The following is a 576716-nucleotide window of genomic DNA, read 5'->3' as shown; positions in this document are numbered from 1 at the left end:
GCATGATTTTGATCTGTTATATCTGGCGCATGCGTGATCTATAAATATGATAATATGGGTTAATCAGTGCCTGAATACTTGAAAGAGTGAATTATTTTTTGTAGATCTGTACGCAGGTTCAGTTCAGCTAAGGCGCGTATATACGCAGGTTCAGTGAAGGAAAACAGCGTATACGCAGTTTGTTCCATACGCAGGAGCGTATGCACGCAGGTTTCAGGCTATTAAAGTAGCATATACATTTTGAGTTGTGTTTTTGCTGCTTCTGTTTATTGCTGCAGTATTCTGGGTTCAGAATTGGTGTTTGATTATAGTTACTGTGTTCTGGGTACAGCGGTCAGAGAAGTATTTATTTGATTCAATTTTGATTGGTGAAAAGAAGTTTGGTTGATGCAGAAATTCTTGATGTTTGATTGATGCTATCTGTGGATCCAGTCTGAAAATTAATGAAACGAGGTCCCTGAAAGCAAAGAGAAGGTTGTAGCCTTCTGCAGGTAGAAGCCTGCGTACTAGTATCTTGGCTAGTGCAAGAGCTAAGGGGGTTGTAGCTCCCTTCTAGAAGAAGCTGGAAAACGAGAGAGGGTTGTAGCTCTCTGCAGGTTGCAGCCTGCGTACTGGTAAAGGACTGCACCAATACATTTGTAAAAGGAAGTTTCTAATTAAAGAAAAGATAGAGACGAATTGCAGCAGGTGGTTTTCACCCACATTGGGTTTCCACCTTATATCTTGTGTTCTTGTGTGCGATTATCTTTCTACTATGTTTTACTGTTTCTGGTTACTGGTTATTTGCTTCTGAATCACAGATTAACAATCAACATCAGAAAGATAAAGTAAATTAAAAGTTTGCATTATATACGCGGGTTTTCTTCTGCATAGTTGCGTATATACGCGGGTTGATTCATCGAAGTAGCGTATAGCATTTGATTTTGAAAAAGGATTATTTGACTTAATAATACTCATTCACCCCCCCTCTCAGTATTATTTCCAACATTCCACTTATAATTTGACATTAGAACTACTATCTCAGGCTACTTTTTATCACAAAACTAATCTAAGGGTTGTTTCAGGTTTGAATGGTCTGTCAAAGCTTGTTGTTACATGATTACATTTCAGTTCCTTTATCGATTTGGATTAAAGGCTCTATGAGTTTTTTTTGATACACAGATAGTTTATTTAAGCACATGTTGTTTTTCCTAGTTAGACCAAATCCAAGAGCATATAAAAGTAAAAAGAAACGGCTCATTACTCGAAGATATTTGTGGAGCATCCAGATTATTTGGTTGAGATATTTTGTAACTTTATTTGTAATTAAAGGAAATTTTTATAGTTTCAACCCTTCCATGGAAATTGTTGTCTAACTATTAAGATATATTTTTATTTTAAGATCACATGAGAATCGAAAGATTCTCATGATGATCTTCTTATTGTATTAGAGATCTATAAAACAGAGGATTGTTTTCCCGCAAGGGCTAGCTAGTTAGCTAGAAAGAGTGAATATCAGTGAATAGGATTGGAAGGGGTAAAACACCAAAGCTTTGTAATGTTGATACTTTTATTAATGCAAAATCTTAACTTTGTAGTTCAATAATTTCCTCTGAGTAGCCCGTGTGCTTTTTAGTTCACCGGCCCTTGTTGAGGAGGAAGGGCCCTCGTTCTTAGCAGGGACCACTGGTTAGTTAGAGTAGAATACTTAATTGCACAATTTCTTCTCAATTATGTGATTGTTGTTACTATTGTTGTTACAATTAATTTTGTGTAACTTCATTGATTGCAGTAAGATTTGGATGGTGTGACATCTTGAGCCCTAGAACAGTCCCTCATATTAGTGTGGTAGTGAATTATTTTATTTATTGTTACAGTTTGGATTGCCCTTTCTTTTATATGTGTAGATCGAATGAGTGATGGTTTTCAAGAGTGTTGTGAGAGTGGTTGAATGAAAAAGTAGCTTAATCTTAAATATTTTCTCGCATTTAATTTGAGTGGAGTGTGTGAAAGATTTGTTAGTTGTTGAGAGTGAGTGTTCAAAAACTTTTTGTTGAGATTATTTTATACTAGTCATAATTTACCTTAGCATAGACTTTGCACGAAAGTCTTGTAAAAATTAAGCCTATGTGGATCGGTAATTAAATGTAAGAGCAGATTTGTTGCTCTACTTTAAAGGAATAATCGTTGCACCCGACATTTTTAGGGTCGTTTTTGGGGAAGCTTGTTAGAGGTGCATGTATGACTAGTTCATCATGATTTGAAGGTGTGATAGATGTGCTCATGATCCTGATCTTTTCAGGCAGTAAGACAAGAGATAAAAACCAGTGCATCGCTTCAACATTCTGAAGCAAGCTCATCCTTATCTGGATCAAGGCACATAGGATTGCATTGCATGAGTAGTGAAGAAGTTAAACACAGTTCCCCCAAACCTATTAATTGTGCAAGAGGTAGAGGACGTGGAAATAAAAAGAAAAATTAGGATTTAGGAAGGAAAACTTATATATAGGAAATAATTTTGAAGGCTGGAGCAGAATCTTCCACTCAAGGGAAGGTAATAAATAAAAAGAGACCAGTTAAGATTACTCCACATAAGAAAAAAATTCTTGATACATTTGTTATAGCTAAGGAGGAGGAAATCAAGGATTCTTCATAAGCGAGCCCTGTGATTTCTAGCCCTTCTATAACCGCTAGACGTGAGAATCAAATTTTGAAGGTGTAACAACCCTGGGTTAAAAGTTCATGTAATAAAGGATAATAAAGGCAAAATAAGACCAAAGTCATGGGACATGTATTCCAAGTTGAATGTTGGGAAAAACATCCTAGTGGGTGTCACTTTTGATTTATAATGGCTATGCAAATTGGCAAAGGCAATGGCAAAGCAAAAGAGGCATTAATTATCATTTATTTATGAAAATAAAGGAAAAGGGAGATGAAAGGTCACATATTTGCATGAGAAGAAAATTGAATGAAAAATAGAGGAAAATGAAGAAATTAGAGGCATCAATAATAAAAAGGTTCCGAGGATTAGTTCACAACTTTTGTTGTTTTGGACTTTTGTTAGTTCAGTTTTGGAGCTCCCTCTTTTATCTCATACTATTACACACTTGGAGCATTTTTGGAGCACTCTATCATTGGAGAAAGGAAGGCAATGAAAGACAAGGAAAGAAAAAGGAAAGCAAAGGACAAGCAAGGAAGGTTGGATCAAGCAGCTTCAGCAGGAGGCTTTGCAGGTGACAGGTTGCATGTGTGATTTCCTAGTTGGTTTGTGAATGCATGGTACACGAATTTATGTATTTGGTTCTTTTTTTGTCATTGGCATGGATTTTGTCGAGTGTGACAATGGTTTAAACCTTACCTTTCCATTTTCAAATAGTCATGGTGTGATGGGATTCTTTTCTCAGTTGAGCTTTGGATTATTCGAATGTTTTGGAACCACGTCATGTGGTCTTAGGAAAATTCCCAGGGGATGGGGGTGGATGTGGTTTAATCTATGGGAATACCTCAACAAGTGGGTGGACACATGAAAATTCCTCAAGGTAATGGTGAAGAAACTCTAAGGCATCCAAGCTTATTTTTGGTCTTAGTGATCTCTTGATCAGTTTTGGCGAGATCGCGGTAACCTAAGGGTGGAGGTGGTTTAATCTCTAGGAATCCCTGGTTTTTTATGTCTTGAGATCCCACATTCATGCTTGGAATGTGGCATAGGGGTGATTGGCTGAAAGATATATTTGTTTCAGCCCAAACTATGGTTGGTTGGTACGTGGAAGTCCCTGACTTGGTTGGATTTTGCATCAGTTAATAAGAGCTATTTTCCTATTTTATTCTATGAGAACTTGCACTTTTTATTATGATGATTTGATGGTTGTTATGTCATGGTTAATAATCTGGTTATGTTTTGGTTATAAGCATGGATCTGTAATGTGCTCTAGTTATGGCTTTGTTCAGGATTTGATAAGTATTTGATGGTTAATGAATGCATGTGCTAACAAATGTTACTACAGCTATTATGAGAGGGAATTAGACCTTATTGGTGATTCTCATATGAGTTTTAGACTCCTATGTTCAAATATGCATTCATGACCTGTAGATTACATGTTTACCATATGTTTGACGAAATGATTGTCATGATTAGGCTTGGTTAGGTCAAGTTTATGATTCAAGTTTGTATGTTTAGAATTTTCATTAAATTACTTATCATTCTGGAAAGTCTCAGGAAATTATGGGCAATGGTTTGGAGGTTGGCCTAGAATTGTGGCTCAAATCTCGAGACCACAAGCAATGAACTGGGAAATTTAGGTCACAACTACATGGAGCAAGCCTTGTGAGTGCAGTTGGAGGCCTTCAACCACATGCGGGCAATGTCAAGGGTGTGGTTGTGATTCTAGATCACTGAAATGAAGTTTGAGTTCAGGGATTGACTACCTGGAGTATTTCTTCAACCCTTGGGTGATCTGTTGTCCCTGTAGGATGTCAGTTTTTTGTGAGTAAGTCTTTGTTGTAGGCCCCACTTCCTTAATTGAAGCTAGGAGTTAGGGTCATGTCATGGTGGCACTATGTTTCACATTTACCTAGAGGGATTTTAGAAGCAGGTAAATGTGGGGTAGGGCATTACAGAAGGGAGGTTACGAGGATACATATTTAAACGGTCAAGGACTGTCTTTGGAAGAAAATTTTGGTTGGTCAGCGTACTTTAGATATAGGAAGTGTTGAGTACTAAGGACCCTGTAAGATCATCAAAGACACTTGAGTATCCTAAACAATCTCCTTCACCAAGGGAACCACCCGTAACAGTTGCTCAGAATTTTCCAATGAATCCCATGGCAGGAAGTTCAATTACTACCTTTGATTTCCCTTTTGGGGATCTTCAAGGGAAGACTCCATGAAGAATATACCTTTGTCTGCACTTCCAAATTTCCAAGGTATGGTCTCAGAAGACCCTGATACATTCCTATTTGAATTTGATGTCCTTTGTAGAAGCTATGACTACACCACTGAGCAACAAAATTGAAGTTGTTTCCTGCCACATTGAAAGGAGAAACACTAAGATGGTTTATGGGACTCGGTGGGGGAACTATCACTACCTGGGATGCAATGAACAAAGATTTTATAGAAAAATACCAAGACTATTGTTAGTCTAGGGACTTGAAGGATGAAATATTCAAATTTCCCAAACCCCAGATGAGAACTTAGAAGAATATGTGGAGTGTCTTCAGTATAATTTGTAAAGGTATCATTATAGTGATCTGGATAAGGAGATAGTGAAAACCATTTTGATTAAAGGGATGAGAGAGGCATGCTTAAATACATTGAACCTCTTGGGGAAAGGAGACATATCTAAGGAACCCTATGATGAAGTAGTTAAACTTTGTCGAAGGTGTTCCAGAGGATCTACTAGAAATTAGACCATAACATCAGATCCCTCTGCTAGGATTTTGAAGACAACAAATAATAGAGCAACTCGTGGAGAAATTAGAAATATTTTAGAAAATTTTAAAACTGACATTATGAGTTCAATTTCTTCTAAAATTTATATGATGCAAGAAAAACAAAAACAGAGAAAAGTTGAACAAGCATTGGTCATTTTCTGCTCTCAGTGTAGGAAAAAACATCCTTTGAGGGAGTGTCCATTGAGTAGTTGCACCATATGTGGATGAGATCATTCTACTCATCAATGTCCTTCTTTAACTGGGTTGAAGGCCATTTATAAGGAAGCAAGAGAAGATGTTGAAGCATCCTACTTTGTTGGGGTCAAGAGGCCTTGGCAATCTCAACCACTAATTATATTGCAAGACTCTCTTTCTCCTTTTACTTCTTGGTCTAATATATATAATACTCAACAACCACCTCAACAATTTCAATATCCACTAATTTCATGGAAGAATCCCAACCCTCCTTATGTTCAAAATCCTATGCCTTGGCCTCAATGGCCTGCTCCTGTATGGCCTCAACCTTGGCGAGGACCTACTCTCCCAAAACAGATGCCTATGATGCAACAACTACTACAACTTCCTTCCAATGTGCCTATGATCGTCCCTCCTTTATGCCCTCATCTCCCTGCACAACCCAATCCTAATCCTAATAATAAGGCAGTACAATAGGTAGAATCTTCAGTTTTTCCTACTTATTGCATTTCACCGATTGAATGTAATTAAATCCAACTTTGCTCGGGTAGGACAGTAACCCCCACTCCTCCCCTATTATAATAGAAAATGAGGAAGAAACTTCATCAAGGGAAGAGACGAGATTCGAGGATCTATAGGGAAACAATATGTTGTAACAGTTTATGATGTGCAAAGTGCTAAAATTATGGATGTGACTATAACAGCTAGCAGTGTTCCTATAAAAGCCGCCACTGCTCTTGTAACAGTAGATGTTTCTCACATTGTGAAACCTATAACATCTACTAGAAATGAGACTTCTTTGATTCCACCTTATCTAGAAAGATTGAATGAGACTACAAATATGCTCCAAGTTGAGTGAAACCTTTTAACAAGTTGAAATTTTGCATGTTCGAATTCCTTTGCTTCAAGAAATTTAGGATGTCCCTATTTATGTTAAGACATTTAAAGAGTTGTGTGTTAAAAATCCAGGTAGGAAACCTCGGGACCCGCATATTGTGAATGTTATTGGAAAACTATTTGATTTAATATTAGGAAATAATGTACCTACCAAGTATGAGAACCCTGGGAACCCCATTGTAACTATAAATATCGGTGGAATGATTCTCCCTAATACCTTAATTAATTTAGGAGTTTCCATTAATATAATGACTAAGGAAACAATGAAACTACTTAGGCTCACTAATTTAAGACCAACTCCTATTGTTTTAGAATTTGTTGATAGGTCTTAAGATCCAACCAGAAGGGATATTAGAAGATGTCATTATTGCAGTTGACTCTTGGCAATACCCAATTTACTTCATGGTGCTTCAACTTAAAACATGCTTGGGTGGACACCCCTTGATATTAGGGAGACCATGGTTCACAATTATTGATGCTTATATAGGATGTAGATTTGGTTGTATGACTATTTCAGATGGATATACCACCAATAATCTTGTCTTATATCCTCCTGATAAACCAAGTGTTAAAATTGAAAACCCTTTGGACACTGAATTTGAATTGGAAGAAGTGGATGCTCATTCAGTACTCACTATCAGTAAATATTTACAATTTAAAAGTGAAATTGAGGATGATGTCATCAATAATTTCATTAGTGACCTATTTGTTGTTACACTTTGTACATCCCAGTTATTAAACGATGCAATAGATGAAACTGACAAGAAGGGGTCTCTTGATGAAATGGTTACACGTGATATAACTACTACCTCTGACCTTGAAAATGTACCAGTAGAAATCGAGCCTCAAAAAACCCTTAACATCAATCCTAATTTATATGTTGAACAAAAAGAAAAATCAGTGTTCTTCCTCAGGAAACATAACAAAGCCTCCACATGGGGTTATAAATACATGAAGAGAATTCATATATTTATTTAAAGGAAGGATCTCGACTTGTCAGGAAACCTCAATGAAGAATGAACCCAAATTTGAGGGGCGTTGTGAAAGAAGGACTCCAAAAACTTTTAGATGCATGTTTCATCTATCCTATTTCACATAATCGGTGGTTATCTCCACTAGTTTTGGTACCTAAGAAAAATGGGAAGTGGAGAATTTGTGTAGATTACAAGGAGTTGAATAAAGCCACTCAAAAGGACCATTTTCCATTACCCTTTATTGATCAGGTCCTAAATACCTTATTTGGTAAAAAATTCTTTTATTTTCTTGATGGGTTTAGTGGTTACAATCAGATTCAAATTTCCCCTGAAGACCAAGATAAAACTACCTTTACTTTCCCTTGGGGTACTTATGCTTATAAAGTTTTAACTTTTATATTATGTAATGCACAAGCAACCTTTCAATGGTCGTATTGAGAATTTTTACTGATATGGTTAATGATTGTCTAGAATTTTTTATGGATGATTTCACACCTTATGGGAGTGATTTTGATAAAGCCCACCTCTGTCTCAGCACTGAAAAAAATGTCATATGATGATGACCGAGGGTATTGTTCTAAGACATTACCTTCCTACTGCAAGTATTCAAGTGGATCTGGCAAAGATAGAGGTAACCTTAAGAGTTCCCACTCCTAAAACAGAAAAAGAGGTTGGTCGTTTCCTAAGAAAAGCAGGGTATTATACACAAATTATAGAACATTGTGTTTAAATTGCATTACCATTATTTACACTACTAGCCAAAGATAAATATTTTGAGTGGACTAATAAGTGTGATAGTGCTTTCACATAATTGAAGAAACATGTAACAACAACTCATGTTTTGAAAGGACTAGATTGGAACCCGTCGTTCAACATTTCTACTGATTCCTCTAATATAGCCATTGGTGTTGTGCTTGGTTAACAGGAACGAAACAAACCATATGCCTTCTATTACATCATTATGAATTCATCTACTGAAACGGTAAATTATATTGTTACAGAGAAAGAACTTCTTGTTGTTGTACACGTTATTAATAAATTTAGGTGCTATATCACTGGTTACAAAGCTTTTGTTCATACAAACCATTCAGCTATCAAGTTCTTAATGAAAAAACCCATTACAAATGCTAGGGTTACTAGGTGGTTGTTGTTACTCCAAGAATTTGATATTACTATTATAGATAAGTCTAGAAAAGATAATGTTGTTGCATATTTTCTTTCTAGATTAACTAATGTTATTGACGATCTGCCTGTTGAGGATTCTTTTCCAAATGAATATCTATTTGTAGTATCCACTTATTCACCCTAGTATGAATATATTTCTAACTATATTGCTGAAGGGAAGTTGCCTCATCACTTTTCCCCTAGATAAAAGAAGAAAATTATACAAGTGCCATATATCTTTGGATGGATGGAAATCTCTTTCATACAGGGTTTGATGAGAAAATTAGGAGATGTGTGTGGGAGGATGAGATCCATGAGATCCTCAAGGCCTATCACGATGGACCTTGTGGAGGGCATTTTGCAGATAGATGGACATGTCATAAGGTGTTGCAAATGGGCTATTTTTGGCCCACCATATTTTGAAATGCAAGAAGTTATGTTCAGGGTTGTGATAGTTGTAAAAGTGTCAAAGGATGGGTTGACCAGTACAACCATATGAGATGTCATTAAAGCCCCAAGTGGTACTATAACCTTTTGAGACATGGGCATTAGATCTTGTGGGAACAATTAATCCCCCATATCAGTAGAAGGTTTACATCCTTATATGTATATATTATGTGACCAAGTGGCTGGAAGACAAAGCACTTACCAGGGAAATTGACTGTGCTATTGAAAATTTTCTATTTCAAGAAATATTTGATCGGTATGGAGTGCCTAGAGAAATAGTAACATATGGAGGAGCACAGTTCACCTCTCGGATGATACAGGATCTTGTCAAGAAATATGGATTCCATCATAGAGTTACCTCACCTTATCATCCTCAAGCAAATGGACAGGTTGAAAGTACCAACAAATTACTTGAAACTATTATTACAAAAATTATGGCAAGACATAGGAAATATTGGGTGGAGAGACTTCTTGAGGTATTATGGGCTTACATGACTACTTGGAGGAATACCACATGCTTTTCCCCTTATGAATTGGTTTTTGGTAGGAATCCCATCTTCCCCATTGAGTTTGAGATTAAAACATTAAGGAGTTCCATGGAAGTAGACTTAAATTAAACTGCAGCCCAAGGGAAGGGTGATTGGGCTTTACTCTATGATTCAAGATTCAAGGATTTTAAAGGCAAGCTGCAAACTAGGCGGTTAGGTACTTATCAGGTAGAAGCAATCTTTGACAACATGAATATAAAATTGACAACCATTGATAATTCTCAAATATCCTTTCTAGTAAATGGACATCGGCTCAGGTTGTATCACAAGCCTACCTCTAAGGATCCATTTGTGAACGTTGTCTCAACTACAAATTCACACATTGAAGTTTTGGGGGAAGAGGAGGATCCTCTTGTGCTTCCAATTACTTAGTTACACACACACACACACACAGAAAGATATATGTGTGTGTGTGAGAGAAAAAAGTAGTAAACATAAAAAAGAAAAAAAATCATTCAATGGTGAAAACCCCTTTTGGGGCGCTATTGGATAATTGTGATGATCAAAAACCAACTTGTTGGCAATCAACACCCTTTTATTTCTTTGTAACAACACTCCAATAATTTTCTTTCTCAAGTTATTGTTTCAAGCTTTGTTGTTACAAATCCTCTTTTGAATTTCCCTGGTTCATATCTAAGTTCACCCTAAATATTTATTCATATTTTGTTGTTACATCTAAACATATGAACAAGAATAGGTAACTTCTTAGTGTTGATACAGTGCTATTGTTGCAACATAATTCTTCATTACAGTATATCAATAAAATTTAATCATTGAATTTGAACTACAAAGTGACTTTCACAACATTCAACTATACATTATAATGGTAAGCTAAGGATAGATATGTATCTTTTGTCATTTATTTGTATATTTGGTAGTTAATAAGCGACTTTATAATAGTATGTACACACACCAAGGACGACTTTAACAATTAGCAAGGGGGAGGAGTGCATCATTAAAACGATGCATGATGATTTCACTTGAAATTATTCGTCCAATTAATACACACCTCACCCTTCCATAATATTGTATGATTAGAATGTCGTGACATCATTACTTTTTATGATTAAACCAATGTAACTGTCGTCGTTAATACCATATTAATACTTTTTCCTTTATTATTGTTGTTGTTACATCTAGAAACCAGTGCAATCGTGCAGAAAGTACTTTTGAATTAAAAGCCTCAATTTCGTAATGAGGAGTAACCATTGATAATTACAACACCTTCACATTCTCCCCTGACCAAAGCATTTGTGTGAGCTAAAGAAATTATGTAACAGGTTCCTAATAGTGTTAAGTGGTTTGGTTATGAGCAATTATGTAACAAGTTCCTAACAGTGTTGAGTGGTGTGGTTATGAGCAATTATGGGTGGAGCAGTAGTCAGGCATGAACCAAAGTCCGATAATGTGTTGTTACAACATCAGGAAGCACTGGCACTACAAGGAAAGTACTTTCTTCGGAGGTTATAACATAGGATTTTAGTGTTATAAAATTGGCAAAAATTGTCAAAAAAAAACTCTGCTACAACATCCATTTTTGGTAGCAGATTTTTTAGTGGAGCTGATAACGAAACTTCATCATAACTATAAAAAATTGAGCAATCGGAGGTTTTAATGGAATTTTTTTTTTTTTTTGCGGTGTGCTTAGTGGAAAAAAACACTGATGCGTTAACACTATAAAAGCACCAGTGTTGTAAATTTAAATAAAATCACCAAGGCGTTGAATGCAAACAACACTAGTGCCTGAAAAATATACCTCCCTGGTGCTTATGTATTAAATAAACACCCCGGGAAGTACTGTTCAGGAACCACACCGGTGCAGACAAAAAAAAAATTGCAGGCCCAATGCTTTTATTTAAATTTACAATGTTGGTGCTTATGTATTGTACAAACGCACCAGTGCACTACTAATATAAAAGAACCGGTGTTGTTAATTTGAATAATGCACTAGGGTAGCAAAAATATTTTGGACCAGTGGGGTGTTGGTGCTATGAAATAACCGATGCTTTAAGAATTATAATGCACCAGGGCATTAAATGCAAACAATGTTGGTGCTTGAAGAGTATAATTCATCGGTGCTCATTTGTTTTTGAACACCCTGGTGTTGTACTGTTCATGAAAGGCACCAGGTGGTGAAAAAAAAATCTTGCTCAACCGATGCATTTAGATAGTATAATGCACCAATGCATATTTGTTTTATAGATGCACCGATTTTTATATTTATACCATTTTTTATAGATGATACCATTTTTTTTTGTTATAAATATCGTTGTTGAAAAATTCTTATTCGGAGTGATGCACATCAATATACGATGTCTTGGTATCCATTTTCTCTTTTTTAGAAACATAGACCTGTGACAGTGCAATTATCGTGATTTTTTAAATCCATTATTCATCAAAAAAATCGACATACATCTTATAACAATATTCATATAAATTAATTTTTTGTTAGTGTGTTTGTATATGATGTTTGGATTAATTTGTTATATCAATAGATTTCATGTCTCTTCATTATAATATTTAAGCATCCATATATTTAATCAACAGTGTAATATTTCACAACGACATTGAAAAACGCAATAGAATAAATTAAAATGTATTTTATTATATATGAATAAGAGACTCTTTTTCATACAAAATGGGATAGTTATTGGTAACCCCTTGTCTTTCAATTGGGACACTATGTCCATTACATTAAACAAAATGTCTGATTTTCATAGACAATTATTTCAAAAAATACAATAGTTTGCATTGATATCCAAATAGATCATCATTCTTCGTTGAAACTGTTGTCAGTATTGCTGGATTTACTTCCATGACTTGGGTTATTTGGATAGATGTTTTGTTGATTGCATGACTATTTTCGTCTTCTTTTTATTCCATCTGCAAAAATAAAAATAAAGTGTAATGAGTGTATCTACATTGGTGAGAATAATGAAAATTGAAATAAATAATACACATCAATGTAAATCGAATAGCAATGTACCATAGCAAGAAGTGACTCATTAACTATACACATGGTTTCAAAACCAAGTCTCATGCCTCATTGCAACAACTCTTTTGTTGGCGTGGTTCCATACTTTGTTTCCTGCAAGTTTTATACCCGATAATAAATCATGGATTTAATATAAAAGGTTTTTTTGTTCTATTAATTATAAACACGAAGAAGTGAAACAACATAGATACTCACAAAATCCATAATTAATTTTTGATATGCCAACATATACTCACAACCCATATTGAACCCAATGTCAATCAATTCTTTGGATGGCTCTTCTTTGCATGTTAGCACCTATTTGAAGACATTCAAGGATGGTTGTTTTAAAACAACTTAAAATATACAAAAATGAAATCTTAAGTTCTTATTATAAGGAAATATTAACAATTACTCACAAACTTTGATATCAACCATTGTTCTCCTTGTTGTCATGTTTTATGTGCTGAATGGTTTCATTTTGTTTTCTTTTTTGCAAGAAAATACTTTTTTTTGTAAGCTTGGCAGAACTACATCTTCATCATGTCCAATATCTCACCTCGATCGTGGTGGGGAATTGAACCGGTGAATTCACATCAAGGAGTGCCTTAACAAAGCACCCGATCACCACCGTATCCAAGACCCGGTGGAAAAAAATACTTGAAAATTAATATTTAATGCTAAATTATTTGTTTATATGTACCTAATAGAAACATTCTATGGTTACATGCATTTGAAGCAAGTTGTTGTTGAGATGGCTCCTCCTATGATGTAATTATGTCCATTTCTTTAACCATCTCCTTGTACATTTTTTTGGACATTCGTACTGGCATGCTTCGGATATCATCTCGTTGATCCTTTGGGATTTTCAATCTTTCCACAAAAGTAATAAACTATTTTTTATTGATATATGAAAACGAAATATAACAAAATTGATATTAATAAATGAATGCTTTGTAGTAATATATACATATAACTCTCGAAAAACATTTTAATTAGGAATATTATTGTTTGAATGATTCTTTTTTATTGTTGTATGTTTTTTCTATTGCAAGTTTGACAGATCTCTTTGACCATTGCTTTGGAAATACTTCTCAAAAATTGAGAGCCGACCTTCCCCTCTTTTCTCTCCTCATTTCTATTTAAACCCTAAAATCTGCTCTTCTTCTATCAAAGCATTCAAGTGTCCTGATGATGGATCCCGGTTGGGATTTGAAACGTTGGCAGAAAAATGTTCTTACTGTGGAATCTCGGGTGACTAATTCGAAAATAATGAACCACAGAGGTCTTAAATCCAGAATACTTCCTATAGTTTTAGTACAACTTGGTTCTTGGAATCATTGGATTGATTTTTGTATTGTAAGTGGAAAATGCGTTTATACATTCTTTCCACTATATCCCTCATAGTTCTATAAAAACAATTACCCCTTTCATTAACCTCCAGCACCACTCCAGATGCGCTAAGGACCAATTCATCGTCATTTACATGTTCTATAAAAAAAAAAAATCTTAGAACGAAATTCTTTTCCTTCGTTGTTGGTTCCTGTAGAACATTAAACATATGTGAATTAATAGATTCTTTGAAATATGTTAATGAACATTCAAAAGAAAAACACTCATATTGAATAGTATTTTTTCATTCCCCTGATTCATCCTTCTACAATTTTTCCATCAGGCCTTTACACTCTTCTGCACTTAGATCAGAAATAATTTTATCGAGCTTCCTCATTTTGTGGCTCTGCATGACACACACTAATAAATACATGCTAGTTAAACTTACATATAGTTCGAACAAATTAATTTTGTAAAGAATTTACAAAGAACTTGCTTCTTTTTTTTGCATGTGTTATCATTGTGTCAATTGGTGTTTTTGCTTCTTGACAACTTTTCAGACATTTTTTATGAATATAAAACCTGTACCATTAAATATAGAAAACATTAAACATATTTTATAAATAAATCACATAATTTTTAGCCAAAAAGAGCTCTAGAAATCGGTATGCTTATGTGAACAAAATGCACTGGTGTGTTTAATTCACTTAATGCATTGGACATTTAATTATTGAGCACCAACAATCAGTTTTTTTTTATTTTTTTTTATTAACTTTAAATTATCACGATGTGATATGTAACGATAAAAGCACCGTCGTCACAATAAAAAATGGAAACAAGAAAATAAACACATGTTTTTTTTACTTAGCAATACTATTTGTTTGTAGGCATTTTGGTGCGTTATATAAAACATGGGGCATCGGTACATTATACTTTAATAAACACATCAAAAGTTTAATTTTTTTCCCCAGGGAAAAATCGTAATTTTCCATTAATTTAGAAAATTACATGTAATAGATGTCTGTATGGCATATGTAGTAAGGTTGGTCATAGCCATCAAAAAATATAAGTCTGTACATAATTACCATGCAGCATATACTGTGATTGTTCATAGAAAAAATATTTACAATGTATAAGCCAAGTACTAATAGGAATCACTGCTATATACTGCAAAAATTAGGGCCTGACAGCCCCCTGGTAGAACTATCAGAAGTTTAATTATCAAGCACTCACAATGAAAATTGTTTTCTTAAACAAAAATAAAATTAAAAACATGTTTTTTGACATGATGGTGCTATTTGTCACAAGCGTCTTGGTGCGTTATATCAAACACGAAGCACTAGTGTGTTTTTTAAAACATAGCGCACTGGTAAGTGGAAGTAGTTTTAAAAAAAATGGACAAGGTCGATAGGGTTTGGATCGCATCCAACAACTGGTCCCCATGCTTTAAATGTGAAATTCCTTATATATAGTAATACAAAAACCCCTTAAATCTAAAAACCTTAAAATGAAAAGCCCTAATTGTGAAGTGGTAGAGGGAGTTAAACCCTAAGGTGAAATTTTGTAGTCACATAAGCCAGAATAAGCAAGGGTTTTTCTGAATTTTAATTAAATTTAAATAGGAATAGAGATTGTAAAAAAAAATATTTGTGAAAACAATAGTAAAATTTTTACTATGCAAGGTTTTTATTATTTTCTGAATTTTAATTTTATCTAAGAGAAATTGTAAAATTTATTTTTAGTAAAATCAACCGTAAAATTTAAAATTTTTACTATGCAGGGGTTTCAGTGAATCACCATACCTTTCAAATTTTGATCTTCTGAATAGTTGATATGTTGTTCTAAAGTATTTTACTACTACATAGTGCTCCCAGTATGTCTCTCTTGCAAATATGTCTTTTAATTAAATTTAACATAAATTGTAAAAAAAAAATATTAGTAAAATATATAGTATAATTTAAAAAATTTAGTATGCAGGGTTTTGAGTGAATCACCATACCTTTCCACTTCTGATATTTTGAATAGTTCTGTTGTTCCAAATTATTGCTCTAGAGTGCTCTGGGTTTGTCTCTCTTGCAAATCTCTCACTTGAAAGTTTGGGAAAAATAATGAAATGGTGAATAACTTCTTACTATTTAAAAGACATTATGAAATTATATTTCGAAAATCATTTACCACTCATTTTTCAATTTGAAAAAAACAAGCACGCATATTTTTTTTTTTAACGTTGGTGCGTTTTAGAGGAAAACGAACGAGTGAGTTTCTATGTAACACGCACCAGTTAAGATAACTTATTGGTGCACTAAATTTTTATAACACATCAATATGATAGAATTCCTTTTTTAATTTTCGAAATCCCGAAACCGGTGCGGTTATTAGTGAAAAGCATTGGTGCGATGAGTTTTATAAGAACACCGATATGATAGAATCTTTTTTATTTTCGAAATCCCAAAAACCAGTGTTGTTTTATAGAAACACATTGATACGATTAATGTTAGAAGAGCACCACTATGATGGAATTTCTTTTTTAATTTCGAAATCCCATAAATCGATGCACTTATTACGTTAACGCATCAGTGTTGTTATTATTGAACACATCAATGTGTTGAAGTTTACAAGAGCACTGATATGCTTTAAAACTTATCTAAATTTTTCTTTTCACATAAAATGGCATATTCATCTCAAATTATCCTTTAGGATGAGTCCACATGAGTTACAATAATTCATAGAATACATTTTTCACCTAAAGTCGTATTTTTCTTGAAAAATGGTTTTAAAACTATATTGAAATTAAGATTGTGGTTATATGGTTCTTGAAATTAATTTGAGGTATGTACACAAAAATTTATTGTCGATTTTTCTCAAATTTGGGGAGAAAATCTCATAATATCAAGTGGCCAATTCTTTAGATTCCAGCTCGTTTCATATTACTCAAAGTCCTTCACGAAGTTCTCTCTTTCCATCTCCAGTAAGTTCCGATTTTATTTATATTTTGATTATTTAATTGAATTTGTTTTTATCCGTGTCAATTTGAATCAAAATGTATCCAAATTTGTAGGATCCTGATTCAAAATTGAGTTCAGATGCAAAAAATATTCCCCCATTTCAAAAACGTTGAAATCTCTTATCAAGAGCAGCATACCGCAAGCAGTTGATAGAAGAAAATGGACAGTTGCTTCACTCGTCCAACCAGAACATGACATCTTCCAACCGCAATCATGGGCCAACGATGGTAATAATTGTTTGGTATAATGTAATTTCAACAAACCAATTGCATTGTGCTTACTTATATCATTGATGTGTTAATGTTTAATATTTTTTGAAACTAGGATTCTAGTGATGAATAGTGACCCACCTACCATCTTGATGCCAGCCTAAGCTGACAATACCCACATTATGCAAATAAAATTGCATGTCACTGGTCCCAAGAATTAATCACCTAATCCATGGTGAAAAGCTTCACAAATAAAGGCTTAAAGCCACTTAATTAAATCTCATGCGGAAACATTTAATTAACTATCCATAGTATTAAACTTTAATAAAGCTTTCCAGCAGAATCTTATACACCCTCATAAACTTTAGTTAATCTTTATGCCCCACGCATATTGACCAAACCTCATACCATGGTCAATTGCCTTTGGTTACACCCGACTTAACCCAAAATACATTAATCCACTTGATTTCTATTATAACCCTCGTATAATAGAAATACACATAAAACATACATAAGCTTTACCTTTCCGCCTTTCCACGACCTTGACACATTTTCCGAGGCTCACTTTTTCACATTCATCCTCCACCGTTGATCTTACCATTCAATCTGACGGTTGTTGGCTCCCCCGATCAACAAAACTAATCGATGATCCTCCACCGTTGATCAAAACCCATTTGATCCAATGGTTAACAACGATATCGGATGGGAATCTTGCGCGACATTTGCCCACCCGATAAAGTAGTTTTCTCTCTCCACCCGAGTGCTACGTGTCGGTCGATTAATGGAATCGGTTAGAATTCCAAAAGACCGCTTACCACGTTTTCTTCACCCGATAAACAGCGTCGCTGATAAAACCGCCTTTCTACCTTGACTATTGCACGAGCTGATTGGCACGCGATGACCGTTAGATCTATTGGATCTGTAGATCGGACGGCTTCCGCTAGCACTTGGGTTTAATCTCACAAGTTCATTTCTTTTACTTTATGTTGCACGACTTAATCTTGGCCGCCCATTGCCTTCAGCCTCGTTCTTTGATCTTATAGATCCAACGAATCCTCTGCATCATCACCTCATTTCTTCGTCCTTTCCTTTACTTCGTTTTTATCCCATTTCTTCAATGTTCTTCTGTGGTTTCGGGTTTCTTCCAGGGTTCTGGTCTTTAGTTGTTCTGCCACACAATTCCCTCTTGATTTAACTCCGCATGCTCTTAACATAGTCACTCCTAAACCTCGACTGTGATCCTTCGATTAGATTCATACGATCCAATACGATCCTTCATATCATTTCTTCTCTGTGTTATGCTCGAACTCCACCTGCATACATATACTATGCAGAAACTCTAGTTTTTACACACAATTCATAACTCCATTAATCAATACACACCACACAATTCAGAATCGAATTCTCTGTATTGATAAATAAATATTTACATACGAGTCTCTCTCTCTCTGGCCTGATATTCTAATCAGTGGCCTCTATTTTCCTACCTACCCGTAGGTTTACAGTCAAACCCTCTGACTCAGTAACTAGCTAACCCCTTTCTATGCCTATTAGGCTTACATTTATACAAAAGGATTCTATAACCAATTCCTGGTTTAGATCCATAAACTTCTCAACAAAATCCTAAAATATCATCTTTATCCCTAAGGATCCTCTTTAATCCACAAATCATGAAACCAACTCCTAATCTAAGATTTACAATTGATTCTCAAATCTTTCAACTATCCTAAATCTCTCATGTTCTCTAACATTCGAGAACATTTACAAATATGCCTCACAATACTTAATTAATTCCTATTCTCATTAAAATCACTCAAAAGCCTAAGTAATTACATTAATTTTAACACTTAGGAAACCAAATTCCTTAAAACACAAGACCCCCTATGTCTACTAAAATACAATGATTCTTCTGAGTTGAATGCTCCTGCATCAGACTCCCAAAGTAGAAAACATTCATGATCTCCTGATCATGTGTCTTCATGTGTTGATAGAAAACCTCCAGGGTCCCAAACTTTAGTTTGTAGTTGTCTGAATGCTCTGCACCTTTGTTGTTGTTGTATGTCTATTGCCTTCTATTTCATCTTTCTCTCCTTGTCAATTAGGTTCAAACTCTGATTGAACATGCTTCCTGCTGCTGTCAATCTCCTCCATATGGATTGTTTCATCATGAACTGCCATAATTCTTCAATCTCTGTTTCCAGCACATCCTTGGGCTGGTACATACTCTGCCACTTACTTCTACCTCTTTCTCTTTGTTTTAGGTTGTTTTTGTTGTCCACTGTCTCTTTAACCCATTGTTCATTATCTTCTCTTTGAAGTTGTCGGGTTCTATCACTTACTCTTTTTTCGCTTATTCTTACTACCTCCCTTTCATCCTTACCCTCTTTCATGATTATCTCTTTCTACATTGAATCTTGACTTTCCAGCATTCTCTCCAGCAATTGAACATCTCTGTTCCATGGATTAAATTCTTCCACAGAATCCTCTTCTACTGTCTTTACTTGGTTGCTCATCTATGCCAAATTTCCTCCAGCATCTGCAACTAAACTTGCACTCACAAAACAATTATTAACATCAAAAACACAAGGCCTCAGTGCCTCTTCTTCCTTTGGCAACACTTCAGTATGCTGCTCTGATTTCTCCTCTTCTATCAGCACATCAGTATGTTGATTCAACCTCTTTAAAGAATTCTCTAAAGTACTCTCAAGACTATCAGTTAGTCTCCCCTCCACATCATTTTCTCTAATGATGTCTTTCTGCTCTTGTCCACTGTAGTGAACTCCTTCCTCTGCAATCACACTGTCATACTCTGAATTTCCCAGCAAATACTCCAGCAATTCAAGTTCTCTGTGAAATTTCATAAGTACTTCATCATTACTTATGACTCCTGCATTTATAATTAAATTATCAAATTGAAAATTACGGAGTTCAACGGTCTCAACCATTGCTTCACACATCAGCTCTTCAAACTGAATTTCAACTCCTTCTTTCACAAGAAATTGTTCTGGTCTTGTATCAGCTTCAAACATCAATGTTTTACTAAATTCTTTCTGATGTTCCAAGTCTTCTACATGACTCAGAAATATTTCGATGGTCTGCTCTTCAGCCTCTTCAAGCCCTCCACTTGGTTGCTTGATATCCTTCTCCACTTCTTCTTTCATAATAGAATTTAGATTATACCTGTCTTCTTCCTCCTTTATGACAATATCAGCAAATTGTCCTTTTTTACATGTTTCACCTGCAAACATACACAAATCATCAGATTTAAAATCATGTGACCTTTTGGTCTCACTTGAAGTTTCAGTCTTCAAGTCCTCATCTTCACCTAGAACTTCACCTTGTTCTGGTTCACAAATGGACACTTCCATTTCCAACTCAGCTTCTCTAAGTTCTTCCATCAGCCACTTCACTTGCTTCTGTTGTAGCCTTCTTTGTAACTTAGACCACTTCACTGGCTTTTTCTTTAATACCCAACCTAGTCTTTGGTTTTCCTCAAGTATCATCTTTAATACATTGAGTTGTTCTTTCATCTCAACAATCTCTTTTTCAATTTCCTCTTGATTCATTCTCTTTCCATTTACCTTGGCATTCTCCTTCTTCACTTTTCTCCTGTTGTGGCCTTCCTCGGAACCTTTGCTATGACTATCAGTAGTCATCTTCTTCATCTCTATGAGTTATTCACTCACTCACTATGGACTATACAAGTCTTTGCAACAACAAGTTCTCCCTATTGCATGACACCTCACTAAGCTTCTCTCCTCTGAGCTCACTATTTTGGCATCTCTCTGGTTCTCTCTTCTGGAACCATATGAGCACTCCAGGCTCTAGACTTCAACTCATCTACTCTTTTGAGAACACAATTGTCCTCTTGTATTTCAAACACAATTGAAATACTAGGTTCTGCCACTCTCTCTCAAAAAGCTTTACTGGCTTCCCTCATCACTGCTCTTCATGTTGTGATCTTCTTTCTGAGATGCTTCATTAATTACTCTTACCTGCATATCAATGATAATTAAACCAAAGATCATTTCCAGCTTTCAAAAGCTTATTGTTCAGCTTCCTTCTAAGAACACTCTTGTCCTTTCTGTCCAACCTTCAGTCGAATTCTTCAGGTTCACTGCCACCTGTTTTTCCAATCTTTCTTTCACTTTGTTCTTTAGAACATATACAGCTTTCCTTGTCTGTCTACTTCTATCAATCTTTACTTTGCCTTTAACCTGCAAAACTCAAACTAGAGTTAAATAAAACAGTAATTGTATGACTTCACAAGCATTCTCCATCCACATTTGAGTAAATCTCCATTTTCCTGAAGAAAACAAACATCACTGTGTTTTCTTTAAGCTTCTGCAATCTCTTCTTAAGAGTATCACTTACTCTCATCTTATGTCATGCCTTCTGCTTATCAGATTCAAATAACCTGATCTTCCCTTTCCTTCATATACATTTTTAAAACATAACACATAATTTCCTTATTATGTTCTGATATCAATTGTTTCAACCACAATTCTACTCTGATACCAAATGATGCTAGCCTAAGCCGACAATACCCACATTATGCAAATAAAATTGCATGTCACTGGTCCCAGGAATTAATCACCTGATCCATGGTGAAAACCTTCACAAATAAAGGCTTAAAGCCCCTTAATTAAATCTCATGCGGAAACATTTTAATTAACTATCCACAGTCTTAAACTTTAATAAAGCTTTCCAGTGGAATCTTATACACCCTTGTAAACTTTAGTTAATCTTTATGCCCCACGCATATTGACCAAACCTCATACCATGGTCAATTGCCTTTGGTTACACCCAACTTAACCCAAAGTACATTAATCCACTTGATTTCTATTATAACCCTCGTATAATAGAAATACACAGAAAACACACGTAAGCTTTATCTTTCCGCCTTTCCACAGCCTTGACACATTTTCTGAGGTTCACTTTTTCGCGTTCATCCTCCACTGTTGATCTTACCATTCAATCTGACAGTTGTTGGTTCCCACGATCAACAAAACTAATCGATGATCCTCCACCGTTGATCAAAACCCATTTGATCCAACAGTTAACAACGATATCGGATGGGAATCTTGAGTGACGTTTACCCGCCCGATAACGTGGTTTTCTCTCTCCACCCGAGTGCTATGTGTCAGTCGATTAATGGAATCACTTAGAATTCCAAAAGACCGCTTACCACTTTTTCTTCACCTGATAACCAACTTCGCTGATAAAACCGCATTTCTTCCTTGACTATTGTACGAGCTAATTGGCACGCGACGACCGTTAGATCTATTGGATCTATAGATCAGATGGCTTCCGCTAGCACTTGGGTTTAATCTCCACCGTTAATTTCTTTTACTTTATGTTGTGCGACTTAATCTTGGTCGCCCATCACCTTCAGCCTCGTTCGTTGATCTTATAGATCCAACGACTCTTGTGCATCGTCAACTCATTTCTTCGTCCTTCCCTTTACTTCATTTCTTCAATGTTCTTTTGTGGTTTCGAGTTTCTTCCAGGGTTCTGGTCTTTAGTTGTTCTACCACACAATTCCCTCTTGATTTAACTCTGCATTCTCTTAACACAGCCAATCCTGAACCTTGACTGTGATCCTTCGACTGGATTCAAACAATCCAATACGATCCTTCATATCATTTCTTCTCTGTGTTATGCTAAAACTCCACCTGCATACATATACTATGCAAAAACTCTAGTTTTCACACACAATTCATAACTCCATTAATCAATACACACTACACAATTTAGAATCGAATTCTCTGTATTGATAAATAAATATTCACATACGAGTCTTTCTCTCTCTGGCCTGATATTCTAATCAATGGCCTCTATTTTCCTACCTGCCCATAGGCTTACAGTCAAACCCTCTAACTAAGTAACTAGCTAACCCCTTTCTATGCCTTTTAGGCTTACATTTATACAAAAGGATTCTATAACCAATTCCTGGTTTAGATCCATAAACTTCTCAACAAAATCCTAAAATCTCATCTTTATCCCTAAGGATCCTCTTTAATCCACAAATCATGAAACCAACTCCTAATCTAAGATTTACAACTAATTCTCAAATCTTTCAACTATCCTAAATCTCTCATGTTCTCCAACATTCAAGAACATTTACAAATATGTCTCACAATACTTAATTAATTCCTATTCTCATTAAAATCACTCAAAAGCCTAAGTAATTACATTAATTTTAACACTTACGAAACCAACTTCCTTAAAACACAAGACCCCCTATGTCTACTAAAATACAATGATTCTTATGAGCTGAATGTTGCTGCATCACATCTTCCAGAGCACCCCACTACAATGTCAAATCCAGAGAAGGCTACATTAAGAAAAAAACTCAAAGAGGAAACATATAAAGAATGGTTGAATCAACCACTTATTCAATTCCCACTACGTCCAGATTCACCAGTTAGGAATGACTACAACAATAGTAGTTTTTCATCACAAGTTGGCAACGGAGGCGCTCAAATAGAGGTTGCAGGTATCAATGATTACTTATAAGATATGACTGCCATGGAGGAAATGTTGTTAGATTCATTCTACAACAATGAGTTAGGGGATGATGCTCATATCACTAATACCTTATTCGAAAGCCTAAAATATGCTTCTACCATCCCTCTCTTTGGACGTGGCATTCAGTCAAATTCTACGCAGTTGGGGACAACGATGTTACTGTACAAATTGAAAGCAAATTTTGGCATGTCGAATGCATGTTTCTTGGAAATATTGAGGTAATTCACCATGATCAAGTCCCTTATATTTTGAGATCAAATATTGTCACACAATCAACACTTAAAATGGTCGATTTTATGAATGTTAAATATTGACACTGTACATTTATATTGCCATCAACTGCAAGTTATTGAAAGATAAGGTTCTTCTAAGTGATAATGTCTTGCCTGGTAGTTGCGAAGGTGCAAAGCAGTTGTTGCAAAATGTTGGGTGTTGAGTACATATCATATCATGCATGTTTGGATGATTATATTATATATAGAGGAGAATATGTTCAAAATGTGGGCATGATAGGTACCATAAAAAAGGGTAAATCACATGGTCCTCCTCATAATATATTGAGGCATATGCTTGTAATCCCAAGGATTCAAAGGCTCGTTCGTTGCAAAGAATTAGCAATGTTGTACACATAGAAGTGAGTTAGGATTTATGTGAATCCCAACAGATTCAATAGCCACGAAGCATATATAGGATACATGGCCCGAAAAATTCAAGGATGAAGTATGAAGTCTACGATTCAACATAACCATGGATGGCATCAACACATATTCCCTCCAAAACACCAACTATTTTGTTTAACCTGTAGTAGTGATCAATAACAATATCACATCATGGTTGTCCATGAAGAATGAACATCTTATGTTGGCTCTCATAGTCCCTAGTAGAAGACAAGTGAAGAATATGGATGCCTACTTACAACCATTGGTAGATGAATTGAAGGAATTATGGGAATGGATACGTGTATACAATGTATAGAGATCCATCGCAACAAAGAGGATTTTTACATTGTACGACATATGTGCTTACACCATACATAATTATCTAGGCTTAGCAGTTTGCTTTGGTAAACTACATGTTTATTTATTTGTTTATATACGTATCAATATTGTTTTGTTGCATATTAATTTAATTCGATGCAATTGTTTTGATGTTCATGATTGCTAATGTGCCTTGTATTATACAATAATTTCGTAGGTCTTGTAACAAAAGGGTATCATGGATGTAAATGTTGTGGACCTTCTCTAAAGGCTAGGTGGTCCAACCACCTACAAAAGCCAATGTATGACTGCTCCAGGGTATTCCTCCCAGAAGAACACCCTTACAAAAGAGCAACATCCGCTTTCAATGGTAAACCGAGAAAACCCAAAGGCCTGCAATAATGACACCAACTGAATGGCTTAGAGCATATGAGAGAGAAGGAGAAGGAGATTACAAAAATTTTCAATTCAAATGGGGAGCCTATGTTCGATGATCTAGAATTCTTCAACACTTATGTTGAGAAATTTCCCATTGGGATGAAAAGGAAATTTGTATTTTATGAGCTCCCATATTGGGAGCATCTTAAGATTGTCCACTTACTAGATCCCATGCATATATTTAAAAATGTTTCATCTTCTTTATGGAGGCACATATCATCGAAAATAAAATGACACATTGGTTGTTAGGAGAGATCTTATTTCTTTAAAAACTAAAAAGAAACATTGGCCAAGATAAGAAAGCAGAGGAGAGGTCAGTCCCTCTAGGTCTTTCAAAGAAGGTGATGTCCCGTGTATTTTAAATAAAGATGAACTTTCTTTGACAAAGGAAGTTATAATGGGTGTGAGGGTGCCTTCTTTATATGGGTCTTCACTTCAGTGTTGCTTCAATGTGGAAGACCATTTGTCAGGGTTGAAATCGCATAACCATTTGAACCTTCTGAGAGTACATATGTCAAAAACATGATTAATAATATTTTACTATTTTTTATTATTTTTATGCAATGGGATAAAATATAATTAATTTTTGTATGTGTTTACTTTGCAGTGTCATTATCCTCTGCTCATGCATGGGTGTGTGAACCATGACTTCCCCCAAGACCTATGACGTGCCATATCTAAATTATTTGCATTTGTACGTTGGATCACATCAAAGGAGATTCATATGGCTAGCATTCCACGGTGGCGTCAAGAGATAGTTGAGATTGTTTGTATGTTTGAGAAGGAATTGTCGATGAGTTTCATGGACTTGTAGGTTCATCTTCTAATTCACCTAGTAGATGAGGTTGAATTAGTTGGGGTGGTTTCTTGTCATTGGATGTTCTTCTTAGAGAGGTACATGAAGAAATTAAAAGGTTTTGTTCGACAAAAGGAAAAACCTGAGCGGTTTATGGCAGAGGGGTACATATCGTATGAGTATTTCTATTATGTCAATGAGTACATCAAGTAGAGGTATGAAGACAAAATAGAAGGGGAGCTTCTCCAAACGAATGGAACAAGCCACATGATAAAGAGTAAGTGACTTATCATTTGTCAAATTTCTACACAGTAAATATTCACACTGAACTTCATAATTAATACAATATATTTTGATCTCATACATACTATATATGTTGGTTTGATTTCATCAATGAATTCCGAAATTGAATCCATCAACAAATTCATTCTTTACAATTCGGAAGCAACATAACTGTGGGTCGCATTATATGAACAAAAGAGGAGGAAATGGGATTGTGATAGGAAAGAATTCAAATGATTGAATGGATAAGCGTGCATTATCCTTATCATTTAAAAGAAAATATACCAATGGCATGCCCTAACAGTGTGGTTGTTGATTAAGTCAGAGAGAAATATGGTGCATATGGTCGTTACCTACGTGCTGAGGAGGATGCACCTAACATAGGGATTGGGTGTAGCAACTCGGTAATGATCTATTTTTGTAGATTTTTATTTTCATAATGCACCATTGAATCATAACATATATATTTTATATTTTAATTATGTTCAATTAATTAAACACATGACACTATGATTTTTTCATTTTTTATAGGTGCATTTATTCCCATATATGTGGGCAAATAGACATCATTTTTGCATGAAGGATGTCGATGATGGATGCATGACACAAGATTGTGGAGTAGAAGTCAAGTTTGACCAATCTAGTCTTGCAAGCCACCTTGATCAAAACCTAATACAAGGGAAGTTAGGTTATGTCAGAAAGATACAAGAGATCATTGAAGTGGACTTATGTTCATTCCAATGTGTTATTTTAGGTACAAGTGGTAGGACACCTTTGATCGAAATAATGTAAAGGAATATCGTGATAGTGAATTGATATCTATACCCTCTAGAAAGATGTGGCATGAAGCTAGGGAGCCTTTTGTTTTACCCAAACACTACAACCAGGTGTTTTTTTACCCAGATGTGTTGGATAGGGATTGGTGATTCGTATTAAGACAGGACCCTAGATCAAAACATATTTTTTATAACAACAACGTTATCATGCCAATCGAGGATGATGACAACAGAGAGTGATATGTACTTGTGTCATTTCATCGTTTACACTATTGTGGTATGTTTTAGTTTCCTTTATTTCGATAATTATATTGTTTTTTATTCGTATTTTGGGCATTTCATTTAATTGGTAAAATTCACAAATGTTTTTACATGTTTTTTTCAAATGGAAACATTTTTACACGTAAAACTAAGTATTTCCAATTGTGTAATTTATAATTTAAAAATTAAAATGTTAACATATGTGTTTAATTTGTTTAATTCTAATTTACGATAGACTTCTTCTATAAGCTTTGGATAGACATAATGGTGGATCAAAAGATTGCAATTCTAAACATGATTTATTAATTTTCTACTCTTTTGTCATACTTTTGCGACCTCAAACATATATTTCTAATATAATCCATTTTCAACTCTAGATAATGTAAAATTCCATTTTGAATCCTAAATGTGAGCACTCCATTAAGAATGCTTAATTTTAATTATATATATTTTTAAGATATTAATCTAAATATACTCATTATCTCCTTTCCCAAATGACATTGTGAGTATCAATCTAAAATAACTCACAAAGGATAGTCAAAAATGGAGAAGGAAAATCATATCTATGTTATATATTTATACTAAAAGGCCTACTACAACCATCGTCAAAGTTTTTAAATGTAGTAAAATAACCTCCCTTCTTTTCAGTATGCAACATTTCTCCATAAATATAAATCTTTAAAACATGGTGTACAATATCTATGATAATAAGGATTCAAGGTGACAATCCTTCTCAAATAGGAAAATGAGAAGAATATCCTAAAAATGTGAAAATAGGGAATTTGGAAACATAACATTGAATATTTATTCTAGAAAGGTTCACAAGAGCACTCCATGATTTCAATAAAATATATCGATTCTTCCCTACTTGACATAAAATGGTTGAGATGAAGGAATTAAAGAGAAGGAATGTATAATTAGATGTTAGATACTTATTGGTTTATTAATCATTTCACGTAATTTTTTTCTTCGGGTTTATATCAAAATCAATATAAATCATGTAGTGATAAATATATGAGGACTTTAACAATGAAAAAATGATGTATTAATATGTAAGTTAAATTCTTAACATGAGAGGTAAACTCATGTTTATTTTATTTAAATTCCAATTATTGCAACATTATGTAAATTTAAAGGAGCTCTTATGTGCATGAGTAAAATGTTGATTACATCTTTTCATGGACCATATATAAGAGAAACAAATGGGCTTACATGGATATATAAGATATTTTAATTGTTTATTCATGGGTAATAGAAGAGTTTTGATTTTTCTTTTCAATGGTAATTATAAATAAAAGTTGAATTAATAAATATTTTATGGGTAGGAATGAAATGATAAATAGTGTGATGGTGATTAAGAGACATTTGTTTGACTTTCTAATAGACTTGGTGATGCATTTTCTTTCTTATTTAGATTATAAATATATATATTTCTTATCTATTTATAAGTAAAATATTTAAATTGAAGAAAGAGGGAAGTGGGAGAAAAGAAAATAAGAGATGGTGCAAACTGGAGCTAGGGTTTTTCTATATGAAAACAATTTCTTGGGAGCGGCTGCCAGGACTTTTTCGCAAGGGGTCTTGAAGGGTGAACCAGGAACTATGGGTCGAAGGAAGGTCCTACTACCTGGCAAAGAAAACGGAAAATGTTGCCTCCTTTAGCAACGTCTCCAAGAAGCCAGAGATGCATGTTTGCAACAGTTGGCAGGGTCGCAGAGGGCCCCCTGGTGCTCTGTCTCATGGTCGTGGTTGGCGTCTCTACAGTGGGTGGTGGCCTCGCATATTCCCTCTCATCGATCCCCTGATGCCTGCAAGTTAGTGTTTTGGAACCTGACGGCGGCCTTAGCTTGGAGTATGACTCCGATATCAATCGAGATTAACTCGAATAACACTCAGTGGGCTCTCTGTTGGAATGTGGGAGCAAGTGTGAGCACAAGACAAACGATTTTATTTCACTTGTCGCTCATTTTTTTAGGACATGGGCTCGTCTTTCTGTGTTGTATCCCAAGCCCTCTCTTGGCTCTATCGGCCTGTGTGTCGTGTTTTGTCTTTGCAGTGATGGACTTGTCTCCAGGTCTTGCTTTCTCCCACATCATTAGGCCCCCTATGGCACTCAAGCCCCCTTTCGTCGGGTAGTTCCCAGGCAAACAGGGGGTGCATGGCTCCCGGAACCTGGTTCCGCCCTTCCGGTTTCAAAGTTTTATAAAATCCCTTGTTGGGAATTCCTTTTTAATTTGGATAAATTTAGTAGATAGTGTGCAGCATCTGAAACTCAGCATCATAAAACAGGTTAGATACCCTGTTCATACACAAAACCTGATCTCGAAGGCAGATTTTTACAGGACAACAGGGGTTTTCAGGATTACCACATTCAACCAACATCCTCCATAACTCTCAATCTGAGATTAAGGGGCAGGGTAGGATCAGCCAACAAAACTTCAAATGCCAGAAGCAGTTATGGGGGTAGTACTTCGAAAAACACAGAAGCCAAACAGAAGCAAATGAATGGAGGAGCCTCTTTCAAAAACATCTTGCAAGGGAAAAGAACAGCCGCAGAACTAAAAAAACAGGTTGGTACATCCTCTAGCCCATACATTGTGTAGCTATTGAACTTAACATAGATAATTCAGAAACATATGAGCATTGCGATACTTTTGAATCACAAGCAATTATTTTTCGTTTTAATTGTTTATGGCGAAAAGCTGTGGATCTTTTTCATTGGATTTTGACCAATTGATCTCTAGAATGTGAAATTCACCTCTGTTCAAAGTGGTTTTTCATTGTAAAATTCCCTACAACAGAGGCCAGGGACAGTATTATTCAAGAAGGACCATGGTTCTGGGGATCGACGGGCCTTTTCATCACACCATGGTTCCCTGCTTTTGATGCAAACACCATGGTGGTCTCCAGAATTCTGGTGTGGATCCGACTGCACAACCTCCCACTCCATTTCTGGGAGGAGCGAGTACTCATAGGAATAGGGAACATCATTGTGAAATATATCAAAACAGATACCCAAAGACTGGAAGAAGGATCTACACACATACCCGGATATGTGTGGAAGTAGATCTCAGTAAGGGATTACTGGACCGCATTCAACTGATACATAAGCAGAATAAATTGGACACAGACACTAGACTATGAGAACATGGCATTTAGATGTAGAATCTGCAAACAAACAGGGCATCTACAAAATATGTGCCTTGAAGGCAAGAAAGACACCAGCAGGAAGAAGAAGAATGGGAAACAGCCCAAAGGATGGAATTTCCCTCAACCCCACCAAGGGAAAAACCAGACAACACAGGTCCTAGAAAACCAAGGGGAAATCCCTCAGGATCTCAATGAAATGCAGGAAAACCGAGAACAAACAACAAATAATCCAGAAGCTATGGAATCAAGTGGGTATAAATGTACCCATTGAACAAACAATTCAGACTCTGACAAGGATAATGCAAGGTTAGGCAATCAACTTGCACTTGTCTCTAATACGCCATCTCAAGGGGAATGGCGCAGGGTGGAAAAAAAGAAGGGGAGAAAAGCCTATCTTTTCTCCTTATTATATATTAGTTTTTTTTTTGTGCTTTTTCATATCTCTACTTATCATCAGTCATAGACTCGATGATGCTTGGTTCTCAATAAAATGTAACATGTAATTTTGTTTTCACTAATAAAATTACGCATTTTTCCTTGGAAAAAAAAAGTAAATTATTTAAATTAGACATGTCTTTATCATTGTAAACATGATGTATTAGCTAGGAAAAATGTGAGAACATGAATTTTAGTGACTATCTCATGATAAATATTTGGAAAAAATAATGTTTCTTTAGTTCTTCATTAAGAAATAATCAAATATATTATTTGTCAAAAAGTTAAATCTAATATAGTGTGATTTTTGTATTATTTAAGTCATATTTATTATTAAAAAAATATAAATTTACACCACAATAGCAAATAAAGAACCAAATTAGCACCAAAATGTTATATCTTTATTACTGGAAAAAAGTTCACTTGCCTCTTTAAGGTAGAACTTCCAATAGAACAAATCCCCAACTAAAAGTAACTTCACAAGCTTTAATTTACATTTCTTCCTCGTCTTTAGAGAGTGATATTTCTAATTTAAATTGGTAAGAGTTGCTATAAATAACAAATATAAATTGCTTGAAACTCTTATAAATTTAGTGATAAATTACATTTTATTAAAATAGAACTTTTTAAGTTATATTAAATGTAAATTAATTATAACAAATTCTTACTTAAGTTTTTTAAATTTAACAATAGATTGAATTCTATAACCAGTATAGATCCATCTTAAAAACAGATCTACCAAGCGCTGAGAGGGATTGAATCTCATTATATGAAAATCTCTTTTTAGAATGCAAAACTTGTAAAAAGATGTACATGTCAAAAGATTTAGTCCCTTTTAGTGCTTCATAACTCTGTGATTAAGATGGATTTATAGTGGTTTTCTATCTCTATATATAGACCATGTGTAATTTTTCATTGTTTAAATTGTATTTTTGAATAATTTATTATTATTAATATTTTATATTAAAAATTGAATGAGTTACACATTTTCGTCTTATTAAGAATTAACTAAATTAGTTTACCTTTAATTATTTTTTCCTTGTGAGTATTATAATATTTTACTAATTAGGTTAGAATAAATATGTATGAACTATTTAAGTAATAGAAAAATATTTACAGTAATTTTACAATTATAGTTTCAACCATATTAAACTTTGTAATTTATAAAAATATATTTTCATTTTTTAAAGTAAGTCGTTTTGCATGTAATTTCATATGTAAAATTTTGATATAAGTTCACTAATACATAATCTATAATGAATTTCATTTCATAAAAATAAACACATGATGATGATAACCATCTAACAAAAAAAAACATCATCTAAAATACACATTCAAATTCTCTAACATCATCTAATTATAAACACCTCTAGCACATGTAAACATCATTAGCTAGCACACAAATCTAATAATCTAACAGGGCATCATCATCGTGATCACATCTAACAAAACACAATCATTGTAATCTAACATCATGACCACACACATCCGTAAATATGCATCTCGTGTCAAATAATTGTTATCACATACACATCTATCTGCAAGTTAATTAAATGAACATGTCTGCATGACCTAACAATATACACATCAACACCAACATATAAATTAAGTACATCAACATGAACAAAAAAATGTAATATATATATAATTGCATCAAATCAAATAACTGCTATAAACTATCTTATATAACAGACGTAGTAGTCGCAACCTGGTCTGTAGCAGAAGACGATGGATGATCAAGTATTGCCTCAGCGGTCGAATTATGAGGTGGAGGAGAAGGTGGTTGGTCTACTCTCTCAAGAGAAACATGACACACCATTGCCAATACTGGGTGATCATGAGGTGAATGATGAGGAGGTGGAGTACTACCAAAAGGATCACCAACATGCTGACCATGATCCGATGGGGTAGTACTACCAGAAGCACCATCACCACCCTCATCATCATAATCCAATGGGGTAGCACTGCATGAAGACTCATGTGACGTATATGTTGCATGCACATCCCTCCTCGATGCCAATAGCCTAGTAGCTTTGATGATATGATGCATAAGTCTCATCACATTGCACAGATGGTCCCTAAAGACCTCCATGAGCTTAGGATCTACCCTGATGTCTCGAGCCCTTGTAGGGCAAACTCCCTCCCCAACCAAAAGTCTAGAGAGTTGCTCACAGGACTCCATCCTAAATATGGCACCAACCCTACGCACGCCTCTACTTCTGAGGATGTGCCTCACCCTCTGGAGCCATGCCCATCTCTGCATCTCCCTTTGGTGGGGGAGGAGGCATGTCCCCAAAGAAACTGTTGATGTCTACAAAATATATAATACATAACAATAATTAGACATTTTCATTAAGTAATTTAATAAAACAAGTTAAAGAACTTGCTAGAATAAATTTTATTCTAATTAATTAAGAAAATAAAATGAAACTAGATTAATTTAAAGAAACTGTTAATATTACCTCTATCATCTACGAGCTCATCTGGTGTGAAGAGGATGTTGGGACATTGTCTCCAATCCATCCCTGCTTATAGACACAGCACCAAGATAAACATGTTTTCATCCTCACTAGTCATTAGCCCTAGTACCTCGGCGGAAATCCTAGTAAGATACTCTGGAAAATCCCTCTTGGGCATCATCTCGCCCCGCATGTGCATTTGCACCTCAGTCATCAGCCTAGGAGGGTGGAAATCAAAAGTAGGCTTCGTCTATGGAAACCTCTAAAAAAATAAACAAAAAAACTTTGAAGCGAAAGGGAAGTTCGCCCTCCCATGTATCATAGCACAACATCTATCTAAATCCATACAAAACTATTGCAAAAGAAATGCAGACCACCTGATACATCATGGCCTCTGCACTAAATAATCGACATAAAATAAAAGAGGGAAACTAATGCATTTCCCATCACTATTATAGTGTGCAATGGTACTCACTAATAGTGAGAGGCACCTAACCTCTTGTGCACTAAAAGAAGCAATTCGTAGTTGTCCACCATACACCTGAAATATTGTTGCACACACTACATGATCCCCAACATATCTCTGAGAGTATACAAGTTGAATCTCTATAGAAACATCATGGGGGACATCAAGGAACTAGGGAAAATCCTCATTTCTCCTGGATATGTCAATGATAAAATATATGTCCTCCTCAGAGGGCCTATACCATGTGTCAAGACCAACACAGAAATACTATTGATAGATATTCCACCGAGGGATTAGTTGTGCCAACAAGCCAAAGTGTGCCTTCATGGATGTAGCCTACTCATAGTACTTAAGGAGGACTACATTCCTCAAGAGAACTCGGGTCGTTGTGGTAATAGGGCGAGGGTATAAATCTCTCTACCTCTATCGTGCCTCCCACAGTTGGACCATATTGTATTGGTCTGCAATTTTCTCCTACTCCAGCTCATGGTCCCTTTGTTGACGTCTCAGCTACATGATTGGCATATAAAATACATCGGCCTCATACATAAAACATAAAAAAAAGGTATTAAATGAAAAATGTATTTATAAATATGGACATACAATTTTCAATTAAAAAAAAGAAGCATCCTAGATGTGCCAAAAAAACATAAATGCACCAGAATCGGCGTGCCACCAAACATGAAAGTCTCGACCACAGTGCACACATCCAGATGACGCACTGCTTTTGGTTCACATACACACAAACACATTGGTTATTTTTTATTTTTAACGCGGTGTATCGAGACAACCTTGCGCATTGGTGTGTACGTATAACCTTTCCACACCGAAACGGGACGTTCAGGTTATCGAACGCATCGAGCTATATTTTTTTAAAATTATGTGTGCAGTGCATTTGGTAAACATAAACTCACTGGAAGTAACTTTTAATGTACACACCAACATAAAAATTATAGCTTTTCCTGGTGCATTTTAATTACCAAATGCACTGACAACACTGTGGTGCGTTAAATTCACACACCATATTATGGTGCACCCTGTAAATTTATAGGGTACACTACTATGAGTGCGAGTTGAACCTATCGAATGCACCGCGCAAGAAAATAAAAATAAAAAACAATGGATTTTTGGACCTAATTTTCAATTCTAATCTGGTTATTTTTATTTTCAATGTGGTGCGCCGAGACAACATTACACACCAGTGCATATGTATAACCTTTTCGCACCGAAATGGGATGTTCGGGTTATCGAACGCACCAAGCTATCTTTTTTTAATATTATGTGTGCAGTGTGTTTTGTAAATATAAACGCACCAGGATTAACTTTTATTGTATGCACCAACATAAAAATTATAGGTTTTTCCGAAACATTTTAATTTATCGAACGCATTGACAATAATGCAATGTGTTAAGATCATACACCAGATTGTAGTGCACCCTGTAAATTTACAGGGTGCATTGTGAATGGTGCGAGCCAAAATCGTCAAGCACACCACACAGGGAAAAAAATTAAAAACAATGGATTTTTTGACCTAATTTGCAGTTCTAATCCACTATAAAATTAAATTAGAGATAAACATAGACATTACCTACGCATTTGTTGGTTAGGGGGGCATATTTGACATGTAAATGAAAAAAATAAATTTCACCATTGTTTGAGAAAAATCAAAAGTCACGCAGTGAGCACAAGATGGAAGGATGGTGAGCAAGAGAAGCACCGACGGCGGGGCACTTAAGTGAGGCAAGAGTAGCACTGGTGCTTGAGAAATTTACAACAATGCAAATGGTAAAAATGAAATTTACAGCCGGTAGTTTTTTTTTTAACCATGTTCCAGTTCATTCCTGTAATAACATCGATGTGTATTGTTTCCAATCGCACCGCTTTTTAAAATAAAAATAAAAACCCTATATATGTTCCCTTGGTATGTATGCATCGGGGTGTTTGAATATATGAATAGAACTGGTGCATCGTGGGAATATAGCACCGAAATGGTGAAAAAAAATTACGACTGACAGTTTTTAAATTTAACCTTTGTCCAATGCTATTGAGTAGTATAAGCACTGGTGCCTTGGTAGTTACACAACAGGGCGTTTGAGTACATGAACAACACTAGTGCCTTATGTGAATATAGTACCGAAATGGTGAAAAAAAAAAATTATGACCGACTTTTTTTTAATTTAACCTTTGTCTGGTGCTATTAAATAGCGTAAGTATTGATGCATCATATATAGTGGCGCACCGTTGTTTTTATTTGTATAAAAAAATAAATCTTTGATGGTGCACCACTCTCTATTAAGAATTAGGGTTTTTATTTCAATTAACGACATCGATGCTTGTAATATAATAAGCGCACCGCTATTTTTAAGTTAAAAACTCCACAATGGTGCGCTATATTGTGTATGCATCAGGGCGATATTGTATTGGTTTGGCACCGGGTCATCGTCAGAGTATAGCACCATACTGGGCAAAATGAGATTTACGACAAACATTTTTTAAATTTAACCCTTTTTCAGTGTTATCGAGTAGTATGCGCATTGGTGCGCTTTCTGTACTTAGCACAACAAATTTTTTTATATAAAAAATATATCTGCCACAGTGCACCATATGTTATTAGGCACTGGTGCGTATATGTATAGTAACACATCAGTGTGTCAGTGTATTAGAGATGCACTAGTAAAAAACATTTGCCTCCCCAACTCCGCCAGTGACCTCTGCTACAAAAATATTTCTGGGCTATTTTTATAGGGGCTTCAACAAAAACCTCCGCTAGAGGTTCTTTTCCTTGTAGTGTGGAAATTTTCCAAAAGGCTAGATGGTTGAGCCACTTTGAAAAATTACAGTGTTTCAAGGGATTGAGCCTTAACAGAACAACATTTTGTGGTCAAGGGATTGAGAATTATTGTTACAAAAGAAATTATTGCAAAAGTGATAGGGTTGCCTAGGACATGCGAAAGGTGGTTTTCAAGAAAAGTAGCCAATCCTTAAGCGAAGGCTATATTTTTACAGGAAGGAGAAGAATTGAGGCCCAAGTGCAGGGGTTTTAACAGAACATCTCTTCCTCACCCTTAGGATGATGTAGCCCTCTTCATCTAAAAATTCATTACTTGTGAGGGTCGTTTTGGGATTATTTTCCATTATCACTTCCTATTTTTGGCACACTTAAGGACAGGGGGTTGATTAATCTACCATACTACTTGTTGAAGTCATTACAACACATGGAAGAGGTTGTGAAAGGGGCGAAACATCCAGAAACTTGCCTCACCAACCATGCACTCATTAAATTAATCATCATGCATTCACTACAAAGACAAGGAAGCTCGTGGCATGGTTTGATAATGAGAATCTTTGTTGGTGCAAATGAGGAGCATGAAGAGAGTGTTGAAGCAGCACCTAGTGTTGAAGAAGAACCTAGCGTTGAAACAACACCTAGCACTAAAAGAACACCCGTTGTTGAAAATGCTACATCTTTCAGGAGAAAGACAAGCGCAGCCTCTAAGTAGAGCATGGTTGATACACCGCTTATGATTGGTCGGAGGAACCCTAAGAGGTGGAGTTCCATTAGAATAGACCTTAATTCATTCTCACAAGGAAAGGAGATGTGGATAGAAGAACTTGTGGTGGTGTCTAGTGAGTCATCAAAGGAAAATCAAGGTGGGTACCTGATTGAAGAGGAAGTGCCTGAGGAAGAAATTGTTGCAAAGGCAGTAGTGCCTGAAACTACAACCAAGAAAGTAAAAACTCCTGAAGGGACTAGGGGAGTCTTAGAAAAGTTAAGGGTGGGAAAATGGAAGTTGAGAAGGCCAATTGGTGGAAGAACCCCCAAGAAGAGGGTGTGAGTCGCTGTTACATGAGAATAGACTCAGGCGTCCGAAAAAATTATTGTTGTAGTTGAGGAGGAATGTGTTCATACAGCTAGACCTAATGGGTTTGAGGAACAAGATAAGGAAAAGCATGAGAAGTCTGCAAAGGAAGGCCCCTCTACATCTGAAATCCCAGCTGTCACACCAGAGCCTGAATGAGAACCAAAGAAACAGTAGGAGACATAAGAACCAGTAACAGAAGAACAAGAGGTTGTTACTTCACCAGGTAAGATAGAAATTCAACCCCTCGTTCAAATTCAAAACCTAAGAAGGGAAAATGAGAAATTAAAGAAAAAACTTGCCTTCGTTAAAGAACAACTCCATTTCAAGAAGGAAAATGGATTATATATGTTGGCAAAGGCCATAGAAATGACATCATCTACTTTCACATAGAAATTTCTTAAGGGCTGCCAACAAATCCTTAACGAAGCCAAAATCATGGAAACTATTATCGTTTCAGTAGGAGTGCAAGTGGGGGAACAAGATGAAGAATTTTGACTTGTTGTTTCACAATAAACTGCTAATGACGTTGTTGTTACATAAGAGCCAGCAGTAGAAGTAGGGCAGGAAGAAGAAAACAGTGTGCTAACCACAAGAACTTGTTTACGAAGTTATTGTTACACAAGAACCAGCAATTGAAACAGAGTGGACTGAAAATAAAAAGACAATTGTTCTACAAGAACCTATCAATAATGTTACTGTTAGGGTTCGCAAATTTCTGTGGAGTTGATTTTGAATCTGAGATGTCGGAAATTCCACAGTAGTCATTTTTGAATGTCAACGTTTCGAGTCTATGCCAAGACTCATCATCGAGACAAAGGTGGGGGAATAGTAAAAGAGAAATAGAGTAATAAATATGGAGTGATCAATAGAATGAACCGATAGTGAGAAATGAAAACTAATAATATGCTACCTTAAAATTTATTAATACTATAGTATTGTATTATTAATTTATTTTATTTTAATTTAATTTAATTTGATTAAATTAATTAATTAAATTTTTTATTATAATATTTTCATGTAAATATTAATTCAAATACCTTAATCTAATCAATATATTAATAACCATTATAGTATGTTAATATATTTAAAAATTGATTAAATCTATTTGAATTAATGTCTTTATTTATTGTAATTAGAAATTTATCTTGTATTAAAAAAATTATTAATGCTATTGTTGAATTATTAATATATTTTATTTTAATTTGATTAAATTAAATTTTGATTATAATGTTTTTATATAGACATTAATTCAAATACTTTAATGTATTAAATATATTAATATTTATAAATAATCATTATTAAATATGTTAATATCTATAAATAACCATTATTAGTCCCTGCCATCTGGCAATGGCCAGGGACTATAGTAATCCATCTGCGATGCTATAGCATTAACTCGGGGCGCTCTGTTGTTAATTTAAGCGGATTATGGGAGGGTGACCAAAGTTTTCGAATGTCGTTGTGTTTACCATTGTCGGGATAACCAAAGTTTTCGAAAGTGACTGTGTTTGCCTTCTTATTTGGCCTCTTCCCGAGGCGGAAGAGGCTGGACCATAGGTTTATTTACCTTTACCGTGTTTATTATCTGTGGCGGTCGACGTATTCATATTAATGTTACAGGTATGTTAGCATTAGTTCGCTAACATTTGTTTGCAGGTTTGTTTGCAGGTTGGCTATAGCAGGTTTGTTTGCAGGTTGGCAGCTGTTGTGCATGAGGTGGTGTACGTGTCGATGCAAGGTGGTGCAGGTGTTCTGCTGGGGGATGGTCTTTCATGTCGGTCAGAGGAGAGCTTGCAAGAGAACCAAGTTCTTTGTCTCCAGTTCGCAAGAGAACTGGGTATCATCAACAGGGGGATATCATTCCTGTGGCTGGCAAGTTCTTTGTCTCCAGTTCGCAAGAGAACTGGGTATCATCAACAGGGTAAGAGAACTGGGTATCATCAACAGGGGGATATCATTCCTGGGCCTGATGTCCTCTCGGCTGAGGTTGACCAGTGGTAATGAGGGGAAAGTGATCCTGGGTATCTGAGACGCAAGCAGCTTCTCTTTCAAATCCGAGATCTAGGACTTGAATACTTGTCTTAATCGCTAAGCCAGGTAGAAGACTACACTACGGATGAACCAAGTGACTGCAGGGTCTGGCAGACAGACTACTGTGTTCATCAGCGTCCACTCCAGGGGTGGTGGATATGTCAATTGGGATTGTACGGGAAATAGTAGCCAAATTACCCTCCATAACCACGTCTTCAATATAAACCAGATTTGGGCCACTATGAGAAGCCACCAAGCAAGATGGCACAAGATCCAAATGAGGAAGTTCGGGAAGAAACGACGACCTATGATGGAAATCATGCTAAAGACGATCCGGCCCTAATAAAACTTCACGAATGGCTTCATAAGATGCCAATACAATGTCCATAGCATCCGTACAAGGATCAAGTGCAGCGGACCAAATGGGAGATTTTTACAGTATCCCCAATGGCGAATATCGATAGGGACCTCCAGTTGCTGCTTCGAACGGACCTAGAACTGGAGACTCTGAAACTAGTTCAGCAACAAGATAAGGGGTTTGCTATCCGCTACTTGTTCGGTCGCAAATGGATAGGGGAGGGGTAGAACAGGGAGGGTAGGTCGGGCAACATCTGCAGAACCTGTTTGCTGTCGAAACCACTTCCTCCTGCATCCTAGGGCTGACAGTCAGGGAGGTTAGACTGTTAGAGGGTTAAACAGCTTAGAAGGTTAAACAGCGAGGAGTTTAAACATTTAAGCGAGCAACTAAGGTAGCAAAAATAGCAATGGCGCTGACATCTATTTGGGGAGCTATGACATTTGTGCTGGTTAACGTGCAGGCTGATTTGGTGGAGGTTAACGTAAGACAGGGAATTTGTACAAAGTAGCAAGAAGGCCAATGGTGCTGCCATCTTTTTGGGAAGCTATGACATTTGTGCAGGTTAATTTGGTGGGGGTTAAGGTAAGTCAGGTCATTTGTACGTGGTAGCTGCTAATTATTCATCGTGTACACATTTCGTTCTATTCAGCATTGTGCATGCAACGTCCGCTACGTGTAAGTTACTTTTGCTATTATATAATAAAGTTAGAAATGATTTCGTGGTTACCTCGCTTCGACTTCTATTTTTGCTTCAGCTCCACTACATTGGTCTATATCAGGTATTGTTTATGTTATTACATTGTTTTGATATATTTTAGCCTGTAGGGTTTGAGTTTTTTACGTCGGCTGTGTATGATTTCAGTTGGGTTTGAGTTTTTTACCTATGCTGTGTACGATTTCAGTTTTTATCTTGGCAATGGCTTTTTTTTTGTCTGAGAACTGTTTATCTTGCAAACCATGATTTGTTTTTTTCCTTAGTTATCATTATTGTAAGATTTGTCTATGATAGAAATTCCAGGAAAGCACGAAGACGAAGGATTTCTTGAGGGCAGGAAGATCAGTGGAAGAATCAGAATGGTCACTAGTCTCAGAGGACGAAATGAAATCTAGTTCTTTGATCTATACATTATAATCTACAGGGGAATGAGTATCAATATTAATATCATTATGATCATTAGATTCTAGAATGAAATCGCAAAATGTAGGTTCTAACATTCCTGTTTATAACCTTTCTAGCTGGGAACCTGAACCTTGAGGGCCCAATCCATATCTTCCCTAGATTTAAGTCAGGTTTTCAATGGCTAGGGCACAAATTTCTGAATGTATTTTCAGACCTATTTTTTCACTACTAGCACAGAACTTCTGAGCTTATTTTCACCAACAAGGTAATCTTGGGAAAATATTTCAGAGTTGCTTTTTGGGACTGATTTTTCACTACTAGGGCATCATATTTTGCAAAATTTCTAAGCTCATTTTCTGTGCTCCTCCTTCGCGTTTATCTTGTGTTGTGAAACTCCTCTGCGGCTGATGCCCTGTAGCACACCGTCCAATAAATGGGCGTAGCTGGGGGAAGTTAGTTGCGACTTAGATGCTCCGCCCCTGTCCTTCATCTCTGATCTCAATAGGTAGGTGCAAAGGTTTCTTTGAATTGCAAGTTGCATAATGACCGAATAAGAAACATGTTCAGAGCATCTGATTTATTACCATTTTCTGTACTGTAGAATCCACTGCCAACTGCATGATGATCAATTGTGGATCAACCGTGCAAGCTTACCCTTTTAATAATCCCATTGTGTGGAGACACCCTTATAGTGAGGCTATTTTGTAATTCCTAGGCAATTTATGCTATCCACAAGTGTCCCAATTCTTGTAATTGGGGCAGGGGTTCCTCTAGTGCGGGTTGGAGGTTTGTGTTTTATATCATATTAGCTTGCCTTTTCATCTAGATGCAGGAAGGGGAGGCCCTACAGCCATGGTAGACCCTATGAATCTTCGGTGTTAGCTTTTTAGGAGGGGCGCTTTTCACATTCTCAACACGGTGTGAAGAATACAAAATCCAGTAATTTTGCTTCGCCATCTGGTGAAGGCTGACACTTTGTGGTGTTTACCTATGGCGGAGGCCACATTCCAAATAAATATAAGCCAGAAAACATGCATGTTTACATTACTATTTCTCTTTCGAATAGTATTTTTGGTTTCTGCTGCATTTATGCTCTGCTTGCAGTTTTGATCAAGAAGATCTGTTCTAATCAGGTTACAAGCTTGTATAATGTACACATCATTGATTACGCAAAATACATTAGCTTAAACACTCGTATTAACTAAGCACTACTAGTATAAGGTGTTTTGTTATGTGAGTTATAAGCTCTACACATTATATAAATAAGAAACACATACGGATTATGCATATTACTAGTACCTGTGTAAGTATTGGTAATGAAAGAGTTTGATCAATACTGCTTCATAGAGTTGTTGTAAGCTATTACGATTAGCTTGAACTAAGAGCTTGAACAGCCCATGTAACTTGTATTCCCATGATAGCTATGACTGAGCTCGTCTTACTGTAACACATCACGTGTTAGCTATGATTATTGCATTACCTATGATTCTATTCCACTGCCAACTGCATGATGATCAATTGTGGATCAACCGTGCAAGCTTACCCTTTTAATAATCCCATTGTGTGGAGACACCCTTATAGTGAGGCTACTTTGTAATTCCTAGGCAATTTATGTTATCCACAAGTGTCCCAATTCTTGTAATTGGGGCAGGGGTTCCTCTGGTGCGGGCTGGAGGTTTGTGTTTTATATCAGATTAGCTTGCCTTTTCATCTAGATGCAGGAACGGGAGGCCCTACAACCATGGTAGGCCCTATGAATCTTCGGCCTTAGCTTTTTAGGAGGGGCGCTTTTCACATTCTCAACACGGTGTGAAGACTACAGAATCCAGTAATTTTGCTTCGCCAACTGTATATGGGATCATATGTGTACATAAGGGACATCCATCTGGTGAAGGCTGACACTTTGTGGTGTTTACCTATGGTGCATGCCACATTCTAAATAAATATAAGCCAGAAAACATGTGTGTTTACATTACTATTTCTCTTTCAAATAGTATTTTTGGTTTCTGCTGCATTTATGCTCTGCTTGCAATTTTGATCAAGAAGATCTGTTCTAATCAAGTTACAAGCTTGTATAATGTACACATCATTGATTACGCAAAATACATTAGCTTAAACATTCGTATTAACGAAGCACTACTAGTATAAGGTGTTTTGTTATGTGAGTTGTAATCTCTACACATTATATAAATAAGAAACACATACAAATTATGCATATTACTAGTGCTCGTGTAAGTATTGGTAATGAAAGTGCTTGATCAATACTGCTTCATAGAGTTGTTGTAAGCTATTACGATTAGCTTGAACTAAGAGCTTGAACAGCGCATGTAACTTGTATTCCCATGATAGCTATGACTAAGCTCGTCTTACTGTAACACATCACGTATTAGCTATGAATCAATGGGTTACTCATATTGCATTACCTATAATTCTATCCATAAAGGTTTTGTTAGCTATGATACTAACTTAGTTCAAAGAGGTGTGTATTCTATTAGATTCTACTTCATTACCATATTGTTTCAAACATAGCTGATTACTTGAATCTCTGTACTTATACAGATTCAACAAGGATTAGCAGTGTCTACATAATCAATGGTTCTAGCTTGTACTTAGCTTATCAACTATACATGGCTTAGCTCAGATTTGAATTGCTTTCAAGGTGGATCAACCGTGCAAGCATACCCTTTTAATAATCCCATTGTGTGGAGACACCCTTATAGTGAGGCTATTTTGTAATCCCTAGGCAATTTATGGTATCCACAAGTGTCCCAGTTCTTCTAATTGTGGCAGGGGTTCCTCTGGTGTGGGCTGGAGGTTTGTGTTTTATATCAGATTAGCTTGCCTTTTGATTTAGATGTAGGAAGGGGAGGCCCTGCAGCCATGGTAGACCCTCATCTAGTGAAGGCTGACACTTTGTGCTGTTTACCTATGGCGCACGCCACATTCTAAATAAATATAAGCCAGAAAACATGCGTGTTTACATTACTATTTCTCTTTCAAATAGTATTTTGAAGATCTATTCCTCAAGATTGATTGATTTTCAGACCTAGTTTTTCATTACTCACAGCTGATTTTTAACCCTGAGTTTGTCCTTGAGTCTTTTGTTTAGTAAATCAGTCATATATAAAATAATATTGGTTCTTTTTATAACAAAATTGTTTTAGTCAATTTCTTTGCTTTGTTCACTTTTATTTAAAATTTCTATGCACACACTGTGACATTGTGTTGTAGTAGTTGTGATAGTTGTAGTTTCCCTAATTTTTAGGTAGTCTAATAGGAACTTTCTCCATTTTTATAATTTCCAACCATTTATAGTTAAGGAGGAAGTTAGTTGCGACTTACCTGCTCTGCCCCTATCCTTCGTCACTGATCTCAATAGGTAGGTGCAAAGGTTTCTTTGAATTGCAAGTTGCATAATGACCGAATAAGAAACATGTTAAGCTTATGGGTGTCTAATTGGCTCGAATCCATGGGCAACAAGAAAGCATGGTATTCAAGCTTTAAGCTGATTACTAGTATGAACAGGTCATAGTGTTTACATAATCTTTATACCTGTCTTATTAGAACAAACCAACAGGCTATGAACACGATACAATAAGCTATGAACACGATACCAGTAAGCTGAACATGTATTGGCATCTTGGTTCCATAAGGCTCAAGCTTAGCCTAAGTAATGGAGTTAGTTATGCTTACAGCTCATATGGGCATCTTGATTACACTATTACGGTGTGTACAAGCTATGTGAGTGAATTAGGTAAAGTAAGTACACTCTAACCTTTAGTACTAGCTCTATTGATTACACCAATGTAACTCATATTCAATGATTAATATGAGGTTAGTACTCAAGCTGCTAAGGTATAATACTATCTATGTTGGATAAGCAGTTCCATAATCTATACTATCACTGTTCTAATCAGGTTACAAGCTTGTATAATGTACACATCATTGATTACGCAGAATACATTAGCTTAAACACTCGTATTAACTAAGCACTACTAGTATAAGGTGTTCTGTTATATGAGTTATAAGCTCTACACATTATATAAATAAGAAACACATACGGATTATGCATATTACTAGTACTCGTGTAAGTATTGGTAATGAAAGAGCTTGGTCAATACTGCTTCATAGAGTTGTTGTAAGCTATTACGATTAGCTTGAACTAACAGCTTGAACAGCCCATGTAACTTGTATTCCCATGATAGTTATGACTAAGCTCGTCTTACTGTAACACATCACGTATTAGCTATGAATCAATGGGTTACTCATATTACATTACCTCTACTTCATTTACCATATAGTTTCAAACATAGCTGATTACTTGAATCTCTGTACTTATACGGATTCAACAAGGATTAGCAGTTTCCTTCCCTTGGGAGTTCTTAAGAAATAAATGTGCATATCTGTGGCATGATTGTGCTATATCAATGGACTTGGCTAGTTTCTCTGCTGTCTTGGGGCACTTAGCGTGTAATGGTCAATTAATTAAATATATTTGAATTAATATGTCTTATATTATTGTAAGTTGAAAGTTATCTTGTTTTAATTTAATATATTAATGAAATGTTGATTAATATGTTTTATGAGCCTTTTAAATATATTTAATTCATTTTTATTTTAAATATATTAATATATTCCTATGTAAATTTAAATATATTGATATATTTAAATTAAAATTAAATCTATTAAAGATTAATATATTTTAATTAACTTATTTGTTTTAATATTATTAAGGGAAGAAGATTCGGATTAATATAAAACATATTTATATTATTGATTAATATGTTTTATCTTGTTGATTAATATGCTTTATGAGTCTTTTAAATATATTTAATTAATTTTCATTTTAAATATATTAATATATTGAAATGTAAATTTAAATATAATGATGTATTTTAATTTTAATTAACTTATTTGTTTTAATATTATAAGAGAAGAAGGTGTGGATTAAGGAATAGAGGTGGTTGAGGTGGTTAGGGTAGAAGGGTTAGCTTGGAGGTTGCAGCTTTGAGTGAGCAGGGATATCCAACTCATGTTGACCTCAATCCCACCATCTCTGTTGAGATTGATGGGGTTTTTCATGATCTCCAGTGCTTCACGTATATTTCTTTTGTAATAATGGTTCTCCTTGGAGACTATTTCCATGTCTTCCAGGCACACATGATGGTTTGTCTTGGATGAATGTTCGGCAAGAGCTGAGGATCTGATTCTCCCTTTCCTGATATCTGCAGCATGCTCTTTGAGTCTAATTTTGAAGGATCTTCTTGTCTCACCAATGTAACATTTACCACAAGAGAATTTGACTTTATAAAATCCTTTTTGCTAGAAGTGATCAAGGTCGCTTTCCAATTAGGGTTTGGGAGTTGGAAGAGGGGGGTCTAGAAGCAGTTCTAGATCTAGATTTTATGATGGCTCTATTGATACCATCATGCCTGAAACCGATGTTTAAGAAAACATTTTTCAGATATTCAATATCCTCATCTTCTTGAAGATGAACCACAGAGGTTGGTTCGAAACGTCAATTCCAACAAACATGAATGCGATGACTCCGGAAGATAACACTATACATGCTCCTTGTCAGATATCCTTAAAGATCTGGTGAAGAGTGTGTTGAGAACCCCCATCTTTTGGGACGGATGGTGATGAGAATCTGCATGGAGGTAGCTATCCATGTGAGCCTTTTTTCTGTATACTTTGTGACCCAACGATCCATCTCTTTTCCTAATAAGAAGAATGTCAAGGAATGGAATGCAGTCATTCTCCTCACTCTCCATTGTGAATTTAATGTCATTGGAAATGCTATTAAGGTGATTCAAGAAGTTGTTTAGCTCAGAATCTCCATGAGGCCAATTCACACTGGTATCATCAACAAACCTAGTCCAAAATTTGGGCTTAAGAGGGTAAGTTTCCAAGGCATTCTTTTCAAATTTCTCCATGAAAAGGTTGGCTACTATGGGGGATAATGGCGACCCCATAGCCACCCATGTGGTCTGCTTGAAGTATTCACCTTGGAAGGTGAAGAATGTGGAACGGAGGCAAAATTCTGCAAGCTTGGCATTTTCAAGGTCAATAACCTCCTTGACAACCCTTATAACCTATTCTAATGGGATTTTGGTGAAAAGTTGTGTTACATAAAAGCTCACAATTTTGTCTTCTAGATCCAACTTATTTCCTTTGATGAGTTCTGTTAGGCCCCTATACTACTAGTGTAACCCCTTATTGTTATTAGTACAACCCCCTTGTTATATTGTTGTACCCATGTAGTCCCCATATTGTCACTATTGTGCCCCATAGAAGCCCACTATTGTTATTATTGTGCCCTTACATTATTATTGTTATGTCGGCTCTGATTATATTATGACTCCATAGACTCCTATATATAGAAAGGAGGTCTTGTCATTTGTATCATTAAAGAATTGTTCATCTATGTAATGTAAAGGAGGTTGCCCTCTCGAAGAGGCTGAATTCTAAGGCGTTGATCTATCTTTTATATCTTTTTGTGAGCTGGTTTCATAACATTTGGTATCAGAGCATTGGATTCTAGGGTTTCGCTGCTCCAAATAGGCCATCATGGCATTTGCGCTATAAAAAAATTTATGCGACTTTTCAAATACTAATAAAAAAACCCATTTGGGTTGAAATCGGTCTAAAGCTCGGGTTCGAATTTCAGAGCTTTTGGTGCTATATTTGCGGAGATATGATCTGAGGAAGTTGGCCTTTTTGCAGACTCTCGAATTACATTCCAAACAAGTGACCTGGGGAAAATAGTCATAACTTTTGTTTTGAGCATCAGATTGAAATTTCATAAGAAGTTACAGAACGAGGACAGACTGTAGTTTCTTGTATACATTTTTCAGATCCAAAGGTCGAAACAGTGACACGTGGCATGTCGCACAAATGCGCTCTATTTAACTAGTCTATAATCAGGTCATTGTGGGAGATTTGGCATAACTCTTCCTTGGAGAATCCAATTTGGATAAGACTGGTGGCATTGGAAAGAGGACATAGAGGGCTACTACAGGTCGCAATTTCAGAACTAGAAGAACCGAAATTACAGAGTTATAGTCATTTCAAGATCGAGCTCCTAAAATCAAGAAAAGGCAATATGAGGAAGTTTGACGACAAGGATCCGGTAAATTGGATACTTCAGATGGAGCAATATTTTGATCTACATGGTGTACCACTGTTACAAAAGGTATGTATTGCATCTTCATATTTTGAACCGGATCAATTTTTATGGTATAAAGGGCTTTGTTCTCGTAAACAACTTGTTACGTGGTCAATTTTCACGGAGGAAATGATAGCACATTATGAGGATACAAAGAGCAACACCACAACAATTGGAAAGAGTAGAAGAGCTTTGTTACATAGTGGAAAGTAAAATTATGGCAACAAGGAAGTCTACCCCTCACAACTATAATAATGGAAGTGTTGTTTCTCCTAGCCTTCCACAACCTACAAGGGTTACGCCACAACAATTGGAAGAGAAAAGAGAAAAAGCGCTTTGTTACAATTGTGATAGCAAATGCACTAAAGGTCATAAGTGTGCTGAGAATAAATTATTTTACATAGATTATGAAGAGGAGGAAGAAAAGGATCAATAAACATCAAAAGAACAGTATATACACCAAGAACCAACCCCAAAGAAAGAAGAAATGAATCCGTCCATATCTTGTAAAGCATTGGCAAGAATTACCACTCCTCAAACTCTCAAGATAGAAGGACATATCAAGAAGAAAAAGGTTCAATAAGTGAAAGATCACATCGATAAAGAAGAAATGAATCCAACCATATCTTGTAATGCATTGGCCGAAATTACCACTTCTCAAATTATCAAGATAGAAGGACATATCAAGAAGAAAAATGTTCAAGAAGTGAAAGATCACATCGAGCATCAAGAAATGAATCCGACCATATCTTGTAAAGCATTGGAAGAAATTACCACTCCTCAAAATCTCAAGATAGAAGGACATATCAAGAAGAAAAAGGTTCAAGCAGTGAAAGATCACATCAAGCATCAATAACAAGTTCTCCAACTTTTAAAGGATAACGCCACTTTGGTGCCAAATCGAATGAACAATAGGTAGATCAACATTGTAGTGAAAAATGTTTTGATGTAGGTGATTGGGTATTTTTACTGCTACATCTCAAGCAAGCTATTTATGAGAAGGAAATGTTGGAATTACTACATGCACTTAAGAAATGGCGACCTTACCGAATGGGAAGACACTTCAAGGTAAAAATGGATCATGATAGTCTTAAATACTTTTTAGAACAAATATTATCTATAGAAGAACAAAAAAAATGGGTAACAAATATATTGGGTTATGAGTTTGACATCATCTATAGAAAAGGGAAGCAAAATTCTGTTGTAGATGCACTCTCAAGAAAGGATGAGGATGTGGAAGCATTGTTTCATGCTATTTCTATTATCCAACTAGATTGGATAAACGAAGCAAGGGATGAATGGAAGAAGGACGAAGAAGTGTGGCCACTCATTCAAAAGTTGCAGAAGATCCCAATTCAAACAATATTGCCAGAACTTGAAGAGGAAGGAAAAATCATATTGGAACCTGGAGCAGTCACAGACACAAGAACCCAACAGCTACAAAATCGATCAATTTCAAAGTATCTCATCAAGTGGAAGAACTTACCCACTAAAGATTCCACATGGGAGGACAAGAATATTCTACAGAAGCATCAAGAACTACTCAAGCGTTGAGGACAACACTTTTTGAAGGAGAGGGGCATCTTAGGCCCCTATACTACTAGTGTAACCCCTTATTGTTATTAGTACAGCCCCCTTATTATATTGTTGTACCCATGTAGTCCCCATATTGTCACTATTGTGCCCCATAGAAGCCCACTATTGTTATTATTGTGCCCTTACATTATTATTGTTATGTCGGCTCTGATTATATTATGACTCCTTAGACTCCTATATATAGAAAGGAGGTCTTGCCATTTGTATCATTGAAGAATTGTTCATTTATGTAATGTAAAGGAGGTTGCCCCCTCGAAGAGGCTGAATTCTAAGGCGTTGATCTATCTTTTCTATCTTTTTGTGAGTTGGTTTCATAACAAGTTCCAAAAAATTATTTGAATATTTAATATAAGAGTCAGTATTCCCAACCAGAGGTGCAAGGACGTTGGCCACATACTTAGCTAATCCATATGTTGTTGTTACATAAGAGAAAACAGATGAGATAGAGCAATAGGAGGAAAAAGGGGATCAGATAGAGGATGTTGAAACAACATCTGAAAAAGTTTACTTTAAATCTGAAGATTTAATGAGGATATTAGAGAAGTGGGAGAAATTAGTGGTCTTTCCCAAAAATGAAATCATATTCCTAAAGCAGCACGTGGAAATGGTCAGCAAAATTAAGAGGGAGTGGGTTGAGAAACTAAGAGCTAAAGATTTTGTTAGAATCAAGAAGGAGAGGAATCAAGCAATGAGGCAGGTGAAGGAATTGCAAGGAGAAGTTAAGTTGTTACAACAAGAAAAGGAGCTCGTCTACGAGCTCATTAATGGCTTATTGTGTGGTAGGCTTCCTTCTCCTTCTTACCCTTTATATTTACAAGAGAAACATTACCTCTTCCAATTAACATCCCTTAAGGAAAAGCAACCATACAAAACAAGGCAGATACAAGACTTCTTGGAAACCTTCCAAAGTGTTGATTTCTCATAATAGCATTTGTTGTGCGAGTTGTACCTACATGGTATTGCTTGTTTTGGAGATCAATCATTTAACTTGACACCTTATGTGGGAGATGTACAACTGAGGGTCTTTGTTTCTTTTATGAAAAAACAGATAGGTTGGAAAGCTGCATATGATAGTGTAATAGCCAATGAGCAGCGAGTAAAATTGTGCATTAGAGGAGAACCCGGTTCAGCTAAAATTGTTACACATAAATACAAAAAAATATGGTGATTTGCAGCCATTAAGACATTGTTGATCGATGTAACAGTCCTGGTTAAAAACAAATGTAAAAATATATAAGACCACAGTCATGGGACACGTACTCCAAGTTGAATGGTGGGAAAAACATCCTAGTGGGTGTTCATTTGGTTTATTGTGGCTAAGGAAATTGGCAAAGGCTTTGGAAAGGCATGAGGCATTTATTGGTATTTTATTTATGAAAATAAAGGAAATTAGGAGAAAAGGAAGGTGAAAGGTCATAGGTTGCATGTGAGGAGAAAATTGAAGGGAAATAATGGAAAATGGAGAAAATAGAGGCCTAATTAATAAAAATCAGTGGGTAAGCTTGGTCAGTTCAGTTTTGGAGCTCTCTCTCTATTCTCTCTCTCTCATACTCTTGGGCAGTTAGAGTTTTCTTGGAGCACTCTTGGAGAGTGTGGCATACTTAGAGTTTTGGAGCAAGAAGGAAAAGGAAGAGCAGGAAAGCTCAAGAGGACATAAGGATCATAAGCTACAACGGGTTTTGCTTGTAGGTACCGAGTTGCATCTATGTTTTCCTCACTAGTTTTAGCATGCACGGCACATGCATGTGGTTTATTGGTTATGAGTTGTCATTGGCATGGAGGATGCCTAGATTGACAGTGGTTTTGCCTAGCCTTGCCATTTCTTCGATAGTCATGGTGTTATGGGTTCATTTCTTTATTTTTCTAGTTGGTTCTCATGTTTCCTTTAGCTTGGGTTGAGTTATTAGTTCCTGGAGCCTTGGTTGGACAAACATTTGGAAGCCATGTAACAACTTGGGTTGAGTTACTAGTCCTAGAATCCTTGGTTGGACAAATTCTCTAGAAGCCTTATAACAGCTCGGGTCGAGTTACTAGTCCTGGAAGCCTTGGTTGGACAAACGCTCTGGAAGCCCAACAGGAGTTGTGGGTTGAGTTACTAGCCCTGAAAGCCTTGGGTTGACAAATGCTCTAAAAGCCCCGCGGCAACAATGGGTTGAGTTACTAGTCCTGGAAGTTGGGTTAGAACAAATTCCCTGGAGCCCTGGAAGTCGGGTTGGAACAAATTCCCCGGAGCCCTAAAAGGCTTGGGTAGAGACCAATCTGAAGATGGTTTTGTGATGTCCGACCGTGAGGTGGAATTATTGTTTGATGGGTTGAGGTGGTTTGAAATCTGGAAGCCCTTAATGGTTTTGATTGATGTGTTTTATGAGATCCCACATTCATGCTTGGAATATGGCATGGGGGTGAATGGTTGAAGAGATATTTGGCTCAACTGTTCGACAGTCGGGTGGAACGTGACAGTCCCATACCAGGTTGGCTTTTGCATCATTAATATGAGGTTATTTCTCCTTGTTATCTCATTAGTATTATATTGGTTTATATGTGGATTCTATGGCTATTTTATCCTTTGTATTCATGTTGTTATTATGTTGGTTATGAGTATGTATTATGATAGTGGCTATGTATGGCTCCCATCATGTTTTTACTTGTATAAGAATGAAAAATGTATCTATGGCCTAATGGATGAAACTGTAGCTAAAGTGATAAGGAAACAATGCCTCATAGCGAATCTCAGATAAGTATGAGACCCCTATGCTTAGATCTGCCATTTAAACCTGTAGATTGCATTAATGCCAAGTGTTTGATAGAATGTCAATCCCAGTTGGGGATGTTCAGGCCTAGTCCTGGAGTTTGTCTTTGGTTTACTAGTCTTTTCATCATGTGTTTAATGGATTACGGAAGTTACAACAAGTTCTAGGCAGTAGCCAAAATTATGGGCTTGAAAAGTGCCTTAAATCCCTCAGACATCCCTCAGACTTTGGCATAGGTCTACTAGAAATAGTCCCTGGACGCAGGCATGCAGGCTTGTGGGAGTGTCGAGATCTCTCTGGACACTGGCATGCCCATAGTATGGGAGCATCCAGAGGTTTAATAGTTTAAAGACTCGGTGGGAGCCGGGGGTTGGTTAGCAGAAAGGTTGAGACGGTTCCTAAGGGTCCTATTGTTGATGTTGAAGGCATGTATGGTGTGTTTCCATCGATTCCACTTCCTTAATGTGACTTAGGAGGTCGAATCATATCATAGTAACTTCTCGTCACATGTTTACCCTGGTTGGTCAGTTACTTGGGTAGATGTGGGAGGAGGGTGTTACAGAGTGGCATGAGAGCATGGTTCACCCCTCAGACCAAATGGGCGGTGTGTTGGTCATGCATTCATGTCAATTGCGTATGTGTTCCTTATGCTTGTAGTCCATGTGCTTGTTTCATTTGCATGATGTTAATCATGGTGTAGTGATGTCGCCATGTGAAGGTTGATGGTGTTGTTGTGGAATGTGTCATCATGAGTGTATGGTTGTATATGCATGTCACTGTCTATATGTTATTATGCATGCATTGTCATGGTTATGGTTATGCATGTATGGTAGGTCAGACATGCATTGTAAATTCATTGTATGAAATTAGATCATCGTGATGATATTGGTATGTTATGATGTTAATATGTTGGTTGAGATAGAGAAGGAGATGCAGATCATTAAAGTGAAGTTGCAACAATGGACTTCGGGGTAAGAGCAGATCATCATACAGGAATTGTATGTTTGGCATGCAGGTATGTTAGTTAATGGATTGTTATATGCATTAGGGTTATATGTATATTGATGTTAGGGTTACATACATGATAGATGTTGGTTGATTAGTATAGTCATATGCACATGTGTCGGAGAGTCATGAATGATAGTAACATGTGGTTGTATGCATTGCTATTATTGTTTTAGGTTAGATAACTTGATGATTATGTTATATGTTGTTGACGAGTATGTTATCGGTTAGCTTGTTGTTGTTATATGATAGTTAGCTTGATGATTATGTTATATGTTGTTGATGAGTATGCTATAGGTTAAATTCTTATTGTTATATGATAGTTAGCTTGATGACTAGGTTATATGTTGTTGATGAGCATGATGTATAACTTGTTGTTGTTATATGCTAGTAACTTGATGATTAGGGTTATTACATTAAGATCTTGATGTTTTTATGTATCACACGAAGTTGGATTGGTCTATGCAAAGGGTTGGGGTTATGACATTTAGGTATGAGTTAATACATTGTGATATTATGTCATACTAATCTAGACTAATGGTGCATATGTGATTTTTGTGCATGAATGACAAATGTTTATGAGAATATGATGTGAGCATGTTAGTTATTTATTGTTATGGATATCATGATCTTATTTGTGCTTGAGATGATGTGTTGTAAATTTATATCGTGTTAACTATATTGATTGTGCAGGCAGGATAGCCTCCCCTGAGATACATTAAGGTATGAATTTGCTTATGTCATTGATTTGGTGCTTCACTGTTTGATTATGTCGTCTAGTTGATTAATTTAACACGGTATGTTTGCAAGTTGGTTGGATGTTCGATGAATTGTAGAATATGAGTATGTGTTCAAATGCTATTGTTTTAAGATGGTTGTACTAACACATGTGTGTTGAGACAGTTGATATGTACTTGAGTGTAGTAGGTGACCGTTGTAGCATTATGTCTAATGACTATGAGTTGACTATGGATTATGACATGATTGTTAGTGTTCGTAAAGTTTGGTTTCAAATTGATAGATGTGATTGTCTTAATGTTTGGAACATGTGGTTGACATCTGTGAGCAGTTGCAGGGTAAGATGCTTGGTATTAGTGTGACAAGGTAATAATTGATTTGTTTATATAACTAATAGTTGTATGATGTCATAATGCATAATAAGACTCAATTGCAGCAAGGTAAATGGTAAAAGAAAGGAATTGGGTAAGAATTCCTTTAGCTATGTTTGGAAACCTTAATTCCAAACGATTGAATGCTTTGCATACAGGAAGTCTTCTTAACCCTAATAATGTCTGACATTATGTGGATATGTGCTAGATACATGTATTTGACAGAAATATTAGCTAGTCTCTAGTTACAGGTGGATTTGTCAAGGGAGTTGGAATACCTTGAGAGATGGCATGGATGTGTTCAGTTGCAAGCAACGTGCTTGGCACAACAAGGTAAGGTAATCAATGTATTGTTATGTTTATTTATGCACTGGAAGTTATGTGTTGATGACAGTATGATGCAGGGGATTGCATGGCAAAGAGACTGCCATGAAATTCTGAAGAATGCTCGGGTGGAGCTTTCCTTGGGAACCATGGGGATTGAGTCATGGTGTCTGTTGAGAGTATTGTGCTTTTGGTCTTTTACGGTTTGTTGAGCTCGATTTGTGTTTTTGTTTATGTTTGGTATAAGGCCTTGCCACTTTGGTTGTGGTGTTGAATTGTTATTGATTTTCATGGTTTTCTTCTTGCTTGTTTCTTGTATTTCCTATTATGTTTTGAGTCTTGGGAATTGGTTGGGAAGGAGGAAAGTTAATGGAACTCGGGGAGAGTTGTGTGGTGCACGAAAAGTAATGTAAAACACGAATGAAGCTTGGTGCATGAATAAGCGCAGTGGAAGGTAAGACTATGACAATCAATTGGACTGGTTGGGTCCATTATGGTAAATGGACGGCGACAGTAAAGACACGAGAAAGGTAATAGGAAAGGTGAAGTAAATGGATCTAAGGCGTCATATGCCTTGGCTATGTTGGAAACTATTGTTCTCGATGTTGCGCATGTGTTCCACGCATAAAGGAAGTTCTCTTAACCTTGACCTTATGATATCTAGTAATTATGTTGTGATCATGATTACGTTGATGTCTACATGTGTATACATGTATGTATGTATGTATGTATGGATATATGTCATGCCTGACACGGTCATCATGGATCATGATTGTTTTATGCTAATGTTTATATGTACATGTGTATGTATGTATGTCATTGTCTGACTAGAACATTATTGTTTTATGTTGATGTTTATATGTATATATGTGTATGTATGCATATCGTTGTTTGACAGGATCATGATTGTTTATGCTTATATATATATATATATATATATATATATATATATATATATATATATATATATATATATATATATATATATATATATATATATATGTCACTATCCAACAGGGTCATCAAGAATCGTTCTTGTGGAGGAACGATTTTTTATGCAGGTGACTGGTATGAATAGGTTCCTGGTCTTATGAGGAATTAAGTGGAAGAGTAGTCATGACAAATATATGAGTTCAGTATCATGTTGATATGAATTGATATTGTATGCTTGTATTATGCCTATGTTTATGTTATGATGGTAACGATAAAGGATACATCAGCGAAATGAAAACAATGTGCTTTGCAACATGCTAGGATAAGCATGGATGGCAGAAAGACACTGGAAGCAAGGTTGCTTGGTAGAAACAGTGTGGTTTTGGATGTGTGGTACAATTGTTGTCCATATGTTGTATATGTTGTATATGTTGTACATGTTGCATCTGTGATGTTGTGTGCATGCAGTGTTGTGCATATATAGTGTGTGTACATGTTGTTTATGCAATGTTATGTACAGGGTGGTATAAATAGTCTTGTGTGAATGTTACATATGCAGTGTTGGGTATAGATAGTATTATGTACATGTTAGATATGTGGTATTGTGTACATATTGTATTGTACGCATGATGTATATGCAATGTTGTGTGCATATGGTGTTGTGCGCATGTTGGATATGTAGTGTTGTGTACATAGGGTGCTATGTACCTGTTGTATATGCAGTGTTATGTACATATGGCATTGTGTGCATGTGGTACATATGGTTCTATGTACATATGGTGTTTTGTGCATGATTGTACAAGTGGTGTTGTGAGCATCTGGTGCTGTGTACATGTTGTACATGTGTTGTTATGTGCATGTGGTGTTGTGTACATGTCGTGCATGTGGTGTACATGTGGTGTCGTGTACATGTCGTGCATGTGGTGTCGTGTACATGTCGTGCATGTGGTACTGTGTACATGTGGTATTGTGTACACGTTCTACAGGTGGTACGATGTACATGTGGCATTGTGTACATTTTATGTAGGTAGTGTCATGTACATGTGATGTTTTGCACACGTTCTGCGGGTGGTGCTTTGTACAGGTGGTACCGTGCACATGTTGTACATATGGTATTGGTGTACATGTGGTATTGTGTGTGTGCCATACATGTTGTGTTGCGGGCATGTCGTACTATGTATGTGCATTGTGTAGTCATGGTATCATGACATGTGTATTCGTTATGTTGTACCTTGTGTACATATATGTATTGTGTGGTGTTGTACATCGGGTATAGATGTATTGTGTTGTGTTGTACGCTAGGTGTAGGTACATGTATTGTGTGGCATTGTACATCAGATATAGATGGATGTATTATGTTGTACATCAAGTGTAGGTGTACATATGTGTTGTGTTGTGGTGTACACTGGGTGTAGGCACATGTATTGTGTTGTGTTGTACACTGCATGTAGGTGTATGTGTTGTGTGTCAGGTGTAGATGTATGTATTGCATGGTGTTGTATGTCGTGTGTGATGCACAGTATGTGTATCTGCACATGGTTGAGGAGAAGGCATTGGGTGTTTGTCAGGTGTGGTAACTGATCCTGTGTGCATAGGAAATAAGGACAAAGGTAGAAGCTAAGGATGGACTAAAGGATAAGTATCAATATTTTATTTCATTTTTATTATGCATGTGATTTATGATTCTGGTCTATGATGATTACATGTGATCTATGATTCTGGTTTATGATGGTTACATGTGATTTATGATTTTGATCTATGATGGTTGTGTTTTGAGCTAACCTAATGTGATATGTTTATACATGATGATTTGATCAAACAGTTAGTTTGACTTGTTGTGACAGGAAGTAAACAGGATTGCAAGTGTACCTTATTGACAAGCTACCAATGAGGTATTATGTGAATTTATTTCAATTTATTTTAAATCTAATGGAACTTATGTGCTTGGTATAGGAAGAACGAAAATGCCTGGTTGGGTGGTTGAAACTGAATACAAGAATTAACAACGACAATAAAAGAAATTAGAACAAGCAGCAGTATGTTGGTAACGCACTTCAGGAGCAGGTCCATTGTGGGACACTAGTACCCAACAGTGTCCATTGATTTCCATGAGCATGTTATGACCGGTATAATGGTTTTAAGGCAAGGATATGCCTTGGGTTTTGTATCTTCTAATGCGAGGAAGCCTTGCTAAGGGATGGACTGCCTGGGATGGGGGCGAAAACGAAACTTGGAAGGTGAGTGAGTGCACGGAAGGGGGTGACTGGATTGCCCGAGTAGCTGTGTAGAAGAGAAGGGAAGGACAGGGATGGTTTTATGTTGGTCATTAGCATTGCCATATGGAATCATATGCACATTGGGAGTGTGTCCTTGAACAATGAGTCGGTAATTGTTCACTGAGAGAACAAGTGGCGCTAGATTATAGCGCTGGACATTGGATGCAGATTTGACTTTGCAGTGGATTTTGGACTTCCTGGGAAGGAGGTGAATCCTGGTATTACCTTAGGAGTGGAGTGTATTCCTTTGTTGCAGATACAAGCATCATATCCTTTTATTTGTTGGTTGGGAAAATGTACATACGTGTGTATGTGAATATTATTGTAAATACTATATCGAGTTGGTTTATGAAGCTCCATAGACAATATGGTTATTTGTTGGGTGAAGAAAATGTGCATATGTGGTTAATATTGTAAATATCATAATGATTTGTGTTATAAAGATCTAGTAAATGGTATGATTGTCATGTTTCAGTAGTGGTCATTGTAAATACTGCAATGAGATTTGTTATAAAGCTCCTTGGGATGTATGCTTTGTTTTCAGCAGTCTTGTTAGTTATAAGTGTCATCAAACACCGAGGATGGTGTCCCCCCAAGAGGGAGGGTTCTGTAATAGCCTTGGTTAAAAATCAATGTAAAAATATATAAGACCACGGTCATGGGACACATATACCAAGCTAAATTGTGGGAAAAACATCCTAGTTGGTGTTCATTCAGTTTATTATGGCTAAGGAAATTGGAAAAGGCAATGGCAAAGGCTTTGGAAAGGCATGAGGCATTTATTGGTATTTCATTTATGAAAATAAAGGAAATTAGGAGAAAAGGAACGTGAAAGGTCAAAGGTTGCATGTGAGGAGGAAATTGAAGGAAAATAATGGAAAATGAAGAAAATAGAGGCCTCATTAATAAAAAGGCTTATGAGGATCAGTGGGTAAGCTTGATCAGTTCAGTTTTGGAGCTCCCTTTCTATTCTCTCTCTCTCATACTCTCAGGCACATAGAGTTTTCTTGGAGAACACTTAGAGAGTGTGGCATACTTGGAGTTTTGGAGAAAGAAGGCAAAGGAAGAGTAGGAAAGTGCAAGAGAACATCAGGATCAGTAGCTACAATGGGTTTTTCTTGCAGGTACCGAGTTGCATGTATGTTTTTCTCACTAGTTTTGGCATGCATTGCACATGCATATGGTTTCTTAGTTATGAGTTGTCATTGGAATGGATGATTGCCTGGATTGACAGTGGTTTTGCCTAGCCTTGCCATTTCTTGGATAGCCATGGTGTTATGGGTTCATTTCTTTGTTTTTCTGGTTGATTCTCATGTTTCCTTTAGCTTGGGTTGAGTTATTAGTTCCTAGAGCCTTGGATGGATAAATGCTCTGGAAGGCCTGTAACAACTTGGGTTGAGTTACTAGTCCTGGAAGCCTTGGTAGGAAAAATGCTCTAGAAGCCCTGTAACATCTTGGGTTGAGTTATTAGTCCTGGAAGCCTTGGTTGAACAAATGCTCTGGAATCCCTTGGTGGGTTGAGTTACTAGTCCTGGAAGCCTTGGTTGGACAAACGCTTTGGAAGCCCATCGACAGCTGTGGGTTGAGATACTAGTACTGAAAGCCTTGGTTAGACAAATGCTCTGGAAGCTCGACGACAGTTGTGTGTTGAGTTACTAGTCCTGGAAGCTAGGTTGGAACAAACTCTCTAGAGCCCTGGAAGGATTGGGTAGAGACCAATCTGATGATCGTTTTTTGATGTCCGAGAATGAGGTGGATTCACTATTTGATGGGTTGAGGTGGTTTGCACTATGGAAGCCCTGAATGGTTTTGATTGATGTGTTTTATGAGATCCCACATTCATGCTTGGAATATGGCATGGGGGTTAATGGCTGAAGAGAGATTTGGCTCAGCCATTCTACGGTTGGGTGGAACGTGGTAGTCCCATACCAAGTTGGCTTTTGCATCATTAATATGGGGTTATTTCTCCTTATTTTCTCATGAGTATTATATTGGTTTATATGTGGATTCTATGGCTATTGTATCCTTGATATTCCTATTGTTATTATGTTGGTTATGAATATGTATTATGAAAGTGGCTATGTATGGCTCTCATCATGTTTTTACTTGTATATGAATGAACAATGTATTTATGGCCTAATGGATGAAACTGCAGCTAAAGTGATAAGGAAGCAATGCCTTATAGCGAATCTCAAATAAGTATGAGACCCTTATGCTTAGATCTGTCATCTACACCTGTAGATTACATTGATGTCAAGTGTTTGAAAGAATTTCAGTCCCGATTAGGGATGTCAAAGCCAAGTCCTATAGTTCGTCTTTGGTTTATTAGTCTTGTCATCATGTGTTTAGTGGATTCCAAAAGCTACAACAAATTTTTGGTAGTGGCCGGAATGCTGGGCTTGAAAAGTGCCTTAAATCCCTCGATCTCTGGCATAGGTATGTTGGAAATAGTCCCTGGATGCAGGCATGCAGGCTTGTGGGAGGGTCCATAGCTCTCTGGACATTGGCATGCCCATAGCATGGGAGAATCGAGAGGTTTAGTAGTTTAAAGACTCCAAGGGACCCAAGGGTTGGTTAGCAGAAAGGTTGGGATGGTTCCTAGGGGTCCTATTGCTTATGTTGAAGGTATGTATGGTGTGTTTCCGTCGGTTCCACTTCCTTAACGTGACTTAGGAGGTCAAATCATATCATAGTAACTTCTCGTCACATGTTTACCCCGATTGGTTGGTTACTTGGGTAGATGTGGGAGGAGGGTGTTACAATGGATCATCAAGAATCAATTCTATGGATATATCATAGAAATATACAAGGAATGAGAAACAGTGCCTTGGATGGAAGCAAGTTGAGATGGGATTTGTCCCGACAAGAATTGAAGGAGGATGATCCCTATTTCTATTATAATTTTGAGCAAGCACTTTCCAAGTTCATCAGTATGTTGATTGTATTAAGAGAAGTGGTGCACGTTGGTGGTGAGCACGGTATTGCACCAAGAATGTTGTGACTCCCAAGGGATCCTCAACACCAATTATCAACACGGGGTTCGTACAAACTTAGAGGTGACAGTGCTATATGCACAGTAGGTTGGATTCTACTCATGCCACCCTCAGTCATGACATTAGATCAAAGTTCTCAGAGACCATTTCTTCTACTGAACTATTGTGAAATCTTGTTGATGAAAGTACAATTGAAAACTAATTCTAGTTATGAAAGTGGTTCTGAACTTGTAGATGCTAACTAATCATTTCATGAAGGGACAAGGGATAATCTACTTGTGGAAATAAATCTACTCTATCTTTCATAATTCATCAAACTAGCAACATAATTGCATGTATCATCTACCTATTTCACACTTGCTTGAAAATCATAAACCTAACTTGCATCATACTTGTGATTAAAAAAACTAATTCTACTATGTTTTACAGTGAGTAAAAGGAATGGTTGGAGTGGTCTAGGAGCTTCCCTTGATCATCAAATCACACCTTGGGGTCATTATTCATCTTGAATGAGCTAAGGTTGAAGTGGGGATCAAAACTGGTGAAGAAAAGTGGTGCTACAGGCTTGCTACAAGTGCTTCTACAGGAGGTCCTGTATTGCTACAGGAGGGCCCATAATGTTACAGGAGGGGTTCCGAGAGGATTTTTAGGGTGAAAATGATGCCTTGAGGGCATGAAGAGGTGGATGGAGGTTAAAGAGAGTGAAGGAAGGTTGGGTTGAGCCACCTAGCCAAGATCGGGACCTCTCAAAGGTCTGTCATACACCAGGATGAATGCTCACAGTGTCCTAAGTTTACTAGGCAAAGAGACTATGGAAATAGAGTTTTGGGACAAAATTGAGGGGTGGAGAGGGAAGATGGAGCTGGAAGAGGTGCCCCTCACTCCCCCTATAGATCAACACAGACCTATAACCAGCCACATGCATACATCCATTGATCATTAACGAAGTGATATAGAATATGATCGAAAATATGAGTTAAATTTAAATAACATCTATTTTATGCCATAACACTACTCTAATCACTAAATTGACTTCTAATCTATAGAAAGCAAATGTGAAGAAGAACAATTAACATTCATCTATTTCCAAGAAATCATAAACACAATATTTTTGGACTGAGATTGTGAATCCTTCCAACCATTCTCCCATAAGAGAGGTGATGTAGAAGCTTGCAATCACAAGTTTTTATAGCTTAACCTCTACTGAAATGAAAGAAACTATGAAATTCTTGGAATCAAGAACAAAACACAGGTACAAAAGAGGGACCAAAGCCTCTAGGTTAGACCCAAACACTAGGTCTCATCCCTCTAAAACTAACTCAGATGCATCTTAATAACCAACTTCTCATTATCAGAAAGTAAAGGTCTCATACATCACATAAAATTTCAAAATGACAATTTCAAGTTCTAAGCTCAATAGCTGCACCTAGCTGAATCAAAACTTCAAATCCTAATGAACTTTCATATTTTTTATTTATACAAAAGGGTAGTTGATAGCATCTCCCTTGAAAATAGGAATGATTCCCTCCTTCATCTCTGAAATGGTGGATCTGGTCCCTCTCGAGCTTCACTTGTATCAGGAGTTACATGAATTCAAACATGTGAGAGAGGATGTTGTGATCCCAAGCCGAGTTAGGGAGTTAAGGAGGTGGACAAACCCCCTATATTCTCTCATGGTTATCTCCATCAAGCCCCTGCATAGTAATTTCCTAAAAAATGCTTCCTTTTTCCTACAATTAAACCACATTAGGCTACATACTATGACAAACACCTTTTACTCGTCTTACTAAGCATAATTGTTACACTAAAAAATGTCACCATGACCACTTACAGTTAGTATGGCTCAAATCAACAGTCATGCTACCCTCTTAGGCAAGTCTTATGCCTCTGTTATCCATCTCAAACTCAAAGAAGAGAGAAAGTCTTGTAAAAAATATGTTTATCTCTGGGGTCGCAGGTTCTCTCTAGCCTCACCTGCGGGGACGCTGACCATGTTCACAAAAGGTGCGTCCTTGGACGCTCTGTATGTTAAGGGACAGGTGCGTCCTTCTGTAAAAGGCAAAATGCGCGAGTTTCATCTTAAAAAAGTTACTTGTGGTTACTTCTAGAACTTTCTAGAGGTCGGTTTGATGATTTGGATGCGCCTCCAGTTGGTTCATGTATCTCTATTAAGGGGGAACTTATCCCATCAATAAGGGAGCTATCCCACCCAAAGAGGGGGATTATCCCATTGATGGTGGACCTGAATAACCTCTTTACAGCACTATAAATAAAGACATTGAGCCAGAGGGAGGAGAGGTTGGAGCTATACATTTTCTTTGGGTAAATGCTGCAGGAATTAGGACTCCCATTTAGAACCTTGTGAGGAGAGATTGTCTTTGCTTGATTCTACTTGGAAGTGGGTGAGCTTTGTCAAAGTAGAGGAAAACCCTTGATGGACCCTGGGAGGAACTTGCACAACACCAAGGCCAGGTTGTAAGAGTTTCTTTGTTTCGTTATTAATACAAACTGGTTTATTTTTCTCAATAGCTTGTGTTAATGAGTTATTTCATGTGTTCCTTGGTCTGCATGTTGAATATATGTTTTATTATATGAAATGCAAGTGCTTGGTAATTGTTTGATTGTTTGTGGTTGCAGGAATTGACTTGAAGGAGGAGCTCATCCGGATCGGCAAGGACGGACTACAACAACCGCGTTTTGGAATAAGGTAAGCCTAAACACTTGTAGTTTTCATGTTTTAAAAGGTATATTTAGAGAAAGATCACTCCATTTTGTCTTGTTTGTCGCTAGAGAGTTTAGACTCCTAGGGAGGTCAGTTGTGTCCGCACAAACGACTTTTTCCGCCACGACAAATTGGCGACTCCACTGGGGAATCCATTAATGAGAGAGTTTTTTCCTTTGTGTGAACTTTGCTCTGTGAAAATCACTTTTATTTTCTGGTTTTTGACTGTGAGAATTAGTATTTGGGTGGCTTAGCTTCAGATTTAGTTAGATATGGTTTTTCTCAACTTTTCCAGAAGGACGCACCCTCTGAGTACTGCACAGTGCGTCTTTGGACGCGCTGTTGCCGTTTGCACAGAGCGGGCCCGCACCTGTTATAACGGGTTGCCTGCGTCTTCCTGTAAAATTTAGGAAAAGTCCATTTTTTGCTTTAATTGCTTTTAGATTTTGATTTTTCTTAGTGTTTTCTACCCAGATCCTTTAGTACCCTGTCAAGAGTTTTCACCTAGACTTGTTTTGTGAGCTTTGAGTGTTTTAGTGGATTTCAACGAAGTTTAGGCCTAGGGTTTGATTTTTCAATAGGTCCTGTAGTGACTTTGACGGTAGAAAGTTGTCCAGCCTTAGATCTCTCTGGTTAGTCAGCCTTCTTAGAAGTCGGGCCTGTCGTAAAGTCTCCTTGTGTGAGCAGCTTGCCATTTAAGTTGTTTTGGGTCAAATTTCGAATTACTTGTTTATAAAGTGTTGATTTCCATTTTACAAAAGAACAAAAAGATTAGAGTTTTGTTTTGACTAGTTTTTGGTTCTGCAATAAGCTAGTCCTTGATTTGATTGTGATCAAGTAAAACACCTTAGAATAATCATTGTTGGTTTTGACCTCGTTAAGATTGCTTAGAGTAAATTTACCTTTTAGTTTGCTTATAAGTGCATTTTCATAGATTTTAAGAGTTGTTAAGATTGATTTTTGGTTATATTAGATTTATTTGCTTTATTAAAAGAAAAATACAAAAACATCTTCTTTAAAAGTCTTGTTTCAAGTAGCTTTTTGTTTTTGAAAGAGAAAAAGAGTTTTTTCGTGCATGTAAAGAGCGGTCATGTTTTTTATGCTTGGAAAAGACAAACGAATTGTTTCTTTGATTGTCTTCAATTAAGAAGTTGCTTTTATAAAGATTGCATTCTCTCAACTTTTTAGTTAAGCAATTCATCGAAAAAGTAAAGTAGTGGGTAAATCATCCTAGGTGCATTTTGTAGTGGTTTCGAGTCGAGTCAACACACCACTGGTTTCACTTCCATCACCTTTTGACTTAAGAAACAACCTTAAAAGTAACGCTTAAATTAAAATCAATCTAGTAATTTTTATTTTTCTAGGGCTCTGAAACACCAACATAGCTTAGGCTAGGGTCTTGGAGTAGGTGAGTACTTAACTTTCCAAGACTACAAAACCAAACAGATAGTTTATCTTGAGTAGATTAAATCCAATTGTTTCAGTTATACTCTGGGAAAGCTCCTCTTAAAGGAGAAGCACGAGCTCGTGTCCGAACCAGTGAGGGGATCATTCCTCCCTCGTTGGGAACGACGCCAGACAGTACGTATTACAAACGGTAAACCTCGGATTAACCATTGTCGAGGAGCCAGGGGTCACTTATCGGTAAACCTTGGATTGTTGTCAAGGAGCCGGTAAGGGGATTGGAGCTTGCTACTCTGCCCTTGCGTGCTGTCGGAGTTTAGACTGTTCCCCCAGGTGTAATTGTTGTGATTGGTAACTTTAGTGACCATAATCTTTAGGGTTCTACCGAGGTGACGGTGGAGGGAAGGTCCCACTGTACCTGGAGCAGACGTCGGTTATACTCACTTGGATTTTCCGGGGGGTTCACTTCACTTCGAGACGGTTAAAGTGGAGGAACTTGTGCCGGTCTATTCATTAAGCAGGTTGCCGGGGTAACTGTTCCACCCGCCATTTCTGTACTGAATCCTGCGAGGTTGGGCCTAATCACCAACTAGCGCTTTTGGTCCGGAAGACTACTGTTTGTGTGTGGTTTGACGCTCTAGATTATTTAGGCGTGTGCTTCAAATTTGTTTGCTTCTTTAGAAGACTTTAGGTGGTTTGATTTGAAATTTTTTACTTTGTTTTCGTGTGTTGTAGTTAAAAATCTTTAATTGTGGCGGAATTACCGAGACAGTCCCGTAGACTTCGGGGCCAGTCTCCTGAAGTTGTTTCTGTGGCCGAATTGTTGAGAAGATCCCGTAGACTTAGGGGATCCCCTCCTCGAGACGACCCGGGTAATTTAGAAGGGTTAAAGGTCCTTGTAACTCCTCCTAGTGACAGTAGAGTAGGTTCACCTGAAGAAGGAGAATCTTCCTTGGTAGTCCATCCAGATTACCAAAGTTTAGAAACAGGTTACAATCCCGAAACTGTTACAGTTTCCGAGCTTGCTGGTAGTTTTTCATCTGCCAGTGAAACAGGCGAAGAACCTGAAATTTCCGAACCTGTTACTCCAACTTCTAGTGTCCCTGATTCACCGAGAATAGAAAGAATTATCACCGAAAATCTACCTTCTGGTTTGATTGCTATAGAAGAACTTGCTCCAGAAGAAGATATAGGTGTCTCTCACCTTGAAGGTCAACTTACTATTGATCTAAGGGAGCGTGAATCCATCTTTTACAGTCCTCCTAGAAGTACTTCTTGGTACCTTGCGTTAACCAATTTTTTAGACAACTCAGTCGGTTTTTCCACACCTCGTACTCCTTTTCCACCCGGAGGTATTCATACTCCCGTAAATATGTCTGGTCAGTCGTCCGTGTTTACACAAAGTCCTGAATCTTTTTTACACGGCGGTCCTTCTGTCCCCACTGGGTATCAGTCACTTTCTGGTACCTTTGCGGGGGCATCTCCTCAACCCATTGATCATGGGTTATTTGCTGGAAACAGTGGTAATATACCATTGGGTGTAGGAGACATTTACATGATGTCAGGTTCAGTTCCCGTTTCCCAACCTCAAGGTGGCCAATTACCGCCTGGGGGGCAACCGCAGTTAACGCCTGGGGGGCAACCTCAAGGTACACAAATTGTGTCTGGGGGGCAACCTCAAAGTCAGTATGTACCTATGGTGCAATACTTACCTCAAGGTCAACCTCAGCCTCAATATGTACCCCAAGGTCAACCTCAGTATCAATATCAACCTCAAGGATGGCAACCTCAAGGATGGCAACCTCAAGGGTATCAACCCCAAAGTTATCAACCTCAAGGATACCAACCTCAAGGTCAAGGTCAACCCCAGTATCAGTATTTACCTCAAGGTTATCAACCTCAAGGTCAATACTCAAATCAAGGTTATCAACCACCTCAAGGTCAGTCATATGTTCCAAGTATGGGAACTGCACCTTACAATTATCAATCCTACCCTCAATCTGGTTATGGATCTCAGTACCCTCAACCTGTTACGGGTCAGTACCCTGGAATGTTAGTGTGGGATCCCTCACAGGGTCAACAGGTGTTGCAGCCAAGTGTACAGATGCTTCCTCAAGCTGGACAACCCGTAGTTTCTGGTCCAACCCAGCAACCGCAACCTGTCCAGCCCAATGTTCAAGCTTCTGTAGCTTCGGTAGTTACTCAGCCGGCAATTGCACCTAGTACTCCATCTCAAACGGCTGCTGCAACTACCGCTACATCTACCATACTTACTTCTGGAGTATCGACGGCTCCAGTTTCTACTGTCCCTGTTACCGCACCTCAGACATCTTTACCGTTGTCTGGATCTACGATTCAAACCACGGTCCAGATGCCTGTAGGTCAGCCTGGTATAAGTACGGTTGTGACTACTCAACCTCAATTTGTTCAACCTCCGTACCAGGGACAGTACCAACCTGGGCAAGCTGTCCAACAACCGGTTTACCAGTATCAACCGTATCCTGGGTACACTTATCAACAACCTCAACAACCCCAGTACGGTCCGGTTAATCCTGGTTTTCCAGGAGGATATAATATCCCAAATGCGACTCCTGTTCCTAGTTATCCTGGATATCCTCCTCCTGGGGCTGGTATTGTGACCCAGAGTTTTAGAGATCCTAACCGGCAGTTACCGTTTATTGCAACTTTAGATTTACCCGACTTGACGCGCCTAACGAACGATCCAATTCAATATCTTCAGTTCTGGCCGCCAATGCCAAATAAGTTGCCCAGTGATATACCCAAGTTCGAAGGTAAGTCTGGAGAGGATCCGTCCAATCATGTGATGACTTACCACCTCTGGTGTGCTTCGAATTCTATCTCAGATGATTCCATCCGCTTACGTCTTTTCCAGCGTACACTCATTGGTCTCGCGGCCAAGTGGTACATTGAGTTACCACGGGCCTCTTTTTACAACTTTAGCCAGTTAGCTACCTCGTTCTTAACTCACTTTCAGTTGCCGGTCAGATACGATAACGGCACGGAGTTATTAACTTCACTAAAACAATCGACGTCCACGTATATTTCTGATCACATTCATGAGTGGAGACGTCGAAGGCGATTAGTGAAAGTTTTTATCCCGGACCAAATCTTAGCTGAATGGTTTGTCAAATCATTATTACCGAAGATTACTGAAGATGTCGCTAAGGCCGGAGTAGTTACTGAGGAGCAAGTCATTGCTCAGGCACAATACCTTGACTTAGTTTACACTCAGTCGGGTACGTTACACGAGAAGATTCCGGATCTTCCAAAGTCGAATCAAATCGCTGCTGCTCCTTCGGGATCTCATGCCGCTGATGGTATGATTGGTATCGTGACTACGAAGAGTAAGAAGAAGTCTTCCAAGGCCTCCAATACTCCAATTATCACTTTGCCTGATTCTCCGACAGGAGAGTCTTCTCCTCCTGAACTTACCGCCGACATTCACGCTGTAGAGTCATCTACGGCCAAATCAAAAAACGGTGGAAAGAAGAAAGGAAAGAAGAAGGCTAAAGCAGACAAGGCTCCAAAGGAGAAAACTGAAAAGTCGGAAACCAATGACGAAAAACGCAAACCTCGATATCCTTGTCTTATTTGTGAAGAGGATCATTTTACGAGAGATTGCCCTCATCGGGCCGAGGTTGTAAAAATAGTCAAAGGTTCTCCCACTCCTGCTGTGTTAAAGAATCCATTTCCAGAGCAGGAGAATAAGATGATAGGTTCTTCTTCGAATGCCAGTGAAGAACCCATTTTGATGATGTCTCATGTGAGGATTGCGACTCGATCGCAAGATTATGGTAGTAAGGCTCCTGTTGATGGCAAGGAAGCAGAATCTTCTCACTCTAACCCATCAACCTCAGCTCCTGGTTCCGATCCACTACAGATCGAAAAACCTAACCCAGACTTAGTGATTAAGCCGCCCGCCAAGGGTGTACTTCGAAGGTCTGCTTTCAATCCACATGCGAGAGCAGCCCAGAATTACAACATTGTTGAGGACTTAGCTGTTTCACCTTCAGCAATGTCGGCACTCGAAGTGCTGCAATCATGTCCAGCACAACGGAAATTGCTTTTGTCGGCTATCGGAGCTGTCGATGTTCAGGACCCGAACCTAATGATCTTTGATCTAGAAAATAGTACACCACGTCTCCCCCATCAAATGGCTTTCCAAATTCCAGTGATAGTCAAAAACAGGCCTATTCATCGGACTGTGATTGATGAGGGAGCTTCTACGTGTATTATGTCGATTCAATGTTGGAGATCGCTTGGTTCTCCTTCGTTGAACCAATCCCCCACCATCCTTAAGGCCTTTGATGGCCGTGGGTTCCGTCCGTTTGGTATTCTACAAGAATTGCCTATAGGGGTTGAAGGTAAAACCGTTAGTCTGGATGTGGAAGTGGTTGATGCCCCTCTAGACTACAACCTTCTTTTGGGTCGAAGTTGGTCATATGCTATGACAGCGGTCGTTTCATCGGTCTTCAGAGTAATTAAATTTCCACATAACGGTAAGATCGTGACTATTGATCAGCTGACATACTTTTCATCCGATCCAGCCTCTTCAGAGAGTATCCAGCATGTTGGTAAAACGACAATCCCTTATAGGGATGTTGGTGTAGGTTTAGTTAAGGATTCCGGTTTACTGGGAACTTTTCCTCTCCCTCCACTCAGCGCAGATCCTTCGTTTGCAACCATTCATATGATTACATCAGAAAACATTATTTATGATGATCCTTGGTTCGTCCCATCTGACTCTGAGATAGACTCACTCGGTGATGTTATGCCTTTGAGTCCATATGAAATTGCTTATGAAGCTCTCATGTCTTTTACTGACTTTCATTCAACCGAAGTCGACCAAATGAATGTGGTCAGTGAAGAGTCACTTTTCACCTCACCCTTAGAACGGATAACGTTTCCCGAAGTCGTGTCATCTGACGAACAACTTCGCGAAATCCTAAGTGTAGACGATCTACCATGGGAAGATCTCCATCACAGATCTTCGTTTTTACCTAAGGATGATGCATTTGAAAATGATTTTTCATCTATCTTTACCGCTGAATATGTCAAAGACGCTCAGGATCCAACGAAACATTCTGATTCAGAGCTGAATTTAGGGAATATTTCTCGTACTATTCCCATTGATATTTCAGTGAAGCCCGGAATCGAGGAAAACATTCATATAGGTGCCGCATGTACTGAAGAAGAAATCCAAACTTACAAGGCCCTATTCCAAGAATTCCGCGACGTGTTTGCCTGGTCTTACGAGGAAATGCCAGGAATTGATCCTGCCATTGTTATTCATGAAATAAAGACCTACCCGGATGCTAAACCCGTCCGGCAACGGTTGCGTCAAATTCACCCTCGAAAAGCGGCTGCGATTAAAGCAGAAGTCGAAAAGCTGTTGAAAGCAGGTTTCATTTATCCGATCCCGTTAACGGATTGGGTATCGAATATTGTTCCGGTCAACAAGAAACAAGGAACAATAAGAATCTGTATCGACTATAGGGATATAAATCGAGCTTGTCCAAAAGACAACTATCCTACGCCTTATATCGATCAAATTATTGATGATTGTGCCGGAAGTGAAATGTTTTCCTTCATGGATGGTTTTTCGGGCTATAATCAAATCAATATTCTACCTGCCGACCAACCAAAAACGGCATTCATTTGTCCATGGGGGACATTTGCTTATTGCAAGTTACCTTTTGGGCTTAAGAATGCCGGGGCCACTTTTCAACGGGCGATGTCTTATGCATTTCATGATATCAAGCACATTGTGCAACCCTATCTCGATGATTTGCCTGCTCATTCTTTACATCGAGCTGATCACCTTGTCCACCTACGAGCAATCTTTATGAGGTGTAGGCATTATCGAATTCGGTTGAATCCCCACAAGTGTGTTTTCTGTATAGAAACAGGTCGATTGCTGGGATTTGTTGTTTCAAAAGCCGGCATTCGCGTCGATCCCTCGAAAGTCGAGGCTATCATCAAATTGCCTCCTCCTTCGAGTTTGCGCCAACTCCAAAGTTTGCAAGGGAAAGCGAACTTTTTACGCCGATTCATCCCAAACTACGCCGAGGTCACTAAAGGTTTTACACGGTTGTTGAAACAGAACGCACAATTCTTTTGGGACGAGATTGCCCAACAATCTTTTGATGCACTTAAACACGCGTTGACCCATGCACCGTTATTGCATCCTCCCAACTACAACCAAGACTACTTCTTATACCTCGCAGCTTCGCATTCCACCATTGGAATGGTGTTAGTTCAAGAAGATGAATTCGGAGCGGAGCATGTGATATATTATCTTAGTAGGACCTTGAATCCAACTGAGCTAAAATATTCGCATGTGGAGAAATTGGCCCTGGCAGCCGTTCAAGCTGTCCAGCGTTTCCGTCACTACATTCTTCTCCGCAAAACTACAGTTATTTCGGATTGCAACCCTATGATTTATATTTTGACAAAACAACTGCTAGGGGGCAAGTACTCTAAATGGATTGTTATCCTGCAAGAGTTCGACTTGGAGTTCGAGAAGTCCAAGTCTAAGAAATCCTTAGTTTTTGCGGAATTGATGTGTGATTTCCCGAGTGCTGACACAGAGACTGTGGCAGAGGAGTCCATTGCGGACGAATCTTTGTTTCTTATCAGTACTGTAGATCCGTGGTACGGGGATATAATCATTTATCTCCAAACCCAAACCTTTCGGCCTGAAGCTTCCAAAGCGGAACGTCGAAAAATTCGGTTTCAATCCCAGCCATACAAAATTATTGGAGATACACTTTATCGCCGGGGGCAGACTTAGTTTTTCGACGTTGTTTAACTCACGAAGAGGCTGAGAGAGTTTTGAATGATTGTCACTCTGGAGCATGTGGCGGTCATATGTCTGGGTATGCCACAGCTCAGAAGGTGTTGCGCGCTGGTTATTTCTGGCCGTCTATGTTTAAAGATTGTATCATTGCAGTCAGGAAGTGCCACAACTGTCAAGTGTTTGATCGCAAGATGCGCGCTCCACCTGCTCCTCTCCACCCTATAATTGCCGTTGGCCCATTCGCCAAATGGGGTATCGACTTTATTACTTGTAACCCTCACTCGGCCGGGGGGCATGCGTATATCATCCTTGCGGTTGATTATTTTACTAAGTGGGCCGAGGCGATGCCTACATTCGACGCAAGCGGCAAAACAGCTGCAGTTTTCGTATTCAATCATATCATAACTAGGTTTGGTGTCCCACAAGCAATCATTACTGACCATGGGAGCCATTTTCGAAATGTCATGATGACTGAGCTTACAAGCCAGCTTGGTTTGCGCCACGATAGCTCTACTCCTTATTATCCGCAAGCCAACGGTTTGGTTGAGTCTATCAACAAAGTTCTAGTTACCATGATCCGACGAACCATTGGTGTTCATCGGTCGAATTGGCACAACATGTTATTTTCAGCGCTATGGGCATACCGAACCTCAGTGAAAAATTCAACAGGGTTCACTCCTTTCCAGCTAGTTTATGGCTTAGAAGCTGTGTTACCCATTGAATGCGAAATCCCATCACTTCAAATGGCTGTCGAATTACTTCCAGCTACTTCCGAAGAGGAGACACGTTTATTGTACTTGGCTAAATTAGATGAGACTCGACGTGACGCTACATTGGCAATCGAGACTCACGCGAAACGAATGAAAGCTCAGTATGATAGAAATGTAACCCCTCGAAGTTTTTCGGAAGGAGACCTAGTACTATTATATGATCAAGCTAACGATAAGCTAGGTGCCGGAAAATTCGTTCCCATGTGGCATGGGCCCTACATTGTAAAGCGAAAGCTAGCAAAAGGGGCTTATGAGCTAGTTGACTTTGATGGGGACTCTTTGGGTAAACCCAGAAATGGACTTTACTTAAAGAGGTATTATGCTTAAATGATGGGAATGGAGAAATTTTTAGATAGGTTAGATTTTCTTTCTAGCTAGCGAGTGTGTTAGTTTATTCAGTGTGCTTAGCTTAGAGAGTGTGGTTTTTCGTCGTTATTCTGGCTTATCTTGGTTTTACTCTTGATATTGCAGATGTCGACGCCTCTCCAAACATATATTGGATTTGCTGATGGTGCTTGTCGTAGTACACGGAACATCTCTTCCGCAGCTTGGGTTATCTATTCGCCCTCTGACGAGTTAGTTTCTATGCATGGGGTAAGCCTCGGTCAAACAACGAACAACATTGCAGAATACAGTGCAGTGATTGAATTATTATCCGAATCTATTTCATTTGGAATTCGACGTTTGACAGTGAGGTTAGATTCTGAACTTGTTGTATTACAGCTTAATAGAGTTTATGCCATTAGGAATCCTGTGTTATTAAGGTTGTTTTTGAGAGTGCGTCTCTTGGAACGTGAATTTGATTACATTGAATATCAACATATTCCAAGGTCTTTGAATACATTAGCAGATGCAATTGCTTCTCGAATGTTGGACAGACATTTACGATAATCATGCAAGTAAATTTAAAAACATTTCATCACATATGTTAAACAAGATAAGCCGGTAATAGTGATATATATAGATAGAAGTGTGTCAAAAAATATATACATCGTCTTCGATCATAGGTTGAAAACACCTTATGATCGGCAAAATGATAGTACAAAAAGTCAAAATGTCACATGTGACTACAAAAGTGACTAGTCAATCACTGGTGGTGCTCTCTGTATGACACCACTGCGCGGGCTACCTTACGCAAAAATCTCCTAAACGGTCCAGGGACCGCGACTACAAAACGCTGAAGTCTGATAGGAATGTCGTCCATAGTAGTCTCAGGTATGTCTGCCGTGAGACGCTCTAGATCATGCTCCAACTCAGCTAGTACGTCTGCAGCCGCGTCCTGTGGGGCCGGTACCGGTGCAGCTGGATGTAGTCTATCAAAAGGCCGGAGGTTGGCTGGACGCTGTGGACCAACATCTGCATTTTGAAAAGTTTTACTGTTAGTTTTGAGACGATATATATGAAAAATAAAAAATACATAATTAGAAAACTTGTGAAAATAAAAGTACCTCTGTCGTCCCATTGTTCTCCCTGTGGAAGAACCATGTCCGGATCACCTCTGAAATCCATTCCGGCATACGGAAAGTCCTGTATCGAAAAAACCTGGTCCTCTAACCAGTGAAAATAACTATCTGAGAATCGAACCACTGTCGCACCCTCGTCAGGATGCCGGGCCATCACCGCAACCCATCGTATCAGCTTTGGCTGCCGAGGACCCAAGATATCAACAGTGAGTTGCTGAGGGATCAACATTGGAACTCTCTCCAAGGCAAAGCTCACGACTATAGGCCCATATCCAAAAGTCTTTAGTCGTCCGTTCTTTGCCTTGGTCAGTTGGCTCTTCATATGAGCCGACACAGCTTCACACCAGTTGAAAATGGTGCCTTGGTAACAGTCAATTGCCATCCGCATTTGGGATCCGGAAGCAATGTGTAAAGCGGCCGCGCCGCAAATTCTGGTAACCGTGAACGCTATGACTTTGAGTTCCGGTAGAGTGATGTGTTTTATCTCTATGCCTTTTGAATGGTGAGCCCCACGTGTGCACCAATCCTCGCGGAGACTATCAAGGGATTGGCCACCCGGCCTGGTCCCCGCAAGACTGAGTTGCTCACCTCTGTTCGGCAAGCCAGTGAGAAAGTATACATCCGAGGGCTCTATCTCGAGCTGGTGCCCTCCTATGTAAAAGCATTGTTCTTGAACGTTCCATCGCTCAACCAGCCATTCCAAGAATCTTACCTGGCCCCTCATGCCCGGTATGGTCCAATATTTGTATAATCCGCATGCTCTTAGGGCATCCAGAGAAGGTTGGTGATTTATTGCAGCTTCATCTTCCTCTACATGCTCTCTTTCTCTCCAGTCTAACATGATTAATGCCCTGCATATCAAAAATAGCAATTAGAAATTGATTTGGGAATTTTTGGTGGTTTTTTGAGGGAGTTGGGGTTTTGAAATGCGCACTTCTCGGAAGACGCACCCCGGCTTTGTAGCACAGGGCGCCCGGACGCAGCTGGCCTGAAGGCGGGCTGCGTCTTCCGACCGTTTTCCCGTATGAGAAAAAGTCGGGGGACGCAGGTCACCCGAAGGGCACCTGCGTCCGCCGAGAGGCGCATTCCAAAACCAAAACCCCCCCAAAAAATGAAACTAAGACCTAAAAATTAATTCTAAACGGATAGAAATGCAGAGTAGGATGTGTAAAATACCTGGATGAGACGGCGTTCGATTCCGACGGTCAGATTTTCCGCAGCGACCACGGGAAGTTTCTTGTCAAAAGCTCCTTTTTCAACCTCCAAAGTCAAACGGTAAAAATGATATGGTAAAAGGTCTTTTTATAGTTTTTTTGGATGAATTAGTTCATTTTTTACCATGAAAAGATGTTTTTCGATGTATTTTTGCCTATTTTAAACAGGTATGAGTAATGTGTCGCTTTTGTGCAGGACAAAGGGATTTCAAGGGAAATTGTAATTTTTTCACAAATAAAATATCAGAGTCATCTTTTAAGCCCTTTTCTGACTCCTAAAACATGAAAAGATAGCCGAGCGTTTCTTTTACACTCGTTAAAACGGAATTAAAAGACGGTCCCCTTTTAGCTCTTTTCTGACCGTAAAATCAGGAAAAGATTGCCGGGTTTTTGTCGTTTCAAACTCGATAAGGAAATAAAACGACGTGTCCTTGATCGCTTTTTACTTTTCAGGTCGACGACACTATTATGAAAGTACTCCTTGGTCGCAAGATCAAGCGGTTCCCCCAGGTATTATTTTATACTTTTTCGGGCTTGAGGGACACAAATTTACGAAAAAGTTCAACGTGGAGTTTCCTTAAGTTTTTCAGACTCTCTAAAATTGAAAAACGCCGAGTTTCTCCTATACTGGGCTCGTTAAACTTTTACAGTAAAGGACCTGTTCAATTACAAACAGGAACGAACCACTCCTTCCTAGGGTTCGAATTTAAACTAGGTTGGACTCGTCCGAAGGATGAGCTTATAATCAAGCATATGTTATCCTCCTCAAGCTTGTTAAAAATAAAGAGGTACTTGCCAGAAATGGTGGGGGAAAAGAGAGAAGAATGAGCCTATTTGTTACCTTTTATCTCAAAAGAAACTTTATTACCACTCTTGAACACGACACTTTTCATTCACCTGGGTTGGGAAATCTTTTACCTCACAGTTGACCAAACCACTTTGAAAGTCTTTAACCGGGTTTCGGGGATTAACTTTGAGTTATTCGTCACCAAGCCATCTGTCGTGTCGTTATGTGTTCAAGAGGTCTGCAAGCAAAAACTTTCATCTGCAAAATACTTGTCATCCATTTGACCATCCCTGAGTCAGTCCTTACAGCAACATTTCTTCAACTTGAACAATGATTTCGTGTTGCGGGCTTGCCTGCAACGGGTCGCTTTCTATCGACATCGACACATCATCTAGAAAGATGACTTAGGAATCGACAGCACCTTGAAGTCTGCATGCATCAATGGCAGGTTTCTCGCCTTTGACGTCAGTTTACATCATTGACTTTCGATCAAAGGATTCCGTGAAGTGTTCGACATCAAAACATCTATTCACATTTCACGGGTTGTGCTTGGTACTTTGAGAACCATTGACATTACTGGTGGTTTCTCTCACGCTTGTTAACAGTTTACATCATCGACTGGTAATCAAGTGGTTTCTAACATGTTCGACATCGAATCATTTAATCACATGGCTAGAATCGTACCAATTCGGGAAGTAGAAGTGAAGACCCTGGATCTAGTTTCTACCATCCAGGCTGCGAGGAGTTTTGTATTCATTATCTATGTAGACTAATCATAAACAGATGGCTGCGTCCATACTGTGTCTACAAAAGTCTATAAAAATGATGTACTGCAAGATCATTCCTGTATCAGAATAGTTAGTCCATTAGTTAAAGTTTTGAATCTGAGTATGGGAATGCCTACCTCAGTGATGATATAATCTTATCCATGTATTTTGTGTTGAAAATTGCAGGTTCCAACCAGGCCATCCACAAGACAATCCTTGAAATGATAAAGCGCTTCACCCTTCCTAGAATTACAAAACCCTAAATCTATTCCAGGCTTCGCACTTTAGGGGGCAATCTGTTACACTAAAAAATGTCACCATGACCACTTACAGTTAGTATGGCTCAAATCAACAGTCATGCTACCCTCTTAGGCAAGTCTTATGCCTCTGTTATCCATCTCAAACTCAAAGAAGAGAGAAAGTCTTGTAAAAAATATGTTTATCTCTGGGGTCGCAGGTTCTCTCTAGCCTCACCTGCGGGGACGCTGACCATGTTCACAAAAGGTGCGTCCTTGGACGCTCTGTATGTTAAGGGACAGGTGCGTCCTTCTGTAAAAGGCAAAATGCGCGAGTTTCATCTTAAAAAAGTTACTTGTGGTTACTTCTAGAACTTTCTAGAGGTCGGTTTGATGATTTGGATGCGCCTCCAGTTGGTTCATGTATCTCTATTAAGGGGGAACTTATCCCATCAATAAGGGAGCTATCCCACCCAAAGAGGGGGATTATCCCATTGATGGTGGACCTGAATAACCTCTTTACAGCACTATAAATAAAGACATTGAGCCAGAGGGAGGAGAGGTTGGAGCTATACATTTTCTTTGGGTAAATGCTGCAGGAATTAGGACTCCCATTTAGAACCTTGTGAGGAGAGATTGTCTTTGCTTGATTCTACTTGGAAGTGGGTGAGCTTTGTCAAAGTAGAGGAAAACCCTTGATGGACCCTGGGAGGAACTTGCACAACACCAAGGCCAGGTTGTAAGAGTTTCTTTGTTTCGTTATTAATACAAACTGGTTTATTTTTCTCAATAGCTTGTGTTAATGAGTTATTTCATGTGTTCCTTGGTCTGCATGTTGAATATATGTTTTATTATATGAAATGCAAGTGCTTGGTAATTGTTTGATTGTTTGTGGTTGCAGGAATTGACTTGAAGGAGGAGCTCATCCGGATCGGCAAGGACGGACTACAACAACCGCGTTTTGGAATAAGGTAAGCCTAAACACTTGTAGTTTTCATGTTTTAAAAGGTATATTTAGAGAAAGATCACTCCATTTTGTCTTGTTTGTCGCTAGAGAGTTTAGACTCCTAGGGAGGTCAGTTGTGTCCGCACAAACGACTTTTTCCGCCACGACAATAATATAACAAAAAATGTGAATAAATATGAGAAAACAATAGTTTAAGGTTGGAGGATGGCATGATGATCTTCAAAATATACCTATTGATGGGACTCATCGTCACCCCCCTACTGAAGGTGTTGCTCATCCTCTGAGAAACTTAGTCATCCATGTGAAGCTATTTCATGGCCTTGGTGACCTCTCTGACATCATAAGTCTCCTCAGATGGTGTGCCCCCTTGTGGGTAAAAACCTGCATTTGTTTCTATCTCAGTCCACTCCCTCTGCTCTTTTGTTTTATCTCGTCCTTCTTGTAAGCATAATAGCAAGGGTAGATTGAGTTTGAGTCCTATCCACCTTATTTTCATCGTCTGCATGATTCTCTTGTACAATGGTGTTCTCACCAAGACATTCCTTAGCCTTTCAGGAGAGAGATATTCTCTAACTTGTAGACTGTGGGGTAAGGCATGTGGGGTAGACTTGGACTTTGCAAACTCTTTGTTCCCAACTTTCTAAAGGTGTCTTCAAAGTGCAGAATGGCTTGCTCCTGGGTAGCAATGTATTTGGGTGCTAAAGTAGCATCGTTGGAGATGAGGTTATGATTGTCGATAACAACCTTAGATCTCACTAGCTCTACTATAATATACAAGGGTTCCTTCTCCTCCTTTGTCATGACCTTTGTCACCTCCTCGGATCTTGGCTCCTCGTGAGTCAATCAAGATTCTAAATTCATTATCTGCATGTCTCCCAATCTTGAATTGGGATCCCAAAAATTTAGATCTGTTAAAGTGAAATTATGCATGTAGAATTCAGCGAATTTTGCCCTGTCTTCCATACTAGTTTGAGTGCAAAAATCAATAAACTACCTGTAGTCTTGAAAAGGACGAGACCCATATTTTTCTAGAGTTTTAACTTGGAACTGCAATCACTATTCTTTGAGAAAGAGAGCATAAGATTTTGATGGATTCCTACATTGCCGGACTTCCATAGAGAGACTTACCATGTCTACAAGTTGTGTTTCTTTCTCCTGCGACCTCTCTCTCAACCTTGTGTTTTATGCATGTAGCTACTCCTTCATAACATACTCCCTTAGTCTCAAATAACTTAATTCCTTACCCATTTCAATGAATTTCTCCTCCATGAGGCCCGCATCTTCCACATTCATGGATTTGGCAATTTGCATCCACCTGTGGGTTCTACCTCTCTATATCTCTAGCTCATAGAGGAGTGCGACTGCAATTTTTTCAGGGATAATCCTTCCTCCTTCAATAAATTTGTAGTATGACCCCAAGCTAGGATGTGGATCAGGCTCTTGGAGCTCTTATAGGTCCTTTACAATTGAATTTGAAGTGGTTTATTCCTTTTGTAGCTCTTTCTTGTGCTTATGTAGCTTCCCCTATTCCTCTTGTTGTAGATTTTGCTCCTCCTATAGCAAAACATATCTCTCCTATAGCAAACCATGTCTCTCTTGTAGCTTCTCTTCTTCTACTTTCTCAAATACAACATGTGTCCTTGGCTTCTTGAAGGTCACTAACCTAGTGGTGTGCCTACCTGCAAATGCTACAGGTGACTTGGTTTTGGTTTTAGGAGTGACTCTTTCCTTCATTGGGTTCCACTTATTCCTTTTTACTTGGTGATTCATCAATAATGATAGGGACCTTTGTGGGAGCTTATGGCTTCCCCTATCGAATTATGGTTCTCTTCTCAGTTCTGAAATATAGGGGACGTTGTCTTGATTGCCTCCTCTTGGGCTTGACAGGAGAGCCCAATGTAGCTAATGTTGCAGCTGCTTTCTGCTCAGTATCCTCTGGAGATATACTTGTTTGATGTGGTTGTTTCTCTACTTCTTGGGGTTTAGAAGTCTCCTCAGGGCTTACTCTTTCTTCTACTTTCTTCTCCCCCTCTTCTCCTTTAATTTTTGCTTCTCCTTCCTCTGTCTCTGCTGCCTCTTTTTCCTCTATTTTTCTCTCCTCTTCTTCTATTTTTTCTGCCTCTTCCTCCTCTGTTTTTTCTCCTTCTTCTTCTTCTGTTTTTCCTTCTTTACCTCCAATGTTATAGGCTAGTGTTTCTCCAGGTGTGATGGCTTGGGTTTCTATGAAAGTCTCCCTATCCATGTCCACAAATTTAGTCCATAGGACAGGGATCCTCAAGTGGCTCAAAGCATCCATCACTATTAACTTGATGAGGCCATGGTGAGCTAAGTGTTGGTGCTTTCCTTCCCTCACCTTCTGACTCATCTCCATGATTGACTGTAGGAGGAAATGGGGAACACTAAGTCTTTGAGGGAGAGGCAATTCTGCCTTGAATCTCAGCTCATGGATCAATCTGAAGTGGTAGGCATAAACCACACTCAATCTCCCTTCACAAGATATATATTTGAGGATATGGTAAGATACCTCATCCCAAGGGTAAGGTATGCTTTCTCTTCTTACTACATTCTTATCTTCTACAGGATTCTCTTTTGAATTGTAGAAATTTTCCTAGTTGTGACACATTGCCTTGTCTTCTTCGCTCCACCTAATTCCTAAGGGTAAGGTGGTCACTCTGCTTATGGTTTCAGGATTTAGAGAGATGGCCAACCCTTTGAAAACAATAGTGGCACTGTCTTCCTCTTGAGAATGTAATTCCCTGGAAAATTAATGAGCAAGACCATCATCATACCCCTTTAACAACTCAATAAAATCCAACCATTGGTGTTTTCTGAATATGTCCACTACAGGAGGGTGTTCGTTAATCCTCTTGGTGTCTGAGGGTTCTATTCTATTAAATCATCGACCCATTTCTTCTATTGTTCCCCCTTGGTGCTATTTAGGTGTGGAATTCAAAAAAAAATTAAACAATCTCAGTGGTGAAACAATGTTACGTTTTTTGGTAGTAGTGAGGGAGAAGGGCGTTGGAATTGATATCAACCAAACTAATTTCCTCTTCTTGTAACCACTGCAATTTCCAAAGCGACCTCCTACTGCCTATTTGAATGTTCCAAGCTATTAATTTTAAGCAAAATTCTCATGTAAGTGGATGCAAAAACAAGGAAGGAGGGTGTCACTTACTTATTGTCAAAACAATTATGTGTGTGCATGATGGTTTTGAGACAATGTTGATCCATTGTGGCTCCTTTTTCACCTTCCAATTTCTCCTGTAGCTCCTTCTCGACCCTCCTCTAGCACTTGCAGGCCTGCCTATAGCTTCCTCCTGTAGCACTTACAAACAAGGTTCGAAACTTCTCAGTGGAACCCTAGGTGGTCTGATACAATAGCTCGTCCTTCCTATACCTATTTTTGGAATGAGTGATGGTGAAAATGAAGTCGATTCCAGTACATAATATTCTCTTTGGGCTAAAATCTCGAAGCGCTAATGACATGGCATTAACACGAGTTTCCTTTTTTGGACCGTTTCCCCCACTCCTTGTAATCATTTCTCTCCTCATGATTATCACCCCACTCTTCAAGGACACCACCTCACTTTGAGTTGACATCTCCACATTGTATAGGTGACTTAACACAAACTTAATTTTACAAGTTGAGGGTGGCCCAGTTCACTTGCCACCTCTAGCCTATTAAAACACTTGTCTCGACCATTACACATTTTAGTCATTTTATGCATAGGGAAGAGGTGAGGGTTGCCATCCCTGAGCCTATCTGTGGGTCGAATTGATGGAGATAGTTGCATGTTGGATTTCAGCCATATAACATCCTGATCAAGGGAGTTGACTCGTTTACTTGTTTCCTATGCATGTCTTCATAACTTGATGATACCTTGACTGTTGACTTTATTGTGTGTGTGCAAGTGCCTCTCTGATGTCCAAGTTGTTACTACTAGTGGGAAGCCTTCCTGAGGATGATGTGTCCCTTCCTAGTTGCAGAAAAGGCTCCATCATACCTTTTGTGGGTGGAAAAAGAAAGATATCAGGGATTTTCGTTGTGACTGCACAAGCTGCTACAAGAGGAGTTTTCTTCCTGTAGCAGTCTTTTGATCCTCCCTTGAAGTCTTTAGTTTGCATGATGGTGTTGAGGGAGATAATGATAAGCCATGAGGACAAGGTTAGAGTCATGAGGTAGTGTAGACATTGGAGAAATAGAAAACAATGGCTTCTGTGTTTTTTTAGAGGTAGGACAGAGTGGAAAATTTGAGTAAGTTTTGATGAAATGGAGTGGATGGGTGATGGATGGATGATGAGTAAATCATTGGAGGACCCCATTTATCATTTCATAGAGGCATCATGGCCTTTTGGGTTGTTACCCTCATTGGATCCCCCTCTTATAGCTTCACAGGATCCTCCTGTAGCTTCACAGGATCCTCCTGTAGCATTACAGGACCTCCTGTAGCAATACAGGCCCTTCTTGTAGCATCACAGTGAGGAGGTGAAATTCAAATTTCTTGTTGATTGCATGGTGGAGATATATGGTTATATGAGGTGTATGGATGGAAGGATGGATGAGAGCTTGTAGGCATTATCCTATTGCCATAAAATCTTCCAACTGTGTGCATTCCTGCAAAAGAAGAGAAAGGTTAGCAGGCATGGTGTAAGCTTCTTCCTTGTGTTCCTCTTTTCTCTTTTTGTTTTTTTTCTTTTTATCCTTTTTTTTTAGAAAATTAGGCTACCTCTATGGATGTTTTCAACCTACATGGCTACCCTAGGTGCCTCAGAGGAGGTTTTCACCTAGGGATATTTATTTTTCTTCTTTTGTTTTTTCTCTTGGGATACCTCATAGAGGTTTTCAACCCTGGAGTTGGCCTTAGATGCCTCATAGAGGTTTTCATCCAGGCCTTTTTATTATTTTTTTCCAAATTTCTAGGAATGTTTTGGACTGGAAGCTATGAAACTCCCAATCAAATTTTCTTCTTTGTTTATTAAACTGATAAATTCTTCCTTGGACAAAGGTCTTCTATATAGCTTCAACCTATAACCATTTACAAGTAAGGGAATACCTTCCTCATCAATGGTTCTTATCTGGATAGATCCATTTTCATGACACTTTTATACAAGGTATGGACCCTACCATCTTGTAATTAACTTCCCTTTGAAATATTTGAACCTAGAATCATATAAAAAGACCTAATCTCATTATTGAAAAGTCTTTTCCCTGATATGCTTGTCTTGCCAGACCTTTCTTTGCAGTTGCATGACTTCAGTGTGTAGGAGAGCTTGCATCCTCAACTCATCTAAGCCATTAAGTTGGAGCAACCTTTATTGTTGTGTTGTATTGAAATCTAAGTCCAACTGAGATTCCATCCTCAAAGTGTAATATTCAAACTCAATAGAAAGCAAAGCCTTACTCCCATAAACCAAGTCATATGGAGTGAACCCAGTGGTGGTTTTCCAAGTGGTGTTGTAGGCCCAAGTGGCCTATACTAGTCTTTATACCCAATCTTTCCTGCTACTGCTAACAACTTTTGTGAGGATGTTCTCTGATGCTCTATTTGTGACCTCTACTTGCCCATTTTCTTGAGGGTGATAGGTAGTGGATGTCTTGTGCTTGATATGGTGTTGCCTCATGAGATCTTCAATCAGATTTGATGTGAATTGTGCTCCTTGATTAGTGACTACCTCCCTTGGATACCCAAACTTGTAGAAGATTTTTTCTCTTAAAAACTCAGCCACTTTCTGCTTAGTTTCTGCTTTGACTGCCTTTGTCTCAGCCCACTTTGTCAAGTAATCAGTGCACACAATGATGTACCTCTTCTGTCCTAATGGTGGATCAATTGGCCCAATGAAATCCATGCCCCACTTGTCAAATGGCTCTAAGGCCACTTGAGGTTGTAGGGGAATTTCATCCCTAGGTGTGGGTTTTCCCATCCTTTGGCACTGATCACATCTACTGGTGTATCTCCTTGCATCTTGATGTAAAGTGGGCCAATAGTAACCAACATGTAAAACTTTAAAGGTTGTCCTCTTAGCAGAAAAATGACCCCCACAAGGTCCATCATGACATGATGAGAGGATGTCAAAGACCTCTTCTTCTCTTACACATCTCCTCAAGATATGATCTGGTCCCAATATGAAAATATTGCCCCCAATCCAAGTGAAAGGAGATCTTTTCCTTACAATCTTGCTTTTCTCTCTGGATTATAGATTAGGAGGGAACCTCCTAGCAATAAATTAGTTGTCTATGTCATCAAACCAAGGAGAAAGCACTGATATGCCAAATAGGTGTTCATCCACAAGCTAATCATCCAACATCTCCTCATTACCTATAGGCAAGGTTAGTCTGGACAAGAAATCTGCAACCACATTTTATTTCCCTAGTTTGTTAATAATAGTCAAATCAAACTATTGTAACAATAACAACCATCTAATTATCATGGCATTAACATCGGGCTCATTCATTAAATATTTAATGGATGCATGAGAAGTATGAACCAAAGTTTGATACCGAGCGATCTAGTGCTTGAATTTGTTTAAGAACGTACTACATCTAAGAGTTATTTTTCTGTGACAGTGTAATTCAAATCAAATTTAGACAAATCTTGTCCTAAGGCTACCCCCATAGCTTTATCTGATGAATCAGTATGGATATGGAAAGGTAGTGCCCAGTTGGGACCCCTAAGGATGGGTGCAGTGGTCAACTTTTCTTTCAACACTTCAAGGGCCTCTTGACAGTTGCTTGTCTAACAAAAATCTGAATCCTTAGCCAATAATCAGAACAAAGGTGAAGCCACTTTACTAAAGTCTTTGATGAATCTCCTATAATACCCAACTAATCCCAAGAAACTCCTGACATCTCTTTGCTTTTGAGGGGTAGGGACCTTTTTAATGATGGAAATCTTATTTGGGTCAACCTATATCCCTTCCTTGGATATGGAATGGCCAAGGACAGACCCTTCATTCATTAATAATTCACATTTCTCACTGTTAAATGATAGATTCATTTAAATACATTTCTTCAAAACCTTGCACATATTGTAGAAAGCTTCATGGAAGTCACATCCATAAGGAGTGAAATCATCCATGTGTATTTCAACGGAGTCATGAACAAGTTGAGCAAAAATAATCAAAACTACCCTCTGGAAAGTAGCAGGGGCATTGCATGAATGGAAGAACTCTATAGGCAAAGGTACCCCAAGGACATGTAAATTTGGTCTTATATTAGTCTTCAAGGTTGATATGGATTTGGTTGTATCCACTAAATCCATCCAGGAAGGAGAATAATTTCTTCCTTACAAGGCCATCTTGGACTTGGTCAATGAAGGGTAACGGAAATTGGTCCTTCTTTGTAGCCTTGTTAAGTTCCTGGTAATCAACATAGATTCTCCACTTCCAATTCTTCTTGGGAACTGAAACAAGAGGTGACACCCACTCACTGTCTAAAATGGGGTATATGAACCCGACATCCAGTAACTTTTGTAATTCTTCTTTAACAATGTCCTTAAGAATTGGGTTCATCCTTCTCTAGGATTGTCGCATAGGCTTGCATCCCTCCTTGATGTAAATATGATGAGTACAAACTATGGGATATACACCTTTAATTTCCTTATATTCCCAAGCAAAAGCATCCAAGTGTTGCATCAACACATAGCACAATTGTTCTTCTTATTTGGCCGAGAGAGAAGGTTTGATCTTTAAAGTTCTGGATGGACCAAACTCTACAATATTGACATGTTATGGACTTGAGTCAATAGGGCATAAGTTAGTCTAAGAACTACTCCTAGATTATTTCATCAACTCATCAATTGGTATGGGAGTGGGAGGTTGGTTTTGAATAATATCGTCAATGAGGTCATATTCATCATGTTTCCCCCCTCCTGTAATAGTATATAGAATGCAGATTGGGTAGGGGGTTGTGTGATACAATTCATGCCCTTCCTCCTCTTCTAACCATAAGGGTAAGTCATGTTCAATAAAAGGTTGAGGGAGGATACAATACCAGTTGTTTTGATAAATGTCCATTCTTAATAGTCATGTTCCCAACCCTGCAACTAATGTAGGCATCAACAGTGGCCAACCAAGGTCTTCCTAAGATGAGAGGATATCCATTAAACTTGGTTTTGGGCTGGAGAACCGGGAAATTAGTAGGATACTCCCAAGGTTCAATGGAGGCCATAACATCTTCAACAATCCCCTCAGGAGCCCCTTCAATATTTAGCTTAAGCATGTTTTCCTTAGTAATCACATTTACTACAACCCTAAGATCAATCATGGTATTAGGGGCTACAATTCCATTAATGTGCACATCCACTAATAGGCTTCCAGGGTTTAGATATTTTGGGAAGATCACCCTCCCAAACATCAAATCAGATAGTCGCCCAACAACATTGATGGTGGGGGTGTCTCTTTTTCTTCTCCTGGGATTTTTGAAACATTTTTCTTTGATAAGCTAATTATACATGGGAACATATTTAATGGCCTAGAGAAGGGGTATCTTAACACACAAGTTCTTCAATTCTCCCAAAATTTCAACCTCTTATGGGGTGTGCTAGTTAGGGTGGATCAACCTCTCAGGAAATGGAAGTGGATTTACTTGAGGAGCACTCTCTTCCTTCTCTTCTTCAAGCTCTTCAAGTGGAGAAGGTGGATGATTATCTAGGAGCACTCTCCGAGACCGAAGGTTGATCTCCTAGATTTCCATAGCATAAGCAAGATAAGATGTCTCTCCACTGTAGACTTGATGTGCTTTCTTATTGTTCGGGTTCGAATTGGGTTGAGCAGGCATTCGAGGTTTCTTAGGTGGAGTAGGATGAGTGAGTTTTGGTTGAGGTTGGAGTGGAGGAAGTAAAGCAGGAGGTTGGTTCACTTGAGGTATCCACCCTTGTGATGTGTTTCCCTATTGAGAAGATTGGGGTGGATATGGATTAAAAGGATGGTTGATAGGTTGAGGAGGATATGGACGAGCATAAGTCCAAGGAGGAGGTGTGGACCATGATGGATGAGTGGAAGAGTACCCAGGTTATAAAGGTACAATCTAATTTGGATTGTAATAAGAGTAATGTGCACCTTGCATGCTCTATTGATATGGCCAAGTTCCTTGAGGCATTCTTTGATTAATGAAGAAAAGTTTCTCTAGCCCACCTTCTGCCCCTTGGTATATAGCTTTTAGTCCTAGCAAAGAGGGGAATTTGTTTGTTGCATGATTTTCTTCACAGACTAGGCAGACTTCTATGACATTCAATGGGCATTCATTCCTAGGATGTCTTTTAGTGCATCTAGGGCAGAAAATAGCTAGTGCCCTTTTTGCTTCCTCTTGCTTTCTTTTGATTTGCATGGTATCCATTTGCAATGCAAAGGTATGCAAAATTTCACTCTTGAAATCCTCCAACATGTTCCCTATCTCATTCTTGATGGATGTTGTGGAGGGAGAGGAACTAACCAAGCCTTGACTAGCCCTACCCTTCTTCCTGGCAACCCTAGAGTGATTCTTGAATACAGTTTTGATGTCATCATAGGATAATTGATAGATATCTCGTCCTAGCAGAATGTTGACAGTTTCCAACATATCCTCCCTGATCCCTCGGAGAAGAACTAGCTTGAGTGACTCAAGATCAAGGGTACAGTTGGCCCTTCTATAACTGAGTTGAAATCTCTCCTCATAGTTCTCTAGGGATTCATCAGGTCCAAGAGTCATCCTAAAGATTTATTCCTTGGTTTCTTTGGACCTACAATAGTCTGTGTACTTGTTATTGAAGTTTTGTTGCATTTGGGCCCAGGTAGTGATGTTATCCCCGGGCAGACCCATAAACCAGCGCAAGGTTGCATCTTTAAGGGTAGAGGGGACTAACTTCAGCTTCTACTCATCAGAGGCATAGTCATAGGTCCTACCAATAACAAAAAATTCAAACATGAACATGTCAAGATCCTCATAGATTAAGCCATGGAAGTGTGGAAGGGCAGTAGGGCTTATATTCTTCATTCTAGCCTCTCCATTGGTCTCTCTGATGGGGAAATCCTTATTGTCCCTGTTTTTAGCCATAGTTTGGGTAGGGGAAGTGGGTTCTTCTTCTTCCCCAACAGGTTCTTCAAAAATTTGAGGTTTCTCACCTAGAGGGTCTTTTAACTCCCCTGCAGTTAGAGAGGGAAGTTCACAATCACCGAAGAAGAGTGAAGGTTGATTGCTTGCGGGTGTCGCATTTTTCGGTAAGAATTTTCCTTGATTATCCTTAATCAAAGTTTTTTTTTTTTTGAATTTTCACTTTTACAAAAATTGTATGAAAAACAGAAAATAATTCTCAAGCAGAAACAACATCTACTTAGACACCTCCCCAAAAATGGCGCCAAAAAGTGATGAGCCCTGGTATTGCACCAAGAATGTTGCAACTCCCAAGGGCTCCTCAACTCAAATTATCAACCTGGGGTTCGTACAAACTTAGAGGTGACAGTGCTATATGCACAATAGGTTAGATTCTACTCATGCCACCCTCAGTCATGACATTAGATCAAAGTGCTCAAAGATCATTTCTCCTACTAAACTATAGTGAAATCTTGCTGATGAAAGCACAATTGAAAACTAATTCTAGCTATGAAAGTGGAAACGCCATTTGCTCAACTTGAAATTCTAATTAATCGTTTCATGAAAGGAAAAGGGTTAATCTATTTGCAGAAAGAAAGCTACTATATCTTGCATAATTCATCAAACTATCAACATAATTTCACGTATCATCTACCTATTTCACGCTTGCTTGAAAATCAAAAGCCTAACTTGCATCATACTTGTGATTAAAAAAACTAATCCTACTTTGTTTTGTAGTGAGTAAAAGGAATGGTTAGAGTGGTCTAGGAGCTTCTCTTGATCATCGAATCACAACTTGGGGTCATTATTCATCTTGACTAAGCTAAGGTTAAAGTGGGGATCAAAACTAGTGAAGCAAAGTGGTGGTACAAGAGGTCATGTATTGCTACAGGAGGGATTGTAATGCTACAGGGGGGGTGCCGAGAGGCTTTTTGGTATGAAAATGATGTCTTGAGGGCATGAAGAGGTGGATGGAGGTTAGAGAGAGTGAAGTAAGGTTGGGTTGATCCCCTAGGCAAGCCCAAGACCTCTCATAGGCTTGTCCTGCACCAGCATGAATGCTCATAGTGTCCTAAGATTACTAGGCAAAGTTACAGTGGAAACAGAGTTTTGGGACAGAATTGAGGGGTGGAGAGAGAATATGGAGGAGTCCAAGGTGGAGGTGGAAGAGGTGCCCTCCCTTGTAGATCAACACAGCCCTGCAACCAACCACATGCATACATCCATTGATCATTAACAAAATGATATAAACTATGATGGAAAAGATGAGTTGAATTTAAATAACATCTATTTTATGCCATAACACTACTCTAATCACTAAAATGACTTCTAAGCTACAAAAATCAAATGTGAAGAAGGAAAACCAACATTCATATATTTCCAAGAAATCATAAACACAATATTTTTGGACTGAGATTGTGAATCCTTCCAACCATTCTCCCACAAGAGAGGTGATGTAGAAGCTTGCAATCATAGGTTTTTATAGCTTAACCTCTACTGAAATGAAAGAAACTATGAAATGCTTGGAATCAAGAACAAAACACAAGTACAAAAGAGGGACCAAAGCCTCTGGGTTGGGCCCAAACCCAAGGGTCTCAGCCCTCTGAAACTAACTCAGATGCAACTTAATAACCAACTTCTCATTATCAGAAATTAAAGGTCTCATACATCACATAAAAGTTTAAAATGACAATGTCAAGTTCTAAGTTCAATAGCTACACCTAGTTGAATCAAATTTTCGAATCCTAATGAGCTTTTCATCTTGTTTATTTATACAAAAGGGTAGTTAATAGCAACTCCCTTGAAAATAGGATTGATTCCCTCCTTGATCTCGGAAATGGTGGATATGGTCCCTTTTGAGCTTCACTTGTACTACGAGTTACTTGGTTGCCAATGAATTTGAACTGGTGAGATAGGATGTTGTGATCCCAAGCCAAGTTAGGGAGTTAAGGAGGTGGAAAAACCCCCTAGATTCTGTCATGGTTGTCTCCATCAATCCCCTGCATAGTAATTGCCTCAAAAATGCTTCTTTTTCCTACAATTAAACCACATTCAGCCACATACTATGACAAACATGTTTACTCTTCTTACTAAGCATAATATAACAAAAAATGTGAATTAATGTGAGAAGAGGATAGTTTTAAGGATGGAGGATGGCATGATGATCTTCAAAATATACCTATTAATGGGACTCATCAGTTGGATAGGACTTAGATTCAAGTTTCCTCTTGTATGGTTGCTTTCCTATCAGTATCAGCATCCATACTCTATCATTGATAAGCTTTGGGAGGTAGAGTTGGTAATTTCTCGAGGACATAGGGCCAGAGGTGAAGATATTCTAGGAACTTACCACCTCACACAATTTCACTCTCAGCATGTTAGGGATCAAAGACATGAGTCTGCATGAGGACCTTTAAAAGCTTAAGCTGGGGGGAGATGTTGGGCCACGAAATTTTCAGTTTTTTTCCTACTTATTTTCCTAATTCATTTACTCCTTTTTTACCAACGGGACCATATCTTATTATTGTAACAACCCTTATTCACTTAAGTATGTCATTTTCACTTGTCGCTTTCTTAGCCTAATTCTACTTATAATTTGACATTAGAACTACTCTCTCGGGCTACTTTTTATCACAAAACTAATCTATGGGTTGTTTCAGGTTTGAATGCTCTGTCAAAGCTTGTTGTTATAGGATTACATTTCAGTTCCTCTACCGATTTGGATTAAAGGCCCTATGAGTTGTTGTTGTTACACAGATAATTTATTTAAGTGTCTGCTGCTTTTCCTAATCAAACTAGATCCAAGAGCATGTCAAAGTAAAAAGAAACATCTCATTACTTAAAGATATTTGTGGAGCATCTAGATCATTTGGTTGAGATCTTTTGTAACTTTATTTGTAATTAAATGAAATTGTTATAGATTCACCCCTTCCATGGAAATCATTGTGTAAATGTTAAGATTTCTTTTTATTTTAACATCATATCCAATTCTCATGATTATCTTCTTATTATAATTGAGATCTATAAAAGAGATTATTCTTTGACGATAGGGCTAGCTAGTTACCTAGAAAGAACAAAGATCATATAATAAGATTCGAAGGGAGAAAACACCAAATATTTGTAAACTTGATACTTTTATTAATGAAAAATTTCAACTTTGTGGTTTAATAATTTCCTCTGAGTATCATGTGTGCTTTTTAGTGCACCATCCCCTTATGAGGAGGAAGGTCCCTCCTTCTTAGCATGGATCACTAGTTAGTTAGAGTAGAATACTTAATTGAATAAATTCTTCTCAGTTATGTGATTGTAGTTATTATTGTCGTTACAATTAATTCTTTGTGTAATTTCATTGGTTGCAGTAAGCTTTGGATGGTGTGACAGCTTGAGCCTTGGACCAGTCCCTCATATTAGTGTGGCAGTGAATTATTTGCTTTGTTGTTACAATTTGGATTGCACTTTCTTTTATATGTGCAGATTGAATGAGTGATGGTTTTTAGGAGTGTTATGAGAGTGGTTGAATGACAGAGTAGCTTATTCTGTAATATTTTCTCGCATTTAATTTGTGTGGACTGTATAACATATTTTTTTATTGTTGAGAGTGAATGTGCAATGACTTTGGGTTGAGATTATTTTATACTGGTCATCATTTACCTTAGCATATACTTTGCGCAACAATCTTGTAAAAAGTAAGCCAACTTGGATCGATAATTAAATGTAAGAGTAGATCCATTGTTATGATTTAAAGGAACAATTGTTTTGCCTAACAATGTCGACAATAGGGAGGGAGTCTCCCCCATAGAAATTCCCAATCAAACCTCACATTTTTTGGAGTAGGAGCCTCAATCAGAAAATAAGGTTGGTTGCCATAATTAGTGATCTTAAAGATGTGCCTTGGCTGCAATAAACAACATGAGAAGGGATACACATAACTTTGAGAATAGAAAGTGAGTAAACTTTATGGAATAGCAATTGTAATTCATAAGAGGTCCTTTCACGAAAGGAGAAAAGAGAGTGAGTCTCTAGGAGAAAACTAATAGTACTTATCCTAAAAAATACACACACGTATATGAAAGAATCATTAGTTCATCTACAAAATAGTTCATGGGATAATAACGATCATGAAAGCAAATACAACACACATTCAATAAGCTACATACTAAAGCTAATGAACTAGTTCATTGACCTTAGCATGTATGAAATAACATATACTGCAAATATTTAAAGAATAGTCTTACAACATCCACGATACATGCATGAAAGTGTGTTGGCTCTGAGAGCTTATGATAATTAAGTGAAAGTTCCAAGTACACAATACAATGATATGACACTAGCTCCAATAGTGGAACATGAAGTTACCACTTGCTTCTCCAAAGAATGATATTCACTCCTATGCTAAGCTAGAGAAGCCAAGGCTCCAAATTCTAAGTTCCAAGCCCTTTGCTTGAGTTATGAGGGTTTATTTATAACAAATGAGGTGACCTTTCACCTCCTCTTGTGACCTTTGAGCTCCCTCATGACTCTTGAGATTCTTTTGTCCTTATTCTATCTAATAAATCTTCATATTCCCTATGTGACTCTTGGATTTCCACTTACATTTACATTTCTTATTATTTTTGAAATACAAAATTACATAAGACAAAAATGTGGCTAAAGCCTAATAAGACAAAACTAATACATCATGCTTGAGCTTGAGGAAATTGTAGCTCGACAACCTCTACATGTAGTTCTGATGTGAAATATTGGTATCGAGCCTTGTATTGTGTTGTTATGTTCAAACTTTGATGGAAGATCAAGATTACATCTAACTCTTCCCTCCATTGCATCTAGATAGATGGTTTTGGAGTCAGTTTGGATGTTGTGTCATAATAAGAATAGATTCATATTCAACTTGGCAAGCCCAACTACAAATTGTAGAACATTCTCTTTTGTAACTTCTAAATCTCTCGTAGTGGTCACTTATCTTAGGTTGCTCAAGAATTATTCTATCTCTTTCCTAACAACATTTCCACCCTTTGTTCCACAAATGCCTGACGAAAGGTATCTTGTGCACTCTTACCAAGGAATCCAATCCATGATACAGTCACGAGTAATCAAATATGGTGTTGGCCACATAAGTGTTGAGTTGTTTATTCCCTTGTATAAGCATCCTCACCTTGGCTCTATCCAACTCAACGTCCTACCTTGCCTTCTTGACAAACTCTTATGGTGCATTCTTATACTTAGTACCCAATTCTTGGATGGAATCAATGATTGAATAAATTATCTTTATAACTTCCAGATTCTCTTACGTCCTTTTTTTATTATGTGCAAGGGCACTATTGCCTTATGAAGGGTGATCATTTCCTCATATAGTTGTTGCATAGTGTTTACTAATGACTGAATCTCCTCAAGAATTTCTGCTTGTAGCTCCTTTCTATTAGAACTAGTGGAAGACAACCTTTGATTCTCAGTGAGGAGATGATCAATTTTTTGCCTTGCAAAAGCCAACTACTTTGTTGATTGCTCATTCTCTTTCATCAAGAAGTCATTGTACATTTGTAGCTCCTACAAAGGCTACATTTGATGCTGCCCCTGCTCTTAGATTCTTCCTAGTGTTTGGCACAATTACCCTCTTTGTGTGAATAGAAACAGGATGAACAAGGTCATTTGGAAAGTACCTTCACCTCTCCTACACTATTTTGTTCTTCAACTAATCGAAGGTAATATTGGAAATACCCATGACCAAGTCATATTATGGAGGAGATATTCCCATCTCACTGAATGGGATGTGGCTACGAGTAAGAAGAGGTGGAGTATGATAGTTGGTGTATTCTGTAATGGGCACGATTTCTACCTCTTGGTTTTCCTCCTCCCATTTAGCCTCTATGTCCTGGGTCTACATCTCTTCCTCTATCTCTCTTACAATCTCTTCATCCTACTTCTTCCTACTTTCTTCTTCTTCCACTTATTTTTGGTGCCCTTCTTTTTCAAACTGGTTATGTCATTCTACTTCCTCTCTTTGCTTCAGCCATATTGCTTCCTACTACTTCCTTCTAATTTCCTCTTCTTCCTTCTTTCTTGACTATTCTTTTATTTTCTGCGCCTCTTCTCTTTCCTTTTGTTGATGTTCCTCTTTTTGCTTCCTCTCCTTTTCTTGTCTCTATTCCTCTTCTTTTTTCTTCTTCCCTGATTCCTCAAGATCCTTTCTTTGCTTTTCTACTTCAATGTCCCTTTTAGTGATGATAGGATTTTCTCTAAATTTTTGGCTCCTATCTGCTTCAGGATTATGCACAACTTTCCTCTTTGGTTTGGCAATGTAGACTAGAGTGGGCTCTTCCTGTTGATTCCCTTCCCAGAAATCATCCTGCTCATGGGCCATGTTGGAAGGGCTTTCCTCATCACCTAACGCATGTGCTCGAGAAGCATTGTACCAATTATTTATCTTTTCTTCCTCTTCCCAGGAATAAGACTCGTAAGGCCAAGAAAAATGTAACTTATCACAATGTCGTTTACACACACCCCTGGGATCATATTTGTGAAAACTCATCTCACCAAGCTTAAGGAAAATAAGCTCCTCATCTTCCTTTTATGCAACCTTCAAGCTCTTGAGCTTAGAGGATCCCACTTACAAAGGAAAGGAATGTCGGGGTGCCTTCTTCTTCTTATGCAACAACTGAGATATATATGTGCTAAATTGGCAACTAGCCTCTTGCATGACCACTTTATCAGTCGCATACCTTGGCATGAGATGTGGAGGCATTTGAGAACGGAACACTCTAAGGTATGTGCCTTAAGGTGAGGGAAACCAATCTAATATGAGGGGCTTTCATTTCAAATATCATCTGATATAGTACCATGAAGAAGTGCTCAGTGAGATTTTCATAGACACCTTTGTAGTTGCACTCTGACAATTCTCTACAATGAACATTGATAGGGAGTTCTCTTGGGGTCCACTTCTAGCCTAGACTTGGAAAATCGTGGTGGGCACAAATACCATCTAGTAAGTAGGCAAACATGTAAAACTATGGTTTCTTGCCCTATGGTGGTTCTTTCACCTTATTCACATAAATATTCAATCGTTGGGCCAACAAATTTGACCAATTGAATACTTTTCCTTCTATGACAAGTCGATACAGCAAGAAAATACAGCCTTCATCACAAAATTCAGTTTTCTTCCGCCCACATATCTTACAACGCATAACCATTAGGTACTGATAAACTTTCCTAAGAGACTTGATCTCGTAGATACCATCTAGCTTCTAGAGAAACTTAGTTGGTTCCTACCATCATGACTTAATCACTTCCCTTGTGTCCAAATAACCCCAAGCTGCATAAAAATAGGAATTCAAATGTTGCTCAGGCTTGGGCAACTTGTAATATGAGTGCAAGTCATGTGGATGGTAAGAGGTAAGTCGTCGCCCACTGACAATGTTAAGCACCATGTTCTTGGTGTCTAGACCCTGTAGTCCCCATTTGATAGCATCGACACAATGTAACATAGGATATTTGCAAGCAACTTTTTGAAACCCTGATTTATTGATATTCTCATAAACTTCCCTATCTTCAAGATCCTCTAGGAACTCCTTTGTGTTAAAGACATATTTAATGGTTAACCATGTGACAATAGAATATTTATTAATGAAGCATTGATTATCTGACAATATGGGCACTCCTGTCAAAGTACTATCCATGGCATCCTCAGTACTGCTTTTCGTGACCTCCTTTGATGATCCTTTCTATATAGCTGGGGGCATGATGCTGGTGGATGATGAAAGACTCATGTGATTCAGATCTGTAGTACCTAGCGAGACAAATTCACTCATGGAAATAACAAGTTATTTCCACAATTGTCAACAATTCTACCAATTAACCACAAGAAGAATACAACCATTGAGAGGGGGATTGCGCAATGCTTGTCAGCAAGGGAGAGTTATTGTGGATTAATACTGCCCAACGCACAGTTGCTACTAGAGAGGGGCTTCCCTACTGGCAGTTCATAGTGACAGTGGACAAGAAGGGCCTCACTACTGATTGGGAATGCGCGACATGAAGCTAGGGCCCACGAATTGCGCAGTGCATAGTTACAGAGGGCAAGAGGGAACCTCTATTGATTGGGATTGCGCAATGCATAGTTGGAGAGGGAAGGAGGCTCTAGGATTGCATATATTCTTTGACAGAGGATAAGTTTCAAGATCTACTAATTGAAGGGAGGAATATTATAGATCGGCTTGACATCCATCCAAAAATAGAATTCACATCAATCAAGAAATATTGAAATCGAGAAGACAAGCATGCATTAATATGCCTAACAACAATGATTTTTGGCAGACGAAAAGACATGGAATGTGAAGTGACACTAGAAAGAAGCATTAAAGACTAAAACAACACTTGTAGATGTTAATAATTGTTAAAACGACACTTGTTATGTGGAAAGCAAGAAAAATAGACACTTATGAAAGCAAAAGCAACAAAAAGTGATAGTTAAGCAACTTACAGGGAACAACGACACAAATGAAACCAAAAGCTCCTTATGCTTACGAGAATAGATAGAGCTCCAAAGATAGGTGTGAGAATGAACTCTAGAATGGCTTGTTATATAGATGAGCACTCATGAAGTTAGGGTTATGTTTTTTAGCGTGCATGCCTAAAATCAAGGAGATAAACATAACAACTTGGAAACATGTGCCACACTACCATATATAAGTGTGCATGGACTATCATCGGGAAGTGGACACTTCCTATTTTCAATGAATGCGCAATTGCCTAACTCCGGGAACTGCTCAGTTCACTAGCACAAGAGAATGCATAGTTATTTTTCTTAGTGGAGTACGTAGTTCACTATCACAAAGGAGTGCCCAGTTGACTTCCATAGCCAATTTCACAGTTGCTTGTCCCATGGGATTGCGCAGTTCACTCCAACAAGGATTTGTGCATTTGACTACCACAAGGAGTTGCGCAATCCCTCATATCAAGGCATGCCTAAACATGTCTTCACAAAATGTGCATTGTCTATCTTTATAAGTTGCACAATTATTGTCGAAAAGGATTAACTGTCATCATAAAGTGTCAAGTATTTGTCTAAGGAAATGCATAGTTAAGGTATCACAAGCTCTGCATAAGAGATTGCGACACTTAGTACTGAAAGAAGAAAACTCAACACTTAGAAAAATAAGACCACCGGTGAATTTAATGGGTTGAAACAATAGTTCATAAGACGAAAGGGAGGCTCCACAATCAAATCATGGGCAAAAATTTCACTACAAGGAAAAGACCCTCTAGCGGAGGTTTTTGCATAAGCCCCTATAAATATAACCCAAAAATATGTTTGTAGCGGAGGTGGGCGGGTGGATGTTTTAGAGGATTTTTTTTACAGTGCGTCTACAATATACAAACGCAATGGTGCTTTACTATCCATATAAGCATCAGTGCCTAATAGAACATGGTGCATTGCAAAAAAAAAAAATGATGCGTGAAATAGCCAATAGCACTGGTGCATATAATATTTGATACACGGAAAAAGGGTTAAATTTACAAAAAAAATCGGTCATAAAATTCATTTTTCCCAGTCTCGTGCTATACTGTGATGATGACCCGGGGCTAAACTATTATTATAACAACCCGGTGCATGCACATTATACCACACACCAATGCTTAAATAATCAATAGCACCAGAAAAAGGTTAAATTTTAAAAATTGTCAGTGCTATATACTCCCGCAGCACCAGTGCCCTTGTAGTAAAATGCCCTAGTGCATACTTAGAAGGAGCACCGTTAGAGTTTTAAATTTTGAAAAAAATGTGGTGCTATATTCCAACGAAGCATCGGTGTTGTTCATGTATTAAAATGCCCTTGTGCGTCCTCTAAAGAGAATTGCTATGCAGTTTTTAATTTGTTTTTTAAATGTAGTGCTATAGTCCAACAAAGCATCAATGCAATACATGTATTAGAATGTCCCGGAGCATCTTAACAACAACATTTCTATAGGTTTTTTAATTTCAAAAAAAAAAAAGGTGCTTTTGGATATCTGATGCACCAGTGCGGTTATAATAATGCACCAGAAGAGGGTTAAATAAATAAAAACCACTCAGTCGTAAATTTTATTTTTACCATCTACAGTGTTGTAGATCTCTAAAGCACCAGTGCCATTGTTTCCTGAAGTAAGAGCCCAGACGTTGGTGCTTCTCTTGCTCACCATCCTTTTGTACCGTGCTCAGCGTGTGGCTTTCAAATTTTCTCAAACGGTGGTGAATTTTTTTTTTCTCAATTACGTGTCAAAAATGCCTCCCCGACAAGAAAAAGTCCAAGCAATGTCTATGTTTCTCTCTAATTTAATTTGTTAGCAAAATAGAATTGCAAATTAGCTGAAAAAATCCATTGTTTTTTGAAAGAAAGAAAAAAAAAACCTCTGCGGTGCGCTTGACAGCTTCGGCTCACATCGATAGCAATGCACCCTATAAATTTACAGGATGCACCATTGCTCGGTGCCTGAACCTAACGCACTGCTATTTTTTCGGTGTGTTTCACAAATGAAAATGCGCCAGGAAAATCTATCAATTGTACGTCGGTCCATACATTTTTAGGTTACCCCTGGTGCATTTATATTTACCAAATGCACTACAAAAATAATATTAAAAAATACAGCTCAGTGCGTTCGATAACCTAAACGTTCTAGACCGGTGCGAAAAGGTTATATGTGTGCACTGATGCATAAGTTTGAGACACACCGAGATGAAAATTTAAATATGTGAACCAAGAACGGTGCGTTATATTATGTACACACTATATCTGATGCAGTTGTGTTTGATAACGCACCAGATACGGTGCATTACTATTTTTTGGGGGTACCGGGGTTTTCTTTTTAAATTATGTTTCCATATTTATAAATACATTTTTCATTTAATTAAAAAAAATGTGTGTTTTTTTTTTTTTTTTTTTTCACTTTCTGGTTCACGGATACCCGGGTCAATGGGTAGCCGCTACATCCAGGGTTGTTCAACACTGAGTGGACGCACCCGAAGGCATCAACACCCCTCGGCCTATTTACTGACCTAACCCCAAGAGCTTTCGGGATTCGACCCTGTGACCTCCCATTGGCAAGGCACTTGATTTGACCGATTGAGCTAACTCTTGGGGCTTAAAAAAAAAAAAAAACGTCAGCAGAGGGATCAACAACAGGAGCAGGAGTAAATGGTGAACCAATACAATGTGGTCTAACCATGGGAGGCTCGAGAGAGGGAGAGGGATTTATACCCTCACCCTATTAGCGCAATTACCTGAGCACTCTTGAGGAATGTAGGTCCCCTCAAGTACTATGAAGAGGCTACATCCCTTAAGGTGCACTCCATATTATTGGCACATTTGGTCCACCAAGGGAGTGTCCAGAACCAAGGTTTCCATGTCGTTCTCGAGGCGTGGTATAGGCCCTCTGAGGAGGAAATATATTTTATCACTGGCCTATACAAGAGGGGAGGATTTTTCCCAATTACCTAATGCCCCCCATGGGGCTGCTGCATAGAGTCAACTTGCCTACTCTCATAGATACGTTGGGCCTCATGTAGTCCGTCCAACAGATTTTCATGTGTGTGGTGGACAACTACGGATTTCTTATTTTGTTGGACAAGAGGTTAGGTACCTCTCATTATTTGTCACCACCATTGCACACTTTACTAGTGATGGGTAGCGCATTAGTGTCCCTCTTTTGTATTATGTTGATTATTTAATTCAGGCATCACGATGTATATTTTTGTGTATATTTTGTAAACATCAGCACATTTCTTTAGGACATGCCTCCTCCCCCATTATAGAGAGCAGATGAGGAGATGGGCGAGGCCCGAGAGGGTGAGGCACGTCCTCAAGGGAGCGTGGGTATCTGGGCCCATATGGCTTGTATGAGATTTAGGATGGACTACTGCGACATATTTTTCATACTTTTGGTTGAGGAGGGAGTCCGCCCTGCGAGGGCTGGAGACATCAACATGGATCCTAGGTTCGTGAACCTCTTGAGGGAATGTTTGCGTGATATGATGACTCTTATGTGTCATATCGTCATATCTAGTAGGCTATTGGTAGTGATGAGGGATGCAGGGCATGCAATGCCAGATACATTAGATGAGCCTTCACGCAGTGCTACCTCGTTGGATCACGATGATGAGGGTGGTGATCATTATGCTTTTGGTAGTACTACCCCATCGGATCATGATCAAGGTGTCGGTGATCCTTCTAGTAGTACACCTCCTTGTCATTTGCCTTATGATCAAATTCCAAATCTAGAGGATGTGCCTTATGTTTCACCTAACGGAGTAGACCATCCACCTCCTCTTCCACCTCAAAGTTTGACAGACATTGAGGTACTAGCTGACCATCCATTGTCTTCTATTGCAGAACAGACCCCTCCTCCTCCATCTCAGAGTTCGACATACGTTGAGGCAGTAGTTGACCATCCATCATCTTCTACTGCAGACACAACTGGCACTACTACCTCTGTTGTATCATCATATATTTGACTTGATTATATATATATATATATATATATATATATATATATATATATATATATATATATATATTATATATATATATATATATGGTGCATTTTTTTGTTCGTGTTTATGTACTTAATTTATATGTTGGTGTTGATGTGTATATTGTTAGTTCATGGTAGATATGTACATTTAATGTGTATGTGATAACAATTATTTGACATGAGATGTATGTTGATTTGAGGATGTGTGTGGTGATGATGTTAGATTATAATGTTTGTATTTAGTTACATATGATCACGATGATGATGCCCTGTTAGATTATTATATTTGTGTGCTAGTTAATGACGTTCATATGTGCTAGAGGTGTATATAATTAGATGATGGTAGTGAATTTGAATGTGTATCTTAGATGATCTTTATGTTTGTTAGATTACTATCATCATGATGTTTTTTTATGAAATAATATTTATCATAGATTATGTATTGGTGAACTTATATCAAAATTTTATATATGAAATTGCATGCAAAACTACTTACTTAAAAAATAAAAATAAAAATTCAAAGATATTTTTATAAATTACAAAGTTTAGTATGGTTGAAACTATAATTAAAAAGAAAGGATTATTCAAAATTAACAATCACATATCATTAGAATTGAAGAACTGTCGATATTTCTCTACTAGGGTTTATCAGCTCTGATCACCCCTACTGAGATCGCATTGGCTGGCCAAGGTCGGCCACCTCTCCCCTTCTGCGCGGCTCCTGCTCTCCTTCCCTCCTTTGTTGACGGCGGCAAAGTGAATCATCAATGAGTGGCCCCTCACTTGGGCAGAGGGGAGGCTCCTTCCTTCCATGATGTTGTCAACCAGGTGCCTTTCATCCAATCAAACAATACGACACTACGACACCAGGGACCTCAGCCTCGACGACTACTGAAATTCCTGTCATGGGAGCACAATTGCAGGCATGGGGTTGGAACCATTTCCTACCAAAGGTAGAGAAGAACCCCAAATTTGTAATCCCTAATAATCGTATGGAGAAATCATGACACTATATGAAGTATCACGCCCTGATCTACAAGTTTTTGGGTATTTGGCCCCACGAACAAGATATTCTTTTATGGATCCATAACAAATGGGCTCCCGATAGTCATATCGAACTCTGACTGAGAGCCAAAGGTTTTTTTACTGTGATCTTTGTAGATATGGAGGGCATGAAATGTATTTTTGAGAATGGGCCCTACTTCATGAATAGTGTAGACCTCTTTCTCCGCTACGGGGAGGAATATTACAATCGTGACAAGGAGGCGTTCCAGGTGGCACTGGTCTCGGTAAGGCTTTTCTCCCTACCGAATGAGTTTTGGGAACCAGATATCCTGGAAGGAATAGGTAATGTGATCAATCAATTTGTGAAAGTCTCAGAGATCACAAAGAGACAACGACATGCATCCTATGCTCATATTTGTGTCCACATGAAAATTTCCCCAACCCTTCTCGAATGGATTGAGTTGGTTTACCATGATTCTATTTGGATGCAACCCCTTGACTATGAACATGTCACCTTCAAATGTCGTTGTTGTCATGAATACAAGCATCTCTTCTATGATTTCCCCCTCACCATTGTCGAATAATTTCAACAGGAAGCCCAGCATCAGGATGAGGAGGGCTTTCAATCAGTGGGGGGAAGGAGATACCGCTAACCCTAATCCCAGGCTGCTCCCCATCCTGTTCGTCCTAACCTACCTCCACTGCATATGAGATCTGCCCCGACATGCCATCCTTCTAGAAAACCCACCCTTCCAAGAGAAGAAAATCCCTTTGCAATCTTGGAAACCCTAGACCTAGTACAAGAGAACCAAGCAGAAAAATCCCCCTCGGCCCAACTGGCACTCCAAACAATGGGCGTTGATAAAAAAAAATACCCCATCCGTATTGGACAAAGCTCCTCCCAAGAGGAAAGTACCAAAAACTGTAGAAGATGATCGAAGGATAAAGGAGATCCTCAATCATACCAGCAAAGTGTTTGATATGGAGAAAAAAAATCAACAAAATTAGCCTGAAAGAAACAAAAATGCTTGAAATCTTCAGAGTATGGCTCAAAGGAAACATCAAATACATTCTAGCAAACCAACTCTCCCACTTCGGCAATATCTTCAGTCAATGGAGCATAAGGTTGGGGAAACAGGAGATCGATCCCAAACCTCCCAGTTTGAGAAAAGAAGGCGGTCTGCTAGCCATCACCCTTCCAGATCCGGGCATCTAAGATAGAGGAAAAAAGGGAAGGAATACAACAAGAGAATTAATCAAAGAAGCGGGAGAACTTCTGCTAAATTTGGGACAGATGGGTCAGCTAACGAATTATTTCCCAAGATCCCTACCCGCCTCCTAATGAAAACCGTCTCATGGAATATCTGGGTCTTCAATAGTAAAGGTAAGCTCTGATCTCTAAAGGAAAAGATAAATAAAGTCAAACCAGATATAATGTTGCTTCAGGAAACCAAAATGACTACAAAAAAATTAAAGGAGGCTAGCCAGCAATGTTGGAATAACAGTGAAGTCACGATGATAGATGCCATTGGTATGGTGGGAGGCATTGTGTTACTATGGAACCCAAACCAAGTAATCTTCATGGATTGGGTTGGTATCCATCATACCCTATCTGGAACCCTTCGACCTGTCAAATCAGATGCATGGTATAGCTTGACAGTCGTTTATGACCCTTCCACTCCCTAAGCTAAGGATCTATTTCTGAAAGAACTCCAGGCCCTTCATCCAATTACTTCATCACCCAACTGGATCATAAGGGGAGATTTCAATCTAATATGAAACTTGGATGAAAAATGTGGAGGAGCTAGGCGACTGGATTCTAGCTCCCTTGCCTTCAACGACTTGATAGAGGATCCTCACCTGGTGGATGTGAAATTGAAGATGGGTCTCCACACATGGAACAATATGAGAGGTGGACAAAATCAGGTGGCATGTCACTTGGACCGGTTCCTTCTATCAGAAGAACTACTCTTAAAGGATCCCCTCATTGAAGCCTCCATTATGTCGTCCTTAGGCTCAGATCATTGGCATATTTGTCTAAATTTGGCCTCTCACTCCCCCCGTAGAATAAACCCTTTCGCTTTGAAAGCTTTTGGTTACGACACCCAGGTCTAGTGGGAAAACTAGAAGACTGGTGGAAATCCCTAGAGGTACCCCCAGGATCTCACATGCAAATCTTTCAAAGAAAACTCAAATCCATTAAATTAAAAATCAAAATCTGGAATAGAGAGGAGTTTGGGAATATATTTATTGAGAAGCAAAAGTTAGAAGCGAAAATTTAGAAGATTAAAATGTAGATAATCTATGAAGGTTGGTCACTGGATCTAGCAATGGAAGAAGGTCATCTCTTATCGTAGCTGGAAGAAAGAAGGATTCAAGAGGAAGCATTATGGAGGCAAAAGTCCAGATTTTAATGGATCCGAGACAGGGAACGAAACTCAAAGTTCTTCCACCGATCCATGATCAGTAATAGACAACATAACCACATAACTTTGCTTATCTCAAGGGAGGGGGTTGAGCTGGAATCCCACCAAGCTATGGAATAAGAACTTATCTCCTTTTTCTCCTCGCTTCTGTCCGAAGAAGACATAGATAGAATGGGAGATATAGATCAAATCACCCATCATATCCCAACACTGGTGACAGAGGAGAAAAACGAGGCCTTAATGTGCCCAATGTCATGACAAGAAGTAGAAACAGTGGTTAAAGAGATGCCCCCAAACAAGGTGCCTAGTCTGGACGAGTTCACCTCTAAATTCTTCAAGGCTTGTCAGTATTTTCTGGGTCCTGAAATTGTTGCGGTGGTGGAGGAGTCCCGACAGCGTAGGCATATCTGGTCTAGTCTAAATGCTACATTCTTCACTCTTATTCCAAAATCCAGGGAGGCAAATTCCCTTAGTGGGTTCATGCCTATCACATTATGCAACGTGATTTATAAGATTCTCTCCTCTATCCTGGTTCGTCGTCTGAAACCAATTCTTCACCACATGATCAACCCGGAACAATCAAGGTTTGTAGAAGGGAGACAAATCTTGGACAGGATAGTCTCGGCCCATGAGATTATCCATTCCCTAAAGTGCCATAAGAAGCAGGGGATGCTTCTCAAACTGGATCTCTCCAAAGCCTACGATCACCTTAGTTGGTCCTACCTCATCTCGGTCATGAAAGCTTTCGGTTTGCAGAATATTGGCTCAGCTGGATTTACTCAATGATCTCCACCCATTTTTTCTCCATCCTGGTAAATGGAGCTCCCTCTCCCACCTTCCGATCCTCGAAGTGACTCAGGCAAGGCAACCTAATATTGCCCTTCCTCTTCATCATAGTTGTTGAGGGACTGAGTCATCTAATTAAGGTGACAAAACTCAATAATGACCTGAAAGGGCTTCACCTTCCAGGCACGGATATAACAAAGACCCATCAGCAATTTGTCAATGACAACCTATTGTATGGTGAGCCCAAGGTCAAGGAAGCGGTTACAATCAATGGGATCCTTACGTAGTTTCAAGCTGCCTCAGGTATGCTTCTCAATAAAGATAAATCTCATATCTATTTCTTTAATACTCCTCACCTGATACAACTGTTTTTAGCTCGTATTCTAGGATTTTCTATTGGGTCTCTTCCGTCAAAATACCCGGGTGTTCCGTTATTGGCCAATCCCCTACACATAGCCCACTGGAAATATTTATGCTCCAAAAAACTGTCAATTTGGAATTTTTGGGTCTTAAACTTGGTTGGTCGAGCTACTCTCCTCAAATCTGTCCTTCAAGCTATCCCTCTATACCAACTTTATTTTCTCCCTGCTCCTAAAAGAATTTATAAATATTTGTCTTCCATCTTCAGAAAATTCATGTGGCATGACGCCACCCTTGAAAATAAATGGCCCCTTGTTGCCTGGAACAAGCTTTTCCTTCCCAAAACCCAAGGGGGTCTTGGCCTGAGAGATCCGAAGATGCTGAATGCGGTCGCAGGGACCAAACTTTGGTGGCGATGGATCCAGGGTGGTCCGGAGCAATGGAAATGAATTTGGTCTCAGAAATATGGCCAAGGAAAATCTCAATTCATGTTACTCCGGGATCATTCCCCGCCTTCAGGATCAGCCATCTGGAACCTGGCCAACCAGAACAGTTACCTCATTCGGGATCACTTCTTCTGGGAAATAAGAGACGGTAGATCCGCTCTGTTTTGGGAGGATTCATGGCAACATCTTCCTCAACTACATAGAGAAGAGTCCCTGTCGGATTTAAAACCCCTTCTCCAGCAACTGAGTGAGGGGTGAGTAGCTAATTATTGGATTACGCAACAGAATCAAACGGGCTGGATAAAATGGAAAAATGAAGTTGACTGGCATATTGAGGCTCCCCACGAAGTTTGGCAAAATCTCTCTCTACAGTTGGATCAGTCGTTCATCCCTTTCTCCGTAGAACACGATAGACTAAGGTGGGGATATTCGACATCTAACTCTTTCTCCCTCAAACAAGCCTATCTCATCAAAGTAGACGCCATCAACATGCCACACCGGACAATTTGGCACAAAAATCTGGGGAGGGGAGATATGGCCCAAGATTGCCCACTTTATCTGGCTTGTTGGTCACAAGCACATTCTCAACTGGGATTGAATACGGAAGAAAGGTTTCATGGGACCGTCACAGGGAACCCTTTGCAAAAATCAATAGGAAACTCTCCAACACATCTTGAACACTTGCCCTACTGCAGGTGAAGTTTGGGACTTGGCTAATGGTCTCTTTGGACCCCACGACCATCAGCGAAATGATATTGTGGAGACTATAGAATAGTGGCCGCATAATAGATTCAAAAATACAATCGTCAATAGAGCCTAGTGCCTTATCTTGGGATTCATCCTATGGAATATCTGGAAAGAACATATCTGTGCCATTTTTCATGACCAGACTCCATTGGGTGATAGTCAAAGATAACACTAGAGAGACAATCTTGTCTGAGACCTGGGACCTTAATGACTAGAAGCCCACCCCTTCAAAGTCAGCCATTCTCCTTTCTCTCAATATCTCCCAAGATATGACTTTTCATTCTTCTCCTTTGGTCAAAGACTCTCCAATCTCCTCCCCCTCTATATTCTCTCGGCCTCCCTCTGGTTGCATTCAAATCATTTTTTATGGAACATTCAAAGGCAATCCAGGGCCCTCGAGGTATGGTGGGGTTATGTGCAATGAAAAGGGCACTCCTACAAGGGTCTATTATAGATATTGTGGCCTCACCACCAATAATGCAGCTCAAATAACTTCTCTCGAGAAGGGCCTCTCTTTGGTCCTTCAACAAAACTGCTCTCGAATCCATATTGTAGGGGACTCAAAGCTGGTGGTTTAGATGGTTCAGAAGATCATCAATGGTTCTCCCATGTTCAAAATTGTTAAAAGCTGGTGTTTGGAGGAACAACTCACCCAAATAAAACATATGATGGAACGTTTTGATTGTGTCACAACAGGCCACGTCCTCGGGAAGGGCAATAAAGTGGTGGATTGGTTGGCTAACCAAGGAGTGACAAACCAACACAATGAATTTTCCAAACCATGGCAGGATTTCCTAAGTGCGGATGATTTAGATCCAGGCAAACTTCAGGCTCTCCAGGACCTTTTGGAAGTTAATTCTCCCTCCCCTGATGGGGGTGCTCTTCCCAACGCCCATCTGTCTCATGTGAGGCCTCCAGGGACAGCTCCTCCTCCACACGGGCATTGATAGAGCCTGGGCACTCCGCACTTACATTCATTGTCGTAACATGATGAGTCCCTCCCCGCAACCAATCCTTAAATTCATCGTTAAGCAGCCTGTGCGTTTCAGTTCGACTATTCGAGAGATGAATTTTGGTTTGAAGGTTTGTGAAGGTGCTTGGTTATGGGGTCATGGCGTTCTGTTGGGGCGTTGGTCTTGGTTGAGGAGCAAGGAAGTTGTGGTTTGTCTTTGAGCGCGGGTTGTATACTGCCTCTTGGATTGCCCTTGGGACCCTGGAACCTAGACAGTAGTGGTTCACCTTCAAAGGTTTCTACAAAACCGGTGGCCATTGTTGGCTCCTCCCTTGTCGGCAAAACCTCCTCTGGGTTATCTCAGGTGTGTGAATGATGTTTTAATTTTAAGAATTTGGCTTCATGGTTTTGGCATTACTCCTTTGTGTGCACGAAGTTACACTCTCCTCTCCCCTAATCAGGGTCGCGCTCGCGGCTAGTGGTATGCCTTGAATTTTCCTGTGAAGGCTTCTCCGCCTTGTGCTCTAGTCTGGGAGGTCTTAGATTTGTTTGCCTCTTTGGGTTCCGATGGCAATTTGGAAGTTTATATTGTAGTAGGGCAATGGCCCTGTGGTTTTGGGTTTTGCCACGTCTTTTGCAGGTGGGATACAATGTCCTCAGCGGCTTCCTCCTATTGTTTTCTATTGTCTATAATTTATTTTAACATGCCCCGCCAATGGGGTCGTCCTCGTCAAGGGAGGGGTCAGCCAGCTCAACCTGGTTGTCCCAAGCCTAGGCACTCTTCATCTTCCGCCAATTCGGCCAATCGAGAAACCGAGGACGCTGAGGCTATTTCTCCAGCCAATTCTCCAGGAAACCTTGTAGCCTCGGCCTCATTGGACACTATAGCAGAGCAGTTGCACCACCTTCAGCTTGATATCGATATCCTCAGGGACCACAGGTATGAGGACCACAATGATATTGTGGCGTATCTGACAGATATTCAGTACAGTCAGAGTGAAATCCTAGAGCAACTGGACAACCTCTGGCGTAGTCAGTGACGTACCAATGACCATCTTCGCAGCTTGGAAGCTCGAGTGGAGCACATCGACTTCCACATTCATGACCATGTTGGGTATTTCGCAGCTCCTCTTGTAATGCCTCCCCACCCCCTCCCTGACATGTTGTTGTCAACTCAAGATTCTTTTGTGTTTATGTTAGTAGGCTAAGGCCTCAACACTTATCAGAAATAATGTATGTAATATGTCCTCACTGGTATGCTCTAGTCCCCAATCTCACAATGTCTGTATGTCCCAAGAGAGTGGGGACTGTTGAGATCTTTTTTTTAAGCTATGCTATTTTGAAAATCTAATGAAAGCACTTTTGAATGACAAAAACAAATGGTTGAAACCATGATTGTAAAATTATGATAAATATTTTTGTATTGCTTAAATAGTTCATTCATATTCATTCTAACGTAGTTAGTAAAATATTTCAATACTCACAAGGAAAAAATAATTAAAGGTAAAAAAATTAGTTAGTTCTTAATAAGATGAAAATGTGTAACTCATGCAATTTTTAATATAAAATAAATAATAATAAATTATTCAAAAATACAATTTAACCAATTCAATAGTGGTTTATAAAATTGAATCTATTGTTAAATTTAAAAAGCTTAAGTCGGAATTTTTTATAATTAATTTATATTTGATATAACTTAAAAAAATATATAATTTTTTATTTATCATTAAAGTTATGAGATTTTCAAGCAAATTAAATTTAATATTTATAACACCTCTTACCAATTTAGATTAGAAATTTCTCTCTCTAAAGATGAGGATGAGGAAATGTAAAATAAGGCTTGTGAAGTTACTTGTAGTTGGGGATTTGCTCTATCGGAAGTTCTCCCTTAAAGAGGCAAGTGAACTTTTTTCTAGTAATAAAAATATAACATTTTGGTGTTATTTTGGTTCTTTATTTGCTATTGTATTGGTTTAAATTTAACTCTTTTTAATAATAAATATGAGTTAAATAATACAAAAATCATATTCTATTAGATTTAAATTTTTAACAAATAATATATTTGATTATTTCTTAATGAACAACTCAAGAAATATTTTTTTTCCACATACTTATCACGGGATAGTCATTAAAATTCATGTTTTCACATTTATCCCAGCTGATACTACATCTTGTTCACAATGACAAAGACATGTCTACTTTAAATAATTTACTTATAAATAAATAGAAATAGATATTTATTTTACATAATCTAAATAGGAAAGCAAAATGCATCACCAAGTCTATTAGAAAGTCAAACAAATGTCTCTTAATCACCATCACATTATTTATCATTTAATTCTTAGCCATAAAATATTTATTAATCAACTTTTATTTATAATTACCATTGAAACGAAAAGTCAAAATTGTTCCATTGTCAATGAAGAAAAAATTAAAGCCTCTCATGCATCCACGTAAGCCCATTTGTTTCTGTTATAGTCCATAAAAAGATGTAATCAACATTTTATACATGCATAAGACCTCCTTTTAGTTTACATAATGTTACAAGAACTATAATTTAAATATAATAAACATGACTTTACCTCTTATGTCAGGAATTTAATCTTACATATTAATATACAATTTTTTCATTGTTAAAGTCCTCATAGAGTTGTCACTACATGATTTATATTGATTTTGAACTAAATAAGAAGAAAAAAATAGGTGCACTAGTAAATAAACCAATAAGCATCTAAATCGAGAATAAATATCCAATGTTGTTTCTAAATTCACTATTTTCTCATTTTTGTTATATTATTTTCATTTTCCTATTTGAGAAGGATTGTGACCTCGAATTTTTATTATCATAGATATTGTACACAATTGGAAATACTTAGTTTTAAGTGTAAAAATGTTTCCATTGCAAAAAAACATGTAAAAACGTTTGTGAATCTTACCAATTATATAAAATGCCAACAAGACGAATAAAAAAACAATATAATTAGTGAAATAAAGAAAACAAAAACATACAACAATAGTATAAATGATGAAATAACACAAGTACATATCACTCTCTATTGTCATCACCCTGATTATCTTCCTCGCTTGGCATGATAACACTATTGTTCTCAAAAATATTTTTTGATCTAGGGTCGTGTCTTAATACGAACCACCAATCCTTATCCAACAAATCTGGGTAAAAAAACACCTAGTTGTAATGTTTTGGGAAAACATAAGGCTACCTAGATTCATGCCACATCTTTCTAGAGTTGATAGATATCATCCTACTATCGTGATCTTCCTTTACATTATTCTGATCAAAGGTGTCTCACCACTTGCAACTGAAAATAACACATTGGAATGAAGAGAAGTCGACTTGAATGATCTCTTGTATCTTTCCAATGTAACCTAACATCCCCTGCATTAGGTTTTTATCACGGTGGCTAACACGACTAGATTTGTCGAAATCGACTTCCACTCCACACTCTTGTGTCATGCATCCATCATCAGCAGCCTCCATGTGAAAATGATGTCCATATGGCCACATAGATGGGAACAAATGCACCTATAAAAAAATGAAAAAATCATAGTGTCATGTGTCTAATAACCCGATCGTAATTAAAAATATAAAAAATATATATATATATAAATGTTACAATTCAAAGGTGGAATATGAAGTTAAAAATGTACAGAAAGATATTATAATTACCGATTTGTTGCACCCAATCCCTATGTTTAGCGCATCCTCTTCAGCACGTGGGTAATGACCAGATGCACCGTATTTCTCTCTGACTTGATCAACAACCCAACTGTTAGGGCATGTCATTGACATATTTTCTTTTAAATGATCAGTATAAGGCATGCTTCTACCATTCAACCGTTTGAATTATTTCCTGTCACTATCTCATTTCCTCCTCTTCTCCTCGTACAATGTGACCCATGGTTGTGTCGCTTCCATATTGTAAAGAATGAATTTGTTGATGGCTTCAATTTCTGAATTCGCTGATGAAATAAAACCAACATATATAGTACAAATGAGATCAAAATATGCATTAATATGAATTTCAGTGTTAATAGTTTTTGTATAGAAATTTTACAAATTACAATCCACTTACTCTTTATCATGCACCTCTTTCCATTCGTTTCGAGAAGCTCCCCTTCTCTTTTGTCTTCATCCCTTTTGTTGTCCCAAATCGTTGCACCTGGGGTGTTGTCGATATTCTTGATGTACTCACTGGCATAATAGAAAGATTCATACAATATATACCCCTCTACCATAGACCCCTTGGGTTTTTCCCTTTGTCGAACAAAACCTTTCAATTTCTTCATGTACATCTCTAAGAAGAACATCCAACGACAAGAAACAACCCAAACTAATTCAACCTCATCTACTAGGTAAATTAGAAGATGAACCTGGAAGTCCATGAAACTCGTCGACAGTTCCTTCTCAAACATACAACCAATCTCAGTTATCTCTCAACGCCACCATGGAATGCTAGCCATATGAATCTCCTTTGAATTGATCCAATGTACAAATATAGATAATTTATATATGGCACATCATAAATCTTAGGGGAAGTCATGGTTCACACACCCATGCATGAGCAGAGGATAATGACATTGTACAATAAATAGTACTTGTATAAAAATTAATTATAAAATATCCCATTGCATAAAAATTTAAATTTAAATTTAAAAAATCATGTTTTTGACATACGTACTCTTAGAAGGTTCAAAATATCATGCGATTTCAACCCCGACAAATGGTATTCCACAGTGAAGCAGCGTCGTAGTGAAGACCCATATAAAGAAGGCACCATCACACTCATTATAGCTTCCTTTTCCAAAGAAAGGTCATCTTTCTTTAAAATCCATGAGACACCGCCTTCTTTGAAAGACCAAGAGGGACCAACCTCTCCTTTAGTTTCTTGCATTGGCTAATGTTTCTTTTTAGTTTTTGAAGAAATAAGATCTCTCCTAATAGCTAATGTGTCATTTTCTTTTGATGATATGTACCTCCGTAAAGAAGATGAAATAGTTTTAACTATGCGCATGGGATCTAGTAAGAAGGCAGTCTTAAGATACTCCCAATATGGGAGCTCATAAACGACAAATTTCCTCTTCATCCTAATTTGGGATTTGAAACATTGACAAATATGGTTTCTACTGTGGATACTCTGAGACTAAACTCAAAAGAAATGAACCACAGATGCCTAAAATCCAGAATTATTTCCCTGTACGGAGGGGATACATGGAGTGAAAATATTTTACTTGAAAATTTCATAATGAAGATAGCAAGAAGAGCTGCAGATCTCCAATTTCTTTTAACTATTTATCCTATCACAAAGCTCTTCTTCTATCATCATTCAGATTGGTCCTGATGATGGATCCCTATTGGGATTTGAAACGTTGACAAATATGGTTTCTACTGTGGATACTCCGAGACTAAACTCAAAAGAAATGAACCACAGATGCCTAAAATCCATAATTATTTCCTTGTACCGAGGGGATACATGGAGTGAAACTATTTTACTCGAAAATTTCAGAATGAAGATAACAATAAGAGCTACAAATCTCCAATTTCTTTTAAATATTTATCCAATCACAAAGCTCTTCTTCTATCACCATTCAGATTGCTCTTGATGATGGATCCCTGTTGGGATTTGAAACATTAACAAATATGGTTTCTATTGTGGATACTCCGAGACTAAACTCAAAAGAAATGAACCACAGATGCCTAAAATCCATAATTTTGGATCATCGAACATAGGCTCCCCATTTGAATCGAACATTTCTTCAAACTCCTTATCCTTCTCTCTCTCATATGCTTTAATCCATTCAGCTAGTGTCACTATAGCCAGCCTTTGGGTTCTCTCTGGTTTACCATTGAAAGCAGATGTTTCTCTTCTATAAGGGTGTTATTCTTGGAGGAATACCTTAGAGCATTCATACTAGTTTTCGTAGGTGGTCGGACCACCTAGCCTTTAGAGAAGGTCCACAACAATTACAACCATGATACCCTTTTGTTACAAGACCTGCAAAATTTTTGTATACAAGTCGACGCGTTAGCGACCATGAAGATCAAAACAATTGCAGTGAATTAAATTAAATATATGCAAAACAATATTGTTACATATATACATAAATCAATAAAAATTCAATTTACCAGAGCAAACTCCTAAGCCTGGATAATCATGTATGGTGTAAGCACATATGCCATACAACATAAAACTCCTCTCTATTTGAGATGGGTCTTAATACATCGTACACATGTATCCCTTCCCATAATTCCTTCAATTCATCTACCAATAGTTGTAAGTAAACATCCATTTTCTTTACTTGTCTTCTGCTAGGGACTATGAGAGCCAACATAAGATGTTCATTCTTCATGGACAACCATGGGAGGATATTGTTATTGATCACTACTATAGGGCAAACAAAATAGTTGGTGATTTGGAGGGAATCTGGGTTGACGCCATCCATGACTATGATGAGTTGTAGACTTCGTACTTCATCCTCGAATTTTTCAGGCCATGTATCCTCTATATGCTTGATGGCTATTGAATCTGTTGGGATTCGCATAACTCCTTACTCACTTCTATGTGAGGCAAGACATCCCTGCAACATAGTCAATTCTTTGCAACGATAAAGCCTTTGAATCCTTGGTATTATAGGCATGTGCCTCAGTATCTTATGAGGAGGACCACGTTATTTACCCATTTTTTTCACATTACAGTACCTGTCATGCCCACATTTTGGACATATCTCTTTTTCTGCATATTCTCCTCTACATAGAATACAATCATTCAGACATGTATGATATTATATGTACTCAACGCCAAACATTTTCAACAATTGTTTTGCCTCTTCACAGCTACCCGACAAGATATTATCACTAAGAAGAATTGTATATTTGAATAACCTGCAGTTGGTGGGGAATATAATTGTACAATGTCAATATTTAATGTTCGTAAAATTGATCTTTTTTAATGTTGATTGTGTCACAAGATTTCTCAAAATATAAGGGACCTGATCGATCATCCAAGTGAATTACCTCACTATTGCCAAGAAACATGCATTCGACATGTCGCATTTTTCTTTTAAGTTGCACACCAACATCATTGTCCCTAGCTGAGTAGACTTTGACTTGCCTCCAGGTCCAAAGAGAGGGGTGGTGGAAGCATATTTTAGGCTTTCGAATAAGGTATCAGTGATATGAGCACCATCCCCTAACTCATCGTTCTGGAATGAATCTAACAACATTTCCTCCATGGCAGTCGTATCCCGTAAGTAATAAGCCATACCAAGCTCCATTTGATCGCCTCTGTTGCCAACTTGTGATGAATAACTAATATTGTTGTAGTCATTCCTAATTGGTGAATCTAGACGTAGTGGGAATTGAATAGGTGGTTGATTCAATTATTATTTTTATGCTTCCTCTCCGAGTCTTGCTCTTAATGGAACATTCTCTTGAGTTGATTTTGTAGTGGGGTGCACTGGAAGATGATAGGTGGGTCGCTCATCATCACTAGAATCCTAAGTTCAAACAATATTAAACGTCATTAGTACAATATGAATGATATTAGTAAGCACGTCAATGCAATTAACTTGTTGAAATTACGATATACCAAACAATTATTACCAACGTTGATCTAGGATTGCGACTGGAAGATGCCATGTTCCAATTGGCAGGGTGAAGAGGTTGTCCATTTTCATCTACCAACTACTTGCGATATGTTTCTGCTAATAAGAGCTTTTGACATTTTTGAAATGGAGGAATATTTTCTACATCTGAACTCGATTATGAATAAGGATCCTGCAAATTTAGATACATTTTTATTGAAATTCACATGGATTAATAAATAAATTCAATTAGATAATCGAAATATAAATAAAATCTAAACTTACTAGAGATGGAACGAGATGGAATTTGAAGAATTGGTCATTCGATCAGCAATATGGAACGAGTTGGAATTTGAAGAATTGGCCATTTGATATTATTAAGATTTTGTCCCTACATTTGAAAAAAAATAAAAATAAAATTTTGTGTGAATATCTAAAATTAATTTTGAGAACCATATAACCACAATATGAATTTCAATATAGTTTTCAAACCATTCTTCAAGAATAAGGTGACTTTAAGCAGAAAATGTATTTTCGAATTAGTCACCGGAGATTCCACAGTAAGAAAATGTATATTATGAACTACTGTCCTAAAGGATAATTTGAGATTATTATACCATTTTATGTGAAAATAAAATTCCAGATAGATTTAAACCCTATCGGTGTGCTTATCAGAACAAAACGTACCGATGCGTTTAAATCATAACCGCACCGGGACTTTAAGATAATACCCGCACTGGTTTTTGGCATTCCAAAAAATATAAAATATGTTATCATATTGGTGCTCTTCTACAAAAACGCACACATGCATTTAAATAAAAACAACATCGGTACGCACCTATTTCCGAGATTTTGAAAATAAAAATGAATTCTACCATGTCGGTGCTCTTGTAACAATTACATCATTGATGCATTTAAATACGAACCACATTGTTGCATTACAATATTAATCCCACTATTTCAAGAATTCCAAAAAAAAAAAAATATCATGTCGATGTGTTAAAAATATTTAGCGCCCCGGAAATACCGGTGCCACCTGTGTTCTTTACTATCGAACACACCGATGTTCAGATTAAGTGGGAAAAAATGCAATTTTTTCTTCTTTTTCTTTAAAAAAAAAAAAAAAAAAAAAAAAAAAAAAACAAGAAAGAAAGAAAGAAATGAGCGGCAACTGATTTTTCAAAAACTAATTTGATAAAGCCTTTTAAAATAAAAATTTATTCACTATTTGGAGGACTGAGGGAGGGAGCTTTGAGGTACTAGGGTTTTGAACAGGGGGCGACAGGAGCGAGCTGGTAACTATGGAGGGGCTTGGAGGAGGGAGCTCCACTCCCTCCTACAGTAACGTGGTTTCAAACAGAAGCAAAGAGGCGAGTCTGAACAATTTCCGGAAACCAACGGAGGCAGAGACAAAGACAACTGGCACTCACAAGCTGGAAAGCAGCAATTCCCCTGAAAAGGAAGGGACCCACAAGGAAGCTAGGAGGGAAACGAATCCTGGAGACAGCAGTCTGAGAACTGAGAAAATGTCTGCGACGGGACCCTGCAAGCCCAAGGCTAACATTAAACCCCAGGTGGTCTTAAATGATCCTGCACTACAGGTGCACAAAGATCACATGGCGACTTATGCGGTCATTTGCAAGTTCATGGGCATATGGCCCACGGAGAAAGTGTTGTATACATGGATAAGAAACAATTGGAAACCGAAGGGAGAAATAAATCTACATCTTGGCTCCAAGGGTTTCTTCACAGTGGTTTTCACTAACCTAGAGGACAAAGACAAAGTTTTCAAAGGAGGACCCTACTTCTATGTTGCCGCAGGCCTTTACATGCGACCTTGGGTGATGAACTTTGTTCCGGAGCGAGAAACATTCACATCGATCCCAGTATGGATTAGATTATACTCCTTACCTTTAGATTATTGGCTGCTGGAATCTTTAAAAGCTATAGGTAACAAATTAGGGCATTTTATAAAGATATCAGAGGCGACTCTGCGAGGGAAATATACCTCCTTCGCTCGCATATGTGTAGAGATGGACTTATCAGGAGCACTCCCGGATGAAGTCATCCTAGAAGTATATGACGAGGAATGGGTACAGGCAGTCGACTATGAACACATCCCATTCAGATGTTGTAAATGTCATGAACATGGGCACCTCTTCAGAGACTGCCCACTCAACAAAAGGGAGGACTACCCAAAAACCAACAAAGGAAAAGACCCTGAAGGTTTTACCAAAGTGGGAGGCAGAGGGAAAGGAGGGGGAAAAAGTCCCAAAAGAAACCTAGTGAAAGCAAGATACCAAGTCATAACAGTTTTGAAATTTTAGAAGAAGAGGGGGGGAAAATGGTATGCACAAGAAACTAGAGGACTATCATACAGAGAAGGAAAAAGAGGATAGCATGGAAATCATACAGGAATACAATGGACAAAAGGAGGACCCACCGAGCACTATGGAACTTGGAAGGGACCATGAGATGACCCCAAGCGAAGGAGGTACGGAGGACCAAGACCTACAGGAGATCCTTGAGAGGGAGAACCTTGAACTAGAAAAGTTTCTAGAGCAGGGAATCAACAAAGGAATTGACTCTCTACCACAAGAGGAGTTTGACAGAGTACAACAGCTATTCCTCCGAAGGTCTCAAACAAAGGCTGTAGGAGTCAAAAGGAACCACGATAGCCAGGAGAACAGAGGGGTTAAATCAATGGAGATAATATCAGGACACTCCACCAAAAACCTAGGCAAGAAAAGAGGAAGAAAGAGACAGAATGAACTGCTGACAGAGTGTGGGAAACTCATGATTAATTCAGGTAAGATGAAAGATCTCACCAGTTACTCTTTTACAAACCCATCATTATGAAGCTTACAACCTGGAACATTAGAGGACTAGGGAGTAAAAGAAAACAAAGAAATCTCAGTAATAGAATAAAAGAAGAAAAACCAGATATGGTGTTTATACAGGAAACAAAATGCTCAGTAGATAAAATTAGAGAAATGCATAGCAAATGGCTTATTAAGTATGAGTACCTAGAAGTCAAAGCAAATAATTCAGCTGGAGGAATTCTCACTCTATGGAATCCTCAGAAATTTGGAATCCTGGATGCTGAGGCATCCAGAAACCACCTTTCAATGGTTATCCAACCTTTGGGGGACAAGGATTGTTACATGATCACAAATGTCTATGGTCCTCAACTTCTGGAAGACAAACTCAGGCTCCTCACCTCTCTGGAGGAGCTGAGAGAGAGACACCCAGCAATGCCCTGGATTCTGGGAGGGGACTTTAATATGATCAGATCTCTCACAGAGAAAAAAGGAGGAACCAGAACACTTGGTAGAGACTCAATAGCCTTCCAGAACTTCCTTAACAACATGAGACTGGTGGATATGGAAACAATAAATGGCATCTTCACGTGGAACAACAAGAGAGGAGGAACTTCCCAAGTAGCCTTGAGATTAGACAAATTCATATATTCGGAGGATATCCTTCTCACCGGTCATATCATGACAGCTTTCATCCCCCCTTTCGAAGGCTCGAACCATTGGCCCATATAGCTGGAAGCTTCCTTTATTGGAACCCCGAGGAACAGACCTTTCAGGTTCGAAAATGTTTGGCTTACTCACCCTGATTTCATCACTAACATTGGAAATTGGTGGGCGGAAGAAATGCCCACCCAAGGCACAAAAATGTTCCTCCTGCATCAAAGACTCAAACACATCAAGAGAAGGCTCAAAGAATGGAATAAAAATGAGTTTGGAAACATTTTCAAAGCCAAAGGAGAAGTGGAAAAAAAATTACAGGAAATTAATCAAATTCTCATCACAGAAGGCTTCACAGAGGAAAGGAAAATGCAAGCAGACTCACTTCAACAAGAATGTGACAACAGAAGCCAACAGGAGGAAATCTTCTGGAGATAGAGATTCAGAGTGCAATGGATTAAGGAAGGGGAGAGAAACACTAGGTTCTTTCACAAGTCTACCATGGAACACAGGGCACATAATCGGATCACAAAACTTATAGATCCTCAAGGGAAAGAGCTAAATACTCACAAGGAAATGGAAGCTGTACTGGTTCAACATTTTCAAAGTATAGCAGAGGAGACCATGGCAGACAGATCTCAATTTACTAAAAGTTTTACTCAGCATATTCCAAAACTGGTAACCAGGGAAGACAATTATAATCTCAACAAGCCAGTGACAGAAGAAGAGGTCAATGAAGCAATCAAAGAGATGCACAATGGGAAAGCTCCAGGCCCAGATGGTTTCAATGTAGACTTCTTCAAAGCATGCTGGGAAACAGTCAAACATGACATTCTGGAAGTGGTGGAGGACTCGAGAAAATCAAGATCAGTTCTAAGAGCGCTTAATGAATCCTTCATAGCCTTAATCCCCAAATAGGAAAAATCCATGACTCCAGACAGATTCAAACCCATAGCTTTATGCAATGTGGTGTACAAAATCATTTCCAAAGTAATTGCTAACAGACTCAAACCCCTTCTTCCAACACTTGTGTCAGAGGAGCAGACTGGATATGTGGAAGGTAGACAAATTCTCAATAATATCATTCAAGCTCACGAAGTGGTGCATTCCCTCAAGACCAATAAGCAAGCAGGTATGATAATACAACTAGACATAGCGAAAGCTTATGATAAGCTAAGCTGGTCCTATATCAGGGAAGTTCTTAAAGCTTATGGCTTTGACCACAACTGGATAAGATGGGTCATGGCTCTTGTTACCACTGCCAGTTGTTCAATTCTTCTTAATGGCTCTCCATCCAGAACCTTCAGGCCATCGAGAGGCCTCAGACAAGGAGATCCTCTCTCCCCCTTCCTCTTCATTCTCATGATGGAAGGATTGGGCAGAGCGATCATTTCAGCCAAGGAGGAAGGAAGAATCCAGGGACTCAGACTCACTTAGAATGGGGACACATTGACTCATCAGCAATTTGTGGACGACACTATGTTGCAGGGCACACCCACAGTCAAGGAAGCCAAAGCTTTCAAACAAATCCTGTATGAGTTCGCAATGGTTGTTGGTACTGAGGTAAGCCTCACAAAATCAAAAGTTTTCTTTTTCAACACTGATATTTCAATTCAAAGAAATCTCTCCAGAATTCTAGGCTTTCAAAGAGATCATCTTCCCTCAAAATATCTGGGAATACCCCTCACTGACAAACCTCTGAGCAAGGAAGTCTGGGAGTCAGTAACTAATAAATTGAAGGACAAAGTCAGCAAGTGGACAAGCAGATCCTTGAATTTAGCAGGGAGGCTAGTTCTCACAAAGGCAGTACTACAAACCATTCCAATTTACATGTTATCAACACTTCCGGCACCAACAAGAGTCTTACAACAAATCAGGAATATCCAAAGGGATTTTCTTTGGGGGAAAGGGGAAGAGAAAAAGAAATGGGCTCTGGTTGCTTGGGACAAGCTCTGCAAACCCAAAACCCATGGTGGTTTGGGTCTCCATGACCTGGATATTCTAAACAAAGTTTTGGGGGCAAAACTTTGGTGGAGATGGCTAAAGGAAATAAGAAACCCCTGGGCTAAACTCTGGAAACAAAAATATGCAATGGATTGGCAAGAAATGGACCACATTAGAATGACAGGACACATCAGAGGTTCCCATATTTGGAACAAGGCATGGGAGAACAGAGCCTTAGTTCAGAAACACAGTTTCTGGGAGATCAGAAATGGGAATCTTGCCTAGTTCTGGGAGGACAACTGGCAGCAGGAACATAACCTTAGTAGAGAAGGACTAGATATCATAAAAAACGATACCATTAACAAAGGACTGAAAAAAGTAAGTGACTATTGGGATCAGTCAAGGGACACTAGTAAATGGAGAATTTGGAAGGTACCAGATTACAGTGAAGAGACCCCATTGAAGACCCAAGCTAAAGTTCTGGAAGCTATTCTGGAAAAGAGGCAAATTTTGACTTCAACCTCGAATGATCTACTAAGATGGGGTAGAAACAACGAGGGCATCTTCAACCTCAAAGAAGCCAAAAGAATAGCCACGGGACTTAACTACCCAAGCCCTAATAAGACATGGAAAGACCTATGGAACAACCCACACTGGACGAAGATCAAACTATTTAGGTGGCTGGTTCAGCACAAAAAGATTCTAACTTGGGAAAATCTTAGAAAGAGAGGTTTTGCTGGTCCATCAAGATGCCAACTATGTGGCCTACAGGAAGAAACTATGGATCACCTTCTCAACCTCTGCTCTTTCACCTCAACCTTATGGAATTGGGTGGCCTATATCTTCAATCAGACAGACAGGAACGAAAATGACATCACTGATACTTTAAAGAACTGGAGGAAGGACTTCTCGGATAATGAGACAGCCTGGACTCTGATCCATAGTTTCTTCCATTGATACTTTAAAGAACTGGAGGAAGGACTTCTTGGATAATGAGACAGCCTGGACTCTGATTCCAGGATTTTTGATCTGGGATGTTTGGAAAGAATGTAACAACAGGATCTTCAAAGATAAATCTGGCTCAGCACAAAGTATCATAGCACAGATCCTAAAACAGCTCAAAGAAATTGTCCCTTCGGAAGCAACCTCCTGAGAAACCCCGGGTCATCGAGACGCTCACATTCTAGAACTGTTGGGGCTCCAGTCACATGTCCCTCAGGGCATAAATAAGACAGCAAGGCACATTTCAGAAGGAAAGGCTTTCTGGCAACCCCCTCCCCATGGCTTTTTAAAATTCAATATAGATGGAGCCTCAAAAGGTAACCCTGGGGACGCTGGTTATGGAGGAGTCATAAGAGATGAAGAGGGCAATATCAAAGTCATCTTTCACAGTCATCTGGGGAGGGCCACTAACAATATGGCTGAACTCATGGCCATTGAGCAATGCTTAGAAATTCTGATTGAGTTCAAGTTACATAATACAATCATCGAGGCAGACTTGGAATTAATAATTAATTCGGTCAAACGGCTTGGCACGGGCACTACACCAGACAAAGTCTCGAGACACTGGAGACTTTTGCAGGTCTATTACCGAATTCAATCGCACCTAAGAATTCTAAGAACCCTTAGTTTTGTACATGTGCGCAGAGATGCCAACAGAGTAGCGGACTAGCTAGCTAATGAAGGGGTGAGATGCACAAGAGACAACAAGTGCTGCTTGTGGGAGTTGGTACCCGCAGGACAACTGCGTGAGGGCTGCTACACTTTGGCCCGCACAGACAGGGAGCATTATCAACACATGAAGGGGAATCAGCCAGTTGACCATTAAATAGATGGACGCTAGGGGTTCGATAAAAAGACATCCTGAGAATTGGCATTTTTGGGTCTTGCAGTTGGATACCACAGATCGCCTTCTCATTGGCTCTGCAGGGAGCTTGGATAGCGAGCAGGCAGTCAGAAAAATTGTGACAAGCTGCTCAAAGTTGCGAGGCATTGGTTCAAATGGGTGGCTCAGTTGAATGGATGGTAGTGGGTAAAGCGTATCCGTGGTTTCCGGGTTATCGGGTGTCAAAGCGGTTTCTGGGTTATTGGGCGTCCTCAAAACCCGAAGTGGTTTATTATAAATGTGTTATCATTGAAAATGCTGTAGCCAAAATTTTTTAGCCTGGCTTAAAGAGTGAGAATTTTCGCAGCGCAGCTCGTTTTAGTGATTTCGTAGCGTGCTACGAAAAGGGGAATTTGTCTGAATCCACAGCCAATCTTACACAGTTGTTATATTCATCAAAATCCATTATCAGTGACTGGCTTATGTTTGAGAGAGATGTTGCAAGTTTCCAGGGGTGTTATATTGGTGAAGAATGAGAACATGTTGCAAGATTATGTGCAGAAGCAGGGGATATTTAATGTGTGTTTAAATGGCTACAATCCACCTAAACCTTGTATACTGGTGGAGTCCTGGTGAGTAGTAGTCCTTGTATACCGGTGGAGTCCTGGTGAGTTTGAGATTTACAGAGATTCATGGTGTGGCAAATTCCTCAGATGGTTCATAGTGCATGCATTAAGCATCAAATTCTTTTACAAGTTCTTTTGGTTCACGGTATTATTTTAATGAAATACTTCAAGTTATTTACCATGTTATCATGATTCAACCTGAGGAGATGTCTACTGTGAGCCACAGTTCTTTATCAGAATTTGGTGTTCTGGGTTTTGAATTGGGTTATTCAATAGAGAATCCCAATTTATTGATCCTGTGGGAAGTTTAATTTGGTAATTTTGCAAATGGCGCCCAAGTCATTTTTGATCAACTCATAAGCAGTGGGAAATCGAAATGGCTTCGCCAATCTGGACTTGTTGTTTTGCTTCCTCATGGATATGATGGCCAGAGCATCCTTTGATTGTCATGTCTCCAAAGAATTTTCTTCGGCACAAAGACTGCAGATCAAATCTGTCTTTCGGGCAAACAATGGTTAATATGATGAATGTACCCGATTCCTGGCTTTATATGATGCACAAGTATCCAAGGTTTTAATATACAGGTTTGATGAATCATTCCGAAATATAAACTGGACATGATTCTCTTTTTGAATGATGATATCGTGGTACAGAAAGATTTGACTGCACTCTGGTCTGTCAACCTCCAAGGAAAAGTAGATGGTGCAGTTGAAACATGTAGCGAGAAGTTTTCATTGCTTTGACAAATATCTGAACTTTTCTAATCCTCACATAGCCCAGGAATTGATCCGAATACTTGTGGTTGGGCATATGGAATGAATGTTTACAACTTGAAAGAATGGAAGAAACGTGATATAACTGACATTTATCACAAGTAGCAAAGCATGAATGAGGACAGGGTATTGTGGAAGCTTGGAACACCGCCACCGGGTTTGATTACATTTTACAACTTGACCTTCCCTCTGAGTAGTTCCTGGCACGTATTGCGCCTAGGATACAACCCAAGTGTCGAGTTTTCAGATATTGAGAATTCAGCTGTCTGTCACTATAATGAAAACATGAAGCCTTGGTTAGAGATAGCAATGAGCAAATAAAGGTCTTACCGGACAAGTAATAATATACGTGTTAATTATACGACACGTGGCCTCTACAACAGCGCGCCGGATTGTGGATTATGTTTGTGAAATTGCCGGGTGTTATAAATCATTCCCTTCATGCGCAAATGGAGGATTATTATAATTTCTGGTGCTCATTTAAAAGCCACGGTTCAAGAAAATCTTGCTTATACAGAAGCTTATAATAATCCAGAGATTTCGCACCGGGAGTAGCAGAGATTGTTATGGATAGGTTGGGGTTATCTCACACCCGTTTTTCTGCATATGGGAGTTTCAGATTTAGTGAGTTTGCAGTGGAATTGTAATGGTTGTGGTGCGTCTGCCGGGAGGGTTATTAGTTCATAAAACACGCTCATGAACTTTCGCAGCGTCTGCTAATAACCATAACTAATAACCCTCTGTTTTATGTTTTGTATCACAAGTCTGTAGTTTTGGTTGCATGACGAGTTGTTATATGCTGTGGTTCATGTAATCAATACTGAGCGCAATCATAGAGAACAATTTTGGAGAAAGGGTGTTGTGCTTCTGACTGTCTACAACATGCAAAAATGACTTTGTGAATGCAATCCAGATTAGCAGTGTTTCCTGTATCGTTATACCATGGCAGAGCTAGAAGACTTGTTTTGTGTGGAAGATGAAAATTTTGCTGAATGAGACAGCGTTTTGAAGGATAGAAGGGTTCGAAGCAGAAAGATGTCTGCAAAGCAGTCCACATGGTCTCAAGGAACACATCAAGTTAAGAAAGAGCTTGGTGGACTCTCAGTGGCACTTCTCTTCAAAATCCTGTGGGAGAGTTATGTTCTTTTGTTCGGTTCTTAGGGATCTATCTTTATTCCTATTACTTCTGAAAGAAATGCGCGCGGCCTCATTTAGAATGCTTCCATAATTCAAATGCTCTGTTCAGTTTTGGTTTATGGCTTTTCAAAAGAAAACACTCAAAGGATTTCCTTGTATGTCTCAGCTAACATTTACTGGTGAGGCAGATATTCAGAGTTACTCAAATGTGTTGCAAATGATGATCTCCAAAAAGTATATGCGATTTAAGGACTGTGTCAAGATTGCCCAGGATCTAAATTTTACATTGGAGCAGGTTCTGAGGGTATCTCATGAGGAAAATAGGAAAGCTCAACTATTGCATAAAAAGGCGATAAAGCCTTATAATCTTGGGGATGGAATGCAAACAAGCATCAATAATCAACGGGTTAGTCCTTTGAAGAGAAAGAGTCTTTCTCAGGAGGACACTTCTAGATATGGTAATATGGAAGTTCAATTGAAAAAACCATCCGCTCAGAAGGATAGTTTTTGTGAAGGTGCTGGAAAAGATTTGGATTTCTATAAGAATAACCAAGCTGTGAGGGAAGAGCAAAATAATTACAAGAAACCTCATTGTGAGAGAAGCATGGTGAGAATTAGGAACGATCATATGGAGCTGCTATACAGACTTTTCCAAGGTTTTATATTTGAGGAATGCGTATTATTGATATTGTGAAAAGATTTCAGAAATTAAGTTTGGAGGCATTCATCAAGGTTGTTTGAGCCATTTAATTAGCAAGTTTTTTGTTTTTCTTGGGTCACAAATACTTTCAGGAAAACAGATAGCGCTAGTTATAATACTGCAGTGACAAGCACATCTAGTTGGGGCAGAGTGAAGACCAGAAATGTGAACAGAGGAATGATGGCATTGAATGGAGACAGCTATTGAAGCTTCAAGCATTCTGAATCTTTCAAACAGTAAACACTTTAGTGAATCTTATGGGAAAGATTTTGTCTTCATTACCAATAATTGGTATACATCTTTTCTTCCTGGTTAATCAAAGACAGCTAAATTTATTGATGGAGATTGTGTTTTCTTTTAATCACACAGCAGTTTCGTAGCGCGCTACGAAACTGCTGTAGGTGATAATTTAAAGTGCAGAGCAGCTAGTCTAACACGGTGAGCGGGAGTTGAGGAAGAGGAACAGCTGTCTATCAAAGACCACCTCTAGCACATCATAAATCTGGCATTACTCCATACTTAGGGTCATTAAAGGATTTGGGAGCAGGCTGCTATATTTTAGGAGAATGTTGGGAGACAAAAGCCGTGCAAACAGGGCATTTCCCTTAGTTAATTAATGAAGCCATCTTCATGACTGGAATCCAAGGCCAGCTCATTCAGTACGTTCTCCTTCAACCATCTCAACTCAAGCAGCAAAAGGACATGTGTCAAGAGCCAGAAAAGCATCAAGCATACGAGGAGAAAGGAATTAATATTTTATTTTGATTAGGATAGTGTGTAATTATAGTTCAGTATATTTGTAATTAATGCATTAGTGAGTAGCATGTAGGAATAATTAATAGCCACCTTCGAGGCTCCCCTCATGCTGGAGGAGGATGCTCGAGGTGTTTGAGTTTGCTTGCCTATATATGGGCCAAGGTTAGATGTAGAAGGGGTTGGATATTTTGGAGACTGTTTTGGCTTATATGTAAAGAGAGTTTTAGTAATACAGAAGACTGTTTTTCTTCTCAGGATTCACAATGGATCTTCTTGTTCAAATGTGTGATGGTATAGTTTCTTTAATGTTCTTTTACGGTTTGGTAAATGCATAATCACTCAGAACTCATGGATCATGCTCTGACTTCCTGTATGCCTTTGCAAACTGTGGTTTCATGTAAGTTATGTTTGAACATTTAGATGTAAAGTGCCCTGACTTCTATGAAAGATAGTGTTGTTGTTTACTGAGATATGAGTGACTCCATAAGCCCAATGGGAAGCAATTCTGTCCAGCCAGTACATTTTTCATGTGTCTTGTAAGAGTTAGCCATCTTGTTCAATATCAATAACCTATGAGAGAGCCCTCTCAGACTAAGGAGGCTAAGCCTTAGTTAAAAGCTTGGTCTGAAACAGTTACATGAGACCGTGCTTGGTTGCAGTCCCTAGTACTGGTTTTGTGATAACAAAATGAACCCGATGCCACTTAGCGTTCAACACGTGGCTCTCGGAGGAGAGAGAATACCGCCTTCATCGGGCGGGTATTCCTCCTGCTTCTTCTCCACCCGATATTTTCCTCAACCGTTGGATCATGTAGCAGCAAATCAATGGCTCAGGTTCGATGAGCAGGTTAGTGGGTCCAGGTGATCTTATTTGCTCCCCCAGTGGACCCGAAATCTTTATTATGTGGTCTCTATTTCCTCTTTGGGTCCGCTTAAAGTTTTTTCAGGTTCACATGTTTCCGTTCCGTTTTGACCCTCGACTGCTTGATCTCTGATCACGGTTGGGCGGTGTGTTTTGTTTTTTCTTGGGCCCTAGGCCCAGTTCTCGAGATGTTGACTCTTTTCCCAAAGCTAGAAGTGATTGCTAAATTTTTCAGCCCTCTTCCTCTTTGGGTGCGTTGTATTTTATGTAATCTATTTTTATAGTGACAAGATAATAGAAGGACCGACTCTTGCTTTAGCAAAAAATATATATATATATATTCACTATTTCATTATTTTTCACAAAATCTCAAGGGGGTGATTTGCAAAAGAGACATATCAGGAACACTGTGCAGCAACATAATCCTTTGGAGCAGTAGAACTATTCAGAAGATCAGAAGTTGAAATGTATGTTGATTTACTCAAAGCACTGCATAGTAAAAAAAAAAAAAAAATTATTATTGATTTTACTAATAAAAAAATTTACAATCTCTGTTAGGGTTTAATTAAAAGAGAGATCATTTGCAAGAGAGACATACTCGGAGAATTGTGGAACAGTAAAATACTTTGGAACCGTAGAAAGATCAAATATTGAAAGGTATGGTGATTCACTCAAAACCGTGCATAACACAAATTTTAAATTTTACTATTGATTTTACTATTAAAATTTTTACAATTTTTGTTAGATTTATTCAAAAGAAAAAGAAAAATTAAAAACCATGTATAGTGAAAATTTTACTATCGATTTTACTAGTAAATTTTTTTATGATCTCTGTTCCTATTTAAATTTAATTAAAATTCAAAAAAACAAAATCAATACTTACTTTAAACTCTTGCTTCTTCTTGCTTATGTGATTGCAAAATTTCACCTTAGGGTTTAACTCCCTCTACCACTTCATACTTAGGGTTTTTCATTTTAGGCATTTTAGATTTAAGGGGTTTGTGTACTTACAATATATAAGGTGTTTAAAATGTAAAGTAGGGGGATCACTTATTGAATTAGATCCAAATTGTGTCGACCCTATCCGTTTTTTTTAAAAGGACATATGTTTCGCACTGCGCTAATATAATATAACGCACTGGTGTGTCCACTATAATACAACACACTGGTGTATTATAACTCTGTCGGTTTTGTCCAATCTGTTCATCGATGCTCCCAATCTAATATAATGCACTGGTGCGCCTCTGCCAAGTACCACCATTAAGTCATTGCAATGTGTTTATCATTACAAATCACACCGTCATAATTTAAAATTATTTTAAAATTTTAATTTTCGTTGATGATGTTGAACAATTAAATGTTCAGTGCATTTAATGGCCTAAAAACACTAGCACGTTTATTCAAATAAACACACCAGCTACCAAAGCTCTTTTTGGCTGAATTTTTATTTATTTATATGTAAAATATATTTAATGGCTTCTATATTGAATGGTACAGGATGTGCCCACGGGGCTTTGGATTGACAGTGAATGGGTGCACTGTTAAGGCACTCCTTGCGATAGGTCACTGGTTCAAATCCCCCGTGGGTGCTTACCTACCAAAAAAAAGAATGGTACAGGTTGTATATTGATAAAAAAAAATGTTTGAGAAGGTGTCAAGTAACAAAAATATTGATCAACACAATGATAGCACATCGAAAAAAAAAATAGAGAAGCGAAGTTCTTTGTATGTTATTTACAAAATTAATATGTTTGAACTATATGTAAGTTTAATTAATATGTGTTGGTTAGTGTGTGTCATGTAGAGCCACAAAATGAAGAAGGTCGATAAGATTATTTCTAATCTTAGTGCAGAAGAGCGTAAAATCCCAATAAAAAAATCACAGAAGATGAATCAGGTGAATGAAAAAATACTATTCAATATGAGATTTTCTTTTCTTTTCTTTTTTTAATAATAATATACTTAAGAGTATTAGAAAATGTGTTTTAAACAATCTATTAATTCATATATGTTAAATGTTCTACAGGGAGCAACAACAAAGGAAAAGATAAATGTTGTTCTAAGAAAAGAAAAATTATAGAACATGTAATGTAAATCGTGATGAATTGGTCCTTAGCGATGGATCGGAACGAATGTATAGACGTATTTTCCACTTACAATAAAAAAATCAATCAAATGATTCCAAGAACCAAATTACATCTAAACTACATAAAACATTTTTATAACAATGGTCAATGAGACATGTCAGACTCGCAAAAACAAAAACATACAACAACAAAAAATAATCATTCAAAAAGTAATATTCCTAATCAAAATGATTTTCTATAATTATATGTATATATTACTAAAAACCATTCATTTATTAATATCAATTTTTGTTATATTTAGTTTTCATATATCAATATAAAAACAATTATTACTTTTTCACAAAGATTATGAAAAGCCCAAATGATCAACGAGCTGATATGCGAAACATGCCAATAGGAATGTCCAAAAAAATGTACAAGGAGATTGTCAAAGAAATGGACATAATTACATCACAAGAGGAGCCATCTCAACAAAAACGTGCTTCAAATATATGTAATCATGATTGAATTTGTACATATAAAAAAATAATTTAGCATTAAATATTAATTTTCAAGTATTTTATTGTAGAAAAGAAAACAAAATGGAACTCATCCAGCACAATGAACAGGACAATAAGGAAGAAAATGGTTGATATCAAAGTTTGTGAGTAATTGTTAATAGTTCCTTATAACAGCTCAAGGTTTCATTTTTGTATATTTTAAGTTGTTTTACAACAACCATTCTTGAATGTTTTAAAATATATGATAACATACAAAGAAGAGCCATTGGAATAATTGATTCACATTGGGTTAAATATGGGTTGTGAGTATATGATGGGAAGGGAAGAAACAATCATGTTGTAGATTGCCTCAGTCGGCCTCCAGTTGCAGCATTGACTACTATTCTCAACTCTTGCGGCCATGAGACCTCTGGATGGCCACAACTGTACAAAAAATATCCTAAGTTCACCACCACATACGAGATGCTAGTGGATGGCAAGAAAGTTCCATATTTCAACCTCCAAGACACATTATTATGCTACCTTGGTCGCCTTTGTGTTCCTTCAAGCGAGTGTGCCAAGATGATTTGGGAGGCACACTACAGTCAAGTAGCAAGACATTTTGGTTTGGAGAAAACAATGGTCGTACTAGATAAGTATTTTTATTGGCCAAAAACTCCGACAGGATGTTGGAAAATATATTAGATCCTACACTGCTTGTGCCATCACAAGGCAACCATCAAGAAGCACGTCCTATACACTCCTTTGCCTACTCCCAACAAGCCCTGGGAATCCATCTCCATGGACTATCTATCAGGCCTCCCTTCTACTACGCATGGTAATGATTGTGTATTTGTGGTCGTGGACAGATTTTCTAAGATGGTTATTTTGGCAGCCTACAAGAAGAGTATCACAACATAGGACACTGCCAAACTCTTCTTTGAACGAATATGGGTATATTTTGGGATCTCGCAAACCATTATATCATATGAGGATAGCAGGTTCCTCAACACATTTTGGTCGAGCCTTTGGACATTATTGGAAACCAAGCTCACCAAGTTGACTGCATTCCATCCCTGGAGTAATGGCCAAACAAAGGTCGTCAACACGATGATAGTGCACATACTACGCGTGTACAACTCCAAGCGTCCATGGACCTGGGATGAGAGCCTCCCTTATGTGCAACATGGTTATAAAAAATGTCTCCATAGCTTGACTGGTTGCAATCCCTTTCAGGTGGGTCTAGGATTTCAACCATTATTTCTTAATGATGTTGTCATGCCTCATGGGACTACATAGACAGAATTCGCACATGTATAGCCTGAGGCTGATAAGTCTACCAGATTTATTGTACACATCTAGCACATCCACCAGTAGGTGCACGACATCTTGGATAAGTACAATGGCAAGTACAAGTGGCAACATGATCAACATTGGGTGCCACATAAGTTTCAGGTGGGTGACAAAGTGTGGTTGCATCTGTAGAAAGAATGCCTTGTTGAAGCCCATCAGAAGCTCCGATCACTCTAATATGAACCTTACACCATCACCAAGGTCGTGGGAGACAATGCTTTCAATCTCAGCATTCCCCCATTCCTATCCCTGCAGCTATTGTTCAATGTGGACCCCCTTCGGCCATACTTTCAACCATTGATGGACACACCAGACATTGCAAAACAACTAGCACCAATAGAGCTCAACCCAAACTGCATGGAATAGGCCACAATTGATCAGATCATGGACACACAAATCAAGAAAACTTTTCAATAGAATATCCCACTGTATCGAGTTGTCAAAGTTGGCCAACTCCTCCACCAAGGCAAGTGGCTCACGAGGGACCAAGTTCAACAGAAGCTTCCCCATCTCATGGAGGCATTCAATACAATGGGGACCATTGCTTCCTAAAGGGGGAGGAATTGTCTAGGTGCATATTGGTGGCCACCTGCCTATTCCACTTGGACCCTCACCATTGTTTCTTTCAATTTATTTAATTGTAGCACATTATACTATTTTTGGTATTTTTTTGGGTCCTTAACTTCCAGAGTCGTTTTGAGGACCTAAACGATTCTTTTTTTTAAATGGGATAAAATGGGTATGTGTTTGTAGTCAAAAGTTGTGGTGCTCAGATATATATTTCTAATCAGGTGTCGTACGCGTCAAACAAAGATCATATGCCAAAGTTACGATCCCAAGAAGTTGATGTACCAACTAACCCCAACGGGGCCCACAAACTTTTGGCGCTTCATCTCCTAGGGTTAGGTTTTTGGACATTTAGGGTTTTCAATTGTTTATCAATAATAAAAATGTCTTCAAGCCTCATTGTAACAAAGTTCAGAAGGCATGTAACCACCACATCTCTTCTTAGAGATAACTATTATCGCTCAAGCTAATTCATTTCCATTCTGCATGTAAATAGTTTTTCAATATTTGTTATTAATGAATTGAAGTTCAGTTTTCACTGTAGTTTCTATTTAAATCTATATTTCATTTAGTTACTACATAAATCTGGATCAATTAATGACTAGGGTTTGAAAACCCGACTAGGGTTTGAAAACCCTAGATAGTACTTATGACAGTCTCATCCTGATTCACTTATTCCCTCTTAGAAACCCTATCTCACAATGTCTAGGGTATATGGCAATCCTTGGAAAGAATGAAATTGAATAATGTCTATATTTTGTAACTCAAATCCCTAGGAAATCATTCTCTAAAAGGTAATGGAAACCCTAGATAATCATCACACTATTGTACTTGTATATTTTGGTTGTGCTTAAATATTGCAGGTATATATTAAGAATGGTGACTTGGTAAATTGATTTGGATCCTTGGACACTCTAATAAAAGTTGACTCTTATGGAAATGGACCACAAAGATGTTGTCATGATTCAGAGGGACTCCTTAAATAAGGAAACCCTACAAGGTTTATAAAAGGAGAAACTCAAGGTATCTTTAAGACCACAAGATTTGTAGCTAATCTTCTTCATTAAAAGGTACGATCATTTTGAAATTTACTATCTATTACTAAATCTCTCATGTCTAGGGTTTTGAAACATAAATATTCTTATTTAAGGTGATTAATCTTGAGATTAAATCAAACCTTGTCACACATTCTTTACTTTGGTAAAACCCTAACCTTTAGGGTTCAACATAAAACCCTAGCCTTTTGATGCTTAGGGTATGTTGACATTGATGATGAAACCCTAGACTTCTTAGGGTTTGTTGATAAAGTCTAGATCATATAATGAAATCCTAATATCTTGATGTCTAGGTTATATAATGAAACCCTATATTTTTTAGGTTTGATGAATTAGGGTTTATGACAAAACCCTTGTAATAATTAATGAAAGATATTAGGAATGAAACCCTAGGTATATGTTCTTCTGTATGATTAAAACCCTAGCTTGGTCAAAGTTGTTGAATATATAACATTGAAGTTTTGATGTTTGTGCCTAGGGTTTGAAACAAATCCCTAGTAGAAATTGATATAAGTTTCTAGGGATGTAAAATACTTTCACTATGATTATAATTCTAACTTGATATAATTGTTGACATCTAAGGCTTTAGTCTTGATGATGGAATCTGGGGTTTGCGACAAAAGCCCTAACATAGATGGTTGTGAAAGTCTAGGGTATGAAAGATGTAACCCTTATTGATTGTGAACCTAGATAGGATTAGGCTTTTGATATCTAAAGTTTGATTTCTTATTTGATAACCCTAGATGCTCCCATTGATACTAACCCTATATTAGAAAAGTACTCTTCATGCTCGTGTATACTTGTTCTTGGTTGTATTTATTAATAAGATTTGCAGGTACATAGTCTTCAAGATGTTGAAAATGTTTGATGTCAAGCGTGATGGAAAGAGGGAGCTGTGAGAATATTGGTAACATTAAAGTATACATTATTGATGACCTTATCGTGAAGTGACGATAGAAGGAATAATGTTTCATAAGGTTGAAGTTCTTTGATGATGTGATGATGGAAAAGAGCCTCTGTGGCTGAAGTTGGTGAATTTGTCCCCTAGTAGAGAAGAATCTTGGATAAGGAAAGTGTTTATCTCCTTAGTTAAGAGGGAGATTGGTTAAAGAAAAGTAAAACTCCTCCATAGTTGAAAACATGATGTGAAGGACTTAAATATGTTTGAGATCTCAGAATAGCTTAAGCCCTACACATGGTTATTCGTTAGTAATAAAATTGTGATGGATGAAGTTGTGAACAAGAATTAGATGCTTTGAGAAGTGTTGAGGCTGAGTTTGGTGTTGTTGGAGAAATTAAAGAAGGAAGCTTTCGTTGAAATGTGTTTGGATATTGTGATGACCTAAGCAACATTAAAATAGTTGATAGACCTTGAAGATTATGCTAGCATACAAGATCATATACATTTGAAGGTTGAATATTGGTTGGGGTTGTGAAGCTATAATATGTGCCAACAAATGAACAAGTAGCTGATGTGTTGACAAAATCTCTTCCCACAAGAATTTAGTTTTAGGAGTATGCTCTGATTGGTGGATGTGTTGATCTCTTCCTCAAGAGTTGGTGTATTAATATATGTATCTGATTTGGTTGAGAGGGAGAGATGATGGTACTTGAGAGGATGTCATGGCTTGGTTAGTATTGAGATCTCAGTTGATGTCTAGATCCCAGAGGGAAGGTATCGGTTGGAGCTCTGGTTTAGTGTTGAGACCTGGATCCCTATAAGGCTTGGTGTGAGGACATGGAGACCTAGATGGTATCATGTTGGATGGATACCAGGGTTGTAGCTTGATGGTACCTATAGTGAAAATTGCCTAGATAACACCTTAGTCCTTGTTGGGAGGATACCTTGGCAGTAAGGTTATCCCAAGCATTGTGTATGTCATTTTACTCTTCTTGGAACATTTCAAATAGAGGTCAACCTTGTAACGGTTGAACAATTATGAATACCTCCCTAGCTAAGAGGGAGTGTTGAGAAATGTAATTAGTATCGGTATTCATAATTGTACTTGAATCATGATATAATGTATTTGTCAAAAGAAAGAAAAATTATTTAAGCATGGTTTTCGTGCCTCATTTATTTTATTTCTAGATCAAAAGCACCCATTGAGTTCTCTAGGGTTTGTGTCTTGAGTCAAAATCATGATATATTAGACCATTATCAAGCTCCTTAAAGTCAAGAAAGAAAATTATTTTATGTGTCTTGTCCCTTATCCACCAAGTCAGCTTCCCCATTGATCAAGTTGGCCTCAAACACTCTGTCAAGTCGGCCTCATAATGGAGATACAACCATTATATATAGCCATGTTACTCGTCTTATTTTGAGGATCCAAGAAAGGAGCTCAATCTGAAATTTTAAGTACAAAAGGTGTTAATAAAGGGATGTAAATACCTAGAAAAGAAGAGCCAAACCAATTGAATAAAGAAGAGAAGTATATCAAGCTAAGAGAATCGAAATCTCTATGTTTTCTGCCTCGCATGCAAATATTTTGAAGCTAGTTGCAAGGGCCGAGGATGGAGGATGAATTTCCGAAGTTGCATATTTTAATTTCCAGGTGGTCTCCTTTGATTTGATTCTAAATCAGAGAAGAAGAATTTATGGGTTTTCCCGTGGAAGAGGGGTTTTGCCTTGGACGAGTGCCTACATCTTGTGTTCATCTTGTATGGTTGTGATATTCATGTTTTGTCATTTATTTGATGATAATAATATAATCAACTGAAGAAAAATATAATATTACAGGTAAGTGTCAAGTAAGAGAAATCAAGAATAAGTTGCCCTAATGTTTCCCTAATGAATTTCTCAACACTTACGAGTCACCCATTATATTTGTACCAAAGAAGGATGGTACTTCGTGAATGTGCATCGATTACAATGTTAAACAAGATTACCCTCAAGAACAAGTACCCCCTAATTAGGATTGATGATATATTAGATTAGTTGCAACATGAAAAAGATTTCACCAAGTTGGATTTAAAATTAGGACACCACCAAGTTCAAGTCAAAGAAAAAGACTCTTGGAAGAACACCTTCAAAACTGGAAAAGGTATGTATGAGTGGTTATTCCATTTGGTTTATGCAATGCACCAACTACATTTATGAGACTAATGAATGATAATTTATGCCCTTATCTAGATTAATTTGTTATAGTTTAATTAAATGATATATTGGTTTACAATGCTACCTAGGAGGAACTCATCTCACACTTGAGGCAAGTGTTAGAGCCTTGAAGAAGTACCAAGTGCTAGAAAACCTTGAGAAATGCGAGTTTTCCCAACAATATTTGGTGGATCCCGCAAAGATGGAGGACATCTGAAGTGGTTGGTTCCTAGAAATGTCTTTGAAGTTGGGAGTTCATAACTTCATTTTTTGTGGTAATTGCAAAGAATGACTAGAAAGAGTTCCCAATGAGGGAAGAGTTGGAAAAGGGCTTTTGAAAAGCCAAAAAATAAAATAATTCAAGCACAAATTCTCACATTTCAAACTTGCACAAGCCATTTGAAGTGGAAATAGATTCAAGTAAGTATGCCATGGGAGCGATCTCGATGCAAGAAGGAAGGCTCATGTCTTATCATTATAAAGTTTATCATGCGACAGTTCTCAACTACCCTACCTATGACAAGGAGCTATATGCCTTGGTATAGGTTGTAAAAAATTGGAAACATTGTTTATGGGAAAGGAAACCATCATCCATACAAATCACTACTTGTTATAGTATTTGCAAGCCTAGAGTAAGCTACCATCGACTAGACACTACAAGTGGATGGGGTTCTTACAACAATTTCATTTGGTTACTAAGTACAAGAAGGGAAGCACCAACAAGTTGGATGAAATGCTTTCAAGGCCATCCACATAAAAAAATATACTTTGGGAACTCTGATGCACATGGAACCTTTCACCCATGATGCATGTAGAGAGGCAAATATAGAAGATGAGGACTTTAAGGATGTGTTCAAGTAGTTGTACTAGAGCTAAAGACATATAGAAAACGATGACAACTAAGTTGAATATCATCTACATAATGGGTTAATTTAGAGATTGGAAAAGCTTTGTGTTCCTAAAGATGAGTGAATAAATCTAATCAAATAGGCTCGCACCTCCATGGTTCTAGGGCATTTTGGTGTTGAGGAGATAGTTTCAAACTTTTAGAGGCATGTGTACTAGCCCATGATGAAAGAAGATGTAGCAAGGTACATTAGAAGATATATACTTTATTGTACGAACAAGAATAGTAATAATAAATAGGGTCTATGCCATTCCTTATCTTTATCCACTTGTCCTTGGAAAAACATTTGCAGGGATATTGTGGGAGGTTTACTTATAATCATGAAGGGATATGGTTGTCTATTTTTAGTAGTTGATAGGTTCAGCAAGACGGAAATTCTCATGCCCTATAAAAAAACCATCAAAGGGCCAGAAGCAACAAACTTGTTCTTTGAATGGGTCTAGGTGGACTTTGGGATAATAAAAAACATCATTTCAAATAGGGACACTAGATTTCTTAATGTACTTTGGACTACATTGTGGGAGAAGATGGACATAAAATTGAAGAGGTCAAAAAAATTACACCCACAAAGAGATGGCTAGATGAAAGTAGCCAATAGGACTTTGGTGTAGCTTTTCAGGGATTACAATCATAAGCATTGGAAGACCTAGGATGAAAATCTAATCTATATAAAACACTCTCGTAGTAGAGTAACCCACACTTCTATTGATAAGTCCCCTTTCAACATTTGCTTTGGGTATTTTTCACCTTCACCTTTAGATGTTGTATATGGACAACAAGGAGTGGGGAAGGGGATGCATTAAGAGAAGAAAAAAATGTTAAGAAGATTAGGTAGATCCATTTGCAAGTATAGGATATTTTGAAGAAGTCGCAAGAAAAAACAAGGCCAAGCATGATCAACACAAAACATGGAACTCATTTAGAATGGAAGACATAGGATAACCACAATTGAACAAGGAAATAATACACAAACTTGGCAAGAAGATCAAGGCTTTACAATATGGTCCTTTCAAAATATTGGAAAAGGTGGGAGAAAAATTATAACAGCCCTGGTGAAAATTCCATCTAATAAAAGTTAATAAAGGAAAAACAATAACCACGGTTATGGGACACTTATTCCAAGTTGAATGTTGGGCAAGACATCCTAGTGTGGGTGTTCATTTCGGTTATTATGGCTAAGGAAATTGGCAAAGGCAATGAAAAAGGCTTTGGAAAGGAAAAATGGCATTAATTGGCATTTTATTTATGAAAATAATGGAAATTAGGAGAAAAGAAAGGTGAAAGGTCACAAGTTGCATTTGAGCTGGAAAATGAAGGAAAATAATGGAAAATGAAGAAAATAGAGACCTCATTAATAAAAAGGCTTCTAGGGATCAGTTCATGGCTTTTGGTCAATTCAATTTTGGAGCTCTCTCTCTCTATTCTCTCTCTCTCACACTCTTGGACACTTAGAGTTTTCTTGGAGCACTTCAACGTTGCATCAATAAAGGCAAAGAAGGCAAGAGGAAGCAAAGATCAAGCAAGGAAGAGCAGGATCTAGCAGCTACAACGAGATTATTTGTAGGTATCGATTTGCATGTGTGATTTCCTTGCTAAATTTAACATGAATGGTTATGCATGTGTGTTCTTGGTTCCCTTGCTATCATGGGCATGGGTTTTGCCAGGAGTGACAGTGTTTTTCAGCCTAGCCTTGCCATTTCCGGATAGACATGGTGTGTGATGAGCCTAGGTATTGCAACAATAATGCTGCAACTCCCAGGGCTACCAACATTACTTATCAACCTGGGGTTCATACAAAATTAGAAGTGATAGTGATATATGCACAAGTAGAAGTGAAGGTCCTGCCTGTTGTCACTGTTTGTCTGGCAAGAGACCCAGGGGTTCCAAGCCAAACTTCTATAGGGTCAGAAGAAGCTTAATTCTTTGATGGAAGGAGAGCAAACCTATTCTAAGAGAGAGCTACTCTACCGCAGTAATGAAGAAAACAACATGAAATGCTAAATCACACCATGACCTAACTAACCAATTAAACAACTATGCTAAGCAGAATTGCTAAATTAACACTAATCTAATGCTAATTATCTATGTTGTAGAAGTAAAGAGCATCAAAACTATACTAAGGTGTGACAAAGAAACTTAGACTAAATCGGGTTTCAAGCGGAAAAAGCAATCGGAGGTCGAAATCGGTGAAAGGAGGACGTGAGGGAGCAACAATGCATAAGAACCGTTGGATCAGTCGGGTGAAAGGCAAATGAACGACGAAGATTGGATTGCAGGAGGTTACGTAGATAGATGGGCGAACAGGGTTAACTAACAGGATGAACGGTGGAGATCTTATCGCGAAGGCTTAAGTGAATGGATGGACGAACAAGGGAACAAAGTAGATGAACGACGGAGATCGTGTCGCGAGGGATTAGGTGAGTGGATGGACGAACGAGGTTAACAGGAGATGAATGGCTGAGATCTAATCGCGCGGGTGAAGTCAAGAGATGGACGGACGAGGCTAACAAGAGCGATGAACGACTAAGATCTTATCGCGCGGGTGAAGTCAAGAGATGGACAGCGGAGATCATATCATGGGGAAAAGAAATGTGCAGAAATGAGGGAGTGGGTTTCTAAGGCGGTAAGTAGTTTCTCGCGCGCCCTTCAGGCTGTAAGCAGTATTTGGAAATTTCACGTGATTAGCCTTACTGCGCGACACGTAGCACAAGAAAACCACTTTTCTCGCGTGCTCTCGGGCGGATAACGTTTGTGCACTAATCCGCGCAAGATTGCGCGATAGCCGTTGGATCAGGCGGGGCTGATCAACGGTGGAGATCGACCAAGCTAGTTGGTGATCGGGTGAAGCGACAACCGTCAGATCAGGCAAGGCAGATTGACGGTGGGGGTTTAAAGTGCCTAAAGTGATCAGGTGACGCGATAGCCGTCGGATCAAGTGAGGCAAATCAACAGTGGGGACTTAAAGTTCATAAAGTAAGTGGTGGACTCCATGCGAGGCAGTAGTTGGAGAAAATAGTGAATCGAACGATGATTGTGAAGGTTTGTTGGTGATCAAACGGCAAGAAAGTGATGCATGAGGAACGTGCTGGAGGTGGTTTCAAATGAAAATGATAGAGAAAACTAGTGCGGGTGAACAAATAACTGCATTAAACAGCGAACTCCGTAACCCATGCGAGGACTAGAGGCCTGTGTTTTTGGGGCTGCTGAAGGGTCTCTTCGTCAAGTCATGGTCCTAGAGGGAGGAGATGAGGTCGAGACACCTGCACACATCCTGCTAGTGATCTTTTTCGCCTAGCTAACCTGTAAACTGAAAGAAGGCACAAATTGAAGTAAACTACAACACAACTGATCTACTCTACGCTACTGTATTGAAAATGCAACTACCTAAGCAAATAACCAGGAAAACCATGAATCCTAGTTAAGCAACTGAACAGAACCAAAAAGCTATTTAAGCAAATGAACAATGAAAACCAGGAAACTATGCTAGCATACATGTACAGTAAAGAGGAGCTTTGGTTGCTTGGGTCGGGCCCTAACCCAAGAGCTTCAACCCTTGGAGTTAACTTAGAGTTGGCTTAAACATAACTCATTCTTATTATAAAAACATGGATTACAGAGCAAACTGTCACAAGTCTTTGCAGCTCAGAAATAAAACAGAGTTTTACAATAGAAGTTTGAATCCTACTGAGGTCCTAAGCCTCTCTATTTATACATTAGGGAGGCTTGGCCTCTAAACTCAAGAAAAACTGGTTTGTGTCACTTTCACTTGCTCGGCTGTCTTTTAGTCTTCAAAGTGATGGTTGTGTGCACTCCAAGCTGATGGTGGAATATTCGAATGGAGGGGTAGTAAATGAGGAGGATTTACCTCCTATAGTTACCCTCCCTTGTCCCATTCGAGTCTTTACCAAGGTCTTTGCCATAGTTCTTTGCTTTTATCCTTTCTACCTGCATTTTTCCTTGCTTTTATCCTTTATTCTTGCATTACATGCACATTAGACCACAAAGCCAACTCTAACTCATTTCATAAAAAAAATATAATCAAAATTATGCAATAAGTTGTGAGAATAGTTGGTTTGACTAAGTTAGGAGGTGAGCTAAAGCCAATTAAGGCCCATATAATTGCTCAATGATGAGGCTCATCAGTGTGGTGGATTCTTTTGTATGTGGTTGAGATGGATTGTCGGATGGACTTGAAGCTGAGTGTGGTAGTCCCAGGATTATTCATAAGGCCTAGGAATCTTGAGATGGATACACAGTAAATCCTAAATGTGAACACCTTGATTGAGCTTAGGAATCCCTTGATCGGTAATGGCGGGATACACAATAATGCTCAGTGGTGAGTACCCTTTATTGGGCCTAGTAACCCTAGGATGGGATACACAGTAAATCCTAGATGGTGGAGACCTTGTAGGCCTAGGAATTCCTTGACTGGTATTGGCAGGATACATGGTAAAGCCGAGAGGTTGGGAAAGACAAATTCCTCACGGTGTAGGTGGAGAGATCTGGTGTCATCCATGCTTGTTTTGGCCTAGTGATCCGATGAGGATTGCGGTAAAGCCTGGTATTGTATGTTTATTGTTTATGGCGTAGTGATCCGGTGGGGATTGCAGTAAAGCCTGGGTCTATTGTTGAGGGTGAGGTGGTGTAGCCTTTGGAAGCCCTAGTTGATTTTGGTGATAAGTACTGCATTCATGCTTGGAATATGGCACAGGGGTGATTGGTTGAAGAGAGACTTGGTTTAGCCAATCTATGGTCGGGTGGAACATGGTAGTCCCATACCGAGTTGGCTTTTGCACTCATTAATGAGAACTATTTCTCCTTCGTATTTTATCAGCAAATGTACTGGCTCATATGAGACATATATGGATGATGTATCCTTGGTATTTATGATGGTTATATGTTGGTTCTAAGCATGTTTTATGGCAGTGATGATGTACAGATCTCATCATGTTTTGATTTGTAAATGAATGTACAAATAATATATGATCTAATAGATGATAATGTAGCTAATGTGATAAGGCATCAATGCTTCTTAGTGATTATCAGCTAAGTATGAGACCCTTGTGCTCAGATTTGTTATTATGACCTGTATAATGCATATTTGTGACATGTTTGATGAAATGCCTATCACGGCTAGTAGGGATCCAATCAAGTATTTGTTCAAGTATTTGAGTTTGTATCATTGTTTCGATGTTACTTTTCGTTCCTAAAAGTTTCATGGAGTTTTGGGAAATGCCCTAAGTCTTGGCCTTGAAAAAGTCGCACAGAATTCGGGGTTGCATGCTCAGAACTAGCTGAATAAGACCCCAGTCGCTTACATGCCCATGTTGTGAGAGTGACTAGAGGGCCCCAGTCGCATGCATGCCCATGTCATGGTGGCGACTGAGGCTATAGGGTAGTGAAGTGTCAAGTTTTTGCATGGGTTGATCACCTAGAAGGGTTGGTTAGCTCCCATAGGTTTTGTGGTATGTGCAGAAGGTCAGATTGGTTGTGTTGCACCAATTCCACTTCCTTAAGGTGACCTAGGAGGTTCAATCAAATTGTAGTAGCCTCTCGTAACATTTTTACCCCAACGAAACAGTTAACTTTGGTAAATGTGGGAGGAGGGTGTTACAGAGTGGTATCAGAGCATGGTTCATCCCTTGGACTAGATGGGCGGTGTGTGTTAGTCATGCATTCATGTCGGTTGCATATGCGTTACTTATACTTGTGGTCTATGTGCTTGTTGCATATGCATGGTATTGGTCATGGTTGCAGTGATGTCACCATGTGAAAGTGGATGGTATGTTGTTAGATGTGTTTGTTATGAGTACAGGTCGGTCATGCACTGGTTATGCATGTCAATGTTTGTATGTATCATGTATGCATGCATGACATCCATATGTTGATTATGAACACATTGATATGGGTGTAGTTGTCATGCGTGTGGTCATGATGTGTGGTTGATATGGTCATTCATTGATGATTGGACTATGGTTAGGATGGTATCTATATTCTGCTATGATTATGTTTATACATGCATTTTGATAATTTGGTGGATCTTGCAGATTAGATATCCTCCCCGAGCTACACTGAGGTATGTTGATTATGTTTATATTTTGGTTTAGTTGACATGGTATGTTTGGCAGGAAAGAGATCAAGATGACTAGCAAGATGGTAGACTACAGTTCACAAGACTCTCCCTATGGATCATATGAGCAGCATGGTGTTGGGAACTCATCTGACTTAGCAAACACATTGAGAAGCTTGAAGGAATAATTAAGGAGTTGCAAGGCAGATAATGACAGAATCATGCGGGCACAGGAGAAACAAGCAGAAGTTAATGCAGTAATCCTTTAGAGTTTGTTAGGCTTGCAGACACGGGGACCACTCTGGATTAGCCATGGATAGGAGAATAGGACAAATGGGGCATATGGAAATAGATTTCATGGTGGGAATAGGTCAAATAGAGATGACACGGTTAGAGACGACATGGACACTCCGCATCAGAGAGGTGATGGACACAAGTACTATTCTAGTTTTGGTTCTGACAGGCACTATGATCATCATCGTTATCATCCTTATAGGAGGAGTGACAGGGGATATTTGTCGGATGAGTTTAAGAAAGCTAAGCCACCTACCTTTGATGGAGATTTGAAGAAGCCGGAGGATGCAAAGGCTTGGTTACTTGGGATGAAGAAGTTCTTTGAGTTGCATAATTACATAGATAATATGAAGGCCAGAGTAGTTATCTTCAGCCTGAAAGGTAAAGCAGACATCTGGTGGGAAGATGTGAAGTGGGTCAGAGACATTAGGATAGAAGAGTTGAGTTGGCATGAATTCAAGATACTTTTCAGGAAGAAGTACTTGTCGGAGAGGTACTACGACAACAAAGCCAAGGAATTCTATGAGCTAAAAATGGGATCGATGATAGATGAGGAGTATATAACTAAGTTTTTGGAGTTATTGAGGTATGTACCATATCTTAAAGATGAAAAGGCTAAAGTTCAGAGATTTGTCATTGGATTTCCATTATCATTTAGAGATTGGATTGAGTATGATGAACTTCAGTCACATGAGGAAGTTATTGGGAAACTAAAGCATTGTTATGAGGAGTCAAAACGTAAGAAAAAATCTCATCAAGGTTGGAAAGGAAAAGACAATGCAAATGGAAGTTGAAAAGAACAAGGCCTCAAAATGCAGAAGAGAAAGAGAATGTTGCACCGTATAAGAAGTTCAACATAGCTAGTCAGGGACATGGGTCACAACAATAGAACAGAGGTGATGTTACCAAATAGTCAGAGTGTTGGATGTGTGGTAAAGAGCATCTCAAGAGAGATTGTTCGCAATATCAGGGTGGGCGACCTTAGATTTACAGTGCACAGGAGGCGCAGACTGTTGGGGATGTCGGGCAAAGCATTCCTCGTATCTATGCAACGCTAGATAACAGGCAAGCAGGTCACCACACATCTATCATTGAGATGGATGGTAAGCTTTGTGATCAAGTTGTTTCTATTTTGATTGATCCTAGATCTAATTATAGTTATATTATTCCTCACTTGGTGGATAAGTGTGGTTTGAATAAAGAAGTGCATGCAGAAGCTTGGTTAGTACATTTGGCTACAGGTACAAAGAAGAGGGTTCATCATTGGGTAAGAGCTTGTGCATTTGAACTTAATGGTATGTCTGCATCAACACATTTGAATGTATTGTCGTTGGGATCATACAATATGTTGTTAGGTATGGACTGACTGTGTCTGCATAGGACTAAGGTGGATTGCTATGACAAAGCTATTGAATGCTTGGATAACAATGGAGAGCAAAGAATCTTACAGGGTAAGAAGAAGGAAAAATTAGTTAGGATGGTGACAGCTATGCAGGAAAAGCGCAATCTAGGGTGTGTATTGTTTGTAGTATACATTTCTAGTGACAAAGGTAAGGAGGATGAGGATGCATAGGTATTGAGCAGGTACCCAGTTTTACAATAGTTTCAGGATGTGTTTCCAGTAGAGATTTCAAAGTTTCCACCTCACAGAGAAACTTTTCTATTGAGTTGGTACTAGGGGAAACACCAACACCAAAGGCACCTTATAGAATGAGCACTCCAGAGTTAGCAGAGTTGAAGTTGCAGTTGAAGGAAATGAATGACAAGGGATACATTATGCCAAGAGTATTGCCTTGGGGTGCATCGGTGTTGTTGTTGTGAAGAAGGATGGTACTCTTAGGTTATGCATTGATTATAGGCAGTTGAACAAAGTGACCATCAAGAACATGTATATGTTGCTAATGATTGATGACTTATTTGATCAGTTGAAGGGAGAAATAGTGTTCTCAAATATTGATCTGAGATTCAGATATCATTAGGTATGCATCAAGGAAGAGGACATTTACAAGACAACTTTCTGGACCGGGTAAGGGAATTATGAGTTTGTTGTAGTTCCATTTGGTCTGATTAATGCTCCAGCTACCTTTATGTGCTTGATGAATAGTGTGTTGCGTCCTTATTTGGACAAGTTTGTTATTGTATTCATTGATGACATCTTGATATATTCTAAGAATGAGGAAGAACATGCCGAGCATTTAGCAACAATATTGAGACTGTTGAGAGAAAATTAGTTGTATGCTAAACTCAGTAAATGTAGTTTCTTTCAGATAGAGGTGCATTACTTGGGACATGTTGTTTCCAAGGAAGGCATATCATTGGATCCAGAGAAGATAAGGGATATCATGGAGTGGGCAACTCCTAGAAACGTGGAAGAGGTAAGATAATTTATGGGATTAGCAAGTTATTATGGGAAGTTCATCAGAAACTTCTCCCAGATTGCATATCCTTTTACGTCACTGTAGAGGCAAAGTAAGAAATTTGAGTGGACAGATGAATGTGCAACAAGTTTTGAGCAATTAAAGCAGTTATTGGCAAATGCTCTAGTGTTAAATATTGCATATCTGGATAAGGAGTTTGTGGTGTGTACAAATGCTTGCAAGAGAAGACTTGGTGGAGTCCTTATGCAAGAGGGACAAGTAGTGTGCTACGAGTTGCAGAAATTGAATGAGAACGAGCAGAACTATCTGACTCATGATCTTGAGTTAGCAACGATCACTCATGCGTTGAAGATGTGGAAGAACTATCCTCTTGCTAGGAGGTTTGTTATGATGAGTGATCACAGTGGGTTGCGATACTTGTTTGACCAAACGAATCTAAATTCTAGGCAAGCTAGATGGTTTGCCACGATTAGTCAGTTTGACTTTGAGATCAAGTACATTAAGGGTAAAGAGAACAAGGTTGCAAATGTTCTTAGCAGGCGGGTACAGGTAAATCACATTGCAGCTATGAGTGCTTATGGGACGGATCTACAAGATCAGATCTTATGGGTAGGTCAGTAGGATAACAGGTACATCGAGCTCAGGCACATGTTACAACAAAGTATAGGTACAAGTACATGTACTGGTACAGGTGCACAGGATGTTGACTATCATCTCTCGGTAGATGGCTTGATTAGATTTAGGCACAAAATATATGTGCCAGATAGTAGTGAACTCAAGAAGATTATCTTAAGGGAGTTTCATGCAAAACTATATTTAGGAAACCTAGGATATCAAAAGATATTAACAGCAATGAAAATTTTCTATTATTGGCTAAACCTGGAGAAGGATGTGGCAGAGTTTGTGGCTAGGTGTTTGGATTGTCAGCAGGTGAAGGCAGAGTGTAAGCCTACAGGTGGACCATTACAGCCGATTCTCATTCCAGAATGGAAATGGGAGGTCATTTCCATGGATTTCGTTACAGGTTTGTCGAGGACATTTAGACAACATGATTCCATCATGGTTGTGGTGGACATGTTGACTAAGGTAGCACACTTCATTCCAGTGAAGTCCACTTATGCAACCAGTGATGTAGCATAGAACTTCATCAGAGATGTGATCAGATTGCATGGTGTTCTGAAGAAGATTGCGTTAGACAGGGATGCAAAGTTCTCTTATAGATTCTGGAAAGAGTTGTTTGTAGGTTTGGGTATAAAGTTGGCCTTCATCACAACTTATCATCTGTAGACAGATGGACAGACAAAGAGGGTCAATAGGATATTGGAGGACATGTTGGGATGTATGTGATGCATCAACATGGGAGATGGGAGGAGTATCTTCTGTTGGTCGAGTTCACTTACAATAATCGTTACCGGGAGTCTTTGAGGATGAGTCGATTTGAGGCACTCTATGGGTAGAGTTGTAATACTCCCATCAGTTGGAGTGACCTAGTGAACAGGGTGTTGATTGGACCGAATATGTTGTAAAATATGGAACATGAAATGCAGTGATTATTGTAAATACTGCATCGAGCTAAGTTATAAAGATCCATAGGTAGTATGTTTTGCTTTCAACAGTCTTGTTGGTTGTATGTGTCATTAAACATCGAGGACAATGTTCCCTCAAAGAGGAGGGTTCTGTAACTACCATGGTGAAAATTCCATGTAATAAAAGTTAATAAAGGAAAAATAATAACCACAGTTATGGGATGCTTATTCCGAGTTGAATGTTGAGCAAGACATCCTAGTGTGGGTGTTCATTTCGATTATTATGGCTAAGGAAATTGGCAAAGGCAATGGCTTTGGAAAGGCAAAATGGCATTAATTGGCATTTTTTTTTATGAAAAATATGGAAATTAGGAGAAAAGGAAGGTGAAAGGCCACACGTTGCATGTGAGGAGGAATATGAAGGAAAATAATGGAAAATGAAGAAACTAGAGGCCTCATTAATAAAAAAGCTTCTGAGGATCAGTTCATGGCTTTTGGTCAGTTCAGTTTTGGAACTCTCTCTCTCTATTCTCTCTCTCACACACTCTTGGAAACTTAGAGTTTTCTTGGAGCACTTCAGCATTGGATCAAGAAAGGCAAAGAAGGCAAGAGGAAGCAAAGATCAAGCAAGGAAGAGCGGGATCTAGCAGCTACAACAATATTATTTGCAGGTATCGACTTGCATGTGTGATTTCCTTGCTAGATTTAGCAATGCATGGTTATGCATGTGTGTTCTTGGTTCTATTGTTGTCACGGGCATGCGTTTTGTCAGGTGTGGCAATGTTTTTTAGCCTAGTTGTGCTATTTTCGGATTGGTGTGGTGGATTCTTTTGTATGTGGTTGAGATGGATTGCTGAATGGACTCAAAGTTGAGTGGGGTGGTCCCAAGATTATTCACAAGGCCTAGGAATCCTCGGATGGGATACACAGTAAAGCTTGAATGTGAACATCTCGATTGTGCCTAGGAATCCCTTAACCGATAATGGCAGGATACACGGTAAAGCTCACTGATGAGTACCCTTGATTGGGCCTAGGAATCTCGAGATGGGATACACGGTAAAGGCCAGAGGGTGGAGAGTTCTTAGGCCAAGGAATCCCTTGACCGATAATAGTGGGATACACAGTAAACTCGAGAGGTTGGGAAAGACAAATCCCTCATGGTGTAGGTGGAGAGATCCAGTGGCATCCATGCATGTTTTGGCCTAGTGATCCAGTGAGTATTGCGATAAAGCCTGGTATTGTATGTTTATTGTTTATGGCCTAGTGATCTGGTGGGGATTGCGGTAAAGCTTGGTTCTATTGTTGAGGGTGAGGTGGTGTAACCTCGGGAAGCCCTGGTTTATTTTGGTGATAAGTCCCAGATTCATGCTTGGAATATGGCATGGGGGTAATTGGCTGAAGAGAGACTTGGATCAACCAATTTAGGGTCGGGTGGAACATGGTAGTCCGATACCGGGTTGGCTTTTGCATTCATTAATGAGAACTACTTCTCCTTGGTATTTTATGTAAAAAATGTATTGGTTAATATGCGACATTTATGGCTGATGTCTACTTTATATTTATGTCAGTTACATGATGGTTATGAGCATGTTTTATGACAATGATGATGTATGGCTCTCATCATGTTTTGATTTATAAATGAATGTACAATGAATATATGATATAATAGATGATAATGCAGCTAATGTGATAAGACATCAATGCTTCTTAGCGATTCTCATATAAGTATGAGACCCCTATGCTCATATTTTTTATTATGACCTGTAGAATGCATATTTGTGACATGTTTGACGAAATGTCTGTCATGGCTAATAGGGGTCCAATCAAATATTTATTCAAGTATTTGCGTTTGTATCATTGTTTCAATGTTACTTTTCATTCCTAAAAGTTTCATGGAGTTTTGGGCAGTGCCCCGAGTCCTGCCCCTAAAAAAGTAGCATAGAATCTGGGGTCGCAGGTTCAAAACTAGTTGAAAAAGATCCTAGTCACTTGCATGCCCATGCTGTGAGAGTGACTGGAGGTACCTAGTCGCATGCATGCCCATGTCATGGGAGCGATTGAGGCTCTTGGGTAGCGAAGTGTCAAGTTGTTTCATGGGTTGATCACATGGAAGGGTTGGTTAGCTCCTATAGGTTCTGTGGTATTTGCAGAAGGTCAAATTGGTTGTATTGTGTCAATTACACTTTCTTAAGGTGACCTAGGTGGTTGAATTAGATTGTAGTAGCCTCTCATCACATGTTTACCCCAACGGACCAGTTAACTTCGGTAAATGTGGGAGGAGGGTGTTACATAATTCCCACGAACTTAGTCAATCCCCATACATGCACATTTACTCATTAATTAATGTACAAAATCTCACATTTTATGTGCCTTCCATATTAGGTCAAGGGGAGGGGCAGATCCTACCTTCCATAGAAGACTTAGCACTAATTGTTTAGGTAAAGTTCGCAGAGAATCCGCAATTTTCATAAGAGGTCCAAAACTACAAGACAGGGGCAACATGACTTTTGGCAGATTGAGTTTAAGAACAACTTCAAGGCAAAGAAAAATGGTACTCCAAAGAGAGGTAGTAAAAATTTTGGGGAAAAATCCTCTCAAAATGGGGAGATATGGTCCAAATTGGATCATTATATTGTTTGTCGTCTATCTTGATGTTTTTGGGGTGGAAATATTAGAGGAACCAACTTGCAAGGTCATCTTTACTGGTGGGTCATAGTTTGGAAAATTTGGGTATGAAACCTTCTAGAGGCATTTAAGGTCTTACATGAAGTTTTTTGGGGCCCATAAACTCTCACTTGTGCTAGACCCCTTGGTGCTATTCTACATTTAGAAACCTTCCAATGGTGCAAGAACCGCATTAAACAAAGTTTGTATGCAGAAGTTATGCCTCCCACAAGTTGACCTATCGTGTCGACCACCATGGTAAAAGTGGATGTCACATCAACACTTGTTACTTGTGCATTTGGATTTGGCCAAGTGTCGACATTAAAAAAGACTCTAGAAGGTTCAAACTCATAACTCTAATTGAGGGTTGAGGGAGTTAAACCTTACCCCTAGTTATTTATCATGTTATGCTAAATACCGAGCCATTAGGAGGGGTAGGGGTTTCACTCTATGTTGTTGTATTTTGTTGCATAGTTGAGCAGAACAAAACAATGGGGCTTATGTCTCTATAGAACCCACACAAGCCACAAAACTTAGTAAACTTCATAGAGAGTACCTCTTCTTTATACTTGCACATTTTCCATACCAAAGAAAAGGGAACAGAGAAACCTCACCTTCTAGCTAAGTTTTCTCCCATAAGGGTTTTATAAGGGAAATATTTGTATCTATTGTGGATGGTGTATGCATTTTTTTTGTTTTCTATTTCTTGCATTTCAACTAGTTTAATCATTTAAGCATAAATTTTGCTAATCAAAGAATATGGAATCTATGAAAACATTAATAGTAAATATTTCAATAATTTTATCATATATGTTGTGACGAACTATGCTAGTGGAATATCCATGACAATTTACAAATCACTTAAGAGGGATCATTGGTGCATGTTAGTGGTGATAGCGGATAGGCGTATGCTAGGAGGACTTGATCTAGGGATTGGTTCCACTTATAATTTTTGCCTTTTGATCATGGTGATCAGAATGGATCAGTGTACAATATTGTTCACACAATGAATATAATTTTTTTGTGAGTTGCAAACTCATAGTTGAAGTCGTGGGAAGAATAGCCTTCATTGCCATCAAATAATTTGCCAACCTTTGTTAATTAGAAGATGAAATTTCTTGTCATCTTGGGTGCATATTTGGAGTCTTAAATGGTTTAGGTGATTTGGGAATCCTAGGATAATGGAGAAGTTTCTATTTCTAAGGATATGTTGCCTACTTTGAAGATTGTGAGTAGGACTAAATTTATGGAAGTTGTTGTAAATTGCATCTGAATGGATGCGAGGATTTTGATTAGTAATTGTGTTGAGCATAGTGAAAAGGTTACAATTTTTGCTTAAGTGTTGAAGGTTGATGGGGGGCTAGATATATACCTTGTGTTTCTATTTCTATACATGAAGGGGATTTGTTTTTTCTATAAGCTAGTAACATGGAGTATTATTAAGGGAGACAAAAACTTGAGCTCCAAGGGTAATTATATAATTATGTCGTTGTATGTCTGGTGAGGCTATATTTGACAAGTGGTGCTTGTTGAATTAGGAAGTGCAAGGGTTTCTTTGTATTTATAATGGGTTAAGCTCTAAGTATGTTTTCCTTTTGTTCGAGATAGAAGAAATAAACAAATATGTTTTATATTATGGTGCTTGGAACATTGTTGGTTCTTTGGCCTATGTGCAATCATGGAGTAAAATTTAACCTGGAGGATTGGATTCAAATACATTATCCCTTGTGATTAGAATCCCTTTTTCTTTAGATGGATTTATTTCCTTTTGTAGATCTATTTTCTAATGTTTTAGTAAGGTGTTGATTCCAAGTGAATGAAATAATTATTTTCAGGCCAACATGAGGGTTTATGTATAAGCATATTTGAATAAGAAGCTACCTCTATGGTGGTGGATGAGGTCCAACAATAGAAGATTCAACATCTAAATTTTCCCAATGTTTGATTTTTATGTCAATCACATGATCATCGCATTTGTGATTGTCTGCATTGGAAGCTCCCATAGAATCTACCTTAGGTTGTACGTGCTACAATTTTGACTACCCCTACAAATGAGGTTCTTTAGTTGTTTATGGAAAAGTGGTCGAAGAGGGTGGTCCTTTGTCCAATGCACCACATCCTTTTGATTGGATGTGGATTACTAGCCTTCCATGATTAAGGGTGGTCTTTTTCTACAACTTGCTTAGAATCCCCTGTTTGGAGGTGTTATCAATAACTCCCTCAATTAAAGTAGTATTTTGGCATCTTTGCTAGGCATGTATGATTAAATACGGTACATGGAGGTTGATGATGGTTGAAAAGTAAGTGAAACAAGTGGAAGGGGAGCTCCTTGCATGACCCTTTGGATAAATCTAGCAGAGTAGTGAGTCCTGCTTTGAAGGTGAAGTCTTTCAAGAAAGTTGTTTCCCTTCCTCCTGAGAAGGAAATATCTTTCTTGGGGACTATAACATTGGGCAATATGTAGAGCATGTTGGGAAACCATTTCTTCTTGGAATGTTAGAGAGAGGATGGTCCTAAGACACAAGTACTTTGTTCGTGGAGAGCTTCAAAAAGTATTTACATATCTCATCTTCTTTTGGGAGGTAAAATTTGTTGGATTTCAACTTTGAAATTGCATGGGTTATGTGTGGAATGGTCCATTCTATAATAGAAACCATGGTCAAGGAAGTAAGGGAGTGATGCTTGTTATTTATTCATATTTGTAATCCATTATTATATCTCATGGTTGTGATTCGAACAACATATGTGTGTGTATTATCATAATGATGTAGGAGATATTGTTAGGATTTTGTGTAGTTTGTGTACCCAACATCAGTTCGACTCGATCTTATCTTTGGGAATGGAAGGCCTCTTCCTTGTTGAATGTGGAGTGGATTATTGGTGTAGATTTTAATATGGTTGAGTGATAGGGTGATTACGTTGGAAATGTAGGAATGGTTGCTAGTGGCTTTGAAAAACAAGCTCACTCAACATGCAAGGCTACTCTTTGGCCCTTTGACCCAAACTACAGAAAGAAAGGTCTTTATCATGGAGGTTGGTTCAATTGGTCCAAATTCATACAAGGGAAGGATAAAGTACATGTGAGATTATATCAAGTGTATGATTTGTGAAACAACATTTATTTTTTATAGGGCTATGCAATTTGTTGATGTGCTAATTGATGCCACTGGTTTAGACTTCCATTTTAGTGGAGCATGTGGTGGATCCAAACCTCTCCACCTTATATAAGCTAAGCATGTCTCATTTGGTTTCTATTTAATTTTGTGCCCTTGTGTATTGAGTTTAGAACCTTGTCCTTTTCCCTAGAGGGATTAGAGGTTGGTTATTATGGCGAGAGTTTATTATTAGGAGAACTATGAAGTTTATTCAATGTTCGGTCCATTTGATAACCCAAAAAAATTAATAGTGGCTCCAAGATGCCAAACAAAATTTATAATAGGTGTATATCTTCCTCGATCAGTATCTTCATAACATTGTTCTTTGGGAGATTGAAACTCGCTTGATGTTGAAATTGGTTAAAAAGGAAGAGTATATTACTATAGTGATCCAGGTGGATATTGGTGGCCACCCGCCTATTCCACTTGGATCCTCACCATTGTTCTATCAGTTTTTTTTTTTTTAGTTTCCTTAATTGTAGCACAGTTTACTATTTTTGGCAATTTTTCCGAGTCCTAAACTTCCGGGGGCATTTTGAGGCCCTAAACGAAGTTTTTTTTTGGCAATATTCATCTCAACGATTTCATTGAAATCCTGTTTTTAGTTGCAGTCCTCAGAGAGATATCTCCAATGAGGTATCATGCGTGTCAAACGAAGATAATATGACCAAGTTACGACCCCGGGAAGTTGGCTGCCCAACTAACCCCAACGGGGCCCATAAACTCTTGGTGTTACATCTCCTCAGGTTAGGGTTTTGGTCGTTTAGGGCTTTCTCTTATTGTTCAATAATAAAAAGGCCCTTGAGTCTCATTGTAACTCAGTTCAGAGGCATGTAGCCGCCACATCTCTTCTCAGAGATAAGCTACCATCGCCCAAGCTAGTCTCATTTCCATTATGTTTGTAGGCATATTTCATTATTTGATATTAATGAAAGGAAGTGTTATTTCTTCTGCATCTCTATATTTATGGTTATATCTGTAATTTGTTGTGTTCCTGTTTAAATTTGGATCAGTGGTATCAGAGCGGTCTGCTCTTTATTTGTTTTTCTTTGCATGTCCCCGACGAGGTCAGGATATAAGGAGTTAGGGCTCGAACTAGTCAAACCTTTGCAAGACCAACGTCATAAATCCCGTCAGCCTCCCATGGGGGAAGAAAAGAAAGACGAGGGAGCAGGAGATCCTATCAAAATATTGCTCGAGGAGGCCCTCAAGAAACAAAGGAACGCGATGATGGATAACTTTGCCCAAATCCTTCAACGGTTGCCCACCGGCGACGCATCCACATCCAACAGCCACTCCCGAGGCTCCACACCTTTTAAGGTACAAGTAAATTTTGACATTACCATATTTGAGGGCCAAATAGATGCATAGGTTGTAGACAAATGGTTGAATCTGCTAGAAGGATATTTTTCTGTTCATGATTTTTCCAGCTGGGAAAAGATTACTTTTGCTCTTCTCAAAGTCGCCCCCCACGTCAAGGACTAGCGAGAAACCTATTGTGAGCAAAAGGATGAAAGTACGACCTCACTGTTTTCAGCCGCTCCCACTTGGAATTCATTATGGGATGCCATCAAGGAGCAGTACTACCCTGTCAGGAGCTACGAGGACAAATACATAAAGTGGACCACACTGCAGCATATCAAGGACCAAGATGTGTCGGAGTTTACCAATGTTTTTCATAACCTTCGCATGAAGTTGGGTATCAAGGATTCTGAGAAACATTTGGTACTCAAGTACGCGGCTGCCTACATAGATACATCCTGGACGAGATGGAGTTCTTGGACATATCCTCGCTCGGCACGACGTACCGATACGCCATCAAGATCGAGCAGAAGTTTAAATAGAAGAAGTGAGACTTTGGATCTGCGAATTCAAAGCAAGGGAAAGGTGCCCCCAAACCACAGAACAAAGGACAAAGCCAAGGCGGGATGGCCCAGGACAACCCGCCAAGGCCACAAGAAAAGGACAACACTGCAAAGCTGAAGAAGGACACGAGAAAGTGGTGTGAGTTCCATAAGAGCTCCACCCACAACACAAGCGAGTGTCAGGCCAAGCAATCACTAGTGGCCGAGCTGAAGGCTTCAGAATTAGATGCATGTTCCGACTCTGAGTCAGAACCTGACAAGGGGAATGACAAAGGGAAGCAGATTATTGATGCGGAGCCCAACGCCACCATCACCACCACAAAGATCCAGAAGGAGGAACCCGAAGATCCAGAGGAGGAGGAGTGTCTCTTCCACTCCCAGATGTGGGTAAAGGGTTCCTCACTACAGTTCATTGTCGACAGCGGGAGCCAAAAGAACCTCATTGCAGCAGAGGTTGTGAAGCGGTTGGGCTTACTGACCACAGCACACCCACAACCGTACACCATCGGGTGGCTTCACCAAGGACGGATCTGCGCGTGAGCCAACAATGTCGCCTTCCATACAACATCAAGCCCTTCACGGATGAGGTATTATGTGACGTTGCTCCCCTTGATGTTTGTGATGTATTATTAGGCCAACCATACTTATGGAAGCAACATGTTGTGTATGAGTCAAGGCCTCATGCTGTTATTATTACGTTGGGAAATAAGTTGTACATGATACCAAAGGTAGCACCACCTACCGCCATCTCTCTGGTTACTACAAAACAATGCAGTAAGCTCATTTCCAAAACCGGGAAATTTGTTTTCCTGATGATACCCCTTAAGGAAAGAAGAAGACGGTGGTCGCGACCTCTAGACAGGGCCCCTCCCTCCGCACAACAACAACAGATTGACAAGGTCATGGAGGAGTACGAGGACATCTTCACCTCCCCCGCAGGGGTGCCTCTGCACTGTCAGGTCAAGCACTCCATCGATTTGACCCTAGGTGCACCGTTACCCAGTGGACCAATCTATCGGCGCTCCGTTCCGGAGAACGATGAAATCAAGAGGCAAATTCAAGAGCTGTTGTAGAAAGGTCACATTCGGTCGAGTTCATTGCCCTATGGGAGCCTGATCGTGTTGGTACATAAGAAGGATGGGACTTTGAGACTCTGTATTGACTATCAGGCGCTGAATAAGATCATTGTCAGGAATGGGTACCCGATCCCACGGATTGATGACCTTCTGGACCAACTCAAAGGGGAAAAATATTTCAGAAAGATCGACTTGAAGTCCAGATATCACCAGGTATCAATCGAACCCTCTGATGTGTGGAAGACTACCTTCAAAGCAAAGGAGGGCCTTTTCGAATGGTTGGTTATGCCCTTCGGGTTGACGAATGCTCCAACAACCTTCGTGAGGCTGATGGATGACATAGTATGACCCTTCAACAACTCATTTGTAGTGGTATACTTGGATGACATCCTGATCTTCAGCCAGAGCTGGGAACAGCACCTCCACCACATCCAACAGCTTCTCAAAACACTACGACAACACAAGATGTGTGCCAATTTGGGGAAATGCACTTTTGCCATGACCTAGGTTCTATATCTGGGATACATTATTGATGAACGGGGGGTGCATGTGGATCCAACCAAGATCCAAGTCATTCGAGATTGGCCAGCCCCAACCGTTCCGACAGAGCTCTGCAGCTTTCTGGGTCTTGCCAATTTCTACCGCAAGTTCATGTTGGGGTTCTCTCATATCACTTGGCCCTTGAGTCAAGTCACCAAAGGAGGAGCGAAAGCTAAATTATTTTGGTCTGAATCTCAACATAAGGCATTCGCAAAGTTGAAACATCGCCTCTACTCTGCACCAATGCTCACATTACCGGACTTGCAACAACCATTTGAGATCAAGACAGATGCCTTTGACTATGCTATTAGGGCAGTCCTTACTCAACAAAGGCATCCAATGGCATATCACAGTGAGACACTTTCAAACACAGTCCGGAAGTATCCCACTTATGACAAAGAGATGTATTCCATTATGTAGACCCCTCGAAAATGGAAACATTACACTTTGGGGAAGGAAACGATCATCCACACAGACCACTGACCCCTACAGTTCATAAAGACGTAAGGGAAGTTTCAGAATGATCGCCATCAAAAGTGGTCCACATACCTACAACAGTTCCTTTTGAATATCAAGTATAAGAAGGGCAGCACAAATAATGTTGCAGACTACCTCAGTCGACCATCGATCATGGCGTTAACCACCGTGCTCAACTCTTGTGGGCACGAGACTTCTGATTGGCCACTTCTCTACAAAAGCGACCCAAAATTCGGCCACACATATCATACGCTCTTGGAGGGTTAGGAAATTATAGATTTTCACCTCTTGGATGATCTGTTATGCCACATGGGACACCTTTGTGTTCCTGCAAGCGAGTGTACGAAGATGATTTGGGAAGCGCACTAAAGTCGGACCACTGGGCATTTCGGGGTCGAGAAAATGGTGGCAGTACTACAGAAGTATTTCTATTGGCCGAATCTTCGACAGGATGTTGGGAACTACATCAGATCCTTTACTGCCAACGCCATTGCCAAACCAACCATCAAGAAGCAAGGTCTCTATACTCCGTTGTCTACCCCTAGTCGACCTTGGAAATCCATTTCCATGGATTACATGTCAAGCCTTTCTACTACTAAGCATGGCAATGGCTGTGTTTTTTTGGTCGTCGAAAGATTCTCAAGGATGGCCATTATGGTGGCCTGCAAGAAGAGTATCACAGCAGAAGCCACTACTAAACTCTTCTTTGAACGAGTGTGGGTACACTTTGGGATCCCACAGACTATCATCTCAGATCGAGACACCAGGTTCCTCAGTACATTTTGGTCCAGTCTTTGGTCAATGCTAGACACTAAGCTCACTAAGTCCACAACTTTCCATCCCCAAATTGATGGCTAGACAAAGGTCGTCAACAAGATGATCGTACACATTCTGTGCATGTACAACTCAAAGCATCCACGCACATGGGATGAGAGCCTCCCCTATATCCAGCATAGCTACAATCGGGCTCTCCACAGCTCGACTGGCCACAACCCTTTTTAGGTGGGCATGGGATTCTAGCCACTATGCCCCATTGATGTGGCCATACCATTTGCAACGACTCCAGCAAATTCGGCTCATGTCCAGTTTGAAGCCGACAAGGAAAATAGCTTCACTGAGCACATTCAACACATTCGCCAATAAGTCCATGACATATTGGGAAAAGCCAACGCTAAGTACAAGCAACGACATGATCAACATCGGGTGCCACACAAGTTCCAGGTGAGTGACAAAGTTTGGCTACATTTGCAGAAGGAGAACCTCGCTGGGTCCCACCGCAAGATTTGTCCACTTCAATATGGGCCATACACCATCACCAAGGTTGTGGGAGGTAATTCTTTTGAGCTCAGCACTGCCACATTCCTTGGCCTGCACCTAATGCTCAATGTGGATCGCCTTCGTCCATACTTTCCACCATTACTGGACACATCCGACATTGTAGAACAACTCACACTAACAGAGTTAAATCCAGAATGCATGGAACAAGCTGTAATTGATCGGATCATGGACACGTAGATTAAGAACAATTGCCTGCAGAAGATCCAACTGTATCGAGTTATCAAAGTTGGCCAACTCCTGCACCAAGTAAAATGGCTCACTAGGGACCAAGATCAGCAGAAGTTTCCTCATCTCATGGAGGAACTCAACGCAATGGAGACCATTGCTTCCTAAGGGGGGAGGAATGGTCTAGGTGGATATTGGCGGCCACCCACCTATTCCATTTGGACCCTCACAATTGTTCTGTCAGTTTTTTTCTTTTTTGAGTTTCCTTAATTGTAGCGCAATTTACTATTTTTGGTAGTTTTTTTGGGTCCTGAACTTCCGAAGTCGTTTAGAGGCCCTAAACGACGATTTTTTAGCAATATTCATCTCGATGATTTTGTCGAATTCATGTTTTCAATTATAGTCCTCGGTGAGATCTTTCCAACGAGGTATCATGCGCGTCAAATGGAGATAATATGACCAAGTTATGACGCCAAGAAGTTGGCTACCAAACTAACCCCAACGGGGCCCATAAACTCTTGGTGTTACATCTCCTCAGGTTAGGGTTTTGGTTGTTTAGGGTTTTCTCTTATTGTTCAATAATACAAAGGCCCTTGAGCCTCATTGTAACTCAGTTCATAGGCATGTAGCCGCAATATCACTTCTCAGAGATAAGCTACCATTGCCCGAGCTAGTCTCATTTCCATTATGTTTGTAAGCATATTTCATTATTTGATATTAACGAAAGGAAGTGTTATTTCTGTTGCATCTCTATATTTATGGTTATATATGTAATTTGTTGCGTTCCTGTTTAAATTCAGATCATATAGGGCTTGAATTTTTTACCCATTTGTAGTGGATTCAAGAGAGGGATAAAGGCTCCAAGTTCGGTTTTGATTTTCTGAAGAAGAAAGTAGTGGTTAACATAGTTCTTGGTTCGTGTAGAGCTTATAGTTCTACATAGAAAGATTTAATAGATATTTGAGGTATGTTTTGTTTGATTTGGTTGTGCTTTCTAGCGATGCATACTACATAGCAGCCTTGCACAAGGGTTAATAGGGAGTTTACAAAAGATGAGCTTTTTGTAGTGTTGTGCTCGATGAAAAATTGGATATCCCCTAAAATAGATGGTTTATCTTGTGAGTTTTATAAGGCAATGTGGGACATGGTATGGGAAGACTTTTGTTGTGTGGCTACTAAGGTTTTTCTACAAGGTGTTTGATGGAGACTCTTAACTAGGGATTAGTGAGCTTATTCAAAATAACATTTCCCAAGACATTATAAGGGGTGGCATCCTATTGTTCTATTAAGTGTCTCCCATAAGATAATTACTAAGGTGGTAGCTTTAAGGGTGAGAGATATGGCCATAAAGATTGTTCACAAAGAGTATATGAGTTTTAGCATGAATATTTTCATATTCAGTAACTTGATGTTGTTGAAAACTTCTAGTAAACTGTGTGTTTTGTTTGCTGATGTGACCAACGTTGTGGGTGTTCACTCAAAACGTCGGGCACATCAACAAACAAAACACACAATTTACCAGAAGTTTTCAACAACATCAAGTATATGAGTTTTTATATGGTTGTTTTATTCTATATATGATGATGTTAGCTTGGCAAGCTATGGAGTGGGTCACATAGACTAGTCAATGAGCTTTCTTTCCGAGGATAGACTTTTATAAAGCGTATGATCAAATTAATTGGTCTTTTATCACTCACATGTTGGCTTGCTTGGGCTTTGGTTTGCATTGTGCGAGGATGATCAATACCTTATCCTCTTGTGCCTATACTTTTGTGTCAATAAATAAGTCTCTTTCTTGTCATATTCATCTTCGCATGTTTATTAGGAAAAAGTGCTCTTTCACACCCTATCCTTATGTATTGATTATTTGTACCCCTAGTTTTATGTTGGAGGCATCCTATTTGCAAGGTCCTTTGAGAGGCTTTCTTTCCCTAATGGTTTAGAGTTGGTTAATAACCATTTTATAGAAGATTCCATTTTTTTCTATAATGGGAGATTAAGAGTTTGTTTTTAGTGCTAAAGATTGTTATACACTATTTTCTTGTGGCTCTACTTCTTTGTGAGTAGATAAGTGTCTTTCTCTTCATATTCATCTTCACGGGTTTATCAGGCAAGAGGGCCCTTTAGCACCCTAACTTTATGTATTGATTATTGATACCCCTAGTTTTATGTTGGAGCCATCTTATTTGTAAGGTCTATCAAGAGGGTTTCCTTTCCCAATGGTTCAAAGTTGGTTAATAACCATTTTGTAGAAGATTCTATTTTATCTATAATGGGAGATTAAGAGTTTTTTTTTGTGCTAAATATTGTTTTTCTATGTTTGATGTGACTTTTGAGGCTATTATCAGTGATTGCAAGACTAAATTCTGGTTGATTGGTCTTAAGAGGCCCCTTGGTTGGAATCACATTGTATAACATTTTGTTTCTACTAGTATTATTGTGAGATATCTTGGCATCATCTTTGGTGCAACCTTTATTTTGTTGCTATGTGGAATTATTGCCTAGAGTGGTTGTAGAATAAGCCACTTGTCTGGAAGTACATGGACATACCATTTATTGGCAAGTTGACAATGGTGGGTAGGATTTTATAAGCTCGTTATATCTAGTATGTGTCTTATTATGTTCCCAATAAGTCATAATTTTGGAGGTCGGTTAAATTGTTACAATCATATTTGTGACCCAAGTATGGTGGGATAAGGGGCCTGCCATGTTTCCTTGCGATGTCTATATCATGCTTAAGGATGAGGGAAGTCTAGGGTTAATTGATGCGACGACACGAAGCAACATCCTAGTAGCTAAATAGGTGGTTTTATGTTTGGAGAGGTCCTCTTCTTGACAAGTATTGTTGAGGCATAAACTACTTTTAGTGTAACATATGTGCACAATCAGGGGAGATTTTGGTTTATGTGACATCATATGTAATACTCATAATTTTCAAATTGAAAGTTCTTTGTTTATTCGAAGCATTTGGACAACATGGAGAAGGTGGTAGATCTGGTGCAGTGGCAAGTGTGGAAGTAGTCGAGCAAGGTGGGAGTTGGCTAGAACACTAATTTGGAGTTAGAAAGTGCAAGGCATGTGTGTTGTGTTATCACTCAGGTTGTCCTTAAAGCTCCTTAAAGGATACGGCCGAGGTAACCACAAACCAATCTTTGGACTGCAGGTCCTAGCCTACCTGCAATCAGAGAGGGCTCTCTTTTTATAATTTAGCTTTGTTTTGGGTTGATTTTAGGCTAGTTATGATTTTCTTGGGTTTTGTTTTGATTTTGGTGGGATGGAGGATTCTTTCAAACAGAGTTGGGATGCATAGTGTGAGAAGTTCAAACCATTGGGCATGGAGTCGTGGATTAGGCTTGCTGTTGCGTTTTCTTGGTCACAAGAGGAATATAGAGCATGATAGCTACACATAAAACAATATCGAGCTGGAATAAAGATGGAACGAAGGTCAGTGAATGAAAGGCAACTAAGTAGCTCTCATTATGCTAACAGAGGGAAGGTGAATGAACATTTATATAGGAGCAGTCAAGGATTCCTAAACAACATTCATATATGAAGGAATTAGCGTAAATATGAGCAAATCAGTATTCATATTCAGGACTAATTCAGAGGAAAACATAGATAAATCACATAAATTGAGAACATAATACAACTAAGTGAGCTCTGAACTATTCTTTCTTTCTGTTATTTAGATAGTGAAACAATGATGGCATAAAACATATAAACTGTAAACAGAGATAAGAAACACTTATTGGGCTATGTAGAAGCGTTAGGATTCCATAGTCACTCTTCAGTCATTAAAACACAACAGTCAGTTCATCTCCCAAACATTCCAGCGATCTTTGATTATAGAGACTCTCAGAAAATACAATGCAAGTCTAGAGGAAGTTATCAACCAACCAACCCTTAAAACAGTGCAGAGGGTGGTTTAAAAAGAAACTATTTACAAACATCCCTTGAACAGGTGTCAAGGGAGAAAATATCTCAAAATATCTATCAAAACAGATTCAAAAGAGATATGTGCAATAACTGCTTCTAATGCTAAGTTGTGCTGGAAATAAATGCATTAAAATATCTAAAACAGGTGTTCATGAGGGAGCAGCCTCATCAAAATGGCTCTTTAGGGCTGCGCATGGTCATGCAGCTTCAAAAATGGACTAAAAGAGTTCCTTGAGCCACGCGTTGTCCTCTGTGTGATAACTGCGCATTTAAGGAAGCAGCGCTGCTCCAAAATATGATTGGGTTCATTGTGTGTTGCCAATATCTACTTTGAAAACCCTTTACTTGTGCCTTCAAGTGGTCCTGCTGCCTTAAATGGCAAAAATTGAGAGTTGGTGAGCCATTACAGCTCAATGATGCTTTGCTATAACTACCGGGGCCTTTCTGCCTTCATCTACTTTGAACCGCAATACTGATACTGTCTGTCACTTTCCCGATACCCTTTGACATGCACTTGAGCCTTCTCTTTCCTCTGATACACTTTACGCTGTCAAATCACCCCTTTTCTACCTTTTAATGCAAAATTAACTGTTGCAAAGGTTCCCCGTGGCTATTGGAATGCTATCGGCGCTGGCCGATCAAAAATGGTACTAAAAATGATGAACAACTGCTAATTGGCGGAAGACTGGATGCTGGAGGCACGCCGAGGCCAAAATCCTGCAATTTGGAGCTATTTCGGGCCTGGAGCGATCAAATATGGACTAAAGAATGCCATGTTTCTTTTGGAGGCGGGGCGGGCACGGGCGCCGAACTGTTTAAAAGAAAATGGCCCTTTTCCCTCTTATAAGGCAAAAATGCTTTAAACGTGAAAATCCATCAAAATTGGGGCGGGAGCGATTACTGTTCATAAGATTGAATGCTGGCCGTTGGATCCGGCGCGGGCCGATCCAACGGCTGGCGCTAAATCGCATCGGGGCGGACCATTGGTCCCAACACATAAAACCTCTGAAATGCCGCGGACCCGAAATGCTTATATGCCCTTTCTTTATGGAGATCGGGTCCGACCCATCGGAGCTTTCATATCGGCGGATTTGGTAAAAATGGGTAAGCGGACCCGAAATACTATATGCTGCACTTCATAGCTTTTCGGCTCCGAGATATAGGAGCACACAGTGCGGACCCTTTCGGACCCGATATGCCTTTATGCCGCGCTTTATTACTTTTCGGCTCCGCTGGTCGGAGCCATATAGGAGTGATGCGATTAAATATGGGCCGTTGATCTCTGGGCCTGAATGGGCGGCTGAGATTAACTCGGCAATTCGCTATCGGCGGGGTCATGGGGTTGCCACATAGAAACGCCGAAACCCATCGGACCCGATAAGTTATACAGGCCCTCTTTATTTTATTTCGGGTCCGACCCATCGGTGGAACCCAAATCGGCGGTTTTAACAGTGGAATGGGTCCGCGGACCCGAAAACCCTTAACACTGCATTTGATAACTCATCGGCTCCGCCAAATCAGAGCAGTATATGGGGCGATGCGAAGTGGGGGGCCGCGCGACAAGATCTGGACCGTCAGATCTGGGGCCCGATCCAACGGTCCTGGATCCGTCGGCGAATCGGCAGTCGGAGGGACCAGAGGGCGGCACATATGGAATCGCTGAACTGCGCGGACCTGATATACTATTACCGGTCCACTTTATATGTTTTCGGGTCCGGCCCATCGGCACTATGCCCCATGCCTTGAGACTTAGCCATTTTCGCTTATATATGCCACTGCCCCCTCCCGATAGCGATATCGCATCGGAGGGGGATCAAACAGATCTTTATCTCATCAGAGCACGCTTTTTATGAAAAGGCAAGGCAAATGAATTCGGAGGGGTTATATATGATGTTTTAAACATATGATTGCCCCCTCCCGATAGCGATATTACATCGAATGGGGTCCAAATGAAACTTTATTATATCGGACCCATGTTTTTGTGAACTGCCAAGCCTTTTGGGAAATCGGAAGGGTTCCTTTATAGTTTGGCATGGATTCTAAGGCATCGGAAGGGGTCCGATAGCCAAAAAAAGGGAGGATTTTATCCTTTTTTGAAGGTTTTTCATGGTTTTTGCATGGTTTTTGGCAACTTTCATGCCTTGGAAGGAGTCTAAAGGCATTTAGGAGGAATGTGATGTGTTTTGAGAGGGTTTAGTGGCCAAAGAGGGTTTCATGCCTTATAAAGGCAAACCAAGGCCAAAGGGATGATTTTTATACATATGAAGGTAAACTATGCAAAGGAATGAGTCCTTTTGCATTTGGAAGATGGTTAGAGGGGTCAATGAGGGTTCTTGCTGAGTTTCAGATAAACTTAGCAATTCCCGAGGATATATATGGTTATTTTTCAACCGGGGGAAGGGATAAGTATATAGGGGAGTTATATAGATAGTTTTAGTAGGGGAAGGGTACAGAGATAGGGAGTTACATAATAAAGTTAGTAGTTAATATGATAATGATGAGAAAAAACGCTAAGAATGAAGTCTTAGGATATCAATGGGGGAAAATGACTGATAGGAGAAGTGTGAACATTCCTTGAGTGAAGCAGATCTTCACCAAGGCAAATGATATGGAGAATGATGAATCTAAGAGGTATCAAGCAGATCTTGACCTCTTTAGGGAAGTTAGTGAGTGACTTGGGGACAGAGGAAGAAGGGGAAGTTAGACATGCCTCGCTTGAAGTCCTTCAAATGGAAAACCGCCTCAAACTTGTGATATGAATAGATATGACACTTGAAAATCTGAAATGGATCACAAGTCATGATTCTGCAACCACAAAGCTACCTACCCGGCCTATTCACCTAGCATTTTCTCTTCTTTTTGGTTTGGGTGCACTTGAACTATCATGCCCAGCTTTTCATTCTTTTCTTCTTGCTGTCCTCCTATCTAAATCTACACTTATTGCATCCAGGGGCTCAGATTAGGCCGTTGAGCACCCTTGTTTCTCTACCTATTTACAGATCTGCCAAGATTAAACAGTTTGGACAGATGTTTATTCTCTATATTCTAAAACAGGAAATTGAAACCTAGGGAGACCAAGATTAAGCTGTTTGGACCTCCCTTAGCTGAAAACTCATGAAAATGGATCAACTCATCAAAAATGGAACACAGCAGTGGCATTTAGACTAGCACACTCTCATGGATACTTCTCTGGCCATCTGTAGCAAATATGGAGCATTGCAGCAAGCAAAGTATGACATATTTGGCATGTAAAAATGTCGATCATGAAAGATGATTAACCTGCTACAGCAGGAGGCTAACAGTGGCTCCACTTGGGGATGGCTTTTCCTTGTGACAAGCCAAGAACAGCAGGTCAGAATGCCTTGATCCTCTGTAGTTGTTGTTAATTGAAAATTTCTTCTGTGCTAACTGTTGAATGACTAGAACTTTAACTTCTGAATGCAGCACTCCTCCTTAACTGAAACACTGTGAAAAATAAAGCATCGCCTGCTTTCTTCTGCGTGCTTGATATTGCATACACTTTTGCTTGAGAACTACCTTGTGAAATAAACACAAAAAGGGAATAAAGCTGGAGCTCTTCTTTTCTTGTCTTTGAAAGGGTGCTGAAGTAAACTGAAAAAATCCTCCTTTCTCTTTGATACTGTTGACTTGAAGACTACAAGCTGCAAACAGCTTCTCTTTAACATAAATCACTGTGATATGACAACGCTGCTCTGCTGTTTTGCTGAGATTACTGCAGAGACAGAGCTTAAAAATAGAGGACTTGCATTGGCTGTGTCTTCACAAACTTTGTTGCTGCTCCTCTACAATCGGACTGTTTATACAAAATAAAAACAAAAGTGCTGATATATACAAATATCAATGTACAAAGAGATATTTACAAAGCTGCGTTATGTTCAACAAAAGGGATCATGATAATGCTTCATCATACGGCCATTTACAGGGCCTTCTTCAGCAGTGCTGCCCTCTACAGATTTGAGGAAATATGTGTTATTTCCCTGAACGACAGAAATAACAAATGGCCCTCTCCAAAGGAAATCGAATTTTGCATGTTTTCCCTTGTCTTCTCTTCGTGAGTCCCACCTTAGAACTTTGTTGCCAACACAAAAATTCTCAGCCTTAGTTCTCTTGTCAAACATCCTTTTGAGCTTTTCTTGCATAATTTGAGCTCTGTCATAGACATGCTCTCTTGTCTGCTGCAAATGGATTGTTTGGTTTATCCTCCTTTGTATATCATTTGGCTCAGCTTGAATCTCTTGCAGCAGCTTGATAATAGGAATGCCCAGTGATGAAGGAAATCAGACCTCCATGCCATATACCAGCTCATAAGGGCTCATCCCAATGGATTTCTTGGTTGATAATCTGTCTGCCCATAGGGCATTTGTGAGCTTTCTATGCCAGTTCTTCTTGTTTTCTTCTAAGATCTTCTTGATAATACTGATCAGGCTCTTGTTAGATGACTCAGCTAAGCCATTACCTTGAGGATAATAGGTTGTAGAGTGGCCTAAGGTAATGTGAAATTTATGGCAAAAATTGCTCATCTTTTTGGATTTGAAAGCAGCGGCATTGTCAGTGATGATCTTCTCAGGGCAGCCAAATCTAGAAAGGATATTGCACTCAAGGAATTGGATAATGGTGGTGTCATTGGCCTGCCTGCATGGAATGGCTTCAATCCACTTGGTGAAATAGTCGGTGGCAGTTAGAATCCACTTATGCTGGCCTGAGGAAGAGGGATGGATTTCTCCAATGAAGTCAAGACCCCATTGTTGAAAAGGCTTTTCGGTTGAGATGGGTTTCAGAGGCAAGGGGAGCAGCTTTCTTTTGCCCTCAAAGATTTGGCATTTGTGACATGAGATAGCAAACTTCTTTACATCTGCAAACAAAGAGGGCCAATAGAAACCAGCCCTTAAAATTTTATCAGCAGTGGACTTCCAATATAGATGTCCTCCATAGTCCCCTGCATGGAATTCTTTCATGACATTATTAGTTTCATTCATGGTCAAACAATTAAGCAATATGCCTTCATGATTCTTCCAAAATAAAGCACCATCTAAGACACAAAATTTCAAAGCCTTCATTCTTAAAAATCTCTTCTTGGTCCTGGACAATCCAGGGGGAGAAAACAGGTTTAACAATACAAAGGATATATCAGCATACCATGGGGATTGCAGAAAAGTGTCACTGATCTGTGGAGTCGCCAGCTCCTGTTCATTGTCCAGTTGGTTGATGTCTAAGGCTTGAAAGTTTGTTTCGGACATCAGTTTGGCTAAACCTTGCCCCTTTATTAGCTTGGTTGGTTTTATTTCTATGTCATACTCAAGAATGTTAGCAATCCACTTGCCTCTTTTGCCTTCTAACCCTTCTTGAGTTAATATGTCTTTTATAACAGCATTTGGGACATAGGCAGTCACGTGTGAATATAAAATGTAAATTCCGAAGTCTTTGATTGCTTTAACAAGGGCATAGGCATGCTTCTCCATGATTTGGTACTTCAAAGGGGCATCTCTTAAGGCTCGGCTAAAAAAAGCAATTGGGTTTTCATTTCCTTGGTCATCCTTTTGCAATAGGACAGCGGCTATGGTATTATCAGATGCAAATGAAAATATGATAAAGTCCCTATCAAATTGAGGACTTGTGAGGACTGGGGCTTGAGTTAGGGCAACTTTGATACTTTCAAATGCTTGCTTGGTTTCAAGAGACCACTTTACCTTGGCATCCTTCTTTAACATGTTGCTCAACAGTCTTATCAGCTCGGCTAGATTTGGGATAAATCTCCTTAGGAAATTGATCTTTCCTAGGAATGCTTGCAGCTCTTTTAGGTTTCTTGGATATGGGATTTGCAATATGGCTTGGATCCTTTCCAGATCAATTCTAATCCCGTCTTTTGAAATGATATGTCCCAGTAATTTTCCTTCTTCAAGGCCAAATAAAGACTTCTTGGGGTTCAAGGAAATGCCATATTTCCTACATGTTAGGAACACTTGCCTCAAATGTCTTAGGTGCTCTTGATCAGATTTAGAGAAAGGGGTAAGATCATCAAGATAGACAACCAAGAAATCATGGATTTCCTTGGCAAATGCAATGTCCATGGCCCTTTGAAAGGTGGCACCTGCGTTCTTTAGGCCGAAAGGCATTTTCACATATTTAAATGTTCCCCATGGTGTTGTAAAGGCTGTCTTGTCTTGATCATCTGGGTGAACCAGTATCTGATTAAAACCTGAAAAGCCATCTAGCAAAGAGATTCTAGATGACCCCACTACTCTTTGTAGGATGTGGTCCATTTTGGGCAATGGGTAGTGGTCTTTAAGGGAGACTTGGTTTAAGTTTCTCAAATCTACACAAAACCTAATCTCACCTGTTTTCTTTCTTGTGGGAACAAGATTGGATACCCATTCAGAAAATCTAATGGGTGCTATGATACCTGCTTCAAACATTCTTTGCACTTCTGTCTCAATCAAAGGGAGAAGCACAGGATTGATTCTCCTCAGTTTCTGTTTGAAGGGCTTTTGATTTGGCTTTAAAGGAATGGTATGTTGAATAATTGAGGTGTCATAGGACTTCAAGTCCTCATAACTCCAAGCAAATACATCTTGGAATTCTTTGAACAAATCAACATATTTGGGCTTTTGATCGGGTGGCAAAGATTGAGATAGTTTGATCATTTTGGGCTTCTCTGTTGTCCCAATGTTGTGTTCTTCTATGGCAGTGTTTATAGGCTGCATTTTTGGCTTTTTGGGCACATCATTTGCATCAAACATGTCTTCTAGTGGAGTGAGGCCAACCGGGAGAAAATTGTCCTTTAGATCAATGATTTCGGCCTCTGTTTTGGCTATTTCCTCCAAATGCATCTGTTTCAGCTCTTCTATGTTTTCTTCATCAAAGATGGTTGGCTGTAGCAATTTTCTAGCTGTTTCAGTTGTTACAGTTTGTTGGATTTGGTTTATTGCTTGCAGTGGATCATCCATAGCATCCATATCAATGTTTAGGCCTGAAAACTCATGCCGTAAGGTAAGAAAATTGTTGATTTGAGCATCATCCTCAAACACTTGCCAATCTTTAACATTGTTAGGGACAGCAGGCCTGTGCTTTATTTCAGCAGTGAAATGGTGATTTGGCTCAAAGGGAAGCTTGCATGTACTAGCGAAAGTGTCTAGGCTGTGAGCATGAATGTTATGATTTCTTGAAATCTTGGCAAGCTTGGATTTAGTGAATGTATCAAGTATTGCACTGGCAGCAGTCCTATAAGCTCTTAGCCTTCTATCATTGGTAACAAAGTTGCCTTTCATTTGTTGGATTACTAGGTCTGAGTCACCTAGAATGGAAACTTTGGCAGCTCCTAAAGCTTTGAGCAGTTTAAGGCCTAAAAGGAGAGCTTCATACTCTGCCATGTTGTTGGTACATCTGAAGTTAAGTCTGTAAGCATGACCCTCTGCATGGCTATTATGTGTATTGTGAATCCATATTCCTGCCCCTGCTCCTAGCTTATTAACAGAACCATCAAACTCTATATACCATGTGATTTCTTGCTTGTGGTTGACATTAAGAGTTTCAGTCATTTTAGGATTGGGCAGACCTAGGTTTTGTGCTTCATGTGGTTCTTCTTGTATGCTGGTTGCGCTGACTGTTTTGATAGTTTCCTGGGTATGAGCAACCGATTCTTGATTGATGCACGTTTCTTGTTCTAAAGGAAAAGGCCTCTCATTAGTTGGAGGACTTGTTTCATCATTAAACAAAATAAAAGAATCCATATCAGAATGGATTGAATAGATAGGGAAATTCTGGGGCTTTTCCTCACTACTTACCACATACTTCATCAGTGTTTCTCTATACAGTCTCTTTGGTTGCCCAAAGACTGAAATAGTGGCATAGGAGAGGTCTAATTGGAGAGATCCTTGGAGTTTTGCCCCCCAAGATCTTGACAACAACATGCCATACTTTGGTGGAATGTCAGCAACCACCACGTCCATTAGGATTGTCTTGTTGGGAAATTGGACTAAGGAGACACATAAGTCTTTGATTAAGCCTAAACACTTGACCTGACTTGAGTCAAAGGAGAATAGATCTTTGTAGGGTCCTGTGACATCAAGGTTTAGTTTCTCCATTACAGCTTTGGGCATAAGATTGTGTGAGGCACCTGAGTCAAACATAGCATTGTGCAAGACTTTGTCATGAATGTGCAAACTGACATAAAAGGGTGGAACAGATCCATATGTTGATTTTCCATTAACTTCAGGACCGAACAGCAGCTCAGGGGTATCGTCTAAAACATTTACATCATCCCTTTTCTCTGGCATTTGCAGTGATCTTTGGATTTGTTGCCTATACACATCATGCTTTGCAAGTTCAAATAAGGGGATGGAAATCTTAAGTTTGCTTATTTCTGCTTCTAAGTTGAATGGTTTCTCCAATGGAGTCTTTGTGTTGGCAATAGCAGATTTCCCCTTTTCAAGTGTATTTTCTGCATTTTCCTCTTGATTATCAGTGCTATGGTGAGTGATACCTTGCGGTATTTCTGTTTTGGGAAGGCTTTTAGGAGTGCTATTTACATTTTCCTTTGAGGACGAAGGTAGCAGAGGCTGATCATTAGAGGGCTGCATGTCTGGTGTGTCTGTTATATCCTCTATTGTGACTTCTTTCGAATCTGGGATTGTTTGTTTGGTCGGTTCTGCGGAAGCAGCTCTGTCCTTAATCTTCTTGGGCTGCTTTGATTCCTTCTGTTTGATGGGCTCGGTTACATGAATTGTTCTAGTTCTCAGTTTATATTGTTTGTGCACTTCATAAACAACTGAATCATAACCTTGTTTGAAGTCAAAAGACTCACCTGACTGGGTTTGAAATTGGTTAAAGTCATGCTCATCTTGGTCTTGTTGAGTTAGGAAAATTTGTTGCGCACCCTTCAAATCCACCAAGTTCATGTGAGTGTCTTCTATGGGTTCATTAGAAGTGGATGCCTCTGCGTAGTTTTCTTGAAAAGGAGGTCTTATATCATGGTCTGGGCTAGATCTACCAGCGTTTGAGTTCTGAGTTTTCCTGAAATTGGGGTTCCTTATGGTATTGGGCTGTTGCCCTTCCCATGATGATTTCCTCTCAACACTCTCTACTCTGTCTCCCAGCCTGTGCATGCCATTGATAATAGCATCTAGCTTTTGATCTAAGGCTGAGGGCTCTTCCTTGAAGGTGGTTCTTCTCTCAGTTCTAGCTATGTTTCTTTTAGCAATTAAATTTGCCTCCATAGTGACAACCACATTTTGCATGCCCGCAAGGTTGTTAGGGGCTCTTTCTTTTAACTGGTAGGCCATATCTAGGTCGAATCCATCAGGGAATTTATACAAGGCAAGGTCAGGTGGAGGCCTTAAGTTTTGTGGGATAGCATTATAAACGCTATTGAATCTTGCACAGTAGTCCAAAACAGTCTCTTGAGGGCCTCTTTTAATTGTATCGTATTCAGCTAGTATGTGCAAGGGGTCTTTCTTTTTCTCCCATCTGTTGATAAATGACTGGTATAAGGCTTCTAGGTCTGCTATGGAATTGGCTGGGAGTGCTCTAAACCAAGTCTTGACATCGCCTGTCAAACTTTGGACAAAAATCTTCATTCTCACACCATCATCGTCAATCTCATAGCTTTCAAAGTAATCCTGCATTTTCTTTGTATGCTGAAGGGTTGTGCAGGCGCTTGTGCCATCAAAATATGTGATTTTAGTTTGGTAATCCTGAGGCATAGCCCAGGGATTTGCAGGCAGCTGTAAAGGTGCATATCTATTCGCCATGTTGGCAGGGATAAATGGAACAACAGGGATAAACAGAACAGCTGGAACAACTGGGATAATAGGAGTAGTAGTGGTAGTATGTGTAGTGAATGGAGGTGTGGAAGGAGTGCTTTGACAGGTGGATGAAGAACAAGGGGAACTAGGGGTTGAACGAAATAAAACTTCGACAGGGGTTGGGCCACAGCGTGGGTGAACTGCTTCAGGACTATTATCAGCAAAATCCTCTCTTCGCTCTAGCTTCCTGAGGTTCCTTGGGATTATATTGGGATTTTCAAAAGCTGTTGGGGGATTTGGGTCTGGATTTGACCTTGTATAACGTGAATTCTTTTCGAGAGCCAGCTTCTAGCTTGTTTTTTGGGGATTTTTCTAAGAATATAAGGGTTAGAAAGAAACTTTTGAAGGTCTGGTTCCTTCCCAGTGGAGCTTTCCACCTTGATTTGTGAAATTATCTGAGGATGTTCCCCAGCGGAGTCGCCATTATGTTATCACTCAGGTTGTCCTTAAAGCTCCTTAAAGGATACGACCGAGGTAACCATAAACCAATCTTTGGACTGCAGGTCCTAGACTACCTGCAATCAGAGAGGGCTCTCTCTTTATAATTTAGCTTTGTTTTGGGTTGATTTTAGGCTAGTTATGATTTTCTTGGGTTTTGTTTTGATTTTGGTGGGATGGAGGATTCTTTCAAATAGAGTTGGGATGCATAGTGTGAGAAGTTCAAACCATTGGGCATGGAGTCGTGGATTAGGCTTGCTGTTGCGTTTTCTTGGTCACAAGAGGAATACAGAGCAGGATAGCTACACATAAAACAATATCGAGCTGGAATAAAGATGGAACGAAGGTCAGTGAATGAAAGGCAACTAAGTAGCTCTCATTATGCTAACAGAGGGAAGGTGAATGAACATTTATATAGGAGCAGTCAAGGATTCCTAAACAACATTCATATATGAAGGAACTAGCGTAAATATGAGCAAATCAGTATTCATATTCAGGACTAATTCAGAGGAAAACATAGATAAATCACAGAAATTGAGAACATAATACAACTAAGTGAGCTCTGAACTATTCTTTCTTTCTGCTATTTAGATAGTGAAACAATGATGGCATAAAACATATAAACTGTAAACAGAGATAAGAAACACTTATTGGGCTATGTAGAAGCGTTAGGATTCCATAGTCACTCTTCAGTCATTAAAACACAACAGTCAGTTCATCTCCCAAACATTCCAGCGATCTTTGATTATAGAGACTCTCAGAAAATACAATGCAAGTCTAGAGGAAGTTATCGACCAACCAACCCTTAAAACAGTGCAGAGGGTGGTTTAAATAGAAAATATTTACAAACATCCCTTGAACAGGTGTCAAGGGAGAAAATATCTCAAAATATCTATCAAAACAGATTCAAAAGAGATATGTGCAATAACTGCTTCTAATGCTAAGTTGTGCTGGAAATAAATGCAATAAAATATCTAAAACAGGTGTTCATGAGGGAGCAGCCTCATCAAAATGGCTCTTTAGGGTTGTGCATGGTCCTGCAGCTTAAAAAATGGACTAAAAGAGTTCCTTGAGCCACGCGTTGTCCTCTGTGTGATAACTGCGCATTTAAGGAAGCAGCGCTGCTCCAAAATATGACTGGGTTCATTGTGTTTGCCAATATCTGCTTTGAAAACCCTTTACTTGTGCCTTCAAGTGGTCCTGCTGCCTTAAATGGCAAAAATTGAGAGTTGGTGAGCCATTACAGCTCAATGATGCTTTGCTATAACTATCGGGGCCTTTTTGCCTTCATCTACTTTGAACCGCAATACTGATACTGTCTGTCGCTTTCCCGATACCCTTTGACATGCACTTGAGCCTTCTCTTTCCTCTGATACACTTTACGCTGTCAAATCACCCCTTTTCTGCCTTTTAATGCAAAATTAACTGCTGCAAAGGTTCCCCGTGGCTATTGGAATGCTATCGGCGCTGGCCGATCAAAAATGGTACTAAAAATGATGAACAACTGCTAATTGGCGGAAGACTGGATGCTGGAGGCACGCCGAGGCCAAAATCCTGCAATTTGGAGCTATTTCGGGCCTGGAGCGATCAAATATGGACTAAAGAATGCCATGTTTCTTTTGGAGGCGGGGCGGGCACGGGCGCCGAACTGTTTAAAAGAAAATGGCCCTTTTCCCTCTTATAAGGCAAAAATGCTTTAAACGTGAAAATCCATCAAAATTGGGGTGGGAGCGATTACTGTTCATAAGATTGAATGCTGGCCGTTGGATCCGGCGCGGGCCGATCCAACGGCTGGCGCTAAATCGCATCGGGGCGGACCATTGGTCCCAACACATAAAACCTCTGAAATGCCGCGGACCCGAAATGCTTATATGCCCTTTCTTTATGGAGATCGGGTCCAGCCCATCGGAGCTTTAATATCGACGGATTTGGTAAAAATGGGTAAGCGGACCCGAAATACTATATGCTGCACTTCATAGCTTTTCGGCTCCGGGATATAGGAGCACACAATGCGGACCCTTTCGGACCCAATATGCCTTTATGCCGCGCTTTATTACTTTTCGGCTCCGCTGGTCGGAGCCATATAGGAGTGATGCGATTAAATATGGGCCGTTGATCTCTGGGCCTGAATGGGCGGCTGAAATTAACTCGGCAATTCGCTATCGGCGGGGTCATGGGGTTGCCACATAGAAACGCCGAAACCCATCGGACCCGATAAGTTATACAGGCCCTCTTTATTTTATTTCGGGTCCGACCCATCGGCAGAACCCAAATCGGCGGTTTTAACAGTGGAATGGGTCCGCGGACCCGAAAACCCTTCACACTGCATTTGATAACTCATCGGCTCCGCCAAATCGGAGCAATATATGGGGCGATGTGAAGTGGGGGGTCGCGCAACAAGATCTGGACCATCAGATCTGGGGCCCGATCCAATGGTCCTGGATCCGTCGGCGAATCGGCAGTCGGAGGGACCAGAGGGCGGCACATATGGAATCGCCGAACTGCGCGGACCCGATATACTATTACCGGTCCACTTTATATGTTTTTGGGTCCGGCCCATCGGCACTATGCCCCATGCCTTGAGACTTAGCCATTTTCGCTTATATATGCCACTGCCCCCTCCCGATAGCGATATCGCATCGGAGGGGGATCAAATAGATCTTTATCTCATCGGAGCACGCTTTTTATGAAAAGGCAAGGCAAATGAATTCGGAGGGGTTATATATGATGTTTTAAACATATGATTGCCCCCTCCCGATAGCGATATCGCATCGGAGGGGGTCCAAATGAAACTTTATTATATCGGACCCATGTTTTTGTGAACTGCCAAACCTTTTGGGAAATCGGAAGGGTTCCTTTATAGTTTGGCATGGATTCTAAGGCATCGGAAGGGGTCTGATAGCCAAAAAAGGGAGATTTTATCCTTTTTTGAAGGTTTTTCATGGTTTTTGCATGGTTTTTGGCAACTTTCATGCCTTGGAAGGAGTCCAAAGGCATTTAGGAGGAATGTGATGTGTTTTGAGAGGGTTTAGTGGCCAAAGAGGGTTTCATGCCTTATAAAGGCAAACCAAGGCCAAAGGGATGATTTTTATACATATGAAGGTAAACTATGCAAAGGAATGAGTCCTTTTGCATTTGGAAGATGGTTAGAGGGGTCAATGAGGGTTCTTGCTGAGTTTCAGATAAACTTAGCAATTCCCGAGGATATATATGGTTATTTTTCAACCGGGGGAAGGGATAAGTATATAGGGGAGTTATATAGATAGTTTTAGTAGGGGAAGGGTATAGAGATAGGGAGTTACATAATAAAGTTAGTAGTTAATATGATAATGATGAGAAAAAGCGCTAAGAATGAAGTCTTAGGCTATCAATGGGGGAAAATGACTGATAGAAGAAGTGTGGACATTCCTTGAGTGAAGCAGATCTTCACCAAGGCAAATGATATGGAGAATGATGAATCTAAGAGGTATCAAGCAGATCTTGACCTCTTTAGGGGAAGTTAGTGAGTGACTTGGGGACAGAGGAAGAAGGGGAAGTTAGACATGCCTCGCTTGAAGTCCTTCAAATGGAAAACTGCCTCAAACTTGTGATATGAATAGATATGACACTTGAAAATCTGAAATGGATCACAAGTCATGATTCTGCAACCACAAAGCTACCTACCCGGCCTATACACCTAGCATTTTCTCTTCTTTTTGGTTTGGGTGCACTTGAACTATCATACTCAGCTTTTCATTCTTTTCTTCTTGCTGTCCTCCTATCTAAATCTACACTTATTGCATCCAGGGGCTCAGATTAGGCCGTTGAGCACCCTTGTTTCTCTACCTATTTACAGATCTGCCAAGATTAAACAGTTTGGACAGATGTTTATTCTCTATATTCTAAAACAGGAAATTGAAACCTAGGGAGACCAAGATTAAGCTGTTTGGACCTCCCTTAGTTGAAAACTCATGAAAATGGATCAAATCATCAAAAATGGAACACAGCAGTGGCATTTAGACTAGCACACTCTCATGGATACTTCTCTGGCCATCTGTAGCAAATATGGAGCATTACAGCAAGCAAAGTATGACATATTTGGCATGTAAAAATGTCGAACATGAAAGATGATTGACCTGTTGCAGCAGGAGGCTAACATGTTGTAAATCTTCCATATTTTCAAGAGTGATGATTAAGTAAGACGAATATATTTATTGGACAGACTTGCATATTCCAATACTCACTCTTGAAAGGATTGACAATCTTTGGCTATTGAGTATGCACCTTCTCCCACTTATTGGCCCACTCTTTTGGAAATTATTGGCCTAAATTCATAGGAGGAGTTATTTATAATGAACACTGACGAATAGGCAAGTGCCATTACTTTTATTTTAATAAAAATAAATTTAATTCATTGTGATAAAATGATATATAATGACATTGAAATATGCATTCCCTATCAATAGTTCTACACTTTTCACTTCTAACATTATGACCAAACTTACACTCTCATAATTGGGGAATCACCAAAGACAATTCATTTAGTCTTGAACTTTTTTGGCCCCTAGTTAGTTATTTTTTTGAAGCATTTGGACAACACGAAGAAGGTGGTCGATTTGGTGTAGTGACAAATGTGAAGTAGTCGAGCAAGGTGGGAGTTGGCTATAAGTCTCATTTGGAGTTAGAAAGTGCAAGACATGTGTGTTGATAATCTTCAATCTTTTCAAGAGTCACAATTAAGCAAGAAAAATATATCGTGTTTTAGAGACTTATGGATGCCAATACTCACTCTTCGTAGGATTGGCAATCTTTGGCTATTAGTATGCATCTTCCCCACTAATTGACCCACTCTTTTGGATATTATTGACTTTAATTGACAGGAGGAGTTATTTAGAATGAACATTAATGAACAGGTAAGTGTCGTTACTTTTATTTTAATAAAAATATATTAAATCAATTATGATAATTGATATATAATGACATTGGAATATGCAGTCCTTGTCAATAGTTCTATGCTTTGCACTTTTAACACTATGACCAAACTTGGACTCTCATACTCGTGGAATTACTAAACACATTTATTTAGTCTTGAACTTTTGGCCCGCAATGAGTTCTTTTTTCGAAGCATTTGGACAACATGGAGAAGGTGGACAATTTGGTGCAACAACAAATGCGAAGTAGTAAAAAAAGGTGGGATTTGGCTGAAGACTAATTTGGAGTTAGAAAGTGCTAGACATTTGTGTTGCAAATATTCCATCATTTCAAGAGTGACAATTAAGGAAGAAGAAGATATATTATTGGAGAGACTTGGAAGGATTAATGATCTTTGGCTATTTAGTATCTCCCACTGTTTGGCCCACTCTTATGGAGATTATTGGCATAAATTCATAAGGGGAGTTAATTAGAATGAAGATTGATGATTAGGCAAGTGTTGTTACTCTTATCTTAATAAAAATAATTTTAATTTGTTATAATAAAATTATATATAATAACATTGGAATATGCATTCCCTATCAATAGTTCTACATTTTTCACTTTTAACATCATGACCTGATCAGGGGATCAAATTTTAGCTAAAAAAATGAAAGTGCTCAGAAAGTCTTGAAACTGGTGTCAAGTTGAAGTGCTCATCGCTCTGAATCCAATGACATTTGTTTCACCTCAATCCGACATCGTATGCTCAAGTTATTGCGTTCTGATCGTTTGGCCCAACAACTAAAAAAGGAGCAGGTTGTTGACTGGGATTCCGTACTGCTGACATAACCCAAGGTGACTATGCAGGTACAAACCAATTAGGTGTAGAAATTTCTCTATAGATCAGCTAGCTCTGATACCATGTAGAAATTCTCACTGTAGATCACCTGATAATGCAATATACTAAAGCAAAATACTTGTTCTACTTCTACTATCAAACTTTGCAGAAGCTTAATCAATTTGAGCAAGATTAATCGGAACACATATAACAGAGAAGAAGAAATCATACACATGAAACACAGAAGAATACTCTGGGGAAAGCCTCAGCTAAAAACCCCGATCTCTGTATTATCATACAAGTGGAAATATGTCCGGATTGCACAAAGCTTTAGCTCCCAGGCTATCCAGCTCTCAGTACAATCCCTCTGCTGCTCACAGACAGTCAAAGGCTTCTCATAAACCTTCTCCTCTGCCCTCCAAGCCTCCTATTTCCTTGCGCAGTTTTTCCTGGGGTCCAGTGCTTCCACTTGTGTGAATTCCCACTTCACACTGCTCACTTGGCTCAGAAATAACTGCACAAACCTAGAGGAGATAATTCCTTCTGCATGGATGAGTTTCCTATATAGGAAAAATCCTCCAACTGATAGTACATTGTCCCATCCTCTGATCTCAACTGGGTCTCTGACTGAACTGACATGCATGAGTTATTTATGAGAGAATATTCAATTATCTAGAGAGCAGCATTTACATGCATGCAAGCATTAACTATCTGAACTCACAATTAGTTCAACAAACTATTTGAACTAATTTAACTGGACTTAACTTAGTTAACTGAGCCAACTAATTACAACTCAATATTACAACTCATGCTTATATCTTTAACTGATGGATAAATTCCTCAATCAATGGAGAAATTCTTGCATGTCCCCACATAGACTTCATGTTTGATTTTCTACAACTAATTAACTCAAGATGAATTAATTAATTATTTTGCAAACAGCTGTTGAGATCAAATTCGAATTTTACTTCTCAATTTTAGTTCCGGGACTAACTAAGATCGGAATCCATCCCGAAATGCTATTTATAGCAATGATATTTTTAGCACTTTAATTTTTCATTCCTTGTTGCTATGTCCAACACTGGTACCTGAACTGCTATTTATAGCAATGTTAACAAAGCAGAAGAAATCATACACATGAAACACAGAAGAATACTCTGGGGAAAGCCTCAGCTAAAAACCCTGATCTTTGTATTATCATACAAGTGGAAATATGTCCGGATTACACAAAGCTTTAGCTCTCAGGCTATCCAGCTCTCAGTATAATCCCTCTGCTGCTCACAGACAGTCAAAGGCTTCTCACAAACCTTCTCCTCTGCCCTCCAAGCCTCCTATTTCCTTGCGCAGTTTTTCCTGGGGTCCAGTGCTTCCACTTGTGTGAATTCCCACCTCACACTGCTCACTTGGCTCAGAAATAACTACACAAACCTGAAGGAGATAATTCCTTCTGCATGGATGAGTTTCCTATATAGGAAAAATCCTCCAACTGATAGTAAATTGTCCCATCCTCTGATCTCAACTGGGTCTCTGACTGAACTGACATGCATGAGTTATTTATGAGAGAATATTCAGTTATCTAGAGAGCAGCATTTACATGCATGCAAGCATTAACTATCTGAACTCACAATTAGTTCAACAAACTATTTGAACTAATTTAACTGGACTTGACTCAGTTAACTGAGCCAAATAATTACAACTCAATATTACAACTCATGCTTATATCTTTAACTGATGGATAAATTCCTCAATCAATGGAGAAATTCTTGCATGTCCCCACATAGACTTCATGTTTGATTTTCTACAACTAATTAACTCAAGATGAATTAATTAATTATTTTACAAACAGTTGCTGAGATCAAATTCGAATTTTACTTCTCAATTTTAGTTCAGGGACTAACTAAAATTGGAATCCATCCCGAAATGCTATTTATAGCAATGCTATTTTTAGCACTTTAATTTTTCATTCCTTGTTGCTATGTCCAACACTGGTACCTGAACTGCTATTTATAGCAATGTTATTTTTAGCATTTCTTGTTGCCATTTTCAACACTCCCTCTCAACAAGAAAGGTATTCAACTCAAACCCGATCCTGAACCTTTGGAATGTTCTGCATGCAACACTTCTCCCAAGTGTTACTGCTCCAGCAACTCTAGAACAAAAAATCTCCCAACTGACCTCCCTGTTGGGCTAGAAACACCCTCTGATACTGAAGCTCCCTCTGCCGCTGACAAGTGCTCCCTCTGTGACCTCTGAGTTGCTGCAACACTCCATGCATCTCGCACAGTTGCACACCTCTCTGTGCCATCCTGCACTGGCGCAACACTCCTGTGCCTCTCTCATTGTTGCAGTTTGCTAGCTTTGCACTGTCTTGGGATTCCTGCACTGTAGCTCTCTCTGCCACTCCATCCACATCTGTCTCTACCCACTTAGCCAGTCCTGCTACTCCTCATCGGGGCTCCCGTAGCAAGGTCTAATCAAAGAGGTTGGGTACCTCAATGATCCTGCCCCTATTCCAGCCTTCTTGGGACTGTCACTCCACATCGCCCCACCTCCTACCTGGAGGTATGGATGCATGTGCTCCCTCTGCCCACTTGGCTCGAAATTTCCCCCTACTGGAGGTCTCTGCATGAGTGGATGCCTCCACTCGATCTCCTCTCGGCTTCTCTAGTTGTGGCTGCTCCACAACCTCCTGAAGCTACTTCACCAATTGTGGCTCCTCCATAATTGTCTGAGACTTCTTCTGGCACTGCATGTTGAGAGGTAATTTACTCTCCCTCTCAACCACCAAGTATCTAACCTTTGTCTTGCTCCTCAAGGCTTTGCATGCATCTTGTATCTCAAGTGCATACAGGTTCTTGGCTAGCACACCAATTTGTTTCATCTTTCCCGCCATCACGAAATTTTCTGGAAAAAGAGCTGATTTTAAATCAGCGATATCTCCCTCATCCGAACTCCGATTCAGCTGATTTTTTTTTTGAATTTGGGTCTTTTTCCGCAAGGAATCCAGATCTTCTATTTGTTTTTGAAATTTTTGCACAAAAATGTTCATATATACTCTGAAAACTTGCGGCCCAATTTTTTTTTTACTTCGAATTTTCTTCTTCGTATACTGTTCACTGCTTCGATCACCTTTGCTCCAATACCATGTAGAAATTTCTCTATAGATCAGCTAGTTCTGATACCATGTAGACATTCTCATTGTAGATCACCTGATAATGCAATATACTAAAGCAAAATACTTGATCTACTTCTATTATCAAACTTTTCAAAAGCTTAATCAATTTGAGCAAGATCAATCAGAACATATATAACAGAGCAGAAGAAATCATACACATGAAACACTGAAGAATACTCTGGGGAAAGCCTCAGCTAAAAACCCTAATCTTTGTATTATCATACAAGTGGAAATATGTCTGGATTACACAGAGCTTTAGCTCTCAGGCTATCCAGCTCTCAGTATAATCCCTCTGCTGCTCATAGACAGTCAAAGGCTTCTCACAAACCTTCTCCTCTGCCCTCCAAGCCTCCTATTTCCTTGCGCAGTTTTTCCTGGGGTCCAGTGCTTCCACTTGTGTGAATTCCCACCTCACACTGCTCACTTGGCTCAGAAATAACTGCACAAACCTGAAGGAGATAATTCCTTCTGCATGGATGAGTTTCCTATATAGGAAAAATCCTCCAACTGATAGTACACTGTCCCATCCTCTGATCTCAACTGGGTCTCTGACTGAACTGACATGCATGAGTTATTTATGAGAGAATATTCAGTTATCTAGAGAGCAGCAGTTACATGCATGCAAGCATTAACTAACTGAACTCATAATTAGTTCAACAAACTATTTGAACTAATCTAACTGGACTTGACTCAGTTAACTGAGCCAACTAATTACAACTCATCCTTATCTCTTTAACTGATGGATAAATTCCTCAATCAATGGAGAAACTGTTGCATGTCCCCACATAGACTTCATGTTTGATTTTCTACAACTAATTAACTCAAGATGAATTAATTAATTATTTTACAAACAGCTGCTAAGATCAAATTCGAATTTTACTTCTCAATTTTAGTTCAGGGACTAACTAAAATTGGAATCCATCCCGAAATGCTATTTATAGCAATGATATTTTTAGCACTTCCATTTTTCATTCCTTGTTGCTATGTCCAACACTAGTACCCGAACTGTTATTTATAGCAATGCTATTTTTAGCATTTCTTGTTGCCATTTTCAACATCAGGTGTCACCAAGTGGCAAGTTTTGGTTCATCAATTTTTGGTTGTTTTTTATTATTTGGGCATGGACCAATGAAATGGTGCCATGTGGCCCAATCACAGGCTGCTACGTGGCACCCCAGAGCGTATTAAAATTTTGGGTATGCTTGGACAGAGCCCCGGGCATGACTCGTACCCTCAAGCTCTAGGGTAGCATTGTAGCGCCTTACCACTAGGCCTCATTGTGGTTCTTATAAAGCTATGGTCCAAAACTCTATATAAAGTTTCATTGGCGCATTAATGGGGGAAGGGGTTGGGGCTAAGCCCATGGCCCCCAGTCACCACACCCCATATAACCATGGGAGCAGTGACCAAGGGGCTCGGGGTTAGCCCCAGCCCATGGTCACCAACCACCGCATAGAACCGTCGCTGGAGAACCTTCGACACCGATAGAGCAGGGAGCTTGGGTGTAGCCCCAGGCTCCAGTCACCTGGGCGACACATAACTGTGGCAAAGTGCTCATCCAAAGGGTGCTAGTGAAGGGGGCCAACCCCAGGCCATATGGCCTTTCACGTGACCCGACGCACGGAAAAAAAAAGGGCTTCCACGGTAAGGGCAGGCTGTTGGCCCGACCCTCAGCCCCATGGGCACCTACATCACCACTGACCCAAAGCATAAGGGGCCTGGGCTAGTGGGGGTGGGCAGTTAGGCCTAACCCGCGACCTTATGGCGCCAACGTGACCACAATTTCCGCGCACAGGGGTTACTGGGCAATTTAATTGTCCAACAAATTGCAACAGTGGAGGGCAGAATTGTCACCTCATTATCGGAAAACATGGAAAATTTGTAGGACAGTTAGATTGTTAGTCCGACTTGTAGGACAGATAACAACAAAACTAAATGGAGAGCTTGTATAGCCATATCTTTTGGATTTTTTGGCCAATTTGAGCTCAAGAAGAGTCCACTTAGGGGTTTTTGGACATTTTGGATCCAATGGTGACCTCTATTTGCTAATTTGAGCACATCTAAAGGAACTTTTTGCAGGTTCAAGTTCATGGGTGTATGGATCAATCAGTGTTTTGGAGCAGTTCTTGAAGGTGTTTGAGCATGGAGAAGGTTTTGTAGGAGTTTTCTTACCTTCAGAAGTTTACTACAGTTGTTACTTGCAAGGTTCAACTCTTTTATACTTTTCTCACTATGTCTTGTTGAGGAAAGTTTTCTATTTGCTCTTCAATGTGGAATTAAAGAGCTTATATGCTTATGTGAGCTCATTTTCAATTGGAGTATAGGGTCTTTGTAGGAGACACCTTGTGTTGCTATTTTATGTGAGAGTTCTTTGCAGGAGAACATTTCCTTGAAGGGGAAATAGCCACATGTTTCATCAACAAACTTTTATGTACTCCTTTTTCCACTGAATATATGGAGCGGTCTAGCTATGTTGGAAAACCCATAGATGTATCCTAAGAGGGGTGAACTCCGTCAACAAATCCTTTGTTATGCTCTTCATGAATACCTATATGAGTTATGTGAGGTTGTGTTACGTATGTTTAAGTTTACACGTGAAGACTAACTCATAACTTGAAGAGAACTTTTGGAAAACTTGTTTTATTTTAAGACCCACTTTTCCTTGCAAAGCGTCGGAACAATCCTTATTTGTTCTTGGAGAAGAGGAAATTGACTACCTCCTCAATTTTTAGATCATGACCAAACTTGCACCCTCATACAATTTATTTAGTCTTGAACTTTTTTGGACCCCATATGGGTTGAGCCTAGATCAGGGCTAAAATAAATGTTGGATTTCATAATGATTTGCTCGTTGTGGGGATGTTGTCACTATGATTGCGCGAGGCTTGATCGAGCATAGATGCCTCTTGGGACATTTTTTAATCCCCCACAACTGACTCCCACAAACCCCTCCCAATGAGATTTGAACTAGTGACCTGATGGGGACTAAACCCCATACAAACCAGCTAGTCTACACCTCATGGGCTCATATGGTCTTGAATTTATTTAGTCTACAAGTCTTCCTAGAATCAACCTACTACTACAATTTTCATAATCATACATGTTGGCGCATAGAGGATATTGTTGTAATTGCACTTTCATATGCGTATATGACAACTAAAAAGTTATATTGTCCATTACATCCTGGTTAAATGGTAAAATGGTAAATTTCATTATCATTGATAACATATCAACTATTGATCGTCATGCTTGTATACAACCATGTATTAATGTGTTGTATTAACATTGAGAGTGGCATACTATTTTCACAAATATGTTTAAAAAGAAAAATTAAACTATCTTCACTCTACACCCTAAAGGATAGAGGTTTCATAGATAAGACATTACATAGGTGCAAATATGTACGAGGCTTTAAGATCTAAAAATTGTGAAGGATACATTTAAATGTATACATAGAGTCAATGTAATATACTTGAGTGTATCTTGTCACAAGGGTGATATTGGATGCAACCAAGACAATTATTCAGGGTTATAGGGTTTTCTTTTCCCTTTTAGGCATCATCTAAGGAGTTGTGGGTTGAGGTGATGTTATAAATTGAAATTGAAATAGACAAATAAATCATAAAGGCATTGTCACTATTTATAGAATTTAAATCTAAACTAAAATATTTGTTGTCGCTATTGTGTATAACTCTTCTTATTGAGTCCCGTCCCTTGCTACAAATAAAAGTTTGAAAAATCTTTTGGGATACTTATTGTGTGCCAACTTTCATGATCATAAAGGACTTCATGGATTCAACTATAAATTTTGTTAAAGTTTGCCATATTCCACTTTCACACCCAAGGTGGGGCACTTACGTGAAAAGTGCACCATCTAGGCTATGACTACCAATGAAGCTTGGAAGGTCCTCCTTAAGAATTTATATTCTTGGGAGCCCCACAAGATGAAATTACTAGAAGAAGTTTAAAATTTCAAACTTTGCTCAAAACCCTTAGGCATGTGGAGATCAAAGGAACATCTTTGGTTAAAAGCACATGGAAGGCTTAAGAATCCATCAAATTCAAGCTCCATTGGAATGAAGGTTTTCCTGAGGCATGCTTCTATTCCAAAGAGCATATTTTTTGGTAGTCCCTAATATTGTGGTTCAATAACAAACCATCGCCAAAAATAAAATAGTTTAATGCAAAACAATTGCACGTCCATGACATCGATAAAATCTTTGATTTATTCAACATTATGGGTACAAATTAGAAGGCTAGCTAATTCCTAGAGAAGAGCCCAATATCTCTAATATTTATTAAATGATTTGGGAAAAAACAAAATACCTTGTCCCTAAAAATTGGTGATGGAATCATCCCAAATATTTTAAGAAGCACAAGCATACTAATGGCAATAATTGGTCATGCCTTAATCACATTTTGGATAGTAAGGTTAACAAGATTTGTAGGCTCAAATCTAAGTAAAAAAATTGGTAAAATTGTTGATCCACAAAAAAGCTACATATCAAACCCTAAAAGCCATCTTCCCAAGGTCTCTAGTGTTAAGAGGTTTGACCTTGGGCCACCAACTACAACACATGGGAGTTCGTCAATTTAAGTACAAGATTCGTGGAAGGAAAGAACTTAAACATGCCTTTTGGTTTTGCGCCTATATTTAGTTCACCTGGGATTGGGTGTATAAAATTTATAGTTAAATCCTCTCATCACGTACTTGCCTTGAAGGTTGCCCTCATCAAGGAAAAGTTTCATTAGGTTATTATTTTTATACTTCCTTAATAGATTATTAGAATAGAAGTCTTGTTATGTAAAAGAAGAAATGAGTGTTTTCTCAACAATTTTAAGATCTACTATAATGTTAACTTCATTTGACTAGGAGCTAATCTATACAAAGCTACACTTGCAGACTTCTATTAAGCGAAGAAAAGTCAAAATGAAATGGTTCATTTACACTTGTTGCTTTAGCATTAGGAAGAAGCTCCATGCATGCTGACTATGAAGTCACCTTATAAATACTCTTGCTCATCCTCCAAGTGTCATGCATATGATCATTGACAACAATATGTTGGTAATACTGTTTGAGAGTGTAAAGAGAGGCACCACAATTGACCCCCTTTTGTCGACTTTCAAAATGGAAAATTCCTAACCTTGACATTGACAAATTTGTATGGTAAAAAACCACCTTATCTCTAAAATGGAAATTATGAATGGGGTTACATTACAATTGGTTCAAAATTGATATAGAAAGATTGGGGTTTGCACCTCCAGAATAAGACAACATGTTGGTGGGTTCATGAAAGAGCCTCATTTTGCATGACTCGTGTGTGAAAGATAACAACTAAGCATGACTATGTCATGACATCTTGGATATATTTATAACTATAAAATCTCTTGTCCAATGTACAAAAAATTGACACACTGTTATGCTCTTAACCTGCAAGATGATACCAGAATACCAAACATGCGAAGAAATATACCCAGAACATAGAACAATGAGCAATAACAGCAAATATTTTATTATTCAGAAAGCAATGTTCACTTGCCTCTTCGAGGGGGCAACCTCAAATAGAGCTGAGCTCGATTACAAAATAAGACATGATGCTCCTCGCAGGGAGTCTCTATCCTTTATATAGGATTCATACATGCAATACCATGGTTCTTATTAATACCATCTATCTAATACCATGGCCCATTTACAACTAACCGTGGTCCCGTCATTAAATGCATGTTAACCACTTACAATTATTAATATGGGCTTTATTGACTCTTTACTTAACTATAACTATGACTCGATCCTATTACATAAATAAGGGGGTTAGGGTGGGACCCTAACATGCCCTCCCCCATAAGAATAGCCTTGTCCTCAAGGCTGAAGCTGCGGAAACTGCTGAAGAATAGTGGCTGGTTCCCAGGTTGCATCTTCCGGAGAGGTGTCTTTCCACTTGACGAGGACTTCCTTGATCATGCGGCCACGCAGGTGCCGTTCTCATGTGTCCAGGACCTGTTCAGGTTGGAGCCAGATTGACCCTTCTTCATCCAGTTCAGGTAGACTGGTTTGAATTCTGAAATTGTTCCCAATCACTTTCTTGAGGCATGAGACATGGAAAACTGGATGGATTTTGGCAGTGGGTGGCAAAACTAGCTTGTAGGCAACTTCTCCAATGCGCTGAAGTACTTGATACAGTCCGTAGAATTTTGGAGATATTTTCTGACAACCCTTGTCTTTGAGTGATGTTTGCTTATATGGTTGTAGCCTCAAAAACACCTGATCCCCTTCTTGAAATTGGCGTTCTGGGCGATGTTGATCTACCTGTTGCTTCATGCGGTTTTGAGCTTGATGAAGATTCTCTCGAAGATGGGCCAACATGGTTGTTCGGTTCTGCAAGAGTTGATCCACTGCTTGTACCTTCGAGCACCCCTTGATATAAGAAGTAGGGGAAGGAGGGAGTTGACCATAAACTGCTTCATATGGAGTCATTTTGGTGGTGGCATGATAGTTGGTGTTATACCACCATTCAGCTAGAGGTAACCACTATACCCAGAGATGTTGCTTTTCTGAAGTGAAACACCTAAGGTAGGTTTCCAGACATTTGTTGACTGCTTCAGTTTGACCATCATTTTGTGGATGATAGGAAGTACTGAGTTGTAGTTGGGTACCTTGTAGCCGGAAGAGTTCCTGCCAAAAGTTACTGGTGAAGACTGGGTCATGATCAGACACAATGGAAGTGGGCATGCCATGCAATTTGAAGATTTGATCCATGAAAGATTGAGCGACCAAAGTCGGTGTAAAAGGGTGGGGTAGGGCACAAAAATGAGCATACTTAGAAAGTCTATCCACAACCACCATGATGACTAACTTGTTTCCTGACTTTGGAAGACCCATAATGAAATCCATAGAAACCTCCGTCCATATTGATGCCAGGATGGGCAATGGCTGTAATGTGCCTGGTGATTTGACTGTTTCTCCTTTGTGGCGCTGACAGACGTCGCATTTAGCTACAAAAGTAAGAATGTCCTTTTTCATGCCTGTCCAAAAAAATGATCTTTGAGTGCGAGCATACGTCTTCTGAAAACCTGAATGTCCTGCAATGGGAGATGAGTGCAACTCCGCCAAAATGCGGCTTTTGAGGGTGGATGTTGGTGATATTACGACTTTGTCCTTGTAGCGAAGAATCTCATCTTGCCACGAGTAGCCCTCTATGGAATTTGGATCTGCCTGCAATTGAGTAATGAGTTGGGAGAGCCAGGGATGTGAAAACCATTCCTTGCGAGCCTCTTCAATCCATTCTGGAATGGGAAGGGAAATTGCGAGCAGGGTACTTTCCTCCTCAAATTGGCGGGATAATGCATCTGCTACAATATTTTCGCGCCCTTTCTTGTAAATTATCTCATAATCATATCCCAGCATTTTGGCGAGCCATTTATTTTGTTGTGGTGAGGATAGGCGTTGCTCCAAAAATATTTAAGGCTTTGATGGTCTGTGCGGATTTGGAAACATCGCCCCAATAAGTATGGTCGCCATGTATCTACTGCATGTAAGATGGCCATCATCTCCTTCTCATAGGTAGATTGTCCCAGATTCTTCCCACTTAGTTATTGGCTCGTGAAGGCCAAGGGTCGACCTTCCTGCATTAAGACCGCCCCAATACCCGTACCCAAAGCATCACATTCAATGACAAAAGATTTGGTGAAGTCGGGTAGTGCTAAGACTGGAGTGGAACACATGGCATTTTTGAGAGCTGTAAAGGCCTATTGTGCTTCATCATTCCAGAGGAATGAATTTTTCTTGAGGAGTTGAATGAGGGGCCTCGCAATGCGACCATAATTGTGGACAAATTTGCGATAGTAGCATGTGAGACCCAAAAATCCTCTCAGGCTCTTCAAGGTCTTAGGTTGAGGCCAATCCTGCATTGCCTGGATCTTTTTGGGGTCCACCCTGACACCTTCACGCCCCACAATGTGGCCCAAATACTCAACTTCTTCCATGCCAAAAGAACACTTGGACATCTTGACAAATAATTTATGCTTGCGGAGCAGTTGCAAGAGTAGATCTATGTGCGGCCCAAGTGTGACTGTAGATGAGGATGTCATCAAAGAAAACAAGGACAAATTTTCTGAGATATGGTTTGAGCAGGTGGTTCATAAGGCTCTGAAAAGTGGATGGGGCATTACAAAGACCGAATGGCATGACCAGGAACTCATAATGGCCTTCATGAGTTTGGAAAGCAGTCTTTGGAATGTCGACTTCTTTCATGCGAATTTGGTGGTAGCCTGAGCGAAGATCAAGCTTAGTGAAGAATTGAGCCCCATTTAGTTCATCCAGCAAATCATCGACAACCAGGATGGGAAATTTATCTTTGACTGTCAACTTATTAAGGGCCCTGAAGTCTGGACACATATGCCATTCCCCATCTTTCTTGAGCACCATGACCACTGGTGATGAATAAGGACTAATGCTAGGACGAATGACGCCTGCTTCCAAAAGTTCCTTGATTATTTTTTCTATTTCATTCTTTCGGGCGAACAGATATTTATATGGGCGCACATTTGGTGGTTGGGCCCTTGGGACCAAAGTGATGTCATGATCATGTTCCCCTCTCGAGGGTGGAAGCTCATGAGGCTTGTCAAAGGCTGGCATATGGTTATTTAAGATCTGTTGCATCTCAGGATGAATCTGAAGAGAATTGGGTTCGAATGCCTGGATGGCATTAAATTGAGCTATAACTCCATGGTGGCCCTTTTTTAACAATTTTTCCATCCGATGTGAGCTGATGATAGAGGGAGCTCCCGCCTGGAGTCCGCGGAGGGTATGTGTGTGGTTGTTCTGCTTAAAGCTCATATATAACTCCTGGAAATCCATTGTGATTGGGCCAAGTGTGCGAAGCCATTCAACACCTAGGATGTCACACCCTCCCATGTGTATGGCAAACATGTGGGTCTTTAAGTGATAATCCCCCATTTGTGGTATCAGAGCTAGGGGGCTTCCGATATACCCAGAGGGTACTGGGAAGACAGTCCGTGCGCGGTTCTGTCTAATGCGCTACTACTCAAAGGGGTACCCACAGGGGTTACAAGGGAGTCAAACAAGCGTGACCACCTCTTGTATTTCTTGCGTGCATGCCTTCCCAAATCCGCAGGTTTATGCGCTCAACGACAGATCCCGTGGTTTAAAGATGCCATAACACGTCTCTAGCCAATTTTTTTTTTGCTAAAAATTGGAGATCCCACTAGCCCTGGAAAGCGTTTTGATACCACTTGTTATGCTCTTAACCTGCAAGATGATACCAGAATACCAAATATGCGAAGAAATATACCCGGAACATAGAACAATGAGCAATAACAACAAGTATTTTATTATTCAGAAAGCAATGTTCACTTGCCTCTTCGAGGGGGAAACCTCCAATAGAGCTGAGCTCGATTACAAAATAAGACACGATGCTCCTCGCAGGGAGTCTCTATCCTTTATATAGGATTCATACATGCAATACCATGGTTCTTATTAATACCATCTATCTAATACCATGGCCCATTTGCAACTAACTGTGGTCCCGTCATTAAATGCAGGTTAACCACTTACAATTATTAATATGGGTTTTATTGACTCTTTACTTAACTATAACTATGACTCGATCCTATTACATAAATAAGGGGGTTAGGGTGGGACCCTAACACACACACAGATATATATATATATATATATATATAGATAACACACACACACACACACACACACACACACACATATATATATATATATGTTGGACATTGGATAAACCAGTGCTCCCCATGTGTTTTGCGACATGTGCTTAATCGCCTCTCGTGGATCTGTTAACTCTGGCGATGCGTTCATTTACTAACACCTGCGGGTTTTGGTGTAACAACAATCGTGATTCCAACTATATATATATATATATATATATATATATATATATATATATATATATATATATATATATATATATATATATATATCAGTGCTCCCCATGTGTTTTGCGACATGTGCTTAATCGCCTCTCGTGGATCCGTTAACTCTGGCGATGCGTTTATTTACTAACACTTGCGGGTTTTGGTGTAACAACAGTCGTGATTCCAACTATATATATATGAAAAAATATTTTAACATCCATGATGCTAAAGATAGCTTATGGGACAAATTGGTTCACCATTTGATTCCTATATTCAACCCTTTTTTTGTGAAGCCTCACAATAAACGCTCCCAGCTTCTCGACAAACCCCTCGCTGAATAAATTATCCCAAGATCTAGCTGCCAGAATAATTGCATAACTTTCCCTATTGTCTTTGAAGGCCTCACATTCTAAAATGAAATGTTTTTCTGTTTCCACTTTTTCGGAAGAGAAAAAAATACACACTCTTTCTTCCCACACTTCTTTTGGCCTTTTCCAATGCCATGTTTCACAACGGAGTTGATGAGAATTAGTCCTTAACTAAGCAATAAGAATTTTGGATCTCCAAGAAATATTAACCCCTATGTACACTTTTTGTTGATGATTATTAGTGGATTAAACTCTTCAATATAGTGTTTTTTCTTTCTCCCTAGCGCCTTATCCCAAGTGTGTTTGTGGAACTTATCCATATAAAAATATTTTATTTGTTTACTATTTGTGGGATAATGTTCAAACAAATACCCCATTTACTAAACCATCTGTTATTTTTCCGCATCCTTTTTTTTTTTTTCACAATATATCATTAAAGACAACCTTAGACCATCTTCCCTCTTCCATTTACTCAAATTTAAATACCTTATGACTCGCACCATAGCAATTGCTTCAATAGGAGCAACCCCTGTTTCACTTATCAAGATAACAGAAGGAACAACAATTTTAATTTTAAATTTGTTTGAAATCAAGCACTTCTGAATTTTCTCAATTTGTTTCCATTGCATGTCGGATGTATTGTTGGCCCACAATTCACAATCGTAGAGAATCACCAGAATCACTAAAAACCCAAAAAGAGTTTGAGTGGTTTTCTAGTCCCATAACTCAACCTCTCTACACCTATTTTGAAACGCATAAAATGCTTTCCAACCCTCAAAGTTCTTTTCTTTCTACAACCGTCCCAACTTAGATTTATGTTGAAGTCAGTTCCGAGGTATTTGTAATCCACAACTTCTTCTAGAGTGTTGCCTTCAAAGTAGAACTTATGTTGGTTATGTTTTCTTTTGGTAGAGAAAATCACTACTTTCGTTTTGCTAATATTGGCTTACATCCCCACTTTTCTACAAAAATGCTAAAGGGAAAATCAATGTTCTTGCAAACTGAGAGCAGATTTAGCAATTAGAGTAAGGTCATCTGCACATAAAAGAAGCCTTATAACAAACTTACCCAAATGGATACCATCACTCCTTTGCGAATTTAGCCACTCTTCAAGCTTGTCGATATATAAACCAAAAATTGTAGGAAACAATGGGCAACCTTGCTTGACCTCGATATTACTTCTGAAATTTTCAGAAATGCCTGCTGAAGTTCTAATTTTGACTTTCACCTCTTCATACAACGTATGCATAACTGCTCTCAAATGCCTGAGAATCCCAAGTTCCTCCATTTTGTACCAAACTTATCCCTAGGAACTATGTTAAAGGCTTTTCTGAAATCAACAAAGCAACAAAAGGCTTCTTCCTTTTTCCTTTCAAACTTTTTCAATGATGTGCCTTAAAGTTATACCACGATCAATTGTGGAAACTAAAGCCATTACCACAACCATTATTTCAATAGACAATACATTTATGCAAGATATTTATAATATTTAATACAATCCATTTAGATCATTTTTAAGGCTAGATATTTGTATTATTTAATGATGAAATTACATAGTATATACTATTTGGTTATTGGTTGGCTACACAAAAATGAGACCAACAAGGTATGTTCAAAACTTTGAAGTTGTGAAAACCCCTTTTAATTGAGACATTAGATAAACAAAAAAGAATGACAACCTTTGATCAGAAATGCAAGATTACATAACAAAGAATACAGAAAGAAAGAAGAAAGAAAATTATTCTAACGTCCACGAGGCTAAAGATAGCATGACAACCTTTGATAAGAAATGCAAGATTACATAGCAAAGAATACAGAAAGAAAGAAGAAAGAAAATTATTCTAACGTCCACGAGGCTAAAGATAGCATGGCAACCTTAGATCAGAAATGCAAGATTACATAGCACAGAATACAGAAAGAAAGAAGAAAGAAAATTATTCTAACGTCCACAAGGCTAAAGATAGCCTATGAGACTGATTGCTTCTTTATCTTGTTAATGTATTCGCCCCTTTTCCTGTGAAGCCTCACAATAAATGGTCTCAACTTCTCGAGAGAACCCTGTTAAATAAATTATCCCAAGAATTAGTTGCTAGAATATCCGCATAATTTTCTCTATTATCTTTATAATTTTCTCTATTTTCATACTCCAACAATTTTACTACTTTTAAGTGTTTGAAGTTTATTGGAAACTTTTAAACGTCATTGTTGTGGCATTCCATAGAATACCTTTTAAATATTTCTTAGTTGGATTTTTTTATATTTATAATGTTTTTAAATTTAAGTTTGTTAAATTCAAGTTTGTAACCTACTTTCTCAATGGAAGTGTCGTTTCAAGAGAGAGAAGCCAGCGGGCCCAAACTTACCGCCAACTACCTCTCACCAAGATCAGACTCCAAATAAATTAATAAGTCGAAAGCCTCGGTAAAGAGAAAAAGGTTCAAAAATATGAAAAACACATTTAAAAAAGGAAAAAATAATTACATAAGACGATGCGCTACGTAACCAGTTCTCTGTACGGATACGAAGGGCACCTCGTATGGACAGAAAGCAGTTCAGGTTGTTTACTCCACCCTAAATGCCCCGATCCACCCCGGTGTGAAATTAGTTCGATATATTTCTACGCTCGAGAAATGCCCGATGAGGCCAGTGTGAACGCAAACATGCCTCCGCGAAGCCAGCAGTCTCAGGCTTTCCCAGCCACGTGTCACAATATCAACAACCCCGTCCCGCCGTCCGGCCCAATTATCGGATGCCACATTGGACGTACAACGGGGGTTCTCAGTTTTATTATGTTCTCCTCGATATTCGGGCGTGTGCGTATATTTTCAATTTTTTCTTACCCCTTACTTTTCAAACCCTCGCCTCCATTTTTATTATTGTGTTCTTATTCTTACGCCCTGGGTGTCCGATCCAGGGTTACAGCCTTACAATTAAAATCCATTTATTTCCTACTGTTAGACCTGCGTCCGAGTACCGCGACCTGCGGATTCGCCTCGGAGCTGTGATCCCGTGGCTGGCGATTTCTTTTCGTCTCATTGTGTGGAAAATCGAGGGTTTTCGCTGAACAAAATCGGTGGGCCGGTAAGTTCAAATGCTCCTCTGTTTATTGAATTTATTTTCATGTTCTGCGCACACGTTTGTGAAGCATTTTAGGTTCTGTTTATGCTCGCACAAGATTAAAGTCCCAGCTTCAAAATACTGTACATTGAAGTTAAATTTCAGTATCAGTGCCCCTTATTCCGGCGAACCTTAACTTAAATTTACATTATGGCAAAGTGAATTTGAGTGCCAGTGATCCTCCATGCGCTGCCCCCAACTCTACTCAATCAACACTCCTGTAAATACTGTTGAATTTTGACGTCCTATACTGCCCTCATGGCTAAAAATTTGAACTGCTCTTCATTGCTCAACCTGTGTACTAATTGTTTATATATGTACACAAGACATATCAATTAAATATATTTCTATCGTATATCTAGAAACTTTGGGGGATTGATTTCTTGGAATGCATTGCAATTTTGATATCTTCCAAGGAAAATCCACACATTTTTTGATGTCAAAATAAACACAAAACATTCTCTATGGTTGTCAAATTCAAGAGAAACTATAAGCTCCTTTGAGCTGCCCAAATTCAATGCTCACATTTTTGCGCAGTATGGCGAGGCATAACCTCTTGTTCAGCTTACTAAGCTTGAAAGGTGGTAAACAAATTTGATTTGAGCATTTGTCAGTTATACGACTATCATTTTAATATTTTCTCCAGCAATTGCCTGAACATGTTCCCCTTATCCTAATTTGTCATATTATCCCAGGTTGTTTGCTCGCTTTTTGGTCGCAAGTGTTTTCTAAATGCCTCATTGTTTCGAGTTTAAATATCAGCTATTCAGTTTTGGCTATAGAATATAAGAAATTCTTGGTGTAAGGTATAGGCGTTGGAGTTATAATGCCACATTTCATTGTCACAACTTTTGCACGTTATGGTCAATATAGTGGACCTCAAATATGGAAAATGGTTTACTTGTGAGTTAAATATCCGGTATTCAGCTTTGTCTGTAGAACATGGGAAATTCTTTGTAAGGTATAGGAATTGGAGTTATATTGTCACATTTCATAGTCACAACTTTTGTATAATATGGTGGACCTCAAATATGGAAAATGGTATATCGAACAAGTACAATAGACACATAATGAAAATGTCAAAATGAATGTTTCTGAGTTTGCATTAGGTGTTCTAAGGTTTATGTTTTCTTCCATTAGTAGAGGGCACCTCCCCCATTCTCTTTTGTGCCACATCCATTCTTATTCCAGATTGGCCTTGTTTTGTATTCGTATTGGCTTTTTTTAGCAAGAGAGGATCTGTTTCCTCTTCCTAGAAACTAATCCATCACATATGGAACGTTTTCTCATAAACTGAATTGGTTCGGATTTTTTTTTTTACAAAACCAGTGATTCCAAGATGCCGGTACATTTCGGAAGCAGGAGTGGCACCCTTCCTAGGCAATTATAATAGCTACCATATCCTAGATTATAAAACATCATTGTCATAGCCATTATAACGTATGCTAATAGAGCAAAATCCCTTGAATTATCAATGATGAAAAAATGAAAAAAATAGAATTGTCATTTTCATCAGGTGTTGTTTTCCTGGTCAAATCCAGCAGCATCAAAAACATTTTGACTTCAAAATATCCCTTTATTCCAAGTTTTTAAAAGGTCCCTATCCTCTCCTATAACTAGAAATTTTTCATTTTAGTAAATTTTTCTTGACTTTGTGTAGGTTAAACATCCCATAAGTCAAAGCTGGTTGTAATCCCTCAGTTGCAGGGCATGTAGATACCAAGTCAGCGAATGGAACTGAAAGTTCAATGTGAAGAACTATAACTATAAAACCGTGCCAAATTCTGTTGCTTTTAATGTCAGTAAAGTACAGATAAATTAAGTGTGAAATCATTGATTGGTATTGCTTTAACAACAAATTAGGCAGATATCAATTACATGGTATATGGTAGCTGAATTCTTTATTTCAAATAATGATTCTAAAGTGGCACTATTTCGAGTTACATGATAAAAGGTGGATGCATCATCTCTATAGTGTGCGACTAAGAGGACTATTCCTGAATTTTGGTTTTGCAGTTGAATGGTATTCAGGCTAGAAGTTTTTGTTGACAAACTTTCAGCTTAATAGCAAGATATGCCAGGATATCAGTTTAAACTTCTCTATACTTCCACGTCTGTAGTGGTTATGTCACGTGTCATAGCTGCTCCCTGATTTATCTCTAAAAATAATCTTATTATGGTCAGGCTTTTTAACAATAAGGAATGTGTAAGCTTGTCAGGTCTGAATTCAGTTTTTTGACACTATAGACAGAAATATTAGTTTCTGAATTCTCAAATGACACGAACATGTGGTTAATATTTTGCAAAGGGCAATGGATATCATTGTCAGTGAATGATTATCCATACTGGAAGAGTCTGAAGTTCCTGGGGCTATTGGTGGCAATGTTTCAACTTCAAAGTTGATGTTGCCGGGAAACATCTGGTCATGTGGGATTATCTTATCACAACTCTGGGAATACAAAAGTAGCTCAGTTTGCTGTTTTATTAATAGAATGAATTTTTAATGCTCAGGCATGGAGTTGGAAGATAGAGCATATTAGTTTGACCCCTGGCGATTTGTGTTAGATTTTGGACACTAGACTCAGTGCACACACACACACCAGATCTGGTAACAGTTTCAAATTAGCTAATTAATTGAAACACATTGATGTGCCTAAACAGAAACAAATTTGGCACAGTGGAACTTAGAAAACTAGCAATTAGATCATGCAAAGTAAACATATTACACACAAGTTCTGCCCAATCAACAATTCTTAATTAAATTCTTTTCAAAACCTACTCAGGCTCCCTTATTGGGATAATGGCCCTTGAAAAGTTACATATACAACAATTATCCTGGATCTGATCCAATGGATCAAGCCCATAGATCCGTTCCTAACCTGGCTTATCTGGATCTCCTTTGGTGCTTCATGGTCCTGTGTAGGACCCAACACAACTGACACTTAAAACAAATTTACAATATTACTCATGTAGATCTCTTGCTTACTTGAGAGAATCTCTTTCTCAATGTCTCGTGTCCCTGCATGTCTCTGTGCTCTCTTGCCAACAATAGGATTTTAGGATTGGGGGGATTGCAATGTTTCAATTGCATTTTGTCATGTACTAGGGTATGGAACTCTTATTTAATCAAGAGCACCAAGCCCTCTATGTACCTTGATGTTAGTGACATTGGTTCTCGAGCTCCTCTATTATGACCCTACTAAAAATGTACCCATCACTCAAACAAAATCTTGACTTAATATGCTATGTTTTTTCTATCCTATGTTAATGCTTAGAGGGTGATATTAATGACAAAGATCCCAAGATAGGCAATGATTTTGATGATATGTAGGTATTTGTTGTAGCATGATTTTTTTGGATGCTAGAGGCCATCTAGATCCTATTTTTTGATGTATTTTCGGTTCAGAGATGGATTGCACTCGATGCTATTTTGGTTATGTGCACCCTTACATGCTATATAAATGAGAACTTGTAATTTGTGGACCCGTGGTTGATGAATATTATAACTACTAGATGAATGATGTTATATGGTTTAGTCCATGTTTTTATGTTTTTTTTATCACTAATTCATCATTCTACATGCTTTTGTTGACATATATGCATCAAAATATATAAAAATAATTATATAAAATTGGTTCCCAAAATTGCTCCTGACATGGAAGATTTTGAAAATGTCGTCCTTGCTTTCGCTTTTGAAAATGTTGCTCCTGCTCCCACTTTTGAAAATGTCACTTCCGCTCTCGCTCCCATGTAGCCATGCGCTCCACAACCCTCTTGACCCTCCACAAGCCCTCTACAGATCTGAGGCCTACTCGACTTTCTCCTCCACAAGATGCTCGCATGTTCCTTTGCCACCTTCCATAGGCCCTCACAACTCTCAAAGGTCCAAGTCCTACTCACCCTTCTTGGCCAACTTGCCTTCCACAAGCCGTCTCAACCCTCAAGGGGTATGAGGCCTACTCGACCTTCTCCTCGACCAGATGCTCTCTTGCCAAGCCACCTTCCACAGACCCTCTCGGCCCTCAAAGTTCCAAGGCCTACTCGGCCTTCTCCTTTGACAAGATGCTCTATTGCCGGCCACCTTCCACAAGCCCTCTCGGCCCTTAAGGGGTCTGAGGCCTACTCAACCTTCTCCTCCACAAGATGCTCTTGCCAAGCCACCTTCCACAGACCCTCTCGGCCCTCAAAGGTCCAAGGCCTACTCGGCCTTCTCCTTTGACAAGATGCTCTCTTGCTGACCACAAGAAAGAGTATGGGTCAATACCATGGGTTATCAGAATACCATGGGTCATCAAAATACCATGGGTCTATGGGTGCCAAGCCTCGTCACTTAGCCCACTCGCCACACATGTGAGAATACTCCCAATGCTACCCAAAACATTAACATTTAGTTGTTTAAACTTTATACAAGTTCTTGTAGCGGTTATAGTTTCAAAATACAACACTACAGATCAAACAACATTTTTTCAACCCTGCTTTGTCCCCAAAATATTTAAAAGTAGACGATGCAGCAACTCATAACAACAAACAACTGGTATGTATGGAAGTAAAGGAGCACTTGTCAATACTATCAACTGCCTTTTCTGACAAATATAAACATCTAGAATGGTGAAAGGAACATTATGTGTGCAAGTCTCTTGCTATCTGGAAAAAACTGATGTTATTTGTTATTCTTGTACGTCATTAGTAAGTTTCTTCATTTCCAGCGACTAATGTCAATAGTCTGGTAACTCCATGGAAATGCAGAAATTATTGTTTTTATGCATTAACAATAGCTATTTATGCAGCAGCTTATATTGAATCAAATTTCTTGGAAACTAGAGACAATTTGGTCACGTTTTAGAAAGTGAATGAAATTTTATTGATGGCCTAAGTCCTTAAGTGAGCAGAAGTGGTCAATGGGACTGAAAAACAAATCAACATACAAGGTACAACTACTGAGGGGGTGTTTGATGCATCTCTCGAGAGAAATATGTCTAAGCTATGTATGACTAAAAAGCAACGTAATATTTAAGGAAAGTGAATATAAGAGAGAACTTGACTGAACTATATTGCTCCAAGAAAAGAGCCAGGAAATGCAGGGTATCTACTTTCCATGTTCACTTCATAAATCCTTGCTATGTGGAACACAGTAACTCAAAAAAGGCCTAGCCACTCTATGTCATTGGGGTAAAATGAAATAAATAGAATGAGTAATAGAATATAGTTATCATCGACAACATTGAAGTCACCTAAAATTTGGCAGCTACTGTCTGTAGTAGTAGAATCATGTTTGGCTAGGGAAAAGTTAGGGATGTAAATGTAGGGAGAATGACCATTGACTTATTTAGGGATGTAAATATAGGGAGAATGATGGTCATTTCATTCTCTCTATTGGATCCTCGATTAGAATTTTGGAATGATGTGCTGGATAATTTTGGATCCTAGCATATGACCCCCTAAGCATGATAATGGATTTTGAAGTGACTGACCATTGTTGCACATAAAAGTGGATGTAGGGTTGTGACATTTTGATGTCCACCATTCATACACAGTGGTGGACTTTATAACTTGTGGTGCTGACCATTGTTTTCATTCCTAAATATAGTAATGCCAAAACTTGTGTGGTAGACACAAAATGGTCCATTAATATTTTGTATGCATTCCGGGTTTGGAGTTAAGGACTGAAACAAAGAACAACTTGTCATCACAATTTTCACTCCAATTTCATATAAAATGGGTTTATAATCCCATATTATCCACCATCAATCACATAAAGTTACTACTTATGATGTCTGGTGTATCTCCACATTTTCTTGATAGGGACAAAGTAAAACAATGGAATTTGATCGACCACATTAGGGCTAGTCTTTTACAAAAGCTCTTTTGTTTCCTCTGCCTTACAGGAAAGAGCAAGTATAGGTTTGTGACCATAATGCTATTATGTTTGTGTTGAGCATTCAAATGTATGTGGACCCAATTTGTTATTTTTGTTATTTGATTTTATTGTTTATATTCTGTTCTCCCTTGTTGAGTAATTCTATTTGTTTCTAAGCTGCATTGAAATGGAAATGGATATGGAAACATGGGGAGAAACAGATACAACAAATTGGAAAAAAAATGAATACAAAGTGGTGGGGAAACCACAGACACACAGACACAGACACATGGAGATAGACATGTTAGTGATGGGGGATTACGAGCTAGTGTCATATATGCTTGCAATACCCACAGGGGCAGTGGATGTGATCTTGGGAGTGCAATTTCAGTTAACACAAGAGATTCTGCATATCTTCATTTTTAACTCGCTCACGATGAAATAACAAAAAGAGGGTCAAATGCAGATAGAGAAAGACCTCAGAAAGTATTCAGTATTGGTGCACTTAAGGGAAGCCCAAGAGACATTTTTAATAAGTTTTGAGGCTCATTTTTGGGGTTAGGGTTGGTGTAGATGCTCTTAGGGTCTTGTTTTTGCACTTTTTGTGTTTTTTTTTTCCAATTTATTTGGCTTGAAATGTCACTGTTTGGGCCTGCAACATTTCCAGAAATACTGAATCGTTTCAGGTGTGGGCCAAAACGTGGGATTGATGTTTCTGGATGCTTAAATTACCTTTTCAAAAATAAGGAAATGGCCCAGAAACATTTTGGTAGTGTTTTCCCTCTGCTCCAGTATCTGAAACGATTATGTTCTTTTGGGAGACTTCTAGACTCATATCCAGTAACTTAGATTTGTTTATCTAGTTTTGTGATATCCTAGAGTTATGTGTCATAAAATTAGGTAACCCTAAATCTATGTTACTAGAAATGTGAAACACAGAAAATGTGAGAAATAAAAATGCTCAAGTTTGCACAAGTAACAATTTGATGATCACTTTTGCTGACAACAAAAAGGACCAGTGCTGAGGGTGCCATCTCCTCTCTGAAATCTTTGTGAATGATAATCACTGTTATTGTTGATCATGACAATGTATGAAATGGAAAAGTACCAAACAGTAAACCTCCACACTGTCTCAAGCTTCAACAAATAAAACAAGCTTCTTGATATGACTAGATATTCATTTCAAGCATGCATTATCGCCTGAGAAAAAACCGGGCAACTTTAACTGTTGCAAAATATGAAAGGATATTCATAAATGAAAGATTTATTCAGAATTCAAATGCTCTTGCCTCCAGTGTGTTATGATATAAGTAAAGAGGAAATATTCAAGGAATTTAAATAAGAAAATTAACAAAAAACTTGAGCTTCAACAAATATAACAATGTTCTTGATATGACTAGATAATCATTTCAAGCATTCATTGTTGCCTGAGAAAAGACAAGGCAAGTTTAACTGTTGCAAGATATGAAAGGATATTTATAAATGAAAGATTTATTCAGAAGTTGAATGCTCTTGCCTCCAGTGTTTTATGATATAAGTAACAAGAAATATTCAAAAAACTTAAATAAGAAAATAAGCAAAAAAATGGACAGGTCTTCCAGAAACCTCAGAAGGACTAAAACTTTGTAATATTAAAATTGTTTGAGGAGGATTACATGCTTAAAACTCTGCTTCAAATCTTGAAAGACATGTCATAAAAACTATGTAATCCTTGGTATCTCTCTAGGGAAGTTGATCAAAATATAAGCGAGATCCCAAAATGAATCGTTTAAACAGTCTAAAAAATTGTTGCCTTATGGCATTACAATAAATCCAATGCCTTAAAGAAATGACGAATTCAATTACATTTGCTCTCACAAGCACATCTCTCTGGAATCATGGATGGGGCTCCCACAGAGCATGAATATCAGGGAAATCTTGGAAGAAGAAACAAAGGAAAAGTCAATCAAACCTTGTTTTTATGGTTATGATACCAACAAAACAATGTTACAAATATTTAACTGAAGGAAATGTGCGGGAAAGGGAAGATTTGAATGGCCTTAGTTACAAATATGCTAGGAAACGTGGGTTCGGGGACGGGTACGGGTGCAGGGACGGGGACGGGTACGTCATTTTTTGAAACAGGGTGCGTGGGTTCGTCGGGGGTATATTATAATTTATATATATAATATATAAATATTATATTTTATACATTATAATATATATGAATTTGCATATTTTCAACTTTAAACAAGAAAACTAAAATATTTATGATTTAAACTTTAAATATTTAAACATGCACATCATTGAACATTCAACATTCACAATGAAATTTCAAAATTTCTAGTCTGATATTAAGTGCAAATTGGAGTTTACATATTAATAAGAATCATGATATATGTCCATTGTCATACTACATTGAAAATTTGTCTTAAGGCATCTCCAAACAAGAACTGGGAAATTTTAAAATACTAAAATAAAAATATCTAATAGTGAACAATGGCTTCCTCAAGCCATGTCATCAACATCACTCAGATCTTCAGTTAACATGCTCTCCAGGTAGGGATCACTCTCATCTTGAGTCTCTTGCTCATCCATAGCAGCTGGAGGTAGCTCAATAAGGCCATCTGGTTGTATCTCCTCGTCCACACACATAGCATCGTTTGTGTATTGGTCCCATCTCTTGAAAGGACCCTCCTTGTATCCAGGGTCTTTTCGAGATATGAGACGAAGTGTGCTATGAACGTACACTAAGTTCTCTGCCTTCTTTGAGCCCAACATATTTCTCTCTACTAAATGGATAAAGGCATAAGTACTCCAATTCCTCTCGCAAGATGAAGAACTAACTACCTAGAATATTAGGGGAAGCCCATTAAATTAATTAAAAATTAAAAAATAAAAACTAAAATGAACCCCAAAGAACCCAAAAGAACCCAAAAGAACCCGATTTTGGGGTTCCAAGTACCCATCATCAGGGTTCTCCATACCCGTCAAGACAAAAGAACCCAATTTTTTTTAATGAAGAACCCAGTTCTTCATAGAAGAACCTGGTTCTTATGGGTTCTTCTCAGAAGCACCCGAACCCGAATCTGGTACTTGGGGACGAGAACCCGGGACGGGTTCGAGAACCCCACCCCCGGGTTCGGGAACCCATGCAACATAGCAAATATGTCAAGGCAAGGTTCTCAGATTATTCCCTTCTTTTCTGAAGAGAACTGATTATATTCTATCCTTGATCCAAACTGAGGGCCCCTTGGCTATTGTAAGTGTCCCATCTGCTTTCCTTTTTGCCATGAGGACTTAGCAGGAGCCTCATGAACTTCATTTACCCATTCCTTCATGTATCATCAAAGTGAGCGTTAAATCTTTTTATTGTTTAAATACCAACACATACCTTGATTTTACTGTGTAAGTGTTAAAGATTCAATGCTCCCCCTCCACAATACATGCTCGTGTTAATTTTGGCCACTTTTGTACTTTTCTAGTCAATGAACCGTCTATTGCTACCTATCATGCTGTATTAGTAGCAAGTCCATCTGTTCTAGGCCAAGTCTTAGTTCACAAAGGGAAGGAAATTTGTGATGTAGAGGTTTTTTGGACTTATAGGAATGGAAGATAAGATAAGATAAGATAATTATATAAATGTTCATCGAATGACCACAAGCGTAGGTCAATGGGACTAAAGAGTACAAACTAGTATGAATACAATGTGGGAGTGCAAGCACAACTCCTACGAATGCCGTAAAAAAATATAAAGAAAGAAACCTACATAAGTATAACATTAGAACATATGTATAAAACTGTAAAAAAGGTACGATGTTGAGGGTAACTGGGGCAAACAGAGCACATGCTTACTGTCAAAGCCTTTGGAACCATCGAGGGGTTTGATTGTATGATCCAGCAGGGGATATCCAAGTGAGGGATACTCCTAGCATTTGAGGTCGAAAGAAGGAAACAACAAATGGATCTCATGTTGCTTTGGGTTCGGGTGGTAGTCCAATGGGTAGGAGGTGCTATACTCTGAATTTGTCTGGAGTTGCTCTCTCTAAAGCTTTGAGAATGTGTAGCTTGATGTGTAGATTGATACCACTGAGGTGGTCTCGATAGTATCTGCTGGTCTCCCAAAGGAGGAGGTCGAGGAGATTCTTGGGGTCTCACTGCTTTTCTATCTAATGCACTTTGGAATGTTGCTTGCTGTTTGTTGCCATGATTTGATGGATCAAGAAGGAAGTTTGAGGTGATCGGTCTGGTCATCCCATGGCAGGGCATGGTGTGCAATAGTTGAGATCTGTGTGGTAGAAGATCTCTCTGATGAAGAGGATAAGCATCTCTGGTTCTAGTATTGGAAGAAAGTAAAGGGAGACCCCCCCCCAAGTCCCTATAGACGCAGTGATAGTGTCCTTTGATCTCATAGTATGGGGGCCACTAAAAAATAAGGTGCACCTTTGTCTTCGGCCTGTGAAGTTAGCACACCTAGTGGATCCTATTAGATCGTGGTATATGGTGGTTTGTCTCTATCTGGAGTCGATGTGAGTCAACCCAAAGTTGTCCCAAAGGGATCTTGTGTGTGCATCCAATGACCATGTGTATAAGGGGGTCAAACGATGATGCCATTCCGCTAATCTAAAAAATTCTCTAGGGAGAAGGATATCTTTGAGCCTCGGCTCGTTGGAGGTGATGTCCAGGTGACTTGAATGTACAATCTGTTAATATTTTCTTTGATAGCCGGATTCAGTATCAGTTTCGGAGCTTGGGGCTTCACATTTTGCATTAAAGGGTTAGGTAACGTGGAGATGTAGAGGATGGAAACAATGTGGAGGATAAGTGGGGATGCACAGGTATGAAGGATGCTGAAGAGTGGAGAAAATGGAAGGCATGTCGTGGCTTTGCATTCTGCATTGAAAATGGGATGCAGAGGAAGGAAAAAGGGAGGATTTAGGCATGCAGGGCATGGAGTGAAGGTGGATGCAGAGGTGCAAAGTGTGGATGAAGGAGGATGCAGAGGTGCAGAATGTGGAGAAGGTGAAAGCAATGGAGGAGGGAAATGGAGGCCTCCTTCCCCACATAGGTGACCAACTCAATATGTGGGGCTGACACAATGTGGAAAAGGTCTCTGCACTCTTATATGTAGTTGATTTTTTCTTATGCAAGGCTAAAATTCTTGGAAGTTGTCCAAGGACCTAGCCTTCAAGTACGATTCTGAAGGAGATTTTCAGAAGGCAAAATGGAGTCTGGAATTTTCGTTGTTGTTTCAAGCACATGAACATTGGCAATGGGTTAAGCTGCAAAGAACAAGGAAATGACATCAACAGTCAGCTGCAACTTTGGGACTGTGCTCCCCTTTGGGTTGCCAAGAATGCTAGAATCAGACCAGATGCATCGACTCATTAGGCACGGGGTCACTCCCAAACATGGCCAAACTTCTACCTAAGACCCCATTTATTGGACTCAATTTTAAAATACTAACTGTACAGATGGAAAAATGAAAATTCCTATCTACACTATACTCACTGCACATGGCAACAAACATCAGGTATATGCAGATTTCCAATGCAGCCATAGAAGGGCTGAAAGCTAAGTTACCAGGAAATGGAAATGGATATGGATCCAGATTCTGATCTGGATATGGATCCAGCAGATCTTTGAAAATCCAGGATGCTTATACGGTGGGGAAACACCATGTACAAAAAAAATATAATATTTTTTTAATTAAAAAAGATTCGAAGTTAAAAATGAAAACCATCCATGAATCAAAACATTAGATCTGAACTCATTAGATAACTTATAAATCTGAAGACCGAAGTCATGATGCATCATGCTTTATACAGAAAAGAATAACTGTAAATACAAAATTGAGTATCTGATCAATGGTCACTCTATTGATATGATGATGTAGATTGAGTCTAACTACATGTCGAAAAATGGGTCTACATGTTCATAATTTGATTATTTCAACTTTTCATCATGGTCAACTTGTCATCTTCCTTGAAATTAGCTTCAAAATCTAAAAATTCCCATCTAGTTACAATGGTAAATGAATATTATACATTATTTGAGAACATGCTATAGTCCATGTATCATATTGTTCTAAGAGGACTCTTCATCTAGAGTTGGATTGGATTGATCTAATTAAATTATTAATGGACACAACCATTATCATTATCTATGTATTCTCTCAAAGCTTTCCTGTTTGCATTATGAAAAATTGAAAATTAAAATTTTGATGTGTCAGACCTTTCCTACAAGAATTGTCGTGTGCTATTCAGCCTATAGGTAATTAATAATGAATTTATACAACTATAGAGCCTACAGATTAGTAATAAGTTATCCAACTAAAAATCTAAATAGAGTATTTGCTTTTTATGGTTCATACAGGTGGCAAATATCCTTAAAAAAATAAAAATAAATAAAAAACTCTAAGGTTATTTGCTTGGGATTTAGCGTGTGAGGGCTAGTTGGCATAGGATCCCTTTTGGTAGCATGGGATACCCTTCCAGGTTTGAAGGATCTGTTTATGTGGTGGTTCCTTTGTGGATCTGGGTGGATCCATATCTTTATCTGAAACATGGATCTGCAGATCCAGCATCAAGACCTTGTGGACCCAGTAACACAGGCTGAAAGCTGACTCAATCTTGGACTGAAGACACATGACAAGAATGACACCATGACATGAAGGACCTACTCAGAAAATGGATTTGCTGCCACATATTTGGTAAGGATGAAAGCAAGAGCTGAAATATCTGAAGATGACCCATTGATGATACTTCCAAAGCAAGACACAATGCGACTGCTCCCATGATCACATTTAGGCACTGAATTAATCGCACCAGCCTCATGATGGCACAACATGTTTGCAAACAGTGAATCCTCATGATCAAAGCATGATAGATCAATATGAAATTGTTTGGTTTCCAATTCAAAATCTTGATGTCCATTTTGGGCTGTATGTGGTTATTCTATTTTGTAGCAATGGCCATACTCAGGTCCATAGTGATTATTGAGAAACATGACACCTCAATCTTCGAATGATGGAGCTCAAATTCAGCAGGATACCCTGACATAATATGGTTCCTTCTGTGTACCAAACATCCATGAATGAATGGGTTATCTATCTCACATCTCTAAAGCAATCTAACTAGTCACTAGTTAAGTTGACATGTAAGATAGATAAGATAATTTTATTAATTTCCAATGAATGACCACAAAAAAGTAGGTTAGTGGGACTAGAGTCTTCATCCAGTAAGAGTACAATGTGGGAGTGCAAATGCCACTCCTAGAAAAGCATCCGCATGAAAATGAACATGTACAAAATTGTAGTAGCGACCTGGTAAAGAGCATGGAGAGAGAGAGAGTCCAACATGAGGTCCATGATGTCAAGAATGCCCGAGTCTAAGAACCGACGGTGAGGGGGGCACTGGCTCACTGTTTGAGACCTCTGTAGCTATTGGGGAATTTGGTTGCACGATCTTGAGGGGAAGGAAGGAGCGAGGGATGCTCCTAAGATTTGAGGTTGAAAGAAAAAAGCTCTGGATAAGTCTCTGGCTGCTTCGATGTGGCTGGGAAGAATCTGTCGGGGGGGGGGGGGGGGGTGCGCTGCTCTGGATATGCTTAGAACTGAACCCTTTGGTGTTCTGAACATGCATAGACTGATGTGCTATTCAACACCAACTGGTCTTGAGGGTATTGGTTGGTCTCCTTTGGTAGTGGGCTGGGGGGCGACCCGATGTTTCATTACTCTACTGAGGTATTATAGAACTCAACTTGTTGCTTATTGCTTCTATTAGTCAGATCAACTTGAAAGTATGATGTGATCTTCCGAGTCAACCCCACACGATGCAACATATGTAGAGCCAGAGATTTGTGTCTAAATATCTCCTTGATAAAGAGGGTTAAGCATCTCTGATCTGGGTATCGGGAGAAGGTGGAGGGAGCCCCTTGAATCCCTATAGAGGCAATGGAAGCGTCCTCTAATCTCATAGTATAGGGGCCACCTAAAAATGAAATGTTGCTCTGTCTCTGGATCTTGTAGGTGACACATCTGACAGATCTTATTAGATTAATCATTAAGGTATATGCTGGTCAGTGTCCACTCAGAGTTTATGAGAACCAACTCGGAGCTGTCCTAAGGGGATTTTGAATGAGTGCATCCAATGTCTACGTGTGTATGTGGGGCGGATAATGATACCATCCTGCTACTCCAAGAAGTGCTCAAGGTAGAAGGACATCTTTAGGCCTATTGTTAATTTTTGAGTTATGATACTAGCAAATAATGTGACAAAGATTTAACCATAGGGGGATTGTGCAAGAGTGGGATAACTTGAATGGATTTTACTTGTGAAAATGACAAGGCATTTTTGTGACCCCCCATATTTTCAAAAGAAAATTGATTATATTTTATCCTAGATCCAAACTGAGGGTGCCTATGCTATGGTAACTGTCCCAAACACATTTCCTTTTTTAATGAGAACTTAGCGAGAGCCTCAACAACTTCATTTACCCATTCCTTAATATAGTCTTGAAGAGGGGTCACATGCCATGTGGCAATTGTTGATTTGACCATGTCATCACATTTTCCTTGACATGAGCTTTCCAAGGAGTCCTCACATGCCTCATGTGGTTGTTTGCGACTCAAGATATAGTACATGGAAGTTGAGACTCAACCATTGCAATTTGTTGTGCAAATCATTTATGGTTGTTGGAGTTTGGTCGTGAGTTTTATATTGTGTGCATCGAGTGTTAAATCTTTTTTGGTTTTTTATATATCAAGGCACACTTTGATTTCATTATGTGTGAGTTGGATAATCTATACAATCCTTACATAATACATGCTTATGTTAATTTGGGCCACTTGTCATGTTTACTCTACAATGAGCCATCTGTCTTGTGTTGAGTCTTAGTTCACAATGGGAAAGGATATTTGCGACGTGGAGGTATGAAGGACACCAAAATGGAAGGAACTTGGGTTTGGATATTTCACATTGAAGGGCTAGATAATGTAGAGATGAGAAGGATGGGAACAATGTAAAAGGCAAGTGGGGATGTAGAGGTTTGAAGGATTCGGAGTCTAGGGGATGTAAAGGATGGAAGAAATATAAGGGACATTATTATGGCTTCACTTTTTGCATCAAAAATGGGATGTGGACGAAGGAACATGGGAGTATGTGGGATCGTGGAGTGTGGAGTTGTGGAGAAGGGGAAAGTTGTGAAGGAGGAGAATGGAAGCCTACCATTTTGCTTATGCAACCAATGTGGTTTATGGAGGTAATAATGTAGAAAACCTTTAACCAAAAATTGTTTAAAATAGTAGCGAGAAAGGTCCTTGGAATTGTGCCTTAATAATCAATGGGACCTCAACGAGTTTCTCCTTGACATGCTCGAGTTCCCTAAAAGTTAGGATGAGTTATGAAGCAGTTAACTAATGTGCTCAAGTGGAAAGCTGAGTTTATTGTCTTCTAGTGCGAGCTACTTTGGGAAAAAGGACAAGCGACTGAATGCCAAGTTCTAGAATTGAGATGAGACGATTAGCATGAGTTAGTTCAACTCAGTTAACTCATCAATCACAAAATCAATTTCCTAAAATACAATTTGCCAGATTTAGCCATTCGAATTGTTTTAAAAGGAGGAACGAAGACATAATTGTATTAATTCTTGAGCACAAGTTTATGAGCTTGTAAGCTTGTGAAGGAAAGGGTGTGCAAGAGGAGCTTGTGCGAGTATTAAAGAAGGAAGAATTGCCTTGGGAATGCACTAGGAAATAGGGGCTAATTCCCAAGAAATAGGAGCAGCCCATGCACTAGGAAATAGGGTCTAATGCCCAAGAAATAGGAGCAGCTCATGCACTAGGAAATAGGGGCTTATTTCCTAGGATTTGCACAAGGATTTCTGAGCTCATCGAGGCAAGGCAAGAAGGCATAAGGTGTTGGAAATACTGAGAGGGGGGTGAATCAATATTTCTTTTCAATTGTTACTTTTACCAGTTAGATCACTTATATTTAGAACACATAATGAACAATAAGAATAAATGCTTTTATTAATTTCTCAATAAATCACTGTGTTGCACGGGTACCCGCAATCGGGGGTGGGGTTCTCGAACTTGTTCCTGGTTTCCGCACCCAAGTACCGGATTCGGGTACGGGTTCTTCCCAGACGAACCCAAAAGAACCGAGTTCTTCCATGAAGAACCGGGTTCTTCAAAAAAAAATTTGGGTTCTTTTCCTTTAACGGGTTCTTGGGTTCTTTAGGTGCTTGGGTTCTTCGGGTTCTTCGGGTTGGGTTCTTCATAAAAAAAACTACATTAAAAATTTAATTTTCAAATAATTTTTATTTATTGAAATTTAAAAAATAACTTATAACAAAGGTAAAACTTATAACAAAACCTAAAAAACCCTAAATCAATTCTTGTAAATCAATTTGGAATGAAACATTCTTCCACGGTCCTCACCATCAAAACCTGTGTTGCACGGGTACCCGCACCCGGTTTTTAAAGTTTTTTATAAGTCTTGTTTCTTAAGAATTCTTGTAAATCAATTTGGAATGAAACATTCATTCCCAAGCCAAATAACCATCAAATTATAAACTGTAAATGCACACATACAGGTTCAGACATTTTCGGTCAAATAGAAAGTAGGATTGAGACCAGCCATAAGCTGTAATCAGCTGATGCTGTTAAATGGTGAAGGGCTATTTTGGACAATGGCTAAATTAAGTATCAAAATCTGCCAATTTCTCACAGCATTTTGATAACATCATGTTAAGATTAAAACTAGGAAAATATGCCTAAATCATATATGGTCTCTACAGACTTGTACACCAAGTAATCTCTAAAAACTGCGAAGATGTTTTATGTTTAGATAATTAATATTCAGGCAGAGCTTCACACTCAAAGACAAACTATCCCTCAAGCCATCAGATGGCTGCTGTGCATTTTATTGGGAAACAAAGACTGATAAGCGTGTTTTGTGGAAGGGTAAGGCTGCCACTGTTTTTGGGATTGCTTTACCACAGGGCACACCATGCATGGGGCAGGTGGATGATTAGACATCAAGAAAATTCTAGACCACTATCAGGTTGAGAAGAATCTCCTATGAAAAAATTGTGTTTTTATATGGGAGAGACTAAACATTCAAAGCAAAGTTACAAGCTCAAGCTCCAGCTAGAATGAGCAATTTCAATAAGGAGAGAAGCTGTCTTGAAATTAGAGCAGGAGGCAGAAATGCTAACACTCCATGGCTGTGTAGGAGGAAGGGTCTGTACGACCACAGCCTGATTCATTGATAGGCATCCTTGCAAATGAACCTAAGCTGCATAGTTATTTTAAAGCCTGTGTGTGACAAAATCTGTCCCAAGTTTCACCAAAATAGCTGAGTCTAGCATTTATCCTAGTATGTATTTTGAATTTTCAGTTTTAGTAGTAGCCTTGAGCTCTCTCACATAGCTGTCACAATGTCATGTTTACACGGAAAAGATTCAAAAGAACAGTTTTTTGGTGATAGATTTTGAAATTTCAATGTCAATGTTGAATGTTCAATGATGTGCATGTTTAAATGATTATCATTAAAGTTTTTTTGTTTAAAGTTGAAAAAATATACAAATTCAAATTTCATATATATTATTAATTATAAATTTATAATTTATAAAATATAATTATTAAAATTTAATATTATTATACTACCCGACGAACCCACGCACCCTGTTTCCAAAAATGCCGTCCCCGTCCCCGTCCCCGCACCCACGTTTCCTGGCAACATAGATAAATCAAGTACAATATATGTAGGGATCCAACCCTAGGCGAAGAAACCGATCTTCAATCTCCCAAGCTCCAACTTGTATTTGCCAAGCACCAACTTGGACTTCCAAGGCTTCAACCTTGTCAATTTTGAGGCACCAACCTCAAGGGTTCCAACCCTATATCTGATTCAGGCTCTGACTTGGTTTCTTGAGGACTCCGATCCTCTAGGGCTCCAATCCTATCCTCCAAGGCACCAACCTTGTCTTTTCGAGGCTCCAACCTCTTGGGCTCCAACTCTTAGTTTTACTACGTCAAGATGTGTTTGGTTACACTTCACAACTCCCAATGTCTTCTTCAACAAGCCTTGTCAATCTTCGCTTAGTCTTCACTTTAGTCTCCACGTTGCATCATCAATGACAACCTTGATCTCTTAGAAGGTGTCACCACTGCTCTTCATCATATCCAACCAAATTCTCCAAGTCACCTCATGATGGCATCACGGTCTCCAATGATCTCCAAAAATATTCAATATGTCTTCAAGGTACTCCAAGATGTTTTCCAAGATTCTTCACTATTCAATTTTTCAATATTGGTTCTACAAGACTTCAAATCTGCTCTCCCACAAGACTGCTTCAACAAGGTGTCTTCTACAATCAACAAGTCAAGATACAAGTCTGTCTCAAGTAAGGCTTCAAAAGCTGCTTCCTAATAGGTCTGCACACCAAATCTTTTGAGAACTGTCCCAATAAGGTGTCTATAATAAACTGTCCCAAGATACTCTCCAAGATCAAATTGCTTCAGTTTTCTTCAAGAGGTTGCTTCAGGACTTCCTTCTTCAACTTCAGTTTCACCATAGATTAGTCTTCATATTAGCCTTCAAGTATGCTCAAGATGACTGTCCCAAATATCTTTAGCTCAAGTCTCCACAACACTTCAAAGAATCCTTCAAGGTGTCTTCAAGAAAAGCTTCAAAGATAGCCCACAAGGATTTCAGTGCTGAGGTCAATTTCCACAGTCCTAATAGGCTGTAGCAGCATGACCTTCTTTCCTGTAGCTGCACCACCATACAACAGCTCCAAAATCTCCACAAAAACAATCTGCAATTTTTGTCACAGGACTGTAATCCGAATTTCTGCACAGTTCAAACTGCTTCACGTAATGCTGCTTCTGCAGCTAGAAGAGAGGGCCTTATACTAGGCCTCTTGGCCCTTAAACAATCCTCCACAGTTATGCAATTCCGAGCCACACAAATCTGAAGAGATTACTGTAGGTCCGAGGTCTTTATTACCACAGATGGCTGCCAAAATAATTTGCTGTCCGACTTTGAGAAGGAATAACCCAAACAGACAGCTCTTAAGTCCTCCTCTCCACACTGTTCTGTGTTTTTCAGATGCTCTTTACTGAAATTGAGTGCTAAAATGAGGTGTCTGAACTCATATTAATACTGGTTTGACATTAAGATGAATGGACATGTCTTATGGAGGGATGCCGACATGACAGACTGAGTGTAGGTCGGCTTGCTTTAAAAAATAGGATATATTAACTTAAAAAAATAATTTCTCTTAGGCTACAAGGAGTTAGAAGGCAAGTGAGGGCTCATTAGAAAGAGGAAAGAGTCCTCTACAAGATAGTCAAGGAGTCATAATGAAATGATGTCTTCAAGATGTCAAAAATTAATTTTCTTTATGACTGTTTTGATTTTTAGTGCAGAAAATAATTAGGACAGCAATATGTCATTAGGTCTTGATGATTAGGACAGCAAGAGGTTATCAGTGTCTCCCCAAGTGCTTTGTCATCATGTAAGTCATCCATGTCACCATGATAGTGTATCCAGCATTATGATAGTGTATTTAGCATTCATGTCATCATGATAGTGTAGCATCATGTATCCAATAATAGTGCAGTGATATGTCACCAACCATAGTGCAATATTTATTAATTTGAGATTAGGAGATTTCCAAGTCCTTCATGTCATGTCTTGCCATCAAGTGATTTCCAAGTCCTTCATGTCACGTCTTGCCATTAAGTGATTTCCAAGTCCTTCATGTCATGTCTCCAATCATTGTTCATGTCATCAAGACCTTCATCAAGTGCCATCACGTATGACATCATCAAGTGTGGTCATTCATGTATAGTCCTTCAATATCAAGGGTAAGGACATCATCTGGGTTCTAGGCTTCTTCATCAAGAGTAAGAACATCATCATGATTTCTAGGGCTTCTTCATCAAGAGCAAGGATACATGAGGTGATGGTGTCTTTATGGTTAGTTCAAGCATCTAGGGCAAGATACCTTCTTAGTGGCTTGACATCATAATGGCATCATTAATAGCTTGACATCTTCATTAATGGTATTCTTATCAAACAAGAGGGGGACTTGTCATCATGAGCAAGGACATCATCATAATATGCATCACAAGAATATTTGCCATCCCAATAATGCCATATTGACATCAATGTAAACCTTGATTAACATAAGGATCAGGGGTCTTACAGGGGTTTCAAGCTTAGTTCAAGCAGAAAGATCATTGTATTCTTTATTGAAACAATATTGTATTGTAAGAGATCTACTGCTCATTCTTCTTCAATAAGATTCTGAAACAAGCAGAGGGTTTTCCCAGTTGGGTTCCCTAGAAAAAATGTGTTGTTGAACTATGTGATTGTTTATTTATTTCTGTTCCTATTCCGCTGCAAAATAAGTAGAGAAATTCTGTGTCTATATGAAAATAAACTAGTTTTCAGATTGTTCATATTAGCAGTTGCAGAATTTCGTGGATTTTATACAAAAATAAAGGGTACACACTTTTACATGTAGTCAAATTTTCATTCCTATTGCAAGGCAAAAACTGTTGGAAGTTGTCCAAGGACATAGGCTACAAATAAGATTCTCAAGGAGATTTTTATAAGGCCAATGGGGTTTGCATTGTTGTTTCAAGCATATGAACATCATTGATGGATGAAGCTACGAAGAACAAGGAAAGCACATTAACACATCAAAAGAGTGTTTATGGGATTTTGTTATTTTAATATATTTGCAAAAATAATTAAATACTTTAAATGTAGTATCCATTCATGGTATGGGTCCAACATGGTTTATTGTTTGGTTTCTGCCTATAGTTTGGGGTCCACTGCGTTTTGTTGGTTGGTGTCCAAGCGTAGTGTGGGCTCCAATGCAGTTTTGTTGTCCATTGTGTGATGGCAATTTGGTGGATAGGGTTAAGATTCGCTTATGCTCCCACCCCTTTTGTGATATTATAAATCTATGTTTGTATCTGTTACCACCTATACATGCACAAGGTTTTGAGCGTTGGAGTTAAAGGAGGATGATCTCTTTATTTGATGGATGATTTCATTTGTAATGGACTTCTCTACATATCTTGACGCATTATCTTCCATTTAGAGTCATCGTTGAAGCATATTTTGCACTCCTAGGGTGAAGTTGCAATTTAAAGTTTTATGTTTATCATGAGGAAGACATCATAGGCAGATTGTTCGAGGTCAAGGAGCCTGTTTGAGAGCACTTGTCATTACACATTCTCAACGATGCACCTTTTAAAAGTCACATCGATAATATCTTGATTCATGGAAGGGTCAAAGGGAGGAATGCATAAGAGAAGAGGAGTGCTTCACCTTCTTTGGGATTTTCATTGATATTTTTGGAGAGGAAGTTGCTAGAAGGTCTCTCACGAACAGTACTTTACTTTGAAGATAATTCTAGAACTTGTTTCATGATGGATCCATAACCTTCGAGAGTGTTCTAAACTTCTATATGATAGTTTATTAGAGTATTGATCAAGGAAGCTTCTAGAAGAAACACCCATTATAGATATCTCTAGAGCACACCTTTCTTCATAGAAAGGGAGGACACCCCACCTATACCATTGGGGTATAGTTGAAGATATGTTGTTCAGGTTTGGAGTTCAGCAAGGAAATATTCAGGGCTGTAGTCTTCACTTATAAGGCTGTTGTTATATATATTTTTTTCTCTCATTTATGTTGGAAATTTTTGCTGTTGTTATAGGGTTTATTTACCAGCTTAAGGGCAGTGAGCCAGTGCCCCATCCCTCCCCCTTCCCCCAGCCATCAGACCCAGGAGACCTTGACATTATTGACTTCATCATCAGATCTCTCTCTGTCTTAGTCTCTCTCTCTTGACAGGCTCTTGAGTTGTCCACTATTCCAGTCTTGGGAAAACTCGCATAATATTTTGTATCACTGTACCTTTTTCACAGTTATATACATGTATTTTGAGGCTGCACTACTGCAGGTTTCTTTCTTTATGTTATTTTTGGCATTCTCTAGGAGCTGCACTTTCATCCCACATTGTATTCATACAGTTTGTATTCTTCATTCCCATTAACCTACTTATGTGGTCATTAGTTGGACAGTAATTAAATTATCTGATCTTAAAGTCCTTGGTTTCAAATTTGGATTATGCTATGTACCTGGGCTGTTATTCTAATAGAAAGTTGTCATCATTATCCAGATTTTGATGTTATATGATGAGGCAAATATATAACAAACATATTATAGCATCTTTATGAGCTCTATATATTGGCTGGAAAGTGGATTTACGGAACTGTAGTAACTAAGGACTGCTGTTTGAAGCCTTTTTAGTGGTTAAATATTGTCGATTAATAAGCCCTTGACTCCATTGCCCAAGGATTAGGCACTAGTCTACTTTAGTCCACCATCATGCATCTATTGCATATCGTGAACTTTTGAATTGCCAAGTCTGAATTAGTTTTAAGGGTTACAAGAATAGACTTAGCAACTTGCCCCTTGTGCTGGAGGAAGACCGACCTAAAGTGAAGGGAAGTTCTGCTGGGGTGATAGTGGGTTGGACTTCTAAAAGTTGTCCCTGGGATTGCATCTTTGTTGCTAGACTTGAATATTTTGCGGGTGCAAGTTTAGGAGGTAAGAGTGTGTCCACATTTTTTTTCTGTAGCATTGAAGCTAATGTAATGAGCTAATGCATGATGTTTGTCTACTTCCATTTATATGTATATGCTGAAATTTACGTTTCACCTCCCTTTTATTATACTAAACGTAAGTAATAAACTTATGTAGATGTAAACTTCCTCGATATATTAGAGGGAGGAATAGTTGAGAGCAAAATTATATTTCATAGTTTCATAGAGTATATTTCTAAAGATGCACTGATGTATCTATGGGTAAAACTATATCCCTTGAGAGGTTTCCTAGAGAAATTGTCATGGTTTTACCCTCTCTTGGTTTTCTTCACATTTTAGATGTTGTAGATATGAAACACAGCCATCTTCAGGCTAAGGTCAAATGGATTGTAATGGAAACATTTAGAAATCTCGAAGGCAATGCTGTTGATGGTGAAGGGTTTTAAACTGAGTTCGTTAAGTTTGTTACATACTTTCTTGCTCTACCTTTTGTTGATATGTTTAATGATGTGTTCTTCTTAGGCTTTCTTCCTTGCTTGCATCATATTATTCACTTTATATTTGTCAGTTGGCAGCTATGACCCAAATAATTAGAGGAGGGTTATCACTGGGCATACCTCTTGCAAGCTTTATACTGCAACAGTAGACATGTTCTGTTTAAGCAGTTGGACAAATGTAAATTTAGATCCAGAAGCCAAGTGGGGTTCAGGAAAGGTTACTCGACTATTGATAACATTCTCACACTTGGAGTTTCCACTGAAGAAGTTAGGTTTGGTTGTTTTGCAGATTTCGAGAAAGCCTTCAATTTTGTGCCAAAGCCTTACCATGTTTTGCGTGTTCTGAAAAATACACAGGATATTAATATATTTTATCAGGTCTAGTACTGATGTATATTAAGGGTACACAACCTATTTGACAAATTGACTCCTTCCATAGTTCTATGATCTCAGAAGAGCTATGTACGTCTCTGTTCACTACTTTATTGTCAACATTGTTAGAACCTTATAAATCAAATTGTCAACATATAAAATGATTAGTAGCCAATTTACACTTGAGGTGTCTTCACATACAGTTCAGGCTCTATATCAGATCTCAGGAATCCATTTTCTCTTAAGTGCTCATCGATCCTCACATACTACGGTTTGGGTGCCATATAACATTTTCTGCACCGTATAGACAATTTTCTTTAGCAGGTTCTATGAAACTAGGTGGTTGCTACTTGAAGACTTCTTCAATCCACCCTGTTGTCGCGCAGATTGACACGACAACGCTGAGACCGGGGGCTGTCACTCTGATCCCCGATCCCTCCGTTTAAGCCTGTCTCCTGCGGCTAAGGGGGGTAGTCCCTGTGAGATGATGATACCAACTGGCGACCAGTTGGTTGGGAGACACGAGATACGATATGAAAAGGACTTGATGGATTTGATTAATTGAGCAGACCAGTGTCTTATGAGATTGATGTAGAAACGATTACTTGTTAAATGATATAGAAACATGGACCATGAACAACAACCATCTATCATCAGCTAAATCACAATGCTCTTAGAATGATATCCAGCAACTGAAAAATTTGAAAAGATGAATGCTTTAAAACACCACGAATCATAAACCATTAACCAGATATCAGGTTCGCATCTCGGATAAAAAAATTAGATCTTCAGCATAAAAGATATAGCATGAAAACCACTGAAACTTGGCAAAATAAAATTTCCGCAATATTTTTATATTTTTTAAATCTTTTTTTTTTTTTTTTGTTATAAAAAATGAAAATTTAAAATCTAAAAAAATTTAAAATTTAAAATCTATTCTAAAACTAAGCTATAAATAAAAAAAAAATTAAACTAAACCCAAAAATCCTTTTTATTTTTTATTTTTTTATATTGTCATAAAAATCTATAAAACATAAATTAAAATCTACCAAAGGCTAAATCTAAACATTAATAAAAAATATAATACAAACTCTACGTTAAAACTTAAATGAAACAAAGCCTAAAATAAAGATTTAGAAAATAAATAAAAAAAAGACAATATCGAATTTCTCCTTTATACGTTAGCCGGCAATCTAAATGAAACCTAAAGAAATTAGAACTATTCTAACCTACGCACATATCATAAAACCCGAGAGCAGAACTGAGCGATGATGCGTAACCAAATTAGACGCGGAATACATGAACTTTCGACCAAGGAACGATTTTAAAGCATGCCTGCAAACGATGATAGAAACACGATTTCCTGATACGCAAAACGTCAAAGGGATTGATGTTTACCTGCGGTTTCTATTTCCGGATGGCAGATGAGCCAGCGTTGAAGCTGCTTTCGGATCTTACCTGGTGCTTGACGGAGAAAGGTTTGCGGGTTTATAATGGTGGACTTTGCTGTGTGCAGGTGCGATTGGAGCGGAACAGGAGCCACGGTGATTAAACCCCGTATACCGTTCAAAACCACGAGCTCAAAAAATCGAAACAAAAAAAATAACCTTCTTGCTCACGCTAAGAAATGAATCGAATTGCGCAGACAAATGCGAAGACAGCGGAGGTTAAAAACAATCCCTGCATACACATTCAAATCCACTCCATGCCACTTTTTGACACGTGAAGTTTCCCACAGCCGGATGATAACGATAAACGCGAGGGAAATGAAAAAGGCAGCGATAAAGCTGAGGCGGCAACTGGTTTGAATCAGATTTCTCCACTTTGATGCTCACAGGATAACACAAATTCGAAATTCACTTGATAATGTTCAATACAGCGAGGATCAAGGACGGCAGGAAGTGAAATGAACGAAGTATGCACGATTTCGTTAAGCCATCACTGAAAACCTCGCAGCTGCAAACACATGAAAACAAAACCCTAATTAAATTTGTACAAAACAGAAATTTTAAAACCCTAGATCAGCTAATTTAATGTACAGATTTAGCCCCTTCACAGCCAGATTTGACAATAAGAACAGGAAAATTTTAAAGAAAAGAAATTTCAGATTGTCACTGTAAAAAAACTTCAGAAATTCTCTCATGCAGATCAGAAAAATAAAGCCGAATGATAGACCCAGGATCAAATCCACTGGGCTCAGCAGAAAATGCTTGTGGGAGTTGGCTGGTTCAGCCGAGAACTTCCCCTAACGCCCACCAAATCTTCTTCAGCAAGGGTTTTTCTGCACAGCTCAGAAACAACCATCAGTAAAGAGGGCAAGAATGCTGCTAGATCTCAGGAAGTAATGGAGATACCTGCCATTACTTCAGAAACCCTAACAGCACCCAAACCCTAGCAAGTGAGCAAGATACCTGTACCCACAATACTCTACAAAAGCTATTATTAACAGCTGAAAATAACATATGCAGAAAATTAAAACAATCTCACAGCATTTCAAGAGAGTAACACCAGCAAGATATGGACCCCAAAGTCTTCTTTATTAACCAGAAACAAATTTACAAGAGAGCTTCTTCAGTCTTTGACTCACAGATCGAATGCCTTGAAATGACCCCCTAAGATCCTATATAAAGGAAATGATCCTAACGGCTAGTTCTAGTGATCCATGTAGAAATGATCTCGACCGTTGATGAGGATCAAGACATCTCTTGATCTCATCCGTCGATTTATTAACTTAAAATATTATTATTTTATTAGTTAGGGTTTTTGCTTTATTTTTTTAAATTTTTTTTAAATTTTTTATTATTTTATTATTTTTATTCATTTTTTAAATTTTTTAATTCATTTTAAAATGGATCACTGAACTAAGCCTTCGGAAACATCACCTAGGACCTAGGACTTAGGACTCATGAGGGGATTTAAAACATTTCTCGACCCTCAGGACACATTACATCATGACTTTTACAAAATTACATCTTAAGGGACAAACCCATTTAATACAGACCCTCACAAAACACCCAGTTCTGCGACACAACTATAATCTAGCAGATTTAACACAATAGGATCTTCCTAAAGTTCTAATGACAAAATCCATCCCGGCTTTGGGGTCAGGTTTGAAGGAAAACTCTGCCGATCCGTGGATCGGTGAGACGAAAAACCTTCCGGGACGTAGATTATCATCAGAAAGTTAGGTCCACCTAGGCCAATTACATACATGACTCATGATCTGCTTAGATTATTTACAATTCATACATGCAGACTGGGTTTACAACTGAAATGATCAAGCTGCTGATGATGGCAAGATGGCACGGACATGCTGATCAGGTGCTGCTTCTTTCTGTCAAGAAAAACAGGGTGCACTGCATGGGTAGTTGACTAGTAGAGGTCAACATCTGGCTCTACTTGGGGACACGTTGCTGCTTGCGGGAATGTGAGAATCCAGAATCTGCATCCATACAACACAAAAAATAAGTAGCGTCCATCCAAAAATCAGCATATACGTTAAGCACAATAAAGATAAAAGCTCTTCATTTATTAACTATCTAAAGCAGAAACGAAAATGCAGAAAAAAACAAGGAGTAGGGTTAGAAATACGATACAAAGGATGCCGTACGGCATCAGATGTGTTCAATATAGTGCATACTGAGCATTTGCCTGCTTTCAGGCAAATCTGTCGGCTGCTTGTCGGATGTGCCATGTCCAATTTTGCATATGGTAGGACTCTTTCCTATCCGAAAATCAAGCTGCTCGCGGCCGTCTGATGTATCAAATCTTCGTCTCATCTTCTTTCTCTTACGCTTTTTCTTTCTGGCAGGTTGAATTACTGATGATCTGGTACTTTCTGTTTCAAAACTATCAGATGAAGTGTGTAAGATATGCATGCTAAGTCTTTTTTCATCTTGCATCTGATCTTTATCATTCTTAAGTCTGTCTGGATCACCCTCAATCAACCATCTTTCAATTGAATCAACAACCTCCCAATAATAAGATGAATCCTGGTGCAGCAAATGAGAAGACTCCTGATTTGTTGCTGTTTGCTGGTTTCTCTTATCCTCCGCCAGTTGCTGAAACCTTTGAACTTGTATTTTAATGGCATCCATCTGACTAGAGTGTTCAACCTTTATAGCACTGATTTGTCTGGCATGGTGCTCCTGCATGTCTTTTATTACTTTAACATTCTTTTTCTTTATGTTCATCAAGCAATGCTGTATGGAATTTATTTCTTCTCTGTGATTCGCTTGCATGTCAGCCAACTGATTATTATGATTGAATGTCATGATAGTCATTTCCTCATCCATAGTGAATAACTTATTTTGCATAGAGTCAATTTCCCTATCATGATCAGTTTTCATGGTCACCATATTTTCCTCTAAGACTGACATCTTGCTTTGCATGATTCTAATTTCTGTTTCATAATTAGTTTTTATGGCCTCAATTTCCTTAGCATGCTGATTTTGCGTGACCTCCATCTCTCTATTACGTTTCTCCAGGTGAGTGCATAAAGTTTTCACATCATTGACATAATTAGTTTGATTGATTTCCATATTTCTTACCAGCATCATTAGATCTCGTATAATTTGCTTTTGCTCTTCTTTTTCATTGTCATTTGTCCCTGATTTTTCACTATCATGAACTTGATCTGCAATATTTTCGGTGGATGACACATTTTGACATGAAGAATCATCCTGGGATCTTTCAGCTGGACCTCCTATCAAATTACTTGCATTCTGTTGCACAATTTTGGAGGAAGAAGGCAAGCTGTTTGGATAACCATATCTATCTTCAAAAGCATTGATAATATCAACCAAAGAAGAGAAAGAATCCTTAGGAAAATTGTTAAACCAATTCAAAGCATCATCTTCTAAAAAAAGGACAAATAGACGCATTTTGATATCATCATGATGAAACTGAGGGGGTCTGCAATATATGATCATGAAGCGAATAAACAAGTCAATATGCCTTTTAGCAGCGATTGGATCACCATCTGAAAAAATAGGCAATTCAGGAAGGGCCTCCTCCGGAAAATCATGGAGACGGTGAGTAAAATGACATGGTTTAAATGAATAATCCATGATGAACAATAAGGGATGATAGAACTAGATCTTTGCTCAAGAAAATCAAAAGATGAAAGAAGTGGAGTCGCCACTTGAACAACAAATCTGATTCTAAGATCCGAGAAGCAATCAACAAACAGATATGCGTTAGGCTTCTTGTCTGGGAAAAATAAGAAAAATGGAGTCGCCACCCAAACAGGAAACAAACCCAAGAGGTACTGCTGATACGTGATGAAAAGATGCAAAATATTGAATCTGCCAGCTCAAATGAGAGATGAGAAGCTGAGAAGATGCATGAAAAGTCGTTGAAACGCCGAGAACACAATGTTCCCCGGCAACGGCGCCAAAAAATGTTGTCGCGCAGATTGACACGACAACGCTCAGACCGGGGGCTGTCACTCTGATCCCCGATCCCTCCGTTTAAGCCTGTCTCCTGCGGCTAATGGGGGTAGTCCCTGTGAGATGATGATACCAACTGGCGACCAGTTGGTTGGGAGACACGAGATACGATATGAAAAGGACTTGATGGATTTGATTAATTGAGCAGACCAGTGTCTTATGAGATTGATGTAGAAACGATTACTTGTTAAATGATATAGAAACATGGACCATGAACAGCAACCATCTATCATCAGCTAAATCACAATGCTCTTAGAATGATATCCAGCAACTGAAAAATTTGAAAAGATGAATGCTTTAAAACACCACGAATCATAAACCATTAACCAGATATCAGGTTCGCATCTCGGATAAAAAAATTAGATCTTCAGCATAAAAGATATAGCATGAAAACCACTGAAACTTGGCAAAATAAAATTTCCGCAATATTTTTATATTTTTTAAATCTTTTTTTTTTTTTTTTTGTTATAAAAAATGAAAATTTAAAATCTAAAAAAATTTAAAATTTAAAATCTATTCTAAAACTAAGCTATAAATAAAAAAAAAATTAAACTAAACCCAAAAATCCTTTTTATTTTTTTTATTTTTTTATATTGTCATAAAAATCTATAAAACATAAATTAAAATCTACCAAAGGCTAAATCTAAACATTAATCAAAAATATAATACAAACTCTACGTTAAAACTTAAATGAAACAAAGCCTAAAATAAAGATTTAGAAAATAAATAAAAAAAAGACAATATCGAATTTCTCCTTTATACGTTAGCCGACAATCTAAATGAAACCTAAAGAAATTAGAACTATTCTAACCTACGCACATATCATAAAACCCGAGAGCAGAACTGAGCGATGATGCGTAACCAAATTAGACGCGGAATACATGAACTTTCGACCAAGGAACGATTTTAAAGCATGCCTGCAAACGATGATAGAAACACGATTTCCTGATACGCAAAACGTCAAAGGGATTGATGTTTACCTGCGGTTTCTATTTCCGGATGGCGGATGAGCCAGCGTTGAAGCTGCTTTCGGATCTTACCTGGTGCTTGACGGAGAAAGGTTTGCGGGTTTATAATGGTGGACTTTGCTGTGTGCAGGTGCGATTGGAGCGGAACAGGAGCCACGGTGATTAAACCCTGTATACCGTTCAAAACCACGAGCTCAAAAAATCGAAACAAAAAAAATAACCTTCTTGCTCACGCTAAGAAATGAATCGAATTGCGCAGACAAATGCGAAGACAGCGGAGGTTAAAAACAATCCCTGCATACACATTCAAATCCACTCCATGCCACTTTTTGACACGTGAAGTTTCCCACAGCCGGATGATAACGATAAACGCGAGGGAAATGAAAAAGGCAGCGATAAAGCTGAGGCGGCAACTGGTTTGAATCAGATTTCTCCACTTTGATGCTCACAGGATAACACAAATTCGAAATTCACTTGATAATGTTCAATACAGCGAGGATCAAGGACGGCAGGAAGTGAAATGAACGAAGTATGCACGATTTCGTTAAGCCATCACTGAAAACCTCGCAGCTGCAAACACATGAAAACAAAACCCTAATTAAATTTGTACAAAACAGAAATTTTAAAACCCTAGATCAGCTAATTTAATGTACAGATTTAGCCCCTTCACAGCCAGATTTGACAATAAGAACAGGAAAATTTTAAAGAAAAGAAATTTCAGATTGTCACTGTAAAAAAACTTCAGAAATTCTCTCATGCAGATCAGAAAAATAAAGCCGAATGATAGACCCAGGATCAAATCCACTGGGCTCAGCAGAAAATGCTTGTGGGAGTTGGCTGGTTCAGCCGAGAACTTCCCCTAACGCCCACCAAATCTTCTTCAGCAAGGGTTTTTCTGCACAGCTCAGAAACAACCATCAGTAAAGAGGGCAAGAATGCTGCTAGATCTCAGGAAGTAATGGAGATACCTGCCATTACTTCAGAAACCCTAACAGCACCCAAACCCTAGCAAGTGAGCAAGATACCTGTACCCACAATACTCTACAAAAGCTATTATTAACAGCTGAAAATAACATATGCAGAAAATTAAAACAATCTCACAGCATTTCAAGAGAGTAACACCAGCAAGATATGGACCCCAAAGTCTTCTTTATTAACCAGAAACAAATTTACAAGAGAGCTTCTTCAGTCTTTGACTCACAGATCGAATGCCTTGAAATGACCCCCTAAGACCCTATATAAAGGAAATGATCCTAACGGCTAGTTCTAGTGATCCATGTAGAAATGATCTCGACCGTTGATGAGGATCAAGACATCTCTTGATCTCATCCGTCGATTTATTAACTTAAAATATTATTATTTTATTAGTTAGGGTTTTTGCTTTTTTTTTTTTAATTTTTTATTATTTTATTATTTTTATTCATTTTTAAAATTTTTTAATTCATTTTAAAATGGATCACTGAACTAAGCCTTCGGAAACATCACCTAGGACCTAGGACTTAGGACTCATGAGGGGATTTAAAACATTTCTCGACCCTCAGGACACATTACATCATGACTTTTACAAAATTACATCTTAAGGGACAAACCCATTTAATACAGACCCTCACAAAACACCCAGTTCTGCGACACAACTATAATCTAGCAGATTTAACACAATAGGATCTTCCTAAAGTTCTAATGACAAAATCCATCCCGGCTTTGGGGTCAGGTTTGAAGGAAAACTCTGCCGATCCGTGGATCGGTGAGACGAAAAACCTTCCGGGACGTAGATTATCATCAGAAAGTTAGGTCCACCTAGGCCAATTACATACATGACTCATGATCTGCTTAGATTATTTACAATTCATACATGCAGACTGGGTTTACAACTGAAATGATCAAGCTGCTGATGATGGCAAGATGGCACGGACATGCTGATCAGGTGCTGCTTCTTTCTGTCAAGAAAAACAGGGTGCACTGCATGGGTAGTTGACCAGTAGAGGTCAACATCTGGCTCTACTTGGGGACACGTTGCTGCTTGCGGGAATGTGAGAATCCAGAATCTGCATCCATACAACACAAAAAATAAGTAGCGTCCATCCAAAAATCAGCATATACGTTAAGCACAATAAAGATAAAAGCTCTTCATTTATTAACTATCTAAAGCAGAAACGAAAATGCAGAAAAAAACAAGGAGTAGGGTTAGAAATACGATACAAAGGATGCCGTACGGCATCAGATGTGTTCAATATAGTGCATACTGAGCATTTGCCTGCTTTCAGGCAAATCTGTCGGCTGCTTGTCGGATGTGCCATGTCCAATTTTGCATATGGTAGGACTCTTTCCTATCCGAAAATCAAGCTGCTCGCGGCCGTCTGATGTATCAAATCTTCGTCTCATCTTCTTTCTCTTACGCTTTTTCTTTCTGGCAGGTTGAATTACTGATGATCTGGTACTTTCTGTTTCAAAACTATCAGATGAAGTGTGTAAGATATGCATGCTAAGTCTTTTTTCATCTTGCATCTGATCTTTATCATTCTTAAGTCTGTCTGGATCACCCTCAATCAACCATCTTTCAATTGAATCAACAACCTCCCAATAATAAGATGAATCCTGGTGCAGCAAATGAGAAGACTCCTGATTTGTTGCTGTTTGCTGGTTTCTCTTATCCTCCGCCAGTTGCTGAAACCTTTGAACTTGTATTTTAATGGCATCCATCTGACTAGAGTGTTCAACCTTTATAGCACTGATTTGTCTGGCATGGTGCTCCTGCATGTCTTTTATTACTTTAACATTCTTTTTCTTTATGTTCATCAAGCAATGCTGTATGGAATTTATTTCTTCTCTGTGATTCGCTTGCATGTCAGCCAACTGATTATTATGATTGAATGTCATGATAGTCATTTCCTCATCCATAGTGAATAACTTATTTTGCATAGAGTCAATTTCCCTATCATGATCAGTTTTCATGGTCACCATATTTTCCTCTAAGACTGACATCTTGCTTTGCATGATTCTAATTTCTGTTTCATAATTAGTTTTTATGGCCTCAATTTCCTTAGCATGCTGATTTTGCGTGACCTCCATCTCTCTATTACGTTTCTCCAGGTGAGTGCATAAAGTTTTCACATCATTGACATAATTAGTTTGATTGATTTCCATATTTCTTACCAGCATCATTAGATCTCGTATAATTTGCTTTTGCTCTTCTTTTTCATTGTCATTTGTCCCTGATTTTTCACTATCATGAACTTGATCTGCAATATTTTCGGTGGATGACACATTTTGACATGAAGAATCATCCTGGGATCTTTCAGCTGGACCTCCTATCAAATTACTTACATTCTGTTGCACAATTTTGGAGGAAGAAGGCAAGCTGTTTGGATAACCATATCTATCTTCAAAAGCATTGATAATATCAACCAAAGAAGAGAAAGAATCCTTAGGAAAATTGTTAAACCAATTGAAAGCATCATCTTCTAAAAAAAGGACAAATAGACGCATTTTGATATCATCATGATGAAACTGAGGGGGTCTGCAATATATGATCATGAAGCGAATAAACAAGTCAATATGCCTTTTAGCAGCGATTGGATCACCATCTGAAAAAATAGGCAATTCAGGAAGGGCCTCCTCCGGAAAATCATGGAGACGGTGAGTAAAACGACATGGTTTAAATGAATAATCCATGATGAACAATAAGGGATGATAGAACTAGATCTTTGCTCAAGAAAATCAAAAGATGAAAGAAGTGGAGTCGCCACTTGAACAACAAATCTGATTCTAAGATCCGAGAAGCAATCAACAAACAGATATGCGGTAGGCTTCTTGTCTGGGAAAAATAAGAAAAATGGAGTCGCCACCCAAACAGGAAACAAACCCAAGAGGTACTGCTGATACGTGATGAAAAGATGCAAAATATTGAATCTGCCAGCTCAAATGAGAGATGAGAAGATGAGAAGATGCATGAAAAGTCGTTGAAACGCCGAGAACACAATGTTCCCCGGCAACGGCGCCAAAAAATGTTGTCGCGCAGATTGACACGACAACGCTCAGACCGGGGGCTGTCACTCTGATCCCCGATCCCTCCGTTTAAGCCTGTCTCCTGCGGCTAATGGGGGTAGTCCCTGTGAGATGATGATACCAACTGGCGACCAGTTGGTTGGGAGACACGAGATACGATATGAAAAGGACTTGATGGATTTGATTAATTGAGCAGACCAGTGTCTTATGAGATTGATGTAGAAACGATTACTTTTTAAATGATATAGAAACATGGACCATGAACAGCAACCATCTATCATCAGCTAAATCACAATGCTCTTAGAATGATATCTAGCAACTGAAAAATTTGAAAAGATGAATGCTTTAAAACACCACGAATCATAAACCATTAACCAGATATCAGGTTCGCATCTCGGATAAAAAAATTAGATCTTCAGCATAAAAGATATAGCATGAAAACCACTGAAACTTGGCAAAATAAAATTTCCGCAATATTTTTATATTTTTTAAATCTTTTTTTTTTTTTTTGTTATAAAAAATGAAAATTTAAAATCTAAAAAAATTTAAAATTTAAAATCTATTCTAAAACTAAGCTATAAATAAAAAAAAAATTAAACTAAACCCAAAAATCCTTTTTATTTTTTTTATTTTTTTATATTGTCATAAAAATCTATAAAACATAAATTAAAATCTACCAAAGGCTAAATCTAAACATTAATCAAAAATATAATACAAACTCTACGTTAAAACTTAAATGAAACAAAGCCTAAAATAAAGATTTAGAAAATAAATAAAAAAAAGACAATATCGAATTTCTCCTTTATACGTTAGCCGGCAATCTAAATGAAACCTAAAGAAATTAGAACTATTCTAACCTACGCACATATCATAAAACCCGAGAGCAGAACTGAGCGATGATGCGTAACCAAATTAGACGCGGAATACATGAACTTTCGACCAAGGAACGATTTTAAAGCATGCCTGCAAACGATGATAGAAACACGATTTCCTGATACGCAAAACGTCAAAGGGATTGATGTTTACCTGCGGTTTCTATTTCCGGATGGCGGATGAGCCAGCGTTGAAGCTGCTTTCGGATCTTACCTGGTGCTTGACGGAGAAAGGTTTGCGGGTTTATAATGGTGGACTTTGCTGTGTGCAGGTGCGATTGGAGCGGAACAGGAGCCACGGTGATTAAACCCCGTATACCGTTCAAAACCACGAGCTCAAAAAATCGAAACAAAAAAAATAACCTTCTTGCTCACGCTAAGAAATGAATCGAATTGCGCAGACAAATGCGAAGACAGCGGAGGTTAAAAACAATCCCTGCATACACATTCAAATCCACTCCATGCCACTTTTTGACACGTGAAGTTTCCCACAGCGGGATGATAACGATAAACGCGAGGGAAATGAAAAAGGCAGCGATAAAGCTGAGGCGGCAACTGGTTTGAATCAGATTTCTCCACTTTGATGCTCACAGGATAACACAAATTCGAAATTCACTTGATAATGTTCAATACAGTGAGGATCAAGGACGGCAGGAAGTGAAATGAACGAAGTATGCACGATTTCGTTAAGCCATCACTGAAAACCTCGCAGCTGCAAACACATGAAAACAAAACCCTAATTAAATTTGTACAAAACAGAAATTTTAAAACCCTAGATCAGCTAATTTAATGTACAGATTTAGCCCCTTCACAGCCAGATTTGACAATAAGAACAGGAAAATTTTAAAGAAAAGAAATTTCAGATTGTCACTGTAAAAAAACTTCAGAAATTCTCTCATGCAGATCAGAAAAATAAAGCCGAATGATAGACCCAGGATCAAATCCACTGGGCTCAGCAGAAAATGCTTGTGGGAGTTGGCTGGTTCAGCCGAGAACTTCCCCTAACGCCCACCAAATCTTCTTCAGCAAGGGTTTTTCTGCACAGCTCAGAAACAACCATCAGTAAAGAGGGCAAGAATGCTGCTAGATCTCAGGAAGTAATGGAGATACCTGCCATTACTTCAGAAACCCTAACAGCACCCAAACCCTAGCAAGTGAGCAAGATACCTGTACCCACAATACTCTACAAAAGCTATTATTAACAGCTGAAAATAACATATGCAGAAAATTAAAACAATCTCACAGCATTTCAAGAGAGTAACACCAGCAAGATATGGACCCCAAAGTCTTCTTTATTAACCAGAAACAAATTTACAAGAGAGCTTCTTCAGTCTTTGACTCACAGATCGAATGCCTTGAAATGACCCCCTAAGACCCTATATAAAGGAAATGATCCTAACGGCTAGTTCTAGTGATCCATGTAGAAATGATCTCGACCGTTGATGAAGATCAAGACATCTCTTGATCTCATCCGTCGATTTATTAACTTAAAATATTATTATTTTATTAGTTAGGGTTTTTGCTTTATTTTTTTTTTTATTTTTTTTTTAATTTTTTATTATTTTTATTCATTTTTTAAATTTTTTAATTCATTTTAAAATGGATCACTGAACTAAGCCTTCGGAAACATCACCTAGGACCTAGGACTTAGGACTCATGAGGGGATTTAAAACATTTCTCGACCCTCAGGACACATTACATCATGACTTTTACAAAATTACATCTTAAGGGACAAACCCATTTAATACAGACCCTCACAAAACACCCAGTTCTGCGACACAACTAAAATCTAGCAGATTTAACACACTAGGATCTTCCTAAAGTTCTAATGACAAAATCCATCCCGGCTTTGGGGTCAGGTTTGAAGGAAAACTCTGCCGATCCGTGGATCGGTGAGACGAAAAACCTTCCGGGACGTAGATTATCATCAGAAAGTTAGGTCCACCTAGGCCAATTACATACATGACTCATGATCTGCTTAGATTATTTACAATTCATACATGCAGACTGGGTTTACAACTGAAATGATCAAGCTGCTGATGATGGCAAGATGGCACGGACATGCTGATCAGGTGCTGCTTCTTTCTGTCAAGAAAAACGGGGTGCACTGCATGGGTAGTTGACCAGTAGAGGTCAACACACCCATTTAGAAAAGCACTTTTGACCTCCATCTGATGAACAATCCATCTATAATACATTGCCCCTGCTAGCATTCAATGTCTTCCTTTTGTTCATATCATTTGGCTACCATCCATGCTTTATATTTATCAATAGTACCATAATATCTGTACTTAATTTGAAACTGCGCTTGCATCTGATCCACATTGTCTTCATATTCAACTAGCTGGTTGTGCACATCATGTATAAGAGTCAGACAAGCAATTGCATTCTCTGTGTCACTAAGCTTGGAGGTGTTCAGGCTCTATATCATATCTCAGGAATCCAATTTCTCTTAAGTGCTCATCGATCCTCACATACTATGGTTTGGGTTCCCACTTCAAGCCATATAACATTTTCTGCACCGCATAGACAATTTTCTTTAGCAGGTTCTATGAAACTAGTTGGCTACTACTTGAAGACTTCTTCAATCCACCCATTTAGAAAAGCACCTTTGACCTCCATCTGATGAACAATCCATCTATAATACATTGCCCCTGCTAGCATTGTTTGTGTGGTTGTCATCTTTGCTGCTGGTCCAAAAGTTTCTTCAAATTCAATGTCTTCCTTTTGTTCATATCATTTGGCTGCCACCCATGCTTTATATTTATGAATAGTACCATAATATCTGTATTTAATTTGAAACTACGTTTGCATCCGATCCACATCATCTTCAAATTCAACTAGCTGGTTGTGCACATCATGTATAAGAGTCAGACAATCAATTGCAGTCTCTGTGTCACTAAGATAGGAGGTGTACAAGTAGAGTACTCTCACATTGTTCAAGATTTCATACATATTATGCAGTGTGGTCCAAGTCTTATATGAACTCGTCAAACTTATGTTTTGAGTAATAATGTGGTCAATCACAAATAGAGTTTATAGCTTATTGCACATATTCATCATGACTATCAAACTTTGGTAATTCAGTTGCCTCAATGGTGGCATCCTCCAATTACAATTCTCTCTTCAGCAATCCAGCAAGTGAACCCTTGGCTTCCACCCTCACACCGCCTGTTCACCCTCCCTCTCCTGAAAGTCCAAATTTGGTCCCATGAACAAGTGATAGGATAAGGAGTGCAAAGCTTATCACAAAAATAACATATGTTTGATATATAATTTAATATACACGCCATAATCGTCATATATGATATAAACTGCAAGGCAACTAGAAGTGTAGTATACTTGCTCTAGTGGTCTAGAGACAACTCTAAGGTGGAGGCAAGCTTAGAGAAATGAAAATAAGCAAATAAGCTAGGATTGTTTAGTATTTTTTGCTTTATTTCTCCGTACTTCTTGGTGGCAGTAAAAAACCTACGGCATGAGTTTTCTAAATCGTTGTTAATTTTTTTTATCAGACCGTAATGGGTAGATAGCAGGAATGTTGCTATTTTATGCATTTTGACTTAGATGGTTATATCTTATACTTTCTTTATTTATGTTCTATACTTTGTGGTGTGTACAGCTTTAAGAAAATGCAATTGAACGTAAAGGAGGTTTAATCTTTGGAGATGGTTGTGGGCATAAAACCTTGCTTTGTGCTGGAGGTCAGCTATGATGCTTCTGTCATGAATTATTTTTCTATTTGAGAGAAATTCATTTGAATAAAATTAGTTTTTATGATAATTTCTTGGATTACAATGAGGCTAATGGAAATCTGAAAATGTAAAAGTTATTTAGATCATGTACTGACAATCTGTTAAGATTCATGAACCTAGGCAGATAATCTTGTCTATGTTGTATATGTGATAGAAAGAGATGTTATTTTGTAAAAGTTGAATCTCAATTAATGAAGTTAATAGTCCCATTTTGTAGATTTACATTTGACAAAATAGAAACTAAAGGTAGCCCACTAGATTGTTCGCCTCTTTTGTCTACAGTGTATCATAATCTCATTTTCTGAGATGGTTTTTAGTTCATGGTTACTTATCTTTGTCATCTTAGTTTATTGGAGACATTGAGTGGTGCCTTTATATAACTAGTATTGTTGGTTGTCAAGATCATAACCTAGGAGAATGTAGTGAATAGTCTCCAATAAGTGTACCTTGTAGTTGGTTGTGGTATAAGTTTCCCTAGTAGTTGGTTCCCTTTGTGTGCTATGCTTTGGAGAGTTGTTCATGGTTGAAGTATACATGGGTTGTAGTGATTAAGTTCTTGATGGTCAACCCTCTAAGTGATGATGCTGTACAATTTTAGCTGGGAAGCTCTGCCATCTAGGGTTGATAGTTAAATAGTAATGTGTTCAATACCAAATGAAATGACAAGTTTGATTAGCCACAAGTTAAGCATGAAAAGGATGCATCTTGCGATACTTTTAATGGTTTAATAAAATTTCCTTGAGGTGGCTAGAGATGATAGTGACAAGTGCTCTTTTTACTTGTTTTACTATTTTTGATATACAAGTTTTTAAGGTGTTGATGAACACCAATGTATGCTTTTTTTAATTCCAAGGAAAACTCCTCGTAGAAAAGCCTCCTAGTATTGCCCCAAGATCCTTGGATGGTCAATGGGGTAAATTGTCAGACTAATTATAGAGACTAACCACGAAGGGATCAAGGGAGTCGAACTTGTGACCTCCTCAAATCTAGGGGAGATATCTCACGTCTGCATCATGAATGCTTATGCTAACTTTTGAAGCTACCAATGTATGCTTATTAGTGGAATGCATTTTTTAAAATATCTACAATAGTTTTCTTTTACAAAGAGAGGCATCACTTGCAAAGTGATGTCCAAGAGGAGTTGTGCTAAGAGAAAGAATGGCACTTTCTTCCATGCCTTGATGTTTATGAATTTTGTTTAGATATGTATCACAATTTGTGCCATTTTGGTATACATGAACAACCTTTACATTGTTGGTGTCTAATGGTTTGGATTTACATTAATTTACATAAATATATATAATTTTCATTAAAATTTGCATCAGTTACACACACTTATATTTTCATTAAAGTTTACTTACTTTATGTGTTAGTCGATCAATTCATCAACTATGATTTTTGGTGTTTTTAGTATACTTTGGTCCCAACCTAGTTTGAGACTTGACTGATATCAATTTTGATATCTTTGGTTTGATATAATATTATACTATATTAAATTTATTGGTCACTAGTTATGGTAGTAAGTGTTTGGGTTTGTTGATTTTTAATTGTGTAGACAACTCTTACTAACGTAAAGTAAAATGTGTGATTGCAAAGGACATCTTCTGGTACAAATTTTAAAAGAATTATGTAGGTATAAATATAGTTGAAGTCATTGAAGTTGAGTTTAATACATTGATGTTGATTCAAGGGAGGATGTCAAACCATTTGGTGTTGGCTCTTGGGTGTGAGTGGGGGGGGTTGAGGAAGGGTATCCTCTTGCTCATTGTTATCTATTGCTGTGAAATGAATGATAATTTGTACGAATATATTCCTTGTTAGTGACTGAGCCTAATAGGGCTACGCTGTATGATTCTTGTGGGAGCACCGTTGCTAGGAATTTTTTAGTGTCTTAGCATCTAAGGCCATAAGGAAGAAGCTCCAGATGGAAGCCTGACCACTCTGGCAATGTTGTGTGGAAGTATATCGAGTGGAGGGCATTTGATCATATGGCCTCCAAGATCTGATTTGTTTGCTACATTGTTGGTGAGTGACTTGTGACTTGGAGCAACAAATTTGCACAACTCTTGAGGAGAGAGGTTGATCCCTTGGTGGGGGGAACATGAAGAGACTTGAGTTTGGCGATGGAATTTCAAGTTGTGGGCCTTTGTTTATTGTTCGTGACTTGTGTTAGATGGACAATTAGAAAGTAGGAAGTTATTCTCTTGGATGTCTCTCGATTGGGGAGGGAAACTGAGGTTTAAGATTTGAATATGAGCCCTTCTCTTATGTAAAGAGCAAGGTGCCTTTGGTCGAGGAATTTAACAAAACAGGAGAGGGGGTTCCTTGAGTCTCAAAATAAGCAATAATAACTTAATCTTATAGTATATGGGGCAATGGAAAATGAACTGCTCCCCTACCCCTATCTCTTGTAGATGACAAAGATGGCAAATCGTATCTGGCTAGAACCCATGCAAAATTGACCAAGGGTGATCTTGAGAGTGTCCATCTAGTGTTTGCCTGTGTGCTACAATTGGATAATAATGTGATCTCTAAACTCTAGAAAATGCTCATAGTAGAAGGCCATTTATGGCCTCAAAAACTAAGGATGTCTGGTCCATGTGAATTGGATGTACTATCTATAAATGTCCTTCATGAGTATCCTGTTTAGGTCTTAGTGAGGTGATAGGAAGTGACTAAGGGAATCAAAGGAATACCTGAATGAGGGGAGATGATCTGGGTAGAGTGAAGCAAACAAGAGACCTTAGAAACCGACAATGGATTTTCCTAGAGGAACTAGCTAAGGTATTAGATTTTGATGAGGGGAGTGCAAGGTAGAGTTATTGGTTTCTCTTGAAAGATCTCTCCCCAAAAGTTCAAATCTTGTGGAGGAATGGGACCAATTGATAGATGACATCCTACTTGCAATGGTTAGGTCTTGAAGTTTGCTTGAATAATGAGTTGGAGGTACAAAGTGCTTAAATATGATGATACACTTGAGGAGGAGGTATAAAATAGTGTTAATAACATTGACATCGCCAAAAATCAATGAGGTTCTAGAAAAAATCTTCTCACAAACATTGGCGAAAAAATATGCAAAAATCGGAAACCACAACAAACATAAAAAAATACAAAAATATGTTTTTCTTTTCAAAATTCTAAACATATAAAGAAACAACCACATCAAATTAACACATTGGCACATAAATATGGAGAAACCAATATATATGATGTAATGGATGCCAAATAAAAATGATACATCAAAATTGATATTGAATCGTGAACCTTGATAGTTGTCCAATCAATGACTCAAAAGTGGCGAACCAATACAAAGTGACATCACATATATAAATGTATCTCATCATTATAAGCTTGATGTACAATGACAAAAGAAACAAAACTAACAACTAGCTATTTGATATCAATGCCCCTCCCTCTTTTACCAGAAAATACCATAGGTTGTTTGCCAGGCTTGGCCCTAAAAGCAGAAGGCCCTAGCCTTGCACTAAATGTATGACGGTGACTGATGGGTGTAAAACTATGTTCATCAATCTCTGTAGAAGGTGGTGTTGATGCTAGCACATTCTGCTCATGCTTATTCTCCTCCTTTGTTGCTTCTTCTTGCTCCTTCTGCTGTTGTACTTGTTTGTCCTCTAGCCATTCAGGTGCCTCCTCCATGATAGGCACCTCAGATTCTACCCTCCACTTAGACAATCCATCAATATTGTCTAAGGAAATAACGTCCATACCCATTGTTCTCTTCATTTTCCTCACTCATAGTTAGAGAGGGTCATAAAAAGTTTAATGAGTCTTGACTCTTGAGGGTCGTAAATTATAATGAATGTAATTGCTCTGTGGTAGTTCTAAGTTCTAACATGTAATGTCCAAAGTAGAAATTTATAGAGATAACAAAGACATGCAACAATTACAACACAAAAATTTACTTAGTAAACACACATGTAAACAGAAATTTGCCCGGAACACCAAATTGGCCAATTTTTATTAATTATAATTGCTGGAGTACAATATGAGGTGGAAGGAGTGCACTTGGGCTTGCACAAGGCAAGCTACAAGCCTCAGGTGGATGATAAAATAGTGCCTAGCTGCTGTAATCTTTGCTGCCTCCAAAATATTGTGCTGTCCCTTGAAAACTGCTCTTCTGGCTGACTTCTGACTCTGATTTACCCCCTCAAAACAACCCAAAAATTTCTGTAACTTTGGGGATGTACTCCTCTCCAAAAACCCAGAAAAACCTAGAAAGGGTTTTGCCTGGTTTTGACTTGCCAATTTCGACCCCTTGGGGATTGACCCTCCTCCAACGCTGGTGCTCACTGCCTGCAGCTGAAACTGCTATAACTTGCTGCTATAAGACTGCAAACCACCCCAAATCAGACTCCCAATAATCTCTCCGCCATGTAGCTCCCAAATCCACCTGCTAAACCTCCAACCGAGATGTCCCTCTAGTGACTACGCAGTCCAGAGTGGGGATGACGCAGTCCCTCCAACCTGCAATTCGAACTGGGTGTATGGCTGGCTCTACTACTGCAAATTTTCCTCCAGAAGATGACAATTCGATGTGGGCAATGGAAGCCCTCCTAGGGTGGCACTCGAAGTCCACCGAAGAGAGGGGTGAGCTTCACTCCTTGGGAAGCTCTTGTGCTGAACAACACTCTGTAGCTTAGCTAAACAACCAAAGCAACAATGAAATTCTTCAAATGATCAAAAGTCCCAAATGCTGCTCACTTCATTTTATTTATGCTTGCTCCCTTGGGCCCCACGTGGGTCCCCATAAAATATTTCGAACCCCACTTAGGAAATTCGAATTGCCTTCATGGGTGCATACTTTTGGGTGGGTGAGTGGTCCCCACAATCCACTAAAAGCACATCGACCCCCTTTTCCTAAGTTTTCCCCACATATTTGCCTAAAGCTAAAAATATCAAAATTGCCAAAATTGATTTCGTCCTTACCTTGGGAAAATTATTAGGACGGGACATGACATAAGCTGTTGCATTTCTTTGAGTGTATTTTTTCAAATACACTCCAATTTTGCTCACATCTCGAAGCACTACATGTTTGATCGAGAATTTTGATGGCAAATTTTTGTAAATTTTGTGCCCCTGACCATAGTTTCGCCACCAAACATCTACAAGTAAGAAAGAAAGAGAACTAAATTACATTTCATTACAATGGAAAATAGAAAATAAAGAATACATAATTAAAATTTGAATCGACAAAACTTAAGAGTGTTTGTGCTTTAAATGTAAAATACACAAAGGTATTTTGTAAATAATATTTTATTATTAATATGAAATGTACAAGGATGATTGAATGTTGCAATGAGGGCCCACTTATATACCTAGGCAGGTGCCCTTTCATGAAAGGTCATGTCCTTAGAGACATGCCTCTTCATTAACTAATCATTAATTAACTATAACTATGATTATTATTTAGTTATTTATATTCATGTTATTTTCATATAAAATATTTTCGTCCTTTCACAAATATCATAACCAAAGCCAGATACTCTAGTACCATTCATATACCTCTCTATCTCGTGATTGATTGTGTTGGGAATCTCGGGAATCATATACCATACTATGAAGACATGTATGGAGCCCTTCCATCACTTTGCCATCAAAATCAAAGCTACATTTATAGGAAAATGCGGGGTTGAGGAAAAGTGTTGCTGCATGACTGGGTTGATGGAGCATCTCAGTCCATTAACTACCGATCAAATCCATAACAACTTTTGTATATTAAACCCAAAGGTACCTATTATTGAAAATTATAGTAGGCGTAGTGCAAAGCTCCATTAGGCAATCTAGGTCTTATGGCAAGAAGAGATTGACCACCACTGTCACCTTAGTGTCTTCTCTTCAGCTGTTTAGTGGTGAAAGAAATCCCACAAGGGAGGGTTCCCTATAAAGATCACGTAAAGGACTTTTAGGTGATGCACGGTCTAATGATTGAGGGAAGGTACTGGTGGAGTCTAAAAAGGCTAAGATAAGATTTACCCAAGTCCAAGTACACCTTCCCAAGACCCTTCAGATATATTAGGACGTTGATATAATTAAGGGGTTGAGAGATATTCAATATGTTATGTAATGTCTGTTGGATGGTGTTGTCATTGATGTCAACCTTGGGGTTTGACTTTGACCAAAACACCAATCATTGATGTCAAACAGTTAATGAACACTTCCTATATTTGTTTGGATTATATCAAGTTGGAAGCTCCACTATCGGATGGTTGAAAACCCTAAGTTCTATGTTTGGGTTCCCTAGACTGAGGATATACCTTGAACTTGTTGAGGGTTTTTGAAGTGCCAAATCATTCAGTTTGGCTTGAAGATCCACATCGTTGGATTTTTCTCGTAGAGAAGTTTCCGGTGGTTTGTTGCACGCCACGTAATTCTTCACCGTTTGAGAGATATTCACGTTTGAAGTTGAAGACCCCAGCCAATGGGTCAAAACACCATAGGGAGTTAATGTAGCTTGGCAAGATCATCAAGTCAAAAGGTCAAATTATAATAAGGGTCATATCTTAAGAGAAAAGGTCGCCAAGTCAAAAAGTTGCCAGGTCAAAGGTCAAAGAAAAATCAAATTTAATTAACATTAAAATTTGAAATTAATACTAAAAACGTTATTATTATATATATAAAGTTATATAGTATATTATAAAGTTTTAATGGGGTTAAAATTAAAATTCTTTAAAAAGGCCTTTTAAAACTAAAGTTGGCTATCACTATATAGAGGCCGCTTTTTGACCATAACAAAATCTATATAAATGATTCCTTTTGTAACCTCCTAAGAAAATAAAAATTCAACGAAGATCCTTCTAAAACTACCTTTGCTTTGAATTTTATTCGACCTTAGTGGGACAGCGAGCTTCTATAGGAAAGTTTTTTTTGGTATTTTTGTTTGCTTTTTTGGGTAAAGGAAATTGTATTATAGGCAACGAACAAACAACGAGGATCCTCAACATTAAAAACTCAAGCAAAAAGTAACCATGGCACAATCTTCTGACATCACCATTTGCAAAACCCATTAATTGGCACACCTCTGCGATTTCTGGACAACACTGGTGGTCTAGGGATTTGCTATCACTTAACAACAAAAGTTCTCTATCCAAAACTTCAATCTCATACATTGAAACTAAGGCACTCATTTCTCAGGCCTGCGATAGGGCATGACTTGGCCAATGAAGTATTTCCTCAGGAGATTTCGGCCTAATTTCATAAAAGCAACGTATTTCTATCTACTAACTTCAGTGTCTGAAGTGCCATTGGTTTTGGCATATACATATTTAGGTGAATCCAACTTGTGACAACCCTGGTAATATTAAAAGGCAATTACAATAAGGTCTCAACTTGCACACACAAGGTAATCTTGGATAATTATTCAAGTGTCTACCAGAGGAAGTCAAGCCAATCCTTATTGCTGCATCAAATCAAATTAAATCTTTACATGTGACATCATACTTAGCACTCAAAGTAACTTTACATGGCACAAATACCTTGATGACATTAACGTCATTTCCTATATCTGACCAACTATAATACGTATGCTAGTAGCCCTCATTGGGCAAAGTTTGAGACAATTACGAGACATAGGGATGACCTAAGGCATCTAGGATTGTGCCTTCATTGGACATCAGAGCTCGGTACTTGCAACAACATAAGCAACTTGGCATAGTGATTTGGATGATTGCTCTATGAACCATTGAACGCATATTCATTCGTGAGCAATGCAGTGCAGTGAAAGTGCATGCCATGATCAATTTGAGTAGTGATATATAGTGGCGTACAATTGTCAGCGGTGATGTGTAGTAGCTTGCTTGAGTAGTGATAAGCAATGATCAGTTTGAGCAGTTATGTGCAGTGGCTAGTGATCAATTTGAACAGTGATATGTAGTGGTCAGTTTGAACAATGTTGTGCAATGATTAGTTAGAGCAGTGTTGAGTAGAGCAACGTTATTGTGAAACGTGGTCTGCCAACTCTTCAGGGTAGTAGGGTGGTGTGAGGCAGTTGATTGGAGTCACCGTTAGGCTGGAGCTTGAGAACATTTCAAGGCGGTAGGGTGGTGCTAGTGCAAGTTGTAGCCTGCAATAGGGCGTTGGAGCATCCTTTCAGTTGGAGCTAATAAAGCACAGGGCATTGGAGTGTACATCTGGTTGCATTTGGTATATAGGGTGTTGGAGCATCCGTCAGGTTGGAGCTTGAGATTTAGGGCATTGGAGCGTCTTCCCAGTTGTAGTTGGTAAAACAGGGTGTTGGAGCATCCTACAGGTTGCAGCCTCCTTTAGTTGGAGCTGAAAACTTGATGTTATTATTTCTTTTAAAGAGAAGAAGACAATTACTAAGAAGCGTTCTGTGGTTTTTGACCTGAAGGGGGTTTTCCACCTAAAATCTTCATGTCTACCATCTATATATTTTTGCATTGTTGTATGGTGTTGTTTACTAGTTTTGATATTTGATATTGAATAATAATAATATTGCGGAAGATTAACTAATGCTCTGAAAAAGATTAATAAAGTGCTAATTGCTAAGAAATATTGATTCACCCCCTTCTTAGTATTTCCAACAATGTCATATAACAACTATAAGAAATAACCTTTTGAGATCGATAAAGGAATAATGCTATCAATTAGGTAAGCAAGTTTTAGGGTAGGCAAGTGAGTTTTTATGGCTGAAATAGGCATAAAATAATAATAAATAAGATGATGTTAGTCTTAACTATAAGCTTTTACCATTTAATTTATGCTAGATGTTGCTTGATTCTAATTATTAAATGCAATCCCTATCAAGAGGGCAATAACACATCAAGATAAATTTGCTATAAAATATAATGTTAAGAAAATCCCAACCTTGTCCGTAACCCTAAACCTAGATACATAGAAATTAGAGGAAAGAGGAAGAAAATACAGAGTAGTGCCTTGATTTATGCCTAATAGAGTCATCTGGGGCAAAATCTATGAAGATGGCCTTGATGAAGAGGGTGAGAGAGATTATCTCTACTTAGAAACACTTGCGACTTCCTTAAATGGGAGATTTTAAGTTCAAGAAATGCATATATCAAATTTGCCTTGGATTCAAGGGAACAAATTTGACATACCATTAAGAATCAAGATTTGTAAGAGAATATTGCAATTTTGACATGGAAAACATAGAAACCCTAATTCATATAATACAACATGCAAAATGGAGGAAAATCAACTATAAACTTACACCATTGCACAAAAATATCTTCAATTAATTCCAAAGAATTCTTGCCATGCAAAGGTCTCCCTCCCATGACAATTCACACCATAAAGATCACATTGTGTCCAAGTATAAAGAAGACACGAGCTAGTATGCACTTCTAAAGAGAGTGAATTGTGATGAATGATCATGGTGAACAAGTAAGTGAGACTCCCCTTTGTTTATATGAGGGTAACAAAGTCTCATTTCACTAATTTTACAAGCAAAGGCTCTAAAAGGAATTAGTTGGGTGTTCAACTAGGTCAAAGGTCACATGCCAACCTTAAGATAACTTTAAAAAATACTCTGCACCATGAAGTCGTCCTTCAAGAATGGTCAATAATGCATCAAGTGAGGCAATTGTCCAAGAGTGCTATTCAATCCGAGAAATCCTCAAAGTGCATGTGTACATCTTTAAAAGACACCTGCTCAACCATGAAGTCATCCAAGAAGAGGTCTACGCCGCCCTTCCAAGGAACGTAGGAGTGACGTGACACTATCTAGGGCAAGCATTGGCATAAAGGGACGATGTGCTAGCGCTCCCAAGTCATCTCAATGACAACTAATCTAGGCATCGGAACAAGGCATTGTCCATCAAACAAGGTCAAGGCTAGCCTAAGGGCATCCTGGGTCCATATGGGCACATCATCAAATATTCCAACGCCCAAGCTCTTAAGCTCAATGTTTCAACATCCAGAGGCACAACAAGAGGTGTAGAATCATGTAGAAGCTACTCAAGGTCCAATGCTCATCTCTAGAGGGAAAATGTGTTAGAATTTCCTGAAGCCAATACCCAATATTCTATTCCCAACAATTATTAATTGAACGAATACACGACTAAGTTCCTAACCAAATATATTTAGTGGAAGCAAAATTACTTGATATGAATCACGTGCACATAAACATATTTTTATCCAATCAATAATTCTTTTTTAATAAACTAATCACGAAACTTACTTGGGCTCATGACCTGGGATAATGGCCCAACTGAGAAATTACAAATTACAAACTCGATCACCAGCTTCTCTGCACTCTCTCAAACCCAACACACGCTCACTGAGAAGCCTCTCTCAATCTTGTGATGCTGTTGTGTCTTAGTCTCAACACCTAGGCTCAATTAATAACTCTCATATGTTGAGATTGATGGCCAAAATTAGCTCGTCAAGCTAACTGAAGATAAGTGACTTTACTTTGGCTAACTATCCTATCTTTAGCTTTCTTTACTTTAATTTAAGTGTAAGTCATAAATTTAGCTTGTTTTACATACACATCTCATGTATGTTACAAGCAACACATTCTCATTCATGCGACTCACTTGCACACTTTGCATGTTGCATGCAAGCTCCTAAAGAGGCAAATCAAGGCCCTTTTAGTCAAGACACAAGGCTAGAAGTACTTTCTGAGCTATAAAACTCAACACTCCCTCTTAGCAAAGGAGGTACCTCTGGAAGAACATCCTCCACTTGGATCTGTCTCCAACACCACCATACCTTTTGCTGTTGTAGCCGCTCTCGCTGAACTAGAAGACTTCCTTGCTACTTGCTCCAGAATTTGATCTAAAGACTTGTTCTTTCAACTATGCTCGTAGGATCCTGCTCCCGAGCATCTAACAATGTCATATCATACTAGTTGAGGCTCCTGGCAGCACTTGAAGAATCACTCTTCCTCGTCACATGCTCCCTCTCAACTACTGACATTGATCCTGTATCCAAGATCCTCTCGGATATACCCACAGGCTATCCCAACAACCTGTATCACTGCTCCTGTCTGATGCCAAACAATATAGTTGCATCTAAGGTCGCTCCCTCTGAATATAGAAGCACCTGTCCATCCTGGAACAAAATTCTATATCCAGAATCATCCAAGGCTGATACTGAGAGCATGTGTACCATCAACCCTGGAACAAACAACGTCTTTGTCACCACCAGAAATCCTCCTGACTCTAACTGGAATTTGACATATTCAATGACCTTCACTGCATGTGTGGTGCTAGCTCCACAACTCACACGGCAGTTTGAGTTTGTCTCTGAAATACTGCAGAAGATTGACCTCATCCCTGTCATGTGACTGGATGCTCTATTGTCCACTAGCCATAACCCACTGTTGTCATACACAACAGTACCACTGTTCGAAGTACAGGCAACAAGATAATTTTTTTTTCCTCAAATTTCTCGATAAAGTCATCAATCTCAGTTGATGCTGATGCAATGTTGATGCAAACACCTCCTCCTCCTCCTCCTCGTTCTCTTTCTTGTATGGACATTGGCTCGCAAAGTGATGAGTATTATGACAGGCAAAGCGCTTCACTTTGCTCATGTCCTTCACGAAAGCAAATCCTCCACTTCCCTTTACTTTTTCCCTTTACAACAAGAGCAAAATTCACCTCATCATCCTTACGATGATGCTGGCCTGCAGTTTTGGAAGATATCCTTGTCTCTTCCTGTGCGAAATCATCCCAAAATCTATCCAACTTGGCGACCTTTTCTCTTGTGCAATGATCCCATCAACAAAGACATCCCATGTAAGAGGAAAGCTACTCAAGACTGATCTGACCAACTCTTCACTATCAATGGTTTCCCCAACTGCTGCCAAGTCATCTCTAATCTGAGTGATCTTTGTTAGGAATGATGCAATTGTGTTAGTTTTAGACATCTTGGTGTTTCAATGTTTCTCCTTCAACACCATCTTTTTGGTTTTGGTTTGTACTCTGGTTTGTACCTTTTCCTTGTCACATGAGATATAATATGGTCTTTAATGGAGTCCATGATTATTTGCTTGGCCTTAAGGTTCTTATTAAACTCAGCCAATTGAGTAAGAATTGTGGGAATTTCGATGACCTTCTCCACGATGTCCCACAACTCCTGCTCCTCAAATAATGGAACAGTCCGCTCCTTCCATTTGCTGAAATTTCCCGCCCCATCTAACCTATCCTCGTAATGTAACCTAGTAGTCATCTCAAACCCCACTCACCAACAATTAATTTTTATTAATTAATTATTGGACTGACTTGTTGACTCACTTGAGCATGCACCCTTATGACTGATCGTGGACAAATTTGACTAGCGACTGTTACTCTCATGGCTTTATCGTAACCTTATGGCCGCATATGGATTTCTGGCGACTACTTCTATATGGCGGCTTCGACTTACTTCCACTTAACAATGACCAATGCCACCTTGGTTGCCTCTCAAGTATACTTTTATATAGCCTTGCGCTTGTCCCTTTGGGCTCTGTTGACCACCTTAGTTGACCCGACTTGACAATTGCAGTTGTGCTCCTTGTCACTTGCTCAATCTCTGCCAATGTTTACAAATTCTAATCGTGGTCCTTTGCGAAGTCTAATTGTTCCTTTGCGCTGTTGATCAACCCTCCACAGTCTGAGCTCTATCTCCACAGGTTCAACCACTGTCCCAATTTCCGGGCTTATACATGTTAGCAATTGTTGGGCTCTATTGACCACCTTAGTTGACCTGACTTGACAATTGCGGTTGTGCTCCTTGTCACTTGCTCAATCTCTGCCGATGTTTACAAATTCTAATCGTGGTCCTTTGCGAAGTCCAATCGTTCTTGTGCGCTGTTGATCAACCCTCCACGGTCTGAGCTCTATCTCCACAGGTTCAACAACTGTCCCAATTTCCGGGCTTATACTTGTTAGCACTGTTGGGCTCTGTTGACCACCAAAGCGTTTTAATCGACCTGTTGATGCCGCTTAGCTCACACACCTAGGTTAGTGTGGGAAAAGTCTTTAATACCACAAGGTGTGGCCTGGTGGCAAACATAAGAGATGGGGCTATCACCTATTCCCAACTCTCTCCTAGTTAAAGCTAAAGTGGGGTGTCTCTAATAAAAGGTTAGATGAAATGATATGAGTTTCTAGGAGATCTTAAGTTAATGAGACTACATCAAAATTATGAGCAAGATTAGTGAATGAGCAAATTAAAGATATTTTCAATGATCATCAACACATCATTCAAAAAATAAACATCTAAAACCAGTGCCTTAATGATTGCTTCAAGAAATAGTAAAGACTCGCTCAAATATAAATACTCGAAATGACATAACAAGTAGTCCTGCAAAACAAATAAATGTTAGATAAAGAGATATCAATTGCAAGATATAAATTCCAATTTAAAGAAATGCTTAAATAAAGATACTATCATTCATGATTATAAGCATGTAAAGTAGCAATTTAAAGGACAATGACTTGCAAAATGAAATTAAATGAACCAAAACCTTACTTGCAAAATATGTTGTGCTTGCTAAATGAGATACTTCAACAATAAAAATGATAACTTCAATGGATAGTGAGGTTATTAGCCACAACAAGTACATGAGATAAATTCACAAGTAAATTGGAAAATGCTCTAAAATAAATGAGTTAGAATGATATGCACTTAGCTATGGTGAGATGCAATTATCATGGTAAGTATTTAAACTAAATGCCTATTCTAGGTGAGAGATTCTTCCTTCAACTTCTTACCAAAGGGTAAATATTGGGGTGATTGCAAGGAAGAAGGGCGGGGGAAGCTCTTGTCTTCATTAACGATACCCTTCCCTTGATCCTTACAAGTCATGTGCGCCTTCGTTCTTAGACGGGGACAAAGCTACATTCATAACTGCATGGTCACACATTTTACCTTACTCCGTACCAATTGGAAGAACATTCAAGGAAAATCTTGGCCCTATTATTTCTATTCAACCAAGCTTATGCTTGGAGGCAAATTTTAAGTATGCAAGATCTAAAATTAAAATGCCTAAATGCTTGTATGTTATTAGTGCTTGCAAAGGAAAATGCCTCAAAGTAAATGGATAAATTGCTCACAATAAGATTGTATCAATTTCTTCAAGTATTACTCGCAAGCTTGTAAAAGTAAATGGCATATAAAGATAAGCTTCATAAATGACCAAGCTTTGCAAATTCGCTCAAAGTATGTACCAATGAATGATGTACTTGAGCACAAATTAACAATGAAGCATGTATCAATTGAAATGTAGCGAAGAGTAAAACACTTGCTTGTAAGTGAGTAAAATGATTACTTAAAATGTATGATGCATGATCAAGGCAACAAGGAAGCATATAATGAGGCAACATATTCCGAAAAAACAAGATGCTAAGTAAATGAGTTAAACTTGCCACATAAAATTTAGAGTACTCGCATTTGCTCAAAGATTGTGCATGGAATATAAGAGATACAAATACTTGAGAAATACAAAACAAACTGAAATTAAATGTGGATGCTGTGTGAGTTAGATTAATCAACCAAAAAGAGCATTTAAATGAACTAAGTGAGAAAACTAGAAAATAGAAATGCAAGTCAATCCACCCAAGAAAAGTCCTCCCTCTAAATGAGGAGGAGAGATGCCATGGGTAATTTCCCAAGCTCCCACAAGAAAATTGGAATTTTATAAAATGTTACAATGAGGAGAAGGCTTTTAGAAGGCTGCCCAAAAGATTAAGGAGAAGCTTTTACGAAGTAGGAGCTTTAGAAGCTAGAGTCTCGTTATGAAACTTGGCAACCACAATAGCCAATGAAATTTTCTTAAAATCTGAAGATTACAAGAAAGAAATCAGCCTCAAAGAGGCCACAACCAAGCTATTTTGCAGTTGCCCTCAAGTGCTCACGACCTCCTTGATATTGATGCCCAAATGTGAAAGGTCCTGCAAACACTTGTTAGAAGTTTCACAAAAAATTTCTCCTCAAGAATTATCACAAGATGAGTTGCCAAATGCTCCAACTATGGGCTGCAAATCAAAAAGGAATTTTAGTGGAGAGAGCATGCAAAGAAGATTATACTACATACTAATATAAAAGAAACCAAACCAAGTGATGAGAGTGAACCCCCATACCTGTCTAGTTTAGAAATAGTTTAGAAAATTGCTCTTAATAAGCTTATGTAATCTTTGAAAGCTCTAGATCAAAGGAAGCATGTAATTTAAATTTATAAATGATTCAAGTAGATAATGGGAAAGAGAACTCCCCACTTGCTTCTTTTTAGGTGAAAACCTGAAGTGAAAATTGATGGGTCTTGAGCAACCTTGAATCTGGGAGTGAGTTGATCTATGTGAGACTTCTCTCATGTCTAAATGGATTCCTACACACAATTCAAATAAATTTTCCCTACACACTTGAAAACAAATATTAACTTGCAAAATGAATTAAAGCAACACAATGAGTGAAATAGACCAAAGATTCCTCCAAAAATCAATTAGCAATTTCACTCCTAGAATACTACTTTAAATGAGGGATATGTGCAAGATAGCTTGCACATTTCAATCCAATATAGATGACAATAGAAGCTAATGACATTCAAATGTATAAGAAATTGAAGCACAATAACATTAGTATGGAAAGAAATCACCTCGAAGTGCCAAGATAACACCACCAAAATTTCCCGAAATCTTTGTTTTATTAGCGTAATGCAAGTGTACAAAATGGTAGAGTTTCTTCAAGCACATTAGCTCATAACATGAATACATAGTGAGGGCCCAACGTGTTGAAGGAAATGTAACTAGGTTCGGTCTTCATAAATGTACTTTTGTTATTTGTACTTATTCAAGAAAATGAAATATTATTTTTATAACATATGTCAATGAGTTTATTGCTCATTGAAATAGGTCTAGCACTAGTTAAAGTGCTATAGGTGAGTCAAATAGTCAAAAAGGAAAGGTTGAAGACCTTAAAGGCATGTTACACCTTGTATAAATATGTATTAAAGTCAAAGAGAAAACCTCCAAGCAAAGTCAAGTCTCCTCCTATGCAATGGCACAATCAAGAAGCTTCTTCAAGCATGCTACACCACCATGGAAACTATCCGAAGTCTGCCCAATAAATCAGTGTCGTGGCGGTCCTCAAGTCAGCCTACAAACAATTGACAAGTCTGCCTGCAAATAGTGGACAAGTCAACTTAAATGGAGGGACAAACCTTTATATGTAGAGGCTGTCCACTCCTCCATAATCGATTCAAGCAAGCTCTGAAATTAGCGAGAAGATAAGTCGAGAAAAGGCAGTTAAGGGAAGTCTAAAGGGTCTCCAAAAGTGCAGCGAAGAAAGAAGGAAACTCACCGAGGGTTAGGGACTGTTTCTAGGGCTAAGAAACAGTCACACCTGCGAGGATAAGGAAGACAGACTGCGGTTTTAGCAGCAGCAAGATTTCAGTGCAAGATTCGTTGGTATTTGGGCTAGTCACTAGGCTCACAAGGCCTCCCAAGACAAGCGAAGAAGCCCCTCTCTCTAGCAAAAGAAGGCGGCCCTAATTCACTAAGGGTACCCTCCACACGTGAAAAACTAGGGCAACATAACAACAAAACAACCATACACTCAAGAAGGATCTCAGTTGGTCAAAGTTGAAGTATACTTGAGTAAGGGATAGAAGAGGAACACCTCATGTAGAAGACTCACTCAAGGAAGGTCTATCTCTAGACAAGAATAATAGTAAGAGAATGAAGTGCCAAAAGAAGGAGGACGAAGTGCCGGAGAACAAGTTGCCAGAAGAAGTGTCGGGAAATAAGGTCTAGAAAGAAGGAAGGACTTGACTTGTGCTTGGAGGATACTCTTATCAGGGGTGTAGGGTTTGGTGTTGATCAATAGAAGTTTTAATAAGAGAAATTCACTGAAGGGTTTTCCTCTCAAGAGAAGAGAGGTTTTTGCCCTGGCAGAGAGCCAACATCTTGTGTTCTTGTTTTTATGTTTTGGTAACAGTTTGATGAAGTACACACATATGCACTAATAATAATAAGAAGAAGAATAAGCTAATAAGGAAAAGTAAAATTACTCCACAAATTGTTATCAAAGTAACGAAGAATCACACTAGACTACTTTGCCCTAGATTCATCAACATGGTGTCAGAGGTAAGGTGACACATCAAGGAAAGGGCAACTCAAGAACACTCATCAAGGAGAAGCATTTACGAAATTGAAGCATCAAGCCTAGAAGTCTCAATCACTTCAAGGACAAGAAGGGTCTACAATCCATCATTCATCAAGGAGGTCTATAAAGCTAGAATAAGAGCCTTAGATAAAGGCACCTACAAAGAAGAGCAGATTGAAGTAGGACCTACATCAAGCTACAAATCATCAAGCAAATCTCATCATCAAGCAAGTCCACTTGAAGAAGGCAACTTGAAGAACATCAAGATCCTAGGAAGGCAAAGCCATCAAGTCTTCAAGGAGGAAGCAAATCCATTATATCTCAAAATCTATCAAGTAAGTACATGAACCCTTCTGAATATACATCAATGTCTTTTTGCAAGCAAAGCAATAAATTGGTAGGTACCAATAACTTTCTTGCATGGAAGAAGAGGACTGATCTACTTCTCAAAGAAAATGAACTCCTAGAACATGTCAAAGAGAATATCGCTATCCTTGCTAAGGAACAAACTCAAGCCTTAGCCAAGTACAATAAGGATGAGACAAGAGCTCCAAGGATTCTGATAGAATCGATCAAAGACTCTCTCATTCCCTATGTCTCCAAATTTGAGACATCGAAAGAAATTTATGATAAGCTAGTAGAGCTATTCTCGATATCCACAATTGGAGAAGTAATATCTCTAAGGAATGAATTGTACAAGATGAAGATAACAGAGGAAGGAATAGCTCCCTACTTCATGAAAATCTCTGAAATGAGAGATCAAATTCAAGAGCTTGGGGAAGTCATGTCTGACAAAGAGATGACAATTGTAGTACTCAATGCTCTACCTGAGGAGTGGGGAAACTTCACATCAAGCATATATGCCAAGAAGGAAGCAACCACTCTTAGTGAAATGTGGTCTCTATGCAGAACAAAGGAAACCATAATTAAGGCAAAGGAAGATGTGGGATCAAAGAAGCAAGCATTTGCTACCATGGCCAAGACAAAGGGAAAATTTGGCAAATTTGGTCCACGAAGAACAAACAACAAAGACATGTCCAAAATCCAATGTTTTGGATGCCAAGAATATGGACACTACAAAAGGAATTGTCCTAAGCTTAAGAAGGACAACAACAACAAAAGAAAGAGGGAAGAAGCTCACATAACTCAAGAGGTGAAAGAAGAAGAAAAGAAGCAAAAGAAGGAAGATCCTCCAGATCTCTACTATGACTATGTCAAACTCTTTACTTCTAGACTTCTTTCAAAGTTTTGAGTAGGATAGGAGCATGTAGGAATAGATTAAAATTGCATGGATAGAAACATCCTCTAGAATCTAGAAGCATGATGTACATAGAGTTCTAGATACTCATGAAGATGTAGCATTTATAATAAGAATAAAAATGCATGGGTAGAAATATCCTCTAGAATATAGGAGCATGGCAGATATAGCTCAAGATATTCATGTAGAAGAAGCATACCCAGTATAGGACCTCATCCATGATGAAAGAAAATTAATCATGATTAAGAATCTTAGAAGACCTCCATCATCAAAAGAAAAGAAACATTTGTAAGGCAAGGGTCTCTAAGATCCTATGATGGAATCTTCAAAAGAAGGTTCATGAACCAAAGTAGATGTATCATTGTGAATCCCATTCATGGGGTTCAGGAAAAGGATGATATGCACGCTGGCTAAGATGAAGCAAGAAGGGCCGCACCAAGAAGATAAGATGATCAATGGAGAATCAAGATGAGGTATGTATGCATCAAAGTTTAGTCATGTTATCATATGATTATTATTGAGTCATGGGAATAGTTCTATAACATGATCAAGTATGAAAGAATCTCTTTTACCAAGAACATGCCCGAAGGCATGTACTATGATGTAATGAAGGTGAACAAAAGAATATGCTCACATAAGGAGCATAAGATTGCTGATTGAGAAGCAAGAAGAAACGCTGACAAGTCCAGGAAGCAAGCAATGAAGGAATGCTCTCATAGGAAGCATAAGGTGGTTGACCTATCTATCTAAGAAGAAGAAAATGAAGAAAGAGATCAAGCGTGTGAAGAACACCATGATCACCAAGAATCATTATCTGACAAGATACTCTGAAGATATCTCCTGAAAGAAGGCAGGGCAACTCTGACAAAGGAAGAAAGGACCGTTGACACATATGAAGGCCTTGGAGATATGAAAGATAAAGATAACTGATTCTACTCTACAAAGATGTTGTGATGAAGAAGCCATCCAACAAAAGAAAAAATAATGTTGAAGCAATATTAGGATGAAGTCATAATGCGCTGCTAGGTCAGAGCATGTAAACAAGCAAGTACAACGAAGCATCCACGAGAAGAATATTCTGAAGCATGGACAAGATGATAAGGGGATAGGCCAGATGACAAGAAAACCTAATGTATGACATGAAAGCCACTTTCCACGAAGGAAGCAATGACATGACAAACCAGGGAGGAAAGTGATCGATGGATGGTGCCCTATCTTGAAGAAGTTTGAACAAAGACTTCATGACATCAAGAAAGGAAGGAGATCAAGCAGCTGAAGGACCCACGAAGAAGAAGCTGCTGATGAAGGAAAGAGTCGTCAGTTAAGAGGGAGCTCTGACAAGTCCCTGATCAAGAGGGAGTTTTGAATCACCCCTAATTACAAAGGAGTGACAATTGTGTTTTTCCATTTCATGGGTCATGCACTAGACCATGACTAATAGTCATAAGTCTAAATAAAGGCCATGAATGGAAATGTAGACACATAATAGACACTACATCCTTGTCTTCAATTGGGAAGAAAGAATGGGAGGATTGGGTAATCATCTGGCATCCGATACTCTTTGAGGATGTGTAGGGCATCCAAGACAAGAGTAGGCAAGAGGACCAATATTCTTTGAGGGCTGGGAACCCAAGATAAGAATAGTCCTAGAAGGTCATACTCAGAGAACACCCGGGTGGGTATGTACCTTGAGAGACAATGATGAAGGTGTCTATAAATCATTGGTCTCGCCAGCATTGTAGCTCATGATCTCATGAAGAGATGGAGCTGTTAATCAAGGCCTTGCACTATGACAATGCTGATGAATATGATGCTATAACAGATGGATTGCTAATTCGGTATCTCTTATGTGAATTCTTCAAAGATTGATAATAGCCAAACACCTTGTAATGTTGTATGAATACCTCCCTAGTTAACAGGGAGTGTTGCAGGAAATGTAACTAGGTTCGGCCTTCATAAATGTACTTTTGTTATTTGTACTGATTCAAGAAAACGAAATATTATTTTTATAATATATGTCAATGAGTTTCTTGCTCATTGAAATAGGTCTAACACTAGTTAAAGTGCTATAGGTGAGTCAAATAGTCAAAAGGAAAGGTTGAATACCTTAAGGGTATGTTACACCTTATATAAATATGTTTTAAAGTCAAAGAGAAAACCTCAAAGCAAAGTCAAGTCTTCTCCTATGCAATGGCACAATCAAGAAGTTCCTTCAAGCATGCTACACCACCATGGAAACTATCCGAAGTCTGCTCAACAAATTAGCTTCCTACTAGTCCTCAAGTCGGCCTACAAACAATTGACAAGTCGGCCTGCAAACAATGGACAAGTCGGCCTAAATGGAGTGACAAACCTCTATATATAGACGCTGTCCACTCCTCCATAATGGATTCAAGCAAGCTTTGAAATCAGCGAGGAGATAAGCCGAGAAAAGGAAGTTAAGGAAAGTCTAAAGGGTCTCCAAAAGTGCAGCGAAGAAAGAAGGAAACTCAGTGAGGGTTAGGGACTGTTTCTAGGGCTAAGAAAGAGTCACACGTGCGAGGATAAGGAAGACAAACTGTGGTTTTAGCAGCAACAAGATTTCAGTGGAAGATTTGTTGGTATTTGGGCTAGTCACTAGGCTCACAAGGCCTCGCAAGACAAGTGAAGAAGCCCCTCTCTCTAGCAAAGGAAGAAAGGCCCTAATTCACTAAGGGTACTCTCCACACGTGAAAAACTAGGGCAGTAGAACAACAAAACAACCATACACTCAAGAAGGATCTCGGTTGGTCAAAGTTGAAGTATACTAGAGCAAGGGATAGAAGAGGAATACCTCATCTAGAAGACTCACTCAAGGAAGGTCTATCTCTAGACAAAAATCATAGTAAGAGAACAAAGTGTTGGAAGAAGGAGGATGAAGTGCCGAAAGAATTGTCGGGAAATAAGGTGCAGAAAGAAGGAAGAACTTGACCTGTGCTTGGAGGATACTCTTGTTAGGGGTCTAGGGTTTGGCATTGATCAATAGAAACTTCAATAAGAGGAATTCACTAAAGGATTTTCCTCTCAAGAGAAGAGAGGTTTTTGCCCTAGCAGAGAGTCAACGTCTTGTGTTCTTGTTTTTATGTTTTGGTAACAATTTGATGAAGTACACACATATGCACTAATAATAATAAGAAGAAGAATAAGCTAATAAGGAAAAGTAAAAATACTCCACAAATTGTTATCAAAGTAACGAAGAAACACACTACACTACTTTGCCGTAGATTCTTCAACACATTGCTCACTTATATAGAAATTTGGGAGCAAATTGATCCAAGTGACAAGTGGTGTTGGAGAAGCTCCCAAGAAGAGAAGTCGAATTCCAAGTGGAGAGATGAGATGACATGTGTGGAGCTTCAACCAAATCGAACTCCTTGAGGTGGTTGTTGAATTGCTCATCAAGCAAATTGAATATCAAAGTCGAGAGGCAAAGAATGCTAAATGTGTAACAAGAGGGAGTTAACTCCCAACCATCAAGCCATGTGGTGCCACATCGAATTGATGTTCCCAATGTGCTATGCATTGGAGCTCCTCGAGGAAATGCGTGGGCCTTCCTTGGGGAACTCATTGGTCCATGGTGATGCCAAGTGGAGTTAAGTTGGAGACAAGCCTCCGCTAAAATCTCAATCAAAAATCCATCCAAATATTCCCTCATGTGCATTTACTCCAACCAATTCTATTTTTCCAGTCAGAAAATCAAATCCCTTTTTGTAGCAAAAAAATCGATTTTCCCATGTGATAAATACTTTGATGATGTCAGGTGCCAAATCATCTCCCACTTGTCCTTTTACTTAACTCTGTGGAGGCTTGCCATTACACCAAAACCCGCAGGTGTTGGTAAACATTACAAGCCAGTAACTAGGATCCCGAGGGTGGAAATTATGGATTCTATAGAGGTGCGGTGATTCTTCCAACACCCCCCCTCAAACGCAACTTGGGGGAATCGAACCTGGGTCCAAGCTCTGATACCATGTGGAGGCTTGCCATTACACCAAAACCCGCAGGTGTTGGTAAACATTACAAGCCAGTAACTAGGATCCCGAGGGTGGAAATTATGGATTCTATAGAGGTGCGGTGATTCTTCCAACAAACTCTTGACTTGAGATAATTTCCAAGTCATTTCCATTTCATTTTCTCACATGGAGTTATTTGTTTAATTCCATTTATGTAATTTCTGGGCTAATTTATTCCCACATTTTCTACTAAACTTAAGAAAAGTGGGTTTTGATGGTCTAGAACTGGTTTTCTACCCCCGAAAGTGTGTTATAGTAGAAAGATGAGGGTGAGGTGTAATTTTGAGCACACATACCCCATACAACTTCTCTAGACATCAATTATTTAACCGGATTCGTCCTATAGTCGCCACGAATCTCGAATCCATCATGTCTGACGCGATTCTCTCCAGATTCGTGTCCAAAACCCATGACACGTCGAATCCGATTGCGTGTCACGATTTTCTCAGCGTGTCACAATTTTGGGAATCGTGTCTTGTTTTCCAGGACTCGCTAGGCTCAAATAGTGACCTGCGCGGGTATGAAAAGGCCGCATTTGGTCATTACAGCCATGTATATTTTCATTTGGCAAGCGTTTTGGCAGCTTCATGATCAAATCTAGGCCCTAGTATTGATATGCTATTCATGGTAATGTTAAATTCTTAAAGTAAAAGTGACATTCTCCTTAATCTTCATTTTTATCCTTTTACTTAAATTTTTAACATTACCATGAAATGACTCGGGATGTTTGAGAGTGGTTCCGACCTCATTGGATTTCATATGGAGAAAGTAGAATTTTAGATTTCATTCAAAATCCAGCAGACTTTTCAGTTTTTCAGGATTTTAGGATTGGGGGATTGCAATGTTTCCATTGAATTTTGTCATGTATTAGGGTATGGAACTCGTATTTAATCAAGAGCACCAAACCAAGATCTTCTGAATATGTCGCTCCCGCTCCCGTTTTAGCTCCCGCTCCCCGCTTTCGCTCTCGCTCTCAAGTAACATTGTTCCCGATGATATGGGTCTGGGCACCAATGTTGAGTTGGCATTGGCCAACATGGATCTCAATTATCTAGTGCTAGAGCCTGTTAGATTTGATGACTTAGAGGGGTCATCCTCCACACCAGCAGATGCAGAGGCGACTATGGATACAGGGGAGGAGGAGGATGCAGAGGAGAGCAGTGGGGACCATGATGATGAGGACATTGATGCTGATTCTAATGCTGATTCTGATGTTGATTGATGCCTTGAGGCTTGTATACCTGTAGTTGTTTTATATTGTCTATTTCTATTTGCCATTGGCATTGCACCAGCACTACCTATGTAACACATTTTGATTTGATGACTTAATGAGAAACTACAGTTGTCAATGTGTTTATCTTACTATCTTGTAGTTGTAAGTTGTCTTTCAGTTATGAATTATGAATCATGATTTATGTGACCAGTACCACTGACATGTATTTGAATTTTGTATGTACTATGCATGCTAATAGCTATAGATGAAGATCTATGCTTGAAATCAATAAATTTGTATCATTAATTAAAATTTGTGTAAGAAATATCTATTTTTTATATATATATATATATTTTAATAAAATAATATATAACGAATCCTACGTGTCTTGTTCCGGGGGGTCAACGTGTCCGAATCCGACACCACGAATCTCGAATCCTACGAATCCCGAATCCCTGTGTCAGGTGACTTAGCTTATTACATTTTACATTCATAATTTATTCAAATTTCCGCCATGCGAGAAATTTTAAAAATTAATGAACTATCCCCTAGACCTATTCAAATTCCATGAAATTTTTCAAGTGATCTATTATGGTAATATACAATGACTCTAGACACTAGGATTCACCCAAGGCCTCACCATCAAGCCGCACTCCAGCTTTGGGGCTATGCTTGGAGGAAAAAATTCAATTAATTATTAACTTCTCGAAAGCACCTAATAATTAACCAAGTAAAAAAACTTTCCATAGTAAACTCATTTGATGACAATGTCCCAAGTTACCTAGGTCTGTTGCATGAATCAACTCATCACACTAGCATCACTTTACATCATCCCTGCAAGGATTGTAGAATCTAAGTACAATATGAGAAGAAGAAATAGAGTTACAAAATCTGATGATCTAGTGAATTCTGATGGTAGATGAAGCCTTTGACGTATCTTCAGGCCTGGAGTCTTAAAATTTTTTTAGGTACACTTCAGTGGTCAACAAGACAATATCTAATGCTAGGGCATAGAAATACCTCACAAAAAATTGACCTTCAAGTTACGTCACTTATGTTAAGGAAGATTAGGTCAACAACCCTATTAGGTGTTTTTAGCCTCCAAGGGGAGAGACTCGTCCCATGTAGACCCATCAATCCATAGGTGTGTGTGATAAGGTGCCATGGAGTGGGAACGACTTCAAGGAAGATGCCATAGTCATGAGACTAGTTGAGGAAGGTCCAATAACATCCTAATTTTAATGATGTAAGGTGGGAGCAATCATGGAAGCATGAGTTACCCCTTTCCTCGGCTTGCTTTTTCCACCCCTTTGCTGCGCCTTTTGCTTTAATGATTTATCTTTCTTTGGTGGATAACTTAGGAGCCTAAGCTTGCTTTGTGCTTTCCTATTACCACTTAGGAGCCTAAGCATTAAATGCTCGAGGAATTGGGCAATGGCTAATGTGGGGGGTAGAGCTCATGCTAAGCTTTTTCCCATGTGCTAAATAAGTTCCAACCATCTTTTGCATTTTATATTTTCTTTCAATTGTGGCTTTAAATGCTTTTATTGTTCTTTCAGTCGCATCAACCTCTGAAGCCAAGTTTTCGAGCCCTGAATCAAGGATGTAGATATAGGGTGTCAATCCAAGTGATTAATGACTATCAACCCAAGGATGGAGGTGGATAATTGGGAATGATGGGAAGTGGTAAATATGGATTTTCCTAGAACGCTTTATCAATCAGCGCCTCCCTAATAATGCCCTTCCTAAACCATAAGATCACAGAGGATGCCCCAGTAGACTAGAGTCAAAGACTAACCTCCTAGGTGGAGTGTTGGAATGAGGATACAATAAGGGTTGGTCAATTGTCCAGTTTGCCTCATGATTCATAATAATATGCCCATAACGTTAAATGAAAGCAGATGATTGCCAAAATGGTTAGAGTGCTTGTTGATAGATGACCCACCTTCTTTTAAGACAAATACTTTGATGGGCGAGAGCATTGACTGGAGTAGTAGGTGGAGAACTCTAATATATTGCTATTTGAAGACCATCTTAGCGCTGAAGGATGGTTGTCTGTTGAATTTCCATGATCTTGGGTCTAAGATAGAATCTTAAAATATCTGACGCTACCAAACCAAGAATCTCTACGATACTACTTTGCACAATGAAATATAAACAACAGTAAATCACAAATGCACAAGATATGGACAACTTTTTACAATTTTCAACCCAACTTTGTTATATTAAACAACATATAATAGAACAGTTTAGGGCTCCCGTACCAGGGATAATGGCCCTCATACATCCACTAGTACAAGAATACAAACTGGGGCTTGGTGTCAGTACATCGACAACCAATCTGTTCACAACAAGATACTTTGACCGTCTAGTTGATGTAGAGTTCCTCACAGTTGCCTTGGTCGTACCCTGTACATGCCCGGTCCTTCGGCCCCCGATTTGCAGCTCCCGCCTCCATCAATGCTCTAAGTCCATTTGGTCACTGAACCTCGACTATCCAATCTGCTCACTAGTTGATCATTTGTCCATCAATGCATCAACACATTGAGACTCATATCGAGTTGTTCACAGCTCCACTTGTGAACAACTCTCAACAGCCCACTGCTAGTCCTCAGCTACTCAGGGACTTCAGCCCACTATAGTTTTCTTGTGCTGCTCCAATGATGACCAACATAGGGCACGGAGGGTTGCCACCTATCACTGTAAGATGTCCATCTCCCACAATGAACACAGGCTAGGAGGACTGCCCATCATCTGCTGTAGAAGTCCTTCCCCACACACAAGTCTCGGGCTCCTCAACTGCTCCTGGTTAATCAAACCCTTGAGCTCAACAATTGCCTCTCTCGCAATTACCTTTGTCCATCAATGTGTTGCTCAGCAGGCTCCAACTTGGACACTATCACACTGCCCTCCAACTGACCATAAGTGCCCAATCATGTCCACACTTGGTCCACTCTCACGCTGCCCTCCAACAAACCACGAGTGAACAATGTTGTTGTTGCATTTGCTCCTAGTTAGGGCATCCTCACACCTAGGAGACCCTTTTATTGGCTGCCAAATAACTTCTCCACATCTGCCCTTTGCTCTGCAATAGAGGAGTTATTGCACAAATCTAGTCTTCATCAACATGTCCTCACTTAGGACATCCATCCATCATGAGATATGCTCCTAGTTGGGGTATTCAACACTCCATGTTAACCCAACACGTAGCACCCACAGGCTGCTTTGTCAACCGATCCAAAACAGGTCACAAACTATGACCCAACACAAGACATCAATGGAGAAAATACATACCTCGTCACTGCTGTTCGTGGACTGAGTTTTGATTACTGGTTAGGGCTTCTACTGAAACCTACAACAACCCACTAATCCAACCAAAACTCACCTAATTTGTTGTGGCTTCCTTCCCTTTATCACATCTGGCAACTCGCTCTCCTAGATGACTGCTCCTGCACCCCTTTTAAGCTTGTTTAGTCCTCTAAACAACTGCTACATGACTGTGGCAAGTTCACCATAGGTCTGCCCCCTATTTGGAAGAATTTCCAGCCATAAGTAGCCCAGAACAACTCCCTTCTATTGCGGCCTCCCTTTTATAAACTCCTATCCTCCATGCTGATTGGTCTTGACACTTCTTGCCCTCAAGCAGACCCACACAGCCCTGCAACAAGGTGATTAAGGCCTCTGGCCTACCACATCTCCTTTCTGTGTTGCGGCCTACATGAGACAGTGGATACTCACATACAAATATGCCCCAACAGATCTGCGGCTATACCCTTCCTTCTCGGCCTTCCTGTAGGTGAAACTGCCCTTCAAACAATCACGAGAAGGCTCCAAAAACAACCTCTCTACCTCGCTAAAGTGTTCGTCTTCCTACAACCCAAAGAGAAGTATAAATGCCCTAATCTGAGTTTCTCCAACGAGCTCCTTTTTCTCCCTTGTGTTGCTACTAATGGATACTCAAATGCATTCACAACACCTATTATTTATACACCAACAAGAGGGCTTCTTCAACGTCATTCTAGGGCTTGAACAACTGTCACAAGTCATTTTTACACTAAGCCGACCTTGACACTTCATGTGCAAACCCATTAAATAACTTCAAAAAATTTATATCTCCGTTTCTACAACTTGGAAACGGATGATTCTTGTTGCGTTAGAATCATCTCGCCTGGAGCTATCACCCTCATCCATCACATGTCGAAATGTGCCCATGGTTTTGGCCCAAATCACGATGGCTGCAAAACCCCAAGCTTGGGTTTCAAGTCCACAAGGCCATTTGTGGAGCTCCTTCCTCCAAACCCTCGATCTTCAATGCTTGGAGTACCTCCCAAGCTACAAAAATCAACACTCCCTCATAGCGAGGGAGGTACTTCCAAGCAGTGTTGAAAATATTGGCATCGGAAAAATATCGGCGAGGGTCCTGAAAACATCTTATCGACAATATCGACGAAAATATCAGCAAAATATCGACAATTTTTTTTTGAATAGTTTTCTTTCTTCATTCAAATTTTAAAACATAGCCGATATTTACTCGGCGATATATCGATGATATTATCAACATTGCTTTCAAGGCTACGAAGTAACCATCAACAACATCGACGACACTAGCCCATATGGTATTCATCACTGCAACATGCTTTGTAGAATGAACCCGACAATCTCGATAGTGCCTCTGCCTCATCACATTTGAACTCGAAGATCCCAAACCTTCATCGGGTTGCTCCCTTTGAGGCTAGACTCCATCTGAGCCTACACGATCTCCACCGGCTCAGTCCTGACTCTATCCTGCCAATCTGTAGTCCATCACATGAAGCTATCTTGATCAACCTGAACTCGTCCATGCCAAAGCAATCCCTGAGTTGTCCCAACCATCCATGACAAATCATCGGAAGTCCATGATCAACAATCTGCCCTACAACAAACTGTTGATCACCAGGCTCACCACCAATCCATCAGAACTCCCAACCAATTTCGCTGCCAAGCCAGTGAAGACCACATCTCCATGTCGTCAATCGAACCTTCTACTCCATGATCTAGACACCCATAACTCCCTCTAAGTTGCTTCCCTGTAAACTCTCTCTTTTCAGTGTCCCTCAAAGTAGCTCAGACATGCTTTGTTACGATGTTGAATTTCCACGATCTTGGTTCTAGGATAGAATCTTAAAATCTCTGACGCTACCAAACCAAGAATCTCAACGATACTACCTTTCACAGTGGAATATAAACAACAATAAATTACACATGCACAAAATATGGACAACTTTTTACAATTTTCAACCCAACTTTGTTATATTAAACAACATATAATACAATAGTCTAGGGCTCTCGTACCAGGGATAATGGCCCTCATACATCCATTAGTACAAGAATACAAACTGGGGCTTGGTGTCAGTACATTGACAACCAATTTGTCCTCAACAAGATACTTTGACCGTCTAGCTGATTTAGAGCTCCTCACAACTGCCGTGGTCGTATCCTATACCTGCCCGGTCCTTTGGCCCCCGATTTGCAGCTCCTGCCTCTATCAATGCTCCAAGTCCATCTGGTCACTAAACTTTGACTATATAATTTGCTCACTAGTTGATCGTTCGTCCATCAACGCATCGACACATCGAGACTCCTGTCGAGTTGTTCACAACTCCACTTGTGAACAACTCTCAACTGCCTACTGCTTCTCCTCAGCTACTTAGGGACTTCAGCCCACTATAGTCTTCCTGCGCTGCTCCAATGAAGACCAACAGATCGCACGGAGGGCTGCCACCTATCACTACAAGATGTCCATCTCCCACAATGAAACACATGATAGGAGGACTACCCATCATCTGTTGTAGAAGTCCTTCTCTGTTGAATTTTCTAATTCTATCCGTTAGAAAATTAATTTGTATTTTGTTGGTTTATTTCTTCTACTTGTAAATTCTGAACAAGTTATTTAAAACATTTAAATACCGAAATAAACACAATACAATCACAACATCTAGAGATCATCAACTGAAAGAAAACAAGCACACAAGTTACACCGTTATTTTTGGACAAAGTCCCTGGAAAAAACCCAATGCGGGAAAATTGGTGCAGCTATTCAGAGGGTTTATTATTATGCAATATTTCCTTGAGTACAACTGGGTGCCTAACCGGCTCACCCGACAGAGAAAAATACACGACAACTATACCTCTATATTCGGAAATAGGTATTCAGAAAACCTGTCCCACAAATCCCTCTTTGGCACAACTGAAGCTCAGAGCTGGCCCTTCTGGCCTTTGCTTCAGCCTCCTGCTGACCTGCGTCAGCCCAAGGACCCTTTGCGTCAGCCCTAGGACACTCTGCGTTTAGCCCTCTAAGGCACTGCGTAGCCTCTGTGTCACTCCAGCAGCCTCTGCGTGGATGACGCAGTCCCTTTGGCCTCTGCGCTGTCTCTACTAGGCTCTGCGTGGCCTGAACTAGTTGCTGCTCTTGCTCTCCCTGCTTCTGCGCTGGTCTCTCAGTACTGTCTCTGCCTCTCTGTCTAGTAATCACTGCCACTCGCTGCTGATCACTGACTCAACTTTGCTTAGCAACCTCACTCTAGCAAAATGAATGACTAATCACTCTGGTGTATCTTCCAACTGACCCTCAAGCCTACTCTTATACTTTTCTCGTTGGCCCTTCAATGGCTGAGATTAAATCTCTAATCAACAACTAAGATTAGATTTGGCTTGATCTATGACTTTTGGAACCTTCTAACCCAGTTTTATATTAATACCCATTAACATTTTATTTTTTCTAAGTTTAGACTTGGGAACTCCATTAAAAATATTAATTATTTTAATATTTTCCAAACCGGGTACAATCTGTCCAAACCATTTCTGGGTCTTGGAGATCTCATGTGCTTTAGCTCCTCCACCAATTTTCATGGCTAGAGCATATCCGATGCTACCCCAAATCAACATTCTCCACACACAAATCACGGGCTCCACAACTGCTCTTGGTTGATCAGACCCTTGATCTCAACCACTGCCTCTCTCGCAACTACCTTTGCCCATCAAGGTGTTGCTCACCGGGCTCCAACTTGGACGTTATCACACTATCCTCCAATAGACCATAAGTGCTCAAGCACATCCACACTTGGTCCACTCTCACGCTGCCCTCCAACAGACCACGAGTGACCAATGTTGTTGTAGCATCTGCTCCTAGTTAGGGATCCTCACACCTAGGAGACCCTTCTATTGGCTGCCATCAAACTTCTCCACACTTGCCCTTTGCACTGCAATAGAGGAGCTATTGCATAAATCTAGGCTTCATCAACATGTTCTCACCTAGGACATCCATTCACCGTGAGATCTGCTCCTAGTTGGAGTATTCAACACTCCATGTTAACCCAGCATGTGGCACTCCATGTTAACTAGACCAGAACATCCCTCTTCTATTGCGACCTCCCTTTTATAAGCTCCTATCATCCACGCTAATTGATCTGGGCACTTCTTGCTCTCAAACAGACCCACGCAACCCTGCAACAAGGTGATTAAGGCCTGCGGCCTACCCACATCTCCTTTCTGTGCCGCGGCCTACATGAGACAGTGGATACTCACCTACAAATATGCACCAACAGATCTGCGGCTATAGCTCTCCTTCTCGGCCTTCATGTAGGTGAAACTGCCCTTCAAACAATCACGAGAAGGCTCCAAAAACGACCTCTCTAACTCGCTGAAGTGCCCGTCTTCCTACAACCCAAACATAAGTATGAATGCCCTAATTCGAGTTTCTTCAACGAGCTCCTTTTTCTCCCTTGTGTTGCTACTAATGGATACTCAAATGCCTTCACAACACCCCTTATTTATACACCAACAAGAGGGCTTCTTCAACGTCATTCTAGGGCTTGAACAACTGTCAGAAGTCATTTTTACAACAAGCTGACCTTGATACTTCATGTGCAAACCCATTAAATAACTTAAAAAAATTCATATCTCCATTTCTACAACTCGGAATCAGATAATTCTTGTTGTGTTAGAATTGTCTCGCCGAGAGCTATCACCCTCGCCCATCGCATGTCGAAATGTGCCCATGGTTTTGGCCCAAATCACGATGGGTGCAAGACCCCAAGCTTGGGTTTCAAGCCCACAAGGCCATTTGTGGAGTTCCTTCCTCCAAACCCTCGATCCTCGAGGCTTGGATGACCTCCCAAGCTACAAAAATCAACAAAAGGCTTGGAGAAAAGTTTTCTCCCATGGGTTGCCCACTTTTGGTAGGTAACAATACCTTTGCCCACATAATAAGCACTGATAGTTTCTTTGGTCCTATCCATGGCCTCATACAAATAAGCCATTGCAGGTTTATCACTCTCGAGTCTCAACCAATATCATATACTTCACTAAAGGTTCACTAGTTGAGCACACTTTTCTACTCCTTCCTAGAAGGAGTTCGTATACACCAATCTAGCACCAATCTAGCAAAGACTCTCCCATCCTCTCTCTTGCTATATGTACAATGACACCACTCATCACAAACAAACATTTAGCTCAACCCAAACTGACATCGAAGCAAAGGCTAAAGAGTAATGAAGTTGGTGGCAAATTGTGATTGCATGACGTTGCAACTCCCTATTTTTGGTGCATCTCCTCATGAGGCAAAAAACAAAAGCATGGTTATATATGTACTTGAGGGTTCTCTTATCTTGAACAATCACCTCCTTGATGACGAAAAGTTGCCCCATATCCTCAAGCATCGAAGCAAAATGATGTCTAGAGCATGGGGTCCAAAACAATGGGCAGTGCCTCTTCGGAAGCATCCTCCCAGTAGCCACATAATTAGCTGCATTATTTGTTATGTAAACCAATCTCCTGGAAGAACACATCCATCAACTGACATATCAATGTCATATCTTTTAGATGCGTCGATGCATCTACTGATTTGATAAACATGGAATCTCTAGGACAATGTACCGAGAAATTTAGAAGGGTCGCACCCTTCCTAGCTGTCTAACCATTAGACATCACTGTGCATCTAGAGACCTCCCATGATTACTTCAACTCTGCCAATTTAGAATTGATTTCGTTCTTGTTTGCTTGAGGGATTGGCCCTTGCAACTCCTCATATGTAGCACTTTTATAACTTTAGCCAATAACAACAATGGCATCACACATCGATTGCCAAAATGGATTGTTTTTGGTGATGTCGAGAGGTAAGTCACTCCAGAAAAGACACCTCCCCATAACTCTATCTGCTTCTTTCTCCTTTTTTTAAACACTGACTTGATTGAAGGTTGTCTCCAACTATGATTCGTGGAACAAAAAAAGTTGAAGACCTCTCCATAGGTGAAGTTGTGCGGGCCCTCCCACTATCCTCAATGGTAGATATTGATAGCCTTGAACATCTAGCTACATGTTCGGCCCTATTTGCAGTTGCTTCTTCTTTCTTTCTATGATCCGCATGAATTTAATCATGCGAAACTCTCATAACCTGTAATGTTCTCGGGAAATTAATTGCCTAAGGGGCGAAATATTCATTCGCTCCTCCTAGGCTACAATCCTCAATAAGGGGAAAAAACCCCAAAATTTCCAATTCTGGGCAAGTTTTGGGGTAGTTGGGCAAAGAAACCCAAAATCGGGGTTTGAAGTGAAATTTACTCAATCATTTATAGAGGAGAGAACCCCACTAAAAAAACTATAAATATGTGCGGGATGAATTCATTTTATTCATCATTGGATTGGATCAATATTTATGTTTTTCTTGAGTCTTAGGCTTTGAGGGTTTTAAGACCCCTTCTATCTTGTAAATTTCGGTGGTGAAGGACTCCACCTTAGTTGACATCTATTTCCTCTATCTTGTTCAAGCAGCGTGGGTTTTTTTTGTTTTTGGCACAGGAATATCTTGGGAAGGCAGCAAGATTCTTCCTCCTTTATTTTTGAGCACAAGGATTTCTTTCTAGAAGTCAACGACATTATTGTGATCTCTGGTCTGGAATGTGAGCGAAGCTCACCACCTTTTTTCCATCTCGTTAATTGGAAAAGGCGCCCCCTCTGAAGCACGAGCTAGGTCTTTTGTCTTGAAATTGGAGCGCAAATCAAAGCAAGGGTTTTTGGACGAGTCAAATCTGCAACCGAATTTCGTTGGGTATTTTTATATATAGCAAGCTGGACACAACCTTATTGAAGAAGGAAGACAAAAGGGGTGTCAATGGAACTTGCCATTGCTTGAGGACAAGCAATGTTGGGAAGGGGGGACTGTAATGTTCTTGGAAAATTAATTGCCTAAGGGGTGAAATAGCCTATCGATCCCCATAGGCTATAGTCCTCAATAAAGGGGAAAACCCCCAAAATTTCCAATTCTGTTCAAGTTTTGGGGCAGCTAGGCAAAGAAACCCAAAACTGGGTTTGAAGTGAAATTTACTCAGTCATTTATGGAGGAGAGACCCCTCTAAAAATTCTATAAATATGTGAGGGATGAATTTATTTGAATCATCATTGGATTGGATCATTATTTTTGTTTTTCTTGAGCCTGAGGCTTTGAAGATTTTAAGACCCTTTCTATCTTGTAAATTTCAGTGGTGAAGTATTCCACCCTAGTCGACATTTTCTATTTCTTCCATCTTGTTCAAGCAGCGTGGGTTTTTTGTTTTGGGCACAAGAATATCTTGGGAAGGCAGCAATATTCTGTCTCCTTTCTGTTTGGGCACAAGGATTGCTTTTTAGAAGTCAACGGCATTATTGTGATCTTTGGTTTGGAAGGCGAGCGAAACTTACTATCTTTTTTGCATCTCTTTTAATTGGCATAGGCGTCCCCTCTGAAGCACGAGCGAGGTCTTTTGTCTTGAAACTAGAGCACAAATCAGAGCAAGGGTTTTTGGACGAGTCAAATCTGTGACCAAATTCTGTTGGGTATTTTTATATATAGCAAGTTGGACGCAACCTAGCCAGATGTGTCGAAGCTCCGTGAAACTTGAAATCTAATTTGCGGAAGTTGTTAACTGATTCTGAACAAATTGCATGGTCGAAATTTGAGCTGGGCAAGCAGCTAAAGAAGGCAAGTCGGAATTGGATTTGTGGCTAAACGTGAGGGCTTGTGATTAAACGCCGTAGAGCAAGGGAATTGAAACTATAGCAAGGAACGTGAATTTGTCGGGAATCGAGCTACCTGAACCAAATAGTGTAAACAATACATGTGACTTAGCCATATATTTGAAGATCGACATCTCAGTTGGGCGGCAGAAAGAAGACGGGTCTGTAGCAAGTTTAAGATTCCGTCATACATAGTAATATGGTTCAGAAGTGGTAGAAACCGAGTTTATTTAAAAGACCGTAATCTCTAAGTAGGGTAGCAGACTGAGAGTTCAAGTCTGTTGTTTATTGTACTGTAACTATTGAATGGGATTACTTGTTTGTTTGACTACTAAACTACATTGTCACATTACTATGATATTTAGCCAACACTGTTATTACAACATTATTACATTTTTGGTGTTGCAATTATATTGATATATACAACACATGAAATCGTTTTGAAACCGGAGTTATTTGAAAGTAAATCTAGGGCAACAAATTTCTCTACTACATTACATAACCTGTTAATCTCTCCCATCACGTGTTGCCCACACAATTTGCAACTCAATTGTTGTCGGCTTGGCCCGTCTTTAGGTTCCCCATACTGCCAAAATGGTCCAAGGCCTTTGGCATATTTTCAGTGGAAATGGATAACTTCAAAATTTAAACATAACAACCCGCGTTTAAAAAAGAAAACCTTTAAGAAATTAGATTAGATTACTAGCTATGAAAAATGACATTAAGAAGGTGTGTAAAAATTTAAAATCAAGCTTGGTGTCCCATTATTAAAAAAAACCCCCTTACATTGTTTTATCACATGATGATCATGGCAAAATGAATAAAAAGCAAAGAAGCAAAATGCAGATAGGCAAATAGACTAGCAAAGAGGCAAGAAAGCATGCATAAATCTATGACAGAAATAATTAACATGGTATGATTTACAGACATACTTGTGAATGGAAGATTATACAATGGTTGGCAAATGAGATTGCACCCTTGCTCCACTAAGAAATCCTTAATGGTGATGATGATGGTTGTTTAGATATCTCCACAATCATTGATGATGACCACAAGCCCTCCTCGTTCAACAACAAAAAAACACAAATGAGGGGAAAAATGCAAAATTTTTTAAGAAAATATTGTGATTTTTTGTGACATCGGTGAAAAATCACCAGTGCTATCAACATTGGTCTAAACCCTCTCAGTTGTAGCCCAATTTGTTTGAAGCAAGTGTGATTCCCAAATCTTAGAATTACAGAGCACTGTGGGTCTAATAATAGTATAAGCCCTAGCTAAGATGTGGCTGGTGTGGTTGTGGTAAGTTGGATTGGGGTCGTGTGAGCTAAATTCCTAGATTAGTTTATGCCGTACTGATCTCCATCTCTTCCTCCCTAGAAGTAGAAATGTTAACTAGATAAAGCACTCTTTGACATGTTCAAGATCATAACCTTAGTTTTATATAGCTTAATCTTCAACTATTGATCACATAACATAGACTCTAGATGTTAAATTATGCAACTACGGTCAAATTCCACTTTGGATAGCTCATTTGATGGAGATGATGATTGCATTGAATTCCTCTTTTCGAGAGGACCAAAATCGACCTAAAGATCACTCAAATTGAATAAGGGAAAGTGTACTTATGAAGGAAAGCCCACATATGCACATTTGGACAAGGTCGGCCCCAAAGAAAATTGGATACCCATGGAAGCCTATAAATACAAGTGACCTCAAGCTCATTTGGACATCACCAAGCATCTTCTTCTTCTCTTCTTCATTGATTGGTTCGCACAGGTCTGAGGTTAGGACGACAAAAGAAGTTCGCAAAGGTCTGAAATTACAGGGTCCGAGGCTCGCATCTGTTTTAGGGTTTTGGGTTACAGTCGCTGGCTTGCCATAGGGTAGATTCAACCACAGTCGCATGCATCACAAGCTCAAGGGAGCGATTGGAAATCTTTAGTCGCATACACAACTCGTCAATGGTGCCCAAGTGACCCAAAACCACATTAAATATTAAAAATAAAATTAATATCTTATTCTAAAAAAGTTATAATATTGAGAATATTTCTAATGAAGGGTAAATCATGGGTTGAGCGTGTTTTTAATGACATGTAACTAATTTAAATTTTAACTTCATAACTAAATTAAATTTTAAATTTACTTTCTTAATTTAAATTTTATTAAATTTTTGTGCTAATAAATTAATTTAAATATAAAATATGTATACGATTATTTTGATAAACGCGACATTTATTTGGGTAATTTCGATAAAATTATAATAAGAACTTTGATATATTAAAAAATTGTCTACATGGCATTATTTTATCAATTTCTTAATTGTTTCTTAAGTGGCTATTTTTGAGTTGTAATTTCCTCTAATGATGATGACATGACTTAATTCATTAAACATATACATACCTCTTTTCTTCTTTGGGTCATCTAGACTTCCTTCGACAACTTCTTTTCCTTGCTTAAAAGTTCTTCAATCATGCTGCATTCCTTTGTCACCCTACTATCATTCTTCTAGACAACGAATCTTATACAAGGTGGAATTCTCAGCGAGACATTTGCTTCTTCCTAGATGAACCTTCTAATTAAGATTTCAATGGAGGATCTTAATTATCCTCATTTTGCAAATGCTCCTTCCAGATGACGATGATGTATGATGATTTCTTTTTACCATGCTAGATGAATTTCTTCCATATATGCTTTTAATGAGGTTACCAAGAGCTACTTCCTTTGTATGATGACTGCTACATCCATGTAGACTTCAACTATTTTTCAAGCTTCTATAAGGATATCACGAGCTCTTGCTTCAATCATATGCTTCTAATATGATGTCATCTCCTAATATGATGCATCCTATCATACTTAAAATGCTTTCTACAATGATAGCTATCTTTCACAAAAATTGAAAAGAACTAGGTAAAGGAAATTATCTTAGTCATAGTAGGGATCTTTCACTTCCTCCTTTGATTTCTTCTTTTTAGGTTCTTCCACTTGTTTGGTGATATGGGCATTATTCCCTTCTTTTCTTTTGTTGTCCTTCTTGAGTTTCGGGCAATCTCTCTTGGAGTGTCCATATTCCAGACAACCATAGCATTGGATCTTTGACATATTCTTCTTCTTTTTCAAAGAACTAGATTTCCCAAACTTTCCTTTTCTCTTAGCCATGGCAACAAATGCTTGAAGTTGTTCACGTGGTCCCACATCGCTCTTTGGTTTTAACCCGGTTTCTTCAATCTTACATAATGACCATAGTTCAGTGAATGGGGTTGCTTCCTTCTTCCAATAGATGCTTGATATGAAGTTGCCCCATTCATTAGGTAGCGCATTGAGCACAATTGTGGTCATCTCTTTATCGAACATTATTTCCCCCAGCTCTTGCAGTTGGTCTCGTATTTTTTGACACCCTCATAAAGTATGAGTCTATTCCTTCTTCCTTTGATATCTTCATCTTGTATAGCTCGGTTCTTAAAGATATGATTTCTCTAGTGGTGCTTACGGAGAGCAATTCTACTAACTTCTCGCAGATTTCTTTTGATGTCTCTAACTTTGCAACATAAGGTATGAGTGTACCTTTGATGGATTATATCTTTTGAGCCCTTAATTCCCCTTTCATATACTTGGCTAGAACTTGAGTTTCTTTCTTTGGAAGTTTAGTGATTGAACCCTTAACATGTCCAACGACTTTATTTTCTACGAGGATAAAATCTGTCCTTTTCTTCCATGTAAGAAAGTTAGATGACCGAACCAATTTGTTGCTTTCCTTGCAAAATAAAGTCATTTTGATAGATTTAGACATAGATATAAAGATACTTACTTGTCAAGTGAAGATACTCCTAGATGATGAAATCTTCAACTTGATGCCTTTCTTGATGATGTTGATAATATAAGATGTCTTCTTGATGAAGATGTCTTCCTTCAAGTATGCTTTGAAAGTGATCCTTGACTCAAGAAGAGGGAGATCACCTTGATTCCTTGATGATGATGGTAGTGCTTCTTCCTGCTTCCCTTGGATATAGAGACTTCAAGATGCTTCAATGTGTAGTTCTTCTTTGAGTGGAGGTAGGGTCCTTGAGATCTTTTCTTTGTGATGATGATGTGAGCTTCTCAAGAATGCTTCAAGTGTAGAACCCTTCTTCGGATGAGCTAGGGTTTTGAGGTCTTCTTTTCTTTGAGATGTGATGATCCTTGAGATGAATAGTCCTTCTTGATGCTCCTTTGTTCGGCCCTTATGTATCCCTTTTTGATGATACTCCTTTTGATTGTCCTTATTCAAGCTGCCTTTCCTTGATGTAGTCACCTTAGCTTTAATACCATGTTGAGAAATCTAGGGAAACTAGATTAGGTGATTTCTCTTACTTTGATAACAATGGGACAAGAAGACACAAGATGTAGGCGATCAACCAGGGCCAAATCATCTCCACTTGAGAGGAAAACCTACAAGAATTCTTCTCTTCTTATAGTTGCTTCAAATGACGAATTCCAAGACCTAAGACCCTTGACAAAGAACTCTCCAAGACCAAGTCAACCTTTCTCCTTGATGAGTTTTCTTTCTAGCAATTTCGACCCCAACAACTTTGATCCCAACAGTTTCTTCTGCAACTTCGACCCAACAGTTTCTTCTGCAACTTCAACCCAACAGTTCCTTTTGCAACTTCAACCCAATAGATTCTTCTGGAACTTCGACCCAGCAAATTCTTCTGCAACTTTTACCTAGCAGATCCTTTTGGAACTTTGACCCAACAGTTTCTTCTTCAACTTTGACCCCAACAACTATCCAACACTTCGACTTGCCTAACAATTGTAGAAACCCTAACACAAGAGAGAGAGAGGCCCAAAACTTTGAGCTTGCTCTTCGTCTTCTTTTTCTTCCTTTTCTGGCTTCTATCTTGAGGAGATCGAACTTGCCTGAGAGTGTGTCCAAATGAGGTCTAGTTCCTTCTTACATATAGGATTTTGAGGGGTACAAATTGCTATCTTTAGGCTGAATTGTCCCTTCATGTAGGCCGACTTGTTGCTACTTGTTTGACAAGGTCTTGGAGGGTCTTTGACTCTATTTTTGACTCAAATAAATTACCTTTACAATATGTAACATGCCCAAGAGGGTCTTTGTTAAATTATGGTATGTTCTATGCTTAGAGCAGTTTACTTATTTTTCTTCTTATTAGCCACAGATTAGCAATCACATATACATTAAGTAAAGTGCAGATAAAACATTAAATGATCAACAGAAAACAAGCCAAGACAAGAGACACAAGATGTGGCGGCTAGCCAGGGACAAACCCCAATGCGGGGAAACCCTTTGATCAAATCTTCTTTCATCTTCAATAGTTCAGTAGAGAGAAATACTACAAAATTTGAATTCTGTAATTTTATGTTAGCAGCAGCAAACCCTAGATCAGCAAAGTCAAACTTGGTCAAACTAGCTGAAATTGACCTCTAAAATACTTGGTCAATTTCCTGTCAACTTGTCCTCGAACATCCTGAAGAAACAACCCTTGAACAACCCCAAAAGTACAGTGAATTTGCAGATTTCGGAAGTCCACTGCAGCCCTAAACTAGGGCAGTCAACACTGGTAAAACCAGAGGTCAGATCACCTCGGTTTTTGTGCCAAAAATTGTGGCCTGCCTAGGAGAGGCAACCACACCCAATCTGCACTTAGGGAAGATCAACACTTGGTCAACACTGGTCATAGAGATGACCTGCTGCCCTAGCGTCCTTCTTTCTACGTCTTCCTTGCCCTAGGACGTCTTCCTTTCAGTCACGTGTGAGAGAGAGAGAGGCTCCTTTTTTTGCGTAGGAGAGAGAGAGAGAGAGAATATGAGTGAATTGAATTGTCCAAATGAGGAGAATGCTCGTTGTATTTATATGCAAACGTTGAGGTTGAATAGACATGATTGTTGGGCTTTTGAGTCTACATAAGTTTGTTGGCCGACCTTGACAATTTGTCCATAATCAAAATAAATTCATATCTCCATAAATACTTATCGGAATCGGATGATCTTTAGATCAGTCCTACACCTCTCGATGAGAGGAATCTAGGAAAAAATATCAGAAGCCATAAATAAGGTGATCCACATGGAGTTTGGCCCTAGTTGCCAATTTTAACAGTCTTCCATACATAGCAATGACTCAATTGACATGTAGACTCAATAACAAGCCCTAGAAGCACTCAATGGGTGCTTGACCTAAAAATAAATTTCCTTTGAGGATGAAACCCATGCCTCAAGAATGAAAATTATAAATTTATTTCTCTTTACATCAAATTCATAAAATCATGACTACATATGTTATTATGAAGACCAAACCTAGTAACATATTTCAACAACTTGCCCTCAAGCAATGGCATTTCTAGGTGCCTCACAGCTGTCATATCGAACATACCTGCCCCCGCCTTTTCCCTTGCAGTCTGATGATCATAATACTGGTGGGAAATATCATCATTCTATAGTTGCTGTTCCCTCTTTTTGGATCATAGGTGGAAAAAGCACAGCTGTTTACTGCTGCTGATGTAGATTTTTTTTCTCCTGATGTAGCAGCAATCTTCCATGATACTAATCATAAGTGGCGTAAAAGTGATCCCTTTGCTGGAGATAAAAATCTCACAATAGTTTCCTTGTGCTGCTTCTGTTTGACTGCTGTCATCACACCACTTCATTCTTATGGACCATACCTTTCTTTTTCATAACTTTTGCTATCCTCATAGATTTTGCAGCACAACGAACTGCAGTATGGAGTGCAATATCAATTCCTTTTTCATGCTTTTGGCAGTCCTTCATACGACCAGTATGTCTTGTGTTTCCACTTTTTATAAGACTGCCCTCAACTTCAGGAGAATTTTCTGCTGCAATTTGCTTTTCTTTGTGGCCTCCCTCATTAGTTTTTAGCCTGCTCTGCTCTATATTTGTGCAATCCTTTCCTTGAGGGTAAGGTTCCCATGTGACTGCAGCTGGATTACAGAGCCTTTTTATGAGTGTAGATTCACAGACAAAAGATATGTGGTCTTCAAAGAAAATGATCCCATCTTCCACGTGGTACCTATCATCATGGATGAGTCCGTCCAACAATTCGCAAGCAAACTTATTCTTGGAGTACTCTACTAAGAGGTGTTCTCTCCAATCTCTCAAGAATGTGTCATTTTCAACATTCTCTTCTTATCTCGACTAATTAAATTGTAAGTTGTTACTTGCACTTCTACAAGTTTCCCTGCAAATTACTTTGCCATGCTTGGGTGTGACCTTCATTTGCTTGGCTGCTACAACTCAGGGACCCCCATTGGTTATGCCTCTTAGTACTACCTTGCTGCAATTTGGGTCCTGAAATTCCATTTCCATCGCTTGGTAGTTCATTACGAATATTCCTAGTGAGTACAACCATTGTACTCCAACACCACATTAGTATCTGCCAATTCTATTACATAAAAATCATCAGTAAGTGTATACTTACCTAATGTGATGATCGAATGTGGAACTACCTGTGTGCATGTCATATGATATTCATCAACTACTCTCACTTCGAAGCCTTCAAAGTCTTGGACAGGGATGCCCCTCATTACCACCGTGACTGCATTAATGAAGTTGTACATTGCTCCACCATCAATCTTTGCTATGAATTGTTGCCCTCATATAGCACCCTTGATTTTCAAGGTATGATATTTAGGTACTTAGAGTGGTGATAATACCTCGTTTGATTCTCGGACGTGGCTTCTTAATCTCTTTCAGGGATGGTGCTTCAAAAATGCTAGGCTCCTTGCTTGGTGTCTGTGCTGCATCATTCTCATTATTGCTATCATGCAATACTTCAATTTAGTGAATCTTTTCCTTTCTCAAACATTGATGACGAGGTTCCCATGGTTCTTTGCAAGTGAAACAAGGTTCTTTCTGCTAAGTTCGTTTCAAGCTTCTTCTTCCAACTGATCCTTATTAGTTTCATCGTTCGAAGATGTCCTCTTGCCCCTATCTTTTGGAGGGATTTGTGGTGTGGGTGGAATCGTCACTTTTGGTGCTGCACCTTCCATATCTCGAGTCTTGGTGATGGTCTCTTGTAATGTGGTACGTTTGAAGGCCATGACCCATCCGTGTAATGGTTCAACTAAACCTTTTATGAAGTGCATGACTCGCCTTTCCCTAAAATGTATATTAGGAACCTTTCGATCAAAACACTCTATTAACCTTTGGGTGAAGTCCATATAAGATGTTATGCTGGAGTGTTCCATGGTACCACCATGTTGGAAATACTGAGAGGCGGGGGGTCAATATTTCTTTTACAATTGTTACCTTATACCAGTTAAGATCACGTAATAAAAATAAAACACAAGATGTACAATGAAAGATTAATCCTATTAATAAGAATGACGAGGATTCCAATCCTCTTTTACAACAATTCAAGTTCCATTTTGTACAACAACACTTATAATTCCTTCAGAGCTTCAACCCTAGACGAAGACTTCAATCTTCAGTTTCAAACCAGGCTTTAACTTGTACTATACCAAACTCCAACTTAGTCTACTTGGGGACTCCAATCTTCTCAACAACTCAGGTTCCGACTTGGTTTTGCACAAGGCTCCAACCTTGTGTGAGGACTCCAATCCTCTGGGGTTCCAACCCTCTGCTTCAAGATAGTTTTAGTATTGCTTGAAGACTTCCAATATCTTCTTCAACAAGTCATGAAAATAACTCCAACATCTGCTCCAACAAATGCCTCAAATAGTCTACAGGCTTGGCATGATGTAATCATTGTAACCGACAGTCCTGTTGACCTATTATGGTCATTTGTTGGACATTAATAAAATTATCTTATCTTATCTTATCTACAAAATGCTTCAGGGGCTAGTTCATCAAGGTCAACTTCAACAAGTCTAGGATGTGTCTCCAAGACTCTTCATGTCTACACAAACAATCTTCTTCAAAGTTACTCAATGAGGGCTTCAACAATGCTGCTTCTTCATAGATGACTGCTTCAACAAGGTTGCTTCAATTAGGGTTTCTTAAATCTGCTCCAACAACTTCAATAAGGTTGCTTTAATAGGTCTAGTCTCGTCCAAGAGAAAGCTCAAATTCTGCTCTCAATTATCAACTCAATAGATGCTCCAAGTTTGCAAGACTTCAAGTCTGTTACAAGGAATCCCAAACAACTGCTGCAAGGATCAGTTCCATAGTCCACAGTTAGAGTTCCAAAATGTCATCAAAGATAGCTGCTTCAAGAGTGTACAATAGGTCCTCTCCAAACAGTTTTCAAGGTCTCTTCAAGTGTGCTCCAAGGTACTCTTCAAAGTCTGCTAGAACTTCTCTTCTATTTTGCTATACTTTGTTCCAATGGTGTCACAACACAGTTCAATAGTCTGCCTTCAGGTGATGCCAAAAACACTGTCCTCAAGACTCCCAAAACACTATTACTAGGTTGCTCCAAAAAATGCCTAATAGAGTGCTCTCAAAAGATGCCAACTTGTCAACCAAGTGCCACAAGTCTTAAACATTAAGGCCACATTTCAAGTGTCATAGTTCTGAGCTGTTGAGACTACAGGTCCAAATTTAATACATGATACAGGTCCGAATTGTATTGCCACAGTTCCACAAGTCAGAGAGTTTATGCATAGGTTCGAATTAGATCACAGGTCTGAATTCCAGTGCCACACTGCCACGGGTCAGAGCATCACAGGTCCAAGCTACAATGCCTCAGGTCTGAATTAGATCACAGGTCCGAAATACAGTGAAACTTTCTTTAGGATCCGAGCCATAAAGATATGCTACAGGAGACTAGGCCGACATGACCATTGAGCCGACCTTTGCAGAAACCGATTTGTGCATATATATATATATATATATATTTAATTGTTTTGTGTAGACAATCAACCTCCATATCATCGTCCATTTCCATCAGAAATTTCTTGTGAGGGGTAGTCTGTTAAGCTCATTCTGGTGCATGGATCATAAAAATCAGAGAGCTTCTTATATAAATATTCACAAGGCTATAGCTTTTGTCCTACAACCAATCCATGCAGTTCTGATTGTGAGCACATAAGGTCAAAGCATAGTTCAAATTTTCCATTCCTTATCTTGATCTTCACTTTCCTTTCATTTTGTATCACCTTGCTGTGCATGTATCTCTAATTGATTATCAACAAATATTTCATCCTTCAAATTAGAAGAATTATCTGAGCTCACCGATTCTGTACATGTCTTGGCAGGCTTAGGCTTGGCAACTTGTATCTCCTTAGAGGGTTCTTTGAGTTCATTCTCCCTCTTTTTGATAGCTTATACCTTGCAAATCATAATCACATGCTTGGCCTTAAATTACATTCTGGTGCATGCTGTTGAAGTACATTCATCCATTGCCCAATTAGGTACAAAAGTGGTTCCATTGGCATTCAAGTCTTCCAGAGCAGGATATAATTTTAACAAGGGTAAGAAGTCACTTATAAAGGAGGATAAATGATTGTGGTTACTAGGAAATACAGGACATGTAAGACAAGTAATTTGTTCCAGAAGGCCTCATATATAATACATTGATTCCAATAAAAAAACAACAATGCATACAATAGGAACTTATTTCCATTGTCATTGACCAATAGGAGACAAGTTGAGCTCCTCAAGTTCATGTTCCTAGTGATAATGAATGGTCAACACAATGGCTCCTTGCATGGCTGATCATTTGCCATTCCTATTATGATCATGCCGCTAATTACTAGGGCTTTTTCCATGCACATAGAGATTTATCACTTATCAACATAAACTTCTGTATCCAAACATCTAGGGCTTGCTTCAACAATGCTAGGGCTTGACGTCAATGACGACCTAATACAAGACACCATTCATGTGCTTCCCCTTCCAAATGTAAAGTGGCAAATTGGATAGTGTCCACTTCCTGGATGGGATTAGGTCAGAAATAGGTGTCCAAATTTTGCACCCAAGCCCTTACTGAGCATTTTGATGACCCATCAAAACAGGGGATGGAAAAATTTCCTATTTTGCGCATCAAATACTGATTTCGTTGTTCCCTGGGTCTATTTTGGTATATGACATTGATGTATTCTCGAAAAGATATGGCTGCTTATGTATTTTCTTTCAGTGCTGTATACTCCTGAAAGTACACATTCAAGAGTCCATCTTGTTGTGTTGCTCCTTGGGTTATAGCTGGCTGATTGTCTAAAAACCGAGGAAGTAAAGGTCTATGGTTACTTCCATTGGTTTCCCTGATGTTAGACTGTGCAAAAGTATTGATGGGGCCAGGATTATTATTACCAAGATCATTTATGGTTTGTATTAGCTGTGTCATTTGTTGCTGTCCCTGCTGCTGCCCTTGTATTAACAAATTAGTTATTTTTGTCTGCCCATGAATTAGTACATGGAAGAGATTATTGAGATTCAGTCCTCCTCATTCTTCCCTATCCCCCATGGCCGCACCACTGTTAATTCTCTTCTTTATGATTGTAATGTTACTTGTATACCCTGGAAGCATACAATGCTCATACACTCACAAGTTGGCAGGATGCACAACTCTTATACCACTGTAATGTCCTATCTTTTCTTATTCAGGCTATTCATTAATTCATACAACAACAAATAATCCTTCATAAAATATACAAGTCATTTACAACACAATAGATATGCATGAATAATCTGATCAACAACAATATGACATTCCTTGATTCCACAGTGAATGACACTGATTGCTCAGTAAACCAAGAGTGTACACAACCAACACTCCTATACGATACTAATTGCAAGCATAAGTAAAAATAGATCCACTACCAGTCCAATTTGTCTGAGTTCTATTCACAGCTAATTTACCCTACTCTAAATAGAGCCCGAGCTATTCCTTAACTCGCTGAAAGAGTACTTATCATAGACTCAACTAGCTGTCTGAGGTTCTCGTGGCTCGGAAATGTGACTGCTGTCCACTGAAAATGCCCTTACATCAGCTTGCAACCCCTTTGTAACAATCCACACCTTTTGTGTGGAGCACGGTTGCCCTCTGCAACAGTCCGCAACACTAGGAGGGCCAAATACCTAAATTCCTGTGCCTACAACAGTTCGGTCTCCCACTTCTTGTCTTCACTGCCTTAGAATGGTTGTCCCGACTCCCTATGACAACCCACTCCTCTAGGAGGGCCAAATTCAAGATCTTGTTCCCTGAATGGTTCATGAGGCACAATACTTGCTAAGGTTTTGCAAATGGGGTAGCAAGCTAAGTGGGCTTGATTGTGGGGAAAACTCCACAGTTAAGCGCGCTTGAGCCAGAGGCGATCTGGGATGGTTGACTTCCCGGGAAGTCTTGGTTACCGGGTGCAAGCCCCAAAAGTGATGATTGACTTCTTCACCCCTGTGAGCATCACCCGATGCAATGAGTGCTAAGTGGACTATTAAAAACTCATGAGAAATTAGTTAGTTACGACTACCTCTCATGGAAATGGTCATAGATGAATGACTTTCTTAATGCAGTTGAATCCCAAAAAATGATATCTAATATAATGCACTGCGAAAGACCCTCAATACTTAAGTTCGACCTTGCCTTCGCTATATTAGAAGCTTCAATTCATCCAACAACCAAGAATACCCTTGATTGGAGATGCCACCGAATATGCTTAGAAAATCAGCAAGTTTCGTTAGAAATACCATTAAATCCCTTAGGCTGAGTATAAACCTAAATCCACAACACTAATTAAACAAGGTTTTTCCCTACACAGGAGATCTTTCGCTACTCCTTGGACATAATGGTCTGATCATATAAATTGTCCATAGAGAGCTTTGATCATGCTGTGCCAAACCGATCCCTGCTGCTCAAGAAGAATCACTATGCCAGAACAAGGAGAAATCATCAATATTTGACCAAAAGTAGGACTGCTCCAGTGTTGTGCTAGAACAAAAGTGAGAGTGTCTAGGTAGGGTGGGATCAACTTCGCCGAAACTAGACAAAGATTAGCTAGGGTGCGTTCACCTCCATCGAAGCTAATCAAGAAGAAGGGGTATAAAACCCTTAGCCTCAACTCAAGAAAACAAAAGATATCAAGTCCAAATTGATCATGCAAAATGATTCCAACTCCCCTTCATTTATAGATTTTCTCATGTAAGGGGATGCAATGCAACCCCCAATTTGGGCTTTTTGCCCCAGTCGAGCCAAAATTTACCCGATGTTGCCCCAAACATTGCGTAATTTGGGTTTTCCCCCTTTATCAAGACTATAACCTATGGGGTTGGATATGCTATTTCGTCCCCTCGTGGCAATTAATCCATTAGGGACATTACACAATGACTCTCTTTTCTTTTACTGGAAAGATACAACTTTCCTTTTTCTTGTGGTGGTTGTGACCTTTGATACATTGGTGGGTGGTCCTCTCATAGGCTAGGCCATTGCTCCCTTGTTGGTTGTCTCACTCAGGCTAGGTTGTGGTTCCCTGGTGGCTGCTTCACTGGACTTTGGTATCACTTCAATATATTATTATAAAATGGAGTGTGTATCACATAAGAAATATAAATAAAGGTTATAAATACTAGTAATTATATTAATGGCAGAACCATTGATTACATTGACATTTGGCTAGTAGTTGCTTGTGTAACCCAACAGTCTTCTCTTAATAACATTTAAATGGATGCTTATCATAATTAAATATCAAGGCCATTTACTTAATGTGTCTTGACTCTTTATTACGTTTTATTACATTAGATATATTTGTTGATGTTTTGGGTAGGCTTGGGAGTATTCTCACGTGTGGGGCAAGTGGGCTAAGTGATGGGGCGTTGCACACATAGACCCTATTGCCACTTGATTCCACACCTAAGGTTAGCGTGGAGAAAGTCTCTAACTCCACTTGGTGTGGCCTTGGGGGCAAGCTGTGAGTTGGGGCTGTTACCCAATTCCCAACTCCTCCATTTAGGGTCTCTCCTTAATGAAGCCAAGGGGGCTAGACCCTAAAGGAAAATCTAAGTCTTGGTTAGTGATTATAAACAAGTTCTAGGAGATGAAGGATTACTTAATCAAGAGATTCAGCCATCAAATTACAACATGCATTCACTTCAAGTAAATTGTATGACCATGAGCATGTAAAGCAAGTAGATAAACAACTATATTCAACAAGATAGAATCCTTGCAAGATTTGAAATAATAAGACCAGTGCCAAGTGAATAACTTGCAAAAGATAAATGCTCAAGGAAGTAAAATAAACTTGCTAAGTAAGAACATGTAATGGATGAGAGCAAGTAGAGATACAATTGCACTTGGAAATGTAAAGTGGTTCACATGAGATAACTTGAAGGAAGGTTGCATCCATGAAAAGTATTCCAAGATAAGTAAAAAAATTCCCAGTGCTCCAAGTACAAGAACTTCAAATGAAATGCTCGAAGTACAAGAAAGTAATAGCTTGCAAAAGTAAACCCACAATACCCACAATACTTGCAAATAAAGTGAAGTGCTACATTGAAAGTAAATGACGCTTGAAACAAAACTTGATCAATGAGATGACTTCCAAAATAGCATGAAAATTAAATACATTTGCAAGGAAAGTAGATGTGATGTAGAGATGCTCTTGGTTTATTTTATTAGACCTTCTCTAACTTATTCTAAGGTGAAAAACTTCCTCTCTAAACTTTTACCCTTCTAAGGATAGGGATAGTAGCAAGGGGCTTGAAGTGGAGAAGCTTAACTTCATTACCAAAGATCCACCTAGCCCCTCAACTGTAGTCACGTGCCACTGTTCCGACACAGGACTCAGCCATACCGTAACTGCATGGTCACATCTTTACCTTCTCACAGACTTGGGAAAAGAGAATTGAGGAAGGGGTCCTAGTCTCTATACAACCAACTTACGTTGGAGTTTAATTTTAGAGAGAAAAATGACAAATTGCAAATTTTGAATCATATTCAAAGTGAAATAACAAATTGCAATACTAGCAAAATGAAGTAAGTTAAATGAGACAAGATGTGGTAAACAGATGAAATCAATTTAGCATGTAAAGAGACAAGTGCATTAGATTTTGCTACAAGTAAGGAATTAGAATGTTGCTACAAGTAAATGGAAAACTAAATTAATCAATTAGATATCACTTGCATGTAAATAAAATCAAGATATTTGGAACATACACAAGTGAATGATTAAGTGATGAATAGATGCCAAATGAAATGTAGCATGAAATAACCACTTAACTCAAAATGAAAATTTGCATGGATTAAATTAACAAATTAGCATGAATTACAAATTGCATGTAAGAAACATCTTGAATGGAAATGAAAAAGATGCTAAATGAGATGAAGCATAAAATGCAAATTTAGCTCAAGATATGTAAACGAAATGATAACTAAAATGTGATGAAGTAAATAGCTCAAAAGGAAAAGTGCATTAGTAAGTTTAAAGCATGAAATTAAAGGGAATTGAACTAAACCAATGCAAGAAATGGAAGAGATGAGATCTTCAACAATCACACCAAGATTTCCCTCTCTTAAAGGGAGAAGGATGGGATGCCAAGGGGAAATCCCCAAGCTCCCAAAGAATTTTTTTTCTCTTTTATTATTAGATAGAGATGAGAGCCTACTTATAGAGATGAGGGCTTGGTTAGGAAAAGTTTACAATGAGGGGTTTAGAAACAAAAACCAGTCTTCCCAACAAGTTACAAATGAATGATTGCAAATATACTTTGAGAAACTTGTTACAAGAGAAAAGGCTTGAAAGCCCTGAATGATTTATAAGATACAAGGGTTACAATCCCTCAACTAGTGAGGTCCTTGGAAGAAGAAAAGGGACAGCAAGAAGAATGGATTAATCTTGGGATTCTTGAATATGAGAAATACTCCGAAAGTATGCGCTTGATCTCCTTTATTTTCTCCAAGTCGAATTTGTCTCCAAGACACCTATGGGACAGCAAGGAGATATGTTAGAATACAACAGAGCAAAGCTGAAATATGCAAGAGGATTTCGAGTGCATGAGATAGAAGAAGCTACTAAAGAAAATGTACTTATAATACAATGAATTCTTCACTAGAAACAACTCATATGAGCTTCTTTAATGAGTGAAAGTTGGGATTTAAACCCAACACTTCGCCTTCATTGCTAGATAAAACAATGCTTGCATAGATAGAAGTTGAAAGTATTTTGATTTTTTAAAGATGGAAGTGAAGCATAGGGCCCATCAAACCCCTTTCAATAAGTCTTTGATATCCTTGGAGAATCCCCTGCTTGTTGGATTTTGAGCTCCTTGAGATCTATGGAAATGGATGGTCCAACCGAAGACTTCCCCTAACTCCAAAGGGATTCGGTAACCTGTCCTTGAACACAAGAAATACTCGCAATACAATTATTAGTGCAAAGGAGTCTTGTCATATAGAGGCAAGGTTGAAATTGTTGTTCAACTGAGAACAGCAAATTGCAACAATGCACAAGATATGGCAAGCGCAAAGAAGATTGTAAATAGTGACAAGTCTCCCCTCCCTAGACAATAATGCCCTTAGGCAAATGCACAAAATTAACTAGATTGCAATATAAAACTCAATGGAAAATAATCATAGCATAAATAACAACATCAAATGGAACATATTAGCTCATCCACAAGCAATAACATCACAACAGCAAGAAGTATCCCCCAAAGACTTTTATTAATTCAATATCAATTCTAGCATTGTTAATTTTTGGTATGTAATATGCTTAGAGCAATTTACTTCAATTTTCTTATTAGCCCAATATCAATATCCAGATTAGCAATCACATCAGCATGATAGTAAAATGCAGATAGAACATAAACGTAAACAGTAAAAGACAAGCCAAGACAAGAGGACACAAGATGTGGCACCAGCTAGGGACAAACCCAAATGTGGGGAAACCTTTGATCAATTCTTCTTATATTCTTCAATAGTTCAGCAGAGAGAGAGATAGTACAAATATACAAATCTGATATTTTATGACAACAGCAGTAAGGCCTTGACCAGATAAGTCACTGCTGGTCACACATGGCAGAATTCTACATCTAGGTAGCTTGATCAAACCTAGGCAACTTTGGCTTGCAACTGTAAATACAATCAGCCCAAACACTGCTCCTAAATCTGATTTCATTCAGCGGTAGATAGTTTTTCTGATTAGGGTACTTGAATAAGTCCTTCCATGAAACTGTGGCACATCCTTGACTGCCCTTAGTAGCCCTCACTAGGGTGCTATGGCCTGCGGCCTAGCACATAGCAACCATCTCCAAACTAGTGTCCAACCACCCTTAATGCAGCAGCATTTAGACTATAAGAATGTCAACACTTCAACTTGCTGCAATACTGCAATTCTGGGACTAGTTAGGGCACTAACCACAGTCCCTAACATCCCATCAAACTGGCCCAGAATTGCTCCTATGACTGTGGCTGTTCTCCAATGGGATGCTGCCCTCCACGCTGCTCCTTGGGGGCAGTTTCAAGGCCAACACATATACCTATCTCTCTAACACAGCTGCGACACCCAAACAGTCACCCAAACAACCCTCTTTTCCCACGCTGTACCTATAGCATCCACGCTGCTTCTAGGGCTTCTTTTGCTCTGACTTATGACTTCTCTTAGCTGTGGATTAGGGCTCCTACTAGCTGTGTATAAGAGCCTCCTTTTACTGCGGCTTAGGGTCTCTCCTTAGCTGCGTATTATGCCTCTTCTTGAACTGCGGATTAGGGCCTCCCTCTAGCTATGGATTAGGGCCTCCTTTGCTGTGGATAGACCTGTTCTTGACAGCGTCTAAATCTCTCTTGACTGCGGCTAGATCTTGCTTTTGCTGCGGATTAGAGTGTCTTCTTGGCTGCGTATTAGGGCTCCTCAATTGCTGTGGATCTGGCCACTCTTGACTGCGTCTTTAGGCCTCCCTTGCCTGCGTCTTAGGCCTCTCTCTTGCTGTGGCTAAGCCTTCTTTTGACTGCGGTTAGGGTTGCCTTTGATTGTGGCTAGGGCTTCCTTTTCGATTGTAGCTAGGGCTTTCTTTTCGATTGTGGCTAGAGTTCCTTCAAGACTGGCTAGGTCTCCCTTCAAGACTGCAGCTAGGGCTCCTTTGTGACTGCGATTATGTCTCCTTCAAGACCTCTCTTTCCACCAAACCCAAACAAGTGGAGAGAGATCATAAGAGATGTGTGTGACAAATGACTTGAAGTCTGCTCTATTTAAATGCAACGTTGAGGTTGAGCTGGGGGTAATTTGGTTGCTGGCTGACCTTGACAAATTGTCAAATAATATAAATAAATTCATATCTCCATAAATACATGTTGGATTCGGATGATATTTAGATCAATTCTACACCTCTCGAAGAGAGGAATCCAAGAAAAATATCAGCTGACATAAATAAGATGGCCCACATGGAGTGTGGCCCTAGTTGCTTGTGTGGCTTTTGAGCTCCTTGAGATCTATGGAGATGGATGGTCCAATCGAAGACTTCCCCTAACTCCAAAGGGATTCGGTAACCTGTCCTTGAACACAAGAAATACTTACAATACAATTGTTAGTGCAAAGGAGTCTTGTCATATAGAGGCAAGGTTGAATTTGTTGTTCAACCAGGAACAACAAATTGCAACAATGCACAAGATATGGCAAGCACAAAGGAGATTGTAAATAGTGACAAGTCTCCCCTCCCTAGACAGTAATGCCCTTAGGCAAATGTACAAAATCAACTAGATTGCAATATAAAACTCAATGGAAAATAATCATAGCATAAATAACAACATCAAATGGAACATATTAGCTAATCCACAAGGAATAACATCACAACAGCAAGAAGTATCCCCCAAAGACTTTTATTAATTCAATATCAATTCTAGCATAGTAACAATAAACGCAAGCTCTCAACCATGGGCAAATGAGACCTCTCATGGTGGATTTATACAAAAAATGGAGAAGATCTCAATGAGAATGCTAGATGACAAGTGGAGAACTGGGGGAGATCCGAGTGTAGAGGTCGAATTGCATGTGGCATGAAGACTGCCCCTTGGCTGGTGCGAAAATCCTCCTTGAAATATGTGCTAGCTATGGTCGGCATTTTTCATCAAAATATAAAGGAGAATTTAATTGTTTATCACCACACGTCAGCTCATAATTAGCCTCTCAAGTCGGGTCATTTGATGGATGACAAGTCAGCCCTATTAAGGCTAATTATCACTCACACAACCACTATAAATAGGGCATCGATCACCCTGATTTTGCATCATGAGAAGCTCAACGAATTGGTCTGTAATTACAAGTGAATCAACCTTCATTTCAGGAGTGCAGAGAAGATTTCAAGGACACTTTTGACTGCAGTTTGGTTGATCAAAAGGGGCTTGTGCTACAGTGACAAGGCATCATTTATTACGTCTGTTTTGACACCTCTATTTGGGCCAAAAAGTGCAGAATCAAGCTCACTCTCCTTGATGACCCGTTTCAGAAGTTGACTGAAGTTTCTTTGGTATATACTCTCCTCAGTTTGTTAGCAACCACAGTAGAACTTCAACCCTCCTTTACAGTGGCTACAGGGCTATACTTGGGCCTTATGCAGATTATTTGATTGAACATAAGTGGATTCTCTCTCTCATGTTGAGCAGATTTTGATTAAGAATATTGTTGTTGATTATCATGACATTGTTGGAACATTTGATGTACTGTTGAAGGACATAATATCTCCCTCATAAGGAAAATTTTTGGGTTTTCTCCTGAGTGGGTTTTGCCCTAGCTGTGAGCCTAAATCTTGGTGTCTTGTCTCTTGTTTTTATCTATTGTGATTTTTGATCTACTGCTCTTATTGAAGAATCACTGGTTGAAATTTTTGATGTGTATCTACTTGTTGGTGAAAGAATAAAGAAGTAATTATGAATAGAAGTAGCTATCAGATCATGAAAAACTATTCTAGTCTCTACATCAGTGTTGCGGGGGAGCGCTCCCCCCCCCCCTCGCTCCTGCTCCCAATCCGCGCTCCGGGCAGGAGCGCGCTCCCGATAAAAAAATTTGCGCTCCCTGCCAATTTAGGGAGCGTTCGCTCCCGGAGCGAATTTTAACGCTCGGGAGCGATCGGGGAGAGAACGCTCCCGATCGCTCCAGGAGCGAATCCCCTGACGTCGGGAGCGATCCGGGCGGAAAAAAGCCGCGGACACGAAATTTTTTTCCAATTTAAAAAAAAATAAAATTGTTTTAAAAGCCTAATGGGGCAAACAAAGAGTTCATTATCACTTGTATGAGAGCCAGAGCAAGGAGAGAAGAGCAAAGGAGCGAGAAACGAGGAGCAAGTGCCGAGGAGCGAGGAGCAAGCCTACAGAGAGGTAAGTACCTTAGTAATTTAGTTAGTTTAATTTAGTTAGGTAGTCATTTAGGTAGTTTAATTTAGTTTATTAACTATATTTAGTAAAAAAAATTATGAATCTAAATTAAATTAATAGATTACAATTATTAAATTAATTAATCTAAATAAATTAAATTAATTTGCAGATTCAAAACCCTACAAATATCAAACATCATGGACCTGGCTATATTTCTTGTGATTTTCCTCTTCTTGGTCCCTTTTATGGTTATTATGGTGCTGGAGAGTAGGAAACGGAGGGGCCAAAATGAAGAGGGGGATGAAGAAGCTGGAGAATGTGGATTTGATGAAAACCCTGGTGAGGGGGAGCTGGAGGAGGGTGAACATGACTCTCATAAAACTAAACAAGACCAAACCCCATTGTGGAAATATGTTAACAGGCCTGAAGCAGGGAAAGGGGGTGGAACCACTAAATTTCATTGCCCCCATTGCAACAATGATTACACAGGTTCATACACCCGTGCCAGAAAACACCTCTGTGGGAAAAGGCCATGGGATGGAGACAGACAAATAGGAATCAAAACTTGTCCAGCGGTGTCAGCAGCGGATAGAGCCAAATACATAAGGGAAGAGGAAGAAGCCCAATACAAATAAAAAAAATCAAGGGGTTTCTTTGAACCAAGCTCTCAATCACAAGCACAAAGAACTCCTTCAGTATCCTCCCAAGGCAGTGGATATGGAGGCACAGGGTCATCAGGTTTAAGGTGTAGAACCATATCAGATTTCCTTGATGAGGGGTGTAGGAGTGATGTGGATTCTAAGGTTTACATGTTTCTCTATGCATGTGGGATACCATTCAATGTTCTTTGCTCACCTTATTGGCACGAAATGGTTTCTGCCATAAATGATGCCCTTAAAGGATACAAGAGCCCTGGGTATGACAAGGCAAGAACCGTTGGACTTGATCATGAAAAAGCGAAAATATCACATTCTTTGAATAGAATGACAAGTTCTTGGACTGACCATGGGGTGTCCATTGTATCTGATGGATGGACAAATGTAAAAGGCAAGCCATTGATAAGTGTTCTTGCTGTGTCTGTCAGTGGTGCCATCTTTCTAACTGCACATGATTACTCAGACAAGTTCAGGACCGACATCAACATTGCAGAAGCACTACTTGAAACACTTGACAGTATTGGGCCGTACAATGTCATCCAAGTCATCACTGATAATGCTTCTAATTGTAAGGCAGCGGGAGCAATTATTGAGGATAAATACCCCAACATATTTTGGTCTGGATGTTTGGTTCACACATTGAACCTTCTGATGCATGATGTTATCAAGAACAAAAATGCACAATACCAATGGATTGGTGATTTGTACAAGAAAGGCAAACAAATGATACAATTTATTACAAATCATAGCAATACACATGGCCTTTTCCGCAGTCACTCGAGATTGGAGTTGTTGAAGATTGGAAAGACCAGATTTGGTAGCTATTACCTCACCTTCAGGTGCCTTTTGAAGGTAAGAGAGTCATTTGCTAGCATGGTATCAAGTCCACATTAGCAGGTATTAAAGGAAAGGGCTACAAATGCAGCTGACAGGGAAGGTTTTGAACTGGTGGAGGAGGTCGCTCTTGATGGTCAGTTTTGGACAAGTGTGAGGCAAGTGTTGGATTTCACCAAGCCCATTTATCACATGATTCGGTTTGCAGATACAGACAAACTAGTGATTGGCGAGGTGTATGAGCAGATGGATACCATGTTGGGGCAAATAAAAGATATTGTTCATAACAGAGATCCCGACTTGTACAAAATGATTCACGATTTTGTGTGTGTACGGTGGAATAAACTTAATCTTCCACTACATTGCTTGGCGTATATCCTTATGCCAAAATACTACTCTACATCTTGGTTGGGCCAACCTGCACCAGGGGGTGGGATTAGGACCAAACCCCATTTAGATGCAGAGGTAACTAGTGGATATTTTCAAGCATTGGAAAAGTTGATACCTGACAGGGAGGAATGTGCACCTGTGCGCTTTGAAATAGGCATATACTTCAGTGGCACTGGTTTGTTTGGTACCTTCCATGCAATGGAAGACAGAGACAAATTTGATGCTCTCACATGGTGGGAAACATATGGCGGCCATGGACTTTTGCCAAAATTGGCAAAAAAAGTTCTATCACAGGTTGTGAATACTTCTTCTGCAGAGAGGTGTTGGAGCACCTATAGCTTCATACAAAATGTGAAAAGAAATAGACTCAATGAAAACCGAGCAGAAAGCGTGGTTTATGTGCACTACAACTTGAGGTTGTTGAGTCATTACTGTGATCGGGCTTATAAGGATCCCACATATAGAATTTGGGACAATCACCCAGAGGATGACAATTTGGAGGATGGTATAGTGCATCTTGAAGAACTAGAAGAGGAACTTATAAGGGATGAAGATGAAGCAGGTGCAGCTGCTGCAGCAGCCATGCCACCTCCAATTCCACCATCCAGTAGCAGTGCTCGAGGTCCGAGTCTTGTTCCTTTGCTGTCGCCACCTCCATCTACACCCTCACGTGGAGGTTCTAGTTCTGGTCGTCGGTCTGTGCGGGGGATTCCTAGAAGACCACCGCGACCTGCTTCTACTCCTGAAGATTCTCGTGGCAAGGGCCACATGTAGATTTACAGTTTACTTGTCTTTTCTAGTTTCTATTAGACTTTAGTTTTCATAACTGTTGAGTTTTGATTCTTTCATATCATAATTATATTTTTTGTAAACAATATATGACTGTGACAATGAAAATTTGAAGTTTGAAGTTGGCAATTATAACTCATTGGTAATGATTGTGAATTATGAATATGATGCTTCGTGAAAGACTAAAGTTGTTTCATTTCATTATTCATGTTTCATTTTATAACATTTCATTTCATGTTAACAGTTAGAAGTTAGGACTTAGAAATATCTAAGATATTACTTCTTGTAATGGTTAATCGTTAAACTTAGCTTACAAGTACAACTTTGGTGATCAATGATGATAAATGTTATATATTGAATTTTCAATTTTGAAAGCTTGAAGTTGAAACTTTAAGATTGAATTTGATGAATCATGATTGACGAGACTCATTATGTTGCAGTTGTAATATGTATTTTACTAACTTGTGGACATGGTTGATGAAAATTATAATTTCTAGAATCTAGATGATTGATGTGATATGGTTCAATGATCAATCTATGTTTTTTTATATCTAATTCATCATTCTACATGTTTTTGTTGACATATATGTATCAAAAATTAAAAAATATAAAAAATATATATATTTTTAAAAAATCGCTCCCGGATTCGCTCCCAAACCGGGAGCTTCTAAAAATGGTCGCTCCCGCTCCCGCTCCCAAGTAACACTGCTCTACATTACTAGAATTTCAACACTTTTGCCCAATGTGCCAAATTCAATGGCTGCCAAATGTGTGATCAAGTGGGTGAGATGGGGAGGAATGCCCTCAAAATCCTCAACCAACAATCAAGGGAGAGACACCTCTGCAAATTGTACTCAAGACTACTGTGTAGAGGCTGCTGTAGGAACTACGTGTGGTTAACTACTGTGTGTGGATGTTGGAGTAGGTGTTGCGTGCAAGTGTGGAGATGGAGTGAAGTATAGTGGAGCCATTACTCCACAAAAATCTCAAATTAAATCTTCAACTATAATCTCAATCCATGCGTTGATCCCTTGGAGAAATCAAGCTGCCCTGTAGACAATTCGACCCCTCAATCTGGCCCACAAAATTGAGTTGTTGGGTGCATTAACTCTTATGGTGAGTTGGTTGCCAAATCACCCATCCAACTGCCCTTTGACTTGATTTTGACTGGAGTGGAATGTCCAACTCATTTCCACTTAATTTTGGCATGTGGAAATATTTATTTTTTGGCAATCTATTTTCTAAATTTCAACATCTTTAGGCATCACTTTATTACAATTTACATAAAAATTAATTAAAAATTCCTATCTAGACATTGTCAATTTCCACGAAATTTTAGAGATGATGATGACCTAGCATGGTAATATACATTGACCATAAACTCTAAGATGGACCTAAGGCATGATCTTCAAGCTGTCCCCCCGGTTTTGGGGTATGCGTGAGTGAAAAATCCTAGTAAATTATTCGTTGCTGAAAAGTGAGAATAATTAACGAAGTAAAAAATCACTCCAAGGTCTAATTGCTTGCTGATCGAGTCTCAAGCATCCTAGGTCTGTCACATAGCTTTATTCATCATTTTAGTGAAATTTATACAATATCTCCGCAGGGTTGTGGAGTCTGAGGACTGAGAGAATGATGAAAGAGAAAAAAAGAAGGGGTTGCAACGCCCTACTGACGTCTGAACTCTGAAATTTTTTGATATGCATTTTGAAACTTGGGCTATGGAGTCTTCATATCTTCTAAGTTCAACTCAACAATCAATAGGCCTACGATATTATGATGACCCATGGCATAGACCAATGGTATTGCACCCAATGTTTTTAAAACCAGAACCAGTGATCGGAACGGTCCACCTAATGAATCGGTTTACCAACCGGAATCGGTCTAATCGGGACTGGTTTGGTTTAAACAAATTGGTTTTAGAAAAATACATTAAATAATTAATTTTTAATGAAACAAAACTATTTTTAAGATTTAAAACCATGATTCCAAGCTAATAGAGACAAAATATGCATAGTTTGCTCATTTATATACCATGTAAAGGTGAATATACTGAAATGGCACCGAGTGCAATACATATCATCGACAAAATAGCAAAATACATAAGCAGTGAGGCTCTAAATGGCCTATAAAGTCCAAAAACAATGCTGCAAGCTATGAGGCCATTGGCCTACTACAAGTCTACAATGTACACATGATCAATCATCAAGTTGATCACCACTACTAGCCACAAGATCATCATCAGGAGCTACATAGACATCATCTGGTTTAGAGTTTGAGGATGCCTCAGCCTGATCTGCAACCTCAGTAGCAATGCCACCAATAACAATAGAAGTGGACCTAATGGAAGCACGAGTTTGTCGACTTGCACGACTAGCGCCTTCCATTTGTTCTTTGCCTTTCCTTGATGCCGCTATTGATCCTGGTTCTGATGCCGCCACAAAATCTGCTTCATCCCCCGCTAAAATCATGTCAATATCAAAATCAGCGTCAAACACAAGATCTTCAATGTCCTCATTCTGATGTTGGATCAATATCGTCCAACACAATGGGATCTAGATCAGGTGCTTTGTTCATCATTTGGTTCCTCCTCAGTCGAAGGTTGTATTGCACGAAAACAAGATCATTTAATCGTTTTTGTTCCTTAAAAGCTTGGAGAGGGTGTTTTTGGAGGGAAAGCACCCTTAATTTCCCTCTAAAACCCCTAAACCACCTTGGAAAAGCTGCACTGTGGGTCCTCGATGGGCATGGCAGGTAACCGACTGGTTTAGGATCGGTTAGGGCCAAATTCTCACCATAGCGTCTTCTTAACCGTGTTTTTTAGCCGGTTCCAACCGGTGGCCCTGCTGATCGACCAGTTAGACCGGTAACCGGTTAGCTAGGCCGGTTATAAAAACTATGATTTCACCCTTTGGAAAAATATAAGTACAAGGGTGAGTGTTTCATTCTTGTGGTTGGCAAGAGAGCATCTTGTGGAGGAGATGGCCGAGTAGGCCTTAGGCCTGTGGAGGGCCTGTGTAGGGCTAAGAGAGCACGAGACATGCAAGGGCACGAGACATTGACAAAGAGATTCTATCAGCTAGACATTGAGAGAGAGATTCTCTCAAGTAAGCAAAAGATCTGCATGAGTAATATTGCAGGTTTCCTGTCAGTCAGATACTCAGTTGTCTCTGGTTTGAGGACAATGCATAGAGCAACAAAGGAGATCCAGATCAGTTAGATTGATGATGGATCTAGGGCTTGATCCACTGGATAAGATCTAGGGCAATTGTTGTATATGTAATTTCCTTGAGGATCATTATACAAATAAGGAGCTCGAGTAGTTTTTGAGAAGAATTTAATGAAGAACTATTGATTGGGAAAAACTTGTGTGTAATATGTTACTATGCATGATCTAATTGTTGGTTTTATGAGTTACGCTGTGTGAAAAATTGTTTCTAGTTAGGTACATCAATGTGTTTTAGTTAAAATGGTTCTGTTACCAGATCTAGTTTGTGTGTGTGTGCATTAAGTCTATTACCCAAAATTCTAATATGGTGTCAAAGCATGGTCTTTGAGCAGTTGGATTTGGAATTTGCACAGGTGACAACTCTAAGAGGGTGCTGTAGTAATTGTTACAAGTAGCAACGATGTTTTGATGATCATGCCAAGAGAGTTGGATAAGTATGGAAGATTGCTTGTATGGGCTGTGAAGGCCAGGATTAGCTGGCCTTGTGAGACATGGAGCAGATCGTTCACACGAGGAGCTGTGGACACTTGTAGTCTAGTGCATAGAGAGAAATGGATGAGAGATCCATTCATCAGATGTGCTAGGATCTTGAGAGGAGATCAATACAAGAGGATGAAAGATTCATTACGATTCAGGTGTGAAGGTCTTGTGAGGAGATTTGAGCTTGGAGGGGCCAAGTAAGGGCCATATTTGTTGCTGTGATAGCAAGGACACTGAGAAGGCAGGATCGAGATGGTCAAAGGGTTGAGATAGCTATTGGGGATGTAAGTGAGAAACTTGGAGTGAAGGTCAAGCAGAGATCTTGAGGGTTGAGAAGGACTGCGATTTGGAGTCAGAGGGAGTCAATGTTCAGAGGGAGTGAGCAGGCTCAAAGGGAGTCGACAACTTAGAGGAAAACAACCTTCAGATTCAGGAAGTCATGGTACAAGATGGCCATGCAGGATGCTAAGGAGCAGGAGGCTTCTAGGTGTAGGATGTCTTTGAAGAAGGGTCCCTGTCATACACTGGAATTGCTTCTGTATCATATGGAGAAACCGTGGTGGCAGATTAAGGGTGGAAATGTGTTCCAAGTTCGAAGGCAACGCCACTTCTAGGTTTTGTTGTGAGAATAAATCCGTTGCTAAGAAGGAGTGTTTATGTTTTGGGTAGCATTGAAAGTATTCTCACACGTGGGGCAAGTGGGCTAAGTGATGGGGCTTTGCACCCATAGACCCATGGTATTGCAACCTTCAGAAAAGTATAAGTACAAGGGCGAGTGATTCATTCTTGTAGTCAGCAAGAGAGCATCTTGTGGAGGAGAAGGCTGAGTAGGCCTTAGGCCTGTGGAGGGCCAAGAGGGCGTGTTGACAGCAAAGAGAGCTGGTTTTTGGCAAAGTGGACTGAGAGGGCTGGTTGGTGGCAAGAGGAGCACAAAGACATGCAGGGGCACAAGACATTGAGAGAGAGATTCTCCTAATGAGACATTGAGATAAAGATTCTCTTAAGTAAGCAAGAGATTTGCATAAGTAATATTGTAGTTTTGCTATCAGTGAGACACTCAGTTGTGTCAGGTCCAAGGAAAGAGCACGAAGTAGCACAGGAGATCTAGATCAGCTAGATTGAGGAGTGATCTAGGGCTTGATCAATTGGATCAAATCCAGGGTAATTGTTGTATATGTAATTTCCTCGAGGGCCATTATCGTAGTAAGGGAGCCTGAGTAGGTTATGAGAAGAATATAATTAAGCAATGTTGATTGGGCAAAACTTGTGTGTAATATGCCACTGTGCATGATCTAATTGCTGGTTTTATGAGTTTCAATGTGCAAAATTTGTTTCTAGTTAGGCACATCAGTGTGTTTCAATTAATTAGTTAATTTGAGACTATTACTAGATTTGGTGTGTGTGTGCGTGCGCAACAAGTCTAGTGCTCAAATTCCTTTTTTACGAGTTTCGCTGTGCAAAATTTGTTTCTAGTTAGGCACATTAGTGTGTTTCAATTAATTAGTTAATTTGAGACTATTACCAGATCTGGTGTTTGTGTGTGTGTGCGCGCGCAACAATTCTAGTGCCCAAATTCCTAACAATATTGGGGCATTATACTCCAACAAAGGCAACCATTTCCATCCTCAATATGTTCTCAAAGAAAAGGGCTTTGATTCATCAATATAAATCCCAAAGATGGATAAATATGAAAGGTTGTGGGTTGTGCTAAGGTGATACGTGACTAACTCATAAAGTCACATGATTGCAATCAATAGGGTACTTTGGGATACCATGGTCTTGGAACTTTTGAAACAGTGACTCTCTCAGCACTGTGTCAAATGCATTTTGAATGTCCACAAAGCAATAAAAGAAGGTTCGCTATATGTAAATGGTTGAACCAATAATATTTCTATATAATTGAAAAAGAACTGGATTCCCCAGTGAAGTAGACTTGTTTATTAAATGGTGCACTTCCAATATCCAAGTCTGGCAAGTCATGGTTGTTGATTTGAGGTAGAATCGGATGTGCTCTAAGCCTCAAATTTTGCAGGGAGGCTTGGGCACAGATATTCCAAAAAACCTAGAAAACGTTTTGGAAAATTCCACCCAGAAGTGTTTTTATTAAAATAATTAATATTTTTAATGGGGTTCCTAAGTCTAAACTTAGGAAAATTAAAATATTAATGGGTATTAATCTAATCAGGGGTGAAACTTCTAGAAAAAGCCACAGATCAAGTCAAAATGATCTGAGCATTTGATTATGTTTTAATCTAGGTCGTTGGTTGTCCAACATGAAGATATAAGAAGGGGCTTGAGGGTCATTTGGAAAACACATAGAAAAATTGAGAAAATCGATTTTTTGAAGTGAGAAGTTCTCAGGATGAAAATCGATTGAGGAGATCTTGCAGCAGAGGGGCAGTGAGAATTCGGGAGAAGGAATTTGCGGAGAGTACGAGGTAGAGGGAGAATAAAAAGACGTCCAAAGGAAGGCTGACGCTGGCCCACGCAGCGCTGACGCAGAGGCAGCGCAGTCGTTGAGGGGAAGTCGAAATTTAGCTGCCGGAAGCCAAGGTGTGAGTCTAGGAGGCAGAAATACGATTTCTTAGCCAACTGAGGATCTAGAGTAGAGGTAGCATAATACCCAGGAGGGGTGATGCAGAAACTGCCTAAGGTGATGCAGTTCTGCGTAGAGGCCACGCGAAGAGTGACGCAGAGCCTCCAGAGCAATAGGATCAGTCACTGATTCTCTAGTGACAGGGTGAGATCATTTCACCAGTCTTTTGTTCAGTATTCTCTCTGTATCGGATTGCTAGTTGAGCATCCTAGATTTGTACTCAAAATTTCTCCTGCATAATAATAAAACCCTTAGAGGTGCTGCATCGGTTTTCTCGCACTGGTTTTTTCTGGGGACTTTTGTTCAAAAATAATCATGTCCTATGTGTTTCTATTTTCCTTGCTCAATTTCTATGTTTCAGAATCATATTTAATTGGTGTAGGCTGCTTTAGTAATTTGATTCGATATTTGATGAAGAAATCTGAAATAAGTTTCTACCTTAATTTACAATCTAGGAGAAGTAGATTCAGCAGGTTGCAGTATGATCCCTGAGAGTGTTAGATCTAGGAATTTCACATGGTACCAGAGCTGTTGATGTGAAACAAGGAAGAGCATATCTAGCACTGAAGCAAGAGCCAACTTGCTGTAACAAGCAACAGTTGGAATCCCTTGGAGGATTGCACAGTTCTAGCTAGGAGGGCTATATTTTCGTGGGTGTCTCTCTCTAAGTGAGCCGACGGAGAGGTAAGACTGCCAGATCGAAAACTTACCAAGGTAGAGGGAGCTACGCAGAGCCACGCAGAGCACACAGAGCTAGAGGGATGCACTTTCTGCAAGCTGAGTGTTGGGCATAAAAGTCGTCAAAAGGAAGTAGCTGATCGCATAGTGAGGGAATACTTCCTTAGTGATTTCTTGCCGAGGAAGTCAACATTTCTCAATAGTTGAGCAGCAGAGGAGCAACAACTTACCAGCTCCATCAGGGAGTGCGTAAGGCAGTTAGGAGCTATGCAGTAGGGAGAAAGAGGGAGCTATTTAACATTTTTTGGAGGATATGACAACCAGTGGCTTGAGGGATCAGGACAGGTTGGGCGGGGCTTCCAACTATGCCATTTGGAAGGCTAGGATGACTTTCCTTCTAGATGAGCATGCCCTCAAGATGTATGTTGATAATGTGGTAGTTGTCCCGGCGGATGCAGATCCGCTGAAGAAGTACAGAGCTGAGATGGCTAAGGCAAAGAGAATGATCTTGGATGGAGTCAAGGATCACATGGTTTGCCACATTGCAAGCAAAGGGACCGCTAAGGAGATGTGGGATGCCTTGGCCACATTGTATTAGGGATCTTCCGAGTAGCGGAAGATGTACTTAGAGCAGAAGCTGAGATCTGCTCATATGCAAAAGGGAGAACGTGTGGATCTGTTGCTCACAAAACTAAAGGAGACCCGTGATGAGCTGTTAGCTGCGGGACATACACCTTAGGACTCGGAGTTAGTGAGACTGGCTCTGAACTCCATCTCCAGATGATTAGAAAACCTTTGTCTAGAGCATCCTGGGCAGAGCAGCATTGCCAAATTGGGACGAGATGTGGGCAACTCTGAAACAAGAAGAGCTGAGTAGAGACCTGCTCAAGGTCAAACTTGACGGGAGCAACAATAGTAGTGGGTTGAAGACCAAAATGGAGGAAGAGAATAACGCAGCCCTTGCATCGAAGGGATAGCAAGGGCAATAGAGACGAAAGAAGGACGTCTCCAAGGTGAAGTGCTTAAGCTGTGGCGAGATGGGCCACTATGCATTGCAGTGTCCTTTGAAGAAAAAGGACAAGGATGAAAAGCATGGTCCCAAGGTTGTAGCCGCAAAGATTGACGAGGAGGAGTTCGCCATGACAACCGAGATAACTCCAAGAGGGAGGTGGGCTGATATAGAGCTGTAGTTAGAAGGATTGTAGATGTGCAGTCCTTGAGGAGCCCACATCTTGGATCGTCACCTTGCTACGGGAGCCCATGATCAGTAGTAGTGGGATGGTGGAGTTTCATATGGTGCCATTTAGTGTTGATTCGACAGATGTAGTGGCTAGGAGAGACAGAGATTGAGTAGCACAGAGCAGAGAGGCAACAGTGCGAGGAGGCACAATGTAGAGCTTTAGCAACACAATAGCTTCATAGGTAGCATGGGACTAACAGCAGTTAGGATTTCAGCACCAAGGTGTATCCATTGGATACTTGTCCAGTTTTGGGTGTTTTCAGTTGCTTCTCTCAGCAATTGAGTTGCAGTACAGATGCAATGTTAGCAGTGCCAGTGCTAGCAGCATAGCAGATGCAACAATTGAGAGGGAGTTGCAGTACAGATGTAGCATTGATAGTGGCAATGTCAAAGGCAACAATACAGTAGCAATAGTAGCGCAGTGGTTGATGGATAGCAGGTCAGACACCAACAACGCAGTGACGATGCTTTAGAGTCAGAGCAGTATGCTGAGAGGCAGTGTATTGCTAGCACATTCCTTGCTAAGAGGGAGTGTTGATTTTAGGTAGCATCGGATGTGCTCGAAGCCTCAAATTTTGCACGGAGGCTTGGGCACATATATTCCAGAAAACCCAGAAAGCGTTTTGGGAAATTCCACCCAGAAGTGATTTTATTAAAATAATTAATATTTTTAATGGGGTTCCTAACTCTAAACTTAGGAAAATTAAAATATTAATGGGTATTAATCTAATCGGGGGTGAAACTTCTAGAAAAAGCCATGGATCAAGTCAAAATGATCTGAGCCTTTGATTATGTTTTAATTTAGGCCGTTGGTTGTCCAACATGAAGATATAAGAAGGGGCTTGAGGGTCATTTGGAAAGCACACAGAAAGATTGAGAAAATCGATTTTCTGAAGTGAGAAGTTATCAGGACGAAAATCGATTGAGGAGATCTTGTAGCAGAGGGGCAGTGAGAATCTGGGAGAAGGAATTTCCAGAGAGTACGAGGCAGAGGGAGAAAAAAATACGTCCAAAGGAAGGCTGACAATAGCCCATGTAACGCTGACGCAGAGGCAGCGCAGTCGTTGAGGGGAAGTCAAAATTCAGTTGCCGGAAGCCAAGGTGTGAGTCTGGGAGGCAGAAAGACGATTTCTCTGTCAACTGAGGATCTAGAGGAGAGGTAGCGTAATACCGAGGAGGGGTGACGTAGAAATTGCCCAGGGTGATGCAATGTTGCGCAGAGGCCACACAATGAGTGACATAGAGCCTCCAGAGAAACAGGATTAGTCACTGATTCTCTAGTGACAGGTTGAGATAATTTCCCCAGTCTTTTGTTCACTATTTAGTTTGTATAGGATTGCTAGTTGAGCATCCTAGATTTGTACTCAGAATTTATCCTACATAATAATAAAGCCCTCAGAGTTGCTGCACTGGTTTTCTCGTATTGGTTTTTTTCGGGGACTTTTGTTCAAAGATAACTGTGTCCTATGTGTTTCTATTTTCCTTGCTCAGTTTCTATGTTTCAGAATCATATTTAATTGGTGTAGGCTGCTTCAGTAATTTGCTTCAATATTTCATAAAGAAATTTGAAATAAGTTTGTAACTTAATTTACAATCTAGGAGAAGTAGATTCAACAAGTTGCAGTAGGATTCTTGAGATTGTTAGATATAGGAATTTTCACAATGGTCATAAGGCATTTTCTTCCAAGTCTATGCTCTCATTTCCATTGCGAAGTAATAATAGTCAATTTCAGATTTATGTGGTAACAAGTGTTTTGATTTGGGAAGCAAGAATTGGAAATTCAAACTTGATTGAAAGAAGCGGCATAATCTGATTTCCTGTTTTTTGTTGTCTAAGAAACTTTATCTTTTAGAGCTTTGATATAACATCGCAGGTTCAGATGAAAACCCCCGACGACATTTATTTGCAATTGCTGTCAAAGATCATTGTCAGGGCCGTAGGGAATTAATTGGTATGATAGGACACAGGGACACGGGACCTGCATGACATGACGCATTTTGTCCACCTTTTTCTTTGCCTTAGTCAACAATGTGGTTCTAAGCTTCTCTGACCCAAGGGACGCATACCCTGATGAAGCCCCTTGACTTAGAGCTCGGCACATCTCAATAAATAAAGGTGAGCGTGCAACATTAAAGGATATGAAGTTCTAATAGAAAAAGAAAGCAATGGTGAGATCAAGCTCTTCCCGTTTCTCTTTCTGAAAAATCTTGTCCATTGGACCAAGTGCCATTGCCTTTCTTTTTGTTGCTTGACCCACACCCCCACCAAAACTCTCAAATGGAAATTTGTTGCTGTTTTTCCTCAAGAATGGAAGGGGATCATCATTCTTGTTTTTTTTAGATGATGCAACCACCCTTGCCACACCAACATTGGACTCTTTTTCCATTTCTTTCCTCCTAGCTAAAGACATTTGTGTACATGCTGCAATTCCACAACTTGGTAAGGCCAACAAATGAGCTTTCACACGGTAATAAGTGGTTATGAAATGATTGTTGCAATAGTTGCATTTCCAAGCAACATTGCCTCCTCCCTTCAACTTGTTGCATGGCCCTTGCTCTCTTGTGACATACTTCGACAAGGGATGTTTGTTTTCCTGAGCCTGTTGTCTTTCTAAATTAATTCTTCCCCCAACATTTGAAGTTGCTGTTGCAGCCCCACTTCCAATAGAGGGAACACTTACAATCCCTGATGAAATTGAAACAGGAGGGGCATCACCAATGTGGACATTCTTCCCCTTCCTTTGCCCCTTCCCTGCTGCCCTTGATTGAGCCATGAATGCTGTAAAAAGATAAAGAAGAAATGCACGAACTTGTAAAAAAGATGCACATGCAAACTGCTGTAATAAAAAGGCAAAAAAATAGAAGGAAAATGCACTTACGTGTTGCTTGAATCGCCTCCAAAATGCTCCCAAACCCTTTGCTAGTCGCTCCCACACACCCACAGCAAGAGAGACACAAAACAATGAGGGAGAAATGAGCCAAAAGTGGGCTTTATGGGCTGTGCAGCACGTTTTTCCAGGCGATTCGTGTCCCAAAATTGGGATTTGTTATTTGAAATCGAGACACGACCGAGGGATACGTGTCCCATTGAATCCCACAAGTTGGACACGCTGGGACATGATTGGAGGACATGTGTCCCATCGAATTGTGTCTGATTCATCGGATTCAGGACACGACTGGGGTTTTGAGCAAATCCAGTTTCTTAGGTGTTTTGTTAATTACTAGCGCAAAACATCCATTAGCATTTGTAATTCTTGGACTTTTCTTTTGGAATGAAGGGCTGGATGAATTAAGATTAGACTAGACTGGAGGATTTGACTTCTAGGAGGATAGGAATGATTCAAAGGATATGCTCAGACCTGGTCTGACATTCCCAATTTTATTTTGATGTGTACATATTCGTACTGTGTTTTTAAGATGACAGTAATGTATGCTGTGGTATCTAAAACATTTCTATCCATCTGGTATGTATCAATTTTGCATAAAGAATTTTAAATAGTGAATTCTTAAGGATGATTATTTCTGAATTTTATAATCAGTTGTCCTTGAATCAAATTGTGTTCTTGTAGTGGATAGAGAAAACAGCTAGCTTGTTTCAGAAAACAACTAATGAATTTAAAGAAGTAACCTTTTGGAAACAATTACAACAATTTGTAAATGCTATGGGAAACATCGATTTGCTTTGGCTATTGAGTTTCTGGAAACAATATGCAACATTTTGCAAGCGCTGATGTAAAACATCGATTCTCTTTGGCTATAAGTTTGCTTGGTAGTGGTTTGCATGATCTATATTTCAAACTCACATCAATTGCTGAATCTGTTTATCGTTTTGCTAATAGATGTTTGTGTCAAATGTATTTGCCTTTAAGTAATCACAGAATATCCAGAAACCTCCTTTTGTGGCACAAGGCCGGTTATTTCTTATGCAAGTATCCAATTTCATCATCTAAGTTGAATTTTATTAAGATATTTTCCTCCTTGATTACAGTGTTTCAGTTTACAATGTTCTTTTTTTTTCTTCTTAGTTTCTTAAAGGGGTGACTCTATCAGGAACGTGGAGCAAATAAGTGTAATGGATATGCATGAGAACAAGGGAACAATTGAAACATCACAGAGGAAGACTGTATCCTCAACAAAATTGAAGAAGAATCGTAGCAAGCGTAAGGATGGAGGTGCAAAAGGATGGGCAACAGCAAGCTCTGAAATTTTGTGGCCGACAGAAGAGGAAATACTGAGAGATTCTTACCCTGCTAGGACTCTTCTCTGGGGAAAGTGTGAAGGCCAGTATTGGTGGCCAGCACAAGTATGTTTATTACATTTGTTACATCTATTTGTAGTTGTATCTGCTTCAATTACAAAGGATTTAGGTGATTGGAAGTCTCTAATTATTTTATGTCATGGTTGCTTATGTTAGGTTGTCAAAGAGGAAGAGCTTCCTGAAGGTCTCAACAGGTGCATGTTTCTGTACAGACTGCCTTTTTGAGGTTTATGATTATTTTGAGATGCAGTACTAAATAACTAATTATGAATGTTCAAAACTTGCAGACAGACAAAGAATGGTTCAGTTTGTGTTAGATTTCTTGAAGTTTCAAAAGATTCTGGAGTCCAAAACTTGTGAGTTCACAAATTTGTAAAGACATAATTTTCATTGAATTTAATATCTAAATAGATCAGGTGGCTTATGCAATCTGGCAGCAGTGTTAGCAAGACAAAATTGAGCAAGCGCTCAGATTGTTTTATTGATGAGATAAAACTTCGAGCTTTTCATTTTCTTTTTAGTTGATGCAATTAAATGGTTAATTTTTCCAGATGTTAAAAACAGGTGGGTTTAACTTCTTAGCATAACGAGTATTTTTGTGCGTGCAGTGCTTATCTGAAATCTGGAGAAGTATTGCCCTATGCCAAACATCAAGAAGAATTTACAAAGCAGGTCTGCTGACATTTTCCATGAAGTTATAGTTGGACCGACTTAAATCTAGTGCTGAATATTTTAAGACTACATAATATTTTTGACTTGAACAACACATGGGATAAATAGGAAAAATCGTTGATTTAAGCATCATGGTAATTTGTTCCAGATATGTTCAGACTCCATATATCCTTAATCTAATGACAGACTTGATCCTTACATTGAAGTAAAAGGCAGAACCTCAGTATTGGAGGATATGCATAGTCATGTATCTAACCATACAGGAGAATAACCCTGTTTCAGATAATAGTGAAAATAAAATACTCATTGTATTTGTTGTTCTAATAAGCATCAATCAGCTCCAATTGCAGTGGCTTTCTTTTGGATGGATTGATTGGTAATCTTGTTCTGCTAATTATAGTTTTACAGATAATATTCTCTTGTTGATGCATGCTATGTCACAAGTTTCAGGCTCGGCAACATTTAGGTTTGTTTAAATGCAAAATTTTCCATAAGGTTTGGATGAGGTTCACCATTAAGTTTGGCTGTATAATATAATAATTATATGAATTCAAACAGGATTATATTCATCCTCATATATATATTTCAAAATTTTCAAGGTATTATATATATATATATATGTGGATTATATTCATCCTCGTATATATATTTCAAAATTTTAAAGGTATTATATATACACACACACACACACACACACACACACACACACATACACACATTTAAAAAAAATATTAAGTTATAATTTCGATTACTATATATTTTAAATGAAAGCAACTGAATTTATAGTTTTATGATTAATATAAGCTTTTAAATAGCTTATATTATTTTTCACAACTTCAAATGTATTTAAAAGTTTTATATCTATAAAAAACATGTAAAAGTGTTATTTTAAGTTATTGATTCCAAATTCCCATCCTAGTATAACTGAGGTAAAGCTAGCCCGTGCAGCTGAAATAAAATTGCCAAGGCCCATAAACCAGTGCTCTTCGTTCATATAATTTGCGTTGACCTGGGAGTAATCGTAACCCTATCAACGCAGATCATTGGCTCTTGTCGTACTGAGGCCATTCTAAATTGTAATGGAGCACAACATGCTAACAGGATAGGTTGTTTTTATGCCCTCTCATCAGATTTTTTAACTTGCATGGCCTCATTCTAAATTGTAATGGAGCACAACATGCTAACAGGATAGGTTGTTTTTATGCCCTCTCATCAGATTTTTTAACTTGCATGAATTTGTATAAAGTTTGGGCCCAAATTGGAAGCTCATGTTAAATTCGAGCTATATACCAGACAGTCACCAAGGGTGCTTTTAATGGCTATATGAAGCTTCGTGTTGAAAATAGTAGAGAGAAAGGTACCTTGATTTGTGCCTTAATCAAAGGAACCTCAACGAGTTTCTCCTCGACATGCTCGATTTCCTTTTAAGTTAGGATGAATTCCTATAATTAAGGATTCATTCATAGAAGTTAGGACGAGTTATGAAGCAGTTAACTAATATGTTGAAGTGGAAGGCCGGGTTTCTTGTCTTCTAGTGCGAGTTAATTTGGGAAAAGGACAAGTGACTGAATATCAAGTTCTAGAATTAAGATGAGAGGAGTTTCATGAGTTAGTTCAACTCAGTTAACTCATCAATCGCAAAATCAATTTCCTAAAATATAATTTGTCAGATTTAGCCATTCGAATTGTTTTAAAAGGAGGAGCAAAGGCACAATTGTAATCATTCTTGAGCACGAGTTTTGTGTATGAGATTGTGAGAGAGCGAGTCAAGTGGGAGGCTTGTGTGAGTTGATAGAGGGAAGAATTGCCTTGGGGATGTGCTAGGAAATAGGAGGAAATTCCTAAGAAATAGGAGTTCCTCATGTGCTAGGAAATAGGAGGCTATTTCCAGGATTTGTGCAAGGATTTCAGAGTTCATCTAGGCAAGGCAAGAAGGCATAGGGATTAGGGGTCTTGCAGATTCTTTCAAGCTTAGTTCAAGTAGGGAGATCATTGTATTCTCTATTCAAGCAAGAGTGTTGTGTAAGAGATCTATTGCTCATTCTTCTATCAATAAAATTCTCAATCACGCAGAAGATTTTCCCAGTTGAGTCCCCTAGAAAATTTTATTGTCAAATTGTGTGATTGTGTGTTTATTTTTGTTCCTATTCTGCTGCAAAATAAGTAGAGAATTTCTGTGTCTATAAGAAAAGTAATTTGTTTCAGATTGTTCATATTAGTAGTTGTAGAATTTCATGGATTTTCTACACTTAGAAGGTTTGAGGGCACATTTCATAGGTTGAACTAAACAGAGCTAATAACATTTAACGATTGTATGGAGATTTGAGGGTCTGAACACACATTTCATAGGTTGAACTAAAGAGAGCGAACCTAAACTTAACCAGTGGAGCCTTAGTCAATTTTCTTTTTTTTGAGGTTCACTGAACTTTGAACCTCAAGGTTCGAGTTCAATGAAACCTGTGACTTAGGATGCATGATAATCTATTCTATTTGATATTCGGTTATGTTGTATTGCAATGTATCTAAATGGAAAAGGATTTAAATGAGGCATTGGACACAAAGAAATTGTATCAATGTTATCCAGTTTTTATGAGATACAATAATCAATAGTTTAGGGCGTGTCTTTCCATGACCAATTCTTCAACCACTTCAACCAACAAAGTTTGGCAGAACCATATGTAGGACTTGAAGAAAAGTTGCAAATAGTTAATATTATGGTGTGAAATACAGGTTACAAAGGCCAATTTCGACCTCTTGAGCTTTTTCCCCCCATTTTCGAACCCTTGGGCATCTCAGCCGAACTATCAGATATACAAAGTGAAGAGTCAATTTCCTTGGACCCCCTATGTCATTTCTAATTTTCTAAGCTCATGTTATTTCTTATGTGGATTGATAAATTTGTAATAGTCTATTTGTAAAAGATGATGCTTTCCATTATAAATGTCTCCTCCACTGTAGGAACCCGTTACTTCCAAAAAACCTTATGGTGTACCTATTTCCCTAAACACCAGATCTTTACCATAATCCATGTTCTTTTTCAGGACCTCACTTTATGACATTCTTAGTAAACTCCCCACTAACATCCCCTCCCCCTTCATGTTACCTTTTCCTGGAGAGAGATATTAGGGAGTAACTAAAGCTATGAAAATTAATAGAATAATAGATGAGGAAGGCCTTTAGGGTGAATTCCATGCGGTATGTTTTGGTTTTCACAACTCTTGTACTAGACACATCATTCTCTAGATCTTTGATCCAGAAATCAAGGAGTAGTTTTGAACCAAACAACTACCAAAATGTCGTGGTTTGACACACATTCTCCAAGCCTTATGTCATAGTCATGCATTACTTGCTTTCAGATGAGCTATAGAGTTGACACCTTAGTGCTAGAGCATAGGTTGGTTTCCACTCAAAGTCTATAAAATTGTTCACATCTTCACACTTAGTGCCATCATTGAGGAGGCTTTGTGTCATTAGTGTAGACCCTCTTAGTGTGCATTGTGAGACTACACTAGTTGGCTTTGTGTTGCCTTCGAATGACGCACAACTTTTCTAACTACCTCGAGAGTACCAGTAGGGTAAAGCAAGGGTAGCCTACTATCCCCTTTCTCCCACTCTTTGGGATCTACATTGAGGAGCTGGAGTCTTTCCACCGTGAGCACATCTAGGAAGGAGATGGATGTCTTCTACATCAGTTGTTGATTTCCTTGCTCCTCTTTGTTGATGACTTGATCTTGCTCACATCTCCTCCTAAGGGCTACAAAGGAAGATTGACACTATGGCTAGCTTTTTTGACCTCTGATAGCTAACAATCAAGCTACGTAAAACCAATGTTATGATCTTTAATGCATGGAAGAGTGTTCTTTTTGACTTACGTTTCTACTTCCATGGGGAAGAGATTGCTATCACGACAGCTAATACTTACTTGAGGGTCCAGTTCAAGGGGCCTTGTTTTATCATGCATGATGACCTCTAGCCTTGCCTTAGCAAAGGCTACGAATTCCTAGTCCTCACCGAGAGACAATGTTTCCACGGTCAGTTTGAGCCTTTGAGGACATCTCATCCAAGCTTCACCTCATGGACTTGATTATTAGACCCACAAACCTTTGTAGGTGAGAGATGTGGGGACTGAGGTTGCTATAGATAAGTTCGGCTCGGATGGAGAGATTTTAGATCATGCTTCTTAAGTGCATCATCTAATGCAAATGTACAATTTTGCAGTCCATTATTTAGGTAGAGTTCAAAGTCCACCCCTTTCACCACGAGGCTATCTTTTGTTTGGTCTATTTCCTACATTTTGAGGACTCTACTCTAGGGGAGAATGTTGCAGTTTGCTTTGAAAGGACTTAGCTTATTCCCAGAGCATTGTTCCACTTTAGGTACTACCTAGATGTGTCAGGTCATTACTTACTGACTAGATAGGATTTGAACTGGGCCATCTGAGAGTACATATTGTACATCCAAAAATGGTATTGGAACCGGATTGGTCATCACACTGGTTGATCCCAAAATTGGGAATTGAACCAGAACTAGGAAAAAATTGGTCAACTAAAAGATAGATGAAATTTTCGAAAATTGAAAAAGCATATATATTCATGTACATCCACATGAATCCAAATCATTTAGACACAAGGTATGCATTTATATAGCAAGAGTGCATATGACCAAAATAGCACTTAGTGCAATGCATCTCCGGAGTTTCAACCAAAACATATCAAGAAATAGGCTCTAAATGGCCCATAGAGTCCAAAAATAAGCATAGTGCTACAAAACTATTGTCCTACAACCATTAGTACTACTCACTATCATCATAATCGTCAAAATTATCATCCTCCACATCCTTCTCCTTAGAATGAGTAGACTTTACAGTGGGATACCAACTTTTGATTCCCCTGGTCCTAAAGTTAGTGATATCTCTCCATGTGGAGGTTGGTCCAAGTCCATCCAAGAAAGGTATTCATTGTGAAATGTTGGTGCTTGACTCTCCATAACCAACTCCTATTATGGATCAAATTCCCCCAAAACTATGTTGCTTGATTCAAGAGTCTTGTTCAACAATTAGTTATGCCTCAACCTCAGGTTGTATTGAATATAAAACCATGTCATTCAACTGTTTTTGCTTTTAACGGTTTCACTTCTTGGTAGTCAATTTGCAAACCAGGGCATTGACTACCAAACTGCTGCCACCAATAGGTTGCAATAAAAGTTGAAGGCAAAGAAGTATTAGCAAATGATTTTGAAACTTGGTCTCAACTCTAGCAATGAGTAATATAATCTGAAAACTTCGAGATTTCATGCATGGTGGAGCCTTTGTTCTGCTTCTTATGGCGATAGACATGCCAAAGGTACCAATACATCCCTCTTTTACATCCCCATTTGCTTCGAAATCTTGTGTAACGGTACCTTTAAAGTTAAAAAAGAAAAAATATTCACCAATTATTCTGGAATGTTTGGCAAAGCTTTTGTAATGAATAGAAGAACAAATAAACTTTGAAAATTTAAATTGCATAACTTGGGTTTAAGTAGATTCTCTATAGAGGAAGATTCTTCTGTCTTTTACCCGCATATGCTGACTTTATTGCCTCTTTGGCCTAATCTATTGCCTCATAAACAAAACCATTGGTGGGTTTATTACCATATACCACCCACGACACTCTCACAAGAGGCTGACTAAATAACACGATCTCTTCTTCCTTTCCCCAAAAATTATTTTCAAACATATGGTCAACCTCCCGTTTACATTTTGCTTTTTTGCTCCATTGAAATGCATTCCATTCACCACAAGTATACATCTTCCTCAAGTTGGGTTTTCGTTGAACAATGGATTGCAACGAAAGAAAGTTTGTTGCAAATCGTGTAATGGCTGATTGAGCAAGCTCTTTACCCACAATGTGTTTCGCCATAAGGTTCAAAACCCATGAGTGGTTGTAGATGCACCTAGTTATGGATCTTGCTTCTTACACACACTTCTTCACACATTCAATTTTTGCCAATATCCTCAAGCAAGAGGTCCAAACAATGGGCTGCACATGGAGTCCATCAAATGGTTGGGTGTCTTTCCTCCAACATCCTTCCAGCTGCAACATAGTTAGAAGCATTGTCTGTGATCACATGTACAACATTCTCTATCCCTACTTCCACAACCACTTCATCCAAAAAATGAAATAATAACTGTGCATCCTTCAACTTCAACTGATCAGATGCATCCACAAATTCGAGAAACATGATACCTTTTGGGAAAGGAATTTAAAATGGTGCACAATGTTGCACAACTTGTACTCATATAAAACTCGTCTGGCTATTGACTTGGCGACTTGTATAAGACTCGAGAACGACCCGTATAAAACTTGTATAAGACACGGCCTCCATTTTCTTCCATCCATTTCCCCTTTCCCTCCACATGATCTCCAAACAAAAAAAACAATTAAAAAAAAATCGAATTTTGGGGGTCTCCACCGGTCCTATGCGGGTCTTATGTAGTTCTTCACAGGTTCAATGCAGGTAGCTGAGTTTTATGTGGGTTTTGGTAGGTACAGGTAGAAACTGTGGGTTCTATGCCAGTGACCCGTCTCCCTATAAAACCTGTCAAGACCCGCGGGTAGTCGTGGGTCCTATAAGAGACGTGCTCCACTGATGGTGTGGGATCTGCCATCAGTGCATCCACAAGAAATAATTATGCACCCTGTTTTGCCCCATGATTGCTTGAACTTTATGAGGTACTCATCTATTCTTTGGACCTCTTTTTTTAAAAGTGCTACCATGATATCATGAATACTAGGGCATCATTGAAGAGCGAACCACATGAAGCTATACCATGAATCATAGGCTGATATGCAGAATTGGTGGCATGTGAAGGTGGCTTGATCACACATCTAAATATGTAGGAGACATGGTTAAACATGATATATAAGAGAGCAAAAAATATGAGGATAAATAAATTTTATTAAACTTGAGCTGTATTGTTCGTGTGCTCCTATTTACTGCGGGGCTGAACACTGAATGCATTGCATTTGGGTAGCAGCAATAATATAACCGTTACATATTAAGAATAGTGAATGATAATTAATCAGAAGTAAAACTGATCTTCTAACAATGATATGAGGTGAAATAGCTTGTTAAGACTAATTAAACTGAAACACAGGCTAGCCTATCATACCTTAAAAGGCTTGTTGCATCATATGGCATGTGTCTTCAATCTGTTATTAATATTCCATGTTTTTGCCAAACAACCAGTTTGTAATGAGAAATTATAAATTGAAATTGATTTAAAATTAGACAGATTTTTGTTGGCATCTCTCATTCTGATCTTCATGGCCTCTTATTATTGCTGCAAATTTTTGCTAATAAGGAGTACATTTGGTTGTCTTTGTGACTTTCACGTATATATAATTTTGCATTAATAGTGGATGAATAACAGGTTTTTGCAGATAAATGTGAATCTGGAAAGTTTGAGGCAGCTGTGGTTGCAGCCAAGGAAGCATTCACTAAGAGCTCCATGGAATTGAAAAGAACATATATTCGCCAAGGCCGTGGATCTGGGAAAAATCAAAATGTTGTGGAAAATAAACAGAAGGAACCTCCTGAGGTTAATGAAGATAAGGACGAGTCTGTTGCAACACGTAAGCGCAAAAGGCATTCCGCTACAGTGTCAGGGCAGAGTACTCGGAATGAAGCTTGTGATCCATCTCATGAATTACATAAGAATGAATCATCAAGTAAAAGGATTAGGCGGACGAGGGATTCTACTGATGATCACCCTATGCCCAAAAAGAAAGGAGAGGATGGGGTAAGCCTTTTGGTTTCATAACTTCTAGTCATCTCAGTATATAAAGATTCATTGCATGTGCAGTCAAAAGGTTCTCTTTACTGCTTTGATGCAGATTAATAACAACAAGGGTTTTCTGTTAAATTTGTTTTTGTTGCTTCTGTACTTGAAATAGTAGACCTATTTATCAACGCTTACAAAAACATTTTTTTTTTAAAGTGAATTGAAAGTTTGGTTGTCATATTTTTAATTTTCTAAATTGTCCTCTCTAATCATATGACTTGGACTTGGGACTGCCTTGGCAAACAGAAGAGGGATAGCCAACTTGCTACTTTGCAAGAAGCTTGCAAAAAAATGACAGGCTCAGCAAGTAAAAAAATCTATAACATATTTAAATGCTGACAAAGTAAAAGGCTCAAATACTTGAGAGAAGCAAATCTGTGGCAAATCTATCGTCTCAACATTAAAATATACTATGTTGATTTAAATAAGCAAAGAGATTAATTGAAATGCATCCCTAATTCCTTAAGGCCGAAGTTTGTACTGCGATATTGGATAGTTTTCGAAACTGCAATTACAAATAGAATGAAGCTGTAATGGCAAATCCTCTGTCACTAGCGCAAACACCAACTCTAATATTTTATATGGGATTTGGAGCCTGAACATCCTTTCTGGGATGACTGCTGATAAGCTGATGTTCATATCCGCAAATGCTGCCTCCATAGCCTTTATAATCTAGTTTGATGTTGGATGGGGCTTCTCCAATTCTTGCATTGTTATCCTTGTTTATGTCAAAATATTGGTTATTAAGATGAATATTGTGGTGAAAAAGACTAAATCATCCATTCATTATGATACAAGCACACAATGAAAGAGTGGAACAGAAAGGAGGAATTGCTTCTTGACAGTTGTGTGTGTTTGAAGAAACGTATTTATAATTTAAATTTTTGAGAACATTGGAAGCTGAAGATGTACTATGTTGCTTATGGGGCAATTGCTGTTGAAAGGGTGATGGAGAAATCCATTTGTGTTGTGAAAGCAAGCTACCGTTTCTTTCCAGGAGGTGCAGAGTAGATTGTTTTCTGTGTAGTCTGCATTCTGGTGTTGAGAGGTGTGTCTTTAAAGAGTGGAAGTAGAAGATCTGAATGGTGTATTACAGATATACTATTAACAAAAAAAATTGCGCATGCATAGCAGGAACCATTCGTATTCAAGACAAGAGGATATCATGTACACAGTATTGATGTACTTTTATAGCATGCAGTCTGACTTTTGGTCTTTCATTGGCCATGCTTTTGCGTGCAAATGAATACTTGTGTAACCATGAGGTCACTGTCAGTTATCTAGATTTTAGCACCCATGTTAATGGTCTCACTGGTTGATGGATCACATCCCTTAACTGGAGACAAACACTAACAAAAATCAGTTTCAGTAGATCCTCTTGAGCTGAATTAAGCTTTCTCGGTCTCAAGCTTGTACCGTGTCTCTATGCCATGGTCTTGCTGCATATCCCTGGTACTTGTCTTCAGTACTTGCTCCTGTGCCTTCCACTATGCCATTTACATACTGCTGTACAACATCAGCAGCTACTATCCTCTGACCCTACATGTGCTCAACAACTCTCTTGAGTTATTGAACAGTTGATCTCCTTGACATATCTCGGGGTTCATTCCTCTTTTTTATTTTGAAGACAAAAGGCTATCCACTGCTATCACCACGATCATATGCAAAATTTCTTTGGTTCATTTATGAGATGTTCCTATTCTGCTTCTTGCAGTCTTTCTTGTAGTAACCTGAATATTCTTTATGCTGCGTAGAGCCCCTTCACCTTTCCCTGCCTTAAGTACATGTTTCTCCTGCCTGCAGCAGAAGTTCAACTGGGTCTTCAAATATAACTGTACCTGAATTTATTCTAACATCTTTGTGTGAGAGGAAACCTTTGTGGGATCATTCAACAAGACTCCTACATTCCCCCCCAGGATCATGCAGCCAGATTCCTCATTGGATCCATGAGACTCCAATGCGAGACAGGACCACTGTCGCCCCCCTTGCCGTTGGCTATCAGAGTCGGGCATTCTTGACATCATCGACCTCCAGCCCTGGACTTATTCACATAGCCTTATAGATAATCCAGCTATATACATGTTTACGATGATATCATATTATTGTATCCTTTTTTACTTCATTTTATTTTATCCTAGATTGAGCTTTGCCATTTTCTAGGAGTTGCGTTTGCACTCTCACATTGTACTCGTACTAGTTGTATCCTTCAGTCCTATTGACCTATTTATGGTTATTTGTTGGACATTAATAAAATTATCTTATCTTCTCTCATCTATCAATTTCAAATTGCCAAGTTACAGTCGAAATTTTCATTTCATGGTTACCCAACCTGCAAACTAAAGCCCTTAATAGGTGCAAACTTAAAGAACTCCCAAAATCCTTTGGGTATGGTAGACCTAGAAACACAAAGCTAACTGAAAAATGTAACAATGGGTACAATAAGAATCTGCAGTGCTCAAATAACATTTGTTTTCTTTATTGGCTGTAAAAGAAAATTGTGCAAATGATGTTAATATTGAAGAGATGATGAACCATTGGATCACTTTATGTCTAGAACATAACCATGACAATTGGATTATATAGTTACAAAAGCCACACTAAAGAAACACACTTCACCTAGAGACACGTAAGATCAAGTTGATCTCAACTAACTCTTAAATGCCTAAATATCCTAACCGCTAGTCCAAGAGAGAAAAGGACATAGCTATGAAATGAAATGAGTACAAAAGTAAAATCTCCGTCTTAGAATGAATGTGTCAAGTTGTGCTATGATCTAGGAGGATCCAAAACGGCCTAAAATTCAAAGTCCCCAAAGTTTGTTGAAAATAGCGCCAAGTTGAAGAGCTCGACGAGACGATTCCCACATGATTTGAATTGCGTCGAACATAGTCCGTATGAGAAAGATATGACAGTGAATATTTTGATCTCTAGTAAAAAAAGGCAAACCTGCTATGACTCGTGGCAGCCTCTCAGGGTGAGGCGTGGCAGATTGTACTGATGACACCTGGCAAATGAAGGTGTTCTGGCAGTGATTGAAGAGTGACAGAAGGGTAGTATCTGGTTGTGTGACATGGCATTATGTGGTTAGATGACTGGGCACTAAGGTGGAACAATCCAGTGGTGACATGTGGCCTAGCCCGAGGGTGCCACCTGGCACCACAAAACGACAAAATTTAGAATGGTTTTGACAGATTGACATTGACGGGGTTTGAACCTGTAACCATCGGCGAATTAACCACGCACTCTCCCAATAGGCCAGACCATGACCGTTAGGATAGAAAGCAACATAAATATTTATATATCTCTTGTTATAATTATAGTCAAAATGGGGAGGCTGCGGGTCAAGACGTCCATATAACTGACAACCCAACAAGGAAAAATGTATGATTGGCTGACAACTGCACCCGTTCCTAGCCTCGGGTTCAACAATGATGTGGGTTGTTATACGTTGGTTGGTGGTATGTTATGTGTTAAGTGCGTTGGTTATAATATATGTGCCAAGGGTTAATTTATGGTATGTTTGTTAAAACAAATCAATGAAGCATATGGGTTAAATGCCATACATGGCATTTGTTACAAATCAAATGCTCCAAGCTTGTAACGATATACCGTATTTATATATGGTTATAACGTATGGTTTGTTTGTTAAAATGAATATGTTATTTATATATGTGTTGGGCCATAACCTCCGTGGGTTCAACTTGTTAATTTTCTTAGGGCCACATTGTTCTTTGCTTTAGATAAGTGCGTTCTCCAACATTTTTAAATTTTTTTGCATTGCATTCACCCCATAACATTACATCATCCTTAGCAATTATGTAGAGAGAACAATAACATTATTAATGCAGTAGACCAATAAAGAACATGATCCAGGTGGATGTTGGTGGCCACCCACCAACCCATTTGGACCCCCACAACTGTCTCTTTCAGTCTTTTCAGTTTCCTTAATTGTAGCACAACTTACTATTTTTAGCAGTTTTGCGGGTCCTGAACTTCCGGAGCCGTTTTGAGGCCCTAAACGACGTTTTTTTGGGAATCTGGGGGCAACATGGGTCTATAGACCCATGTTGCCCTTCCCAAAGTGGTAGTGCTCGGATAGATCTTTCTAACGAGCTATTGTACGCGTCAAACGGAGATCGTATGCCAAAGTTACGACCCGGGAAATTGATGTACCAATTTACCCAAACGGGGCCCACAATTTGGCGTTTCATCTTCTAGGGTTAGGTTTCGGTATGTGAAGGGTTTTCCATTGTTTCTCAACAATAAATAGGCCTTCGAGCCTCATTGTAATACAGTTCGGAACAGTTCAGAGGCATGTAGCCGCCACATCTCTTCTCAGAGATAAGCTACCATCGCCCTAGCTGGTTTCTTTCCATTTCTGTTTGTAAGCATATTTCAGTATTTTACAGTAATGAAATGAAGTATTATTTCCGCTGCATCTCTGTGTTTATGGTTATTGCATCTCTGTATTTATGGTTATCTCTGTAATCTATTGCGTTCCTGTCTAAATCCGGATCAGTGGTATCAGAGCGGTCTGTTTTTTCTCTGTTTTTCTTTGCATGTCCCCAACGAGGTCGGGATATAAGGAGTTAGGGCTTGAACTGGTCGAACCTTTGCAAGACCGGCCTCGCAAATCCCGACGGCCTCCCATGGCGGATCAGAAGAAAGACGAGGGAGCAGGAGATCCTATCAAAATCTTGCTCGAAGAAGCGCTCGAGCGGCAAAGGAACGCGATGATGGATAGCTTTGCGCAGATCCTTCAGCGGCTACCCAGAGGCGACGCATCGGCTTCCAACAGCGACTCTGGAAATGCCACACCCTTCAAGGTACAAGTTAATTTTGAAATCCCCATCTTCGAGGGTCAAATAGACGCAGATGCCGTAGATAAATGGTTAAATCTGCTAGATGGGTATTTTTCTGTTCATGAATTTTCAAGTCGGGAAAAGATCGTTTTCGCTCTTCTCAAAGCAACCCCCCACGTCAAGGACTGGTGGGAAACCTACTGCGAGCAGAAGGATGAAAGTACAGGCTCACTATTTTCAGCCGCACCCACTTGGAATGACTTCCGGGATGCCATCAAAGAGCAGTACTACCCTGTCGGAAGCTATGAGGACAAATACATCAAATGGACAACACTGCGGCAGGGACGAGACCAAGATGTGTCGGAGTTCACAAACATTTTTCATACCCTTCGCACACAGTTGGGTATCAAAGATTCTGAGCTGCATCTGGTACTCAAATACCGCGGCTGCCTGCACAGATACATCCAGGAAGAGATGGTGTTCTTGAACATCTCCTCGCTCGGCACGGCATACCGATATGCTGTCAAAATCGAGCAAAAGTTCAAACAGAAGAAGCGAGACTTTGGATCTGCAAATCCGAAGCCCAAAGGACAAAGCCAAGGCGGGGTGACCCAAGACAACCCGTCGAAGCCGCCAGAAAAGAACAACACCACGAAGCCGAGGAAGGACACAGGGAAGTGGTGTGAGTTCCACAAGAGTCCCACTCATAACACAAGTGAGTGTCGGACCAAGCAGTCGCTGGTGGCTGAGTTGAAGGCTTCCGAATCAGATGCATGTTCCGACCTTGAGCCAGAACTCGACAAGGGGAATGGTAAAGGGAAGCAGATCATTGATGCAGATCCCAGTGCCACTGTTGCCACCGCCAAGATCAAGAAAAATGAGCCCGAAGATCCAGAGGAGGGGGAGCGTCTTTTCCACTCACAGATGTGGGTGAAGGGTTCACCGCTGCGATTCATTGTCGACAGTGGTAGCCAAAAGAACCTCGTTTCAGCAGAGGTCGTGAAGCGGTTGGGCCTACCGACTACACCACATCCACAGCCGTACAGTATCGGGTGGCTTCACGAAGGACGAGATCTGAAAGTTCGCCAGCAGTGCCGCCTTCCCTACAGCATCAAACCCTTCACAGACGAGGTATTGTGTGACGTTACACCTCTGGATGTTTGTGATGTATTATTAGGCCAGCCATACTTGTGGAGGCGACATGCTGTGTATGAGTCAAGGCCTCGTGCTGTCATTATTTCTTTGAATAATTCATTATACAGGATACCAGAGGTAGCCCCACCTACTGCCACATCCTTGATCACTACCAAGAAAGGCAGCAAGCTCATATCACAAACCAGGAAATTCATCTGTCTGGTTCACTCCCAAAGTAAGGGGAAGATCGTTGCTATATCCATGACCCCTGCAAAGGGTTCCTCCACGCAGCAGCAGCAAAGGGATACGGTCATGACAGAACACAGGAACAACTTCTCCTCATCCACAGGGGTACCACACAAGTTTCAGGTGGGCGACAAAGTTTGGTTACATCTGCAGAGAGAACGCCTTACCAGAACCCATCGGAAACTCAGGCAACTCCGACATGGTCCTTACACCAGTACCAAGGCTACGGGCAACAATGCTTCGAAGCACAGCATTCCTCCATTCCTTGGCTTGCACCGAGTGTTCAATGTGGACCGTCGTCGACCATGCTTCCCACCATCACTGGACACATCAGAGATTGCAGGACAAGTTCAGCAGATGGAGGAACTCAACGCAATGGGGACCATTGCTTCCTAAGGGGGGAGGAATGATCCAGGTGGATGTTGGTGGCCACCCACCAACCCATTTGGACCCCCACAACTGTCTCTTTCAGTCTTTTCAGTTTCCTTAATTGTAGCACAACTTACTATTTTTAGCAGTTTTGCGGGTCCTGAACTTTCGGAGCCGTTTTGAGGCCCTAAACGACGTTTTTTTGGGAATCTGGGGGCAACATGGGTCTATAGACCGATGTTGCCCTTCCCAAAGTGGTAGTGCTCGGATAGATCTTTCTAACGAGCTATTGTACGCGTCAAACGGAGATCGTATGCCAAAGTTACGACCCCGGGAAATTGATGTACCAATTTACCCAAACGGGGCCCACAATTTGGCGTTTCATCTTCTAGGGTTAGGTTTCGGTATGTGAAGGGTTTTCCATTGTTTCTCAACAATAAATAGGCCTTCGAGCCTCATTGTAATACAGTTCGGAACAGTTCAGAGGCATGTAGCCGCCACATCTCTTCTCAGAGATAAGCTACCATCGCCCTAGCTGGTTTCTTTCCATTTCTGTTTGTAAGCATATTTCAGTATTTTACAGTAATGAAATGAAGTATTATTTCCGCTGCATCTCTGTGTTTATGGTTATTGCATCTCTGTATTTATGGTTATCTCTGTAATCTATTGCGTTCCTGTCTAAATCCGGATCAGAACAACAAAAGAAAAGCGTGCACAAAAGAGACATCAGGGAAAAACCATATTCTTCTTCTATTAGATATTCATCAATTGTTCAACTAAGATACAAAGTACAATAATCATGAGACATCATCATCATTTTCATTAGGCCACTTACGGCCAATCCAACAACAGACTATATCATGTTGTCATAGAAGTATGATATACACTATTGACATAGAAGCACTGTCATCAATGTCACAGAAGCATACTTTCATGGGACCTAAACATATATCATAGTCCTTGCCATCGCTGTCATATCGTCATCATAGGGCTGATCCATACATTATTGTCATATCACTGCCATAATTTATCATTTTCATATGTCACTGTCATGTAACTCATGACAGTGACATATATCACTGTCTCATTGTCATACAAATCACAATCCAGGGTCACTGTCCATATATTAATGTTATATCAAATGTCACTGACATGATTACTGTCCAACATCAAAGTTACTGATATATTTATATATGTATTATAGATATTCCCGAGTCATACATTAGAGTTGCTACCATGACATCCATTAGGGGTATTGTGTAAACATACATTAGGGTCACTGCCATGTTATTGCTATAGAGGTAACTGCCATATCATCTATGTAACTGTTGTCAAAAGGGTCCTGTAGAGTATTATTACCATAAAATGAAGTATTTTCCATATGCGCTCCACAAGAAGAGCTATCCATAATGCAATCTCAATTATGCATAAAATATTAGCTACAAAAATAAGCCATACGAGCCATAGAGCCATACCTTACGAACTGTCGAGACAGATATGAGCCATTGAGCAATATCAAGTTTCAAGATCAATGAGTGAGCCACTGTCCACAACAAAGATATCCACTGTATAATGTAGCAATGCAAATACGTATACCACTGTGTACATAAATAACAATGGTACTGAGCATGACATTGAAGAGCGACTTACATATGGAATCCAAGTCCTGCGATCACTGTAAAATATGAGCTGCACAAATTATAGAAGAATACAGGCCATGCTATCATTGTAATAACCATAATGTGACGATTGAGCCATAGAGTGAAGTCTATATGCCGCATAGGTAGACAACAAATAATACAGATCATGCGAGCTACAATGTATGATGTATAGGGCTTCTGTACAGACCATAAAGCTAGCTTCAGAGTAAGCGAGATCACAAAGATATGTAATATGTCCACTGAGGTAAACTATCCATCTAGCCATAATGAAATATAAGTCAATGTGCTACACTCATATTAGAAATATGAGCCTCAGGGTTAATGATTCGATCAAAAACAATTGCGTGCCACAAAGTGCATTGTGAGAGAGCGGCCCTTCACTTTCAGCGAGACACTGTATAGAGTATATATCGAGCAATATTATAGTAACGCGAGCCATAAATGCGAGCCAAAGATTTGATGCGAGTTGGTGTGAATAGGGGGAACCATAGTATACATGAACCACAACTAAATAGAGTGTACCAAAAACCATGCTAATCTCAGAGAATATGAATGTGAGCCGATGCCTTCAGTCATTTATGACACAAATTCTCTCTTTATATACAATTCGATGGGGAGATATTTGATGTTGATGGAACCCTTGTTCTTAGTGAGGCTGACCTTTTGACATAGAGGGAAAATACAAAAATTTAAATCTTTGTTTTAAATATATCAATTGTTTTCCCAACCTCACCACTACAGACCCGTAACACTATATATATATATATATATATATATATATGTTTATGCCTATTCTGTATTGTGTAATACATAGTAGTTAGCCCTTTTGAAGTGTAGCAAAGGGAGAGATAGGTTTGCAAGGGTTATGGTGATTCAAAGAAGGCCGAGCTCCTTTGAATTTGTAGCGTGATTATCACTATTCTTGTGATAAATCATATAGTATTTGCCCTTTTGGAGAATTGTAAAAGGAGAGTTTTTGCGAGTTCTTAGAGTCTTTTTGTGAAGCTGCAGAGTAAAGAGCAAGCTTTAGAGATTGGGGAATTGATGTAATTGGAGTCATTTTGCATCATAATCGAAGAGGCCACTCCATTGGAAGCAGGCCCAGAGATGTAGCCCACACTGGGTGAACTCTGTATCAATCTCGTTTGTGTTCTTTTATGTTATCTACAGTTGTTTATTTATATTATCATATTTTTAATAGCTTTTTGTCAAGCTTGGTATTTCACATTCTATTTAATCCCGATAAATCATAGGCACGCGATCAAAGATCATGATCAAGTTTAGTTTGATTTTGGTTTTTGAGTGTGAATGATTACCAGGTCTAAGCTTAAGAAGGGAGAAGGTGATCTTGAAGCTTATAATTTTGAAGTTTGTTCAAGGAGCTTTACCCGAAGAGGAGAGATGGCTTCACCAAGATGAGAGAATCTTTTTAAATCTGATTCAGATTTTCTCGAGGTATTCACTATGTTGTAATAAACAATGGAGGAGCTCTATAAAGAAAAAGAACATCGGAAAGGAGAAGGCACCGATCAGGTAAAGAACGAGGGTGATCAACCCCTCTTCCTCCATTTTCTCCTCCCCCTTTGAGATCTCCGACTCCTCATTATTTACCTCCTCCTTCTCCATCTTCGCTGCCATCTCCTCATAAGAAGATTGCTTCAAAGAAGTCATTGTTGAAGTTGGATGTTAAGTTCAACTTACCATTATATGACGATGAGTTTAATGCAAAACGATTGGATAATTAGATTTGATAGGTAGAAGTTTATTGCCGCATTTAGCAAATTGTTGAAGAAGAGGTAAAGATACAATGTTAGAAAATCAAAAGGTAGAAATATTTTCTAATCTTGATGGATACTTGTAGTTGTGATTATCTTTAAATTCTTATTGTCTTCTTTTATCTTCTTATCATCAAGCAACTACCAAAAACATAACTACATGAAGATCAACACAATAGAGACACAGGATATAGGTTCTTAGCCAGGGCTGAAACCTCTCTTATAGGGGAAAACCCAAAACTTCTCTTTTCCTTTAGAACCAAATCAAATGAGATAACCAAGACCTTTGACCAGACCAAAAGACCTCCTCCAATCCACCAAGTCAGCCTCCCAAGATGATTAGTCCAACTTCAATAGTCAACTCTAGTCAAACTGCTTCAATCCTGCAACAAACCTAGATTTAGGGCCTTCTTGCTTCAGATTTTTGGCCCTACTGTAGATCTGCAACTTCAGCCCTCCTGCAGCAACCCAGAAACTCGCACGTGTGGCAGAACAAAGAGAATTTCGACTTCCTTTTTCTTGACAAATGTCTCCTTCTTCGCTAGGGTTATCTCCTCCTTTTCTAGGTATTTCACACTTCTTTCTTCCTCTTGGAACTGCAGATTGAACTTGCTTAATTGGATGTCCAAATGAGGTTGAGTAGCACTGCTTTTATAGTGATTTTGTGAGGTCGAATTTCTTCAATGAGGTTGACTTGACTGGACTTGAGGCCGACTTGGTGGAGGAGGATTTTATGACTCATTTATATCAAAATAAATTTTCTTTCTTGACATGCAAAGCCCAAGAAGGGTCTATTACATGACGACAAAGACTAGAACTCATGACATAAACCTTAGAGCACTCAATGGGTGCTTTTGACCTAGAAATAAAATAAAGGAAGCATGAAACCCATGCTTATAAATAATTTTTCTTTTTTCTTTTTCTTTTGACAAATACATTATATTATGACTCAAATACAATTATGAAGTCTGATACTCGTTACATTTCTCAACACTCCCTCTTAACTAGGGAGGTATTCATAATTGCTCAACCAACACAAGGTTGACCTCAATTTGAAATGGTCTTAGGAAGAGTAGAACAACATACACAATGCTTGGGATACCCTCACTGCCAAGGTATCCTCTCAATAGGGACTAAGGTGTCATCTAGGCATTTGCCTCTATAAGTACCATCAGGCTACAACCCTGGTATCCATCGAATATAGATAACATCTAGACCTTCATGCCCTGACACAAACCCTTATAGGGATCTAGGTATCAACACTAAACTGGAGCTCCAACCGATACCCTCCCTCTGGGATCTAGACATCAACTGAGATCTCAGTACTAACAAGGCCACAATGTCCTCCCAAGTACCATCATACAAACAATTTTATGGTCTTCATCTCTCCCTCTCTACCAAATCAAAGTCTTTTATAAATATAACTTTTTAGGAAGAGATCAACACATCCACGAATTCGAGCATGCCTTTAAAACTAACTTCTTGTTTGGGAAGATATTTCTTCAACATATCAACTACTTGTTTATCTTGTTGGTACGTATTGTAGCTTCATGACCCCAACTACTATCAAACTTCCAATGTATATTTTCTTGTATCCTAGCACAATCTTTGGGGTTTTTCAATTATGCTGCTGCTGCTTAGGTTATCACAATATCAAACACATCTTGGTGGAAGCTTCCTTCTTCAACTTTTTCTGGCAACATCAAACTAATCCTCAATGTTTTCCAAAATAACCAATTCTTGTTTACAACTTCATCAATTACAAATAACCATCTGAAGTCCTTTAGCCTTTCTCTGATTTTCATTCTTTCTTCATGATCTTTATTGTTTTCACAACATGCCCTCCTTCTTAATTTGGGGAGATATTCACTTTCTTTATCCAAGCATCTTCTCTACTAGGGGATAAATCCATCAAGAACTTAGCCACACAGGTTCTTTCTCGCACATCATCATATTATTGGAGAACTTCAACCTTACGGAACATCATTCCTTTTATATGCACATGACAATAGGTCATCTATTAATCAACAATGTAAACTTCGAGATTCTTACAGTGCCCTCTTTGCATCATCATCATCAAGCCATCATTAAGTACGAGATAACATCTTCAACATCTTTAAGATTAGGTACCTACAAATCTTCAACAACAAGTATGACCAAGCGCAAATATATATATATATGTACAACAACATGAAATTAATTCTGTTAATCCATATTGTCATAGAGAGAGCATCTAGGGTTGTGAAAGCGTTGAATAAGAAATCAATCTTTAGATATCAGAACCTAAACCTAGTTAGGTTTACAATCAACAAGGGATACACTTTTCATGCCCTAGACTTTCACAACAATCTATGCTAGGGTTTTTCCATAAATATATACAACAACAATGTTAGGGTTTCAATCATACAAAAGCATATATACCTAGGGATTCATTCCTAGGCTATTAACTATTACAAGGGTTTTGTCATAAACCCTAATTCACCAAACCCTAAAAAGATAGGGTTTCCTTATATGATTTAGATGTTATCAACAAACCCTAAATGACTAGGGTTTCATTATAACATCAACAAACCCTAAATGACTAGGGTTTCATTATAACATCAACGAACCCTAAATGACTAGGGTTTCATTATGGCAAGGTTTGATTTAACCTAAAGATTAATCACCCTTACAAACAAGAATCTTTATGATTCAGAGCCCTAGGCATGAGCGAGCTAAGTCACCGGATTCGTCCTAAACTCCCTACGAATCCCGAATCCAGCGAATCCGACACGATTCAGTCCAGATTCGTGTCCAAATCATATGACACGTCGTGTCCGAGGTCGTGTCACGATTTTCAAAAGCGTGTCGCGATTTTGGGACACGTGTCCTGTTTCCAGGACTCGCTAAGCTCAGTGCGGGAAAGAAAAGGGCGTGTTTGCTCATTAATATTTTCATTTGGCAAGTGATTTGTGCTGTTGGCAAGTGATTTGTGTTGTTGCAGCAAGGAGTAGAGCATTTTGGTAGCTTCATGATCAAGTCTAGGCCCTAGTATTGATATGCTATTCATGGTAATGTTAAATTCTTAAAGTAAAAGTGACATTCTCCTTAATCTTCATTTCCATCCTTTTACTTAAATTTTTAACATTACCATGAAATGACTCAGGATGTTTGAGAGTGGTTCCGGCCTCATTAGATTTCATATGGAGAAAGTAGAATTTTAGATTTCATCCAAAATCCAGTAGACTTATCGGTTTTTCAGGATTTTAGGATTGGGGGATTGCAATGTTTCCATTGAATTTTGTCATGTATTAGGGTATGGAACTCGTATTTAATCAAGAGCACCAAACCAAGAGCTTCTGAATATGTTGCTCCCGCTCCTGTTTTCGCTCCCGCTCCCCTCTTTCGCTCCCGCTCCCAAGTAACACTGTTCCTGATGATATGGGTCTGGACACCACTGTTGAGTTGGCATTGGCCAACATGGATCTCAATGATCCAGTGCTGGAGCCTGTTAGATTTGATGACTTAGAGGGGTCAATCTCCATACCAGCAGATGCAGAGGCGACTATGGATACAGGGGAGGAGGAGGATGCAGAGGAGAGCAGTGGGGACCATGATGATGGGGACAGTGATGCTGATTCTGATGCTGATTGATGCCTTGAGGCTTGTATACCTGTAGTTGTTTTATATTTTCTATTTCTATTTGCCATTGGCATTGCACCAACACTACCTATGTAACACATTTTGATTTGATGACTTAATGAGAAAACTACAATTGTCAGTGTGTTTATCTTACTATCTTGTAGTTGTAAGTTGTCTTTCAGTTATGAATTATGAATCATGATTTAAATTTTTAATAGATTTATCATTTATGTGATCAGTACCACTGACATTTATTTGAATTTTGTATGTACTATGCATGCTAATAGCTATAGATGAAGATCTATGTTTGAAATCAATAAATTTGTATCATTAATTAAAATTTGTGTAAGAAATATGATAATATCTAATTTTTAATATATATATATATATATTTTTTTTAAATAAAATAATATATAAATTGTCCTAACGTGTCCTGTTCCGGGGGGTCAGCGTGTCCGAATCCGACATCACGAATCTCGAATCCTATGTGTCCCGAATCCCCGTGTCAGGTGACTTAATGAGCGAGTTAGTAAAACAAAGCAAATTTCAAAATGATCGTATCTTTTAATATGAAGAAGACTAGCAATAATCACGTGGTTTTAAATGTACCTTGAGTTGCTCTTTTTTACAAACCTTGTAGGGTTTCCCATTGAAGGGCTCCCTCTGCTAACAAGCTTCTTTCCTTTTATTGAAGTCTCCCTCTTGATTTTAAAGTATTCCCCCAACTTTCCTTCCAAGGAAAAACATAAGAGAGAGGATTATAAACGAGCACAAATAAGATTTAGACAAATAGAGGGAATCTATGATGAGAAGGAATAAAGAGTAGGATACTTATCTTTTGTGTAAAAGATGGGGAAGCTCCCTCTTTATCTTACATCAACCTAGGCTTGTGAGGGATTCCTTTTATTCATCAAAACAACTCAAGAACAAAACATATTAAATTTGTAAACCTAAAAATAAAGATTTAAAACAAGAACCTATACTATAGGTGAAGGATATATGAGACTTAATAAAATAAGTCTTTGGCTTCAAACTCCTCTGCCTTAGATTTCTTTGGAGGGTTATCATCATCAACAACATTTTCTTAGCCCTTTTCTCTCTTCTTGTTCTTAAGATTATCAGAACATTGATTCTTATAATGTCCCATCGTGTGACAATGATAGCATTCTATTTTAGAGAGGTCAATCTTTCCTTGATTTTTCTTTGGTACGTTAAACTTCTTATATCCTCCTTTCTTCTTGACATGAGCAGAGTAGGCATTCAAAGTATTTTCTTCATTTTCGTGCTTGCCTTCTACCAAGGAAAGACGAACTTCTTCTTGTATACATGCAGACTACATTTCTTCAAATGATGTAGAGTTCTTCCAACTACTAATTCCAATTGTAAAGGCATTCCAAGATTTTGGTAGTCCTAGAAGGGCATCAATCACAAGTTATTTTTTAGGGACTACTTCATCAATTCCTTGAAGTTAATCTCTAATATGGGCAATTATTACAAAATAGGACACTGTATCATCCCTTGTCATCTTAACTGTTCGGAGCTCATTCTTTAGACTTGTCACTTGACCAATATTCTTGATACTAAATAGCTTTCAGAGAGCATCATACATCTTTATTGAAGAGTCTAGTGTGGATATGTAGGGAATCAAGTTGTCTTTGACTCCATCCACAATTAAGTTCATGGCAAGAATATCAGTTTCTTTGTACTTCTCTTTTCGCGCATCATCTAAGGGTTCCTTGATTTTTCCTAGAACAAAATCCAATACCTTATTCTTTGCAAGGATGAGGTCCATCCTTGTCTTCCATTTCTTATAGTTAGATGCTCCTTGAAACTTGTTCTCATATTTGATTGATGAGGCCATAGGTGTACTTACATGATGAAAACTAGACTCCCTTCCTTCTATCAAATGGGATTCTTATCTCCTTTTGATCTTTCTTGATAACTTCTCTTGAATCCTTCCTTAAGATGATGAGAGCTTGTTGATCTACCAACCGCCTTTTTACCTTCTTCTCCAACTTAGCTATGATACCGTGTTAGAAAACCAAAAGGTAGAAAGATTTTCTTATCTTGATAGTTACTTGTGATTATCTTTAAATTCTTATTGTCTTCTTTTATCTTTTTATCATCACACAACTACCAAAAACATAAGTACATGAAGTTCAACACAATAGAGACACAAGATATAGGCTCTCATCCAGGGCTAAAACCCCTCTTCTAGGGGAAAACCCAAAACTTCTCTTCTCTTCCTTTAGAACCAAATCAAATGAGATAAAAAAGACCTTTGAATAGACAAAAAGATCCCCTTTAATCCACCAAGTCAGCGTCCCAAGATGATTAGTCCAACTTTAATAGTCAACTCTAGTCAAACTACTTCAATCCCACAATAAAGCCAGATTTTGGCCCTTCATGCTTCAGATTTTTGGCCCTATTGCAGATTTGCAACTTTGACCCTCGTGCAACAACCCAAAACTCGGACATGTGGCAGAACCTAGAGAATTTCGACTTCCTTTTGCTTGACAAATGTCTCCCTCTTCTTCTCTAGGGTTATTTCCTTTTCTAGGTATTTCACACTTCTTTTTTCCTCTTGCAATTGCAGATCGAACTTGCTTAATTGGATGTCCAAATGAGGTCGAGTAGCACTACTTGTATAGTCATTCTGTTAGGTCAAATTTCTTCAATGAGGCCAACTTGACTAGACTTGAGGCCGACTTGGTGGAGGAGATTTAATGACTCATTTATATAAAAATAACTTTTCTTTCTTGACATGCAAAGCCCAAGAAGGGTCTATTACATGATGACAAAGACTAGGACTCATGACATAAATCGTAGAGCACTCAATGGGTGCTTTTGACCTATAAATAAAATAAATGAAGCATCAAACCCATGCTTATAAATAATTTTTCCTTTTCTTTCTTTTGACAAATACATTATATTATGGCTCAAATACAATTATGAAGACTGATACTAGTTACATTTCTCATCATACAGTTGCACTGTTTTTGGCTTGAAGGTACAATGTTGGTTTGATGGGAAACTAAACTTTGAGAAGTTAGCAAAAAGAATGTAAGCTCCTTCCTTTTTGGTCGGAATTCACTAATGCACAATGTTGCAATAATCGCGATCGGGATTAAATAGACGAGGGTCTGAGAAAAGAAAAAATCATAAAAATCGGCAAAAAACAACAAAATAAAAAAAATAAAAAAAATCATTTTATTTTTCAATTTTTTTAGTATCTAAAGCATCCACAACATAAAATAAATGCATTGACACATGGATATGAAAAGAGAACTAATATATAAGATGTGTAATATGTCTAGTGCTACATCACACATAACAGTGAATCATGTCCTGAATTTTGAGTCTTGTCTCAACTTCAAAAAATCAACAAAAGATATAATAATGTATCTCATATCATGAGTCATATACAATGGAATGAACCAAGTAACTAATGATTTCCTCTGCCCCTCTTGCGAGAAAATGTAACAACTTTCCCTCTAAATGAAGACGGCCTTGGGGTTGGCATTGGACTCTGGTGTTGTCTAAAAGCTAAAGAACTAGGAGTTGGAGGAGGTAGACCATGTCCTCTACTGGTGACCATGGTGGGTGGTGACACCTCCTCCTCCTGTTGCTCCTCCTCCTCCTCCACCCTGCAGTTGCTACCCCCTCCACTACCTCCTCCTCTAACCAATTAGGGGTTGATTCCATGATAGTTCTGTCGGCCTCAACCCTCCATGCAAAAGTGGTGTCAATCCTATCCAATGAGATGGCCTCCATGTCAAGTATCCTCTCAAGTTGCTTCACCCATAATCAGGGATCCTCTCAAGTTGCTCCAACCTGTACGAGGGCCATATATTAATTAATTAATTTTTTTTTTTTTTTTTTGTAACTTGTTGCACTTTTTGGTGTGTATTTTTTCAAATACACTCTAGTTGCGCTCACAATCAGAGGAGCTACGTGTTTGGATGAGCACTCGAATGACAAGCTTTTCGAGATTGGGTACTCTCTGCCACCATAGCTTCTCCACCACGCATCTACAACAAATAAGAGAAACAAGAAAAAATGAATTTTGAAACTTGAACCAAAGTATGAAGAGACAATGAAATTTGAAAATTGAAACAAATTAAAACTTATTTGGCATTTTGGTTGTCTTATCATGGATAGCCATGTCAAAGCTAAATGTGGAACCTGCCATTCTATATATCTCCATTTTTTTTAGAAATTTCTACACGGTCTGCTGGAGATGACACCATCTTCTGAACACAAATGAAGAATCCATCCATGACCTCAACATCAAATATGAAACCTCAGGTTTAAGAAAATGAAAGGTTCGTGTAGATCCCTGCACCATTAATGGGACGATGGAGTGTATTGTTCTATTGCTCATCAATCACTCTCCCTATCAATTGTTGTTTCTCAAACCCCTCACCCCCCTTATTATCATAATAATTGCGAATGGATTCTATGGCCTTATCCATGGCCTCCTAGAAATAACCCATTGCGGGGTTGTCTCCATCAACTAATCAAAGAACCTTTACTAAAGGTTCAATAATGTTACACACTCTTACACTCCCGCCCAAAAGCTTTCCTGGTATGAAACTAGCATACATATGGCCTCTCCCTCTGGTTTGCGGCTAAATGAGAAAGTACGCCACTCCTCTGAAAGAAACATTCTTTTTACATCCCTCATAGAATTCAAGAGAGATTGAAGAGATATGAAGCTAGTGGTAAATCATGTAAGAGCAGGGCGAACCAACTCTTTGTAATTCTTTTTGATGATTCAACAATATCTTTGACAAAAGGAATTTTTCCTATGTCCTCCAACATCAAGTCAATGGAATGTGCAACACAAGGTGTACAAAATAAGTTAAGATGCCTCTCCATAAGCATCTTGCCAGCAACAACATAATTTGCAACATTGTCCATTATGATCTAGACAACATGTTGTTGATCCACCTCCTGAATGAACATGTCCAACAAATCACATAATAATCTTGCATTTTTGATATGTGCAGATGCATCAACAAATTTCATAAACATTGCCCCCTTGGGGCAATTAACCAAGAAGTTAATAAGGGTTGTACCCTTTTGATCAGTCCAACCATCTGACATGACAATGCATCTCGTTTGTGCCCATGATGCCCTGAACTCCTCCAATCTTGCAGTGCATTCAACCTTTTCATTTTGAAGAATACACCCTCTCAAGTCATCACAGGAAGGGGCCTTGTACCCCAGGCCAACAATAACAATAGCATCAACCATGACATGGTAAACTCGATTGTTCTTAGCAATGCTTAAGGGAACATCACTCCATAGAAGACACCTGCCCAACAACTTGTTAGCTTCTTCCTTCTCCATTTTTTTAAGAGCCGACCTGATAGATGGTTGGTTGTAGAAATTGATGCTGAAGAGGAACTACTCTCATGATCACCTCCCACTACTCCACCCCCTGCCATTTGATTCTTTAGAGCTGCCTTGGTCAGTTTGGTTGTCTCTGTATCTTCCATTGATTTGAGGGCTCTATAGATGATTTATGGAGTTGTATTTGTGCAAAGTCCTACTTCATGTCCCAGAATTTGTGCAAAGTGGAATTTCAATTGGTATACTCCCCGTATCATATGCTGCCCGCATAACTTGCATATCAAATTTGATCTATCAAAACCCCCATCAGGTTCGCCATATTTCGACATAGGGTCCAATTTTCTTGGCATGTTTGTCGAACTCTTAATGTAAGATTGAACGTAGGGCATAAGAAGAATTTAAAGTTAAACAAATCAATTTAACAATCAACAGTTTGAATTTTTGACAAAAAACCTCCACTCAATGCAACAATAATGGCAGAAAATCACGGTCAAACCTGAGCAAAAATCATGGAAAAAACCTAGGGCACAAGAAGAATTTATACAAATAAAATTAACAATCAAAATTTTGAATTTTTGACAAAAAAACCCTCTCCACTAAATGCAACAATAATGGTAAAAAATACACACTCAAAGCCAAGCAAAAATCATGGAAAATATATGGGTGATTGAAACCCAAGGAAAATCAAGGAGAAAACAAAAAAAATAAGGCTAAATTTGATGCCCATACTTGAAATCCACGCCATGTTGAAGAAACTCTATTCAAATTCAAAATTTCTTTGCTTGGGATCCTAAATTCTTTCGGTTTTCTCCTCTCTTGCCCTTGTAGATTAGTTCTCCTCCTCCTTAGCTCTCACCCTTGCCCTCTGATTGCAAAATGAAACAAAAAAAACCAAAACAACCTTTTAAAAGTCGTCGTTTCTGTGGGCCAAGATATTTTGGCATTGTATTGCGTGGGCCAAGTTTTTTTGGCATCGGATCGTGATTTTTTCTCGAAAAAATCATGATTAAATCTTTATTTTTTTAAAATGAAAAAATCTATGATTTAATTGTTCAGGTGAAAAAAACCGCGCTTTTTTGAAAAATTTGCGAGTTTCACAACACTGCTAATGCATTAAAGAGAAATTTATTTGTTAGGTTATACTCAGAAAGCAAGTATGGAATGGCAAAATTTGATACAAGGAAAAGGACAAAGCATGCAAAGTTTTATTGAAGAATTTAGGAAGAAAGCATTAGCCTTGAATATTCCATTAGATTCTCCAGAGACGCTTTTGAAATATGTTGGTGCATTGCATAGTTATCTTTGCCATACTCTTCTTTTATTTAATCCCACTAATTTGGATGAAGTATGTGTTCAAGCTACTCATCTTGAGTTTAGGGGAAAGAGTCTGTAGAATGATTTTGTGAAGAAGCAACCATCCATGTTCGCTGAAGGAAAATCTAAAGGAAAGAGGAAAAGCAAGAAGGTTGCAATAGTGAAGAAAGAAGAGGCAAAGATGACATGCTCTTATTGTAAGAAGGAAGGGCATGGCAATGCTTACTGTTGGAAGTTGCATCCTGAACAATGGCTTAAGAGGTTTGGAGGTAAAGGAAAACAAAAGATTGTTGTGACAACGCAACAAGATTTAGGATCTGATTCAGGGGATGAAACTCAGGTCACAGTTGTTGGAGTACAAGGTAAAGTATCTGCTCATGCTAGTTTTAGTTCTTCTATTCCGTCTCCTAGTGTTGAAAGTAGAAGAAGCGAGCTTTTTCATGTAAGGGTGATTATTAAGCATACGAAAGTAGATACTCTTTTTGATACTGGTTCCCAAGTTAATTTGATATCTGAGGCAATTGTCAAGAAGTTGGGATTAGAAACGACACCTCACAAGAAACCTTATCCTCTTGGCTGGGTTTGTGATAATGCGAAAGTTCAAGTGACAAAGCAATGTAAACTTAGATTTGCCATCACTTCGAAATTTATTTACGAGGTTAAGTTAGATGTGGTTACTCTTGATATTTGTGGAATTTTTTGGGAAGGCCTTATTTGTATGACAAGAAAGCTGTATTCCTTAGGCATGAGAACAAATATCACCTCACTAAAGATGGAGTTGAGTATATTGTAAGTGCGCACAACATGAAGACTAATTTATCACTTGTTAGTGTAGAGAAAATGAAGAGGCTCATAAATGCTAGCAATTTTTTTTTTTCTTTTTTTACTTTTGGTTGTGAAAGCAAAGGATATCGAACAATTTGATGCTTTTTAAGGGTTGTGATCCATCTCATAAGGATGAATTGGTTAAACTTATTTCTAACTATGATGAGTTTTTCTAGGAACTTGAAGGATTACCTCCTAAGAGGGCGATACACCATGAAATTCAGTTGCAGGAAAGTGCCCCTCTTCCTAATGTTAGTATGTACGATGTCTGTGATTGAAAGTGCAGAGATTAAGAAGCAAGTTTAAGAATTGCTAGAGAAGCGAGTCATCAAACCTAGTTCCTGTCCATGTGGATCGCCTATTGTGATGGTATCAAAGAAGGATGGTACATGGAGAATGTGCATTGACTTTCGTGCGCTAAATAAGATCACGGTAAAGAATCGATACCCTCTTCCTTGTATCGATGATTTGTTAGATCAATTGAAAGATGTAGTTTACTTTACTAAGATAGACTTGCGAAGTGGTTATCATCAAATTTAGATTGCAGAAGGTGATGTTTGGAAAACTGCTTTCAAAACAAAGCAAGGTTTGTTTGAATGGTTAGTGATGCCTTTTGGGCTTTGCAACGCCCTGACAACTTTTATGTGTGTGATGAACGACGTTTTTCGACCATTCATTGATGACTTTATGATTTTCTATCTAGATGATATTCTGGTATTTAGCAGAACTTGGGATGAGCATGTCAAGCATGTTAGACAAGTATTTGATACTTTGAAAAAGGAGAAGTTGTATGTGAAATTGTCGAAGTGTGAATTTGGCAAGACATCATTAGTGTACTTAGGTTATATCATAGTGGGTGGTGAATTGAAACTAGATCACTTGAAGGTTGAAGTGATTGTGAATTGGCCCAAACCTACAATAACAACGAAAGTTAGAAGTTTCCTAGGAGTAGTCTAGTCTTAGAGGAAATTTATTGCTAACTTTTCGCTTATTGCATCTCCTTTACATGCGTTGAATAACGTGAAATATGCCTTTCAGTTGAGAGGCAAGGAACAAAAAGCCTTTGATACATTGAAATAAAAGATCAGTACCACACCAGTGTTAGCATTGCCAGATTTGCAGCAGTTGTTTGAGATAGAGACCGATGCAAGTGGATATGCATGGGAGTAGGTTTGATGCAACAACATAAGCCAATCTGTTATTGCTCTGAGACCTTTCTAAAGTTGTTGTTAATTATCCTACTTATGATAAAGAGTTGTATGCTTTAGTACAAAGTGTTAAGAAATGGAAGCATTACTTAATGGGAAAGGAAACAATAATACATACAAATCATCAACCATTACAGTATTTGCAATCATAGACGAAGCTACAACAATCAAGACATTTCAGGTGGATGGGATTTCTACAACAGTTTCATTTGGTCATCAAGTATAAGAAGGGTGTAAGTAACAAGGTGGCTGATATGCTATCTAGACCTCCAATTAATGCATCTGTTGTCTTGTATAATGATTCTTTAGCTCTTGACAATTATGTTGAGCAATATGCTAAGGATGCAGATTTTAAGGATGTGTACGAGAGGTTAACTCATGGTTCATAGGAAGAGAATTACCATTTGCAAGGAAAGTTACTCTATCATGTTAATAAATTATGTATTCCAGAAGACGAAAGAATGCATGTGATTAGAGAAGCCCATACTTCTCATATTTTAGGGCATTTTGGTGTAGGAAAGACTGTAGCTCATTTGCAAAGATTTTGTTATTGGCCTCAAATGAGAGAAACAATATCCAAATATGTTAAAGGGTGTGTAGCGTGTGTCGCCAGTAAACCCACTAACAGGAAATTGGGTTTGTATACACCTCTTCTAGTTCCTTCTTGTCCGTGGTAAAGTTTCTCTATGGATTTCGTAGGAGGTTTGCCTATGTCCAAAAGAGGTCATGATTATTTGTTTGTAGTTGTGGATAGGTTCAACAAGATGTGTATTTCGCTGCCTTGCAAAAAGAAGGTGACAACTGAACAGACCGCACAACTATTCTTTTAGCATGTTTGGGTTCACTTTGGATTGCCCACTTCTATTATATTAGATCATAATTCCCTCTTTCTAGTAGAATTTTTGTCAAGCTTCTAGAGAGTGATGGACACCAAACTGAAAAGAAGTATTGCATTCATCCATAGACCGACAAACCGATAAAGGTGGTCAACAAGACTATAGTACATTTACTCTATGGATACTGCAGCAAGTGTCCTAAGCTTTGGGATGAACAACTACAGTGTGTGCAACATGCCTATAACGAAGCATTGCATTTGTCTACACAAAGATCTCCATTTGAAGTTTGTTTTGGGTACTTGCTGAAGTCTCCATTGGATTTGGTTTTTGGGAAGGATGTTGATTATGATGAACAAAGAGATGAAGATAAGGCTCGAAAATTCATACAGAAGATCCAAATGGTGCATCAAGCAATGCAGGAATAGTTGGAGAAGAGCCAAGCCCAGTACAAGGCTAGGCATGATAAATATAGGATGGATTATCATTTCTAAGTTGGTGATCGAGTTTGGTTACACATCAACAAGGATAGATTAATAGGGGAAGGTAAGAAGCTCAAGCCAATCTAGTATGGCCCATTTACTATTTTGGAGAAGATTGGCACTAATGCTTTTCAGTTAGATCTACCACTGTATATGCAAATTTATTCAGTTGTGAATGTGGAGAATTTGAAACTGTATGAGCCACCAATGATCATAGATCAGGATGAGAGTGTTCAAGTTCCTTCCATTGACGATTTTGCTTTTGAGTATCTGGATAAGTTGTAAGAAGATGTTATTCTAGACATGAAGACGAGGACTTCACGTCAAGGAGACGCGGGATATCTTTGAGTGGATCTTGAGGGAATGAATCCAAGCAAGACACGATGGATTGAGATAGGGAAAGTGATGGAGCAATACCCTCACCTACATGTTGAGTAGTTTACTTTTTGGTGGTCCAAAAGCTTCTCAGTGGGGAGGATTGATCTGGGAGGATCTACGATGGCTTAAAATTCAGAGTCCCCAAAGTTTGTTCAAAATAACTCCAACTCAAAGAGCTTGACGAGACGATTCCAACTCAATTTGAATCTTGTCGAACAGAGTTCGTATGAGAGGATATGTTTGAATAGTTTGACCACTAGATAAAAAAGTCAAACTTGCGATGACATGTGGCAACCTCTCAGAGTGACACGTGGTAGGTCGTATAGATGAAACTTGGTAGATGAAGTTGATGTGGCAGTGATTTGAAGAGTGACACATGGCAGTATCTGGTTACGACACATGTCATCATGCGGTTGGATGATTGGGCACCAGGGTGGACCAATCTAGTGGTGGCACGCGGCCCAACCAAAGGTCGTCACGTGGTACCACCAAATGAAAAAATTTGGAATGGTTCGACAGAATGACATCGACGTGGTTTGAACCCGTAACCATCAGTGAATTAACTACGCACTTCGCCAATAGGCCACACCATGACCATGACCATATATATATAGAATAGATATATATATATATATATATATATATATATATATACTGTAGTCAAAATGGGGAGGCCGCGGGCCATGACCTCCATATAACTGAAGCCCCAACAAGGCAAAAGATGTGATTGGTCGACAACTCCGCCCGCTCCTAGCCATGAGATTGGACAAGGACATGGGCAGTGATATGTTGGTTGGTGGTATGTTTTGAGTTAAGTGCGTTGGTTATAATATATGTGCTAAGGGTTAATATATGGTATTCTTGTTCAAACAAATCAACGAAGCATATGGGTTGAATGCCATACATGGCATATTTTACAAATCAAATGCGCTGAGCTTGCAACAATATACCATATTTATATATGGTTATAACATATGGTTTGTTAAAACGAATATGTTATTTATATATGTGTTGAGCTGTAACCTTCACGAGTTTCACCCTAATGCTCTAGACCTGTAATACTATATATATAAAATGCTTATGTCGTTGCACCACAAGTGTGGCTTATGTAAAAGAAGAGGCGATAGAAGAGGTCGTGGTGTTGATTTGGGGTAGCATCGGATGTGCTCTAGCCACAAAAATTGGTGGAGAGGCTAAAGCGCATGAGATCTCCAATACCTAGAAATGGTTTGGGCAGATTTTAAATAGTTTGGGAGGTATTAAAATAATTAATATTTTTAATGGAGTCCCTAAGTCTAAACTTCGGGAAAATAAAATATTAATGTGAAATTAATATAAAATTGTGTTAGAAGGGTCCAAAAGTCATGGATCAAGCCAGAGTTAATTTTAGCCATTGATTAGGGACTTAATCTCGACCATTGAATTGTCAACGAGAAAAGTATAAGAGGAGGCTCGAGGGTCACTTGGAGAATACACCGAGTTGATCAAGAATTCGATTTTCTGGGGCAGGGCTTGCTGAGGAAATCGAAGGAGTGATCAGAGTTGCAGCTGAGGGGCAGTGAATACAGAAGCAGAGAGGCAGAGAGGGTACCTAGAGCATCAATTCAGAAGCCGGAGGGAGCGGGACACAGAGCAAGCTAGAGGCCACACAGAGGCAGCTAGAAGCCACTCATAGGGAGCCAGGAGTTGTGCAGTGCTTAAGGAGAGCCAGCGTGGGTGACGCAGAGGCTCCAGAGGTTGACACAAAGCCTCTAGAGGCTGACACAGTGGCGAGTTGGGGTGACACTGGGTTGACGTTGGGCCAGAGAGGCTGACGTAGCCCTTAGAGGCAGACACTGGAGATTTCATGGGGCAGATTGGAGCTGAGAGCTGTGGGATTGTTCATCCGGGGTTTTAGCCAGAATATTTGTCTCCGACTGAGAGGTACCACTGCCGAGATCATTCTCTGTTGAGTGAGCCGGTTTGGCACCCAGATTGTATTCTGAAATTGCTTAATAGTAAAACCCTTAAATAACTGCACTGGTTTTCCCACATTGGGTTTTTCTGGGGACATTAGTCCAAAAACAATGGTGTCACTTGTGTGCTTGTTTTTCTTTCAGTTGATGATCTGTAATGTGTTGAGCATGTACTTGTATTGATTTTCAGTATTTACATGGTAAATAACTTGTTAATTAAACATAACAATTAGGCATAAATAAATCAGAAAGTACATGAAGCATTTCTAACATTTAGACTTGGAAATTCCAACATGGTATTAGAGTGTAGTTGTAGATCACAGGAGAACTGAGGGCATCAGCCGAGCAGAGCAACAACAGTGGAAACAACTGTCTTGAGTGACAGAAGCTGTTCCTAGCGGAGAAGCAACAAGGAAGGGGTGATGCGGTGCCTGTGTCATCAAGTTTGAGTCGGGAGAAGGATCAACACAATGGCAGAAAGGAGCAGACCTGACCTATGCAGTGCCCGATCATCTTTTTCCATCAGGAAGGATTGACGCCATGGCTAGGAGGTGCAGATTTTGTTGGTGCCGGGATTATGCAGAGTCTAGAGGCTCTAACCTTTAGTTTGCTGGGGCATAGGAGGCTGTGGAGAAGTTGCGGAGTGAAGTTGGTGGGGTACTGTGGTCAGAACAATACCTAACAAGGCAAGACCAAGGAGGAGGGAGTTGCTGTCGAGGATTTCTAGCCAATAAATCCGGATCAGTGGTGCAGCTGCACTAACGATCAGAGTGGGGGCATCTCGACATTAGCAGAGGGGTTTGCAAAAGGGAAATCGAGGCTCAGAGGGAGTCACACCGAGAACTTCCAGAAGGGAAGTAGAGGAGCAGCGAAATGGCAGTGAATGGGGTAAGAGACCAGGACAGACTGGACAAAGCCTCAAACTTCGTAGTCTGGAAGGCCAAAATCTTGTTCGTTCTAGACAGGAATCGTCTCAAGCACTTCACCTTGAAGACGATAGCGATCCCAGTTGATCGGTTGAGAACGACAAGTACGAAGAGGCAATAGCGAGGGCCAAGAGCATCATCCTTGATGGGGTCAAGGACCATGTAGTACCACATATTGCCGAAAAGGAAACGACAAATGCGATGTGGGAGACCCTGACGAAATTGTATCAACATACTTCTGTGCAGAGGAAGATGCTACTAGAAAATCAGCTGCGGTCATACCAGATGCAGAAGGGGGAACAGATCGACACCTTCTTCGATTGATTGAAGGAGATCTGAGATTAGCTGACTTCCATAGGGGCCACGTCGGATCAAGAATTGATGGTGAGGACAACCCTAAACGTAGTCTCAAAAGACTGGGAGGTGTTTGTCCAGAGCATACTGGGTAGGTCGACCCTTCCAAATTGGGACGAACTGTGGGTAACTCTTCGTCAAGAAGAGATCAAAATGCTGACCAAGGCGAGAAACAACGACAAGGGGGTTAGAATCAAGAAGGAGGAAGAGGAGGATGCTGCCCTAGCATCTGAGGGAAAGCAGGAGAAACGGAAGAAGAAGGACCTCTCCAAGGTCAAATGCTTCCACTGTGGGGAACTGGGTCACTATGCGAGCCAATGTCTGAGGAAGAAGAGCAAGGGAGAGGCTTCTGAGACCAAGGCTGCGCCAACAAGGGCGGAAAAGGAAGTGGAGACAGATGATGACTGTGCCATGAGTGCTCACACACCACTTGAGAGGAAGTGGGGAGACATCGAGCTGTAGTCAGATGGACTACAGACAATGATGGATAGGATCCTCGAGGTACCCAACCTTTTGGATTATACCTTGCTATGAGAACCCCGAAGAGGAGTAGCAGTACTGATGAATGTCAATAGAGACGGATGCAGATGGAGTGACAGAGGGAGTTTCAACATCGAGGGTGTCCCTAGCCTGTCAGAGATGTCAGAGTTGGGAGATCGGTTACTTACTTCTCAGTAATTGAGTTGCAGTGCAACAGTTAGCAGTGGCAGTGCTATGGGCAGCACGATGCATCGTGATGAGAGGGGCTGTCGTACAGATGCAGCAGTGGCAATGGCAGGGCCATGGGTAGCAGTACATGATGCAGCAGTGCAAAGGATGTTGGGCAACAGGCCTAGCATCAACACCAGTACCGATGCTGGAGCATCTGGGTGATGCTCAGTGAAGATTATTACTAGAGCACAATCCTCGCTAAGAGGGAGTGTTGATTTGGGGTATCATCAGATGTGCTCTAGCCACGAAAATTGGTGGAGAGGCTAAAGCACATGAGATCTCCAATACCCAGAAATGGTTTGGGTAGATTCTAAACAGTTTGGGAGATATTAAAATAATTAATTTTTTTTGATGGAGTCCCTAAGTCTAAACTTAGGGAAAATAAAATATTAATGTGAAATTAATATAAAACTGTGTTAGAAGGGTCCAAAAGTCATGGATCAAGCTAGAGTTAATCTTAGCCATTGATTAGGGACTTAATCTCAGCCGTTGAATTGTCAATGAGAAAAGTATAAGAGGAGGCTTGAGGGTCACTTAGAGAATACACCGAGTTGATCAAGAATTCGATTTTCTGGGGCATGGCTTGCTGAGGAAATCAAAGGAGTGATCAGAGTTGCAGTTGAGGGGCAGTGAATACAGAAGAAAAGAGGGTACTGTGAGCATTAGCATAGAAGCCGGAGAGAGAGGGACGCAAAGTCAACTAGAGGCCACGCAGAGGCAGCGAAAAGCCACGCGAAGGCAACTAGGAGCTGTGCAGTGCTTGAGGAGAGCCAGCGTGGGTGACACAGAGGCTCTAGAGGCTGACGCAGAGCCTCAAGAGGCTGACACAGGGCGAGTTGGGGTGACGTTGTGCTAGAGAGGCTGATGCAGTCCCTAGATGCAAACGCTGGAGATTTCGTGGGGCAGATTGGAGCTGAGAGCTGTGGGATTGTTCATTCGGGGTTTTAGCTGGAATATCTGTCTCCGACTGAGAGGTACCACTGCCGAGATCATTCTCTGTTGGGTGAGCCGGTTTGGCACCCAGATTGTATTCTAAAACTGCTTAATAATAAAACCCTCAGATAGCTGCACCGGTTTTCTCGCATTGGGTTTTTCCGGGGACATTAGTCCAAAAACAACGGTGTCACTTATGTGCTTGTTTTTCCTTCAGTTGATGATCTGTAATGTGTTGAGCATGTACTTGTATTTATTTTCAGTATTTACATGGTAAATAACTTGTTAATTAAACAGAACAAGTAGGCAAAAATAAATCAGAAAGTACATGAAGGATTTCTAACAGTTAGACTTAGAAATTCCAACACATGGAAGGAAGAACCACAAAGGCAAGGGGGTAAACATGATCAAGGAGAAAGGTTTGATCTCCACGATATTCGTTGTGTCAGAGATGGACATGATGCATCGATATGCAAAATCCATTTGGAAAGAGTCAAGCAAGAATGCACATAAGACAATGGTAAAACAACAGATCTAGTGAAAGGGAAAGCACTTGAATCTACTCATTATATTGTTGCCCATTGCAATATTGGAGTAAATGAAGATTTGTTTCATACTTCATTTGCTTCTTAGAAAGATGCATGGCTACTTGATACAGGTGCAACTTGCCATATGACCTTTCAGAAAGACTTATTTGAAGACCTTAGTGACAATGTAGATGGAGCAATGAAGATCTGTTTCATACTTCATTTGCTTCTTGGAAAGATGCATCACTACTTGATACAGGTGCAACCTGCCATATGACCTTTCGGAAGGACTTCTTTGAAGACCTCAATAACAATGTAGATGGAGCAATTTACTTTGCAGACAAGTCAAGTCTCAAGCCATCTGGACTTGGCACCATCAAGCTTAAATTGCCTAGAATTCTGAACTTTTTTCTGCATGATGTACTCTACCTTCCAGAATTGTGAGGAAACTTCTTGTCCCTTGATCACATTCACCAACAAGGACACTCCATTCATATGTTTGATGGCAACTTTGAGATAAGGAAAGCTAAGACGACACAATTGTCATGATTGGAATAAAGGAAGAAAGATTGTTGAAGCTGCAAGGAACATTTGCTCGTGCACATAACTTTGCATGCAACTCTTAGTACAATGAAGATGCATTGCCATCCAGTCTTCTATGACATGCAAGATTTGGACATCTTAATTATGGCAATTTTCGTTTGTTGAAAAGAAATGGTTTTTTTGGTTTGTCAACTATTGCAAGGAAACTAAAGCAATGTGATGCTTGTATCCTATGAAAACATAGCAAAAAACCATTTCATGATTTTGCTTCCAAAGCACGTAAAAAGCTTGCATTCATTCATTTTGATTTGTATGGCCTTATGCCTGTTCCTTTTGCAAATGGAAATAAATATATGATGACTTTTATTGATGATTACACCAGGATGTGTTGGGTAAACTTGTTGAAAAGTGAATCAAAAGTTTTTGAAACTTTCAGGAATTTTCATGCCTGGATTGAAAGTCATGCACAATTGCATATTGGCTCTCTTCGTATTGATAATGGAAAATAATATACTTCTAATGAATTTGACAACTATCTTTTCCACCATGGGATTCAACATCAAAGTACTGTTCCTTACAATCCTCAACAAAATGGTGTAGTTGAAAGGATAAATAGGACTATCTCAAATATGGTTCTCTCAATGTTCTTCAAAAATGTAAAGCTGATGTTTTGGGCTGATGTAGTTCTATGTATAGTATATAACAAAAGTAGATGTCCATCTCATGTTCTAAAAAACAAGACTCTTTATGAAATGTGATATGGCCACATTCCTTTGGTAAGGCATCTTAGGATTTTTGGCTCCACCTGCTATGCCTTGATTCCTAAGGAATAAAGAAGCAAAGCTTGATGCAAGGAGTCAAAAGTGCATTTTCTTAGGGTATTTAGATAACACCAAAGCATATTGCCTCTATGATGAGGTAAATATGAAGTTTGTATTGTCTAGAGAAGCGATTTTTCTTAAATCTCCCATGACTAACAATATTGTTGAGTGACAGGTTGATCGTTTGGATAGATTCAATCATGCAAAAAATTATCTTGAATTTGATAATGGGGTTCCACATCTTGAAGGGGGTATCCCTATCTTGGATTAGTCTATGGAATGTCCTTCTAAAGCACTCTCTCCCCCTCACGAAATTTTGACCACTCCTTCAAATCAGGAAGACCCTTTAAGTGATGTGATTGAGAGGATTGAAAGGGTAAATCTTGTTGCAACCCCATCTCAATCAATAAAGCAACATGGACCATCTTTGAAAGGTCCCCCGAAATGGCTCACCAAAACACTCGAAAGTGTTCACCCAAATGAGGTCGGAAAGACAGGAACTAGAAGTTCCACTAAAATGAAAGGAGATGATGTAGATGATTTTGATTTTGTTGATGATATGGATGTTCCATATGATTGTGAATTGAATTTGTCTACTAGTTTTGAACGAACTTCTTTTAAATAAAATGCTTCTTATTATGAATGGAAAGAAGCAATGCAGGAGTATGATGTTCTCATAAAGAATGGAACATGGAAGCTAGTGGACCCTCCATGTGGAACGAAACCTATTGGCCGCAAGTGGGTCTCTACAAGAACAAGTATTAATCAAATGGCTTACTTGACAGGTACAAAGCAAGGCTCGTGGCAAAGGATTTACATAGAAAGGAGTCAATTATGAAGATACCTTTGCCCCCACAGAAAAATGGGCCACCATTTGGACTCTCCTTGCTTTGGTAGTTCAAAATGGATGAAAATTCTATTAGATGGATGTGAAGATTGCTTTCTTCAATGGATACTTGAAAGAAAACGTCTTCATGTCTCAACCAAAAGGCTTTGTTGTGAAGGGACAAGAACAAAAAGTATGCAAACTCATCAAATCCGTATATGGCATAAAACAAGCACTGCGAGCTTGGTATGAAAAATTAACTGAGCATCTTTTGAAATTAAATTTCAAACACTTTAAGCTTGATGATGCAACTCTATTTGTCAAGAAAATTGGCAAAATTGTTGTCTATTTTGTGGTATTTGTAGATGATCTATTGTAAAGTTTTGAGGATGTTCTATGCTAAGAGCAATTTCACTTTTCTCACAGCAATCATACAAGTAGATAAGCAAAATGCAGATAGAACATATAAGCAGATCTTACAGAAGACAAATCAGAAACAAGAAAAATGTATGTGTTCGTTTCGGCGGTCAACAGGATGCTTCAACCAGCAAAGTCTCCTTTGGTCAGCCAGCCCAGCATGTGTCACAACAACCCTCCAGGTAGCTCGTACTTTTAGGATGAGAGAGGAGGATGTGAGTTGTGATGTGTTCAAATTCTCTCCAACTTTTCCTGTATATATATATCCATCAATGAGGGTGTGTGACACATCTGTTGGGCATGTGAGCCTACATTACAAAACTGGCTGACCTTGCACATATAATTTATTAAGAATAATAAATTCAAAATATAAGTTCTGCTCATCGGATTAAGACTATTTTTATATGGATTTTACACCTCTCAGAAAGAGGAATCCAACAAAAATATTAGCCTCTTAATCTGAGCATCAGAACATGGAGTTTGGACCTAGTTGTCCAATTTTAACACTCCCTCTCAACTAGGGAGAACTCCATCTATTAGTGCAATTAACATCGTGAGTCATCCCGCCGAAACTTGCTTTGCTGGCTTCTTTATTTCAGAACAGAAGTGGGTCAGTCACAAAGACATCATTCCCCGACTGACATAATCAGTCCAGAGGTCCCAGACCTCACAAATCTTGATCCCAGATCAAGTGGTTGGACCATGCCATCCTAGATAGAGAGTACGGCAATCTCTGATGCGTCCATCAGTCTTTGCTAATAGTCTCTAGCTTTTCCACACCTCATTGGCCAAATGAGAGGTACTTCCCATGAGCCCTAAACTCAATGGGTAGGATGCATACGGGGCACAGATTAAATGAGTGGCGAACCAGCTCAATAATCACAAGGGTGGGGCAGAAGCATTATGAGTGCTTATAGCTCCGAGAAGCTATCCCCAAAGCCCCCCAGAGCTCCCAGAGCTCATCGTCCAACAGGACCCACATCATAGGGTCTTTCCACGACAACAAGACTCTCACGGAAGGTTAGGAACTTGACCTTCCCCAGGGGCTTAGTGAGAATATCCGCGACCTGCTCATCAGTTCCTATATGATCGAGCCTTACGGCGCCTCGCTGTACCATATCCCAGATAAAGTGGTACCTGATATCAATATGCTTGGATCGGTCGTGGAACACAGGATTCTCAGTCATACGAATCCCACTCTGATTATCACAGAGTATTACAGTGGTATCTAGCACATGTTGGAACAGCTCACTAAAGAGCTTCCTCGACCAAACTGCTTCACAACAGGCCATACTAGCAGCAATGTATTCGGCCTCCGCGGTGCTCAAAGCCACCGACTTCTGCTTCCTGCTCATCCATGAGATCGAAGCAGAACCAAGATTGAAACAGCATCCAGATGTGCTCTTACGATCCACCACACTGCCAGCCCAATCGGCATCAGTATATCCCCGGAGTATCACACTCCCGGCAGTGTATCTCAGCCCATGGTTTATCGTGCCCCGAAGATATCTCAAAGGATTCTTGGCACCAACCCAGTGAAAATGATGAGGCTCAACCATCTGTTGACTCAAAGTATTTACTGCAAAACATATGTCCGGACGGGTGTTCACTAAGAACATCAAAGCTCCTATGAGTTGACGATACTCAGTAGGATTGGCCAAGATAGGCCCTGCAGCACTGCCACTCAACTTCTTAAAGTTGAGTTCCATTGGTGTCGACACGGACTTACAGTCCACCATCCCAAATCTTTCCAGAAGCTTCACAATATACTTTCCTTGAGAAAGGAAAATCTCTCCAGGTCTCTGCCAGACCTCCAGGCCTAGGAAATAGTGCATCATTCCTAGGTCTTTCATCTCGAACTCAGCAGCAAGCTCCCTCTTACATTGATGAATGAGAGGGTCATCACCTGTCAGGAAGAGGTCGTCCACATACAGCACTAGAATGAGAGGCTTTCCTTCCTCAACCTTAAAGTAAAGGTTTGGATCAGCATTGCTTCGAGTGAAGCCCAGCTTCATCAAGTAACTATCCATCCTCTCATACCAAGCTCTGGGTGCTTGCTTTAACCCATAGAGGGCTTTCTTCAACCTGCAGACATAAGTGTCTCGATCTTGAACTTCAAATCCCAGAGGTTGTTCTACATACACCTCTTCCTTTATTGCACCATGCAGAAAAGCGGTCTTGACATCCATCTGATGAAGACTCCATCCTTGCGTAGCAGCAAGGGCTATGATGGATCGGATGGTGGTATATCGAGCCACAGGTGCAAATATATCGTCATAGTCAATTCCTTCCTTTTGAGAGAAGCCACGGGCAACAAATCTTGCCTTAAACTTTTCAGCACTCCCATCAGATTCATGTTTAATCTTGTAGAGCCATTTAGCGGTGACAACAGATTTTTCCTTCGGTCTCGGGACCACATCCCAGACATCATTCTTCATAATAGCCTCATATTCTTCATGCATAGCATCCTTCCAGACTTGATGCTTGATGGCTTCCTCAAAAGATCCAGGTTCAGATTGTATAATAGTACTCATGGCAGCTAGATACCCTTGGTATCTACACAGCTTCTTGCTTTCTCGGAATGTTCCCCTTGGGGCAGCATGACCCTCAGCATCTTCGAGGGTGCCCATTTACAACAGAAGTCAACACTTTGACTTGTGTAGATCTGAGCATAGATCATCTCCTATAACGATGAGATCAGTTGAAGACATTCTGCTTCAACTGATCCTCCAAGGTGACTCCTTCACCTATCATCTTCCTACATCAAGTTCTCAAGCTGCACCACTGCATATGCATCATGCATCATCATGCTGCTCTTGATCTCATGCATCACTAAGGTTGTAGAAGTAGAACGTCCTATCATAGTGGTCATGTGATGGCACCAAACTGAGGTCACTCTTAATAGTACTGAATCTTGTGGTCACTGAGTTTATCTCTACAATGACACTAAACCTCTACTTCTGCAATAACACCGAAACTGAAATCACAACACCGAATTGAAGTCACTGTCCTTTGTGGTAGCACCGAGACTTTTTCTTGAGATAGTAACAAGACCTTGTCCCTGAGATAGCACCGAAATCCTTTACTGAGATTTCACCGGGACTGTGGCACTGTGGTGAGACTTCATCACAGTGTCTGCACTAAAAACCCTTGTTGTAGTAGCACCGAAATATTCTCATTGAAAGAGCACTGAACCATACATGTGATAGCATATTAGAACATCATTTAATACTCCACGTTACTGCTGTACAAGATGTTTGTACTGCCATATGGATTTCACCGAGATCTACATTTCAGGACTATTGTGTGAGATAACTCGGTCCCTTCATTCGAGATTTTCATCCAACCGAGATCCTTACCCTTGTCACTTCTTGTAATTCAGATCACTGTTTGCAATAGATACGTTACTGGATTATCTTCATACTGTTATTCAATATACTTAAACATCTATAGAAGAACCACCGAGATCTGTAGTCAAGACTGCTTCTTCTCATAGACAACGCTGGATTTTACCACGCTGTCACCTACAGTTACGTGGCATTAACACGGATCCCACGCTGTAGTATAACTGCTTTATAATAGATCAACTACAGGTATATCATAGATGTGTGGAGGTCGAGGGTATTCATTCATGGTGACTGCGTCCTTATGCCGAGATCATTTAATACACGCTGCCTGATCTATGTTGCCAGATCCCACGCTGCCAGATCAACGAACGTTACAGGATGCCGAGAGTGCCATGACTGCACCACGGTGCAATCAATACCTTGCTGCGGATATCATAGATCTGAATATTGTGCATCATGGAAACTTATTTCATCAACACGATTCTGCAGAAATAGTTTGCCGAGAGTTCTATCACTGTTAATTGTGTTGGAGTTGTTACACATATGCCACCGTCTCACTGCTGTTCCATTGTGTTTAGGGCTGCTACATGTATGCCACCGTATAATTGAAAACCTTTTCCTCACTGTGATTGCGAATGCACTATTGTGAGAGCACCGAGATATGTTCATCTACTTATATTCTGAGGCTACTGTCTCCCGAGTTGATGACTGTTCTTATAGCGAGGTGCAGTCAAACCCTTGTCCTCAGCTTCATGTGGAGATGACTGCGGCTCCATATATAACTGCGGTTAACTACGTTTCCATATATAACTGCGGCTCACTGCGGCTTCATGACTGCGGCTCTTCATAGCTCCGTTGCTTTTGATTGCGTATGCATTCTTCATTGACTGTGAGGGATCTCGACGATGGTTTCATTACTGCGGCTGACTGTATCACTGCGGCTATCATGTTATGCATGCGGCTCTACCTGCAGTTCTTCCGTGCTTGTTATTACTACGGCTTCATGCTGACCCGTAGCTACCGACAGCTGGCTGTACATGCAAAACACGATACAAAGAGCAGGGCATGACAACGACGCGGCCAGATCTTTCTGCCCCCGGAATCATCGTCGCGGAACGCTTCCTCTGCGATGGCATTGGCCTGAGGCCACTTAGTTCTACTGTGATTTTCGTCGGGGATGACCTTGCTCCAAAAATGGGTGCCCGAGGAAGTCCTCGAGTGGCGCCCTGACAGCGACGCCGACACCGACCGGTGCGAGGGAGAGCCGAGGGGAGTGAAATTAGCGGAGTGAATGGAGAAGGGCGTCTTGTCGCCATCGGGCAACGAGTCTCTCGACGTTGGGCTCTGCACGAAGTAGAGAGGCCTCCGCGGCGTCGACGCTGACGATGCCCCCATGCTCGTCACCTCCGACTCCGACTTCGCATGAAAATGCATTTTCGCAATATTCCCCGACCCAGCTTCGAATCCCCTCGTCGCCTATGGCACTGGTAAATCCGACGGTCTAACTGCTGAAGTGTTCGATTTCAACCCCCTGATGTGTTGTTTTGATTTTACAGAGCGAGAAGTCAATTTGATGACGACTCTGGAGCATCGGTTGCAATTATTTTTGTGTGGCGGGTAAATACAGGGCTGTAGTTGCTACGTGAGAAATCTTGAGGCAAAGTGAGGAGAATATAGACCATGTGAGCTCTTATCCTGTAATGAATGCGAGCTAGAATTCTAAACCATCAAAGAGAAGAACTCGAACCCATCTGAAATCTCAGAACCATCCATTTCCTGCGTATACATAACTCCAGCATATGACTGCATAGCGTATGACTTCATGACTGCGTTCTCCCTTAGGGCATCATACTAGGCCGGCGTAATCTAGTGTGAATCTCCTTCTCCAAAACCCAAGACGTGGAGAGGAGATCACTTGAAGTGAGTTTGTCTTCACCTCAGCTCCGATACCATGTAAAGTTTTGAGGATGTTCTATGCTAAGAGCAATTTCACTTTTCTCACAGCAATCATACAAGTAGATAAGCAAAATGCAGATAGAACATATAAGCAGATCTTACAGAAGACAAATCAGAAACAAGAAAAATGTATGTGTTCGTTTCGGCGGTCAACAGGATGCTTCAACCAGCAAAGTCTCCTTTGGTCAGCCAGCCCAGCATGTGTCACAACAACCCTCCAGGTAGCTCGTACTTTTAGGATGAGAGAGGAAGATGTGAGTTGTGATGTGTTCAAATTCTCTCCAACTTTTCCTGTATATATATATCCATCAATGAGGGTGTGTGACACATCTGTTGGGCATGTGAGCCTACATTACAAAACTGGCTGACCTTGCACATATAATTTATTAAGAATAATAAATTCAAAATATAAGTTCTGCTCATCGGATTAAGACTATTTTTATATGGATTTTACACCTCTCAGAAAGAGGAATCCAACAAAAATATTAGCCTCTTAATCTGAGCATCAGAACATGGAGTTTGGACCTAGTTGTCCAATTTTAACATCTATTGATAACAGGGAACCATGAAAACTATGTTGCATCTATAAAGAAAGAGTTGAAGAAGGATTTGAGATGAAAAATTTGGGACACCTTCACAACTACTTGGGCATTGAAGTGACCCAACACCCAAAGTATATATTCGTCTCTCAAAAGAAATACATTGGAGAATTGTTGAACAACTTTGGCATGGATGAATGCAATCCTTTGTCCACTCCATTGGAATAAAATCTAAAAGTCACATCTAAAGAAGAAAATGAATTTGAGGATGCAACTAAGTATAGACAACTTGTGGGAAGTCTTATCTACCTCACCACTATCAGACCAAATATTTTATTTGTTTTTGGAATCCTTTGCAGATTTATGCAAAAGCCTTGTGAGAGACATTGGTTTGCTGCAAAAAGAGTTCTATGGTTTTTTGAAAGAAACTCAGTATTTTGGACTCAAATATACATAGGTGCATGACTTCAGCTTGATTGGATATCCTGATTTTGACTTTGATGGAGATACGGAAGATGAAGTATCTACTTCATGTTATGTTATGAGTCTTGGATCAGGCACTGTGTCTTAGAGGTCACACTAATTGTTAGTTCAAACAGATTCCACAATAGAGGCATAATATGTGGCAATTGTAGAAGCAACTAAGGAGATTGTTTGGCTTAGGAAAATTCTTAAAGGCTTGCAGGCGAAGCAAGTGAACTCTACTCCCCTTTTGATCAATAATACTTTTGCAATTAAATTGGCCAAGAATCCCAAATTCCATGTTCGAACCAAAGATATCAACACAAAGTAGCATTTGATTCGATATGATGTAGAGGCCAAGACTATTCATTTACAACATTTTTCCACAAATGTGGAAATTGCAAACATCTTCACCAAAGCACTTGGAAGAAAAAAGTTTGAAAGATTCATAATGATGCTTGGAATCACAAACACCCCTTCAAATTAAGGGGGTAATGTTGGACACCTAATTCTTAGGGATTGGTTGAACAAATTGTAAATATGTAAATAGAGGAAATTGAACAATCAAAATAGGAGGTGACCTTGGAATATGAATCTCAAAGGTCACTCCTCTTCTTGTTATATAATGGTCTTTACATTAATGCAAAGTATGAAATATTCAGGAGTTAACATCTTGGCTTGGTGCAAAGGAACCCACTCAAATCTTGGTGAAGGCAATGAAACTTCTCCTTGATCTTTTAGCAAATGGGGCATCTGGAGACAGGGTGATTCTCTAATTTTATTTCTTGTAGGTGGCATGAATGACAAATCCTATTGCAACAAGGGAGGTGGTGATTAGTTTTGAACTGAAATTGATGAGATAAGATAATTTATTCATAGGCGACAAATGAGGACAAAAGTAGGTCAATGGGGCTGGAATATTACCTAGTGTAAATTCAACATGGGTGTGCAAAAGCAACTCCTAGATCAATATTGAAAACAAAAATACTAGGACTAATGCTTATATAAAAAACTAAATATTTGGCCAATAGAAGATCTTAAAGAAGGTGCAAGTGCATGAGAGTCTTGTTGAAAGAACATAGGGAAGGATGGCAAAGGTGTTTGAATCATGAGAGTTCAAAAACGATGCAGTCTTTTAGTCCTTTTCTTTTTAGAGTCCATCAAGCCATTAGGGTTCAAAGTATAGGTTAATGGCAATCTCATGTGAAGTCGCTGATAAGGTTTCTTGGTATCATAGAGACGAACCCTATTCTTTCCAAATGGAGACTTGCATCTGAATATTCATTTTATAATGATAATAATAATCTATTTTTGAGATAATGACCAATTGAAAATCCATATTGATATACGAGACTCCCTTGTTTGTGGGGCAAGGGTTCCACTCTTTGTAATTATTTGAGTGCTTAGTCTATAAAGGTTTACATACCCTACCCCCCTTTGTATTTGAACCTATGACCTCTAAGGGGGAAACACATGTTTTGGATCTCAACAATAATGAGCTAGCAAAGTCTTAGCTATGATAACATAATTTTATAAATGTCCATCGAATAAAGACAAAAGGAGTAGAATATGTGTAGTACAAAGTGGGAGTGCAAAAGCAACTCCTATATCTAAGTTAATGTCGACAAGAAAAGATCTAAACTCGAAGGATCAAGACATACATAGCTATGCAACTAGTCCAAGAGAATAAATGACACAATTATGAATTGAAATGAATACATAAATAAAATATCTAGCTTAGAATGAGTGTGTCGAGTTGTGCTAGAACTAGAATCCAAGGTCAAAAGAGAAAGGAGAGGTGAAGAAGTCTTCTTATCCAAGTCCGCAAACATCATGAATGGGTTGATGCATTTAATTGTGCCGAGAGGTGCTCTACAACCTAGTATGGAAACAATGTTGTAAAACATTATATAATGTCTTATGTAATGTAATCTTATGTTGACTCAGTGAAATTTATTTAAAATAAAATAAAAATAAAATAAAATTAAAAGATAATAATTATATATAAGTTTGAGTTAGTCATTTGATGGGTTTAGCAATGGTGGTTTTACAAGCCCATGGTATTTGTTATGATGAAGCCTATTTTATTTAAAGGCTTGAGGAAATCCATTATGGAATGCAAGAATTCCAACTTCGATCCGTCTTAACTCTAGACTTGAGACCTCCCAGCACTTAGTAGATCTAGATTTAAGATGGATCTAGGCTAGTGAGAATGTTGGTTAGAGAGTACTCGAAAGGTGTCCCACCACTCTTTCAATGTATAGGGTGAAGACAACAAATTGGTGATTGGCCACTTGGTGGAGCATTGAGACTAGCACTCCAAACTTGGGTGTCTATCTCTGGGATTGGGCCCTCAAATAATCCCTCTACCTATTAGTTTTATGAATTATATCCTAGGGTTGGGGATGGGAGCACCTTAGAAATCTAATGCAAGAAAGGATGATTCCTCGAAGAGAGGTGCAATGGGGAAGACCTCTTCAATTAGGTCCCCAATAAATTCTGACTTTGGATGCTATTTGTTTCCCTAAACAAATCAAACACCATAAAAGAAAGAGGTGACCTTGAATTTTTTTGATGGGGTGGATCATGTAGGGTCTTTAATCTAAGTCTGAGATTCTCCCTAATGAAAAGAGCTAACACCCTTGATCTGGATACTAAATGGACATAGAAAGGGGCCCACTTGAATCTCGGTAAAGATGATGATAGCTCCCCTTGATCTTGTAGGAAATTGGGCATTTGGAGATGGAGGGATTCTCTGATTTCATCTTTTATGGGTGGCACAAATGACAAATCTTATTGGCGTAAGGGATGTGGTGCTTGGGCTTGACCCAAAATCAAGGAGACAAAATATAAGATACAACAATTTATTAATGTCTAACATATGGCCACAAAACTAGGTCAATGAGATTGAAATAGTATGTATGGTGTAAAGACAATGTGGAATTTGAAAATTCGGAAACCCCGAATTCTGCTGCAGCAACTGATTAAGTTTCTTCTATTTGTTAAATAACTTGAACAAATTATTTACTGCATTCTACAGTAAATATCGAAACTAATACACTGCAGCCTTCATAAATACAATACTGCGGAAGAAAAATATTGCTGGGAGAATAGAATCACACACACATAAATAACATTATTATTTTTGGACCAATGTCCCCGGAAAATCCCAACTTGGGAAAACCGGTGCAGCATCTGAGGGTTTTATTTATTATGAGTAGTAAATCTGAGTACAAATCTATGGAAGCTCAAGCATTTCCTTTCCATACAGAGAAATAATTGATAGGAGATCTAGTGAGAAAAATCGCACTCCCACCGGTGATTTGACACTAACCTTGGCTCAAGATGTGTTGCCCCTCACTACCTCTGAGATGCCTCTGCGTCAGCCTATGCAGATTTGCGTCCCACAACTCGGACCAACATCTCTCTCGCTAATTGATGAATAGCTATCTGGAAAATTGATCCTTCGGCCTCCGGGCTCCCACTCCGACTTTCGGCACTGAATTTCGACTTCTCGTCAGCGAAATAAGGATCTCCCTCTGAAGCTTTGCACTGCCTGTCTGCTCTGTGTTGCCTCTCTGTGGCACTCACTGCCTCTCTATTATGCACTCATCAGACTAGAGAAACTTTCTTCTGGTCTTAGTATCCCTGCCCCTCTTTCACTGCTTCGACTTCACTGAATCACCTTCGGCAACTGACTGCTGCTACTCTGGAGTTCGATTTCCCAACAAAATCGAATTTCTTGTCTTACAAGTGTGTTCTCCAACCCCCATCGAATTTTTTCTTATAATCTCTCGTTGAGACATCAACGACCAAGATTAAAACATAATCAATGGCTAAGATTAACTAGAACTCGATCCATGTCTTCTTCTAGTCCCATTAAAAAAAGATTAATTATTTTAATTAAGTCGTCTCTAGGTGGAATTTCTAGAAACGATTTCTGGGTTTTGGGGAATACATGTATTCTAGCCTCTCCACAAAGTTTCATGGTTAGAACACATCCGATGCTACAAAAATCAACATGGATTTCGACTTTTCCTCAACAAAATAAGGATCTCCCTCTAAAGCTCTGCGCTACCTGTCTGCTCTGCGCTGCCTCTTTGCTATGCACTCACCGGACTGGAGAAACTTCCTTCCGTTCTTACTATCCTTGCCACTCTTTCACTGCTTCGACTTCACTGAGTCACCTTCGGCAACTGATTGCTGCTACATTGGAGTTTGATTTCCCAGCAAAATCGAGTTCCATGTCTCACAAGTGTGTTCTCCAACCCCCATCAAATTTCTTCTTATAATCTCTCGTTGAGACATCAACGACCAAGATTAAAACATAATCGATGGCTAAGATTAACTAGAACTCGATCCATGTCTTCTTCTAGAAGATTCTCACCATGACTTAATTAATACCCCTTAATTAATAAGTTCTCCTAAGTTTGGACTTAGGTCCCATTAAAAAAAGGTTAATAATTTTAATTAAGTTGTCTCTAGGTGGAATTTCCAGAAATGATTTCTGGTTTTGGAGAATACATGTCTTCTAGCCTCTCCACAAAGTTTCGTGGTTAGAACACATCTGATGCTACAAAAATCAACATGGATGTGGGAATGCATATCCTAGATCATTATTGAAAGAAAAAAAGATATGAGCCTAATTTTTTGACTATAAAGCTAACTATATATTCAAGAAATGATGTTAAAGAAGGTGCAAGTGCAAGAGTGTCCTGGTGCTGGAACATAGCGAAGATGATGAAGCTTTGTTTGATCAGGAGGGTCCAATCACTATGTTGTCCTTTGATCCATGTCTTTTTCATGACTATCAAACCATCTAGGGTTCAATGTAGGGGCTAACTATGACCTCTTGTGAAGTAGATGATAGGCTTCTCGGTATTATAAAGATGAAGGGGATTACCAAAAGACCCACTCTAGTCTCTCCAAAAGGAGTTGTGGTACCTCAATACATGAAAACACTCCAAATATTCAAAGCTCGGAAGCAGTGCCTGATAATGCTTTATCAGCTTAGCCAGGGAACCCTCTTTTGGCAGTGAGAGCAAAGATAATGGTTAATGAGAGAGGAATATCCGTATACTGAAGCCTGGGTGACTGCATGGTCCTTAAGCGTCAAAAGACCTTTGTACACTGCAAAATCCTCAGCCTCATTATTTGTCGCAGCATGTATCTCTAAGTGATTTTATCTTCTATTTTCCCATTGGGATCAAGGACTATCCCTCCCTCTCCTGCCACCTCAGAAATGCCAGTAATTTAGTGGATAGTTCGTTCTTTACTTTTTCAAAGTTACAGTATCTGCTGTAGAAATAGTCATTAGCATACTTTTCTTTTCAATTTTCTTAACTGTTTTCTGTTTGGCACTGTTTATGATTTTTATGGTCCTAGTTTTTCTTTTTTCTCAAAATGTCTTATATTACACTAGAAAATTTACAAAATAGCTGAAAACAAAACAAAAATGGAAGAGTAAATACAATGGAGACTCATCTCCTCTTCCTGAGAACAATTGGGGCAGCAATAAACTCAAGTGAGTTACAAAACTGAATTCTTTTGCATTCTTACAGAGGATTGCATACATACGGCATACCTCATTGGGACAAAGGTCCAAATTGTAATTAAAGATGAAATCCAAAGACAGTCCCAAATGCCTGAAAAGTGGGGTAAACCAGGGACCCTGACTCATCAAGAAGAGCCGCTTGCCAATGAAGCTGTCCTTGAAGCAGAATGTTGGCCCTGCACCCAGCACCAGCATGCTCTAGCAAGACTACACTCCCATATTTTGTTGTCTGTATGTTATTATACATTTGTTTAACTTCAATCCTTGTTAGTTTGCTTATAAAAGGGAGGGATAAAGTCCTGTCCTTCAAGATGTGATGGTGTTCTCTTATTTATTTTTCTGTAATTCATCTTTCCTTGTCCTACTAATAGCTGGTCAGCTCTCATATTTCGTTTTCATTGTAGGAATCTCAATGTTGTCATTATTATGCCTTATACATTCTACACTTTTTGGAAGCTAATTATAGTACTCAAAGAGGTTTTCGTTTATAGGTATGCATGGAATGTGTATTTCACTATTATGACGATCATGATTAATAATGTACTATTTTATCATTATATATGAAATTGAATCTTATGTATTATCATAAAGATTCTCAACCTTATTGATGGTTTGGTGAATCTCTGGGTACTAAATGCAAGTACAGTGAAAATATGTAATGCTGATTATTGTTTCTGCTTTCTAAAGTCATCATCCTTATAATTTTTCAGTACTATTTTGAATGCGTCGTTTGTGATGTTGGTGGAAACCTGCTTTGTTGTGATCGTTGCCCTCGAACTTACCATCTTCAGTGTCTGGATCCACCCCTTAAGGTATGCGTGTGAATGAATATTTCTGCAGAAATTTAGTCTGTTCCAGGTTTGATAAATCTTGTGGATGACATCTCAAGAGTTTGCTCAAATAACTAATTAAATGAGCTTGTTCTTTTTGTCATCAAAGCGTACTCCACCGGGAAAATGGCACTGCCCTGTTTGTCGAGAGCATATGGAATCTCCAAAGGTTTCAGTTCAGTTGACACCAGAATCAAGGCGGTCAAGGGCAAATAAATCCACTGAAGGCTTGAAGTTGGAACCAATGGCACTGCGGTCTCATAGAGTTCAACAAACTGAAGAGAACTCAGCTTCTGGCAAAAAAAGTAGAGTTCAACCAGCTCAAGAGAACACAACTTCTGGCAAGAAAAGTAGAGTTCAACCAACTGAAGAGAACTCAACTTCTGGCAAGAAAAGTAGAGTTCAACCAACTGAAGAGAACTCAACTTCTGGCAATAAAGTTAGAGTTCAACCAACTGAAGAGAACTCAACTTCTGGCAAGAAAGTTCAACCAACTGAAGAGAACTCAACTTCTGGCAAGAAAGTTAGAGTTCAACAAACTGAAGAGAACTCAACTTCTGGCAAGAAAGTTAGAGTTCAACCAACTGAAGAGAACTCAACTTCTGGCAAGAAAGTTAGAGTTCAACCAACTGAAGAGAACTCAACTTCTGGCAAGAAAGTTCAACCAACTGAAGATAACTCAACTTCTGGCAAGAAAGTTCAACCAACTGAAGATAACTCAACTTCTGGCAAGAAAGTTCAACCAACTGAAGAGAACTCAACTTCTGGCAAGAAAGTTAGAGTTAAACCAACTGAAGAGAACTCAACTTCTGGCAAGAAAAGTAGAGTCCAACCAACTGAGGAGAACTCAACTTCTGGCAAGAAAAGTAGAGCCCAACCAACTGAAGAGAACTCAACTTCTGGCAAGAAAAGTGGTTCTTTATGCAAGGGGGTGCTTGGTGAAAAGTCAAGGAAAAGGAAAGATAGGAAAAATGAGAAAGATAAAGAGAAAGTCAAATTAGAGAAAGATAAAGCTGAGAAAGATAAAGATAAGAAAGATGTTTCCAAAAAGACAAAGTCTGTAGATGAAAAAATTAGTATTGCAACTCACAGTACTGAAGGAGATAACAAAGAACACTGCGGGAAATGCACGCAGGAAGATCAGGAAGATCAAGAGCCAGCAACTGTTCTTACAAGGGAAGATGCTCTTAAAATCCCACAGCCAGTTGAGGGAGAAAACAAGGTATGCTATTAAATTATGTAAGACTAGTCCAAAAGGCAGTTTGAATTTTCTCCAATTTTTTTGTTGAACTTAAATGAATTATTTTATGCAAAACAAGCATCAAACTAGACTGTGTGCACTGTCTATTGATGCTTTTTTAATCCCACATGCCCTTATAAGTTCATAACTCTTGAAACTTTGCTTGTCTAATTATTTTCCCAGTAAAATCTAAGACTTTGCAGTATGGTGATTTATCGTAATGTTATCAACATTATGATGTGAAAGCCTTTCTAAGAATTGTATTTGTAAGTTATTTGTTCATAGGATACACAGTCATAATGAGAAAGTGCAGATGACTGGTAAAGTCCATTATAATATGTAGGACTGGCCATGTTGACAATTACTTAGCTTCATAGCAATGTTTTTGTTATGGAAAATAATGAAATGAAGAATAATTTGTGTTCAAGGTCATGAATTATTGGAGCTGTTATTACAAGTTGTGAAGATCATCATATAAATAGACAAAAGATGTCAGTTCTCAAGCATCTCTATTTACAATGGCAAATCCCATTTATAATTAAAGCTGTACCAACAGAACTTTGTTTATTTCTGACAGGAATTAATGTTTCAGTGTTTGAGAATAGTAGCAGTTGTTAGTATAAACATAAAAACTACTTGCAGGGAGTTTAATTAATTTACTTGGGAGAAAGAAAGAAAGCAAGACAGAAATAAACAAATTGAATTATATTAATGTTCACGAGTGACTAAAATAGTTCAATGGGACTAGGAAGATAAAATAAGATATTTCAATCAATGTCCATGAATAACCAAAAAGCTAGGTCAGTGTGACTTAAAAGTACAATCAGTGCCCAGTGGCGACAACCACCATTGACAACAACAATAAGGAGTTCATAGAGAATCTGAGAACCCATGCTTAGAAAACTTTATGTTAGTTGTTGCATTGGCAGTTAGCAATATAGATGCATTTAAAAATTAAACTAATGTTGACCATAAGATTAGAGCATTAGAGCCAATGTTTTTGTTATATTTCAATGCCGTCCACATTTGTTTTTCATACGGGGATTCGTCAGTATGCCTTGATTGCTAGTCAAAGTCCACATGTTTGGTATTGCCTTGAACAAATGTCTGAGAGGAGAAGAATCCATATATTGGTTTTGTATCAGTTACTCCTGTCTCTCCATCTGACAAGCTTCATTGGATGGAGAATACATGTTGTAAGTACTACCATATTAGCTAGTATGGAGAACCACATTGCCCATGAAGACTAGTTTCTACGTTATCTATCCAGGGCGTATATCATATGTTAAAGTGTTGCAATTGCAATACTATGACACATTTTTTCTATTTACATAATCAGTTTCTACTCAAACGAATCATATGAATGCAATTTACAAATGAATCTGAACTCTGCAAAATTTACTGGACTAGTTTGGTGTTTTGATGATAGTATATTTTGCATCTGAATTGGGGTTTTACGGCCTTGCTGAAAAGTCATGTTATAGTGCTTTTTATGATCTTTAAGATGCCAAAGTGCTAAACCCATTGGGATAAGCCCCTGGATGTGAGCTTATTAAGCAAATGTATATGAAGCTCGAGAGCCTGTTTTCTCAGCCTCCTTTTCAGAATAAAAAGGACAAGCATTTTATCTTTGTTTACCTGAGGAGAATAAAGAAAATTGTTGAGATTAATTTCTCCAGTGATCGTTGATGTCCTTTCTACTTGTCATTGTTCCATTTTTGCACTTATGTTATACTTCTTCTAGCTCTATTCTTAAACGATTGTGTTTGATAGAGTATAGGAGCTGCTTTCACATTCCCATTATGTACTGAAGGCTGACATTGCTTGTACTTTTGAGTTTGATTGACCAACTTATTGTGGTCATGCCTAAGTTGCAAGAAATGTGTAGTATAGGGCTGTACCATGCATGTTTCTGTACATAAACACATAAACATTTGTTATGCCCTGAAGCATGTTTCCAGTCATACAAATGCATTTTGCACTGCCAGAAACGTGTTTCCAGGCCATACCAGCATAAATATGACATGTTTCCAAAAGGGTTTCTGATATTTTTTTCACTACGTTGGATGAAAAAAACTGGCAAATAATGGTATTGTTAAATTTCTTAATCTAGAAGCTGACATTTCCTTATCAATGACGCTGCCCTCATCAATGAGCCTTGTTGTCGCCCGGATTGTACAAGTAGCGTGACAATGCTCAGGACGGGGGCTGTCACTTTGATCTCCACCCACTTTGTTCTTGCTATTTCCCAATAGTAGGCTATGGGGGATAGTCCCTATGGAATGAAGTGAAGGAAAACAAGTTTAGAATCAACTTACTTGGGAGACATAGATAAGTGGCCAAGCCACTTGGTTGAAATTAAGCAAGATTATTCATTAAATTATATTTTCTCTTATGAGACTAGTGTGTTAATGAAGTCACAAATTCTTGCTTCTTATGAATTAGAACCAAGCGACCGGATGGACACCAACTGCTTGAATGGTTGACTAACCTATATGATATGCAAATTCTAGGACCTATGAGAGATGCAATGATCTTCGTAAATTTTAGTTAAATGCCTAGTTTAAGTGTAACCTTCCTTTAACTATTTTGAAGCTGTGCTCCAAGGTAGGTTGTGGGAAGGAGGCTAACAGGAAGCAGGCTAGGGCCTAATTAACAATACCTTTTGTTAAGCTTGTATCACCAAATGCCTCTGGCGCTGCATAGATTGTGGCTCTGACGGCTGCAAGGTCAATGTGTTAACCACTGAAGAGTTGCCGAGGTCCCTCAAGCTAGATAATAAGGGTTGTCCTGTGTCTCTATCAACCTAGCTTAAGCTAGGAGGTAAATTATTAATGCAAATCTAGATCTAGTATGCTTATGCAAGAGATTATGGGTGATATTTATCTTGAGTTAAGGTTTTTTGAAGTTGTTTAAGTACTTCATTAGAACCATTTTAAAAGTATTTAACAATAATGAATTGCAATCTTAGACAAGATAAAATGCTTAGAGATGCAAGTTTAAATTTCAACAATATTCCAGAAGATACCAAGTAACCCAAGATGCCAAATGCTAAAAATAGTCAATCAAGATGCTGACAATTTATACCAGCAATACTACTTCAGAAAAATGAGATCTTATCAATGTTGTAACAACAATTCATAAACCACTTCAAATGATGAAACTTGCCCAACACATAAAATAATGAAATTCTAATGACCCACAAATGTAATTCAATATTTTTGAGAGGAGTTTTCAGCGGAACTCACATCATAATTCGTTTGTCGACGCGCTTTGAACCAACCAGTGCGGTTCATCGTCAGGACAAGTTGAAGAACTAGATCATAGCTTCAGTATAAATAGAGAGAGCAGGTTATCTAGCGGCTAACCTGCTCTCTCTATTTATATTGCAGCTATGATCTGGTTCTTCAACTTGTCCTGACAATGAACCGCACTGGTTGGTTTGAAACGTGTTGACAAACGAATTATGATGTGATTTCCGCCAAAAACTCCTCTCAAAAATATTGATATGGATCACAGAAGCCTAAATTTAACAAATGTAATTCAACTTGTTTAGATCACTTTAAGATGATGTATTTAGCAAAATTTCAGATCTGATTTCTTGATTTACAATAGTAAGTAAAGACAGATCAACAAAATAAAACTGCCAAAAATAGATGGGTTATATGCCCAAAAATAGCAAAATGCACTAGAACTTGAAAATTTCAATTTTAGGGCTTTTAGAGAGTTTGACTCAACAATTTTAAGAACTGTTATGTTTCTTACAACAGTGAGTTAACCACAAATCAACAAACTAATCAGAGCAAAAATAGATTCTTAGTATTTCCAAAAACATAAAAATTTTCTGGAAATTAAAAATTTCTGTTTTTCGCCCGTGTTAAGTATTTGATTAAGAAATTTCAGTTCTACAGAGAATTTCAGTTATGCAGAAAAATCCAGCAAGCTTAAATGTTAGATCTAGGCCAAAACTCAAATACCCAAGAGGCCAAAATTTGTGAAAATGAAGATTTTGCAATTTTAAATGACTTTGACCATTTAGTTTGTGATTTTAGGGCCTAATTATTAGTAATTTGCTTGCTGTAATAAAACTGCAGAAAACAAGGGTTTAGAGGTCAAATCCTAGGCCCAAGGCCTTGAAGATCCCATCGTTGAAAATTTGGGATCACGTTGCCGCTTGCAAAATATGAATTTTGAGACCTTAATCCTGCAAAACTGCCAAGTATTTAGCTTTAAAACTTCAACTTAGGGTTTTAGGTCAATTTTGGGGCAAAAGAGGCCAATAATTGGAGAACAAGGCTAAAGGAGGCAAATTTGCGGGGATAAATGGGCTAGGATGATAGATCGGGGCACAAGGATGAAGAATATGGCCTCAAAGGGCCAACGCTATGCCTAATGAGGCTAGCGTTTGGGAAAGAGAGGGTATGGAGGCCTAGGGAAAGGCCTATGGCCTAGGGCCTAAATGCCAAGGAAAGGGAGCTGCAAGTCCTTAGAGGAACTTGTTCAATTTAGGCTTAGAACTTGTTCAAAAGGAGGTTTGTCGTCTAGGCAACTTGTACCCAACTCAGAATAGATTGCGGCCTCCACAAGGACTGTAACTTGGTCTCCAACTAGGACAAAAACTTGGCCTCAAGTAAGTCCAACTGATCCAGGAGGATCTCGTCAGATCAGTTACATAGGTTCAGTGTCGTCGTCAGCGATTCAGTCCGGTGTCGTTCAATTTCGACAATGTTGTTTATGGTTCAGGTTGTTCAGGTGATGTCAATGGTTTTCATGGTGATCTGGTTTTGTACCTGGCTGTCGACATGTGGTTCTCGTCAGTTCCGCTAGGATTTGGTCGTTGACATGTGTTAGTTGTCGGCCTTGCAGGATTTGGGTTGTTGACATGTGGTTGTCATCCATTTGGTAGGATTTGGTTGTCAATAGGTTGTCGTCATGCGATGTTGCTAATGTCGCTTTGTGACATTAGGTGGTAAATGGGTTATGTTAAAATCCTAATGTAAAACCTAAGCTTCAAACCCTAATACATTAATCCTAAACCTAGAACCTAATGCAAACATTCAAAATGCATTAAAAAAAACATTAAAACCTATGCTAAAAGACCTAAACCCTAAGTCCTATACCTATCAGACCATATTACAGTACAAACTATGTATTAAAATTTTAAAAATACATAAGACCTATGTTTCAACCCTCTCGGCCTATACAAACATTACAAATATTACAAATAAACCATAACAGTCACAAAACCACGGGCCTAAACCGCGCAGGGACCATAGTTCATATGAACAGTGGAAATGACAGAACCATAACCGCAGTCCCATATCGTGGGAGTTAACTACTTGGAACATGCCTAACCGTAGTTGCATCGAACTGTGGTCATGTGAGCGGACATGTGACAAAGTCTAACCATCGGAAATAAACCACTGGGCGTGGAAACCGCGGAGGAGACCGCAGTGGAACCGACCAGCATGTGAACAGTCGGGAATAAGCCGCGACTGTTAGAAGACCGCAACCCTAGTCCAAACCGCTCGGAAGACCGCCACTGCAAGTTGTCACATGACGCAGTCTCCACGCAGTTACGGAACTGTCGGGTTTATCCACCAGGTGGTTGCCGGGGTATTGACTGCCCACTGGTCACATGTCAGACGGTTGTTTCTCCACGCCGTTAGCTGACTGTCGGGGGCTAATTATAACCTAAATTTATTTTCGGGTTTTGTTGTTAGTTTTTGTTCTAAACTAATGCGATGACCTTGTAAACCTTATCTCAAGGTTTTCAAACATGGTTAGATCGAGGCCCAAGAACCCAAATTAGATCAAATTCATTCCTAAACTCGGTGGAGGGAGTTCGAATGCACCTGGTAGGTTTTAAAAAGGTAGTTTTGCTCATTGAAGTGAAGGGAGTGGTTTTGGGTTTTTGTATGCAGGTTCTGGAGGTTATAGTCGATTTTGTTTTCAGTGTAACAGGAGCATCCGGAGTCAAAATTGGGAACCGTGATAGGCGTTGGAAAGCTGGTTCAGAGAGCTATCTTTTGACAGTGACTAGAAGTGCCTGCGTGCACATTCAGCTTGGTCAATTTTCTGTGTAATCGACCTCCTCGGTTTCAATCCTAATAAAACAGTCGCCCATCTTGAAAGCGGACTTGGAGACGTAGTCCATCAAGGACGAACTCCGTAATCAATCTTGTTGTCTGGTATCACTGTGTTTTTGCTGTTTTCACTTCTGTTTTGCATCTTACTTATGTTTTATCAACTGTCTTAAAATCTTCTTCTTGAGCAGTTCTCACGATTTTTTGCACTTTCAGTTAACATTCAATTCATTAATGGCATAATCAATTCTACATCAGTTTTAACATATGATCAATTCAGATCACCAACAGAACTCAGTCCAACAACTCTTGAACTGGACCTCCCTAACAGGAAAACTTGGCCTTAACATGCCTCAAACAGAACAAAAAACCCTTCCCAAGAATTATACCAAAATACCTTACTCAAAAAGCTTCTTCAACTATGCTTCACTTCACTTCTTGCTGGTTCATGAGGTATGAACATCAGCCCTACTCCTTTGCTCTCTAAAAACGGATCTGAATTGCTTGAGCGGTGGCTAGAAATGCTCTTTCCGATGCCTATTTATAGTGCATTTGGGGTCTAGACTGGGTAGACTTGTCCATTTGTTGGGCCGACTTGTTCACTAGCTGGGTTGACTTTGTGGAACTGTTAGAATGTATAATGAATATTGAAAAAAATTATTTCTCCTCAACCATGAGGAGTTAGAGGGAGTGCCGTATACCATTGGAAAGGTCTCGGAATAAGCTTTCCATCCATATATATTATGCTCTCATTTGAATAGGTAATTAGAGTAAAAATGCATTCAAAGATATGGTATTTAAATGGGGCTTCAAAAATTCAAAAACAATATTTCCAAAAGGCATGCCATATGTTGTTGGAAAGGTCTCGAAATATGCTATTTGACTATGTAACTTTCTCCTTCATTTGAAAAACCTTTGACATCTATCACAACTATTTTCAACAATCTCCCCCTTTGTTATTGATGACAATACTTTGATAACTTCTTCTTCCGGCAACTGGTATCCTTGTTTATAATCTCTCCATACTTTTCGTCAACTGCTCCCCTTGTCTGGATTCTCTCCCCTTTTGACATTGATAGCAAAGGGTACTCCCCTTGAGTTTGTGATTTCTTTACTGAGATAAAGGAGAGATTAGTCCAAACTTTTGCTTGAGATATTCAAAGGTTTCTTTGGGTAGAGGTTTGGTAAAGATGTCAACAATCTATCTTTGGTGCCAATATATTCCATCTTGACATTCTACTATGTCGGAAAATGTAACTAGTTTCGGTCTTCATAATTGTTATTGTACTCATGTCATTATGTATATCTTATGTTACAAGAAAAAGAAGAAAGAAAAATATTATTTCAAGCATAGGTTTCATGCTCTATTTTGATGGTCATCTAGGTCAAGCATGCTCTTCATGCTTCTAGGGTTTTTCATGTCAAAAGAATATTATTCTTAAGTCGAATCATTTGTATAAGATCCTATTGGGCAATTTGTAACAAGTAAAAGATATTAACTATGAGTCTAGAAAGTTCTACAAGCCTCCTAGCACAAGTCGAAGCCTAAAAGAAGTCTGGCCTAGAAGAGGCTATTCGACCACTTGGAAAGGCTATATATACAAGTAGCATTGACCTCCATCACCAATTCGATCTTTTAAGAATCAAGTTCGGTCTGAAGCTAGAAGCAAGAAGAAAGAAAGAGCAAAGTTCTAGGAAGTAATGAGAAATCAAGAAGAAGAAGGAAACTTTGTTTTTGGGCCGTACTATCTCACACGTGCGAATGTTAGGGTTTCTATAGCTTCAGGGAAGGCCCATAATTGTAGGTCCATAATTCAAGCTGCAGGAGAGTTGAATACTTTGATTTGATCCATTTTGACTTTGGAGACCTTGGCTTGTTTGAAGGGAGACTTCTTGAAGAGTTGACACGCGCCATAATTAGGGTTTTTGCAACTACTGCAGGGCCAAAGATTGCAGGTCGAAGCTGGGGGCCAAAGATTGCAAGTCGAAGCTGGGGGCCAAAGATTGCGGGTCAAAGCTGGGGGCTGAAGTTGAAACTGGAAGCTAGTTGAAGTAGGATTGACCCTTGTTGACTTGGTTGATCTTTGACCTAATTGGAGAGGTTTCGTGGAGGGTTAACTTGGTGCTTGGAGGAGAACTTGGTTTGGGATTTGGGTGTTTGTTTTCTCCTTTGAAGCATATTCTATAGGAAAAGAAGAGATTTTCTGGGTTTTCCCCTTGGAGGGATTTTGCCCTGGCCTAGAGCCTATATTTTGTGTCCATTGTCTTTATTGTTTTTGCACTTGATAATTGTGTGAGGAAAAGATCTAATTAATAAACATAAGAAGATAATTAAAGTTCACAAACAATTATTAAGGTCAAGGAGAATTTGAATTAATAGCTTCCCTATTGCATTCTCCAACATGGTATCAGAGCTAAGGTGAACAAGAGAAGGCAACTAGAAGATCATCTTGAAGGATTTGTTTGTTAAGGGGAATCATTTGCTAAGGACACAAGGAAAGGCAAAAATAAGACCTCATCATCTTAGAAGGATCAAGTTCTTATTGAAGATTTTCTAGTGCATCATCTTGAAGAAGAGGAAGCATCAAGGAATCTTGGGATCATCATTCACTCTTTGAAGCTATTCAAAGACACCATTGTTGAAGGCATCCTAGAAGTCATCATTCTAGGGCATCTTTGAAGTCTCTTTGGAGGTCTTGAAAACATCAAGATAGTTGGAGACATCATCAAAAGGAAGGACTCTTGGTTGACAAGTAAGTATCATATTGTTTTCTATGTCTCAATCTACAGATCATATGGCTACATTTTGTAAGGAAAACAACAAGCTCGTTGGATCAACAAACTTCCTTGCATGGAAGAAGAGGATTGACTTAACACTCATAGAAAATGAAGTCATGGAATATGTCCTTGGTGAAGTAGTTGTACCAGACAAGGAGAAGACTCAAGAGTTAGAAAAATACAAGAAGGGAGAAGTAAGGGCACAAATAATCATTGTTGAATCTATAAAAGATCATCTTGTTCCCTTTGTTGTTGATTTGAAGAGACCCAAGGCCATGTATAATAAGTTGGTAAAGTTGTACTCTATAAGTACATTAGGTCAAAATATTTCCTTGAAGAATCAACTATATAGAATAAGGAAGTTAAAGGATGAAGACATTGCCATTTATCTCATGAAGATCTCACAAATAAGGGTTCAATTGCAAGGGCTTGGTGAAATTGTTTCTAACTCTGAAATGGCCATTTGTGTATTAAATGCTTTGCCACCTGATTGGAGCAGTTTTGCAAGTAGTATCTACTCTAAGAAGGATACTACACCGTTTGATGAGTTATGGGCTCAATGTATCTTGGAAGAACATAGGATCAAGGCAAAGGTTGACACCGAATCAAATGAAAGGTTTCAAGCCTTTATTGCAAGGACCAAGAAGATGAAGTAAGGGAAGAAGGGTAAACAACAAAAGCAAAAAAAAGGAGTGAAGCTCACATAGCTGAAGAAAAAGGAAAACTTGAGAAGAAGCTGAGAGGAGAAGATCCCAAGGATCTTTACTATTGAAGGAAGCTCCATATCTATTAGGTTCTTTATGAAATTTGTTTCTTTTATTAGGTAGAAAGTAGAGTAGTATGCATTGTTGCATTCTCTAGAAGAAGTCTTACTTTCTGTAAAAGCATGGCATGATAAACAGAAGCATATGATAGTAGAGAAATTAAAATCTACTTGATTAATTGCTTTGGGAAAGATCATCTAGTTTAAAAAGAATGAGAAGATTGGAACCATATTGCATATTATTGTTCATCCAAGCATTTTCTAACATTATGTTAGAGGTAGTCATTTTGCAAAGAGGGATCATAAAGATCCTATAAGAACCATCATTTTGAAAGGTTCTTGGAAAGAGCATTATGACATGACTAGTATATATTCCATCTAGTATGGAAACAATACTTCTGAAGGATGAAGGAATGCAAATGGTCAAATTGTAGTGTGAAGGGCATAATGAAAGTCTTTCTACTCTTGGGAAAAAGAACCTATCTTTGACAAGTACAAGAAGCAAGCTCGTTCAACAATGGCTAGATGATTGAATGGAATCCAAGGTATGCATATTTTAAGTAACTCTTCTCTAGGGTAAGGTTCATATCTACAAGCTTGCAGAAAAATTTGAATATAAAAGTGTGCTCAATAAGTCTTCCTTATGGCTGCATGATGCTCGAAAGAAGAAATTTGATATGCTTTGAAATAGATGGAGATCACGACTCTATCAGAAGATTGCATGACATAAATATGACAATATTGATCAACATCAAGTGTAGTCTCCGGAGAAAAGGAAGGGAGTTAACAATGACAACTCTAAGGAAGATGCTATAGCTTGCTAATCAAGTTTGATCCATGGAAACTCAAATTAAGATGAGTGCATGGAGAAGGATCCTTGTACAATATGGAGATGGATCATGTGAAAGGATGTTGATCTCGAAGGACTCAAGTAAGCTAATACTTTGATGAAAGGGTCATCATAAGGTAAGTCTAATATTAATATTTTGATATTGGTTATCTAGTTGACATATTGTTTTGCTACCTGAAAGAATGTTGCAGAAATGCATAATGGAAGTTGAGGTAAGATCATCTGTTGGTGTTGAACTCAATTCAAAGAACATATGGATTGGGTGAATGTTTTGATTATGTAGTCAAGATGTTTATATTATCTTCTTGGAATTGAAAGGTAGCAATGTAAGAAAATATCTTGATGTTCATCAATAAATATCACTTTCATGTTTAAGAGGGAGCTATGCCTAGCTTGAAGTTTGGTAAGGCTCCACATAATGCCTTCATTGATGATGTCTAGAGGAAAGTGATATGCAAGATTGATGGCCTGAATCCTGTCACAAGATTGAAGGGAAAAGATGGCTCTACAACATTCAAGAAGAAAGGAAACTCAATATGATGAGATACAAAGGAAAGAAGGAGCCTTGTAACTATCTCCATGAGGAACTGGTAGCTAATACACTTATGGAAACAAGCAAGAGAGCATGTGGTTATGACTTCCCAATTGAAGGAAGTGAAAGAATCTTTTCTATACTTTAGAGGGAGTATGAAGTCTCCTTAATATTTGTGAAGGAGCAAGGATCTATATTCTAAATCAATTGGGAATAGGGATCTCCTCTCTGGTTGAGACGGAGTGATGATAGACATCACATTTGTATTCTCTTTTTCATGTGTCATGCACTAGGCCAGGACTGATAACTGTACTTTTAAGTGAATTCCTTGGAGAGAGAATGGTGGATGGAGGATTGGATAAGCATATGTAATTTCCTTGAGAATGTGAAATTTCTTTAAATTGCAACAACTGGAATTTATTCTTCTAACTGATTAATTATGTAGTTTATTTGTTACAACAAATAACAAATAAATCACTGTTATGAATATAATATATAGAAAAATACTAAAAAATAATGTAAACAATAATAATCATAATTACGTATTAATTAACTGGTGATTAGTTAATGAAAAGTTATGTCTCTAAAGACATGGCCATTCGTGAAAGGTACCTGCCTAGGTATATATATAGGACCCTCAGTTGTAATCAAATCATCTCATGTCACATCAATTCTTTTATATAATATTCAATATACAATTACTTGCCCTACAATGGATGTCTTTGTCTTCGAAGTATTCTGAAGATTTCCACTGCGTATACAAACCTTGTTCGTTACATTGGTATTAGAGCTGTTTGATGCTTTGGCTGCTCAATCGCTGCACAGAGCTAGTCGGATCTGACCCTTGGCCAATGACTCTTGTCAACTTCATTACTATCGCAATCCAAGTGTCTCGCTAAACAAGTTCTTGGAGATTCTCTATATTGCCATCAAACCTTTGGCCATTAAGGAAAAAAAAGAAAAAGAAAAGGACTTTAAATATTAAAAAAAGAAGAAAAAAGGTAGAAGATATACAACTATTTAAAAAAAATAATTATATAAAAAAGTAAATAAATAAATAAATAAATAAAAAGTAAAAAAAAATTAATTAAAAGGAAATAATTAATAATTAAAAAAAAGAAGAGAGAGTATACAAAAAGGAACTATATTTATTTATTTATTTTTTATTTTTTTTAATTAAAAAGAAGAATTACCTTGCGTCATATGCTGCGTCATATCACCTGGTAGCAGACCGTGACCAACTGTGCCTGCAACCACCACTCTGCAACCCCACCCGCATAGCCGCGAGCTGACCGTACTCAATACCTTCCCTGCCCAACAACCGCCTTCCACGTTGCCGTGCCCATCACTATCACCCAACAGGCACATTACCAGCCCACCATACTTCTACTAACCACTCGATTGCATAGCTGCATCTACCATATACAACGATCGCCGTCATCGTCTGCCATTTCCATTTCCGTTGTCGCTCAACAACCATAGCCCAACCGTTTGAAGTTGTTGAAACTCTGCCCTCTGATAGTCTGCAACAAAACTATAACCCGCCAACCAAAACAATATTAGTCCATACGATGTTTCGATCCACTGTATGCTCAGTTGAAGATTGCAATAAGAGTGAACCAACAATAAAATTCTGTGGCAGAAGCGATAAGTTGAAAAGAACTTCTCTGTTACTATTTTAACCTAGAATCTCAACACTATTGCAGTTGAATCAACAGTCAATGGTTGCCATATTAACAAACACAAAGGTACAGTCTCACCCCTTCACAATATCTGTGGATCACATTTGATAAGCCTCTAGCATAAACGAATTCTTGTAATTATTTTGTAAATTTTGTATTCATAAGAGTGAAGGCTACATATCATAGAAAATAAGTGATTTGATAAGTTTTAATTATTAAGACTATGGAGTTGGAGATACCCACAAAAAGACAAAAGATAAGGAAATAAAAATAGAAAAGTAATAAAAAAAGTTAAAAGTTAATTGAAGGCTTAACCAATTTTATAAGATAAAGGCTATTCAAAATATTAAAAAAAAAGAAAAACAAAAAAAATCTTATATTCTGTAAGGTCCTATAAAAGGAAATTACAAAGAAAATAATATATAAAAAAAGGTTATAAAGTTTATACATTTGACTAAAAAAGATAAAGGAGAATTGTAAAGGGATTCAATACTAAGGTTTGAAGGATAAATTAAGTTTTGAAGGATCATAAGAAATAAAATAATAAATTAATTAGAAGGTTTACCATAAAACCCCAAGGTCGAGCAAAATGGAGACTAATTCGAACAAAGAAACTATGGATTCCATACATAACTCTACATTTTGGACCAGATATCCATTTTGTCGAACAAAAGATCAATATTTATCGATTTTTAAAATTCACACAATACTATGTCCAAAATGTCAAAGATTTTTTACTTTGGAAGAATATCAAGGTAATACCCAGACACAAATTAAAAGATTTAAAAAAGAAATCGAAAAACTTCAACAAAAGAACGGAGCATTAGAAAAGAGGTATAAAGATCTTGAAGACATGTTTTACAATAAGTCAAAAGAAAAGGACGAGAAAATTTTGTGCCTAAGGGACCATAATAAAAAATACTTGAACAGATCAACAAGTCCAAGGTTAAGAAGCAAAAATTAAAGCAAGAAAATGAAAGTTCTAATCAAGAATTTAAAGAGAATCTATCGAAGAAGGAAGAAGAAAATTTGCACTTAAAAGATTTGAATCAAAGGCTATTAGAACAAATCAGAAACATAAAAGATAAAGAGAAGGATACTAAGGAGAAAGTCAACAATTCAGAAAATGACAAACTTTTACGTCTAATTAATCATAACCAAAACCTTATTACGCAAATAAAAAAGCTTAAAAGTAACAAGAAGTCACTAAATGACAAGTTAGAACAACTTCAAGAAGAAGTATTGAAGTCTCCAACTGTAACAGCGCAAGATGAAGATAAAGGAACAAACACTGATCCATTAAATATCACAACTCAAGAGGATGAGAAACCAATAGAAGTTAAAACATATTTAGAAGTTGCAGTTCAAATAATGGAATTTCCAAGTGATGATTCGGTAGTAAACTCAACAACAACAATCCCTGAAGTAAATCACGAAACTGCCGCACACATGAGAAGGGAAAATCCAACCATAAGAACTGCTTATCGACATCCAAATCACAAGAGAAAACAACTAAGTTAGTGTACACATTTGAACCATTTAGAACGAAAGCAACAAATTTATGTTCCAAGGAATACTGAAGTTTGCAGAATCCACTACTATGATAACAATCCATTACAAAATTCCAGTAATCAAAATATTCCACAGAAGATTAATATAGGATGGTCAGATCCATTGTCCATTGGACAATTTTGTTTATCACTCAGATTATCATATCGTTTTGTATCAACAAAGATAAAAGTACTGAGACGTGAAGATATTTGAAACGAGAAGAGAGATCAAGCCCTTTCATCAGTAAGCTTTGAGGACAAAGCTTTTTGAAGATGAAGGCAATGTTATGAATATAGTTCATAGAAAAATATTAAAAAATAATGTAAACAATAATAATCATAATTAAGGATTAATTAACTAGTGATTAGTCAATGAAAAGGCATGTCTCTAAAGATAGGCCATTCATGAAAGGGTACCTGCCTAGGTATAGATACAATGTACATGACCCTCAGTTGTAATCAAATAATCTCATCTCACATCAATTCTTTTATATAATATTCAATATACAATTACTTGCCCTACAATGGATATCTTTGCCTTAGAACTATTCTGAAGATTTCCGCTGCGTATACGAACCTTGTTCGTTATAATCACATTTCAATTCTTCACAATAAAATTATGTTGCTGAAAATAAACTAGAACCGACAAAAAATGATGCACATACACAAAAAAATGGCACCATTATTTTTGGACTAACATCCTTGGAATAACCCCGAAGGGAAAGCGAGTGCAACATACGAGGGTTTATTTTATTATGTAGTAGCAATAATTTGGATGTGTCACTAGCAATCCTCTGACAAATCTACTAGCTAAATAATTTGGAGATAAAACATATCCCTCTGCATCCAACTCGACCTCTTTCCTGCCACTTGCATTTCCCAGTAATTCACACTATTGGACTGGAAATGCGCACCTAACTGGAGAAAATTGTACAACTGTCTTGCCCCTTCTTGCCTTTGGATCTGCCTCGCTTGGCTCCCAGAATGCTAATTCGAGTTCCTGCACTGGCTATAGAGATCCCGTACTCGCACTTTTCTTGGCAACTAGCTACTCGCATTGGCTATGTGACCCTCTCTACAGAATTATTCGGTCTCCTTGCTACTGTTATTTTGCTACTAGGAATCACCATCAAAAAAATCCTTTGCTGTACCCTTAATCACTGTTGCTCTTTCTTCTAGCTTGAACTATTCTTCCTTGCTCGATCTATGTAATTGGATAGCTCGATTTGCTAGGGAACTCGCTTTCCCTCTTGTTCGATGTGTATTCGATGTATCTCTCTCCATCCCGATCGACCTGCTCTAATAATCTCTCACTAGATCACCAATGACTATGGTTAAATCGTCATCAACGACTAAGATCATCTCAAACTCAATCCGTGTGAGTTTCTAGAGCTTTCTCAACTTTCCTTAATTAAACCCCCTATTAATTAACTAGTTTTCTGAAGTTAGACTTAGGAAAAATTTAAATGATGATTAATTAATTTAATTAAGGCATTTCACAAGCTTATCTCGCGAAACCTTTTTTGGGTTTTGATGATCTTGTGTTCTTAGCCTTGGTGACACAAATTGAGACTTGAACACCTGTCCGATGCTACAAAAACTAACACTCCCTCTTAGCGGAGGTGTTTTCTCCCATAACGGCTTCCCTCACGTTGTTGATGTCTCACATCTGTAACATCCTATCACTGTCCAGCAACCTACTGCACATACTTTGATTCATTTGCTAACCCTGTAGCTGAACCACTTTGCATTTGCGCTGCTGCTGACATTGCACTGTGCCACCCTGCACTGTTGTCACTCTGCTTGCGCTGCATCTGATTTCATGTTGCTACTGCAGCTGCAACTACTGCAACTGAGAACGATTTGCTGATCCACTATGTCCCTATACTGGCTCTGCAATTGTCTCTTGAGTCTTTCACTACAACTAGTCTTTGGACTGTCTACTGAGTAACTATCTGCACCCTGACTAGTTTTGTGCCCCTCAAGTAACTAACTGCAACTTCTGATATTGATGCTCCTGCTAGTGAAAACTGTGGGCCCCTGTAGCAAGGGTAATGATCCATATGAAGAGTATACTACAATTACTGCTGCTCTTCCATGGACCCTGCCCAATCCCGCAACTCTGAAACACTATGCTCCTCCTGCATTTGGAGGTATAGTTGCTACTAATGCAAACTCCTCCAACCTGGAGGTTAACTCATCTATATCTGCTGAAGCTGTGGTTTGCTGCTCCCCCTTCTTGTCCTTCTTTTTCTTGGGACATTGAGTGTTGTAGTGACCAAACTCACCACACCTGAAGCATTTGATCTTTGACAAATCTTTCTTCTCCTTTTTGCCTCCCATTGAGCTTTGTCCTTGAATGGGACCCTTCTTCGCCTTCCCTTTACTAGCGAGGGCTACATTCTCATCCTCCTTTGCAACCTTCGGTCCTTTGCTACTGTTGCCGCTGGTAGTGCCCTAGAAAAGACTGAGCCTTAGGTCCTCCTATGTGAAATCACTCCAAAGATGTTCCCAATTAGGCATCCTGTCTCGTCCAATGATTCCTTGAACAAATGTGGCTTAATCTTTGATAAACCCATTTAGAGCAATTTGCACAAGTTTGCTGTCCTTCGGTTTCTCTTCTACAATTGTTAGCTCATCTCGAATTCCGGTGAGATATGGAGTTACGCCTTCACCCTTCATCATCTTTGTGGTCCTCAACTTCTCCTTGAGAACCATTTTCTGATTCTCAGATGGATCCTAGTATAACTTCACGACAGCATCCCACATTTCCTTTGCTGTATTCTTCTCTACAAGTGTGGAGCAATATGATCTCAAACTCCATCCAAGACCATCCTCTTTGCTTTGGCCATCTCCTTCCTATACTCATGGAACTGGATAAGGTTTGCTGGTACAACTATAATTGCTGTCACAAACTCCTTCAGGCCATGCTCATCCAACATGAATAGCATCCTAGCCTTCCAGATACCAAAGTTCGAGGTTCTGTCAAGTCTATCTTGATCTCTTAGACCTGTTGTGACCATTTCTGCGAAGCTCAAAAACTAGGAAATAATCAAGAATCTCTTCCCTTTCATGCTCAACCTCTTTTTGCTACTCACACTCCCATAAGAATGCGCGGATCCTTTATTGATTGCCTCCGGAATGATGAAGAATTTAACTAGTGTTGGTCTTCATAATTCTATTTGAAGAAAGAAAAGAAAGATTATTTATAAAAGAAATTTTTTATTGACTTATTGAAGCATGGGTTTCATGCTTGGGTCAATAGTCAATCTGTTAAAGCACCCATTGAGTGCTCTAGGATTTTTTTTTTTTTGTTGAGTCAAAGTCAAAATTATTATGTAAGAAACCCTTCTTGGGTTCATTAAAGAAATTTATTTTTGTCATGTCAAACCATCCATCCATCAAGTTGGCCTGAAGCTCTTCTAAATCTATTCCAACTTCACCTTCCACAAGTCGGCTTCTCCTATTATTCATGTTGGCTCAATATACAGACATAAACAACTATATATACCCAAGTGAACTCGATGTAATGGACAAGAATTCTAGGAATTTTGATAGATTACAAACAACGAAGTTAAGTGCATTGCAGGACAACGAAGTCTAGGTTATCAAGATGATTGAGATCATCCATATGTCAACGAAGTACTGATTGACTACAAAACTGAAGATCGAAGTACAAAAGTATCATATCACTGTAGGGCCGAAGTAGTAACTACAGAACTGAGAATCGAAGTACAGGACTGAGGTATCATATCACTACATGGCCGAAGTATTGAGTACAAGATTGATGTATCATATCACTGCAGGGCCAAAGTGTTAAACTGAGGTATCACATCATTACAGGATCGAAATGTTAAGTATTGGACTGAGGTTTGAGGACCGAAGTAGAAGAAGTCTACAGAATCAAAGTTCTCTATTATCACAGGAACTGAGGAAGCCGAGGCTACATAAAGAAGGACAAGCATCTTGATGAACTACTTGTCATTGAATTATAAAGAAATGGACTAGCAGATGTGTTGTTTCTGAACAAGGCTGACTTGATGGATGGAAGGTGTTCTTGGTCTAGGTAAATAGGGTCTTGGTCATCTCAACTTGATTTGAATCTATTGTTGGAAGAGTTTGACTGGGTTTTCCCCTTCCTAGGGTTTTTTCCTTGGCTGAGTGCCTACGTTTGCTGTTCATTGTGTTTTTGGCATTTATTTGATGATAAGAACATTAATATAATCGACATAGGACAAATGCAATATCACAAGTAAATGGCAAATCAGAGATATCAAATATACCATGGCTCTAATGAATTTTTCAACACATAAGTCCTCCGGTTTTCACATTGCCTGTTACCTCAACTGGACAACTCGCTCAACCTTCTGGAAGTCCTTTGGAATGTGACACATGGTCTACTGCTCCTAAAACTCGCATTGGCTGACTGGCAAAACACTGCTATGGCCTTTTGCTTTTGGAAATTATGGATCTCCTCTTGAAAATTGAATCTAGAAATCCTTCGAGAAATTAAGGAAATTCCTCTGTGTCCTTATCTCTTCCATTGAACGTTGATTTTCTATTGAAAAACTCTGCTGCAAACCGACTTCACCGAGATCTGCTTAGTGAATTGACTGATCTGCTCTCCAGAATTGCTTTCTGGCAACCACACTCTTGCAAATCTTAGCTTTTGAGGTTGATCAAATTTTCCTACGCCAGCAATTGGAAAATCAAACCCTATCTGCAAATCGCACTTCTTGGTGGCCTGTGCAGATCTGAGAAATTCTGTTTCAGATTTCCCTTTAAACCTGGAAAATTTTCTCCTTCTCATTATTGAGCCTCCGATCTCATCTTCAATGCTTTGATACCATGTGAAATTTCCTTAAATTGCAACAACTGGGGTTTATTCTTCTAACTAATTAATTATGTAGTTTATTTGTTATGACAAATAACAAATAAATCACACTGCAGTTCTTCACAATAAAATTACGTTGCGGAAAGTAAATTGGAATTGAGAAAAAATAGATGCACACTCAATACAAATGACACCATTATTTTTGGACTAATGTCCCTAGAAAACCCCGAAGGGAAAAGTAGTGTAGTAGATGAGGGTTTATTTTATTATGCAATAGTAAAAATCTGAGTATAGTAATCTGCATGCCGCACTGGCAATACTTCGGCAAATCTACTGGCTAAATAATTTGGAGATAAAATATCTCCCTCTGCAGCCAACTCAACCTCTCTCCTGCCACTCACAATTCCCAGTAATTCGCATTACTGCATTGGAAATGTGCATGACCTCGCTAGAGAAAATCGTATAGCCTGCGACTGACTTATATGAAGCGTCCTAGCCCTTCTTGCCTTTGGATCTGCTTTGCTTGGCTCCCAGAATGCTGATCCAAGTTCCTGCAGTTGCTATAGAGATCCTGCGATGGCACTTTTTTGGGCAATTGGCTACTCGCACTGGCTATGCTACCCTCTCTATAGAATTATTCGGCCTCCCTGCTATTGTTATTCTGCTGTTGGGAATCACCATCGAAAAACCCCTTTGTTTCAACCTCAATCATTGTTGCTCTTTCTTCTAGCTTAAACTATTCTTACTTGCTCAATCTTTGCAAATGGATAGCTCGATCTGCTAGGGAACTCGCTCTCCCTCTCCCTCGATGTGCCTTCGATGTATCTCCCTGCATCCCCATCGACCTACGACCATGATTAAATCGTCATCAACGGCTAATATCATCTCAAACTCAATCCATATGAGTTTCTAGAGCTTTCTCAATTTTCCTTAATTAATTCCTATTAATTAACCAATTTTTCCTAAGTTACAGTGAAGAAAAATTTAAATGATGATTAATTAATTTAGTTAAGGTGTTTCACAAGCTTATCTCATGAAACTTTTTTTGGGTTTTGAAGATCTCGTCTTAGCCTCTTTGACGCAAATCGAGACTAGAACACCTATTCGATGCTACAAAAACTAATAGAGGATAAAAAATCCAAGATAGGAAGTGGATCGACACTCGTTGAGGATTGGATAGGTATCCAAGACAAGAGTGGTTGGCGAGGATTGATATTCTTTGAGGATTGAGAATCCAAGTTAAGAATAGTCCTAAAAGGGCATATCTAGTGAATATTTGGATGGGGTATGTATCTTGTAGGGGTATTGTGGTATCTCACATAAAGCCTCCCAACATTATGCTCTTGTATAGGAAAGAGATTATGAAGTTAAGGCCTTCGTATGTTGACAATGCTGGTTATAATGTTGATGCTTAAAGATGGCTTACCAATCCGACTCTTCTTATGAGAACTCTTCAATTTGAGAATAACCTTGTACCTAGAGTACAATTATGAATTCCTCCCTAGTTAAGAGGGAGTGTTGGAAAATGTAACTAGTTAGGAATAGGGTATGTAACTTTCACACGTGCGAAGGTTAGGGTTTCTGCAACTTCAAGGGAGGCTGAGAATTGCAAGTCAGAATTGCAAGAGGTCGAATTGCAAATCCAAGTTGTAGGAGTGCTAAATCCTCTGATTTGATCTAGTTTGACTTTGGACACCATGGCTTGTTTGAAGGGATGCTTCTTGAAGAGTTGACACATATCAAAATTAGGGTTTTTGCAGCTACTACATGGCCGAAGATTGCAAGTCGAAGTTGGGATTTGAAGTTGAAGTTCAAAGCTAGTTGAAATAGGTTTGACGCTTGTTGACTTGGTTGATCTTTGACCTAATTGGAAAGGTTTCTTAGAGGGATGACTTGGTGCATGGAGGAGAATTTGGTTTGGGGTTTGGTTCTTGGTTTTCTCATTTGAAGCAGATTCTATAAGAAGAGAAGAGATTTTCCGGGTTTCTCCCTTGGAGGGGTTTTGTGGATTCTACATTTTGTGTCCATTGTCTTTACTGTTTTTGCACTTGATAATTGTTTGATGAATAGATCTAATAAAGAAACATACGGGGATAAATAAAGTTCACAAATAATTGTTATGGTTAAGGAATATATGAATTTATAGCTGCCCCACTGCATTCTCCAACATGCTCGACAACTTGTTCTCTGAGGAAATGATACTTGATTGGAATCATAATTTTAAAAACAGGCCGGCATGAACCAAAAACCGGTCAAATTGGTGGGTTCATACGACAACCAGGTTGAACCAGGCAAAAAACCTGGTTTAAGGGCTGACTTCGCCAAAAAATCACAAAAATTGGACCAAACCGATTGGTTCATGACGGAACTGACCGGTTTATGGTGAAATCGGCCGGTTCCCTCATAAACCGACCGATTTATTTCCAGGCCATCTACGGACTCTACATAATGCAATTTTGTGAGTTTTGAAGTTGTTTTTAGGGAAATTTGGGGTTGTTTTCCTCCAAAAACAACCCTTCTAAGAAAAGCATGCATACCCTCTCATTTACATGATACATCTCAACCCTAGAAATGCTGGCAATTAATGGTAATGTTAAATTCTTAAAGTAAAAGTAATATTTCCTTTATTTTTCATTTTCATCCTTTTACTTAATTTTTTAACATTACCATGAAATGACTACGGATGTGTGGGAGTGGTTGCGACCTCATTGGATTTCATATGGAGAAACTAGAATTTTAGATTTCGCTCAAAATTCAGCAGACATAATGGTTTTTCGGATTTCATTGTTTGGGGGTTTGCAATGTTTCCATTTGATTCTATCATGCATGAGGGTATGAGATTGACATTTGATCAAGAGCATGAAGCCCTTTAAGAACCTTAATGTTGGTGGCATTGATTGTTGAACTTTGTTGATGTTGGTGGTATTAATTGTTGAACTCCTCTACCATGGCCTTAAGTTAGGCATGCTATTCTTTTTCTACCACATTATAAGGTTGAGGAGATGAACCTGTTGTATCTATGAGTTGATAATGGTCAGCTATTATGCTAGGGCATCTAAGATATTTGTTTTGGGGGGTTTTGTTTTAATTTTGGAGGACCAATGTATGAAATAGATTTAAAACAATGATGCCTAACCTTTTTGAATAATAGTATTATTTAAACAAAGGGTTGCTATTAAAATCCATACATTGATTTAGCTTGTCTGGTGATGAGCAGAAATAGAAAGATGATATGACTATTACAATTTTCAAATAGAAAATTAAATAACCATAAGTTAGAAAACCGTCAAACATTGTTCAAAAAGTTTAACAGAATATGCCCAAGATTACAAAGATGATGATGATTTTATGATCTAGACGGAATTAGTCAAACAAACAGTTTATATAATTCATTCTCTTTAAAGATGATCACTTCAGAAAGCTTATAGGAGTAAATTGAGAAACAACTACTCCTACCTCATTATCTTTGTAAAACTTAAGAATATGAAGAAAACACAATGAATGAAAACTGGAAAAAGTTACAAGGAATACGAAACTGTGTGAATCAAATTTCAGAATCCTTTGCTTTGCTATTAATGATTCAAAAAAGCTGAGTACATTTAGTGCTTACAAATGTTTGGCTTGAGAACTGGAAGATGTTTCCAGAATTGAGTATAAGTGTTCAATTTCAACTCATTCTTCTTCTTAATTTCACTGAAGACATGAAAGATGCCATCTTCTTTATCCTTTTGACTACCTTCACTGGTCTGAATGACTTGCTGTTCGTGAGATGTGGTGGAATGAGTGGGTGACTGAGTAGAATATCCACTAGACTGTGTGAAAAGAAATGTCTCTCCAAGTCGATCAAATGTTGTTTTTTGTGATTCATTAGTTGCACTAACCTTCACAGAAATCCTAGGTCTCTTCCTTCTATGTACAATCCTAAAGCCATGACTTGATGCTTTAGTTGTAGGGAATGACTGTTCTTCCCTTCCTCGTTTAGTTGTCTTTTCTCGTGCAAGTGGAGTTTGTACATTCGAAGTAGAGACTGCCTGTTCTTCAGCTTCTTGAAGGGTGTTCTCCTTCCATTCTGACTGATTTTTGTACTGCTCTATTTCAGGCCTGGCTGTGTGATGGTATGGAGTAAACTTATTTTCAACTCTGAGTCCAGAAATCACTCCCATTGGGTCATAAGACCAAGTGAAGCTGAGGCCAAACTTCATCGCCTTCAATAACCTGTCTGCTTCTTCTCCTGCTGCTTTAGTATTACAGGTGAATGGACCAACCTGAGCCTTTAGCTTAAACTGTGATTTCTTTTTTGCAGCCACAAAATGTACTTCATTTGCATTTAACCTCTGCCTAATATATTCTAATGCAAAAATTCTGATAGGGAGGTACTTGGGAAGCTTGTAGGATGGAAGCTCACAGCTGTAAACTCTGATCTTTGTATAATTTTGGTAAAGATACCAATCCCCTGTTGTGGCTTGATCAACCAGCTGCAACACTTTCACAATTTCATCACTAATTCTTGGTATTGGAGCGCTGCTCATAAGATTAATGGCTGGATGAATAAACAATTCTATGAACTGTTTATATGAAAATTCTTCCTTCTCCTTCATTCCCATAGAAGTCCAAAAGATCACCGATTGCTGGTTCCCTTCTTCATCTAGCTTCTACAAGGTGAATGGAAATTTGTCTCCCTGAAAATAGATAAAAAAAACATACAAGTATTGAAGCATACTTGAATACTTCTTCAGTATTGAACTGGACAAATTGTTCATGAATAGCTTCAGCTAGAAATTGGCTAAAGTTAAAAGGTATAGTGGGTTTGGAACCAACAGAAAAGATTGACAAGAAACCAATGATGGCTTCATCTACATATTGATCAGAATGGTAACCAAGGAGATAAGAGAGAATGGTGGTAATTTGCTTGGTTCTGTCTGGGAATATAGATGAATCATAGGGAGGGTTTCTTTTAGGCAGAGGGCTATTTATAGCTAGGAAAAGTTCTAGGGTTTGAGCTCTTTTGGTGAAATCTAGCTTCAAATAGGTTTCTATTAGGTTTTCATGAGAAAAAGGATGGGTTGGTACAATAGTTGGGGCCTGCAACATCTGGTCAATAGATTGCGCATTGGTGGAGCACATGATCTCTCCTGTAGGTGAAATAATAGCCCTTTGAATGGGGTCATAAGATTCATGACATTTCCTGATAAATTCAGATGCTCTCTATATCCGAGAGAAAATGTAATGAGGAAGGTGGGAGTCCCAAAGTCCCATTTCATCCGTCTGATCAACTAATTGGTCCTCCATCCAGCAATAGATCTCAAACAAATCAAATTCGGACAAAGACTCATAGATTTTACAGTCTCTGTCAACTAGGGGAGTATGATGGAAGTCAACTTGTGGATGAATGAGAGGATTTGGGATTTCTACAACTTCCTTCCCCTTAGGAGGCATTTTGTTAATTGAATTGCAAGCTGAAAGAAACAAAGATTGGAAGAATTGGGCTGAAACATAGTGATAATAAAATAATAGTATAACTAAAAACAGATTAAGTGGACCTGGATGCTGACTCGCTTGTGGACAGGACAAAATAATTCGCTTGAATGGTGAATTATTGTTTGGACTATAAGCATGAAAATATCAGTGATCAATCGAGTTTCAGGAATGTGCTGTGTAACCGTTTTTAATGAAAGAACAGGTTTATAAGGTATAAAATGGAGCGGGGCCATTAATCAATGGTTCAATTGGTATTAATTCCTCAACGGGACGGATAAACGGATGAATGGAATATTTTTTTTTTTTCTCAGTAAAAACTAATTCTATTAAGAAAACGTATGGTACAATGCGAGGTTACAAGCGAGAGAAGCAAGAACATAGGCAGCCAGAAAGGATTGGTTGTCCACCTCGGCTCCTAAGAGAGGAGGAGTAGAGAACAATGCTGAACAAGAAGAAACAAGAGGAACAAAAGAGCAGGATCTGAACAGAGGATTCTACCCAACATGTGCGGAATCCACTATTCTGCATTTTTTCCCTTTCTTTTTACCAACTTTGACCCACTCAGGAGGATTTTGCTGAGCTGGCATGATTTGCAAACTGAGATGAGCCGACGGAGAGGTCTCCTTGTCTGAGTCCGAGGTGGAGGATTCATGGTTCCTTTTCTGAGAGGCTGGTATGACGGACGAAACCACAGGACCTGCCGAGGACGGATCCGGTTCTGACGCTGCTGCCTCACCTTCCTTATTCTCTTCCTCTTCATCGGAGCTGAAGTCAAAATCGTCCATGGGAGGAGGATCATGAGGCTTCCAGCTTTTGGATTTCTGCTTAGTATTGGCTTTCTTCTTTTGGGCTGGCATCGTGGGACAAGAGCTCTGAAGGTGGCCTGTATGATGGCAGTTGCGGCAGCGGAAGGCTGTGTTCTCGTAATCCAAAGTCTGAGTCCAATGGAAATCTCCAATTTTGAGATTGATCTGGTCCGGGAGACCTTTGCTTATGTCTATTTCTGCACAGATCCTGGCAAAAGTGTATAAGCCCTTTTCCCCTCTAGAGACGTCTGTGTCTAAAAGGCGGCCTAGAGAGTTGCCAATCCCTTGGAATACCGCAAAGTGCCATAGATTCGCTAGGAGGTTTGGAAGTCTGACCCAGTTGGGGAGTTTGGTGATAACTACTGTAGAGGGATCGAAATCTGGGAACCAAGGAGTGAGGAATAAACCAGCTGCACCCCAGAACCATGGGCCACCAGTTAAGGCTTTTTGATAGTCCTCATCGAAGGCAAAAACTACGATGAAAAATCCCTTTGAGCATAGCAGAACCTTGCAGTTGTTGGTTCAGTTAGATTGGATCCATTGGTAGAGGTCTGCTGTACGTGGCCATAGCCCATTAAACCTGCAGATATTGCCATGTTCCGCAAAATGCTGGGTTTGCTCATCCAGCGATGGATGCTTTATTTCTATGGAGGGGGTTTCCTCCAGTTTATCCACTAGGAAAGGCTTGGGAGCTTGAGCAGGTGGAGCTGTTCTCTTAGGCATCTTAGCATGGACAACATCCTTGTAAGAAAACGCCTCAGCTGAGGATGACTGTCCTGCAGCGCCCCCTCTTAGACGAAGGGTAAGAGCAATGGAGGAATTTCTCTGAATGCTGTAAAAAGACAGGGGGTAGAGATCCTCGAGTTGTTTACCTTCGTGGAGAAGTCGCTGTGCTGCAGAGGGAATCCCCAGCTTGATTTCCAGAGCCTGCTTGAGGTCTTGCACTAGATCCGATGCTCTCACCCATTGTAGCAGGGATTTGCCAGATATAAGCTTGATCTGGATCTGAAATGAGGCAGAGAGACTAGAGTTCTGCTTGCCTCTGCAGATCTGAGACAACAGGCGGCTGGAGCTTTGAAGAGCCTTCTTTTCCTGCGTTTGCCGCAGGGGATAGAGAGGAGAGGAGGCGGGAGTCCTAGGGACGCTGAATCTGACATTACGTTCCACCCTAAAGAGCATCCAGACGCAGTTCAGGGGAGATAAAGAAGAAGTAAATAAAAGTAAGCTACCTTCCAGGGTAAAGAAATTATTTCCAAGAGCCACCGCTTGGAGAAAGCTGAATGCGTGTTCTGCAAGTTCGCTCTTGACCACTGCACCTGCAATCCGATGGGGGTAGCTGTAGCCACATGCAGCGGCAGATGGCTGAGAGCCGACGGCCCCAAAGTCCAGAGCAGAAAGGCACAGGGGGCGGGGAGCCTTCGAAAGAACCTTGAAGACAGTCAGATTCGCGGTGAGGTCGTAGATCTGCGATTTTTGCCTGAAACATTCTACGCCATCATCGATGGGGTCGAGCCGTGTCCAGACGGCGGCCAGAGGAGAGGAGGGGGCGTTTGAACAACTAGGGTTCATTTTCGTTCTCAGCTCTGCACTCTCTTCGCACAACCGTCTTCAACGGATGAATGGAATATTGATGTGTGAAGGGTGGCGAATTAAATGGATAACGGGCAAGGAGGCAGAAGTTGATTGGACAAAGGAAGTGACGTGGGAGCGGACGTGGACGATGATGTAGGAGCGACGATTATGGAATAGACGAAAACTGCGTTCGGGGGTAAGTTTGGGTGGTAAGCGGTTTGGGTTTTTATGTCTCGAATGACTAGGAATGGGGTTGGTAGTTTCAGAGGGCAGTTTCTAAAATTGCCGACATCGGACAACCCCCCTATCCTCGCCCCCTGCTGATAATGTTCGGACGGCAAAGGAGGGCCGAGGAGTGATGTAGTCCGTTAGATCTTAGGGGAATGTACAGGATAAAAATAATATGAATGAAGTTTAATGTCGTGAGGCGGAGAGTAATGGTGGGGTCAAAAGTTGTGATGGATGTGACATGCATGGGGTTTCACAGTGAATGAATGGATAAAGCGTAAACATTACAAAATATCATTGAGATGGGAAATTTATGGTTAATTAAAATTAATCATCATATGCACATATATCTAAGGTTGTAACTTAGGATAAAATCCTTTCATGCCTCGATTGCATTTCATTTGTCTACCTACCCTTAACTTTCCTAACATTTTTCAATCTTAGTCACTTGAGTGCATTTAGACTAGCAACACAACATTTCCTTTTAATGATTAATCCAGTTCTATCCATTATTGCTTCCATTGGCTCAGATTAAACTGTTGAGCCAATTTTATTTGCTACCTATTGACAAACAATTTAAATCTAATCCAATCGTGATTAAATTGTACAATTGGATTGTATGAACTAGTGTGGCATTTAAACAATCTGCACACAACTTTTATTTGCAAAAATAAAATTGACTAAGATTAGTGGCATTTGGATTTGCAACACTTTCAAAATTTATTATTTTTCTTTTGTTTCTAATGTAACATTTTATTTTTTTTATGCCTTCCTTTTTCAGGGCATCTATTCTAACATTTTATTTGATATGGACTTATTCATCATAATATCCCTAACATTTTTTGTTTCAATATTCTTTTTGTCCATATCCTAACTTAACATTTTCTTGAAATATATTTTCATTTTTTGGCTAATTGATGCTAACTTACCAAAACCCAAAAATGCTACAACATCGGCTCCAACTGGAGACTACTTTCTCCTGTAGAATACAGAGAACTTGCAGATCCATGTGCCTTCTCCTCGGCTTATGGAGTCATAGCTATGGAAAACTCTCACTGACAGTTTGAAAAAGTAAAATAAACCGGACCTTGTTACAATGGTAGTACTGAAATCTACTTCAACTTATCAGTACTGAATGTAATGCTTGAGAAACCTTCCATTAACAGGATATGTGGAATATAGCCCCTCAATATTTTGTAGCACAAAAGTGTTGTTTCCCTTTGCTTCAACAATAGCTAAAGGTCCAAACCACATGTTGTCAAACTTGCTATGTTTTCCCTTGTCTTCTCTTTTGGAATCCCATCTTAGAACTAGATCACCCTCCTTGAAGTCCCTTTCTCTGCCTCTTCTGTCAAACAGGCTCTTCATCTTGTTTTGATATTTTTTCAATTTGTATGGAACTTCATCTCTGTTTTCATTTAATTCAATAATTTGATTTATCGTCCTTGAAAAATCATGAGGTTCATCAGTTGAATCTTGCAGGAATTTTAAAATAGAGAAGGCGAAGTTGGTAGGGAGGATTACATCTTTCCCATAAACTAACTGAAAATGAGATTTTCCAGTAGATCTCTTTGGAGTAATCCTGTTTGCCCAGATTGCATAAATTAGATGAGTGCCCCAGTTTTTTTTATGATCTGCTAAAGTCTTTTTGATAACCTTTACCAAACTTTTATTGGATGATTCTGCAAGACCATTTCCTTGAGGATAATATGGAGTTGAATGATGTAGCAGAATCTGATATTTCTGGGAAAGCTCAATCATTTTAACACTGGAAAATGCTGTGGCATTGTCAGTCACAATTTTGGTTGGGCAACTAAACCGAAATAAGATGTTTTCTTCAATGAATTTGATTACTATTGAATCAGTAGTATTTCTTACTGGAATTGCTTCCACCCATTTAGTAAAGTAGTCTGTTGTAGTGAGTATCCCTCTATGTTGATTGCTTGAACTGGGATGAATCTCTCCAATAAAATCTAATCCTGATTGGAGAAAAGGCGCTGAGACTATTGTAAGGATGAGTGGAAGAGCTACTAGATTTTGCTTACCAGCAAACATCTGACAAGGAACACAACTTCTGACTTTTGCTCCTACTTGTAAGAACAATGTTGGCCAATAAAATCATGCCCTTAATATCTTATATGTTGTTGCCCTCCAAGCATAATGTCTTCAAAATCCTATATGAAACTGATCAATGATCCCTCAGTCTCTGATTCTGTTAAACATAATAATAAGATGTTTAGTGGGTCCTTCCAGTATAGATTTGCATTTATGATACAATACTTGATTGCTTTCAATTTGAGAGTTTTACATTGACTTTTGGAGAATGATGCTGGACACTCAAAATGAATCAAGAAATTTACAATATCTTGATACCAATTTGACAAAAGAAATTTCTCATCAATGTGTAGGGAAATGGTCTGATCTGAAGGTAAAGGTTCTTGTGGATTCTTTTCTTCAGGATGCTGGGAAGGTTCTTGTGGATTCTCCCCTTCTGCATAAACATAAGGTTCTTGTGGATTCTTCTTATTTGAACTTTGGGGAGGTTCTGGTGGATTCTCCCCTTGTATTTCCCAAGCAGAGTTGATGCCCAACACTTTACAGTTGGATTCAACTAGAAGCTTAGCTAATCCTTGACCCTTTACTAGCTTTGTAGTTTTGATAATTAGATCAAACTCCAGTATTTGAGTGATCCATCTACCTCTCTTCCCATCAGTGTCTGGTTGAGTTAAAACAGTTTTTACAACACTGTTAGGAACATAAGCAGTAATAGGTGAGTGCAAGACATACATCCTGAATGATTTTAGGGCTTGTATAAGGGCATAGGCTTGCTTCTCAATTATATCATACTTAAGCTCAACATCTCTCATAACCTTACTGGAAAAGGCTATAGGTTGGTCATGGGAATCTTCATTCTTTTGTAATAAAACAACAACAAGGTTTGTTTCAGAGGCGAAGGAAAAGATACTGAATGGTTTGGTACAATCAGGATTGGCCAAGGTTGGAGCTTCAGAGATAGCTTTCTTGATTTGATCAAATGCATACCTGGAAGAGACAATCCATTTAACACCATGATCCTTTTGGAGCATATCAGTTATGTCTTTTACAATTTCAGCATAATTCGGGATGAATCTTTTTTAAAAAAATAATCTTGCCTAGAATAGCTTGAATGTCTTTCTTATTTCTAGGTAATGACAATATTTTTATGGCAGATACATGTTTGGGATCAATCACCACTCCTTCCTTTGAGATTATATGGCCTAACAGTTTTCCTTCTTTGATTGCAAACAAAGACTTTTTAGGATTCAGGGATATTCCAAATTTCCTACCCCTGTCAAAAACCTTCATCAAGTGATTTAGATGTTTCTGATCAAAATTTGAAAAAACAGTTATGTCATCAAGATAAATGACTACAAATTTGTTTACCTGACCCACAAAAGCTACATCCATAGCTCTTTGAAACGTTGCTCCAGCATTAGATAAGCCAAAGGTCATTCTAGAATACATAAATGTACCCTAGGGTGTAGTGAAAGCTGTCTTCTCTTTGTCTGCTGGATCAACATTTATCTGATTGTAACCTGAAAAGCCATCAAGCATGGAAAGTCTTTGTGCTCCTGAAACCATCTGAAGTAACTGATCCATTTTGGTAAAGGATAGTTATCTTTTAATGATGCTTTATTCAAAGTTCATAAAATCCACACAAAGTCTGATTTCCCCATTCTTTTTCTAATAGGAACTAGATTGGCAACCCAATTGGAGTATCTGAGAGGCACAATAATCTGGGCATCTAGCATTTTCTTAATTTCCTTTTCTACAGTTGGTAGAAGAACTGGATTAATCCTCCTAAGTTTCTGTTGATAAGGCTTAGCTTCTGGTTTTAAAGGAATCTTATGCTGTATCAGTGATGTATCATAAGTCTTTAGATCAGCATAGGTCCAGGCAAAAACATCCTTATATTTTTCAAGTAACTTAAGGTATTGAGCTTTGATTTCAGGATCTAAGGATGCACAGATTTTGATGTTCTTAATGTCATCATTTGTTCCAATATTTACTTCCTCTATGTCATCTTGTGGAGAAATTGATGGTGGGTTTTTGAGGACATCATTTTGATCAAACAATTTCTCTAAAGGAATGAGACCTTTGGGAATAAAATTGTTAGACAATTGAATGATATCATGATTGGCAATTTTTGAATTGAAATTGAAACTTTCATTTTCATTTGTGTTTTCATTTGTATATCTTCATTAATTTGTAGAACTGAAAATTCATCTACAACCGGCAGAAAAGATTTTAGCTGTTCATCATCTTCAAATATCTGCCAGTATTTTAGATTATTTGGGATGGATGGCCTGTATTTGACTTGTATTTGATAGAACACATTAGTTTGATCTGGGATTTTAAATGAACTAGCAGAGACAACTAGGGAATCTGCATGAATATTCTCATCTCTTGGGATATAAGTCAAGTTAAAAGCATTAAAGAAATTTTCAATTGAATCCCAAACCTCATTTCGATAAGATCTAAGCCTAGGATGTTTTGTTTGGCAAAGATTTCTAACTTGTTTAACAATGAGCTTTGAGTCAGTGAAAACACTCAAGTTTTGTACCTTTAAACTCTTGGCTAATTGTAGTCCTAGAAGAAAAGCCTCATATTCTGCTACATTATTTGTAACTTCAAAATCAAGTTTGCATGATTGTGTAATATTTTCTTTTTTCTGGTGAGATTAGTACTACCCCAGCCCCTGCTCCATCCTTTGTACAAGAACCATCAAAGAATAGCTTCCATACATCAGTTTGTTTTGGAATAGGGCTTTCAATTACATCTTCAATTTTTACTTGGGATTCATGTATTTGGTTTGAAGAGAGTTGAAAACATCCAAAGTCTTGATCAATTGCATAAATGGGATGGTTCCTTGGTTGATCTGTTTTGCATACAGTGTGTACAAATCTTACCTCTCTATACAACCTAAGTTGTTCTCCCCCATAAACTAGAATAGTGGCATAAGACATGTCCATCTGTAGAGTTCCCCCTAATTTGGCACAACAAGACCTTGAAAGGAGCATTCCAAATTTGGGAGGGATATTAGTGACAACTATATCTAATACTACGCTTTTTACTGGGATTTGGGCAAGAGTGACTACTAAATCCTTAATCAGTCCTAGACAAGGCACCCTTTTGGAATCAAAGGTGTACAAATCATGATAGGATCTAGTTATGTCAAGATTTAAATGATCCATGATAGTTTTTGGCATGAGATTATGTGATGCTCTAGAATCAAGCATACAGTTGTATAGCATGGAATCATTTGTCTTTAGAGTCACATAGAAAGGGGGCACTATTTCATCTATCATATCTAAGCTAGGACCAAAGACAACTGCTGGTTTTTCATCTTGAAGGCTAATAACATCACTTTCAGCATCAACCGAGGTGTTTTGTATCCATTTGGAGACTTGATTTTTATATCCAGGGTTTTTGGAAAGTTCTAAAAGTGGTATAGGAATTTTAACTCTTTCTAACTCCTTTTCAACATTAAATGCAGTTAAGACATTTTTTTTTTTTGGTCAGTTTGAGTTGTATCAGTTGACTGATTCAATGGTCGAATAATAGTTGTCTGAGTTTCAACAGCTTTGGTACGAGGTTCAATTGTTGGAGGTTCCTTAGGAGGTCTTCCAGGGCTAGGTCTAGGTCTAAGATCATATCTTTTGTTTAGCTTTGCAATTAGGAATTCAGAGAAGGCATGGTACTTGGAAACCTGTGAGGATTCTTGATTTTCTTGAACTTGCTCATGTTGTGAAAGAGGAATAATAGTAGTGTGACCAGAAGAAGTATCCATATTATTAATGTCTTCAGTGATAGTCATTGTATTGTCATTAGGCTGTTGATCATCTATCAATAAAGGAGTTGGAACTTGCTGATCATTACTAGGTCTTTGAAGAATTTGTAATTGTGGATTTCTTTTGTATTGACCTTGATTTTGATTTTGAGGTCGAGTGACTGTCTGTTGAACTGTTCTAGGTTGAGTCTCAATCTTGGAAATTCTATTGGATAGATTCCTAAGAAGTGAAGTGATCTCATCTATTTTAGAATCTTCAGTTTTAGTCTTTGAAGAAGTAGAGGCCTCTTGACTAGATTTAAGTTAAGAAGTAGAGGCCTCTTGACTAGATTTAAGTTTTCTTTGGGCCTTTTCCTCTTTAGCTTTTGAAGTGGCTGAGGTAGCCCTATTTGCTTCCACCTCTATAGCATTAGTTTCCATGTCTTCAAGAGTTCTTGAAGTATTTTTCTTAACATTACAGCAAAATCATCTTCAAAAGCTTTTGAAAACCTAGATTTTGTTGTTGCTACAGGGGGTTTGCAATCAGGGGGCATCTTATGATAAAGTTTGTTGAACCTTATGATAGAATCAAAGATAGGTTCACCAAAGTTTCTTTTAAGTTCTTCAAACTCAGTCAAAAAGTAAAGATCATCTTTCTTGATACCCCATTGGTTTTTAAATATGTTTGTTAGCTCCTCCCAATTTCTTATGGAATTTGCAGGTAACTACCTAAACCGAGTTCTCACATTTCCCTCAAGAGATTGGAGAAACAATCTCATGTAAACATTTTCTTGTTCTATGTTCATGTTATCTGCGAAGTCTAGAAATGCTTGAATGTGGTCCTCAGCTGAGGAACCAGTTCTCCATTATACCTAGGAAGGTGCTTTAAATATCCAGGGGGGAATGCATCAAGGTTTTGAGGTAAGACTAAAGCTGCATATCTGGCTTGTACAATGGGTTGGAATGCCATAGTAGAAGGTGGTGTATGAGGTGTTTGTGTGGATGAAGAAGAAGAAGAAGAAGAAGAAGAAGAGGTGATAGAGAGGGTGTGTAACTATGTGGAGGTGAAGAAGGAGGAGATAAAGAAGGAGGAGAGGTCCTGAATGACTTTAAGGGAGTCTTAATAACTAACTTGTGGACTTGAGAATGAATATCCTCTTTTGTTTCAAAGAGTGGATTTGAATATATAGAAAAGGTCCCTTCCGGTTGTTTAGAAGCAAGAGATTCAGGTTGTTCAGAAGTTGAAGGGAATGAATAAGTAGTGAGGGATATAAAGTCTGTAGGTTTGTCTTCAGGTAAATGAACACCCAAGTTAGACTCGGATTTAGGTGATCCTACTGGTAGTGGGGGTCCTTGACATGATTCAAGTGAATGAATAAGGAAAGATGATTTGAAAGCAACTCCCCTATCTAAAAGTTCAGCAACCCTAGGTGATAAATGGGTTGAATCTGGATTTGATAGAATGTTACTGTAGGGATCAAATTGTAATATATCTTCAGATTGCAAGGCTGAAGTAGAAGAAGATGGTTGATGTCTCCTAGAACTGGCCTTTCTCACAAGTCTTTTTGGATCTAATAGAGGACTAACTGTGTCAGATTCAGAATGGGATCTAGTGTGCTTAAAAGGTGCCAGTTTGGCACAGTGGAGTTGCTAGGTGAAGGATTTTGACCTATCTAGACCTTTAGTCACCTTTAAACGAATAAGATTTATATCATTGACCCAGGGAAACTAATCAAATTCGAGCCCCCGACAACGACGCTAGATTGATGTTGTATCTCTGGGATGATAATGGTCAGCTATCATGCCAAGGCATCTAAGATATTTGTTTTGGGGGGTTTTGTTTTAATTTTGGAGGACCAATGTATGAAATAGATTTAAAACAGTGATGCCTAACCTTTTTGAATAATACTAATATTTAAATTAAGGGCTGCTATTAGAATCCATACAGTGATTTAGCTTGTCTAGTGATGAGCAGAAATAGAAAGATGATCTGATTATTACAGTTTTCAAATAGAAAATTAAATAACCATAAGTTAGAAAACCTTCAAACAATGTTTAGAAAGTTTAATAGAATATGCCCAAGATTACAAAGATGCTGATGATTTTATGATTTAGAGGGAATTAGTCAAACAAATAGTTTATATAATTCATTATCTTTAAAAATGATCACTTCAGAAAGCTTATAGGAGTAAATTGAGAAACAACTACTCCTACCTGGTTATATTTGTAAAACTTAAGAATATGAAGAAAACACAGTGAATGAAAACTGGAAAAATTTACAAGGATACGAAACTGTATGAATCAAAATTCAAAATCCTTTGCTTTGCTATTAATGATTCAGAAAACGCTGAGTACATTTAGTGCTTACAAATGTTTCTTCAAGGGTGCAACCCTTAATAACTCGTGAAAAAGAGTTATTAATACAATCTTAGAGCTAGGAAAATATCTTAAACAGATTTACAAAAATAGATTAATACAAAATCAGGAAAATGAACTGATAATTGATCTGTCACTATTTTGGTGTTGAATTGTTGATGACTGTTCCTAAAAACGCTGAATGCTGTTGATCCTCCTTTCAGTCAAGTAAATCAGTTAATTGTTCCCAATGTTTCTTATCTGGGATAGATAACTTAATTACCCTTCGATAAACCTCATCCATTTCTGTATATTTAGTAAAAGTGGGTTTTACTAAAAATATGTCTGATTTCATTTAGAATGAAAAAGGTATCTCTGAGTGCATTCAACACAACCCTTGCTGTTGCTGAACCTTTTATGTTTGAAACTGTGGCTGCACTGGTACTAACCTTTGTAAGCTTTCAGACACAATCTTCAATGGGCATTAACTTATCATTTATCACAAGCATAGAGGGCAAACCCTTGCTGGTCAATGGTTCTAACCTATTAAAAAAATGTTGAACTATGACATTAACACTGATGCATTTTTCCTCCAACTGAAGAATGAGATTTTTCTTTGTAATAATCTTCTTCACCTCTAGTATGGTTGCTGTCCTGTCATTAATACCTAATTCTTCAAGCTCATAGCTGTCTTTAGAATTGAGAAACTTGATTATTTCAGTGGCAACTTCTGGCATGTCCTCAAGTTCCTTTGAGATAGTTTCAATAACTTCCTGAGCTTTTTCCAACAAGTCCTTTTGATCAAAGATTATCCTGATATAAGGCCAAATATCTTTGATTGATTCAGTAATCTCTCCCCATAAAATTTCCTTTACCAAACCTAGTTTATTTCCAAGGTAAGAGTCTTTGACTTCTTTCTGCAATACCTCAATTTGTCCTTTTTCCCTCTGCAACTCAGCTGCATGTGAACTGTCTGAAACTGCTTTCATGTGTTGAAGTGTCTTCAGCTGATCCTGCAATTTTTTGATTTCTTCTGTTTGAACAGACAGGTTCTGAACAACATCAACAAGCTGTTTAGCTCCTTCTGCTGTACTTGTGGTTATAGAGATTGCTGTAAGAGGAATTACATCTATTGGAATATTAACCGCCTTCACAGCCTCCTCTTTTTCTTTGACAAGTTTTTCCATTTGCTCTTCCATCTGTTTTATTTGCAGATTTTGTTCCATGATGAGCTTCATCATGTCAGATTTTTGAGTCTCAGTTTCTTCAATCTCTTTAGTCATTGGGTGCTCTGAAGCTGGAAATTTTAGCTGCTTCCTTAGTGCTGAAACCTCAACATTTTTCTTCCTGACAAGTTCTTCTGCAACGTTTATATTGGAGGGATCATATCCCATCTTTAGCACCAGATCTTCCAAAGGTTTGATGTTGGTGTCCTTTGCCGATGAGGAAGCTTTTTCTAGCTTGAGCTGTGATTGTGTATTGGCCAAGGTGACCTGCAACTTTGACAAACTCATGGCAGTGTTAATTAAAGTAGAAGAAATCATTTGGCCAGTTTGTTTGTGCATCTCAATTTGGTCAATTGGATGTACATCTTTAACATTAAACTCAAAGGAGGTTTGCTTCTGGTAATGTGCAGCAGTCCTGGGCTGTGGAATTTGAGCTTGTAAGAAAGCCATCTACATCTTACCCTTTTCAGAGTCAAAGTTTGAAAGAAGTCTAGCTTGAGAACTGGAAGAATGTTTCCAGAATTGAGTATAAGTGTTCAATTTCAACTCATTCTTTTTCTTAATTTCATTGAAGACATGAAAGATGTCATCTTCTTTATCCTTCTGACTACCTTCACTGGTCTGAATGACTGCTGTTCCTGAGATGTGGTGGAATGAGTGGGAGATTGAGTAGACTGTCCACCAGACTGTGTGAAAAGAAATGTCTCTCCAAGTCCATCAAATGTTGTTTTCTATGATTCATTAGTTGCACTAACCTTCACAGAAATCCTAGGTCTCTTCTTTCTATGTACAATCCTAAAGCCTTGACTTGATGCTTTAGTTGTAGGGGATGACTGTTCTTCCCTTCCTCGTTTAGCTGTCTTTTCCTGTGCAAGTGGAGTTTGTACATTCGAAGTAGAGACTGCCTGTTCTTCAACTTCTTGAAGGGTGTTCTCCTTCCATTCTGATTGATTTTTGTACTGCTCTATTTCAGGCCTGGCTGTGTGATGGTATGGAGTAAACTTATTTTCAACTCTGAGTCTAGAAATCACTCCCATTGGGTCATAAGACCAAGTGAAGCTGAGGCCAAACTTCATCTCCTTCAATAACCTGTCTGCTTCTTCTCCTGCTACTCTAGTATTACAGATGAATGGACCAACCTGAGCCTTTAGCTTAAACTGTGATTTCTTTTTTGCAGCCACAAAATGTACTTCATCTGCATTTAGCCTTTGCCTAATATATTCTAATGCAAAAATTCTGATAGGGAGGTACTTGGGAAGCTTGTAGGGTGGAAGCTCACAACCATAGACTTTGATCTCTGTATAATTTTGGTAAAGATACCAATCTCCTGTTGTGGCTTGATCAACCAGCTGCAACACTTTCACAATTTCATCACTAATTCTTGGTACTGGAGTGTTGCTCATAAGATTAATGGCTGGATGAATAAACAATTCTATGAACTGTTTATATGAAAATTCTTCATTCTCCTTCATTCCCATAGAAGTCCAAAAGATCACTGATTGCTGGTTCCCTTCTTCATCTAGCTTCTGCAAGGTGAATGGAAACTTGTCTCCCTGAAAATAGATAAAAAGATATACAAGTATTGAAGCATACTTGAATACTTCTTCAGTATTGAATTGGACAAATTGTTCATGAATAGCCTCAGCTAGAAATTGGCTAAAGTTAAAAAGTACAGTGGGTTTGGAACCAGTAGAAAAGATTGACAAGAAACCAATGATGGCTTCATCTACATATTGATCAGAATAGTAACCAAGGAGATAAGAGAGAATGGTGGTAATTTGCTTGGTTCTGTCTGGGAATATAGATGAATCATAGGGAGGGTTTCTTTTAGGCAGAGGGCTATCTATAGCTAGGAAAAGTTCTAGGGTTTGAGTGCTTTTGGTGAAATCCAACTTTTGATAGGTTTCTATTAGGCTTTCATGAGAAAAAGAATGGGTTAGTACAATAGTTGGGGCCTGCAACATCTAGTCAATAGACTAGGCATTGATGGAGCACAGGATTTCTCCTGTAGGTGAAATAATAGCCCTTTGAATGGGGTCATAGGATTCATGACATTTCCTGACAAATTCAGGTGCTCTGTGTATCTGAGGGAAAATGTAATGAGGAAGGTGGAGTCCCAATGTCCTATTTCATCTGTTTGATCAACTAATTGGTTCTCCATCCAGCAATAGATCTCAAACAAATCAAATTCGGATAAAGACTCAGAGATTTTACAGTCTCTGTCAACTAGGGGAGTATGATGGAAGTCAACTTGTGGATGAATGAGAGGATTTGGGATTTCTGCAACTTCCTTCATCTTAGGAGGCATTTTGTTAATTGAATTGCAAGCTGAAAGAGACAGAGATTGGAAGGATTGGGCTGGAACAAAATGATAATAAAATAACAATATAATTGAAAACAGGTTAAGTGGACCTGGATGCGGACTCGCTTGTGGACAGGATAAAATAATTCGCTTGAATGGTGAATTATCGTTTGGATTGTAAGCATGAAAATATCCAGTGATCAATCGAGTTTCAAGAATGTGCTGTGTAAGCGTTTTCTATGAAAGAACAGGTTTATAAGGTAAAAAATGGAGCGGGGTAGTTAATCAACGGTTCAATTGGTATTAATTCCTCAATGGGACTGATAAACGGATGAATGGAATATTGATGTGTGAAGGGTGGCGAATTAAATGGATAACGGGCAAGGAGACGGAAGCTGATTGGATAGAGGAAGTGATGTAGGAGCGGACGTGGACGATGACGTAGGAGCAGTGGTGATGGGATAGACGAAAATCGCGTTCGGGTGTAAATCTGGGTGGTAAGCGGTTTGGGATTTTAAGTCTCGAATGACTAGGAATCGGGGTTGGTAGTTTCGGACGCCGATTTCCAAAATTGCCGACTTTGGACCCCCCTCGACTCCCGTCGATAACGTTTGGATGACAAAGGAGGGCCAAGGAGCGATGTAGGCTGTCAGATCTTAGGGGAATGTGCGGGATGAAAAGAATATGAATGAAGTTTAATGTCATGAGGCGGAGAGTAATGGTGGGGTCAAAAGTTGTGATGGATGTGACATGCATGGGGTTTCACAGTGAATGAGTGGATAAAGCGTAAACATTACAAAATATCATTGAGATGGGCAATTTATGGTTAATTAAAAGCAATCATCATATGCACACATATCTAAGGTTGTAACTTAGGATAAAAATCCTTTCATGCCTCGATTGCATTTCATTTGTCTACCTACCCTTAACTTTCCTAACATTTTTCAATCTTAGTCACTCGAGTGCATTTAGACTAGCAACTCAACATTTCCTTTTAATGATTAATCCAGTTCTATCCCTTATTGCTTCCATTGGCTCAGATTAAACTGTTGAGGCAATTTTATTTGCTACCTATTTACAAACAATTTAAATCTAATCCAATCATGATTAAATTGTACAATTGGATTGTTTGAACTAGTGTGGCATTTAAACAATCTGCACACAACTTTTATTTGCAAAAATAAAATTGACTAAGAGTAGTGTCATTTGGATTTGCAACACTTTTAGAATTTATTATTTTTCTTTTGTTTCTAATGTAACATTTTATTTTTTTGTGCCTTCCTTTTTTAGGGCATCTATTCTAACATTTTATTTGATATGGACTTATTCATCATAATATCCCTAACATTTTTTTGTTTCAATATTCTTTCTGTCCATATCCTAACTTAACATTTTCTTGAAATATAGTTTCATTTTTTGACTAATTGATGCTAACTTACCAAAACCCAAAAATGCTACAACAGTACCCTTTACTCAAACCAAAATCATTGGTTAGGCATGTTAAAATTTTTCAATTTCGATCATGTTATAAGGTTGAGCAATCCAGGTCTGAAGACATTGAGCTAGATGATGTTTATGTATCTCTTGTTGATGATCCCATTTCTAGTAGCGCTGAATCAGTGATGAGTTTCATGTGTGACCATGTTGATCAATGATTTGTAGTTTTGATGTCTATTTTTGCTACTACTACTACTATACTAAATTTTTGGAGGAGTTTTAGGAGTCCTCAAACTCTGTGCCATATTATTTATGTAGCTCATGTTGATGATCCCTTGTCTAGTGGTGGTGATGAGTTTGATCATGATGAGGAGTGATCATGTTGTTGATCACTGATATGTAGACTTGTAGTAGGTTAGTGGCCCCATAGCTTAGAGCGTTGTTTTCTGACTCTGGAGGCCATTTAGAGCCTCATTGATTATGTATTTTGTTGCTGATATGTATTGCACTCGGTGCCATTTTGATATATTCACCTTTACATCGTATATAGATGAGCAAACCTTGCATATTTTGTCTCTATTGGTTTGGAATCATGGTTTTAAATCTTAAAAATAGTTTTCTTTATTAAAAACTAATTATTTCATGTATTTTTTCAAAGACCAGTTCATTGAGATTTGACTAGTCCTAGTTTGGTTCCAGTTTGAAACTCGATTTATTAGGTGGACTGGTCGTGTCATCGGTTCCGGTTTTTAAAACTGTGATTGGAATATGCTTTGTTTTGAATTGCATGACAAGATTTTTTGAAATATTGACTGCACTAGTGTTGTAGAAAATAACAATGGGTTGATCATATTCCAATTTGATGTCTGGGAAAGTTTGTTTTATCCAGAGAACATGGGTACAACAGTTTCTTGCTGCTATGTATTTTACTTTAGCTGTAGAAATAGAAATTAATGGTTGCTTCCTGCTTGACCAAGATACAAGGCAATCTCTCAAGAAAAATGAACTCCCACTGGTGATTTTTTTTCATTAATGCTACATGTCCAATCAACATCTATGTATGCTGTCAATGTGAAATCTGTACTCTTGGGATACCAAAGTCCAAAATCGAGTGTGCCCTTTAAGTATCGAGATTCTTTTTATCACTTACATACGTGATTCCTTTGGCACTGATTGAAATATTGCAACCGTTCCAATTGCCTACATAATGTTTGGTCTCGAAGCTGTCAAGTATAATAGACTTTTGGTCATAGACCCGTGAAGTGTTGAATTTGACTTCGGGGGTTTCATCATCCTTGCTTAAGTTGCATCTGGTAATCACAGGGGTAATGACTAGCGCACATTCTTCCATTCGAAACTGCTCAAGCATCTCCTTGAGCTCTTTGGTTTGGGCAATGACTATGCCTTTGATGTTTTGAGAAACTTGTAGTCCAAGGAAATGACATTCAAATTCCTTTGACTTTTCTTGAGGAAATCCATGACTCATATCATCCACATATACAAGTGTAATCAATAAATTTCCATTTTCCATCTTGATGTATAGATTATTGTCAACAAACCCTCTTGTTGAAGATAGTGGTCTAACCTGGCATACCATGCTAATGGAGTTTGATTTAACCTATAAAGAGCTTTCTACAATTTGTGCACAATGTTTATGTGTATTTCCTCCTTTAAGTCTCCATTTAGAAAGGTGGATTTAACATCCGCTTGATAAACTTTAAAGCCTCCAGAAAACATAAATTGCAAAAACAATATTATTGCTTCTAATCTCGCAACTAGAGCAACAATTTCTTCGAAATCAATTCGTCTTGTCTTATTTTTGATAATTTGTCCATCATGATTCATTTCATTTATGAATAACTACTTAGTCACAATCACATTTTTGACTTTTGGTCGTGGAACAAGCTCCTAGGTTTCATTTTTCTCAATTTGATTGAATTCGTCTTCCATAACATTCACCTAATGTTGGTCCTTGTTGAAAATTTGGTAGCTTCAATCAATATTTTTGTTGGTAAAGTGAAGGAAAAATAATGATTTCCTATGCTTCACTAGGTCAACCTCAATTGCACAAGTCGGCCCTGCGATTTGAATGGGTTTGACCACAAGGTCAAAACCCTCCTCTAACATCACATATAAATTCAATTTTGTTGACCCTCATTTGGCATTACATCATCACACGTCATTCAATCTGAAACAAGAATTCCACACGTGCAAAGGGGAATTCAATCTCATCCTATTGTTCCATTTCGAAATCCCATTCTGCTGCAGGTTGTATGGAGCTAGTTATTCTCTCTTGATACCCTTCTTCACACATAACTCCTTGAAGACCTTCTCGATGTACTCGCCTCCATTTCTATTTGAAGAACCTTTATCTTCTTCCCTGTCGTGTTCTCCACAAGAGCCTTAAACTGTTGGAAGCGACTGAAGACTTTGTCCCTCGTCTTCAAGAAGTATATCTAAGCCCTTTCCTAGAGAAGTCGTCAATGAAGGTCACAAAATACTCATAACCCCTTAGAGATTTCATAAACAACATGACATATATATAAGAAAATAGACAACATGCTACATACATCAGAAAATATTAGGTCTAGCACACCCATGGCTCCACTGTCACTCCTTTGAAATGGAGCCATAATTGTCCCATGTCTTTGCTACTGTTGCTGCTCACCAGTGCCTTTAGAGTGTCCAACTGCAACTTTTATAACTTGTTGCTTCTCACCCCAATCTGTTTCAGTAGCTTCCAATCTCGGTGTTTTATGTACACCTTCTATCCTTGAAAGTAGACATCATATCCCTTATCTTGAAGAGCATAAACTGCAATTAGGTTCATTCCTAAACTTGGCACATGCAACACATCTGTAACATGAGTACTCTTGCCTGATTCCCTTTGAAAGGTAACTGTCCCTCTCCCAACTAGAGGGCACTTGGACTTATTTCCCATCTAAATATGGAAGCCTATCTCCTCTTCCTGGTATCTGGAAATGTATTCTCTAACCCCCTGTCACATGACATGATGCCCCATTGTCAATATACGAAACCCCTGTGGAGGTAGAGCTTGGTAAGCAAGTTATGAGAGCGAAATCATCCTCAAGTCTCGAGGATAGTAGTTCAATATCTGGTGAAGCTGCTATTTGTTGATTCTTCTTATCACCCTTCTGCTTGTTCGAACATTGACTGACAGAGTGTCGATGCTTATCGCATCCAAAACACTTGATTTTACTCGAGTCTTTTTTCTTCTTCTCTCACTTGGACCCTTTACTAGAGCCCTTCTTGGCCTTGCCCTTTCCTTCTAAGGCCACATTCTCGTCATCCTCACGTTTGTGGGTTTTACTACTGTTGCTGCCACTTACAGGACTCAATGTAAGCTCTTCCTGAGTGAAATCGCTTTGCAAATGATCCCAACTTGGTAAGGTATCTCGTTCGTTGATCACCCGAACGAATACATCCCACTGCTTTGAGAACCCATTCAAGGCCTTTCTAACGAGCTTAATATCAGTTAATTGATCTTTGACAACTACCAACTCGTCCTCGATAAGTTGAGCTCTGGTGAGATAACTAACAACATTTTTCTTCGATGTAATTAATTTCTTCTTTATCATTATGGAGCTTTCATCTTTTCTTGTAGGGCATCGACCATCCATCACTTTCCTTCACAGACCATCTTAGTCATGTCATCCTTTTTCTTCATCGGAAAGTGATCTTATAATCCACTTCTGGCTTTTCTTCATACATCTACCTCTTCCAAGTCATGTTTCCTTGAGGATCTTTCATCCAACCACATGAGTGGTAGTTGTATCTACAACGCTCTTTTGGCAGCCCTATATCAATCCATCCAGATGTTGTTCAAAAAAATAAAAAATGAACATCAAATCAAAGTTACCTTTTGTTATGGCCTTTCATCATGACATCTTGCTTGTAATATCAACATCCTGCACATTCATAAGCACATCTCCAAAAAATTCAATATCAAGGGTCTCCTTTCTTTACAAACCTTATCAGGGTCTGTAGTATACCTACAGGCTCTTCATGCCTTCTCTATGGAGATGTCATGGCCAAATCTTCTAGTCATTAGATGTTGATTTCCTTTCTATGTGACCATAGTTGCATCTTTCACGATCTCTTCTGTCTTTCTTCACATATTGCTCCCTAGGAACTTCTATCCATAGTTCCTTCATCTTTTTCAACCACCTCATATTCCATATGAGGATATTATGTTGATTTCATCTAGTCAATATGTGAACCATGCCTTTATGCATCTTTTCAAGAGAAGAGATCCCTTTCCTTTGATCATACTCGTGAGGTAGAGTATTCACCCATGCTATCTGCAACTACATGATGACATGATTTAATTTATCAAACATATGCATACATACCTCTTTTCTTCTTTTGGTTATCTAGACTTCCTTTGACAACTTTCTTTTCTTGATTGAGAGTTCATGCTACATTCCTTTGTCATCATACCATCATCCTTCTAAACAATGAATCCCATACAAGGTGGAATTTTCAACAAGACACTTGCTTCTTCTAAGAGAGGTGAACCTTTTAATAAAGATTCCAACAAAGGATTTTGATCATTCTCATCCTGCAAATGATCCTTCCTAATGATGCTGATGTATGATGAATTCCTTCTATTATGCTAGATGAATTTCTTTCAAACATATGCACTACACATGCTTTCAATGAGGTTACCAAGAGCTACTTCCTTTATATGATGATTGCTACATCCATGTAGACTTCTACTTCAACTATTCTTTCAACATTTTCTAATGATATCATGAGCTCTTGCTTCAATAGTACGCTTCTAGTATATTGCGATCTTCTACTGAGATGCATCTCGTCATAATGCTTCTCATTTTGACTGCCATGGTGGAGGTCTTTTCACCTCCCACTTCTCCTTTCTATGTATTGGAGAAACCCTAATAGTGAAGATCTATCCCTTTGGATTACTTTTTTCAATGATATGAGCATCATTTCTTTCTTTCCTTTTGCTGTCCTTGAATTTTGTACAATTTCTCTTGTAGTGCCCATATTCTTGACAACCATAGCATTGGATCTTTGACATATTCTTCTTCTTTTTCTAAGGACCAAACTTCCCAAACCTTCGTTTTCTCTTAGCCATGGCAGCAAGTGCTTGAACTTGTTCGTTTGATCCCACATCACTTTTTGCCTTCAACCTGGTTTCTTCAATCTTACATAATGACCAAAGTTAATTGAATGGGGTAGCTTCCTTCTTTCCATAGATGCTAGATGCAAATTTGCCCCATTCCTCTGGTAGTGCATTGAGCACTATGGTGGTCATTTCTTTATCAAACATTATCTCTCCCAATTCTTGTAGTTGGTCTCTTATTTGATACCCTCATAAAGTATGAGGCTATTTCATCTTCCTTTGATATCTTCATCTTGTAGAGTGTTTGTCTTAATGATATCACTTCTCTAGTAGTACTTACGGAGAATAATTCTACTAGCTTCTCGTATATTTGTTTTGATGTCTCCAACATTGACACATAGGGTATGAAGGGATCTTTGATGGATTCTATAAGGATCCTTTGAGCCCTTACTTCCCCTTTCATGTACTTTGCAAGAGCTTGAGCTTCTTTCTTTGGAGGTTTAGTGATTGAACCCTTAGCATGATCAATGACTTCATTTTCTATGATGATCAAATTTGTGCTCTTTTTCCATGTAAGAAAGTTTGATGACCCAACAAATTTGTTGCTTTCCTTGCACAATGAAGTCATTTTGATAGATTCAGATGTGAACATGAAGATACTCCTTGATGACAATATCTTCAACTTGATGCCTACTTGATTTTGATGATGATGTTGATAATAGAAGATGTCTTTTTTCAAAAGTGATCCTTGGCGCTCAGAGAGGGAGATCACCTTGCTTTCTAGATGATGATGACAACACCTTGTCGTTGATTTTCTTTGATGTAGGGGCTTCAAGATGCTCCAATGTGAAGTCCTTCTTTGAGATGAGAAAGAGTCCTTGAGATCTTCTTTGTGATGATGATTGAGGAATGTATGAGCTTGTCAAGAGTGCTTCAAATGTGGAACCCTTCTTCGGATGAGCTAGGGTTTTGAGGTCTTCTTCTTTGAGATGTGATGATCCTTGAGATGAATGGTCCTTCTTGATGATTAATGCTCTTGAATATCTTCTTGTGCTTCAGCCTTTGAGTGTCCTTCTTTAAGCTGCCTCTCCTTGTCTTGTCACCTTAGCTTTGATACTCTGTTGAGAAATCTAGGGCAGCTAAATTATGTGATTTCTCTTGCTTTTATAACTGCTTCTGATGTATTTTTACTTATCTTGATTAGATTCTTTTTCACTTTAATTATTATTTTGTTCATTTCATCAAACAACTACCAAACCATAAAGAACGATGAGACAAGAGGACACAAGATATAGGCGATTAGACTGGGCCAAAACCTCTCCACTTGAGAGGAAAACCAACAAGAATTCTTCTCTTCTTATAGAATCTTCAATTGACGAATTCCAAGGCCTATGACCCTTGACCAAGACCCTCCAAGACCAAGTCCCTTAACGAGCTTTCCTTCTAGCAGTTTCTCAACAACTCTTGCAATTTCGACCTCCAACAAATTATTCTACCCAACAAATTCTTCTGTAACTTCGACCAACAGATTCCACTACAACTTCGGCCTCTCCAGTAGATTCACAACTTCAACCTAGCTGCAACTTCATAGCTTTGATGCGACTTCACAACTTCAATGCAGCTTCATAATTTCGTCTTGCCCAGTAACTATAGAAACCCAAACAAAAGAGAGAGAGAGAGGCCCAAAACTTTGATCTTGTTCTTGTTCTTGTTCTTTGTCCTTTTCCAGTTTCTATCTTGAGGAGATCGAAATTGCTTGAGAGTATGTCCAAATGAGACCGAGTTCCTTCTTATATATAGGCTTTTGAGGGGTATGAATTGCTATCTTTAGGTCAACTTGATCTATGCTCCATGACAAGGTCTTGGAGGGTCTTTTGACTCTACTTTGACTCATTAAGTTTTTCTTTACAATATGTAACATTCCCAAGGAGGGTCATTCATACATGGAAATGACTCTTATGACTTGTAGAATCAATGACAAGCCCTAGAAGCTCTCAATGGGAGCTTGACCTATAAAATAAATTCGTTGAGCATGAAACCCATGTCTCAAAAGTAACAATAATAAATTTATTTTTCTTATTTCATTAAATACATAAAACATGATTACGTATGTCATTATGAAGACTGAACCTAGTTACATATTTCAACACTGTTAACAATAGCATCCTGGAACAACTTTAGAATGGCATCTTACATCTTCTTTGCTGTATCCAAATCTACGATATGTGGAACTATATGATCCTTAACTCCGTCTAGGATTATTCTCCTCACCTTGGCATCTTCTTTCTTGTATGCTAGAAGCTGTGTTGCATTTGTTGCATAGTTATAACACTGGTCGCATATTCCTTGAGACCATTCTCTTTGAGCAACAATGAAATTTTGGCTTTCTAGACACCAAAGTTAGAAGCTCCATCCAGTCTGTCCTGATCTCTCAATTTCGCTGTAGCGATTTCTGAAAACCCTCGAAAAAAAACAAAACCCAAAATAAATCTGAAGAAGTTGAATTGAGTTTTATTAACCCTCGATTTCTCTTTCTCTGTCCTACGCTGAGCCTCTTTTGCCCTTATATCTGCGCTCCACTGAGTTGCTCTAATACCTTGTGAAAATCGTATTGCAATTACTAGTGATTATTCTTTTACATTTAAAGTTTATGTTATGAATAGAATATATATAAAAATAGTATAAATATAAATAATGATGATAATTGTAATAATGATTAGTTTATTAGTAATTAGTACTGAAGAGGCATGTCTAAATGGGACATGACCTTCCATGAAGAGGTACTTGCCTAGGGTATATAAGCAGGCCCTTACTCTCATTTGTAACATCATTCTCGTTCATACTTTCTAATATATATATATATATATATATATATATATTGTATCTTCAATGTTTTAAAAACCGTTTTCAAAAACCGGTTACCGGTCAAACCGGCCGGTTAGCAAGGCTGCCGGTCCGAACCGGCCAAAAAACCCGGTTTGATAGGGCATTTCACCTTTTTTCAGCCCTAACCGGTGAAAACCGGCCGGTTTAGGACGGAACCGGCCGGTTCCGTCCTAAACCGGCCGGTTTTTGGCACGCCCACCGTAAAGTTAAAAAATCATATTTTTCACTTTGTTTCAGGGGTTTTGGGGGGAAACTAAGGGTGTTTCAACCCTAACAATGTTAGCAATTAATGGTAATGTTAAATTCTTAAAGTAATGTGACATTTCCTTTAATTTTCATTTTCATCCTTTTACTTAAATTTTTAACATTACCATGAAATGACTCAGGATGTTTGAGAGTGGTTTCGACCTCATTGGATTTCATATGGAGAAACTAGAATTTTAGATTTCACTCAAAATTCAACAGACTTAATGGTTTTCAGGATTTCATGGTTTGGGGCTAAACAATAAATGCAATCAGAGCTCCAAATGATGAGCAAAACTCCTGATCTAGATGCCATTGTGTGGGACGATATTGATCCAACATTAGAATGGGTGGAGGACACTGAAGAACCTGTGTTTGAGGCTGATTTTGATATCAACATGGCTTTAGCGGGGGATGATGCAGATTATGTGGTGGCATCAGAACTAGGATCAATAGCGGCATCAAGGAAAGGCAAAGAACCAATGGAAGGCACTAGTCATGCAGGTCGACAAACTCGTGCTTCCATTAGGCCCACTTCTATTGTCATTGGTGGCATTGATACTGAGGTTGTAGATCAGGCTGAGGCATCCTCAGACTCTGAACTAGATGATGTCTATGTAGCTCCTGATGATGATCCTGTGTCTAGTAGTGGTGATGAACTTGATGATTGATCATGTGTACACTGTAAACTTGTAGTAGGTCAATGGCCTCATAGCTTGCAGCATTGTTTTTGGACTTTATAGGCCATTTAGAGCCTCATTTCTTATGTATTTTGCTATTTTTTCGATGATATGTATTGTACTCGGTGCCATTTTGATATATTCACCTTTACATGGTATATAAATGAGCAAACTTTGCATATTTTGTCTCTATTGGCTTGGAATCATGGTTTTACATCTTAAAAATAGTTTTGTTTCATTAAAATTAATTATTTAATGTATTTTTTTAAAACCGGTTCGTTTAGACCAAACCAGTCCCGGTTAGACCGGTTCCGGTCGGTAAACCGGTTCATTAGGTGGACCGGTTCGGTCACCGGTTCCGGTTTTAAAAACATTGATTGAGATCTTCATATTCCAAGTCTTTTGGAGTGTTTAACTTCTAAGTATACGAACTTTGTTCGTACCATTGGTATCAAAGCCACGTTGGTAGATCCCAACCTTTGGCTCAACTTGTTTTCACAACTAAAGCGTTTCACTACATAATTGGAGGTTCTCCATTTTGGTGGTTTTGCCATTTAGGCCTTTGGCCATTATTAAAAGAAAAAATATTAATTAAAAACAAAAGAAAAAAGAAAGAAAGAAAAAAACCATAGAGAAAAAGGGGCAAATAAAAAAATTATATAGAAACAAGAAAATTATTAAAAAAAATATAGCGGGAAAAAAAGAGGATATATAAAAAAGGAGAAAACACACACACACACATATATATATATGAAAAAAAGTGTTAAAAAACAAATTATATTTAAAAAAATATATGTCAAAAATAAATAAATAATAATAATAAGAAAATTAAAAAGAAGGGAAAATTAAATAAGCTGAAGCTCCTCGAGCCGGCACAATTGCTCCGTTTTGACTAGCCACTTTCCAAGCTGTCTGCAACCATCATTACTCCGCGTCTTCTTCCTGTAATACACAGGTCCAAATTTGGATTGTAGCGCAGTTAAGACACTACAGCCGCCAATGGGTACTCGTCCACCTCGTAACTACCAGTCGAACACCTCGTTGCCGCCAACGGGAACTCATCCACCTCGCAACTACCAGTCGAACACCTCGCCGCCGCCAACGAGAACTCGTCCACCTCGCAAATACCAGTCGAACACCTTGCCGCCAACTAACTAGATTCCTCGGTTAGTAATAAAACGAGCCCTTTGACTCTCCCACGCCGCCACTGGCTTCTCCACTGAGTTCGAGTGGCCTTGTTCCATTGCCTCAACTAGCTGCAGGTTGATGTTGAACGAGCCACTACAAAACCACTATTTCTTCTTTTTGTCATTCCATAGCCATGACCTTCGATCGCATTCTCCCTCTTCCTCCATTATCACTCCCTCTGTTTTTTCCCTGTCATCGCCGATCACTTGCAACCGTCTCACACCAATACAGTCGCCGCATTCTCACATAGCATTCAACGCTGAATACACCAACAGATAGTTGAAGTCGTCAGTCATAGCCATGGACAAACAACTAAATCACAGTGCTGACGGTTTCCCTACCTGTCGTCTCACTGAGTTCCTGCCGCTACCACTAACACGCAGTGCCACTGCCAAGTAGTCACCTCTGTTTGTTGAATGTTCCCATCTGCCATTGTTGCCCAACGATCAATTGCTGCAGCTTCACGAACTCATCGTTTGAAGACCCTGGTTGCAGCTCGCACGATGAATGGTTGCCGCCATTGTTGCGAGTTCCTGCCACCATAGAAGGCATACAATTGAAAATTAAGATTGACATTGATAAAATTAATGAGAATGACGTGACCATTACAGGCAACAATTGTTAATATTCTTGAAAGTCGGATTAAGATTAATCATCAAAGTCAAAAACCCTGAATTGATTTGTTGAAAGAGAAGGAAATTAAAGTCGTTCGGTATATGGGCTATTAAATTTTAAATAAATAAGTAAAAAAAATCGAGTTGAATAGGCGAACCAATAAAAAAAGGGTTAGCTGAATGATTATATAAAGAAAGCTTTATACAACATAAAGAAAAGAAAATAAATGTTAATTTTAGAAAAACGGTATTCGACATTTATTAAGGGTTTATATCAAGCCAATTTAAAGAGAAGGCCTTTAAAGTCTATAAAAAAAGTGCTTGGCTAAAATATTATCGTTGAAAAGATTAAGATTAAAAAGGGATATTTAAAAAAAAAAAATTATTATAAAAGTGATTTGAGAAAGGAAATTAAGAAAATAATAGAAGATGAGTTCCACGCGACAACCATTATTTTGGTCTAAATGTCTGTTTTATGTAAAATACATTGAATATCCATGGATTCATATAAATTGTGAACTAAGTTGCCCAACATGTGGAAAATTATCTAATGTGGAAGAATGTCAAGATGATGTACTGATGCAAATGACAGAACGGGAGGAATTTTTTTTAAAACTGGAACGAAAATTAATTGAAAAGGACGAGGAAATTTTGCATCTAAGGGCCAATAGCCAAACATTACTTGCAAAGGTCGAGCAGTCCAAAGAAAGAAAGAAAAAATTAGAAAAAGAAAAGGAATGTGTTGAGAAGCAATTCAGCGAAATTCTATCAGAGAAGGAAGAAGAAAATTTGTGCTTAAAAGACTTGAATCAAAGGTTATTAAAACAAATTAAGTGTTTAAAAGATGAGAAGTTCGAATACCAAGGTAAAGTCGACTCAGAAAATGAGGAACTCTTACGTCTCAAACATCATAATCAAAGTCTACTCACTCAAATTAAGAAACTTAAAAATGATAAGAAATTTTTGAACAACAAATTAGAAGAATTCATCACGAAAGAAGTGTCAAAGCCGTCAATCCACGTTGAATATACGAACATCGATCCAATCAATATCAGAACTCAAGAAAATGACAAAACATATTCAGATGTTGCAGGTCAGACGATGGAAATTCCAAGTGAAGATTCTGTAATTAAATCAACAACATCAGTTTTTGAAGTAAATCAAGAAAATTCCAGACGCATGATAAGGGAAAATCAAACCAAAAGAACTCCTTATCTACATTTAATCACAAGAATAGACATCTCAATCTATCTACGAATCTGTATCACTTAGAACATAAACAACAAACTTATTTTCTGAAGGATAGTGAAGTGCGCATAATTCAGTCCAGTGATAACGATTCATCACAAGTTTCCAGTAATCGAAAGATTCCACAAAAGAGTAATTTAGGATGGTAAGGTCCTTTCTTTGTGCGACAATTTTATATATCACTCCAAGGATCATATCAACTTGTATCTGTTGAAAATAGTGTAACTAGGTTCGGTTTTCACTATGTCAAATATTGTAACGATGTATTTTTGTATCAAAGAATTATTTTTGCTCCAATTGAGAGCCCTAGTCAAGTCAATATTTGTCAAAGAGTCCTTCCAAATCATCAAATGAAAACCACCGAAATGTACCCACTGAAATTAAAGAAAAAGGAATCCGCTTGTAATGACGGCTTAATGGAGGAGATCACGTCAGCTTGAAGATGGGTAAACAAACCTATAAATAGGCAACGATGGCACTCCCTTGTAATATAAGAGACACTCTCATTCTTGCAAAAAGGACGAAGAAGACGAGACGAAAAAGTGGCAGCTGCAGTTGAGGAAGTCTGTTCCCTCATCCGATATTATCTTCAGGTCTGTTCTCAAGTGCGGAGGTCTGGTCTGGGCTAGGGCATCATCGCATATGGTCTATTGCTTGGGTTACATGTTGGATCTAGCCGCAATCTGAGAGGTGAATCCATTCTCTTGAAGATCGAAGTGGTGGAAGGGCTAGAACAGCCATCATTACCCTCGCACGTGCATCTATAATCTGAAGATGATTGTCACAATCTCGCTGTTTTTGAACAGTCATTATATTGGCATGTAATGCAGTGGATCAAGCTCAAGTCAAGGAGCTGCTTCATGTGTGATTAGTTTGCATGGAAAGCAAAGGTGGAAGGAGGCTAGAAGAGGCTGCTCTCGACATCATTTGTTGACTGTCATCACCTTGGTACAGACCTGCTATACAGTGTGAAGTTGCAGAAGGAGATTCAGTGTTTGGGTACATTTCGGAAGGTTTGTCATTTTGATGTTGAAGGCTATCTTGTGTCATTTGTAAGGGTCTTGGAATTCATCAATAAAGATTCTATAAGAAAGAGTTAAAGGGTTTTTCCTCTCAAGATTTGAGAGGTTTTTGCCCTGGCTTGGTGCCAATATCTTGTGTACTAGTGCATGATTGATCTTCTTGTTTTGATAGCTGGTTGATGATATCAATACATGTTAATAATATCAATCAAATCTGAAGGAAATAATATCACAAGCAGTTATCATAGAAAGAGAAATCAAATAATTATATTGCCTTTAAATTTCTCAACATGGTTTCAGAGCAAGGTTCAACAAAGGGCGTGAAGAAGATCATCTCACTCATGAAGAAATTGGCTAGCTTCGGATCAGTTATTAATCTAAAGATCAAGTAAGTATGGGTTTAAGGGCAGATAGACTAGGTCTCGGGTAAAGGGAGGCAAGTTCCTGCAACTCGCAAGTATATGCAGCAGTCTAAATATTGGTATCTTCGACCTGTCTCCTACAGCCGGTATGCGCAATCGAGCTGAAATTTCGCATGAACGAAGGAGCAGATCTGCAATATAGATTTGACTGCACCTCGGATGGGTATAAGGTGCAGACAGGTCAGATTTCGAATGAGGCTGAGGTGCAGGTTGGGTACAGAATCTCGGAAGGCCTCATCTAATTCGGTGATGATCACAGTGAGGTAAGATAATAGTCTTCTCCTCCTCGGTGATGCACATCTCAGCTAAGGTAAACACGGTCATTATAATTCGGTGGTGAAATAAATCTCCAGGAGTAAACACAGTCTCGACATGATTGTAACAAGCAAAAGTGTCAAAGGATATCACTGTAAAGGGTTCAGATCTATCTCCAGCAACCTCCGCATACATCAAAGAATTACTATAGTCTCGGCATACTGATTAAAGAAGATCCAAGTGATATCTCTGTAGTAGTCTCGGTATACTGAAAAAAGGAGACTTAATGACAGTGACAAGGGTTACATAATGAGAAGCAGTGATAAGATTCACTGTCTTGGCATAATAAGAAAAAGGCGTCAAGGACCATCACAGTCCCGGAATACTCTCTCGACATGGTCACAGTTAATGTGAGGATGATCTCAGCAAGAGTGCAGCGATGATGAAAGCATGATGCAACAGTCATTATGATAATTGTCATAATGAAGCTCTGGGTACATCGATGAAAGCATAGAATAAAGATCACAGTAAAGATCTCAATAGACCTCATTGACATGGTGAAGAAGCAGCAGTGAAGCAATGATGAAGATCTCAACAGTGATGGAGCAAAGGGTTGACGTCTTGATCTTGGAATGGCAGAAAGTGTCAAGGGTCATGGTCTACTCCAATTACTGCCAACATGATCAAGGTGAAGAATTCATCTTCACATCTCAAGTAAGTATTTTCATCAATCACTTTTTGAAATGACTTCATAATTGCAAGAAAATCTATAGGCTGTATGGGTTGACAAAGGTTCTTGCATAGAATAAGAAGGATTGACAGAATCCTTATGGAAAGAGAAGTTAGCGCACAGGTCTCCTTTAAATTCATGAGAAGGAAATTCTTAAAAGTCCTCTCATCTCTATGTAGCAAGAAGGAAGACAGATAAGAAATGCTAGAAGAGGTACTCTCTGAAATGCAGTAAAGAAGAAATATCTTCATAAGATCTCAATTGTGAGATCTGGGAAATATAATGAAATGATGATCATCATTGATATTGATAAGCAAGGTAACAATTATCCATGAACAAGAAGGTTACTTCAATCAACAGTTTGTGTTCTCTTTGCTAGAAAGAGAAAGACAAGTTGAAAGGACTAAAATAAGTGCAGAAAAGGAAAAGGAAGGTTGACAAGACAGCATAGTACTATGGAAGAGGAGTTGATATCGCTGGAAGGGTGAAGAAAACGGACCAAGAAAAGAGGGAATAGCAGATCTCTAAGTGAGATGGTGTCCCTCACAGAAGGTTCCTATCATTGGCTTCAAAATCCCTTGCAGATATGACCATGATAATAAAATGCATTATGACATAATGGAAACATTGGAAACAAGAGCTCGTAATATCACCATGGAAATCATGAAGGACAGAAATCCATGGCAGTCGAACATGAAGGACATAGCTCTTGGAAATCTCATTGGAGGAAAGGAAGAAGTCATCCAGGTCAAGGGGAACATTTGCTAGATGAGGATATACAAGATCCTGAAGAGTCTCTGATAGAACCTCAGTGGAGGATCCCCTAGTTTGGGAAGGCAGCGAATGCTTCATCATGAATTCCAACTTATGGAATTCATGAGATGAAGGACTGATGACATTAGAAAGCGAATCAAGGGATTGAAGATTTCTCAATCAAGGACGCTGCTGGAAGTAGCAAAAGTAAAATGAGGTATGTATGCTTGTATTTATCTAATATTGTAATATCATGTCATATGGTTGCAGGTAACACGGATGAAGCTTGATCAAAAGAAAAAGGATCTCCTCCTTTGAAAGAATGCAGAAAGGACATAAGTCACATTAGATGAAATCAACATAATATCCTCATATGAAGTATGAGGTGGTTGACTACAATGGAAAAACTCTGATTGAAAACTCCTGGAATGGAAGATTTGAGGATGGAAGAGATCATGAAGTATGCAACCATGACGAAGGCATTCAACATCTAGAGGATCAGGAAGACTTGACCAGGAAATCTCCTGGAAAGATGTAAAGACTTTGATAGAAGTCTGAAAAGAGAAAGACCCTTGACAACATATATTGTTGGGAGATGTGTCAACACGTATGCAGGATGTTGATGCCTACAAGAAGATGTCATTGATGGAAGGCCATCACCAAAATGTAACATGTGATTTGTTTTTGGTGTCTGACCTCGACAAATTATGGGTATGTGTGCAGGGCCAAGGTCAGGAGAATTGTGAAGGATGTCACAACTATGTACCTTGTAAATCACCGTTGAAGAAAAGGGTGAAGATAGATGGCCCGATGAACGAAGCCCCAGATGAAAAGCCAACGAGGATACTTTTTAGGAAAGAAGGAATGACATGACCGGGGAAAGTGATGGATGGCTGAACCCTACATGTAAAGAAATTGATGACATCGAAGTCTTGGATCATTAGTCAACTAGAAGACCCTATAAAGAACTGATGATAGAGTCGCTGGGTAACAGGGAGGTCTGAGAGGTTCCTATGAGTAAAAAGCCTCGAGCAAGTTTCTGAGTGAAGAGAAACTTGGAACTCGTCCTTGGTTAAAAGGGAGAGTTAAACACGACATTCTTGTTTTCAGTTTGGAAGAGAGAATGGAGGATTGAGTAATCATCTGGCATCCGACACTCTTTGAGGATGTGGTAAGGCATCCAAGACAAGAGTGGGCAAGAGGACCGATATTCTTGAGTGCTGGGAACCCAAGATGAGAATAGTCCTAGTAGGGCATACTTAGTGAACACCCGGGTGGGTATGACCCTAGGAGAGACAATGATGAGTGTGTCTATAAGTCATTGGTATCACCAACATTGTGCTCTGATCTAATTGAGAGATAGAGCGGTTAGTCAAGGCCTTGCTTAATGGAAACAATGTTGGTTGAAATGATGCTAGAACATATGGATAACTAATCTGACTCTTTGCTTATGAGAACTCTTTTATTGAGAATGTCCATGTACCATGTATGTATGAATACCACCCTAGTTAAGAGGGAGTGTTGAAAATAGTGTAACTAGGTTCGGTCTTCACTATGTCAAATAATGTAACGATGTATTTTTGTATCAAAGAATTATTTTTGCTCCAACTGAGAGCCCTAGTCAAGTCAATATTTGTCAAAGAGTCCTTCCAAATCATCAAATGAAAACCACGAAATGTACCCACCGAAATATACCCACTGAAATTAAAGAAAAGCGAATCTGCTTGTAATGATGGCTTAATGGAGGAGATCACGTCGGCTTGAAGATGGGTAAAAAAGCCTATAAATAGGCAACGGTGGCACTCCCTTGTAATATAAGAGACACACTCTCATTCTTGCAAAAAGGACGAAGAAGACGAGACGAAGAAGTGGCAGCCGCGATGTTCCCTCATCCGAGATTATCTTCAGGTCTATTCTCACGTGCGGAGGTCTGGTTTGGGCTAGGGCATCATCGCATATGGTCTATTGCTTGGGTTACATGTTGGATCTAGCTTTAATCTGAGAGGTGAATCCATTCTCTTGAAGATCGAAGTGGTGGAAGGGCTAAAACAACCATCATTACCCTCGCACATGTATTTATAAGCTGAAGATGATTGTCATGATCTCGCTGTTTTTGAACAGTCACTATTTCGGCATGTAATGTAGTAGATCAAGCTCAAGTCAAGGAGCTGCTTCATGTGTGATTAATTTGCATGGAAAGCGAAGGTGGAAGGAGGCTAGAAGAGGCTGCTCTCGACATCATTTGTTGACTGTCATCACCTTGGTACAAACCTGCTATACAGTGTGAAGTTGCAAAAGGAGATTCAGTGTTTGGGTACATTTTGAAAGGTTTGTCATTTTGATGTTGAAGGCTATCTTGTGTCATTTGTAAGGGTCTTGGAATTCATCAATAAAGATTCTATAAGAAAGAGTTCAAGGGTTTTTCCTCTCAAGATTTGGAGGGGTTTTTACCCTGTCATCGTGCCAATATCTTGTGTACTTGTGCATGATTGACCTTCTTGTTTTGATAGCTGGTTGATGATATCAATACATGTTCATAATATCAGTCAAATCTGAAGGAAATAATATCACAAGCAGTTATCATGGAAAGAGAAATCAAATAATTATATTGCCTTTAAATTTCTTAACAATATCAATGAAGAGGATAGTTTTGAGACGAGAAGACATTCGAAACAGAAAAAGAGATCAATCCTTTTCATCAGCAAGCTTTGAGGACAAAGCTTTTTGAGGAGGAAGGCAATGTTATGAATAAAATATATATAAAAATAATATAAATATAAATAATGATGATAATTGTAATAATGATTAGTTTATTAGTAATTAGTACTGAAGAGGCATGTCTAAATGGGACATGACCTTCCATGAAGAGGTACCTGCCTAGGGTATATAAGCAGGCCCTCACTCTCATTTGTAACATAATTCTCATTCATACTTTCTAATATATATATTATATCTTCAATGGAGATCTTCATATTCCAAGTCTTCTGGAGTGTTTAACTTCTGAGTATACGAACTTTGTTCGTACCAGATTATCTGTCTTCTGTAAATTTCTTACAACAAATATTGAATAAAAACAACTGCAATTTCACCAAATTAAATCCTAGGAACTGAGAAAATAATGCATACATAAAATTAGACATCGGTATTTTTGGACCAAAGTCCTTGGAAAAACCCCATTGTTGGGAAAAACATTTCTAGAGATGGGGGTTTATATTATTTCTCCAACAAATCAAGGATTACATAAACTGCTTGCTTTTTACTGGCAAAGCTTTGGTAATTTAATTGATCTTCACTGCTGGCCAAATTGAGTTGGGAAATCAAGAATCTCCGTCTTCATATGAACTCAGTGCCTCCTAGGCAATTCACACTTCCTCCAGTTATTTGCATTGGTAGACTGGAAAATACACATTGGCTTCCAACAACTTGACTAACCAACTCGCACTTCCCCCAGAATATCATTTCGACAATTGGCAACAAAATCGAGCCATTGGAATTTCACACTGGATAAACTGGCTACTTGCACTACCTAACTCAACCTTACTCCTGCAGGATAATTCAACTTCCTCCTTGCTCTCAGAAAAATGGAATCACTGTGAGGAATTTCTTTGGAAATTCTCTCCTCAATTTGTCATACTGAAAACCTCTTTGATGGTGTCTCCCATGCTACCACTACGCTCTTGCTATCGATCGAATGGTCTCCAAAGGCCCCATCGATCTCCTCTTATAATCTTTCGTTGACGAATCAATGACCATGATCTAATTCCAATCAGTGGCTAAGATCATCTTGACTTCCTCAAATCACTTTTCTAGAAGTCACTAGAACAAAATCAATTTGTCTCAATTAATCCCTGATTATTTAACCCATTTCCCTAAGTTAGACTTAGGAAATAATTAAAAACTCATTAATTAAATCTAATTAAGATATTTCACGTAGAAACTTTTATCGGGTAGTGGAGATAATTAATCTGCTTCCGTTCCTTGCCTCATCGACACCATTTGAGACTAGAATACCTGTCTGAGCTACAAAAACTAACAGGTGGGTCCTACTTGAGGAATACTTGCTATGTTTAGGGAAACAAGGGCACGTTGAACCTTGTGGTATCCTATGATTTTGACCTAAGGTGCACCAACTAAGGAAGTTTTTTCACAGTTTCTTGTGGCTATACTTCTCGCTGTTTTTGGCGTAGTCCAACTTACCCTACATGAACCTATCTTGCTATTTTTATGCTTCACTTCACTTAAGTTAATGGTGGGCTGCTATTTGTGGTAAATTTTGAGTTTTGGAGGAGTTGCTATCTAGAGCTAGGCCACCCTGCTTGAGTGACCTTCCCATTCATATGAATGAGCCCGATTCTTGTCATTTCTAGCCTAGAGAGGCGCACTTCCCTATTCGTGAGATAGGGCACATTTATGGAGCCTTATTTATCACATGCATATGTTATTTTGTCTCTTAGAGGTGGGGCACTTCACTTAGAGGCTTCCTTGGTGTATTTTTGGAAATTCTATTCTTAATGGACCTATTATGTGTTGTACTCTAAACTTGGATTTCTATTTTAATTTTTTAACCATTGCTATTCGTACACTCCTCTCTTCTCTATAAATCATTGTACAAGCAATGGAGAAAGGGTATTGGTGTTTTCTTCTAGAGAGGGTGTGATTGAGAGCTAGCAATAGAGTGGAAGTGTCAGTTGAATGACTCCATAGTCATCATCATGATTATTATCGATCCCTATGGTGTGGAAAAGTTGAAGAATCTTGATTTTCCGTGAGGATTTTGAGAGTGTTTGGCTTGTTTCATCTTGCTGATGGGGATTTCCGGAGTAGAACTGTGTAGTCTTTGGGATCCATCCAACGTTTTGAGATGGTAACTCCATCCATCATCAGGGACGAAAGAGCCTTGTGAATGTCAATGTCTGTTTGTTCTACAACCCTTGACAATAAAGACTTGTCAACTACTTTCTTGGTGACTATTACTTATGTTCATTGTGTAAGAACTTCTATATCATGGAATCTTATTAGTTTTTATTGCATGCTTAATAGAAAATTAAGCTGGTCGAATTACGTAATTTTAATTTACCCAGCTCGCTTTGTTTGATTCATTATTCAATTCCATATAATCCACTGGTCAATTTATTTGGTTACTCGAATTATTTGAAGACAAACTTATTCAATTTACTTGATTTTCCTGTATTCTTAGGCATATAGATCATATAGATTAGTTCATTTGCAGTTGTTTTCTTTAGTTTTATTGCAGAATGAGAAAGGAGTTATACCTCTTTCTTGAGTTGTGTGGATAGTAAAATATATAACATAAAATAGCATTTAATTTTTGTTTTCCAGAATAGAAAACAGCGTGAACACCTTGCTGTTCATCACATTTTGACACAGTTATCGTTGGTTTTCCACATTTTAGTTTCATTGGTTTGCATGCCCATATTTAGTGGTCATTTATTGTGTTGATTGCCATTTTTTCTAGCTGTTGAATGCTTTTGTGTTTTACAGCTTTCTAACTTCTACTACTTTAGTACAGAGCAGTGAAGTACCTTTCCCTTTTAATTTATTGTTTAGTTTGCATTGTTTTTCCATGCAATTTAACTTGCTGTCCACTTTCCTTGTCCGCTTATTTTTATCGGTTTCTACAGGAAGCAGATTTATTTTATTGATTTGAGTTTCTACTTATCGTTATTGGTTTTTAGTTTACTGTTTGGATCATCTAGGGTTACCGCCCTGAATTTAGGGTGAACTAACTTTGAAGCGAGAAGAATCAAGTGAGGTGATGGTGGTTTGTTTCCTGTAGTTATCTGGACTCCATTTACATTTTACAGGATGGGAATTTCTGGATGATAACAGCCTCTATTATGTTATGCAGATGTTTTGTAATTAATAACATGTGACCATAATTGCATTTAATTTAAGGCCAGGTCTAGGTGGTTAATTCATCATAAGTTCCTAAAGGTGCTATAAATATGTAATCTCAGGTGATACTCATGAGGGAATGTTATACACCTCTGAGTTATTATTGTTGCAGCATGATTAATAAAAATCATGTTTCATATTTTCAACTTTACTGTGTTTCACTGATATGTTTATTTCTCCAAAAATATATCAGTCATTGTAAATTTCTATTTTTCCTGTTATTTAAGCCTAATTAAAGTCTAAATGTGAGTTTATATTTACAAGTTACATTTAGGGGCCATTGCAGGACAACGTTCTTTATTTATTTGTGGGACTGGGCATCATTCTATTTTGATCTATTTTGTGCTTGTATCTCTCATGGTATAATTGTGGATAGATTTATGCTTCATTTTGTTGTTATGCTTGCTAATGAGTGGGTTTCTATCTTTATATTGATTTATACAACTTGTGCCCAGACAAATGGTTAGAATCTTCATTCACAACAGTGCCCTAATCCTCTTAGTTATGTTTTAAAGCTTGTGGTGAAACCAATGTTTTTAAAAACCGGAACCGGTGACCGGACCGGTCCACCTAATGAACCGGTTTACTGACCGGAACTGGTCTAACCGGGACTGGTTTGGTCTAAATGAACCGGTTTTAGAAAAATACATTAAATAATTATTTTTTAATGAAAAACTATTTTTAAGATTTAAAACCATGATTCCAAGGCAATAGAGACAAAATATGCAAAGATTGCTCATTTATATACCATGTAAAGGTGAATATATCAAAATGGCACCGAGTGCAATACATATCATTGACAAAATACATAAGCAATGAGGCTCTAAATGGCCTCTAGAGTGCAAAAACAAAGCCTACAAACTATGGGGCTAGTGGCCTACTACAAGACTCCAGTCTACATATATGATAATACTATAATAGTGATCAACATTATCACTTGAAACTTCTCATGAGTCATCATGATCAAACTCAGCTGGTTGAGTCTCGACTCTCAAACTTTGCAGTCACAAACTTCTCTATTGGTTCAGTGACTTGAGTCTCAAACTTCTGAAGTTATTCTGCCCTAATATGCCCTATTATTTCATTTGGTGCTCTACATGGCTTTACATGGCCTCCTATCCCAGCCAAGTGTTGTTTGAACCTGTTAATACCCCCTCCTTGAATGGATTTTTGGCAATATTTGCAGATCATTTTGCCATCAATCATAGCACAATGAGCCCATGCAGTATCTCTGGCTTTTGGAAGCATGATGACTACCTGGAAATGCAAACTAGCTTCCTTAGCCTCCTCTTGAAGATGGCAACTCCATTGACAGCTACACACTATCTCCAAAATAGCTCCAACTCCAACTCCAAGATGACTACTTCAGCTGCGCAAAAACTTGACACTCTCCAAGCTCACAAACAAACTCACAAACACTCCAAATCAGTTGTGTGAGACAAATGAGAGTGAGAGGGGCCTCTTAAAGGCTTGGAGAGGGTGTTTTTGGAGGGAAAACACCCTTAGTTTCCCCCCCAAAACCCCTAAAACACAGTCAGAATTCCGGTTTTTTAACTTTACGGTGGGCGTGCCTCTAACTGGCCGGTTAGGACTGGTTAGGGCAAAAAAAAGGAGAAATGGGCTAATGAACCGGGTTTTTTGGCCGGTTTAGACCGGCGGGCTTGCTAACCGGCCGGTTAGACTGGTAACAAGTTTTTAAAACTATGGGTGAAACTTAATGAAAAAAGTGATAAAAAAGTTCTGGATTTGAGCTATAAATATGTTATACTGTTATTTTGACTGCTAATTATCTTTTCTTTGAACTTTAATATTTAAATTTCGGCCCTTTTGATTTGGATCTGTTTTTTGTATTATATGCTGGCTTCTATTGGGGCTTAACGGTTTTTAGAAATGAATACTCTTAAAAAATTGTGGCTTATTGTGTTGTGGAAAATGTTTGTGGGTCCATGATGTTGTTAGAATCTGCACAAGAAAAATTGGTGATTAAATTCCTTCTCGGTGTGTTCATGTCAGAAAGTTTTCTTTATTGTGTTGTGCCTTTTATGGTTGTGGACCTTAATACACTTTTGACATGAACATATCTCATTTTTTAATATTGTTTTTCCTTTTGCACTTCAGAGTCCCTTAAAGGAGTCGGCAATCAATCTGAAATGTGAAGCAGATAACCATAAAGTTGTGAATGATACACTACAGGTATCCATCTTGTGCCCTTATTCAATGCCATCTGCATATGCATGCATTTCTGGTTTGAAGTTATTAGTATCATATTGTAGGAACTGTCAAACTTCGGTTTTATGATGGTGTTTCATGTTACTGATTAGTAGCTGTTACTGATTTCAAAAGGTCGACCGTATTCTGGGCTGTCGTATCAAGGATCCAGGAATCATACCTCCAGTTTTGGAAGCATCAGCACCTTCTTCGTTTGCTCACACTCAAAACAGTTCTCTAGCCGCTTCTGATGGGTTGTCTCCATTGACTTCTGACAAATCTCCAAATCATTACAAGGGTGGTAGGCCAGGTTCCTATCCTGTTAGTGTTTTGGGAATTATCTCTGAGAATTGTGCAAGTGAACTTTGTGACAAAAGAACTGATAACCAAGGCAATATGTTGCTGGAAGATGATAATACTAAATTAATTCGTGAGAATCCTAATAAAGGGACAATACAGGAAGGGGGCACTTTGGAAATTAAAGATAGCACTAGTTCTGATTTTGTCGTCAAGGAGGAATTAATTCTGTCTACAAATTCAGATGTTTTGCCAATGAGAGTATCTACTGAAGATTTAGGTAACAAGGGAAGGACAAGTGAAAGGATTGCTAACTCCTTAGGTATGCCAGAATCACATCTAGATGATTTGGGTAAGGTTAGAGAAAGGCCTGAGAAGGAATTACCAGTCAGCAGTTCATCTGTAGATGCGAAGTTTGAGTGGAGGAAGGAAAATGTAAATGAGGATCATTTCAAAATTGACCGTGAGTCCACGAAGAGGCTGAAAGATTGTAAAGATTCATTAAAGGCATTGTCTTGTGGGCATGCTTCAAGTGAGCATCGAAATGAGGCTGATGTGAGCAAGGCAACAGGTACAACTAACGCCATTTTGAACTCTGAAACAAATCAATCGTTGGTTATGAAGGTGTCTTCCATCAGACAAGCAGAAACTTGTGAACTTGAGTTTCTGGTCAAGTGGGTGGGAAAATCTCACATTCATAATGAATGGGTTTGTGAATCTCGAATTAAGACACTTGCAAAGCGAAAGCTTGATAATTACAAGGCAAAGTATGGGACTATACCAATGAATATATGTCAGGAAAAGTGGAATCAACCAGAAAGGATTGTGGCTCGCCGTTCAGTGCATGGTGTTACAGAAGTATTTGTTAAATGGTGTGGTTTGCATTATGATGAGTGCACTTGGGAATGCATGGATGATCCTGCTATTGCAGAAAATAAGCACTTGCTATCTTACTTTGAAGAATTTGAGACAAAGGCATTTGTTGAGGATGAATCCACTGATGCTTCTGGAGACACTGATTCAGCTGTCAAGAAAAGTCAAAGACCAAGTGAAATTGAGCCACTTACAGAGCAGCCTGGTGAATTGAAGGGAGGTACCCTGTTTCCTCATCAACTAGAAGCATTGAATTGGCTGAGGAAATGCTGGCACAAGAAGAAAAATGTTATCCTAGCTGATGAAATGGGTCTTGGGAAAACCATTTCTGCTTGTGCTTTCATCTCATCACTATGTGAGGAATTCAAGGCAAAATCTCCATGTTTAGTTTTGGTTCCACTGTCAACAATGCCAAATTGGCTTGCTGAGTTTTCTCTTTGGGCTCCCCATCTGAATGTGGTTGAATATCATGGTAGTGCAAAGGCAAGAGCTACAATTCGACAATATGAATGGTATGCCAGCGGTTCCAAAGAGTTCTGTAAACACCAAAGGGTATATAAGTTCAATGTTTTGTTGACGAATTATGAAATGGTGATGGCTGATTCTAGTCATCTTCGTGGAGTTCCTTGGGAGGTCCTTATTGTTGATGAAGGGCATCGGTTGAAAAATGCAGGAAGCAAACTTTTCACTTTGTTAAATACATTTTCATTTGAACATCGTGTACTCTTGACGGGTACCCCATTGCAAAATAATCTAGGTGAGATGTACAACTTATTGAATTTCTTGCAGCCAGATAAGTTCCCATCATTATCTGCGTTTGAAGAAAAGTTTAATGATCTCACCACAGCTGAAAAAGTTGAAGAGCTGAAGAAACTAGTTGCACCACACATGCTTCGAAGGCTTAAGAAAGATGCTATGCAAAATATTCCTCCTAAGACTGAACACATAGTTCCTATGGAGCTGAGTTCTGTTCAAGCTGAGTATTATCGTTTAATGCTTACAAAAAATTATCAGATTCTGCGTAATATGGGAAGATCTGGATATCAGCAATCAATGCTAAATATTGTAATGCAACTGCGGAAGGTCTGTAATCATCCTTATCTTATAACTGGTACTGAACCAGAGACTGGATCTGCAGAGTTCTTGCAGGAAATGCGCATAAAAGCATCTGCAAAGCTGACATTGTTGCATTCCATGCTTAAAGATTTGAAGAAACATGGCCATCGTGTTCTGATATTTTCACAGATGACAAAACTGCTTGATATTCTGGAGGACTATCTCACTTTTGAGTTTGGACCACACTCCTATGAGCGAGTGGATGGATCAGTGTCTTTGGCAGACCGCCAAATTGCTATTACACGTTTCAATCAGGATAAATCACGCTTTGTTTTTCTTTTGTCAACTCGCTCTTGTGGCCTTGGCATCAATCTGGCCACTGCTGATACTGTAATTATTTATGATTCTGACTTCAATCCACATGCCGATATTCAGGCAATGAATCGTGCCCACCGCATTGGGCAGTCCAAAAGGCTTTTGGTTTATAGACTTGTTGTACGTGCCAGTGTAGAAGAGCGAATCCTGCAACTTGCAAAGAAAAAGTTAATGCTTGATCACCTTTTTGTTAATAAGTCAGGTTCTCAAAAGGAGGTAGAAGATATCTTGCGGTGGGGCACTGAAGAGCTCTTCCAAGATTCTGGTGAATTTGCTAGCAAGACATCTCGAGGAGAGAGCCTGAGCCATTTTGAAGGTGCAAATGAGGTGGATCAGCGGCAGAGAAAGAAAGTTGGTGGTCTGGGGGATGTCTACGAGGACAAGTGTTATACCGATGGGTATTCAAAAGTTGTGTGGGATGATGCTGCAATTGCACGGTTGCTTGATCGCTCAGAGCTGAATGGGGGAAGCTCTGAAGCATTGGAGGGAGAGTCAGAAACTGACATGCTAGGGTCTTTAAAGGTAAATTTTCTTATTGTGTTCTATTTGATTGTATATGTTTTAACATTCCTTCTTGTACTATATTAATCATGCACTATTTTGTTATGTGCCTCATCTTTAGGATTTTTAATGGAAATTTGAGAAAAGGGTCTTCTTATAGTCAATTTTAAGATTGGTTTAATTTTAGATTTGTTCCTCTAATGATTCTTTCTAGATTATTTTACTGTTCTGCTTTTCAAAATGATAAGCTTATGTAACATTTTTGGCATTCATTTTATCCTGGAAAATGACGAGCTTCATTCTGTGCCATGCCAGGTTCTAGCTATAATAATTTTCCTTTTTTGGTTTGGAAGTTGCAAACAAAGATAGAATCCTTGTCATGGGCTCCCCTTATTTTCAGATAGCTTGTCTTTAACTAATAGGAAGTTTGAAGTTTGAACACAAAATGTTGTCAAATAACAGCTATTTGTTCTTCAGACAATTATAAACAGTATGAGTTGGAAGGTGTAGACTGTAGACACAACATGTGTGAGATTTCTGCTATTTGAAATGGTAATTCAAGTTGAAGTTTATTTAACTTACTCTGGTGATCACAGTAGTTGAAAAGGACCGAGACATACCAGCATGCTAGATAAAACAGTGGAGTCCCTAAAACATTCCCTGACAAGAATATTTCAATACTAGAATGAAATAGTTGTCCATCCAAGCACATTAATAAAAAAGGGGCCTGTAAAGCACTGAGATATGCTTGTCCATCTCATTAAATTTGTGAGTATAGTGGGGCTGCATAGAATTGGGCAGCCCACATGAATATGAGCTTTGTGGGCCTGCATTGTGTGACCCTTGTATGCCTGCAAGGCACAAAATCAGCAGGAATTTTAACGACCTTTTTTGGGAATCAACAATTGACACAGGCACTATTTCTTCCTCACCTCTGCTGGAGGTCCTTCTATTTGAAATCGTAGGATAAGATAACTATATTAATGTCCAACGAATGAACACAAAAGTAGGTAAGCGGGCCTGAAGAGCACAATAATGTGGGAGTGCAAGCACAACTCATAGAAATGTCAAAAATAACATAGATAAAGAAACCTACATAACTTCAAAACACATGTATAAAACCGTGACAAAAGTAGGGTGATACAAAACACTAAGTGAGTTTGGACAACTCAAGAACCTCTCAAGAGGGAGAGAGAGATCAGACAATGAGGTTGATGATTACAAAGTCTCTTTAGTCTAAGGGCCGAGTGCAAGGGGGGCGAACAAGGATTGGCTTACTGTTGGGGTCCTCTGAATTTTGAAACCATCTGGGGTTCCAGTTGTATGATCTTGGGGGCAATGTACAGGTGAGTAATACTTTTAGCATTCAAGGTCAAAGGAAGGAAACTCCGAATGGATCTCTAGTTGGTCCTCTGAGATTGGGAAGTAGTCTGATAGGCAGGAGGTGGTCTACCCTGAGTCCATCAGGAGCTGATCTCTCTAACGCTCTGAGAATGTGTGTCCTGATGTATGGAGCAATACTGCCGAACTGGTCTCAATAATATTGGTTAGCCTCCCGGAGTTTGGTTTGGGGGGGGGGGTGTGGCTAAGGAGAAACCCATAGTTTCACCATTACATTGTCTGGTGGAATCTGGAGCTCTGTCGACCATTAGTTGCTCCAATTTGACAGATCAACAGGAAAGTATAAGGTGATTGGTTTTGTTATCCCAGGACATTGAAGGCATTAAGAAAGGTGCTCTGAGCCAGTCAAAAATAGCACCAGAAAAGTAGCCAAAGAACATCCAAATGATGTACGTTAACTGTTTCAAGGCAACAGTCCATGTATAGAAAATTCTTCAAATCAAGCAAATGAAACCTCTCAATAAAAGTTTATATCTTCAATACATAATAGTAGATGGAAAGCATCGATAGAGATGCTAATTATGGTGCCGATCTTCAGCTTAAAATATCACACAGAAAGAATGGCCAGGTCCTCCAAACAGAGCACTTAGGCTGACTAAAGATGGCAAAGAGGGTGTGTCCATGTCGGAATATGTTACCCAAAATACATCCTCTTGAGACTTGAATGCATTCAGTCCTTAACACAGAAATTTTTGAAGTAGTGTATTTCACTGCTAACATGATAGATGCATTGATTCATCATGTTTGGCTGCTTTCAGCTGTTAAGTTTAAAATTTGCTGAATTAGAAGGGATGGCGAATAAATTCATTCAAACTCGACAATTAAATTCTGCTGAATCCCATTTCCATAAAATACCATTTAAATTTGTTGAAATTAAAGGAAATTTGTCTCGAAATTCTTTTATCTTCTAGATTAAATGAATGTAATGTTGATTTGTGGTAGCATCGGATGTGCTCTAGCCATGAAAATTGGTGGAGAGGCTAAGGCACATAAGATTATCCAAGACCCAGAAATGGTTTGGGGAAATTCCACCCGGTTGGTGAGATATTAAAATGATTAATATTTTTAATGGGGTTTCTAAGTCTAAACTTACGAAAATTAAAATATTAATGGGTATTAATATAAAACTGGGTGAGAATGTTCTAAATGACATGGATCAAGCCAAATCTAATCTTAGCCGTTGATTAGAGACTTAATCTCGACCGTTGAAGACTCAATAGGAAAAGTATAAGAGGAGGCTTGAGGGTCAGTTGGAGATACACCAAATTGATCAGTCAGTTCGATTTTCTGGAGCAGGGTTTTGCTGAGAGAATCTACCTAGTGATCTGTTGCAGTGAGGGGCAGTTAGGCACGAGGCCGAGAATGCATAGCAGAGAGGCAAAGATAGTGCCAGAGAGATAGCACAGAGCCTGGAGAGGCTGACGTAGAGGCAACTGAGAGCTATGCAGAAGCTAAAGAGGCTAGCGTGGGTGACACAGAGGATCTGAGAGTTGATGCAGAGGCTAGCAGAGCTGACACAGGGCCAAGAGGCAGTGCCAAAAGAATTTTCGTGGGGCAGATTGAGTGCTGGTGGGCCGTGAAGGGTGACGCAGTCCCTGCAAAGTGATGCAGAGCAGTGGAAGCTGCCATAGTTGCTATGGGATCGTTCATCCTGTGATTGATCAGCCGAAATATCTGTCTCCGATGAGAGATACTACTGCAGAGGGCATTCTCTATTGGATGAGCCATTTCTGGCACCCAACTTGTATTCAGAAACTGCATAATAATAAAACCCTTATATTTGCTGCACCAGTTTTCGTGCATTGGGTTTTTTCGAGGACGATTGTCCAAAAATAATGGTGTCCCTTGTGTGTTTGTCTCAGTTATTTCAGTTGCTGATCTGTATTAGAATAATTCTATTTAGTGATTAATGCTCATTCTTATTCGCTGTTGCTATTTTTATCATTTTAGTAGTTTCTTAGATGAAACTGGTTGTTTCTTTTTCCTGATAGAAACTTGATGTTTCTATTACTGTAAATATCTCTGTATTACTTATTGAGCTTCATTTGCTCATGAAAATCAATTCAATTCATTGATTGATTATGGTATTAGAGCACAGGTATCTTTCGAAATAATTTTTCATTGCTTGAAACATTCTGTGGATCATTTCGAAATTGCTCTTGGAATCTGATTTTTTTTTTGGGCATCAATTGTTTTTTTTGGACGTCGTTGTTTAATTTGCGCCGTGGGTTCCGACTACTCCGAGGGTTTCTTAATTACTGGAGTATACTTTGGAGTCGATCCTCCAACTGATCATCCCACTGTGTTGCACCACAGCAACTCGCAGTCTAGTTTTTGGGCTTTCGCAGAAATTCGAATCCGTTACTGAGTGTGCAGTTTAAGTTGTAAGCGTGACCAACACGAGAATCTGGCGTGTCTTTTATGCCGTGGATAGCCGCATAAAGTTAAAACTTGTTCGGCATCTTATAGGGGTTCTCGCTAATTCTCTCTGGCGAACGAAGTCTCGTGCTGTTCATGGTGCTGCTCCATGGTGCCGACGCTCTGTTAATTGAAAGCAATATTGGGTGACTGTTTGAGGATCATATGAAAACCCCTCAGTAAAGTCGAAGACACAGGAGTTCGGTGTATCCTTAGAGGTTCAAACTAAGGGGAGCATTTGCTCATGGTACGCGAAGCACCCACGCAGTGGAGTTCTTGATAAATAGTGGTTACTGGTCAAGTGACGATCCACGCTATAGCATTTTCATTTCACAGTAGTCGCTATCATCGCACAAGGTGTCTTTGCCTGCGCTGGAGGAATTTTTTTTGCTGCTCATGAAATCTCTCTCCGTGGTCTGCAGAAGCAACGACGACGGGACAGAGTGACGGCTAGCGTCGGTTGCGTGTGATTAACAGACTGACGGTTAGGATCGTGCGATGGCTGTGTGTTCGCCATTATTATCAGTCGTTACAGCGTTTTGCACATTTCCGTGAATTATTTGAGGACGTGAGACTGTTTCAAATTGCTCTCCATCTATTTCTCGAACTGCGTGCCATATCAGAGACAAGTTTTGCATGTGCTGCAGAGGTTTAAAGGTTGAGATTTGGAGTATTAGAGGGACGTGTTCAGTCCTATTACTGGAGTAAAGTTTCGCGCTGTTAGTTGGAACTTGGCATTCCTGTAGCAGCATATGTCTCCACCTATATACCAGTGCGCACAACACAAAGCAATACGCGTCATTTAACAACGACCGTTGAGCAAACCAAGGAGGGGCCGGTAATTTTTTTCTTTTTTCTTTTTGGGCGTGATATAGGTATCATCTGTCCATAAATATTACTATTTTTGGGTCTATTTCTATTACATCAGCACCTGTCAGATTTTGTCCAGATCAGGTGGCATCTGTATTGAAATTTTGTGCCAAACTCCTTTGTTGTTTATCGTGTCTTGGGAAACGTACAGATGGCTTCGCTAACAAATCTGATGTTGGAAGGCAGTCAGCACTTTAATGGCACAAATTATAACATCTTTGAACAAAGAATGTTGACTATTTTTGAATATAGGCATCTTGATCAACTCTCTCTGAACAAAGAGCTCCGTCCTGGTACAACTGGCATCGATAAAGATAAGTTTGATGATTGAAATCGAGAGGTTGTTATGCTTCTCAAGCTCTCTGTGACTGATGATCAGTTACCGCAGATTCCTTCTGGCAAGACAGCTGCTGAGATCTGGCAACATTTGAAGGAACTGCATGAGACATCCGACAAGAGCAGAGCTTTCTTTCTCAAGAATCGGTTGTTCTCCATCATGATGGACGAACATATGTCTTTACAGGAACATCGTAACAAAATTAAAGACATTCGAGATCAGCTCGAAGCCATTGGTCGGACCATGGAGGAAGAAGATATGGTAGTCATCCCTCTGAAAAGTCTACCAAAATCTTATGAACACTTCATAGAAACACTCAACATTACCACCACAAATGTTGATCTGAAGTTTCCAGAGTTATGCACCAAACTCTTGCAGCAGGATCGTTGGAAATAGCAGTTTAGTAGTGGTGCTTCATCAGCCTCCTCAGAAAATGCTTTTGCTGCCAAATATCAGTCCTCTCAGTCCTTTCAGCAGAAAGGTTCTTCTCAGCCTTTTGATCCTGCTAGGAAGAAAAGTGTGCAGTGTAATTACTGTCACAAGTTCGGCCACATGAAGAAAGATTGCCGACAGAGGATTGCTTCTGAACAGAAGAAACAGGGAGGGCCCCATCAGACAGTGAATGTTGCAGAACATTCCGAGCAGATAGAATTTGCCTTTTACGCCTTTATGGCTAAAAGGTCTTCAGATCATGTCCCGTCTTCTGCATGGTACATTGACTCTGGTGCATCACACCATTTCTCTCACAGGTGTGGCTGGTTTATTGACTTCTCACCTTTCAGTGATTCCGTGGTATTCGACGGAGGTGAAAAGTACACAGTGGTTGGCAGAGGTACAGTTCAGATCCAGTCTGGTGGGTGCACACTCATCTTCCTGAATGTGTACTATGTTCCTGGTATGGAAATTAATCTGCTGTCTGTCAGCCAGATTATGAGGAACTCTCCTCAGCTTGATGTAGTGTTCAGTGCGCACAAGTGCTCCATTGTCGACAGGGAGACTAGTCTTACCGTTGCTGTTGGCCTAGAGGATCATGGTCTATACAGGCTTCTTGACATTGGTGATTCTCTAGAAGTGGCTCTAGCAGCTCATGTTTCTCCCATCAGCACTCTGTGGCATCAGCGATATGGGCATATAAACATGCAGTATCTCTCTCAGCTCTCTCGGGAGCAATGTTTTTAAAACCGGAACCGGTGACCGGACCGGTCCACCTAATGAACCGGTTTATCGACCGGAACTGGTCTAACCGGGACTGGTTTGGTCTAAACGAACCGGTTTTAAAAAAATACATTAAATAATTAATTTTTAATGAAACAAAACTATTTTTAAGATGTAAAACCATGATTCCAACCCAATAGAGACAAAATATGCAAAGTTTGCTCATTTATATACCATGCAAAGGTGAATATTCTGGTCAATGTTTATGGCACTGACACTGACAGTCAAGCAACCTGATTGCATATGTTGATATCAAACAATTGAAGCTCAGAGAACAGACATCAGATATGCCTGCAATAGGCCCTGGATACTAATAGTCTGCTGCAGATCTCAGATTAGGCTTGTGACAACAAGAGATGACTCATAAAATTGCTTTGCTCCAGAAGGTCAAAACAAATGCCAAATACAAAAGAATTTGGCCACCGATTTGTCATGGATCATTTGCAAGCTCTGTCAAACAAAGGGTCTGAATATACTTCAATATACTTCAGACAAATGCCTGGATTATATCAATGAATGAAGGCTCAAAAAGCCTGAGTATGTCACCGTGATGTATGACTACAAAAGGTCCTTACCACAGTCCGCACCAAGTCTTAGATTTGCCACAAGGAATGCAACCAATAAATTAAAGAAGGCTTACCACAGGTGCTGAGTAACCTCTGCCATCAAAGGAGCTTCAATCCCTGAAGAATGTCAACATCATAGGAATTATGCCAAAACTCTGGCATAAAGAAGGTGCCTCAGAAAGTTTGGATCGATGCCTCAAAATCTCCATGAAAAATCACAGTAAGATGCACAGGCCTGCTCGCATTAGGGCTTGGACAGAAGGCTGAATAAGATGCTCAGAGATGCGCTTAAGGATCAATGAGCATATGCCAAGAGTAAGCCTTAGTGTTATGGTCAAGAGGAGGCCGAAACAGAGCGCAGTTAACCTTTCTTAACCTCAATGAACAACCTTGGATGACACACCAGATTAGTGTCAGAAATGGCAGAGTAAGCCTCTACCAAAAGTATCTTCTATCAGCCACCAAAATCTTTTCAATAGTCTACAAGGGATCTCTGTCATAGTCTCGAACAAGCTCAGAGAATTGAATCAAAGATGTTTTGCTCCAGATCTAAAATAAGTTTCAACTTGTGCCAAAAATATGCAGTCAATTTGTGCCCTAAGAGGGCTGAAGACCTCAGACAATACTGCTTCAATATGCCAACGAAAAACCAGAACCAAATACTGCTTATTTCACGAAAAACCAGAACCAAATACTGCTTATTTCATGAATCGTTGGGCTTGCCATAAACCGGCCGGTTTAGGACGGAACCGGCCGGTTTTCACCGGTTAGGGCCAAAATTCGGGCAAATGAGGGATCTGACCGGGTTTTTAGGCCGGTTCGGACCGGCCAGCTAGCTAACCGGCCGGTTTGACTGGTTACCGGTTTTTCTGAGCGGTTTTTAAAACTATGCTCGGGAGGGACTTGTGTCAGGGTTACCTGATATTCAGACTCAGCAGTTGGGAGTATGCGACACCTGTCAAGCTGGCAAGCAACATCGGCCTTCATTCAAGGATGGAGAATCTTGGCGCGCATCTAAGGTACTCCAGTTAATTCATGCTGATATTTGTGGTCCTATGAATACATCTTCTATTGCTGGTTGCAAATATTTTTTGCTTATTGTAGATGATTTCAGTAGAAAGTATAAATCTAATGTATTTAGTACCTTTCAGAAGTTTAAAACCTTAGTTGAAAAAGAGTCTGGCTGTAATATCATGACTCTTAGGATAGATAACGCGGGGGAATTTTGTTCTTCTGCTTTTTCCAACTTCTGTGATACTCATGGCATCAAACACCAGTTAACTACACCCTACACTCCTCAGTAGAATAATGTTGTCGAACGCCACAACCGTACAGTTTTTGAAATGGCTCGTTCCATGTTACAACACAAGAGTGTTCCAAATAAATTCTAGGCTGAAGCAGTATTTACTGCTGTCTATCTTCTTAACTGATCACCTACTCAGGCTGTTAAGGGGAAGACTCCCGAAGAGGTTTGGTCTGGCCGTAAACCGAAGATCAGTCACCTCAAAGTATTTGGCTTGGTTGCATATGTTTGGATTCCAGTTGCTAAGCGCTCTAAGTTGGATTCCAAAAGCCAGAAACTCATGATGATGAAGTGAAAACTTCTCGATAAACAGAAATTTATATATAAATATTTTATTAAAAATATGAATAGATAGATGATGATTGATTACAATGGGGTTCCTGGCTTATATATCGCCATGGACACCCTTTGGGAAAGGGCATGATCTTATGATCGTGCCCTTTCATCTAATTAAAATTAAAATTAAATAATAAATCTAAAGTTAACTAATTTTTTACATAACATTGCCTTCCTCTCGAAAGAATGCTTTGTCCTCAAAGCATAAGTAACGACGGATGTTGTTGAAGAATGATTCATTCTCCCAGAAGGCGTATTCTTCGGGTAAGTCCTTCCACTTGATCAGATATTTCAAGATGATCAAGGTCGCACACTTTAAAAGGTCTTGGATTAATCTCTCAAGTTCCGTTTTTTGGTGATGTGGATATCGGTATGGCTTGATGTTGACAGGGTCTGACCCTGCCTTGACTTCTATTGTATGCTCAATTTCCCTATTAGGCGGCCTCTTCATTGGTAGGTCTTTAATTACTTTTTCATGCTTCCAAATCAAATCTTGTATCCCTGGTGACTCTTCTCTAGTCATATTTGCAGATAACATTTCTAATTGGTGACATTGTATTGCATAAGCAGGTGCTCTTCTTCGACTCAGCTTCATCATCTGAGATGATGATACAACTTGATTTTCTGGTGCTTGGAATCCGTGTAGTTTGTACTTCTGACCTCCCCATTTGAATTTTATAAATTGTACTTGATGATTGGCGGCATAAGTGCCTAAAGTTCGTAGCCATTGGATACCTAGGACTACATCTACTCCTCCTAACGGTACCATGAAGAATGGAGACTCTAAATTAAAGTCTTGAATCTGCAAATTGACCTTATGGCATTTCCCTACCTTTTCAATCTTCTTACCATTAGCTACCATCACTTTCATGTTTGGTAAGGGAAATGAAGAAATATTGAGTCTCCTTGCCACGGTTGCATCTAAAAAATTGTGTGTGCTACCTGAGTCGATGAGAACCACTACGTTGTTCTTCTTTATGTGTCCTTTTAACTTTAAAGTCTGAGGTTGTGATATACCTGTCATAGCTGATAATGACACTTGCGGAATACTTCCGTCATCTAATTCTGGTGAGAATTCTGGGGTGTCTTCTGTGTCTTCTATGTCATAATCTTCACTATTTGAATCATTGGTTGCTTCACAATCATATTGGTTCTTTGGTTCTTTTCCTTTAGCACATCTATGTTTGGGGTCCCACTTCTCACCACAACGCTTACATTTACCCTCTTTTATCCTTTGCATTTCCACATTAGATTTTTCATCTTCACGACGATGTGGTGGAACATATCTTGTATCATTGGAGTCCACATACTGGGGTATCCTTCGTCTTGCATAAGTTTTTTCTGCTTTTGACCAAAATATTGGTTCAGATTTCTTTTCGGCTGTTTTTTCTTTTCGTCTTGCTACTTCTATAGATGTAATGTCATGCATCTCAAGTTGTGCTTGTAAATGGGTTTTGAGTCCCGAGATGTATGACTGAATTAGACGAGATTCTGATAACCCAGGTACTCGTGTTACTAAGGTCTCCCATTCTTGAGTGTATTCGTCCACACTTCCTTTTTGTCGTAACTTGATGAGTTTTGAAAAGAACTCTTCTTCCTTTACACCTTGGAATCTTTTGAAGAATGCATCTTTAAATTTCCTCCAGCTAATGACGTGTGTTGTCTTTTTCCACCACATATACCAGTTATATGCTTCTCCCTCCATTTTCATGGATGCATGCCTAAGCTTTTCGTCATCGTCATTGATGTCATATATCTCAAAGTATTCTTCTACTTTATTTATCCATGCAACATTGTTTTTTTCGTTTCCATCGAATTTAGGCATCTCAACTTTGGCCCTTCGCTGGTATGTTGCTAATGGTTGAGCGAAAAAAGGGTGTTGATTGGCAAAGTTATCCCAGAGTTGCTTGTTTGTGAAGGCTGTGTTACTCGCTTCTTGGTGGGGTGTCGCTGATTTTTTTGGGGATTCAACTTTTTCATGAGAGTCTGTTGACTTTGTTGAATCTGACGAGATGTGTTCTTGATTCTCTTCACCTTCTTTTAGTAGTTGTTCGGGTGTACAGTTCGACCTTTTACACAGAATTTTCAGCATTGTTAAGACCTCTCTGATGCCTGCTTCTGTCTGAACATTGTAATTTTCCATATTTATTTTTATTCGATTTGTCGTATCGTGAAGATTTTTTATTTCATCAGCTTGCTCCCCAAGCTTGATCTGGAATTCATTTAATCTTTTATTGACCTCATCGTGGTTGCTATTTATCTTATGCTCTGCATCCAACAATTTTTTTTGGAAATCCACCATTGTCATTGTCGACATTGAGCGGGTTTGCGGGGGCGTGTATTTATTTGCCAGCGAAAATATTTTTCCTCTTTTTTTTTTTATTAGCTAAAATAAATTTTATACATATAAATTTTAATTAATTAAAATAAATTTAATTAATTAAATTAACATATGTATATATATATATATATATATAAAAAACTTTTAATTAATTAAATTATATATATATATATATATATATATATATATAACTTTTTAATTAATTAAAATAATTTTAATTAATTACATTAACTTTTTATATATATATAAAACTTATAACTAAATTAAATTATGTATTATATATAACATAAAATATATATATATATATATATATATGTTATATATAATATATATAAATTAACGTTATATAAATGTTATGTATATGTCACGTTATTCACGTTAATAAACGGTTAGGTATGAAAAGTCACGTTCGAATGTATGAACAGTGACATCAATTAAAGATACGTTATTGTTGACCGCACGACCATCCACCCTTGTGCGGATATCACTGCAGAGCCCACCACAGGTCAGCGGAGATGGTCACGATGGCAGAAGTCCTCCGCTGATGGTTCGAATTATCACCGAGCGTAGCACCTCCCGATGTTGCGGTGTGGTTAGCTGGTGTGAAATTGTCCGTACGCGGTTAGCTGTATGCCCTGTAAAAAACCTGCGCTTGGCTGTTGTTTAGCCGCAAAGCCTATAACAACCACACTCCAGACAGAGCACGAATAGCCCACACGCACTGTTATTTTATGAAAACTCGTAGGGCCTGATGGCCAGCAAAATTTGTGGGTGTCACCAGTCTCGTGTTGGCTCTGATACTAGATGAAGTGAAAACTTCTCGATAAACAGAAATTTATATATAAATATTTTATTAAAAAGATGAATAGATAGATGATGATTGATTACAATGGGGTTCTTGGCTTATATACCGCCATGGACACCCTTTGGGAAAGGGCATGATCTTATGATCGTGCCCTTTCGTCTAATTAAAATTAAAATTAAATAATAAATCTAAAGTTAGCTAATTTTTTACATAACAGATGACAGGGTACAATGATCATCACAAGGCCTATAGGCTGATAGATATAGCCACTGGTCATCTTAGCTTCAGTCGGGATGTAGTATTTGATGAAGACAGAGGATTCTTTCAGTCTTCTCCTTTTGAGCAGTGTTCTGAGGATTAGCCTCACAGTGTTCTTCTTCCAGTAGGTCCACCTGATGGGAGGGATGATGCAACATCAGTATTTGATAATACACTATCTGAGCTTCCTTCAGAAAATAACCCTCCTCTTGCTGCTCCTATTGTTCTTGAACCTTCTCCACCTCCTCCTGATATTGGTTCCTCTACTCTCTGGCCTAAATGGTGGGCTAAAACCATTGGTGATCTCCGGGACAATGAGCTCCTTGAAGGTAGAACTTCTAGACATAAGAGCAAACAACAGTCTATAGTAAATTTTGCTCTTATGGCTAACCTACACGGTATTTTTGAGCCTCAAACCTATTCAGAGGCAAAGGGTACATCTGAGTGGGAACAAGCTATGGAAGCTGAATTCTAGAGTCTTCAGAAGAATCACACGTGGACCCTTTCTGATCTTCCTGCAGGGAAAAAGCCCATCAGCTGCAAATGGGTGTATAAAGTGAAATACAAAGCTGACGAAACCCTAGACAAGTATAAAGCTCGTCTTATTGCTCGAGGGTTCTCACAGAAGGAAGGCATTGACTATGAGGAGACCTTTGCTCCTACAGCCAAGATGAGTACCACATGACTTGTCCTTGCCTTAGTAGCTTAGTTCAATTAGAAAGTTCATCAGATGGATGTAAAGAGTGCTTTCCTAAATGGTGACTTACAGGAAGAAGTCTACATGATGCAGCCTCCAGGATTCAAGGTTGCCGGTCAGGAACAGAAAGTGTGTAGATCAGTTAAAGCACTCTATGGATTGAAACAAGCTCCTCGGGCTTGGTACATGAAAATTGATCAGTACCTGACAAATCATGGCTTTTAGCGGAGCCCATCTGATACAAACCTGCATATCCAACATACTGGTGATGATATTTTGTTTGTGGTTGTCTATGTGGATGACGTTATCATTATTGGCAGCTCTGCACATTTGATCCATGGGATCAAACAAGACTTATGCAACACCTTTGATATGACAGACTTGGGACTTCTTCATTACTGTCTAGGGGTTGAAGTCTGGCAGATTGAGAACAACATCTTTCTCTCGCAGTCCAATTATGCCAAAAATCTTTTGGACAGGTTCAGAATGCAGCATTGCAAACCAGCCATGACTCCTATGGAACCAGGGCTCAAACTTTCAGCTCTGTCATCCTCCCCCCTTGTGGATGAAACTTTATTCAGGCAATTAGTGGGCAGCCTCATCTACCTTACTGCCACTAGACCTTACATCAGTTTTGCAATGAGCTACATTTCCCACTTCATGTCAGCTCCTAAGGCTGATCATTGGATAGCAGCAAAGCGTGTGGTACGTTATGTGCGTGGCACTCCTGATTATGGACTTCTATACACTCGAAGTTCCGATCCTATACTCAGTGGTTACACAGATTCTGACTGGGCCGATTCGGTTGATGACTGTAAATCTACAGCTGGGTACGTGTTTAGTCTAGGATCCGGTGCTGTCACCTGGACTAGTAAGAAGCAGCAGGCAGTGGCTCTCTCCTCAACAGAAGCAGAGTATCGGGGAGCAGTTAAGGCATCTTGTGAGGCAGTTTGGCTTCGACGTATGCTTGCGGATATGCATGTTTCCCAGACAGGTCCTACTCCCTTGTTCTGTGATAATCAGGGAGTGCTCAAACTTGCCAAGAATCCAGTCTTTCATGAACGAACAAAGCATGTGGAAACCCATTGCCACTACATTCGCCAGCTTGTTGAAGACAGATCCATTCAGTTGCGATATGTTCCTACAACGGAGCAGCCCGCAAACATCTTCACCAAGCCTCTTGGTCCTGATAAGTTTGTGAAATTCAGAGGGTCTATCGGTGTTGTAAATAGATTGAGCATTAAGGGAGGGTATTAGAATAATGCTATTTAGTGATTAATGCTCATTCTTATTAGCTGTTGCTATTTTTATCATTTTAGGAGTTTCTTAGATGAAACTGGTTGTTTCTATTTCCTAATAGAAACTTGATGTTTCTATTACTGTAAATATCTCTGTATTACTTATTGAGCTTCATTTGCTCATGAATATCAATTCAATTCATTCATTGATTAATCTGTATATGTGTTAGGACTGCATTTGTGTTTATCTTCAGTATTTATATTTATAAATAATTTGTTAATGAAAATAACAAGTAGGAGAAAATAAACCAGATAATGCAGTAGGGATTTCTGACGTGTCAAACTTAGAAATTTCAACATGCAATGCTCATGTTTTCCTTTTGAGAGCAAGTCAGCCATGACTTCTTCTTGACTGTGTTTTTTGGTTGGGAAGAGTGTTCAGCCTTGACTGTATGCCTTTGATTGTGCTCTATGTCTGCATAAGCCGTCCCATGAATGGATTTCTAGTATGTATGCCTTTGAAGGTCCTCTGCTATGGTTGAAGTGGGTTCTCTGAAATGGTTTCCAGAGTGGTTGTCGGATTGCTTTTGTACATTCATTGGTAGATGAAATGTCATTTATCCGTAAACATAATGCCTTTGTTTGCCATCTCTGGTCTAAAATGGATCTGAATAACTCCAAACATAGAGAAAAGGAAAATTCTTGCAAAAGTGTGTAGTCAATGGTCACCTTGAATGCCAAAAGCCAAAGGATACAAGAAGATGAAACAAATCATTTGATGGTTGCCATTTTAAGTCAGCTCTATAATAGAGGATGCTTGTTTGATATAATAGAGATGGAAAAATTGAATCTTGGGAAAAAAAAATTGGGGCCTGCCCATGGCGAACAAAGATTGTCTCCCAGCCAAAGACTCCAGGCCATTGCCTGCAAAATATTGCCAGTGAGTAAGAATATATGAAATATCTGATGGAGAGTGTATATCCTCAAGCATGAATATAAGCCATCAAATGCTGGTTTTCCAAGTTGGGTCTCTAGGGTGAATTCTGTTGTTTATGGTACATTTAATTGCTGTGAGAACACACACAGTACCAATCACATGAATGCTGCCTTAAATGTTGCCATTATTGTAAGATACCAAACTGTAGCACTGCTAGTTTTTTCTTAAAAATTTCGGAGTTTTTGTTTGAGTTTTCAGTGATGAATTTCTTCAAACATGTTACCTACACTCTGCTGTAGGTGTTCACTGTAATTTTTATTTGTAGGATAATACATTTAATGCTTCATATGTACCAACAACTCCAAAATAACAGACATACATCTCTTATATCAATTCAGAAAGTAAGACATTAATGATACATAACAACATAACCCATAAAATAAATGTTCTCCTTTAAATCTGAATACGCTGAACAAATAAGAAGCATAGGACCTGATTTTTAGTGGCAGCGATTTAGTAAATGTACAGACTTCAATAACGGTTCCTTTGAAGCATTGTTCCAGCAGCAGTTTAAAGTGTACATTGTCCAATGAATTAATATGCAGGTCCACACTTAGTGATAGCCTTGGAATCCCATGCAAAACTAGTATTTGGGGTAGCACACAGCCCAGAATGAATCTACAGCAATGAAAAAGTGTTTAGTAGTGACTTGTCACCCATTACTGTAACCTTCAGAATCCATGACCAGCAAGAAAATAAAGACTCAGGCTAAGTTGAATAATATATTCAGGCTCACGCTCAGCTAGGAAAGGATATAACTTGACTGTAACTGTGTTTGAGCTCCTCGAAATACCATGCACAACCCAGCCACTAACACTCTGCCCAGAAAGCAAGATAATCTTGTCCAACGGCAAGAAGGATGAGTGACTCCCACTAAATACTTGAGATTCTCTTTAATGTGAAACTTGGACCACTGTAAAAAGAGGAAATTGTGCCATTAGTGACCAGAACTCTCATTGTCTCTTTTTCACAACAATACAGCCTCTATTCTCAAGATTCGATCAGCAGAATGGTATGCTCTCTCCCCAGCAATGAATTACTTCAACCTTAGCTTGGGCCTTTGGCTCCTACACATTCAATTTCAATCTGAAAGATGGTAAATGAAGAACAATAAATCAGAGATTCAACTGATAACACCTCTTCTGGGCAAAATCTCTGGAAAATCTTTTTCTCCTTTGTATTCCGATGGTGAAATCTGAGTGATTTCACTCACAAATCCCAAACTAAGGTTTTTCGTTGCAACACCAAAGTCTTGTATGGCAGCTTGGGTTCCAAACCCTCAGCTTCTCCTTCAAACTCTCTCCAAGAGCTCTTTCTCCAAACTCACACACAATGCACAAATGAATTAGAGTCTCCTCAATTCCCTTCTTTAATGAGTTTAGGATTGTCTTTTCTTCTCCGCCTTCCCTTTTATCTTTTCATCTTCACCTTCCCTTTTCTCTCTTTATTTTTTTTTCTTTTTATTAAATTCACTTTTATAAAGTCACTTTATGATACTCTACTTTATAAGGTTAAAGTGACATCCATCTTGCGTAAGAAATATCATCCTTTCTCCTTCTTTAATAAAGTCTCCTTAGGCAAATTTAAGTCCCCTTATTAATTATTTCACTGCTTTAGCCTACGGGAAGCACTTTAGGTTAGCAGACTCTGTCATAAGCTTCCTATGGGGATGGGGACATTACAATTATTTCCCTCAGTGTTGGGATTGATTCCATATTTAATTGAATCAATGCTTTTGAAGCTACAATGCTTATTTCAATTGCTCTGTTCACTGGTTAGTCAATTGGTACTTTCACTGATGATTTGCTTGGGTTGTTCAATTAATATTGTGCCCATATGGCTCCCTTTGCATTTGCCTAATCCATTGATTTGTTGGAGTGCTGCTGTATGGCTCCTTGAACATGTTGATGGTTGACTTGCAACACTCTTATTAATGCATTGGAGCCTAGGAATGGTAGTTACATCCATGGCATCATTGATTGTGTAAGCCATTGGTATTGATCCTTTCTGTAGCCATGCAATGTCGTCTGTGTATTTACTAATTACATACAACGAAACTCATTTAAATAAACCAAATTCATATATTTAGCTAATGACTCATGGATGTGTGAATAATAGCTTGAGGAGATGCTTTTTTTCACGGGAACTGGTAGATTTGTATTGATTTAGCAAAATTGCATCCAGATGCATACTACCGAAGTGGGCTGTGTTTGAAAGGGGCCATACCTAGACATTAGGTTCTGAGATTCTATCTAACCGTTTTGGGAGTGGTAGACTGTGAAATCCAGCTAAATGTCTTGTAGTATAGAGCCAGAACATTAACTGAAAACATGTGGAGCTAGGAGAGCTAGTGAGTTCAGGTTGAGTGGAGGAACCTTCTGGAACAGCTGCGTTGAGGGTTGGGAGGACAACATTCACTTTAGTCGGAGAAGAAAGCCTGAATTGGCAGAGGATTGACATCCCACAGAGGCCTGTTGTCCCTCAACGCTAATATCTGAGAGCATACCATGGACGCCATAATCATGTCCTGGATTTGCTGAATAAACCCGTTTGCTGAATCAAGATTTCCATTATTGTACCCGGCTGATTTTCCAAGTTGACAAAGTTAATATGCATGGATTGAGAAGAGGAGTGGATGCCCACAATTTCGTCCTCCAACTGAGCAAGAGCAGACTTGACTGCAAGTAGGCTTTGCAGATCCGTCCTGATGCTGCAAATTGAACGGGGCCAATTTCATTGAGAGAGGTAAACAGGAAATCTAGATGGCACTGGAAGGTGGGCATGCAAGGGTGGTGACCGAGGAGAATGCTGATAATACATAGACATCGAGAATGATATCTAGTGTGCATAATTGCCTTTACCACGCTGGATGAGGGCCACAGAGGAGCATGACTAATTCGCCAGATGACTATTTCCATCACAGCATGGAAGATCCCACCCCAGTTCGCTGAGCAGCATGAGAGGAGTTTATTGCAATGAACACAAAATAATGAGGGCGTGAGGGGGGTGACAGAGGTGACATCTTATGCATGGGTTCAAATTCAAAATGTTTCTTGACAGACACATCTTTCATGAGAGGTTTTGAAGGCTCATCGTGGGATTGGGATAAAGCTTTGTTGTGCATTGACAACTTGGACCCTCATGTTTTTTAACCAGTGTTATCAGAATCGGACCAGACTGGACTGAACGGGCCGATTTGACGGTTTTTTAGGGAAAACCGGTTCAAGCTGGTGTCATGGATTAGAAAAGGTCAGTTTGGTACCAAACTGGCCAGTTTTGTACAATGCTATCAAGGACCCTTCTACTTAAATTTTTAGCATTACCATTAATTGAGTCTGCATGTTTGAGAGTGGTTCTGACCTCATTGGATTTCATATGGAGAAAGTAGAATTTTAGATCCCACTGAAAATCCAACAGACTTAACTGTTTTTAGGATTTCATGAATGGGGGGGATTGCAACGTTTCCATTGGATTTTGTCATGTATGAGGGTATGGAACTAGCATTTAATCAAGAGTGCCAGGCCCTCTATGTACCTTGATGTTAGTGGCATTGATTGTTGATCCCCTCTATCAGGACTCTAGTAAAAATGTACCTATCACTCAAACAAAATCTTAACCCGACATGCTAGAATTTTTCTATCTTATTTTGTTTCTCAGAGGCTGATGGACATTGATGATGAATATCCCAATATAGGCAATGATTTTTTATGATATGTAGGTTTTTTTTGTGGCATAATTCTTTTTGGATGCTAGAGACCATCTAGAGCTTGTTTGTTGATGTATTTTCGGTTTAGAGATGGATTTAACTCGGTGTTATTTTGCTTATGTGCACCCCTCCTGTTGATTTTTCAACTGCAATAGATACAAGCACTAATTTCTAAAATACTGATAATTACTTCTAACGATGTAAATATTCTTTTAGCACTTTCAATTTATCATTAAGCAATTACACTTCAGAAATTCCACCATAAATGCACAAGGATAGTATAGATCACAATGCAAAAGAGAACACAAGATTTACCGTGGGAAAACCCACTTGGGGGAAAACCCCAACCACCTTTTCTTTAGAGAAATTCTTTTGTTCAACAAGAGAGACCTAATTCTGCTAGTCAATATGATGGTCAAACTGAGCTTCAGTGCTATGGTCAAACTTGGTCAACCAGCCCTCTTGTCGAGTCAATCTTCTACCCAATAACCTTGGCCCTCTTTGATCTGATTAGGCCAAATTTCAGCCATGCTGCCCAGAAATTGTTGCCTAGAAGTTCGACCTGCTGCCCAGAATATGCCCAAAAAGTCACGTGTGAAGTCAAGGAGAGAGAGAAATGCTAGAGATGAATTCATCCTTCTTCGTCCTACTTCAACTTTCTTCTCCTTCGCTTGGATGCCCAAAATATATCTTGTTATGAGAGAGATTGAATGGTGCCTTGTGGAGGAGGTCGAGTGCCTTATATATAGTGTTCTACCTGTCTGAATGGGTGTCTTTTCACTGGGGCCGACTTAACTTGAAGGGGGCCGTCTTGACAAGTTTGGAGCCAAAAATTCAAAATTCAAAATTTTCTCTTTTGAAACCGACATGAAGAACATGTCTTACATTAATCTTTTCAAGGGCCAATTAAATAAAGTGACATGAATAATATCTCTTACATTTTCATTATATATTTCAAGGGCTAAAATATAAATTATGAAGACCGACCATAGCTACGAAATTCAACACTTCCATGCTGTATAAATGAGAACTTTTGGTTATTTGTGTATAAATGGTTTGGATTCATATAGATGTGTATGAATATATATGTTTTTCTTTAAAATTTGAATATTTTGTGTGTTTTTAGTTGACTGATATTTTGCTCCAAACTTTTACTGGTTCTGACCGGTTCCTGTTTTGGGGGGTTTACCAGTTTGTTCAGTGGTTCGATTCTGATAACATTGTTTCTAAACATGCCTATTTGCTTGAAGATCCACTAGAGAGTTGATGATCATCGGAGTGTAGATAAAAGCTAACTTGGGTAAGAGTGGGAGGAAATGTCAAATGCAAATGAAAATAGAATTCCGAGTGGAATTGGTGGGACTATTGTCTAGGCATAGTTGTCAAATGGTGTTTTTGGAGTCACTCTCAATTTTCAGATTTTGCACAGTGAGAGGAAGCCAGTGCAATGCCAATGAGAGCATAGTTCTCAACTTGATTGTTGGAAGTGATGCCCGAGTTTGATGAATATGAGATTTCTTTGTTTCCTTCGAGGTTGTAGATGAGCCCCCTTGCGCATGCCGTCCCTAATTTGAGGAGATGTTAATTCAGCAATGGATTGGAATATTTTAATACACATGGTGCTTGGAATTCTGTTGCAACATATGAATCTATGAATGTTTAATTTTCCATGGGTAGTTTGAGCTTGGAACATTGAGTGTCTTGCTATTTTAATACAAGAGTTTAATTTGTATCCTTGGTTGAGTGTCAGTGTTGGCAGTATCAATAGACAAACGAAGCTCAAACACCAACAGAACAAGGATACCCATTCATGCAGAGGAAAAAAGCTTGATCTCAGATCGAGATTAATTGCAGAGAAACAATTATTATAATTCTGTAGAGGATCTGTGCTGATGAGGCAGATATGCTATAGCCCTACTGTTTACAGGTCCTTCCTTTGGTATTATAATATATAAGTTATAATTAAATATAATTGAAACTTAGACCATATATATATATATATTAGATTTAAGTTATATGTACTATAATATAAACTGATATATTTAATAATTTGATTTATATATCTATACAATCAACTAATTATAGTTGAACTTTAATATTTTCTTTGCCCAAGGAAAATCTTATGGGAAAACTCTAGGGCACTTCCTTTCATTTTGCTGGTGGTACAAATTGCAAACTCATTGGTGTTGATTATGGCACATATTCCGATAGGGAGATCAAGTAAGGCACACAACAGAGGCAATTAGCTCAGGGAATCGACCTCGAGACCTCTGGGATGAAAGCTCAAAGCACTCAACCACTTGGGTAACACAACAAGCTAAATTTTGGTATTTGTATTAGTTTATAGAAGTTATATTATATAAGAAAGAACTATATAGTTTAAAATTAATTTATGTAATGTATTTAATTAAAAATACTTATATCAATTTATTCTTTTGAACTAGCATCAAAGGCTAGGTCAATTAGTTGAACCATCTTCCCAAGACATCTTACTAATATTGTTAGGCACTCGAGACCTCTGGCATGAAAGCTCAAAGCACTCAACCACTTCAGGTAACCGAACAAGCTAAATTTTAGTATTTTTATTGGTTTATAGAAGTTATATTATATAAGAAAGAACTGTATAATTTAAAATTAATTTATGTAATGTATTTAATGGAAACTAGCATCAAAGGCTAGGTCAATTAGTTGAACCATCTGCCCAAGACATGCTACTAACATTGTTAGGCATTTGGCTAGTTTGAGGACAGCAGATGTCTGGCTTGAATCTTCCTGGGTTAGCTACACTAGTTTGTGTTGATAAGTTTTTTGGGGATGCTGTCTATGAATGCGTGGAAGCATTATCTTTGTTTCCCTAGAATGTTTCCTTCGGAAAAAAGAAATGTTTAGACTTAATGGTGAATTATATCGAATTTTTTGGCTGAATGTTTTTTTTTTTTTTTTTTGAATAATTTTTTTATTTTTATTTTTTATATTTATGTGGAATTTTATTTTTGTCAAAGCCGAACACAAACACAGACTCAAAAATGGCAATATAGAAGTAAGTCAATGGGACACAACCCCCTAAAGATGATGGTGTCATTCCCATGGAACTAGTGACAACCTAAGAAGTCACATGACATGAGGACATGGGACCCAGAGGACACAAAAATGCAAGTATTCGACACATGACACAGTGACTCCCCGGAACATGACACAGAGAACACGTTATACATTTTATATCAAATAATATAAAAATGTAGTGAATTGCACCGAAAATATGAGATATATAAAACATTTACATGATGATGGTACAAATTCAATCACACAACTAATGCATATGACCAAAATAGCATTGAGTGCAATCCATCTCTGAACCAAAAATACATCAACAAATAGGCCAATTGGCCTCTATGGTCCAAAAAGAATCATGTTAAAACAAATAACTAGTACTACATATCATCAATATTGCCCTCAAAGCATTAAAATAAGATAGAAAAAACTTAATATGTAAAATCGAGATTTTGTTGGAGTGATGGCTACATTTTTACTAGGGTCATGACAAAGGAGTTCAACAAGCAATGCCACCAACATCGAGGTACATAGAGGGCTTGGTCCTCTCAATTAATGCTAGTTCCATACCCTCATACATGACACGCCAACAGAAACATTGTAATCCCCCCAATCTTGAAGACTGTTAATTTAAGGATTTAACTTGGAATCATTTCTAACATTGTTTAATTGCCCTTAGTTGCACTCCAAAACCTTTGAGAGCTCCAAACCTGTGACTGAATTACGCGAGAATGAGGCAGTAAATCTATTTTAGGTTTTTTTTTTTTTTGTTTTTTTTGGTTTCTCTTCTTTTAACTAGATACATGTCCAAATTTTGGGACAGTAGTAGGACTCGTGTATAACACCAGTCAAACTCGTGTCCTATGAACATGACATGAGTCAAATTCGTGTTGGACACGTGTTACCTATGCGTCATGTTTGACATGTGAAATACGGGACACAAGGGGGGGGGGAGGTGGGAGCACTTGTCTTGTGACTTAGGTGACAACAAATATTCATGGCAAAAGAAGAGGAGAGAACACCACCTCCAAGAAAACAATAGGATGTGGTCATCTCCCCTAATGACTCACGGAGTTTCCTTACATACCAGAATCACATAACACTCTCATGTAGTCTCTTGGGAATCATCCTCCTTTATAAGTTGATTGGGCATTTGCAGTCCAGAGGCATTTTATGTAAACTCAAAGTCTCTCTCTTAAAATGTGTGGTGTAGTATTATGATTTATCCAACTAGTTCTCTTATTGATGCTGCTTTATCACATTAAATTTCTTTTCTCTCAAGAGTTTTGTTGTTTTACTTTTTCTCTTATTACTGAAATATTTCCTGTTTTCAATTTCTCCTCTTTCTTTAAATTCACTATCTTTGATTTATGGCTTTGATTAGATTAGGATGTGCATATTTTGATTCTTTTATGACATTTTTCTTCATGTCTTTGCTCTTGGCTTGATACCATGGAATACATAATATGTTTTGACAAGTTATTTTGTTTTTAATGTTTGATGGTATGTTTTCCATCTGAACAAATTAGCTTAGGAAATGAAATTATAGAAATATGAAACAGAGAAAAATGAAGTGAAAAAATATTTTATTGTTTAGATCAAATATTTTATTCTTTTGAAAGGTACTTCTGCTATCTATCTACCAGGTTTAGGAAAATTTTCTTAATATTTCTTTTACACTATTACCAGGCTTTGGATTGGAATGAACATGAAACAACAGATGAGCAAGAGGGTGGTGATTTGGGTGCTAATATTGTTGTTGACACAAGCATTGAGGGAGAACAAAAGAAAATGGAAACTAGTCCTAATGGCACAGAGGAGAATGACTGGGATAAACTTTTGCGCAGAAGGTAAGGTCTTAAAATAAATCAAGGGTTACATATTGAAGAGGTTTAAATCAATTTTAGTTTGACTGTCTGATTTAACTATCATGATCATAGTTTTGTATCTCCAGCATGTATGAGATATCTAAATTCTGCTCACTTTCTAGGCAGCTATTTTAGTCTTTTTGCTGAATGTTAAGTTCTCTTCGAGGACTAGAAATGCCATCCCTTGTTTCATAGGTATAAAATGACCTTGACATGTTTTCAAGATATTTCAAAACATACAATTTATTGCTTTAGTTTGTTACAATGCTAAAATATTTGTATAAGGGCTATGGATACAATAACAAGAGCTTCCCGAGAAAGAATGTTGTTTATATTAGTTTTCCCGATTTACAATTATGATATATACATTCTATGCATAATCCCACTATAGGATCAAAATGGCCGTGACATGTTTTTAAGATATTTCAAAACATCGCAATTTCATTGCCTTCTTTTGTTATAAATGCTAAAGGTTTAGGATGCAAATATTGGGGATAGGAAGGTGTATGGATACAACAATGACTTCAGAAGAATAAATATTATTCTTTGGCCTAGTTGTGTGAAGCTCACAAGTTAAAATTTGTAATAAAAGGAAGAAACAAAGTTTGAAAATTTATATCAAATTTCATGATTTACAAACATGATATATGCATGCTATGCAAAATTTCAAGATTATAAAGTTCATGAAGATGTAATGTTTAAACATAAAAATTGTGGTAGTTAGAGATATGGTTGGTTTTGAATATGTGGACTTTTGCTTTAGCTTTGATTTAGTCTTTTAATTGTAACTATTGGGATATGGAGGAGGCATTTCTTGCATAGTTCCACATTTGGGTTTATGAGCTACCACAAGCTGTTTGTCCCACACATATCTCTAGATTGAAGTGTAGTTCACTGTTTCCATCGAAAATTCATATACATATTTGAACAAAGATAGTCTAATGTGTTAATTGTATCCGCTAAAGAGTTGAAAAAATTAAGGGTAAGAAACATTCAATCATTGAGTATTGTTCAAAAACAACATATAAATGAGAATGCAAGCAGGTCATGTCATTTGGATTAAATCATCAACATCCAGTCCTATCATCCAAGGTTGAAATAAGTTGGTAATGAATGCTGTTGGGGTGGTATGTTGTTGGATCTGTGTAGTCATTTAGTGGACTTAATGAATGTGGTGTTGGTCTTGAGATGAATTTAGGGTGGAATCCCATATGCCTTGAAAGAAGAATGCAATGAGATAGATACAAGATATTGGGGTAGTAGCTTTGTTGAGGAGGTTCCTCATATGCTAATTCAAGTCTATAATGAAAAGGGCTACATGTCCCTATTCCTTAAAATGTACTAGTGTTGTTCTAAAGAGCATTGAGTCTATGGATAGATGGTAGTATCTACCACATTTCTTATGATAAATGGAGCATCGAAAGATCAAATGTTTATTTGTCTTAGGTTCCACATGGTAATGTAATGTTCCCATTTTCAATTTCTTCTATAGTACAACTAGGATGGATTTCCATGATATGTGATGGCTAGGCCACAGGAGCAGAATTACATCATCAAGGGTCCCAAAGGGGTTTTGAGGAGTTTTATGGGATCCAACGACGTTCGCTTGACGTATTCCATCATCAAGGTCAATTCTGCACAATTTGCTTTTGGTTTCGTTGCATTTCGATAATTCCCGTAAAACCGGGTTATTATTGAGCCTGACTTAATTAATTACGCTTAATATGGCATTCTAGAAGGAATATTTGATGGAACACCTTAGTTTAATAGCTTGTGTGAAAATTTCATCTATTGCAGTAACTAGAAATTATTCTCCTAATTGTTAATTTAATTTTAACAATTTATTTGCTATGACAAATGCTGAAAAAGTCACACTACAACCTTCAAAAATAAAATACTGCTGAAGTAATAACATTGGAAACTGAGAAAATACTAGCACACCCACGCAGTAAAAATGACACCGTTATTTTTGGAAAAATGTCCCTAGAAAAACCCAACTTGGAAAAACCGGTGCAACAACTGAGGGTTTTATTATTATGCAGCAACCAAATCTGAGTACAATAGAGAAAAATACTAGAAAAAATCTAGTGAGGAAATTTGCTCACTTCAAAGGCAAATCCGGCACTGAAGACTGGCCTCTGAAACCCTCTACGAATTACCCTGCATCACCCTTTGCGTGGGCTTTGCGCAGGATTTAATTCATATGCCCTGGATCTCAATTTGAGGTGCTTCCTCTGTTTGCCACTGACTCTAGAAATGCTTCTCTCGGTCTCTGCAAAATTCTTCTGCCACCGGAACATTGAAATGAATTTGCAAATCGAACTGCTTTTAGAGGCTACTGCACAGTGCCTGCATCAACCTCACTGTGGCTTTTCTGCCTCTCTGCAAATGCACTCACTAGACGTAGAAATATTCCTCCAACGTCCTGTCCCTGTGCTCCCTGTAGCTCAAACTCTTTGACAACTAACTGTTACTACTCTGGAAAATCGAATTCTCCAAGTGACTTTGGTGCATTCTCCATCACCATATCGATCCCTTCTTATATCTCTCTGTTGGGACTCCAACGACCAAGATTAAATTTGAATCGATGGTTCAGATCATTTCTGGATCGATCTGTGTGAGTTTCTAGAGAATTCTCACCTTGACTTAATTAATTCTGATATATTAACTAGTTTTCCTAAGTTTAGACCTAAGAAACATTAAAATAATTGGTTAATAATCTAATTAAGTCATCTCTTGGTGGAATTTCTAGAAACGATTTCTGGATTTTGGAGATCTCATGTATTCTAGCCTCTCCACCAAATTTCATGGCTAGAACACATTTGATGTTATAGAAACTAACAACTTGTTGGAAACGAAATGAGAAGATTTACAGGATGGGATGATGAGAATTGACTTTGGCAGACAGAGAAAGTATGGTGGGCGATTTACGTTTTTCCTGGATTAAAAGTGACTTTAATTAGTCACTTAATTCAATAAAAGAAGGGGAAAATGATAAATTGAAGGAAAAAGGCCAAAAGTGACTTAAGTAAAATAAAATAAAACTAAAAAGTCACTTAGTTGAAGTCAAGGTGGAGCTTTTAGAATAATATTAAAATAATCAAAATAAAATACTTATAGAAGATTAGAGATCTATCTATCTAGTCTTCAAAAGGATGAGGAGGAGATCATTTGGGACATCTTGGTTTGGTTGTTCATTTGTTATAGTGAGGTTTGGAGAATGGAGTTCCCGGCATCAGCAAGCCTCAGGATGAAAACCCTTGGATTTCCATTAACTAGTGCTTCATTTCTTCCGCTGAACTCGACTTTATTTATATGATATATGCAATTACAACAAAAATAGCTGAGATGGAACAAGAAGAAATGAAGCACTAGTTGAGGATATTGGAGTGAGGATCATTTAGATCCTCAACTAGTGCTTCATTTCTTCTTGTTCTATCTCCTCAACTAGTGCTTCATTTCTTCTTTTTCTATCTCAGCTATTTTTGTTGTAATTGCATATATCATATAATTAAAGTTGAGTTTCCAACATTTGATCCGTTTCACTAAATTTGATGTGTTTCTTTTTCTGATTGCTTCTGCAATTTTGTGAAAATTGTTGTTGTAAATTTTCAAAATTAAAAGAATTGAAAATAAACAATTTTTTTTTTTATAATATCCCAGCATCGTTAGAAATTTTCTTATTTGGGATATTACAGTGGTCTCAGAGCTGGTTTTCCTGCCAGCCTGTGGGTTTCTTAGTTGTAGATTCTTTTGTGGATTATTCTTGGAGGTGTCAAAGAGAAATTAGTTTTGGTGATTCTCACAAACACCCTAGCTAAAGTCTTGTCAATTTCAGCGGTTCCTTATAGCCACCCTAGTTGGCTATTATTGTATTGCAGGCATTCTTCAACACAATTCTTCATTTGCAGGAGGAAAAATTCATTTTATTCTCAAGGGGCCAAGTTTTTCCTAGAGAAGGGATGAATTATTTCTTGTTGCAGAGGCCAAGAATCCTCATTATTGGCTAGGGCTGAGGGTATTTCTCAAGCCAATAATCTTCTATCTGTACCCAGGTCGAACTTAGTGTTGCCTGGCATTTTTGGAGACAAATTTTTGGGTTGTGCATATCAGACTTGGGCTGAGCTTGTGCTGCTATCATTCCTAAAGGAAGCTATTCTATCTTGTTCTTAATTATAACAACTTTCCAATCCAAATAATAAAGTGATGATTTGCCTCTCGCTTGTATTGCTGTTCCAAGTATTTTACTTGTTATGCCAAGTGTTTGATGAAAGCATTGTACATTATCTGTTTGTTAAAAAGTATCAAAGAAAAAGCTTGAGATTTGTGAAAGAAATTTGCACATTTGTGATTGAATTTACTTGTCTTGGGGGGAGCTGATATCCAGACTTATTAAAGGACAAGATACTCAGTGCTTAGCAGGCCAGGGCTCTGTTATATTATCTCATTGAAGGCTGAACCTCCTCATATCACAAGCCCAAATTCTACTGTTGGAGGCTATTCACTGTGCCGGTATTATATTGGAGACTAAGTTATTTGCAGTCCCCAGGTTCATATATACTTCTCTTTCTAATTCTGTCCTTGCAACAATTTTGTCAGTCCTTATAAATCTGTCCTCAATTTGTCCGAAGAAAAGCTTGCAATCAAACTGTCTGAAGAAAGTCTTGTTTGCCAAGTGTTTGTCAAAAGTCGTCTAAGGAAATCATTGGACTGTATTAGCATATGCTGTAGCAGAAGTTTGCCTTGCTGATCTTCAATATCCAGAAATGGATAAGTCAGGTTCAATGTGATATATTGTCCATTTTGAATCCAGTGTTTACTGTTTGCTATTAAGTTGTTTGAAGAAATGGCTATTCATGAAGTATTTGAAGAAGTTTGTCAAGCATATTTAATCATCATAGAAGCTAAGAACATATTTTATGGAAGTCCGAATCTACTGTAGCATACGGAGTTTATACAATTTTATCAGCAGGCCGAAACCCTTACTTGGAGGCTGAATTACACCTTATTTCATTTGCTAGGTTTCTCTTCTATGAGGGCAGAAATTTTGTAGCTAAATTTGGAGATTGGATTCAGTCATTGGAAGAGACCAAGAGTTGTTACATTTGGAAACTGATTTGCCTCATTTCGGAGGCCACTTAGTACTCAAAATTTTTGGAGGCCAAGGCTTCTATCTCAAGAAGACGAATTATGTCATGTTCCCATTTTTATTTTTCTCTATAGTACAGCCAGGATGGGTTTCCAGGGTATGTGATGGCCAGGCTGCGGGAGCAGGATTACATCATTAGGGGTCAAGGAGGTGTTTTGTGGAGTTTTTATAGGGTTTGATGCCATTCGCTTGCCAGATCCCATCATTTGCACAACTTGCCTTGTGTTCCGTTGCATTCTGACAACTTTCATAAAATGGGATTGTTACTGGGCTTGACTCAATTAATTACGCTTGAGGTGCCATTTTGGAAGGAATATTTGATGGAATACCTCAATGTAATGGCTTGTTGGAATAAGAAAGAGAAGATCTACAGGATGGGATGATGAGAAGAAACTTCCAGTGGCTAGATGAAGCATGGTGAGCGATTTACCATTTTCCTACATTAAACGTGATTTTAATTAGTCACTTAATTAAATAAAAGGAGGGGAAATAATTAATTGAAGGAAAAATGGCAAAAAATTACTTACTGAAATAAAATATAATTAAAAGTCACTTAGATGGAGTCAAAAAGGGAGCTTCTAGAATAATATTAAAATAATCAAAATAAGACGCTTTTAGAGGATTGGAGATCTATTTATGGAGTCTTTAAAAGGAGGAGGAGGAGATCATTTGGGAAATATTGGGTTTGTGCATTGTCTTTGTGTGAGAGGTTTGAGAACCTAGTTCTCTATGTTGAATTTTCTAAGTCTATCCGTTAGAAAATTAATCTGTATTTTGCTAGTTTATTTCTTCTACTTGTAAATTCTGAACAAGTTATTTAAAACATTTAAATACCGAAATAAACAAAATACAGTCACAACATCTATAGATCATCAGCTAAAAGAAAACAAACACACAAGTGACACCTTTATTTTTGGACAAATGTCCCCGTAAAAAGCCAATGCGAGAAAACCACTGCAACTATTATGAGGATATATTATTATGTAGTATTTCCTTGAGTACAACTGGGTGGCTAACCGACTCACCCGACAGAGAAAAATACATGGCATCAATACCTCTATATTCGGAAACAAGTATTCAGAAAACCTGTCCCATGAAACCCTCTTCGGCACAACTGAAGTTCATCGCTGGCCCTTTTGGCCTCTGCGTTAGCCTCTTGCTGACCTGCATCAGCCCCAGGACCCTCTGCGTCAGCTCTCTGAGGCACTGCGCAGCCAGTAGGACCCTCTGCATCACTCCAGTAGCCTCTGTGTGGATGATGCAATTCCTCTGGCCTTTCCGCTATCTCTGCTGGGCTCTGCGTAGCCTAGACTAGTTGTTGTTCTCACTCTCTCTACTTCTGCGCTGGTCTCTCAGTATTGGCTCTGCCTCTCTGCCTCATACTCACTGCCCCTTGCTACTGATCACTGATCCAACTTTGCTTAGCAAACCCGCACTAGCAAAATGAATGACTGATCACTTTGGTGTATTCTCCAACTGACCCTCAAGCCTCTTCTTATACTTTTCTCGTTGATCTTTCAACGACTGAGATTAAATCTCTAATCAACGACTAAGATTAGATTTGGCTTGATCCATGACTTTTGGAACCTTCTAACTTAGTTTTATATTAATACCCATTAATAGTTTATTTTTCCTAAGTCTAGACTTAGGAACTCCATTAAAAATATTAATTATTTTAATATCTCCCAAACCGGGTACAATTTGTCTAAACCATTTTTGGGTCTTGGGTATCTCATGTGCTTTAGCCTCTCCACCAATTTTCATTGCTAGAGCACATCCGATGCTACCCCAAATCAACACTCTACTCCAGTAGCCCCAAGGTGAAAACCCTTGAATGATTCAATGAGAGTGGGCAAGAACCCATTTTTCCCCTTGATGGATTCATCTAGAGTTCACAAGAGTATTTATCAGCTTATCTTTATTTTGGAGGCCAATGCAGTGTTATTGCAGATTTCTTGAGAGGCCATTGCTTCAAACATTTCCAGTTTTTGTGTCAGCATATCCTATATTAATAAAATAAGGCTGGTTTCCTCTCTACATGTTTTTCTTGTCTATCATTCAATTGCAGATTTAATTTTCTGTTTTGTCGCTAATTTGTGGTTCCATTTTTTTGCAAATTGTTTATTGGCTGATGGCTAAAATTTATGAAGCAATTTTCTACTAAATTTAGATTTGGAACATTATAAATTATCATTTTTCAGAGGTTGAATTTGGCATTTGGAGGGCCAAGTTTCTTTGCAGATTTTTAAGGGTGAGACCATTACCTTACCACAGACCGAAGCATACAATTGTTAAGGACTGAGATTAAGTTGGAAGCAGATTGCAAGAGAATGGAGTTGTTATATCTTCAGAGGTTGAGTTTTGTCATTCTTTTAGAGGCTGAGTTCTACCTTTCTGGTGCCGAGCTTATGTTCTATCTGGAGGCTACAAATTGTGTTCCATGTTCATCCAAATTGAAGAGCCGAGTTCAATATTGAACTAAGTTAATGCACAAAAATTGTCATTATTCTAGGAGACTAATATGTTGGACATTGGGTTCAGCGCTCCCCATGTGTTTCACGACATGGACTAACTGCCTCTCGTGGATCCTAACTTTGGCGATTGTAGCGGAGACTAATGTTTGTGGGTTTTGGTCTAATGAAAATCATGATTCCAAGAAGTGGTATTAGAGCGTTAGGTCTTGAGTTTGAAACTCACCTGACTCGTGCTGAGGGGAGATTGTTGGACATTGGGTTCAGCCCTCGTGTGTTTCGCGATATGGAGGAACCGCCACTCGTGGATCCTAACTCTGTTAATTGTAGCAGAGACTTATCCTTGTGGGTTTTGGTCTAACGACAATGATGATTCCAACACAATGTTCCATATTCCAAGAGGTTGCGTATGATATTTGGAGGCTAATTCCCTCTTCAGAATTCGAGTTACTCATCCTCAGTCCAGATCATCCATTGGAAGGAAGAGTTATTATAGTATTTGCAGACGCTATTGGCCAGGCCTAGTCTTTTCTTTGGCCTTGATATTTCTGAAGGAAAGTGTTGGTAATTGATCCTAGTCTTGAAGAAGACTACATTGATGATTTATGGTATGTTTCCCTTGAAGATTTAATTATCTCGCGTGCAAAATGTTTGTAAAAATGTCTGCTCACAATATGTTTGATAAAATGTGTACCCCTTGCCGAGACAAACTAATTTTGGTAGCCAAGTTTATGGTTAGTGAATGCCATGTTTATGTATGGCTGAGTCTATATAAGCCCTATAATGTTTACATAATAGACGTATATTGTTCATTCAAAGTCATGTATGAGCCAACTTGATGTCATAAGTGTTGAATTTTCTAAGTCTATCTGTTAGAAATTAATTTGTATTCTGTTTGTTTATTTCTTCTACTTGTTTAAATTCGAACAAGTTATTTAATACATTTAAATATCGAAATAAACACAATATATTCACAACATCTATAGATCATCAACTGAAAGAAAAACAAGCACACAAGTGACACCATTATTTTTGGACAAATGTCCTCGGAAAAACCCAATGCGGGAAAACCGGTGCAACTATTCTGAGGGTGATATTATTATGCAGTCTATCTGAGTACAAAGGGGTGCCTAATCCGGCTCACCCGACAGAGAAAAATACACGACATCAATACCTCTATATCTAGAAACAGGTATTCAAAACACCTGTCCCACGAAACCCTCTCCGGCACAACTGGAGTTTAGAGCTGGCCCTTCTGGCCTCTGCGTTAACCTCTTGCGGACCTGCGTCAGCCCTAGGACCCTCTGCGTCAACCCTTTGAGGCACTGCGCAACCTTTGGGAGCCTCTGTGTCACTCCCTTTGCCCTCTGCGTGGATGATGCAATCTCTTTGAGCTTTGCGCTGCCTTTGCGTGGATGATGCAGTTTCTCTGGGCTTTGCGCTACCTCTGCTGGGCTCTGCGTAGCGTGGACTGATTGCTGCTCTCACTCTCTCTACTTCTGTGTTGGTCTCCCAGCATTGTCCCTGCCTCTCTGCCTCGTACTCACTGCCCCTTGCCGCTTGCTTAGCAACCCCGCTCTAGCAAAATGAATGATTGATCACTCTGGTGTATTCTCCAACTGACCTGCAAGCCTCCTCTTATACTTTTCTTATTGGTCCATCAATGACCGAGATTAAATCTCTAATCAACAACTAAGATTAGATTTGGCTTGATCCATGTCTTTTAGAAAATTTTGACCCAATTTTCTATTAATACCCATTAATATTTTTATTTTCCTAAGTTTAGACTTAGGAACCCATTAAAAATATTAATTATTTTAATATCTCTCTAATCAGGTAGAATTTCCTCAAACCATGGGTCTTGGAGATCTCATGTGCTTTAGCCTCTCCACCAATTTTCATGGTTAGAGCACATCCGATGCTACCCCAAATCAACACTCCCTCTTAGCGAGAAATGTGCTCTAGTAATGCACCACCACTGAACATCACCCTAATCATCCGACATCGGTACTTGTGCTGATGCTTGGCCTGTTGCCCAACATCCTATGCATTGCTGCATCCTGTACTGCTGCCCATGGCCTTGCCACTGCCACTGCTGCACCCATACGACAACTCCCTCTGCATCCGTGTTGCTGCTGGTCCATCCTACCAACACTGCATCCCCTCTGATCATGCTGCATCATGCTACTACCTACTGCTACTTCACTGCAACTCAGTTACTGAGAAGTAAGTAACTGATCCAGCTAACTTTTGACATCCCTGTCAGTAGAGGGAACACTTGTTAGCGGCAAAGGGAGCTTCATCAACTGAAAGAAAAACAAGCACTTAAGTGACACCGTTATTTTTGGACAAATGTCCTCGGAAAAACCAATCCGGGAAAATTGGTGCAGCTATTTTGAGGGTTATATTATTATGCAGTCTATCTGAGTACAACAGGGTGCCTAATCTAGCTCACCCAACAGAGAAAAATACACGACAACAATACCTCTATATCTGGAAACAATTATTTAGAAAACCTGTCCCATGAAACCCCCTCCGACACAACTGAATCTCAGCTCTGGCCCTTCTGGCCTCTGCATCAGCGTCTTGCTGACCTGCGTCAGCCTCCTACTGACCTGCGTCAGCCTCCTACTGACCTACGTCAGCCCCAGGACCCTCTGCGTCAGCCTCAAGACCCTTTGCATTAGCCCTCTAAGGCACTGTGCAACCTATGGGAACCTCTGCATCACTCCCTCTGCCTTCTGCGTGGATGATGTAGTCTCTTTGGCTCTGCGCTGCCTCTGCTGGGCTCTGCGCTGCCTTTGCTCGACTCTGCATAGCCTAGACTGACTGCTGCTCTTGCTCTCTCTGGTTCTGTGCTAGTCTCCCAGTATTCTCCCTGCCTCTCTGCCTCGTACTCACTGCCCCTCGCTGCTGATTACTGATTCAACTTTGGTTAGCAACCCTGCTCTAGCAAAATGAATGACTGAACACTCTAGTGTATTCTCCAACTGACCCTTTTTCTTGTTGGTCCATCAACGACCGAGATGCGCAACCTATGGGAGCCTCTGCATCACTCCCTCTGCCTTCTGCGTGGATGATGCAGTTTCTCTGGCTCTGCGCTGCCTCTGCTGGGCTCTGCGCTGCCTTTGCTCGGCTCTGCGTAGCCTAGACTGACTGCTGCTCTCGCTCTCTCTGGTTCTGTGCTATTCTCCCAGTATTCTCCCTGCCTCTCTGCCTCGTACTCACTGCCCCTCGCTGCTGATTATTGATTCAACTTTGCTTAGCAACCTCGCTCTAGCAAAATGAATGATTGAACACTCTAGTGTATTCTCCAACTGACCCTTTTTCTCGTTGGTCCATCAACGATCGAGATTAAATCTCTAATCAACGACTAAGATTAGATTTGGCTTGATCGATGTCTTTTAGAACCTTCTGACCTAGTTTTATATTAATACCTATTAATATTTTTATTTTCCTAAGTTTAGACTTAGGAACCCATTAAAAATATTAATTATTTTAATATCTCTCTAACCGGGTGGAATTTCCCCAAAGCATTTTTGGGTCTTGGAGATCTCATGTGCTTTAGCCTCTCCACCAATTTTCATGGCTAGAGCACATCCGATGCTACACCAAATTAACAATAAGTAGAGTTTGGTCACTATAGGTGATTGGGACAAGACCTTCATAAATGCCCTTAATAACCTTAGTGGAAACTGGTTTTTCGGGACACATTGCTTCAATGAATCATAGAAGAAAACCAAATAGCAAACCCTTCTCAAAGGAGGTACACACTATTCTATAGTTGGAGCAAATAAGGGATTTGTAGAAAAGAACGTGAGGTAGGAAATTGGCTTTCTGCACCGGGATTAGATTTGAAGAACATGAGGGTGACTGCAAAATCCCACTCTCATCTAGAGAAACTGGATTCACACCTATCTAAGGTGAGCCATTCAGATCTGAGGGTTCTAAATTGGGCACTCAAACCAACAATGCTCGCCTTGATCCATCAAAGCGACTTACAATTGCCTTATGTCTTAGTGAGATTATTAGAATAACTTCACTTATGCTCCCATACAATGATGACATCAAGAGGGATGTTTTCCAGCTGATAGAAGGAAGTTTTTAGGGATTGCATGGCATCGTGTCCCCTACCATTGGAAAGGGGCTCAAGGTTTTAGAAATCATGGTTGGATTTATGCGTGATCATGGGGCCATCTACAAGTCCAGGTTGTTGGCCATTTGGAAGAAGGAGTAGATTGTCTCACTGGCTTCTCATGAATTAACAAAAAGGTTGATTGAGCAAAATATGATACTATTAAAAGGGCAGTTGACCAAGGAGGAGCTAAGGAGGATGTAGCTAAGGAGGATGTGAATCTATAGTGAAGACAACGATGAGAAGACTCAAACCAGCAACAAGAATGAGCAAAGGAGGAAAGGGATTTGCTTTATCTGCAAGACATCTTGGGGGCCTAAGCACTCATGCTTGAGTGATACAGGGATATGACATAGGTAGATCAATTGGAGATTCCTTCTGACCCTTTTGATGAGGATTTTTCTTTTATTGTTGAATCCATTGATTTTCACGAGTATACCTTTGAGGAGCATGAGCAATCATGTGGAGATGTTGATAGTAGCCTTGATATGCATCCATGTTTAATGGATGAACATGATGGGAAACACATTGAAGAAGGGAGTCAAGGGGAAGACATTCAGGGAGACTTGTGGGATGAGACACCATTGATGAACCATCATGAAAATCACTCAGTGGTACATGGGCATGAAGAGGATGATATGCATGAAGAACCATCCTTGGAGAGCCAATTGAAGGCTTGAGTTGGAGACGTGGTGGAGGTGGTTGAGCATCCATCTTTGGGTCCACCCATTGATGAGGTGTAAATAGTTGCAGAGGCGACCAACAGGGTTGCAACACTTTCAGATAGTAGTCTCCAGAGGAAAATTGAACATTTCAGGGCAGATCTTATGACATTGAAGCAGAGGATCCAGGCAGTTTGAGGCACCATTTTGCAACAAAACAATAACATTGAGGAGCTTAAAATGAAGTGTGCCAAGTCAGCATACAAGCTGCCTAGTGTTGAGGGACGAATGAGGTTCCTTGTGAGGTGGCAGGAGGAGTACACTTGGGAGTTTCAGAGCAGCCCTCTTCAGGAGTACACTTGGGAGTTTCAGAGCAACCCTCTTTAGGAGTACATTGAAAGGGTTTATTTTGTTATAAATGCTAGAGGTTTAAGATGCAAATATTGGGGATAGGAAGGTGTACAGATACAACGACTTCATAAGAATAAATAAAATTCTTTGGCCTAATTGTGTGAAGCTCACAATTTACAACTTATAAAGATAGGAAGAAACAAATTTTGAAGGTTTATATCAATTTCTGTGATTTACAAACATGATATGTGCATGCTATGCAAAAGTCCAAGATTATAAAGCTCATGAAGATGTAATGTTTAAACATAAAATTTGTGGTAGTTAGAGATATGGTTGGTTTGAATATGTGGACTTTTGCTTTAGCTTCTATTTAGTCTTTAAGTTCAACTATTGGGATGTGGAGGAGTGATTTCTTGCATAGTTCCACATTTGGGTTTATGAGCTACCATGAGCTGTTTGTCCCACACATATCTCCAGATTGAAGTTTACTTCACTGGTTCCATCGAAAATTCATATACATATAAGAACAAAGATAGTGTAGTGTGTTAATTGTGTCCACTAAAGAATTGAAAAAATTAAGGATAAGAAACATTCAATCATTGAGTATTGTTCAAAAACAACATATAAATGAGAATGCAAGCAGGTCATGTCATTTGGATCAAACCATCAACATCTAGTCCTATCATCCAAGGTTGAAAGAAATTGGTAATGGGATAGATGGTAGTATCTACCACATTTCTTATGATAAATGGGGCATCTAAAGATCAAATGTTTATTTGTCTTAGGTTCCATATGGTAGTGTAATGTCCCCATTTCAATTTCCTCTATAGTACAACCAGGATGGATTTCCATGGTATGTGATGGCCAGGCCACAGGAGTAGGATTACATCGTCAAGGGTCCCAAAGGGGTTTTGAGGAGTTTTATGGGATCCGACGACGTTTGCTTAGTGTGTTCCATCATCAGGGCCAGTTCCACACAACTTGTTTTTGGTTCTGTTGCATTATGATAATTCCCTTAAAACTGGGTTATTATTGAGCCTGACTATTAATTACGCTTAAGGTGGCATTCCAGGAGGAATATTTGATGGAACATCTTAGTGTATTAGCTTGTTGGAAACAGAACAAGAAGATTTACAGGATGGGATGATGAGAAGTGACTTCCAATGGCTAGAGAAAGTATGGTGGGCAATTTACCATTTTCTTAGATTAAAAGTGACTTTAATTAGTCACTTAATTAAATAAAAAAAAGGGGAAAATGATTAATTGAAGGAAAAAGGTCAAAGTGACTTAAGTAAAATAAAATAAATTTAAAATGTCACTTAGATGAAGTCAAGGGAGAGCTTTTAGAATAATATTAAAATAATCAAAATAAATACTTCTAGAAGATTGGAGATCTATCTATCGAGTCTTTGAAAGGATGAGGAGGAGATCACTTGGGACATCTTGGTTTGGTTGTTCTTTTATTATGGTGAGGTTTGGAGAATGCAGTTCCCAACATTAGCAAGCGTCAGGATGAAAACCCTTGGGTGTCCATTATCTGTGTAGGACGAATCACCAACACTCCTTGAGGAGACTACATCGAGAAGTTTTGATGGAGCTTTAGTGATATTGGAGTGAGGATCATTTAGATCCTCAACTAGTGCTTCATTTCTTCTTGTTCTATCTCAAATATTTATGTTGTAATAACTTATATCATATAAATAAAGCTGAGTTTCCAACATATGTTTTGTTTCTCTAAATTTGCAGTGTTTCTTATTCTAATTATTTATGCAATTTTGTGAAAATTGTTGTTGTAAATTTTCAAAATTAAAAGAATTGAAAGTGAAAGGAACATTTTATAATATCCCAGAATCATTAGGAATTTTCTTATTTGGGATATTACAGTGGTATTAGAGTGAGTTTTTTGCCAGCATGAGGGTATCGTGCCCCTCCCACATCTGGAGGTATCAGTTATCAATGCAAATTCCTCCATTCTAGAGGTCAACTCATCAATCTCTGTCGAAGATTCTTTCTGCTACCTCATCTTGTCCTTCTTCCTCCTTGGACACTGGGTGACGTAGTGACCAAATTCACCACATTCGAAGGACTTGACCTTCAATGGGCCTTTCTTCTTCTTCTCTCCTCCTTTTGAGTTTTGTCGTTGACTAGGACCCTTCTTTGCCTTTTCCTTTCTTACAAGGGCTACATTTTCTTCTACCTTCTCAACCTTTGGTCCCCTGCTACTGCTGCTGGGAGCACCCTTTGCGAGACTAAGCCTTAGCTCCTCTTGAGTGAAGTCACTCCACAAGCGTTCCCAATCGGGTAGCTTATCTCGTTTAGTGATTCCTTGAACGAAAGTTCGCTAGTCCTTGGTAAACTCGTTTAGAGCTATTTGCACTACTTCATTATCTGTCACTTTTTTTCCAACAGCTGCAAGTTCATCTCTGAATTCTTGAATCCTAGTGAGGTAGTTATGTAAACAAGAAGTTACGCTCTCACCCTTATGCATCTTGGTTGTTCTCAACTTCTCCTTGAGAATCATTTTTCGATTCTCAGATGGATCTTGGGACAACTTCACAATGAAATCCTACATGTCCTTTGCTGTATTCTTGTCTACAATATGCTGGACAATGTGATCTCAAACTCTGTCTAGACAATGTGATCTCAAACTCTGTCTAGGACCATCCTCTTTGCTTTGGTCATATCCTTCTTGTACTCATGAAACTGGATAGGGTGTCGGTTCTGCAACTACAATTGTCAAAAACTCTTTCAGACCATGCCCATCTAATAGAAATTGCAACTTTGCGTTCTAGGCACCAAAATTTGAGGCTCTGTCAAGTCTTTCCTGATCTCTGAGTTCTGCTGTGACCATCTTTGGGAAACTCAAATTAATTGGAGAATTATAAACTGGAAATCTTCTCCTTTAGGCAATTCACCCGACCTTCTCTCTACTACACAAACTCTCCCTGTAATACTCAGATCTGCTCGCCTCTGGTGTCTTTCCGGAATTTGCATTACCTGCAGCTTCTGTTGTGTAACTCTCTCTACCTTCTGGAAGTCCTTTAGAATCTGGCACATGTACTGTTAACCTTGAATCTTGCACTAGTTGTACTGGCAAGTCTGTTACAACCTTCTGCTGCTAGAAATTATGGCATCCTATCCTGCAACTGGAAAATTGGAAACCCTCTAAGAATTTCTGGAAATTCCCTCTATCTACTTTCTCTTCCTTCCTGTGCTTATCTGCTACTGCAAAACCCTTGCTGCAAATCTTGTGCATTAGATCTACTTTGCAAATCAAATGATCTACTCACCAGAAACCCTCTCCGAAAAATCAACTGCCTGCGGCTATAGATCTGAGACAAACTTGAACTTTTCGTTCAATTGAACTTGAAATCGATTTTCTGCCTCTTTGCTACTTGCATTGCTTGGCTGGCTTGCGCAGATCTGGAAACTAGTGCTTCACATCTCCTCTGAAATTGTACGATCTCTCTTCCTTTTGCCTAAGGGCCTCTAATATGATCTTCAATGCTCTGATACCATGTGAAAATTCCTAGAATTGCAATAACTAGATATTATTCTCCTAAATTAACAATTTATTTGTCTTTTGTTAAATTATTAGAGACAAATAGCGAATAATTCACATTGCAATTCTTAGCAAAATAAAAAATATGTTTCAAAACAAAAATTATGGAACTGAGAAATAGATGCAGACATAATAAAATGACATCGTTATTTTTGGACAAGTGTCCCTGGAAAAACCCCAAAGGGAAAACCGATGCAACAGATGAGGGTTTTATTTAATTATGCAACAATTTGAGAAAATTATTACCACTAGCTGCCCAATTGGCAAACCTCCGACAATACATTGGAAAAATATATTGGAGATCCAAGATCTCCTTTGCAAATAAACTCGACCTCCTTTGGCCTGCTTGCAGCCCACATTGGCAACTCGCATTGCTGCCTGAAATGTGTATTGTTGGCTTTGAGTAACTTGCATAACCCTGGATGTGCCTCCAATTGGGATGTCTAGCCTCCCTCTACCTTTGAAATGAATTCGCTTTTCCTTTCGGACACTGATCTGGCCTTCGAAAATTGAATCACACCTCTTCTGGCAACTTGCACTACTGGACTGGCTAACTTGCACTGCACAAATCGACCTCTTCTGCAGACATTTTGGCCTCCTCTTTCCTTCCTCTTGGACATTGGAAAACGAAGGAAAATCTCCTTCAGATCTCTGCTCCAAAACCTTTGCTACTCTATCCCTCCGATGCTCTTTCCTTGGATCAAACTACATCCTCACTGAATACTATGAGCTGAGGAATTTGATCTGCCTTGCTCACAACCTGTAAACTGTGTCTATCTCTAACCCCATTGACTTGCTCTTATAATCTCTCGTTGGAGCATCAATGACCAAGATCTAATCATGATCGATGGCTCAGATCATCTTAGACTTTGTCAAATCACTTTTTTTTTGAAGTCTCTAGAGCAAAAATGATTTCCTAAATTAATACCCATTAATTATTCAATTTTCTTAAGTTAGACTTGAAAACTTTTTAATTATTGATCATTTAATATAATTGAGAGGTTTCTAAGTGTTTTCTCTCAAAATCTTTTCTGGGTTTTGGAGTTGTGTTCCACAACCCTCTCTGACACCTTAGAGACTAGAACACCTATCAGATGCTACCATATCCATAAAAAACTAACACTCCCTCTTAGTGAAGAAGGTCTTCTCCATTATACCCATCTATTGAAGCAACAAAACTTATAGCTTGTTGACTCTAATGTAAAAATACACAAAGGTATTTGTAATAATAATTTATTATATACAAAATTGTACAAGGATGATGAAGGTTACAATGAGGCCTTGCTGATATACCTAGGCAGGTGTCCTTTAATGACTACTTAACATAATCATTACTTGATTGTTTAGTATTTACATCTATTTTTTATTATATACAAAATTGTACAAGGATGATGAAGGTTACAATGAGGCCTTGCTGATATACCTAGGCAGGTGTCCTTTAATGACTACTTAACATAATCATTACTTGATTGTTTAGTATTTACATCTATTTATATTTATTTATTTTTATATAATTTAAATTCGTAACATGGCCCCTTTCTTCGAAAAGCTTTGTCCTCAGAGCTTAATCGCTAGTAATTTCTTCACTTGATTGCGTCATCTTGGTATGTATAATCGTCGATAGTACCACCTTGGGATTAGGGTTCCTACATTTTTTTTGTTATTTTTTTCAATTTAAACAATTAAATTAATCATATAATTAATATATATATATATATATATATATATATATATATATATATAAATTAACTTTTATAACTTATGTGTAATTATGTACTATGTAATATCTTTTATAACTAATGTAATTAACCTTAATCCTCGTGATTGAATGAACAGATCGAATAAACGTAGCTGAATGTAACATCACCAAAATTTAACCCGACGGTTGATATATTGGATCTTGTGTGGAAACAAGGTGACAGTTTGCAATGATGGATCAGACAGTCAGGCGGAAGTGTGTCGAAGTTGGTCGGTGACACGATGGGTCGATTCAGATAGGGAATGTGTAATCCTGATATCACTGGCATTGAGGCGAGGAGGGACGTGCAACCTGACGGTATGTGGTTGGTGTTGGAGGAGGAGGCACAACGAGAGGGGTGGCGGACTATCTGGGCAATGTGGCGGGGTATGCGGAGCACAACGCTGAGCAACAAAACCTATATTTTCACTGTTGGCGGCGTCGGCTGCTGTAGCAACAGTTTGCTGCTGTTGTTAATATTTTCATTACCAGTAGTGGTGGCGATGGTCGTGCTTGTCATCGCTAGTGGTTGTACATAGCTGAAACGTGAATTGGAAGACGACGAAGGGGTGTTGGTTGCGGAATTGATGGGAGCGAGGATTTGATCTTGAATTGCCTTGTTTCGACGACAACGTCTGATATATCTTCCAGAGAGCTTGTGAGGGTTGGAGTCTGCTGCCTGACAACCACCACTGATAATGACTACAAAAAGGTTGGATATTGCCTCCTGTGACCACTTCACGTATTCACCTCCATATGGTCGTGGCAAGGACAAGAGCACATACATCACCTCTTCAAGTCTTGAGTCGGGAAGAGCTCCAAGTAGGAAAACTATCAAAATTCTCGCGAGATTCTGCACCGTGAACCAATATAACGCTGTCAATATCTGATCGGAACTGGCTTAGTAGATTGTCATCACAATCAACAGAACCAGGGATAAAAAATGATTGGCCTCTCGAAAGATCTGGCTCCTCCCAAATAAAATCATATTTATTTGGTCCTGTTTTCTCATCAAGTCTGTGTGTTTCTTTTGGAACAATAAGGATGACCAACTTTGGCTTAAACTCCAAGGTTTTGTTAATAAATTTGTTTGCAAGAGCAACTTTAACACCAAATGGAGGATTCAACCCCCTAATCACTTTGGTACCGGTTGGTAATTCATCTTTACCAACAGTCAGCCAATCCCGTTTTTCAAACTCAAAATCATTCCTTGGTTGAATTATGTCAAAATTACTAAAAAAGCATTGCTTCTTAGATTGTTCAAGCTTTTCTTTCATTAGCCTTGAAAAGTCATTTGCCCCACAACAGAAATCCAAAATCGTATCACCGTTCTGTACATACCAATGAAGCCTCTCAACAACCTCTTGTAGTTTATCAACTTTAGTAAAATGTTGACCAAATGATGTGTAACACATCCCATGTATAGATGGTGCAAGATAAACCTTCAATTTACTCTTCCATTTAGACATTTGCAGGAGTACATCTGGTTCACAGACAACTTTAGCATCATCAATGCTGCCACCTTCTTCAAGCTTTTTCAAAGCTGACTTGACAACCTCGACTAATCCCTTGACTTTTCCTTGAGTAATAATTTTATCCAAATTCCTCATGTTGTAACTCCTATGTGTTGAAGGCACTTGGTGCTTTGCACACACATCATCTAAATTTATGCTAGTTGTTGCTCTCTCAATTATAGCCATAACCAAACTTTTGACATCATTGTCAGTGAAAGACGGAGTCATGGTGGGCCTTTTTTTAACTTCTGGCTTAGAAGAAGATAAAACCTTGACTGTTTTACTCCTAGCAAGATCCAAATATTTGGTTTTGCTTTCCTTCTGGCTTAAACTTTTCCTTAGCTCCAAAGTATAAAATTTATCTTCCTTCTTCACTGAAGAAGGTATTTCTTTGTCCTTTGTTACTTTCTTCACAGATGGTTTTGGAAGGCTTTTTTCCTTCTTAGGTTCAGGGGACTCTCTAACCCCTTTTCCAATGGCTTTTGCCACATTAGACTCAAGTGAAATTACATGATTTCTTTTAACACTCTTTTTAGTTTTTTCAACAGTCTTCGAGCTAGCAGGCTCATCTTTATCACCATCTTGATTGATATCATTCTCATCCACATCAAGATCAACTTTATCTAGATCTTTTTCATATTCATCATTATCTATTGCACCTACATTCTCATTATCATCATTCTGATCAAAGTCTTCTTTTCTTGCTTCACCTTGTTTCGTTTCACCATCGCTATCATCTTCCTTATTATCAATTTCCTTTATATGTGCTTTAGCTTCTGCATATGATTCTTCCCATTGCGGAAGCTTTTATTGAATTTTACTAAACTACTCAATGAATTCAGGACGCAAACGTAATGGCATATTGTGTGGCGAACAATGTTCAAAGACTCGCATGGTTATATTGTGCGATGGATAATGTTCAGAGTCTCGCATGGCTCTGATACCACTAAAGCAATAAAACTTATAGTTTGTTGACTTTAATGTAAAAATACACAAAGGTATTTGTAATACTAATTTATTATATATAAAATTGTACAAGGATGTTGAATGTTACAATGAGGCTCTGCTTATATACCTAGGCAGGTGTCCTTTGAGGATTGGGCGTGTCTTTTAGACATGTCTTTTCGCTTAACTAATGACTACTTAACATAATCATTACTTGATTATTTAGTATTTACATTTATCTATATTTATTTAATTTTATGTAATTTATATTCGTAACATCTATCCTTTCATCTCTCCTTATGAACAAGCCGGGCTGTCATAGACTACTGATGTCTAATATTTGTTATACCTCCTTTCTTCAGATCTTCAAATTGATTTGATTCCCTGCCACTTAAAAGTCATTGTGAAAATTGACAAACACTATCCATCATGCTACTGCGCATACTCTGATTCATCTGCAACCAACTATAGTTGAATCAATCTCTGATCCCACACTGCTGGTTCCACTGTGTTGCTGCGACTACACTGCCTCTGCACTGCTACTACCACTGCAGCTGTGTGTACTGATTTGCTCAGCTCTGATGATCAAGATTCCATAGGTTGGTCCTTGTGAGTCTCAAATGTTATCTGATGTACTGTGCCCTTGCAATTGGTTCCGCAACTATCCCTTGAGCCTCTGGCTGCAACTAGCTTTTGCACTGTCTATTGAGCATTTGACTACGCCCAACTGGCTCTGCAACTGCGTCTCACATATATGATTGCAAGTAGCTCTGCACGGTCCCTCAAGATCTGACTGCACCTTGCTGACACCTCGATCCTCCTACTACTTAACTGTTGTGGGTGCCTGTAGCATAAGTACTGATCCATGTGAACAATAATGGGATCTAATCTAGACTTCCTGCTACTCTTCTATGGACCTTGCCCATGCTAATAATCTGAAGCATCATACTTCTCCATCTGGAGGTGCTGCTGCTATCAACGCGGAATCATGCAATCTAGAGGTCAATTCATCGATATCTATCGAAGCTCCTTTCTGCGCCCTTTCTTGTCCTTCTTCCTCTTTGGCCACTAGGTGATGTGGTGACCAAATTCACAACATCTGAGGAACTTGACCTTCAACAGGTCTTTCTTCTTCTCTCTTCCTTTTTAGTTTTGTCCCGAATTGGGACACTTCTTCGCTTTTCCCTCTCTTGCAAGGGCTACATTTTCTTCTTTCTTCCCCACCTTTGGTCCCTTGCTACTAATGTTGGTAGCACCCTCTGCAAGACTGAGCCTTATCTCCTCCTGAGTGAAGTCACTCCACAAGCATTCCCAATCTGGTAGCTTATCTTGTCTAGTGATTACTTGAACAAAAGGTTGCCATTCCTTGGTAAACCCATTTAGAGTTGTTCGCAATAATTCACTATTAGGCGATTTTTCTCCAACAGCACAAGTTCATCTTTGACTTCCTGAATCCTGGTGAGATAGGAAGTTACGGTCTCACCCTGCTACATCCCGGTTGTTCTCAACTTCTCCTTGAGAATCATTTTCTGATTCTCAGATGGATCCCGGTACAACTTCATATTGGCATCCCGCATGTCCTTTGTTGTATTCTTGTCTGCAATATGCGGGACATGTGATGCTGAACCCCGTCTAGGACCATCCTCTCTGCTTTTGCCATATCCTTCGTGTACTCATGAAACTGGATAGGGTTTGTCGGTTAAGCAAGTACAACTATCACGAACTCCTTTAGACCATGCTCATCCAATAGAAATTTTATCCAGGCCTTCCAAAGTCCAAAGTTTGAGGTGCCATCATGTCTATCATGATCTCTAAGTTTTGCTACGACCATCCCTGGGAAACTCAAATAAATTGGAGAATTATAACTGGAAATCTCCTTCTCCTTCTGGCAACTCACCCAACCTTCTCTTTGCTATGTGCACTCTACATTGAATACATAGATCTGCTAGCCTTGTGTCCTTGGAATTCTCACTACTTGTTGCTTCTCCTAGGTAACTCGCTCTAACTTCTGGAAGTCCTTCGGAATCTGGCACATGTACTGCTAACCCTGAAACTTGTACTAGCTGGACTGGCAAGTCTACTATGGCCTTCTGCAGCTAGAAATTATGACCTCCTATCCTACAACTAGAATATTGGAAGGCCTCTGAGAATTTTGGGAAATTCTCTCCGTGTGCTTCGTCTTCCTTCCTGTGCTGATCTGCTACTGACAATCAACTGATTTGTTGACTGCAAACCCTCTTCGACAAATCCATTGCCTGCGGCTACAGATCTGAGGAAAAATCGAAATTTTCCTTCAGCTGAACTGAAAATCGATTTTCTGCCTCTTTGATACTTGCACTGCATGGCTGAACTGCGCAGACCTGGAAACTAGTGCTTTAGATCTCCATTTGAAACTATATGAGATCTCTTCCTTTCGCTTCTGAGCCTTTGATCTGATCTTCAATGCTCTCATACCATGTGAAAAGTCCTTGAACTGTAGTAATTGGATATTATTCTCCTAACTTAACAATTTATTTGCCTTCTGTTAAATTATTAACGGCAAATAACGAATAATTCACACTGCAATTATTCACAAATAAAAATACGTCGTGGAAACAAAATTATGGAACTGAGAAATAGATGCACACACAATAAAATGACATCGTAATTTTTGGACAATTGTCCTTGAAAAAACCCCGAAGGGAAAACCGGTGTAGCAGATGAGGGTTTATTTTATTATGCAGCAATTTGAGAAAGTTATTACAACTGGTTGTGCGATTGGAAAACTTATGACAATGCTGTGGAAAAATATATTGGAGATCCAAGATCGCCTCTGCAAATCAACTCGGCCTTCTCTGGCCTGCTCGCACCCCACACTGACAACTCGCATTGCTTCTTGAGCTGCGCACTACTGGCTTTGAGTAACTCGCACAACCATGAATCTGCCTCCAAATGGGACGTCTGGCCTCCCTCTGCCTTTGGAATGAATTTGCTTTGCCTTCCGGACAATGATCCAGCCTCCGACATCTAAATCAAACCTCTTCCAGCAACTCGCACTACTGGACTAGCTAGCTCGCATTGAACAAATCGACCTCTTCTACAGACAATTCAACCTCCTCTTTCTTGCTCCCTGAACACTGGAAAATTGAGGAAAATCTCCTCTAGATCTCTGCTCCCAAACCTCTATAGCTCCTTCTCCCCAATGCTCTTTCCCTGGCTCGAACTGCGCCCTCACTAAATACTGTTAATTGGGGAATTCAATCTTCCTTGCTCACAACTTGCAAATTGTGTCTATCGCCAACCCCATGGACTTGCTCTTATAGTCTCTTGCTGGAGCATCAATGACCAAGATCTAATCATGATTGATGGTTTAGATCATCTTAGACCTCCATCAAATCACTTTTCCATAAGTCTCTAGAGAAAATTCGGTTTCCTCAATTAATACCAATTAATTAATTAATTTTCCCAAGTTAGACTTAGAAACTTTTTAATTTCTGAATTTAGGATTTTGTGATCCATAACTTGTATGCTAAGAAATCTTTCGGTGAAAATCACATAAGAGAAATTTTTTGTTGACGCGCTTCGAACCATCTAGTGTGGTTCATCTTCAAGACAAGATGAAGAACCAGATCTTACAACTATTTGTCAACTGTTACTAAAAAATGTTTGTTAATAAATAATAATTCTTTAGTCAAAACTAGCTGTTATATTACAACGACTAGAAAACATCTCTCTACATCTATGAAATTTGATGCCAGGATTTGGTTCTTCATCTTGTTTGGAAGATGAACCACACTTGATGGTTCGAAACACGTTGACAAATTTTTTTATCTTATGTGATTTTCACCGAAAGATTTCTTAGCATACAACTTTTTAATCATTGATCAATTAATTTAATCGAGAGATTTCTAAGTGTTTTCTTTCGAAGCCTTTTCTGGGTTTTGGAGTCCTTTTGTTCCTTAGCCTCTCTAACACCTTAGAGACTAGAAGACCTGTCCGATGCTACCATATCCATAAAAATCCATCAAAAACTAAAATCAACAACAAGACTGCTCGAATACATCAAACCCATCAAGCCAATATCATACACCCGAATCTCCACATTTGTCTATCATACCAGAGCCACAAAGCAATATACCGAATTTCCAAAAAATGTTGATTCCCAACCAAATTCCTGTATTCAATCCACTAGTTGTTGCATATCAATGAAGAGCAAAACTCGAGTTTTGAAAATTTGACGGTAATGATAAACACATTGTAGCATGTTTCAATAGGGCAAAGGAGTATTTCAAGGTTTACAATATTGACAATAATGATGAAAAAATCAAGCATGCATCCATGCAACTTGTAGCCAAAGTGTATAATTGGTATATGTGCTGGAAAAAGTCAACATATTTGACTAGTTGGAGTAAATTCAAAGATGCCTTCTTAAAGCGGTTCCAAGGAGTTAAGGAATAAGAGTTCTTCACAAAACTTACCATGCTACAACAATAAGGAAATGTGGATGAGTATACTAGAGAATGGGAAACACGAGCCGCTCGAGTACCCAGATTATCAAGAAAACCGCTTATTCAATCATACCTCACTGTACTTAAACCATATTTCTAAAATGAACTTAAGCTTCATGACATTAGATCTTTAGAAGAAGCAAGACAAAAAGCCAAAGTTGCAGAGAAGAAATTTGAAAGAATATCGTTGCCAAAGGTTAAAAAAGTATATTCAAGACGAAGGTTTCCCCAATCTTCTGACATGGAGAATATAAGGTATGTTCCACCACATCTACATGAAGGAGGAAAAACTAATATGGAGGTGCAAAGAATAAAAGAGAGTGAATGTAGACATTGTGGTGAAAAATGGGATCCTAGACACAAATGTTTTAAGGGAAAAGATGCCAAGAATTTATATAAGTGTGAAGTAACTCAAGATTCAGATAATGAAGAATCATATATAGAAGAAGTTGAGAATTTTCAGCGATTTCACCTTGAATCAGATAGCGAAAATGCTCTGCAAGTATCACTATCAGCGATGATAGGAATAGCCAGACACCAGACCTTGAAGTTAAAAGAGCATATAAAAAGACCAATGTAATGATTCTTGTTAGGGTCCTATAATAATAGGATTCATAATTTTGAATTGGCTGTGGTTAGTCTTGTAATATTGTACATACTTTTGCTTTCTGCAAAATGTTCTCCCATATTAAAAATAAAAAATGTAAAGAGATTAAGTCCTAAAAGAATAATCAAAGGACTAAAAGAAAGAAAAATATCAAAAAGTATAAGATATGAACCCCACAAAAAGAGATAAGAATAGATCTTGAAAGTGTGCAAATTCAAATGCCACTCCTTTTTATTTTACTTTGCAAAATAATATTGTGCAATTTGTCAAAAATGCCACAATCCGTGATGGTCACATAGTTTAATCTTGATTCATTCATGCTTTAAATTTCATCTGAATAGATAGAGAATAAAGATCTAGTTAAACTATTTAATCTTGGTAGATCAATAGTTAGGTAGAGAATAATAATGAGCTCATTAGTTTAATCTAATCCATTGGAAGTTATAAGGTTAGAATTAGATAGTTTGCTTATCAAAGAAAAAGAAATGAAGGGTCAACAAGCTCAAATGCACCCAATGAATGAAGAGAAATTGCTAGGGTAAATAAAGGGTAGGTAGAAGAAGTTTTGCAAGTGCACAAGGTTGCTAGGTCAAAAGCACCTTCATCATGCTTAATCCTATGTTTCATGTGCAGGAAGAATTGTCAAAGAGAAAGGACGTTCACTAAAGCTTATTTACTAATTTCCCCTCATTTCACTAGACCCCCACATACTTAGTTTATTAATATCCCCTCATTATCCCTTCATTACTTTTCATCCCCTAATGTTGTCCCCTTCTTGGTTTTAAGCACCCCTTCCCTCTTCATTTCCCCTTGTAAAACCCCGTTCGCTTCATTTTGACCTTTTTCCCATTTGTTTCACACATTTCCTTAGACATTACCTTTTAAAAATCATTCCCTCTTCCCTAGTGTGAAATCCATTCCCATCACAAATAATACATTTCCCCCTTATTAATTTCCCTTTTTTCCCTTAAAAACCCACTAAACCCTTTATCCTAAGTTATTTCCTAAAGTCCCGCTTTATATATTTAAACCCCCATGTTATAATTCCCCGATACCATTTTAACTCACCAAACCTTAGTGTATAGTTAAAACCTTCGCCGTATATCCCATGGTCCCCACCCATTATTAACCCATTGCTTATATTAAAACCCTGTGATTATCTTTTAATTAATTGCATTTCATTATAATTAAAGCCTGACCCCACTCCCCAGCTTCGTCGCGTGATAGCCCTCCGATCTCCCACCTCCAGATCCAACGGTGGATATCCATATTGCGCAGTTTCATCATCCGACAGCTAAAAGTCCAAAAGCATGTGAGATTTGCGGTTTTGGTCGAGCACTGTTTCACTACGTGGCGACACCAGGTTATATCGCGTGCTCACGAAAAATACCGCCCTCCACCCAAAAGCGATGCGCTATGGCATAAAACCGCTTCCCCGCATAAAACAAAACTACCCACTGTTCATTTTACCAAATCTCGCACCAAAATGTAATTCCCATTGGTTAAAAAGCCGAAAAAGCCCCCTTTCACTCTTTTCACTCATTTTCGCTGCAAAAAACCTTTGTTAACCAATTTTGAAACCTTGAACCTTTGCCAACCATTTTAACCACCTTTTGAAACCAGAAGATGCTGCAGACACCAAATTGAAGCAACAAATAGACAATTGAAGCCTCAGAAACCTCTGCTGCTACCACAGAACTTTGTCTGCGCACCAAATCGTTATTTTCCATGTATTCTTGAAAGAACCAGAACAACCCTGTAATTTTAGCTACGAACAATAATTATCAAAAGGTTAATTAATAAAATTAATTAAAAAACCTTGCTAGACTGAAGAAAACTTTACTGTGCATCCAAAAGCCCTTTTCTACAGACTGTAATTACCCTCCCCACTGGTTCTAGAGCTTCTGACCTTACTCCTAAAGTCAGAGAAAAAATAATTTAGTTGAATAAACCGAATTATGGCTTCCCAAAGCTCTTTGGATGTAAGACCCCTGTAAACCCCTCACCTGGATATTGACCACCTCCCATTGGCTGACAAAGATTTTCAAATTAAAGACACTGTTTCCCCTAGCCACCTACTAAAACTCCACTGCTGGAGTAAAGATAAATCCCTGAACCAGAATGATGACATTCACCTATGGGAATCAAATTTGCCCAAGTACTTGTTCCCACAAGTATACCTATTCCCAAAAATCATCCACTTCTGCTAAGCTTGTTATGTCCCAAGTCAAAGAGCCATAGTCTCTCCTGACCAACAAATTTTATTCACCATTATTGCAAAGTCAATAAATCAAATGCTGCAGATCCAGCCAAGCCCAAATGAGACCCCACTTTCCATTGAAGCCTTACTTGAACTCTACACAAAGCTGGACCTTCCCAAGAGAGCTCAAATCTTTCAGACTTTCATCATAGAAGAGTCTCATACTCCTACAGATAGTCCTCCATATGCTGCCACCATTTTCTCTGAGAGAGCCAGACAAATTATAACCATGCTCTCTTGTATTCTAGGATACACCACTGATGAGCATGTAGATGAGGTTATGCTTGCTTTCCTGTCTATTTTTTGCCCAGGCAAGCCTCCAGCTACAGTTTTTAACTTTGCTCAGTTCCTGGCAGACAGAATCCATGAGTAGTTTATCAGATTGCCAAATGAAAGAGTATTCAAATACTCTTCAGTTTTGTTTCACATGTTTCTATATTTTCAGTTAGACAAGTTTCCAGTTAGCATCCAAAAGTTGGACACGAAGGGCCATCCAAGATCTGTCATTTTTTGGACACCATTAATCCAAAGATATTCCACTGTTTTTAGTTATAAAGAGTTCATTGATTCCTTTGTTCATCCAGTTGTAAACATGCTAACCAGTAGCAATCAACCCAGGATCAATGATGAGATTAAGAGAGTTTTACAGTTGTCTAAAAACAGTAGAGTGGGAGACTGGTATCTATACCAAGACCACACAGAAATTAGGATATATGGATGCTAACTCACTCCCTACAAGCTGCCCAAATACCTCCCCATGAGGATATTTGCATTATAGTATTTCAGGCAGATCATAAACTCAGATGAGGTCAATTTTCTGTTGGCAAGGAAGAAAACTCAGTTCAAAATAAAAAACCAACGGGGTCCTTTCATTTGTAATAATAGGGAAGCTGGACAAGAAGCAGGGAAAATCTTACATCAAATAAACTTAAATAGTAGTTTTGTGTGGCAGTATGACCCTAATGGAGTCATAAACAAACTAAGGTTCAAATTCAAATTAAGTCCTTTCGTACATGAGTCCAGGCCATACATTGAAAGATATGCCAACCAGTCAGAATGGTTGGAAAATACTTTAATAGATGTGGAAAAAACCTTAATAGATGTGGAAAAGCAGATAGATATTAGTTCCTTTCTGCAGGTTCCAACGCTACAGGAACAGAGGTGTATTAGTCCCATTCTACAGACTCTAACCATGTAGGACAGAAAAGTAAAGAGAACCAGGGAAGAAGGCTCTAGCTCTAGAATGGATACTACAGATGACAGGTTTGAAATCAATGACAGGAAGAAGCCAAAACTTAATCTTGTAACTGAGCAAGAGGACACCATTGAGACAGTTGAAATCATTGATACTGACACAATGGTTGGAAAGAGTAAAGGTCCAACAGTTTCAGAAGAAACTCACCAACCTTCTACCTCAAATACTCAAATTATTGAAAAACAACTTAGCATTGAAGTCTCTTCATCCAGCAAACCAGTGGATAAAGAGAAAGATATAAAAGAGAAGTACAAAGAAATCAAGTTGAGGAATGAGGCATTAAAGGATGAAACATATGCCCAGTGCTTTAAACAGACACCTGCCAATCATAATAGATTAATGTTAGCCTTTGACATTAAAACTGGTAAAATGCAAATGACCTTTATGTAGCCTACAGTCTAGCAGCCCTGATCACCAGCAGACTACATGAAGACAAAGTTTGAAGTTTTGGCTAGGGATGTTCACCCTATTGACCAAATTGAATTCCATAAGCAGGCAGGTGAAATGATTTACTCTACAATGACTAATAAAGCAATGATTGTGTAGAAACTTCAAAGCTCTCTGTATTAGAATATTCCTATTTAGTATTTAATGCTCATTCTTTTAGCTGTTGCTATTTTTATTCTTTTAGCAGTTTCTTAGATGAAACTGATTGTTTCCATATTCTACATAGAAACTTGATGTTTTTATTATTGTAAATATCTCTGTATTATTATTGAGCTTCAGCTTGCTCAATGATGTATTAATTCATTTGACATTCTTTTATGGTATCAGAGTGAGGTTAAGAGATTTCTTGAACAGTTATTCTCTCTGCATCCTAATCTCTTGAGTCCTTTCTAAGGTCGAGCCCTCTGTAAGCCAGGTAGCCTTCACTGAGTCTTAGCCTCGACTTTGCTCACTGTGATAAAAGCTTACAGTCGTCCATCTCGATACAGAAATGGATTCTTCTCCTGCATTATCATTTTTCTGAGGAATTAACTTTGTGGCGGTGACCGTTTCGTGGGAGCGGGATTCGTTTTCTGGCTGGCCAATTTGCATCATTCTCGTTTTTGGATTGGTGATCGAGCGATCGCTATTCCCGGGTTGCATGGTTTGTCTGGTCTGAAAATACATCCTGCGTGTTATGGGTAGCAGTCTATTTCTCGTTTGAACAGTCTATTTTTTGAAACCTTGTCGTCTCATCGTGGCTCTCATCTTTTCTATTGGTCTCATCGTGATACGTCTGACTTCATTTTGCCATTGAAGACCGATAAATAATTACTGTGAAGCAGCAGCGTTTTTTATCAGAGATCCAGCAAGAAGAGACCGTGAAAAATCGTAGCAGAGACGTGAAGCTTTGACAGCATTCGACGGCTCACGTTACAGGAGTTCTGGCACCCTTCGTAAGCTGTCCGCCATTCCTAAAATGCTCGCAGAGGCGGAACCCATATAAGGGTTTTAAAGGTTGTCGTCTCGCTTTTGCCTTGTCACAGAGCTGCAAGCTGTGTTTTCTCGAAGGTTTGACGCCGACTGTTTCCCGCGTGCTTATTTTTTCTTCTGCTGGAAGGTTGCGCAATCCGGATCGGTATTGGCGAATTAGAAAGGAATTTCAATAAGGCACGCAACTCGGTCACAACTCTCCAGATTCGGTGTAGTAAGGGCTTCAGCACTGGACAGTCGGGAGTTTTGCTGTCTAAGTTCGCTTTAGCGAGTGAGAATTCAACCGTGCCCAAGGTGAGTGAGAATTCGCTTTAGCGCGTGTTCGATTCTTTCTGTGTTCACTCAGCTTGACTTCGATCTCACGACCAGCCACTAACGGCATTGTTGAACGCTGCTGCTGGGTCATCCGCCACCACTGTAGCTATACGCGTGCCATTACAGTAATTACTATTGTCATTCGTGGCAGCTGTGGATAGACACACTGCGTCTATAAGTTTCAACGGACAAATTGAAATTCTTGCTGGAACGAAGAAACTGGTTGTATCCCACTTTTGGGCAGCATATTAATTAAAATCTGGAACGTGTGGGTTGTGGGTGCTTCCAAACAGCTGCAGGGAGATCATGATGTTGGTGCTGAATGCAACACTGTTTTCTTAGGGTCGTATGCTAATGCTAGACTTTACCACGAGTTCTGGTGATCATGCTGAGATAATCGTAGTATTTTTTTTCTATGCATTTGCTACCGCTGTAGCTTCACCGTGAGTGCTAGGTGACATTTCAGGGACAAACCTTTCATGTATTGCTGGGAGCAAAGGGGCAAACGCCAATTTTTTTCTTCAGAAGCCACAGATTGGACGTGTATTTTCAGAACATACAAATGCATGTTTATACAGGCATAATTTTTTAGCGTGGGGAATTTTTTGCACCTGTCAAATTTTGTCTGGATCAGCCAGCATCCGCATTGAAATCCGTGCAGGATTTTTTGTATTTTTCCATATCTTGGGAAACGTGCAGATGGCTTCGTTAACCAATCTCATGTTGGAAGGCAGTGAGGAACATTTCGAGCAGACAGAATCTGCCTTTTACGCCTTTATGGCTAAAAGGTCGTCAGATCATGTACCGTCTTCTGCTTGGTACATTGACTCTGGTGCATCACGCCATTTCTCTCACAGGCGTGACTGGTTTATTGACTTCTCACCTTTCAGTGATTCCGTGGTATTTGGTGGAGGTGAAAAGTACACAGTGGCTGGCAGAGGTACCGTTCAGATCCAGTCTGGTGGGCGCACACTCATCTTCTTGAATGTGTACTATGTTCCTGGTATGGAAATTAATCTGCTGTCTGTCAGCCAGATTATGAGGAATTCTCCTCAGCTTGATGTAGTGTTCAGTGCGCACAAGTGCTCCATTATTGACAGGGAGACTAGTCTAACAATTGTTGTTGGCCTAGAGGACCATGGTCTATACAGGCTACTTGACACCGGTGACTCTCCAGAAGTGGCTCTAGCAGCACGTGTCTCTCCCATCAGTACTCTATGGCATCAGCGATATGGGCATCTAAATATGCAGTATCTCTCTCAGCTCTCTCGGGAGGGACTTGTGTCAGGATTACCTGATATTCAGACTCAGCAGTTGGGGGTATGCGGCGCCTGTCAAGCGGGAAAGCAACATCGGTCTTCATTCAAGGATGGAGAATCTTGGCGCGCATCTAAGGTACTCCAGTTACTTCATGCTGATATTTGTGGTCCTATGAATACAGCTTCTATCACTGCTTGCAAATATTTTTTACTTATTGTAGATGATTTCAGTAGAAAGATGTGGGTGTATTTTCTAAAAAATAAATCTGATGCACTTAGTACCTTTCAGAAGTTTAAAACCTTAGTTGAAAAAGAGTCTGGCTGTAACATCATGACTCTTAGGACCGACAATGGGGGGGAATTTTGTTCTTCAGCTTTTGCCAACTTCTGTGATATTCATGGCATCAAACGTCAGTTAACCACACCCTACACTCCTCAGCAGAACAGTGTTGTCGAGCGTCGCAACCGCACGATTGTTGAAATGGCTCGTTCCATGTTACAACACAGGAGTGTTCCAAACAAATTCTAGGCTGAAGCAGTGTTTACTGCTGTTTACCTTCTTAACCGATCACCCACTCAGGCTGTTACAGGGAAGACTCCTGAAGAGTTTTGGTCTGGCCGTAAGCCTAAGATCAGTCATCTCAAAGTATTTGGCTCAGTTGCATATGTTTGGATTCCAGCTGCTAAGCGCTCTAAGTTGGATTCCAAAAGCCAGAAACTCATGATGACAGGGTACAATGATCATCACAAGGCCTATAGGCTGATAGATATAGCCACTGGTCGTCTTAGCTTTAGTCGGGATGTAGTATTTGATGAAGACAGAGGATTCTTTCAGTCTTCTTCTTTTGAGCAGTGTTCTGAGGATCAGCCTCACAGTGTTCTTCTTCCGGTCGGTCCACCTGATGGGAGGGATGATGTAGCATCAGTATTTGATAATACTCTATCTGAGCTTCCTCCAGAAAATAATCCTCCTCTTGCGGCCCCTATTGCTCTTGAGTCTTCTCCACCTCCTCCTGATATTGGTTCCTCTACTCCTGATATTGGTTCTTCTACTCTTCGGCTTAAATGGTGGGCTAAAACCATTGGTGATCTCCGGGATGATGAGCTCCTTGAAGGTAGAACTTCTAGACATAAGCTGAAGCTCAATAATAATACAGAGATATTTACAATAATAGAAACATCAAGTTTCTATGTAGAATATGGAAACAATCAGTTTCATCTAAGAAACTGCTAAAAGAATAAAAATAGCAACAGCTAAAAGAATGAGCATTAAATACTAAATAGGAATATTCTAATACCCTCCCTTAATGCTCAATCTATTTACAACACCAATAGACCCTCTGAATTTTACAAATTTATCAGGACCAAGAGGCTTGGTGAAAATGTCGGCGGGCTGCTCTGTTGTGGGAACATATTGCAACTGAACTAAGCCGTCTTCAACAAGCTGGCGAATGTAGTGGCAATGAGTTTCCACATGCTTTGTTCGTTCATGAAAGACTGGATTCTTGGCAAGTTTGAGCACTCCCTGATTATCACAAAACAAAGAAGTAGGCCCTGTCTGAGAAACATGCATATCTGCAAGCATACGTCGAAGCCAAACTGCCTCACAGGATGCCTTAACTGCTCCCCGATACTCTGCTTCTGTTGAGGAGAGAGCCACTGCCTGTTGCTTCTTACTAGTCCAAGTAACAACACCGGATCCTAGACTAAACACATACCCTGTAGATTTACGGTCATCAACCGAACCGGCCCAGTCAGAATCAGTGTAACCACTGAGTATAGGTTTGGAACTTCGAGTGTATAGGAGACCATAATCAGAAGTGCCACGCACATATCGTAGCACACGCTTTGCTGCTTTCCAATGATCAGCTTTAGGAGCTGACATGAAGCGGGAAATGTAGCTTACTGCAAAACTGATGTCAGGTCTGGTAGCAGTAAGATAGATGAGACTGCCCACTAATTGCCTGAATAAAATTTCATCCACAAGGGGAGAGGATGACTGTGCTGAAAGTTTGAGCCCTGGTTCCATAGGAGTCGTGGCCGGTTTGCAATCTTGCATTCTGAACCTGTCCACAAGATTTTTGGCATACTTGGACTGAGAGAGAAAGATCTGATTTTCAGTCTGCCAAACTTCAACCCCCAGACAGTAATGAAGAAGTCCCAAGTCTGTCATCTCAAAAGTTCTGCATAAATCTTGTTTGATCCCATGGATCAAATGTGCAGAGCTGCCAGTAATGATAAGGTCATCCACATAGACAACCACAAACAAGATATCATCACCAGTATGCTTGATATACAGGTTTGCATCAGATGGGCTCCGTTGAAAACCCTGATCTGTCAGGTACTGATCAATTTTCATGTACCAAGCCTGAGGAGCTTGTTTCAATCCATAGATTGCTTTAGCTAACCGACACACTTTCTGTTCTTGACCAGCAACCTTGAATCCTGGAGGCTGCGTCATGTAGACTTCTTCTTGGAGATCACCATTTAGGAAAGCACTCTTTACATCCATCTGATGAACTTTCCAATTGAACTGAGCTGCTAGGGCAAGGACAAGTCTTATGGTACTCATCTTGGCTGTAGGAGCAAAAGTCTCCTCATAGTCGATGCCTTCCTTCTGTGAGAACCCTCGAGCCACAAGACGAGCTTTATACTTGTCTATGGTTCCATCAGCTTTGTATTTCACTTTATACACCCATTTGCAGCCTATAGGCTTTTTCCCTGCAGGAAGATCAGAAAGTGTCCATGTGTGATTCTTCTGAAGACTCTGGAATTCTGCTTCCATAGCCTGTTCCCACTCAGATGTACCCTTAGCCTCTGAATAGGTTTGAGGCTCAAAAAATACTGTGTAGGTTAGCCACACAGTTTAACTTCATCAACTTCTGTGTTATTATTGAGCACAGTTTAAGCTAGAAAAAGGCATCCTCATAGGCCAAGGATAACAGAATCAAGTCACTGGAAGACTTGGTAATTGAAATTGGATATAATCTAAATGATATCAAGGTTGCAGAAAAAACTAATAAAGAAGAAAAATGAGGATATCGCTGCTTTGAAGAAACAACTGAAGTTGCCTCCTTTTGAACATCCACAGGCCAAGGAGGTCCTAGAGAGCCAAACCCAACAGAAAGAAATGATGGATCTCATTCTTCAATTAAATGCTCAATTAAAAGAAATGGAGAAGGAATTGGACGAGTTAATACAGTTGAAACAAGCGAGTCTTGAGGCAGCTACTGCCACTGCTATCCCTCTAGTTATGATAACATTTCCTTCAACTTTGGCAGCTTCATTGGCCCCAACAGCTCCACTAGCTACAACACTTCCAGCTGCAACAACAACTACATCAGCAATAGGTTCAACAACAGCAGCAACTCATCCAAGTGATGAAGCAAGTAAACTGGTCAAAGCCATGGAGGACATGTCTATTCAGACCACTGAAATAAATAGACTTAAAGAATAGATAAGAAGTCTAGAGGATGAGAAGAAACTGGCTCAAATTATGCATAAAAATGAAGTACAGAAGTCAAACAGGTTGACTGAGAGGATAAAGAACTTGGAAAAGGAATTAACATTGAAGGAGCCACTTGCCCAAGAAAAAGAGCAGCTATGGGCCAATATCATTGACTCTGTCAATGATATTTGGCCATCTATACAAGTTATCTTTGAACAAAATGATTTAGTCAAAGAGGCTGGTGAAGCAATTCAAAGAGTTAAGGCCGAACTTGGAAATATGTGAGAAGAAGCCTCAAGAATAATTCAATTCCTTAACTCAAAGAATAAATATGAATTGCAGGAGCTTGACATAGCTGATAGGACTGACACTATACTAGAGGTGAAGAAAGTAATCACCAAGAGGAATTTGATGATGCAGCTTGAAGACAAATGCCAAACCATGGAGCTAGCTATAGGCAGGTTCATGGTCAGATTTGATGCTTTGAGGCAAAAAGGACTTCCAAATCCATTGGTAATAAATGACAGGTTAATGCCACACGAAGACTATAACAAGAAAATTAGAGAAGTGGCAAGGGAGAAGCCAATATTTCCTCTATGAAAGGGATGCCTACAGGAAAGGTTCTATACCAGACTTTTGAGAACCTCTTTTACCTCCAGCATGAGGTAAAACATCTTTTTGTCAACAAGCCCACCTTTGCAAAATACACAGAAGTTGATGAAGTCTACAAGAAAATGGTAAATATTAAATTACCAGACTCAGAGACTTGGGAAAAATGAAATGATTTACTGTGAAGATGCAAGGTAAATACTAAATAGTGCTTATAGAGCAGTGAAAGAAGAGCAACAAATCAACTAAGTCAAAGAGTATCAGATGAAAGAGTATCAGTCAAAAGGCAAAGTAAAAGAATAGTCAGCGTGGAAGACAAACAACAAAGGAGAAAAAGCAACAAAAGATCTGACAACAGAGCCAAATAAACAGGGACAGCTTGCAGCAGTTACATATCTGTCTCTATCTTCTTGCATGAAGATTTTTCTTTTTCCTTGAATAATTCCTAAAGCAGTTTGGATATTTTGTAATAAGTTTTTGTATAAATACTTCATAATTCGAAGTATAGAGGGTGGATTGCTTAACATTTCTATAATTGTATTGATTTGAAACCTAAGGGTTCATTGTACCATTTTTTCAAGTCAGCAGACTGGACTAAGTAATAAAGGCATTGCATTACAGGATTCATGTGTTGGGCCACTTTAGTGAAGTATTTTCTATTTTTCAAATTGTTATCTTCTTAAGTGTTTCACATACTTGCATGTTATCTAAATTGAATGAAATAACTGGAATATTATTACATAATTTGTTTAAGTACACTCTGTCCTGAACAGTTATTCATTTTAATGTTTTCTTCTGATATCCAGAGGAGGGAATCCTTCATTGCTCCCTAGTTTCGATTGACCTCTATCATTTCCCTCATTATCCGGTTTAAGGAATCCTTAATTGCTCCTTGACCCCGATTGAAAGCCACTTCACCCTCCAGCCTAAAAGATCTGAATTTACTCAGCTACCTTGCCCTGTAAACACTATCTTTGGAACTTGATTCAGTGTTTTTTCTTGACACTTGACCCCATAGCCCAATGGTAAAGGACATCCCCCTATCCATCTAAGTTAGTGATTCCACCACCCAAATCAAAATCAAAACCCAATCAAAGCTTAAATAACTAGCCTAAAATCAATTATCTCAACAAAGTTAAATCATAAAGAGAGAGCCCTCTTTGAGCATTAGGAAGGCTAGATCTTGATCTCAAAAGTAGGTTTGTGGTTACCTCTAAGATTTCTTTTGACACAAGATAACAACTCTAGGGAAATTTTAGAGTGATAACATAGTGGCGACCATACTGTGGACAATCTTTGGAAGCATAAGATCGAAATAAGGGGTCTTTCATTCAGTAAGTTTAATTAATTAATTTAAGCAATTAAATCAAATTAATCTAATTAATTTAAATTAATTTAATTAATTTAATTTAATTTAATTTAATTAATTATATCAATTAAATTAATTAATTAATTAATTATATTAATTAAATTAATTAAATTAATGGTTTAATTAATTAAATTAAATTAATCTAATTAATTTAATTTAATTTAATTTAATTAATTTAATTTAATTTAATTTAATTAATTATATTAATTTAATTAATTTAATTTAATTTAATTTGATTAATTATATTAATTAAATTAATTAAATTAATGATTTAATTCTTAAATAAAAAGAAACGAATTGAAGTTAATCTTATGTATAAAAATCAAATGATTAATAATAATCCAAAATTTATTAATTTTAATTATATTCAAACGTCAAAATCTTTTAATCAATATAAATTAATAAATTAATTTAATTTAATTTGATTTAATCTATTAAATAAATTTTTTTAATGAAATTGAAAATTTAATATAAAATTAATGGAATTAAATTTTTTTAATTGAAATAATAATTTTAATCAAATAAAAATTCAATTTTAAATAATTTTAATCAAATAAAAATAAAAATTCATTTGGATTAAAAATTTTAATAAAATTTTAAAAGAAATAAGAATTGGAGCTTTGATATTATTAATTAATTTCTTAATCGGATTTTAATAAAAATTTTAATAAAATTTTTAATGAAATTTAATAGAGTCTTATTAATTGATTAAAAAACAAATTTATTTTATTAATTAAAAACAAATTTATTTTATTAATTAAAAAATAAAAAACAAATTTATTTTAATTAAAACAAAAATTTATTAACTAACCAATTTATTAATCAAATAAAAAATAAAAAATAAAATTAATAAATTAATTAATTTAATTAATTAAATAAAAAGAATTAATCAATTAAGATTTATATAGATAAAATTATAATAAAATTATTATCATTAAGTGTTAGGAATCATGTGTCGGCCAATATAAAATTAGGGTTCTTACTTCTTAGTTTATTTATATCCAGGTCGCTGGCTCTCTTCTCTCAATAATTTCTCATTCATATTCTTTTTGTTTTGTCCTGATGATGGACCCCCTTTGGGGTTTGAAACGTTGGCAGAATGAACAAGAAACCGTGGATAATCCGGATCATGAAGCTACGACATCTTAAATCTAATCTCTTCACCTTAAGGTCATTTTAGAGTTGTTAAAAAGTTTCATTAAAAAATTAAAAAAATTAAAATTCTGGCTTCCAATATAACACACTATACCAGGGCACATCCAGATCCAAATCCTACTCTAATAGTTGGTGATCTTGACAGAATTTTAAGAAAACCAAAAAAGGTAGAAACTCAAGGAAGTAGTAGTGAGTTAATTAAAGAAAATTCACTTCCTAAAGAATTATCAAGTTTAGAGGATATAGAATTTGATTTGATCATTAGAGCTTTCTTTGTTTCGTACCAAATTTGAAAACTCAATTCATGATACTGTAATAGACCCTAATTTTATTCAATTTATTGAATAAAAAAAGGTTCCTATACATCCTGATTTAGATCAACATGTTCTGGATACTTTTGATAAACCAAAAGCTTTAACCTCAACTTTGATAAGGCATATAGACGAAGCCTATCTTCAACAATCAGTTGAATTAGCTTACCTAATTGCTGCTACCCCAGAAATTTCTATGGAGTCTTCAAAAACTGTAAATACAACTTCATTTACTACCACCTCACCTATAATATCCACCACAATTCATTCTCTTAAACCATTCATACCTCAACCTCCTTTCCAACTGAACATCTCAAGTTCATCGAGTTCATCTACAACCATTTCAAGTTTTTCTTCAAGCACTACCACTTTACCTCCTAGCCAAGCTAGAATCTCAACCATGGCAGAGAGATATGCACCTTTGGTCTTACCAGCTCAACTACATGCCATGCCCCAAGACTACCATTGTAAAATCTTTCTGTTTGATGCTACTGGTCAGTATACTACCCAACAACATGTGAATAAAATCACTGACATTTTTGAGTTACATGAGATTGATGAGTTTGATGTGCAAATGAGATTATTTTCCCAAACATTAGCAGGAGATGTCAAAATATGGTTTAAAGGTTTACTTGCGAATCATATTGTTGATTTCGCTGCTTTTCATAGATTGTTTATCAATAGATGGGAAAGAAAGAAAAACCCTTTACAAATATTGTCTGAATATGAAAACATTAGAAGAGCTCCAAATGAATCTATTCAGGACTATTGTACTAGGTTCAACAGTATCTAAAATGCAATTCCTACAAATATCAAACCTCCACCAGACTTGGCACTAATCAAATTTCCTGATGGTAATCAAATTTCCTGATGGTTTTGACACTGATATGTCTTACCAATTGAGAGAAAGAAACCTTGAAACATTGGAATAGATGCAAAGTAACGCTGTTAGTGTAGAAGCCAATTTATTAGCTAAGAGAGCTAAGATGAGAAATGAGAAAAGAGTTACTATTAAAGAGGAGCCATCCACTTCAGATGGTAAGATAGACAGTTTAGCTAAAAGTGTAGAAAGGATAATGGATAGATTAGAAAATATGGAAAGAAAATCTCAGTGGGAAAATCAGCAAGGACCCCAAATTAGAAACCCTAACTTTAGGAAAAATCTTAATGCTAGAAAAACAAGAGATGCTATACTTGATCAACAGATTAGACCACCTTTCAGGAAAATTACGCTGAAGGTTCACAAAACCATGAGAAGAGGAAGACCCTAGATAAATATTAGGGATTAAAAATGAAGATGCTGTTTTTCTTACTCAGGAAGAACATGAATTATATATGTTACAACAATTACAATTAGAATCTGGAGAGTCCTTTGACTACAAACAAGGCTATGAATCTGCTATCTATGAAGTTCACAAGTAGTATAGCCTTAGAAGCAAAAAGAATACAAAAGTTCCCACTATGAAATCAGTCCAAACCCAAACTAAAAAAATAGTAGAAGCTCCTGTGACCAAAGTAATACAAATTCTCCCTAGAGGAACTCAGGAGACTTCCAACCCAAAAATTGTAGACATAACTTCAGCTGAAACTCAAATTCTAACTGTTACTCAAACTATTCCAAATAAGAAAATTCAAAACAAAACTGCTGGTACACAAACTGAGTTGGCAAGTGCTGATAAAGAAGATAAAAGTACACATAACACAATTAATAAGGAAGATCTCATACAATCAAGCAAAACTCAATTGCAATTCAACATTAAGACTGAGATAGCCAAATTGAAAATATCAGTTCCTTTGACAGAGCTAGTGAAAAATGAATCATACAAAGCACAAATCACTGAAACACTAATTTGGGGGGGTCACGTTTCGTACTTGTGCCCATTTTGGAAACTCGTACCCGTTTCCCCATTTCGTGCAACTTAGTAAATTTTCTTTCTTGACATGCAAAACCCAAGAACGGTCTAATGAATGATGACATGGATAAGGACTTATGATGCAAACCCTAGAAGCCTTCAATGGAGGCTTTGACCTAGAAATAAAATAAGTAAAGCGTGAAACCCATGCTTAATAATTTTTCTTTTACAATTTTTTTTTCTTCTTTTGACAAATACATTACATCATGACTCAAATACAATTATGAAGACTAATGCTAGTTACATTTCTCAACAGTTATAAGTTATAACCTTAAAAAGGTAGTATTTTCAAAGTGTTTTCCCTCTAAAAATAATCTTGTAGTATTTCAACTTGAGGTCGACTTGGTGGAGGGTTATATGACCAATTTACATGAAAATAAGTTTTCTTTCTTGACATACAAAACCCAAGAAGGGTCTATTGCATGATGACATGGACAAGGACTTATGACACAAACCCTAGAAGCCTTCAATGGAGGCTTTGACCTAGAAATAAAATAAATAAAGCATGAAACCCATGCTTAAAATAATCTTTCTTTTTCTTTCTTTTGACAAATACATTACATCATGACTCAAATAAAATTATGAAGACCGATACTAGTTATATTACTCAACAATTATAACCCTAAAAAGGTGGTATTGTCAAAGAGTTTTCCCTCTAAATATAATCTTGTAGTATTTCAACTTGGGCAAATAAATTTGAGTGCTTCGAAGTTTGTTATTTGAACTTTTATTGCATAATTGAAAAGATTGAGTAATGGTGAATTTGAAACAATAGATTATGCTCTTTTTTCAAAAACAAGAAGAAATAATAAGAATTACAGAGGAGTGACCATAAACAATGAAAGAACATGTTATTATTGCAAGAAGCTAGGTCATGTTGGTTGGAGTTGTAGGTTTCATGCTGCTGATTTGCATAGACGGAAGAGCAACTACCTCTGTTACTGCTCAAACTAGTAGGAGTCCTAGGAGGGGATCCTATAGAGCAACTATTAGGTCAAGGGGCAACAATGGAGGAATAGGCCACAGTCACCTCAGCTAAGGTTCCTTGCTCTTCTTTCACTGATGGGAGGAGTCCCGGTATGGGAGGAATCACAAGGATGAATAGATCAATGATGGGATGAGGAGTGATTCCTAAAGCCTATTCACAAGAGAGGCTCAAGTAATTGGCTTGCTTGCTTTGAAAGCAAGGTGATTGGCTCTCTAAGAAGGGCTATGAGGATACCTAGACCTAGGGTTGGAGGATATGCCTTGATAAGGGGCTTCCTAGGCTTAAGGATCCTTGTGAAGAAATGGATTCTATGTGGTCCTTGTGGAATTTGAGTTGTAGATTTACAGGGCAACAAAGAACCCAAGTGGACCCAAACTAGGTCAAGGGTATGGAGTTGATCAAACAAGGAGGGGCGTGACCTAATTAGGGAAGAGAATAGGATCAAAGGACTAATTTTCTTTTGAGATTTGAATGCAATGATCCTAGTGAGGACACTAACCCAAATCAACCTAGGGAGAGAGATGGTCTTATAGCTAGGGCTTGCTATATCTTGGGATTCCACTGTTGGATTGTGCTCAAACTTGGAGGACCCCTTGAGAAAACCCCAACGCAATTGTGGACCAATTTTTAAGGTGTTTGGATGGCTACAAAGGATTTCGATTGATGCCCTATGTGACCCTGTAGGGTTAGGCCTAGAATTGGGAAGAGTGAAGAAAAGAAAGATAAATTTGACCACCAAGAGGATACAAGGATCAGTGCCTTGCTTAGGGGGCGTAATGGAGTCAAGATACACCTAGATCGAGGAATTTCGTGAGCCAATGAGCCCTAATTAACCTTCGCTAGCCTATTCAAGGGAAACAACTAGGTAATTGGAGATTTACACTTCGAATTTTTGCCAAAGAGATGAAATTTCGAGGTCTTGCAACCTATGAGGTGCCTCTAGGTACATTCACCCAATCCCTCAAAGAGAAATGCATTCATTAAATCACTTATTCAAGGTCCCAGAAGAATTTCACATCACATTATCCCATACAAGAATAATGATAACAATATATATGCATTTGACAAGCAAGATAACAAGAATAGCATTAAAGGTTCACTTACATGAGAGAGAGAGTATATCCATTCATCACCTTTGCATTAGAAAGAAGCTCCAAAGACAATAGCGAAAATCCAAACATCATAGTGCATCAAGAAATTCCAAAATGTTCACCCCAACAAAAAGTTCGAAATCTCTCCAGAGATACTAATTCAATCCAAGTGATGATGAGAGGAATGAATGAGCCTCTCATCAATTTATATCCTCTCTAAATGGTTTGATTTGCCTAATTAGGCCTAATTAAGCCCCAACTAATAAAATAATGTGCAACAATAACATTCCTTGGTGACAAGGCCACCAAGATAGCTCAAAATAGAAAAATAAGGCTCTCAAGAAGGAAAAATAGTAAACATGATGAGTCATTGGGCCTTTGAGAAGGCCTAGTGGAGTCCAAAGCATGCTAAGGTGAGAGAATATACTCCAAACATAGTGAAAAAAAGGGGTTGTCCCCTTGATATTGAAGCATGTCACATGTGGTGTCACCAAGTGGGTGTGGGGGTACAATGACATCCTCATGGGTCTCCATGTGGATCGATAATGCCTGTAAACCATTTGTAAGGGCTAGGATGATGACATAAGCCCTCGCTTTGCCTCCCATTGTGAAACACATCCTCATTTGGACCATGGAACGTCTGCCAAGTGTATGGTGCAATGTGAAGCCGACTGCGCATGGTGATCCAAGCACATCAACCTCATCCAAAAAGGTGGAACACGAGCAATCACTGAATGGTGCTGCAGATTCATGAAGTGCTCTTTGCTATGGTGGAGGTCCATGGCTCTCTACGCTCACCCTACAAGTGCCAATGTGACCCTCTGGAGGGCTTGGACCCCTTATAAGGAGACCAAATCCCAAATGGAGATCCACCTGCAATCCTGCAGAAGATCCAATGCGTCACTTTGCTGTCCACTACAACAAATCATTAGAATAATCAAGTAAAAGAGTTTACAAATCATGGAATCAAATGTGCACTTCATCATGGCATGCCCTTTCGTAGTGGGATCTGGCAATGTACAGGTGTCTCCAAGCTCAATAAGGGGGTTAACCAAGGACCCTATTAGGTGGTTTCAACCTTTAAAGGAGGTGACATGTCCATGGTACATCCATCAAGTGGTAGGTGGCATGTGATATAATGATGAAATGGAGTGGGGATCAAGGGAAAAGCTCCAAGCCACGTGCCATGGTACAAGGGTAGCTATAATAGGGGAAGCACACATCTGGGCATATGAGTGTAGAAGGGAGAAATTATGGTACATAAGTTACCCCAGGGCTTTGTTTTTGCACCCTTCTTCATATGCCTTTTGCCCTTGATTGATTTTTCTTCATAATTGCTCGGGGCTCCAGTGAATGAGAGCATGATGTGTAGTATATACTATATAGCAATAGATACCCCCTTTAAGGTGGGGCAGTTCTCGCCCACTAGGGGTTGGGACAGTCATGGGTTCCTTAATGTGAAGGGGACTCATCTAGGGCCCATAGGAACTAGGGTGATGGCAACAGATAAGGCGCAGAGTTTATGCTTGGCTTTTGCTCACGTGCTAAATATGTATATCCCGACCATCTTTTGCATTTTATGGTACAATTTCTTGTTGAGAGTGGCCAAATATGCTTTTTATTTTGTTTTTAGCTGCATCAACCTTTGAGGCATTGTTCCAAGCCCGACCCGAGGTGTGGATAAGGGGAGGGGGAGGCTAACCCTTGTGGACCCAATGGACACATGTGGACTTGGATGGTAAATAGTGATAAATGGGTTCAAAATGAGCAGAGGAGAGTGATGTATGTGCTGTCAGAAAGCGAGACCACGCAACCAAAATCAGGATTTCCCATGTAGTGCCAGCCCTAAAGCTAGTGGCCAGTAAAGGGGATCCCATGGGACTAGGATATGCGGCTAACTACCAAATCAGGCATAGGTTACAAAAGTACAGACCTAGCCTGCTCTTTCTGCCGAACCCCCCCACCAATCCATGCCCAAAAGTGTCCATGATAAGTAAACAAATTACTAAACTACGCCAATGAAAGCCATACCTTCGGGGTTGGGAGCCACACCTTCAAACTTACAATCATAACAGATGGGCGAGGGACCACATGGCTGGCTTAAGTGGCCGAGATAGTGGCACATCGAGCTATCTGGTGGCTGCTGGTTGCCGACTAAGGATCATATAGGAGAAAAAAATTCTCCTATGGATACCACCCAGGATGGTGGGTAACAGTCTTCATCTGTGATACTCAAGATACTAAAGGAGTAGAAAATGGTGGCTTTGGTAGAATTGGTGATGAATACATATTTTCAATGACTTTTCAATAGGTGGCCTCTTTGATAGAACCTCTGGACATGGGGAACCTTAGATGTGGTTGTTCTACATGGAAGGTTGTCTTGGTGGACCTTTAGAAGAATAGATGTGGTTGCTCTACATGGAAGGTTGTCTTGGTGGACATAAGATGTAGTCAAGGTGCCTACATAGAGCTCCAATGAGCATCACATTTGGTCACCCAAATGCCTTGGTGTCTGTAGGTGAACCCATGCATTCTCGAGTCTTCGTATAGCCATAATCATTTTGTCAAGTATGGTATCTGGAAGCTATCTATTGGTAAAGTTTTTTAGCCCTGTATTAAGGGGGAGGTCAAGTATGGTATTTGGAAGTTATTTATTGGTAAAGTTTTTTAGCCCTGTATTAAGAGGGTGGTTGCAAAATCTGATTTTCATGTTAAGGGTGAGGTGAGAAGAACAAAATGAAAATAAGATTGTCATTAGGATCACAATTAATGATGAAATGACAAACCTATTGTTAGCAAATCATTTTTAATAAAGATCATAATGACTCAATTTTATTATTAGTTTAATGTTATAGGTTATATAAGTTTGAGCTGCCAACACCTGAACTTAGGAATAAAAGTATGCTGATCATAATGTGAACACAACTCTAATTTTAATAAGGTTACTTTCATTATATTTTCCAGTGTTGTTAAAATCGCGATAAAATCGCGATTTTATCGAAAAATCGCGATTTTTTCCCCTTCACGATCAAATCGCGATTTTTACCCATAAAAATCGGCAATTTTTTTTATACACGATTTTTTCGATTTTTTCGAAAAAATCGCGATTTTTAAGGAAAAAATCGCAGATGGTCGGGGCAGCGGGCTTTTAATAGGCAAAAGTTTAGATATTAAAAAAATTGAAAAAAAATGAAAAAAAATGAATATTTTTGTGCCAAACGATTTTTTCCCGATTTTTTCCGATTTTTTCCCGATTTTAACGATTTTTTCCGCTTTTTTCCCGGCGCCGATTAAATCCCGATCGCGCTTTTAACAACATTGATATTTTCTATTAGTTTACTTAAAGTTTTCCAGTAGTTTCTGGGCAGAAAACAGTGGGCAGCAGATATTTCCTGCAATGTAGGGTTGACATCACCCTCTTTTGAAAAGTGGGATATCTGTAGGGGTAGGTTCAACTAGGAAATTTTTTTGATAGGCTGCCAAGTGGCCAGTGAGATATTGCAAACTGTTATTGGTAACTGTTTGAACCAAGAACCAGAAGAATCTAGCATGCTGGTCTGAACCATCCAGTTTAGTCATCGTTGCAAACCACCCATGAAAGTGTTATATAGAATTCTAGCTTAATTATTTAAGTACTATATGGGTTATATGTGTGCAATGTTTTGAGTTTCTTGAGGAAGGAACTTGTTTCCAGCATACTATCATTTGAAGTACGAAGTATGTATTCTCATCAAAATTACTGAAGATCCCTTTAATACGTTGAGTTACAAGTTTCAAGGTTGAATGGTAGGAATTGTGGGTTATAACTGCACCTTTTTAAACAAAGTATTGTTGAAGTACTCCTTACTATGGAAACTTTTGACGAAACACTTCCTTTATACTTTTATTGTGCCAGCCAAGCAACCTTGCCGCAGAGGGAATATTGGCAGGACTAGTGGCTGAGGACTTTGTCCATCACTATGCCTGTCCACACGTGAGGGGTTGCAACATATCACACACTTACAGAGAATTGAACCCTGATTGGGGGAATATCACAACCCCCACTTGACCAACCAGTCAGGTTGCCTGTGGGGAAGTGCTCCTTATTATTGTTTATCATTTCATGTTGCTGCAGCTTAAATTTAAATCCAGAGCATGTAGTCAGCAATTTTCGCTGGCAGTAGAATGATCAAGGCCCATTTGTAAAACATTGCTGAAATATTCCATGGATGTTTGTGTCATCATTTTGACATACGACTCTGTATATCAATGTAGTTTATTAGTGATTCTGAGCAGGATTGAAGTATAAGGTCCAGTCATGTTCCATGTGCACTGTATTCATCTCTATCTCAGTGTTTGGAGAGGATATTATTGCAGCCTTTCAAATGATCTACCGTCACCTTTTGTATTGATTGATGGAATATGGATATTGTAGATGTTATAATCTTGTACATACTAAACTCCTTAATGGGGCCACTTAATATGCATCGTTATGATTTTTGAAGGTGTGCCGTTCCTAGAATATCAACTAGTATTTCACTGTCACTAATTTCACTTGAATACAATGTTGATATTAGTGTTATATAGATGATTAGATGCTAGTTAAGCAGCTGATCCTTATAATGTCAAGCATCCTGAAAATTAATGTGTTTATTTTTTCGAGGGTTTTTGGGAAGAACCAATACTGATTTTTGTAATTTTTCATTTTTTAACAGATGGGAAAAATATCAAAGTGAAGAGGAAGCAGCTCTTGGACGGGGAAAGCGTTTGCGGAAAGCAGTTTCATATAAGGAATCCTTTAGCCCACGTGCCACTGAAGCTTCTAATGAGGTAACCATGATTTATTATGATGCATGAGAAACATGTTCCAAAGCTAGTTAGTCCAAGCTTTTTGTTGTCTTAAAAAACCCTGATGTAATGCATTGTGCAAAAAATGTACATAGGATCACACTAAAAGATTAATGCCACATGCCTTTGACCACATAACGGAAGTTCTATGTTACATCGAGGATCTATTATTACAAGAATTTGAAAGAAGAATTTTCTTTAAACCTGTACGAATATCATTCAACTCAAGAACATCACCTAAATGCATCTAGAAGGAAATGGGGAGCAATTCTATCCAGATAATTGTTGATTTTCTAGTTGCAGACAAGACTAGAACATTTTTCAAACTGATAACTACTTCCAATGATACAATTTTGACTTCTCTAGAGCATTCCAATCATTAAACAGTTACACTTGAAAATTTCAACCATTAATTTCAGTAGAGCAATAGAGATATTAGTAAAAACAATGAAACAATAGACACCAAAAATTCTTGGGACAAACCCCCACAAGGGGGAAAAGCTGGTAATCTTTCCTTGTGAGAGAGTGCTCAAATCAAATTGTACATCAAAATATTCTAGCCATGTTGGAAATGTGGTAGCCTTGGTCAGTATTTTCATTATGTGAAGAATTTGAAAATTTGAATTTTTATTTTTTTGCCACCAAAATCTACAAGTTGGCCTCATATTAATTTCAAGTTGGGAGGGCCCCAAAAAGGCACCCATTCAACCTCCCTGGAAGTCTATATAAAGTAGAGGTTTCCTCCTTATTTGGGATCATCAATTTTTTCTTGATCATATCTGATCCAACGAATTCAGAAGGAGAAAAGGAGGACCGAAAATGTAAAGAAGGGCTATGGGAATGGGCTTGGTATTTCTCTTGATCTTGGTTACTGGTTTGGTTATTCTCTTGATATTATTACTTCTAATGTATTGATGAACATTGAACTCTCTCTCTCTCTCGCTTAAGGAAAGATTTATGGGTTTTCCCTTCGTGGGTTTTGCCTTGGCCTCAGTGTTAATTTTTCTTAGGGCTAGATTGTTTTTTTTTGTCGTTCAAAATGGCTTTCATTAGATTTTCAAAATATCATAGTGTACAAAAATGCTCTCAACAGCCCCCGCTCCCTCATTCCAACCAGACTTTTTGAGATTGGGGGCTGGAGAATACCAGGATAGACAACTTTCATACATTATTTCCGGAGGGCCCTGTGGCCTTAGCATACTATGTGAGACACAAAAAGATACCTGAACTGATAGCAACATATCAAGGAGGGGGATGAGGGGGCATTACAAAGGGAGTTGCAAAGTAGCCAACACGATCATGTATGTGGAAGTCAATATGTTCCACCCATGCCTCCAGGTTGCGGAGGTGGTCGTTAGTGCGGCGTTGATTGTGCCAAAGATTGTCCAACTGTTCTAGAATGGCATTCTGACTATATTGAATATCAGTAAGATAGACAACAATTTCATTGTGGTCTTCATACCTGTGGTCCCTTAGAATATCAATGTCAATTTGTATGTGCTGCCATTGCTCAGCAATAGATTCCCTAAAGGCAAGAGCCACTAGGCAACATGGCAAATTGGCTGGAGAAATGGCCTCAGCGTCCTTTGTTTCCTGGCTGGAAGAGGTGGCAGGGGATGACGAGTGATGGCTTGGCTCGGGACGCCCAAAATGGGCTTGCTGCCCCTGCCTGCGACAAGGACGTCCTTGCTATCGTGGCATCTTGTTGGTCACGGTGGTTAATGGTTCGCAACAAGGGGAGCCTGCAGAGAACGCTTGAGAGAACCTGCACAGGAGACGAAATAGTCCAAAGCCACAGACCCACTTACCAGAACAAAGATGAACTGCTAGCCCGACACTCCTAACAGAAAGGCGAGATGGTCTCACATTTACTGAGGCCGGGTGATGGAGCGGAGGAATTCCCAAAAACCACCCCAAATCTTCACACAAACAGAACCCACAACCTTGAGTGCTGACCGAGAAGCTGTATAAACCTTCAGGCCAAAGGAAAGACCCGAACCCAAAGCACAAATTACCAAATAGTAGATGAAAACCACGCACATGTGAAGACCAGCAAGGGTCCTGGTGAGTGGGAGTGGAGCTAGAAACTGGCGTAGGAGCGAAAAAGACTTGTAGCCAACGGAGGCGAGGGAGTAGAACCAAACCACAACTGTCCGTGTACCAGGGTCCCAAGGGCAGACCAAGAGACTTATCCCAATCCATGCCAAGCAACTGTAAATGTCGCCTTCCCTCCTCATGTAAGGCTGGAGCCCTAGTGAGGTGCCATAGACACAAACCCCACCACTTTCTTTGTCCTTAGCACCCAAATTCATTTCCCAAGCAACTGAACTGAAAGAATTCGTGCCAGGATTTGCATTTATCCGTAGAGCTCGTGAGGGGGATCGTCGCAAAGACGAAGTAAATGCCAGATCGGTTCAGTGACGGGGAGTTATTATTCGTGTAGAGGGGGGGCAGGCTTGGATGGCCTTTCATGCGCCACTTGTACATCCGCATGCTCACCCCCATTGAGGGAAGAAGAGTTCGCTTTTAGGAGATCCTAAGGATTCTGTAGCTCACCAGGGTCTAAATTGGCAACACTTAAAGCAACATGCCATAGAATGGAAAATTCTCTGTGCTGGTTCATCACCCCTTGATTAGCCAACCAATCAACCACTTTATTTCCAGCCCAGAGGACATGGCTTGTCGTGACGTATTCAAATCTCTCCAAGAGGTGTTTTATTCTTGCTAGCTGGGCTTCAAGATGCCAACTTTTGGCAATTTTGCAGATGGGAGAGCCATCAATGATCTTCTGGGCCATCTGCACCACCACTTTGGAGTCCCCAACTATATGGATCCTTAAGCAACTTTGTTGTCCAGCTAGAGTGAGACCCTTCTCCATTGTTGTGAGTTTTGCTATATTATTTGTGGTGAGACCCTTCTCCATTGCTGTGAGTTTCGCTACATTATTTGTGGTGTGGCCACAATACTCGGTGTAAATTCCTATCGGTGCTCCCTCGGAGTTGCTCAAGACTCCCCCATACCTCGCAAGACCAGGGTTACCTTTGGATGCTCTGTCGAAGTTGATTTGAATGTAACCTGTAGGAGGCCGGGAGAAAACATAAGGAATTGATATAGCAGGGTCCTTGATCAGAGAAGCAAGGGGCAAAATCTTATCTTGAGACAATTTAAGGGATAGGAGAATCGCTGACTCCGAAGGAGTCGCTTACCAATATTTGGATTCCATTTCTGCGATAGGATTGTCTTCTTGGTGTTGTCTTTGGCTATTCCCCAAATAGAGGCACTGAGAGAGTCTGATCACAAAAGATGGCTCAGCTCCTTTCTTTCCAGATGTTCCATAGGATGAATCCCAAGATTAGGCACCATGCTCTGTTAACAACTGGGTTTTTGCTTGGGTAAGCTGGAAGCACATTTGCTTGGGTAAGCTGGAAGCACATTGCCCTACCAAAGAAATGGGGGGGGGGGTGGGGGTTAAAAGATCTGCCTTATTTTGCCCAAGCTCTTGCAGCCAAGATGAGCTGGTCTCTTCTCACTGCAAAAAACCTCTGGATGACTGTGACATACCATAAATACATTTGGCTGCAGCAGACTCTGGACTGGGTCCGTTCACAAGACTGGCCCCGTGGGGGGATTTCCATTGTATGGAAAGCAATATTACAAACAATGCCTTTCATTAGAGCTGGATTGGCATGGCACATCAACAATGGTTCATCTGTGCGCTTGGGTATCGATCCTTGGATAGGAGGGGGTAACAGATATCTTCTGCCCCCGGACCTATTACAACATCTTAAACACCGGAACATCTTGACGATCGCTCAGATTGTCGATCATGAGCACAGCTCCATATTTAGTCAGCGTTGGCGATCAGCTCAAGAGCTAAATATTCCTGTACATTGGCAGCACACATGGGAATTATATCTTGGGGCACTGTCCGAAGCACATATAACCCTCAATCAGGACCCTGATGTATTAGTTTGGACACCAGCTGACCATGGGAAATACATCCCCAAACTAGGTTATACCCATCTTCTACAGACCCGTAAGCCAGTGCATACTATCGAATGGTGGCAGCAGCTATGGAGATTGAAAGCTCCTCCACGGGCCCGTCTCTTTATGTGGAGTGTTTTAAGTAACAAAACACCCACAGGAGAAGCTCTTATGCACAGATCCATATACGGGCCGAGTTGGTGTATTCTATGCAAACAATCATCTGAAACAAACGAGCACCTATTCTTGCTCTATCCATCTGCCACTCAATTCTGGCAAGAGGTTACACATCAACTCTCAATGAGCAATGCATGGCAGGGCTCCTCAATTCTTCAAGCTTGGCACAGATGGATTACAGTTCACCAGAGACAAAAAGCACAATGTTTACCCCTAGTTATATGCTGGACCTTATGGCTCGCTCGAAATCACCTTATCTTTAAGAATGAGTCCATCTGCTGGCCTCTGCTCATTGCCAAGGCAGTGGCAGTCTTCCATGATATCCCCGAAGAGGAATCGACACACACTCAGAAAATTTCAGGACCCGGTCGCATTGACAAATCACGGTTGTGGGCCTTCTTTGATGGGGCTGCACAACCCCATGGCAGTGGAGGGGGTTTCTGTTTATACCTCTCGGATCAGCATTTCTACAAAGTCCAATTAGGACTTGGGGAAGGAACAAATAACTATGTTGAGCTTATCACTCTTAGACATTTGCTTCACTTTGCACTTGCACATAATTGCACTTCCTTACAGATCTTTGGAGACTCACAAATCATCATCAATTGGTTCAATACAAAAAATCATTGTCATTCTATATCTCTTCAAAATATTTTGGACGAAGTATTCAATCTCAAAATAGGTTTTAATATGGTCTCTTGTCAACATATATACAGGGAACACAATGAAGATGCTGACAAGCTTTCCAAGGAGGGCTCGCTACTTCCCCGAGGCTTGTGGATAATCGTTGAACAACAGGATTTAGAGATCTATCAGTATCATCACAGGCCATACATAGATTAGGAATACCATAGGGTGGAAAGGCCCTAAGTATTTTAGTTTTTTTTGAGTAAATGCATAGCCACAAACAATATGTATATATTTATATTTTTTGCTGTTAAAGAGACAAAGTTTCTGCATTTTGATACTGGAAATGGCAAGGCCATAATTTTGTTACAGCTATTATTGTACAAAGGTCTATATGATCTTCAGATACTGCATATGCCAACAGGCATTTACTACATGTAATTTTTCCACATAATGAAAGATTACGATTTTTCCTTTGGAAAAAAAAACAACTGGGTTTCTGAATCAACTTTGCAACCGGTTTCAATGATCTCCAGAATGTCATATCGATGGCGCTCGTAGGGACCGAGCATGACAACTGGCAAATCCCATACTTCTCCGGCAGTGGGATAGGCGTTTAGAAGGTGTTGTAGAGTTTCCTCCTGGTTTTTGCAAAGGGGGCACAGTGAGGGGCCCAAGAAGCCTTTGTTCAACAAACGATCCCAAGTTAGGATTCGTTTATGCCCAACGAGCCAAAGAAAGTGAGCTAGATGAAACCTTCCTCCCCAGATGGAACTCTAGATTGTTTGGTGGGGCATGGTGTGTGCATTGACCTTGATGAGATAAGCTTCTTTGAGGGTGAAGGAGCTAGATGTCGAGTACCCCCATCTTAGTGTGTTAGGCCCCAAAGGGACAGGGATACGTCTCAGATTCAACTGTTGTGAGAGGTTCTGCCATGCTTCCTGAGGTGCCGCAAGCTGCTAGTCAACTGTTGTTTTCCATTCTCTCTAGCCCTGGGGGTGTGGTTGTACCTTCCAATAGTTAGCTACTCATCCCTCACTATGATGTTGAAGAATGAGCTTTAGCTCCTGCATGGGGCTCCTCTCTATCCAGGCGAGGGAGCTACTGCCATGAGTCCTCCCAAAATAAAGCTGAATTCCCATCCTTAATTTCCCAAAAGAAGTGATCCCGGATGAGGTAGCTATTATGATTTTCCAAGTTCCATATGGGCCAATCCTGTAGGATAGGAGGGATCTCGGAGTAGCACACATTGGGTTTTACCTTGCCCATATTTATGTGATCAGATCCTTTTCCATTGCTCCGTACCGCCTTGTATACATCGCTACCAAAGCTTGACCCATAAAGCCGCATTCAAATCTTCAAGATCCCTCAAAGTGGGACCCCCTTGCGCTTTGGGGAGGTAGAGTTTATTCCAAGCAACAAGGGGCCATTTTTTTTCAAGGGTGGAACCATTCCACAAGAATTTTCTGGAGATAGCTGTCAACTCTCTATATATGCTTTTGGGGGCAAGAAGAACATAAAGTTGGTAGGGAGGGATAGCTTGAAGGACAAATTTGAGAGTAGTGCGACTTGCCAGGTTAAGGACCTTGAGTGTCCACTTGGACAATTTTTAAGGACTTTGGATCATAAATCTTTTCAGTGGGCAATTCGAAGAGGATTAGTCAATAAAGGAACACCCAGATATTTCGACGGGAGAGTCCCTATGGAGAAGCCTAAGATACGAGCCAAAAAAAGTTAGATCGGGCGGGGAGTATTAAAGAAATAGATATAGGATTTGTCCTTGTTAAGGAGCATACGTGAGGCCGCTTTGGAATTTTGCGAGGATTCTGTCGATCGCTACTGCTTCCTAGACCCTGGGTTTTCCATAAAATAGATTATCATTGACAAGTTGTTGGTGGGTCATGGAGATGTCCATTCTTGGGAGGCGAAGTCCTTTCAGGTCATTGTTGAGTTTGGCCACCTTGATTAGATGGCTCAGGCCTTCAACAGCTATGATGAATAGAAATGGCGATATTGGTTCACCTTGTTTGAGACCTTGGAAAATCAAAAAGTGGGAGAAGGGCCCCATTGACCAAATTGAGAAGAAAGGGGTGGAGATCATTGAACGAATCTAGCTGAGCCATTCCTCTACGAAATCGAAGGCTTTCATGACCGAGAGAAGGTATGCCCAACTGAGACGGTCATAGGCTTTAGAAAGATCCAACTTTACTATCATCCCCTGCTTCTTATGTCGCTGAAGTGAATGGATAGTTTCATGGGCTGAGACTATGCCATCCAGTATTTGCCTCCCTTCTACAAATCTCGACTGCTCCTGAATGATTATGTGGTGAAGAATGGGTTTCAGCCGACGAACCATGATGGAAGAAAGGATCTTGTAAATCACATTACATAGCACAATGGGCCTGAATCCATTCGGGGTGTTGCCTTCCTTTTATTTTGGAATTAGAGTGAGGAAGGTTGCATTTAGTCCGGACCAAACCTGTCTTCATTGTCAGGACTCTTCCACCATCTCTACAATATCTGTACCTAGGATTGAACAACAAGCCTTGAAGAACTCTTAGGTGAACCCGTCTGGGCCAAGCGCTTTGTTGGAAGGCATCTCTTTAGCTACGGTCTCCACTTCTTCAAATGTCACTGACCGCATTAAGGCCTCGTTTTTCTCTTCTGTCACGAGGCTGGGGATGTGACGGGTAATTCACTCTATGTCTTTGGTTCAGTCGATGTCTTCTTCAGATAAGAGTGATGAATAAAAAGAGATGAGTTCTTGCTCCATTGCTTGGTGCGATTCCATACAGACCCCTTCCTCAAAAGTGGGCGAAGTGATGCAGTTATGTTGCTGATTATTGATCATGGATCTATGGAAGAACTTTGAGTTCCGCTCCCCTCTCGGAGCCACTGAATTCTAGACTTTTGCCTCCATAATGCTTCCTCTTGGAGCCTCCTTTCTTCCAACTGCACTAGGAGTTGGTCCTCTGCGGCCGCCAATGCCTCTAAGCGGTCTTCACAGACGATCTGCATTTGGATCTTCTCCATCCGCTCCTCTAGCTTTTGTTTGTCAGTGAATATGTCCCCGAACTGTCGATTTCAAATTTTGATTTTTAATTTGAGAGCTTTGAGTTTCCTTTGGAAGATTTGCATGTAGGAGCTTGGGGGAACCTCAAGGGTCTTCCACCATTCTTCTAATTTTCCCACGAAACCCAGGTGCCACAACCAAAATCTTTCAAAGCGAAAGGGTTTGTTCTTCAGAGGGGCATGGGAGGCTATATTGAGACATATGGGCCAGTGATTTGAGCCGAGAGAGGGTAGAATGGAAGCTTCAATGAAAAGATCCTTTAGAAGGAGTTCTTCCAACAAAAGATACTGATCCATCTGGCAGGCCACCTGGTTTGGTCCTCCTCTCCAATTATTCCAAGTGTGAAGTCCCGTCTTTGGTTTCACGTTCGGAAAATGAAGTTCCTCGATTAGATCATTGAATGCAATGGAGTTGGGCTCCAACTGTCTGACCCCTCTATGTTTTTCTTTCAAGTTGCGAATGAGATTGAAGTTGCCCCTATTATCCATTCAGAGGATGAAATGATGGATCAAAGTGCCTGGAGATCTTTCAGAAATAGATCCTTAGCTTGCGGAGTTGAGGGTCCATAGACTGCCGACAGGCTATACCACACGTTAGAGCCGATTAGCCTAAAGGTACCAGACATGGTATAGCGGGTGCCAACCCAATCTTTGAAAATGATTTGGGCTGGATTCAAAAGCACTGCAATGCCACCAGCCATTCCAATGACATCTATCATCACGACTTCACTATTCTTCCAACAATGCTGGCTAGTCTCCTTTATTTTTGTTGTTGTCATTTTGGTTTCCTGTAGCATCACAATATCTGGTTTGACTTTAATGATTTTTTCCTTCAGAGATTAGAGCTTACCTTTGTTGTTGTAACCCCGAATATTCCAAGAGATGATTTTCATTGAGAGCGGGTACAAATCTGGGAAAATAATCCGTCAATTGTCCCATTTATCCTGAGTTTAACAAAAGTTCGCTTGCTTCCCTAATTACTTCTCTTGTCGTCTTCCTCCCTTTTTTGCCTCTATTGGGTACACCTAGATCTGGGAGGGTGATAGCCAACATGCCTCCTTTGCCCAAACAGGGAGGTTTGGGGTCGATCTCCTGTTTTCCAAGTTATTAGAATAATCCTATTTAGTATTTAATGCTCATTCTTTTAGTTGTTGTTATTTTTATTCTTTTAGCAGTTTCTTAGATGAAACTGATTGTTTCCATGTCCTAAATAAAAACTTGATGTTTCTATTACTGTAAATATCTCTGTATTATTATTGAGCTTCATCTTGCTCATCAATTAATTCATTCATTGGAAATCCATATGCGTGTTTCGCACTGTTTTATGGTATAGGAGCACAGGGAATTTTTTTTTCCGAAATAATTTTTCATAGTTTGAAAAATTCAGTACTTCATTTCGAAATTGCTCTTCTGTGGAGAAATTTTTTTTCTCTCTTCGTCAGTTTCTATTAGGGTCACTGTGCGTGTCTTTGGATCTGGGCAATTTCGTGGAAACTACGTGCCTGCAATCGATTGATTGTGGTTGCATTAAACGATTCAGCGTGATTTTCTTCGTTGGTTTTTGCATCAGCGGCAAAGAAAGTGACAGAAATTCGAGACGAAGGGCGAGGGGTCCGGCAATTCTCAGGGTACGCGTGGTCACGACAGAAACAGCAAACAACATATCGATAAGAAAGCGGAATTCAATATCGAACTGCGGTGACATATGGCCTCGCAAATTTAAGGGACGCTGGATGCATTGATCCTTATATCTCAGATCTGGCAGTGGCTACTGATCTGTAGCTTCCATTGGTAACGCGGATCTTGCTTTAGATTGACAACCATTCGCAGCATTTCTGTGGTCTCCTCGGTGGAAGGCATCGCGGATCGACCGAGTTTCTCTTTTGAAATTCTTCCGTTCTTCGACTTCGAAAATTTCAGGCTTTGCTGCCTGTTGCTGTGTGATGCTGTCACGGGACTTTGAGCACGGGGCAGCGCGACCAATTGGGGATTTTTATCGTTTTCAGTTGCCCGCTTTCATTTCCATTCTCCGCAAGTAAGGTGGATATTGTGGTGTTCCCTGGTTCGCTTTATCGGGTTCTGGTCCTGTGTCCTTGTCGGCGGTCGGAATGCTGTTGAGACAGCCATCGATAAAGGCGTAAAGAAACAATGGCATTTTTTCTGAATTTTTTTTATATATTTCTGTACGTGTATCATGCTGTAATATGAGCAGAGAAAGGAATATTATATACTGAAGGTTGAACATTGAAAAACATATATACTCGCTGAGGCGTACACATTCATTCTCAGTCTACGCAGACGTGTGAGAGTCTGCGGCGTGGTGGAGCATTTACGGCAGATAACGTAACACATATCAGCACCTGTCAGATTTTTGTCCAAGATCAGCCGGCATCTGCATTAAAATCAGTGCCAGATTTCTTTGGTATTTTCTGTGTCTTGGGAAACGTGCAGATGGCTTCGCTAACCAATCTGATGTTGGAAGGCAGTCAGCGCTTTAATGGCACAAATTATAACATCTGGAAACAGAGAATGTTGACCATTTTTGAATATAGGCGTCTTGACCAGCTTGTTTTGGCCAAAGAGCTCCGTCCTGGTACAGCTGGTACCGATCAAGATAAGTTTGATGATCGAAATCGAGAGGCTGTTATGCTTCTCAAACTTTCTGTAACTGATGATCAGTTACCGCAGATTCCTTCCGGCAAAACAACTGCTGAAATTTGGCAACATCTTAAGGAATTGCACAAGACATCCGACAAGAGCAGAGCCTTCTTTCTCAAGAATCAACTGTTCTCCATCATGATGGACGAACATATGTCGTTACAGGAACATCTTAACAGGATTAAAGACATTCGAGATCAGCTCGAAGCCATTGGTCGGACCATGGAGGAAGAAGATATGGTAGTCATTACTCTGAAAAGTCTACCGAAATCTTATGAACACTTCATAGAAACACTCAACATTACCACCACAAATGTTGATTTGAAGTTTCCAGAGTTATGCACCAAACTCCTGCAGCAGGATCGTTGGAAACAACAGTTTGGCAGTGGGGCTTCATCAGTGTCCTCGGAAAATGCGTTTGCTGCCAAATATCAGTCCTCTCAGTCCTTTCAGCAGAAAGGCTCTTCTCAGCCTTTTGATCCCGCTAGGAAGAAAAGTGTGCAGTGTAATTACTGTCACAAGTTCGGTCACATGAAGAAAGATTGCCGACAGAGGATTGCTTCTGAACAGAAGAAACAGGGAGGGCCCCATCAGACAGCGAATGTTGCAGAACATTCAGAGTAGACAGAATCTGCCTTTTACGCCTTTATGGCTAAAAGGTCGTCAGATCATGTCCCATCTTCTGCTTGGTACATTGACTCTGGTGCATCACGCCATTTCTCTCACAGGCGTGACTGGTTTATTGACTTCTCACCTTTCAGTGATTCCGTGGTATTTGGTGGAGGTGAAAAGTACACAGTGGTTGGCAGAGGTACCGTTCAGATCCAGTCTGGTGGGCGCACACTCATCTTCTTGAATGTGTACTATGTTCCTGGTATGGAAATTAATCTGTTGTCTGTCAGCCAGATTATGAGGAACTCTCCTCAGCTTGATGTAGTGTTCAGTGCGCACAAGTGCTCCATTATCGACAGGGAGACTAGTCTTACAGTTGCTGTTGGCCTAGAAGATCATGGTCTATACAGGCTTCTTGACACTGGTGATTCTCCAGAAGTGGCTCTAGCAGCGCGTGTTTCTCCCATCAGCACTCTGTGGCATCAACGATATGGGCATCTAAACATGCAATATCTCTCTCAGCTCTCTCGGGAGGGACTTGTGTCAGGGTTACCTGATATTCAGACTCAGCAGTTGGGCGTATGCGGTACCTGTCAAGCTGGCAAGCAACATCGGTCTTCATTCAAGGATGGAGAATCTTGGCGCACATCTAAGGTACTCCAGTCAATTCATGCTGATATTTGTGGTCCTATGAATACATCTTCTATCACTGCTTGCAAATATTTTTTGCTTATTGTAGATGATTTCAGTAGAAAGATGTGGGTGTATTTTCTAAAATATAAATCTGATGCATTTAGTACCTTTCAGAAGTTTAAAACCTTAGTTGAAAAAGAGTCTGGCTGTAATATCATGACTCTTAGGACAGATAACGGGGGGGGGGGAATTTTGTTCTTTTGCTTTTTCCAACTTCTGTGATACTCATGGCATCAAACGCCAGTTAACTACACCCTACACTCCTCAACAAAACAGTGTTGTCGAACGCCGTAACCGCACGGTTGTTGAAATGGCTCGTTCCATGTTACAACACAGGAGTGTTCCGAACAAATTCTGGGCTGAAGCAGTATTTACTGCTGTTTATCTTCTTAGCCAATCACCCACTCAGGCTGTTAAGGGGAAGACTCCCGAAGAGGTTTGTTCTGGCCGTAAGCCTAAGATCAGTCACCTCAAAGTATTTGGCTCAGTTGCATATGTTTGGATTCCAGCTGCTAAGTGCTCTAAGTTGGATTCCAAAAGCCAGAAACTCATGATGACAGGGTACAATGATCATCACAAGGCCTATAGGCTGATAGATATAGCCACTGGTCGTCTTAGCTTCAGTCGGGATGTAGTATTTGATGAAGACAGAGGATTCTTTCAGTCTTCTCCTTCTGAGCAGTGTTCTGAGGATCAGCCTCACAATGTTCTTCTTCCGGTCGGTCCACCTGATGGGAGGGATGATGCAGCATCAGTGTTTGATAATACTCTATTTGAGCTTCCTCCAGAAAATAACCCTCCTCTTGCTGCTCCTATTGTTCTTGAGCCTTCTCCACCTCCTCCTGATATTGGTTCCTCTACTCTTCGGCCTAAATGGTGGGCTAAAACCATTGGTGATCTCCGGGATGATGAGCTCCTTGAAGGTAGAACTTCTAGACATAAGAGCAAACAACAGTCTACAGTCAATTTTGCTCTTATGGCTAACCTACACAGTATTTTTGAGCCTCAAACCTATTCAGAGGCTAAGGGTACATCTGAGTGGGAACAAGCTATGGACGCTGAATTCCAGAGTCTTCAGAAGAATCACACATGGACCCTTTCTGATCTTCCTGCAGGGAAAAAGCCCATCAGCTGCAATGGGTGTATAAAGTGAAATACAAAGCTGACGGAACCATAGACAAGTATAAAACTCGTCTTGTGGCTCGAGGGTTCTCACAGAAGGAAGGCATCAACTATGAAGAGACTTTTGCTCCTACAGCCAAGATGAGTACCATACGGCTTGTCCTTGCCCTAGCAGCTCAGTTCAATTGGAAAGTTCATCAGATGGATGTAAATAGTGCTTTCCTAAATGGTGACCTACAAGAAGAAGTCTACATGACGCAGCCTCCAGGATTCAAGGTTGCTGGTCAAGAACAGAAAGTGTGTAGATTAGCTAAAGCACTCTATGGATTGAAACAAGCTCCTCGGGCTTGGTACATAAAAATTGATCAGTACCTGACAGAACATGGCTTTCAACAAAGCCCATCTGATGCAAACCTGTATATCAAGCATACTGGTGATGATATCTTGTTTGTGGTTGTCTATGTGGATAACCTTATCATTACTGGCAGCTCTGCACATTTGATCCATGGGATCAAACAAGACCTATGCAGAACCTTTGATATGACAGACTTGGGACTTCTTCATTACTGTCTGGGGGTTGAAGTTTGGCAGACTGAAAACCACATCTTTCTCTCTCAGTCCAAGTATGCCAAAAATCTTATGGACAGGTTCAGAATGCAGGATTGCAAACCGGCCACGACTCCTAGGGAACCAGGGCTCAAACTTTCAGCTCAGTCATCCTCTCCCCTTGTGGATGAAACTTTATTCAGGCAATTAGTGGGCAATCTCATCTACCTTACTGCCACCAGACCTGACATCAGTTTTGCAGTGAGCTACATTTCCCGCTTCATGTCAGCTCCTAAAGCTGATCATTGGATAGCAGCAAAGCGTGTGCTACGATATGTGCGTGGCACTTCTGATTATGGACTCCTATACACTCGAAGTTCCGATCCTATACTCAGTGGTTACACAGATTCTGACTGGGCCGGTTCGGTTGATGACCGTAAATCTACAGCTGGGTATGTGTTTAGTCTAGGATCCGGTGCTGTTACCTGGACTAGTAAGAAGCAGCAGGCAGTGGCTCTCTCCTCAACAGAAGCAGAGTATCGGGGAGCAGTTAAGGCATCCTGTGAGGCAGTTTGGCTTCGACGTATGCTTGCGGATATGCATGTTTCCCAGACAGGTCCTACTTCCTTGTTTTGTGATAATCAGGGAGTGCTCAAACTTGCCAAGAATCCAGTCTTTCATGAACGAACAAAGCATGTGGAAACTCATTGCCACTACATTCGCCAGCTTGTTGAAGACGGATCCATTCAGTTGCAATATGTTCCCACAACAGAGCAGCCCGCAGACATCTTCACCAAGCCTCTTGGCCCTGATAAGTTTGTAAAATTCAGAGGGTCTATTGGTGTTGTAAATAGATTGAGCATTAAGGGAGGGTATTAGAATAATCCTATTTAGTATTTAATGCTCATTCTTTTAGCTGTTGCTATTTTTATTCTTTTAGCAGTTTCTTAGATGAAACTGATTGTTTCCATGTCCTAAATAGAAACTTGATGTTTCTATTACTGTAAATATCTCTGTATTATTATTGAGCTTCAGCTTGCTCATCAATTAATTCATTCATTGGAAATCCATATGCGTGTTTCGCACTGTTTTACAAGTTTGATGCTCCATTGCTTGAAAATATTGCCAAAGTGTGAAAGCTAGTTGGCTAGGATTTCTCTAATGTTCCCTTTGAGCCATACTCTGAATATGTCGAGCATTTTCCTTTCCTCTGGGCCTAGCCGATTGTTTTGGTCCTCTGTCTCCAAAAATTTTCTTGCGTGATTGAGGATCTCCTTTATTCTTCGATCTTCTTCTGTAGTTTCTGACACTTTTATCTTGGGCGTAGCTTCGTCCATGGAAATTGTGGTTTGTTTGTCGACATCCATAGCCTGGAGCGGTAGTTGAGACAAGACATCTTTTTTGAATTTCTTTTTCTTGCGTTAGCTCCAACGTTTCCAGAAGTGCAGAAGGGTTTTCATCCCCTTGAGGAGGGGTTTTACCAGTCGGGTGGGCTGTCTAGTCAGGTCGTGGTTGAGGCGTTGGGAGGTTAGATCGAGCAGTCGAGGGTACGGCTAGACTGTTCTTCGCTATAAATAATTGCATTTACAAACTTTTCATCATTTACATATTGCATTCACTCCATAACATCATAACATCATTAACAATTATGTAGAAAGAACAATTGTGAAAATTCAATTACCCGAATCACCACTACAACAACTGAGTAAGTTCCTTCTATTTGTTAGTTACTGAACAAATTATTTACTGTTTCCTATAGTAAGCACCGAAACTAATACAATGTAGTCTTCACCAATTAAGTTATAATCAGAAACAAGACATTGAGCAAGAAAGAAATACACAACACGTTACACTATTGTTTTTGGAGAAATGTCCCCGGAAAAATCCATCGTGGGAAAACCAGTGCAGTAGCTGAGGGTTTGTATTATTAAGCAATAGTTTTTCTGAATACAATCTCTAGATGCCTTGCTAGCTATCCATTACAGAGAATATCACTGACAAAAGATTAGTGAGAAATACCTCACACTATCACTGGCTATCCTGCCTGATCTAACCACAGAATGGCTAGTCCCTTGCTGCCTCTGCGTAGTCACTGCATAGGCCCAACGTCACAGCTCCTAGGGACTGTGTCACTCCCTCTGCTGATTGATTTGCCTCTCTGAGACTTCGATTTTGTCTTCCCGGTCTCACACCTCAGCTTTCGGCTTCAGAAATCGATCTCTCCAACAAAAAGGCAAATATTTTAACCTAGTAATCACATTTAGGGAAGAGTGATGTTTTTGGACTAGGACTACCATCAGTGATTAATTTTTTTGCATGACCTAGTCGAATGATAAAAAAATTCTAAGTGGAACCCTTAAAATGATATGAAAAGAGGATTTTTGATCACTGATGACAGGTTGCAAATACTGACATTAACACACATACACCATTGTCTCTGCCTTGGATTGCTCAAGCATGCTCTTCTTGACACTATACAAATTCCCATATGTGCTCCAATTCCTCTCGCAACAAGATGATGAAGTCACCTGAGAGAGGAGCCTCATGGCTAAATGTTGTAAAGGAGGGCTTGTTGCCCCGTGAGTTGCCCACCAAGAATAGGGTTTCTTAACCCCCCTGTATCTAATCACATCATATCCTGCAAATCGACCAATGGCAGTGGAAAAATCTGCAAAGGCATCCTCCACCTCATCAAGGGATGCTCTATCCTGAAATTCCCACATCAATGCATCTTTCGTCTCTTGTGAAAGTTCACCATCCATGTGAGGAGGGAATCTGCGGGGAGGTTTGCTATTCAGCCACTCATGGTTGTAATATTTTGGGTTCAATGAGTGAGCCAAACAATGCAAAGGTCTGCAATTCTTGTCCTATCTTGTATGGTGGTGAAGAAGGCCTCTGATGATGTCTCATACTCGAGGCACTCATTGTGTAAAATAATGGTTCTCACAGACTCAATCATGGAATCCCATCCCTCATAAACCTCTTCTAGGATGGATTGGTCTGTATCTACAAATCGTAGCAAAGCAATGATAGGGTCCATGATCTTAATAAGTAGATCTATGTGAAAATTCTGAATTATTTCTCCCAGTTGTTAATTAATTAACAATTTAACTGCTATGACAATTATCGAAATAAATACACTGCAACCTTCACAAATAAAAATTCTGCGGAAAAATAATGCATTGGAAACTAAGAGATGCTAGCACACGCATAAAAAAATAACACAATTATTTTTGGACAAAAGGTCCCCGGAAAAACCCAGCTTGGGAAAACTGGTGCAACAAATGAGGGTTTTATTATTATGCAACAGTGAGAAATCTTTAGTACAACTGGATGCCGAAATTTGGCAATCCTACAGAGAAAAATACTGGCAAAAATCTAGTGAGGAATTTTCCTCACCCCACAGGCAAACTCTTGGCACGACTTGCCTTAAGAAATTCAGCCCTCTAACCCTCTGCGTCAGCCTGCTAGACATCTAGGCTAAGACTGGTCTCTGATGAAGTCGTTTTTCCTTTTCAGTGATGCGGGGGAGCGCCCCCCCCCCTTCGAACCCGCTCCCGAAGCGCGCTCCGGGCGGGAGCGGCTCGGGAGCGGGTCGGGAGCGCGCTCCCCAAATCGCTCCTGGACGGGAGCGATTTTCGGGAGCGCGCTCCCGTAAAAAAATTTGCGCTCCCTGGTCTGTGAGGGAGCGCTTCAGGGAGCGATCGCTCCCGCGCTCCCGGAGCGCTTTTTAATGCCCGGGAGCGATCGGGGAGCGATCGCTCCCTGATCGCTCCCGGAGCGAATTTTAAAATTCCGGGAGCGGTTCGGCGGAAAAAAATTCCGCGGACCCGAAAAAAACGTTTATAAGCCCAATGGGCCAAAACAAAATCATTTCAATGAGATTGAGCTTGAGTTTGAGAGCAAAGGAGCAAGGAGCAAGAGCTGAGGAGCAAGGAGCCAGAGCTGAGGAGCGAGGAGCAAGTGCCAAGGAGCGAGGAGCAAGCTTGCAGAGGTAAGTAACTTAATCATTTAGTTAGTTTAGTTGGTTAGGTAGTTAGTTTGTTTAGTTTAATTTACCTGTTTGAGTTTAAAGATCATTAATTTAAATTAAATTAATAAATTAAATGAATTAATCCCAATAAACTAAATTAATTTGCAGATTCAAGACTCAAACCCTACAAACATCAAACACGATGGACCTGGGGATTTTTATTGGCATTTTCCTCTTCCTGGTCCCTTTTCTGGTTATTATGGTGGTGGAGAGTAGGAAACGGAGGGGGCCTGAAACTGAAGAGGTGGATGAAGAAGCCGGAGGAAGTCAAATAGGTGAAAACCCCAGTGAGGAGGATGTGGAGGGTGAACATGAGGGTCAAAAAACTAAACAAGACCAAACTCCATTGTGGAAATATGTTCACAGGCCTGAAACAGGGAGAGGGGGTGGAACCACTAAATTTCATTGCCCCCATTGCAACAATGATTTCACAGGCTCATACACCCGTTTGAGAAGACACCTTTGCGGGAAAAGGGCATGGGATGGAGAGAAACAAATAGGAATCAGAACTTGCGACGCGGTGTCAACAGCAGATAGAGCCAAATACATAAAGGAAGAGGAGGACGCCCAATACAAAGCAAAAAGATCAAGGGGTTTCTTTGAAAGCTCACAAAGAACTCCTTCAGCATCCTCCCAAGGTAGTGGATATGGACATGGAGGCTCAGGGTCATCATCTTTACGCCGTAGAACCATATCAGATTTCCTTGATGAGGGGTGTAGGAATGATGTGGATTCAAAAATTTACAGGTTCCTCTATGCAAATGGGATACCATTCAATGTTCTACGCTCACCTTATTGGCACGAAATGGTTTCTGCCATAAATGATGCCCCTAAAGGATACAAGAGCCCTGGGTATGACAAGGCAAGAACAGTTGGCCTTGATCATGAAAAAGCAAAAATATCACATTCTTTGAATAAAATGACAAGTTCTTGGACTGACAATGGGGTGTCCATTGTATCTGATGGATGGACAAATGTAAAAGGCAAGCCATTGATAAGTGTTCTTGCTGTGTCCCGAAGTGGTCCCATTTTTCTAGCTGCACATGATTACTCAGACAAGTTCAAGACCGCTATCAACATTGCAGAAGCATTGCTTGAAACAATTGAGCGTATTGGCCCATACAATGTCATCCAAGTCATCACTGATAATGCTCCTAATTGTAAGGCAGCGGGAGCAATTATTGAGGATAGATACCCGAACATATTTTGGTCTGGATGTTTGGTTCACACATTGAACCTTCTGTTGCATGATATTGTCAAAAACAAAAATGAACAATACCAATGGATTGGTGATTTGTACAAGAGAGGAAAAAAAATGATAAAATTTATTACAAATCATAGCAATACCCATGGCCTTTTCCGCAGTCACTCGAGATTGGAGTTGCTGAAGATTGCGAGGACTAGATTTGGTAGCTATTACCTCACCTTCAGGCGCCTTTTGAAGGTAAGAGAGGGTTTAGCTAGCATGGTATCAAGTCCAAATTGGCAGGTGTTAAAGGAAAGGGCTACAAATGTAGCTGACATTGCAGGTTTTGAAACGGTGGAGGAGGCCGCTCTTGATGGGCAGTTTTGGACAGCTGTGAGACAGGTATTGGATTTCACCAAGCCAATTTATAACATGATTCGGTTTGCAGATACAGACAAACCAGTGATTGGCGAGGTGTATGAGCAAATGGATACCATGTTGGGGGAAATAAAAGACATTGTTAATAACAGAGATCCCGACTTGTACAATCTGATTCACGATTGTGTGTGTGAACGGTGGAAAAGGCTTAACCTTCCACTACATTGCTTGGCGTATATCCTTACGCCAAAATACTACTCAGATTCTTGGTTGGGCAAACCTGCAGCAGGGGGTGGTGTTAGGACCAAACCCCATTTAGATCGAGAGGTAACTAAAGGATATCTGGATGCATTAGAAAAGTTGGTGCCTGACAGGGAGGAATGTGCAGCTGTGCGCCTTGAAATAGGCAGATACTTCACTGGCAGTGGTTTGTATGGTAACTTCCATGCAATGGACGACAAAGATAAATTTGATTCTCTCACATGGTGGGAAACATATGGCGGCGACGGACTTTTGCGAAAATTGGCATTGAAATTTCTTGCACAGGTTGTAAATTCTTCTTCTGCAGAGAGGTGTTGGAGCACCTACAGTTATATACATAATGTGAAAAGAAACAGGCTCAACGAAAACCGAGCAGAAAGCTTGGTTTATGTGCACTACAATTTGAGGTTGTTGAGCCATTACTGTGATCGGGCTAATGAAGATCCCACATATAAAATTTGGGACAATCACCCTGAGGACGACAATTTGGAGGATGACATTGTACATATGGAAGAACTAGAAGATGAGCTTGTACGGGATGAAGCTGAAGCAGCTGCAGCAGCCATGCCACCTCCACCTCCACCATCCAGTAGCAGTTCTCGGGGCCCGAGTCTTGTTCCATTGCTGTCGCCACCTCCATCGACACCCTCGCGTGGAGGCTCTAGTTCTGGTCGTCGGTCTGGGCGGGAGACTCCTAGAAGACCGCCAAGACCTACTTATACTCCTGGAGACTCTCGTGGCAAGGGCCACTTGTAGATTTACAGTTTACTTGTCTTTTTTAGTTTCTATTAGACTTGTCACTTTAGTTTTCATAACTGTTCAGTGTTGAGTTTTGAGTCCTTGACTCTTGACTCTTGACTCTTTCATATCATTATGACATTATGATATTTTTTGTAAACATTATATCACTGTGACAATGAAAATTTGAAGTTTGAAGTTGGGCCTTGGCAATTATAACTCATTGGTAATGATTGTGAATTATGAATATGATGCTTTGTGAAAGACTAAAGTTGTTTCATTTCATCTCATTATTCATGTTTCATTTTATAAATTTTTAACATTTCATATCATGTTAACAGTTAGAAGTTAGGACTTAGAAATATCTTCGATATTACTTCTTGTAATGGTTAAACTTGGCTTACAAGTACAACTTGTTACTTTGGTGATCAATGATGATAAATGTTATTGAATTGAATGTTATTTTAATTTATTATTTTACTAAGGTTGATGACGATTATAATTTCTAGATGATTGATGTGATATGGTTCAATGATCAATTTATGTTTTTTTATGTTTTTTATGTCTATTTCATCATTCTACATGTTTTTGTTGACATATATGTATCAAAAATTAAAAAATATATATATATTTTAAAAAATCGCTCCGGGATTCGCTCCCAAACCGGGAGCTTCTGAAAATGGTCGCTCCCGCTCCCGCTTCCGCTCCCGCTCCCCGCTCCCGCTCCCGCTCCCAAGTAACACTGTTCCTTTTGCTTATTGGAAAGATGCTTCTCCAGTACTCTGGGACTCCTTCCTGGCCTCTAGAATTGAAAACGTCTCTTTCTCTTAGCAAATCGATCTTGCCTCTAGAGATTGTCACGCTGCCCCTGCGTCAGCCTCTCTATGGCTCTTCTGCCTCTCTGCCAATGCATTTGTTGGATCTGGAATGCCTCCTCCAGCCTCACTCTCTCTGCCCCTCTCTCACTGTGTTGATCTCTGATTCTCTCTCTAACAACTGACTGCTGCTACTATGGAAATCGATCTGCCAAGTAATTGAACTACTCAAGTGTTCTCTCCATCACCACATCAACTTCCTCTTATAATCCTCTGTTGGAGCACCAACGACCAAGATTAAAACATAATCGATGGCTAGGTTCATCTCTGGATCGATTCGTGTGAATTTCTAGATGATTCTCGCCTTGACTTAATTAGCACTGATTAATCAACCATATTCCCTAAGTTTAGACTTAGGAAATATTTAAAAATTGGTTAATAATCTAATTAAGTCATCTCTAGGCGGAATTTCCAAAAACGATTTTTGGGTTTTGGAGATCTCATGTGTTTTAGCTTCTCCATAAAATGGCATGGCTAGAACACATTTGATGCTACAAAAACTAACACTCCCTCTTACCGAGGAATGTGTTCTAGTGCTACTGCACACCCTATAGTAGTGCCCTGTCTCTACATCATCTCCTGTCACGCTGCTGATGTCTGGCCACACTGCCCACCAACCACTACGCAACTCTGATATGCGATGCATCTGTGCTGCTATTGACCCTGCTGAACTGTTGCCAACACTGCATTTGCACTGCAACTCCCTCTCATTTGTTGTTGTTGCAACTGCAACATCTGCAACTGAAAAGCATCCAAAGTACTGAATCAACTGTGATCAGTATAATACATCTGTCACCCGAGTCTTTGACTACTACTGGCCTCTGCACTATCCACTGAAGACTTTGCTTTGTTGCTGACTCTGCACTGTGCTAACTACACTTCCCTCCTCGACATCTGACTGCTACTAGTCTCTGCAACTGTCACTCTATTACTGACCGCATCAACTGCCACTGATCAATCCTGCTACTATATATTGTGGGCCCCCGTAGCTAGGTATTGATCCATGAGGTGGACTCCTCAAGGATCCTTCCCATCTGTAGCGTTCTAGGGCTACAACACCAAATCTCCCTGCCTCACTCCTAGAGGTATATCTACAAACATGGCGAAGTCTTCCACTAGCCTAGAGGACAACCTATTGATCTCTGTTGAAGCTGCATGTTGGTCCTACTTTTCCTCCTTGTCCTTCTTCCTGAGGGGACAGTGGGTACTGTAGTACCAAGCTCTCCACATCCGAAGCACTTGACCTTTGACAAGTCCTTCTTCTTCTTCTTCCTCTGCTCCCCTTGTCCCTGATTGGGACCCTTAGATGCGAGGGCTACATTCTCCTCCTGCACCTTCTTATGTCCATTGTCGTTGCCACCGATAATGCTCTTTAGAAGAGCTCGCCTCAATTCCTCTTGCTGCAAGTCAGCACACATCCTGTCCCACTCTGATAACTTATCTCTGCCCAATATGCTTTGGACAAAGACCTACCAGTTCTTGGAGACACTGTTGAGTGCCAATGTCGCAAGATCTGTAGGTTGAGGCGTTGCCCCAACAACTGAAAATTGTTCCTAGACCTCCTAAATCTTGGTGAGGAAGGGGTCTATGCCTTCCCCTTTCTGCATTCGAATGAGCCTCAACTTCTCCTCGAGGTACATTTTCTGCGGCTCAGAAGTACCTTGATACAACATGGTGAGAGCATCCCACATCTTTTTGGCAGTATCTTTGCCAACTATATGTAGGACTATATGATCCTGGACTCTATCTAGGATCAACCGCTTCGCTAGTGCCATCTCCTTTCTGTACTCTTTCAGCTGATCTGCATCCCTGGGAATTGCCACTACTGCATCAATATAGGCTTCAGACCATATTCATGTGGAAGGAACGACATCCTTGCCTTCCAGATGATGTAGTTGGAAGCTCCATCCAACCTGTCCTGATCACGAAGCCCAACAGTGGTCATCTCAATGAACTGTCGAAAACTTCCTCTTTCCTTCTGCTCGGTTGTTGCTCTGCTATTCACACTCTCTTCTGGAGTGAGAAGATCTGCTCACAATGATTGTCAATCTGCTTGGAAAGTCGAACTTCTTGAGACTAGAAGTTCCCTGAGGAAAATTTTCCTTTTATGTGTGCTCTTCTCTCTTCCACCCCGACGCTGGATCTGCTCTAGTGAATTGCTGCAAAATCCACATCCAGCTAGAGATCTACCCAATGAAAACTATGATTTGCTCCCTCTGCCTTCGGTATTACTCGATCTAGTAGGATCGAATTCTTCTGCCCCTCACTCAGAAAAATCGAACCTCCACAAGTAACTCGGCCTCTTTGGCAAAAGATTGCACTGCCCTTGGGAATTTTGGCTTGTTGCCCAAAATGAGGAGCGAAATTCCTTCTCTTTTCACCTCTGAGCTCTCCGGCTAATCAACTGTGCTCTGATACCATGTGGAAATTTCGAAAACCAGAACCCTACTGCAACAACTGATATTGTTTCTCTTAATTGTTAATTAATAAACGATTTAATTGCTACGACAATTATCAAACTAAATTCATTGCAACCTTCACAAATAAAAATTATGCGGAAAAATAATGTGTTGGAAACTGAGAAATGCTAGCACACACACAAAAAATAACACAATTATTTTTGGACAAAAGGTCCCTGGAAAAACCCAACTTGGGAAAGTCGGTGCAACAGTTGAGGGTTTTATTATTATGCTGCAGTGAGAAAGTCTGAGTACAACTAGATGCCAAAATCTAGCAATCCTATAGAGAAAATTACTAGCAAGAATCTAGTGAGGAATTTTCCTCACCCCACAGGCAAACTCTCGGCACGACTTACCTTCAGAAATTCAGCCCTCTGACCCTCTTTGTTAGCCTGTTGGACGTCTACCCTCAGACTGATCTCTAATGAAGTCGTTCTACTTTTTGCTGATTGGAAAGATGCTTGTCCGACATTCTGGGACTCTTTCTTGGCCTCTGGAACTGAAAACGTCTCTCCCTCTTAGCAAACCGATCTTGCCTTTAGAGACCGTTGTGTTGCCCCCGCATTAGCCTCTCTATCTCTGCCCCTCTCTCACTGCTTGAATCTCTGGCTCTCTCTCTAGGAACTGACTGCTGCTACTCTGGAAATCGATTTGCCAAGAAATCGAACTGCTGAAGTGTTCTCTCCATCACCACATCGATCTCTTTTTATAATCCTTTGTTGGAGCACCAACGACTAAGATTAAAACATAATCAATGGCTAGGATCATCTCTGGATCGATCTATGTGAGTTTCTAGATTATTCTCGCCTTGACTTAATTAATACTGATTAATTAACCATATTCTCTAAGTTTAGACTTAGGAAATATTTAAAAACTAGTTAATAATCTAATTAAGTCATCTTTAGGTGGAATTTCTAGAAACGATTTCTGGGTTTTGGAGATCTCATGTATTTTAGCCTCCACAAAATTTTGTGGCTAGAACACATCCGATGCTGCAAAAACTAACAATCTACCCTCTCCCACCAACCATCATCTAACAATGTGTCCTTCACTCTTTTTGAGGCTACTTGATCTGTGTTTCTCCAAAAGACCAAAACTCTAAAATAACCATGGCCCCAGGAGTGCTCTTGACCTCCCTCAACCTCTTCAACATGATGAATATAGAGGCAAACCGTGTATATGGAATCTTCAACAACCTTGTAGATTGTGAGGGAATTTGTATGATTTTGTACAAAGTCGCGGATATGTCGTGTATCCTCAATAATAGTTCCAATCCAAAGCACATCAAAAGAAATAGATTTAAGTGTTAAATTCAAAGAATGCACAATGCAAGGTGTCTGAAATACTTGTGGATATTTAGCTTCCACAATCATGCCAACAGCCTTGCAAACAGGTGCATTGTCTATAATGATTTGCACACAAGAATCAACACCTAAATCTTCAATAACCTTAATGAACAACTCACCCATATATTGTGCATCCTTGTATTGTCGAAGTGCATCGACCGATTTCAAGAAAAATGGTCCACTCTAGGAAGACACCATGAAGTTGATGAGTGGATGGCGTGCTGGATCTATCCATCCATTAGAAACAATACTAACCCCAGATGTTGGCCATGCTGATTTAATAGGCTCAAGCATTTTGTCCACCTCTTTCTTTGCCTCAGTCAACAATGTGGTTCTAAGCTTCTCTGACCCAAGAGGCACATACCCTAATAGAGCCCTTTGACTTGGAGCTCGACACATCTCAATAAATAAAGGTGAGTGTGCAACATTAAAGGATATGAAGTTCTGATAGAAAAAAAAGAAAACAATGGTGAGATCAAGCTCTTCCCGTTTCTCTTTTTTAAAAATCTTGTCCATTGGACCAAGTGCCACTGCCTTTCTTTTTGCTGCTTGACCCACACCCCCACCAAAACTCTCAAATGGAAATTTGTTTATGCTTTTTGTCACAAATGGAGGGGGATCATCATTCTTGTTTTTTTTAGATAATGTAACCACCCTTGCCACACCACCATTGGACTCTTTTTCCATTTCTTTCCTCCTAGCTAAAGACACTTGTGTACATGCTGCAATTCGACAACTTGGTAAGGCCAACAAATGAGCTTTCACACGGTAATAAGTGCTCATGAAATGATTGTTGCAATAGTTGCATTTCCAAGCAACATTGCCTCCTCCCTTCAACTTGTTGCCTGGCCCTTGCTCTCTTGTGACATACTTCCACAAGGGATATTTGTTTTGTTGAGCTTGCTGTCTTTCTAAATTAATTCTCCCCCAACATTTGAAACTGTTGTTGCAACCCTACTTCCAATAGAGGGAACACTTACAGACCCTGATGAAATTGGAACAGGAGGGGCATCACCAATGGGGGCATTCTTCCCCTTCTCTTGCCCCTTTCCTTTTGCCCTTGACTGAGTCATGAATGCTGTAAAAAAATAAAGAAAAAATGCACAAACTTGTAAGAAAATGCACATGCAAACTGTTGTAATAAGAATGCAAAAAAAAAATAGAACCAAAATGCACTTACTTGTTGCTTGAATCGCCTCCAAAATGCTCCCAAACCCTTTGCTAGTCGCTCCCACACACCCACAACAGGAGAGACACAAAACAATGAGAGAAATGAGTCAAAAGTGGCCTTTATGGGTTGCACAATACGCTTTTCCAGGGGATTCGTGTCCCAAAATTGGGACACATTAGGACACGACTGAGAGACATGTGTCCCATCAAATCCCACAAGTTGGACACAGTAGGACACGTCTCCCATCGAATCGTGTCTGATTCGTCGGATTCAGGACATGACCAGGGTTTTGGGCGAATCTGGTTTCCTGGGTTATAAGTACCAAGCTTAAGGTGAATCATTCATACTCATATAAAGACTCGTAAATTATCGACCAACTATAAATTTCGATGAACACAAAACGGAGTCAATCATTGAAGAGGAAAGATTGGAGTCTATAACAGAAGAGAAATGAAGATTTTCAGAAACTTCATATAACTAGGCTTTAGTGCTATTTAGAATTAAAGGGACTCTTGCAGAGAAATATATTACTATTTATATCTTGCCTGCCGAAAATAAAAATTATATAAAGTTATAAACCCTAAACTCGAAAACCAATTGGTGATTTCTTAGTCAAATGTAATTGAAAAATTAGACCACAGGTACACAAAACAATATGACATAACCAATTTACAATTAAACATTGAGGATTATACATTTACATCACAATTCTCTATTCGATCCCAATGGAGTGATCAAGGTGACATTATTTTGGGTTTGCCCTAGATGGAAACACTAGGGTCCTTCATTATAAATATGAAAACAAAGTTTTTGATATTCTCCTACAAGAAGAAAAAGTAACACTACAAGACATTACATTGTAACCAGAGTCAGTGACACTAGAAGACATAAAAGATACTTCAAAAGTAAATTTTCAATAAAATAAAAAATCAATGTAATATAAGCAAAAAGAAGTTGAAAAGACTATGGAAGACAAAAATTGAGAAATTTCTCCCCTGAAGGAACATAGTGAGAAATAACTTACGCAAATTTTAAGAAGCTTACGAAGGACAAGAATTCATTGGAAAACAAAGTACAACAATTTATTGAAAAGTATCAATTACAATTTAGATGTACAAATTAAAGTGTAAGAAAAGGGAGCAAACATTGATCCAAATAATATTATGATTTAGTACGATCCCAATCCAATTGAAGTGAAAACATATTTAGAGGTTGCAGTTCAAACGACAAAAATTTCAAGTGAAGATCCAACAATTAGCCAAGCGACTTCCATATGTGAAGGAAATCAGATACCTCAAGTAAATCAAGAAATTGTCACTAACAGAATAAGGGGAAATCAAATCACAAGAACACTCCTTATCGACACCCAAATCATAAAATCAGGTATCTCAGCCAATCTGCATGTCCATATCACTCAACTAGTAACAAGTGACATATGTTCCAAAGAATATTGATGTCACCATAATCTAGTCTTATGATAACAATTCATCCCAAGTTTCTAGTAGCCACAATATTCCATAGAAGATTAATTTGGGATGGTTAGATCATTTCACAGTACGACAATTTTGTACCACACTCAAAAGTTTATATCGTCTTGTTATTGTATCATTGAAGATGTCAGTTCCGAGAATTGAGAAAGATGAGAAGACATTATAAGATAGAAAAATATATCAAGCATTGTCATCAATAAGCTTTGAGTACTAAGCTTTTCGAAAGGGGAAGGCAATGTCATGAACATAATATATAAGTAATAATTAATAAATAATTAGCATATTGAAGAGACATGTCCTAAAGGACATGACTATTCATGAAGGGGCACCTTGCCTCGTATATAAGTGAAGCCCTCATTTGTAAACATATCATATCATATCTCTTGTACATTCAAGATTCTTATATAAATATATTTCTTGTCATATGATGGATATGTTGTATTTTCATGATATCCTAATCTAATAATTACTTTCTAATGATTCATTAACCAATTCATCTTTTATCACATTCATGAATCATCATTAAGCAATTATACATAGGAAATCTCAACAATAAAACAATAATGACAATAGGATCATGAAGAGAACCAAATACAAGAGACACAAATTTTTATCTTGGGACACCTTAACTGGGGAAAAACCTTACAACCTTTTTTTAGAAAAATATGTCCAATTCAACAAGAGATACAATTTGATCTTCTAATAAAAAACAAAGTCAAACTGACCACAAACATACCCAGGTCAATCCTAGTCAACCAAAGAAATTCTGGCTCTTGAACAACTAAGAAATTTCAGCCTCTTGTATGTTCCTTTGAATTCAGATTGTTGTCCAGAAAGATACTCGGTCTACTGCCTTAGAAGAATCTTGATCTATTGCCTTAGAATGCGTCCTCCTAAAACTCCCATGTGTGAATAGAAGATGAGTATATGTGATCCAAATTGGTGCCAAGAGGAGGAGGGTGAATCAGCTTTATATAGTGATATAATGAGCCCGAATAAGTTGCCTTTTGGCATTAGTCAATTTGAACTTCTTGGAGCCAACCTTAAACAAATTAATTTAATTCAAATCTTAAATTTGATTTCCCCTCCATTTTAAATTTCTTTCTTGGCCAACTTGGAGTAGCTGGGAATACTGACCGCAACTACCCGAAAATTCAACAAGATATTTCTTTGTTCATAACAATAGGCTTAGCCCTTTAACCTATACAGGTTAGTCTTTGTAACTCCAACGACATGTCCCTCATCAGAGCTAGATCCCTTGGGTGTGATCAATGTTTGTTCATCCTAGAATGCTACACAAAACTCCTTCTTCTCCATCATAGAGATTGAGAGAAAACTTCGGAGTTCTTGCACCCATAACTGTTCATTTGGGGTAGCATCAGATGTGCTCTAGCCATGAAAATTGATGGAGAGGCTAAAGTACATGAGATCTCCAAGATCCAGAAATGGTTTGGGAGATATTAAAATAATTAATATTTTTAATGGAGTTCCTAAGTGTAAGCTTAGGAAAAATAAAATATTAATGGGTATTAATATAAAACTAGGTTAGAAGGTTACCAAAGTCATGGTTCAAGCCAAATTTAATCTTAGCCGTTGATTAAAGATTTAATCTCAGCCATTGAAGGACCAACAAGAAAATTATAAGAGGAGGCTTGAGGGTCAATTGGAGAACACACCAGAGTGATCAGTCATTCATTTTGCTAGAGCGGGGTTGCTAAGCAAAGTTGAATCAGTGATCAACAGCAAGGGGTAGTGAGTACGAGTCAAAGAGGCAGGGACAATATTGGGAGACTAGCACAGAAGCAGAGCGAAAGCAGCAGTCAGTCCAGGCTATGCAGAGCCCAGCAGAGGCAGCGCAGAGCCCAGAGAGACTGCGTCATACGCGCAGAGGGTAGAGGGAGTGACACAGAGGTTGCGCAGTGCCTCAGAGGGCTGACGCAGAGGCCAGAAGGTCCAGCGCTGAGCTTCAGTTGTGTTAGAGAGGGTTTCATGGGACATGTTTTCTGAATACTTGTTTCTGAATATAGAGGTATTGTTGCCGTGTATTTTTCTCTATCGGGTGAGCCGGTTTAGGCACCCAGTTTTTCTCAGATAGACTGCATAATAATATAACCCTCTGAATAGTTGCACCGGTTTTCTCACATTGGGTTTTTCTGGGGACCTTTGTCCAAAAATAACGGTGTCACTTGTGTGCTTGTTTTCTTTCTGTTGATGATCTGTAGATGTTGTGACTGTATTGTGTTTATTTCGACCTTTAAATGTATTAAATAACTTGTTCGAATTTAAACAAGTAGAAAAAATAAACCAGCAGAATACAAATTAATTTTCTAATGGATAGACTTAGAAAATTCAACAATAACATGTCCTTCACTTCTAGCCCGCCTCTTAACTCAAGCTAGAATATCATTGTTCCAACCCCTTTCACGGCATGTTTGGAATTAACTCCAAACTCTACATGTAGTTATGAATCCAACTCAATCATGTTAAACAACTCATGTGCCCTTGTCATATGCCCTGTGGCTCCATTGTCTAGTAGGTACGCACCCCCTAATAATGTGCCTGAGGTAACGTAGGAAATAAGTGAGAACTTGGTTTCAAACTTCTTAGAAAACTCCTACTAAGCAGCTGTTGACGCGGTTCAAAGTTGCAGGGGAGCGCTCCCCCCCCCCCCTTCGAACCTGCCCCCAATCCGCGCTCCGGGCGGGAGCGGGTCGGGAGCACGCTCCCGATAAAAAAATTTGCGCTCCCTGCCAAAATCGGGAGCGTCGCTCCCGTAGCGAAAATTACAGCTCGGGGGCGATCAGGGAGTGATCGCTCCCGAGTGTTAAAATTTCGCTCCGGGAGTGATTCGAACGACGCTGGGAGCGTTCTGCGCGGAAAAAAAATCGTGGACGCGAAAAAAAAAAAATTTAATTAAAAAAAAATTAAGTTTTAAAATCACATTGGGGCAAAAGACATTTCATTATCACTTGAATGACTTGAGTTTAGCTGAAGAGCAAGAGCAAAAGAGCGAGGAGAAGCGAGGAGCAAGCGCTGAGGAGCAAGGAGCAAGCCTGCAAAGAGGTTAGTAATTTAGTATTTTAAACCTTAGTTAGGTAGTAGTTTAGTTTAGTTTAGTTAGTTTAATTAGTTTAATTTAGATTATTAACTTTATTTAGTAAAAAAATAATGTTAATAAATTAAATTAATTAATCTAAATAAATTAAATTAATTTTCATATTCCCATTCCCATTCCCATTAAATTTTGCAAATTCAGAAGTCTACAAATATCAAACATCATGGACCTGGCTATATTTCTTGGCATTTTCCTCTTCTTGGTCCCTTTTATGGTTATTATGGTGCTGGAGAGTAGGAAACTGAGGGGCCAAAATGAAGAGGGGGATGAAGAAGCTGGAGAAAGTGGATTTGATGAAAACCCGAGTGAGGAGGAGCTGGAGGAGGGTGACCATGACTCTCAAAAAACTAAACAAGACCAAACCCCATTGTGGAAATATGTTAACAGGCCTGAAGCAGGGAGGGGTGGAACCACTAAATTTCATTGCCCCCATTGCAACAATAATTATACAGGTTCATACACCCGTGCCAGAAAACACCTCTGCGGGAAAAGGCCATGGGATGGGGATAAACAAATAGGAATCAAAACTTGTCCAGCGGTGTCAGCAGCTGATAGAGCCAAATACATAAGGGAAGAGGAGGAAGCCCAATACAAATCTAAAAAATCAAGGGGTTTCTTTGAACCAAGCTCACAATCACAAGCACAAAGAACTCCTTCAGCATCCTCCCAAGGTAGTCGATATGGAGGCACAGGGTCATCAGCTTTAAGGCGTAGAACCATATCAGATTTCCTTGATGAAGGGTGTAGGAATGATGTGGATTCAAAGGTTTACAGGTTTCTCTATGCATGTGGGATACCATTCAATGTTCTTCGCTCACCTTATTGGCACGAAATGGTTTCTGCCATAAATGATGCCCCTAAAGGATACAAAAGCCCTGGGTATGACAAGGCAAGAACCGTTGGACTTGATCATGAAAAAGCAAAAATATCACATTCTTTGAATAGAATGACAAGTTCTTGGACTGACCATGGGGTGTCCATTGTATCTGATGGATGGACAAATGTAAAAGGCAAGTTATTGATAAGTGTTCTTGCTATGTCTGTTAGTGGTGCCATCTTTCTAACTGCACATGATTACTCAGACAAGTTCAGGACCGCCATCAACATTGCATAAGCATTACTTGAAACAATTGACCGTATTGGGCCCTACAATGCAATGTTGTGAAAAGCGCGAGCGGGATTAAATCGGCGCCGGGAATGAAGCGGAAAAAAAAAAAGCGGAAAAAAGCGGGAAAAAAGCGTTTGGTACAAAAATATTCATTTTTTTTCAATTTTTTTAATATCTAAACCATCTACAACATAAAATAAATACATTGACACATAAATATGATAAAAAAAACTAATATATAAGATGTTTAATATCATTTCTAGCACTAAAATCACACATAACATTGAATCATGTCCTGAATAGTAAGTCCTGACTCCTGAGTCCCAACTCAGCCTCAAAATATCAACAAAAAATATGATAATGTATCTCATCATGTCATAATGTCATATACAATAAAATGAGGTCTAATCCTATTGATTTCCTTTGCCCCTCTTGCGAGAAAATGCCACAGCTTTCCCTTTCCCTCTAGATGTAGGACGCTGGTGCCTGTGTTGGTGGAGATGGTAGTGGAGTCTGATGTGCTCTAGAAGCTGAAGAACTAGAAGTAGGAGCTATAGGAGGTAGACCACGTCCTCTACTGGTGGCAGGGGTAGCCCGAGCAGGTGGTGTCACCTGGAAACATTACAATCTCCCAATCCTGAAATCCTGAAAAACTGATAAGTCTGCTGGATTTTAAATGAAATCTAAAATTCTACTTTCTCCATATGAAATCCAATGAGGCTGGAACCACTCTCAAACATCCTGAGTCATTTCATGGTAATGTTAAAAATTTAAGTAAAAGGATGAAAATGAAGATTAAGGAGAATGTCACTTTTACTTTAAGAATTTAACATTACCATGAATAGCATATCCATACTAGGGCCTAGACTTGATCATTAAGCTGCCCCACTCAAAAATTATTTGTTTCTTTCAAAAAAAATTGCATGAAAAAACCCAAATGACCAAATGAAAAACCAAAAAAAAAATTATAAAATCGTGCTGCCCTGACACCCTGAGCTTTTTTCTGAAAAAAGTGCGATTTTTTCGAAAAAAGTGCACTTTTTTCTGAAAAAAGCGCGATTTTTTCGAAAAAAGTGCGTTTTTTTCGAAAAAAATCGGCAAAAAAAAATTTAGCCGCTTTTTTCCCATAAAACGCGCGATTAAATCGTCTTAGGGAAAAAAGCGCGCTTTTTTCAAAAAAACGCGATTTAATCGCGCTTTTCACAACACTGCTACAATGTCATCCAAGTCATCATTGATAATGCTCCTAATTGTAAGGCAACGGGAGCAATTATTGAGGATAAATACCCCAACATATTTTGGTCTGGTTGTTTGGTTCACACATTGAACCTTCTGATGCATGATGTTGTCAAGAACAAAAATGCACAATACAAATGGATTGGTGATTTGTACAAGAAAGGCAAACAAATGATAAAATTTATTACAAATCATAGCAATACCCATGGCCTTTTCTGCAATCACTCGAGATTGGAGTTGTTGAAGATTGCGAAGACCAGATTTGGTAGCTATTACCTCACCTTCAGGTGCCTTTTGAAGGTAAGGGAGTCATTGGATAGCATGGTATCAAGTCCACATTGGCAGGTATTAAAGGAAAGGGCTACAAATGCAGCTGACAGGTGAGGTTTTGAACTGGTGGAGGAGGCCGCTCTTGATGGTCAGTTTTGGACAAGTGTGAGGCAAGTATTGGATTTCACCAAGCCCATTTATCACATGATTCGGTTTGCAGATACAGACAAACCAGTGATTGGCGAGGTGTATGAGCAGATGAATACCATGTTGGGGCAAATAAAAGATATTGTTCATAACAGAGATCCCGACTTGTACAAACTGATTCACGATTGTGTGTGTGAACGGTGAAATAGACTTAATCTTCCACTACATTGCTTGGCGTATATCCTTACGCCAAAATACTACTCTACATCTTGGTTGGGTCAACCTGCACCAGGGGGTGGGATTAGGACCAAACCCCATTTAGATGCAGAGGTAACTAGTGGATATTTGCAAACATTAGAAAAGTTGATACCTGACAGGGAGGAATGTGCAATGATGCGCCTTGAAATAGGCAAATACTTCAGTGGCACTAGTTTGTTTGGTACCTTCCATGCAATGGAAGATAGAGACAGATTTGATGCTCTCACATGGTGGGAAACATATGGCGGCCATGGACTTTTGCCAAAATTGGCAAAAAAAGTTCTGTCACAGGTTGTAAATACTTCTTTTGCAGAGAGGTGTTGGAGCACCTACAACTTCATACATAATGTGAAAAGAAACAGACTCAATGAAAACTGAGCAGAAAGCTTGGTTTATGTGCACTACAACTTGAGGTTGTTGAGTCATTACTGTGATCGGGCTTATGAGGATCCCACATATAAAATTTGGGGCAATCACGCAGAGGATGACAATTTGGAGGATGGTATAGTGCATCTTGAAGAACTAAAAGAGGAACTTATAAGGGATGAAGATGAAGCAGCTACAGTAGCCATGCCACCTCCACCTCCACCATCCAGTAGCAGTGCTAGAGTTTTGAGTCTTGTTCCTTTGCTGTCGCCACCTCCATCTACACCCTCACGTGGAGGGCATGTGCCTTCTAGTTCTGGTCGTCGGTCTGTGCAGGAGACTCCTAGAAGACCACCACGACCTACTTATACTCCTGGAGACTCTCGTGGCAAGGGCCACATGTAGATTTATAGTTTACTTGTCTTTTCTAGTTTCTATTAGTTTTCATAACTGTTGAGTCTTGAGTCCTTGACTCTTGACTCTTGACTCTTTCATATCATAATGATATTTTTTGTAAACAATATATGACTGTGACAATGAAAATTTGAAGTTTGAAGTTGGCAATTATAACTCATTGGTAATGATTGTGAATTATGAATATGATGCTTCGTGAAAGACTAAAGTTGTTTCATTTCATTTCATTATTCATGTTTCTTTTTATAACATTTCATTTCATGTTAACAGTTGGAAGTTAGGACTTAGAAATATCTAAGATATTATTTCCTGTAATGGTTAAACTTAGCTTACAAGTACAACTTTGGTGATCAATGATGATAAATGTTATATATTGAATTTTCAATTTTGAAAGCTTGAAGTTGAAACTTTAAGATTGAATTTGATGAATCATGATTCACGAGACTCAACATGTTGCAGTTGTAATATGTATTTTACTAACTTGTGGACATGGTTGATGAAGATTATAACTTCTAGATGATTGATGTGATATGGTTCAATGATCAATTTATGTTTTTTTATGTTTTTTATATCTAATTCATCATTTTAGATGTTTTTGTTGACATATATGTATCAAAAATTAAAAAATATAAAAAATATATATATTTTTAAAAAATCGCTTCGGGATTCGCTCCCAAACTGGTAGCTTCTGAAAATGTCGCTCCCGCTCCCCGCTTTCGCTCCTGCTCCCAAGTAACATTGATGTGGTTACTGTTGACTGTTTTTCCTTTCCCCCTTTCTTCCTCGTTGGACACTATGAAGCATATTGTTCGTCTTATGACAAGCAAAGCACTTGACCTTAATCAAGTCCTTTTTCTTCTTGGGTTTTGGGGTTTACTCCTTACCCTTGCTGCTCAAACCTTTTGCTCTTTGTTGCTCGCTGGCAAGAGCAATATTCTCATCATCCCCACTCTTATGCTGTCCTCTAGACAATGACTTCTCCCAGATCTCTTTCTGGGTGAAGTCATCCCACAGTTTGTTCCAATTTAGTAGCTTCTTTCATGTTAGAACACCTGCCATAAAGGCAGCCCAGGTTTTTGAAAACCGACTCATGGTTGTCCTTACAAGCTCCTCATCTAACATGGCTACCCCAACAATTCCAATCTTATCTTGGACTTGGTAAATCCTCGTGAGGTTGACGCTAGTGTGTCTGATTCAACCATATTGGTGTTTCTGAGCTTTTCCGTTAACACCAATTTTGGATTTTAATTATCACTCTGATATAGGTTCATCAGATCTATCCACATCTCTTGGGCACTATTCTTCCTTGATATATGAGGGATCAAATGATCCTTCACCCCATCCATGATGATACATCTGGCTTTCACATCTTTCAAATTGTGGTTTGTCAGAGCTATAATGTCTGAAGGAGTTGTGACTTGGGTTTTTGCAAATTCCTATAGGTTGTTCTCCATGAGAACGAATACTATCCTCTTCTTCCATGGACTAAAATTGTAAGTGCCATCCAACCTGTCCTTGAACCTTAGATTGGTTGCTGCTATCTCGAAATCGGAAAATTAACTAAAAAATTGCGGTCTTCTTATGCCCTGATTGATATGGTATCTCTCTCTCTCTCCCTCTAAGGGATGACATCTACCAATTACTTTGGAACCTGATCACACTCTCATGGCCCTTGAGTCTTCCTGACTTGCTACCAGGTTGGCTTGGTGGTTTGTTGCTTGAGATCCTTGGTTTTCCTATTGCAACACACCTTCTGTACCTTTTATGTAGCCTTGTGTTGGCTTTGCACGCACAACGACCTTGGATTGTGGCCCCAACACCCAGTTTGTGTTGCCTCTGCACTTGCTGACACTAATCCTTTATGTCGACTCTGTCCATGTCTCACAACCGTCTCTACAATGGTTATTTGGCGACATGTTGTTGGTCCCCTTCCATGGCGTGGATCCTCTGCCAGCTATGCATCTTGGCGGTTATTTGTGGCTCCCCTTTTCTTATGTGCAGCGGTCAGAACCACACCTTGTCCCTTGTGTGGCACGACTATTCCCTTGTTGTGGCTTGCACAGTCCTCCTTGGTCATCAACACTTCCACTCTAGTTGCACAGTCCCCCTCAACCATCAATGCTTCGACCCTGGTGTGACAGACCTCCTCCAACTAAATCTCCTTTGAAGTTTGTGGTCACCACCTCCATCTCATGCTTTGTGCCTTGATCAAACCCGTGATCATCTATTTTTTAGGTTCGTTGATCTTCTGTGCACTCTAACCGATGAGACACCTGCACTACTACCCCTGTTTCCTCTATAGTCGATTTACTTGAGTGGATGGTGTTTTCAGCTGCTCCTTGTACCTTGATTGCATGGGTCTCACAACCCACTCAGACTGTTAGCCATCCCTCTTCACCTTTTTCTATTCTTTTTTAATTTACTTTGTCTTAAAATTGTCTTCGGTCCCCTCCTTCGACTCTTTTTTTTAGTGTTTGTACCACATACAGATTTTTGCATGGGTTGTATGGTCAGTTTCGGCTTGTAAAAAATTTGCACTTCATACAATCATGGCCAAACCTGGCGTTAGCAATTTATGTAGGAACCTGCCTTCTGTGTGATTCAAATATTGGTTTCTAGAGTTTATTGCTCTGATACCATGTTAATTTCCTTGCAATCCTAGCACTAGACAATTCATTGTCCTAGTAAATTACAAATTTATTGAATGAAACCCAACTAGGTTCCTTAATTAAGGGTAGCAAAAGTCACATTATCCAATCTCAATTACAATGAAACAAACAGATTCTGCCCGATCAACAACTCTTCATTAAAAATTCAGAACTTTGGTTCTTGTCCTGGTATAATGGCCCAATTGAGTATACATATTGCAATGCTTCGGATATGATCTAGAAAATCAGGCCCTAAATTGGTCGTTGATCCCCTTGGCTGATTTGGATCTCCAAGCTGCCCTTTTGCACTTCCTCGAACCCAGTACAATAGAGTATCAAACTCCTCGCTGAGATGTCTCTCTCAATCTTGTGTCATTGTATGGTGTGTGTTACCCATCAAAATGGGGAACTCCATAGAAGAAAACTTTTTCTCCTCCATTTGACAGCTCACTGGGATCCCCTAGCAACCACTATTTGACAATGATATGCCATGTACCTTCACCATTTGCATCACCCATGTGCTCCATTCGACATTACCACTTGAATTAAGGTGGGCTACTATTCAAAAGGTACTTTAATCATTTTGCAATCGAGTATTTATACTTGTTTGTTTTGGGCATTTAGTATGGATAAAAGGGTGATCTGGAAGATTGACCAATCTTGACTATAATTTTGTTCTCTCACCTTCCCAGGAGGGTTAATCTTTAGCCCTAGTCTAGTGGGACCTCCCTTAAGGCCCCTTTAGGGTTATAGGAGGGACACTAGTGACTACCATGAAGACCATGTTTGAGATAGTGTGTTCATTGTCCCTTATACCATACTTGACACATTCCATGACACATATCAGACCCCATACACCTTCATTCTTCGAGTCTAACTTGTCATTGGTTTATTGGGATTTGGCACCCATATGTTCACATTGAGTAGGGCCAAAAAACTATTGCCCTGGAGGTTGATGCAACTAAGAGAATAAAAGAGCATATCATGGCCACAACAAAAGAAAAAGAAGAACATCAAAATGCAAAAGATGGTCGGGACATAAGATTAGCACGTGGAAAAAAGTCTAGCATGAGCTCTACCATCCTCATATGGCTATCACTCTGTTCTTGAGCACGTGTGTTGAAATTTCCATGCCCTTTAGATTTGGTATGTGCCCTAGCTAGGAACGCAACACACTAGAGAAGCCCAACACAAAAACACTTTGCACAACATAAATATAACAGTGATTAAATCAATAATAGTACACAAGAATATTGGCCCAAATCATGTTTCTCATTAGTCCATCAATAAGAAAACATTAACGCTCCCATACTAGGGATTATGACCCTTTAGAAACCCTTATACAAACTAGTATACATAGTATACAACAAAAATACACAGTGTCCATTGACCGATCTAGGGCTTGAGATCTGATTCTTTAGATCTTCAATTTTCCCATCACAACAAAGACAATAGCTTGACTTGCTATAGTAGTCCTTTGCCTCAAGCCTTTTTTGTCCTCTTTATCCTTGATGTACCTTGTTGTCCTTTGCCTCCAAAATCACACATTGATTAACTCCTTTAGTCACTGCCCCCTTGTTTCCCACCTGGCAGGCTTCGTAAACAATTCCTTGAATTTGGGCTTATCTCTTAAGCCCTCAGACTCCTTGCTACCTCCTTATCTCACAGGGAATGACTCTTATCAAAGCCCTATGCACTTTGCTACTCATAGTGGCTTGTCACTTTAGTCAACTATATAACGCAACTTCAAATCTCCTTGTTGTTAGGTCCTTATTCCTCCAACAGACTTATGTTTGAGCCTACTACTAGCAGTCTGAGCCTTGTCATCAACGCAGTTAACCGTGCTTAACCCTACAACAAACTTCTCCCAGGTCCAGAGTACTTGGCCCTCCACAAATACTCCTCTACCAACCCTCTCTTGCCTTCTTGAGGCCCTTAGCTTGTCTAGGTCACCTTCGGCCTTGCACCTAAGGCCGAGGCAACATGCAACCAACCCTAACTGGACTCTGCGACTGCCCTAATACCACAGAGTAAAATGTGATATGTTGTGGCCCTTCTCATTACACAAAATAGAACTCAAATAGCTTCTTTTCTTGGCTGCAAATGGACATTCCTCCTAGAAAACACACAGATTAGTCTTCCTTGACCATAAAACCATCTCAATTCCTCTGAAACAGATACTCAGTGCCCTTGAAGATGATCTCTCCTAGCTACGACTATCTTCTTTAGAATTTGCTACTCCTTAGGCTTGTTCTCTTACAAGATCTTTCTTGCACTTCAAACAAATAAAATGTTAAAATTGGCAACTAGGGCCAAACTCCATGTGGGTCCTCTTATTTATGGCAGCTGATAGTTTCCTTGGATTCCTCTCATCGAGAGGTGTAGGATTGATCTAAAGATCATCCGATTTTGACATGTATTCATGGAGATATGAATTTATTTGTGTTATGTGACAATTCGTCAAGGTTAGATAGCAACCAAATTACCCCCACTTATCATCAACATTTCATTATAATAGAGGAGGTATTCAAGTCATTTTGCACACACATCTCTTGTGATCTCTCTCTACACTTGTTTGGGTTTTGGTGGAAGGAGAGGTCTAAAGGAGAATACGTTGTCCTAGAGGAGATCTAACCCTAGAAGCCAATCTAAAAGGAAGCCCTAGATGCTGTCAAAGAGCAGGCTCCCATACGCAGTCATGGAGGAGACTTATACGCAGTCCAAGGGAATGGAGACCTAGCTGCAGTTAAGATGAAGTCTAAAACGTTGTCTTAATGGAGACCTAGCCACAGTTAAGAAAAGGAGAATATGTTGTCTCAATGTGCCCTAAATGCATTCAATGAAGGATGCCCTAGCCGCAGTCAGAAGAAGCCCTAACCACAGTCAAAAGAGAAACTTAGCCACAGTAGAAGGAGATCCCTAGCAGCAGTTAAGGAAGAGATATAGCCGCAGTGGAAGGGAGTTCTGGCCGCATTCAAAGGAGGCCTATATCCGCAGCCAAAAGAGCCTAAGCCGTAGCAAGAAGAAGTCTGGTCAGCGTGGACATTTAAGGGTTGTTTCAGGGGTCCAATTAGAGGGCAGAACTACTGGTTGGTAGGCCGAGGCTAGGAGGTTTGATTGAGCACTTGTTGGAGGGTTAACAGTCACTCTAATAGGCTGCCATAGGGCTGTTCTAAGGGCTGTTGGATGCCACTATAATAAGAGGAGGGCATAGCCATTGTTCAGCCATTGTTAATGGCTAGAAGGCTGCTATGAATAGTAAAGGGGAGCAAGACAAATCTGGGTAGATTTTGGGACTGTTAGGAGACAATACTTTGGACCTTATTCAAGCCCAGTCTTGCTGAGCTAGGCCACAGGCCATAGCCAGCAACATGAGGATATTAGAAGGATTGCGTTGAGAGGAGCAACATGTAGGTGTAAGGGTCTCACCTTGGAGAACCTTATTCTAGAAGCTTGATATGCTGCAATCAGTTGAAGATTGAGGGCTGCTCTATCAGTATTCGGAGCTGTAGTGCTTGGTGCCAGTAGTATAACTCCTTTGTGTCATCTTCATAGTGAAGGTCTCTGATGTCTGATCTTTTATTTGGCAAGTAAAGTATTGACTTCAAATCATTGTACTTTATATCTCTGTCTCTCTGCTAAACTACTGAAGACTAAAGAAGATTTGATCAAGGGTTTCCCCACATTGGGGTTTGTCCCTGGTTGGTGCCACATCTTGTGTCCTCTTGTCTTGGCTTGTCTTCTACTGTTTATGGTTACGTTCTATCTGCACTTTACTATCATGTTGATGTGATTGCTAATCTGAATATTGACATTGGGCTAATATGAAAAATTGAAGTAAATTGCTCTAAGCATAGAACATACCTAAAATTAACATAAAATACCTCACAAAGCTCGGCCTCTTTAGAGACAAAACATTCCAAAGCAACTCGACTTCCTCGGACAAATTCTTCTTCTTAGACTGTGGCTCGCTTCTAGGTTTCTTCTTGCTTACAAGAATGATCTTGCACACATATGAAATGACCTCCCACGGTCTCTTATTTATAGCGCTTGTGTGAGTATCTTGGAGGGTTTCCCTGTCCATCAAGAAACCCTCATTTAACAAATCAAACACAAATTAGAATAAACGATTAATTAACTTGGGTCTCAAGCCCACTACTTTGGGTCAAAACCCCAACCACTTGGGTAACTTGCCCAACCAACTTACTTTTGGTGGGTTTTCACCACTCAGAAATACCTTTCAAGCTACCCAAATTCCAACAACATGATGCTCCTTCACATCAAAAGGAACCCTTGCATGTCCCAACCCTAATGAGCAATGAACTGACTCATCTTAATAGGTAGTAAAATTGCTACATCATAAAGAGAAAGCTCTAACCCTTGAGCTATGTGCGCTAATACAAAGAATAATCAAGAAGTAAAAGGCACACAAGAAGGGTGGAAAAATCAGGCCGAGTAGATAACTTATGCCTCCACGATTGCTCCCTCCTTTATATTCAGACACTGAGGATGTGGACACCCCCATTAGCTGGTCCATTTGACCATGACACTTGGCCATGAAGCCTTTTGCTCTTCATTACCACATTATCTACACTAACACCTATTGATTGAGGGGTTGACGTTGTAATTGTCACTTCCCTTTGAGGGTTGGAAGCACCTAATAGGGCTGACCATTAGCCACCTCTATTAAGATAAGGAACACCTTTACAAGACTTAGTCTAGTTAGATATTGGAAGGTGATCTTTGTTTGAAGTGCTAACATGTCCTTAACCTTCAAGTTTGGTCCACTTAGATGCATTATTGATCTTAGTCTCTAATGGATGCTTGCTTTCACTTGAGTTCATGTTGTTTTTGTCAAGAAGCCCACGACAGCTCAGCCCTTGCCCACTCCATAGGTATCCAAACCTTTTAGAGAAGTATGTGGCCTTAACAGTTGCAACATTGAGAGACTAGAGCCTCCTAATATGAAGAGCAGATGTTACATGTTCTAAAGTACCTTTAGGACCCAGGTCATTGGTCAATTCTGACCTAGCTTTGAGGATTATTCATGATGACACCAATGGATCCAGTGTTCTTCTAGGCTGGCCTTGACACAATTTGATTTGCAGGAGCTGACTCAGATCCCAAATGAGGATGGTCTCCTGTTGAGAGACTAGGGAGGGCTTGTTGCACCTGAGGAAGCACCCATCGTACAACCATCATATTATATTAAAGCATAACTTAATTCTATTTATGACTTGACTTCATTTATTACACGAGTTAATTTAAGTCACTTACCTCCATAAAAAAAAACTTACACTAAAGTGGTAAATTACTAAATTCTAAGACCATTATAATATAATAACTTCAACATCCCTTGCCCAAAAGGCAGTCCACAGTTTCAAATTGTCAATTTGATGCCTATTTCCAAACAGGGAAACATGTTTCTGGTATCTACATTTTCTTGGCCATTGTATTACATATTTTATACTTCTATGATGCTGGAAACACATCTCTTCAATTATTTCAGTGATATTTTCAGCTTGGGCCGCTACTATTTTAGTCTTCTAGTTTTAGTGACAAGCTTTCTAACGGGTAGTGCATGTTTTGTACCAAACCAAAATCCATTATTCTGCATTATACTCGATGAAGTATCTTGTGTGTATGCTAACAATTTTGTAAAACTGTTTTGATCTTGGTTGTAATGTGAAATTTTTGTTTTTATGTGATAGGGCATAATCACTTTTATTAGTAACTTGGTGTTTTTAAGATAAGTTTTCTCTCCTTGTTTTAATAAATACTAAATAGGGATTTCCCTCTCTCTTTTGCAATTCTTATCACTTCATCATTATTTATCAAAGCTTCATTGGAGAGCCCTTCATACTAGGATAGCAAGGAGTGCTTCATTTATACCTTGATTGTCAAGCATTTGCCACCTATCATGAGGTGAGATGTTGTATCACAGTGAATGGTTTCTGACATACTGACTTGAATTAACCGCCATGACAGTCCACTTCACCCCTCAAATTCTGCATCACATCCCATTTATTCTTGTTCCCTCCTGCTGCCACCAGCACTCGAGTATTCTTGAATTCTTCAACCTTTAATAGTGTTAGGCCTTTGTTTAGAAAGATTTTTCTCAAGAGGGAGATGAGCATCCACTTGGCCTTTGAGGTTTCAAGGCTGTCTTGACTCTCTTGTAAACGAAAGCAAATAATCGGAGTGGAGTTAGAGGTGACCTAGGCACTGTCTAAATAGGTATCTCTCACTTCCAGCCTACCATGAATAAAATTGTGGCCAGCCTGCAAGAGGTCAGCAGATCCAGGAAGTCCATGAACCTGAAGATTGAGCTCTTTAGCCTGCCTAGCCTAGTCTGTAGTGTCACCTCAACTTGTCAGATCAACAAGGAGGCAACCTTCTTCCCCTTGATCATTTTCTCCCAGGATTTATGTTCATCAATCTGATTTTGGGAGGATTGCTTCTGGGTGCGTGTTTCATTCTTGAAAGTCATCTGTTGAGTAAGCATGTCAGCATGTTTGTTTCTCAATTCCAAAATTTCATTCTGCAATGACTGAATTCTTTTAACTGGAGATGCAGGGGAATTCAAGTACCGATAATAGATGTCTGTTTTTATGCTTTTTTCTCTTGGCTTTTGTCTAGAAAATTATTTTCTATGTTTTTTCCTGGTTTGAAGATGGGTGTTTGCTGACATGATTTTGCATAAGTTCATTTGATGGGTACATATATCTGATTCAGAAGCCAGATAACATATCTAGTTGTTCTTTGTCTACTGAATAGAGTGGAAATGAAGAGGATGAGGACTGTGAACCAGACTATACTCCAGCAGGTCGAGCACTGAAAAATAAATTGTAAGTCTTTAACATTTCTAGTTAGCTATTTCGTTAAGTTCTCTGCATGTTTACGGCTAGAAGTAGCACATTCTTATGTGACTTCTAGTACTTGAGATTAATACTATTTCCATTGAATCTGACCCTCGTTTCCTATGAGCATTAACAGAGCAAGACTTCGAGCTCGACAGAAAGAACGTATTGCCCAGAGACAGGAGTCCGGAGGTTTTTTTTGGGATGGGTTTGGTTTCAGGTCAGCATCGGGTTCTGGGTTAACTGGTCCACATGCTGAAGCTGAAAATAAACATGGAGGAACTAAAGTCCTGTCAACAGCTTTGACACCAGAGGGTATTGAAGAGAAAACATCTGGGTCATTGGTAGAGAATAATTCACAGAGTGCTGAATTATATTCTAGTCATCCATCTAAACACCCCAGTATTGTAGATCTTACGGCAATAAAAGATGGGGATTCAAAGGTTAAAGAGGAAGGTATATCTAAACAAGAAACTACAAGTTTCCGTTCTCAAATGGAGCATAGCAATAGAACCTCGTCTGCTTTTCAAAGTCCAAATAGCATATTGCCTAACAACAGAATAGAAAATAGTAATCCACTGTGGCCATTGCCCAATGGGAAACCATTTGTCTATGACAAGGTCCCCTCATATTCTTATAATTCAGTAGAGGCAGTCAACACTTCACAGGCAGGTATGAGCTGGAAACATTTTCTGGAAACAGTTCCAGAAAACTTGCGAAACTATAACTTATCATCAATGTCACACTGCAAGCAAGCTTCACATGAAGAGGTTGGCTCAAGAGGTAAAGGGCCAAAAGTTTCTGAATCGCAAACAAAGAATACACAAGCTACAGTCCAATTCCCAGAGATTTCACTGAGTCCCTTTTCATCAGGCATGGAGGGAGATGGGGGAAAAATGCTTTACAAACAAGGAATAGGTGAAGGTTCCATAGGCTCGCTAAACTCTTCTGCCAAAACTGCTGATAACCATCAGCAACATTCCAAGAGTCTTGGACAAGAAAATCGTCGCTCTTTTATCTGGGTAAGTGTTGCTCTTCACTTTTTTTCCAGTGCCTTGTTGACATATTTCACTGTTTCAATAAGGCAATGTCCATATGGGTATGGTCTGGCTTCCCTTCAGGGAACATAGATGGACTAATGGGATTTTACCATTCACCTGTCCTTTATTTTGGGTATGGTGATTTCGAAAGTGCCCTTGGGTCACCGGGACTGCCTTCAGTGAAATTGTAAGCAAATGAACCACAATAATTGAATGTTCATAAGTGCCCAGTGATCTCCCAAGCCAGAGTGAGAATGTGGGTGCCTAATAAGTATGGAGTTATGTTTGAGCCTTAAGCTTTTCCATGTTAAAAAATAAAATAGATGAAGTCATTTCTTTTTCTCTTTAGTCCTTTGTTTTAATAATTGTTGAGCTTCATCTTGGGAATCTGTTTGACAAATAGCTTTAGATAAAATTTACTATATTTGAGACTGTAATGTGTTCTAATTTGCACAGGTTAATTTTAATTGCTTATCATTAATAATGGTAGTGTGATCTGCAGGCACCCTCCGATGTTGCTGCTAACCACGTAGTCTCATCATCAGGCTTCCTACATGGAAGGGTTCCATATCTACACACTTGTCCAGACATTAATCAGCCTAATCCTCAGGGAAAAGTGCCTGTGCTATATACACCTTCAGATGAAAAGCTTCAATTACAAATGCCAACTGTTAAGACGGCTGCTCATCATCATATGTTCCCGAATTTGTCTTCATCTGTGAACCTTGACAGCTTTTATGATCCATTACAAGATCTCCCTGTTCTCACTTCAGCGTCTAGTATGAGGTTACATCAAAATGAGGCAATTCATAATCAACAACCAGCTTTGTCTATCAGGGGTGCAGTGGCATCCACATATGGACTACCGTCTGGTTATGGTTCATATGCCCGAGATACCTGCACATCTGCTAATGTTGGTAATAAGCAGCCAGATATTATCAAGCTGAGCTCAAGCACATTGAGCCAGCGGGAAGAGTATCCCATGCAATCCCAGAAAAGATTGGAGTCCTTGGAACCCTGGAGTGAGGATGAATTGGATGCCTTATGGACTGGTGTGAGAAGGCATGGTAAGGGTAGTTGGGATGCAATGCTTCGAGATCCTCGACTGAAGTTTTCAAGAACCCGATCTGCGGAAGATCTGGCTGATAAATGGGCAACTGAACAGTTGAAAATATTTGGTGGACCAATATTACCACCTGTGAGATCTACAAGGCAGGAAACTATTCCAGGTCATATAGAAGTGCCATTCAGAAGTGCATCAGTCGCAAATAAGTTCCCTACATTTAGCATTGACCATGGGGTCTCTTCTAGAATACAAAATCAAGTCATAGACAAACAGTTGGCACAAGGTGATTTCTCATCCAGCAGGTACCCTTGGATTGATAGCACTGAGGGAAAGAATTCTGCAAAATGGTCACCCTTTAATCTGATGAATGAACAGACTCCTCCTGTACCACCCTTCAAAGGTGATTGTTCTGCTGGTAAGATGAGTTTATTTGGTGACATGTCTGTTGGAGATGTAGGAGCTATGGGGAGGATTTCATCCAAGGAACAAGGAAAGCAACTCGTGGATAGTGTGGACAGGTTTGTAATACCTGGCAAGATACAAGTAGAGCCTTCCTTTCCTGTGTACCCTGGAGCAGGCAGACCTATATTTATTGGTTCTTCATCAACATTGCAAACTGGTAAGTGCTTGAAAGATTATGATTTTCAATCAAGTCGAAGAGATGAACATAGATCCAGTGTCAAGCAAGGAGGAAGTAGGAACTTTTGGAGTGTTGAAAGCAACCAGGCAAACTGTGAGAGGGAGACAGCTTATATATCACAGAAAGATTTGACTGACCCAATAAAATACTTGAAATTACCGAGTTATCTGGACAAGTCACTCAATAGGTTGCGTGACTTCCAAAACAGTACCACTGTTTCCGTTACTACAGAAGGTGCAAATTATGTCTCTGACTCTAGACCATCTGGATCACTAATGCGGAGTGGGCTTCTCTCAAACCTCGATCGAAGATGTGACAACCGGGGCATGGACAAAAAAAAGTCCAGAGACAGACTTCGCATGTCACAGCATGAGGAAGAAAGTGCTGGAGGCTCATCTGGTGCGACCAACTTACCTCATTGGCTGAGAGAAGCTTTTAAGCTACCTACGCAACCAGCAGAGCCTGCTGTGCCTCCAACAATTACTGCTGTTGCTCATGCAGTAAATTTGCTTTATAGAGATGGCAAGCAAATTCTCTCTCCTTGTGCATTTCCAGGACCACCACCCATTCCACCAAAGGCTCCCCATAGACGATTAAAGAGAAAGAGAAAGCATCAGAAACATAAGCTTTCAGAAACTGGCAATGGTGAACGGTTGGTTAACAGCATGTTCTCAAACATGGGCATGGCTAGCTCTGACAACCAGCTTTCCTGTGGGGCCTCAGTGTCTGGATTTTCATGGATGGAGCCTAAACACAATCTTCCTTCGGGACATCAATCTTCAGCACCAGTAACAACACAATCCAGTGCACTCACAAAGCCTTCTGAGTCAGCTAAATTTCTATTACCTGAAGTTTATCAACAGTCAACCTGTTGTATGCCTTCAAGCACTGTTTTAGTAACAGCTGGTTCAAAGATAGGGTTGCAGTCAAATCATGAAAATGTCCCATCTTTGAATTCTCGTGTACCGATGCTGAACTTTCAGAAGGCTACAGTCACTGAGCTGTCTTCTTCAGCAATCCCAGAAACGCCGCACATAGAAACCTCTCGAAAACAAGATAAAGAACTCTATGCTCCTGTGTTCATGTCTTCCAGAAACCAGTTGCATCGGCCTTTTGATTTGACCATAGAGGGTGATGTTTCAAGCTTTAGCCAGCAAAAGAAAGTATCAAAGTTAGAGGGTCCTCATTGCTCAACGTCCAAAACTCTGAAGCTTATTGAGGTACATGATGATGAAAGAATAGGTAGAACTGATAGTGGTGATTCTTCAAGTAAAACACATTCGGATCCTTGTAGGCTTAATCAAGTTGATGATTTGATCAATCATGAGGAAGTTTCTTCAGAAGAGACTATCTCTGATGATTGCAGCAGCAGACATGAATTATAACCCTATAATCAAATTGATTCATTTTAACCCCACCCTTACAGAAAAGCAGGTGCTAATCTCTCATTCCTTAAAGCTGTCAAATGTATTATCTATAATTTCCCTTGGATTGTATATTTCAATCAAGGAAGCTCCGCCTGCATGTCTTTGATAATTTTGTGGTGATTCATGCGGCTGCTTACCTGTTCTTTCATTTAATATGTGCACCCCTCCAAATCTTGGATTATGGTTCTGTTCTTTGTTTTATTGTAAATCCAATTTGTATCCTACGTAGGTTTAAAAATTGTCAAGATTGAGGGCAGACATAATTGTCGAAATACCAATTTCATCATCGTGTTTTGTACGAGTAGTTGGTGTGACTGAATATTTCAAAGCACGAACCCCAACCTCTTTAGTAAATGTTAATGTGCAACCGTTTATTCTTATTATCCTGCGAAAATTCAAACTAATATCCACCACATTTTATATTTTGTCAAATGATCAGTGGACGGTTGTCTGCATGTTTTTTAAGTCACTGAAGGCAATGCAATTTAAGACGATCTAACTGTTGCATATAACTATTGAATTAATCTTGGAGTCACCGAAACAGATGTTCTGACACTTGAAACGAACTAGCTGAAAAAATGACAGAGGAACGATAAATTATGTATTATTGTTATGACTGAGAATAAGACAATAACTGCGCTGGACACATGCGGAGTTAGTTATTGAAGCTGAGTCAGTTTTGGCAAACTAATTTAAAAATGGTCACCATTAAACAAATGTTATTATCATTTAAATTCTGTTGTAGTCTTACTTCTGGAAATTATACTTGCTTGATAGAGTAGCATATTGTGACTGGGATGAAGTAGATGGTGAGTAGATGATGCCAAGAAAGCATTAATTTCCTGATATACAAGTCGTAAGCCCCTATTTAATCTGTCTTTAGTTGGTTTCATTCTGTCACATATTTGAGGAAATTTGAATCAAATGCATTGCACTAACTAAGCTAACACAGAAATTAACGTCTCCAGAATTCATTGTGAATGGCAACCCTTATAAAGCCTGATCAACTCTTAATCTTACGAAGAGTTGGCATGAACCCGAAGCTTAGCCACAGCTAAGCTCAAAACCAAGGCAATATGGGCCCTAAGAATTGGCTCCGAGTTTATTGTGGACCTTAAGCATCAACTTACATGTGGACGGGTACCGAAATGAGTGCATCTAATTCTATCAGCTTGTCCACGATTCTTATACAGTGTCAAGCAGGTGCGAGGATTTAAATGTAATATTACATCTGTGATAAAAGTTGCATTTTAAATTCCCGTGAATAGAAGTTGGTTTTTAAAGCTGCATTATTTCGAAAGGCATCGAATAAGAAAAAATGAAAACCATACGGAGGAACACGAGACTTATCCTGTCACATAATATTGCATGCCATATTTTAAATAGTAAGAATATGAAGTATTCATTTATTTCTAACTATGATCAAACTGTGAGAGACAATATGAATGCTAATCACGTGAAGATAAAATGTCCTAGTTTTTGGAGAAATATAGACGGCTGCCACCTTGATGGAGTGCTTTATATCTTTATTTATATCCTAATAGTTATAATTAATAGTGTTTGCATATATTAGAATAAGAGAACACATCCATTTTTATGGATTTGTTTTCATAGATAGAGAGCAAGGTATCACATTACAATGTCCCTATGGTATTGGTATATAGGAAGTAATATTTAACTTTCATTTTTGAGTTAGGTTGGGGTAAAATTCCATGATATTTGTTATTTTGGGGATTATCATATAGATGAAAGAGAGTAGATATAAATATTGATAAATTGGAAATTGAATTTGAGTCAACAAAAGTAAAACTCTCGCCGGGATAAATCAATACATGAAATAAAATGATGGTATTACAAAAAATGGAGATGGGTTTAGGTCCATAAAGGATAAAGGGTCATGATCTCTAGGTGAATTAAGTTGTATCCTTTTTGTTATTGACTTACCATATTGAAGTTGTGGCTTACCTTGGCACAGTCATAAGTTGTCATAGACATTTATAAGGCAAAGGGCTAAATAGTACAAACACATATAATAAAATGTGATTATATGAGAGATTGATGATGATATATAGTGAAGGTATTATAGTAAATAATGTGTGCATTTTACAGTTCAATATGAGAGGTGTAATGTCCATTCCTAGGGCAGAGTGACATGTGGCATAAGTTGGTCAAATCTAATATTTTTTAAATTGATAAAAAAAATAACTAGCTACTATGAATGAGATGTATAACATTTGTGCTTATAAATGATTTGTCTCACCTTTACTTTCTTTAGTTTCAAGGGTGAATTCTTCGAGCAAACCTGCGGAGTGGCTATGGTTCTCCCCTATCCCCCGTTGTGGCCAATCTCTTCATGGAGCATTTTGAATCCAAAGCCTTGTCTTCGGCCCTTTACCAACCCAAACTTTGGAAAAGGTTTGTGGATGACACTTGTGTCGTTTGGTCTCATGGTAAAGAGAAGTTGGAGCTGTTTTTCCATCATCTTAATAGTCAATCTGACCATATAAAGTTCACCATGGAATTCGAAGTTGATAATAGCCTGCCTTTTCTTGATGTTCTTATCTCTAAGAAGGATGATGGTTCTTTTTCCCATCAGGTTTTTCGGAAGAAAACTCACATAGAGCAATATCTCCATGCTAGTTCCCATCATTTTTCTGCTCAAAAGCTAGGCGTTCTCAACACCTTAGCCACTCAAGCGTTGCGAGTTTCCGATGAAAATCACCTTGAAGATGAGAAATCCCACCTCCTAAAAGTTTTTAATAAGAATGGTTATAGTAGGTCTCAAGGTCTTAAGGCTTTTCAAAATGCTGAAAAAGGCCCTAAGAATAAAATTGACCCCAAGGATTGGTCTTCTGGTGTTCGTTTGCCTTTTATTCAAGGGACCACAGATAAAATCATGAGGATCTTAAGGAAGCATAAGATTCATTCTTCCTTTAGACCCCTTAACACTATTCGAAGTTCTCTTCGTTCTATTAAAGACCCGATTAATCCCAGGGATGGAAAGGGTGTTTACATTATTCCCTGTTCTTGTGGAACTCCTTATATTGGTGAGACCGGTCGATCCATTAACCAAAGGATTTCTGAACATGCTGCCGACCTTAGGCACTAAAGAGCTCGCTCCTCTGCTTTGGCAAAGCATGCAGAAAAAACAAATCATCACATCTACATTGAAGAAGCTAAGGTTATTGCGAGGATTGACCATTTTCATCATCGTAAATTCAAGGAGGCCTTAGAAATCGAAAAGAGACTTGTTAATTTAAATAGAGATGATGGTTGGAGTATCAATAGAAACAAACTGGATTCCTGCACTTTCTTCCTAAAAAAAATTTGTATAGATTAAAATTTATTTTTATTTTTTATTTTTTGAATAATCTTTAATATTTTTTAAATTTTTATTCATTAATGAGGTTATTTAATATAATATTATATTCATTAATGAGGTTATATAAGGTGTTTATCATTTTTATATATTAAAATAAATTTAAACTCTTTTTTTTTTATATGATTATATTATATGGTTTTATAAGGTTTACTATCGAATATTAATTAAATTAATAATTATATCAATAAGATTAAAATATTAATTCCTTTTAGAATATTATTTATTAATAATACCCAATTTATGACTCTTAAAATTATTTTTAATATATATTAATTAATTTAGTTATAAAGGTTACTATTTTTCTAAATTATAACTTTTTACATCATTAATTTATCCAAAATAATAATAATAATAACCGTTTTATTTCTTTCCCTTACTTTTTAGTCGTTAACCTTTTCTATTTCCTACCCTCAGTGAAATTAGCTGTTATCCCTAACAGCTAGTTAGCAGCTCTCTACATCTATTTATCTAAATGCCTAGATCAGATTCCTAATCTTGTCTTGTAGATGTTATGTGATTTCTTTCGAAAGATGTTATGATAATTATTATAGATCACAGAAGCTTAAGTTCAAAAACTTATATCTCTTATTTAAAAGAGAGTTAATTATTTAAGTTTACAACATTTGTGCTTATAAATGACTAAAAAACTTAAATCTGTTATTTAAAAGAGAGTTAATTAATTAAATTTACATCCACATATATAAGCGCAAATGCATTCTAATCGGGATCTTAAGTATTGGGAGATCTACTGCTTAAATTTTTAATTTTTTTTGGTGCTTTTAATAGATCCAAAGTTAAGATGGGTCTACACTCTTGGAGTAGAAGGTTGGGTCAATGTATCTAATCATAGTTAAAAATCATTAGAAAAAACAATCCATTATATAAATATGTATTGGATGTAATTTTTTTTAATCTTAAATAGTTTATCGTTTTTTCAGTTTGGGGATATAAAACTTATCCTTAAAAATTACTGTATGGTAGAGATCACAATAACTTAAGGGTACTGGTATTTAATATAATTTTGTAACAAGCAAGTATTTAGTTATTTATATTTATCTTTTGTTTACATTTTGTGATCTCTCCATTTTTATGGGTAAGAACATTTCATGATTATATATATATTTTATATAAATTGAATGTAAAATTAGCAAAATCCCCACTAAGGGTTTGCTACAAGTGATATCAAGGGAAGTCAATTTCACTTTCGTTTTGCATTGTAAAAGGAGGGAAAACAAAAGAAAATTGGGCCAAAAATCTGAGAATTTTCTAAACATTTAACACATTTTAAATGATACATTTCAAAATGAAAAGGAAATCACTCAACTCAAAGGTCAAATTAACACATTTTTAATATATATATTTCAAAATGAAAAAGATATCACACAATTCAAAGGTCAAACAACCAAGATTCTAAGTTTTATGTCCTACAAATTTTCATCTGTTGGAATGAAATTGGAAATATATAATATTTTCTTAACCATAAATCCATTTCTTATAGTTTTGTTTCTTTAAAGATATTTTATGGAGTCACTCATTGTGTCCAAAGATTGTAACCTATGGCCCATGTCCATAGTGGTGACATCAACATATGCCAGTGATTCTAAAATAGTACAAACAATTAATATAATTATCAATGTAGATTTGTTTTTAACTTTGTATCAATCAAGTACTGTGGTAAAATATCTTACAATGTACATTTTTTGATGATTTAAATGGAAAAAAAAAATGTTGTCATGTAAATATCATATTTATAGTATTCCTATTTATGTGTAACTCTTGACCTCTCTGTATATCTTACTATATATCAGATTTTATATTAGGTCTATTTATCATATCGCTCTCTTTCCTATATATAATTAGCTAACATATAGTATTATTATTATTATTTAAGAATGATATATTAAAATTGACTTGTAAATGTTATCCACTTGGCAAATGTGGTAACATATCTATTGTATTAGGCTAGGGATGCACCTCACATAGATACATCTTGATCACATATCTATTAAGCACTAAGAAGGATTAAGAAAATATTATGTAAATTCTGGATGCTTCTAAGAACTTGAGTTAAGATGGATTTATGTTGTTATTGTTAAAATTGGCAACTAGGGCCAAACTTCATGTGGGTCATCTTATTCATGGCTGATAATATTTTTATTAGATTCCTCTCGTCGAGAGGTGTAGGATTGATATAAAGATCATTTGATTCTGATAAGTATTCATGGAGATATGAATTTATTTTGAATATGGAATTATTATCAAGCCGATCTACAACTCATGTAGGCTCAGAAGCCCAACAGTCGCATCTATTCAAACACCAATGTTGTGTATAAATACAGGAGGACTTTTCCTCATTTGGACTCACTCATCTCATCACATCTCTCTCTCTCTCTACTGCGCAGAAAAGAGTCTCTTATCTACTGCGCAAAAAAGGGTCTTTCCCTCACACATGTGAAGCCGGAAGTTGCTGAAACTGAAGTTGCAACTGCAGAAGTAAAGATTGACCTGCGTGGACTAGAATATCTTCTCATCTGAACTGCACTGTAGGTTCATCTGAACCTCCTCTGAAAGCTGCAACTTTTGGTGGTGGAATCAAGTCAATCCGACAGACGATTTGCAAGATATCGACTGCCCTAGTTTGAAACCGGACGCTGCGAAAACTGAAGATGCAACTGCAGAAGTAAAATTTGACCTGCGTGGACTAGAAGGTCTCCTCATTTGAACTGCGTTGTAGGTTCATCTAAACCTCCTCTGAAAGCCATAACTTTTGGTGGTGGAATCAAGTCAACCCGACAACGGTTTGCAAGATATCCACTGCCCCAATTTGAAGCCGGAAGCTTCCGAAATTGAAGCTGCAACTGCAGAAGTAAAGTTTGACCTGCGTGGACTAGAAGATCTCCTCATCTGAACTACGTTGTAGGTTCATCTGAACCTCCTCTGGAAGCCACAACTTTTGGTGGTGGAATCAAGCCGATCCGACGGTCAGTTTGTGAGATATCGTCTGCCCTAGTTTGATGATGAAGCTGTTAATGCTGATGTTTCTGATCTAGGGTTTGCTACTACTGATATAAATCAGATTTATTGTACTATTTCTCTCTGCTGAATTATTGAAGATAAAAGAAGATTTGATCAAAGGGTTTCCCCACACATTGTGGGGTTTGTCCCTGGCTAGCCGCCACATCTTGTGTCTCTTGTCTTGGCTTGTTTTTTGTCGATCGTTTAATGCTATCTGCACTTTACTTTATGTACATGTGATTGCTAATCTGTGGAATATAATAAGAAAAAGGAAGTAAACTATTATAAGCATAGAACATACCATAACTTAACATGGTATCAGAGCTAAGGTGAAGACAAAGCCCGAGCAAGAGCAAGAGCAATCACCGAAGAGAAGATTGGCAAGGCTATCCTAAAAGAACGATGGAGTCCTCAACACTCTTTCCTGCCGAAGACAAACTCCGTGAGAAAGCTAACTATCACGGATGGAAGATGTCTATCAATCTAACCCTTGAGGATCAAGGAGTGTTGGATCATGTGAGAGGCAATATTGTTGAGCCTCCATCAAATGCACCTCCTACTACCAGGAACAAATGGAATAATGGAGAAATTAAAGCGAAGAAGATCATCCAAGACTCTATCGACAAGCACTTGGTGGCCTACATCTCTAAACTAGACACCTCCAAGGAAATCTACGATAGACTGGTGAATTTATTTAAAGTTAATGATGCAAATCAAGTTTTGTTTCTTAGAAATAAGCTGAGGGAAATCAAGAAGGGTAAAGATGAGAGTATGCAAGCATACTTCTTAAGAATCACCAGGGAATTGGCACTCACAACTCTTGGAGGATTACCATCCGAATGGTACGTGTTCAGAATTACTCCTCTGAACAATAATGTAATTCCTGGTTTCGAGGAATTAATGGCTAGTTGCATTCAAGAAGAAACAAGGGTAGAAGAGCAAGAAATGCCCATGCCTAAAGGTCCTCCTGCTACCTTTTCTTCTCATGCTAAGAAAATAAATAATTCTGGGACTAAATCAAAAGGAAAGGTTGGACCTAAGGGTGGAAGAAAAGGATGATGTTACATTTGCAATAAAGCAGGTCACTATGCAAGGGAATGCCCTGATAGAAAGGACTCTCACCGTGACGATGATCAAAATCCCTCTCATGGTAATCGAAGGGATGGAAAATTCAATAGCAAAGGTAAAAGGAATGCTGGAAATCAAGGAAGAGGACAACCATTCAAGAAGGCTAGAAATTCCAGGATGTATTAAATGCACCTGACCTCAAAAAGAACCTGGTGTCCATCTCGGCAATGGAAGACAAAGGCTACAAGGTAACCTTCAGCGATGGCAAGGTATGTATATGGAAAAATAATGTTAAAGATGCCTTTACTCTTGGGTTTCGTGTTGATTCATTATATCAGGTCAATGGAAGTCCGCTAGGTGTCATATATTATGACACATCTCTTCAGTCCGAACTTTGGCATCGGAGGTTTGCCCACCTTCATTATAAAGCTCTACCTGGTGTAAGACAAATGGTGACAGGGATGCCTGAATTCCGAGTAGAGAAAGAAGGTGTATGTCCAGGATGTGTCGAAGGAAAGCTTAAAAGGGTACCATTTCCCTCAAGCCAAAGCAAGACCTCTGATATATTACAGTGGGTTCACTCAGGCATATCTAAGGCTGGCATTAAGAGGGAGACTACTACACCACATACTTCTGAACAGAATGGTGTGGCGGAAAGGAAGAACCGTATGATTGTGGAAGCTGTCTCTATGGGTAGATGATGTAACAATGCCTGATGTGGAGGAACCCATGGATCCTATTTATCTACCTGAGCCTTCCTCTTCTAGGAAGAGGCCTTCATGGCTTAGGGGATACTTGATGATGTTGAAGGACATGCAGCACCTCGAGGAACCTTCCGTGAAAGTAAGAAACCTAAAACCTAACAGGTATCAGGGATACCTGACCATCATGAGCACAATCATACAAAATGAGCCTTCATCATTCTCAGATGTCGTCAAGCATAAAGTATGGAAGGATGCTATGACCAAAGAATATGAGTCTATTATGGAGAATGATGTCTGGGAAGTAGTTCCTAGACCCTAGGACAAGACAATTGTTACTTCAAAATTGCTTTACAAGATAAAGCTGCAGCAGATGGAAGTATGGAATAGTATAAGGCTCGTTTCATTGCTCGTTGTTTCTCTCAGAAGGAAGGTATAGACTATGATGTGATATTTGCACTTATTGCCAAATATACGACCATCCGCTCGATCATAGCCCTTGCGGCTTCACAAGGATGGAACCTACATCAGATGGATGTCAAGACCGTGTTCTTGCACGGTTCGATCAAAGAAGAGGTCTACGTGGAGCAACCTGAAGGATTTGAGATTTATGATTGAAAATCTCATGTATGCAGGGTGAAGAAGGCTCCTTATGGGCTGAAGCAAGCACCCCGAGCATGGTATGAGAGGATCGATAGCTACTTGATGAAGCTGGGATTCACTAGGAGTGAAGCCGATCTTAACCTTTACTTTAAGGTTGAAGATGACAAGCTTCTCATACTAATGCTGTATGTAGATGACCTCTTTCTAACAGGTGCACACCCTCTCATTAAAAAATGTAAGAGGGAGTTGGCTTCTAAATTTGAAATGAAGGACCAAGGACTTGAAGTGTGACAAAAGCCAAGGGAAATTTTCCTATCTCAAGGAAAATATGTGGTGAAGATTTTGGAAAGATTTGGTATGGTGGACTGCAAGCCTGTGACTACCTCAAGGATTTTAACTTTCAGAAGTTATATGGTAGTGATGTCGGACCAGATTTGGGAAATGCCTCTGAGTCTCAAAAACGCATTCGCGTTGATGTTCTTGGTGAACCTTTGTCCGAACATATGTTTTGCAGTTAGCATTGTGAGCTCATATTTGGTTGAGCCTCACTAGATTGGTGTCAAGAATCTTTTGATATGTCTTCAGGACACAATCTCTCATGGATTGAGATACACTGCCGGAAATATGAAACTGCATGATTATTCGAATGTTGATTAGGCAGGTAGTGTGGAGGATCACTGGAGCACTTTTTAGTGTTGTTTCTCTCTGGTTTCTGCTTCGATATAATGAATGAGCAGGAAGCAGAAGTCGGTTGCCATAAGCACCGCCGAGACCGAATACATATCTACGAGTATGATCTCGTTTGAAGTTCCCTAGCTGGGGAAGCTCTTCAGTGAGCTGTTTGAACACATACCACTGTGATTCTTTGTAACAACCAGAGGTGGGATTTGATTATTGAGGAATCCCATATTCGTCGATTGCTCCAGCAGATATACATCATCTGGGATATGGTAAGTCGATGAGAAAGGAGGCTCCATTGCATTAAGATGATGTATAGGTCGATACACCTTGTCAAAGTCTCGAGGAAAGATCTAAGCTGTGATTTTCCCAAACGACTTGGAGTCGTCAAGAAACCCTTGTACAAGGGTCCTTCATGTTGCATACATTGAGCTCTAGGAGCTCTGAGGGCTTGCGGTTCTTACTGGAGCAACATACGACCACAGGGTGACTCACCCTCCCCTGGTGGTGCGCACTGGAACAAGATGATTCGCTCTCTTGTGGGACAAGATGATTCGCTCTCTTGTGGAACAGGATGATTCGCTCTCCTATGTAGCAGGACGATTAGTTCTCCTGTGAGGCCTGCATTGATGTGTTCTCCATGGCGATTGTAGCAGGATTGATAATTAGTTCTCTTGTGAGGCTTGGATTGATGTGTTCTCCATGGCGATTGTAGCAGGATTGATGTGTTCTCCTATGAGGCTTGGATTGATGTGCTCTCCATGGCGATTGTAGCAGGAATGATGTGTTCTCCTGTGAGGCCTGGATTGATGTGTTCTCCATGGCGATTGTAGCAAGATTGATGTGTTCTCCTGTGAGGCCTAGATTGATGTGCTCTCCATGGCGATTGTAGTAGGATTGATGTGTTCTCCTGTGAGGACAGGATTGATTAGTTCTCCTGTCGAGGCATCCTACCCATGCAGTCTAAGACTCATGGGAAGTACCTCTCATTTGATCAATGAGCAGGGAAATGAAGTTAGGGACCATAGTAGTACCAATGGACGCATTGTTGTATCTACCGTACTCCCTATGCTAGGATGACCTCCATTGATCTGGGATCAATGATACTGGTCTAGGACCAGTGGTAGGAGTTGTACCATACTATGACGTTGACTTCAGGTCGGTTGAGACTGGTTTGGAACCAATGGTACATACTCTGAGACTGACTTTGTTTCAGTGCAGTATTGGTCTGGGACCAGTGAGAGTGGTACATACTATGACGCTGACTTCGGGTCGGTTGAGACTGGTCTGGGACCAATGGTACACTCTCTGAGACTGCGATACTGGTCTAGGACCAGTGGTAGGAGTGGTACCTACTATGAAGCTGACTTTGGGTCGGTTGAGACTGGTCTGGGACCAGTGGTACGCACTCTGAGATTGACTTTGAGTCAGTGGAGGATGATACTGGTCTGGGACCAGTGGATTTGTACCATACTATGACGCTGACTTCGGGTTGGTTGAGACTGGTCTAGGACCAGTGGTAAATACTCTGGGACTGACTTTGAGTTAGTATGATACATCCTCGATCATTTCTTCTTCTTCATAATTCAGACAAAAGCAAAGCAGAATAGAACAATGCAAGAGCAGAGCAGAACAAAGCAGATCAATACAGATCAGTATAGGGCAGAACAAGACCAAGCAGAACAGGCAAAATAGAGTAGAGCAAGGCAAGGGTCAGGCTGTACAGGGCAGTGCATTTGATGGATGAATAGTAGCGACTGACAATCATATTGTAGATGAAGTTCTCCCTAGTTGAGAGAGAGTGTTAAAATTGGCAACTAGGGCCAAACTTCATGTAGGTCATCTTATTCATGGCTGATAATATTTTTATTAGATTCCTCTCGTCGAGAGGTGTAGGATTGATATAAATATCATCCGATTCTGATAAGTTTTCATGGAGATATGAATTTATTTTGATTATGGAATTATTATCAAGCCAACCTACAACTCATGTAGGCTCAGAAGCCCAACAGTTGCATCTATTCAAACACCAACGTTGTGTATAAATACAGGAGGACTTTTCCTCATTTGGACTCACTCATCTCATCACATCTCTCTCTCTACTGCGCATAAAAGAGTCTCTTCTCTATTGCGCAGAAAAGGGTCTCTCCCTCACACATGTGAAGCCGAAAGCTGCTAAAACTGAAGCTGCAACTACAAAAGTAAAGATTGACCTGCGTGGAATAGAAGATCTCCTCATCTGAACTGCGTTGTAGGTTTATCTCAACCTCCTTTGAAAGCCGCAACTTTTGGTGGTAGAATCAAGTCAATCCGACGGACAGTTTGTAAGATATCGACTGCCCTAGTTTGAAGCCAAAAGTTGTCGAAACTGAAGCTGCAATTGCAGAAGTAAAGTTTGACCTGCATGGACTAGAAGATCTCCTCATCTGAACCTCCTCTGAAAGCCACAACTTTTGGTGGTCGAATCAATTCAATCCGACGGACGGTTTGTAAGATATCGACTGCCCTAGTTTGACGTCAAAAGCTACAGAAACTGAAGCTGCAACTGCAGAAGTAAAGTTTGACCTGCGTGGACTAGAAGATATCCTCATCTGAACTGCGTTGTAGGTTCATTTGAACCTCCTCTGGAAGCCGCAACTTTTGGTGGTGGAATCAAGCCGATCCGATGGTTGGTTTGTGAGATATTGTCTTCCCTAGTTTGATGATGAAGCTGCAAACGCTGATGTTGTTGATCTAGGGTTTGCTACTGCTGATATAAATCAGATTTATTGTACTATTTCTCTCAGCTGAATTATTGAAGATAAAAGAGGATTTGATCAAAGGGTTTCCCCACACATTGTGGGGTTTGTCCTTGGCTAACCGCCACATCTTGTGTCTCTTGTCTTGGCTTGTTTTCTGTCTATCGTTTAATGTTCTATCTGCACTTTACTTTATGTACATGTGATTGCTAATCTGTGGAATATAATAAGAAAAAGAATTAAATTGTTATAATCATAGAACATACCATAACTTAACAGTTATGCTTTGCACTCAAACACACAGACTCTAATGCTTAACATCATGTAGTGCACCATTGATATTGTGTTGATAAAAAGTAGTAAGAAATGATACCAAATATAATTGCTTGATATTCCTCCTCTTCTAATAGTTGATATGATTTAGTATTTTTGGTCTTATTTCAATGAATGTATAAATTTGTGAATGAGATTTATTTAATCCACATTAAAGTTTAAAATATCACTTCAAATTTAAGGGGGACTATGTAACAAATCATTCACAAATCTATATATACATAAAAACAACACCATAAAAATCAGACCATGTAAACTATTTGGAGAAGAGGAATCTCATGCAATTGTTTTGGCAACATGCCCTATTGTTTTTTATCAACATTCTAGCCCTTTGAACTTCGCAGTTAGACAATCGATTAAACGGTGATTAATGTGGTGATTGTAATGATGGGTTTCTCGGTGATTTGGTGGCTAATATTTTGATTGTTTAATTAATTACCCGGTACCTGGTAACTATTGTGAGGGGAACACCTGTCCCGTCCTCGAGATGTGCATTCCCGCCTTTGGTTTACACTCTCGTCCTCCGTTCACTTGGCATTTCGCTCATTCTCTGGTAACCGAGAGGGTTTCTCGACTGTTCTTCTACGACTATTGGTGGCTTGGTTCAGTGGCACTGTGGCCTCGGCCTCTACTCCGTTCACTGAGCTTTGTTGGTAGTCCTGAACCCCAACCTGGCTCCACTATCTGGGTTCTGTTCATACAATGGCTCTGTGTATGCTTTTCGCTCCGTCAATGAGCTCGAGGGGCTCAGGATTTGACCCTCTATGGTCTACTACTGGCTTCTCTGCCTTATAGGTTTCGTGGGTGCTTTTCGTAGTCACTATTTTCTGAATGCACTTGTTATTATGCTACTTTCTTCTGTCACCGAATGTTCTCTGCTATTTAACTGGTTATTTTTTTGCAATTTATCAGGTCGCCGTCATCAGGGGTCTCAGCGTTCGGCCTCAACTCTTCAGCAAAACGATGGTAAGTCCTCCCTATATGTTTTAACTGCTCTATCGATTTTTCTGGTGGTACTAAGGGACTTGCTCCTGTGTGAGCAGGGTTCCCTTTGTTAGGATATTCCGACACATAGGAAATAGTTAAGTATAACTTGGTCTAGTATAGAGTTAGGTAAAGTGTGTTTCTTTACTATGTACATTTTGTAACTTACAATCTGACGGTCACGATATGTAGTGATCCGACGGTTCATTCTCTCCTCGGTATTACCGACACTTGATCCGTGGCTTAACACCCGATTGGTCCATGATCTCTATTTAAAGAGCATGGAGGGTCATTTGTAGGTTAACCCGTCCATGAGAGAAGCTTATGTAAATTTTCATTCTTTTATTAATAAATTGCCTGAAGTGGCCGCGTTGGCTCAAGCCGTGGACTGTTTCCCTCTTTAAGGGTTTTAACCACGTCAAAAGTACTGGTGTATTGATCTGTGATCTGTTGTGAGCGGTGTCCTTTGGTGTTCTGTCTGAGGAACTTACCTTGTAAATTCCTACATGGTATCAAAGCTATTTGAGGGCCGCGTCCGTTGGTGATCCAAATCTAAAGCTGGTAGAACTGCATCCGACTGCCGTTTCCTACATCTACTTTTTCTGACTGCTTTCGGGCCGAGAGGACTGCTCTGTTGTTTTGGGAGCATCTGTTCCAGTGAGGAACCCCTTTCGTTTCACGCGAAAAGGTTTCCGGTAGCCCTAGCTGCGTCATTTTTAAGATCTGGAGGTATACAATGTTTATTTGCAGTTTACAGTTATTTTCTCTCTGTTTATTTCGGTTTCGGTTTATTTAGCCTTTTTTATTACTGGATCTATACCTTTCATTTCTGCGTATGCTCTTTGCCCCGCGACTCTGTGCGATCTGGGCAAATCAGAAACAGAAAGGAATGATTTTTCTCATGCGTATGCTCTTTTCCGCTGCGCCTTAGTGTGATCTCGGAAAATCAGAAACATTGAGAAAAATATTTAGTTTCAGGCTAAAGCTAACTTCGAGCCGCAAGGTTCGTTTTTTTTGTATGTCCGTGTTGGGTTTTGTGTTTTTTGTTTTGTAGGGAAAAAGAGTTTTCTCAAAGCAAGCACGCAACCCAAAGCTTCAACCTCTCTCTCTCTCTCTCTCTCAAACTTTTTGTATAGCTCACTTGGTCCAAAGCTAATTTATGAGAGTAAAGGTCTTGAGTTCAAATCTCCTTTTTGTGGGGGCGGATTTTTTCATTTCCACACATTCCCGCACTTCGTCGGCGACTTCATCAAATTTTCTTCAAAAAGCCATAACTTCTTCATCCGGAAGCCGTTTTCAGAACCGTTTTTTTTGAAACAACGTAATTTTTCGAGATCTTTCCATTGCAACACTTAGTTTCAGCATCTATAGCTTCAGTTTCTGTTAAAATGGAAAGTCCATGCCAAGTTATTCTTGACAGCACCAACTACTTCCAATGGTGGTCCTACATTGTGGATTTACTTAGAAGTAAAGGTCTCTACAGAATAGCCACAGGCCAAGAAACCAAACCGAAAGATGAAGATAAGGCAGCTAAATGGGAAAATAGACAAGATCAAGCACGTGGGTTGATAGGGATGTCTATTTCTCCAGATCTTAGATTCCATATTGCAGAACTTGATGCTCCTGATGAAGCAATGAAACAGATAGCTAAAGTCTTTGGAATTAAAAATGAACTTAGAGCCCATCAACTTGAAAATGAGTTGCTTACATTGGACCCCGATAATTTTTCTTGCATTGAATATTTTTTGTCCAAGTTCAAGACCCTTAGACTTCTCTTGGAAGGTGTTAAGGTTAAGAAAGAAGATAGTAACCTTATCTATTCCATTCTTACTAAGTTGGGACCAGCCTACTCTGTGTTTGTTTCCACCTTCCATTCTACAAGAGAAGCCTTCATTTCTCAAGGACAAGACTACAAGTCCCCTTCCTTTGATTCTTTTTGTGATTCTTTAATAAGAGAACAAGAAAAACTCTTACACCTTGGTCTTCTTAATCTTAGAAACTCTTCTAAGAAAGCGTTAGCTGCCCAACAGCAACCAAATCCAAAGAATCCTAAGAATTTGTATCCTAAAAAGAATGGTCCTAAACCAAACAAGGGTCCTAAGCAATTTCAGCCTCAAAATGAAAAATCATTTCAACAAAATGATAAGACAAATAAAAACAAAGGGAAGAAGACTGATAGACATTGCAACTTTTGTAATCGAGATGGCCACTTAGAATCCAAATGCTTTAAGAAGATGGAAGCCTTGGAAGCAGCAATGAAGAAGCATAACATCCATTTGGAGCACTCTTCAACTTCAACTTCATCTTCAGGAATGGCACTTTCTGCATGTGGTTGTCAAGCATCTCGGTCTGGCTATGCACTAAATGTATCTTCTTCTTCTCATTCTCATGAGTGGCTCATTGATTCTGGAGCTTCTTATCACATGGCCAAAAACAAAGCCATGTTTTCTTCTTTAAATGATTGTAACACCAAAAATATATATGTTGGTGATGATAGATCTCTTAGTGTTGTAGGGACTGGAACTGTTCATATAGACAATGGTCAGTTTAATGATGTATTATGTGTTCCAACCTTATCCTGCAACCTTCTATCTGTATATCAGATAACTCATTCAGGTGAAGGTAAAATCGTTGAATTTTCACCTCACGATGTTGTAATTAAGGACCTAAGAGATCTTAGACAGATTTTAGCTACTGGCATTAATGATGATTCTACAAGGTTGTATAAGTTTCACAACTTTGGGTCATCAAATCTTCCCTCAGTATTTGTTGCTCATAATGATAAAGTGAGCAAACTTTGGCATGAGCGATTTGGTCACTTAAACTATCGCTCTCTTCAGAATCTATGTAAAGAAAATATAATGACAGGTCTTCCAGTGGTATCTTGCAGAGATGGTGTTTGTTCCGGATGTGTACTCGGAAAACATCATCGGGACAGTTTTGAAAAACGTGCCTCTTGGCACGCCTCAGCGCCTTTACAACTTGTGCATAGTGATTTATGTGGTCCACTTCCAGTTGTTTCCTTCTCTGGCTACAAGTATTTCTTAACTTTCATTGATGATTTCTGCAGACGCACTTGGGTATACTTCTTAAAACTCAAGAGTGAAGTATTTAACATGTTCTTGGCCTTTAAGGCCTTTGTTGAAAAACAATCTGGACATCAAATTCTTAAGCTAAGATTTGATAATGGCGGAGAATATGTTAAAAACAACTTCATCAACTTTTGCATTGAACATGGAATTCAAATGCAACATACTGTTCCATATACTCCACAACAAAATGGTGTAGCTGAAAGGAAGAATCACACCTTAAAGGAAATGGCTAATTGTATGCTTCAATCTAAAGGACTTAGTCTTAATTATTGGGTAGAAGCAATTAACTCTGCAAATTACATAATAAATCGCACTCCTACTAAGGCTTTAAAGAATATCACTCCAGAAGAAGCATGGAGCTCAATTAAACCAGATGTGAGTCACTTTCGTGTTTTTGGAAGTGAAGCATGGGCCCATATTCCCGATGAGAAACATAAAGCTTTAGAACCTAAGAGTGAAAATTGTATTTTTGTTGGATATTCTGAAGATGTCAAAGGATATAGACTTATTCCACTTAAGTCCAAAAATGTTATCATTAGAAGAGATGTAAAGTTTGCTGAAAATATATCGGCCTGCGAGCCTAGTTCGGCGGATGTGCCACCTCTCACTATCTCTTCTACTTTTGAAAATATTTCTTCTTCAGATGATGAAAGCGAGGATGAAAATCCTCCCCCACCTTCTCAGGATCCTCCTTCAGCTCCTCAGCTTCCAAAATGGGTCCGTGCTACTCGGGATGCAGCAGGTGATCTTGCCGGTGATCCTACAGATCAGCGACGTACACGTTCTCAGTTTGATAGAGCCTCTTCTTTACTGGCTCAAGCTTCAGTGAATCATAATCCTGACACCTTTGCAGAAGCTTCAGGCCATCCAGATTGGGAAGCAGCTATGAATGAAGAATATCATTCATTATTGGCAAATGATACATGGGATCTTGTTCCTCTACCAAAGGGACGAAAACTTGTTAGATGTAAATGGGTTTACAGAACCAAGTATGGACCAGATGGGAAAGTTGATAAACATAAAGCTCGTCTTGTTGCTAAGGGTTTTTCACAAGTTGAAGGCATTGACTACACTGAAACCTTCTCCCCTGTTGCCAAAATGAACTCTATCCGCCTTGTTCTTTCCCTTGCTACCTCTTTCAAATGGGAAGTCCATCAGATGGATGTTAAATCTGCCTTCTTGCATGGGGACTTGCATGAAGAAATCTATATGGAACAACCTATTGGCTTTATACAAACAGACTCCAGCCTTGTATGTCGGCTTAAGAAATCCCTTTATGGTCTCAAGCAAGCTCCTCGAGCTTGGTATGCCAAAATGGATAACTTTCTTTTAGAAAATGGCTTTTCTAGGTGTCATTCTGACAATACTGTCTACACCAAGAAAGTGGGCAAGTCTCTTATCATTCTTGTTCTTTATGTTGATGATCTTATCCTGATTGGTAGTGATCCCAACCTTATAAACCATGTGAAGTATAGCCTTAAAAGGAAGTTTGAAATGACAGACTTAGGACACTTACATTATTTTCTTGGTCTTCAAGTCTTGCAATCCAAGGAAGGTATTTCCCTTTCCCAGTCCAAGTATGCCTGTGATATTCTACGCCATTTTCACATGGAAGACTGTAAGCCAGCCCCTTCTCCCTTTCAGTCTGGAGTCAAACTTTCAGTCACTTGTACTTCTCCTGAAGTTGATGCTACATTATACCGTCAACTTGTAGGAAAACTTTTGTATCTAACCCATACTCGTCCTGACCTTTCCTTTGTTGTTGGCCTTGTTGCTCGGTTTATGCAAAACCCACGTGAAAGTCATTGGAAAGCAGCTAAAAGAATACTTCATTATGTTCGAGGTACAGTTCAGTTTGGGATTCATTACAGTGCCGAAGCATCTCCTCTATTGGTTGGTTTCACTGATTCCGATTGGGCTGGTGACCCTGATGATCGGAAGTCTACTGCAGGTTATGTGTTCACTCTTGGTTCAGGACCTATTACATGGGCTTGCAAGAAACAAGGTGCCATTTCTCTTTCTTCAGCAGAAGCAGAGTATCGTGGTGTCGTAGAAGCTAGTAAGGAAACCTTGTGGCTTCGTCAGATCCTGTCAGAGTTTGGCTTTCAGCAGTAGCATCCGACTACACTTTGGTGTGATAATCAAAGTGCCATTCAACTATGCAAAGATCCAGTCCAACATCAGCGCAGCAAACACATTGAACTGCACATGCACTTCATCAGAAAGCTCATTCATGACCATGTTCTTGAAGTGCAATATTGTTCAACAGATGATCAAGTTGCAGACATCTTTACAAAGGCTCTCACAGAGGCGAAGTTCACTAAACCTCGATTTATGGTTGGAGCTCAGGAAGTTGTCACTAAGGGGGGATAGGCTCTAGTGCCTCCTTCCTTCTCCTATTGTGTCATATTCGTAGATCCTTCAATCCTATTCCAAGTTGTTCTTAAGGGGGGATGTTAGGATATTCCGACACATAGGAAATAGTTAAGTATAACTTGGTCTAGTGTAGAGTTAGGTAAAGTGTGTTTCTTTACTATGTACATTTTGTAACTTACAATCTGACGGTTCATTCTCTCCTTGGTATTACCGACACTTGATCCGTGGCTTAACACCCGATTGGTCCATGATATTTATTTAAAGAGCATGGAGGGTCATTTGTAGGTTAACCCGTCCATGAGAGAAGCTTATGTAAATTTTCATTCTTTTATTAACAAATTCCCTGAAGTGGTCGCGTTGGCTCAGGCCGTGGACTGTTTCCCTCTTTGAGGGTTTTAACCACGTCAAAAATACTGGTGTATTGATCTGTGATCTGTTGTGAGCGGTGTCCTTTGGTGTTCTGTCTGAGGAACTTACCTTGTAAATTCCTACACCCTTGCTGGTTGGCGACCGATCGAAACTCTTCTCCAGTTCGACATTGCCTTTCTGGTAAGTTTTGTGCTTGCAAACCCTCGCCCTGCTTTACTCCTTTTCAGGCTTCAATACTCTCACGTCTTTAATATATATTGCGGTTGTTCTTGCAGGTGGCTCGTCGGGCGCCTCAGGTGTGGACTTCGGTTCTATTGTTGCTGGCCCAAACGGGTAGGGTCTTGTCCTGCTTTTACTTGTTAGCAGTTAGGGTTTCTAGAGTCAGAGCTTCGGCTCTCCTTTCAGTTGTTCTCTAGGTCGACTTCATCAATAGTTTTTTTGGCATGGAAGCTCTCTGTTTGTAATGGTTTTGGTACTGTGTGCGGTCACGACTCTTAGCTTGTCAAACGAGCATTTTCTGGGTTCTAGTCTTGGCACTTACAGCTAGGTTGCTTGTCTTTTCAACACTGGGGTTTTGAGTCCAGTTTATTTATCGAACACGCAATGTAATTTATCTATCTTGGAATTTTACTGATTCAGATATTTATATAAATGTTACTATGCGATATTTCGTGAAGAAATTTACAGTGCTTCAGTTGGAATGATACCTGATGGTTATTGTAATGAATTTGTGCTTGCGTGGAACCCTCTGGTTATTCTGGTGATTGCTTTTGTCAAAAACAATCAGTGTGTTCTGGTAGCTGTAGATCTGTAACATTTTGGAATTTTCTTTTTTTGATACTTGACTGCAACTCCGTCCGTGGGTTTGGTGTATTCACGCCCACCTGCTCTCGGCCCCGTCGACTCTGTCGTTCCTTTGATGCCTGTAGAAAACAACTATTTTACCAGTTCCTACCACTATTTATCATGCATTCAATATTATCATGTAACGAAAAGAAAATTATACTCAGTTGCAAATGGACTTGGATGATCTTGAAAAATTCTTTGTATGATTTATATTTCAGTCTTCTGCTATGATGGAATCAATCCTTCCAATGTCTCATTTTTTCTTTTTTGTATGAGTTGTTGAACAATTTTAGAAACCGTCAATTTCTGTTCACCTAAATTCTATTATTAATTCATAATAGTAACTAAAGGAAATTAAAATGAAATTTAAAAAAAAACATAACGTGCTGTTAAGTCCTAAATGCTAGGAATTAAAGGAATTTAAAAGACTTAGGTACAATGACCTGTCAACCTGTCTACATGTAAACCTGTGAAACGAACACGCCCGTTTTTGTTCACCCTGTGTTGGATGCCCCTGCATCAGTGTTGGCCGATATAGAGCTCGCACACGTGTGCGTATTTAAAATTTTCACTAGTTTAGATCCATCTCAACTAAAGATCTTTTATGTAGTAAGAGATCTGCATCTAAGTTTTTATTTTGATCCCTCCTAGTATTTAATAGATCTAGACTTAAGATGGATCTATATGAGGTGTTGCTAACATAGTTTGATAAAATGTTGCCCCATTTGTCACATGGGTAATACTTACATGTCAGCTTAAAAATAATGTTAGCACTTGAAACAAATAATTTTAATACGTTAGTTAAATGAAGATACAAACATAAATAAAAATCTCTCTATATATGAAAGAGAAATTTTTGGTGCGTATACTTGATATAAACACTAATAAGAAGAGAAATATGGATTTACATCTCAATAAAAAAATTATAATATGATATCTACATAGAAATATTGTTACCCTTCTTTTCATCTATACCTAGATCCATTTTAAATGATTACAATTTTTACATTTCAAGATAATTTATTTTGGTGCTTGATAGATCTAGAGTTAAGATGGATCTATGATAGTAATAACAATTTCAATACATTTTTCTATGTTATAAAAGAGATATATAGAGTAAGTCTTAGGTATTGGAAACTCTCATTTATTGGAATAAAAATGACAATAAATTTGCATGAGTATCTCCATACCTAAATCTCCACTTACAAATTTTTATGGGTTTGAAGATATAAAAGAGACGAATTTAAATGTAAATTCATCCATTTGGTTGTGTTCTGGATGAGACATAGTAATTTTAATTTCCAGACCATGCAAACCCTCATTTATTGGGGCAAAGATAACAATGGATTTGTAATATCTCTTTCTCATCATTAGCCATACTCTAATAAAATTTGGTGTCCATATGTAACATTCAAATTCTAGTATTCTTGGGTATTAAATATGAGTAAAATATACCATCATCAAAATTCTATTTCAACATTCTTGTTTCAAAACCTCAACGCTCATATTGGAGGTTTAATATCAAATATGTCCCCTTCTTTTATGGAAAAGAGGATTGTAGACAATTGTGGATTAAATTTAATGAGGAAAAAGGTTAATTATTTTATGATTTTTTATTTTAAATTTTAAGGGTATGGTATATGCTTAGTGGCACAACCTTGATGGAGAAAAAGGGTAGAAGAATTTGAATCATTGTTTTTAATGGAAAGAAAATTGAAGAGGCATGCATTGTTAAAACAAAAGAAAAACTTTCCCAGCAAGGGGACGACATCGCCGTCAAAGTTTCCTTCCCTGCTTTCAGGTGTGCGTCATTGTTAATTGCCGAATTGGGCTTCGTCACTGTGAGTGTGCAAGGAAAGCAGGGTATGGTTGTCTGTTTGAGGTGGTATTGGTCTTGCGAGGCCAAAATTTGTTATCGGATAAGGTTGAGGAGTTGGAGGCCTGGATGGCCCATTTCGAGGAGGATGTCCAATGCTCCTTTCGTCCTCCACCGCCTCCTAGAGAAGCCCCAAACAACCCAACCTCCCTCGCTTCTAACGACTAGCATGGATACAGGTGTTTTATATGTTCTGTCTGTTTACTAGTGCTTATGGCCTCTTAAGTTGTGGACTATGTCTCTTTATGTTTTTATGTTTCATTGTCATCTGTTTTTAGTGGTAGTCAACAAACCTTATCGAGGTGAGACTACCTGCATTTTTCTTCTGATGTACCTCTCTTTGGAACCATGAATAAAATATTGACTTACAAAAAATAGTTCAAAGACAACTTCAAAATAGGCAATTATTGTTGCCACATACAAATCACACTAAAAACTTCATAAATTATAGTTTGATAGAAAAATTAAAAATATCTCCACAAAACATTACAAAGATGAGTATTAATAGTGAAAAAGTCATGCCATATTCAAATATGAAAATAGTAAAAATAAACATGTTTTGCTTTCATATTTCCATGTGTGACACATAGAAGGAATTTATGTTATTTTTGGAGTAGGGTTTATGGCATTGTAATATAAAAGGAAAAAGTTAACTTTGCAGAGTACTATATATATGAGGAATGAATATGATTCAATCCTTAAGGGATTGTTAAGACTTAACAACAAAGCTCATCGTGTTAGTTATGGGAATTGAACTTAGGTGGGAAGGATAACAAGCATTCCTCTGAACCATTGGAGATAAACCCAATTGACAACCAAATAATAAGAAACGTATGAAGGCAAATAAAGTTGATAATAATAGTTTGCAAAATGTTTCTTGAAGTCTGAAGGACAAAAGAGAGTAAACGTGGGAAGAGAATATGAAAGAAAAAAAATGATCCCTCAACTTCTCCTCCTATTTATAATGAAAGACAAAATATTTAGAGGTGAAATTGTTGGAGCCATATTGATCTCCACGATGCCATGAGAAGAAAATCCAGAAAGCCATGCACTTTTCCATAGTATGGCTTACATCAAAAACCACATTTTAGAAAAGGAAAGGGTACAATTATGACTATATTTGGAATTAAAAGAGGAGCAATTATGGTATAAGATGGCATCACACATCACCACTCACATAAGTACAATTGATAATCTAGGTGTACAAAAAGATTATTCAAGCTCTAGCAATATAGATGCATCTTAGAAGCATCTTTCCATCTAAGTTGATTTTTATTGAAAATGTGTTTAAGATTCTTTAATGACTCTTCTCTTATGATTTGGGCTACAATAAAATTTCATTGAGAAATACTAAATTATTAATTCTTGTTTTCAATTTTATGGGACACTCGATTAACTTTATGGTACACTTAATTAATTTAGGACACGTATTAGGTATCCATCCTTATTAGGTGATTTGAGATACTAATACTTTTAGAGCTTGTTTTGAGCATCAATGGATGTTTTTTCTCGAAAGTAATGTAAATGAAGTTTTTAACCAATTGGAATTATTCTTCTTGTATAGACAATTCCAATGATCTAAAGGGTATCTCAATAAGGGTTCATGCAAAGGAGCTATGTTTATGGAGAGTTGACTTATGCTCAAACCACCACTATACTAAGTTGAAACCATGTTAGCTATCACTTCTGACATATGTGAAACTAGCAATGTATGGACACAACAAGATCGTAGGGGGTTTAAAACCTAACCCTACCAATTATCAAGAGGACTTAAAACCTTAGATAATGAGAGTGAAAAGGGGGTTCCATTCTTCTTGTAATAAAGTTTTTCTCCATGGGTGCATAATGCAAAGGAGTTAGAAGTCATAATAGAACAAAAGAAGAAGATGATCATGTAGCAACCTATCATTGGGATTAAAAAATTTATTGACTTTGTAGTGAGTCAATGTTTCTTTATATTTTGCATTCTAAACTTGAAATAAAAAGACCAATTTATATTTTTTATTTCTTGTATTTTTTCCTCACGGGGTTCTCCAAGGTAAAGCTTAGTGTTAATTATGTGTAACTTTTACTATTGTAACTCTATCATGATTTTTTTCAATTATTCCCACAATGAAGGGGTTATGTTTCTAATACTGTAGATTTTTATTGTGAGTTAGTACACATTGTGTTAAGGGTATATCATTGTTAATATATCATGAATTATAAAGGATGCAAATATAGACAAAATGTATGAATACCTTGTAGATTATGGTAAGTGGATGAGGAAGCTTTCCGAAGGGTTATTTTTGTAACTAGGGATGAACTTTGGGTTTCAAAATGGACAAGGAGCTATTACAATGACCTCATTGTAGAATATGCATTGATGTATGATATGATTATGTGATTTCCTAAGACTACTATAAAACTATATCAATACTATCAAAGTGAAACAAGTATGGAAGTAGTGTACTTAAACAATCACAATATGTAGATGCTACATGAGTAAATATGGAAAAAAAACAATAATAAAAATAATAAAAAATGAAAGGAAAGGGACATAATCTAACTCTTTAATGAATAATGCACCAATTTGTCTTATGGATTACAATCTAGGTGTCTTAGTCTTTTCCTAATTAAATTTGTTTCATACTAGCATATGATGAAACTACCAAATAGTCTTAGTCTTCCCTGAGCACAAGCTAATGCTTGTTTTCTTCTTCTTGTATTGTAGTTCATTGAACTAAACCTACTCTTCAGTTGTAAATCTAGAGTTGAACCTTCTCTTCTCCCATTCCAAATTTGTTTGGTAAAACAGGATGATATTCCATATAGGATAAACATCTTTAGTAGCCACTCACACAACAAGATCAAAGATAAAAACACCAATATATTTACATGGTTAAAACCATCTAAGCGGGAAATAGTCCATGACCCTAGCCAATGTGGCCACTTGAGGAAATTTTATTAATGCAAAAGAACATTTGTACAAGAGAGTTTCTAACTATCAGTCACCGACAATGACCCTCCATACTCATTAAATAGAGATCACAAACCAATTAGATGTTATTCCATGGATCACTAGTCATTTGTATATAAGAGAATATGACTTGTGGAATCAATATATGTCTAAAACATAGTGTGACCATTGAATTACAATACAATTAATGCAGACTAAAGAAACACATTTATACCTAATAGACACATCATACCAAGTTAAGCTTAACTAACTCCAAAGTGTCTAAATATCCTAACATCCCTCCTTAAGAACAACTTGAGACAAGATAGAAGGATTTACAAATGTATCATGATAAGAGAAGGAAGGAGGCCAAAATCCAAACTTTCAAGGGATTTTTCAAAGCCATAGGACTTCTTGACTTGAATTAACTAATGTTCAATATTTTGCTTCTGCTGAAGAAAGAGGAATAATTTGTTGCTTCTTACAAGCCCAAGTGATAGGTATATAACAAATATTGAAAACATAACTTGTAGTAGACTTCCTATCATCAAAGTCACTCCCCCAATCTGAATTAGTGAAACTAGCCAACAAAGGAGTCTCCCCTAACGTGGAATGTATACCAAATTGAACTAAGCTTTGGATATACCAAAGTATCGTTTTTGTTACTTTCCAATGACTTTCATGGGGTGTTTTCATAGATTGGGAAACAAGACCAACAACAAAAGGAATATCAAGATGGGTATGAGTCAAATATAAGAGGCCACCAATTAACTAATGGTACAAAGTGGCATCTACTTCTAGTGTAGTGTAGGTGGAAACAAGTTTGACACAAGACTGAAAGAGAGAAAGGGTTGGTTTATAATCTTCCATGTGAAAGCAACGAAGGAGGTCATATGCATACATAGATTGGGAAAGAGAAATTCATTCCTTTGTTTGCAATATCCAGAGGCCAAGGAAATAATGAAAACAACATACATCTTTCATTTCAAACTTCTTCTTAAGGCTTAATTTTACATGGGTTAAAATTTTAGGGTCACTGTTAGTGAGGGTAAGGTCTTAAACATAAAGAAATAAGATTAGGAGATAGCTTTCTACTTTCTTCATGTAGACATTGAGGTCAAAATGACATCTAGAAAATCCTATGTTAATAAGAAAGTTATCCATTTTTTCATACCAACCTCGAGGAGCTTGTTTAGGACCATAGAGTGGTTTATTAAGTCAACAAACAAGGTTGGAGTTACTCTTAACATAGTCAGTATGTCATTCCATTTCTATTTCTTCTTATGGATCCCCATGCAAAAAGCAAGATTTAACATCCATATGGTGGACCTTCCATCCATGTGAGGTAGCAAGGGATACAACAAGGAAAATGGAATTCATTTTGGTGATAGGGGAAAAGGTTTCATTGTAGTCAATTCATTCAACTTGAGAGAATCCATTAGAAATTGATTGGGCCTAATGTTTTTCAATACTTTCATCTGATGCATACTTAGTTCTATACACCCATTTATATTTGACAATTTATTTTCCCTTTTGGAAGAGGTACAAGTTCCCACGCATTGTTAGCCATCAAGAAATGATATTCTTCATTTTTGTTTCCTAATTTGGATGATGTGAATCTTCCGAATATGTTTTTGGACTATGACACTATGAAACTTGATCCAAAAGAGAGGAGGGTCACTAGTGACTGTGAACAAGTATGATGTTGATCTATAGGATAAATGGCAAGATCACTAGTTGTTAAGCACATACTTATACTAAGAAGGTGTGATGAATTGGTATATGACAATTTCTGTTTATTTGAGCATTCATGAACCATAAGAAAACAATCACATGTGAGATATATCAACTACAGAACATGAAATACACAATTTATGTGGAAACTCTTTCAGAAGAAACCCCAAAATTTCTTTTTTTATAATTATATATAGGCACCAACCAACTGTTACAAATATTTCTAAGTGCCCACCTAATAGAGACACCAATCCCCAATACTAAGCACCAACTTAGTAAGAGACACCAATCCCTTTGTTTAAAAGTAAGCCTCAATTGCAACTCTTCATATAATTTATTCAAAGATGATAACATTCACATTACCTTCACCAATTTTTCTTGATACATTTGCCTTCACCAGGTCTGCTTGTTGCTTCTACCTTCACCAGGTTTGCTTGCTGCTTTTTCATTCACTAGGTTTGCTCACTACTTCTGCCTTCACCATGTCTAACCAGAATTTGAATCTCTAAATGAAATTTATGGTAACTCTCCCAATCCTTGTTGTTTTTGGCCACACATTTGATTTTTCAAATATGATTATGAAAGTTTTACCTAAGGCACTTTTGTAAAGTCTCCTCAAATCTCTGAAAATTTCATAGTTTGAAAAGTCCTAGGAAATAAGTTACAACAAAAATTCCAAGTTGACTTATTTGAAACCGATTTTAGGACCATTCAAAGACCCTAACTTCCAAAGGGGATATCTCCAAAAGTAAAGAAAACTAAAGATTGAAAAATTTACTTGAGCTAATGCTATACATTTCTATAGATCTCTAAATCTTTCATAGTTCGAAACATTTCCAAAAATAAGTTATAGCAAAATTGCCAAATTGACCTATTCGAAACTAATCTCAGGAGCATTTAGGAACCCTAACTTCCACCGGGAATATCTATCCCCCCAACTTTTTGATTCAGAAAAATCTCATTTAAATGAAGACCTCTTATCCAATGGCTAGAACCTCCCCAAATAAAAAAAGCCTTATGTTCATCTAACAAGCCAAAAACTTCCAAAACCTCATCCATCCTCACTACCAAAGTCACCCTTCTATACATCTAAGGGATCACTAATCACATCTAAAAAATCCTCACGAAAAAGAACATTAAGCCTCTCTTTAAAGCTCATACTACCCTTAAACAATTATTTTGATATGCTAAGGACCACTTTGATCTAATGCTTTGCCCTGGGGTTTATCAAATTATGTGTTCATATGGGAAAAACTACATTGGCCAAACAGGGAGATCATTTTAAGCTCGTCTAAACGAGCATATAGCATACACCCAACACAATAGAATATCTAAATCATCTATTGTTCAACACTCCCACAATACCAAACACTTTATTAACTTTGATGATTTCAAATTTTGTCCTCTTCACCCTTCTATCCCCACCGCATCATTAGGGCAACCCTCAAAATTGAAAAGTGCCCCAAAAATTTCAATCATGAAGACAACTTCAAATTAAGTCACTCATAGAAACCTACTATCCATTATTGCACAACAATTCAAACTTTTTAAATTAAACCTGTGCCCCCCACCTATTTTTCACACCTCCTTACTTCATTCTTCTTTGTTGTGTAATTCCATTTTACAATCTTATAACTTTTAATATTTATATCATTCTATATCAACATTGTAATCTTATCTCCTTTTTTTTACTATCATATTATTTTTCCAATCAAAATTTAACATAACAATAATTCTATTTTTAACCTTTTTCTTATAATTCTAAATAATTGTTAATTAATTATTCTTATCACTTTAAATAACCCAATTCATTTTTATTAAGACTCTTTCCTTTAACCCTAATGATAGGTTAATACTCTTTCTAATAATATCTTAATACTATGTCTTAATATTAATATTAATATTATAAAATTAATTTAAATACCTTATATTATCAATTAATTATATAACATATAAGTGGCTCATATGGTTAACCATATTATTTGTTTTTTCAATTCATATAATTATAATGCATAGTCTTTATTATAAATAATATCGAATTACCCAATATTATTAATAATGCTTTTCTTTTTACATAATAATATCTCTACATATTATTAATAATTTAACACTAATAACAAATTATTTTAATTAATTATCAATTCTATATTAACCCTTTAACTATACTTTACTTCCATACTACCATATAAAAGCATGATTAATAACAATAATAATATATAACTTAATCATAACAATAACATTAATAATAATAACAATAACGTACTAATAAAATAACAATTTGCACATCATATTATAATAATTATATAACTTTAGTATAATAACAATAATGATAATAATACTAACAACTTTAAAGCCCTAAGGGTTAGCTAAATTGATTAAGTTCCTATCGTTAAAGCACCTTGCTAATGGGAGGTTTATAACAACCCGATAAGTAATTGGCTTGATCTTGCCATGTAATTACCTCATGTATTTTGAATCTTGAAAATTAAAATGGGTTGAGTAAGGGACACAGATTTTAAGGGTCTAAGGGAGGTCAATTGCTTGGGATATTCATTTTACTTGTCGAAGGAAGAAACTTGATAGTGTGGACAACCATTGAAGGCTTGTTGTTGAGTCTTAAATGGGCTAGAATAGTGTTTTAAATGAGACTATTGTTGTGAATTTATGAGGTGGAAGCAAGGGACACAACCCATGTTGGCTTGGGAACCGCAAAGGACAACAAAAGGACAAAGGAATTAATGCACAACAGCTACAAGTGTAGTGGGGAAAACACCCAAGAAGTCAACCTGGGAAAAGGATGGCATGGGGAGAGCATACAGTGCAAAGGGGGCACATACACAGGCAAGAAAGGAAGAGTTTTGGGAGCAATTCGGGGAGGAGCTCAAAGATACACACACAACAGTTGGGGAAGAGCAACTCCGAACAAAAGACAAACCCAGAGGGTAGTGAGTAAGAAAGGAACAACATGGAGCCAATCAGCTCATGAGTTTGAGACTCAGGTGCACAAGGAGGACACCAGAGAGGCACGTTGGTGAGGATTGACAAGCTTACAACTATGCACCAAATTCATATTTGTTACAACCATGCAGAAAAGTGACTATCACTCTACCGAGAAGAATAGAGGTGTGTGCCTAGATTTATTAAGTAGGTAGTGGCATCTACGTGTAGTGTAGAGGAAATTGGCTTCTTTTACCACTCTCAAAAGGCTATCATACCTTCGGTTGAGAAATAGGAGTACAAGAGGAATTATCCTTCACGTGAGGGTAAATATCAGGATACCTCAGGGGGATGCAGGGTGGATATGGCATTCTCTAGAGTCCCTTGACATCATGGGGTAGAGATTTAGCCCTTGTAATCTTGGTGAATAAATTATGGAGTTTCCTTTTCTTGTTTATCTGGTTTTGGTAGTGATTTCTCAATTCCCTTCACTAGGTGGACCCATTATGTTATAAGCTTCCAGGGTGGAGGTGAAGCCTCTCGACTCCCTGGAATGTGTGTGTTATTATATAGCTGGAGGGTGGATGGAGCAAGCCTCTAGATTCCCTATGCATTGGTGGATTGCTGAGTGGCTAGCGAGTGGAGGTAGGAGGACCTCTAGATTCCCTATTTCAGCTGACAATTGGCGTTTATTCCCTTGAGCAAGACCACCTCAATCCCTGGAATTTGTCTCGGGGGTGACAACTACAAGTAGCTTGGTTGCAGCTTGTCTATAATTGGGTGGAGAGTTGTAGTCTCGAACTCAGTTTCCCATCTTCAATACAATCTAAGATAAGTTCTTATGCCTAATCTTGTATGTATTCATGTTAAAGTGTGAATGACTAATATGTTGATTGTTTGCATGACAAGTCTTGGTTCACTTGTGTACATATGTTGAATGGGTGGTTATAATCCATAAGAGGATGCATTAATGAGGATGAAGTTTCATGTAATTAATGGCCTTACACTGATATTTTGTTGTAGGGATTTATTTACCTGTGATGGTGTTGGGTTGCACTAGTGAAATAATTACACAGTGAAGTCAATGATCACTGTGGAATGTTTGTCATATTGTGATGGTTGAATGTGAATGGATGTGCAAGTCTTATTATGGGTTGATGCATACATGTTGTGATAACTATTATGGTTTCACTATTTTACTTGAATGTGAATATATGCAAGTGATGTTGGATCATTGTTCACTTATTATTTTAGCTGGTAAGGTTGATACAGTCAAGGGAAGTAGGTTTCCTAATTATTGAAGAGTTGTTCTACTCTCTATGTCCTTAGGAAGAATTGCACTTGGAAGTGGTTCTGTTGGTGGCATTCCTTGAGGGAATGTTTATCAAGTTGTTCCTAAGGATTTTCTTTGGAGTTCATTGATCATCAAGTGTCGATGTCAGCGCTTGAAAAGATCTAAGAAATCAGTTGGAAAAAGCGTGAAAGAAATTGGCCTTTTGAACTATATTAATATGCTAAAAATGAATTAAATTTATGTTTTTGGATCCCACAAGTCGAAGGTTGGGAGGTCGGTCAGGCGGGTCGAACCTCGGCAAGTCTTTGCCATGACCTAAGGTGGATCGATGGTGTGGTTGGTTGGATTTGGGTGCGGGTGAATTTGAGAGGTCATATAGGTCAAAGGTCGGAACTGATCACAACCCAACATTTTATTGCACCAAGGAGGAGGGTCGACCCTGACTGAGGTTGGAGGTCAAGGGTCGAGTCGTAAATGGAAATGAAAAAGGTGTGTGCCCATGGAAAGGGTTGACTTTCGACAAGTTGTTAGCCCGCCCACCACGTGTCCTGTCCATAGTGGTAGTGGCACCTCCAATCACCTACCACATGGGCCACTGGGTGGTTGCCACATGGAGGCTAAGGTGATGTGGAAAGGTGAGCAAGACCTATCTTTAAGAAGGCATAACTCTCAATCCGTAAGTCTGATTGAGGCAAAGTTTGTATTGTTGGCATCATCTCAATGAGAAAAATGTAACGATGGTGTCTAATGGAATTTTTATGAAGGTCGGGAAAAGTAAAAAAATTAGGTCTCATTCCCATAATTGTACTTTGGGAGTTGGATATGCATAGTAACTGCCTCCTAATAATTTTGGTTGGGTTATGGGGTTAGGAGGGGTTGTTATAGATTGGTATCAGAGCATCCAAGTTCAACACTTAGACTAGATGGGCTCTATCATGAGCAAGCTAGCAACAAAGTTCCTACATGGGATTTTAGGATGATTTTGAGAAAATTAACCAAACTAATATTTAGGTGTTAAAAGTCGGTTTGGAATTAACTGGTTGTGATTTCATATGCATCATAGCACTAATGATTAACAAGATTTTAATATTGATTGATGAGATAACCAATTGTGCTTGTTGACATATACATATTTGGTGACTATGCACGCAGATGGAATAATGCTTATGGCTTGATTTTGGTTAATATTGATGTGCTAAAATGGTTTCTTTGTCACAACCAAACTATTATGGTAGCTCCATGAGAGAAAGTTCAAGGTCAAAATTTTGTTTATTTGATTATGATATTATGCACCTAATAGTTGTGTGTGAATGACAACACATCACAAGCAACAAAGAATTAAAGGATGAGGATAGGAATGGTCTAGTATAGCTCTGACCGGTAACATATTCGATATGAAGGGGCAGGAACGAATGAGGAAGAAAGATCACTGGGAAAGAGGGGCGGAGCCAACTCTCTTGGCTATTGAGATACCTTGAGAAGCTTGAAGGTTATGATAAGAAGATTCAAGGCATATAATGAAAGGTTGGTAAAGGCTCAAGAGAGGCAAGCGAGGGTGAATGCAGTCATATTGTAAAGCCTCTAAGACTTACAAAGACAAAAAAAGCATGAGTTGGGGTCTAGCCACAGATCCAAGTTGAGCCCTTTTGAGTCAAAAGAGAGAACAAATGTGGTGGATGATAGTAGATCAAAGAAGAGGCATAGAGGGGAAAGCGAAGATACTGTGAAGGGAAATGCACCATTAAGTACCCCAAAAGGAATAACTAGCACTCATGGGCATCATTATGGTGGGAATTCTATCTCTAGTACCAAGAGGCGTCATTATTATCATCATCACCCTCATTTCCATCATTCTCAGCATCATTATCAGAGGAAGAGGGGAATAGGATATATGCCCAAAGAATTTAAGAAGGCCAAACTAGCTACATTTGATGGGGAGGTGAAGAAATCTGAAGACGCATAAGCTTGGTTACTTGGGATGAAGAAGTTCTTCAGAATTCATGATTATTCTAAGAACATGAAGGCCAAGGTCGG

The 576716-nt window shown here is 38.9% G+C and overlaps 2 protein-coding genes across 4 annotated transcripts; one reads left to right on the top strand and one right to left on the bottom strand.

The window, feature by feature from the left end:
• Nucleotides 1-194423: 194423 nt before the first annotated feature.
• On the top strand, nt 194424-544016 carry CHR4 (chromatin remodeling 4). 3 transcript variants are annotated; one of them, XM_089377269.1, is made up of 17 exons: nt 194424-194667; nt 194813-194935; nt 233233-233314; nt 303135-303387; nt 303499-303536; nt 303630-303698; nt 303951-304014; nt 311429-311797; nt 356427-356528; nt 356656-357768; nt 421257-421331; nt 421482-424469; nt 447677-447837; nt 495563-495677; nt 539463-539533; nt 539682-540567; nt 541088-544016. In XM_089377269.1, the coding sequence occupies exons 4-17, from the start codon at nt 303157-303159 to the stop codon at nt 543674-543676; spliced, it is 8871 nt and encodes a 2956-aa protein (XP_089233395.1). In that variant the 5' UTR covers nt 194424-194667; nt 194813-194935; nt 233233-233314; nt 303135-303156; the 3' UTR covers nt 543677-544016. The 3 variants fall into 3 exon arrangements, with proteins under 3 accessions (XP_089233395.1, XP_089233394.1, XP_089233396.1); XM_089377268.1 differs by having other exon boundaries at nt 194769-194935; XM_089377270.1 differs by lacking the exon at nt 194424-194667 and having other exon boundaries at nt 194675-194935; nt 303110-303387.
• On the bottom strand, nt 466718-475206 carry LOC149225684 (uncharacterized). Its single transcript, XM_089376839.1, has 2 exons — nt 475036-475206; nt 466718-468241 (listed from the first exon to the last, which is right to left on the bottom strand). The coding sequence occupies exons 1-2, from the start codon at nt 475204-475206 to the stop codon at nt 466718-466720; spliced, it is 1695 nt and encodes a 564-aa protein (XP_089232965.1).
• Nucleotides 544017-576716: the final 32700 nt, after the last annotated feature.

This window comes from Pinus tabuliformis, chromosome J (genome assembly GCF_031772625.1).
Source record: "Pinus tabuliformis cultivar Carrire ecotype Pingquan chromosome J, CPIR1, whole genome shotgun sequence".
NCBI lineage: Eukaryota > Viridiplantae > Streptophyta > Pinopsida > Pinales > Pinaceae > Pinus > Pinus tabuliformis.
Note: the sequence above shows the minus strand (reverse complement) of the source record. Positions and strands in the feature narration are given on the sequence as shown.

Excerpts from the sequence above, each read along its gene's own strand:
- CHR4 (XM_089377269.1), top strand. The coding sequence starts at position 303,157 with ATGGATATGCATGAGAACAAGGGAACAATTGAAACATCACAGAGGAAG. Across the intron at positions 303,699-303,950 it reads GATTCTGGAGTCCAAAACTT|TGCTTATCTGAAATCTGGAG; the intron begins GTGAGTTCACAA and ends TTGTGCGTGCAG. Across the intron at positions 421,332-421,481 it reads TTGTGAATGATACACTACAG|GTCGACCGTATTCTGGGCTG; the intron begins GTATCCATCTTG and ends TGATTTCAAAAG.
- LOC149225684 (XM_089376839.1), bottom strand. The coding sequence starts at position 475,206 with ATGGAAAATAACGATTTGGTGCGCAGACAAAGTTCTGTGGTAGCAGCA. Across the intron at positions 468,242-475,035 it reads TTCAAAATTGGTTAACAAAG|CTTCCGCAATGGGAAGAATC; the intron begins GTTTTTTGCAGC and ends ATTCAATAAAAG.